At 32.4% G+C, this 490,926-nt stretch overlaps 15 protein-coding genes across 21 annotated transcripts in view; 7 read left to right on the forward strand and 8 right to left on the reverse strand.

Moving 5' to 3' along the window:
* LOC148301133 (uncharacterized) overlaps positions 1 to 82,928 on the reverse strand; it is a 97,233-nt gene extending 14,305 nt beyond the window's left edge. Inside the window, exons 1-2 of the mRNA XM_088273774.1 lie at positions 82,789 to 82,928; positions 20,427 to 20,518 (exon numbers count right to left, since the gene is read on the reverse strand). Of these exons, the coding sequence (XP_088129900.1) occupies positions 20,427 to 20,481 (55 nt within the window). The 5' untranslated portion in view covers positions 20,482 to 20,518; positions 82,789 to 82,928. The remainder of the gene's footprint in view (positions 1 to 20,426; positions 20,519 to 82,788) is intronic.
* A 20,950-nt stretch (positions 82,929 to 103,878) lies between these two features.
* Positions 103,879 to 112,711, forward strand: LOC148301134 (calaxin-like). Its single transcript, XM_088273768.1, has 4 exons — positions 103,879 to 104,644; positions 105,917 to 106,013; positions 106,535 to 106,809; positions 111,033 to 112,711. The coding sequence occupies exons 1-4, from the start codon at positions 104,388 to 104,390 to the stop codon at positions 111,250 to 111,252; spliced, it is 849 nt and encodes a 282-aa protein (XP_088129894.1). The 5' UTR covers positions 103,879 to 104,387; the 3' UTR covers positions 111,253 to 112,711.
* Positions 112,712 to 116,775: 4,064 nt separating this feature from the next.
* Positions 116,776 to 155,023, forward strand: LOC148301135 (epidermal retinol dehydrogenase 2-like). Of its 2 annotated transcripts, none has more exons than XM_088273747.1 (6): positions 116,776 to 116,969; positions 151,534 to 151,693; positions 152,469 to 152,620; positions 152,733 to 152,910; positions 153,167 to 153,349; positions 154,280 to 155,023. In XM_088273747.1, the coding sequence occupies exons 1-6, from the start codon at positions 116,941 to 116,943 to the stop codon at positions 154,541 to 154,543; spliced, it is 966 nt and encodes a 321-aa protein (XP_088129873.1). In that variant the 5' UTR covers positions 116,776 to 116,940; the 3' UTR covers positions 154,544 to 155,023. The 2 variants fall into 2 exon arrangements, with proteins under 2 accessions (XP_088129873.1, XP_088129872.1); XM_088273746.1 differs by lacking the exon at positions 116,776 to 116,969 and adding an exon at positions 125,811 to 126,046.
* A 1,641-nt stretch (positions 155,024 to 156,664) lies between these two features.
* LOC148301136 (uncharacterized) lies at positions 156,665 to 158,328 on the forward strand. The gene has a single exon (XM_088273765.1). It carries the CDS (start codon positions 156,765 to 156,767, stop codon positions 158,259 to 158,261), a length of 1,497 nt encoding a protein of 498 aa, XP_088129891.1. The 5' UTR covers positions 156,665 to 156,764; the 3' UTR covers positions 158,262 to 158,328.
* Positions 158,329 to 158,882: 554 nt separating this feature from the next.
* On the forward strand, positions 158,883 to 170,400 carry LOC148301137 (oxysterol-binding protein-related protein 1-like). Its single transcript, XM_088273779.1, has 11 exons — positions 158,883 to 159,217; positions 160,824 to 160,984; positions 162,002 to 162,199; positions 162,755 to 162,899; positions 164,324 to 164,469; positions 165,071 to 165,289; positions 165,463 to 165,756; positions 166,348 to 166,557; positions 166,797 to 166,875; positions 168,279 to 168,603; positions 170,343 to 170,400. The coding sequence occupies exons 1-11, from the start codon at positions 159,073 to 159,075 to the stop codon at positions 170,398 to 170,400; spliced, it is 1,980 nt and encodes a 659-aa protein (XP_088129905.1). The 5' UTR covers positions 158,883 to 159,072.
* A 3,521-nt stretch (positions 170,401 to 173,921) lies between these two features.
* LOC148301138 (oxysterol-binding protein-related protein 1-like) lies at positions 173,922 to 232,195 on the forward strand. The gene is made up of 9 exons (XM_088273776.1): positions 173,922 to 174,103; positions 194,953 to 195,317; positions 221,212 to 221,432; positions 222,836 to 223,094; positions 223,766 to 223,972; positions 224,673 to 224,904; positions 225,824 to 225,952; positions 230,759 to 230,982; positions 231,889 to 232,195. The coding sequence occupies exons 2-9, from the start codon at positions 195,265 to 195,267 to the stop codon at positions 231,995 to 231,997; spliced, it is 1,434 nt and encodes a 477-aa protein (XP_088129902.1). The 5' UTR covers positions 173,922 to 174,103; positions 194,953 to 195,264; the 3' UTR covers positions 231,998 to 232,195.
* Positions 226,956 to 239,069, reverse strand: LOC148301139 (armadillo repeat-containing protein 3-like). Of its 2 annotated transcripts, XM_088273777.1 has the most exons (6): positions 239,013 to 239,069; positions 238,813 to 238,918; positions 238,252 to 238,405; positions 237,478 to 237,657; positions 236,936 to 237,100; positions 226,956 to 227,674 (listed from the first exon to the last, which is right to left on the reverse strand). In XM_088273777.1, exons 1-5 carry the CDS (start codon positions 239,035 to 239,037, stop codon positions 236,960 to 236,962), a joined length of 606 nt encoding a protein of 201 aa, XP_088129903.1. In that variant the 5' UTR covers positions 239,038 to 239,069; the 3' UTR covers positions 226,956 to 227,674; positions 236,936 to 236,959. The 2 variants fall into 2 exon arrangements, 1 of the variants encoding a protein (XP_088129903.1); XR_015838837.1 differs by lacking the exons at positions 236,936 to 237,100; positions 237,478 to 237,657; positions 238,252 to 238,405; positions 238,813 to 238,918; positions 239,013 to 239,069 and adding an exon at positions 228,688 to 228,957.
* Positions 239,070 to 239,095: 26 nt separating this feature from the next.
* LOC148301140 (armadillo repeat-containing protein 3-like) lies at positions 239,096 to 246,108 on the reverse strand. Its single transcript, XM_088273781.1, has 10 exons — positions 245,811 to 246,108; positions 245,507 to 245,734; positions 244,612 to 244,773; positions 243,769 to 243,987; positions 242,965 to 243,165; positions 241,913 to 242,228; positions 241,092 to 241,219; positions 240,790 to 241,013; positions 239,159 to 239,287; positions 239,096 to 239,114 (listed from the first exon to the last, which is right to left on the reverse strand). The coding sequence occupies exons 1-10, from the start codon at positions 245,961 to 245,963 to the stop codon at positions 239,096 to 239,098; spliced, it is 1,779 nt and encodes a 592-aa protein (XP_088129907.1). The 5' UTR covers positions 245,964 to 246,108.
* A 3,337-nt stretch (positions 246,109 to 249,445) lies between these two features.
* On the reverse strand, positions 249,446 to 272,133 carry LOC148301141 (cholinesterase-like). 3 transcript variants are annotated; one of them, XM_088273742.1, is made up of 13 exons: positions 271,436 to 272,133; positions 263,283 to 263,435; positions 261,950 to 262,087; positions 259,735 to 259,881; positions 257,710 to 257,863; positions 256,909 to 257,120; positions 255,921 to 256,091; positions 255,001 to 255,202; positions 253,744 to 253,931; positions 252,760 to 253,052; positions 252,482 to 252,677; positions 252,082 to 252,197; positions 249,446 to 249,854 (listed from the first exon to the last, which is right to left on the reverse strand). In XM_088273742.1, exons 1-13 carry the CDS (start codon positions 271,718 to 271,720, stop codon positions 249,545 to 249,547), a joined length of 2,565 nt encoding a protein of 854 aa, XP_088129868.1. In that variant the 5' UTR covers positions 271,721 to 272,133; the 3' UTR covers positions 249,446 to 249,544. The 3 variants fall into 3 exon arrangements, with proteins under 3 accessions (XP_088129868.1, XP_088129869.1, XP_088129870.1); XM_088273743.1 differs by having other exon boundaries at positions 252,070 to 252,197; XM_088273744.1 differs by having other exon boundaries at positions 249,715 to 249,854; positions 252,078 to 252,197.
* A 1,052-nt stretch (positions 272,134 to 273,185) lies between these two features.
* LOC148301142 (neurogenic protein big brain-like) lies at positions 273,186 to 408,783 on the forward strand. Its single transcript, XM_088273775.1, has 5 exons — positions 273,186 to 274,055; positions 284,908 to 285,034; positions 400,676 to 400,880; positions 404,422 to 404,743; positions 405,193 to 408,783. Exons 1-5 carry the CDS (start codon positions 273,731 to 273,733, stop codon positions 405,768 to 405,770), a joined length of 1,557 nt encoding a protein of 518 aa, XP_088129901.1. The 5' UTR covers positions 273,186 to 273,730; the 3' UTR covers positions 405,771 to 408,783.
* A 3,192-nt stretch (positions 408,784 to 411,975) lies between these two features.
* LOC148301143 (ras-related protein Rab6) lies at positions 411,976 to 436,015 on the reverse strand. Of its 2 annotated transcripts, none has more exons than XM_088273750.1 (6): positions 435,552 to 436,015; positions 432,193 to 432,251; positions 429,214 to 429,373; positions 423,820 to 424,025; positions 421,487 to 421,553; positions 411,976 to 413,252 (listed from the first exon to the last, which is right to left on the reverse strand). In XM_088273750.1, the coding sequence occupies exons 1-6, from the start codon at positions 435,619 to 435,621 to the stop codon at positions 413,182 to 413,184; spliced, it is 633 nt and encodes a 210-aa protein (XP_088129876.1). In that variant the 5' UTR covers positions 435,622 to 436,015; the 3' UTR covers positions 411,976 to 413,181. The 2 variants fall into 2 exon arrangements, with proteins under 2 accessions (XP_088129876.1, XP_088129877.1); XM_088273751.1 differs by lacking the exon at positions 411,976 to 413,252 and adding an exon at positions 414,433 to 418,071.
* Positions 436,016 to 437,106: 1,091 nt separating this feature from the next.
* On the reverse strand, positions 437,107 to 444,477 carry LOC148301144 (uncharacterized). Of its 2 annotated transcripts, XM_088273770.1 has the most exons (3): positions 442,220 to 444,477; positions 441,228 to 441,700; positions 437,107 to 440,839 (listed from the first exon to the last, which is right to left on the reverse strand). In XM_088273770.1, exons 2-3 carry the CDS (start codon positions 441,634 to 441,636, stop codon positions 439,581 to 439,583), a joined length of 1,668 nt encoding a protein of 555 aa, XP_088129896.1. In that variant the 5' UTR covers positions 441,637 to 441,700; positions 442,220 to 444,477; the 3' UTR covers positions 437,107 to 439,580. The 2 variants fall into 2 exon arrangements, with proteins under 2 accessions (XP_088129896.1, XP_088129895.1); XM_088273769.1 differs by having other exon boundaries at positions 441,228 to 444,477.
* A 113-nt stretch (positions 444,478 to 444,590) lies between these two features.
* On the reverse strand, positions 444,591 to 447,540 carry LOC148301145 (uncharacterized). Its single transcript, XM_088273771.1, has 3 exons — positions 447,269 to 447,540; positions 446,227 to 446,699; positions 444,591 to 446,042 (listed from the first exon to the last, which is right to left on the reverse strand). Exon 3 carries the CDS (start codon positions 445,854 to 445,856, stop codon positions 445,101 to 445,103), a length of 756 nt encoding a protein of 251 aa, XP_088129897.1. The 5' UTR covers positions 445,857 to 446,042; positions 446,227 to 446,699; positions 447,269 to 447,540; the 3' UTR covers positions 444,591 to 445,100.
* A 5,357-nt stretch (positions 447,541 to 452,897) lies between these two features.
* On the forward strand, positions 452,898 to 478,369 carry LOC148301146 (WD repeat and HMG-box DNA-binding protein 1-like). Its single transcript, XM_088273766.1, has 16 exons — positions 452,898 to 453,525; positions 454,644 to 454,887; positions 459,794 to 460,037; positions 460,593 to 460,708; positions 461,748 to 461,916; positions 463,258 to 463,398; positions 464,144 to 464,372; positions 464,887 to 465,066; positions 466,010 to 466,172; positions 468,691 to 468,817; positions 470,049 to 470,263; positions 471,195 to 471,293; positions 472,881 to 473,003; positions 473,931 to 474,224; positions 475,764 to 475,922; positions 476,874 to 478,369. Exons 1-16 carry the CDS (start codon positions 453,455 to 453,457, stop codon positions 477,150 to 477,152), a joined length of 2,853 nt encoding a protein of 950 aa, XP_088129892.1. The 5' UTR covers positions 452,898 to 453,454; the 3' UTR covers positions 477,153 to 478,369.
* On the reverse strand, positions 477,186 to 486,765 carry LOC148301147 (mitochondrial enolase superfamily member 1-like). The gene is made up of 9 exons (XM_088273767.1): positions 486,427 to 486,765; positions 485,323 to 485,541; positions 484,598 to 484,720; positions 483,982 to 484,132; positions 483,745 to 483,902; positions 482,998 to 483,140; positions 481,566 to 481,729; positions 479,790 to 479,971; positions 477,186 to 479,235 (listed from the first exon to the last, which is right to left on the reverse strand). The coding sequence occupies exons 1-9, from the start codon at positions 486,619 to 486,621 to the stop codon at positions 479,116 to 479,118; spliced, it is 1,455 nt and encodes a 484-aa protein (XP_088129893.1). The 5' UTR covers positions 486,622 to 486,765; the 3' UTR covers positions 477,186 to 479,115.
* Positions 486,766 to 490,926: the final 4,161 nt, after the last annotated feature.

Below are 490,926 nucleotides of genomic sequence, written 5' to 3' on the forward strand. Positions count from 1 at the left end.
CTGGGCGTTTCTAGAAACTTGGTGGTGGTTTTACAAACTTGTATTTATTTATTATTATTTACAACATTTTGAGTGTATCCCAATACTTGTTCACGAATCTGGATTATAACCAATTAGGAGTTTTTTATTTTAATTTTTTTACGTTATTTTTGACATCATAGATGTAGAAGAATATGGAAGTCTGGGCATTTAAAGCGAAGCGATCACTTAAACCAGCCTATGACGGTCGTAAGTCCTGTGAATGCCCAGACTTCCATATTCTTCTTCATCTATGTTGAGATGTCAAAAATATTGTATTGATTTCAATTGGAAGTGACACGGGCATTGAAAGCATTACATGTAAATTCACAGTGAAATCGAGAAACAATTTTGTTAATATTTTCTAATAATTTTCGCAATTTAGTTTATAAAATAAAATTGCTTAGCAAGAGAGGTCTGTCAGGAAGCCTAGATAATTCTGTATCAGATCGGTAGGGACAGCTTTCAATGTACCATAAGTGTCGGGTTATGGTCCCGTATTTATTTTTAGATGGGAGTTGAATTTATTATTTACCTTCCTTATTATGTACCAAACATATTGTTCATTATATCGAAAATTCAAAGCAATCGGTTAAGGGAATTTACGATTTTAAACAAAGTAACATTTATAATTTGTATTTGAAGCATTAACTTTTGTGATTTTTCATTTTATAATTAAAATGTAACTTTGTTTTAAAATCACAAAAAATATTTTACTATAGCTTAATTATAATGTCTACCGGTTTCGAAGCTAAGTAAGTATTAATCATATAATTAAAATGTAACTTTATTTTAAAATCACTATGACACTTTATAGTGATTTTTAAAAAAGTTACATTTTAATTTTAAAATGGAAAATCACAAAGTTAGTGCTTCAAATATAAATTATAAGTATTAATCAGTCTTGATAAAGAAGCGGTAAGCTTCGAAACCGGTAGACATTATAATTAAGTCATAATAAAATATTTATAGTGATTTTAAAACAAAGTTACATTTTCATTAAAAACTAATATTTACATTTTTATTCATATAGACGTTGGTCGTAGATTCAATACAGATATCAAACGGAAATGTGATGTACCTGTAGGTATGATGTATTCTGTAGAATATGATGCATCATTTATATGAGAGATTTTATCTTTGACGTACAATATCCGTTACAGAAGATTGATTGATTTAAAAAGAAAAGAAAAGTTTTGCAATATTACATTTCTCTTATTTAAGTAAGTATTTTTCATCTGCTGAATATATGTATTATATAATTTTTCACAGAAACCAGACACTTGTAATACATGAGAAGATTATTCGGTTACGCTATACTTGTGAGAAATTCCCTTATTTGGACATTCTCAGTGGTATTCCCTATTACGTACCGTAGAACGGGGGGCTACTTGAACTTTGATGTGTTACTTGAGCCCAGTACAAAAAAATGATTTAAATCTGTACCTATTTGGTCTACAATAATGAGGTCAGTTTCCCTGACAGGTGACACTTATTGTCACGATACTTCGATTGATACCACGATCTAATTTTTTTTTGTACTGGGCTCAAGTAACACATCAAAGTTCAAGAAGACCCGTTCTACGGTACTGAATTTGAAAGGAGAAGTCTAGAAACGCGTTCCATGAATCTAAAAAAATAAAAATGTTAATATTTTTTTATTCAAGATCTTAAAACTGTAGTTTTTCATCGATCGGTTAAAATTTTTGATAAAAGTTCCATTGAAATATACACGTTTTTATCTACATTTATATTAAAATGTCCGTTTGTTCAAAATCTTAAATCTCCAAGTTATTCACAGGTAAAAACATGTTTTATTCGAAAAACTGTCATTCGACTACAATACCAGCGTCATCTGTCTTAAACGTAACAGCAACACACGCAATACTATCGCTCATGGCAGATAGCGTGCTTCTTGACAGCTGCTGTCATTGGTGACATTTTCAATGTTTTCGATTGCATTGTTGTTCTGCGTACATAAAAATTTAACAGATGGCAGGTGAAAATAATATTTTGTTATAAGAAGAAAAAAAAAGTTTTTTTTACCGCAATGGCAGCGCCATCTGTTGAACGTAAAGCAACGTGTGTTTGTGCGTATGTGTGTTATTTCTATTTTCATTATTTTTCATTTAACCAGACTGACCCACAGTGACGCGAGCGGATACAGCTGGAATTCTAATAATAATATCCAAAACAATTCTTGGAACTTTAAAAAGTTTTTTTTAGTAAATCCTTTAAAGGATTTTACAGTGGGTGAGAATAATAATTACGGAGAACACGAACGAATACTTAATGCGCCTCTAACTCAATTATGTATCGAGCACCATCAGATCGATGAGCTTGCGTGGGAATCAAATACATAATATGGGTAATTAATAACAACGATTTTTGCGGTTTACAATGCGTGGCTTACTTTTCAACAAAGAAACATAAATAGTATAGATGCGTGCGTTAGACAATACCTAGAGTTGTTTTAATCATTCGAATAAATCAATTCTTACAACATAAGATAATGCAGAAAAATTAAAAGACGGGTATGCTGAAATTAGCAAATATTACTGTATTGTTAGGGACGAAAGAAAACAGAAGATCATAGGGCACTGAACGACCTGCTGAAATAATAGAGGGGAAATAAAAGTGAATAGAGGAAGATTAAGGAGTTATGTGGTATAAAAATCTGAATATCCTAGCTGTTCGTTCAAAGTTTGTGTATTTTTTTATAAGAATTTGTATATTAAAATTGTATTCTTAAATGTATTTTTTTTTTACAATATTGTCCCCACCATATGCAACTCCTTTGAAATCGTAAAAAAGGGTGGAGGGCAAAAATTTGTGTGCTCAGATAAGATTAAAATTCAAACGTGCATACGTCGCGCTCGCTCTATTAGCGTCGCTTTGTTCTTCTCGCCCTTATAAGTGTTTTATAATTTTCCATAAATAAATAATTGTCTTCATTTGTGCGAGGTGCATCTTTGACATCGAAATTTCCGAATGGGATCGAGCAAATAATTTCTGGGTCCTTCGTTCACTCAAGGCATTCTCACCGTACACTTCACAAAAATTTCGGGAATTTTTGCAACGTTTTTACCTTTTTATAGTAAAAAAAGCATCAAATGGCGTATTTCTTCAGATATTTCACGCATTTTCAAATGACTTTTTACACGAACAACGAATTAGAATACCAAGTTTGCAAAAAAATATAGACTAAAATGTCACCTTTCTTAGCACATTTGAAACGATCGGCTGAGTGTTGCCCGAGAATAGGCATAAACACAATCAGTGGCAAAAAACCGCGGAGACTTATATATATATATATATATATATATATATATATATATATATATATATATATATATATATATATATATATATATATATATATATATATATATATATATATATATATATATATATATATATATATATATATATATATATATATATATATATATATATATATATATATATATATATATATATATATATATATATATATATATATATATATATATATATATATATATATATATATATATATATATATATATATATATATATATATATATATATATATATATATATATATATATATATATATATATATATATATATATATATATATATATATATATATATATATATATATATATATATATATATATATATATATATATATATATATATATATATATATATATATATATATATATATATATATATATATATATATATATATATATATATATATATATATATATATATATATATATATATATATATATATATATATATATATATATATATATATATATATATATATATATATATATATATATATATATATATATATATATATATATATATATATATATATATATATATATATATATATATATATATATATATATATATATATATATATATATATATATATATATATATATATATATATATATATATATATATATATATATATATATATATATATATATATATATATATATATATATATATATATATGTAATAAAATAACTAGGTACCTACCTATACATTTTATTAAGTACTTACAAAAAGTACCTACATAAAACAGTTCTACCACCAGATGCCGCATGCGTCGCTCAGAATAAAACAAAAGACTTCCGATAATATTATTAACTGTCAGAATCAGATAGATAGATAGATAGATATAAAAATTATTATAAAGATTAATTAAGAATAAACTTTTATTGTCGTTTCTTTAATTACAAAGCAACACATTGTTTATTTTATTATTATACGCCCACTTTACATATTATTTACACCCAATTTATAAAGAATAATATTACCACGTTATAAAACGACAATTTTGTTAATTGGAAATGGATTATGAAACATTAGATGTATTAAAACAATTACTACAATATGTTCGGAGTGAGAGAGAAAAATTAGAAGATGATCAAAGAAAACGATTAGAAGATAGTCAAAGAAGACCTGGAAATTTAAGAACTAGTGGTAAAATTAAAAATAAAAATCATGTGAAAAAAATTTCTACAAAATATAAAATAAAATATACTCCAGAAAAGAAGAATTTCGAAGCAGATTGTGTGAGCAGGAATCCAGTATTAGAATCGAAGGAAAATGCAAATGAACAATTAAAAGTTGTAAATTTGGTTAAATTAGAAGATATTTTAAAAGATCAGAATAAAAATGAAGACATACAAATAACACAGAAACAGTGCTTGAAAAATGAAAATAAAAATAAAGTAGAAAAAACTTCTACGAAAGATAAAATAAAATATACTCCAGGAAAGAAGAATTTAGAAGTAGATTGTCTAAGCAGGAATCCAGTATTAAAATCGAATGAAAATGCAGATGAACAATTAAAAGTTGTTAATTTGGTTAAATTAGAAGATATTTTAAAAGATCAGAATAAAAATGAAGACATACAAATAACACAGAAACAGTGCTTGAAGAATGAAAATAAAAATAAAGTAGAAAAAAATACTACAAAATATAAAACAAAATATACTCCAGGAAAGAAGAATTTAGAAGTAGATTGTCTAAGCAGGAATCCAGTTTTAGAATCGAATGAAAATGCAGATGAACAATTAAAAGTTGTACATTTGGTTATATTAGAAGATACTTTAAGAGATCTGAATAAAAATGAAGGAATTCAAAAGAAAAAAACAAATGGATTGAAAAAAACTGTGTCTACTTTAAAAGGGTCAAGAAAAAAAAAATACAAAAAAAAAAGAAAGAAAGAAAAAAGAACGGAAAAAAAAGAAAGAAAGAAAAAAAAACAAGAAAGAAAAAAAAAAGAAAAAAAAGAAGGAAAAAAAGAAAGAAAGAAAAAAAAAAAAAAACTTTATCATATCACTAAACTTATACCAGTCCCTTCACTACAAGAAGATAATCCGGAGGACGAGTGAAAATTTTACTATGAATTTTCATCCCCAAGGGGGGAGATGTAATAAAATAACTAGGTACCTACCTATACATTTTATTAAGTACTTACAAAAAGTACCTACATAAAACAGTTCTACCACCAGATGCCGCATGCGTCGCTCAGAATAAAACAAAAGACTTCCGATAATATTATTAACTGTCAGAATCAGATAGATAGATAGATAGATATAAAAATTATTATAAAGATTAATTAAGAATAAACTTTTATTGTCGTTTCTTTAATTACAAAGCAACACATTGTTTATTTTATTATTATACGCCCACTTTACATATTATTTACACCCAATTTATAAAGAATAATATTACCACGTTATATATATATATATATATATATATATATATATATATATATATATATATATATATATATATATATATATATATATATATATATATATATATATATATATATATATATATAACGTGGTAATATTTTTCTTTGTAAATTGGGTGTAAATAATATGTAAAGTGGGTGTATAATAATAAAATAAACAATCTGTTGCTTTGTAATTAAAGTTACGACAATAGCAGTTTATTCTTAATTAATCTTTACAATATTTTTCTATCTTTCTGATTCTGACAGTTCACAATATTATATTTTTCTATCTGATGTCTTTTGTTTATTCAGTGCGACGCATGCGACATCTGGTGGTAGATTTGTACTATATGTAGGTACTTAATAAAATGTATAGGTAGGTACCTAGTTATTTTATTACATATATATATATAAATATATATATATATATCGCATAGGTGATTCGTAGATATGCCTGCCGTATATCAACAGAAGGAATGATAAAGAAAACAGCGTTAAAAGGGAAATTCTAATTTGAGCCTACACATATCCGAGTACCATTGAACCGTAAAAAGAGTTTCTTTGATGACTCTATACTCCATCATAACCTATGCATAACTTTTTTATGGGGGCACTCAATCGGAAACGCCGATCACATATTCCAAAGGGATATCGGAAAGCCGTTTTATTTTTACACCCCTTAAAACGGGAACAAAAAAGTTTATTTGAGGAATATCTTAAGTACGAATTTGGAACTTAAGTATTTATAGAAAATTGGATTCGCGTCATTCGCCGGTAAAACATGACGCATTATTCCGCGAAACGAAACGCGTCACTGCGGAAAAATATTTCAATTTTAATTAATTTACTAGTGTTGGTGAAGAGGCTGTCAACTTTGTAATATAGTTGTAATAATATACATAACAAAGTTTTTTTATATTATTTTTTGACATCTCATCAAAGATGAAGAAGAATATGGAAGTCTGGGCATTTACGGGGCTGACGACCGTCATAGGCTGGTTTAAGTGATCACTTTACACACGTGTAACATTCACCAATTCTACCCATTATTGACAACCACACTACTCAAATTCTTGGAAGTTCTATATATATGAACCAATTTAGAAACCTTGTTCTTGAATCACTAGAACTTCACTAGAGGCATCTATTGGTGAGATGTAAAGAAGCTTTTTACTAAGCAGAAACTCTTATATTAGTATGTGAGGTCCGAATCCTGGATTATAATCACACACATGAGAAACGCCAGAAAATATCGTTTTCATTTTTATAACATCATATGTTTAAAATTGTTTTTTTATTATTATTATTTCTAAACTAATCAGAAACCGATTTTGAGCAACAAATTCCCGAATGTACGTAATCTACGATGGGAATTTGGTAGGCTCCCACAGGACGAGGGTTTAATAAATATTAAGAGGCACTTTGTGTGAATGATGGGTAATTGCGCGGATGTGGGGGGTGTCGACAGGCTACAAAATCAATCTAGATCCCGCGGGGATCCGAGCTAACGAGGAATACCATATTATACGAGCGTGTTGGCATGGCGAAAACTCACAATTTCGTGTTTCAGTAAATTTTATAGAATTTAAAAGCTTTTAGCGGTAATACGATGGAGCAGAGCAACAAAGGTAAAATTTTCTCTTTAAAATTTTGCTGTTTTTGCGATTTTAACAAAAAGGAGGAATATTTGTAAAATGATAAAATTTTGATTTTTATTATTATTTTATAATTATTTGAAAAATGTATCATAAAAGTAAATCACCATAGAATTTCTACGAAATACAGTATTTTGGTAGATATGGCAATTATTCATATGTTTTTAGTATATAAAAGGTTAAAGTGAAGAATGCCACAGCAACTAATAGTACTAAATATCCTATTTCATACGTCGTAAGTGTTTTCAGATAATATATTTTTTAAATGTACTAGTTGACAAAAGCGACATTTTTCTTCTTGAACCTGTTAACTTGAAAAAGTATTACGAAAAATTATTTTTGGTTGTATCCTGGGTGAAGGAAGAAAGAACAAAACAGTTGCTGCTGTTACCGTTTCGCAAAAAAAAAACTGTTTAAAAATCTTGCAACTATTTCACGCAGTCTCGACTCTTTAAAAACGCCTTAAAACAAGTGTTTTCTTAAAGCAATCAATATATTTTTATCATTATTTATCAAAGTTTTTCAAAAGATAATAACGATGACCAAAAACCCAAAAAAAATTGTCAACAAATTTTGCTATCGTAAATCCAATGAAGAATAATGACAACAATAATGAAACAGTTTTACGTGAAAATACTTTTAAAAAAAGTTTGAAAAAAATTGAATTTCGAAAGATAAACTGTTTTTAAAACAGTATCACGTTTCTTTACAATCTCTAATGCTGATCAAAAATCACACGATTCAAACCACGCCATTCATTTGGCATTAACTGAGATGAGATGATATATTGTAAATAAACAGGAGCAACAAGGCAACAATAATGCTATCATTTCAATCCAAATACTTTATTTTTTAAATGACATGCGCGGGAAATTCGAATTTAGAACACTTTGTCTATGATTCGCGATGGAGCAGACAAGATAAGGCCGGCGGGCGATGCCACAGACAACTGAACTCGCGGGCCTGCCGCGGCGGTCAGCCGGTCGGCAGTAAATCCAATTTGGATAAGTCCCCGGCTTGTACATTTCGCGCAATAATCTCCGTTGCGAAACACCTTCGCAGGTTTGCATATTTCAATGCCGGACTCGGGAGCGGTGTAAAGGTCAAGTTCGTAACGAATAATGGTGATATTCGATATCGGTACGAGTGCGAACGACGAGTCACTTAGGGTCGTAACTCGAATTACATTTCAATTGAAATGTAGACATGGACACAAATATGATTGGAGCGAATAAAAATAATTTGAAAAAGTGGAATTCCATGCATTTGGTTTTACTGAAACGAAATTCGATAAATAAACTTTAATTACTACCGTTGGTTGCTCGACGCTTAGATGAGCACTTACATAAACATTTATAGCAACAGTTTAGTAAGCAACCTATAATTTACAATTTAAATAAGTAATTTATTAGATGAATAATAGGCAACGAACGAGACAAAAGAAAAAAATAAAGGTTGTATTAACAACATTTTGAGTGTGTCCAAATACTTGTTCACATATCTGGATTATCTCCAATTATAGGAGTTATTTTTCATATTATTTTTCGACATATCAAAACATAAGGTTGTATTATTTTAGAATTCACCCAAGCACATATTTTATAGGTGTCTCAACTTTAAACGAAGCATCTATCATTTTTATACGAAAGAATATGGAAGTCTGAGCATTTCAGTGCTTACGACCTGCCATTTGGCTGGCCCAAGTGACCACTTTACGTATTCAACCCATTGTTGAACATTCATTTTGCATTAATTTAAGATGTACAGGTGTATATGCACTGTTGTTGGATTTCTTTCGTATGTAAATTGTAATTTTGATCGATTGTGAATTTTGTCAGACGGTGGTTTTGAATTTGTGAAGTGTATTACTCCAGTGTCTAGTAGAATAAATAAACAATACGAGAGGCATATATCCACCACTGAAAGGCAGAAGGCTATAGAAAAAGAACAAAAACATTAAAAAAACAAAAAATGTTCTCAAAAACTATTGATTTTTTTCTTCTTAAGTTATTAGGTTTATTCAAAACTTGTCGTGAGATTTTTATAGGTGTTCGAGAAAGCTCTGTAATTAAAGGTGACATTTCGCGATAGATCGGGAAAAATTATAACCCTATGTAAGATCAATATCCATTGTGACAATATACAGTGTCGGGTCGTGGTCCCGTGGTTAGTTCGCGGGCTCTGGAGTCAGAGTTTCTAGGTTCGAACCCACTCTACCACAATTTGATACCTATTTCTAATAATGAAATAGTATGAAATTGAAGCATTTGTGTAAATAATAATAATAAAAAAACACAAAAATATTTCTCTTTTCTTTAAAAAATAAATAAAAAATAACTACGTTATTACGTTCTGTTTTCATAATTCTGGAAGTGTAATAAAACAAAATTGTTTTTTTTTAATGGGACTTATAATAAACATGAGCAATAAAATGTTTAAGCGATTTCTGCGAGTTTATATTAACTAAACAATAAAAAATCTCCTCTTTGAAATTTAGATGCGCAATATGGTTTCCAGTACTAACTCGAGATAACCCTGTTCAAGTTTGGTCACGTAAAATAAAATCATTTAATGGTCGCAAAACAATATGAAATCACTATTATTATTCCGAGCGTGATGGCATACTTAAAATATTATACAAATTACGGTCTGAGAAAAAACTACAGAATACAAAATTAAAATACTATTTAAGTATATATTATTTTTTGACATCTCAACAAAGAAAGAAGAATATGGAAGTCTGGGCATTTACGGGGCTTACGACCGTCATAAGCTGGTTTAAGTGATCACTTTACATACGTGTAACATTCGCCAATTCTACCCATGATTGACAACCAAACTACTCAAATTCTTGGAAGTTCTATATACTTATATGATCTAATTTCTTAACATTGTGCTATTATTATTTATATAAAACTATATTCGGTCATATGAGTCCGCTTCCGTAGCGTAATGGTCAGCACGCTCGGCTACCGTACTGGAGGTCCATCACTTTAATCCAGAGTTGTGAACAAGTATTTGGACACACTTAAAAATTGTTATGTATAAATGTAATAATTTCGTAATAATAGGTTTGTAATGTAGAATCGTTTCCATGCTTTATTTAAGATTTTATTATAGTATCATAAAATTGTAATATAACATCAAAGAAGAATTCCAGAGCCTCCGGTTGCCTTTGTATCCTTTGATCGTATCGTATTATTCTTCCGCGTATTTATCTCTGAGTAGCAGCAACCTTCGCAAACCTATCAGTTAGGGAAAGAAAAATATAATTTTCCCGTAACCTTCAGAGAACGGACACCTCTCTTTATCTGTAAATATTATAATTGTTTTATATTTATAATTTATTCTATCACACTAGATTATTATTATTAATACATACCGTATGGATGATATATCAATAATATAGGCGTATCTCTAAATGAAACTTCTATCTTTTTTTATGTAAATTTATTAATGTATTTATTTTTTATTTGAAAGAAAGGGGAAGTCTGAGCACATGGCATACAACCTGGCATTTGGCTGACTTGAGTGATCACTTTATACACTTGTGTAATGTTCACAATTCTGCCCATTATTGAACATCGTTATTACATTTTTTTAAAACTTTTTAACGTATTCTACCCATTATTTAGCATTGATTTTGCATATACTTTTGAAACTTGTATATTATATATGCCGTGGTCTTGGACACCTTTCACATGTAGGTTGCAATTCAATAGATTTGGAAGTATGGCTAATTGTGGTGTCATCAGTTGAAAATATAGCTTACTCCCTTTTCTTCATACTACACATTCAGCCATCAATCCAAAAAGATATTACTCATGGGATTCGTTAATACGAATACTAGTATGTAATCCCGAGTGCAATACCCACTTCTCCTTTTTGTACCTACAATCAGTCAGACGTTCATTGGATTATGAAGCCCGTCTGAACAACCATGTTTGACATTGTTGAATTTAGTAGGGGTGGGTTTGGGCGGGCTTTTCTAAAACTGCCCCCGTAGTCCGAAGAAATAATTCAATTAGGGGAAAGTTTCAGGAGGGGTTGGGGGTTGGGAGGGTTTATCCGATAACAGCGCTACGAATGCCTCTTGTCCGGCTTCCCACGCAAAGAGAAAAATCAGATTAATGCTACAAACTAAATATACGCTATTATGTATCTACAGGAATACATAGAATCGTCTGATACGATTCATAAGGTTTGCAAGTTTAATCCCGGTCCGAACTCCTTTTCAGAATCACATAACAATGTCGTCAGTGATTTCGAGAACGGACAATTTTATACAAGTGCACAAATGTAAAAATACATTTTTAATTCTTAATTTCTTCGTTTCAGTATATTTATCAATCTTTCTGTTAAGAGATTACGTTTTAATGCAAAACTAAAAATATTTTTCTCACAAATTTTATTTTTTATTTTTGTGTCCTCTGAAAAAAATACATACAAATGTTAAATTATAAAAATTAAATACATTCTTATTATTCTTATACCATTTAATATTTGTAAAATAATAATAATAATAAAACCCTTATCCGCACCCCAATGGTGCATAGGGCACTGCGTCATATAAACGCAGTATCATCTTGATGGTTTACACATGAAGGAAAGGTGATCAGCCCTCCGCTTCAGGTACCAGTCCAGGGTAGTATTGAATAAATATGACAGTGAAAAAATCACTTATATTTATTTTACCCCCCTTGGGAATCGAACCCAGGACCTCCAGAACGGTAGCCGAGCGTGCTGACCATTACACTACGGAGGCGGACAATCTCATATTTGTAAAAACAAAAACATATTCATCCACTGTTAAAAAGAATACATTACGTAGTAATATTATATTATACATTACATATAGGTAGTATGTTTATATTCTAAAAGATGTTTTTGTTAATTAAATAAAAGATTTTTTTTTACTTTGTAATATGTACTATGTTTTTGTGAACGAAATATTTCATTATTTGATTCGGCAGTCACTTTGTGGTAAAATCTATCCAATTTTAATTTAAGTTTTACTTCAAAGTCCCAAGGACCCAACTCTAAAATTTAGAATTAACTTCACATACGGTGTTTGAAAACGATGCGGAATGCATCGAAACACGTGTCACAGTAGATTTTAAGAAATAGTGGTACTTACTGTGTAAAACTAAAATTAAAAACGAAATATTTCAGGTTAAGTATTGCACCCACTGCTTATTAAAACCGGCATAAACTTTTCGATATTTAGCAAATTTTCGTGTTATCTGTCTGAAAATTTGGTTGTTCTAAAATAACAACAAGGAATTCAGTTGATAGTAATGTTGATTTTGAATATCTCTGCTAAATTCATATAAGATAATTAAACAAACAAATCCAAACAGTTTCATCTTGTACGGATCTAATCAAGCAGTTTAAACTTGATTACTAAAATAAACGCCGGCAATATTGAAAAAATAACAAATAATGTTATTTCAATTCGGATGGAGAAATTTAACTGAATAGAGATCTATTCGTTTTCTTCGGTACCTACCGATGGTAATTTGGTACGAGGCAGTCGAGATTCGTTTTCTTATAACTGTATGTGCAACATAATTAAATGATGGTAATAATTACTGTAAATAATTGCTAAAGGCTACTATTTTCCAAGCCTTTTTACTAATAATTAGACATAGGTGAACGAATTAAATAAAAATAAGTCATTAGTTAATTCGGTTTATGGATATCGCTTAAGACTGAGATCTTTAGCTTGTCTCAAGCGTTTAAATCAGAATTCGCTCAGCCGCGGTTAGGGCTCCACGTGTGTTCACGCGTGATTTTTTAAATAATGTATACTGGATATTTTGTGTTTTAGAATATGTAAACAAAAAATATTTAATCTATTTTTTAAACTCCTTACCTTTCAATAACTCTTTTTTTCGAAACCACATAATTATTTCGAAGAAGGGCTTATTTTTTCAATGCGAAAACGGTGTTATAAGAAAAAGATTAATTACTTAAAATTACGTACATATTTAAAGAAAATTAAGTTTCGACACCGGGCCTTTAACCTAATCAGCCCGTAATATATTCTACAAAAAACTAAAGCTGAAATGAAATATATACCGAGAAAAAGTAAGAAATATCATCGAACAAAATACGAATAAAATAAAAGGATTTATAGATATTTTGTACATAAATAGCAAGGCAAATAATAAATGCAACTCTCATCTAAAAATAGGAGTTGCTATAAACATATATGTTTTTGAATAGCTCCAATAGTATTATTAACCCTCAATAACTAAACATTCGTCTGGCAGACTACGTAATTAAAAACGTGAAACTTAATCAAAAGTTTTTATTAAAAATAGGAGGATGGCACTTAAGTTTGGTTTTTAGAAACGAATTTAAGAGACATTCAACAATAAATCACTATTCCGCACAACTACTACATGTCAATATTGTGCAATCCACAAATCGCTCACTCCTTACAAGAACGTCATAAATCAAAAATATTCAATTTTCAGTTGTGCATGTTTTCGGAATGCCCAGAAAATGTACTATATCCCAGCAAAAGACGCATATTTTTAACTTAATATTTACCCGCTACAGGGCAGAAAGTGTTGTTTTTGCATTTGAAGAAAATGTATTGTTTAATTATTTTTTAAAAAAATATTAAATAATTTTCAAATGGAGAAAAAATAGTCAGGTTTTACCTAAAAAGATCTGTTGCACAGTAAAGAGTTCAATAAGTGGCTTGATATTTATTTTTAATACATTGTATTATATTTTAAAAACATTAAAAGCGTTCTCCTGAAAAATCAAGTTTTTTGATTTATGACGTTCTTGAAAGGAGTGAGCGAAATGGCATTGTATCTACAAATATAGTTTAGTTATCTAGAGTTAAGTTGTGAAAATAATTACTAATAAATTTATATTAACCTATTATTAAGTTGTGATAATATGTAAGTAACCGCAGTGCTGTGGGTAGGCTGTAGTAACGGAAGAACACAGGAAGGAAGCAGGTCATGGGGCCAGCATGCACAATGCACAGACAGAATCTTCGAATCCGACATCGCGTGCTGGGCAATGATAAAGTGCTTATTTTCGTAACGAGATTCGAGCTTCAAAAGTAAAATTGAACGAGAGCAGCGTTTACACCGCTGTTTATCAAAACGTCGTTCATCAAAAGCCAGAAAAATAATATAAATTCCTTTTTAAATTCTCTTTGACAGCGCTCTGTACCGAAACGCGCTTTATAATTGAATTAATTTTGCATTACGACTTCCGACTACCTTTGAACTGTGGCTGTGTAGGCATTTTATTATAAATTTAGGTAAGTCGAACGTTCCCTGCCGAAATAAATACTAACTTAAAGATTTCACATCAAAGGAGAGAGTTATTATATAAAGCAATGAATACTACATTATACCAAATATGTTGTTTACCATATAAAAAAATAGCCGAAAAAGTTTTAATTTTTTGTTTATGTTTCACTTTAAATATCACTATGGTATTTCTTAAAATCTATTGTGACACGTTGTTACCCGACACGTTTTACGTTTTCCTGGGTAAATAAAAAAATCTTTAAATCTATAGTAAAACGTGTTTCGATGCATTCCGCATCATTTGCAAACTCCGTATGTGCTAAGTCTAAATTTTCGAGTTGTATTCTTAGAACGTTAAAGGATGACGAAGATGATAGTGAAAAATGATGCAAAATGCATCGAAACACGTTTTACTATAGATTTAACGATTTTTTTTTATTTACCCAGGAAAACGTAAAACGTGTCGGGTTGTGGTCCCGTGGTTAGGTCCCGGACTCTTGAGTCAGAGTTTCTCGGTTCGAATCCTCTGTATCACAATTTGATACCTATTTTTTAATAATGAGCCGCTTAGGCTCACAGAAATAGAATGAAATTGAAGTATTTTTGTTAATAATAGAAACACAAATATTTATCTTCATAAATTGAAATAAACTAAAATTAAAAATGAATAGATATTACCACAAAGCGACTGCGGAATCAATTAAACAATTATACAAATCAATGAAATACTTTAATTTTAAAAGTAAGTATTGTCTATATTAAAGTCTTCTTCTCAACCTTATCCGCACCCAATGGTGCAAAGGGCACTGTATGAAATTAATAAAATGCTTTCCTCTTAAATGTAATTATATTAATTCGCATTAAGTGTTATTTTTAATAATCGATATACTTGCCTATAATTACGTACATTAAATAAATTCAATGACCAATCATATCCAATGATGACTTCATTCCTACAATAAGCTTTGCGGTATTTGATTTTTTGCCGTTATTAATTATTACGTTCTTCCTCATCATAAAAATATAAAGTTACGTAGGTATCCTATAAATTTAACGACATTTACGTAATCGCGTCTAGGTCACTTTCCAGTGCGATCGATAAAAAACATTGGATACTAAAAATAGAAATTTAATGTAAGAGTTAAAAATACTTTTAGTTTCATTTTAAAAATAAATTATACGAGTATGTATGTCTTTTATCAGAAGCGATTTGAACCGGTTGGCCCAGTAACACGATTCTAAGAATATTAGTACATCCAACGTATCTGCTATAGTTAGTTGGAAGATTACACTTTCTTTCATCAATTACTTTCTAACATATTTATACTGCTAATATGTAAATTAAAGAACAAAACTGGCCGTAACAAAAATGAAAGGGACTCAACCGAATTTTGACGGGGATCAGAGACCTGTAAACATTTTTTTAAAGATTTCTGTTTAACAAGGGTATTCAGTAGGTAAACAATTCGCTCACTCCTTTCAAGAACGTCATAAATCAAAATTCGTCAATTTTCAGTTGGGTATGTTTTCGGAATGCCCAAAAAAATTACTATATCCCAGCAGAAGCGGCATATTTTTAACTTAATATTTACCCGCTACAGGGCAGAAAGTGTTGTTTTTGCATTTTGAAGAAAAGGTATTGTTTAATTATTTTTTAAAATAAACTAAATATTTTTCAAATGTAGAAACAACCTTCAGGTTTTACTTAAAAAGATCTGTTGCACAGTAAGAAGTTCAGTAAGTGGCTTTATATTTATTTTAATACATTGTATTATATTTTTAAACTTTAAAAACGTTCTCCTGAAAAATCGAGTTTTTTTATTTATGACGTTCTTGAAAGGAGTAAGCGAATTGTGAAAAGGGAGCCGAGATCCTTAAATTATGTCACCTGTTTCTCCTCCCAATATTTTCTGGCAACCCCTTTATTTAAATCAGCGAATTTATGAATATTATATATTTATCTTTTTCAATAATGGAAAATCATGTTTTCAGTCACTTCGCAGTATGTAAAAATAATCCGGAGTTCGGATCTTGCATACATAAAATAAAAGGGTCTCTGCTAAATAAAACCTTTCTCAATCCATCACAGATGGCTGTTGTGAACTCATATGTACTAGTACTGCGTCGTGAGATTAATGATATATCTAGGAACTCCAAAAATTTGAGTAGTGTGGTTGTCAATAACGGATAGAATGGTGAATGTAGCACGTGTGTAAAGTGATCATTTAACCAGCCTATCACAGGTCATAAGCCCTGTAGATACCTAGACTTCCACATTCTTCTTCATCCATGTAGAGGTGTCAATTTTTTTCAAATAAATCCTTAATGGAGAAAGATTAGTGAACAAGTATTTGGACCCACTCAAAATGTTGTGAATTATATATTTTATTTATTAAACTAGGGTATTCGTGAGGTAAACGATTATGAAAAGGGTAGTATAGATCCTTTACTAATATCATCGCTATATATCTCTCCTCCAAATATTTTCTGGCGACGCTTTTTTTAAATATCAATTAATCGTTGAATCTATGAGTAAGTAAGCCAGAACGGGTCTGCAATTGTGAAAAAGATTCTCTCAAAATATGGATCCGGTCACTCAATCAACGTATACAAACGGATCATTAACATCTGTTCGTTCACAAACAACACGTGTCTACCTACTAATAACGTTTCTTCAAATCACCATAATTACGGATGGCAGAACGAAATCTCAGATCAGTATAATTTTAGCAATCTCAATAAAATTTGAAGGTTGCTGCAATGGTCGTGTGCTGATCTTGTACGATACTTATATGGAGGTATTTGGCGACCCTGACACTTGTCATGAATAAGGTGACAGCGAACGTGTAGCGTATTTCGTAAATAAAAGTCGGTGATTATCAATAGTGCCCAACTTTGTTTCAGGTAATTGACATTTTGCTTTTAAGAATTCTTTACAATGTATTTTATTTCATTAAAGTTTGGTGCGCGTATCCAAGGATTTTTTACGTTGTATTTAACCGTTTCAGTACTGAGATGTTTTTGATTTATGTACGCTAAAATTACTAAAGACTTTTTTTTTGGAAAAATGGTCCTTTTTATTAGGTGTGTACAAATTCAATGACATTATTCTCAAATATTGATTACTTTAGTATTTCTTTCTGATATTGGTGAAGAACATCAAACTACTTAAATAAATAATAAAACATAATTTTGTTATAAACGTACTTATACACATACTTTTATATAAAAATTAACGCAATTTGAGAATAAATAAAAAAAACGGAAAATTTTCAACCACAATATGTCAAGGTCGTGAGAAATTGACTCGTCCTCGAAGTTTTTACTATCGACGCGCATCCTCCGATTGATAAACATTCTAATTTCATTGTCACTATCACTAATTTGAGTAAAACAAACATTTTTGTGCGATGTTTGACAATCACTATTGGACGAATCCGACATTATACGGACGAAAACAATAATTTTTTACAAAAAAAAATCTAATTGTCACTAACAAATAGTTGAATTTGTTTATTTGTGAATATTATTGACAAAACGGAACTTTAGAAATGCGGATGCTGCGACACAATCTTCCAGCTCGACGTCGGTATACCGACGGACCGCGTTTTTGGCAAATTATACCATAGTTAACAGTTGTACAAAACAAGAATATTTTAACAATTTTAGACTACATATCAAGAAAAATTCTCAACACTAAAACGGTTAAAGTATAAATTTAACCGGTTGGCCAACACTGTTCTTTCAATGTTATGTTATACAAGGTTGATCTTAAGATCTTATCCGAAAGAAATAATTTTACGGATTAATTAACCATGTGAGATATTTTACACGTTGTACCTTGACGGTTCATATTTTATTTTAACGTTTTTGTTTGCATATCTGATTTTTAATTATTAAACACAGTAGTCTATTCTTTTACAACAGTATAATTATTTTATAAAGAATTGCAAAACAAAGTCGATGAATGAGACAAACAAAGTTAAAGTAACAATTTTTCACAGAATACTTGAAACAATACGGAATATCATTTCAATACAAAAATACATAAAATTCATTTATAAAATTATATACTGTAGTATGGGTCGATCGTATAATTATTTGAATGCGTAGTTAAGTATGTAATTATAAAAATATATAAATAAATCAGTACTGATTTTTTAAAGACATTTGTATTAGAATTACAACATGATTTTTTAAAATGGAATTTAAAAAAAAGCCATACGATTTTTCGATATGCCCAGATTACTTTTTTTGTGTTAAACGACTTTGGATGACTGGAGTAATACTTTCGGAATCCGATGTGTTAAAAAAGATTAATGAATTGAAAACGGAAAAATAAGACTTTTAAATGTATGCAAAAAGAACTCCACGGAATCCGATGTGTTAAAAAAGATTAATGAATTGAAAACGGAAAAATAAGACTTTTAAATGTATGCAAAAAGAACTCCACCGACAAGACACACAAGGTGGCGGGTCTCTGCAACTTATTTTTAAATTGTTCTTTAAATAAATGTATACAATTTATGTTAATAAAAAAAGATTTTTTTTAATCATAAGTGTCTTATTCAGTGTGGGATAGATTCTTAACGAAAAAGATAATTTAAAAAAATCATTGAATAATTGAAATAAAATGACGATTTAATACTCTGCATATGTAATATTTGACATGTTCTGGAAGAACACGCTGAATATTCTCAAACCTTACAATTATGTGATTTAAAAAAAATAGTAATGATTTTTAAATAATTATTACATGGTTTCCTAAACTATAGGTTGCGAGAGAATGTTGAGTAGGCCCACTGTATACGTGAATTTAAAGAAAATAAAAAACAACTAGGGAATCTGAGCATCGACAATATTTAAGACCTTATTTCTCCGAGACAGCTAAGAGTCCCAAAATTGGAAATTTTTGTCAGATGGGTCGAAACCCAGTCAACTTTGGGAATCTAAGAATAATAAATTTTCTTTAAAAAAAAATATTTTGCATTTCACAATAGTCCGCCTCCGTAGTGTAATGGTCAGCACGCTCGGCTACCGTTCTAGAGGATCCGGGTTCGATTCCCAGGGGGGGTAAAATAAATATGAGTAATTTTATCACTGTAATATTTATTCAATATTACCCTGGACTGGTACCCGAAGCGGAGGGCTGATCACCTTTCCTTCATGTGTAAACGATCAAGATAACACTGCGTTTATATGACGCAGTGCCCTATGCACCATTGGGGTGCGGATAAGGGTTTTATTATATTATTATTTCACAATATACTATAATTACGAGTAAATAAAATTTGTAATATTAATACAAAAAAAGATCCCCCAAAGGCAAGGCCTGTGTGTGGGTATACATTTTATTACAGATTTTAATAAAAGGGCACTGGCAAGAATACAATAGATATTAGAAATAAAATAAGGTTAAAAGTGCAAATATAAACTACAAATATTTGAATTTTAACAGAAAACAAAACAATCAAAAATATGATAATGAAAAAAATAGCAAACGTGTACTATATGAGTTATAAGTTTAAAAGAAAAAGGTACTAAGATTCGTTTTTTTAATAATAAATAATTTAAGCAAAATTTTAAATTGAAACAATTTTAAATTGAAAATGTTGAATATCTAGACACGGGGATTTACTTTCGAAGCCCGAATAGTAAGTTATATTGCGCGACAGGTCATGACAGCAGTAAAGCGTAAGGTATGCTTACCAGATACGGCGAGGGCAGTAATCCAGAACCAGTGCATCCACCAGTGCAGCGTCATGACGGACTGCGCATGCGCCGGCCGAGGCCGACTCCACCTGGGAAACCAAATTCACCTTTAAACACTCATACATAATAAATAATAATAGCCTTGGGCGATCACTTTTAGCCGATTAAGGTCATTATCGAGAGATAATTCGGTTAAAAACCAACAAAAAAACGTTCGATTAAAACTAACTAATTAATTAATCATCACGGCGCTTCTCCGCACGGGTAGGTAGAGAGAATAGAACGTCACACCTATCTGTTTTTGCACACAATCTTCGCCTCGTACACATACATCTTCAAATACACGCCAATTATTCCGACTCCTGACCTGACCACTTTCAAGTATTTCAAATAAATCTGTTTAACTATCCTTTCTTTACTCGTTCGATTCACATGCCCAAACCACGTAACACACCTTTCTTAATTTTTCGATAATGCTTATCCCAGCCTTACATTCTTTCCTGGTCTTTATTTTCTTGACGCCATAGCGGCGACACTCGAGTAGTACAGCAAACCATGCATGCCGCCTCTATGGCGGCACTCGAGTACTAAGGGTTGAAATTCAAAGAGCCTAAGCTTATAATCAATTAAAGTTTTTTGTTTACATTATAACTGTTATTTTATGATGAAAGCTATATTTGTTATGGGTAGAAAGAAAGTTGAATTGGAATTTTTGTTTATTTATTTTCTTTTTTTTATTTTTTATTTTTTCATAATACATACATACATTCAATATACATATTCATTTCAACAAGAATGAAAAAAATCCAGTGCATTTTAGCTTGAATGCACCATTCTATTTTAGAAATATTCACGTATGAGTTTTTATAATATTATGGTAACAGGTAACATTAAACTATGTGTGTACATAGATGGTTGTTTTACCTCAAACGATAGAAAAATGCGATAGCAAATACCTCATTGCTAGGGATGTTATCAAACACTCGGCGTGTTTTTTTGTAATTAGTCAAAGATATGTGTGTTCATAGCTGATAATAATAAACAATAGATAAATATAATGCATTGGATAACCTCACCGATTAAACAAACAATGATGTAATATTTCATAAGGCTGGTTATATAAATTTGGGTTACAACATTTTAACACAAACACAATGGATTTATATTCATTTTTTATTAATTGATTCGGCAGTCAGTCAATCTATACATTTAAAAAAAAAAATTATTTGGTAAATACCAATATTTCTTAAAATCTATTGTGACACGTACTTCGATGCATTTCCGCATTATTTTCGGTGTTTGAATATGATGCTGAATGCATCGAAATGCTTGGCACAATTTAAGGAAATAGTAGTATTTACCAAAAAAAAAATTATTAAAAACTATTTATTTTCACGTAGGAAAACGGTTATATGTGATATATTTTATGCTGAGACCTCCCTCAGAGTAGTATGTATTAACCCTTATCACTCGAATGCCGCCATTGAGGCGGCATGCGTGATTTGCTGATTTATTCGAAATCCGCCGCTATACTACAAATATTTAAAAAAAAAACAGTATATATGAAAAAAATGAGAAGTATACTTTAAGGTACTCTATGGCGGCAATAAAATAAAGTATTATTTATGAATATTATTGAAAATTTGTTTTTTTTTTACTTTTCGTTTCAAACACATTGTTTAATTTTTTATATAACAGAATAATGAACAAGTCCGTTTAAAAAAGAATATATTTATGATATTAACTGTATTAAATTTGGTTACAGCCATGATTTTTAGATTTATTAGTTTATGAATTGAGAATAATAAATTATTTTTATTTTGATAAACAATGTTGGGAATATAAAATATTTAAATTAAAAATAAATAAACATTATCATATTACCTATGTTTTGGTCTAACAAAGCGACCATTCTCTCAAATTAGTGTTAATTTCATGGATTAAATTGATAGAATGGCGTAAACGACCTCCAATAAAGGCGGAAGCAAAATTCTAAACCGATTCAACTAGGAAAGAAAATATGTCGGTAATACAAGCATAATTTGGAATCGCATAGTTTTAACGGCCTTATAAAATATGTAATAATTATAAGAATTAATAGTTTTTCACGCAGTTGCAGATATATTTACATATGTTAAATAAACATGACAATAAATAATTTTAGACATTTACGACAATAATTGCAATATTTTCATAATGTACCTAATTATTGTAGACTTCCAGATATTGTATAAAAATAATAAGGGTCATCCGCAAAGAAGTATTTATTCCCTTATATATTTTTTACCACAAACTCTTTAACAAATTAAATATTTACAAAATTAGATTTTTTGAAATGTAGGAACGAATCACATTACCTCGATTAAAATTTTGGTAACGAACAATATTTTATCCGCCTTAATAGTGTAGTAGTTAGTGCATAGGCTACCACGCGGGAGGTCCCTGGTTCGATTTCGAGGTGGTCGAAATAAATACACGAGGTTTTTCAACCTAATGATTATTTAACATTACCCTGGACTGGTACCTGAAGCACAGGATTTATTAAAATGCGCTCGTATGATTAACGGTCAACTTGAAACTTCATCAATGTGATTTAATGCCTCATGCACTATTGGGGGCGAATGAGTGTTAGTGATGAAACGTAAACGTTCAATTTTTCATTTTGAAATTATTGTTATTTACAAGATGAAAATCTTTGGTTTTTTTAACAATAGTATGTCAAAATAATATTTAAGATGTATTTAATTTTATACATACATTATTCGTAAATAAACGTGTTCTATTTATCAAAATAGAGGTTACAATATCGTTATATTACTAGAAAGAGTTTCTAATTCATAAAAGACTCTTATGGAGTGAGACCCATACTAATGTAACAAAATGATATGCTAAATTTGAAAGTCATTACTTTTATTGCAATTTGTTTTTTGGGCATTGAAAAAGCACCTTTCACATAAAATAATTTGACGATCAGTATTTTGAATTAATTTTGCAATAAAATAAGATGAGTACAGTGAGATTACCAGTTAAAAGATTATTAAAACACATAGCTAAAAGCAAACTTCGACTTCTGACCGAGATTAATGTAAAAACTTAAGTGCGGAAAACAAGTTTCTCCAAACTTCTTACAGCCGTTCTTTCACTTCACTAACATTGAACTTTGCCGGGACTTTTACTATCAAGTCGAGTGACTTAATCAAACTCCAATACGATTTCGTCGTCAGCCATTACATACTCGTATAGGTACGGGTTTATTATGTATTAGACGGGTTAACGAACTGTGCCCGACACGATCTTGCCGAATGTAGTTTTAACAATATGATCGGATACCAACAAAGAAAGTGAAAACACCACCTCAGGACTGTATGGATTGAAAAAAATGTGCATTGAAAACGATAAGAAAGCGATGTTTTCTGACTCACAATAAACCAGAGAGAAAAATTATTTCTACTATAAAGGATTTTTTGCAAAAACGAATACGGAGTTGAAATCTCGGTAAGTGGTTATATACCACCGTAAATAATATTTTGTGAAAATGTCTGACTGCAAAGTTCATACTGATACAAATATTTAAATAAAATATATGAAAGCATACGGTTCTCTAAAAGTAACAATTAAAATATTTTGTACTGACATTTCTTGGTGGAACTGCATTTTATAGAATAAAATAACAACTAAGTATATAGTTTTTTCCCACTTAAATTTTATTTGACCAGCGACCAGTGTCGAGATGTGGAAACTCGTTCGCTGGTCAAATAAAATTTATGTGGAAAAACTATATAGTAGTTATTAAAAAAAAAAATTAACACATAACATCGATAAAATGTAAACAAATAAAAATGTGAATGTTCGTTTAATCATAATCTTAAATCTCCTAAAGTTATTCACAGGGTTGAAATTTTAACAAAAGATTGCATTCGAATACGCGCGTGTTTATAGGTGACATGTCTTTTTACCGGTGGTGACAGGTTAAAGCATTTTTTAAACAGCTTTTTTAACAGCAATGACAGCGACATCTGATCATTACAGCAACACACGTAATACTAAACATTGCTCCCGTTTTTGTATTGAAACAAAAAGTTTTTTTTTCAAATAAATATATGGTTATCAAGAGTTGTTGAAAGATAAGGAGTTATATAAAATACAAACATATTTTTTCAATGTGTATGTATTCTTAAAAAAATCTTATTACAAAATAAATTAAACAATAAAATATGCGTGGAAACACGTCTAGCCATCAGAGCGGTCGAACGCGTTCTAATTTAAACGTTCGAGATCTAGGCCTTAATATTATATAATGTAACTCTTTAGGGGTAGAGATTAAAGTAATGGTCCACAAATCTATTTTAATGTGTTTTTCTAACTATTTTGTATCATAATTTGGACAGCGGACGGCAAAATGTGCCGGGAAATTTATGTACCCGATATATTTATCACCACAATCTAGTGACAAAATTGTTGATGTCTTCGAAGGATGCTTACAACTTACAATGTATGTACAGTAATTAAGCTCCCATATATTAATGGAATATGGCCCATTAAGTACACAGTAAACCGATCGTCATTTTGAGCAGCACTTTGGGTCGCAGCTTTCAAATAAATTTATGTGAATTTAAGTAGTATAATGGATTTTTAACTTAAAACAAAGTTTAATACAATATTTAAAACCAAAATGAAATGAAGCTTTACGTAAGCAATACCGACTGCTCCTTTTTCTTACCTACAATCAGTCAGACGTTCATTGGATTATGAAGCCCGTCTGAATATTGAAATGTATTTAAACAATTATTTTTTGACATCTCAACAAAGATAAAGAAGAATATGGAAGTCTGGGCATTTATAGGGCTTACGACCGTCAGAGGCTGGTTTAAGTAATAACTTTACACACGTGTAACATTTAACAATTCTACCCATGATTGACAACCAAAGTATTCAAATTCTTGGAAGTTCTATAGATATGATCAAAATTTGAAACATTGTACAAGAATCACTAGAATTTTCACTAGAGACATATATTGTATATTCGTGAGATGAAAGAAGCTTTTTATTGAGCAGAAACTCTTTCATTAGTATGTGAGGTCCGAATCCTGGATTATAATCACATACATACATACAATTAAAACGCCAGAAAATATAATTTTCATATTTATTTATCAGCTTATAATTTGACCAGTTAATTTATTAACAACATTTTGATTGTGTCCAAATATTTGTTCAGAAATCTGGATTATCTGTAATTATAGGATCATGATTATAATTTTTATTTTCTTCATCTATGTTGAGATGTCAAAAAAAATAATAACCCTATAATTCGAGACAATGCAGATTGGGACACACTCAAAATGTATTTAAAGATACAATTAACACGAAATTTTCATCAGCGGCCAGTGATGTCATCACGTACCGCCTATTATCTGCGGTAAAATATGGAAATGTACACAACATCCATGTGACACAATGCGGTAAGTGCTCCCAATGAAATTGAAACAGATATATTTTTTCTAAAACATGAAACAATAGTGCAACTAATTTTCTTGTTCCGGTCACTTTTGCACGAGGCAATTCATTTCAAGTAGAGATCACGGGGTTGTGCAGTGAGCAGAGAACATGGAGTTACGATCACCGTACCGTGATTCCACCCACACACAATGACGAAAGAGAATAGAGAAGAATAACACGAACACGAGATAAGAAAAGTACAATACCATATAGTACTCCTATGGGACTATTCTTTACCACTTCCGTTCATACTAGAAGAATTTTCTATTCATTTTTAATTAATGTTTTACTCAGTAAATACCACTATTTCTTAAAATCTACTGTGACACGTGTTTCGATGCATTCCGCATCATTTGAATTTTCTATTATTCGCGAAAATAATGGGCATACATAAGCCATGATATTAAAAATTATAATGCAAATTTTACAATACCTGCTTAGAATCATATACGAGTATATCGTAGTCGTACAGGAGAAAGTGACCAACTACCAAAACGTAAAATGTTCAGGAGGGCCATTTAAGTAACTTTTGCTTGGCAAGAAAATAAACACCAATGCAGTTAGTCATTTTTACCAAGCCAATATATTATACTTCAAAGTTTAAAATCCTTTGGGATGTTTTCAGGGCAATATTAAGCTAGTAAGATATCAAATGGTCAATGATCACGTTTTTGTAAATAAATGCACTTGGTCACTTTCTCCTGTATGACTGAGATATATGTATTTAGATAGCGATTTCGTTTTAATTTTTATTTCAAATCAGTACCTATCGGCGGAACATAAAACATGATTTTGATAATTATTAGGCAATTATAAAATACTAAGTACCTACTACGAATCAAACATAAATTTAGATATTGCACAAGGCGAGATTTCTCGGAGTAAAAAAATTAAAGCATGGCACTGTTGGGGAATTGCTAGTTAGCAGCATTACGTACTTTGTTCGAAATAAGTATGGTCATTTCGAGTATGCTTAAAAATTAACAGTCGTTCGATTTTTGAGCATGCTTTCTGCAGCAAGGGTAGGATGAGCGTGCTCTGAGTGCGTCTGAATAGGTTTGCTTGTAAGCACGCTACTATCGATGTATGTAAACAGCATTCTTATCTGAGTAAGTGTACCTTTACAGTTAGACAAGCTCGTCTTAAGAAGACGACTTCCACGTATCGCCCTTCAAGGTAACCCTGAAGGTCGCAGATCCCCAGGCAGACCTCCGAAAAGATGGAAAGACAGCTGGGGAGTCAGCATCCCAAGAGCGACATGCGGAGACACAAAAAGATCCTTAGGATCTACAAAAAGAAGAAGAAAATCTTAAGCATGCTCAAAAGCATCATTTATTACTAGAATGTCAATCTGTACCTTTAGTACGTGTACCTTAAGTATTTGTACCTTTATGGTCAACGGCATAGAATGTGGAAAGCAAGGGGAAACTACCACATGAAAAAATAAACAATGGATTCCAGTTCCTTCAGTTACATATTCCTTCAGTTACATATTCCAGAGACGAAATAGTCTTCTGCTTCCTACGATTGCAGAAGACACGTGCAAAGGCAAAGGCACAAACTTCAGAGGACGACCTTGCTTGATCTACATGGACCAAATTATCTCCGACATACGAGCAGAGGATAAACTCTAACCATGAAAGAAGCAAACCAATAACACAGATTGTAACCCACGAAGAAGAGAATTTGTATTTATACTTTAAGCCATCAACGTAAAAGTAGCGGAATAGCTCTACTCTGGTATAACGTTCTTCACGGTGGTTGGCTTCCGCAACAGACGGCGCAAGTGTCAATGGTTGGTCGTTGTTACATTATTCCTCAGCTTCGGTTCTTACTTGCTCGCGCCCCGTGACTCCATTCCGCAGACGCAGCTGCTATACACAGCGACGTGACGACGACACGGTCAACTGATTCTGGTTCATACGGCTGGGTAGCGTTCGGTACCCGTTACACCAAAACCCGAATATTACTATATTACTGACCCTCGCACGCATTCCTTAAAAAAACGCTCTTTTAGCACGTCTCATAACCTAATACATGAAAATAATAACGCAATATACCATCAATGATTGACCGCAATTGGTGTAGATTTTTTTTTATCCATGGCGAATTAGACACGACTACTTTTTTTTTTAGTTTTGATTTTTGGCACAATTGATCATAGAACCCTAGAAGTGTCAACCAGCCTCTTGACAGATATGCTCCTTAGAGTCTTCTTTTTTGACACTCTGAGCGCGTTATTGTTACTGCGGTGTTCGCTCTGTATTTGATTCCATATATGCATGGTATGTCGTGATGGGTCGCACACAAGTTTTTTACATTTTAATTTTGCTACCGATCTTCAGGGTTTTTCCATAAAATATATAAGTAACGTTTATATTAACGAGGAGAATGGAACCATCCAGAATCCCCTACATTACACTGTACGGCCAACCACATGGTAGACGACTCCCGGGCAAACCACCAAAGAGATGGGTCGATAGCTGGGAATAGACATCGCAGGAGGCTAATCCCTCTTAAAAAACAGGCCACAAGGCCTACAAGGTGAAGAAGAAGAAGAAGAACGTTTATATCTTAAAATGGAAAAAATATATAATGAATAAATAAAGTAACGAAAGCTCTAGAGTGGTAATTTAATACATTTCCCATGATTTCATCTCGAATTTTACAATCAAGTTACCACGATCACAAATGTAAAACATCAAAGATTACCACACAGGGAACTGTAGCCACGATCACGCCGAGAAAGGAATTAGCATGAAGCAGCCAGACTCGCAAACGCGAATCTGATTATTGCTCAAAGGATCATAAAGTTATTTCTGATCGTGTAATTTGGCTGGGAGTACAGTGACGAGCGTGACAAGGGCAGGAAGCTCACCCCTGGGGCATGAAATTGCGCAGGGACTCGTTAAAGTCTTCGCAAATTTAATATGACATATTCGTGGGAATATTAATTTAGGTTGAGGGTAAGAAATACATTTTAGCTTGATTTGCGTAAAGTAATGAATGATAAAACGGACATTTCATTAAATTCGTGCTTTTCAACAAAATAATTCTATACTTGGTATGAATTAAATTTTCATAATTAAAAAAAATGGTAATTAAAATTTGGTGTTCCGCTATTTCGAATTTGATTTTGGTATCGAACAAAAGAGAAGAAAATTGTGATGTACCAAATCGTTCATCGTCGAGTAAACAAACACTAAAATAAAGTCAGTAGAGTTGTTACTCTTCGAAAGGCAGCAGGACTTCCAATTTGTGTGCAACACTACTGTTACAACTCTAATGTGTAAACACGGCATCGATAAGAAACAGTGCCTTATGCACCTAAAGTTGTTGATAACGATAAAAAAGTAGTAAATACAACATTGATTGTTCCTATTTGGCAGTTACAGACGCACAATACATAATTTTCATAAATTTTAAATAACAATAAAAAATAATGATAATTCTAACTTGACAGTTTGTATAATTTTTTGGCTTCTTTACATAGATGAAGAAGAATATAGAAATCTGGGCATTTACGGGGCTTACGACCGTCATAGACTGGTTAAAGTGATCACTATACACACGTGTAACATCCACCAATTCTACCCATGATTGACAATCACACTATAGAAATTCTTGGAACATTTTGATTACTGTTCAATTTTAAAACATAGCGCTTGAATTCATTAGAATTTCACGAGAGATATCTATGGTGAGATAAGAGAAACTTTTTTATAAAGCAGAAACTATTTTATTTCTACGTAAAAAAGTGATCATATAAAACCAGCCTATGACGGTCGTAAGATCCGTAAATGCCCAGACTACCATATTCTTCTTCATCTATGTTGCGATGTTAAAAAAAACAGTAAAAAAATAACTCATACTTGGAGATAATCCAGATTTGTGAACAAGTATTTGGACACACTTAAAATTATGTAAATATAATCATTTACCAATGATAGTTACGAGAGATATAAAAGAACTGTTACCAGGCTTGCAGAATCGGTTTAATACTCTTAATTTCAGATTTCCGAGTTTCAGGTTGGTGTTGACTTTGATGATATAAAGAATAGAGATATTACATAAAATGATAAGATACACTTTCTCATTTCCAGCGCAAGTTTCGCACGCACTGGCAAAACGGCAATCGGAATGCCAACAGAACAGAACACAAATGTAACAACAATCATTCAAGAACTCGGCGACCAACAACATACCGGCACGATAGTACTGCCATTCTGTCAACAGTGATAGAAATGCACCAAGTTTGGGTATTTATTTATCCACAAGCATCGGTTGGAAACTGACAAAAATTTGATATAAAATACTGCTAAATAATAAGGGTTGTATTAACAACATTTTGAGTGTGTCCAAATACTTGTACACAAATCTGGATTATCTCCAATTATAGAAGTAATTTTTCATGTTATTTTTTTACATCTCATCAAAGATGAAAAGGAATATGGAAGTCTGGGCATTTACGGGCCTGACGACCGTCATAGGCTGGTTTAAGTTCTCTAGTGAAGTTCTAGTGATACAAAAACAATGTTTCAAAATTGGTTCATATACTTATATGGAAATTCCGAGAATTTGAGTAGTGTGGTTGTCAATAATGGGTAGATTTGGTGAATGTTACACGTGTGTAAAGTGATCACTTGAGTCAGCCCCGTAAATACACAGACTTCCATATTCTTCTTCATCTTTGATGAGATGTCAAAAAATAAAACTGTATTTTATAAAATATACTATAGTATCACTTGCAATTTTATTTAATTATTCAATTTCCAGTACAGAATATAATGGATTTTTTTAAAAAGGATTGGTTTTTAAACATGCTCCGGATGCTACGAATTCCATGGACAGCTTAACGCACCAACGAGTGTATTCGCCAGCAACTACACTTGGATGGCTTGACTCTGGCCAATGTCTGTACCCGAAAGATTTTCCAGTTTTTTGGAGACGTTTCGCGTGGCAACGAGGACAGCCTGGAACGACTGGATGTGATCGGCAGCCAGAGGGAAAGAGAGGGAGAGGAAGATCCTCACGCGATGGACCGATCAAATTAAGGCAGCAGCAGGCACCTCGGTGGTTGAAGCGCTACGTACAGCGCAGTCAAGGGATAACTGGAGAAGAGTCATTGCTTTCACAAGGGTCACAACCCTTAGTAATGAGGAATAAGGCGGAGAGGGTTTTTAAACTTGCAACATTGTTTCTACAGACTGTAAATTTGACAGTTGACAGTTGAGTCTTTACGTTTTGCCATTTCACCATTAATAGACTGCATGACCATTATGCGCGTCGTAGGTTTGGTGAATGGGCCAAAAACAATATTCAGCTTGATCATCTTATTAATCGCAAAGTTTTGTTCACCGATGAGGCACATTTTTGATCAAATGGCAATAAGCAAAATTGCCGTGTGGAAAAAACCCAGAAGCCTTTGTCAAGACGTCCTTACATCCATTAAAAGTCACTTTTTGGTGTGCTTTGTGGGCAGGTGGAATCATTGGCCACTATCTTTTTAGAGACGATGCCGGCCAGAATGTTACGGTCAATGGAGAGCGCTACAGAATCATCATTACTGACTTCTTCGTACCTCAGTTGAATGGCATTGATATGACAGAGCTGTGGATCAATTTATTTAGGTAAATTTGAATTTGTATATCTCTAAAAAACACCCTCAGACGAATGTGTGGAAAATCATTGTATGACAGAATTAAAAACGACGATATAAGAAAGGAATGTAAGGCTGAACGAGGAATAATTGAAAAGATTAGGAAGAGCTCTTTGCGGTGGTATGGACATGTGGAGCGAATGGATAGCGAGAGAATGACTAAGAAAATATATGTGGCGAATGTGAGAGGGAAAACAGAACGTGGACGACCGAAAAAGACTTGGCACGATCAGATCAATCAGAACCTAAAATCTGGCGGTGTCAAAAGTCTGCGTAATCGGAGGGCATGTATGACTAGATGTATGGATGTGAAGGAGGCGAGGAGTGTATGTCAGGACAGAAGAGTGTGGCGTTCCATCCTCTCTGCCTACCCCTGCGGGGAAACGGCGTGATGGTAGTAGTAGTAAAAAACACCCTTTATATATTTATTTATGTACCATGAAATGATGAGAAATGAAGTCTAAAGAAAAATGTAAAAACAAATAAAAATTAAATTGAAAATACAGCAAAGTTGTTGATATGTAATGTAGCATTAGTTGATCAAACAGGAGACTGGCCAAATGTTTGTTTAAAGCCGAACTCACTCGAGATGTGTTTGCTTTCAATAAGTCTGAAGAAATATCGTATAATGGACAATGTCTAACCCTGTATGTGTATTTATAAGAAGCATCGTTAGCAAGTTTGCAAGGTTATAAGTACGTGACAATACGTGAAACACGATAACGTAACGAGTATGTACGTGCAAATACAATGAAACTAATGTTCTCTACACACAAGAATGTGAAGACAATTGCGTCGTTAGAAATTCAAGATGGTAAAATACATATTCGTCTAGCCCTTGTTAGTACTCAATGGTGCATAGGGCACTGCTATATATTTATATACGATGATTTATTATGACATTTTTCAATAGACTTTCATTGACACATTACGCTTGAGTTGTGTTGACTGTCATGGCAATTTGTTCAGTATTGTTTGACATTTCATCATGGAAAGACATAGAGCGCTTGTCCACTACACGGAATTTTACTGTCATGCAGTCCGTTTTTTTTTAATAAAAGCGACGACGACAGTTTAGCGTGATCGAAATTACGCGCAACGTGATCACGCACCAATCAAGAGCACCGAAAGGTTTTATCACACTAACTGAAGTGCCGGACGGTAAAATTCAGTGTAGTGCACAAACGCTCTTACACCGCAACAACGCTTACAAATTGTTCAATTTTAAGATACCACGATTAATTCAAATTTTTAGAGTTTAATTGAGAATTAAAACAACAACATAAAACCTAAATTTAATTCACATTAAATCAGAAGATAACAGCACGAAAGTTCTGTAAATTACCCAGAATTTCGTAGTTCTAACTCAATAATAATAATAATAAATAAATGATAAAACCCTTATCCGCACCCCAATGGTGCATAGGGCACTGCGTCATATAAACGCCGTGTTATCTTGATCGTTTACACATGAAGGAAAGGTGATCAGCCCTCCGCTTCAGGTACCAGTCCAGGGTAATATTGAATAAATATTACAGTGAAAAGATCACTCATATTTATTTTACCCCCCCTGGGAATCGAACCCGGATCCTCCAGAACGGTAGCCGAGCGTGCTGACGATTACACTACGGAGGCGGACACTAACTCAATACACTACTTATTTTTAAATGATATAAAAATACCGATATAAAAATCATTTCATAATAAAATGACAATTGACCAACCGATTACGAAAAAAGTGAAGAAAAAATACGACAAATGAAACGAGTTATATAATCGTTTCTTTGCTCAGAGAAAAAACTGCATAACTCGCTTAATTTACAAGTTAATTTATTTCGTTTATAAAATTTTACATGGACCCATAAAATCAGTGATGTGTCACAGAGTTGGTCTGGTTTCGTTGACTTTTGGAGCAATTAAATAAGTATTTAATGGTTTTTGAAAGAGAAGAATGCAGATCTGAATGTGAAATATTGGTAAACGGAGAGATTCTGGAACAGGTAGATGATTTCGTGTATTTAGGTAGTATGTTTTCTAGGGATGGAAAGATTGATAAAGATATAGAAAGGAGAGTGAATGCTGGGAACAAAGTGAACGGTGCACTGAAATCAGTTATAGCAAATAAAAACCTATCAGCGGAAGCTAAACTGGCAGTGCACAACGGAGTCCTGGTTCCAACTCTAATGTATGGAAGTGAAACATGGAGTTGGCAAAAGAAGGATGAAAGTAGACTGAATGCAGTCGAAATGCGATCTCTCAGAAGAATGTGTAACAAAACGATGTATGATAGATGTGCGAATAGTGAAATAAGGAAGGAATGCAAAGCTGAGATAAGCATTATCGATAAAATTAAGAAAGGTGTGTTGAGATGGTTTGGACATGTAGAACGAATGAGTGAGGAAAGAACGGTAAAACAAATTTATGAGGCGAATGTTAGCGGGAAAAGAAACAGAGGAAGACCGAGAAAAACATGGCACGATCAGGTATGCCAAATACTTGAAAGTGGTCAGGTTAGGAGTCGTAACAATCGGCGGGTATGTATGAGGAGATGCATGAACGTGGAAGAGGCAAAGAATGTTTGCAAGGACAGAGTGGTGTGGCGCTCTATTCTCTCTGCCTACCCCTGCGGAAAAGCGGCGTGATGGTTAGTTAGTTAGTTAGTAAATAAGTATTTTTTTAAATTCTCGTTGTTAAAATACATTTTGACTCTGCTAATGTATAGAAATTTACATACAAATGTATTTCCAACAAAACTTACCAAAACTTTAGGTGTCGAAGGAATACCGAATAATTGTTTATCCTTACCTGCAAAAAGAAGAAAAAAGACGTTAAGAAACATGTTTAAATGTAAGAAAATGAAATACAACACTCTCCTTGTCATTCATCGTTCACTTTGTGTAATGCCACTTTAAAGTGGTATTACACAAAGTGAACGATGAATGATAAGGAGTGTTATAATACCATACCACAAAGTTAACAATGCTTTCAATATACAAAATTAATTAAATACATATTATAAAAATATGTATTTAATTTATTTTGGTGTCTCAGATATTGCTCACTCCTTTCTTGGTTTTTCAAAAAACTTGATTTTTCAGAAGATCGTTTTTAAAGTTTAAGAATATAATAAAATGTATTAAAAATAAATATCAATCCACTTATTGGACTTTTACTGTGCAACAGATCTTTTTAGGTAAAACCTGGAGGTTTTACTCCATTTGAAAAATATTGAGTATGTTTGTATGATCGCTCACTCCTTTCAAGAACATAAGAGTCATAAATCAAAATCGACAATTTTCATTTGTGCATGTTTTCGGAATGCCCAGAAAATATACTATATCCCAGCAAAAGAGGCACATTTTTAACTTAATATTTACCAGCTGCAGGGCAGAAAGTGTTGTTCTTGCATTTTGAAGAAAAGGTATTGTTTAATTATTTTTTTTAAATGTAATAAATATTTTTCAAATGGTGAAAAAACCTTCAGGTTTTACCTAAAAAGATCTGTTGCACAGTAAAGAGTTCAATAAGTGGCTTGATATTTATTTTTAAAACATCGTATTATATTTTTAAATTTTAAAAACGTTCTCCTGAAAAATCAAGTTTTTTGATTTATGACGTTCTTGAAAGGAGTGAGCGATATGTATAAATATTTAGAAATTGTATTATTTTGTACTTAAAAATGTAACTATATTAAATAAATAAATAAAAATAAAATATAATAAATTCTTCATATTTAATCTCTACTCTATGCCTCGTCTTGAATACTTCACGAAAGGGGAAGATTCAGGAGGGATGCATTAGCATAAATCAGGCCGCTAAACGGCCTCACCGAGCACCGGGGGATAAGGAAGGGGTGGGTGTGCTCCAGGGACAATTAATGGGATAACTTATGGGACGATCCCGACAATGCATTAAAGAGGACTTGAGCAAAACAGCGAACGGAGCGAGTTTCGTGAAGAGAAAAGGGGTTATATCGAGCGTGTGCATTATTGTGTGATATTTAATGACTAGCGGGTGAAACGTAGATTAGGAAATCGCGGATGTAGGAAGAAAGAAAAAACGTGAACGTTTCTCGAATTACGTACCTGCTATAACTACTCCGTCTGTTAAAAATATATACGCTACGTAAGATGGATCGAACAAAAATACAGACAAAGTTAATAAAAAAATATATTTACATAAAGTTAGTTTTTTGTCGCTCATAATTTAAAATGAATTTTTTAACATAAAATCACACGATTTAAAAATAAGCATGGATTTTTTTCTTCATATTTTTATTATTATTTATTTTATTTATTTGTTAAATATATATGTACATATAAATACATACATATAAGTATACATTTATTTGGAAATTCATAAACATAATCAACTTTTTTTAAGAGATCCACCAAGCCACCTTATGTGTCTTGTCGGTGAAGTTCTTTTTACATAGGTTTAAAAAAAAAATAATAAAAAAAAATAATAAAAATAAAAATAAAAAAATTAAAAAAATTAAAAAAAAACCTATTTTAACATAATATACACACAAAAAAAAAAAAAAGGAAATAATTTAAAATAAAAACTATTGAACAATTTTCCCAGTATTAACTCTTGATCATTTACCCATTCCTTTATTTTGCCTTTTGTCCATATGCTCGGAACTACATATATTTATTGAAGTGTGCTGCTTCCATATTTATTGTTCACTCTTGGGACCATCACCCTTCATTGTGGGGGAAGCGGGAATCTAACAATATAATATATTGTATCTAACAATAGAATATTACATTTAGCGATAAGACGAAACAAACCAAACCCAATATCATGTAATTCATTATTCCTAACTAACTAACCATCACGCTGCTTCTCCGCAGGGGTAGGCAGAGAGAATCGAACGCCACACCACTCTGTCTTTGCAAACATTTTTCGCCTCTTCCACATTCATGCATCTCCTCATACATCCTGACTCCTGACAAGGCCGCTTTCAAGTATTCAACATACTTGATTGTGCCAAATTTTCCTCGGTATTCCTCTGCTTCTTTTTCCAAATACATTCGCCTCATGAATTTGTTTAACCGTTCTTTCCTCACTCATACGTTCCACATGTCCAAACCATCTCAACACACCTTTCTCAATTTTATCGATAATGCTTATCTCTGCCTTGCATTCTTTCCTTATTTTATCATTCGAACATCTATCAAACATCGTTCTGCCACGCATTCGTCTGAGGGATCGCATTTCTTCGCATTCGTCACCTGAATTGTTTTATGCATTTTGGTGAATTGGTCCGAATTCGCGCCTACCGCACGTGAATTCGGACAGGCATATTCATCCAGATTATGAAATATCCCAAATATATCCCCGAAATGAATTTTCACTAATTGAAATTCCAGGCCGAATAACCGCAGCGGTTTAATTTATACGGATTAAGCTTGGAAATTTTAATTTGGTCGCTACAATAAAATTAGAGAATTTACACGCAGTGGTTGGTGAACCCTCCCAAACTTTGGACAACCAAACGAATGGGAAAATTAGAATACAACTTAATTTCATACGAGTATTTATATTCAAATAATGTTGTCGAAATTGCGCCCATTTTTATTTCTGGTTGTACCCAAATTCTTCTATTTAAACACGAACAATAATAACAGAGTAATAATAATTTGTGTACAACATTTTCAGTGTGTCCAAATACTTGTTCACAAAATCTGGATTATCTCCAATTACAGGAGTTATTTTCATATTATTTTTTGACATCTCATCAAAGATGAAGAAGAATATGGAAGTCTGGGCATTTACGGGGCTGACGACCGTCATAGGCTGGTTTAAGTGATCACTTTACACACGTGTAACATTCACCAATTCTACCCATTATTGACAACCACACTACTCAAATTCTTAGAAGTTATATATATATGAACCAATTTAGAAACCTTGTTCTTGAATCACTAGAACTTCACTAGAGACATCTATTGGTAAGATGTAATGAAGCTATTTACTAAGCAAAAACTCTTGTACTAGTATGTGAGGTCCAAATCCTGGATTATAATCACACACATGAGGAACGCCAGAAAATACCATTTTCATTTTTATTATTTAAGCTTATAATTTGACCAGATAATTTATTTACAACATTTTGAGTGTGTCCAAATACTTGTTCACAAAATAATACTCACAAGACTCTTAAGACCCGTAAATGTCCAGACTTTCATATTCCTCTTCATCTATGTTGATGTAAAAAAATAATAATATTTTATAATTCACCATCAAATTTCTTCTAAAAACCACGTCGCAGATTGGTTTACCTTTCAAATTAACGTATAGAACTCCGATAGCCAATATTCTGGCTTTTGAACGTTTGGTTGCTAGCTCCGATAGCCAATATAGTGGCTTTCCCGAGCGGTAACTTTGAACCTTGGTTTTCCCCATTTACCGATAACATTCTGTGTCTTTTATTTCACAATGGTGTACATAAAGGTTTAAATATTCCCTAAAATGTTTTAATATTTAAAATACATTAAAGGATTAGCTTATATATATTGTTTCTTAGAATTATTACATCAAATTACACGCATTAAAATAAGTAAATTAATAGAGAGGTTTGGCACGAGTGAGTATTTAGCCATCTAAGATCTCTTATCTCGGCGATGACGGAGCAACTCTTTATGTAAATCTGTGTGTGAATCACTTTTATGAATTGCCGAGACGATGACCTACCTTAAAATTTGGGAAACGTAGTATGAATCAGATATCCTTTACATAATGCCGGTAACGTGTGAGACATTTATATCGGAAACAATGTGAAATTCTAAAGTTTACTTTTTTGATATGACAATATTCAATAATCGTAGTTAGACAATTCGTAGAAAATACTTACGACACCTTAAAGGCATGGAAAACTATAATAATTATTTGTCGATACGGTCATGAGATTTGTATGCATTATTGGCCAGAGAGTAATTCAAGTTCAAACTGTAAATGCAATAAATAATGCATATTAAAATATTATTTTACTTTTAATTGATGTTTCGAACCCCAGATTTGAATGTTGTCTGTGGACACTGTCGCTGATATAAATCAGTGAATATTATCCATACGGATTATACTGCAGAAGATTGCATCATCACTGAACGCAATTTTCACCCTTAAATAACCATTAATAACAAAAAATAATTATGTATACAATTATTTTAGTGTATATTTTAACATGTTTGATTCGTAGCTTTTTTAACCTGTTAACCGTGTTTAATTTTATATCGGATGACACAGGCACTGTGTATAATACATCCCTGGTTAGAATATTTTTACAGCAGAAAAGAACTTTTACAGCAGAAAAGCACTTATTTGTACAGCAGAAAGAAGCAGAAAGAAAGAAGAAAAAATCAACAAAGGAAACATCAAATGAGAACCTAACCTATTTTGCTTACTTCAATATTAGCAAAATTATAGATTCCATTCACATTCAGCACAAATAAAACATGAAACAGGCACAACATATCCACACACACAAGCGACAGAGGTAGCGAAAAAGGAGTACGATTGTGAGACAGTCAATCAATTAAAACAACTGGAGTAACGATTGATAAGAAGCTAGGACGGGGTGCCCATACCAAGAATTTTAATATTAGAATTTTAATATAAATTTAATATCAAAAGAAATTTAATATTAAACGTGATTTTAAGCGCTCGAAATAATGAGGAATTCAACCATAACGTGAACAGTTAAACATAGCAACAGATGCGTCAGTTTAACTAGGACAGGCATAAAATTCAGTAGCGGAAGCGTGACGATAAGACCCGATTAATTCTGCATTATAGACAACACGACGCCAGTAGGCAGGTGTTACAATATTATAACAAGACAAGTATAATAACGCTTTTTATCGTGAAATTTGCGGACGATTATTTAACATTGTGCTAATAAATGCTTAAATTTATGTAATAAAATTGAGTCCGGCTATTAATCGTTAAAGAAAAGTCAGTCGAGTAATAAAACGTTGGACTGAAACAGTGAAAAAAGTGCTTCTCTTCCTCTTACTCCTCATTACTGAGGGTTGTGACCCTTGTCGAAGCAATGACTCTTCTCCAGTTATCCCTTAACTGCGCTGCACGTAGCGCTCCAACTACCGAGGTGCCTGCTGCTGTCTTAACTTGATCGGTCCATCGTGTGGAGGATCTTCCTCTCCCTCTCTTCTCCTCCAGGCTGTCAATCACAACCAGTCGTTCCAGGCTATCGTCATTGCCACACGCAAAGTGTAAAAAAAACAGAAAATTCTGTCGTATACAGACACTGGCCAGAGTCAAGCCATCCAAGTGTAACTCCTGACGAATGGACTCGTTAGTGCGTTTAGCTGTACATGGGATTCGGAGCATGCACCACCAACACCACATTTCGAAAGGGTAAATTTTTCTCCTTTATGCTGCTTTTATGGTCCACGTTTCAACAGCATAGAGAAAAATGAAGTGGACTCAGCTCCTTACAAGCTTTATCTCGCTGTTCATCACACCCCGGTTTTTCCCGATTTTGTGTAGCTTAGACATGGGACTTTAGTACATTACATGCACTTTTAAAAAAATAATAATATTTACAACACATACGAGTACCTCCTCACCTTCCTGACTAATCTGAAGTAATCAACACTTAAGAACCGCATTATCACTCATTCAAATACATTGAAGCGACTTCTTTTCCTCGTTAACTTTTATTTCATACATGTTCAATTTTTTTTCAAATTTCATGTAGGTACGTTTTCTGTCGAAGCGTTGTGTTTAGTTTTTATAAGTCACTGTACTGAATATAGTTTGTTCTAGTTTAACATCACAATTCATTTGAAAAACCAACGGACCTTAAAAATAATTTGAGCACGTACCGTAGGGTTGCTTGACCGTTGCGGTAACTGTGCTAAAACCGCTGAAACCGCCCATTTTCAAGCAAATTACTTAAATTTACATGTAAAAATTTACATATTGAAAAAATTCTTCGCTGTATGACCTGCGAATGGGCTGGTTCATAAAATTTTATATTTGCGGGTATAGTTCCATTTTAGTATGCCAAAATTCTTTACTAGGAAAATTTGATTCGCTATAATACATGAAAAGTGGATGAGGTTCCGAGGTAATCAAGTAATCTCGAAGTAATTCACAGTATATAAATTTGTAAGATAAGTACCTTTTTAACGGTTTGGCAGCACTTTAAAATTCGCTATTTTTAATACCTAATATGAGGGCTTACACGTACGGTGCCGCCAACGCGCTAGGCGCGTACATCTAACGCAAATACTCGCATGGGATATAATAGCTTAAAAGCATCATTGCGTAATTGAACGTATACCTTTATAGTCTTGACACAATATTTTATATTTATTGATTTGGCGTTTAATTTGTAGAATTAAACGCCGCATTTTAATTTATGTATTAATTTTAAATCAAACACAGATTTTTTGAGTCTACTAAGTTGTATTTTATTAACAAAAGCACATAAAAAATTATATTGTGACAATTGTTTGGCGAAACAATTGTCACAATATAATTTTTTATGTTTTTTTGTTAATAAAATACAACTTAGTAGACTCAAAAAATCTGTGTTTGATTTAAAATTAATACATAAAAACAATATTTTATGTCAGTGTATAATGAATAAAAAAAAGGAAAAATCTAATTAAATTTGATGTTTAAATGTATTATTGCCTATTGTAAACTCAGCTTAAGTCCCCTCGACGATTCATATTTATACTCGTTTGTCTCAAAGCGAGTATAAACATGAGCCGCACGTGAATGCTACATACAAAGAGAACAGTGTATACAGAAAGATATTTCATATTATTTTATATTTTGAATATTAGCTATTTTGTCCGCATTTTGTGATTGTCCACGATATATTGAACGCAGTGAACGTGTTAATGTAGGAAAGGGTTAAGATAATATGATAGAACCACGTAGTGCACAATTTAACCTAAGTTCTCCATAGCGCGCTCTCTAACTACATATCCCCGGCAAATAATTTAAAAGGAGAGATATGTCGTGATGTATTCTCGAGTAGGTACTACCACGTCACTGTCATAAAGGGACACCCTCTATCTTATTCAAGGACACCATTTCAAATAAAATTTCTATTTTATTTTATCATGCAGTAGACTCTCGATTTTACGGGGTCGGCCTAACCGTTCCGAGATAAGTGGAAAATATAAAAAAAGTACCCGCATTAATGACATCACGAAATGATGACAGATTCGCCGTCTGTGCGCATGTCATGTCGCGCCAACCCGAGCACTGCTCGCATTATTAAACAATCGAACTGAGATCGTCAGTTCACACTTATAGCTTTTTATCGGTATTTATTGGAAGATTTTCGATAAATGACCAAATTTTATCTTCTTTGTTTACTGTTTTTTTTAAACTATTTAACTTTTAAATTATGAAGCTCTTAAATATTAGGAAGAATCTTTATCAAATACTAAACTACTTTTGAATGGTAATATCAAGAATCGTATTTTCTATCGTCTTTTTTATAAACATATCACCCGTAAGTAAAGATTGCGTGGTACAAAATCTATATAAACTACTTTGCGATCGCCTTCACTAGAAATTAGCGGCTGAAACAATAATTAAATTCTATGAAGTTATCATCTGCCAGTTTCATAGATTACAAACAGCTCGAGTGAGTCAACAGGAATGAGAATGTTATATGTACTAAACGGGTAAGTGTTTCATAGCACAAGGTATAAGACAATCGGTTTACATACAGCAAGCAGACATAACACATCATGGTCTTGTAAATATTAATATACTTGGATAGTAACTAGTATTATATCATTTGTGACTTGCTTAAGATACAGGTAGGATTAAATGACAAGGGTTCGTGTAATTTACGAAGATAAAGCTGGTGATAGTAAGCTCGCTAATGTATTTCTATTGTGATCAATATGATTTCCTGAAATCTTTCTCGAATTCAAAATTGGCACTCAATTCTTGAAGGTATGATTTTTTGGTATTTTAATTTTAAACTGGATGACACAGCGTTAATAATGACGAGTTATTACAATAAGCCAAAAAAATGTGAAAAAGACTTCGCATTAATATCTTTGGTATCTACTTCATAAATATAATAACATAAAACTTGAATTAAAAAAATTAAATAAAATTAATAAATTAAATTAATTAAAATTTCTATTTCTTAAAATCTCGGTGTGTTATCTTGAGACGAGGGAACCTTCGTTTTTACATGAAAGAAGGTGGAAGTCTGAGTATCCCAGGGCTAGTACGACGTGACATTTGTCTGGCTTAAATGATCACTTTATACATTCGAGCAACATTCACCAATTGGTGCATTCACATCCATGGAGGATAAATTTTCAAAATATGTATATTTGGTTTGATTCCTTTCGTATGTTAGTTGTAATTTTGATGGATTTATAATTTTGGTAAATTTTTTGAAAAATGTACATATGCGCTGGGGTTGGATTTCCTTCTTATGCTAGCTATAATTTTGATAGATTTATAAATGTGCCACCTTCAGTTGAAAATGTGTTAATTATAAAGCTTTATCCAATTAAACATAAGTAATTTTCATTCATCATTAGTTCACATACATTTTTTAGGAGAGAGCCTAAAATATATTTTTTTAAGATACTTTTATTTGATTCAGTTAATATATACACTGATATTTAAAAATAAAGATTACTCAAAAACTTTGAGAATGGCCTTCAAAACGGGATGATAACAAAAGTAACCTGGATGATACAGACATGCAGGATAATGAGTCGACACCCTCGAGCAGTATTAAGGGACTCAGTTGAATAGTGTCATTAAATAATCAGTAGGCTGGGATAGTCCTTTCCATCTACCTAATTGAATTTCCTTGCTTTAAGTTTTCATAATCAAGGAATCTTAGTTGCGCCGGAGGGGAAATTAACCTCACCCTTTAAAGAAACGAAAATTTTGACGCAAACGAGAAAACTTTTTATTTTCATCAGAACTATGGTATAATATTATTATATTATCCTTAAGGTCACAAAGGAAAACGTTAATTATTAAAAATAACTGTTAATTTTAGACAGAAAATAAAGAGTAGCTAAAACATAATGCGGAAATTCAGGCATAAGTCTGCCCTACCGAACGGGGAGCTGTGGTCTCATGAAATTTTTACGACTTCTTTATACGTGATTTTTACCCTATCAGATAAGCTTCAGTTTTAAAGCTATTTAAATATATGTAATTTTAAAAGATTCAATAATCACATGTGCGATTATCGCCTTGCCCATTACCAAAATGCGTTGTATTTGTCCGCCTGAATATGTTTTTAAAATAAAGGATCATGATATATAAAATTTTCCATTTATTCAAAACCTATTCGGCAAAAACTTGTCTCGTGAAAATTGTCAATATTTTTTGTATGCCCGTTACAAACAAATTACGCCGACGCCAAATTGTACAATGATTTTTTTTGTAATTGAACTATTTTAAAATCGACTGAGATTGAAATACTGTCTGCGTAAAATATACAAAAATTTATACCGTGGGCGTCATTGGATAGTAAATCTAAAAAGTAAAGATTTAAATTATAAAATGAAGGCGTATTTCAACAAGAAAAGTTAGATGATTAGAAAAAAACGCAAAATAAAATACTAACGCAAAGAAAAGTAGAACGAGAAAATTATTTTCCTGTAATATCAATCGAAACGAATAAGAAACTCATTTCTTTCGTACGATGAAAACAAGCTTAATTGACGTAAAAACAACCATATCAATTTTCATTCAAAGCAACGGAATCTTTACAAAAAGAAACTTCTAAGAAAAGCGAAATAAAATGGGCACAAAATTATTATGCTTATGTTACACACTATTATAAAATGAAACATAATACCCCTTTATTTTCCCAGAACACTATACATAATAAAGTAAAAGCCGAGATATAGAACATAAAAATGAAAGAAAATTTGTATTATACTCATGTTATATTTGAGTCAAGTAGAGATGTCAAACAAATGTGTATTCTAAGAAAACAGAAAAAAATAAAAAATAAAACAACGGGGGAAGATACTAGTCTCTCTCTGTTACTAACAAAGCTAGGAAACTCTTTGTTACGAGCGTTGGATACACACGTTGTTGCTAACTGACACGTGTCATTCATATCAAGGTTTCCCAACACTAGTATGAACAACACGAGGAAAGTAAGAGAGAAAAAAAAACTATTTGAAGAAAAAAGAAATAATTTATTCATCCAATCTAAAAGAATTTATACGGTTAAGAAATATTTACTCAAGTTTTACATTTGAAGACCCAGTTGGAAGATTCAGTCCGTCGCAAAAAAAGATCAAGGTGCCTGTTGAACTAGGGTAAATACTACATAACTCAAAGCCAAGCTATGAACGGAAAAAACGACTGGATTGATTTTTTTAAAGTCGTTTTCGCTTTATGACGATATTTTAATTCTAAAGATAAAATGAAAAAAGGGGACAAGATTCGGGCGTGAAAAATCCCAAAGACTGAAAATGGTTATAAAAATGTACGTATCTATTCCTGAAAATGACAAGGAGGTAGGAAAAATAGTACCAAAAATTAAAGTGGTTTAAAACATTGACTTTTATTTATTTTATAAAGTTTATCAAATGTGCCACAAAGTATCAGCAAAAAAACATTAGATGTAAAAAAAACACTTTGATTAATGCTTGTATTTAAAATTCAATCAATATTTGTAACAAAAAATCCATACATAAAAAAGATATTGTGCCATTCCTCGCGCCCTGTTCTCTACAATAATCTAGTTGAAATCATATTTTTTCCTTGAAATTCTAAAAGAATAGTCAAATAATCCGGTTTTCGAAACGTTTGATGAAATTCCCAACGGTAAGAAGAAATTTGTCTTTTTCTTGGACTTTTTCAATGTATCGTTTTCATTCGTTTTAGAAACGTCACTTTGACAGTTGCTTTCGATATAAGTGCAAAAAAATGCAATTTATTCGATTTTCGATCCTAATTATACGTCCATTTCATTGAGTGTCGGCTCAAATTTCTACATCCAGTTCTTGCGGATTTTTTTCCTCCGCTTCTAGTCTGGATACATGGCCCATCCAATCCATTTCCCCGGGCAACCACATGCGCTATGTCTTGTATTTGATTCAATTTACATATCATTTTCGTTTTTTGATTTTTCACCTAAATCCCAACATTAACCGAAGCACTATATTTCATCAAAATCATAATCTGTAGCTAGTTCATGATCTCTAAGAATATGATTATCTGAGCAATTCCTTTAAACCCATCGATCAATGTCTAGATGCACATGCTAATATTATCACAAAATCATGTTTTAATTAAGCAATTGCTCCCTTAGTAGCATGTGTGTACGTACTTCGTAGAAAAAAAACATGTTCAAAAATCGACAGCCGTTCGCTTTTTGAGCATGCTAGCTGCAGTGCGGGTGGGCGGGATGTGCTTTAAGCGCATCAGAACAAGTTTGCTTATGAGCATGCTAGTATCGATGTATGTAAAGCGTGCTTATTTCAAGCGTATGTATTTCAGCTAGAGGGCAACATCGTCTTAAGCATGCTTGATTAGCAGCAAGCGTATATGTACCTTTAGATTGAAAATATCTTCTAGGCAAGATAAAAATATCGATTATATTATGGGAAAAATAAACTGGCTTCTCGGGGACTCTAATTTGGGTCTTTTTAATCTCCAGGCAAGTACTTTGTCCACTGAGTTACATTATCTTGTTTCGGTGACGTAATGAACTCAAATTTACATAATGATTTTGTTAGATAATATTAACAAGAAACGTTCTACATTAACGGTGTTTTAGATAATAGGCTTTTTAAATTTAAGAGCAGAAAACATGAAGTAACATGGTGTTTCAAACTGTGAGAAATTTAATTAATATCTGTTATTCAGTTCACGATCCAACAAACCTTCCGATTAATATGATATTGTTGTACATTTTTAATAAGTATTATTATAGAATGATTATGATTGGAGAATCACGAACAATGGAGGTTCGCCTTTACGGAACAGGACTTAATGATCCATGCAACTCCAACAGTCGGTTCAAATGTCATCTTCATAAAATAGTCATGAAATGTCATGGGGCCACGAGGAACCGCTTTCATTGAAGTGTCCTATAAACATCATAATATAAGGATGTTCATTAAAAAACAAGCCTGTTTAGGAAAAAAAATAGGCGTGTTTGAAATAGCTGCTTTGACCTTTTGATTTTGGTTTTGCAACTTAATATGTCTCTGGTCAAAAATATATCCAGAAAAAAAATATCAAAGCCATTTAGGGATTTATCAAAATTACGATTCGCTTATCAGCCTTATATATACCTACCCACAATTATTATGAGAAAAAAATTGAATCCATTGACATTTTTGCATGACTTTGTGTAAATGTACCAAAATCAATGCAAAAGTCGTTTAATGCTATGCATTTGCAAATGAACACTAACGTAATCTACGTTTGTGATTATATATCATAATTTACAACATGAAGAAAAACCGCTGCATTCGCATTATGTATTAGTTTTTTAATTAATTTATAATTACTTTTATTAACATTCTGAGAAACCTATGCACAAAAAAATGCCTCGATTTTCTCATTGAGTTCTCTATGGATTTTGGTTCCACGCAAAATCGTAACTACAAATTATACCGCATTCAGGAAATATGGGAGATATGACAAATAAACAGGGCAGAGATAAGCCATAGAAAACCTGCATTTGTGACCCATTATTGAAGTAAAGGGGAACTTTAATACATTTTGTACAGTTTTAAAAGCAATCTTAACTTTGTGGTATGGTAATATTGAATGATAGGAACCTTAATACTTTTACAGTGTTTGCATGTTACGATGTTTTAATCAGCACAAAAACTACCTCGTAATAATGACTAAATACTGGCGTGCGAAACACACTCACTAGTAAAACGTAAAAAGGTTTTAGGTCACATGTGACACGTACGTTTTATTGCGCAGTATCCTTCGAAAAATATTTTCCCATACATACTTATAAGGAAGCCGTCATGCAAGGGAACTTCTGTGTATGCCCTCTGAATTAAACATGTGCGAATGTGAATTTCACCTGAGAAAAAAATAAAGTCAGCTTTGTTTTTTTTTGTGAATTGTATCCGTTAATATTGACGCATAGTTTGGCCACGCCCCAACGCTAAAAGTAAAATAGATGACGACGATTTTACGTCACAGCGGATACTAAAATATGTACTCATTTCCTATGTAAACTCGCAAGTTAACTCACAGAACTAAAATCACATACCTAAGTAACTTCATTGCTAACTTTGAATCATTGGACTGTTTAAATTCATGCTTTATGTGAGATAGCGGGTGTGTTTGCCTAGAATTTTCACTCGTGAATTACATGAAATTGTAGTAGATAAAGAGTAAATCCACTCACGAGTAGGTAAAGACTATAAATTTATATTATCCACTGACACTTCGTGATGGAATTGCATTTTTAATATATTATTAGATTAAAACCAATATTTTTAGCTTTTCCACTTTTTTTATTTGACCAGCGACCGGGTTTCGTCGTTACCGACATCATCAGACTGGTGATGATGTCGGTAACGACCAGGTGACTGTAACTGGTGACCAGTCTGATGATGTCGGTAACGACGAAACCCCGTCGCTGGTCAAATAAAAAAAGTGGAAAAGCTAAAAATATTGGTTTTAATCTAATAATATATAGACTATAAAGTTGAAGCCTAAATAGGGCCGTGAAAAGTGGTATTGCTTATGGTATTGCATAAACCATAGCTAGATTTCAGAGTCACTCGGACGTTTAAGATAATTTAAAAAATTCTAAATTGTGTTATAAAACGATGCCATACACAATTTACAAAACATAAACAACGATTTACTTAAATTATAGTTGTAATCAGCTGTCAAAAAGTCGTAGTTCTTTGGTATGTTTTTTTTCAGTAGCCGCCATGAAATTTCAGAGAATAAACAAGCTGCTTTGTGAGTTTCACCATTTGCCCGGTCAGAATCTAGTACTGAAATTTGATTTGCCCGCAACTGAAAAGACGTGAAATTTCGTAATTTTTCGGATAAATGAATTAAGATCTTTAGAACCGATTGAAAATAGCCTGATTATTCTATTTTTAATTAATAGCGTACTTAAACGGAACGAAGAAGCAATAAAAACGGAACAATGGAGAATCAATTGAATAGTAAACCATAGCTTTGATAGCCATATTGATGGCACTGATTAAATGAAGGAAAAAAATGTTATACAAAACAATGCACTCGTAAAAACGGAGGAAAAAACACCGGTATATATCAGATAACTGATTTTAAATATTCATCGTGAGTAAGTTTTAGTTCTATCAAAATCAAATTTACGAGAGTGAATACATTTGCTCAATATCGAGGAAAATTCATTTAAAAAATGCCAGCATCAGTCCCTCCACTGAGTGAATTTGGTGTGTTCCAGAAACAATCGATACTAATTTATTCTCAATATTATTCATATTGAAAGCATTAACATTGTGGTTAATGTTATATTCAAATGTTAGTAATATTATTGTTAGTAACAGCGCTCAGGAAGACGTCCTGCCCAACACATTGGCCATTTTCCAGCCCATGGGATCAAGAGGAAGGCGTTTTAATTTGTCGGCTCATCTTTTCCCCGCTCCAGACTCGACGGCCCGAGACCGATTGACGTTTTAATCCATTTTTTTGTGTATCATTATCATCATCATCCTATTATTATTATTACTATCGATGTCTTTATAAGCGCCCTTGAAGTAGTATTTTACGAAAATGGAGCTATACAAATTATCCAAAGTATTATTATTATTATTATCATTATTAATATATATCCACTCACCGAGATTTTTTTCTACCGGTTACCGTCTACCGGTTTCGAGACGTACCCGTCTCTTCGCCAGGACAATCACTACTACAGCATGCAAAGCATCATTCAAAAAACCTAATAACACGTTCAGATTCGATCTTCTACCAATAAAAAGGCCTTTCACCCTGACGGAATTAAAGAATGGACTAACTTAGTTTATCGTTGAATGCTTTGAGGTTTTACGTTAACTTGATAGACAAATTATTGCTTGTTTTTAACTAAGCTCAAATTATGTCAGTCTAAAATCAGCAAATAAAGTACATTATGCGCGACCGTAAGCTAACAAGGGCGAGGTCATATTATAAAATATCGATTAGCTGAGTCGGCAAAATAATTAGGATACTGCAGACGACTACTTATTGCACATAAGCGGAAATGACACGAAAAACAAGAACGTTGCTATTATCGATATGCAATATTTTAAATGACAAAAACGTTATTTTCTATTTTTCATGTTATGTTCATTTAAAATTACAAACGTGAAAATTATTGAAAATGATGTTTTTAAGTGTTTCTCAAGTATGTAAATGTAATCCAAGATTCGGACCTCACATACAAATGAAACAGTCTCTGTTTAATAAAAGCTTTTCTCAACCCACCATAGATGTCTCTAGTGAAATCTCGCGAACCTACTGTGTTTCGAGTTTGATCAATATATCTAGAAGTTTCAAGAATTTGAGTAGCGTGGTTGTCAACCATGGGTAAAATTGGTGGTAACGTTACTAGAATCGAACCCGCGACGCTTGTTTCGCAGCCGAGCGTCTACCCTAAGACGCCACGGCGCCTGTCACATGTCATGCCTTGAATTACTCTAGTAAAAATAGCCATATATGCCTTTAAAAATGTGTAACCATAATAAGTTAAAATTTGGATTGTAAAATAAGTGCCGAAAGCATCTACATACCAAATGACCTTTAGCCATAGAAATACTGGAATAAATAACGATCACTAATTGCCACAAGTGCAAGGTTATCTAATATCGTAGCAAGGTAAGCATGTACGAAATAAATATATCAACCTGCCAATATCAATCAAAGTGTCAAAATCATGGTTGTTATGAAGAACAATAAAAATAACTTAAAAAACTACAGATTAATTAATCTCAACCATGTTCGACCAAAATATGAACGCAGGTAAAAAAAAAACATGTTTCGATCAACAATGAATCGTGGCTGAAAATCTAATGCGTGACATGAAATAAAAATTCAAAAATATCATGAAAAAAAAATCGAAAATGAATTGAAAATCTCATCTCGTGAAAATCTCTCACGGACGATTTTTTTTGCGCCGGATCTGTATATTCTTTCTTGAGTATTATTTAGTGTTTCCGTCAGCCGTGCATTTTGCTGAGATCCGTTCATTATCGGTTTTCGGTCGCCTACAAAATGGCGGCAGTCTGTTTCTGTCATATGTCATGTTTTCAAGTATTTTCCTTAATATTGTTTACAATATTATTGTGTCGGGTTGCGGTATATATTACTGTAATTATATTTTTGTGTAAATAATAAAAACACAAATATTACTCTAAAAAAATTCTAATCTAAAAAAATCATGGCGGGCCAAGGCTACCTATCTGTATTGTCGCGAGGTTGATAATTTTCACATTATCCATGGTTGCCAGGTTGCAATTTTTAAAATACCGGGTGGTCAGCCATACGCATTCGTTAAAGTCATTCATGTGTAAGAACCAGCCAGTAAACGAGGTTTTTGTGAAGAAAAAAAATGGTTTACAAGAAAAGTGGCACAACTGAGAGGTAAGAGTAAAAGTTTACAAATTTATTGAATGCAAAAATTAAGTATAAGAACATTATTGTATTAAACAGTTCACATGATTCGATGTGAGTTAGTGCAAATTGACAATTTGTTCGCATTTTGTAAACACGAGTGAAAAAAATCATTTGGGATAATTGAAAAACAAAGGATTGCATGCAGTAAAGTATTCAATCGAGGGGAAACGTTCTCGTAGAAGTGTAGACAGCACGAAACAATGGATTTCCACGAGATAAATAAATGGAGGAAAATGGACTCCGTTTATGGCAGGCGTTGGAGAATTTACGTCAGAGATAGGTACTACTACGTATGGCGAAACAAGCTGCTTTTAGCTCAAACAAGACGAAGAGAAACGCAACCTAAGGTTTGCGAAACAAAAATATCATTAAAAATACCAAATTATTAGCAGATATTATTATTACAAAGTGGTAGGTTTTCCATCTTGACAATTTTTATTTTAAATCCGATGCAGTAGAAAACTGAAAAATACCACTAAAAGCTTATATTATATAAAACACTGAATTATAAGTAAGTATTACAAAAAGTGGTTTAGACTTTCCATTTTGCCAATTTCATTGTAAATTCCAAATCTGAAGCTGAAAAATACCACTAAAAGCTAATATGTATACCTATGGTAGTTATCCTAAAAAATACGGGTGGGATATACAGTTTGTAGTCGGGTTTAAAACATGTTGAAAATATAGAGGTTCAAATGATGCATGTTTTCAAAAGTAGATTATTGTCAATAAAACTAGCGATGTTGATGAATATCAACAAAGAAATACGACAGTGCAATCTATTGATTAAACCGTAGCATTGTATGGAAAACCAACAGTCAACAATCAATTGGAAACGTGAATATATGAACACCCATAGATTTATGTCAAACAAGAAACTATACTCAGTTTAAAACACACATTTTTCATAGCTCCAAAACTGTTAAATTCATTCCACAAAGACTATATGTTAGACGTTAATTACCTAAGTTTGTATCGATTTAAAATTTTGCTTAAATTATTTATTAAAAAAAAGAGATTAAAATTCCTTTTTCTTTTAGGCGTATCACTCATTAATTACATGTTTGGTAACTTTTTTCTTTTTCATCTTTTTATTTTATTTTTTTGTATTTGTGTAGTTTATATTAACACTTTAAGTCAAATTTTACTTCTTGTGATATTTATTGTATTCTTGCCAGTCCCTCTTACTATGACCTAAAATAAAATGTATACCCACACACAGGCCATGCCTTTGTGGGATCTTTTTTTGTATTTTTTCGTACTTGTATTTATATATTTTTTAATTATACTATATTATAAAGAATTTAAAATGAAGAAAATAAAAGTTTGTTAATTTTGTATGAGGAAATTTCAAAGAGCTGTTTCGCACCTCTACCTTAATTTCCGAGAGAGAAGTAAAGGAGTTGATTTAATTAAGTGTCATGAAAATGGATTAAAGCCGAGAATTGGACGATGGAGAAAACGCGAGGCATGCCTCAATTATTTCACAAGACACTAAAATCATCGTACAACAATGATAAAGCTACACCCGTGTTCTGTTCGTGAGATAGCAGTGTAAAAAATATGTCTTTGACTAGCGATTTGGAAAACTTGTTCCAATCATAACGCTTTATAGCGTTCCTGGAAGTCGTTATGTAAATTTGGCTAATGCCTATTATAAGGAACGACAGCAAGTTCTGAAGGGTCCCATTACAGCTCGAGAAATCCTCTCAGCAAGCAAACATTTTCAAACAACTAACTATGTTATTAAATGAATCGTTTTAACGTTAATTTTACTATGGTAAAACTGGATTGAAACTTGGCTATCGCGTTTAGAAGAAGGAGCAAATTTATTTACATATTTTTTAAAGACTAAAAAAATCTCGCTACATTATTTTTATTCAAATTAAATAATGCGTTTGCCATGCAGTTTATTTTGATGACTGTCAATTCATGTTATAAAATTATTCCATATAATCTTAAAGACATTTTTAGATTAGCTCACAGGGACTAGCACATTGAACCGAACAATTTCATCTTAATTTTCTTAAGTAAACTAACTTTTGGGAATGTGAAAATATTGTATAATTTCTAAATTTCGTTTTTCTTTTTATATATTACATTTCATAAATCTAAAAATGCAAACATTTTTAATAATAAACATTCAGAGAAAATGGTTTATCAAATTGCAATGGTTGAGTCTAAAAGTAAGACTAGAACTTATCTGTATTTAAAACAGGGGAAAAAATCATCGCGTCCCTTTAAAATGATACATTTTCTCAAAATTAATATCGACTTAACGTTGATATGAGCTACATTCAATATTAAATAGGGTAAAAAAAACAATACAAAACGTCAACAAAAAAAAGATAATTTCAGATATTTTTCCTATTAGAAATCATCTATGTTTGGTGATAGATACAAACTTAAGGGGATACTTACAAATATCCAATTAAGTAATCGGCAGAGCAAAGGGCCAGACCTTTTTTCCACGAACTTTTTTTTAAAGAATGTATATTGGAATAATTTTTCTTTTTGGTTATTTTATCAATGAAAAAAATATTCATATTTTTGAATTCCTTACTCTTTTCTTTTCAAAACATTATATTTATTTCGAAGAAAAACTCATTTTTTCAATACAAAAACGTTGTTTGAAACATCAAAAAAATGATTTTCGAAATACATTAGTTTTTTCCTGGGTTTAAAGAAAATTAATTTTTCGCTAGCCATATATTGGGCCTCAATACGAAATTTCGCACTGTAAAACACTAGACAAATAATAGTTAGTGTTAGTTTACTTGAAATTCCTGTTTACGGCCGGATATTCCGCTGAGATGATAGAGCAAATCGTTCCAGAGTCAATCACCCTATTTCTGACCTCATGGCGAGATGCTAGCACAGTTTAGTGCTATGGTTGGCACCACTGTACAATATATGGACCTAGCCGTTCCAGACATACCACGTGCGATGCACATTTTTCTATAATTACTATTGCATTCCCGGTTCTGAAATGGATGTGTGAGCGATGTGCGTAATGTTTCAATCATACTATAGAGAGTATATTTTATTTATTGTTTCGGCATTAACTTTGTGGTAAGACATGTTACAATGATTAAAGAAAACACTTGTTTTTTACCACTTGAGTTTTATTATAGACTACATGTTTCAGAAGTTAAACTTCCATCATTCAGGTCTGTATAATAACTAATTAGTTATCATACAGACCTGAGTGGTAAAAAACAAGTGTTTTCTTTAATCATCTATAGAGAGTATGTTTTCAACGACTAATAAGGCATCTTAGATATCAATTATGACACTTATTATATTATTCATGTATGAGTGAGGAAAGTCTCAATCCAAAAATTTGGTAAATTTTAACCTTAACGTTGGTTGTATTAACCTTAACGGAAGTATCTGTGGTTGATTTGAGAAAGCTTTTATTTAACGGAGACCTTTTTAATTGAATGTATAAAGAATATTTACTGATTTTTTTTACATACTGGTATGTAAAAAAAATTTGAAATGTTACTTGGTCAAATTTAGACTTTTTTATAAAATTGTCAAATTGAAGAGAATGATATGGTCATATCAATGTTGAAGTCACAAATTTGCATTTTCCAGTTCGATAACAATTGAGATACATATTATTTTTTGACATCTCATCAAAGATGAAGAAGAATATGGAAGTCTGGGCATTTACGGGGCTGACGACCGTAATAGGCTGGTTTAAGTGATCACTTTACACACGTGTAACATTCACCAATTCTACCCATTATTGACAACCACACTACTCAAATTCTCGGAAGTTCTGTATATATGAACCAATTTAGAAACCTTGTTCTTGAATCACTAGAACGTCACTAGAGACATCTATTGGTGAGATGTAAAGAAGCTTTTTACTAAGCAGAAACTCTTATATTAGTATGTGAGGTCCGAATCCTGGATTATAATCATACACATGAGAAACGCCAGGAAATGCCATTTTCATTTTTATTATTTAAGCTTATAATTTGACCAGACAATTTATTTACAACATTGAGTGTGTCCAAATACTTGTTCACAAAACATTCTTTACATCTCAAAAAATAATATGAAAATAACTCCTGTAATTGGAGATAATCCAGATTTTGTGAACAAGTATTTGGACACACTCAAAATGTTATAATTGAGATACATGTTTACAAAAACGTATTTTTTTCTAATATAGATTTTAAAAATATTAAACTACAATATGATAAAGCTGATTTAGTCATAATGTAAATATATAAACAATAATTCATAACTTCACACCGCAAAATTAATAAAGAAAAAAAAACTATTGATGATTTGAACATTACCTAAGAGGTAATCTGATCACAATTATTTATTTTTAAATATATACGCGAGAGCTTTCATTTATTTCAAACCAAAATAGTATATGCACAATGAGCAGCTGTTACTTTCACACAGTTATAATAATAACGCACAAATAAACTTATTGGCAAGTGTGCATTATAGATTTACTAATAAATTACTTTTGTTGGTAAATCTATAATGCGCACTTGCCGATCGAGAGCAATCCGTTTTATTTCATTACAAATTGCATGCAAATGATGTTCTCAAGTAGCGCAGATGAATATGAAATGAATGTTCTCAAGTAGCCTCTAGTTACGAGTGATGACCGCCGGCGATATGAAAGTTTGCTAATCCACGAGTAAATAGAGCGAGACGTTCTGCAACCGAGAATGATCGGTGATCACTTTCGTTTGGGCTGCTGATGTTGCAGCGAAATCTGTCAATCGAAATAAAATGACCCAGTCGAGTGACGGAAGAATTCCGATTTCGGTCAAGGATTTAAAATCCGGTTGTTTAACTCATTTTTTATATTTCCTAACTAACTAACTAACCATCACGCCGCTTCCCCGCAGGGGTAGGCAGAGAGAATCGAACGCCACACCACTCTGTCTTCGCAAACATTCTTCGCCTCTTCTACATTCATGCACCTCCTCATACATGCCCGACGATTATTACGACTCCTGACCCGTCCGTACTTTCAAGTATTTGACATACCTGATTGTGCCAAATTTTCCTCGGTATTCCTCCGCTTCTTTTTCCAACTACATTTGCCTCATAAATTTGTTTAACCGTTCTTTCCTCACTCATACGTTCCACATGTCCAAACCATTTCAACACACCTTTCTTGATTTTATCGATAATGCTTATCTCAGCCTTGCATTCTTTCCTTATTTCATGTTTTATCATTTGCTTATTTTAAATATGCTTATAACGCCTATTTATTATACCTGTTTATTGTTTTTATATTTTGCCATGCATTAGTTTTGGTTATTTAAAAAAATATTTTTTGTAACTTTATTATTTGTGTTCTAGTCTTGTTAACCTTAATCCCATGTCCCAAAACCAGAAATAGAAATTACTCATTGGGAATATTATATATAAGACTTATGTATGTAATATGTTTTGAAAAATAAATTATTAAATAAATAAATCTGTCTGCAAATGAAATCTATGCACAAGTCACTATCTTTGTTCATTAGTATTGTAAACACTGATTTTTTTTTAATATTCTTTTTTAATAGGCATAGGGATCCTGAGGGATGGGTACGAAGTGTCGGTCTCTGTCCATACATGCTCCTCCCTCCGTCATTAATCTGCATTCTTTTGTTTTTATTCCTTAAGAATGAATTAAAATTATTCCTTTATGCACAGCTGATAGTCCCACAGGGCTTTATAAACGCTACGGGTGGATGGTTGGTTTAGCAAAAAAAAATGAAACCTGTACTTGAAAATGTAATAACAGAGTGAAAATCATTTCTTGTGTACTTAAATTAATTAAATTTTATTTGAGAGAAAACTTTCAGAGAGTAGAATTCTTCACAGAAATTCATGAATATTCCTGTAATATAACAATAAGACATCGTTAGTAAATTCATTCATTTGTATAAACTTAAGATTTGTAACTTAATAAGGACTGTGATGAATACAAATTAAAACATCTTATAATTATTTTTTTGAAATAAACAAATTACTTAACGTATTTTATTTTATTTATTTGTGTTAAAATCGTTAAAACGAAAAATTGTTTTGGAACACGTATTGGAAATATTTGTTATATCGTTTGAACGATGTCTTAATCTGGCAATGAATCATCTGCTAATGATATCTAGTAATGACTATATGGCATTCAAATTAACAGCGAAACTAGTTACGGTGAAGTGCAAAAAAGGACGTCATGTGTGTTTTCCCGAGTTTATTTGTTAACTATATATAAACAGGTTATGATTTTTTAAAAGAATGTATATATATATATATATATATATATATATATATATATATATATATATATATATATATATATATATATATATATATATACATATATATATATATATATATATATATATATATATATATATATATATATATATATATATATATATGCATATATATATATATATATATATATATATATATATATATATATATATATATATATATATATATATATATATATATATATATACACATATATATATATAAATATATATTTATGTATATATTTATATATATATATATATATATATATATATATATATATATATATATATATATATATATATATATATATATATATATATATATATTCATTTAAAAATTCATTAACATGATTAACATTTTTTGAAGAGACCTACCAAACCACATTGTGTCGGTGGAGTTCTTTTTACATCCGTAATTTTTAAAAATTTAATATAAGTATACACAAAAAATAAAGATTTTTTTTATAATAAATAAAAACTATTTTACAATTTTCATAGTATTAACTCTTGACCATTTACACATTCCTTTATTTTGCCTTTGTTCCATATTTTATTCTGACCTCTTACATCCGCTAATAGGGTTTTCAGTACCTCAGATATCGGAAACAGTCAATAAAAATGGCAATATTTACATTACTCAATATTGTCATCACTAACAGTCAATGTAAGTATCAAAATTCTCCCGCGTAAACGATCGATTAGAGCAGCCTTTCTCAAAGTGGGCGATTACGCCCCGTTGTAGGTGCTCTAGAAGTCTTTTGAAGGATACAGGCCCTAAGAGACAGTTAGAAGTGCTAAGAAGTAAGCAATATATTTTTATTTTATCCCTCTTTCTATTTAGGGATTATCTGTTCTTCTTTGACAAGAAATCTTGAGAGGAAGGCGCCAGAATAACAAACACTTTATAAACCTGCGGATTAGAGTCATCAATGAGTACCAGTGACCTTAAAGATTGTCGATTTTGTTGACATTATTTATATTTTATCACTTTTTTACTGTAAGACCCTTTAAATATACATACACCACATGATACATTGATTCATACAAAAAATATTTTTACATCAACATAAATTTTCTGTCGAGAGAAACGCACGTTTCAAAATACACAGTGAACGAATCGAGTAGTCACTTCAGGACCAAATGCATCCGAAAACAGCATACAAACCAGTAAAGTACGAAGTCGGATAAAAATGTTGCACTTATATATGGTAGACAGTTGTAAAAACAAATGGACGAAATTAGACCACGTTTTTAGGTCACATGCATACTGTGCTGTTTTTGGTTTCGAATCGGATCGCATGTTTGCGAGTTTTCCACTTTCGTACTTCTTTTTCACCGCACTTAACGTGACGTCATACGAAATTAATATACTGCGCTTGGACAAGTGATAAATGATACTTGTACAAAGTAAAGAACCTTGTACGTTAAATAATTCTCATTTTTCTTGCATGGAAAACATAGTTTTATACAGCCACAAGTATGAATTTGTTTTAGATTACGTCTAATATACACAAAACTTAGCAAATAACATAGTAAATCCACAAAATCATAACCTAACAAGCGTATAGTACAGTACACTCCCGATTTTCCGGGATGGATGGTGAAAAAAATCCCGTATAATAGATTTCCCGGTTAATCGGAAAACATGGAAAATATGTGAACGAAGAGATGTTTAAACCTGCGCTTAAGTATACTTATGGTAGTTGTTAAGAAAGACGCACGTGTGGACAGCATGACAGGACTAGAGAAAACTAACCTAAAAATGCATATTTTGCACTTGATTTTTTTTATTGAAGTATTATTTAAGTACGTACGTACAACGGACCATTGTTTGGATTAGAGATGGGTAAGATCCGATCATTTAGAAGATCCGCATCAGTGAATCCGTACTCTAATACCGAAACAATGGATCTTTCGTCGGATAAATCGCACCGATAAGGCTGGAGAATTATTATCACAAATATTATGAAGTCCAAGAAATATTATGAAATTTTTATAATGTTTTTATTATTAAATAGTTTATTTGTTGTCTTGTAAGTAAAAAAAAATAAGACTGGTAGAAAAATCCTTCTTCTTATAAAAAATACTTCCAAATAATACAAAATGTATTAAAAAAAAAATTAAAAAAACTAATGTTTCGGCCCTCAACACGTGTTTCTACACTATTAGTAGTACCTATTATTGTGAAATATTTTTGCTTTTAGATAGTATTTTTGTCAGCGACTCAAGTGTCCCGGATAATCTGCTTTCCGGTTAACCCGACCCCGGAAAATCGGGAATGTATCTAGATATGCGGAGTGTATTTGATGCAAGTAGAAATGGCCGATTTTTCACGTTCACCTTCACCTTGTTGTAATGCGCATACAGTAGTTCTATAACTGTCCGCAGTGCCACTTCACGATCTGAAGTTTCTACCCCCACTGAATTCATTAAAGCGTCCGGTAGAAAATCAATTCAATGTGACACAGGAAAAGCTTTTAAGGGAGAAGCTAACATTTAGAGGTATTATATATGTATATATTTATTTATATATGTATATATATATATATATATATATATATATATATATATATATATATATATATATATATATATATATATATATATATATATATAAATATATATATATATATATATATACATATATATATGTATATATATATATATATATATATATATATATATATATATATATATATATATATATATATATATATATATATATATATACATATATATATATATATATATATATATATATTTATATATATATATATATATATATATATATATATATATATATATATATATATATATATATATATATATATATATATATATATATAAGGTTTTGGTATAAGCAATCACTGTATACACCTGTGTAACGTTCAATATTTTGCTTAATTTTGAAGCACGATAAGTACCTGGACCTTCACATTCGTAGACATGGAGTCATGATTCGTCTCTGTTGAGATATCTATAGTATAACTAGATATTTAGCCTTCTGGGGTAACAATCAATCGTTTTTTTTAATGAAATAAAATATTGGCAATGATCAACTGTTCAAGTAAGAAGTAAATGTAAGTCAATAAATACATTACAAAAATCGAAAGAATTTTCAGTTATTTTCAATTTTCAGTGATACAACAGATGGCAGTTTCAACTAAGATACGAAGCCGTTTATTATGTACATCATATACCTATACAACTTTCAAGAATCCCAGCAATATGGGTAGTTATAAACAGGTGTATAAACTGATCAATCAAACCGGCCAATGACAAGTCGTGATGCCTCTCTTGGGACATCATAAATTTTTCTTGATACATGACCGTCGGGGGCTAAAATCCAGTGCTTGAGTGGAAAAAAATAAAAAATAAAAATATTCAATCGAATTCATTGAGATTTTCTATTCGTTAAGGTTGTAAGTATTACAGTAAAGTATTATAGGTAAGTTACGTTAGTCAACTGTGTTGACATCACCGTCCGTTAAGTACAATTAAGCACGCATTACGTCATACTATTTAAGGTCGGAATTTATTTTAAAAAATGATATCCGAACCGCAAGGAAAAAGCCGCGGGAAAATCGAACGAACCGAGACCAATTGCTAAACGTATAGAATCAATATTGAGTGCTACTTAAATATTAATGTAGGTACTAAGTAGTCTTTCCCCAGTTGGTGAAACTATCTGATTTAATTTAATTCAGTTATCCATTGTGATTTTTCCACGTCTTTAAATAAATCAAAATATAAATGTGAGCTTCATCAAAATCTTAAGTCTTGATTAAAATCTTAAGCACCGATTTTGTAATTTTGATCAAAATCTTAAGCACCGATTGCTTTATAATTTTAATAGAATGTTGTATTAACCTTTGACGGATGTTTTTTACTTGTGACAAACTTTTTCAACGCAATGGCAGCGCCATCTGTTAAACGAGAGTTGTGTACGGATAAGGGTTATTATTTTTTTGACAATTATTTTGCCTTTAGAAGCTACTTTTGGATAATATTTTTAACTAATTTCATAGATCGTAAAATCATCAGACTGTTCTGGTGATGTCGGTAACGACGAAAACCGGTCGCTGGTCAAATAAAATAAACTATTAAGTTATAGTTTTATTACATAAAATGCAGTTCCACCAAAAATGTCATGTTGTGGTCCCGTGGTTAATGTCGCGGACTCTTAGAGTCAGAATTTCTCGGTTCGAATCTACTACCACAATTCGATACCTTTTTCTAATAATGAGCCACTTAGGCTCACAGAAATAGTATGAATTTTTTTTTGTAAATTTTAAAAACACATATATTTCACTTTTTAAATAAAAAGTGAGTAAACCTTAAATTTAAGTATAATAGAAATCAATAATTTAAAAAAAAATCTACAAAATAGATACCCACGTAGCAGTATTATTTTAATTTACAGAAAAATAAAAATACTGGTTAAAATAAAATAAAATATGAATAACGGAAACCGAAAATAACAACAAGAAAATGTAAGCTATTGTTATATTAACATGTCGCGGTACACGGCACAGCTGCGCGAGTGGAAGCGAGTCTCGAGAGAAAAAGAGGAAATTGCTAAAGGAAATTCCAAGCCTGGAGGAAGTGGTCGAGTACCATCATAAAAAATGTAGGCTTGCCTCAAGCCCCATTTACACGGCGAATTTCCAACGTACTTCTGATTGCGATGCTAAATTCTATTCCACACTTCCAACATTCATATTATATGACAGATATCTATCGCTCACTCCTTTCAACAACATCATATATCAAAAAACTTGATTTTTCAGCAGATCGTTTTTAAAGTTTAAAAATATAATACACATCCGCGATACGACACTATCCGCGAACACTGTTCGCTCGAAAGCGGCAAGTGGCCAAAGTAGAAATAGCGAGTGAATCGTTTTATTTTTCAAAATTATTGCACGAATTCACAGCTAGAATTTCACATAAATAAGATGCGTAAATAAAGAAGAAGAAAAAATCTGAAGTTTATAAATTTTCCGTGAATTAATCATGATTCCAACCCTTATCCGCACCCAATGGTGCATAGGGCACTGCATCGTGTTGACGCAGTGTTATCTTGATTATTACTTACATTAAGGCATTATTACTTACTCCTGCGCTTCAGGCACCAGTCCAGGGTAATATTAAATAAATATAAGTGGGTAAAATCACAAATATTTATTATCACCACCCTGGGAATCGAACCCGGGACCTCCAGCACGGTTGCTAAACACGCTAACCATTACACCACGGAGGATGACTTATTAAAGTTTTACCTAGTAAATACCACTATTTCTTAAAATCCACTATGACACGTGTTTCGATGCATTCCGCATCATTTTAAAGCACCGTATGTATTTACTAAGTAGAACTTTAATTCAAAATGGATAGATTTTACCACAAAGTGACTGCCGAATCAATGAATGAAATGACAAAAATTTTCAATTTAAATTAATCGCGATTCGCACTTCGGTGTTTTCGAAGATTGTACAATACAATTTTCCCAGAGAATAGCGTAAATTGCTTTTTCCACGCCAGCACTCACAATACGTCGGCGGTGTTGCGGTAGTTCTTTGTTTACCAGCCTTTTAATTAAACGCTTCATTTTGTTTCCTCTTATACGACAAAATGGCCGCTCAATTGAAACTGTCACTTCCGCTCGCGAGGCATTCGCTTCCCGCGAATGCGACACGTCGTTGACGATGTCAACACTTACGTCACACTCTGAATGATCCTCGCGTGACAGCGGTGAGGATGCCATACTAATGTGCAAAGGCAAATAGCCGCAAGTTTAAAAAAAGTAGTTTTGAGATTAATGAGTTTATAGTCAACTTAAAATGATGCTTTTTGCAAAACATGTATCAAATTAAAACAATTTTGCGGCTATTAAGATAACGAATATCTCGGTAAAGGAAAGAGATAGAGCAAAATCTGTGTATATTGTATATGATAGAGGCCAGTTATAAGAATGTTTTGAGGCGTGTTACGCCAAACAGCTGCAACATGAGTTGCCTTTACACATGAGCATAGTAAAAATATTTACATGGTATACAATGCAAGTTCGCTAATCCAAACGCTTCGTAATCCGAAACGCGCTGTAATCCGAACGATGCCAGTTTTAGAGATTAGCTCCTGAAGCCGTGAAAGGTTTTAACATAACCATCAACTGGGCTGAAGAAGTCGTCCAGAACACAGGAATTGATGGTTGTGAGCGAACCCATGACTTAGCCCTTGAACACCAGTTAGGTTTGTTGGTTCAAAAGAAAATATCTGATATTTTCAAGCTAAATTAAAAATGTCATTTTTTTTAATTACTCATTTAGTACCTAGTAATAAAAATGTAAAATAAAGAGCATTTTCATAACCCGAAATATCCTTTTTTCTATCATTTTTCTCAAAACACTTTCGGATTAGCGATTTGGCACTATAATTAGAAAGATTACCAACATTTTTGGTGTGCCCAAATTCTTGTTCACAAATCTGGGTTTCTCCACTAAGGAGTTATATTACATTTTGACATCCAACATATATATGAAGAGTCTATTAAGTTGTATTTTATTAACAAAAACACATACAAATTTATATCGTGACACTTGTTTCGCCTAGTTATGGCATTTTCAAACGAATGTGAAGATCAAATGGACTGACTGTCCTTATGTAGCTATACAATTCTAAGTGACAGTTTTAACATGTGCAGCAATAATTTATGGGAAACAACAGTAGCTAATGGGGGATGTAGGTACGTACCCTTATATTTATTTTCTGGGAAAGGAAGAATTTATTGACATGGCAATTTTTTTTAGAGAATTAATTTTTTAAAGCTAAATACAATTGTTGGTAAAATTATTTTTAGGAATTTATATTTATAATTGTAATTAAAAATGATTTGATCTTCTCATTCGTTTGGAAATGCCGTAACTAGGCGAAACAACTGTCTAATCTACTAATACCTGTCATAGACACATAAAGTAATCCCATAACCAGCCTATTAGAGGTCGAAAGCCCTGTAAATACTAACACTTTTATATTTTTCTTCATCTTTGTTGAGATATCAAAATGTAGAAATATTACCTACTTATGACTTGCGCTTTTATTTACAGGTTACGTAATATCACTGACATAGCGGACGGTTCATCCTAGAAAACCACTTAAATTTAAGTAACTAAAGAATATTGGTTCAAACGCAAACGCCTAATCTAGATCAGGGCTGTCCAAAGCACGCTCATTTTTTTTTTAAATTACCTAACGTCCAAGTAACTCTGAAATCTAGCTACGACTTATGAAACACCCTACTCAGGCTTCAACTTTTTATGTTTTATATCCTATGCCTACTTGTGAGTGTATTGACTCTTTATGTTTAAAGTTACTATAATTTCATGTAATTCATAAGTGAAAATTCTAGGCAAAAACACTCGCTAAAGCACGCTCAAATATAAGTGCAACGTGTTTTTTATTTATGCTTTGTATATTAAAAGCACTGTTAACTTAGTGGTGCGGTAATATCAGTCTACATTTCACCTAATGATGGAACGATTATTTCGAAACCGGTAGTCATAAAGTAGTGTTTTCTTAAATGGTATTACACAAAGTTAATAACGATGGGGACAGTGTTGTTTTCGATTTGCCGCGAATAAGAAAATTTCCCCTTTACAAAATTTATTTCGTAGAACATCATTTTATTTTTCTGGCATCCCAAATAAGCGAGTGAAATATTTATTCGTATGAAAAAAGTTTTCTTAGTAAAATGAATTATTTTATAACAATGACATTTCCGTTTTTGTTAAAAATTGAAGTATTTGTTTCTGCGGCCCTTAAATCTATTTAGTTATTTAGATTGGTCTAGAATTGTGTCTGGTTTGGACAGCCCTGATCTAGATTGCAACACACCGAAAAGTAGGAAAATATCATTTTGCCATTAATACTCGGTATTTTTATTATTTTTTTTGAACGAGCAATATTTCAACAAGTAATTAATTACTTTTTATGAAATATTACAATCGAGGGATTTACTTTTTTTTTTAAATTTCCACAAATCACGCATGACTATTACATAATCGAATTAATAATTCTATCAGTCATTACTTGTAATTTAATAAAACCTCACATTGCAATAAATAAAATGCCAAATCCTCAGATAATAGGCGAAGGAAAACTTTTATCGAAATTATATTTTTGCATAAAGTAAAATATGCTTCAATAAGATGTGTTTTCCGTAATTGTGGATAAGATTATATTATTTACAACATTTTGAGTGTGTCTAAATACTTGTTCACAAAATCTGGATTATCTCCAATTACAGGAATAATATACATATTTATATTTTTGGAAATTAATATACATATTTATTATTTATTTTTATTCACAAATCTGGATTATCTTCAATTATAGGAGTTATTTTTCATATTATTTTATAACATCTCATCAAAGATCAAGAAGAATATGGAAGTCTGGGCATTTACGGGGCTGACGACCGTCAAAGGCTGGTTTAAGTGATCACTTTACACACGTGTAACATTCATCAATTCTACCCATTATTGACAACCACACTACTCAAATTATTGGAAGTTCTATATATATTAACCAATTAAGAAACCTTGTTCTTGAATCACTAGAACTTCACTAGAGATTTTCACTTCATTTCATCTCACCAATAGATGTCTCAAGTAAAGTTCTAGTAATTCAAGAACAATGTTTCTTTATTGGTTAATATATATAGAACTTCCAAGAATTTGAGTAGTGTGGTTGTCAATAATGGGAAGAATTGGTGAATGTTACACGTGTGTAATCACTCAAACCAGCGTATGACGGTCGTCAGCCCCGTAAATGCCAAGACATCCATATTCTTCTTCATCTTTGATGAGATGTAATAAAATAATATTATATTAACTCTGTGGAATGACTTGTTGATTAGAAAAAATATTAAACACTTGTATTAGACCACTAATTGAGTTTTATTTCTTATGACTAGTTTCGAAAACTACAGATGTTTTCATTGATGAGATGTAATAAAATAATATTATATTAACTCTGTGGAATGACATGTTAATTACAAAAAATATTAAACACTTGTATTAGACCACTAATTGAGTTTTATTTCTTATGACTAGTTTCGAAAACTACAGATGTTTTCATTGATGAGATGTAATAAAATAATATTATATTAACTCTGTGGAATGACATGTTAATTACAAAAAATATTAAACACTTGTATTAGACCACTAATTGAGTTTTATTTCTTATGACTAGTTTCGAAAACTACAGATGTTTTCATTGATGAGATGTAATAAAATAATATTATATTAACTCTGTGGAATGACATGTTAATTACAAAAAATATTAAACACTTGTATTAGACCACTAATTGAGTTTTATTTCTTATGACTAGTTTCGAAAACTACAGATGTTTTCATCGACAGGTGATCCCAAAAACTAAGATAAAGATTATTTGGCGGTTAAGCATTGATATTACAGTGTTATAGATTATTTCCAAAAATTATTAGGTGTCAAAAGTCTGCGTAATCGGAGGGCATGTATGACTAGATGTATGGATGTGAAGGAGGCGAGGAGTGTATGTCAGGACAGAAGAGTGTGGCGTTCCATCATCTCTGCCTACCTCTGCGGGGAAACGGCGTGATGGTAGTAGTAGTAGTAGTAGTAGTAGATTATTTCCGTGTTATTTAAGGTTATCCCTAACAGGGAAGGTCATAGTTGAAAGATCAATCATACTTAAGGTTGATTCTCAAATAAATCAAAAACAAAGAGGCAAGGTTTTAGTAAAGAAACGTTTCATCCATCATGTCTCATTCGTACTTGTAGTGAACTATAGGGTGTTTTTTTAGAGGTTTGGATTTTTAACTGGCAACATTGTTTCTACAGACTGTCAATTTGGCAGTTGAAAGTTGATTTTTAGTCAGTACGTTTTGCCATTTCACCATGAATAGACTGAATGACCATTATGCGCGTCGTAGGTTGTGGTGATGGGCCGAAAACAATATTAAGCTTGATCCTCTTTTTCAACGCAAAATTTTGTTCACCGATGAGGTACATTTTTGGTTAAATTTCTGTCAATAAGCAGAATTGCCGAATTCGGAGTGGAGAAAACCCAGAACCCTTTGTCGAGACGCCCTTACATCCATTAAAAGTCACTATGCTTTATGGGTAGGTGGAATCATTGACCCATATTTTTTAAAGACGATGCCGGCCAGAATGTTACGGTCAATGAAGAGCGCTACAGAACCATGATAACTGACTTCTTCGTACCTCAGATGAATGGCATTGATGTGAAAGAGCTGTGGTTTCAACAAGATGGCGCAACATACCACATGGCGTGTGTCACCTTTTTTTTGCGGGAAATTAGAATTTGTATACCTATAAAAAAACATCCTATATTATGATTTTTTGCTGTGACAGAATAAAGAAGTTATAACTGTTATACGCGTTCAGAGGAACATTTGGCGCCGAGTCGTCAAGCGTAACAGGTCGTGAGTCAAGTTGTCGTGTCGTGTCGTCTGTGTGTTTGAAAGAAACTAACATAATATTATTACGATGACAAAACACAAACTATTGTATTATTTCTCAAGTCAGTCAATCAATTGTTGTATAATAATAACTAACCTCAAAGATTTGTCTAATTTTTAACATACAAGCATTTCATTCGTCGAATGATTGTATCTCATTAAAAAATGTGAAAATCCCGGTACTTTAAGTTATGTTTAAAGTCGGAGAAATAAGCATTTAAAAGGAAGAAGATAATAAAAAGAGTAGAGTTAAAACAATATGATTACGACATTAATGTTCTGTTACGATAATCTTAACCCTACGTTGAACGAAATACTACGATTTGTAATTTAAGCTCGACTTGGTAAATACAACTATTTCTTAAAATCAATCGTGACACGTTTTTCGATGCATTCCGTATCATTTTCAAATACCGTATGATACAGTATCGAAACACGTATCACAAAAGATTTTAAGAAATATGTAATGGCATTTACCAGTTAAAAAAAAAATTAAAAATGTATAGATATTACCACAAAGTGAAATATTACAAGGTAATGAATTAGTTCAAGTTAGATTTCAATTAGAAAATTGGAAATCAATAGTTCTTCTTTAATGACTTTCCAACCAACAAATACAGTATTCAGTGTCCGGTTATTTTAATTTTATTATTTTTACATTAATTTTAAATAAAAGTATTCCAGTTAAACAGTAGGTTTGATAAGTGAGTCATAAATGGTAATACACCCTTACAAAATTACAACATTTATTTTAAGAAATTTACAAATTAATGTTCGCAAAACTTTATTAGGGGAGGTTAGTTAAGTTAAAATACAAGTAGGAATTGGAATGTCAATACAGGAAACATTCAGACGCAACTCAGATACGGCGTCTATCCACGAAATAAAAATCTTTGTCAAGTTTTTTTTTCTTTTATAAATATTTTGCCTAGAACATATTTAATACATTAAAAAAAACGTTTCAACGAAGGTAATAAAAATATTTCAAAAAAATCTTAATATCGTTAGATTATATGTAGGCAATATTTTGAGAAAGTACAACGTACATTTTATATTAAGAGCAAACTACGAATAAACAGAGATGTAATAAAGAGTTGATGTACGTTCAACGATGCTGCAATAGGCATTTGCATATAATAATACCTATTATGGACTGCATAATGTAATAGACCGACCATTTTTCTCGTATGTATTCTAATTTGTGACCGTGACCCACAATGCAATTATTCAGCCACACGTACATGATATTACCATAAATCTAAAAGATTTACATTCAATTTAAGGATGTTGCGTTACTTTTTTATGGCAAATCAAGATTCGCGTAATCATTTCCCATTAAAGGCGATAGTTTACTCTTAATGAGAATAAAATAAATACGAGAAAACACAGTAAAATGGATATTCAGAAGTGACCTGATACCTCAAAGTAAAAATACATAAAATGATATATAATTCACGATTCAGAAAAGACAAATATTTATAGAATATTTATTTATATAGATTTACTCACATAAATTTTGAGTGTCCAAATACTTGTTCACAAATCTGGGTTTCCCCCACATAGGAGTTATTTTACATTTTTGATATTTGATGAACAAGAATATGGAAGTCTGCGTATTTACAAGACTTGAGACATATCATATACTGGTTTCAGACAGCCATATTATTCTATGTTAAGATGTCAAAAATGTTAAAATATTTTTCTTTTATTATTATTTAATGGCGTGTCTTTTTTCAACTTTCATCTGCTTTTAAGTCCGACGACATTGGCAATTCGTTTTAAATAGAATAAATAATTTCTACGTGATTTTCAGATGACAAATAATTATTAACATATGTATCATCATTGTTATTAAGCGATATGACTGGGCTATAAAGCTACAGGTTACTTACATATAATTGCGAAAGTTGTAGGTACTTAAACAAATGAGTGACAGATATTTAGATCATGTAAAAAGTGTATGCTTATTGCGTATCGAGCATTACAGAGATTACAGATATTTCATGATTATAATTTCGTATGATATTTAAGATATAAAAGATTATAGTGTTAATATTGTATGGTATTAATGGTGTGGTATTATTAAGTTATCATTCAGGATATGTACTTGTAAAAAAAAAACTGTAAGATTCTGCTCTGAAATTACGCATAGTACTTTAATTGTTACTAAAAAGTATACAATAAGTAATCAAAACGTTAAAAAGCTAAACGATTTTATTTTAATAATAATTACTTTATCGTTTTAAATGTTAAAATTACTGGAAAATTTAAGCACCCTTGAGGTGAATTTTCACTAAAACGGCGCTTCATAAAAAAAAAACAAATTAATAAATCTGCATAATCGATTTATGTATATTCATATCGTATTATATATCGCACGTCGAAAAAATAATGATGAAAGTGATCTAAATAGATTTTTTCTTCATAATAAATCGATCATGTTAAATATATCTTAAATTTAAGCAAGAAAAACTCAGTAAGTAGAACATACAAAAGATTTTTAATAATTAATTATTAATATATATTTTTTAAATCATAGAAATCGTTAATAGCATTCTTAAATGAATAAATAATACGCGTTCATAATTTGCACATTGATATATCCGCTTCAAATAACAGGTTTAAATTAAAGCGTATTTGATATTGTTTTTATAATATTAAATATTGTTTACAATGCTTATAGAGATACATACCGAATAGTATAATTATGATCGTTAAAGCCATAAAATAGCCTTAGGAATTCACAAGACGCAATTGTTTTTTTTTTAATTAACAATTTGTCGTTTGAATATTTAGGAGTAAATATTGAAACTACACGAAAAATGAGAATTCTACTATTTACCCCGGTATGTCAAGCGTCAAGGCTTCAAAAAGCGGAACGAAATTAAATGAATGATATTTAAGTATCTATATATTTGAGGAAAAAAAATAAGTATAGGGTAAAGTATGGATAGATGCCAAACATCGAGATTCAAGGCTGAAAAACCATGTTTATTACGTACCTTCTTTTACTTGCAGCCAGTGCATAGTATACTGAGATAAACATTTTCACGATTACGTCATAAGAAAATAATTTAATATAAAAATAGTAAAAGTAATCGATATCATTATAATTGAAATATGTAATAAAAAGGGAATATGTAATATATAGAAATAAACATACAATATATTTTTAAACTTTTAATGATGCCACCGTTCAAGGTTGTGTCATTAATAATTTAAAAACATAATCCCCAATTCCCCTTCAAAAACTTTGAGGTTTCTTTAATAAAGGGGCAAATTATTGACTTAAGAGAGGAATACCCCTTCTGGTGTAATTTTCGGTAATGTACAATTACTATTTTATATTTTATTTACGTACTTATAAGTATTCATGTATGTGTATACTTACGTAGAATATGTATATGCTGAGTACCTGCATGAATATGTACGTAAATATGTGGATGTGTATGGCGTAATTTATTGTACTTGATCTATTTGATATAAAAAATTGCATAAGAAAAAAACAAATGATAAATACTGATAATTTTTAACGCACGAATTTTTGAATACAAAGAAAACATTTGGTACATTATTTTATGTTTAGACTGGAATTACGCAAAAGTTCAATATTTTTGTTAATTTGATAACACGTAAGCAAGGTGATAAATAATTAATTACAAAAACACATTTTATTTCACAGATTTTATCGAACTAAGAAAGTCGTGCGTGGTAGACAAACGTGCTAACCACTGCGGTAAACAAAACTTTATTTTCAGAATGTCGAAGAAACGCATAGATATATTGTCAGATAACGAAAACGAATATTTGTATCGCTTATTTATTGAGCCGCGTTTTATATAAAAAATGTGAAAAAATACCGCATAATAAAAGAATCGCCAGTACTATATCCAATTCAAAGATGTCGTGACAACAGGCTAATACCATGTGACTATTAAAATATTTACACGAGCTTGTCAGAACCCTTCAGTTTAGTGAATCGCGTGTCGAGAGGACATAAAGTATCTTACCGTTGGGAGGTAGTAAATAGTTTCTAGAAGCGGCTTCCGAGAAGTCATTAGGGGACCATAACCCATCGCGGATATATCTAACCTGGAATCTGCGAACTATGGAGTGTCCTTGTGGCTGTATCATCAAATTATTACCTACTTAAATGGTAATTATAATGTAATTTTACTAGTTACTCTACGTCGAAGATTTCTTTTGGATAAAAGCCAAGGAATGAATAGATATTGAGGAATCGTTTTTGCATTAAACAGGCAAGTATTTATTTATGTATTAAATGTTGTGTCAAACGCTATTTTTTTTACTCTACTAAGTTTGTAAGTATTTCGTAAATATTTGCCTAATCCTGTTTTAAATCTTCGGTAGAGGAATTAAATAAAATTATTGACATTTGAAAGCAATATTTCACGAAGCCCGCTTACCGAAATATAAAAATTCCCAAGAAAGAAATTTTATTTACATCCTGCGTTGGTTAACATGAAGGAAAAAAATATGTGGTATATTTAATTTTTTTTTAAATCTGTAGGTAGGTAGAATTTTAATTAAAAAATATATATTATGGAACGTTGGTTATTCGTTTAAATAGCCATTTCTGACAACCAATAGCCATTTCAACAAGAGCAGGCAGAATTTTTGAAAACCTTAAATTCGTATTTTTTTACAATTTTTAAGACTGAAGACAATTCTATTGTATAAAAAAAAAGAACTCACACTTTGACAAATACGTATAAAACAAAGAAATTTTTTAATAAATACCTCACCGGTCGTCATAACTCCTAATCGTAATAGTCGAAATAATAAAGAGGAAAATTTTTGGGCATCGATTACGCATGGAAATTAACGTTTTAACAACGTGGTGTAAGTGGATAATTTTAGCTTAACTTCGGTTAAAAATAAATATTATGAACTTCTTGACAATAATGAACGACGGCAGGTGAATCGATTTCAAAATCGCATGAAATAAAAAGTCCAGATGTAAAATTAAAGTTATCTACATTCAGTAGTTAGAGCTTTATCATTTCACTGAAATCCTAGACCTAGGAAAGTTACAGCATTTAAAATGTTAGTATTTTGTTTCCGATCAGCTTACTTATGTAGGATTATAATATATTGTACATGGATATGAGGCAAACAGGCATTTACATAATTTAATATTAGGTAAACATTGCACATAAATTCGTACAAACATGTGCGTAATTCTTGTAAGATAAATATAAATGACTATTAACAAGGAAAGATAACAACAAAAGATGGGGGGGCATACCATACAAGATACAAGAGCACTATAATTTTCTGGATAACGTATACAATTACAATTTACGAAACCTTGCTGTTACACAAAACCAGATTTTATTGCCCATAAAGCAGCGGAAGACAAGGTAACGCAAGTCGAGGTAGCAATTTTCCACTACGCACATTTATTTCCTTTAGAGATCGTCGACAGATACAAAAAAGGGAAAGATGCGGGTAAAAGTATACGAGCAACAGAAAGTGCTAGGAGTTTCCAACTTTGGAGTGTAAGTAACTAACTTAGCATCATGCCGTTTCACCGCAGGGGTAAGCAGAGAGAATAGAGCGCCACACCAATCTGTCTTTGCAAACAATCTTCGCGTCTTCCACGTATTTCAAGTGTTCCTCGATCTTCCTCTTCCCATCACATCCTATTACTTTCATTGCACACATTACATACATTTGACAAGAAACGCCTGCAGGTCTTCTCTACTATCGGCAAGGGGCACAGCATCGTCAGCAGGGGCGTGCATTCCATATGAGCAGGAGTGTGGTTCCTCGAGCGCCCGACGCGGCTGCTGTGAGAACCACGCTCCATCATTTATTTAATTTTCTCCGAACATTTACATCTCAAGTCTACAATTTTTTGCTCATCTATAAATATTGTGATTGGTGTTAACTTGAAATGGTTAAAAGTTATAATTTTATAAAGGATAGCTGTTAACTGATGAAAGTGCATCAATAATATCATTGCGTCGTTCAATATAGCAATGCTGGTCTAAACGGCGTAGTGTATTTCTAAGAATCTGTGCCGAATGAACACATGTGGCAAGTTGGCGTCTAAAAGTGCTTTGTGTTCGTCCCTTAAGGATACTTTACGACCATAGTGTATTCATACGAATCTCCTAACTTCTCGGGGATAAATGACTGCAATAAAAATGTGCAAAGACAATACCAATCTGAGAACATGTGCTTAAACGGTTAAATTTTATGAAATCGTACTACAAACTGAAATACCTCAATTGCGCCAGCTCCCATTTGTATGAAAGCAAAAGCGGAAAACCTCAGAGACAAAACCATCATATCGGATCACGGAAGGGCGGCAAAAGAGGATAAAAGTGAAGTCCCGTTTGAACTGTGCTAGTCTGGAAGTTGGAAGTTGGCCATCCACAGTGACGAGGAGATCAACAAGCTGCCCTCCAGCGTGACGACCATCGCTCAGGAATGCGTCCTGCCCAACACCTTGGCCATTCTCCAACCCATGGGATCAAGAGGAAGGCGTATTAATTTGTCGGCTCATCTTTTCCCCACTCCAGACTCGACAGCCCGAGATCGATTGACGACGTTTTAATCCATTTTTTATATCATTATCATCATTATCATTTTTTTATTATTATTATCCATGTCTTTATAAGCGCCCTTGAGGTAGTATTTTACGAAAATGGCGCTATACAAATTATCCAAATTATTATTATTATTATTATTATATAGGCAGAAAAGCAGTGCCTATCCTAACTTACACGCGTGACATATAAAAACGTAACCAGTACCTACCCTACTTTACTAAGTCGTATCTAGCTTACCTTACTGCCTACATCTACTGCCTAACGTAATTAATTCTCTGTGCACGCCACTGGGCAGAAAAGCAGTGCCTACCCTAACTTACCTGCGTGACATATAAAAACGTAACCAGTACCTACCTTACTACGTAGTATCTTACTACCTACTTCTACTGCCTACCCTAGTGAGTAGTAGCAGGTTACCTTACTACGTACCTCTACTCGGCTGTCCAAACACAAAACACAGTATGGGACATTTTTTTGTAGTACATTTTTTTTTGCATTTTTGGACCAAGTAGATGCTACTTAGTAGATGATAGTCCAAAAATGCAAAAAAACGTACTACTAAAAAATGTCCCTTACTGTATTTTATTTTTGACAGCCGTACTGCCTACCCTAGTGAATTCTCTGTGCACGCCACTGATCGTCAGTATACAAAAGGCAACAACAGTTTGGAGTGTGATTCTGCAAAATAAGGTATCATCACGTGTGCGAGAAGAAGATCGATCATATTCACCCACGTGTGCGCTAATAGTTGGATGGTTACATCACACTCTACGTTACTCACTAAATGTGGATAGATCAGGGGTCGGCAAACCTCTTGGACCAAAAGAGCCAAATGTTAGTATCAAAAAAGAATAAACACATCCGCCAACTAATATCAATACCAAAAAGTAAACACAAAAAAAATTAACCATGTGTAACCCGTGAACTAATAATTTCTATTCAACAAAGAAATAAGCTATATAAAATTTATACCCACACACAGGCCACGCCATTGTGGGATCTTATTTTGTACTATATTATGTATTTTTTTGAACTTGTATTTATTTATATTATATTGTTTAATGCAAAAGAATTTAAAAAAATATAAAAAAAAATAAAATAAATAAAATAAAATAAAATATAACGATTTGGAAATTTTCGGGGGGCAAATTCTTTATTTAATTGTAAATTAAATATTGGCTCAACAAAGATTCAATACATTAAATTAAATTTTTGAATTGAATTGGATAATTGAATGTTTAAAGGAACATACAAGTATTTTTTAAGTAACAGATTTTTAATCAGAGATAATTTTTTGCGCAAATTTATACATAAGTACATGGATAAATCAGCGCATTATCCATGTATGTATACATTAAAAAACTGTTAAAAAACGGTAAAAAACTGTTAACCAAAAAAGATTTTGGTAAACAGTTATTTTTTTTACACGATAAAGGTTTTATGGGGGCTCATATATACTTAAACAGCACCATCCCTCCTTACCAACCGAACTAAAAAATAATATGCACGGAATAATTTTTGAAATATATCGAAATTTCTGTAAAAATGGTATTTAGAATTCGACAAAGAAAAAGCTATACAAATTGCTTAAAGATCCACATGTGGATCGCGAGCCACAATTTTCCGATCCCTGGGATAGACAATATTACTCGGGGTTCCATGAACTTCGATCCGACTTCCTTGTTCGTGATTTTAGACTTCAAATATTGAATTGCGTTTTGTATAAACGCCCATACAAAATACATTTCTGTTATATCATTTTATTATTATTTAATATACTTGTAATGTTTTTGTGGTGACTACAATATAATATGAGGAGGATGACGTAGGCGTTACGCGAATAAATAAAAAAATGTTACATCTCAGCAATTTGATTAATTAAAGAAAATAAGAGAATGAAACCGCAGTGAAAAGATAACCTCAAATGCGTGGACAAAAATAAACGTCAACGTATAAGAAAGCATATAACTTTTTAGTGGAGTCAAACGCAGAATTCGCGATAAAGGTTTGGACACATTCAAAATATTGTAAATACAAAAGTATGTATTTTCACAATATTTTGAGTGTGTCCAAATCATCATTCACTGTTTCTGGGTCAGACTCTACTAAGGAGTAATTTATATTGATAATCTCCACATAGACGAAGAATAAGAAGAAATATATGTAATAAAATAACTAAGTACCTACCTATACATTTTATTAAGTACTTACAAATAGTACCTACATAAAACAGTTCTACCACCAGATGTCGCATGCGTCACACTGAATAAAACAAAAGACATCGGATAGAAAAAAATATAATATTGTTAACTGTCAGAATCAGATAGATAGAAAATTATTGTAAAGATTAATTAAGAATAAACTTTTATCGTCGTTTCTTTAATTACAAAGCAACACATTGTTTATTTTATTATTATACACCCACTTTACGTATTATTTACACCCAATTTACGAAGGAAAATATTACCACGTTATATATATATATATATATATATATATATATATATATATAATATTATCAACCTGTTATGGACTGATTTAAGTGATCACTGTACACATGTGTGATTTCCATCATTCTATCCATGATTACTTACTAAGCTCAACCATAGATGGTGCTGAGAAATAGTATATGAAAGGTTTCAATTGAAAATCACCCACATTTATTTTGACCCCCCTGGGAATCGAACTTAGGTCTGCCTCCGTAGTGTAATGGTCAGCGTGTTTAGCTACCGTACTTGAGGTCCCGGGTTCGATCCCCAGGGGGAAAGGACGAAAATAAATAATAGTGATTTCAAATTCTAATATTCATTTAATTTTATCCTGGACTGGTCCCTGAAGCGCAGGAGTAATCACATTGCCTTCGTGTAAGTAATTATCAAGATAACACTGCGCCAATATAATGCAGTGCCCTATGCACCATTGGGAGCGGATAGGGGTTAGAAGAAAGAATATTTCCTTCTTTTTAGTAAGAAATATTCTTTCTAAAATTATTTTTATGAAAACGTATATAAGTTGGGGAAAATGTATCCATGTCAATGTTATTATCAAAGGAATGAAGGGAATCGAACGCGGAACCTCCAGCGCGGTAGCCAAACGCGCCTACCACTACACTATGGAGGCGGACAAAACGATATAATTACAATTATAAGTTTGCATGTTTTTTTGTGTTCAGTTAGATAAACAAAATCAACATTTAATTACTGACTTTGTAGAGTCCGCATGCCCACAATTAACATTTCTCTTCCTTATAATCAATGCCTAGATGTGGGAGACGAATGGTACAATAAATGAATAAGAAAAATATAAAAAAAAATGAAAGAGAGAGTCGTCTGTGAAGCATTGGCAAATTACACGTCAATTTTCTTCAAATTACCCGACACAAATTACGCTCGGAGCTCCCGAAGCTCTAATCAGCGAAGAAGCAGTAATAAGACTTTAACGTGTTCCTTAATGGACCCATGCCATTACACAAAAATATTTTTTTAACCGAAAGAAATCTACGAAATCTGGTAAAATGAACTCTACCACCTCAAGATATGTCTACTTTGTACCAAATGGGGTACTTTGCACCCGTTGTGAGGCAAATTCATTACGCTACTGAAAACATACAAATTGTATAATATAGTATACACAATTCGTATTTCAAAAGAAGGATGAAATTAGATTGAATGTAGTCAAAATGCGATCTCTCAGAAGAATGTGCGATAAAACGATGTATGATAGATGTTCGAATAGTGAAATAAGGAAGGAATGCAAAGCTGAGACAAGCGTACATACATTCATACTGTGAGTACATTTACTTATAATAATTTTAATAAATAGTTTAAATGGTCATATAAGGAAAGAATGTAAGGTTGAGATGAGCACTATCGATAAAATTAAGAAAGGTGTGTTGAGATGGTTTGGACGTGTGGAACGAATGAGTGAGAAAATAATGGTAAAACAAATTTATGAGGCGAATGTAATTGGAAAAAGGAGCAGAGAGGAAGACCGAGAATAACTTGGCACGATCAAGTATGCCAAATACTTGAAAGTGGTCAGGTTAGGAGTCGAAACAATCGGCGAGTATGTATGAGGAGATGCATGAAGTGGAAGAGGCGAAGAATGTTTGCAAGGACAGAGTGGCGTGGCGTTCTGTTCTCTCTGCCTACCCCTGCGGAGAAGCTGCGTAATGGTTAGTTGGTTAGTTAGTACATCTCCTTTTTTTATTAAAATGAATATAATCTTCATATAAAAAATACTTAATAAGGTAACTAATTTTATGAAGTTAGTCACTTAAGGCCCAGTATTCGTTAAGTCGCCACTTGATTTTCTCTAAATTCAGGTAAAATTTTACGCAATTGATCTTTTTCTTAAAATATCGTTTTTGCGATAATTTTTATCCTCGAAATAATTTTATGGTTTTGAAAAAAGAGTTACCGTGAGGAGTTAAAAAAATGTATAAAAATATGTTTTCCATATAAACTAATATCGTAAATATTTTTTTTAAATCCAATATACATTCTTTAAAAAAATCTGGCGTGGAAAGGCGTGTTACCTCTACGGGAGTCGGCCGGTGAATTAATTACGTGTTGCGTTATATCCCCATATAACAATATTTGAACCAAAAATATAGTAGATTTTCAGATTTTTATATGTATTTTTTATATATGTATTTTATGATATTTGATCTAGGTGTGCAGAAAAAGACTGTTTTCATTCTGCGGTCCATATACTTAATATAAGACTAAATAAACGTTTGTTGTAAATAAATATATTTAAGGCAGCACAAATATAAATAATAAAAAAACAAAAATTAATTTAAAACTTAAAAATTATATTGGTAGGTTTACACAAAAATGTAAAATTTTATATTTTTTCATATAACAGGTAAACATTCAGAAAACATTTTAATAAATACTTTGGCAAGTGATCAAATATACCTACGTTGGATGTTTGTCAACCCTACAATGCGCATTTCTTACTAAAAATATATTTAATTTATTTATGAAATATGTACCTTTGTACTGGAAAACGGTAAATACAAAAAGGGCAAATTTACTGCTTTTACATAATTATTTTATGTATATAGTCATATGATTCAAATATGTAAGATTTATGTGGATCTCACTATTTTCGTCCTATGAATATGAAAAGAATGATCATATTTTAAATTTCATTTCTCTCAATGTAGACTTTTGTATATAATATTGAATAATTTTTTTAATACCATTTTTTTATACATTTTATTTATATTTATAAGCATATATCATGAAGAGTACCAGCAAGCACCAATTTTCAAGCAAGTCAACTATAAAATTACTTGGAAAAACAGCGGTCTTAAACCAATGCTGTTCAGAAGTATGTAAGTGGTTGATTTTTATGAGGAAAAGTTTGCAAGTTGTATTTATTTTGGTAAACAAAAAAAACTTTGAAAAAATGTTGTTAGGTGGAAAGACAATGGTATGCGAGGTATATGAGGAGAATAGAACCATCCAGACCATCCCCCACATCGGACTGCAAGGCCAACTATGGGTAGATGACTCCCGGGCAGACCACCAAAGAGATGGATTGATGGCTGAGAATCGACATCGCAGGGAGCTAATCCCTCTTAAAAACAGGCCATAAGGCCTACACCAAGAAGAAGAAGAAGAAGAAAAAAAAACTTAATGATAATGTGGTCGATTCATGTGTGCATCAGCGCGCATTGAAGGGTTAACAAACACAAAGACTTGAAAATAATATATAAAAATTGACAATAATGAGAATCTGACAAGTCCAACCTTGGACAATACTAACCAGCTAGCTAATAGTTGAGACATGCATGAGAAAAACATATCATCATACTTATAAAGGACACATAATGTGTTCAGCTCTGGTAATCCACAACAAAAGAACGTGACCATAGGCAGGGAACAAATATAAAATGTGTTCAATCCAGCGAAGACCACTTAAATGTGATAATAAATATAGTACTTAAGTATACAAAAATTGATACAAAACCATATAAAATTAGTATAGCTTTTTTAGCCAGTCCTAGTAATATCTGCAGTAAAAATCTATCAGACATAGTTAGATGTTTCGATTCCCAGGGGGGGGGGGTCACATAAATATAAGTGATTTTTTCCCTCTAATATTTCTTCAATATTACCCTTGACTGGACCTGAAGCGGAGGGCCAATCACCTTTCCTTCATGTGTTAACGGTCAAGATAACACTGCGTTTATATGACGCAGTGCCCTATGCACCATTGGGGTGCGGACAAGGGTTTGAAGAATATTTATTTGACCCCCCCCTTGGAATCGAACCCGGGACCTCCAGTATGGTAGCCGAGTGTGCTGACATACGCTAGGGAGGAAGACAAATGTTCTTTTATTAAATATCTATATTAATTTTGGAAGATATCTTACTACTATATACTTATCAATTAAAAGATTCTTTAAAATAGCAATTTTTCCACTATATTTACTCAGACACTACTTAAGATAAGACATTGGGTCAAAAGTATTTTTAGTTTATGTTAACAATAAAACCTCATTAAGTTTTGTTTTGAAGTATTTATTGCACCGTAAATCTGGATAAAAAAATAATAGATTTAGGACAATAACAATTTATATGAGAAAACGGTTAATTTTTAAGAAACAGGTAACAGATTTTTTATATCTATTACGGTAAATATAAAATTATCAAGTATCTAAAAGCAAACCTTCTACTAGCGTACAAAATAAGTAATAATTTAAATATTTTATGTCTACCTTTGAAGCAAAGAGGATAGTACGTTCAACTATAACAGATAAGGTCTCGGATTCGATGCCCACTCGGGTGAACATAAAAATGATGTTCCATTATTGTAATAATTTAGTATGTTACCCTGGAACGGACAACTCAAACGCAAGACTGATACTGAACCTTTATGTAATTCACATTTAAGATATAGTCACGAGTAGAAATAATAGGGGTAAGAAAATACCCTTTAAATAAATGGGAAAAATTATGCATTGCTTTAAAATTCTAGAAAATTTTGTTCCATTTTTAAATTATATGTTTCCATAAACAAAATAAAACATAAACCTTTTAAAGTAGGTACATGAGCATTTAACCACTATTTCTAATAATTTTTTTAAAAATGTGTATTTCCAGCATATTTCTTGGTGTAATTTTAATTAAATGATATTATTAACTTATTTATTGATTCGGCGTTTAATTTGTAGAACTCCATTTTAATATATGTATTAATTTTTAAAACAAACACAGATTTTTGGAGTGTACAAAGTTGTATTTTATTAATAAAACACAAAAAAAATTATATTGTGACAATTGTTTCACCTAGTTATGGCGTTCGTTTGAAAATGCCATAACTGGGCGAGACAATTGTCACAATATTAATTTTTACGTGTTTTTTTAGTAAAATACAACTTAGCAGACTCTGAAAAGAAAAATCTGTGTTTGATTCAAAAATAAATTTGTAAGATATTATTAATTTTTATCTACTAAAGCGCCAGTCTAAAGATGTTCCGTTGAAAGTGCTGACTGGTAAGGTGAACAAGTGGAAGGTATTGAATGTCAAAATTTGAATTGCACAACTGTATGTCAATACTATTAAATTCATCAATATTGGAGAATACTATTTTTGTTAACATAGGTTACTAGCTTACATATCTTACTCATATTTTGTATCCACAAAAGCAACATATAAGGATTGTAATTAAAGTATTAAATGTCAAGATATGGATTTTTTAAATTTATATAAAATAACAATTGTTTTCAAAGTTTAAACTGTTTACATATAATAAATTCAATGACAGAAGATGCATAAGGTAATATATCAAGTATATTTTTAAACCAATCAAATTGACAAGCCAATCTGTTCAAATACGCATTAAGATACTTGACGCAATATACCTGAGGTATTTATATTGAGTAATATTGACATAAAGTCAATAAAATATGAAGTAACCAACAAATAGTTGGCAAATGCACGTTATCTAAATAAACAACACCTGCCCGTCGGACGATAAGAGCTTCGTTAAATGACTCAGAATATATTATTTACATAAAAAATCGAACGAAACAAAGGTTAGATAAAAGAAACCGATATTCTAAATAGAAACAAGCAAAATCAAGAAATAAATGCCGAAAAAATAACAACAAAAATTATATGAATTAAAATGTTTTGAGGGATTCAGCTTACCTGCTTTTCAGATAAAATATTTGCGAATGATCACATGCACTCTAATAACAACGCCGAATTAATGATTTGTTTCCGTAGCAAACTAATTCGGCGGCTCCACAACGACATACACCCACACTTCACTGACAGCCACTGACAACAAAAGACGATTCTTCCATTTTGACAGAATGTGTCATGGCCACCGCTAAACAACTTGTTTAAAGCTTTTGAAATTTGACAACAGAGTGCCTACCATCGCAATAAAAATGATTATAAACAAATTTGTAATTCAAAAATGTCTCAATTTCTTGAAAAATAGTATTTTAAATTTTTACTTGAAGTTATAAAATAAAATAGTACCTAAATACTTTTCTCATAATAAGTGTAGCTAAAGTAGATCCCTACTTATTTATTATGTTTATTACATGGCAAGACTAGAAGTTAGTATGAAATTAATTCAAAAGATGGCGGTACTAGAATTATTTGTTGTAAATATAAAATAGCACTTTATAGTGCTATTTTGGATCAACTAAACGTGCAGTATTTTATACACTCATCTTACATCGATATTTTTTCAAGGCTGTTATAGAAGATTAATTTTTCTTACGTATTTTCCTTATTTGATATTTAAATGTTTTTTAGACGAAATTTAATGTCATTAGCACACTTCATTTACGCGTAGGATTGGTGAGGGGCCGCCACTACCGCAATTTTACATAAAACAAAAATGATTTTAAACATGCCAAAACGCATAAAACGCAGTTTTAGCATATGTACCTACATGTAGTTTGTTTTTGGCTGCATCTGTAATCGATTGTGGCTTAAAAATTATTATAATTTACTTCCAGTCACATGCCACGCTGCATTACGATTGAGATTTCCAAATTAAAGATCCTATATTTCGTTTGATGATTCTAATTTTATGTGTACTTTTCAGATTTTATACTTTTAAAAAGAACCGAGATGATTCTCTTAGTAACAATTGATATAAATTATTTTTTCTTCTGTTCTTGATATTAAATTGCAATAATGCATACAGAGGTGCGAAAAACATGGTCGATACGCGTTTTTTCGTTGTTTTTAAAACAACAAACTTTTATCAAAAATCAAACCTGGTTAGGTTTGATTTTTGTGGTGTCGCGTACTCTTGAGTACGAGTTTCTGGGTTCGAGCCCACTCTACCACAATTTGATACCTATTTCTAATAATGAGCCACTTAGGCTCACAGAAATAGCATGAAATTGAAGTCTTTTTGTAAATAATAAAAAAAAAACACAAATATTTAACTTTCATAATCTAATTGCTCTGATCATTGTGAAAGACGACGAGAATTTTTTTTTCGTTCGTTGACTTTTCGCGCTAAAAAAATTAAATACGTCATTGGGTGTGGAAACGTGTGCATAATGTATTCTTTTTTTTACTTTAATCAAGAAAACCGTGAATATGTATTTTTTTAGGGTGACTGAAGGTAACCTTTAATGTGACTACTAATCCAATTAATTTTCTCACAACTACATATATTGAATTTTTTTATCAGTCAACCTTCGATTGAAACGCCATCGGGGTCTGGCATTACTCATATGAGTTTTTCTTTCTGTTTTGTGTTCTTCTAACACTTTAAATTATCCATTGTTAAAATTGAAATATCTGTATCTCTGTTATTCTAAAGGAAAACAAATGAAAACGAAAATAGGTGCCATTTTTTTGTTGTTTTTTTTCATGTTAAGTATATTTAAAAAATACCAACATATATAAAACCAATCAACTATTTATGTCGTATATAAGGTTCTCATTTTAAGGCCAAGTAATCCTCAAGTCTCGACATAATTTTCTCTAAATCCAGGTAACATTTTAAGTAAATATTTTTTTTTTGAAAACACCGTTTTTACATTGAAAAAATAAGTTTTTTTCCGAAATAATTATAAAGTTTTGAAAATAAAAGAGTTAATAAAAGGTAAGGAATTTTAATAAAATGAAAAAATATTTTTGCATATACTTATATTCTAAAAAACAAAAAAAATATCCACTACACATTCTTTAAAAAATCGAGCTTAAGGGCACGTCCAGCCCTGAGCGCGGCTATAGAAATACTGACTGATGAATGATGATTTTCCTGAAATAAATTTTACAGTAAATAATATATATGTACAGTACCTACAGCGTTACTTACTAAGAATGTAGGACATTTACCTTACTTTTAATTACGTATGATATTTACGTACCATAATTTTTACTAAATAACATTGCTACATACCATATTTTGGGATGATAACCCGGAACTCAACAAATTACGACAGCAAAAATCTTATTTTCATGATTATTTTAGTATTTATGTTTTAATCAAACATTAAGAATCACTTAACGCTCGTTGGTTGATATTGCTGTTTACTAATGTACTTATTTATTTTCTGTACATGAAGTTTAAACAGATAAATAAACGTACAATCCTTCATAGGTTACATTCGATATTAGGCAGAATAACCCAATTTACGCTTGAAGCAATGCTCACCATATATGCACCATCCATTAGCCTCCATCATTGTTTGAAGCCTGAAGTCTAACGTCGAAAGCTGAAATTTCACCCCGTCGCCAAGACGACTGATAAACAAATCGTCTAGAATTTGATTGGGGTGTTAGTTATTCGATCCAACACCCTTTGATTGCATAATGACTGGCTGCCTTTAATCGTCCAATTTCGGAAACACATGGAAACCTGATTTCGCAATTATCGCCAAGGAAAACCTCTTGACGTAATCGTGAGTATTCCACTAACCAATGTATCTCAACAAGCTTGTGTACCTCGCGTTGCATATGGTATGCCTGGCGGGGGTCGTACGTTTATTCACTTTCTTTGATGATATTTATCTTTGGGGGTGTGTTTTACAGAGAATGAGACTGATTTTATAGCGTTTTTATGTTTATGCACGTCGGAAATGTAGACATTTGCAGAGATTGGTTTTGACTTAACTATACTTTTATGTACAAATTATTGATTGTTATATTTTCTGAGCATTGGGAAACTAGGATGTTTGAAGTTCTTTCGATTATATAATCATTTAAGGGTTACGAGTCATTTTTATAATATGTTATATTAACCATTTCATCAATTAATTTGGCAGTCACTAGGTTAAACAAAATATCTCAATTTTATGGTAAATACCTTTACATATTTCAATCTATTGTGACAAACAGGGCTTTTTCCATGTAACACTTACGGATACTTTTTTATTTATTTTTAAAATCAATTAGACGAAACAATGTTTGCGCTTACTTAATTATAATCTATATTTATGTAATTCGTCAAAATATGAGTTACAAAATGAAAAAGATGTCACTGTAATGAATATATAAATGGTAATTAAATATATTTTTTTAGTAAAAAGCTTGAACATGTAGTGAGATCCATGATTTTTTTTTGTTTAAAAAAAAGCCCCGGTGACAAGTATTTCGATACATCATTTAATGCTGCTCTATGTATCAAATATGTGTCACCATAGAGTTAAATAAATAGCGGTATTTATCAGTTCAAAAATATGCATTTATTTTGGTTGAATTTATCTATCATTTTCAAGAAATTTAATTGAAAATATTTAATATGCAAATAGTTTGTTCATTGAATAGCCTTAGGTGCACATCACTGAATGTACTATTTATTTATATATATATTGAATGCATCGAAATGTGTGTCACAATAGGTTTTAAGAAGTAGTAACAATAACAATGTAAGAAATTAAAAAAAAACTAAAGTAATCTTTAAGACGTTTCAAGTTCTTTCGATTGCATAATCATTTATGGGTCATTTAAGTCACTCTTATAGTACGTTATATTAATCATTTCATCCATGAATTCGGCAGTCACTAGGTAAAATAAAATAAATACCCATTTTTATGTTCAATACCACTATATATTAAAATCTTTTGTGTCACGTATTTCAATACATCATTTAATGATGTTGAAAGAATCGAAGTATGTATCATAATAGATGAAAAATTAAAAAACAGTATGTACATAGCTTTAAAAAAATATGTACTGATCTTTGGAATTATAGAATTACAACATTTTGAGTGTGTTCAAATACTTGTTCACAAATCTGGATATCTCCAATCATAGGAGTTATTTTTATATTATTTTTTGACATCTCATCAAAGATGAAGACGAATATGGAAGTCTGGGCAATTACGGGGCTGACGACCGTCATAGGCTGGGTTAAGTGATCACTTTACACATGTGTAACGTTCACCAATTCTACCCATTATTGACAACCATACTATTCAAATTCTTGGAAATTCTATATATATGAACCAATTTCGAAACGTTGTTCTTGAATCATTAGAACTTTACTAGAGACATCTATTGGTGAGATGAAAAGAATATTTTAATTGAGCTGAAACTCTTTTATTAGTATGTGAGGTCCGAATCCTGGATTGTAATCACACACCAGGATTCGGACCTCATATACTAATAAAAGAGTTTCTGCTCAATAAAAAGCTTCTTTTCGTCTCTAGTGAAGTTCTAGTGGTTCAATAACAACGTTTCGAAATTAGTTCATATATATAGAATTTCCAAGAATTTTAGTGGTTTTCAATAATGGGTAGAATTGGTGAATGTACACGTGTGTAAAGTGATCACTTAAACCAGTGTTTGACTGTAGTTAGCCCCGTTAACGCCCAAACTTCCATATTTTTCTTCATCTTCGATGAGATGTCAAAAAATATTAAGTATGTTATTTTTTGTATGTAAATATATATAAAAATAAATAAAACCCTTATCCGCACACCAATGATGCATAGGGCACTGCGTCATATAAACGCAGTGTTATCTTGATCGTTTACACATGAAGGAAAGGTGATCAGCCCTCCGCTTCAGGTACCAATCCAGGGTAATAATATTGAATAAATATTACAGTGAAAAAATCACTTATATTTATTTTACCCCCCTTGGGAATCGAACCCGGGACCTCCAGAACGGTAGCCGAGAGTGCTGACCATTACACTACGGAGGCGGACAAAGACAGATGTAAATATATGTTAATAATTAGTATGTGAAATATTTTAAATTATGCTTTTCGCATATTTTTCCTTGGAAAGATACAATCGCTATTTATTTCGTATATTTCACGGCGACACATTTGTCAATAGAATACATTATATTTCACAGGTATCGTGTGAGACATCGCTTCCAATATTTTGCGTTGAAGTAAAGAAGTAAGCACAATACTAAATGACAGAGTACATGCGAACTTCAGAACACGCACTATATCATTTTCATACATAATACTACGAGTATTCACTCGTTCTTTTCAAGTTTCTCGGCAATAATTACATTCTCTTAGACACGGAAGGATCCTATTAAAAGTTTTCGACTAGTTTTCGCTTGTTGAGTTATTTGCAGTTAAGTCTTTATCTTCAAACCCTTATCCGCACCCAGTGGTGCATAGGGCACTGCATCATATTAACGCGGTGTTATCTTGATCGTTAACACATGGAGGAAAGGTGATCAGCCCTCCGCTTCAGGTACCAGTCCAGGGTAATATTGAATAAATATTACAGTGAACAAAATCACTTTTATTTATTTGATCCCCCCTGGAATCGAACCCGGGCACCTTTAGAACGGTAGCCGAGTGTGCTGACCATTATACTACGGAGGTGGATGAAGGCATTTAAGTAAGGGTAGATAAATAAAAAAAATATGCATGGTTCTATTTAACAAATGTTTTTTTACCTTAACCACTTCTTTGGTTCACTTCTGTGGTTATTCAACATCACCCTGGACTGGCACCTGAAGCGCAGAGCTGATTCCTTGCGTTCGCTGAATTAACGATCTAAAAAACACTAAAAGTCAATGAAATGCAGTGTCCAATGCACCATTGGGGGCGGATAAGGATCTAAGAAAAGAAAATTTCAATTATTGTTTAAAATAGTAGGTACCTACACTTATTTTTTTAAGTTAAAATTTAAAAGGATACGTTTTTCTACCTTAGACATTACGAAGCAAATTTTATTAAAAAAAAATATGCAAAACATTGACGTACCGTTTGATTAGTGAATACGCGTATCTATTGAGGACACTTCAGTTATTTGAAGATACAGAACGAATGGTTACCCAATTACCTAGTTTTCAATTGGTTTGTCTATCTCAACTACGTTGACATTTGACCCTGTGTTTTCATGTAAATATTGTGTAAAATTTATAATATATACTTATATGTGTCTGAGCAAAGTTAAACAGACGTTGTAAAGAAATATATCTTTGTATTTATTTTGTACATTTAATTAGTTCAGTTCAAAAATCACTTACAATAAAACAATAAAACTAACATTACGTTCAGTGATTTCGAACTGAAAATTCGTTTCTGGCCTTCATCTATATTAACCTGACGTTGCTGATATGGGGTTTGAAATGACCCGATTGCATTCAGCCAGATACTGGAGATATTCGTTTAATTGTTTTAAACCAAGTTCTTTAGAGGTTATCCCATTTTTCTACTGTGCTGGAGGTCTCAGATTTAATACTTAGTGGGTCTAAATAAATCTAAGTGATTTTTCATTTTGATATTTATTTATTAACACCCTGGACTGGTACTTCAAGGGCAAGACTGATCACCTTCATTCATGTAATTCATGATCAAAATAACACTGCTTCGATACGACGCAGTGCCCTATACACCGTTGAGTGCGGTTAAGGGTGAAAAAAAATCTCACCAGCATTCTAGTACGTACGAACGTTTAAATGAAGCTCTTTAAAAAAAAACAGAATTAGAATTTATTGCCCGAGTTACATTTGTAAAGGATGCAGAGTAAGGGCACTTGTGCACTACACGGAATTTTATCGTCCGGCATTAGCCGGAGGTTAGCATGATAAAACGGATGATTGGCTTGGAATGGCTTGTGTTTTAAGCCGTTTTATTCGAATTGGTACGCTTGATTGGTGCGTGATCACGGTGCGCGTGAACTCGATCACGCTAAACTATCGCAGTCGCTTTTGTTAAAAAACAAAAAAAAAATAGGACTGCCAGACAGTAAAATTCCGTGTAGTTCCCAAACGCCCTAAGCATTTACTATTTAACATTTTGTAGTTGATATTTTAACATTATGACATAAGTTTAATTTTTTCTAAACGTAATTTCAATAAATATTTAGAATAATTAGTTTGATAGTCATTTTGTGGTAATACGTATCCATTTTAAATTCAATTTCGACTTGGTAAATACCACTATTTCTTAAAATCTATTATGACGTTTGATCCATTCTACATAATTATCAAACGCCGGTATTTAATACTGAAGAAATCCACTTTGCTTCTAACTAAAGATTTTTATCGCCTCCCTACTGACTCTGGCGGGTTAATTTTCAACCCTCTATCACTATGAAAACTCTTGAACAATGATGAAATCGTATTGTGTTATAACACACAACAGCTGAATATTCCATTTGAGTCTACATCCAAAATGTATGGACATATAACAGTATCTCACGCGATCCTGTGATTATACAAGAAAGCTTAAGTATGAAATGTAGTATTGAATGATTATCATTATGGGCAATCTTTCAAAATGATTTTTGTAACAATTCATGGAAAAGGCTGTAAATATAAATATTTTAAAGATTTCTTTACTTATTATACGTTTTATTACTTTCGATGGCGTTATTTGGGCAAAGTTAAATTTGTAATCGAGCTGGTATCGCTGTAAAAATACGGTGGCGCCAGGCGCCATCTTGTGGATACATAATTATAACGATTTTATTGTAGAAATTCATTTTTTCGTTTTTTTTTTAAGACATTACTTACATAATATATTTTTTAATTGTAATGAGACATAATCATGAAAATAAAATAAATGCCATTTAGAAACTAAACAACTATGAATTTAAGCATTGTGGCATGTCATAGGAATTATTTTCTTAACAAAAAAAACATGGCAAAAAATTTCAAAATAATTAGCTGTGAAAGATTATTTAGAATAATTTTTTGTCATTTATTTCACTTTACTGTACGCTGGGGGCATTCTGGTGACATGGTTGAACATTTCAGAAATCTAGCAAGCCTACCTCTAGATGTCTTTCGAGAAAAATCCATGGTGATTGCCTTATGTGCAATTGCATATAAACTATTATTTTATATCTTTATTTTATTGTATTTTATTCTTTTATATCTTCAAGGGTAAGAACCCTTGAGATATTGTGTGCTAGTCTTTAAAGGTCATATGATATAAACATTAAAAATACAATTAAAAAATAAATCAAATTAAAACAGAAACTGTGAAACTATGAAAATATCATTATATTTGAATTCTAAAATCTTAACCTCCAAGCAACATAACATTCCTTTGTTTAAGTTTTTTGCGAAGTAATTTTATTATTTAATTGAGTTTAGGTATTACACATAGATTATAATTAAGGCGAAATAATCGCTTGTCCTCATCTTAATTTACTATAAACCCAAATAAAGTTTAGCGGAATTGCTTTTTTTGCTTATAACGCTGTTTTTTATTGAAAAAATAGATTATTCTTCGATATAAATATATGGTTTTGAAAAGAAAAGAGTTATTAAGAAAAGGAATTTAAAAAATATGCAAAAAATATTTTTATTTGAATTCTTTAAAAAAAACCTTTATTTAAGAGTACATCCTTAAGTTCGCATATAATAGAATACATAGCGTTAGATAATAATAAGTTAGTAAATAAAATATATAAAGCGACCTTGAGAAGATGTTTTGCAATAATCAGTTAGTATTTAGGCGCTAAATCAATTAGTCAATTATGTTATGATATATCATCGTTAATGTAGTTTGTAGTAAGCCGGGTAGCTAATAGCTTAGGTTATACAAAATCGCTCATTACTGAGAATTAAATGTCGTAATTAATGAGTTTTGGAACGCAATAGGGGATTTCTTTTTATCCTTTTCAGAAACCTATGAAATTGAGTTTCATGAATAGGTCGACCACAGAGTCGCGACATCGTACACCGTTAAAAGCTCTGCGTATTATATTATTCTTTCGCAAGCCGGAAAATTTCATGTTAGGTAATTTCTTATAATTTATTTCTACGATGAATTCGGACACATCGCTCACTCCTTTCAAGAACGTCATAAATCAAAAATGGTCAATTTTCAGTTGTGCATGTTTTTGGAATGCCCAGAAAATGTACTATATCCCAGCAAAAGAGACATATTTTTAACTTAATATTTACCCGCTACAGGGCAGAAAGTGTTGTTTTTGAATTTTGAAGAAAAGGTATGGTTTAATTCTTTTTTTTTCAAACTAAATATTTTTCAAATGGAGAAAAAAACCTTCAGGTTTTATCTAAAAAGATCTGTTGCACGGTAAAAAGTTCAACAAGTGGCTTGATTTTTATTTTTAATACATTGTAATATATTTTTAAACTTAAAAAACGTTCTCCTGAAAAATCAAGTTTTTTTATTTATGACGTTCTTGAAAGGAGTGAGCGACATATATAATACATATAAATACAACTACAGAAAGACTGACAAAGAGGAATACAGAGAAGCTCAGGTGCACACAGCGATCTATTGAAAGATCCATGCTTGGTTTTAGCCTGAGGGATAAAAATAAAAATGAATATACCAGGAAAAAACCAAAGTAGAGGACTTCATGGATCACGTGGTAAAACTCTAAGCCGTTTTAATTTATGCACGCATTTATGAACATTACTTATAGTTTTTTTGATTTTTTTTTGTTGTGTTAGAAAAAGTTTTAAAAAAGTTTTAAATTTAATAATAAAAAGACTTTTAAATCTGTAACTACTTTTATAATTGGAGCATTCTCAGGTGTTACGTGAATGTTCTGTTTATGTGCAGAATAAAAAACAAATAAATTAATAAATGTAAAAACTTTTTTTTAAAGGGGCGGGGGGGGGGGGGTAGAGGTAGTACCTAAAGGGTTCTTGAAAAATTTAATCGAATCACTGCATCTAATAAAATATATATTTTACATAAATTTTACGAACTACATGTAAAGTTTTCTTAATAATATTCTTAAATTACTAAACATTGAGTTTAATTTATAGTCAAGAGTCGCAATTTTCCCACTACAAACTATCTTATCAAGATTTAGAAACCGACTTGATAGCACTGACATAACTAACATGCTTTTATCATCACTAAGAAGAACGATACTTTATTATTCCCGTATGAAATAGTTTCAGGTAGTTGTCAACCTGTAGTCATGTGCACATAATATGCCATGAGTGATGACACACACGCTCACACGAGAGCTTGATGCGTTATAAATTTAATACATTAGAGTCGAACACTGGTTTCCAATCTTATATGTTGAGTCGGTATCCTCACGGAACTAGTGAGGATATTGGATATTGGATATTGAATACATAAGATTTGAAGCTTCTTGAAGGTGTTTCTTTGAGATGCTTCTTTCATGGTTACACTCCACCAATTTATTTATTTATTGATTTGGCGTTTAATTTGTAGAACTCCATTTTAATTTATGTATTAGTTTAAAATCAAACACAGATTTTTGAGTATAAAGTTGTATTTTACTAACAATGTTAATTTTTATGTGTTTTTGTTGATACAATACAACTTATTAGACTCAAAAAGTCTGTGTTTGATTTTAAATTAATACATAAATCCACCAATTAAGTTTCCGCTGATAAGTTTGTTGAAATAAGTTTGTTGGGTAGACGCTCGACTGCGAAACTGGCGTCGCGGGTTCAATTGCCACCAATTGCAAGATAAATTCAAGAAAGATTTATTTTCAATTAGTCTGGGTGTTGTATTTTTCACATTTACCTTCCCTTTCTTAACCATCCTACCTGCAGACAAGCCTCTAAAAATAGAGACTGCTGGTTTTTCCTTTTTAAAAAAATACCAATATTGAGTAAAAAAAAGGCCAATAGCAAAACTGAGATAGTGGAAACACTTAAATGTGGGAAAATCAAAAAATTATAGGAGTTATTTTTCATAAAATTTTCTCTAAAAAACATCTCACATACAAATGTAAGATTTTCTGCTCAATAAAAAGCTTCTTTCATCTTACCACTATTGGTCTGTGATGTCTGTAGTGAAATTCTAGTACTTTGTTTCGAAAATTGAACTATATACTTATATAGAAGTTCAAAGAATTAGAAGAGTGTGGTTGTCAATCATGGATAGAATTGGTGAGTGTTACACGAGTGTAAAGTGATCACTTAAAATCAGCCTATGACGGTCAAAAGCCCCGTAAATGCCCAGACTTCCATATTCTTCTTCATTTATGTTGAGATGTCAAAAAATAATAAGAATAAATACCCAATATTTATTGGCTATTCATTTATTTATATTTATAAAACATGGCACGATCAGGTATGCCAAATACTTGAAAGTGGTCAGGTTAGGAGTCGTAACAATCGGCGGGTATGTATGAGGAGATGCATGAACGTGGAAGAGGTGAAGAGTGTTTGCAAAGACAGAGTGGTGTGGCGTTCTATTCTCTCTGCCTACCCCTGCGGGGAAGCGGCGTGATGGTAAGTTAGTTAGTTAGTTATAAATAGCCAAAGAAAAAGTTTCTTAACAAATTTAGTAGAGTTTTGATCAACAGTTTTAGAAATTTAGAAATTTTACATGAAAAAAACAGTCTTGAAACTTATCTTTTTTTGTTCGTTCGTTCGACATCTTAAATCTCCTAAAGCTACTCACCTTTTGCCTTGAATATTTGGCACGAAGTTTTCCCTACAAGTGCCCTCTTCAACGTCCACACAGAAGCGATATCGCTCACTTTTGAAATCGCTGGTATAGGGTATAGAGTGTAGAGTGTAGTGTGTAGAGGGTAGTGAAGTGTGTGGGTGCAGTCGGTTGTGTAAGTACGTGAAATCGATTTTCTTATCGCTACTAAACAAGTTGATGCGATGAAACCATTGCTACCACCACAAAGCACTTCGTTTGTAGAGATTTTCATATCAGCTTAAATAATTACCAACTTCTGTTTTTGTTAAAACTCAAATTCAACAACAACAAAAAACGACTCATAGTTAACATAGAAGAAAAATCGTGTTTTAAATTATTGTTTTAAACTAACTAACTAACCTTTTCGCCTCTTTTCCGCAGGTGTAGGCAAAACCTACATAGAGAGAATAGAACGCCACACTAATTTATATTTGCAAACATTCTTCGCTTTTCCCACATTCATGCATCTCCTCATACAAACCCGCTGAATATTTGTTCCTGACCTGAACACATTCAAGTATTTGAAATATGTACTTGATCATCCCGAGTTTCTTCGGTTTTTCTTTGCTTCTATTACCAACCGAAATCGCGTCATAAATTTTGTTATAATATTCCATTTTCACCCATTCGATTCACATGTCCAAACCATCTTAACTGACCTTTCTTTATTTATCGATAATGTTTATCTCAGCCATACATTCTTTCCTTTCATCTATCGTGAATTTTGCCCTCGGCACGGGAAAACTCAGTAAAGGCACATTATTGTAATTAGTAATAATGTGTATCATTGAATTAAAAATAAAATAAACGTATTTTAAATTAATTTAGATAATGCCATTATAGCATTATAGGGACGATACAATGGCGGAAAAGAAACTTTGTTACGTCATTGATTACATTGTTCTGATAGACGTTTTAAATAAATTGTTTGTTGGTAGATACTCTATTTTGATTAAATTCACGTGAAAGTATTATTATAAATTGAAACTTATATGGCGTATTTAACCATATTTAATTTTAATGAAAAACGCTTGTTTTTCACTGGTTTTATGATGTTTTGACAAAAAAGATAATGGTTTTTAAAAATATCGAAATTACATATTTTTTTAAAATTCTTAGAAAGAAGAAGAATTTGGAAGTCTGGATATTTACACGGCTTATAACCTATCATTGGCTGGTTAAGTGATTACTTTACTTTAACATTCACCATTCTATCCATGATTGATAAAAGTTAGAGAAAACTTTCTGCTGTTGTGAAATCATATATATGTACTGTATCATAAAATCGATCATATATCTAGGAGCTCCGAAAATTTGAGTAGGGTGGTTGTGAATCATGGGTAGAATGGTGAATTTTGCGCGCGCGTAAAGTGATCATTTAACCAGCCTATGGCAGCTTATAAGCCCTGTCGAATACCCAGACATCCATATTCTTCTTCTTTGTTGAGATGTATTTTTTCAAATAATTTCTATGTGGAGAAAACCCAGTTTTTCGACACACCTAAAATTTTAAGAATATCGAAATTAATAATCAGGTTGATTCCAAAATTTAAGGAGGTTCCTTCCAATCTTTTACTCCTACGATGCATTCGGCAGATCTTCATACTTCGAATGAAACAAAGAATAAATTTGTTTTCCTATTACAATTGATTGCTACATTATTCAGCACATAAATGATGACTGCTGTCGTGAGTTATGGCTTCGGAACTCGTAACAACAGACAAGCCGCAATATCGACCGCTTACCGGCAGAACATCATACATGCCAATTTAAAGAAAATCGTTGTGTGACATCGCAGGTCGTAAGTACTTGTTAAAGGGGAAATATAGCATTTTTTACAATTTAATGTTATTATTATTTTTTCCGCTTTAAGTTGAAGATTGGCAACCATGATGGGAATTTTCACTTTATCTGCAGCAGCACTAAACAGCAACTCAAGGCGGGATAATCTATTCATTACACAGGCCAACACACATTTTGGTGCCCGCGATTTTTTAACTGTTCCTAGTTAATTTTTGGCTGCTGAATCCGAAATAACCCTCGAAAGAACCCTCTATCAGATCTTTTTTTTTGAGATATGCTACATTAAAAAATAGAAATTTTCAACATTTTTTCATTTCACGTTTTAACTATAACTATTTTTTTTAAATTAAACACTTGAATAATCCACTTGATCGAGTTTTATTTTACTTACCACTAGTTTCGAAAACGACAATTGTTTTCATCTTCTGGTACAAATTAAAATAATTAATTCAGTTTTAATTTGTACCAGAAGATGAAAACAATTGTCGTTTTCGAAACTAGTCGTAAATAAAATAAAACTCGATTAAGTGGATTATTCAAGTGTTTAATTTTAATAAAATAATCATGTCATTCCACAAAGTTAATGCCGAATCAATAAATAATATAACTATAACTATCGCTAGATTTAAAAAAAATACATGGATTTAAGCATTTATTAAAAGGAAAACATAGATTTAAGTATTTATTGCAAAATTTACATACGTACATTAGTCACTTATCACATGAAAATTTCCTTTTTTATGACTTTCTAACATGGAGTTTAGTAGGCTAGTTGCTGAACCCTCCAACAGTAGTCGGCGATCATATGGATATCCCATCATCCTTGATATCGATCTTCCATAGTTTATTATTTAGTCCTGATGAAATCTTTAACCCCTCTTCTTCACTAAAATCACCCAAGTTTTCTGGAAAGCGATCTAGGTATTCGATACAAATCCTCAAAATGCTGCATCAATGATGGGCAATTTTACAGAAAATTCTAGCAACTCGTGATTTATTACTTATTACCCTTTGGTCTCAACTTTGCACATCATATTATGGCAAAATTTTGGCACATGTATAGTTCTGTGCAGAGAATGTCGATACAGTCGACAATATTATAACACGCTCAATAATACGTTATTCTTCTTCATGAGCCCACTGACCTCCACTGCTGTATATAGCCCCCTTCCCATTTTTTTCTATTTCCTCCGGTTGATTGGTGCCTGCAGCCAATTTTCACCCCATAGGTAAAAGAAAAAAAGAATAATCCGTTACAAATCCCTATAATGTTGAATCAATGATGGGTAATTTTACAGAAAATTCGTGCAACTCGTGATTTATTACTTATTACCTTTTGGTCTCGCCTTTGCGCGTGTTCATATTATAACAAAACTAACAAATTCCTGAAGATGTATCATGATTGACGAATCTTGGGAATAAGTAATAGCTTCATTTTATATTATTCATTTTATTCGCGAAGCTGGTAGACGGTTTGATAGCATTTATGTGTTTGCTTTAAACAAGGTGTTTTAGAGTATCTACTATCACGCTATTGCGCGTTTGTGACTATCTCCATCACCTAACACAATGAAAAGCACAGCGACCTTGGTATGAATTCATACTTTTTATTCAATACCTTACGACTGATGACTAAGTGTAATTGTTCCTCCATACTTCGTACTTATGATAACTTTAAAATCTTTGTAATTCGAGGATACCGTCACTCATTTTTTTAGTTAATCCTCTAAGGCATTGTTCCGCAAAGTGTGTGCCGCGGCACACTGGTGTACCTTGGTGTGCCGCGGAAAAAAATCTAGTTTTGTGAAAATAACGCAATTGCTCCAAATTTTGATCGCCTGTGCTCAGTAAAGTAGGCTCACATTTTGCATTAAACATAATATGTTGATAATTATGTTACCATAATATGGTAAATATGCACCTCTGAAATGTCATAATTTGGTAGGTGTACCTTGAATACAAAAAGTTTGCGGAACACTGCTCTAAGGTATTGATCGCAAAACTTATAGATCTTGCCTCAACGTTTGCGTCACATATTACAAAATCAAACATGAACACACATATTGAAAAAAAATACTTTAAATGTTTTGAAATATACATTTTTACAAAATACAACCCTGTTTGGAAAATACCTATTTTACCGTTGATTTTTCATAGAATTCAAAATCTATTGTCTCATCCATATATGTATTATATTTTTTACTTTCGTGGTAAATTTAGCTGTCTCGAAAAAATCATTCCAGCATTTTTTGAGACGCTAAAGCTATCAACGGTGTTCCAAATTATGTTTTAGTGCGCCTATTCGCCCATCGTTTTTTTTTACGAAATCGTGTTTCCAATTTTTAGCTTCTGCTATACAGGTACCATATTTCAGCAAATTGGCAATTTAAGGTTTTGCAATACGTTTAGCGCCGGTGAGTGAGATTCTATATTATTTCTAATATCATACGTTTAAGGATGGTATATGTAAACTTCCCTATAACGTTGAGATAAGTACCGCATTATCGGAGGGAACGTTATAGAGGGTAAATGTTTTTCTTCTTCTTCTTCTAACCCTTACCCGCACATAATGGTGCAAAGGGCACTGCATCGCAAAGCAGCAGTGTTATCTTGATCGTTAAATACACGAAGGAAAGTGATAAATTTCTTTCACAAATTCTGGATTTTCTCCACTTTAGAGTTATTTAAATTTATTTTTGTAACCCTTATACGTACCCCAATAGTGCATAGGGCACTGCGTCACATAAACGCAGTGTTATCTTGATTGTTTACATATGAAGGAAAAGTGATCAGCCCTCCATTTTAGGTACCAATCCAGGGTAATATTGAATAAATAATTGTGTTTTATTGTATTTTAATTTAATAATGCCAGTAATTTCCGTTTCCGCCTGTAAACTCCTTATAACGTTCCCTCCGATAACGCAGTACCTATCTCAACGTTATAGGAGGAATTACTGTATAATTTTACATCGTATTAGATTATTTAAAAACAAAACTTGATATATTTTGTATAAAAACTAGTTATAAACTTTGAACGTTATCATTTTAATCGAAAATGAAATATCAGGCCTATTTTCTTTTTGAATACTTTACGAAACTCACAATACGCGTGGGATTTTACCACAATAAGACATCTGTTTTTTCCACCAAAAGAATTTTATTTAACTATGTATGTGAATAAGCCGAACAAAACTGCGAACTTGTTAGGTATACATAATATATCGCTCACTCCTTTCAAGAACGCCATAAATCAAAAAACTTGATTTTTTAGGAGAACGTTTTTAAAGTTTAAAAATAGAATACAATGCATTAAAAATAAATATCAAGCCACTTATTAAACTTTTTACTGTGCAACAGATCTTTTTAGGTAAAACCTGAAGGTTCTTTCTCCATTTGAAAAATATTTAATATATTTAAAAAAATAAACAAACAATACCTTTTCTTCAAAATGCAAAAACAACACACTCTGCCCTGTAGCGGGTAAATATTGAGTTAAAAATATGCCTCTTTTGCTGGGATATAGTATATTTTCTGGGCATTACGAAATCGTGCATAGCTGATAATTGACGATTTTTTATTTATGACGTTCTTGAAAGGAGTGAGCGATATATTATGTACTACGTTATCACACGTAGACAGGGTCGTACATTCTATAAAGGCACAAAGAAGTGCCTACCCTACTTCGATATAGTGAAAAATGGTTGCCAGATATTTTTTAAAGATGTTTTTCATGCCACCATTTTTGGTGATAAAAATTCTACTCATCCGTCGACGCTTAGATCCATTGATAAATTGTTACATCATTATATATTTATTTCCCAACCTGATCAAAAAATCTGTGTAGTATGTTGTCATTTATTAAATATATAATACATCGTAGGTATATCATTTTCACGGGAGCATATTAAGTATGTGGAAAAACTAGACAATAGATCATAGACTTTTCGTTAGTGGTTTTTTTAATAGTTAATAGAGAAATATTTGCGATTTTATTATTTTCAAAAATACTTTCCATATTAAGCGACTCATTATTAGAAATAAGTATCAAATTGTGGTAGATTGGGTTCTAACCGAGAAACTCTGACTCGATAGTCTGCGACACTTACCACGGGACCACAACCCGACGCACATTTTGTATTTAGCTTTTCTCCATAGAAGTAAAAATGGGACACATTTTATATAAAATACGACTTGACGACTTATCGTCACTCTACTGACTAACTGCATAATACAAAATGCATAAGAGAGTGTATTTTATGTTTGGGGTTAATAATAATAATAAACCCTTATCCGCACCCCAATGGTGCATAGGGCACTGCGTCATATAAACGCAGTGTTATCTTGATCGTTTACACATGAAGGAAAGGTGATCAGCCCTCCGCTTCAGGTACCAGTCCAGGGTAATATTGAATAAATATGACAGTGAAAAAATCACTTATATTTATTTTACCCCCCTTGGGAATCGAACCCGGGACCTCCAGAACGGTAGCCGAGCGTGCTGACCATTACACTACGGAGGCGGACAATGTTTGGGGTTACAAACGTTAATTAATTACGTCAGAAATGTAAACTTTGCGCACAGGAGATAATTTTTTAACATATTGTTTTGTCTTTATAAAGTTTCCTTCATCCTTATAAAGTTTAAAACATGCATATGCGTGAACATACTCGTATAAAATCAGATAAAACATTATTTAGTTTAATAAACCAAAATGCCAAAATACTCAATACCTGTTTTGCGATGTAAGATAGGAATGAGGTATGAGACATACATAGTAAGCATAGTTGGAATATATGTACATATTTATAAACCTGTTCCTTACCGAAATTCTCCAAAAATGTCCACTACGACAGTTAGTAAGGAGAGCGACGATATACAAGCGATAATGATGTATTTTATAATATACGAGATGTATGCACTAGCTTTACTTGGTCACGCTCAATCTCAATCTGGTTGAATGAAAAATAAATAAAATATAGTATTTTTTTTAATATTTATAATTTTACAATACCAGTGAAGATATTTAAAACGTATCGAACAACAATGCAATCGAAAACATTGAAAATCAAAATGACAGCAGTGTCAAGAAGCATGCTGTCCGCCATGAACATTGCTTAGTATTGGGTGTCTTTCTAAAACCTTCAATGGATGGCGCTGCCATTGCAGTAAAATATGTTTAAAAAAACACCACTCAAATGTGTTTTCGAATTCTACGTTGTGTCGAAATTTCAAAGCAATCGGTGAATAGCGTTAGGAGATTTAAGATATTGAACAAATGAATATTCAAATATTTATTTATAAAGTCAGATTACATATTGTGTAACTATTAAAATATCCGTAGTAATTCAATTGTTTTATAATACCAACGACTTTATATACTTTATATACTTGTATACTTTGCAATAAAATGTATGCATAAATAGATAATCGATTAGCATTCCAGTTTTTGCAATACTTAAAGTATCGCAATTTCCAGTTTATTTTATATTCTGTCCATTTTTTAAAAATAACAATAATATAAGACCAGTTTTTCAAACGAGAATTGTTGGTCAATGGACTCATTTTTATCTGAAACGAGTTTTGTATCTCGGATACTAGTTCTAAGAGCATGCGTTACCCTTAAGTGCGGTTTATGTAAAGTTCTTCAAAGTAGGTCTACAAAGTGTAGACTTAGGTAAGCACCTGAAGAGGGCTTTACCGAGGTCGTCTGGTTACCAAGGTCATCTGTTGAAGAACTTTGAACTCGTCGTGAAGAATGGAGTGTCCATTATTGCTTTAAAAATCATAAACACACGTCAAACAATAAAAACAATCGGAGAAGACCTTTTATTGTTGATGCATATGAAAAAATATCAACAAAAAAAAATCCTTAGTAGATTAAGGAATAAATAAAATTAAAATACTGCAGAACTCATATATGAAACAACCATAATTCCATGTATAGATTACTGCTCAACAATATTATTTTTAGCAAATGAAGGAAATTTAAATAAATTAGAAATTATAAAAAATAAAGCGATAAGAATTATTCTTAAGAAAAATAGATATAATAACATATAAAAAAATGAGAGAACTAAACTGGTTATCTATAAAAAGAGACTTAAATTTAATATACTAATCTTTAAAAAGTTTCTTGTTCATGACAAAAATTGTCATGAACATATTACTAAAAATAAGGATAAAATGAAACTACTATTGTTAAAAAAAACCGAGTCTCAAAATTGTTTAATGTATAAGGGTTTGAAAATGTATGATGAGATGCCTGAATGTATGAAGAATGAAGAGTGTAATTGCTTTGTTTACTGTAAAGAGATGAAAATATACATAAATATATATATATATATATATATATATATATATATATATATATATATATATATATATATATATATATATATATATATATATATATATATATATATATATATATATATATATATATATATATATATATATATATATATATATATATATATATATATATATATATATATATATATATATATATATATATATATATATATATATATATATATATATATATATATATATATATATATATATATATATATATATATATATATATATATATATATATATATATATATATATATATATATATATATATATATATATATATATATATATATATATATATATATATATCAATTTTCAGTTGTGCATGTTTTCGGAATGCCCAGAAAATGTACTATATCCCAGCAAAAGAGGCATATTTTTAACTTAATATTTACCCGCTACAGGGCAGAAAGTGTTGTTTTTGCATTTTGAAGAAAAGGTATTGTTTAATTATTTTTTTAAATATACTAAATATATTTCAAATGGAGAAAAAACCTTCAGGTTTTACCTAAAAAGATCAGTTGCATAGTAAAAAGTTCAATAAGTGGCTTGATATTTATTTTTCATACATTGTATTATATTTTGAAACTTTAAAAACGTTCTCTTGATAAATCAAGTTTTTTTTATTTATAACGTTCTTGAAAGGAGTGTACGACATATTTGTTACAATATGACTAATATAGGATAAGTCGCAGGTATTTTTTTTTCTTGTAATTTGACAGGCGTTAGAATTGATATAATATTATTCTGCGAATAAATAAATTATTTCTGGTCTCTTGGCTTTGTCACAAATTCGCTCCTGCGTGAATCCTCACGTCATTTTACAAACACATCCTCATTATATGGTGGATTCTTAACCACAAATGATTTATTTATGTAGAATATAAGTGCGTTCAAACTTAGAAATAGGTACATATGTCAAAAGAATTATAAAACGTAGAGCAAACAACATTCAAATGTACGATATTCAAAACAAAAAACACACATTAATACAAAATATGGAGACAGGGTCTTGTATTATTATTCATTGATTTATTTGTATCCTGTTTAAAAAACTAGATTGTTGTTAGACTTACACAAGAGAATACCAGGTCTCTTAGCTTGAGTTTACAAGGCTATGTGAAAGAATGCGAGCAAAAAGTCTTTCAATCGAAATCAGGACTTGCTTTAATCTTATTTACATTATAGGCTCCCACAGCGTATTTAGACCGTCTATACGCCGCGCTTGCATTAGCAAATGGTACAAGTAGGCGCGCGTGTTTTACCATTCGCAGACAAGAGCGATTACTTGTGCAAACTAGTTGTACAAGTAAACACAAAGTGAACCCTACATTTGTAGGAGTCAAAGTCTGATGATTTTTTTTTTCAAACAAGAACGACAACAAGAAATAAAATTTCATTGAAATCATCTCATAGATGAATAAATTTTTATTGTTTTATTGAGACGAGAATATAGATACCCAGATAGATTTTGTCCGCCTCCGTACTAGAGGTCCTGGGTTCGATTGCCAGGGGGATTAAAATGAATATAAGTTATTTTTTTACTCTAATATTTATTCCATATTACCCTGGACTGGTACCTGAAGCGGAGGGCTGATCAACTTTCCTAAATGTGTTAACGATCAAGATAACACTGCGTTTGTATGATGTAATGCCCTATGCACCATTGGGGTGTGGATAAGGGTTTGAATGAATTAATAATTTAATGTAATTCATGAATGAAAATTCTAGGCAAAAGCACTTGGAATTTCTCTCCGGTTAAGATAATTTTTTTCCAAGATGTCGGAAGGGGCCCCCAGCGCCCCCATGGCCAGCGGCTGCGGCGCGATGATCATGAAGAGCGTGTCACTGTTCCTCGCGAGCGGGCGGCGCGTGTCCGGGCAGCGCAGGCGCGCCGAGGGCGCCGCCGCCGCGCTGGCCGAAGGGCAGCGGCGCAGGCGGCCCCGCGCCTCCGGCATGGACGGACGCGGCCGGAATGCCAACAAGCTCTCGCCCAAGATGCTCGACACCCTCCGCAGGAAGACGCACTTCAACAAGTAATTCCATTTTCAAAACTTCGCTTTAGTATTGCCAGAGTGGAAAAGTGACGTCCATGTTGTGGATTAAATAAGTGCCTACTTTTGGTCCCGCAGGAAGATGCACTTAAACAAGTAATAACATTTTCAAATCTTCGCTTTAGTATTGCCAGAGTGAAAAAGTGACATGTTGTGGTTTAAAAAGTGCCTACTTTTGGTCCCGCAGGCTTTTTTGGTGTCGTATTTTTATATTATAGTTAAAAAGTTAAACGGCGCTTATTTTTAATTGAGGTATTAAAAACTAATATTACCAGTAAAACACTTCGAAAAAACTAAATTTTATTTACAATGAGTAGGTATACTTAGAGTTTCAACATTAAGTATACTTAATGTTCCATATACTTAAAGTATAGGCGTTATGTAAATACTTAATACGCAGTTTGAAATGGAAAAGTGTCATCCCTGTTGTGTGTTCATTATTTTTCTCTATGGTTAAATAAGTGCCTACTTTTTGTGACGATTTTTTTTTTAATTTAATTTAAAGTTTAATAATTAAACGTCGCTTAATCAAAGTAACGAAAGCTAATATAACAAATAAAATACTTGAAAAATTAAATTTGAATTTCAAGAAATATCTTTTCACGTTGTTTTTATGTTTTTTTCTATAGTTTAAAATTATCGGCGTAATGTTGATCTGTAATACGCAATTTGGAGATTTCCAGAAGAAATGATACTCTTGAATGAATCCACGTTCGTTTCAGTTTACCAGAATGGAAAAGTGTCATCCCTGTTGTGCCTACTTTTAAATGTATTTTTATTTTCAAAAAGTAAAACGTTTTAATTTTCTTATTGAGTATCGAAAACTAATATAATCACACAACAATTGAAATCACGAGAAATGTATTTTCACATACAAAATTATCGGCATAGTGTTGATAAACAAAACACAATATGGTAATTTAGTGAAAAAATGATACTCTTCAATTCTTCGTTATGACAAAAAGTGAATATAGAAACATATGAATTCATAATAAATATTAAAAAAAAATTGTTACAAGTTCTGATTTTTCCTCAATTGAAACAATGAAAACGGACTTTGAACATTACGAGCCTACTAAGCCTACCTATCAAACACATGCTTGGTATTTAAAAAAAAAAATTATAATATGTTTAAGCACAAGAAAATACATGTATAATTCGTTCGGTAAATGTGTTATGCAGATGATGAGTTTAAGAATTCTATACAGTTTTTTTTATTCTGGATATTTATCGGTTACCGTTTCGTGTTTCTAGAACGGAGCTGGAAGCTTTATTTCAAATTTACCGAAAACTCATAGCTGCCGCACAACCTAACAAAAAGGCTGTCACCGGAAAACCTGTCACCGTGGAGGTAGGTTTTTCTTAATTCAGGGAATTCCCCCTTAAAAATTTAAAAAAACTAGAATTGCCAAATGATTTTCTTCTTGTGCTTGATGTAGGTCTTGTGGTCTGTTTTTAAGTAGGATTAGGGTCCTACGATCTTGATTCCCAGCTGTCAATTCATCTCTTTGGTGGTCTGCCCGGGAGTCTTCTACCCTGGGGTTTGCGTGCAGTGCAATGTGGGGGAGTCTGGATGGTTCTATTCTCTTCATATACGCACACCGTTGTCTTCTTCGTTGTCTTCGACATCTAACGACATCTTCGATCTCGCATATTTCTATTATCCTGGTGTTCCTTATTCTCTCATAGACTCTTGCCAGATATGCTCCTTGGAGTCTTTATCTCTGACCACCAAAGAGATGGATGGATTTCTGGGAATCGACATCTCAGGAGGCAAATTCTTCTAAAAAACAGGCCCCAAGGCAGAAGCAGCACACCAAGCAGAAGAAAAAGAAGAAGTTAATTGAGAAATTTGTTGGTTCTTGCTTGTAGGGCATAGACCGCACCATGTTCCGCGAGATCCTGTACAGCACGTTCGACCTGGTGGCCGAGGAGACGCTGGCCGAGCGGCTGTGGGCGGCGTGGGACGGCAGCGCGGCCGCGGGGGGCTCCGGGGGCGCCGCCGTGCTGCGCCTCGAGCCCTGGCTCGCGGGGCTCAGCGTCTTCCTGCGCGGCACACCCGAAGAGAGGGTCGCTCTCTGCTTCAGGGTGTACGACCTCAACAGCGACGGGTACATCACCAAGGACGAGATGTTCCACCTCTTGAGGTAGGTATAATTTGACTCTAAGCTCAAATATTCAGCTAGACCAGTGGTCGTCAAACTTATTAGCCAAAGAGTGTTATATGCACATTGCGACGATTACAATTTTTGTTGTCGATGTTTGCAATTCTAGTGTACCTTTTTTATAATTTTAATCCTTTATAAAATTATGGAAACACTCGATAAAACTTGAATTGTTTTGTAAAACGTATAATAATAACTATTCTCATTTATTGTAACTGCAGACAGTTGGTAGAATTCCATTTTGAATTGTTGGGTAATATATCCAAAATAAAACAAGGTTTGTCGGATTGAATTCTACATTAATTTATGTATATGTTAATACGTGATGCGTTCCGTCTTCTTAGGACATTACCAAACACATTGAGTGTTTCATAATGTCCTAAGAAGACGAAACGCGTCACGTATTAACATATACATGAATAAATGTAGAATTCAATCCAACAAACCTTGTTGTATTTTGGATATATTACCCAACAAGTCGTCAAAATTAGTAGCCAAAGAGTCTTATATGCACATTGCGACGATTACAATGTTTGTTGTTGATGTTTGCAATTCTAGTGTACCTTTTTTATAATTTTAATCCTTTATAAAATTATGGAAACACTCGATAAAACTTGATTTGTTTGTGAAAATTATAATAATATTGTAATTCTTCTTCTTCTAACCCTTATCCGCACTCAATGGTGCATAGGGCACTGCGTCATATTGACGCAGTTTATCTTGATCGTTACTTACATAAAGGCAAAGTGATCACTCCTGCGGTTCAGGGACCGGTCCAGGGTAATATTAAATAAATGTTAGAGTGTAATTTGTTTTTTCGAATATTTTTCGAATAGAGAAAAAACCTTCAGGTTTTACCTAAAAAGATCTGTTGCACAGTAAAAAGTTCAGTAAGTGGCTTGATATTAATTTTTAATACATTGTATTATATTTTAAACTTTAAAAACGTTCTCCTGAAAATGAAGTTTTTTGATTTATGACGTTCTTGAAAGGAGTGAGCGATATATGTATTTTGACTCTATGGACATAGTCTGTGTTCAGCTGAAATACTTACACACATACATATCATAACTTATAACTTGAATACAGAAATAATATATAAAATATAAAGAAGAAAACATTGCAAGCTGAGATAGCACTATCGATAAAATAAAGAAAGTTGTGTTGAGATGGTTTGGACATGTGGAACGAATGAGTGAGGAAAGTATCGGTAAAACAAATTTATGAAGCGAAGTCATTTACCATATGTATTTATGTAGTATAATTATGTGGCATGATTAGGTATGACAAAACTTTGAAAGATGTCTGGTTAGGAATCGAAATAATCAGCGGGTATATATGCGGAGATGTATTAATGAGGAAGATGAGAAGAATGTTTGCAAAGAAAGATTCGTGTAGCGTTCTATTCTCTCAATTTACCCCTTCGGGGTCTTGTCTTATCTTTGCACTGTTCCATGTCTGTCTGCTGTGCTGGTCGGGGTTGTGGGCGTCTGTGTACCGGCAACGTCAAGCCGGAATCGGGTCTAGCTGACTAATTGAACTAAACACTAATCCCTTTCACTGCCTACACTGGGGTACTTCTAGGAAATTTGGTGATGGACTTACAATCTTGTATTTATTTAGATTGGCAGTGACAGGTACATTGAAAGCTTTTAAATGTAAATGCACAGTATAATCGGGATACAATTTAATATTGTTTCACATTTTCAATAAATTTCGCAACTTAGTTTTTAAAAAAAATTAAAATTGCTTAGCAAGAGCAGATCTGTCGGGAAGCCTAGATGCTTCTGTATCAGATCTGAGCATGCGGTGGGACATCTTTCAACATATTACCCCTTCGGGGAAGCGGTGTGATGGTTAATTAGTTAAATATTTAGAACTAGGCGTGGTGTAATAATACTTGCTTTATTTTAGGCATCAAATTAATATCTGCAGTGCATCTAATGAGAAACAAATTAATTCCAGTATTCGTTCATGGCCACCTAACTGCCTACGTCTGTAAGCGATAACTGGTTCTACCAGTGCTCTTTATTGGGTATAAAATCTTCAAGAAACATTTGCAATAATTATTATCAACACGTGCCATTTTTTATTTAACCGTTTCCAAAGTTGTTTACGTAAAACAACCAATTTTTTTTGTACCTGTTTAGGAATTGTTTACTTACTCTTATATTCCGCTTAGTTGTTTACTTATTCTTGTATTATTATGCCCTTATACTACAGTCATCAAGTTGTTAACTTACTCTTATGAAACTCTTTATAACTAACTAACCGTGACAACACATATCTGTCTTTGTGTTCAATCTTCCACATTCTTCCATATTCATGCATCTCTTTATACATACATACATACCCGAAGATTATTACGACTTGTCACCTGACCGCTTTGAAGTGTTTGAAATACTTGATCATGTCAAGTTTTCCTCGGCATTCCTCTGTTTTTATTGCCGACCACATATTTGCCTGATAAATTCGTTTTAATTTTTTTCTTTATAACTTGAAGTTTAACTACGAGGTATCGATCTTTTGTCCATAATTTTTACAAATAACAATATATAGAATATATAAAAATAAAACCCTTATCCGCACCCCAATGGTGCATAGGGAACTGCGTCATATAACGCAGTGTTATCTTGATCGTTTACACATGAAGGAAAGGTGATCAGCCCTCCGCTTCAGGAACCAGTTCAGGGTAATATCGAATAAATATTACAGTGAAAAAATCACAATTATTTATTTGAACCCCCCTGGGAATCGAACCCGGGACCTCCAGAATGGTAGCCGAGCGTGCTGTATGATTTTAATTATTTTTCATCATACGTGTATTCACAAGTTTTCCTCGGCCTTCTATTATCAATCAAATTCGCTTTACATATTAATTTTTACTATTATTTCATTATAACTTTGTTATAATATATCATTTTCATTCACTGATAACTTTTATGAAGTTTGATTACAGGCTATTGACCTATCGTCCAGTTTTTTACAATTTACAATTAAATTATAATTATTTTACAATAATGTGAACTAATCGGGTTTTCCTGTGCCGATGGCACACGTTTTAACACATGTTTATTACGTTATTTGTTAGTTATTTGTCTAATAATAATAATAATTTATGTAGGTAGCGTAAATTTTTCGTTAAATACTATCGCTAGGAAGTTTATACATTGTTATGAAATAAGAATGATAATGATAGATAATACGATATATTTTAAATCTACTCGCCTCCAATTACTTAATTATTATTTTTTGACATCTCATCAAAGATGACGAAGAATATAAGTCTGGGCATTTATGGGGCTGACGACCGTCATAGGCTGGTTTAAGTGATCACTTTACACACGTGTAACATTCACCAATTCTACCCATTATTGACAACCACAATACTCAAATTCTTGGAAGTTCTATATATATGAACCAATTTAGAAACCTTGTTCTTGAATCATTAGAACTTCACTAGAGACATCTATCTCACCAATGGTGAGATGTAAAGAAGCTTTTTACTAAGCAGAAACTCTTATATTAGTATGTGAGGTCCGAATCCTGGATTATAATCACACACATGAGAAACGCCAGAAAATACCGTTTTCATTTTTATTATTTAAGCTTATAATTTGACCAGATAATTTATTTACAACATTTTGAGTGTGTCCAAATACTTGTTCACAAAATCTGGATTATCTCCAATTACAGGAGTTATTTTCATATTATTTTTTGACATCTCATCAATTCTCTGTGGCATGAAGTCTGGGCATGCCCAGACTTCCATATTCTTCTTCATCATTGATGAGATGTCAAAAAATAATATGAAAATAACTCCTGTAATTGGAGATAATCCAGATTTTGTGAACAAGTATTTGGACACACTCAAAATGTTGTACTTAATTATTTATTTAAACTTTATGTACATACAAGAAATAAGTCCTTCCAACCAACTAAAAACAAATTAGTGATATTGATCGAAACGTTTGATACCATATATATCTGTTTGCAATCAGAGGGTAGATAGTACTTGAACATTAAAAAAAATTACAAATTGACATTTAAAAAAACATAAATTAAAAAAGATGATAATAAGGAGAGCAAACGAAAAAGGTAGTTTAGTGAAAAAAGAAGATAGAGGGAAAAACTAAGCGAGAATGTATAGCTTTTTTGTACATGGTTATGGACACACTCAAAATATTTTGTAATTTTACTTTTAGGAACAGTTTGGTGAAGCAGCCAGGAGACGAAGACCCTGATGAGGGAGCGAGGGAACTGGCGGAGCTGGCACTTCGCAAGCTGGACGTGGACCAAGATGGAAAAGTGTCTCTAGAGGACTACCGAGCCGCGATAACTAACGAACCCCTTTTGCTAGAAGCCTTCGGACAATGCCTCCCGACGCCAGCTGACTGTCAAACGTTCCTTGATACATTGCACTGAATGACATTAAGAAAACTTCGCTTAGTCAGATTAATTTCCCATTTCATTACATTACAATTCTCATCTTGTCGCTGGTTAAATGCCAAACAGCCATAACGCAAAAAATAAATTAAACTCTTTATTCCAAAATTTAGCGTTGGAAATGTCCATTTCTAAAGCTAGAATCATGGGTGTCTTTTTTCGAATATGAAAATGTTTACGATTTAGGTACCATTTTTTTAATAAAGAGTTTAATTTTTTTTTCGCAGTCGTAATGCGATCTCTGAATGTGCGACAAAACTATGTATGATAGATGTTCGAATAGTGAAATAAGGAAGGAATGCAAAGCTGAGATAAGTATTATCGATAAAATTAAGAAAGGTGTGTTGAGATGGTTTGGACACGTGGAACGAACGAAAGAACGGTAAAACAAATTTGTGAGGTGACTGTAATTGGAAAAAGGAGCAGAGTTCTAATAATCTGTAATTGCAGTTAATCCAGATTTTGTGAACAAGTATTTGTACACACTCAAAATGTTGTAAATAAATTATCTGGTCAAATTATAAGCTTAAATACAAAAAATTAAAATGGTATTTTCTGGTGTTTCCAATGTGTGTGATTATAATCCAGGATTCGGACCTCAAATACAAATATAAGAGTTTCTGCTCAATAAAAGGCTTCTTTTCATCTCGCCAATAGATGTCTGTAGTGAAGTTCTAGTGATTCAAGAATAATGTTTCAAAACTGGTTCATATATATAGAACTTCCAAGAATTTGTTTTCACCCTCGCGGGAATCGAACCCAGGACCTCCAGATAACTAATCGTTATCTCTATTCTGAGCAAAAATAGAAAAAAACGTTATTGTCCAACGTAAATAACGTTAAAATATTAAATTATATTATTAACGACTGTTATCTGCATTGCCATTGAGTAATCTTTGAAGATATCAAGAGTCAAAGGTGACGTTATAATAAAAATGCTAATATTTATTTCAGCATGTTTTATATATGTTTAATATTAATTTACAGAAACTGTAATCAGTTCAAATGTGCGAAATCATTGTGTATTATGTATGACATTTATAACGATTTTTAACAAAGAAATTCTTAATCATAATACACGACGACATAACAAAATACATGTGGAGCCGATAAACACTTCTAAATTTGGAGTAAGGTCCTTAAATTATATTGTCAATTCCCAAATTAACCAGCTGCCTGACATATATAAAATAAAACCCATTCGGGGATCCAAAATAAATGATCTGAGAAGGTACTTTATGGATAGATATATACATATGTATTATTAGTCATATTTTCTTATTTTGTTTTTACCTTATGTTTTTTTTAATATTTTCTTATTTGTTATATTTTCTCATTTGTTTATTTTAAATATGGTTCTTGTGCCTATTTATTATACCTGTTTATGGTTTTTTATATTTTGCCATGTATTAGTATTAGTTTTGGTTATTAAAAAAAATGTTACTTTATTATTTGTGTTCCAGTCTTGTTAACCTTAATCCCATGTCCCAAAATGAGAAATAGAAATTACTCATCGGGAAAATTATATGCATATATGACTGATGTATGTAATATGTTTTGAAATAAATAAATAAAATAAAACAGGGTAGTTCGTCAGGCAACTGTCAGTAACTGATCAGTATCAGTAACTGATCAGTAACAGTAACTGACCACCGTCAATAATAAGGCAATGTCAGTGTTCGACCACTGTCAGTAACCCCTTACCGTCAATAACTGGCTACACTTAATTACTGACGTAAATACCCAGGTTTCCATATTCTTCTTCATCTTTGATGAGATGTCAAAAAATAATATGAAAAATAACTCCTATAATTGAAGATAATCCAGATTTGTGAACAAGTATTTGGACACGCTCAAAATGTTGTAAAGTTATTGACTATTGAATTCTGAAACTATTTTCATTTAAAAGACAAATCCTTTTTGAACAGATAAAACTAATTTTGTAAAATTTCATATTACATACATAATACGCATCGCTCAATCCTTTCAACAACGTCATAAATAAAAAATACTTGATTTTTCAGGAGATCGTTTAAGTTTAAAAATATAATAGAATGTATTAAAAATAAATATGAGCCACTTATTGAACTTTTTACTGTGCAATAGATCTTTTTTGGTATAACCTGAATGTTTTTTCTCCATTTGAAAAATATAATTAGTATATTTAAAAAAATAATTAAACAATACCCTTTCTCCAAAATGCAAAAACAACACTTTTTGCCCTGTAGTGGGTAAATATTAAGTTAAAAATATGCCGCTTTTGCTGGGATTTAGAACATTTTATAGGTATTCCGAAAACTTGCACAACTGAAAATTGTCGATATTTGGTACATGACGTTGTTGAAAGGAGTGAGATATATATTATTATAAAATTAGATATATATGCAATATGTTTATGTTTGTAATATGTTTTCAAGACTATTTTTATTTAAAAGATGAGGAAGATTATGAAAGTCTAGGTATTTACAGGGCTTACGACCTGTATTACCATGGGCTGGTTAAAAATGGTTGGTCTGGTGTCAAAATGTAAAAATAACTCCAGAGTGGAGAAACCCTGATTAGTAAACAAGGATTTGGACACATCTAAAATGTTTAATAAAATTATTACTTAAAAAAAAGATTTTGGTCGATTTGATGTAAAAGTCAAGTTAGAATCAAAATAATAATATAATAAAACGCTTGTCCGCACCCCAATGGTGCATAGGGCACTGCTTCATATAAACGCAGTGTTATCTTGATCGTTAACACATTAAGGAAAGGTGATCAGCCCTCCGCTTCAGGTACCAGTCCAGGGTAATATTGAATAAATATTACAGTGAAAAAATAACTTATATTTATTTGACCCCCCCTGGGAATCGAACCCGGGACCTCTAGAACGGTAGTCGAGCGTGCTGACCATTACACTACGGAGGCGGACAAGTATCAAAATAATACCTTTTTAATAAAATCATTTTTTTTAACCTTCAAAACAATGTACTCGATTAAAAAAAAAACGCATATTGGGTCGATGATCGTTAACACATTGTTTTTTGTCAAGTTTAAAAATAATAATTTTCTTCGTGGGAGATGGTTTCGTTCTTGATGTGGGGAATTGATACAAAAATATATGTATACCGTATACCATACAACTATTTTAGTCTTGGATATTTTAACTAAGAAGTATTTTAGTATTTTAATGGTGAATGTTTGAGAGGTGCATTGAAATTGTAAGTATTCAGAATTGGTAAGTTATTATAATATATAATATGGCTCCAGATTATCTGAAAGAGCTGTGTATTCCAGAAGAATTGGTTGACAAACGTCTCACTCTTCGATCGACTACAAATGCTGTGGACAAAGTGATCTTACCAGCACGCAACCAGCGCATTTAATTTGGTGAGCGTGCCTTTGTTGTTGCGGGACCGATGCCGTTCCAACAGTAGTTGCAAATAGTGAGAGTGGCATTTATTTTCTAAATCATTTTTACAGTGTCCTTTTCCCGGTTAAATCACAGTGAAGTGAAAGCGAACTTTAAAAAATATATATATTTGAGTTCTTATGTTTTACAGATATATTTAAAATAAATACTTTTTTGAGATTAGCTTAATCAGCTTGCATTTGAAAATAAAAATCGATATGAATGAATCAAAGAATGGAGGTCGAACCCTTAGCCTTTGACTTAGAATCCGCGTCGCTAACCAAGGGACCATAACTCGACTGTTTAATTGTAAAAGAAAAACGTATACGAGTATTGGAACGATAAATGCTTTGTGAGCATTGATCTGGAGTTCTCTGATTTGTTACTAGAATCAGTAGGTTACCATATATCGCTCACTTCTTTCAAGAATGTCATAAATAAAAAATCGTCAATTTTCAGTTTTGCATGTCTTCGGAATGCCCAGAAAATGTACTATATCCCAGCAAAAGAGGCATATTTTTATCTTAATTTTTACCCGCCACAGGGCAGAAAGTGTTGTTTTTGCATTTTGAAGAAATGGTTTTGTTTATTTATTTTTCAAAATATACTAAATATTTTTCAAATGGAGAAAAAACATTCAGGTTTTACCTAAAAAGATCTGTTGCACAGTAAAAAGTTCAATAAGTGGCTTGATATTTTTTTTTAAATACATTGTATTATATTTTTAAACTTTAAAAACGTTCTCCTGGAAAATCATTTTTTTTTATTTATGACGTTCTTGAGCGATATGCCAAAAACATAATAAAATAATTACACAAAATAGAGATAAAAATCAAGTTAAAAACTCTTATATTAGATATCAGAACACACATATCTTGTGGCTACCCGTGTTATCATTGGATAATAAAAAAATACAATCGCGCACAAAATTTCCCTTCGAAAACAAAACATAACATGTATGTGTTATAATTTGATAAGTTGATACAAATAAGTCGCGAAAGTGGCCACTCTCAAACAAGCAAAAGCGTAAACATACAGTGATCATACTTTAATGGCCCGGTACAGTATTCGTTAAGTCCCAAATTAATTTTTTCTCTAAAATCCAGGTAAAGTTTTGATTCGAAATAATTTTTTAAAGGTTACAGGTGAAATTTTTATTTTTTTATTTCAATGTATGCAAAAATAATGCATTTCTTCGTGGGATATGGTTTCGTTCTTGATATGGGTAATTGATACAAAAATATATGCATACCATACAACTATTTTGTTCTTAGATATTTTAGTTTAGCAGTACATATTTTAGTATTTCAATGGTGATAAACGTTTTATATATATATATATATATATATATATATATATATATATATATATATATATATATATATATATATATATATATATATATATATATATATATATATATATATATATATATATATATATATATATATATATATATATATATATATATATATATATATATATATATATATATATATATATATATATATATATATATATATATATATATATATATATATATATATATATATATATATACATATAAATATTCTAAAAAACAAAAAAAATATCCAATGTAAATTCTTTACAAAATCAGGCGTATAAAGAGGTGTTACCTCTACGGCGGTCGGCCAGTGTTTCTTCATTTCTTCTTTCCTGCGTTGTATCGATTTAAAAATGTAAAGACTAAATAATCGATCACTCTTAAACAAATTAAAACTTAAAAGATGGTTACTATAAAACAAGTAAAAAAATCAAAGAAGATCACTTATAAATAAGTAAAGACAGGAAGACGATCACTATCAAACAATTAACCGCCAGAATATGACATCTCTAAAATGTAAAAACTATATGATCAATCAATTACAATCAAAGGCAAAAAAATGGCCACTCATTGTCTACTTTACATTTTTTGTGTTGTCTACGCAAAAATAATATTGTTGATGTTACTATCGTCATATTGTACCCATTTACATATTATATAGCCAGATCATTTCTAAAAATATCAATATCCAAACGCCACACAGTATCTAAAATACGCACATACAAAAAAAATCTCCCCTCCTTCGTATTAAATTAAGTACAGAAGTTTTGTACCCGAGCGTACATTACAAGGATTATTATATTTTTGTGTTAAAAATATGTATTTATAAAATAGTTTCCGTATGTCAGGCAGAGGGAGTTGACGACTCTTATTTAGTACTTAGTGCATATATTTATTGGTGTTTGGAGGAAAAAGGAAGTTCAAAATGGAGCAAGAAAGGAAGATCAAATCGAAGTAAGATTAATTATTTCATACTTTATTTTATCCTCTAACTATGGTGTGTTAGTTCAATATGTTTTGTTGCTTTTGTTAGTTATGTGTTGTTGGGTTCTTGATCTTCTGAGATGCCGTGAAATGGGAAATGTTTTAAAAAGGTAAGAACAATGAACAATTTCAATCGCCCGCTGACGGCATCTTTTTAAAATTTTAATCAACATTTTTTTTTAAATAAGGAATTATTTGCAAACGTATCTTGATTTTTAATATGTGTCGTGTTATGTCTATCAATACTTAATATATTGGGATAGTAAAATCATAGTTTTTTATTCTTCAAAAAGTGTAATGAGTATCATTCTATCAAAATGACATTTAATGTTTCTTAACGATTTTTTAAAACTTTTTGTTTGCGCGATAACACTCTATTTTTATAAAAAAAAAGATAATCTAAGTTTCAATCCAATCAAGGTCTACTCGTGTGTTAAGTGTCATATTTTTGAACTGCCCAATAAAAAATAAAATACACCATAGATAACTCATTTAATATTTCAGATATATGTATATATATATATATATATATATATATATATATATATATATATATATATATATATATATATATATATATATATATATATATATATATATATATATATATATATATATATGTATATATACATATATATATATATATATTATATAAACTCATACACACATATACACATTGGCATAAATATCCATATAAAATATAAAAAGTGTAAAAGGCAGAAATTTAAGAACGTCAAGCACAGAAGAATGGATACAGTCCCCGATACACATTGTATGTACATAGGGACATTCGTCCTTCTATGACTGTATGTAATTTATTTTATATCATTGATAATTAAATAACATTGATATGTTAGAAACAAAATATGTTCGGGAATACCCTTCGCAAATATACCAATCTGGGAGGAATAAAGTTTTAATCAATCAAAGCCATAAACCAATTAGTTTCAGTGAATATATTTGTAGGAAGAAAATATTTATTTTTGAATAAATATCATAAAACCATTTACGTCATGTTATGAAGTAAATATATGTAAATTTATTTTTCAGATTGAATGTCAAAGGAGTCATGTACTTAAATATATAGATTTAAAAAAAGGATAAAAAACGAACGTGATTGATCGGAAGCAGCTTTGCATTTTTATTAATTACACTGGCCAACAATTTACAAGTTTTATTTTGTAACTGGCATGAAAATACCTGAGCTTTATGCACTTTGCATAGCTGAATTAAAAAACGAAAGCAAAAAAAAAATTAGCACGTCAGATTTTTTAGTTATGGATATTTTTAATTCTGATATTGACTAAAGTTTACCTTATTACTTATGTGTACATATATATAAACATATAATGCTATCGTATTCAATATTAATAAGTTAATATATTTCCACTGTTACTCCATAATTACCAATGCTTTTTTTTAATCCTTGAGACCTTAGACTAAAACATGTCTAGATACCAACCATTATTACGGTTCCAACGTATGGGGTTCATACAAACAATAATATGACTGTAACATCAAAACTTGACGTGATACAAGCTTGTCACCATTTAGATTTTGAATAAGAACGATTAATTTATGTATTGATTTAAAATCAAACACAGATTTTTGAGTCTACTAAGTTGTATTTTATTAACAAAAACACATAAAAAATTATATTGTGACAATTGTTTCGCCTTGTTAGGGCATTATTTAGATTATTATTAGACATTCGTTTGATAATGCCCTAACAAGGCGAAACAATTGTCACAATATAATTTTTTATGTGTTTTTGTTAATAAAATACAACTTAGTAGACTCAAAAATCTGTGTTTGATTTTAAATTAATACATAAATTAAAATGGAGTTCTACAAATTAAACGCCAAATCAATAAATAAATAAGAACGATTAACTTAGTCCAAAATCAGTCATCAAAATTTCAGTTACAAAATGATTGTTGGCCAGTGTTATGAATAGTTCCAACGTCAACTTTTGCAAACAACTTAGGCAAAAAAATATTTCAGTAATGAATTTTTAATTTGGACAATTATTTGAGTCTTATCACAAACTACGAATGTTTCAGATAAGATTTAATTTGTAGATTATATTATAAAAACATTTTATATCAAACTTGTGATAACGGAATCAAACAATCACTGTCAACTAAACGTTTTTAATATTCTTCATTGTATTTCTAGTCGTTGATTATTATTTTACCATATACGAATGCAGGATTATCAATCTTGTCTTCTATATATTTATATCTTAAGTGCAATATCTTTGATGTGATTATTTCTGTAATTGTTTTTTATTAATATTTTAGACTCTCGAAAGCGTCACGGGTTCGAGATTTCCTCTAATTTCCATTAAATTCAAGAAATATTTATTTTCAATTGGTCTGGCTGTTTGTGATGTTTTTTTCACATTAAATTTCCCTAGCCTTACTTTTCTACTTAGTAACCTAAAAATAAATAAAATGTTTTCTCACACAATTGTTTTATTGTTATCCATGTAAAAAAAAAGTAATTTTTCGTACGTTCAAAATCCTTAATATCATATACTTAGTATTAACCGGTTGCTTTAAAATTTCAACATAACGTTGCATTTGAATACGAACGTGTTTTTATATCTCTATAAAAATAAATATCTAAATGTTCGTTTATTCAAAATCATAAATATCCTATAGTTATTTACCAATTGATTTGAAATATTGAAATAACGTTGAAATAAAATTCGTTTTATGTACCCGTAATAGTCTCAAACATAATTTTAGAAGAAAAAAAACATTTTTTACCGCAATGAGAGCAGTTGAAGGCATCAGCAATACTAGCTATACTAAACATTGATCATGGCGGAAAGCTTGCTCCTAATTATTTTTTTTCTATTCAACCAGAGTGGTCAAAGCAAAGCGTGGCCTGGTACAGATAGTAATCAAATAGTTATTTCAATCCATGAAAACAAATACAAAGAATTTATCATATGAAAAATAATTATTTGTTTATTTGTTCATTTCGAGTTATATATCCTACTAAATGTGGAAAAAATTGGACTTCTATCTATGGGCTCGACACTTTTATTTGTGGGCTTATCATTTTGTTTCCATAGACACTTATTTTTACTATAGTAAATGACATCAAATCAATCATCTCTTAAAATCTGATAAAAGGTATTAAAAATTATGTGATATTATGCACTTGACCTTTAGTCTAATTTATTTTTACTGATAAATATTTCTTTGCAAATCGAGAAGTCATTCAAATAAAAACAGTAATACTAATTATGATTTGCGAAGTGAATTTATTTTTCTCATACAATTTTTGTATTTATTCATATCATGCTTGTTAGTAAAATTAGGGCCGATAATAATTAACTCAATCATTTTAATCGATTTACGATTTTTTGGTATTGTTTTCATTTGTTCTTATTGAGTCAGGAGTCAGGACCATTGTCTCATATATAAAATTACGTAAGGCCCAGAATTCGTTAAATCGCTACATCATTTTCTTTAAACTTTTAATGTTGTATGTACCTTGTCCGCCTCCGTAGTGTAATGGTCTGCATGCTCGGCTACCGTCCTGGAGGTCCCGGGTTCGATTCCCAGGGGGGTTTAATAAATATAAGTGATTTTTTCACTCCAATATTTATTCAATATTACACTGGACTGTTACCTGAAGTGGAGGGCTGATCACCTTTCCTTCGTGTGTAATCGATCGAGGTAACACTGCGTTTATATGAAGCAGTGCCCTATGTACCATTGGGGTGCGGTAAGGGATTTTAAAAAAAAGTACCTTATTCTGTCCATGTGACCGTATATCTGTGTGAGGGTGTTTGTTTTCGAATAAATGTTGTCCTGTATCTATTTTCGAAGGCCTGTAATCGCCTTTGTAATTAATATTTTGTTTATTATTTTGTATTTGTCGCCGTCGGTTTTCCTAATAAAAAACTACAAGTATAATGTTCAAACATATCCACCATACGCATATTATTTATTTATACATCTAGGTACATTTACCCTTCAAAACGGCAAGATAATTACACGACTCGAGTATATGGTAGTACGACGGAGCGGAGTTGGGAATATCGATTCCCTAAATCAGTGCTCCGCAACCTTTTCTCACCTGCGACACACCGAAATTCTACCTAGAATTCCGCGGCACACCTAAAGTTTAAATATATAGACCATCGAAAATTTATTTATTGATTTGGCGTTTAATTTGTAGAACTCTATTTTAATTTATGCATTAATTGTTAAATCAAACACCGATTTTTTTAGTCAACTTGTTTTTTATTGTTGGAAAACACATAAAAATTTATATAGTGACAATTGTTTCGCCTCGCATTTGTTTGAAAATGACATAACTAAGCGAAACAATTGTCATAATATTAATTTTTATGTGTTTTTTCACAATAAAATACAACTTAGTAGACTTAAAAAAATCTGTGAATGATTTAACAATTAATACATAAAATACGTTGAAAATTTATGTATTTATAATTATATTATAATTTTAAAATAAAAGACAATGTTATGAAAAATAATTTGTCATTGTGTGTTATTAATGACCAATTAAATTTGTATTTAATTACATAATGTTAAATAAAAAATGTCAATTACATTGATTTTGCAACACCATTTTTCACTAATTAACACTAAAATGAGAAAAAAACTTACTTCTTTGATATCTTGCAGCATTGCTACGTCTTAAAAACAATAATTGTGATACAAGCAACAAAAATAAATAATATTTTTTAATTAGAACAAATTTATTTAATCATAAAATTCATTTAAACTTGAAAATTACAAAAAAGGACAAGTGTCCCTAATAATTTGGCCACCCACTGTATATATATATATATATATATATATATATATATATATATATATATATATATATATATATATATATATATATATATATATATATATATATAAATAAATATGTATATGTATATATATTCAAACCCTTATCCGCACCCCAATGGTGCATAGGGGATTGCATAATATAAATTCACTGTTATCTTGATCGTTAACAAATGAATGAAAGGTGAGCATTCCGCTTCAGGTACCAGTGCTGGACAAAGGCCTCCCCCTTCCGCCTCCACTCCTCCCGATCCTGCGCCGTCCCCATCCACTGTCTTCCAGCAAACTTCCTGATGTCGTCCACCCATCTCATCGGTGGACGTCCTTGAGGCCTCTGGTTCCTCGGTCTCCACACCAGAACGCGTTTCGTCCATCTGTCGTCGGTCATTCTGGCTATGTGACCGGCCCACTTCCACTTCAGCCAAGCAATTCGCTCTACCACGTCACAGACCTGCGTCTGGCGTCGGATCCAATCGTTCCTTTTTTTGTCTCTTAATGTTATTCCAAGCATAATTCGCTCCATGCTCCTCTGTGTAACTTGAATAAATATCAGAGTGAAAAATCACTTATATTTATTTGAGCCCCCCCTGGGAATCGAACCCAGAACGGTGTGCATTAAAAATAATTATTTATAATTTATTGATACATCCTGTACATTGAACAAACAATTTGGAAAAAGGCATAAAATTTCTGCTCTAATAAATACAAATAAACAAAGAAATTATGTCAAAAATTTAAATGTATTTAAAAATATGAAACGCTAAATGAATATATAATTCATAATGCGGTTGGAAAAAAGATACCTACGTTAACGTATAGTTTATGATCTAATCATTATTAAAAACCACAAGTGAATTCTACAAATGAAAGGTGTACTGTAATAATGACGCATATTTGTAATACACATTGTAATAATATTGTTACCAAATATGTTACGCTATTAAGTAACGTTTGTTTAATAATAATTTTAACATAATATATACAAATGAACCTTAGTGCAAAAATCGGCGGGTATGTATGAAGAGATGCATGAACGTGGAAAAGGCGAAGAACGTTTGCAAAGACAGATTGCTTTGGCGTTCTATTCTCTCTGCTTACCCCTGCGGAGAAGCGGCGTTTTATATATATATATATATATATATATATATATATATATATATATATATATATATATATATATATATATATATATATATATATATATATATATATATATATATATATATATATATATATATATATATATATATATATATATATATATATATATATATATATATATATATATATATATATATATATATATATATATATATATATATATATATATATATATATATATATATATATTTGTGTATATAGCCCTCCGCTTCAGGTTCCACTCCAGGGTAATATGTATTGAACAAACATTAGAGTGAAAAAATCACTTACCATGTATTTATTTGACACCCCCCTGGGAATCTAACCCGGGACCTCCAATACGGTAGCTGAGCGTGCTGACCATTACACTAGTGTGTGTTTGTTTATGTGTATGTACGAGTACATAGTCATATTACTTATTTTTTCACTATTCATCTTATTTTTACACCTGTTTTTACAATTTAAAATGATCAAAATGAGCTGCATTCTTAAGTGTAATTTGTAATATTGTATAGTCACGTTCAGGATATGCATATGGGGGACTATTTGTTTATATTTAAAGTATGTGTTTATAAATGAAAGCATGTGCCATGAAATGTTGAGAAGTGAAACGTAAACAAAATTTTATAAATAAACAAATTGTCTTATCCAAGTTCATTCAATGGCTGTAAAGATTGCCAATATGATTTATTTATTTATTTTAAAATACATTACATACATACGTCATATAGGAGTACCCAAGGGACATGGGATTTAACTTTATAAACTTATAACTTTGTTTTAACCACTTTTTATTGGTAAACTTTATCCAACCGGTTTCGACAAGAACCTTGTCATCATCAAGGTTTACGTACTAAATTTTAAAACATTGAAATACTCAAGTACCTATTTCAATGTTTTGAATTTATTACATAAACCCTGATGATGACAAGGTTCTTGTCGAAACCGGTTGGATAAAGTGTACCAATAAAAAGTGGTTAAAACAAAGTTGTTTTACTTTATTAAGCTTTTAAAATGTACCACAAAGTATCTGCGAAAAACATTCAAGACATGGGATTTAAGTTAACAAGACTGAAAAACGAATAAAAAAGTTACAAAAAATTAAACAAAACTTAATCAAAGCAAAATATTAAACAATAAACGGGCAAATAGGCATATTAAAAAATAGGCATATAAAAAATAGGCATACAAAATATAAAACAAAAAACGGGTAAATAGGCATATAAAAAAAACATCGGGTGAGAAGCATGTTTAGAGGAAATAAATGACAAAATTTTATGACTAATCACTAACACAAATATCTTTCAATGAAGTATTTTTTCAGTTAATTTATTATGGATCCCTGACTGGATTTTATTTTATGTATGTCAGCAGCTGGTTAATTTGGGTAAAGGCAGTGGCGTGCATAGAGTTTTTATTAAGGTTAGGCAGTACGGTTTGGTAAGGATAAGGCATAGTAGGCACTGGTCGTGTTTCTATATGAACGCGAATAATCTATGGTAAGCACTGCTTTTCTGCCTACATGGAATGCACGCCCCTGGGTATAGGCAATATATTGTGAGGACGTTACTCCAAACTTAGATGTGTTTATCGCCTCACATGTATTTTGTTATTATTTGTATGTCCTCGTGTATTATAATGATGAATTTCTCTGTTGAAATAAATATTTTTACGTGCGAATACGAGTCATGTCGCTCACTCCTTTCAACAACGTCATAAATAAAAAAAAACTTGATTTTTTTAGGAGATCGTTTTTAAAGTTTAAAAATGTAATGAAATGTATAAAAAATAAATATCAAGCCACTTATTGATCTTTTTACTGTGAAACAGATCTTTTTAGGTGAAACTGAATGTTTTTTCTCCATTTGAAAAATATTTAGTATAGTTAAAAAAAATAATTAAACAATACATTTTCTTCAAAATGCAAAAACAATACTTTCTGCCCTATAGCGGGTAAATATTAATTTAAAAATATGCCGCTTTTGCTGGGATAAAGTACATTTTCTGGGAATTCCGAAAACATGCGAAACTGAAAATTGACGAATTTTGATATATGACGTTGTTTAAAGGAGTGAGCGATGTGTCACTGGGTACGTTGAACAAGTCGCTCACTCCTTTCAAGAACGTCATAAATAAAAAAACTTGATTTTTCAGGAGAGCGTTTTTAAAGTTTAAAAATATAAAACAATGTATTAAAAATAAATATCAAGCCACTCATTGAACTTTTTACTATGCAACACATGTTTTTAGGTTAAACCTGAAGGTTTTTACTCCATTTGAAAAATATTTAGTATGTTTAAAAAAATAATTAAACAATACCTTTTCTTCAAAATGCAAAAACAACACTTTCTGCCCTGTAGCGGGTAAATATTATTTTAAAAATATGCCACTTTTGCTGGGATATAGTATATTTTCTGGGCATTCCGAAAACGTGCACAACTGAAAATTGACGAATTTTGATTTATGACGTTCTTGAAAGGAGTGAGCGAAGTGTGTTCGTGTGTTCAAGTGTGTTCCTCTCATCGATCTACGAGTATATAGCAGAACATCATATGACACTCTAAATACACGGAGAAGTAGTGATTCCCACTAGTTCTCCATTCAATGGCCTTATAGATTTTTTAGCAAATCGAGTTCCAATATGAAAACAATTTTACGTGCGAATACGAGTTATGTGTCACTGGGTACGTTGTACAAGTATATTAGTTTAAATTCCTCTCATCGATCTTTATAGCATAACATTATATGGCCCTCTACGTACTTGCACGAGTGGGAATCGCCAGTTTTACAGTGAGAACGTTGAATCCGAGCTGCTTTTTCCATTCCGCGCGTATTCAGGCACCAATTCTCCCATTCTCCAGTCGGGTTCCGACGGCCGACCGAGTCACCGGCCAGTACATTGCGCTGGACGCGACGCATCGCTTGTGCCGTTTCGCTGCAGACTTGTTGATATCGTTTGATTGGCCGTTGATTAGTGCAGACTGTGTGATATTGAAATATGGGCACCGAGACGAGCATCAGGACTAACGACTCACTAATGAATAAGAAAACGGACACTTTTGGAGTGTAAGTTTGCTTGAATTTGTTTCTCTGGATAATTTGCTATTTGTTTTGTTTTTTGTCCGCCTCCGTAGTGCGCTCGTAGTGGTCAGCGCGCTCGGCTACCGTTGTGGAGGTCCCGGGTTCGATTCCCAGAGGGGGGTCTAATAAATATAAGTGATTTTTTCACTCTAATATTTATTCAAAATAACCCTGGACTGGTACCTGAAGCGGAGGGCTTATCACCTTTCCTTCGTGTTTTAACGATCAAGATAACACTGCGTTTATATGATGCAGTGCCCTATGCACCATTGGGGTGCGGATAAGAGATCGAAGGAATTAGTTACAACATTTTGAGTGTGTCCAAATACTTGTTCACAAATCTGGATTATTTCCAATTAAAAGAGTTATTATTCATACTATTTTTTGACAATATTATTTTTTCATTTTACCGATAGATGTCTCTAGTGAAGTTTAAGTGATTTAAGTTGAAGTTTAAGTAATTTTTTCAATGTTTCGAAATTGGATCATATATATAGAACTTGCAAGAATTTGAGTAGGTAGTATGGTTGTCAATCGTGAGTAAAATTGGTGAGTGTTACACGTGTGTAAAGTGATCACTTAAACCAGCCTATGACGGTCGTTAGCCCCATAAATGCCCAGACTTACATTTACTTCTTCTTCTTTGTTGATATGTCAAAGAATAATATTTATTTAGTTAATTTTATACATTTATACTACTATTTATTTACCATTTTATTATTAAAACCATATCCGCTCCCTATGTGCAGCATATGGAGTCCACAAACTGTCTCCAGGCTTTTCTGTCGGCCGCCAGCTCCCTTGCATATTTATTTACTTAACTTTAAATATTAATTATTTTTTATTTAATATTTGAAAGTGGTCAGGTCAGGAGTCGAAAAATTAGGCGGGTATATATGAGAAGATGCATGCATGTCAATATGACTCTTCACGAAGAATGTTTGGAAAGACAGAGTGGTGTGGCGTTCTATGCTCTCTGCCTACCCTTACGGGGAAACGGCGTGATGGTAAGGTAGTTAGTATATATAATAATGGTTTATAGTAAAATATTTGTATATAGGTGGGTGTGTCACTAAGAAGCAATAACTTCCAACTATACAAAAACAGACTATTGATTACTGGCTAATTTTTGAAATTTATACAGCTGTTTGTGTTTATTGTACAAATCTTGCACATACCATATGTAAGTTGATAGGATAACAAAAACAGGAATTACATAAGTACATATATTCCAAATCTAAATCCAACCATTTGAATCCCAAAACAAACATTGCGGTGCCTATTAAACCCTATGCACCACTTTGGTGCAAACAGGGTCAAAGAAGAATCAACAATCCAGTTTCTGCCAGTGTCAAGTTTTATTTTTATTTACAGTCAAAATCATTAAATTAAAATTTTCAGTAATATAAAATAGTATTAAATCATATTACATTATTTATTGATTCGGCATTAACTTTGTGGAATGACATGATTATTTTATTAAAATTAAGCACTTGAATAATCCACTTTATCGAGTTTTATTTATATTTACGACTAGTTTCGAACACGACAGTTGTTTTCATCTTCTGGTACAAATTAAAACTAACGAATAAAAATATATTTAGGTGTATATATAGGTTAATAAATATAGGGAGGGGGGGTTAACGAACAACATTTTTTGTAAAAGGAATCATTGATAATAATGGTGACGTATTTTGAAACAGTATATTATTAATTATTGTTTTATCTGAATTTAAATTTTTATGTATTTCTAAATTTTCTAAATTATTCATGACTTGACCTTTATTTGTAACAGAGTGTAATAATTTAAGTGTATGAGAGTCTAATGAGTGGTTAGTTTCCATGATATAGTTTGCAAATTCAATGATATGGTTTGCAAATTCAATAAAAGAAAGAAATAATAGAAGATGAATACAATTCGCTCACTTCTTTCAAGAACGTCATAAATCAAAAATCGTAAATTTTCAGTTGTGCATGTTTTCGGAATGCCCAGAAAATGTACTATATCCCAGCAAAAGAGGCATATTTTTAACTTAATATTTACCCGCTACAGGGCAGAAAGTGTTGTGTTTGCATTTTGAAGAAAAGATATTGTTTAATTATTTTTTTTAATATACCAAATATTTTTCAAATGGAGAAAAATCCTTCAGGTTTTACCTTAAAAGATCTGTTGCACAGTAAAAAGTTCAATAAGTGGCTTGATATTTATTTTTAATACATTGTATTATATTTTAAAACTTTAAAAACGTTCTCCTGAAAAATCAAGTTTTTTTATTTATGACGTTCTTGAAAGGAGTGAGCGAATTGTCGTTTTCGAAACTAGTCGTAAATAAAAATAAAACTCGATAAAGTGGATTATTCAAGTGTTTAATTTTATTAAAAAATCATATTACAGTTTAATCGCGTTTAGCTTTATCAAGAGATTATGTCCGCAGATTATGTATTCTAGAATACAAATTGTAATGTTTTTAAGCTCTCCTATTCTTTAATCTTTAGTCCGCCTCCTTAGTGTAATGATCAGCACGCTCGGCTACCGTTCTGGAGGTCCCGGGTTCGATTCCCAAGGGGGGTAATATACGAGTAAATATATGTAATTTTTCACTTTGATATTTATTCAATATCACCCTGGAATGGTACCTGAAGCGGAGGGCTGATCACCTTTCCTTCGAGTGTTAACTATCAAGATAACACTGCATTTATATTATGGTGTGACCTTAAAACTATTGGGATGCGGGCAAGGGTTTGTAGCAGAATTCTAATTAAAATGAAGTTGGTCTCTTCACGAAGTAAGCCGATGATACATCATCGTTTTATTTTATATACTGCAAGCAATAAACTTCAAACTTTATTGCATGAAGCGAGATTGTCTTTATGCGTTATTTCTCGGAACTGCATATAATTATAATAAAATACGACTTAAATTATTACTTTAATAGACATGATCAAGTTTTGTTGTAATCAATATCCTCAGATCAATTTAGAAACCATTTTGTAAGCGTTATTTATAGTTCTTTCGTATTGTATGTAATATTATATTATGAAGACCTACGCCCTTGATAAAGTATTTACGAAAATGGCGCTGTACAAATTATCCAAATTTACTATTCAGTTCAGGGTAATATTAATTAAATATTAGAGTGATAAAATAATATTGTATTTTACCCCCCCTGGGAATCGAACCCAGGATCTCCAGAACGGTAACCGAGCGTGCCGAACATTACACCACGGAGGCGGAGGATTTCATAACCTACTATTCCTAAGCAGTACGGTCATTCAAACTGAGCACCTTCACTAACGTCAGCTGTATCCATTATATACCATATCATATATCCTTCTTCTGGATCCATATTTTATATATATTTTATATAACATTTTTAATCTTTCATGAACTCTTTTCTTTCCATACCCATATCATTATTAAGAAAATTTGATATTTATTTTTATACGATCCCGCATTTTATGCACCGATAAATTATTGCCCATTTAAAAAATAGGTAATAACATTTTGAATTTTAAATATATAAAGGACGTTTTAATGATTCTAACATTGATAATATTTTTATTTATAGTCATTATTTTTTTAAAATTATGAATATTTGAAACGTCTGGCCATCGGTTTACCGTCATATGATATTATTACGACCGTTGGCGGCAACCTAACAGCGCAAAAAAAAACTATCAACGACAATAAATATATTAAATTATCGATGATAAGTATTTGTATATGCTGAATCTCTAAAGGATAATAAAAGTTGGGAGATCATTTAATCTGAATTATACTAATACTTTCAAAATATAATCATAAAATATATAAAAATATAAACTCGTCAGTTGTCTTTGTAATAAATTAAATGATTGCCACGAATAAATTTTCTCATTTCATTAATTGATTCGGCAGTCGCTTTATGATAAAATCTATCCATTTTTAATTTATGTTTTACTTAGTAAATACCACTATTTATTAAAATCTACTGTGACACGTCGGCTGTCCAAATTCAAAACGCAGTAAGGGACATTTTTTGGTAGTAGGTTTTTTTTTTGCATTTTTGGACTAAGTAGAGTCTACTTAGTCCATATATGCAAAAAAAAACCACTATAAAAAATGTCCCTTGCTGTGTTTTAAATTTGGACAGCCGACGTGTTTCGATGCATTCCGCATCATTTTCAAACACCGTATGTGAAGCTAATTCTAAATTTTAGAGCTAGACCCCCTCTTCAACCTTCAACGTCCCAAGGACTCAACTCAAAACACAATAAGGGACATTTTTTTGTATTACGTTTTTTTGCATTTTTGGACTATTTTTGGACATTCTACATAGTCCAAAAATGAAAAAAAAATCGTATTACCTACAAAAAAATGTCCCTTACTGTGTTTTAAGTTTGGACAGCCGACGTTTCACAGTAGATTTTAAGAAATAGTGGTATTTACTAAGTAAAACAGTAATTAAAAAAATAATACATTTTCATTAAAATACTACATTTCAATATTTAACATTTTTTGTTAAAGTTGACAAATTCAATAAAAAATACAGGGTTTAAAGTGTTGATGAAATTCGATAGTCGGTTATCCATTTATTTAATACAGTAAAACCTCGATATAACGGACTAATTGTGGGTTTTGGGGGTCTTCGTTAAAACCGAAAGTCCGTAATATAAATACAAGTTTAAAATCCTTTTTTTTTTAAATACATTAACATTTTTATTTATAACATAATACATTTGAAACATTTATACATATGGTAAACTTTTATATTTCGATTCGCTGTGCCTCTCCAAAAAAGAGACTGAGCTCTTGTGCTTGGAGAGGGACTTACACTCGTTAATGTTATATAATAAATGGTATAGTAGTCTTTTTTCGTATATTTTTTCAAGATTTATATGTAATGAGCTTAAATATTTTTATATCATCTACTTTTACACATCATACATATTATTTTGTTTGACTTCCATGCAGAGTTATCTTGATTCCAGCATTGGTTGATCATATTAGCATTTAAATAAAAATTATGATTACTTAACACGTATGTAACATGTAAAATATTATTCTTTAAACCCTCTTCTACACCCGATGGTGCATAGGGCACTACATCATATAAACGGAGTGTTATCTTGATCGTTAACACATGCAGAAAGGTGATCAGCCTTCCGCTTCTGGAACCAGTCCAGGGTAACATTGAATAAATGTCAAAGTGAAAAAATCCATTTTATTTTTTGAAGCCCCTTGCGAATCGAACCCGGCACCTCCAGTAAGGTAGCCGAGCGTGCTGCCATTACACCTCGGAAGCTGAAAAAATATAACTGAATCTTTTCTTTCGTGGGTTACAATCTGTGTGATGATTGGTTTTCTCCTTTCATGGTCCGTCTTCATCCACCTCTATCCTTTGCTCGTCTCTTCAACTCGGCGTACCCGCTACAGCGCATGCCGGAGATTATTTGGTCCATGTAGTTTAAGCTGGGTCGTCCTCTGTAGTTTGTACCTTCGCACATTCCTTCCGCAATCGTAAGAAGCAGGCCTGGGTGTCTTATATTATGCCCTATCTATTCAGCTCGCTGTTGTGTTGTTTTATTTAGTAAGGATCTAGATTCCCCAGCCCTGCTTAATACCTCGTATGGACGAGGTATACAAATAGTTTTATTGCATGATTTCTTTGTTTCACCTTGTCTTTGGAAGAATATAATTTGTTTGATAATTAGAAATGAAACAATGGGAAAAGCTGTCACTCATATGTTATACAAGGAGAATCGTTTTTTTCTTGATTAATACACGATCTCAAATGGACTGTGCTCCCCATCCTCTGAAGCCCAATTAATTTATTCACAATTACGCACTACAGTACTCTCTGGATGTGGGTGTTGTGACCTATGAACTTTCGATTCTATTACACTTTACTTTATTGATAAAATCATTTTAATTATTACATGAAACATCTTAAACACAATCAAACATGCGGACAAAAAATTATACGTTTATGTATTAATTTTAAATCAAACACAGATTTTTTGAGTCTACTAAGTTGTATTTGACATTCGTTTGATAATGCCCTAACAAGGCGAAACAATTGTCGCAATATAATTATTATGTGTTTTTTGTTAATAAAATACAACTTAGTAGGCTCAAAAAATCTGTGTTTGATTTAAAATTAATACATAAATTAAAATGGAGTTCTACAAATTAAATAAAAAATAAAAAAAAATTATACAATAATTAATCATACAGAATAAACTAATAACTATGAATTTTTTTCCACATTGATTTTATTTTACCAGCAACCGGGTTTCGTCGACTGGTCCAGTCCGATGATGTCGGTTACGACGAAACCCGATTGCTGGTCAAATAAAATTAATGTGGGAAAAATTACATGGTTCTTATTTTCTTCTATAAAATGCAGTTCCACCAAGAAATTTCAGTACAAAACTTAATTAATCATCTTCGAACCCTTATCTGCACCCCAATGGTGCATAGGGCACTGCATATAAACGCAGTCATCTTGATCATCAACAAGGAATGGTGATCAGCCCTCCGCTGTTAAGCCTAATTAATCATACTATTTTTAACGAATTTTAAGTTTAGCTGAATTTTTTTCTTAAATGACTTATTTATAATTTCATGAATTGATTCGGCAATCCCTTTGTGGTAATATCTATCAATTTTTAATTCAAGTTTTACTTGGTAAGTACCACATTTTCTTTAGATGTATTGTGACACGGGTTTCGATGCATTCCACATGATATGGGTGTTTGAAAATGATGAGGAATACATCAAACCACGTGTCACAATATATTTTAAGAAAAAGTTGTATTTACCATGTAAAAAGCTCAAATAATGAGCTCAGGAGTCGTAATAATCGTCGGGTATGTATGAGGAGATGCATGAATGTAGAAGAGGCAAAGAATGTTTGCAAAGACAGAGTGGTGTGGCGTTCGATTCTCTCTGCCTACCCCTGCGGAGAAGCGGCGTGATGGTTAGTTAGTTAGAGCTCATGATAAATGTTTCCTGGATTTAGAGAAAAATTGAATACTGGGCCTATAATACTGAATATTCAAAATACTACAGAATGTCTGAGAGAACTCACTTTAGAAAGTTTAATCAGGTATCCTTTAAAATTTCTTTACAAGCAGTTAGAATAGTTCTGCATTCAGGTGACGAATTTCTCTTCGACCTGCCGTTGCCAATGTTGAATTTTTAAACTTGGCTGACATATAAATGATAGATAATTTGAATTTTATTGGGTATTTTACAACTCCTTGAATATGACGCAAATATCAACAGCTTGCGTTTTGAAATATTGAATAACCATGCGTATACCGTTTTTATTATACAATATCCGTCAATTCTAATACACCTTTATAGCGTAGTGGTTAGCGGGTTTGTTAACAGCTCTAAAGATCCCGCGGTCGATTCCCAGGGAGGTCAAAATAAATGTAAGTGTACCGACCCTAATGCATAGAAATGAAGCATTGAATTGACAAAGAAGTATAAAAGTAGACAGAATGCAGTCAAGAGCGTTCCCTTAGATAAATGTGCGGCAAAACTTTGTATGATAAATATTCAAATGGTGATAAGGAAAGAATACAAAACGATGTATAAGAGACGTCCTGATGGTGAAATAAGGATGTATCAATAAAATTAAGAATGTTGTGTTGATAAGAACAGTAAAATATATAAGGTCAACATAGTTGGAAATAGAAGTAGTGGAAGACCGTGGAAAATTTGGCATAATCAAGCACTTCAAATACTTCAAAGTAGTCAGGTCAGAAGTAGGTATAATCAGCGGGTATGAATAAGACAATGCATGAATGTGGAGGAAGCGATGAATATTTATAAGGGCAGGGCGATGTGGCGTTCTATCCTCCCAGCCTACCCCTACTGTTTTATAGTTAACTCTTTATATACCAATGATTAAAAAAAACAAATATACATATTTATAAAAATAATGTGAAAAAGCTATTATTATTTTATCATTAAGATATTTTCTATGTGAAGAACTTTTAAAAAATATGGCTAAAAGTAAAATTGCATACCCTTAAAATAATTCATTATTTAAGAAAACATGGGTCTCTTTTTAAAAATATATAATTTGCATTTTTTTTCAAAGTAAGTTTTAAAATAATGTGTTATAAAGTTTGTCTTCTTCTTGTTAATGTTTTCTTCATAAACCCATGCTTATGAAGAAAAAAATGCTAAAACATTTTGAGTGAGTCTAAATACTTGTTCACAAATCTGGATTACCTCCAATTTTAGGAGTTATCTTTCATATTATTTTTTTAACATCTCATCAAAAATGAAGAAAATATGGAAAGTCTGGGCATTTACGGGGCTGACGATAAATACTTTCTTCATCTTTGATGAGATGTCAAGAAAAAAAAAATGCTAAAAAGACTTATGCCTTACATACCCATAAAAAAAATTACCTGCAAAGTACTACCTATGCCTACAGCCTACAGCCTATCCATGATATTATGAAAAGATGAATCTATATAAGTACCAATTATATATTGTAAAGGTTTCTTCGTTTAATGATATTCATTATCTAGTAAGTCAATAAAAACTTCAAGTTTTTATTTTTATGTTGTAATGTATGCAATTTCGCAGTAATTTCCTAGTATAATCATTACAATTATTAAAAATATATTATAATATGTTTGAAGTTCATGTCATTATCATCTTGGTAATATATCGCATGATTGTAGCACATAAATTCAAATTATATTTTTCATTTATATACAATATGAATTAAAGTGTTTTTTTTTCAAGCCGACAAAAATGTCCTAAGCTTCTTAGTGTTGTAGAATCGGAGTCAAAGGCTATTTTTTCGAAAGCCAGCCGCTTAGTTTTATGAGTGAGTTCGTTTGTGGGCAAAAACGTAAAATATTATTGTTTTTCATACATATGTACATATACATATCGCTCACTCCTTTCAAGAACGTCATAAATCAAAAAACTTGATTTTTCAGGAGAACGTTTTTAAAGTTTAAAAATATAATACAATGTATTAAAAATAAATATCAAGCCACTTATTGAACTTTTTACTGTGCAACAGATGTTTTTAGGTAAAACTTGAAGGTTTTTCCCCATTTGAAAAATATTTATTATGTGTAAAAAAATAATTAAACAATACCTTTTCTTAAAAATGCAAAAACATCACTTTTGCCCTGTAGCAGGTAAATATTATGTTAAAAATATGCCTCTTTTGCTGGGATACAGTACGTTTTCTGGGCATTCCGAAAGCATGCACAACTGAAAATTGACGATTTTTGATTTATGACGTTCTTGAAAGGAGTGAGCGATATGTGGAGGTCCTCACTAAAAAGTTACATTTCCAATATTGCAAAAAAAATCCTTAAAATTCAAATCTGTTTACTGTTTTCTTCTGTTCATCTTCAATTCTGTTTACTGTATTCTTTCGAAATCCTAATTAAGTTGCAACAAAACGTAACCAATCCTGTGTTAAACTAATATGACATTATTATATCGCACCAAAAAGTAGCAATTTTACAAGCTAGAATTCATGATTACTTAAAATCATTTATAATGGAAATGTAACCTTTTGGTGAGGACCTCCACATCTTAACAAACAGGGTAGCAAAAAATTAATCATTGTATTTGTCAATCGTATTTGACATTTGTGAACTAGACGGCAGCAGTATACTAACAGATTGATAAAATGGGCACAGATGTGTATCAACACTAGATATCATCTTTTCCACTTAACAGAAAAAAGATGTTAAGGTCCAAGTAAAGATTTCCATCACACACGTTTAATGTTTTTTATTTAGAAAAAAATTATTCAAAAACATACTTGGATGTTTAATTTTGCGCCACTTGAATCTGTTTGTATACTGCAGCTTCCTAGTTTACAAATATCAAATATGACTGACGAACGACGCCATATAACATCTGAGAAGGAGATATATATTTATATATGTGTATATATATATATATATATATATATATATATATATATATATATATATATATATATATATATATATATATATATATATATATATATATATATATATATATATATATATATATATATAAATAAATAATAAGATATGTAAATAATAATTGTCAATTCTCTTATTTATTTATTTAAACTTCATGTACAGAAAAGAAATAAGTACATTAGCGGGCTTATTGCTAAAAATAAATATCTTCAAACCAACCAAAAACAGACTAGTAATATTGATCAAAACGTTTGATACCATATATAGCTGTTTGCAATCAGAGCGTAGATAGTACTTGAACATTAAAAAAAATATTAATTATAAATTGTATATATATATATATATATATATATATATATATATATATATATATATATATATATATATATATATATATATATATATATATATATATATATATATATATATATATATATATATACTAGGCAGAGAGAATAGGACACCAAACCAATCGACAATGCTTATCTCAGTTTTGCGTTCTTTCCTTTTATCACCATTCGAACATAAGTATAATATGTTATATTATCCAAGTGCATATATTAAAGCGGAAGTAATTATGGTACTTTATTTTAATGAATGTTTCTGATAGGTGCGTTTTTTTCCTCCATATTCCATAGTCATCTTCACATGGCTCTTTCGATAGTTTTCCGAACATCGCCTGAGTAACGAATAGTGTCGAGGTCTGGTAATATTATAAATTGTAACAGCAACTAATAGTGTCATTGTTTACCAATAGGGTGGCACAATAAATATTCCATTTTTAATGGATTATTTTATTGCATGCATTTTTAATCCCGTACATGCTCGTGTGAAAAAAATCGTGTGTACGATTTTCTTTCTTTAATGTTAGGATCAAGATAATACTGCACTTATACGATGCAGTGCCCTATGCACAATTAAAGTGTATAAGGGTTAGAAGAATGTTATTTTGATTGTTTTCCTATTTCTAGTTTTTTAATTATGTACTCGTATATCATTATTTGAATTTAGAAATATCGCAAGGTTTAGGAGTATTCTATGTTAATTTTTGCATGCGTACGTAAAGTATATTGAATATATCAAGATTGTTTTTAATATTTTAGAAAATATATAGTGGTTATGAATAATGTTTGTCAGCGTAACACAACGTAAAAAAATGTTGATTTTCGCATTTAGCATATATTTGCAGTTAATGGATTTATTAAAAATAAAATCTCACTTAAAAAATGATATTTCAATATTTTTACGCTCATTAAATTATGCAAATTAATTCTAGTATAAAAGTCCATATTTTGAAGAAAAGAAAAATATCTCCTACGCCACTGTTTATGGAAAAATATAAAATACATATTTTTTTTTAATAATAAAATTGACAAACGTCATTCCGATTGTTGGGTAATATATCCTAAATTAATCAAGGTTAATAGATTTAATTCTACTTTTATTTACATGTATCGCTCACTCTTTTCAAGAACGTCATAAATCAAAAAACTTGATTTTGCAGGAGAATGATTTCAAAGTTTAGAAATATAACACAATGTATTAAATATAAATATCAAGCCACTTATTGAACTTTTTACTGTGCAACAGTTCCTTTGAGGTAAAACCTGAAGGTTTTTTCTCCATTTGAAAAATATTTAGTATATTTAAAAAAAAATAATTAAACAACACATTTTCTTCAAAATTCAAAAACAACATTTTCTGCCCTGTAGCGGGTAAATATTAAGTTAAAACTTTGTCTCTTTTGCTGGGATATAGTACATTTTCTGGGCATTCCGAAAACATGCACAACTGAAAATTGTCGATTTTTGATATATGACGTTCTTGAAAGGAGTGAGCGATATATATATATATATATATATATATATGATAACATGTGACGCGTTTTGTCTAATTAAGACATTCAAAACGGAATTCTACCAACTGTTTACACTTACAATAAATCATTCTGAATACAGAAATTATTCAAAGCTTTTGGTGAAATGAATTCTAATAATTTAAACTTTTTTGTTTATTTTTGCCATATCGTCACTAAAATTTGTAAAGCTGAAATGAAAATTTATGTTCTACCCCTTATCCGCACCCAATGGTGCATAAGGCACTGCATCGTATTGACGCAATGTTATCTTGATCATTACTTACATGAAGGCAAGGTGATCACACCTGCGCTTCAGGCACCAATCCAGGGTTATATTCAATAAATATTAGTGCGTAAAATCACAAAAATATTCATTTTAACCCCCCTGGGAATTGAACCCGGGACCTCCAGCACGGTAGCTAAACACGCTAACCATTACACTATGGAGGCGTATATTAATGTAGCGAATGAAAATGTTGAGATTCTGTTTTTATAATATCATTCCCTGTAGTTGGTATAACCTTGTGATATTTATGTCATGATGAATTACCTACCTGCATATCATTATGTAAGGTGTTGCATCTCATTCTGGGTCTGATGCATTGTGTTTCACGTCATAATGTGGCTTTGTTTAAAGTCCTGTTTTGAAATGAGGACCTATATCTTGTTTTCTGTTTTATTCGTAGGAATACTTAATACACACTTTGCTGGTACTATTCCCTTATGGGTAGACACTGGAATTCGTATTGTTAAATTAATAATGATGAAGAAAAAATATAAAGCCATTTAATTTTAATTTAATTTCTAATCAAAGTTTTACTTAGTAAATAGTACTGTTTAATAATGGCATTTACTAAGGAAATCTTAAATTAAAAATGTATAGATTTTACCACAAAGTGACTGCCGAATCAATTAATGAAATGAATTTAATTTCATTAGGATTAAATTTTCCTCATATATTATAAATCTCATGACGCTTTATGTGCGAGTTCACTGGAGCCATCTATGGCTGATTTAAGAATGCTTTTATTTAACAGTGACTTTTTTGTAAAAATTAGGTGTATGCATCATAGATCCTATCCGAATTATTTTACAAACTGGAAGACGCCTGAATACATGTTTTTAAATTTTTATTAGAGCTGATAATTTGACAAATTTATTGTATCCGTGTACAAAATTTTCCTATTATTCAAACAAATTTGTGACAATCGAAATATACATGAATTAAATGACGAATTGCGTATCTTTTCATATTGCGTACTTCTAGCTCTTAATATATTCCACATTAATTTACATGAAACATAAAGCAAAAGAGTCACGATTACTATTTTTTAAATGAAACTCTTATAAAATTACCACTTATTGAGTTTTATTTCATTACACACGACTAGTTTCGAAAACTACAGTTGTTTTCGAAACAAATTGTGCGTAATAAAATTAAACTCAATAAGTGGTATTGTATAAGTGTTTAAATTTTTAAAATAATGAACATGTCATTCCAGAAAGTTAATGCCAAATCAATAAAAAGTCATTTTTAGTCACATCGTTCTGGAAACTTATTTTGTGCCTATTTGGAAAGCATGGTCCTGTATACCATATAACATATCACTCACTCCTTTAAAAAAACTAGATTTTTCAAACATATCACTCACTCCTTATCAAAAAACTAGATTTTTCAGGAGAATAATAAAATGTATTAAAAATAAATATCAAGCCACTTGTTGAACTTTTTACTGTGCAACAGATCTTTTTAGGTAAAACCTGAATGCTTTTTCTCAATTTGATAAATATTTAGTATATTTAAAAAAATAATTAAACAATACCTTTTCTTCAAAATGCAAAAACAACACTTTCTGCCCTGTAGCGGGTAAATATAAAGTTAAAAATATGCCGCTTTTGCTAGGATATGTAGGAAGGAGTAGGCGATATGTAAATAGTGTATTTGGTGGTATATTGAATTATAAATTTGCATAATATTGGGCAAAACCCGAATTAGATTCCTTGAAACTAGGTGCTAAAATGTTATTTGAAAAGAGTGATTTGACAGTGCTAATTAATGATCTTTATGCTTGATATTCCGCCGCAATATAAGTAATACAAATATTATTTTTTTTAATATACGATTAGGAAAACAAAATCCAAGGACATATGAAAATGTTTTTACCTGCGTCCACTATTTATTAACAAATTAACTAAATGACATTTTCATTTTATTCTTCTTCATTTACAGACACATTATCCGATATAAAGATTATCTGCTCCTCATTGGTAGAATCTATTAAGATGTGAAATAAAGTCATGGGGCCATTCAACGAAATTCAATTTAAAATTTTTATAAAATCTGCAATATTCCACATAAAAAAATTAACTAAGTTTTTTTTTTAAATACATAATCAAAGGCCCAATATACGATAAATTGCAACTCAATTTTCTTTAAACCCGGGCAACATTATTTGACGTTATTGAGTGTTTTTGCTTAAAATACATTTTTTGTTTGAAAAAATGAGTTTCCTTTGAAATAATGATATGGGCTTGAAACGAAAAGATTTATTGAAAGGTAAGGAGTTTCAATAAATATATTAAAATATTTTTTGTGAATTTTCATTTCATAGACTTTCAATGCCCTGTCACTGCCAATCTAAATAATACAAGTTTGTATAAACAACCTAGGAAAAAAACAGGTGAAAACACTAATATTTATCGTGTCGTTGAAGTGGAATCGAACTCAAGACCAGCATGGCAGCCAAACGCGTTAACCACACAATTGATTACATTTCCGTTCATTCCAAGTTAATTTAATCTAATTGTTAATTTATTGAGTTATGCTCTAATTATAAGCATTGTATCGTATGCATATTGCATGAGATTATGTATAACGTTGAAAGTGACAATGACTTTGTTTTCGACAAGGTCGTGCGTTGTCAAAACAATAATGTCCATAGTAAAAAAAATCGTTCCGGCATTCCGTGTATTCTGCACTCTTATTACAGTTAAACCTCGATATAACGGACCTCTATTCCACGAACTTCGGATATAACCGAAAAAAATCTAGTCAAATATAAAAAAAAGGTCCTGTTAATATGTACTATACATGCTTCATTTCAAATTTTGCCACATGTAAACAATTTTTACCGCCCACGATAATTACAAATTATGTCTCAAAGCTTCAAAAGTGAAAAAAAAACTCATTCCTTTTTCAAAGCAGGATAACTAAAAGCAAGCGCGTCGATATCAAACAGCAACGTCACTTCTCAACGAGTGTCCGAAGACAATTTTTTTTGCATTTTGTATGAATTTATTCACATCGAAATACAGTTTTCATAATTTCATTTTTGATTTATTTTAAACCTATTTTTATATAGGTAACGTACTTTCGGCTTTAACGGATACCTCCTCCCCGTAATAAGTCTGTTGAATCGAGGTTTTGCTATACCTACAATTGAAAACCGGACCTCTGTAAAGTATTTCAGCGGTTATACAAATGACTAGCAAATCTTTTCGCGAATGCTAAGGTGGGACTCCGGTTTTTGTATGATTCCCGGTACCAATGAAATCCTATTATCGGTATGTCATCACACCGTCTCACAACTCACAAATCGTCTGTTTTATATGCTTCTATGTAGGTAGGATAGTAAGGATAACGAAGGTTAATGTGAAAAATACATCACAAAACCCTGACCAATTAAAAATAAATCTTTCTTGAATTCATTTTGCAATTGGCGGGAATCGTATCCGGGACGCCAGTTTCGCAGTCCAGCGTCTACCCAACTACGCCACGGCGCCTATCTATTGTATTTTAATTTTAAATTACTCATTATTGTCTTGTTGAAATTTTAAAATACAATTTAAATTATTAACCCCGTGTATATAGTTCTCTCCGATAACACGGTACTTATTTCAGCGTTATAGGGGGGTTTACTATACTTGCTTGTGTGACCAACCATAATATTTTTCGCTGTATACTGAAATTCTAAGGACAATTGATATCACTTTACGATTTCAAGTGTTTATAGTAGCTATGTACCAATAATGCAAACAGTTTATTTGACACTTAAATTAAATTATTACGATAAAAAAATACAAGAATTTATCTTTAGATTTAAAGTTGAGAGATAACAAATTTGTCTCCAATTACGTAATTCTATAAAACACTATTAGCTCCAACACTTTTTAATAATCAAAAAAATACAAAAAAGTACACTTATGTGCGTTAGTATGATTTTTTATGATTTCATCAATATTCACAACTTAATAAGATAGTAACATATTTGTCCTATTACGGAATCCACTTACGTGAATTTAAAATTATTCATAAATATTTGAACAAAGTTTTTTGTTTGAGTATGTAGATTTTTGATGAAACTTCTTTCACTAATTTGTTAATATTTTATAAAATGGTATAATTGCCATGCCAAAATGTTGCCTGGAAGAAAAATTGCTTAAATTGAATTATCGAATTTATTCATTTTCAATTGAATTTAAAAAACCAACGATTAGTAAATAATACTGTGAAAATTGCTAATTCATTTAACGCAGTTTTTGTGATGAATCTCCTTAACACCTAAAGCGCGATGGCCTCAAACAAAACGCGCCCAGCGGTGGTGGGTCTGATCTGACCCAGTACAGAAATCGCCTTTTAGGCGTTTTTCGTCGGGTTTTTATATTTTATATATTATTCAAAATAGCCTACATAGCAATAGGATAATGTGTCATAAGTTTTGTATGAGAATTTTCAAGTTTTTGATAGTTTTGAAATTAAATTATCCAAGCGCATAATTTTACATCCAAACGCGACCGCGCGCTGCGGCTCACTACCACAGACTAACTAATTTATATACTCACTACTACCGCGGAGCATGTCACACGCGCATGTAGCATGGTTGGCAATGAAGCAGTGATTGTAAACATTTTTATTTTTACTGAATTCAAATAATTTGTGTTTTTAATTTTATAACTATATTTTAAGTCAACATCATAACAGATAGAATTATTAACAAAATGCAACTAAGTAATTATCTTCAAATATAAAACGTGGCAGTTAGCTCCAAAAACCACAAAATGATTCTAGGATTTTGAGTTAATATTTCAAGATAAATTTTTGTCCATAATGCAATTAAAATTCATTTTAAATACAGTGAAAATATTTAAATTTTCATTGAAAAATATATACGGAATTTCTTACATAAACATTTTGCGGGTTTTAGAAATTATGAATACAATTTTGTACGAAACCAAATAAAACTAATTATTATAAAAATTTTATATACAAGTTCGTTAGACATAATAGGTATGATATTTAATTTTATTATTGACCAATAAATTGTTACCAAAAAATAAGAGGACAATCGGTACTTTTCTTGTTGAAATCGATGTTTTTATCACTTACTGACATTTCTTATAAAACCACGTTTTCCGTTGCACTTTCAAATTCTGAATCTAAGGTTTTTGAATTCTAAATCACTGTCATCTGCGCTATTCTCTCACTTTTCTTTCACTTTTCTTTCACTTTTAGAACTGTCCAAAAGTCGTTCAATCTCGTCATGAGATAATTATTTTTTTCCTGCCATTGTGGTAAAGTATCGAAAAGATTTAAAAAAAAATAAAACTAGAAATCGTTCAAATATAAAACAGTTTATTGTGAAGGTCTGTGTTTTGTAATATTAATATTTTTTAAATGTAGATTTACCTTATAGTCTATATTTATGATATTTAATCCGTCATACAAGTAAACAAATAAATCAGTTAAAAACAAATATAAAAAAAAAAAAACAATAAACGGAAACAATCGCCAAAGATTGACAATGTATGCTTTTGTTTTTGGGATTTCAAAATCACGGCAGACGGCACACTAACACATTGATAGCGATCAACTGACCTTACTCAATATGATTTTTGATATTTTATTTGTTCTTTTTTTTTAAATAACTCATTTGAATCTGGTCCAATAATTTTCGTTTGTATCTCAATTTGTAGGTAATTTTTTGAAAAACGATTACACTCAAGGAAAACGACGTAAACAAATTACCTATTACGTAATCAATAATTTTCCGCGATGGTGGGTCTGACCAGACCCACCATCGCAGAGGAAGTGTTAATAAAACACACTTCATTTAAAAATTTATAAACATAATTAACACATTTTTGCAGAGACCCACCAAGCCACTTTGTGTGTCTTGTCGGTGAAGTTCTTTTTACATACGTTTCGTTATTGTTTTTATATATTTTAACCCAATATACACACAAAAAAAGAAGAAAAAAAAACATTTTACAATTTTCATAGTATTAACTATTGATCATTTACCCATTCATTTGTTTTGCCTCAACTGATCTTTCCATTCACACGGTAGATACGTTTAACGTGATACCGTGTAAAAAAGTAAACTAAAATATATATTTTTTAATGGTGCATTGGTTTCCTTGTATGCAAACTAATCCAGCATATCAAAAAATAAAAATTAATCATTGCTTTTGAATCTAAATATTGTTTAATTTTTTTTTTAAGATATCAAAAATAGCAAAAATTATGCACCTTGCCTCCTTCCGCATACCTCTCTAAGCATCTTCTTCTTGGCTCCCAACTTATCGTCTTTGTAGACTGTTGGGTTCAGCTCTCCTCGTTCTCAGGTTGTAGGTCCGTCTATTATGGACAACGTCACTTAGGCCATACCTTCGTATCATGTTATCTTTTGTAGCATCCATGATTTTTTTGGTCTTCCTCTAGATGTTTTCGAGGAAGATCCATGGCGATTGCCTGATTCACAATATGATCAGGTTCTCTGCGTCCTATGCACCATACCATCTAATTGCCTTTCCTCTAACTTACTATTGACGTCTGTTACACTCAGGCTTCTACGATTGCATGAACTCTTTATTTGTATCTCTAAGGGACACTCCAGGTGACCATTTAACTAAGCATTCGCATTTATTTTAGAGATGATGACAAAGTTTTCCCGAGTCTTGTTCACACGTAAATCAATATTAATTCACGACAATAAAAGCTCCAAGTATGTAACATACTGAACAAATAAGTAAGAGTTCTCAGCAGGATTGTTCATATCAATTTCCATTGTCGAGTTGAACAAAGTTGTAGATCATTTTTTGGCCTTCATTGAAGTTCGAGGTTTCCGGTTGACGAACTTTACGAACCACTAAAAGGCATACGATTTGGAGGTCGCCATCTCCAAAACAACAAAACTTGTATAATGTATTTATGTAAACAATCATTGTTTTGTTCAAATACGAACAATTCATTCAATGGGGGATTGTATAACACACGCGTGTGAGGGTTTTGTTTTGTTTGCTTTGTGTCTTTTTATTCAAGTAAACATTTTCTCATCTCAGACGTAATCTGTGACATTCGAAATAGACATTAATGAAAGATTACTCGCAAACACACAGTTCAATAAGCGATCGGCTGTGCGAACAGCCCGACGTGTCTCACAAATTGGAAATGATTTTTTTTAGAAAATATTTTGATTTTTTTATTAAAAATATATTTATATTTAAGATAAAAATATAAATATTTGTATTTTTTTATTATTTACAAAAATACTTCAATTTCATACTATTTCTGTGAGCCTAAACGGTACATTATTATAAACAGGTATCAAATTGTGGTAGAGTGGGTTCGAACTGATAAACTCCGACTCTAGAGTCCGCGACACTACCACGGGACCACAACCCATCATTTTGTATCATTTTTTTTTAATTCCTTGCCTTTCAATAACTGTTTTCTTTTCAAAACCATATACTGTACCTATTTATTTCGAAGAGAAACTTCAATTATGTTAAATGTTTTCTGGGTTTGAGGAAAATTAAGTTACGGGCTTTTTTTTAAATTACCTAACGTCCAAGTGACTCTGAAATCTAGCTACGGCTTATGCAACACCGCTTATCATGACCCTACTCAGGCTTCAACTTTTTATGTTTCATAGCCTATGCCTACTCGTGAGTGGATTTACTCTTAATGTTTAAAGTTACTATAATATCGATAGCCTTTAAATAGCGACTCCTCTAAAAGCAAGAGTTACAATTTGCTTTATCTGTTCAATAAATTATTTTATGAACACACCCTCTTACACATATTTTCTCTCATAAATACGTGCTTATTTGCTACATCTACACTAATTATTTTATACTAATTTTTATGTTTCTGTGGTTAACTATATGTAAGTGGCTTGTTTAATGTTTATCTTTTAATGTTTTGTTTTACACATGTTGCTGCTGTTAACCCTAGTAAAAAAATATATAATTATAATAAAACCCTTATCCGCACCCCAATGGTGCATAGGGCACTGCGTCATATAAACGCAGTGCCGCAGTTAACTATAAGTGGCTTGTTTAATGTATATCTTTTAATGTTTTGTTTTCCACATGTTGCTGCTGTTAACCCTAGTAAAAAAAAGATAAAACCCTTATCCGCACCCCAATGGTGCATAGGGCACTGCTTCATATAAACGCAGTGTTATCTTGATCGTTTACGCATGAAGGAAAGGTGATCAGCCCTCCGCTTCAGGTACCAGTCCAGGGTAATATTGAATAAATATAACAGTGAAAAAATCACTTACATTTATTTTACCCCCCTTGGGAATCGAACCCGGGACCTACAGAACGGTAGCCGAGCGTGCTGACCATTACACTACGGAGGCGGAAATAAAATAATAATAAATAAAAATAAAGCTAATCGCACCAATCACTGCTATTTGGTTTCGTATTGCGTATGTCTAGCTCTTAGCATATTTCACATTAGCATATTTCAAATTTTAAATTGTACGTGATTTGGATTAAGAAATTTAATTAATATCGTAGATCGATTAGTTTTCTTCGGCACCTACCGATAGTAGGTAATTTGATTCAAGGCAGTCGTGTTTAATTTTCTTATAACTGTATGTGCAATACAATCGAATGATGTCAATAATTACTGTAAATGATTGCTAAAGGCATTTCTGAAAGCTTCCTTCCTACATACAATACACATGGGCAATATAATAAAATAAAGATTTCTCGTATTGCGTATGTCTAGCTTCTAGTAGGGGAGAGGTTCGTACCTTGGGCCGTTTTTTTTTTCAAAGTCTCATCAAATGATTAATTTACGCAGTACGTAAAAAAATATTGAACCAAATAGATCGGTTATTTATAATCATATTGTTAGAAGATATCATGTGCTTATCATGTATAATTTACATACGAATGACATTTTACAAAACCTCTTCTCATCTTTTTTTAATTATCCGTGAAAAAACGTGCCGGAACGATGTTTCACCACGTCACATGGTAAAAAGCTCTGCTTATTTGTATAATAATAAACCAAAGTCAAATAAATCAAAGTACTAGTGAGATATAACTGTCCACCACCGTAGTACATAAAAATTACAAACCTTAGAAAGTATACATAGAACTAACTAACTAACTAACCATCACGCCGCTTCCCCGCAGGAGTTGGCAGAGAGAATCGAACGCCACACCACTCAGTCTTTGCAAACATTCTTCGCCTATTCTACATTCATGCATCTCCTCATACATACCCGACGATTATTACGACTCCTGACCCGGCCGCTTTTAAGTATTTGATATATAGGGTCCGCCATCTAAAGTTTTTTTTTTCAACTAGTGCTTATTTCGTGAATGGTAACACTTAGCTCATGTCTGATTTGACAGATAATTAGTTTTATCCTTCCGCTGAGCGAATATGGTTGTGTATACGCTTGAACAACGCTGGAAAATATTGCGACATTACTTTGAAAATCATGGTAATGTTGCAGAATGTGTGCGAAAATTGCGTACGGTTTTTGTTCAATTCAAATTCAATCAAAATTCACCGTCGTTCTCAACAATTGAACATTTCGGAGACATCATTGAGACGAATTTTGCATAAAGACCTTGGTATGACGCCATACAAAGTCCAATTGGTTCAGGAGTTGAAGCCAACTGACCATCCAATGCGTTTTCGCTTCGCTGAGTGGGCCTGCGATCGACTTACAGAAGATGCCGATTTTGCCAAAAAAATCATCTTTTCGGATGAAGCTCATTTTGATCTTGGCGGGTATGTAAACAAGCAAAATTGTCGTATTTGGGGCACAGAAAACCCGCACGCATACATTGAAAAGCCGGTACACCCAAAACGAGTCACTGTTTGGTGCGGATTTTGGTCCAGAGGCATAATTGGGCCATTTTTCTTTGAAAATGAGCAAGGAGTGGCCGTTACAGTCAATGGCGATCGTTATCGGGCCATGTTGAACGGATTTTTGTTCACAAAAATTGAAGAGGAGGATATTGGCAACATTTGGTTTCAACAGGACGGCGCTACGTGCCACACAGCCGAAGCTAGTTAGTTTTTTTTTATAGCATTTTCAAAAAAAAAAAGTTATTTGGCGGACCCTTTACTTGATTGTGCAAAGTTTCCCTCGGTCTTCTTCCTCTACTTCTTTTTCCAACTACATTCGCCTCACAACTTTGTCTAACCGTTCTTTCCTGTGATGTCCAAACCATCTCAACACACCCTTCTTAATTTTTATCGATAATGCGTATCTCAGCCTTGCATTCTTTCATTTTTTGTTTACATAGGTCATGAGGCAGACGCGTCATCAATCAATGCGAATTTCTATAAAGTAATAAACGTGATGACACACGTCAATAAAGCACTCACTATTTTACATAGGTCGTTAGCCGGCACAAGTCTGAGTAGCCCATGCCTGCGAATAACCAGCTCGAAACAAAAGTGAACGTGGAAAGATCAACCTTGGTCCGCATTTTAACCGGCTTTTAAAAGATGTATGTCAATCTAATTCCTCGTCTTCGAAGCGGTTATTGCGTAACTAACTGCTCGATGCCTTCAACGCGAGATATATGGTATGCAGCAGTTTCAAAACTATGCAGCTTTGACTGGGTATACCAAGGGTGGCCAACCCGCGGCCCGCGACACGAGAAGAAGGCCGAATTAACTACAGTATACCGCCAGGCCTGGCCAACTCAAATTGCACCCCGGGCCGTATCAATGACCTAAATTTTGCCCAAGACAGTAGAAAAAAATAATTACAAATTTTTATAAGAACGAATTTCATACTTATTGATTTTTTGCAAGTATTATAAATAATTTAAATGCAGAGATAATCAGAAAGTACAATCAGGGTAATTGTGAAAAAAAACATTACTACGACAGATGTGAGAAGAAAACACATTGAACCAACAAAAAATGTATTTGTATCCTAATAAACATTTTTAAAAATTTTAACAATCACAATTCGCTCACTCCGTTCAAGAACGACATAAATCAAAAATCGTCAATTTTCAGTTATGCCTGTTTTCGGAATGCCCAGAATATATACTATATCCCAGCAAAAGAGGCATATTTTTAACTTAATATTTTCCCGCTACTGGTCAGAAAGTGTTGTTTTTGCATTTTGAAGAAAGGGTATTGCTTAATTATTTTTCAAATTGAGAAAAAACCATCAGGTTTAACCTAAAAAGGTCTGTTGCACAGTAAAAAGTTCAATAAGTGGCTTGAAAATTATTATTAACAAATTGTATTATATTTTTAAACTTTAAAAACGTTCTCCTGAAAAATCCATTTTTTTTATTTATGACGTTCTTGAAAGGAGTGTGCGAATTATCAAATAGGACGCAATAAGTAATGTCTATTTCTAACGCTAGAATCATGGGCATCTTTCGAATATGAAAATGTTGACGATTTAGATACTATTTTTGGAATAAAGAGTTTATTTTTTGTGTTGTGGTCCTTTGGCATTTAATCAGCGACAAATTACCTCATACTGTATTATCAATTTATTATAACGAAAATATCACACACATTAATAACTCGTTTTTTTAGATTTAAACAAGTTAAATTTTTCCAGGAAAAAATTAAGTGGTCACGAAATTAGCATTCCCAAATTAATATTGCGCAGTTGTTTATAGATTTGTGTTAAGACCTATTATTTTATTTTTTACCAATCGTAAACTGGATACGGGTATGTTTTTTTAGAGATTGAATATCCTTATGAGCATTATTAACTTCAACAACATGTTTAGATTAATAAATCAAGGACACGCCTCTAAAATTTAAACTTAGCTTCACATACGGTGTTCGAAAATGATACGGAATGCATCGAAACACGTGTCACATGTAGATTTTAATAAATAGTGGTAATTATCAAGTAAAATCTAAATTAAAAGTAAGAAATCCCATTTGGTAAAATGTCAAAAAGTACACGAGAAAAAGTAGGCCAGTTGCTGTCATTTTAAATTTCATTTTATTTAAAGGCGCGGATTTTTTTTTTCGTAATCGTAAGGGGGAGTCATTGATAGTATAAATTCGATCTTTAAATATAAATTATTGTTTTACTAATATTTGAATGTGGTTAGAAATAGAGGCAGAGGATGAAAATTTGGCATGATAAAGTATTTTAAATACTTGAAAGTGGTCAGGTTAGGAGTCGGAATAATCGTCGTGTATGTATGAGAAGATGTACGAATGGGGAAGAGGCGAAAACAAACTGGTGTGGAGCTGGATTCTCTCTGCCTACGGAAGTGGCATTATGGTTGGTTAGTTTGTTTTATTATTTTTTTCTCATAAACACTTGATATTCACCCTATGGATGAAATATTGATATATTATGGGTGTCTTCAGTTGAGACGACACATCTATTATTATACATCATCCCTAGGGCGAATATTAAGTGTAGATGGAATGAATAATAGACAAAAAATAGTTTTCAACTGGTCAACTACGAGTATCTAAACATTGAAATGTTATTTCAGGTTCTCTCTCCTAAAAATATAAAAGTAAACTAATTCTGAATAATTCTTCTGAATGTTCAATTGGAGTATGCTATATACTTCACAGATTCTCAATTGACGGTGTCACAGTCAGACAAACTTCCAAGTCTATCAAAATTCAACTGAATGAAATGAATCCAACAATAGCGCACATGTATATACATATATTTCAAAAATTAATGTAATATGTATGTTCAATCCTGAACAAGCTGAACAAGGAATAATTGAAAAGATTAGGAAGAATTTTTTACGGTGGTATGGACATGTGTAGCGAATAGATAACGAGGAGAATGACTACGAAAATATATGTGGCGAATGTAAGAGGGAAAATAGAACGAGGATGACCGAAAAAGACTTGGCACTATCAGATCAATCAGAACCTAAAATCTGGCAGTGTCAAAAGTCTGCGTAATCGGAGGGCATGTGTGACTAGATCTATGGATGTAAAGGAGGCGAGGAGTGTATGTCAGCACAGAAGAGTGTGGCGTTCCATCCTTTCTGCCTACCCCTGCGGGGAAACGACGTGATGGTAGTAGTAGTAGTAGTAGTAGTAGTAGTAGTAGTAGTAGTAGTAGATGTTCAATAATGGGAAGAATGGTTATGAATGTTAGACAAGTGTAAAAAGTGATCATTTAGCCTGGTCGAAAGTCCTGCGATGCTCAAACTTCCATCTGGTTGTCGATCAATATTGTCAGAAATTTAAAAATTTAATTAATTAATATTTATTTTTTACCATAAAGCTACCTATACCCTACCTCTTGACCGTAATTCAAGCCTAGATGAAAGTTAGATACAAAACCTTAATGTCTCTATGCATGCATCAGATTTGAACAAAATACATGTTTGTTGAAATTAATTGTGTTTTCATTTATTCATTTTTTCTTTACAGTCCCGACGAACGAGGAATTGGGATAAAAGTGTACTCCGCTGCCGTCCTCATCCTAGATATTATCATTCTCTTTTTCAATTTTGGCTTGGCTTATGCAGAATTCATTTACAAGCAATTTTTCCCTAAAGAACTCAAATCAGTCAAAGGGGAAATTGTCCTGGTAAGTTACTAAAATAAATTATTGAAAATGGATACCTTTAATTGTATAGTAAAACCATTGAAATAATCAAAAACTAAAACTAGTAGTTTAAAACCACTTTTTAGCACTTTTAAACGATTGAAAACTACAACATTTTGAGTGTGTCCAAATACTTGTTCTTGTCCAAATAATTATCTCTAATTATAGGAGTATTTTTCATATATTTTTTTAATATCTCATCAAAGATGAAGAAGAATATGGAAGTCTGGGTCTTTACCCCATAAATGCCCAGACTTCCAGTTATTTTTTCCAGTTTTTATTATTTTAATGATTACTTAAGGGGTAAAACTTAACTTTTGTTAGCATGTCCCATAGCCGCACCACTTTAATGCGGCTCGCATTGTCCCATTAATACATTTGAGTCAAAACTCCTTTCTTTTAATACATTCCATTCAACAACAGCAATCCTATCACGAGACTTAATATATGCAAATGCAACTAGAACACTTGTTACCTTAGAACGAGGCTACTTGAACTTAAATGTGCCCAGTACAAAAAAAAATATTTAGATTGTGGTATCGATCGAAGTATTGTGACAATAAGTGTCACCTGTCAGGGAAACAATGAATCATGTCGATACATTCATTATTGTGGACCAAATACAGATTTAAATATTTTTTTGTACTGGGCTCAAGTAACACATCAAAGTTCAACAGTGTATATCTTTGTAATATTTTTTTTTCAGCACAAGTTTCCTTAATTATTATTATTATTTATACTTGTACTTGTATTTTAGATTTCAGGAACTGGCCATGGTATTGGTAAGGAGCTAAGTTTACAATACGCCGCCTTGGGAAGTATTATTGTGTGTGTTGACATCAACGAGTCTGGAAATCTTCAAACTGTCAAGGAAATTAAAGCAAGTGGTGGACAAGCACATTCCTATGTGTAAGTCTTGTGTTATTTGAATACTTTATGCGCCTCTTTGATGATGGTCTATCTATTTAATAATTCAAATAAAAATGTTAGTAATATGTTTCTGATTTTCTTTTTTTTATAGATGTGATGTATCAAGTCGTAAAAATGTAATGGAGTTGGCTGAACGGATCAGAAAGGAAGTGGGAGAAGTAACAGTGTTGGTAAATAACGCTGGTCTTATGCCCTGTAAGAAGTTTTTAGATCATAAAGAGGATGAAATCAGAAAAATGTTTGATGTTAACGTATTTGCTCATTTCTGGGTAAGTTGCCTTAATGCTTGCATTTTCAATTTAACTTTTAAAATACAAATTTTTCGTTTTTATACTATTCCTTTAACCATTTTAATTAAATAATAAAATTGAAACTTTATTGTTTTTTCCACATTTGTTTTATTTGACCAGTGACTGGGTTTTATTTGTAACCGGCGTCATCAGACTGGTAGACTTTAAGAATTAATAACAGTAATCTCCAAAGCCATAATTTTTATAATTTGTTTCTTTTAATTGTTTCTCACAGATGATTGAAGCATTCTTGCCCAGCATGATGAACAGGAATCACGGCCATATTGTCGCTCTATCGTCCATGGCAGGTGTCATAGGACTCACTAATCTCGTCCCATACTGCGGATCTAAATTTGCTGTGCGAGGATTAATGGAGGCACTTTATAATGAAATCATAGATGATCCTAGAAAGTTAAATGTTCGTACACTTTCAGTCACTTATTTATATTTAACATGAAATATTAATTGTTTTTAACATATATTTATTGCAGCCATTTTGATAAAAATTGTAAACTAACACAGGCTGTAAACAAAGTGCTTAAACCAAAGAGATAACTGTTTAAGATTTTTGCATTTGAAATGTAGAATATTTAATAAAAAATTATAATTATTAGGAATAATGTTTTATGCGTGACTTTTTATTATTGACTGAGACAGTTCAGTGTAACGTTTCTTAATTAATGTTTTATTTGCAAACAATTCTTTCAATTATAATTTAAATATACAAGAAGTGTGCTTGTAGTCATTTAAGAATAATAAACACTTTACCATACACCCAATTTGCATTCATGTTAGTATATTGACTGCTGTCGCATCCCTATAAAGATATGACTTTTCAAACATATCCCGGTTGATATAAAACACAGGATGCACGACCCCAGAAAAGATCTTTCTGAAAAGATGAAGAAAGAAAAAGAAATGAGTGAATATTTTTCACATTATCATAACTTGGCGTAAGGCCAGTTTCTCAGAGGACTCATACATATTGACAGTGAACAACTTACACAAACTACTGCCAGCAACCCTAAGTGCCCGAGCCATTGATGCTACACTCCTTTTTCTCTCCTATAATATCTATAACTTCCCTTTCTTTTCCTTTACTACATTGCAGTAATGTATTTCACTCTGAACTCCTTCACTTATGTCATTTGCATCCCAATATAATCCACGCCGTTACTTAAGAATCTGCAGCTCTGGACTGATCCCTCTGCTTTTATGTAATCAATAACTACATGAATCCGATTAATTGTCCTATGCATTATTTAAGTACGTCCAGATGTGAAAAAATATGTAATGAAATTTAAATATTACTTTTTTTTAATTATATTTTTCTTGTCATTTGTTTTAGATAAAATGCACAACTATTTACCCTTATATTGTGGACACCGGATTATGCCACAAACCCAAAATACGATTCCCAGACCTCATGAGTATAGTTAAACCAAAGGAAGCTGCTACCGAAATTATTAATGCCATGAGGAGAGACAAACTGGAACAATCTATTCCATTTTCATTGCTCGGCTTGAACAACTGGAGCAGAGTCCAGCCTAACAAATTTGGATTTCTCCTGAAAGAGTTCATGGACAGTGGACTGGAAGCGCATGATTCGTGAATAAGCGCAATGATGCTAACAAAATGCCAACTAAACAAATTGTTAAAACTAATTAAATTAAAATGAAAACACATGACTTTTACATTTAAAAATCACCATTAGGATTATAAAATGAATTATTTTTATACTTAGATATACTTTATAACACAAATCCTGTACCAGCCCACCTTAATAACAATGTACATTAATACCAAGCATTATCTATATACGATAGGTACACAATATAACAGATACGGGAAACTAGCAAATGCATAACAAATTAGTACCCACATTTCAGTGTTTTATTTTTATAATTGCATTTTTGGGATAGGAATAAGGAAATAAATCTTATGACACAATGCAAAATATATTTACTAGAAACCTTCATTGACCTGCAAGACATGTAAAAAAAGGGGCCACATTTGTTTTCTCTTTAATCTAATAGTATATTTGTATGTAAGAAAAAAATATTATTAGAAAATAAAGTATATTATAAACCTTTAACATATTGTATTTCATTAACATAACAACATTTTATATAAATATGTACAAATGTAGTTATAAGTAAGGTTTAATCATAAAAATATTTAAATGAATACATTCATTGAATTTCAATCAATATTTTATAACATATGAATCATAAAATTAATGCATCTTTAAAAAAAACTAATATTTCCCAATTAGGTTCATTATTATAAAAAAAAAATATGCTTATTTACTGTTAACAGTATATACTGCACAGTGACCACCAACTTATGGCCCATAAAGATTTTCATACGGCCCTTCAAAAATGTCTGATTTCTACATTTAAATAAATCGAATTCACGGTATCTTTATTTTAATTCATCAACGGAATTCGTTAAGATAGTATGTAGTGGACACAATGTAATAAAGATGGGTACCTATTTGTGATCACCAGAGTTTTTTGTGTTTTCGGAGAATGGACTATTTTCACTTGATATCAATTTGAACATACTCTACATATAAATGATATTTATAGATCAGTTTTGTGTTTATAACATCCTTAAATAATTTTACTAATCTTTTTTATTTGCAAAATTACCTATATTTGTAATATTTGCAATACATAAAACTAAAAAAAAAACTGTAATTACAGGGTGGGGCAGAGCAACATACTTATCTGAGTTGGCAGTCGTGAAGCGAGGGCTGCTCTGAGAAGGTTGGGGTAAGCTCATCTGAGAGGGTGTGGCTTAAAGTTGCCTAAACCTGCCCAATTCAGTGGTCATCACAAATACAAATTGGCAATGGAACAGGATCTCAATCCACATTATTTGTTACTCGAGAAAATGCATGTGAGGCGCTACTCAATGTCCCTTAAGGCGCAATAGTTTTCTTCTGATAAGACTCCCTTCCATCTTTTGGGATGCAAACATTAGCAGAATATAAGTTATTGGAGCCATGATAACTTTATAAACTTCTTCAACCCAAGTTTTAAAAAAAATCTAGTCGGCCTTTATTTTTTTTTAATTACTACTGCTATTGATAAACATCGAAAACATTTTAGAGCTATCAAAATATCTTGATACACAGAAAATTTGTCATGCCTTACTGTCTTGCAGAGCACTTACTTGCGTTGCATCACAAACATTTACATTTTTATGGTGATTTATTAGTTTTATAAACAAAATAAAATCATTAAAAAAAAAAAATTATAGTATTTTTTTTTTTAAATATATATATTTTATATATACTACTAATACTACTACTACTACTACAAACCCTTATCCGCACCCCATGGTGCATAGGGCACTGCACTGCACTTATATGAAGTCAAAGTGATTCACTCCTGCGTTTCAGGGACCAGTCCAGGGTAATTTTAATTAAATTTAAGAGTGAAAAATCACTAATATTTCCCCCCCCCTGCTGGGAATCGAACCCGGGATCTCCAGAACGGTAGCTAAACACGCTAACAATTACACCACAGAGCGAATAATTAAAATAATTCATTTGTATTTATTTTTAATAAAAAAATATTTGTTTTGTAGATGTAATAATTTGATTCCCGATTATTATGATAAATCGATTACGAACTTGATATTCATTGATGTTTGTTTGCGACCTAGTTCCTAACGAGCCACAGTCGATTGGATTTCATAGACAAGAATAATTATATCTATGGTCATCTGACATCTGTCAACTGGATATTTCATAATGTAATTTTTTTATAAATACCCAGACAATACTTTTATTTTGATTACAGTAGTTACTTTTTTCGTTTAAAATGGATATTGCTCGAGATATAATGAGTTCTTCCTTAAATATTGATAGTTTCCAAAAATATTGCAGACTTTGCTTATCGCAACCTGACAAACTTGTATCCATATTCGAAAGCAGTAAGAACTTTCCATTAGAGTTGTCTACTTGCCTTTCAATAGAAGTTACCTGTGAAGATTTTTTACCCAAAAATATTTGTACGAAATGTGCCGATCGACTTGACTGCTTTTACAATTTTTATATAAGTTCAAAATGTTGCGAACGCTGGCTACTGGAGACCTTAACTAATGAAGCGGCGCAGATCTCGGACACATCGTTTATAACACAAGTACCTCCAGCGGAAGAGCAAAAATCACCGTGTGAAAGCGAATTTTTAGCTGAATTCCTCGATAGCAGTAACAATTCATTTGATATGGAACTTTTAACCAACGACACTACTTTGAATGCTTTGGAATATCTAACTGGAGAAAATCATAGCTCTACACATAAGTTGGCAAACAGCGGCATAAAAGTTACCAAAGTTACTAATTTAAAGGACTGTTCCGCAAATTCACGGGATGATTCGTATGAAATACACATGGAAATTGATGTTTTGGATTCCGATTTGGATATTGTTAATGAACTTTTGTCGAAGCAGTCAAGATCGACTCCCCTTCCCGGATTAAATGAAACCAATTTTGACGAAAGTTACTCCTGCATGTCCTGTAAGACTATTTTCAATGATTTTGAGAAACTCGCCAACCATATGGGGAGTTGTGAGGCCTTAAAACGAACTTGCGTAGATTGCGGCAGCTTGTTTGAATCAAAAGAACGAATGCTGAAACACAGGAGCGTACACTATGATATTCAGGCATGTTCTTGCAAACATTGCGGTAAGGCGTTTTTGGGCACTGAAAGGTTAAATCAGCATGTTGAAAAATGTCATTCCGACTTTGTAGCCAGTAGTGGCTGTGTTTACAAGTGTAGAGAATGTGGAGATATTTTTTTATCAAAGGACAAACTGTACATTCACGCAAAAACCCATGTGAAATTTAAATCTAGGATGACCTCTAGTAAATTTACTTGTGAGGATTGTGGAAATGGTTATTCGAGTAAAGCCAACCTACAAAACCACAGGAAATTGAAACATGGTAATAATCAGTTCACTGATGATGGTTCCTCTATCTACAGATGTAAAGTGTGCTCCAAAATATTTCTGTACAGGAATCAACTATATTTACATATAAAACAACACTCTAACATTTTGAAAAATACCCAGCACCTGTGCGATACTTGCGGGAAAAGCTTTAACTCTTACAATGCCCTCTCCCGTCATGTATTAACACATATTGGAAATAAATTTGAGTGCAGTATTTGCAGAAAACAGTTCATAAATGGCAGCTTGCTGAAGAAACACCTAAGTAGCCATGAAATTGAAACCCAAGTTTGTGAAATTTGCGGACTTACTTTCTCTAATGATGTACTATTGAACATTCACCGCGATGAACATGATTCCAATTTATAAATTATTTATACTTCATTTGTTATGTGTACATTTACATACCAAAAATAATAAAGTATATTTGCAATAATTCTTGTTTTTAATTATATTTTCCCAATAGTTTATTGTACACTTGTATGAATATAAAATTATGAAACATTATGACCTAGGTTCCAGATAATGTAGTAATGTTCCTCTCAATCTGTCCTAAGCCATGTTTTCCAATATTTATATCATTGAAGCCTGCCTTCTCTTTCAAATCCTCCACATGCTCCCTTCTTGTTATTCTTTTTCCTCTCTTCCTTCTTTTGTTTTCTATTTTATCTGGCAATTTAAAAAAAAATAATGCCCTGATATTTGAGATTTGATTTTTTAAAGATTTTATATTAAATTTAGCGTTTTTCCTGGTTATTTAAAAAATGATAATGATTTCCTTTTACATTTTTGCATTCCTTGAAAAATATCGAAATGGTTTCTATGATAACTTGTAGTTAAAAAAAATAAGTAGGTAAATACCCAACCATGACAGCTGTTTACAGAAGAAAATTGTTGTCAACATTTCATACGTATTGTCTATGCTCGAATATGACATTTGGGGCGTTTTTGACAGTTCACTATCATTTCGCAGATTCGTTTGTTGTTTTCTGTCAGAGAAGAATATAAGTTCCGGGCGATCTGAAAAAGTACAGCAATAACAGAAGTATTGTACAAATATGAAATACGAATACTGGATGTTTTTAGTAAACCATCCTAGTTTTCATTCATCATTTGTGATTTTATACAAGATTGGCATGCTTTTAATATTTTGATTTTTCAAAAATATTTATTCGCCAAGATGGAAAATGATTCCGATTCTGAGCAGGAGTGTGATCCTCACGAACTTCTATTGTATGCTGCTCGCAATGGAGACGTAGGAGTAGTTAAAAAATTAATTGAAGATAAACAAAACAACACAATTACACTAGATATTAGCTGCAAAGGTTTGTTTTTCATAAAATACATACCTAAGTAATAATTGGGCATGTTCATTTTATTTATTTTTTCATTTGAAAAATATTTAAATATGTATACATGCTTTCAATATTCCCCTGAGTTTTATACAAAACTCATATGGTAGACTTACTACCTATCGAAATATTTTTACTTTTAACTATCTAAAACAAGCATTGCATGAGTAATTTGTATTTTATTTGTTCCTCTTGCTCTTGAAATTTTAATTTTTGTCTCCCATATTTATTTTTATGTTTCTTGTAACTCTTATTTGCGCCCAATGGGCCATAGAGCACCTTTGGGTTATGCGCCTTATACTCCCCTTTATGCACCAATCTTTCCTTGCTAGATTTTCACCCTTCTAAAATACTCTAGCCCAGGGGTTTCCAAAGTGTGCGCCGCGGCGCCCTGGTGTGCCTTAGAAAGTAAAGACAGGTGCCGTGAGTCGATCCTCTATCATTATCCGACACCACAAATATTCTCGGGTACCTATAAAGCAACATTTTCTATTTTGAGAGGTTGCATCTTTCTACCCAACTACTATTTTTGTAGGTACCTATTTCTTTCGACTATAATATTAATACATATAGTCACTATATCTTTTCCAAATAGCTTACTAAAGTAGGGCGCCGTGACAAAATACTAATCTTGTAAGTGCGCTGCGGAATGAAAAAGATTGGGAACCCCTGCTCTAGCCAGTATCTCATTTTTCTAGTTACTCTTCTTCTTCATCTTCTTGCTCAATGCTGAGCGTCGTGGTCTTCTGGAATGTCAGGCACTTGGTGCACAAGTCCTCTCCATTCTTCCCGGTCCTGGGCCAACTTGATGGCAGCGTTTAGCGAGGATCCGGTTAATTCCTTTATTTGGTCTGTCCATCTTGTTGGAGACCGTCCTCTTGCTCGCTTGCCTTCAACTGTACCTGTTACTACCAGTTTTTCAAGACTCTTCTCGTTCTTTCTGGCGATATGCCCAAAGTTACTCTTAAATTGCTTGAAAAAAATATTTTTGTCATACTTGATTAAATAATAAATTAACACCTGCATATTCTATCATGAGCCATAAAATACAATTTTGCACGAGAAAGCTTTAAGCATATTGTATCCTGTACAAATCTTTTATCTTGTGGTTTTGTCCAAAAACTTTTTTTTATTAAAAAAAAAGTCATTATTTTCGAGTATAAAAAAATATATAATTAAAACAAAAAATGGTCGAATTATGGCTTAGAATAGTATATGAAGGAAGCGTCTAAATACAGGAACATGATTCCTTGTACTACAAAATGGATTTCTTTCTGTTATAACATTTAAGAACACTTAAAAATTACGAGTGCATTATTTTTGTGATAAGAACACTTAAAAAATACTACTCCAGTATTTTTGTAATGAGAACGCTAAAAATTACTAGCCCAGTATATTTGTAATAAGAACACTTAAAAAATACTAGTCCATTATTTTTTGTGATAAGAACGCTAAAAAAAAACTATTTCAGTATATTTGTAATAAGAACACTAAAAAAATACTATTCCAGTATTTTTGTGATAAGGTTCTTCACTTTTTTGTTATCATTTCTTAACTATTTTATTTTTATGATATTCAGGCAAAGCCAAGAGTAATTTGGGTTGGACACCATTACATTTAGCAACTTATTTCGGCCATCTGGATGTAGCCAACTTGCTGTTGGTCAACGGGGCCAATGGAAACTTGCCAAATGACGCAGGGGACACTCCGCTACATAAAGCAGCCTTCATTGGACATGAAGTAAGTCCGAATTTCAATTATCCGTCTAATTTAAATTATCACAAGCATTAAATTTCCTTCAGTTTGAAAAATTTTGTTTTTTGTGCGCTCAAATCTTTGTACTGGATTCAATTCACAAGGAGTTTTTATTTAATGTTTATATATAGTTTGTAATCCAAGGTTGTAAAAGTCTTGACTTTCCCCATTTCAATACCTTCTTTTTTTATTGATACCTGTTAAGGTATCAATAAAAATCTCGAAATATAGTCTTTGCTTAGATTTAACATATTTTAATAATGACCATAGACCAATGGCAATACAATATGTATGATTTCATTAACCAGTTGCCAGTTTATCCCGAACGTGACTCTGCCAAGGAGTTTGTGTTGCTTTGATGAGTGGAGTGCTGCCCGGGCAAATCGTATACCAACTTGGTGGTATTGATTTGCCCGAGCCAAATATATTTATTTATTTGTTTTTATTGACTAACCCGAGCAGTGTTCGGGTAGTCCTGTTTTAAGTTGTTTGGTGATAATTTCCTGCACCGACGAATTTTCTCACCAAAATTCATCTGTTAAGTGGTTAATTGATTCGACAGTCACTTTGTGGTAAGGTTTTTCTTAGTAAATACTACTAATTGCTTCTAGTCTGTCATAGGCTAGTTAATTGATTTCACTTTACACACATGCAACATTCACCGTTCTACCCATGATTGACAATAATACTAATTTTTTTAAATAAAAACTCCTAGATATATTTGTCAATTTCATGACACCGTGCATATGAGTTCACAACAGTCGTCTATGTTGGATTGAGAAAGCTTTTATTTAGCAGAGATCCTTTTAATTTGTATGCAAGATCCGAGCCCCGGATTTTTTTCACATACTGGGAAATGTCTGAAAAATTTATTTGATTTTTTTTTTTATTATATCTTTTGTTCTTTTTTATTTTCTTTTTTTAGTAAAACAAAATGTGGTTCTATCGAAATCTCAAGCTATTCTCATATTTTTTTATTGTCAAGTAACAATAAAATTGTAGGAATTGTTGATACTCCTTCTTCGCCATGGGGTGACCGTGTCGGTGATGAACGGTGAGGGCAAAGTTCCACGGGACCTATCCAAGACTCAGGATATCCATAAACTGTTGCTCGCCGCAGAAAATAATGAACAACGAGAAAGAGAACTCAAACTTTTGGCTGCGGCCAGAGAGGGTGATGTCGAGAATATTAATAAACTGGTAATTATAATTAACTATTGATTAGGTTTATACATTTATACATTGATACATCGTTACTTTAATATTTGAATGCATTTAAACATTAATACATTTATACATGAATACATTTAATCATTGACACATTTCGGAGAGGTATTTTTTACACCTGCGGTCCGCTGGCGATGGGATTTGATAGTTATGTACATATAGTTAAGACCTTAACAAAGAGAATGGTATATAATATTCATCAAAAAGAATTGGATACTTTCTTCTTTTCTGCCTTTAAAATGAGGGGTAGAAATACTTTTCCTGTCCATAGTGTGTTAACATTGCACCAATTTGATGCAGTGCCCTGTTCACCATTAGATGTGAACAAAAATCAGTAGTAGTAGTATTAATTTATGTTTCAGATAGGAAATAATAGTTTCTAATTTCTAAGAGTTTTAGTTTCTATGAAATATATGAATATATATATTTTTATATCTTATGAAAATAAAACAATAACTGGATCATATTAAATCTTAAAGATTTGTGTTTTGTAACTTCTTGGTTATTTAATATATATTTTTCTACTAGCTACGTGACTCGCAACCACCAAACATCAACTGCGTAGATACGCAGGGAAACAGCTGCCTGCATTGTGCGTCGTACCGGGGACACACGCAACTCGCTGTCATTCTACTTCAGAATGGGATCGACTCCACAATACGTAACATTAATGGTAAGCAACCACAACCCAATGCATCTAAATATCTTGTTAAAAACTCTATGTACCTTTCAGATCATGGTCTTTCACTTTTTTCTTCTCAGGAGAGAACACTCTCCATTTCTCGTCATAGCATATCATCTTCAGTAATTTGTTTTCTGTTCAATCAACCAGACTATGGAATAAATTGCCTCTTCATGTGAAAAATACACCATCACTAACGACCTTCATGAAACATTTGAAAAATTACACTCCATCCTAAAACCTGTCCATCATATCATTCTTCTTTTGCCTACCTTGTTTTCATTAATTCACTGTTTCATTAATATAAAATTTTGTTATTATTTGTTAATTCATACTGTGGTTAATTAATAAGTCAACAATACAGAAACACATCAAACAAAATCTATCACATACCGCTTTTGGTCAAAAATACTTTGATATAATATTTTATGTATAAATGATTATTATACAATAAAGTTGTAAAACCTGCTTCCATTATCTTTAGGGTAATTAAAAATATAAACTAAATACAAAAGTGCCATTCATAACTGAATAATGGATGTGGGCAGATTTGAAATAGACCGCATCATTCAGCTAAGTTGTTTTTGATTTCTCAAACAATTTTCTTGCATTATAATTTTTTAAATAATTTTTGTTGAATGTGCCCTCAGCACGGAAATACTCAGTGAGGGCACATTATTGTAATTTGTCATTTATAATTAAGTTTATGATGAAATAAATGAATGAAAGAAAATAAATAAATAAATATTTTAAATTATGATTTATGTTTTTTTACTATTATTATTTATGCTTATGTACAAGCACTATCTGCCCTCTAATCGGCTGTGTAAAGTTTAAACTGTCACCAGTATCACTAGCCTATTTTTGGTTGGTTGGAAGATATTGCTTCTTACCAATAACCCCGCTAATGTACATATATTCTGTTCAAAAAGTTTCATAAATGCAAGCAAAATTCCTTTTGAGATCAAGCTTCTATGAATAGACATTTCGCTCACTCCTTTCAAGAACATCATAAATCAAAAACTTGGTTTTTCAGGAGAACGTTTTTAAAGTTTAAAAATATAAAACAATGTATTAAAAATAAATATCAAGCCACTTATCGAATTTTTACTGTGCAACAGATCTTTTTAGGTAAGACCTGAAGGTTTTTTTTCCATTTGAATAATATTTAGTATAAAAAAAAAAAATAAACAATACCTTTTCTTCAAAATCCAAAAACAACATTTTCTGCCCTGTATCGGATAAATATTAAGTTAAAAATATGCCGCTTTTCCTGGGATATAGTACATTTTCTAGGTATTCCGAAAACATGTATAACTGAAAATTGACGATTTTTGATTTATGACGTTCTTAAAAGGAGTGAGCGATTTGTGTAATTCTTGTTTTTTATGTTATTCAACAATTCTCCATCTCAGGTCAGACAGCGGTAGATCTGGCTAAAGATGGTCAAATGCGCCAAGTGCTGAGTGTGAGACCTGTTCAACAAATACAAAGGACTGCCACTCGGTTCGAGGGACAGCTACTCAAGAGATCTCGGTTTCTAGGATGGAAGTCGCTTTGGGTAAGGGAAATATTATTACGTATTGCTTTTTCACCCATCCATAACTCGAAGTTCATCCAACTCAATAAAAAATACGGTCCAACTTCAAAAACAGTGATAAGTATGCTTTATTATATAAAACTCCATATAAAAAAAACTTGAGTTAAGGCATGGTAACACCTTAACGACCCGTCCCATGTTTTCACGGAAATTTAAACTGACCGCTAAGGACCGGTCCCGCGTTATAGCGTGTTTATAAGAAGTCGAACTCAATGACATCTATTGAGTAAATCAAGACATTCGTTCATTAAAAAGAAAATTCACGTTACTTAAAAAGGTTTGTGTCATGGCTTTGAGTTGATTTCATGAAGGTTTGTATCTCATTTTAAAAAATTTTTGACTATGAAATTTTACCTAGATTTGGCCCTTATCAAATCTTATCTCTAGTGTCTTATCTTCTGTTTTAAATTTCTTATTGTTTAGATATTTTCGGATTACCTGGGAAATTTATTATGCTGGGTTTTTTTTCACAATTAATTCTTGTACTGTACTGTAATAAAAAAATATATAAAAATGTTACCTAAGTTGTTAGAAGGACTGTGATGATGAAATTCAATTCCAGGCTGTTCTTCAGCGAGGGGTGTTGTCCTACTACAGCAGCAGGGGGGAAGCTAATAGCGGCGGTGGGGGGAGTCGGGGAGAGTGGAAGTACCTGGACAGCGCTCGCCTGACTGTCAGCCCGACGGACTCTTCTCTCCTCATCCTCCACTTCTCCGATGGAACTGCCCAGAGGCTGAGGGTTCCACCCAACTCGGCTCCGTCTACTCTCGTTGTGAGACAGGCAAGAAATCCTTGAAATGTCTCATCTTGAGATGAAATATCTTATTATTTTTGCCTGCCTGCCTGGTCTAGTATAATAGTAAAGGGTATAAGGGTATAGGTATTATAAGTAGAACTAGAATAATAGTGTTAATGAAAAATACTTGACTATCAGAAAACAAAATTCTCTTGCAGGAATGGATCACGGCGTTCAAGGAGCACATAGCCTACTCCGCCTACTACCTGTGGGGGTGCGAGCGGGGCGGGGAGGCGGCCTCGCGCGACGACCAGGACGAGGAGGAGGAGGGCGGGGGCGGAGGCGAGGGCCCCGGGCAGGGCCGGCCCCTCGGCAGCATGCAGGACGCGCTCACCGACGCCACCAACCACCTGGCCCTCCTGGAGTCGCAGCTCGGTGAATGCGGCGCCCTCGTGTCAGCCTTGGAGAAGAGCATACACATGGGGACGACTCTGCATCAGTCGACTTATATGGTAAACACTTTATATCTACATAACAATATTAACCGGTTATTATACTTTTAGAAAATTTGGGGGTGGATTTACAAACTTGTATTTATTTTGATTATGAACCGTATGCAATTCTCATAATGTAAAATCAATCCATGATTGGAGTTGTATTTAACTCACGCTGTGTTTGCTCAAGAGGTTGCTTGAATTAAATATAACTCATATGCCTATCAACGTGTTAATATTATTTATTATATCGGACACTGGATTATTCCTCCTACAAATAAGATGTCAATTACTTCACAAATGTATCGAAAACCTTATTGGTATGGAAGGATCTAATACCATTGCATATATGCAGGTTTTAAGAATTAATGCAATATGGATATTCAATAATGTGCAGAATGGTAAACATTATACAAGTGTACAAAGTGATTGCTTAAACCAGCCAAATGCCAAGGATGCTCAGACTTCCGTCTTCTTTCATAAAAAAGAGAAAAATGATACATGTTTCACTGCCAAACTTCTTTTAGGCCGCGTGTAATTTTTTCATTTCTCAAATATTTTTTTATATAAATCATTCATTAAAGGATTTTTCATTTAAAACTTTCACAGCGTTTTCAACATGTTGCTTCCACGGGACAACGCCTGCTGAGCACGTTGAAGCACTGCGCCGCTCTCGTGAGGCAGGCTGACGAGACAAGGGGGGCCCGCTTGAGGGCGGAGAAGGAGCGCTGCCGGGTGCTGGAGGAGGCCCTCGCCGTCCTCGCCGCGGAGCACCACGATCTGGAGCAGTCCTTTGCCGAGCAAATCTCGGAAAACAAAGTAAGCATATCTATTACCTGGCTATTACATACTAGAATTTTTGTCATTTTGTGGGCTCATACTTTTGTTTCTTACTTGGCGTAGAATTTTAGTCATTCTGTGGACTTATACTTTTATCTCTTACTTGGCCTAGAATTTTAGACATTTTGCGGACTCATGCTTTTATCTTTTACTTGACCTAGAACTTTAGTCATTGGTGGACTCGTACTTTTAATTGGTTGTTTGCTTGTTTGTTGTAGACCTCAAGCAAAACACAGAAACGCCCTTCGAGATTTTACGATAACTCGGATGATGAATTCTATGATGCCTTCGGTGCAGGTGAATTTTCTACCACTTTATAATACAAAGCGTAAACAGGATAGTTATTGGTACTACTGATTTCACACCACACGCGGTTTCTCAGTATGTAGATAAGTGGAATGTACATCTTGTCCACACACAATAAAATTTACCAATATCTGTGATTTAGTTTTAACATCCAGTATCCGCCTCCGTAGTGTAATGGTCAGCACGCTCGGCTACCGTTCTGGAGGTCCCGGGTTTGATTCCCAGGGGGTCAAATAAATATAAGTGATTTATATTTATTCCTTATTACCCTGGACTGGTACCTGAAGCGGAAGGCTAATCCCCTTTCCTTAGTGTGATCAAGATAACAATGCTTTTGTATGATGCAGTGCCCTATGCACCATTGGGATGCAGATAAGGGTTTGAATGAAAATATAAAGAAAGTGTCTCACTAGAAATATTGCCAATCTATCTTACTTACCTCCGCGCAAGTGCAAATGAGTTACCGTGCATATTTTAGTTTTCACATAATTCTGTAATATCATGAAATGAGAATGTTTCCATTCCTTGGGATGGTGACATTAGTGAAACAAGCTATACTCGTAGGCGTAAATCATTTGTTAGAACAGCAAAGAATATATGTTTCCGCACATTGCTGGCGCATGCATAAAAGTGGCTTGACAACAGGTTACTTTCAACATGCGTAACATAACTGTGATGCATAAGCGATATACTATGGAATTTAATAAAAGTAGTATATGTACAATGTTAGCACTGCTAATACGGATAGTACACGCATCCATAATGTGGCAAGTTAGCGCAACTATCTCCGACAGTTCAAAAGTTATTTGAAAATTGTTGGAAATAACATAATAAGGCAGAAGATTGTTGATAGATTTTGTTGCTGAAATTGATTCGTCTATCAAAAAACATCTTCAGAAAGTAACTGTTTCTAAGACAATCCAAAAATAGATGCAATTACACATGTTTGTCTCAAGAGAATGTTTGAGTAAAAAATTAAAGCAGACCTATTGAATGTTATTACTATTATTTCTAAAGTAAATTTCATTCCAGAAAACAGGCACCGTGGCGTAGTTGGGTAGACACTCGACTGCGAAACTGGCATCGCGGGTTCGATTCCCGCGAATTGCAAAATAAATTTAAGAAATATTGATTATTGGTTTGGGCGTTTGTGATGTATTTTTCACATTTACCTTCCCGATTAACAAAAAAAAAATTTTTTCAAAAATAAAAAATTGTTGAAAGTCACTGGTCGCCACTGTAGTGTAATGATAAGCGCATTTGGATTACGGGTTGGAGATTCTGGGTTTGATTCTAAAGCTAATATTTATTATTCCATCCTGTACTGATCCCTAACTGAACCTAACCCTAATAGCAGATATCGCACAAATATCATCCCAATATTTCTGTTCAAGACTCCGGGAGTGACACAATAGTGTCGGAAGGCAACCTCAGTCCTCTGGGTGCGCTGAGTTCCCTTGAAGACACACCCCGCGCGTCCCGGGACAACTCCCCGAACCTGTCTCCCTCTCACTCTGCTGCCGGCGCCCCGCAGCCCCTGGGGGCCGCACGCTCCCTTGGCTGCCTGCAGGCCGAGGAGGCCCTGGAGGCGCTGCACTCCTCCCTGGCGGCGCTCAGCCCCGCCAGCTCCTGCGGCACCATCATGACGTGCGACGGACACGTCTACAAGAACGCCAGAGACGATATAGAGAAAGCCATGTACATGCTGCACAAGCCAAGGTAAGCTTTTCTTACTAAATATTTCTTACAATTTATTAATTTTTTCAAAGTGTAATATTTGTGTTTTTAATATTCATAAAAATAATTCAATTTCATACTATTGTTGTGATCCTGATCGGCTCATTATTAAAAATAGGTATTAAATTGTGGTAGAACGGGTTAGAATCTAGAAACTCTGACTCAAAAGTAGAGGTGTTCCTAGTATATCAGTCACAGGTACAAATACTATGATACGTCAAGAGATCCATGATACTTGTATGGAGCTGTAATACGTACAATATACTAGCCACTAGTCAAATCTCACAAATCTGTTGCAAACGAATATATATAACCAGCAACATATAACCAGCGTTAGCATTGTCACTCCTAAAACATAAAACTAATTTTAGCTTATCAACAACTTGCCGGTCAGTCGTTTTGCATTATATATTGTAAAGCTATCTCTTTCTTAGTCTATTGGATAATTAGATACAAATGATGAAAAGAGACAAATATACATGTCGTTGCCAGTCATGGCGTGTTAAATATCGCTCGGCTCAAGACTCACCGGGTTCGGACATACGCGGAGATGCGAAGTATCACAGATATTCCGATATTAAATAATTTAGCCTACCGTGTCGGTGCATAGTAAGAGATACAAGGAGCGTGAAGCAGAGTCTGGTTAGCAGCCTAGTATCTGGTAACAAGTAGCGTATCCTAGTATTTTGACATGGTGATATCGGTAATAGGGATATCGCTAAGTAGCAGTCTAAACACACCACTACTCAAGAGTATAATAAAATGTATACCCACACACAGGCCATGCTTTTGTGGGATCTTTTTATGTATGAATATAATAGAATATTTTTGCACTTATAATTATATTATACATATTGTGAAATGCAAAAACAAAAAATTAAAATAAAGAAAACAAAAACGAAAGAAACAGTCCACGGCTAACCGCGGGACCACAGCCCGACACTATGTTAGTATAAAACAACTCACTGATATTTTACTCTACCGGTTTCGAGACGTACCCGTCTCTTCCTCAGGACAAACACTACACCAGCAACGAAAAATATAACGATCTTTTTTTACTTTTTTTAAATGAATAAATAACCCGCAAAGCTTCTGAATTAGAGGCTTGTCTGCAGGTACGATAGTAAGGATAGGGAAGGTAAATGTGAAAAATACATCACTAACACCCAGACCAATTGAAAATAAATCTTTCTTGAATTTATTTTGCACTTGCCGGGAATCGAACCCGTGACGCCAGTTTCGCAGTCGAGCGTCTACCCGACTACACCACGGCCCCTGTCTTCATCTATGTTAAGATGTCAATAAAAAAAATTCACAGACAAAGAAAAATTATCCGATAACAATCAATCAGTCATTTTCAGCCAACATTTTGAGTGTGTCCAAATACTTTTCATCTTACCAATAGATGTCTCTAGTGAAGTTCTAGTGATTCAAGAATAATGTTTCAAAATTGTTTCATATATTTAGAACTTCCGAGAATTTGACTTGTGTGGTTGTCAATAATTAGTAGAATTGGTGAATGTTACACGTGTGTAAAGTGATCACTTAAACAAGCCTACGAAGGTTGTCAGCCCCGTAAATGCCCCGACTTCCATATTCTTCTTCATCTTTGATGAGATGTCCAAAAAATAATATTTTCAGCTAAGTTTAGAGGGTATAGCAAGGACCGTTCAAATTCCCCCATTTATTCTGTCAGTTTTCTCGAAAGAATTTCCTTCTAGGCGCGCCTTAGACTTTCCCGTCGCGCAGAGCGCATGCGCAGATAAAAGAAAACTCTGACGTCATCGAATTTCCTCCGAGGCTCCGCCCACTTTTCCTACCCCCGACTCTTTCCATTCAACACGGTATCGAGCGCACAGAATCAGTCGGATCCTTCGAGTCAAATTCGCGTACAAGCGTAAAAAGGGATACGTTATTTAAAAAAAATATAATATTATTATTTAGTAAGTCCGCCTCCGTAGTTTAATGGTTAGCACGCTCGGCTACCGTTCTGGAGGTCCCGGGTTCGATTCCCAGGGGGGGTCAAATAAATAAAAGTGTTTTTTTCACTGTAATATTTATTCAATATTACCCTGGACTGGTACCTGAAGCGGATGGCTGATCACCTTTCCTTCATGTGTAAACGATCAAGATAACTCTGCGTTTATATGACGCAGTGCCCTATGCACCATTGGGGTGCGGATAAGGGCTTTTATTATTATTATTATTATTATTAAATAACACTTGAGGGTTTTATTTTGATAAAAACGGCGTGACTTTGAAGACCGTTGCATTGATTAAGGGTGAGGTCTCAAAGCGTACAGAAACTCATTTAGAACGCAACCGGCTGCGTAAAAAACCCTAACGTATTGTCTACGCACATTTTTTTTGGAACATACATATGTTGAAATAATATATATATATATATATATATATATATATATATATATATATATATATATATATATATATATATATACAGTATCTACTCAATGAATTAGGGCCACCCATTATTTTTTTGAATACTCTGAAATCTTTTGGATTATTATATTTATTTTACATAAATACTTTAAGTTTTCTATTGACATCTAATATCATGTATATTACCTTCAATAATATGTTAAATATACCTGGATTATTTAAGCCTTTACAAAATTTCAAACCCTTTTTCTGAGAAAGGTCCCTAATTAGCACAGGTAGACAGATAGTTGAAAGTTCAAAAAATAGTCCTATCTCATTTATTAGTGAAGTTTCTTGAGTTCTGGTTGTTGTTTTGTTCAGAGAGGTTATATAGTTATCGTGTCTTGTGAAAAAAACTTAATTTTTAATTTTAGTTCATAAAGTATAATTTTTTTTTGTAAACACAAGTGTTTTTTTTGAAAAGGACAAAATGGGAAAAAGTAAAGACATTTCTGAGGAAAAAAAGTCTAGTGTTATAGTGATACTGAAATTAGGAATACTATCTAATAGAGAAATTTCAAAAAAAGAAAACGTTTCTCGTCAAACAGTGGACCGAATTTCAAAATCAATAAAAAATCAGTCACCCGCCACCAGCAATCGGCGAAAGAACTGTCGTAGGATTAGAAAAACAACACCGAGGACTGATCGAAAAATCGTTCAAAGTGCCTTAGAAAACCGTAGTGCATCAGCAAAAACATTAAAAATAAAATTGGAAGAAGAGGGTATAAATATATCGGTATCAACACTGAGGCGACGTCTTTACGAAGTAAATCTAAAATGCAGGCGCCCTGTAAAAGTACCAAAATTGACACCATGAATGAAAGCGGATCGATTAAAATGGGCCAGGCTACATCGAAATTACTCGGTAGATGATTGGAAAAAGGTATTTATTTAAATTGAATTTTCAACATATCATTTTAGTAAATAAACTTATATATTTGAATTAAACTTAAATTTTCATTATTTTTCAGGTCATCTTTAGTGATGAGTGCCAGTTAGAAGCCGCGACAGAGAGCCGTCGATTCGTCAGGAGAACACCAATGGAACGTTACAATGAGGCCTGTGTGGTAAAAGTTATCAAACACCCCCCTGCAACAATGATATGGTCATGTATTATTAACAATTTACCTGGGCCGTTGTTTTTCGTGGAAGGAACAATGAACCGAAATTCCTATAAGCAGGTCCTCGAACGAATTTTATTGCCCTTCTACCATACACTCGACCCAACAGAAGGTCCATACACCTTCATGCAGGATGGGGCACCTTGCCACCGGGCTAAATCAATAATAAAAATTTTGTCTAACAAAAATCTGCCCTTGCTCCCCTGGCCTGGAAATTCTCCGGACCTTAATCCTATAGAAAACGTATGGAGCATGTTAAAAATAAGGTATACTCATTTCCAAATCCGACAGTAGACTATCTAAAAAAAATTTTCAAAAAATTTGGTCAGAAGACGAAGAAATAAAAAACATGATAAAACAGTGCATTTTAAGTATGCCAAAAAGAATTGAGGCAGTTATTTCTGCCAAAGGTGGAAATACTAAATACTAACTATATTTATATGAAAATATATGCATAATTTAAGCGTAATAAAGTTTTCATGTGTAAATAAAATTCAATTTTGTTTTATTCAAGGTTTTCTCTGAGTTATTCCTGTTTGAATTGAGAAATTGCGTGAAATTCTGCGTGGCCCTAATTCATTGAGTAGATACTGTATATATATATATATATATATATATATATATATATATATATATATATATATATATATATATATATATATATATATATATATATATATATATATATATTTTTTTTTTTTTTTTAACTCCTAGCCTTTTTTACAATGACTGTTTTCTTTTCAAAACCATATATTTATTTCGAAGAAAACTTGTTTTTTTTTCTATATAAAATACGGTGTTTTAAGAATAAAAATTAGTTACGTTAAATGTTACCTGGGTTTAAAGAAAATTACGTTGCGGGCTTTTGAATATCCCGTCTTATTTTTTATCTTTTCTAAGTACCAAACATTTTAACGACTTTTTCATTCTATGACTATAACTGGATTTTTATTCACAGCATTATGAGTGTCCTTACATCCTTGCTTGCAAATCTGGGTTTCTCCACTTAGGAGTTATTTTTATATTGATATCTCAACGTAGATGAAGAAGAAAATGGACTAAAGTAAATAAAGTCTGAATATTTACAGGGCATACGACCTATGATAACCTATAACTATATATTACTCTCGCTTTACAAAAACCACCGCGGGAATGCACTCAATAACTCTTGCAATTTTCATCGCAATCGGTTGAACAGTATAGGCGTCTAGAGTATAACTATAATTTTAACTTAACATTTACCCGCTACAGGGCAGAATGTGTTGTTTTTTTCATTTTGAAGAAAAACTATTGTTTTATTATATTTTTAAAAATACTAAATATTTTTTAAATGGAGGAAAAACCTTCAGATTTTACCTAAAAAAATCTGTTGCACAGTAAAATGTTCAATAAGTGGCTTCATATTTATTTTTAATACATTTTTAAAACTTTAAAAACGATCTCCTGAAAAATCAAGTTTTTTGATATATGACGTTGTTGAAAGGAGTGAGCGATATGTACTTGCAAATATACTACAGTCGTGTCGTTTTTAATGTTAAATTCCCTGTAAATTGTTAAGCGCCCTCAAGGTGATTTCCCACGAAAACGGCGCCATACAAATTGACAAATAAATTATTATGATCTTTTGACGTAATGGCGGCGTACTTTCCTTGGGCGTTTTCCCAATGCAGACGGTCCGTGGCGCTCTCGGCCCAGTACGTTCCCGCCAGTTTCCCGGTGAGGTCCGCGCAGCCGATTCGTGGCGTGGTCGTTGCCGAAATCAGCGCTTTCAGTGGAGTTATTGACATTTCGGACAGTTATCGACACATCGCTTGCGGTAAAAACCGAATAGGGCTCGCCGAGATGGTAGACTGACGTAACGCTTTTATTTTTCTTCCGACAATCCGAAAAACTATCGATGTATCCGCCGCACTTTAAATACGGTAATGTGCACAATTATTTCTAGGTTAGTTGTTCAACCATGCATCTCTCACGATCATTTATTTTTTAATTAAATGTAGTTGGAAATAGAAACAGAAGAGGACGGAGGAAATCATGGCGTGATCGAGTATTTCAATTACAATTACCAGGTGGCCAGGAGTCGAAATACTCGGCGCGTATGTAAGAGGGGATGCATGAATGTGGAAGAGGCGAAGATTGTTTGCAAAGACAGAGTGGTGTGGCGTTCTATTCTCTCTGCCTATCCCTGCGGGGGAGGGGCGTGATGCTTAGTTATTTATTTATATTTTCCTCATTTACAAGAAAAAAAAACAAAAAGCAAATACCTACGAACATTCAAAACATGTATTATTCATTTTAGCTATAGTTTCTAAATTTATATTTTAGACATTTATTTTTTTAACTTTCTTATGTATTATTAAATATAAATTCAAATACATATATCATATTTTGTACGAGTACGAGTATGCTACCCTAATGTAAATCCCCTAGACATTACTACTTTTATTTTTATCCTACTTGCTATCTTTCCTCCGTTTCCTTTCCCATTTTTCCTTTCTTACATCCTTCATCCTGAGGTCCTTCACTTGTCTCGTATGTAACCCTTCAAATGTCTTCCACTCGTCTCCTAGAGATCTACGGCGTAGAACTGATCACATCGCTTTGGTATAATTAACAATCAAGCTAACGCTGCGTCAGTCCGATATGGTGCACTATGCTTCATTAGAGTTGTGGACAGGGTCAAAGAAAAAAAAAGAAGAAAATAAATTAATCCTCATTTTTTTGGTTCACCCTGTTTCACGTGTTTTAATATGGTTTATTCACGAAAGAGAGATACAAGAGCAATAAGTATGCTGTATGTCTCATATTACCCTTGAGTTGGAATTTTTAAAGCATTTGCTTGCTTTAAAAATCTCCATAAGCTATTCTCCATATGATTTGAAGTCGTCACGCGCGGCGTAGAGTCTGGGACGCCCATAAAGCTCAATCCTCAGACGATCGAGTCAATGTCTACTCACCCCAGAGACTGCCTGGCGCTAACGGCCATTAGTGAAGAGAAGCGCTAAAGTAGCGTTTGCAAATACGATTGTAGTGCTACAAAGGTACACTACAGTTGTAGTGTACCTTTGTACTTATTTGTCTTTAGCGCTCAAACATCAATTGTCTCAGAATCTCATTTCAATAGATGTTTCTGTATCAGATCCGGAAATGCGGTTGGAAACGCTACTAATGAGTTGTAGTGATCGCATGATGTCGAAGCTGTTTTTTTAGGAATAACTGTTTTTAGAGGCTTCTCTGCAGGTAGGATAGTAAGGAAGGTAAATGTGAAAAACACACCACAAACACCCAGACCAATTGAAAATAAATCTTTAATTTATTTTGCAATCGAATCGTGAATTGTAGTTTAACACGATCGACAAGCGCACACTACATTAACAGCAAAAAAAAAATAACTAAAAGTTTTTGCAGGGTGACAGGAGAGAATTTAGTTAACAAACCTTGTAGTCAAAAACACCTCAATTTATTTTTTCAATACATCTTTTTTCGTATTTTATGTGTGGTATATTCAATTCTCCTTCTTCCAACTCTTACCCGCACCAAATGGTGCATAGGGCACTACATAGCATCGAGGCAGTGTTACATTGGTCATTAATAACTTGAAGGCGAGATGATCAGCCTTGCGCTTAGTTCAAGTAGTGTTCAAACATATCCGAGAAAAACGGTCGTAGTGTTTAAAATATATAAAGCGTATATAAAACGAGGTAGGTACAACACTGCAAACGCACTGTTCGATCGTACAAAAATGTATGTGTACCTTCTTTTATGACGTAGCATCGTACAGCGCTACATCGTAGCGCTACATATCATGTTAGCTCATCACTAATTCCCACTGACGGCAGTAACATAACTTGTCACGCTGAAATTTCATGTGACATGTAGAAATTCTCGCATGCGAACGAGCTAATGGTATGTGTTATGCAGAACCCGCCCAACCCACAAGTTGATAAATTAGATTTTTTGATAAATGCTACACCATTAATAGTATTTTTTTATTTTCTGAAGACACCAACCCAAAAAATGTGCACAATTTTTTTTGTGATTTTTTTCTAACCCACAACTAATAAATAACCGACATCCATCCGAAACATCCAACCGGGTTAACAGCTTTCAGCATTTTTCACGTTAAAATTATTTACATACATGCAAAAAATACATGTTTTTTTGATGTGTTCGCCTTTGAACTAAAAGAAAAAGAAGAAAACAATTCCCCAGAAGCCATCCAAGATGGTTGGATGTGTTCATTCTATCATTTTTAATTTTACTGAAACCATCCAACCAATAAAATACCGAACTGTGACCTTATCCACAAAATTAAAACAAAAATGACACAGTAAACAATGTTTTTTTATGGTTATATTAAAACAAACCTTACTTCTACCATTTAACATAGTGACGTTAACTAACTAACTAACTAACTAACCATCACGCCGCTTCTCCGCAGGGGTAGGCAGAGAGAATCGAACGCCACACCACTCTGTCCTTGCAAACATTCTTTGCCTCTTCTACATTCATGCATTTCCTCATACATACCCGACGATTATTACGACTCCTGACCCGGCCGCTTTCAAGTATTTGACATACCTGATTGTGCCAAATTTTCCTCGGTCGTCCTCTGCTTCTTTATTTTTCTAAATTTGTTTAACCGTTCTTTCTTCACTCATACGCTCCACATGTCCAAACCATCTCAACACACCTTTCTTAATTTTATCGATAATGCTTATCTCAGCCTTACATTCTTTCCTTATTCCATCATTCGAACATCTATCAAACATCGTTTTGCCACACATTCGTCTGAGGGATCGCATTTCGACTGCATTCAGTCTGCTTTCATCCTTCTTTTGCCAACTCCATACTTCGCTTCCATACATAAGGGTTGGAACCAGAACTCCATTGTGTACTGCCAGTTTAGCTTCCGCTTATTTATTCTAAAAAATTCAAATGCAATTATCTCAGCGTGTGTTGGATGGTTTCTGCATAACGTGGTCCAAATAACAATACCATTATAATGCTCAATATAGTCGGGAACTAAAAGGCCGTTTATTACTTCTGAAACTAGACGCAATGGTGAGTGATTCACCATAACGCCATCGATTTTACCATTAGGACTTGTTACCATCGATTTGTTAGCATGCAACAAGCGCTCTTCTCTTTTCATATTCTTTTTCCACTGCCACCTATATCTATCTAGCTATGTAAACGAAAATCTAAATGTTAGTTTGTTCAAAATCTTACTAAAAATTGCACTGGCAGGCGAAAGTGATCTACTGCCATGAGTTCGCTTTAATATATAATTTTTTGACATCTCATCAAAGATGAAGAAGAATATGGAAGTCCGGGCATTTACGGGGCTGACGACCGTCATAGGCTGTAAGTGATCACTTTACACACGTGTAACATTCACCAATTCTACCCATTATTGACAATCACACTACTCAAATTCTTGGAAGTTCTATGTATATGAATCAATTCTTCTTAATCTTTGATGAGATGTCAAAAAATAATATGAAAAATACTCCTATAATTGGAGATAATCCAGATTTGTGAACAAGTATTCGGACACACTAAAAATGTTATTAATATATAATAATTATGATTTATATATAAGATAACACTCTCCTTATCATTCATCGTTCACTTTGTGTAATACCACTGTAATGAATGATAAGGAGAGTGTTATATTACCATACCACAGAATTAACAATGCTTTTAATTTAGTATTCATTTCGAAGGAAAACTTATTTTTTCAATACAAAAACTAAGCTTCAAGGAAAATAATGTTACCAGGGCTAAAAAAGAAAAATTAAGTTGCGTTTTATCGTATATTGGGCCTTAAGGGTCAAAGAGCCGCAGGTAGCTCCCGAGCCACACTTTGCCATTCTCTGTAATAAACGAAACATATTTAGCGACCAAAAGGTTTATATTCTCCTGAATATTTCGTGCGTGATATTAGTTCTATAAAAGTCTAGAACCGTCTGTACTTTCTTGTTTATTATAGGGTTTATAATCTCGACCGAGTAGGTTGATGTATGTACATAAATAAATAATTGTCTGGAGCCGGCTGTCGCTAAAATAAATTCATGTTATTCCACATTCGAAGTTGGAGACCCAAATGACTAAAACATATTCGGTCTCAGGGTCTATGTAAATTCTGCTCCGATATTCATGCTGTATGTATAGGTATTATTACGCTACAATAAAGAGCGCACATACGCCCTGATACAAATATACAAATGTATCTACATAAATACTTTGACGTATACGTTGGGTGGTACGACCAATTATTGGCAGAAACGAATTATTGACAATGTACCAATTATTGTCATTTGCAAATTAAAGAAGAACATATTTTCTTGGTGCCTTGACAATTTTTTTACACTCTTCATTAATGGATATATTGATTTATTTTAATGGTTTTATGTCAATAAAGGGTGTATTTAAGTCGGTTTTATGTTTGTAATATCAATATTTGAAGAAATAGTAATTTTATTTTTCCCAATTTTATCACAGCGAAGCGCCCTTGAAGTATAACTCGACGAAAATGGCGTTATTTAAGTTATCCAAAATTATTATTATTGTTATTATTGTAAATCAGTAATTTGTGTTAAAGTCGTTAAAAAATGAAAAGAAGGAGTACTAGCTTACTAACCAACTATCACACCGCTTCCCTGCAGGGGTAATCAGGGAGAACAGAACGCCATACCAATCTGTCTTTGCAAACATCCTTCGCCTGTCCCACATCCATGCATCTCCTCATAAATAGTCGCCTATTATTCCGACCGCTAATTTGACCAATTTCGTGTATTTGTAATACTTGACCATTCCAAGTTTGAATCACCATTCGAACATCTATTATACATCGTTTTGCCGAACATTCGTTTGACAGATCGCATTTTTAATGCAGTCATTGACTCAGATTATCACCGGCATGCGTCATCGTGATATGTTTTACGACGGTCTACTCGGTTTATAGATGCTTCCTTCCACATCCTCGCATTTCAATCTCTCAACCAATCCACATGACACATCTCTGGACGTGTTTCACTAGCGCTGCCCGTAATCGGTCGTATCACCCTACATCCACCCCTATTTCTCCTTCTTATTCCGCCTCAGTGGTTTTATCACACGCGCACCACATTATTTTGTCTTGATGTTTTATTTTATTATCTCACCTACTCTCCTTTATCCGTACGTGATTACCCCGACTTTTTACGAATATCACATTTCCAATTCCGCGATACTTTTTTTTCTTCCTTCTGGCAATAATTTTACGTAGAAGATATTACATTTTGATATTAATTTTTTTCAGAGCTTTATGTAAGAGAGAAATATGTAATACTATAATATAATATAATATAATATAATATATTTGAAAATAATGGATTGTAATTTTATTGATATCTCAACATAGATGAGTAAGAATATGGAAGTCTGGGTATTTACAGGGCTGCCATAGGCTAGATTCAGTGATCACTTTATACACGTGTAACGTTCACCATTCTACTCATGATTGAGAACCAGCTGCGCGAATTTTGGAAGTTCTATGTGGTATTTTTTGAAAGGTATACAAATTCAAATATCCCGCAATAAATTGATGGTAGCGCTCGCCGCGTGGCATGTTGCGCCATCTTGTTGAAACTCCAGCTCTGTCACATCAATGCCATTCAACTGAGGTACAAAGAAGTCAGTTATCATGGTTCTGTAGCGCTCTCCATTGACCGTAACATAACACCGTAACATCGTAAAATTGACAGTCTGTATAAATACATTTAATTTGATTAGATATGACGGAAATACACAAATTTGACAGTTGACAGGTGACAGTTGAGTCTGTACGTTTTGCCGTTTCACCATGAATAGACTGAATGACCATTATGCGCGTCGTAGGCTCGGTGAATGGGCCAAAAATAATATTTATCTTGATTCTCTTTTTCTACGCAAAATTTTCTAACCACAGCACTACGCACTTCACGGATATCTTTGTAACTTTTGGATGATAACTTTCCGGCAATGCCATCAAAAAACTTCCGAAATGAGAACTTTCACAAAGTTTTTTTCTTTTTGTTTGTTCCTCTCTTTTCAATCTGGCATCTAGCATTCTTGGAAATCTTTCAACTTATAAAAATAATTGCTAAAATTTAGGATTTCGCTGGGAATTCTTTTTGGTTGGGAGTCTTCAACATTATTATTTATTGATTCGGCATTAACTTTGTGGAATGACATGTTTGATTTTTTATTTAAATTAAACTTTTGAATATACCACTTAAATGAGTTTTATTTATATATACGACTGGTTTCGAAAACTTACAGATGTTTTCATCTTCTGGTAAAATTTAAACGTAATTTAATTTTACCAGAAGATGAAAACATCTGTAAGTTTTCGAAACTAGTCGTATATATAAATAAAACTCATTAAAGTGGTATGTATATTCAAGTGTTTAATTTTTTTTTTAAATAGTCTTCAACATTAGTTTTTTTTTCCATAAACATAATTTCAAGTAAAAATATACAATTATGTGCCCTCATTGAGTTTTTCCGTGCCGAGGGCACATTTTGCAAAATTTATATATAAGATTATGATGAAAGACAATGACATCAAATACGACGTGGCTGAATGATGCGATCTATTTCAGATACACCCACTTCCATTATGCACTTATGAATTACTTACTTACCTTATCTGTACCTAATGGTGCATAGGGCACTGCATCAAATTCATGCAATGTTAATTTGTTTATTATATTAAGGGAAGGTGATCAGTAATTTGCATCAGATACCAGTCCAGGGAAATATAAAATAAATATTTCAGTGAAAAAATTCATTTACACCCCCCTTGAGAATCGAACCCGGAATTTCCAGCGTGGCAGTCAAATGTGCTAACCACTTAACTATGTAGGCAGGTAAATATGTAGATATACTTATAAATATAACTTTTTTATTTAGTTTATATTTTTAATGACTTTATAGGTAAGTACCAAAGTAAGTGACAAAGTACTTTTGATCAAAAGAGGCAGTGGCGTGCAGAGAGAATTAATAACGATAGGCAGTAGAATTAAGTAGTAAGGTAAGGTAGGTACTACTTAGTAAGGTAGGGTAGGTACTGGTTGCGTTTTCATATGTCACGCGGGTAAGCTAGGATAGTCACTGCTTTTCCGCCTATATGGAATGTACGCCCCTGGAAAGAGGTATGTGTTAGATTTTGTTTGATGTGTTTCTGTGTTATCGATCTTTTAGTTCTATGGACGTTACCATAAAGTGTGTTAATTGTGATTCGTTATTATTTCTACCTTTCTTTATTTTCCCCTCACACTGGAAAAATGTTTCGTTTCGGATAGCTTACTCGGAAAATATTATTATTCGTATTTTCTAACAGCTTTTCAAAAGATCCCCTCAAACGGTTTACTAATATGTATTTCCCATTTGAAAATCGCTTCATACGTTTAAAGCCTAACGTGTATTTCTTCCATAGTTTTATTTTCCAATTTCTTATTTTTCCGATATAATATTTCACTTCAAGAATCGGCATTTTGAATTCTTGCTTCGTATTTTATATTTTATTGCCAGTAACCCCTTTTTATCGTTTGATCAAGTTAATATTACATTTACGCATATAAACTTAACTGTAAACAAATCTTCTTCTAACCCTTATCCTCACCCAATGGTGCACAGGGCACTGCATCGTATAGAAGCAGTGTTTTCTCGATCGTTAAATACATGAAATAAAGGTGATCAGCCTTCCGCTTCAGGTACCAGTCCAGGGTCATGTTAATCAAATATTAGACTGAAAATACGCTAATATTTATTTTGAACCTCTTGGAAATCGAACCCGGGACCTAACAACTGCACTATGGAGGGGAGTAATCTAGACTAATATTTAGTATAAATACAATATCTTATAATTGAAGTAAAATTTCATAGGCGGCGTTTCGATAATCAATAATTGGACGAGAATTGAGAGCGAAATTTCAAGGACGCATCACTTTGTTTAGCCACAATCGTCACATGAGAGAGAAGAATGATATAAAGTAGAAAGAAGGAGAAAGACAGCTATAGAATCTGACGCCACGGGAGTAGAGTAAAAGAAAGCGACGTATACACAACGATACAAAGTCATAGAATAATATATTGTTGCGCATGCGCCCTTTGTAGATGTACACGTTAGACGCTATATATAAACAGTGAGGTACGATGCGTTGTGTAAGTAATATTTATCTTTATGTTTTTAATTAAAAAAAACTATCACTTCTATCACGTGTACAGTATTGCATAAGCATTTTAAAAAAAATTGTCTTAAAAGAGACCACGCATCTATTTTTTATACGAAGGGAATATGGAAATCTTTATTTTTATGGAGAAAAAAATACCTGAGATGAAAAACCCGCAAAGACTGTATAAAACGTTCTTTCTTTGTAAAATAATCGAGGAGCCGTCGTTTTTTACAATTTTGTTTCTCCGATATATTTTTCTCCCCGTGAAGGGACATTCTCTTAAAAATACCAAGTATTTTGAAGAAACGTGACGTACGCCCTGGAATTTTCTGCGCACCCCACTTTAAAGACCACTGCTCTAAATGACCACATCTTACCCTCCATTAATGGCAACACTGATTAAAATCTCAAAAATGGTTAATAGGTAATTTTCCTTTTAATGATTCATTTATTAAGTAACAACATTTATTAGGCAATTTTCTTTGCCCGCTGCTTCCAAAAGCGAAAACCCCGCGTAAAATATAACAAGGGACGTATTTACAACATCATTTCTCATCGTTTAGCGCAAATGGAAAAACCGATTCCCGCGTCAGCATATAGTAAAAGCTCTTAATAACCATGACTTTTTTACTGCGACTAAAAGCAAATGGCTACTTACGAATTCTGTAACTTGATTCTCTTGGTGGTTTTCGGGTGTCATTATCTTTATTTTACGTTGCTTTTTTTTACCTAATGGGTAATTTTACCGAGTAAAGGTGTAACACGCGTTTTACTTTCGGTATTATCGAGTCCCTAACATGCTATCTGGATATTTTTTGCTCTTGAAAACAAGGTTTTACACAATTCAACTGATGTCCTAAAATTTCGATTGAGGCTTTTTCTGATGTATACATTTTATTATTATACACTTGTATCTATATCTACAACATTTTGAGTGTGTAAGAAGAATATGAAAGTCTGGGCATTTACGGGGCTGACGACCGTCATAGGCTAGTTTAAGTGATCACTTTACACACGTGTAACATTCACTAATTATACCCATTATTGACAACCACACTGCTCGAATTCTTGGAAGTTCTATAAATATGAACCAATTTTGAAACATTGTTCTTGAATTCACTAGAGACATCTATTGGTGAGTTGAAAAGAAGCTTTATATTGAGCATAAACTCTTTTATTAGTATGTGAGGTCCGAATCCTGGATTGTATGACGGTCGTCAGCCCCACAAATGCTCAGATTTCCATATTCTTCTTCATCTTTGATGAGATGTCAAAAAAATAATATGATTTATTTTTCACATTTTTCATTATACTGCTGTCACTTTAGTTTCGGCTTTGATTAATTCTACTCCATTGTGTCCGAAAAATATAATTAAAACGTCACTCAACCCGAATGCCTGACTTGTATAAAATATAATATATACTGAAAATATAGTATGTACTGGCGGATATATTTTCATCGCCAATATTTTACTTTCTGCTGTCGTCATGGCCGCATTAACGAATCCCACATACACATATCGCTTACTCCTTTCAACAACGTCATATATCAAAAAACTTGATTTTTCAGAAGATCGTATTCAAAGTTGAAAAATATAATAAAAATAAATCTTCTCCGTCTTATTCCTCATTGCTGAGGGTTGTGACCCTTGCAGAAGCAATGACTCTTCTCCAGTTATCCCTTGACTACGCTGCACGTAGCGCTGCAACCACTGAGGTGCCTGCTGCTGCCTTAATTTGATCGGTCCATCGTGTGGGGATCTTCCTCTCCCTCTCTTTCCCTCCAGGCTACCGATCACAACTAGTCGTTCCAGGCTATCCTCGTTGCCACGCGCAACGTGTCCAAAGAACTGGAGAATCCGTCGGGTACAGATATTGGCCAGAGTCAGCCATCCAAGCGTAGTTTAGTTAAAAATAAATATCAAGCCACTTATTGAACTTTTTACTGTGCAACGAATCTTTTTAGATAAAACCCGAATGTTTTTTCTCCATTTGAAAAATATTAAGTATATTTAAAAAAAATTAAACAATACATTTTCTTTCAAATTCAAAAACAACACTTTCTGCTCTGTAGCGGATAAATATTTAGTTAAAAAATATGCCGCTTTCGCTGGGATATAGTATATTTTCTGGGTATTCCGAAAACATTCACAACTGAAAATTGACGATTTTTGTTATATGATGTTGTTGAATGGAGTGAGCGATATATCCTTATAACGTTTGAAAGTTTTCAAAGCTTACTGTGGAAATCGTTTAAAATTAATACGTCGAAAAAGAAACGCCGGTTAACGCGAATAAATGAAATTATTTTGTTTACTTTATTTTAAAAGTAGGCGAAGATATTAAGATGTACATACATGTATTACATGCACGACTGCTCATTTGAACTAAGTATTTAATGTACGATCAATTAATATATAATAAAAGATAATAAGTAAACAAAGACTATAAGTAATATGGCACATAATATGTATATAAACAGCAATCAGCGCAAACGCTGCAGCGAGACAGATTTTTTGGAATTTCTAAATTCAGTCACATCACTCCACTACGTCACGAACTGCAATGGTTACGCTTTCCTAAAGAGTAAAGTATAAGTCTTTTATGCATAAATCGATACATTATACGGCTCCGGAGTATCTAAAACAGCTGTGCATTCCAGACGAATTGGTTGATAGACGTCTCACGCTTCGATCGGTTATAAGAACTGTCTCGCGTAAAGCGATCTTACACGTCCCCCAATCAACGAAATAAATTTGGCGAGCGTGCCTTTGCTGTTGCAGAACATATATATATATATATATATATATATATATATATATATATATATATATATATATATATATATATATATATATATATATATATTTATTGATATCTCAACATGTATGAAGAATAATATGGAATCTGGGCATTTACGGGGCTTACGACCGTCATAGGGTGGCTTTAGTGATCACTTTACACACGTATAACATTCACCAATTCCACCTATTATTGACAACCATACTACTCAAATTCTGAGAACTTAACTGTATATATATATATATATATATATATATATATATATATATATATATATATATATATATATATATATACAATATATATATATATATATATATATATATATATATATATATATATATATATATATATATATATATATATATATATATATATATATATATATATATATATATATATATATATATATATATATGTTGTTCAAATTCGAAACATAGTGCTTGAATTCACTATAATTTCAAGAGAGACATCTATGGTGAGATGAAAGAAGCTTTTTATATTTATTCTATCTTAATACTAGTCACTCTGTGGCTCTCCGATAAAGAGACTCAGCTCTTGTGCTTGGAGAGGGACTTACACTTATTGTTTATATTTATTATTGATATAATTTAATTGTTGTTTTTTTTTGTTGTAATATTTTTCCAATTAACATTTATAAAAGGCATGTAATTTATTTTTACGAATTTTAATATATTTTTTACATTTGTAGGAAGATTATTGAAATATTTGGATCCCAAATATTTGAAGTTCTGTCGGAATTGTTTGAAAAATTTTATTCGCTAAATTTCAATGTGTATTCTAAAAAAACGTAGTGCGTGGACAACACGGGTGGCTTCTCGCGTGGCCGGTCGCGTACTGACTTGAATATTTGAAGGTACACCCTTTATCATAATAATAATAATAATAATAAATTTGGATAACTTATATAGCGCCATTTTCGTAAAAAAAATACCTCAAGGGCGCTTCACTGTGAATGAATTGGGGAAAATATTATGGTGGAAATGATTTAGCAAACAAATGCGTTTTTAGTCTTTTTCTAAAGATCATCTCACTCTCACTATTTTTAACCATTGGTGGAAAAGCATTCCACGCCGTCGGTCCCGCAACAGCAAAGGCACGCTTGCCAAATTTACTGCGTTGGTTGCGAGCTGGTAAGATCACTTTGCCCATTGCAGATGTAATCATACCGTATTGTCATGAAAATAATCACTTTGAACAATAGAATAATAACTATCTTTTAAATAATATATTATTTCCTTTGATACGTTATACCTTTATACCTTGGCCAATAATCTTTTCAAGGCTTTCAAATATGTATATCGTTTATTACAAAATTAAATTTGTTTTATGTACGCATTGTACGAATGGTGTAGGTAGCCCTTAGAAGGCCGTAGAACCCAAAATCCCCACAGAAGGATCTAGCATAATTCTATGCCATGTATGAGAATTCAGTGGAGCAAAGTTTCAAAGGACCCTTAACATAGATTGATGATATCTTATTTATAAATAAGGACGACAAACAACCATTATATATTATCTTGAATTCATCTGCTATGTGTATACATATACATATACATATATACAGTAGCGAGCAGTCAAATCTTTCCTGACTAATAATATCAGTTTTTTTGATAATATTTTTTGTTAACCAATTTTTTTTTTCATAATTTTAATGTTAATTTATAGGATTTTGATTTTTTCGCACAAAAATCAAAAATCTTCATACAATTTTAAAAACCACATATTTATTTCAAATAAAGTTACATACGTACATAACACTAACAATTATCAAAACCAGTAACTACTTTGTTGTTCAGTGAACTCATACAGGTCCGTTACTAAAAATATGAATCGCTTCTGTCAAATGAAATATTCAAATATGATCAAAACATCCGTGTCAAGCCATTTTTGTTTAAAAAAATAGCGAATATTTTTTTCTCGCGTTTTTGCTGGTTACTCGACTCGCTCGTTACGTTAATTACGGGCATAATTTCCCCGTTATGATACCGCTGTCACGATAACTCTTTAAATAACCGTTATTTTGCGAGATTAAATTGCTTTTATCTACAAAAACAATGGACCTTTTTAGTGTCTACTCCTACGCGATGAATTCTCTTAACGGGAGTTATTCTATTGTTGGTGAAAACATTTTCCTTTTAAGATCATCATCGATTTTCGTTCTTACAATTCCGCTCTCCTAATTCTCTCGGAACTTTAACGTAAATTTAGTGCCCGAAAAAGGTTTAGAAAACAAATGTGGACGAATTATTTCGCAACGAATTTAACACAATTACAGTATTTTTGTATAGAAGAAAATCGTTTCGTATAAAGTAATCTACAAATTGTACATACAATATATGGGAATGACGGGCGCTGTCCTAGCAATAAAGAAAATGAGAATCTTTATTTATTTTTATTTATTTAACATTTATTTTATTATTTTATTTTATAACATTTTTTTCCATTTCAACGGTTTTCAAACGATTATAAAAAATAGTCTGATAGTATTAAAATGATTTTTCAAGTTTGAACTCCTGAGTGAAAATATTATATAATAAAATAACAACTATGTAATTTTTTCCATATGAATTTTATTTGACCAGCAACCGGGTTTCGCCGTAACCGACATCATTAAACTGGTGATGATATCAGTTACGACAATGTTACGACGATGACCAGTCTGATGATATCGGTAACGACGAAACCCTGTTGCTGGTCAAATAAAAAATTACATAGTAGTTATTTTATTATATAAAATGCAGTTCCACCAAGAAATGTCAGTGCAAAACTTAAATCTAATGAAAATATTATGTAACTTTATGATGTTAATATTACACGTTTTACATATTTTCTCATCACACATATGACATCTAATATTTCATTCGCAAAAACGGGTTTTATTTTAATGCGCAATGCTAGACACACGATATTCCTGTAACGTGAGCAGTTCTGTGGGTTATGCTTTGTCGTTTGTAAGTAGGGTATACAATCCCGAAATCCCAGGATCGTTAACGTTCTTAGCCCCGATAATCCCGGGATAAAATGCTTCTAACGCAATCTTTATCTCTTTATGTATAAAGCTGCTTTCAAATGCAATATCAATGGAAAATTATATTTATTGATAAAAATAACAATATACAATATTGGATTAACAGTACCAAAAGTTATACATAATTCTGTTTTTTTATTTAATATTTTTTTTATGTGGCAAATTACACATTAATTTTATGTATTTTTTACTCTTTTCATGTCCCGAGATAGGCTTTATGCATATGCTTTTAATTTAGATGATGATGATGATGATAGTAATTTCTAGAAATTTAATTTTCAGTTCACTGATTTTGTCACACTGATTCTGAAAATGGTGTCAATATATTTGTACTGTTTTTAAATAGTTAGAAAAACATTTCTGGTACACTAGGTATAACGCTCGTTTGCCAAATCCCATTCCCATCTTAATTATTTTTTTTCTCATATTAGCATTACTACGTAAATTAACATGTACTTTTTTATATTATTTTTTGACATCTCATCAAAGATGAAGAAGAATATGGAAGTCTGGGCATTTACGGGGCTGACGACCGTCATAGGCTGGTTTAAATGATCACTTTACACGCGTGTAACATTCACCAATTCTACCCATTATTGACAACCACACTACTCAAATTCTTGGAAGTTCTATATATATATATATGAACCCATTTTGAAACATTGTTCTTGAATACTTTTTTATAGTTTATGTTTGTGAATAGTAGTTTTTTCAAGCCTTCACTTGTTGGCAAGAGATTTTGAAAAATTAATATCAACCCTTACTGCTGAATAACTCTTTTACAATTCTTCTCTTGTTTTTTTTTTAAATATTAATATCTTTGTTATTCTTTTAAAAACCTACACTTTTTTACTAAATAAAGAATTTTTAATTCTAAAATCCTCCTTGCTCAATCCCAGGAAAAGTTGCGGGTCCCGCGGTAGAATTTTTATAATCCCGAAACACCGGGATCCCAAAAGAACGTCGGGATTGTATTCCCTAGTCATTAGGTATTCACATTTCTAGTAAGGCGAGTATACTGGGATCTACTAACGAGCGAGTATGTAGCGAAGGATTTCCTTTCAGAAGAGCAAACTAACGAGCATTGTTTTTACCTGCTCTGTAATACTGCTATACTAAGCACAAAAGGGGTATCTGCATAGATATATGTACATAAGCTTTTATTTGATTTTATTCACGAGTAAGTAAAAATTCACAATCAGAGATAAAATCAACGATTCCGTTGAAAAGTAGCTCTTTCTAAAAATGTCAAATCCAAATTATCCGGATTTCATAATTTCAAAAGCGGTATTCTGATTTCACTGAGAAAATTCGTAAAAATCTCCTGATTGCAATCTTTTAGTATGTACCTTGTTTTCAATATGAATTCAATACATAATATTACCTAATTACCTCTCAATATAGGGAATATAAAAGCTTTCACTGAGCGTGGGTAGTATACATTTTCCTCGCATTTCGTTTCATATCGTCTCTCTCATTATATTTTCTTTTTCTACACGTCTTTTTAGGTACATTAAAATACAGTCCTTAAATGTTTTTGCAACTTGAGTATTTTACATCATTAACCGTTTTAGTGTTGAGATTTTTTCTTATTTGTTTGTTAAAATTCCTGAAGTCTTTTTATTGCGAAAATGGTCGTTTTTATTAGGTGCGTACAAAACCAACAATATTTTTCTCAAATTTTGGCCGATTTTGGTATTTCTTAATGGCATTGGTAGAAAACAAATGAAACTACTCAAATATTTTGTAACACACGTACTTATATATGTTTAAAAATAAATGCAATATCAGAAGAAGAGAAAAAACAGAAAATTTTCATTCACAAGAGTGTGTCAAGGCCACGTGAAATTGGTTCGTCCTCGGAGTTTTCCCTATCGATCCGCATCCTCCGATTGGTAAACATTCTAATTTCACTGTCACTTTCATTACTTCGAATACCGTAGAACGGGGCTACTTGAACTTTGATGTGTTACTTGATCCCAGTACAAAAAAAAATAGATCTGTAATTGGTCTACAATAATGAATGTATCGACATGATTCATTGTTTCCCTGACAAGTGACACTTATTGTCACGATATGTTCATTATTGTAGACCAAATACAGATTTAAATCATTGTTTTGTACTGGGCTCAAGTAACACATCAAAGTTCAAGTATGTTTGTTATGCCGTAGAACGGCATAACAAACATTTTCGTGCGGTGTTTGCCAATCTCTTTCACCACCACTATTGGACAAATCCGACATTGTAAGGGCGAAAACAATAGGTTTTTATAAAAAAAAAATAATAATTCAATTTTTCATTAAAAATTAGTTGAATTTGTTTATTTTTGAGCATTATTAACGAATATAAACTTTGGAAACGACTGCGATGCAAACCCTCAGGGTCGCAACGACCTCCAAAATAAACTGTCGTCACCGTCGGTATATCGACGGGTCACGCTTTTGACAAAGTATATCAGAGTTGATATATCGATTTTCAGTACACTAACCGTTGAGGACAATCTGAAAACTGAACTTGGGTTTTAATACAACCTAGCTTTTAATTCGTAATTTTGTATAATTACGAATAATTCGTAATATGTATAATTTTGTCGTTTAGCCACAAAAACGTATTTACAAAAAAAATAACACACTCAAAATATTTGGTAGCAATTGGCCGTCAAAACTCTTAGTTTGGCGAAAGAATCAAATATTAAAAAGTGACCGGTTGCGTTCATTGTAGATATTTCCATCTAAATAATCTCATTCATCCATGTTTATATCCAGATATCAATTTAAAAAATGATAAACAACTTATCCTACTTATAGTGTAGAATATAGCATTTTTGAGCAAAAATATGGAATCACTCAAAATATTATTTTTCAAATATTGTTTATAAAATAAGAAAACAATATCCTAAAGGCGGTTTTAGGTAACCCAATGTTGTTGAAAATGCTTTGAATAATACAAATAGTTGATTTTTCCAGCTCCTAGTACGAATATATATATATACAGCGTGGCTCAAAACTAATCACCCTATCGGAAGATGTTATAATTTTTGCAAATGGCGTCGTACGTCAATCATATTTGACATTTGTGAACTAGACAGCTGCAGTATACAAACAGATTGATAAAACGGGCACAAACGTGTATAAACACTGGGGGCAGCCACTTGACGGATATCATGTTTTTCACGTAACAGAAAAAATTATAAAGGTTCAAATAAAGACTTCCGTCACTCAAAATCTTTTTTTTTTATTTAGTAAAAAAGTTATTACAAAAACGAAATTGGATGATTAATTTTGCGTCACCCTAATTTGTTTATATACTGCAACTGTCTTGTTCATAAATGTCAAATATTATTGGCGTACGACGCCATTTGCAAAAATTATAACATCTTCCGATAGGGTGACTAATTTTGCCCCACCTTGTACTGTGCCTTAAGGATTGTGGATATACGCTAGATAAAATTCAGATTTCTTCTTGAATTTTATCACGTTTGCTCTCGATTTTAAATTAAATTTCCTAGAATTCAGACATCTCAGAATGTGAAATTTGCTTTCGCCTTGAATAATATCTGTACAGAACATACAAATACAAAGATGGCGGACGCCGCGGGAAATAATGAAAGCTACTATTTAAATATGTAAATAAATTATTTTAAAGCACGGCTAATGGAACATTTTCTTAACTGTCCTCGATGAAATATTCATAACGTTTCAGACTCTGATTTCAACCAATTACTTTAAAGGATGTATTAATGGAAAATCGTGTCTTTTTGTTTATTATTTCTTAGATTATAATCTAAATTTCCATTCGATATTAATTCCTAACTGAATTTATCGTTTTTCTAAATAGAATTATTTACATTTTCGTTTTTAAATTACCTTAATTTAAAAATAAATATGGATTAAAAATGTTTTATTTTTTGGGGATGGTATATGATTATACCATCCCCAAAAAAAATTATACGTTACCGAGGAACTTACAAACGTAAATTTAAATAGAATGAAACATTTGTAGCGAGATTGATTGTATAAGAGAATATTTTATATGATTTTTTTAAATATATTATTTATGATTCTTATTCTCTTTAATTTTACATAGTTTATAAATGTATATGTGTGTATGTATGTGTGTATATATATATATATATATATATATATATATATATATATATATATATATATATATATATATATATATATATATATATTATATTTATATATATATATATATATATATATATATATATATATATATATATATATATATATATATATATATATATATATATATATATATATATATATATATATATATATATACATATATATACATATATATATATATATATATATATATATATATATATATATATATATATATATATATATATATATATATATATATATATATATATATATATATATATATATATATAATTAAAATGTAACTTTGTTTAAAAATCCCTATAAATATTTTATCATAATTTAATTTTAACGTCTACAGTTTCGAAACTAACCGCTTCTTTATCAAGACTGATTAAAACTAATCTAATTAATTAATACTAATCTTGATAAAGGAGCGGTTACCTTCGAAACCAGTAGTTAGTATAATTATAATAAAATTATAATAAAATATTTATAGTGATTTTAAAACAAAGTTTCATTTTATTATAAAATGGAAAATCACAAAGTTAGTGCTTCAAATATAAATCATAAATAAAACTATGTTGCTTAGTTATTTTACCATCATAATTTATACAATGTATTCTGGAAAATTCTATCGTCAGATCTTTTATAAAGTGCTCTGTGAAAAGTACATTCCGCCCCATTCATTTGTTTCCGAGTGCGTGGGGCCAATCATGTGTATCCAGCAACTTGTGAGCGTTCTGGAAATATCAGTTTTCCATTACCTACCGGCGAATTTCTTTTATCGTTTTTTCTCCTTCCGTTCCATTGGCTTCCCCCTTTTGCTCTGTTTGTGTTTGCCGAGAAACCTTTCTCGGAAAGCGGCTTCAATGAGCTAACCAAATATTTGCTTTAAACTTTCCGATAGAGAAGCTTCGGACGTTCACGGAAAATTTCCATTCATTTTATTACGTTAGCTAAAAAAAATCTATCTACCTATAAATTTAAAAACTATATATATACCCGACTACACGTTGCTGTGGCACAGTGGTTTCAAATAAAAAAATAATAAAATGGAAAGCACACATTTTTTAATGTGTCGCCTACTTTCAAAATCCGCCAGATCCAATTTTATAATATTTTTAAATAAATACTCCATCGGAATGCCAATTGTGGGTTTTATTGTTTAAAATATTTGAATACTTGAAAACCCTGCTAAAAAATAGGTACTTAAAAACAGCGTTGTATTTCAAACTCCGCCATATTCATGAAACTTGCCTTCTGACCCATATCGGCCAATCAGAGAGCGGGGATAAGTCAAAAATTAGGATCACGTCATTATCGATTTGTGTTTCGTGTTTTTTTTTTAAATACTGAAAAAAATTCCAAAAAACTGGGAAAATTCTCGATTTCATAATATTTTATCTAATGATAGACAAATATTTTAAACATAAATGTTACCTGGAGAATAAGCATTTTTTGTAAAATCGACTTACATGGATCTGGTGGATTTTGAAAGTAGGCGACACATATTAATGTTACTACGAGCTTATTCTACACTCTTAATAAGATAAGATAAGATAAGATAATAAAAATAAATAATAACAAGCTCTTAAATAGATAAAAAAATCCTTTCTTAAAGAGATTTTAAGAAAGAATATCGCAACAAACATTTATTAAAAGCTCACCTCTTTTAATTTTGTTTGGTATGACTTCATTTTCATTTACATATTTTCCTTTTTTGTCCTGGTAAAGGTGGATTGTTCATAAATAATGCAAGTTAACTCAACAAAGCGTATTCATAATATGATTCTAAGTAGGAACTTAGTTCTCAAAAATCGCCTTATAATTATAAAATTAACGATACTATAAAAAAATCTATGAAACAACAATGAATCGAAATTATTTTTAAAAAATCTAAGGGACAGCCGCCGTCAAGAAGCACGCTGTCCGACATAATTAATATTTAGTATTACGTCAGTTTCTATTACGTTCAGCAGATGGCGCTGCCATTGCCGTTAAAATAGCTGTTAGAGCGAATAAAATATTTTTTACTGTCACAGAACAGTAGTGAAGAACTTGAAGAAGTTTAAGGTTTTAAGCCAACTAACATCTACAATTTTATTAATATGCACGTAGACATGTGTAAGTATTCGTTAGCTTTACAATTTGCAACTTTTTAAATATATTCAATAAATAGATTTATATTATCCACTGACACTTCGTGATGGAATTGTATTTTTAATATATTATTAGATTAAAACCAATATTTTTTTAGCTTTTCCACTTTATTCTTATTTGACCAGCGACCGGGTTTCGTCGTTACCGACATCATCAGACCAGTCTGATGATGTCGGTAACGACGAAACCCGGTCGCTGGTCAAATAAAAATAAAGTGGAAAAGCTAAAAAAAATATTGGTTTTAATCTAATAATATATTATTTAATAAATTGTTCGTTATAACCGACTCCTTGCGTTTCCTTGTACTTTGTTTTTTGTATTTTTTTTCTTGCTTCGATCGTGATCTCTTTAGAACTTAAGAGATAATTATTGTTGAATCCCAAATAAAACACCTCTCTCTGTTCTTCTAATTCTATAGGAATGAACTTACAGTGAATTATTACCAGATTTAGTGACACGGTGAGAGAGTAAGTGACTCTGGTTATATAGGTTGTGACTTCGGTAATACCGGTAGTGACTTTAGTAATATAGGCAGTGACTTCGGTAATACCGGTAGTGACTTCGGTAATATAGGCAGTGTCTTCGGTTATACCGGTAGTGACTTCGGTAATATAGGGAGTGACTCCTGTAATATTGGCAGTGACTATTAGTTTGAGCAAGTGACGCGCGTGCTAGTTTAGTATGGTGAACTAGTAGAAGTGGTCTTACTGAAGCCCGCGAACGCGGGAACATGGATTCTAAGCCACATGACAACAATGACATCGATCATGATCACCAATTCAGGTATGTGTGCTAGTCCCTTTTTCGTATTATTATTTTCATTTACAATTTCATTATTAATCTACTACTACTACTACCATCACGCCGTTTCCCCGCAGGGGTAGGCAGAGAGGATGGAACGCCACACTCTTCTGTCCTGACATACACTCCTCGCCTCCTTCACATCCACACATCTAGTCATACATGCCCTCCGATTACGCAGACTTTTGACACCGCCAGATTTTAGGTTCTGATTGATCTGATCATGCCAAGTCTTTTTCGGTCGTCCACGTTCTGTTTTCCCTCTCACATTCGCCACATATATTTTCTTAGTCATTCTCTCGCTATCCATTCGCTCCACATGTCTATACCACCGCAAAGAGCTCTTTCTAATCTTTTCAATTATTCCTCGTTCAGCCTTACATTCCTTTCTTATATCTTCGTTTTTAATTCTGTCATACAATGATTTTCCACACATTCGTCTGAGGGAGCGCATTTCAACAGCATTCACTCTGCTTTCATCCTTCCTTTGCCAGTTCCATGTTTCGCTTCCATACATTAGTGTCGGTACTAGCACTATTAATCTTATTAGTCTTTCATTATTAATCAATGCAAGATTAAAAAATATATTGGTATGGTGAAAGTATATTGATTTTGTTTAAAAGAAAATAATATCCGCTTTTCTGATTATCAAATTATTTTTAAAGGTGTCTTAACTTGATATTAAATATGTATCATTCTTTCCTTTTTTAAGTTAAAAGAGTAATATTTGTGTTTTTTTATTATTTACAAAAATACTTCAATTTCATACTATTTATGTGAGTCTTTGCGACTCATTATTAGAAATAGATATCAAATTGTGGTAGAGTGGGTTCGAGTCGAGAAACCCTGACTCAAGAGTCCGCGACACTAACCACGGGACCACAACCCGACACATTTTTGTGAAAGAAGATGGAAATCTGAGCATCCCAATATTGTTATTTAATAATGGGCAGAATGGTGAACGTTACACAAGTGTATATAGTGATCGCTTAAGCCAGCCAAATGCCAGGTAGTTAGTTAAACCTGGGATGCTCAGACTTCCATCTTCTTTCACAAAAAAGAAGAATGACACATGTTTTATGATACTGTCGAATTGAACATATCGAAATCTTCATATTCATCGAATTTTGATGGACGATAAATAAAGGAACTTGGTGTTTGGGGAAATACGGTGTAATGATGCGGAATGCATCGAAACACGTGTCACGGTAGATTTTAAGAAATAGTGGTATTTACTAAGTAAAACTTAAATTAAAAATAAAGGAACTTTGTTTAGAGTTTTTTCTACTCGCGGGAAGCGCTAAGGTGTCAGTTGCCCTTGTGATACATTTATAGCAATATTGTCGTTATGCTTGGAAGGCGGTTCGGTCGGCAGTCAAAAGTCGGAAGGCTCCCGTGTCGCTAGTACGTAGCGCGTCGGTATTGTATGTAGAGTTGGGCAGGCAGCGTTCCAACGTCGATGGGTGCTATCGATCGAGGCGTCCCGGCTTCCCCGACCACCGCGCCGGCACCGTACTGTACTCCACCCTGGAAGGCCTCCATCGGCAGGGGCGCCCAACCTTTGGAAATCTTTTATATTTATTTTTTATTATTGAAAATGGATACAAAAGTTTTTTTATTAAATAATTTTAATTATACATTTTTCATTTAGACATTTTTCTTCTTATAATCTTAAAATTAATAACGATAATAATAAGTGTTTACATTTTGACATCTCAGTATAAATGAAGATAAATATTAATGTTTGGGTATTCACAGGGCTTACGACCTGTCATAAGCTGGTTTAAGTGATCACTTTATACACGTGTAACACTTTTTTTTTGTTGTAATCTTTCGTTATATTGCATTAATTAATCGCCATGATTGCCTTATTTTCCACCTTGCTTAGTTTATCGAATAAGCATCGTTGAATAAAACACCTAGCTAACGGACTTAATAACTAGTCCCCGGGAGTAGTCAAAAAGAATAGAACGCCATAGCACTCATATATTTTCAAACATTTTTCGCCTCTTCCGTATCCGTGCATGTCCTCATACATTCTCGTCTATTATTCCTAATCCTGACTTAACCGCGTTCAAGTATTTGACATTCCTGATCATGCCAAGTTTGCCTCGCTCTTCCTCTCCTTTTCTCTGCCTTGCATTCTTTCTTTTTTACAGCATTCAAACATCTTTCAAACAACGTTTTTTTTTGTATATATATTTATATATATATATATATATATATATATATATATATATATATATATATATATATATATATATATAAATATATATATAAATATATATATATATATATATATATATATATATATATATATATATATATTTATATATATATATGTATATATATATATATATTTATATATATATATATATATATATATATATATATATATATATATATATATATATATATATATACACATATATATATATATGACATTAGGTTTTCCCCTATAACATTTGCAGCAGTTTTTTCTATAATGGTGGTCCCCCGTGTAACGCAGTAAGTCTATGTATTATGTAAAGTTAAAATTTTAAAGAAAAATTAAAACGTTAACCCCTATAACGTTCCCTCCGAAAACGCGGAACATATCTCAACGTTAGAGGGGGATTTACTGTATAATCTAAATCTGGATATCATGTCATATCAATATCCATTTTTATCTTCCCGTTCCGTTTATTTTCATCAGAGATTTGATATTCGAAGGATAGCGAAGAGAGCTGTTTCAAAATTAAAACCCTTTTCAAATTCATCCCTCAGAGCTCGTTCAGTGAGCGAAATGTCATTTCCTGAACCGAACTCGGAACTGATCGTACACACTTCACGTGTAACACGTCGGTACATACAGGGTGGCGCAAAATCAATCACCCTATCGGAAGATGTTATAATTTTTGTAAATGGCATCGCATGTCAATCATATTTAACATTTGTGAACTAGACAGCTGCAGTATATAAACAGATCGATAAAACGGGCACAAACGTGCATCAACACTGGTGGCAGCCACTTGACGGATATCATATTTTTCACTTTGCAAAAAAGGTTGCTAATATCCAAATAAAGATTTTCGTCAAACAATTTTTTTTTTTATTTATTTAGTAAAATAATTATTCAGTAATAAAAAAATTGGATGATTAATTTTGCGCCACCCTGAATCTGTTTGTGTTCTACTGCTGTCTAGTTACAAATCGCTTACTCCTTTCAAGAACGTCATAAATCAAAAATCGACAATTTTCAGCTGTGCATGTTTTCGGAATGCCCAGAAAATGTACTATATCCCAGCAAAAGAGGCATATTTTTAACTTAATATTCACCCGCTACAGGACAGAAAGTGTTGTTTCTGTATTTTGAAGAAATGGTATTGTTTTTTTTTTTTTAAATATACTAAATGTTTTTCAAATGGAGAAAAAACCTCGTAAAAAGATCTGTCGCACAGTAAAAAGTTCAATGAGTGGCTAGTAATTTATTTTTAATACATTGTATTATATTTTTAAACTTTAAAAACTTTCTCCTGAAAAATCAAGTTTTTTTTATTTATGATGTTCTTGAAAGGAGTGAGCGAAATGTCAAATATGATTGACCTACGATGCCATTCGCAATTTTTAAAAACAATTATCTGATAGGGTAATTAATTTCTTGCCCCCCTGTAGAAGCTAGAGTGAGTATGCCCGTACACTTCAACTCCGGCTACGTGTTGCGCTCTATTCCAATTCCTGGTGCAATTTGGTCTCTCGTCGCGTGAATCCAATGAGATTTTCATGTTTGCAATCATCTCGTTCAAATTGCTCCGAGACACGATCGTAGGCAAGTACTTACATTAGTTATGTAAGTACTTATACGATCGTAGGCAAGTACTTACACAACTAATGTAAGTACTTGCCTACCATCTCGATACGACTGCCTAACTCGGCATTTTAAAAAAATGTTTCCTGTGTCTGCATGTGTGTGCGTGCGTGCGTGCGTGTTTGTGTGCGTGTTGTGTGTGTGTGTGTGTGTGTGTGTGTGTGTGTGTGTGTGTGTGTGTGTGTGTGTGTGTGTGTGTGTGTTTTTAATCAATTTATTATTAACGTAAAATAAACATTTTTAATTTGAGATTTACTTGGTAAATACCACTATTTATTTGCGAAAATGTATTTGCTGGGTATTGATTTTTTGGCCTTAAGCGGTCGAATCCAAAAAAAGTCTTTGGAAGTCGTTATTTTATTCGTATTTTTTTAATATTATTTTTCGGAATTTAACAGAACAGTTACATTAAGTTATAAGCATATACGAGCATTACAAAACATAATAACAAGTGGTATTTGCCAAGTAAAGCTTTAATTAAAAATTGATAGATATTATATTACCACAACGTGACTGCTGAACCAATTAGTAAACTAAATAATTAAATAAATTTATTCGGAAGTCACTTTTTGGTAATATCTTTCCATTTTTTATTTCAAATTTACTTTGTTATTACCACTATTGAGCAAAATCTGTTTCGAAACGTGTTTCGAAACATTCAGCATCATTATCAAATACTGTGCGATAATAATGCTGAATGCATCGAAACACGTGTCACAACAAATTAAGAGAAATAGCGGTATTTACCAGGTAAAATTTAAGTAAAAAAAGAACAAGTAAAATTAGTGAAAACATGCAGGTACTCTCGTAATTACATTATTTTTTGACATCTCAACATAGATGAAGAAGAATATGTAAGTCTGGGCTTTTACGGGTCTTACGACCGCCATGGGCTGGTTTAAGTGATGACTTTACACCGTGTAACATTCACCAATTCTAACCATGATTGATAACCACACTACTCAAATTCTTGGAACTTCTAGATATATTGATTAAATTCTTAACAGCTTGAAAAAATCTTAAACTCTCTCATTTTTTTTAACAACTTTGTGATATTTTACATTCAGCTCGCCTTAACCCTTTCACTCCGTATTGATCGTTATACTATAGAGGCTGTGGGACATTCTAGGCACGTTTCCCGCTCCGCACTCCATAACTCTATATAGCGAGCGTTGAATCATCCCCCCAGAGTGCGGGTAGGTACTCCACGGTAGCACTTTCCTGATAACAGCTCCCTGCGCAATTCTTTATTCCGAATCTGTTTTAAAAGTTCAGTTATATCGACCCGCACAACGTTACAAATTTTACAGGACAAATGCATACGAGTACATATGGTACATGTAACGGATCTTTATTTTCACATTTCTAGTCGTAGATGTAACTAATAAAAACTAACTAAACTAGCAGTTTTTGTCCGCCTCCGTAGTGCAATGGTTCAGCACGCTCGGCTACTGTTCTAGAGGTCCCGATTTCGATTCCCAGGAGGGTTCAGATAAATACGTAAATGATTTTTTACCTCTAATATTTTTTCAATATTACCCTGAACTCGTACCCGAAGCGGAGGGCTGAGCACGCTTCCTTCATGTGTTAACGATCAATATAAGATTGCGTTTATATGTTGCAGTGCCCTATATATAAATATTATATGTCAAAAATCACTTATATTAATTTGACCTCACCCTGGGAATCGATAACCCGGGACCTCCAGTACGGTAGCCAAGCGTGCTGACCATTAAACTACGGAGGTGGACGCATTAATCTGGTCCTTCAAAATAAAATTTTTGTCGAAAATTTAAATGCGTCGAAAAATTTGGCATAAGACTGTAGAAGTTTTTGATCTCGAATAATTCAAACAGATATTCATAAGTTGACATACATAAAGTTCTAAATATTTAATAAAATATTTAATAAGAGTTTAATAAAATGTCAAGAGTTCTCTAGAATTCATATCGCTCACTCCTTTCAACAACGTCATAAATAAAAAAACTTGATTTTTCAGGAGAACGTTTTTAAAGTTTATGAATATAATAAAATGTATTAAAATGTAGAATATAATAAAATGTATTAAAATGTAGAATATAATAAAATGTATTAAAAATAAATACCAAGCCACTTATTGAACTTTTTACTGTGCAACATATATTTTTAGGTAAATCCTGAAGGTTTTTTCTCCATTTCAAAAATATTTTGTATATTTAAAAAAATAATTAAACAATACATTTTCTTCAAAATGCAAAAACAACACTTTCTGACCTGTAGCGGGTAAATATTAAGTTAAAAATATGCCGCTTTTGCTGGGATATAGTACATTTTCTGGGCATTCCGAAAACATGCACAACTGAAAATTGACGATTTTTTATTTATGACGTTGTTGAAAGGAGTGAGCGATATCTCAGTGCTTTGAATGCGAAACATCAAAATTATGAAGCCTGTTCCTTTCGCCGAAAGTTGAATATTTATTCCTTCAAATTTTCGGATTTCGTCATGTAAATTCTACCATTCGTTTCAGCCAGTTTTATTACCAAGTTTCTCTGCCGAAAAGTCCAGCAGTTGTTCGAAAAATTATTGCGAAATTAATCACTAACTTTTCTTCCATCTTATTTCACATATCGCTCACTCATTTCAAGAACGTCATAAATCTAAAATCGTCAATTTTCAGTTGTGCGTGTTTTCGGAATGCCCAGAAAATGTACTATATCCCAGCAAAAGCGGCATATTTTAAACTTGATATTTACCCGCTACAGGGCAGAAAGTGTTGTTTTTAAATTTTGAAGAATAGGTATTGTTTAAGTATTTTTTTAAATATACTTAATATTTTTCAAATGGAGAAAAAATATCAAGTTTTACCTAAAAAGATCTGTTGCACAGTAAAAAGTTCAATAAGTGACTTGATATTTATTTTTAATACATTGTATTATATTGTTAAACTTTAAAAACATTCTCCTGAAAAATCAAGTTTTTTGATTTATGACGTTCTTGAAAGGAGTGAGCGATATCTTACCTCAGAATGTGAACACCAAGTTAGAAGTTTATTATTGAGTTAAATATTATGTGAGAAGTAATAAAGAATTATTGAAAGTTCTTTATTATTATAATAAAGGCTCAGAAGAAAAGCTCTCTAAGGAATTGTTCCAAATTTTCGTATTTTCGTTTAATATCTAAATTGTGAGCCCTTGTTTCAATTTGCGATCGTCACTCGTTATAATTAATTTCATTTCTGAGAAAATTCATTTTCTCTTCGATAATGTTTTTGTTTTCTTGTTTCCTTTACTGTTTCAATCATATTTTGTTTATTATTTTCGGCATCATAATTGTGTCGTCTACATTCAAAATCCACCAGATCCATGTAAGCCGATTTTACAAAAAATGCAAGATTCTCCGCGTAACATTTATGTTTAAAAGATTTGTCTATCTTTAGATAAAATATTATTAAATAGAGAATTTACCCATTTTTTTAATAAAATTATTCAGGATTTAAAAAAAAACACAAGACACAAACCGATAATGACGTCATCTTAATTTTTGACCAATCCCCGCTCTCTGATTGGCCGATATGGGTCAGAAAGCAAGTTACATGAATATAGCGGAATTTGAAATACAACGCTGTTTTTAAGTATTTTTAGATTTTCAAGTATATAATTATTTTAAACAATAAAACCCACAATTGGCATTCCGATAGAGTATATATTTTTAAATCTTATAAAATTGGATCTGGCGCATTTTGAAAGTAGGCGACACAATTTACATAATGGAAAAACATGCTTTACAATTCGGTTTTTATTTAATTTACTGGCATTTAATATGATTTTTTTAATGTTCTTGTTGTGTAAAAATGTTATTAAGCTTTAAATGGGTTATAAAAAAAACTATACTTTTAGAATTTTTAAGGGAATCGATTGAAGTATTTTTTTAAGTTGCTCTTTATAGTTCCCTATTACTATATTTCAATAGTTTATATAAGCATAGAGGTCTCAACTTGAAATGAAACATCTATTACGTATATGAAAGAAGACGGATATCTGAGAATCCCAGGGCTTACGAGCTGGTATTTGGCTGGCTTAAGTGATCCTTTCATACACCTGTGTAACGTTTAGGATTCTACCAATTGTTAAACATCCATATGACATTTATTGAATGCTCAGACTTCCATCTTCTTTCATCTAAACGATAGATGTTTCATCTCAATTTAAGACACCTATAATATTGATATTTCATCCGTAGGGCGAGTAATCCAGCGTGTGATGGAATAAATATTTATAATAAACAACAATAATTAACAAGAAACAATATTTAAAATATCGATAAATGTCGATAAATATCGATAAATTATCGATAAAATTAAGATGTGTTGAGATGGTTTGGACATGTGGAACGTATGAGTGAAAAAATAACGGTTAAACAAATTTATGAGGCGAATACAGTTGGAAAAAGAAGCAGAGGAAGACCGAGGAAAACTTGGCACAATCAAGTATGTCAAATACTTGAAAGCGGCCGGGTCAGGAGTCGTAATAATCGTCGGGTATCTATGAGGAGATGCATGAATGTGGAAGAGGCGAAGAATGTTTGCAAAGACAGAGTGGTGTGGCGTTCGATTTTCTCTGCCTACCCCTGCGGAGAGGCGGCGTGAGGGTTAGGTAGTTAGTAAGTTAACAATATTTCAAGATTGTATTATTTTTTTTTGGCAAATTTACTATTTTCTTTGTAGTATTAATTTTTCGTTCCTCATTTACCTGGTATCATTTTTCTTGAGGCCTAGTAACTCTTAGTGATTTTGACAAGTGGGTTATCAATGATTATGGTATGTACATATATCAGTACAAACTCTCTATATTGGCATCAAGCCACCCAGGTTGCCGCTAATTGGCTTCTCTGCCACATTCCTCGACCTTCTCTACATACTCCACTGTACCGTAAATCCAATTTACCCGCTTACCCGCATGTGGAACTCAATTATCGAGAAATGCTTCCAGGTACTCGAGTGTGTTTTCTTATCCAAAGGAAATTTCTCAACAGGAATGGTCTTTCAACTTTGCCGTTTTACTCTTTGACTAGTTACTTCGTAAAATGTTGCTTTTGTCGTGTGAGATGTGACTGTAATCCACGTCTTATGTAGGTGCTAGGTCACAAGAAAATGCGATGTAGAACTCAATTATCGAGAAATGCTTCTAGGTACTCGAGTGTGGTTTCTTATCGGAAGGAAATTAGTCAACAGGAATTAACTTTTAACTTTACCGTCTTCGACTAGTTACTTCGTAAAATGTTGTTTTTGTCGTGTGAAATGTGACTGTAATCCACGTCTTATGTAGATGGCTAGATCACTAGAATATGTTACGTTTCTAGATGTTTCTGCGTACCTCAAGGTTCAATTCTTGGTCCTCTTGTATATCTTCTTTATACTACAAATCATAGTAAAATCATACAGTTTGTGGTCTCACTGCCGTAAAGATGATACGCAAATGTTTTTTTTCTATTGTAAACCGGGCAGAAAATACAAACTTGTTGATTCTATTGATAGATGCATTGAGAGAATCGGAGAATAAATTTCTAAAAATCATTTCATTTGAGAAAAACATTTTTGATAGTGTAATATCTATCCTTGTTCACAAATTTGGGTTTCTCTACTTGGGAGTTATTTTTATATTTAGACATCTCAACATAGATGAAGAATAATATGGATATTAACAGGGCCTTTGACCTTTCACGGGCTGGTTAAATGATCACTTTACACGTGTGTAACATTCACCATTCTACAGTAGTGTAACTAACTAACTAACTAACCATCACGCCGCTTCCCCGCAGGGGTAGGCAGAGAGAATAGAGCGCCACACCACTCTGTCCTTGCAAACATCCTTCGCCTCTTCCACGTTCATGCATCTCCTCATACATACCCGCCGATTGTTACGACTCCTAACCTAACCACTTTCAAGTATTTGGCATACCTGATCGTGCCATGTTTTTCTCGGTCTTCCTCTGCTTCTTTTCCCGCTAACATTCGCCTCATAAATTTGTTTTACCGTTCTTTCCTCACTCATTCGTTCTACATGTCCAAACCATCTCAACACACTTTTCTTAATTTTATCGATAATGCTTATCTCAGCTTTGCATTCCTTCCTTATTTCACTATTCGTACATCTATCATACATCGTTTTGTCGCACATTTTTCTGAGAGATCGCATTTCGACTGCATTCACTACAGTAGTGTGATAGGCAATAATTGGTAGAATGGTGAATTTACACGTGAGTAAAGTGGTCATGTGTGTGTATTTTATACAATAAAGTGAAATAATAAAGTGACTACTCTGATCAATATTTAATTCCACAGCGAGTCTATTTTTCGGAATCTCTAAATTCAGTCCACTGCTTCTCAAACTTATGTGAACCTTTTTTAATGATATAATGTAGGGTTTTCCCGCATATAATGCCTAAGGTAGGCACTTCATCAGTTAGGGTAAACATTGTTGTTTGTTTTGCTAGCATTTATCAGCGGAAGCCATATGCTGCAAATCTTGTTACGGGAAATGTATCTCATCCCCCTTAACTGTAACCGCCCTTAATAACAACGCTAATAAATAAATTTCCTCTTGTTTTTTCATTAAAAATCCCTGTTTAAATCCCCAGTTTATGCTTTATATATTTGCAAATGGTTTTTTTTTCGTTCAAAAGGTTTTATTTCGCATGAATAGATAAATCGCAACAGAATTTTCTTTAAACCGAAAATAAATTTAACGTGATTTACTTTTGTTGCTTAAAACACCGTGTTATTTTAAAAAATCTTTTTTATTTTCGAAACAAATATATGGTTTTGAAAAGAAAAGTGTTATATTAAAAGATAAAGAATTTTTGAAGAAAAAAACTCCATATATAAATAAATATGAATATTCTTTAAAAAAAAATTAAAATATATATTCCAAAAAAAAATGCGTGGAGTCACGTCTGGCCCGTCGCGCGGCCATTCGATTAATGTATTGGATATTTGCGAGTTCCCCCTTAACTACTCTTAAACTTTAATATAATAATATGTTATTTTACGCTTTTTTAAGAAATTTTGCCTTTGCCTACGCAAATAACAGTTTGAAAAAAATAGATTCGACATTTTACTACGAATAAGTAAAACTTATATTAAAAACTGTAATTTTAACTTTTTAGTAAAAGCTGGTAAAGTTTTGTAACAACCGCCTTAAATTTTACGTCAGAAGAAATCTTTGAATAAGTATCAACAAACGTACTTTTGACGTTTTTATAAACTTTATCATTCTTACTTTATATTTGTGTATTTAAAAAAGAAGAAATGGAATGACATAATTTAATAAAATAAACCTCTCCGCTAGAATTTTATATATCTACACATTTTTATTTATCAAATTGTGTCCTTGACAAATTTTATCAATACTTTATCGAAGCTGTATTTCTGAAATTGTGGAATCATTGAGAAACATCCTTGAAAGAGTTTTATTAAAAATATTTTATTTCAAGTTATTTGATTTTTTGTTAGTATCCCAATTTTGTTCTATAGTTTTTGTGTTAATAAAAAAGATTTTTTTCTAAATGGTGTACCCGCAAATATACAATTCAGTACATGAGCCACACGTGTGTCTGCGCACATTTTTTTGGAATAAACAATATATTGAAAAAAATTTTTTTTTCATATATATATTATATAACTCCTTACCTTTCAATAACTCTTTTCTTCTCAAAACCATGTTTATTTCATGGAAAAACTAATTTTTCAAAACGAAAACGGTGTTTGAAGCAATAAATTTAATAACATTAACTGTCCCTAGGTTTAAAGAACATTAAGTTGCGGGCTATCGATTATCCCGCCTTAATATAAAACTTAGATATACCAAAATAAGGTTTATTTTCATTATATAAAATTGATTTTTTTCTATCTGAAAATATTGTTCAAAAGAAAAACCTATTTGACCATTTTGAAATAAATTTATGCTGTCAAATCGATGCGGTGATGGTTTATTCCTTAAATTTAATAATATCCAACCAAAATCAAATAAGGAGACCTTCACATTCTGAATGTCACCCCAAGGGCGTTTCCTTCCCCATCCATTATTCCACCTCGATACCCGTATCCTAAAATGCTTCTAGCAAATTGACTATTTGAAATTTTAAACAAATCCCATCACAGCTTGGATTAAACACTTTATTCTACTTCACCCCAAGTCAGCTTTAAATTATCGTCATTTATTACTTACTCACACTTTCAGTTTTGTTAATGTTTTTTTTATTTATTTATTTTTTTTATTTGTAAACATTTATTTAAATCACAATTTATACATATTCAGAACTTTTTTGCAGAGACCCACCAAGCCACCTTGTGTGTCTTGTCGGTGGAATTCTTTATTATTACATTTCTATTGTTTTTAACGATTTTTACCTAATATAGACACAAAAAAAGAGAAAAATTAATAATATAAACATTTTACAATTTTCATAAAATTAACTCTTGATCATTTACCCATCCTTATCCTTTATTTTGCCTTCGTTTCATGTTTTATTTTGACCTCTAACATCCGTCGGCAATAAATTGAAAATGTTCGGAACGATATATTGCAGTGTTCGACTCCCATATTTATTGTTAATTCTATGGACTGTCAAACCTTCGTTGTGTGTAAATCGTGTATCATGGTTGTGTACTAAAGGATTTCGATATTTTTGTCCAGTTTGTTGTTCAACGATGATACTCATCCACAATATTCCACGTACCGGCAGTAATTATCACAGAATTGAAAAAGGGTTAAATAAACATCATTTCTAACTAAACTAACCAACTAACCATCACGCCGCTTCTCCGCAGGGGTAGACAGGGGAGAATGGAATGCCACACCAATCTGTCTTTGTGAACAATGTTCTTTGTTCATGCATCTCCTCATACATACCCGCCGATTATTCCGACTCCTGACCTCATTCAAGTATTGGAAATATTTGATCATGCCAAGTTTTTCCCGGTCTTCCTCTACTTATATTGCCAACCACATTAGCCTCATATATTCGTTTTACTATTTTTTCTTCATTCATTCGATTCACTTGCCCAAACCATCTCAACAGACCTTTCTTAATTTGATCGATAATGCTTATCTCAGCCTTGCATTCATATTACCAAAAATATCAAAATTGAAATTACACATACATAAACTTGGATTTTATTTACTTTCTTGCCTTTCTTACAGTTTACTTACAGTGCACTTTCTATCGTGCATCGTTTATTAAATTTCAAAACTTTTTTTTTTAGCCAGAAGAAACAAAAATCCACCTTAAAACCTGTTAACTTTGTACATAATAAGCAAGCAAAATAATAAATGCAACTCCTTATCTAAAAAAAATATATCGTTATTTTATTGTCGGTTGTGGTCCCGTGGTTAGTGTCGCGGACTCTTAAGTCAGAGTTTCTCGGTTCTAACCCACTCTACCACAGTTTGATACCTATTTCTAATAATGAGCCGCTTAGGCTCACAGAAATAGTGTGAAATATAAATATTTGTGTAAATAATAAAAATATAAATATTAAACAAAAATTATATGTATTATTATATTTTATTTCTACATATCTTTGTTTTCTTTCGTAATTTTTCTTTGTCTCAGCTAAACTTAGGCGTTGTAACCGTAAAGTTGGGACACGATATATCGATTATTAAGGTCTTATTATCGTTTACTGAGTGTTCCACTTACTTTAATCTGCTACAGCTCCAACTTTTCTCCTTTCATTTTCCTTCACCGCCAATTTGAAATCACATTCCCTCGCGTGCAGAAAACCCGTGTTTCCACACATTATTACGTACTTAATAAGTTCACATTTCCTTTGACCCCTTCGCCATGATATTATGTCAACTTAAAAACGTTTTGCGCGATGAATTTTGTGATTTTACGGTGAACGCAAACATCGGGGAATTAATGTTTTTTTAGCCCGAGTAATTTCCTTAATGTACGCAACACCAACACAGATTCCTCTCCATCATTTAAAATTCCCTTTCACGGACATTTTCTCCGCGTTTTCTTCGCCGGGCTTGTTATTCTTTAAGAATAAACAGTTAAAAATAGCCATCCAAGTGAAAATTGAAGTTTGAAAACTTTTGCGAATTTTATTTCATCCATTTTTAATTAAAATTTTACTTGGTAAATAACCATTACTTAAAATCTATTGACATAAAATCTATTGTGACACGTATTTCAATGCATTCGGCATCATGTACCGTATGCGGTGTTTGATAATAATGTTGAATGCATCTAAACACGTGTCACAATATATTTTTTAATTGTGATTGTTATCGAGTAAAATTTAATTAATTAAATAAAATTAAATAATAATTTCATTAATTGATTCGGCAATCACTTTGTATTCATATCTATCCATTTTTAATTTCCTATTTTCTTGGCAAATACCAGTATTTCTAAAATCTATTGCGACACGTGTTTCGGTGCATTCAGCATCATTTTTAAACACCGTAAGCTAAGTCTAAATTTTAGTGTTGTCCAAAAATGGACAAACACATGTCTCAATAGATTTTAAGAAAACCCTATGTTTTTCGATGCATTCCGCATCATTTTCAAATACAGTGTTATCAAAACACGTGTCACAATTGATTTCAAGAAATAGTGATATTTACCAAGTAAAACTTTAATAAAAAATGGATAGACACTACGACGAAGTTACCGCAGTGTCAAATAATGAAATTAAAATTCCAGTTGATATCATCAGTATAATGTCCTACCTCATTTTTCATTTCCATCAGATACGATGAAAATAATATCCTTCGTTGAATTTGGGAAGTTTCGCAATCAGTCTCTCTCGGTGACAAACAAATCGACTATCCAACATTAAAGAAACAAAATGGGACCTTTGACATTTCCATTTTGCATTTAGCGTGGGACTGCTTAAACATTATCAACGTCTGGGCGATCCCAACAGGAGGGACCGCTTTGTGATATTGTATTCCAGAATATGTTTGTAGGGAGGCTTCATCGCTCGAGAGGAAAGCTAGGGGTGGGTGTGTCAGAAACACGATTAGATTTTCTGACACTTTTCTGAACACCAGGTTTTATTTCCTTCTTATAAGATTTATTTAGTTAGTGTGTTCTTGGCTGTGAGAAATCGACCTATTGTCCAATATGATTGGGATTTTAACACACTGCCTTTCGTTTAATCGATTTGAAATTTCACATACGAATGTATTTGTACACTTTTAAACATTAATACTTGGTCATAAAAATAATTTTTCCCAAGATAATCAACGTGACGTGCTCATAGATTTTCTTCCTTTCTTGTTTTATCTTTATTTTTTCTTTTAGTTATTATATTTACATAAATGTATATATTCTCCCCTTTTCCTCCCTCCCGTTCCACGGTTGTATATATGTGTATAAATATATATATATATATATATATATATATATATATATATATATATATATATATATATATATATATATATATATATATACATATATATACAATATATATGTATATATATATATATATATATATATATATATATATATATATATATATATATATATATATATATATATATACATATGTATACATATGTATATATATATATGTATATATATATATATATATATATATATATATATATATATATATATATATATATATATATATATATATATATCGCCGTAAAGCCGTAGCTGGATTTCAGATTCACTTGGACGTCAAGTAACTCGAAAAACCTTAAAATCATCTTAGAAACGACCAGTTAATTTAGTAAATACACTATTTCTTAAAATCTTTTTGTGACACTTGTTTCGATCCATTCCGTCATCATTTTCAAACACCGTATGTGAAGATAAGTTAAAATTAAAAAATGGATATTTTACCACAAAGTGACTGCTGAATCAATTAATGAAATCATGAATATTTTATCAAGCTGATTAAAAAAGGTTTAAAATCAGAAAATTTGTTTATAAAGTAAATCTTTTTCGTAGATTGTACTCGTACATCGTCGCACAGTCAATATTTTTTTAATGATTTTTTTATACTTTTATTGAAATTAAATATAATGTCCGCCTCCGTAGTGTAATGGTCAGCACGCTCGGCTACCGTTCTGGAGGTCCCGGGTTCGATTCCCAAGGGGGGTAAAATAAATATACGTGATTTTTTCACTGTCATATTTATTCAATATTACCCTGGACTGGTACCTGAAGCGGAGGGCTGATCACCTTTCCTTCATGTGTAAAAACGATCAAGATAACACTGCGTTTATATGACGCAGTGCCCTATGCACCATTGGGGTGCGAATAAGGGTTTACTACTTTATTGAAATTTGAATATTTGAGTAATTTATGGACCATCTCGCATAATTCATCCCTACTCCCCCTTGAGAGTCATGCTGTCAGGAGGAGGCTGCGGGCGTTGGGTCGATAGCGTCCAGAATGAAGGGTAAAAAGGTACCCGAGTCACAGATAGCCGGTTTTAAAATAGTAATGGAGGTTCGTAATTATAGGCTACTTAATTGTCGTGAAAATGGCATATTTAATATTAAATATCTTACAACATTTTGAGTGTGTCCAAATACTTGTTCACAAAATCTGGATTATCTCCAATTACAAATTATCTGGTCAAATTATAAGCTTAATAATAAAAATGAAAATGGTATTTTCTGGCGTTTCTCATGTGTGTGATTATAATCCAGGATTCGGACCTCTCATACTAATATAAGAGTTTCTGCTTAGTAAAAAGCTTCTTTACATCTCACCAATAGATGTCTCTAGTGAAGTTCTAGTGATTCAAGAACAAGGTTTCTACATTGGTTCATATATATAGAACTTCCAAGAATTTGAGTAGTGTGGTTGTCAATAATGGGTAGATTTGGTGAATGTTACACGTGTGTAAAGTGATCACTTAAACCAGCCTATGACGGTCGTCAGCCCCGTAAATGCCCAGACTTCCATATTCTTCTTCATCTTTGATGAGATGTCAAAAAATAACACTGTAGCATTCACCATTCTACCCATGATTGATAATCACACTACTCAATTTTATTGTTGTTTTTTAACAGTATTAAAAAAAACTATACCGTCTGCCTTTAGCACCCTTCGACGATGTTTGGGATCGCATTTCGGCTACTATTATCACGGCTGATGTATGAAATGTTAGTTAAGTCATAATATTTCCAATGTTTTTTTTTATCGTTAGACTCCGAATAAATATTGAATACTATATTATTTTTGGACATCTCATCAAAGGTGAAGAAGAATATAAAAGTCTGGGCATTTACGGGGCTGACGACCGTCAAAGGCTGGTTAAAGTGATTACTTTACACACGTGTAACATTCACCAATCCTCTCCATTATTGACAACTACACTACTTAAATTCTTGGAAGTTCTATATATTTCAACCAATTTTGAAACATTATTCTTGAATCACTAGAACTTCACTAGAGACATCTATTGGTGAGATGAAAAGAAGCTTTTTATTGAGCAGAAACTCTTTTATTAGTATGTGAGGTCCGAATCCTGAATTATAATCACACACATGAGAAACGCCAGAAAATATCATTTTCATTTTTATTATTTTAGCCTATAATTTGACCAGATAATCTATTTACAACATTTTGAGTGTGTCCAAATATTTGTTCACAAAATCTGGATTATCTCCAATTACAGGAGTTATTTTCATATAATTTTTTGACATCTCATCAAAGATGAAGCAGAATATAGAAGTCTGGGCATTTACGGGGCTGACGACCGTCATAGGCTGGTTTCAGTGATCACTTCACACACGTGTAACACTCACCAATTCTGAACTCCTATTAAATACTATACTGAAAAAGGATTCAAAAGTATGGGGACTATTGCCTTATATTCTAAAAAAAAACAAAATAGTCGCCTTTATTTTTCTCACGGTCCCTAATGTATTACCATCTGTTTGCGTATTATTAAAATGGCCGCCGGATGTACCTTTTCCGTGTACGACGCTCGCCTCCAACTTGTTTACACCTTTTTATTTTCCATCTTGAATGGAAGGCACTCGAGTTACCCTGGGAAATAAATTCTCCCTCGATGTCATAATTTAGTTACCCCTTCCTTGTTCCGAATTCTAAAGTTTCTACGTTTTATCGTCTAGTTGGAAAACACACTTATCTTAAGCCTAGTTTACATTGCTTAATTTGTTGGAGTTTCCAAGCCATTTTCTCGTTTGAAAACACACGTATCTTAAGCCTAGTTCACATTGCTAAATTGTTAGTGGAGAGAAAGTAAAAAAGTACCATTACGTTACTATGTTAGTATAATGTAAACAGTCAATGCAACGAACACTTAAGCTAGTACAAAGGATTGTATTTACTAGCATTTGCTAGTATTTACTAGTATTTGCTAGTATTTACAAAGTAAAATATTAATTAAAAATATATTATGACACGTGTTTTGAATCGAACAAAGATGAATAAATCTTTGATAAATCTGTAATGAATCTCGACATAAATGAAGAAGAATATGGAAATCTGGGTATTTACAGTGATACTAGTTACACCAGTCTGATGGAACCCGGTTACTGGTCAAACAAAATAAAAGTGGTAAAAACTGTATAGCTGTTGTTTTATTATATTCAAAAGATATATTAAAAAAAATAACAAAAATAATTTTAACAGTTTTATAGATATTGATTATATGGTGACCATGTCATATTTCTTCAATTGATTCGGCAGTCACTTTGTGGTAATATCTATCCAATTTTAATTTAAGTTTTACTTGGTAAATACATATATTTCTTAAAATCCATTGTGACACGTGTTTCGATGCATTCCGCATCATTTTCAAACATCGTTCGGTGCAAAAATGTCATATTTCTACCTATTACTTTTTTTCCCTCAGTCTTCTACGATTATTTCCTAAATATCTTATATTTTTTTGTCTCTTCTGTATTATTTTTTATATTCATTACTTTATATTGCTGGGGAACAAAGATCGAGTTAACGATTAAAGATAACACATTCCATCTCTCACTATGTTTTGATTTATATGTAATATTCTTCTCACTCGTCTTCCTCGTGATTTTTCTCTTTGTATCTTCGTTAGTTGACATTATAGGAAAAATTACTCAACCAAAATTGGTAAATTTGGTAGTTTGGAGAAAATATGTGTTAGTCTCTTTTACTATTAGTAGATTTCGATCTACCAGTGTAAACTAGGCTTCACACCCGCTCACCTCTTAGGTCTCGTTTATTTATTACTCCTCTCTCGTTCGCCCAATATTTGTTCTAGCATGCATAATATTTGTTACACGTAAACGTCACGGCAGAATAATTAAATTTACACCAAATTTGAGCGGATGAGATTTTCAAGGAAATATGTAAATAGGCTACATTTTATTATTTTTGTAGCGTGTTATGGAAATTGTTATATCAAAATTCAATATTTTTATTACGCTGGTTGCCTTTTTTTTTCAAATATATAGTTGCAAATTACTTTTACAATTTATTACCGATTTGCACGTGCTTCGTTGCTGTACCCGTCGAAATTAATCGAAATCAATTAATCAAAATATACAGTAAAAACGTGCGTTATTTATTATTTAAATTCGGACGCAATTATTCTTCGAGTGTAAATATGTTTTATAAGGGTTTTCAATAATTATTTACAGTATTTGCTATAATCATTCATCAATAAAACTCTTATATTAATTGCGTCCGTTTTTCCCCATTTATCGATATTTCATTTTTGGTATTTGCGATTAATCTCTGTTCATTGAAATCTACGCCGTATTCCATTATTCCAACTTCTATTTTATAATATTTTTCTATTTTATAGATTCGATTTGTCTTTATTTATTACAATCCAAAATACGAACAATTTCATTTTGCAAAATCCGGTTAACGAATGTCTCCAGTTGCCCTCTTCCAATTCGAAATAGGGTACGTAAACTTCACAGTAATAGTATCGGAGACGTAACAGAGGTTTCAAGTTTAGCCGACTCTGACTCTTGCCGTTGAAACAACTAATGCAATACCCATTGAGGTACCTATTTGGAGTTATAATATGTAATGAATTGTCTTTACATGTTATAACTCCTAATACCAGATTTTTTATACTACATTATTTGCCAATAAAAAAAATAACTGCAAATTGTCTACTACAATATAAATATTAGTCTGGGTATTTATGATGAATTTTTCAAGCCTACTTTTAAACATCCTAAAAACAAGCCGCTAAAATAGAGGTTCTTCGGATTATTCCCTGAAAGAAAGAAAAAAAGGCATTGAAATTCTTAATTCCATTATTTCATGCGTCATATGTATGTAAATTACATGCGTATTAGTAAACCATCAATAAATTTATCCTTTTTAATTATACGAAAAACGTCATTTGGCAAACTTTGTAGAACCACGATAATTTATTTACTAAATTTTCACGTATGTTCCCTCTTACACTCTTGCTGCTTCATTGTATAAGCCGAGCTTGTCCCTACTTTATGGCTGAAATTAACATTCAAATAATAAAAGGTATCCAATTTTCACGGCGCACATAGAAATTTAATCCAATTTCGCGTTTAACCTTGCTGTAGGGGTGCTATTTATCTTATAATACCACCCACATTTCGCATTCAGCCTTCTCGATAGTATTCCCAAATACGACCTCGTTCCGGTAGTACGTTTTCCCGATATTTTACTCAGTAACAATCGGTTTGTTCTCTAAATTATTTTCTCCAATCTCGCGTGTTGTCCCCTTCTATTATGTTAACTCAACTACGAACTACAATCGTATAGAATAGCATCTACAGAGTGACAATCCAGTAAGCGTTTTCCATTCTCCTAGTACCGCCGGATGGGGTGAATAGAAATGGATTTTACCAAATAATAAATATAATAAAAACACCACAATTTTTTAATCTTTTTTAATGTTAAATCTTGTGATAAAATCATCTAGTCAGTTGATTTTTAAGCGAATGATTGAACGATAGAAATGTCTGTGTAAAACGAAATTTTATTGGATTTGTACTGCCCATAACTCGTTTAAAAATGCATTCTTATAATTGTTATTTTCCGCTTAGTAAAGAAAAATATTTTGACTTGGAGTTTGTTTAAACATTTTTTTCTGTAAAAAATAATTTCAAAGTATTTGTTCCTTCTCCATAACAAATGTCTGATCACACGGGTGCAATTTACCAGTGCTAAAATATTTAATTATATATTTTTTCAAACATTAAAAAAATCCATGATGAAAAAACCGTTTTGTTTTACTTCAATTTTGAAATGAAAAAAATCTTTTCCATTCACCCCTGTCAGGAATGCAATTAGTATGTTTCTATTCACTCGTCAACCCTTAAAATTGAATCGATAATTTACTAAACCCAGTGATTTTTTAAATAAGGATACTGAAGGATAACACCCCTGAACTGCTATAGAAACTGTGCTAAAATGAACGGTAAGATTATTGCAATTTTTTTAGAAAAAACACTAATTTGTCGAAAATACTCATCCAAAGGTGCTGTTTAATCGAATTTAAAATATTATCTTTATATAAATATTACTCCTACATTAATTTAACTTTGTATAAATATTACCCCTTATTTTAAAGGATCCGTAAACATAATTTTTATTTATAAAAAAAAAACTTTTGTTTTCGCGCTTATAATGTCCACTAAATTTGAAATTTAACGGAATTTTTTGCAAAAAAAGTGTTCATCATTATAAGAAAAGATCTCAGCACTAAAACGGTTTGTTCTCGTAAGTAAGCACCATTTTATTATCTTCTCTTTTCAAATAAAGTTTGTGCCGTTTAGTTTACATGTAAAGAAAATCCGCTTTCGTGTCTAGAATTTGTAATGCCTCTTTTATTGTTTTATTTTTATTTTTCGTCCAACTTTTGTTTCCCTGTGTCGCGTTTCCTGTATTTTGTCGGCGTATTGCAAACCTCAACAGCACATTACATATAGCTTACAGTACCGCACATAATGGGTTAACTTTTATATGCAGACCGTGCCCTGCCAAAATATTACGACTATACAAAGTATCTGCACATTTAAAAAATATAATATGCTAGTACCTGATGACCACTAATTTTCGTTGTATTGAGATAGTAAAATGATGTTTTTTCATCGAATCGGTAGATGGTAAATAAATGGAAATAAATCAATTGTCACACTTCTTTTAAAACAATTATTATGGTTAATAGTTTTTTACGTATTAGCACTATTACATTTCATAGTTCGACATACATAATTTTGACATAAACTCTGATAAAATAAACGTTTAGTCATACATATAGTGACGTAAATATTGATTCACCTAATAGAAAAGCAAATTCGTGAAATATTCCTCAGGTAAGTACTGATATTGATTGTCATTAACCCCGTTTTCTTTAACGAAGGCGGTTGCGTTCGCTTTGGGATTTTTAACGTCTTTTAAGCGGTTTTTTGAGCCCCGCTAATCAACTTGTGAATATAATGATTTTAACTTGTTAAGAGTAGGATACAGGGGATGCTTGATTTGTTTTTTTTTGTATGATTTTTCGTTATAATTTTAACAGGGTTTGTGAATACGCGATTGATAATAATAATTTATTTAATGACTTTCAATCTGTGAGATTTATATCCGATATGTTTTTTCTGAAACCACTCAAATGTGAGCCAAGCTTAACATCGCAGTTAGCGTAAAAATATAATTTCATTGATTCAGCAGTCACTTTGTGGTAAAATCTATCCATTTTTAATTAATGCTTTACTTAGTAAATACCACTTTTTTTAATCTACTGTGACACGTGTTTCGGTGCATTCCGCGTCATTTTTATATATACGGTGTTTGAAAATGATGCGGGATGCATCGAAACACTCGTCACAGTAGATTTTAAGAAATAGTGGTATTTACTAAGTAAAACATTAATGAAAAATAAAAAAAATGATGTCGAGCCACATTTGACACAGGAGTGGTAAGGATTCATTTCTAACGAAAAGAGCGTGTTCAAATCGAATTTCCTATAGCCGGAGGCGATTTTAATATTGTAATGTGTATAAATATATACAATACGAGTTCATTAGTGGCCGAGATGCGACCTAATTTAAAGGGACGCCAACGCGACCGTTGAAATTTTCGAAATTATTTCGAAACTCGAGAAAACCTACCCGCTGATTGTCCAAGTCGCATAAATCGGCTTGTGGATCAACGTGATATTTTAACAAAAGAAACTTTTTTATTATATTTATATAATAAAGTTTCCATTAACGCTTTGTCTGTGATATTATCCGGTGACCTGTTAACCTTTTTTTAGCCAACTCTAAAAGACAGGGAAAACAATAAAACTAGACTGGTGGAAAATTGACCAAGGACGGAATTACAACGAAAAGTTGACGAATCAACTACATAGTATAGATAAATTTGATTTTTTTTCTAGATTTTGTTTCTAAACAGATTTTTAAAAAAAAACGTCGGAAACTGAGTGATACTAAAAATAAAAATAATTATTTTATTTTTTCACATTTTGGGAATCGAACCCGGGATCTCCAGAACGGTAGCCGAGCATACTGACCATTACACTACGGAGGCTGATCACTTTACACACGTACAACATTCACCATTCTACCCATGATTGACAATCACACTACTCAAATTTTTGGAACTCCTACATATATCATCAATCTCATGACATGAGTTTACCACAGCCATCTATGCTAGATTGAGAAAGCTTTTATTCAGCAGAGACCACTTTATTTGGATGGATGCAAGATCTGAACTCCGGATTATTTTTACATACTGAAAACGCCTGAAAACGTGAGTTTCAATTTGATTCCAGAAGATGACAAGGTGCTTGTCGAAACCACTTTAAAATATCAAACATAAATGTGGTTTAAAACAATGTTGGAATTTTATTTTATTTTGTCTTTCATGAAATGTTTTATTTTATTTTTGAAAGCGGCCGTTTTTATTCATCGAACTAATATTCACTTCAATGCACACGACTTTTTCGATGAAGTCTGAATTAAAATATTTTGCGCCAAAAATGTTCAATGGCATGGATTTTATGACGGGTCGATCAATCATTATTGTAACCTTTCCAGTGTTGCCAGTGGTCCGAATCGCTGTTTCGCTAATTGAATTATAAAAAGCGTGTTCTATTTTGTATATTATGAATGAAGTTCTTACAGTAGGTACACTATAAAGCTTTCAAAACTTCAATAATCATAAGTATTTTCCCGGCAAACTCTTAGCTAAAGTAAATTGGATCACATTGAAAGCCACTTAAACTGCGCTTCATTAAAAAATAATTACATTCCGTTCATTAAAAAGTTTATCTAGTGTCATAGCTTGTATTCTTGCCGTAGTTTCATTTTGGTCGTATTTTCTTTTTATAAAATCTATATATATCACATATCGGATTATCGTCACGCGAGAGGTCATAATATGTAATTGGTTTTCAAGGAAATTTACATTTCAACAAAATGCTCCATAAAAATGTACAGGTGTAACGTAGGTTCAAAGCCTTCATTTTTAGGTCAACGTACATATTTTTAGGTCACAGTGTTATACTTATCTTTATAAATGAATATCCTAAATTAAGTACTTACATAGGTAAGTTAAGTTAATATTAACTGAACTGATAGCAGTTCAGTTAAGTACCGAAAAGTTCTGTTTGCAATGGTGAAAAGAGATATTTCTTTATTTATTTCATCATATACATGATTACAAATTACAAAAATGTGCCTTCACTAAATTTAAATAAATAAAAACCTAAAATCAGCTCACCCATACCTCGCTATACGGCATTTCGCTATAACGGCCCTCTTCAATTAAGGCACGTTTTCGATTTACGGCCTAAAATGTTTCGCTATAACGGCAAAAAAAACTTTTTCTCGATGTTGATATACACGTATATCGACAACGAAAAAAAGTTTTTTTTTTTAATTTATTTTTTTGTATATCGATATGCATCGGCTGTCCAAACTTAAAACACAGTTAGGGACATTTTTTTTGTAGTACGTTTTATTTTGCATTTTTGGACTAAGTAGAATCTACTTAGTCCATAAATGCAAAGAAAACGTACTACAAAAAAAATGTCCCTTACTGTGTTTTGACTTTGGACAGCCGACATGTATCTACATTTTTTTCATACCATTTCTTCATCGTCTTCAGATTAAAGCCAATTAAAAAATGCACATAAGTACACATATTTTACGTAACATGAAGTTGTTTCATTTTCGTTTAAAGATTATTGTTGGTTTTTGGAGTCTGTTATTATTTTATGTACAAATGTACTTGTTATGTATGTATTTTTTTATTTTAATTTAACAAAAAGATAAAATGCATTTTGAATGTTAAACCATGTTACATATTTAACAAATTAGTATGAATTTGTACTAGAATAATTAATTCCTCATACGGCTTTTCGCTTTGCGGCCAAGTTTCGTGGAACGTATCTAGGCCGTAAAGCGAGGTATGGGTGTATAGGTAAAAAAAGAGCATGGGAGCTTTCATTTGCCACAAATCGTCCGCCTCCGTGGTGTAATGGTTAGCGTATTTAGCTACCTTGCTGGATGTCCCGGGTTCGATTCCCAGAAAGGGGAGGGGTTGGTGAAAATAAATATTAGTGATTTTACGCTCTTATATTTATTTAATATTACCCTGGACTGTTCCTGAAGCACAGGATTGATCACCTTGCCTTCATATAAGTAACAATCTAGACAACACTGCGTCAATACGACGCAGTGCCCTATGCACCATTGGGTGCGGAAGAGGGTTAGAAGAAAGAATATTTCTTACTAAAATTTAAGAAAAAGTATATAAGTTGGGGAAAATGTATCCATGTCAATGTAGCGAGTGTTTTTGCCTAGACTTTTCACTCACAAATTACATGAAATTATAGTAACTTTAAACGTACAGAGTAAATCCACTCATGAGTAGGCATAGGCTATAAAACTTATGAAGTCGAAGCCTGAGTAGGGACATGATAAGCGGTGTTTTGCCCAAGCCGTAGCTAGATTTCAGTCACTTGGACGTTAGGTAATTCAAACAAATCCACGTTAATGTTATTATAAAAAGAATTGTTTATTGATTGAGTGTCGTTTGCAGGAGCTCGCTGCCGGTGCCCATGTTCAGCCGCAACGACTTCTCGCTGTGGTCAGTGCTGAAGAACTGCATCGGCAAGGAGCTCAGCAAGATCACCATGCCCGTCGTGTTCAACGAGCCCCTCTCCTTCCTGCAGCGCATGCTGGAGTACCTCGAGTACGCCAAGCTGCTGCGCCTCGCCGCCGAGCAGGAGGACCCCGTCATGCGCATGCGCTACATCGCCGGTACGCTCCCTTCCACTCTTTGTGTAGCGCATATCATAGTCATAGTTTTATTTTTTTAAATTATGATTTTATGTTATAAGACTATTTGTTTCTCTATTAGTGTATTCATTTGTGTATTTTTTTTTATATTAGATACTGTATATATGTATTATATGTATTATCTTAAAGGCTTCAGCTGTTCAATAAATAAATAAATACAGGAGAAAGTGACCAATTGCATTTTTTTTACAAAACCGTGATCAATGACTATTTGATATCTTACTAGCTTAATAATGCCCTGAAAAAATTCCCAAAGGATTTTAATCTTGGAAGTGTAATATATTGATTTGTTAAAAATGACTAACTGCATTGATGTTTATTTTCTTGCGAATCAAAAGTGACTTCAATGGGCCTTCCTGAACATTTTACGTTTTGGTAGTTAGTCACTTTCTCCTCTACGACTACGATATATCGCTCACTCCTTTCAACTACGTCATAAATCAAAAATCGTCGTCAATTTTCAGTTGTGCGTGTTTTCAGAATGCCCAGAAAATGTACTATGTCCCAGCAAAAGAGGCATATTTTTTACTTAATATTTACCCGCTACAGGGCAGAAAGTGTTGTTTTTGCATTTTGAAGAAAAGGTATTGTTTGATTAATTTTTTTAATAAGATAAATATTTTTCAAATGTAGAAAAAACCTTCAGGTTTTACCTAAAAAGATCTGTTACACAGTAAAAAGTTCATAAAGTGGCTTGATATTTATTTATTTTTAACCTTAAAACGTTCTCCTGAAAAATCTAGTTTTTTGATTTATGACGTTCTTGAAAGGAGTGAGCAATATTTACTTCTTCTTCTGTTTGTGGCATGTCAGGTCCCCTTGACGTTGACTATCACTAAAAAGTAAAAAGCAATATCTCTTACCGGAGGTTGGGCATAGCCAGGGCTATTCGGACTCTAGTCACTGCGCCCCAAAACGAGTGTCCGATACTCTTTTCAAATCAGCTACAGAATATTCTCAAGATGGTCATCTTAATTTATTCGCCAGTCACTTTGTGGAAACATCTATCCATTTTTAATTTAAGTTTACTCGGTAAATACCTCTATTTCTTAAAATCTATTGTGACACGTGTTTCAATGCATTCTGCATATTTTTTGTTTGTTTGAGATTGATGCGGAATGCATCAAAACATGTGTCACGATCGATTTAAATAAATAGGTGGTATTTACCAGGTGAAATTTTAATGAAAGCTTTTTATATAATTGTAAAAATTATAATCTGCCAAATTATAATTTGAGTCATTGGTTTCAAAGAGCAAAGTGCATCGTAGTCTTGAATTTGCATGACCATTATTGATGCCGTTCCGTTCCACACATTAAACTTTATCTCGGATCATGCTAGGTTTTGTTTTAATTTCTTTGCAGGATTTGCGGTGAGTGCGCTGGCCTCGAACCGCGAGCGCCTCGGCAAGCCGTTCAACCCGCTCCTAGGGGAGACGTACGAGCTGCAGCGGCCCGAGTTCCGCGCCGTGGCAGAGCAGGTGTCCCACCACCCGCCCGTGTCGGCCTTCCACGCCGACAGCCCGCACTTCATCTTCCACGGCTACGTGCACCCCAAGCTGCGCTTCTGGGGCAAGAGCGTCGAGATACAACCTAAAGGACAAGTCACCGTGGAGCTCCCGAGGTACGTCAACAGGAACTGTGCTACTGTTACAAATAGCTTTTTACTTTGAAATATAACTTACACAGTAAATTTTTGTATTTATGGCAATGCGATATCACCTTTTTCCAGTTTACTTCTTCAGTCACCAATGCACTCATTCTGAGATTTTGTGTGATTCTAATAACAATTAAACAGATGCATACTTTGTATCCTAGGCTCTACTTTTTCTAACTGCCTCATGACACCATTATCAAACGTGTTTGTTTTACTTTTAGCAAATTTTTGTCATTAACTGTTTTAGATTAGACTTAAGTTTTCTACTAATTTTTCCACATTTATTTTATTTGACCAGTGACCGGATTTCGTCGTTACCGACATCATCAAACTTTTGCTTTCACTCTGGTAAATAAACTGTAATGATCAGTGGTAATCACAGGGCAATAAAAAATAATTTATTGATTAACTGAATAATTAATTATCAAATAAAATAAATGTGTAAAACGCTTTATAGGTTATGTATGGTATCCATTTTTAGTCGTTTGTGTTTATTGTCATTACTGGACTCTGTGTCAGGGACATGAGACTTATCCCAGATATATATTCTACATCTATTACACCCTCCATCTTCCTACTCCTTGCCTTTCCTCCGCTAAAGTCTCGATTACTTGAGTTACTTCTATTTCCCCGGGCAGGTGGGGAGAGGCGTACACGTGGAGTAACGTGAACTGCTGCGTGCACAACATCATCGTGGGCCGCCTGTGGATGGAGCAGTACGGCTCCATGGAGGTGGTGTGCCACTCCCGCGGCGCCCCGGGCCTGCGCGCCCAGCTCTCCTTCAAACCCGCCGGCTGGGCCTCCAAAGACCTGCACCGGGTCGAAGGCTTCATCTTCGATCACAAGTGAGCACTAACTGAATTTATTCATTAATATTCAACCATATCCTATGTGGAGCATATAAGTCCACAAACTGTCTTCCTTTTCTCTCGACCGCCAGTTTCCTTGCATCCTCTCAAGTGAAGTCCTTGTCCCAAAGTTCAGACAAGAACTGCCGACGAATTATCAGCAGTGGTTGTCCTGGGCGGCGTGAACCTGATGCCTTGTAAAAGAGGCAAGCTTGATGGCGGCTCTCGGGAGACATGCAGAGTACATAGTCAAACCAACTGAATCGCCCTTTTTTGACGACCGTTGTGACCAAGATTCGCTGCTTTATCTCTTCATTCCTTACAAAGTTAAACCACCGCATGCCTAAAATTCTTCGCAGACACCTATTCTCAAAGCTAATACACTGCTGCTCTGGGCCCTTGTAAGGTGCCATGTTTCACAGCCGTTTAAGAGAACAGGAGCGATGCAGGCATTATATAGGCGGCATTTGGTCTTCACGGCGTATAAAACCGATCGTGTACTTATCATGTTTGCACTGGTATTATGCATATTTGTCTTGTGCACACTTGCTTCACACTCGTCTAGTGTGCACTGATCTTATGCATACTTGTCTCAAGTAGACTTGTCATGTGCGCATTTGCACTTTACATGTGTTGACTTGGAACCTGTGAATTCCCACTCCTTGGCAGCTAACGTTTGATTGTTTACAATTCCCAGCAAGAAGAAGATCAACTTCCTGTACGGCAAGTGGACAGAGTTCATCAAGTGCTGCGATATGTCTTCCTACGAGGAGTGGAACCGGGAGCACAAGAAGGCCGAGGAGGGGGCGGGGGGCAGCGGGGAGGGGGGCCGCGCGGGAGGCGACTCCCCGGCACACACCCCGCGCCGCGTGCTCGCCAAGCTCAACTCTCTCAAGGTGGGGGCTTTCAAGTCCGTCTCGCTGCAGGAGGTAAGGCAACAGCACAATACCTATTTATTGTAAATAAATTTTAATTTTTTTTAACCACACCTAAGATGTCATACTGACACTACTACATATTTATAATCCTATGTGTTGGAATGTGTATTTGATTACGCATTTTAATGGATTTTTGCGTGAGGTTAGAAGGACCTGGCATGACATATAACGGTATGATCGATAATCCTGAAATTATCCGGAGCATTGGTCTGTATGATCCCTATAGTTTCCTAAGACAGTGTCGTCATAGATTGTTTCATATTCCTATATATTGGACCAACCTACCGAAGGTTCCTGTGGGAAGAGCTACCGCTATGCCGGATATTGATCTGTTCCTGAGGAGGTATTCCAAAGCTGGATTCTTCTACATCTTTAACAAGAGTGTTCTTGTTTACTTTATAATTTCTGTATTAATTTAAACGCTTCAAATTTAAGTTTGTAATGTATATGTTAATTTTAACTTAATAAATTGAATTTAAAAATTGTGTACGGGAAACGCTTAAAAACATCTCTTAAAAGTGTCAACATACTGTTGGTAGAGAGCGGGAGACACTTATAAGGATTCTATTCAAATACTTTTGGTAGAGCGCGAGAGATACCAAAAGTTGTACAGATCGACATAGGGCTTGTTATTTGTGATTTGTATACTGAGGGTCGGGCGGCAAACTATCTTAGCATAATTAGTATCAGAATTGATGAAAAAACCGCCCCCAAACAAAGTTTTAAATAAATTTTCTTACATCTAAACTAGCATTTCTAAGGAGTTGAGATGTTGGTAAGCAACCCCTAGTGCGAGCCATCATAAACTTACTCGATTCATTATAAATATTTATACATATTATCATTTAATAATAATCTCTGAGTTTCAAGTTTTACGATAAAACTGACATGGATTATCCCTCTTCTCTAGTCGGACGAACCCCCCATCCCTGAACCAGCAGACGGAGAGATCCCTAAGTCTGACAGCACGTACTCCCTGGATATACCCAACTCTACCACCTTGTGGGAGGCCACGCCGCGTCCTGATAACAGTAGTGAAGTAAGTCCATATTGCTCAGTAAATAGCGACGTATTTTATTAAAAAGGCCTAAAATTTTAATAAATCACAAATATGTACATTTTAAATGAACAATTACTAATTTGGTTAACATATATATCTTTAAATAATATTCACCAATCAAACTGTCTAAGAGTATGGGCATACATGGTCATCCGAATAAAACAATCCATGTTTCAAAGAGTATGCGTGTACATGAACAGCCGCGCTTATAACTAAAGCTTTGTGATTTATTTTTAAAATGGTACTTGTACTGCCATCTGTGTTTTTTTTTCAAACACTTAAACAGGTCTTCGGGTTATTTTTCTGTTTTACCCGTGATACTCAAAATGTTTTACTCAAAACAAAGATTGTGTGATGTCATTGTAATGATGTTGGCAAGAAAACCCATGATAATTTTTAACATAAATCATGTTTAATGGTTTAAATGTATTTTTTATTCAAGAAAATACGTGCTTTGACTATTACGTAAAATTATTTTTAAAAAATAATTAAATAACTCACTCCCCAGAACAGTTTTATCCGCAGAAACTCACTCCCAGACAGGTCAAACTTACATGTATTCAGACAATGCAGGAAGGTGACTCATAGGAATTGCTAAAAAAATTAAGCATACCATGGTATAATATATTTTTGTTTCTTATACCTGCTATTCACACCCAAGTATAGCACACAGGTAACTGCATCAGGACAACATGGCGTTATCTCAATAAGTGGAGAAAATTAGGTACTGTATGAGACCAAAAGAAAGAAAAGCAGCAACGCCTAGGGCACTTGTGGTTGCATACTTGTACTCGTACAGCTATCGCAAAGTTGTACAAATCTTTTGATGTGACAAGATTAATATATTGATTATTAACGCAGTACATATTCATAACCTTTCAACTGCCAGATGACCGCTTAAAAATGATAACAATATACACATATTATGCTGTCTAACAGAAGAAAGGTTATGAATCCAGGGTTAAATAAAGGTCAATTTAAGCAAGGTTAACGACTGTATTTATTTATTAATATCAAACAAGAGATGTTTGTATAATTCAAATTAGTTTTTTTTTTAAATACCGTAGAACAGAGCACTTGAACTTTGATGTGTTACTTGAGCCCAGTACAAAAAAAAAAAATTAGATCGTGGTATCGATCGAAGTATCGTGACAATAAGTGTCACCTGACAGGGAAACAATGAATCATGTCGATACGTTCATTATTGTAGACCAAATACAGATTTAAATATTTTTTTGCACTGGGCTCAAGTAACACATCAAAGTTCAAGTAGCCATGTTCTATGGTACATATATTTATTTATTTTATAATCTTATATTGATACATTAGATTTTCAATCAAATTTATTCCAATTAAAGATCCTCAGTGAATGAAGCTTTATTCTCTAATATCGGAAATGACCGTGTTCATGTGATCCAGACCCGGAATGTGATCCGTGTCTTTCGTTTGACCCGTGGTACCCGTAGTACCCGTGATGTCTCTCATTCGAACCGTGATGTCTTTCGTGTGATCCGTGCCCGCGGTGGCGACCAAAGTAAGGGTTGTACGGAACGTACTGCGGGCCGTGATGCGGTACAAACGCCGGCCCATGATTGTAATTTGGTTGGCAGAATGGGGGCACACAGTTATTCGGTGAGCAATATGGAGGAACACAGTTCACCGGCCCAAGATAACTCATGTTTAAAATTGGGTTAAATATTCCTAAAACAAACAAAAAACACAGTATAATAATTTGTATAAAAAATATTAAGTAAATTTATTAAATGTAAAACAATTTTTTTAAGCTTAAACTGTTCAATAGAAGAACTATGACCTGACCCAAAAAAACACAAATTTCATTTGATCCACAATCATTCCTGGTCAATTTGTTAATTTAATGTTAAATGCTTCTGATTTTGTAAATACTGTCTTATTTAAAAAAATATAATAAAAAACCTACATCCCTAAAAGCATAAGAAAATTAAGTTTACATATTTCGAATGAACCAAAATTTCCACATTTTGTAACAGCTTAACAGAAAATATGAACTGGAGCAAACTTAATCTTCTTTTTTTCCATAATGTTGCTCATTTTTCAACGTTGTGGTCATCTGAATAGGACTGAGTTTGGGCGGCTTTTGGCAAACTCAAACAAATTCTGCAAATTAAGGAGATTACGACCTGTCTAAAAAGAAAAGTGTACGAATCCTGCATACTGCCAGTGAACATGCACTAGAGACTATAGCTCTTATAAAGAGAAATGCAGAGAAGTTCAAGTGCACACAGCGATCCATGGAAAGATCCATGCTTGGTTTAAGTCTGATGGATAAAATACAAAATGAAACTACCAGGAAAGGACCCAAAATATGATGGATCGCGTGACAAAACTTAAATGGCAATGGACAGGACATATTACAAGACAGAGCCCCACAAGATGACACCCCAAAATTTTTACAATGGAGACCTTGGGAGAACAAAAAGAGGTGTCGGAAGACCCCTAAAGAGATGGTTTAACAACATAGTCACTGGTGGGTAGAAACTGGCTGCTAGCCGCAACCTACCGGAGGAAATGGAAAGAAGGGGAAGAGGCCTATATCCAGCAGTGAAGGACAGAGGGGTCATGAAGAAGAAGAAAGAAGAAGTGGTCATCTGAGATGTCAGGCACTCGGTGCTCAATTCGCCTCCATTAAAATGATATTTTAAATCTTGTTAAATTTTGAGAAAAAAAATATTTACCTTCAAATAACACTTCTTATATATCGCAAATATAGTTTATAACTGTGATGCAAATTTTACATACTGTCTTTTATAAAAATATTAGAGTTCAGTATTTTTTATAATCTCTTTGAAAGGTTATCATAGTTTGTACAAACATATGATATAAACTTATCATTGTTTTTGTTTTTATTCTAACAATTTACATTACTTAAATTATTCTCAGTATAACAAACAGTGTTGATTTGTGTGTTTTTTATTACTGTACACTTTGACCTTTTTTAATATCTACTGTTTGTAAGTTTATACGTCTACAATAAACATTTTAACTGTGGATCAATTCAATAATGTGTACTAGAAATACGAATGATAATTCTTTGATTTTTTAAACCATTTTTTTAATGGATAGCTTTATATGATTTACTAAGTGCGTGCAACAGATTGATTACCTTACTATCAGAAGGACAATTAACCCGATGGTTGCCAGAGACGAGATATCTCGGCAAATGGCGGAGTGCCCGTATGGCCAGAGACGAGATATCTCGTCAGTACTTTTGATGACGTATTACTCCGCAGTTTTAACTCATATTGACAATCTGTCAAAAACGGAACATACATTGCCATCAGTTGAAGTTGTCACAAAATATTTTATAAAGTTTTTAAATACTTTTAAGTGATTTATCGGTATCACTTTCAGCTGACAGTTGACAGATGTCATTAGGGCTACCACTCAAACCACTTGAAATATTGATTATTTTAATCGATTGTTTTGAACGCCAGGGGTTTTTATTTTGCTCAATTTTTTTGTGTTTTTCTTATTATTTTAAAATATTCCATTGATGAATAATAGTTGTGTGTTAATATTAAATTTAATAAAAACTTGCGTGTGCGACTTAGTGTGACAACCCTGAAAATTTGAAACTGGTTTAACTTCAAGAATAAAACTCTAACAATCGATGCGGGATATAATATTTGGTAAGTAAATTATAATTCAATAAAAACAACAAAAAAAAAATCTTTAGACAACTTTTTTTTTTCAAAAAAATACTTGGCCTGTTGAGCACTGCGGCGTAATTTATTTGCGGCCATGAAAAGGTTAAAGTAATCGTCATATTTATTTATATTTTATCATTCATAGTAACAAAGTAAAATTATTTACTTTAAATGACAGCATTGTGTGAGTGATTTGCATGCAAAAGAGTGTGGATCTATATATGTACATGAGTAGTACAAAAGAAAGCATTCTTTGTCAAAAGTATCATGCATCTTCCTTGTCTATATTACAGCTTGGTACTTTTTTTACGACTTGTTACTGATCTTACAACATTTTATGTGTTTTTCCCGAGGGATTTGGCATACAGCATTTAATTGCATGATAACCATATAAAGCCAAAAAAGTGTAAAAGTAATTTTTGTATAAAACAGACTTGGTATTACAAATTGGAAAGAGTACACGCACACAACCTTAAACATCTCTGAAAAAGGAACTCAATTTGCACACCTTTGTTACATTAAAGTCCCATAAATAACTGAATGCAAATTAATGTACCAACAGTTTACCGGATTGAGTCTAATTGCTAAAAAGTAACAAGTATGAGAAGGATCTCTGTCTCTTTCTAGCATGTTGATGCAAAAGGAGTTTGGGATAACATAATCTCAAATGTATTCCCTCAAATTAATTTTTAGTTTGTTCTCGTATCAGTCCTTCAGTTTTTTTTCTATTGCCTCAAATAAATTACTATTTTGTTCCCGTGTCAGCCCTCCAGTTGTTTTTCTATTGCCTCAAATAAATTTCTAGTTTGCTCTTGTATCTGCCCTCCACCTGTTTATTCAACTCATTATATATGGGGCTTTGGCGTAGTTAGGTAGACGCTCGACTGTGAAATCGGCGTAGCTGGTTATATTCCCGCCAAGTGCAAAATAAATTCAAGAAACATTAATTTTCATTTGGCCTGGGTTTTTGTGATGTATTTTTCACATTTACCTTCCCTATCTTTACTATCCTACTTACAGACAAGCCTCTAAAATAGAGGCTTTGGGGGTTATTCCTTTAAAAAAATTAAAATCTTATGCAATTGTATCTTCCTTGCAGTACTACCAGTTCACGTCGTTCGCCATGTCGCTGAACGAGCTGGAGGCGGCGCACGGTCGCGAGGGCGCGCGGCTGTGCCCCACGGACTCGCGCCTGCGCCCCGACGTGCGCTGCCTGGAGCGCGGGGACGTGGACGGGGCCGCGCGGGAGAAGACGCGCCTGGAGGACAAGCAGCGCTCCTGCCGCAAGCAGGCCAAGAAAAACCCGCAGGGGAGCGCGCCTAGGTTGGTTTATCATTCAAACATATAATTTTTTACTATATTTTGCAAATACTAGATCTAACCCTGTAGAAATTTGGTATTTTAACGTTTTTTTTAGATAGGCATAAGCCACCTAAGTAAGGCTAGAAATGGTGACAGCCATAATAGGCTTAGAACCTTGTTTTTAATTATAAAAGATCTAGTGAAAAAAAAAATTATCTTGATCTTTTATCATAATATTTTACTTATCTATCGGCCTGATTTTCAAAACTTCTTTATACGTAAAAATCATTGTGAGCAGAATGCTAAATTTTTTAGTGTGTAAAATGATTAAACTAGTTAGCTAGTGAGAGTTTGTAACCCTTATAATATCCAGACTTCCAAATTCCTTTCTTAAAAAATGTATTTTTCTCAGTTGAGATATCTATGGAAATCATTTTATAGAGCCTATCAAAAAAGACTAGAAAATAATTTAAGGCACTGATGTAGTTCTTATGGCAACACCTTTTTTATAAAATATTTACCTTTAATTATATTAATGCAAAAAACAACACTGCATCACTCAAATGGTTTTATAAAATAATTTGGTGTTGCCATTGTAAAAATTGGTTGTACTTGATGATCTTTTCTGATTTCTACTCTTTTGCAGCCTGTATACACTCTCACAATGAATATGTTGAATTATTTTATTGAATTGAAATATAGATGCACTTTTAGAAAACTATTATTATTAACAAATCAATCTCCAAACATCGCCTTTTCTTATACTTTACTCTATCTAATACATAACCTCAAAAGATATGAAAAGTAGTCTACGCTCAAATCCATAGAAAATGCCATTATGGAGATGAGTAAAATTAATAAAATAAAACAATGCAATTTTTCACTGGTTGACCAATATGTTGATATGTGTGTATTTGATTTCACTAGGTGGTTCAGCCAGGGAAGTAATCCATACACTAAACAGGATGACTGGCTGTACAATGGCGGGTACTGGGACAGAAATTACGAACATCTCGCTAATATCCAAATCTTCTAAGCTCCATTAGCAAATAATTTTACCAATGAATAAACTCGTCATTTCCATATTTGATTCTGGTTTTGTTTAATGTATTTAGGCTTGTAAAAGATCTAGGGAAACCTTGATTTACTGTAGTATTTACAACAAATGATTCCCTGAAAGAATTTGTGCTCAAATACTATTTTCTACATTTTTTATTTAACTTTTTTAAATGTTCAAAATATATGTATAGAATTATATATTTACATGTTATTATGTATCGTTTATGCTTTCCAAATGAGTACATACTGCTCACATTCCATTATATATTAATATCAATACTACCTTAGAATGTCTATAAATTTCCACAATGTACAAACTGCTATGCAAATGGCTGTGTCAATAAATTTCTATGCTATTGGACAATAGTGACTAATATTTGTATCCTCATTCACAACTCAAATATTAAACAATATTTACACTAGGGCCCTTATCACAGCAGTGTTGTCGTGTTTTACGCCGCATAATAAAATAATAACTCGGAAAACTACCAAATTTTCAACCTATGGAAGGTCTCAGTGTAGATGTACATATTGAAGCCTTTTATTGGATATATTGAATTCTATAAATAATTAAAGTTCAATTTAACATTATAAACAGGTAGTATTGCTAATATAAGAACATTATTTATTGGAAAATTTGGTAGTTTTCAGAGTTTCCACAACTATTTCTATTGTCCCTGTAACTATTGCGGTGTATATACCACCAATTAACTCGGTTAGTATTCACCTTTAATATTGCTGTGGAAATAGCTTGTGCTCCTGATATAACTATTTTGCTCTTATAAATCTACATTGCAATGAAGAAAAGTGTGTGTATAAAAAAAAGCTGTGCCAAAATTTGACAAATATATATTATTGAAAATCTATGTAAGCATCACGAATATGAAAATATTTTGATTATAACATTATTACAATTTGGTATTGTATTGTAAAAAAACATAATTTTTACGTCAATAATGGGCACAAAAGAAGAAAAATAAAAACATTATCGGGTATTACAACAGTACATATGTTAGATAGACTATTCATAGCTGTATCAAAAATAGTATAATTCTTTCGGCTTATACCTTTTAAATTAATCGTAAACATTCCGATAGCTTATATATTTTAGGACTCATAAATTTAGTAAAGACAAAAAATGTTCCAAATGCTACTACCATCATAAATATTTATAATAATTTAAATATCATTATGTTTCTTCTAGTCAATGACAAATTGTTTCTAGTCAACTAACAGCTAGGACTGATATTGAACTGGTATACTAAATATTTATAAATTTTATGGTCAGCATGCTGGGCCGTTCTGGTCCCGGGTTCGATTCCCAGGGGGGTTCAAATAAATATAAGTGATTTTTTCACTAAATTATTTATTCAATATTACCTGAAGCGGAGGGCTTATCACCTTCATGTGTCCTTTGATTAACAATCAAGATAACACTGCGTTTATATGATGCAGTGCCCTATGCACCATCGGGTTTAAAAAAGTACTCAATATGGAACATGAAAGTTTTTTTTTTTAAATGTTTTTGTACTTTTACCAGTTTTTATTAAAAAATATTTTTGTAAATGGCGCATTTCCCTCCAATAGTCGATCCACTGAGAATGAGATAATAATGTAACATGCGGCCGCTGTGTATGTAAGGAACAGGTTGAAATCCTTCAAGTTACCAATTTATATATTGATAGTATAATATAAAATAAAGCGAAGTCACATCTATAGGAATGGCAAAGGAAAAAAAAAGGAAAGATGTCTGTAAAGGAAAATAGAAGCTATGTGGCTGGCAATGCATACTGGGTAAATATCAGTCCAGCTAGTGATAACGAACAATAATTTCGAAAATCTTATAACAATGTATTACGGACCAGAACTTATGTCCATTAAAAACTGTAAATCATAAGAAAACAATGACTTGATAAACGGTTCCATAAAACATGAGTTAATAAATGTTTTGCTTATTCAAGCTTGATAAACAAAACTTTACCAAACAAATATGTTAAGATTAAAAAAAATATGTTAAAATAGCATTATGATGTTGTCTGCAAGTTTCTCGAGACTTCTAGAAGTCTAAAGACGAATATTTCTATAAGACGTAAGTTATTCCAAAGTATAAATATGATATATTTAATATCAGTCATCACATCGATCTCATAGAATCAGTTTGAATATTTGGTTTAAAGGTTGTTATTGCGTAGAAGTAATAAATATGTTATGCATTGCGATAAAATACTATTCACATAAAATGTGCTTGTGCTAGACCCTAATAAGTGTTCTAGGAGTAGAGTATACATAGCTTTAGTTGTCGAAATGTAGATGTATTGAAAAATATGTCAATTATGGTGAAATATAATCTCAATATACAATATTTAATAAATGTGATATGTCTATTTTTCAACAATACTATGATTATTTTTTTCTTAGCAATTATTTGTCTTTTGTATTTATTTGTTTTCTATGTGTTATTACTACTTCGTACCAGCATTTATTTTTATTTTATTGTTTAAATTATATTATTCCTGTACCATAGAATCCTAAATATATAATGGTAGCCGAAATATTGTAAAGTCTATGTTCTAGATATATGCAAGTTTCTGTTTACAAAAAATATTCAAGGAATATCATGAGTACTCTTATTTTGGTACAAAGTTCATAGTTCAGTTGATTGTGACTCAAGGACTTTGTATAATCTTTCTTATTATTATGTTTCTTTTATATTTTTTCTGGTGAGATTAAATCACTCGAAAAAGCATGTGTGATACAGTGGAACTTCCATATTACAAAGTTAATTAATGACAACAGAAAAATTTATTATTTTGATTAATTATATATATTTAATATAATTACATACATTATAATACATCAAACATATTATGTAGAACGGTCCGCTTACATATTTTCTGGTTTTTGTAAACGAAAACCTTATTTTTTATAAATTTTTTTAATAAACTAAACACTGACAATCAAAATATGTGTGTAAAAGGATAATTCATCGGTACACATGGAATTTAGGAATTCCTGCAATACATGAGTATTACCTGCTTATAAATATATAAATATTTGGAGAGAAAAAAACATTTATTTATTATTGCTGTTGTATTAGACACTAAATATTTTATCGCATTCTATTAGCTGAATTTCTAAATTGGTATTATGAGAAACGAGTCTAGAAAAAAAAATTGTAATAGAAATTAGATTTTTGCTTTAAAAAAATAATACATTATGAAAATACTCAATATTCTTTATGTATATATTAAAAATATTATTTGCGGGAAGAACTTTGCCAAATAGAAGTTGTGTTTTATGGAAGTTCAACTGTATAATTTCAGCTCAATCAAATTTTACTCTTCTTCTATTTTTGTAGATTTATTTCAAAACACCCTTATTTTATTATTTATACTACTGTATCATTGTATGAATAAGTAAAATAGACACTTAGCACAATATATTTTAAGACAATATTAGTTGTGAGATATGTAAATCAATGTATAGGTATAAATTACAAATCTCTAATTATATTATGAGAAATGTATATTGTGTATTATATTGTAATGAATACAAGCTTTTAAAGCTTTTTAATAATAAAAATAAAACTATTAAATATATTGTCTATTTAAATATATAATATTTATAGTGCAATACTGAGTAGAATGAAAAATATGTAATCTCGTGTCATAATCATAGTTCATAATATTTTGAAGAATCTTAGACAACATAGTGATTTTAAAAAATGTTATACTTTTTTATAATTTTTTTGTTATTGTTTTTTTTTTTAAGTTTAGATGATGCGTTCTCAGTTCTTACGAGAAAAATGAGATAATTTAACTTGCCATTTTAATAAATTAATTTTTAAATAGTTTCAAGGTAAAATAATTTTTGTTTGTGTGATAAGATTTTAACAATCATTCAGATGCCAATTTTGCGTTCTTTGGATTATTATAGTGTAGTCTGTTGTAATTCTTACCAGTTATCATTACAACTCCCATCATCGGGCGTGATGCGTTACAGAATTTTTATATTAAATAAATATCATGTGTCAAAAATCAACAACATTTTGCATATTCTTTTGATAATTTCATATTTTTTCGATGGCAAAAAAAACATTTGCTTGTCTTAATAATTTTGTAATGCATCGCTCTGATAATGGCCCCTATAACGTCGGCATGTAGGACTTTCAACACACCACGGTATAATAACCCAGAAATATATCGCTCACTCCTTTCAAGAACGTCATAAATAAAAAAAACTTGATTTTTCAGGAGAACGTTTTTAAAGTTTAAAAATATAATACAATGTATTAAAAATAAATATCAAGCCACTTATTGAATTTTTAGTGTGCTACAGTACTTTTTAGGTAAAACCTGAAGGTTTTTTCTCCATTTGAAAAATATTTAGTATATTTTAAAAAAATAATTAAACAATACATTTTCTTCAAAATTCAAAAACAACACTTTCTGCCCTGTAGCGGGTAAACATTAAATTAAAAATATCCCTCTTTTGCTGGGATATAGTACATTTTCTGGGCATTCCGAAAACATGCAGAACTGAAAATTGTCGATTTTTGATTTATGACGTTCTTGAAAGGAGTGCGCGATATGATAAAAAAGTTCACCATTAAAACATTCTACCATGTTGATAATTAACAATGATTAAATTCTATATTAAAACTGTTATGCTAGATTCTGGCAATTAAATATAAATTAAAGAATTGTTGGAATATGTACCATATTCAATTTTGTCTAGTTATTATTGACTCATAATATAAAACATATCTAATGACGCTGATTATTAAGCATGTTTTGCAAATTGTTATTCATTTACTGTTTCAATGTTTTTTTACTAGTCATTGCTGTTAGGATCCATTATTATAATAAAGCATAATGTGAATACATTCTTGATTTCATTTACCACCATAACTTACCTTGCGCAATGGTCCTTAGTTATATCAGTATAAAGGTACAGTTTGCCCACAATACAGGGATGCCTCCGCAGAACCGATGGGAAGAAGTCTACCAGGACTGTCCATCAGGTCGACTACATGAGTGGATTTTAAAATCTCCCAGTTTATCATCAGTTCTTTAGCGAGCTAGAATAAATAAATATTTAAAAAAACACATTTAAATTTATTGAGTTTTAAAGAGTTTCTTCTCTTCCGACCAGTACCAAAAGATGTGAAATGTACCGTATACATTTCATTTTGATATCTTTCTGATTTCAGTCGAATGTACTATAACATTCGTTTATGAAGAGATATTCTGAGAAATCATGGAGGGGGCACCTAAGGCTTTGTTTTATCCCAATTACCGCATTTATAATTACATTTATCATTTCCACCACGAGACTCAATTATTACGGTCATTTTGGCATTTTCCTGTCGAAATTGGATCAACTATTTCATATTTCCAACTTGGCTTGATTGCAGACACCCCCTCTGTATAAAGTGTGGTAGTATATTTTATTCACCGATTCATTCACTGCCCCTGATAATATAGAAACTTCAATCCACACATAGGTAGAGTCACCACAGCACAGCTTGGCAGGGATTTGCAGTTTGTCGGCGAGGACTTTAAAGAGAAGAGAACGTTCAAATTGTCCTCCAACTCGGACCAGACCCAGCGGTAACACATTGCTTTTCAGTGCTACCTGAAAAAAAATTATGATTTTTTACAAGGTATAAAATGGCAAGATTTTAAAAATATTAATAAAAATAAAGTTATAGCAAATTTCAACATAATTCAATTGTTTCACATAACACAAGTAATTTTTTAATGATTAAAACCTTCAAGACAAACTACAAGTAACAACTTTTCGGAATTTGAGTAATGTGGTTGTCAATCATGAATAGGATGGTGAATGTAAACATAGCATATAAAAATATCTTTTAGACTAGCCAATGACAAGTTGTAAGCCCTGTAAATGCCCAGACTTCTCAAAACACTTCTTCACCCATCCTTATTTCGTGGGTATACTGGCATAAAACGTTAACTCTAAAATCCCTGTTATTTAAACCTTTTAGCCTGAATAAAATACCCGCTATTAAACTTAAAGTTTAATTTACTTTTGAAACCACATACATATATATGACTTCAAACTACTTAGTATATTTTTCCAGTTTATAGAACGTTGAAAACTTTATAATATGCATCATTAAGTCAAAATTGCATATTTTAGAGTTAACGTTTTTTTGCCAGTACACCTACGATTTTTTCACAGGGGTAGAATAGATAATTAGGTTACCCGTAGTTCATTTTGGTGTAGATGGATCAGGTGATTGTTACATTTAAGAGTTGGATCGGGACCGCACATTTGTTGGCTGACAAATTCCCCGAGCATTCCTGTTTTATCTTTCATATTCAGACCGCTGTCATAGTGTAAGCACTTGTCCATCATGCTTAAATAATAAAATAAAAACATATAAACACATATTGAAGTCATGCATAAAAATTTGTCTATTTTTCACACACTAAGGATGGGAAAAGTATTTCTACCAGTTCGGTAGATTGATGCTTAAGGACAGGAAGGGTATTTTTACCTTCTGCACTGGCCTCATTTCAAAGTCAAAAAAGAAGGAATTATTTAATGTTCTTATATGAATATTATGCACCAATCTCTTTTTGAAGTCTACACTTCATGTACACAATTATCAAATCCCGTCGCCAGCGGTCCGCACGCGTAAAATACACCCGTCCGAAATGTGTTAACAATAAATAACCACACTTCACTTTTTTCACTGCACAATTGTTGCACACTGAAATTTCAGTCCCATAATGGTGGCTGAAGCTTAAAATAAACCCTTACATATTTTGAAACTTCCTGGCGTACAGTGTTAAATTCCGATCATTCAAGACGAGTACTTGCGAATTATCTCCCGAGTTCAATAATGACATGGATTCAATTGATGCATCTGGAACGAAGAAAATTCAAGTAAAAATTATAATTTCACATTAAAACTGTTTAAATTTCATATTGAATACATTGTATCATTTTAACACATTTACCATTGACTGTAGACATGGACTGCATCTCTGAGCTGCTGTGAAAATGGCAAAAGTACACGGGGGGCAATATTGTAGAATGCTTTTCAAAGATCTCTTCCAAATCTGGAAAATGGTATGGCGACCTTTTCATCGCATAAAAATCTTGCTTTGTGATTTCGTGAAAGTTGAGCACTTTAGTGTAAGCAAACTTAGCCGGCATGTGACAGCTGAGAAGGGTTTCCACAGCCATTCGCCAAATGGGACAGGTTGCGCACATCTTTCTGTCTTCAACTAACCTATTTTAAGTGAAGAAAAACGTCAATCACAAAAATACAGTTCATTTCACATAATAGGATTACTGCATTTAATTTGAAGTTCCCATATTTGGGATAAATACCAAGGATTGGAAACCAAATTAAATAACTAATAGTAATATTGGTTATCTACAAATAGTAGACGAGTACATATATCTTAGACAGAAGATAAAACTGGACAAGGAGAACCAAACAGCGGAGCTGTCAAGAAGAATAGGACTCAATTCGGCGGCTTTTGGAAAACTCAAACAGATTTTACAAAATAAAGAGATTCCAACCTGTTTAAAAAGAAAAGTTTATGAATCCTGCATACTGCCAGTGAGCACATATGCACTAGAGATTATAGCTCTGAAAAAGAGAAATGCAGAGAAGCTCTAGTGCACACAGTAATCCATGGAAAGATCCATACTTGGTTTTAGCCTGAGGGATAAAAACCAAAGTAGAGGACATCATGGATCGCATGGCAAAACTCAAATGGCAGTAGGCAGGATATATAATGAGACAGGACCCCGCAAGATGGACCCCAAAAATTCTATGATGGAGACCTTGGGAGAGCAAAAGAGGTGTCGGAAGACCCCAAAAGAGATGGTCTGACGATATTGTCGCTGTGGGGGGTAAAAACTGGCTGCAAGCAGCAACCAACCGGAGTAAATGGAAAGAAGGGGAAGAGGCCTATATCCAGCAGTGGAGGTTTAGAGGGCTCAAAAGGAAGAAAGAAGAAAGAAGAAGAATATTGGTTGATTAGTTGTGACAACATGCAGCTTAGTTGAGACAATATTCCGCTTAGCTGGACTGTAAATTTAACATCACAATACACAAAATTCTAATATCTATCGTCGCATCACCCTTGAGCCATTCCTTCAGATATAAATTATGCAAACTCGTTGATGTTTTTTCACTATCTTTTTTCAAAAGTAATAACTAGCGAAACCTCTATTTTAGAGGCTTGTCTGTAGGCAGATAGAAAGGAAAAGGAAGGTAGATGTGAAAAATATATCGCAAACATCCAGAGCAATTGAATATAAATGTTTCTTGAAATAATTTTGCAATTGGCAGGAATCGAACTCGCGACATTAGTTTCGCAGTTGAGAATCTACCTGACTACGCCACGGCGCCTGTCAAAATTTCTAAAATATCTTTTTGGGTTTCATGTGTGTGTAGAAATACAACAAAGTGTATTTATTAAATTGATAGATTCAATTTGATAGCTAAATTTTATATATTATTCTCTATTGTGTAACTTGAATAAAGCCAACGATATCTCCTTTAAGGAACAGTATTCAATGAAAATCATTGACCTACTATCGTCTAGAATGTGCCATATGTCATGTGTAATTATCTAGAATGTTTTACATGTAAAGGTGCATAGTAATATGGCTTTAATACATTAAGTATTGTATAAGATCTCTATCTAATTTTATGTTTTGAAGTTAACATCAATATGAAAAAAAAACTTAATATGTCAAAACACATATCCAACTTACAAATGCAATACTCCCTCTTTAACATATTCCATAGCGGTGATCTCATCTGTCGAAATTAAGATGAGTTCACAACTCGCTTCTTTTATTCCTCCGCTGTTATCATCTAGTAACTTTTTCACCAGCTGTACACCCTTATTGGATATGAAATAATCCTTTCCTTGGGCTTCCACCATCATACCGCGCAGAATTTCGCAAATCAGTTTATTAATCTCTGAATCTTCATTCTGACAGAAAAAAAATACATGACTGGGTCAAATCACTTTCATAAAAATTTATTTAAAAAAAGTGGCTATCATTTGTACCTGTAATATATCCATCAGTTCTTTAAAAAAATCTTCCGTTATTAAAATAGCCCTAGAATCGTAAAATCCTTCCATATTTATAAAACAATTCATAATGTTTACTTGCCCTATTTGAGTTATTTCTGCACCTAGAAATTTAGGGATATTTTTTACTTATTAGTAATTATTCTTTCCATATTCCTAAGTTTGTAAATCGCAGTAAAAAAAGGTAATATTATAAAGAAAATTTGTAATGCAGAACATCACTTACAGGAATTATGTATATACATATAAATGTTAACGGGAAATGAATCTCCCTGAAAAAAAGCTTCATACATGAGAAAATAGCGTTCGTAATACATACTATCCATACATAGCAAAACATGAAGAATGCTTGTTATTGGTAGAATTCCAGAATGATAATCCAAATGTATTTTACTCTTTGCCAAAATTAAAATCTAAGTGACCCATATAAACTAGCATTGTCCAAGTTACACAACCTAGTAAGAGTACGGTTATGCAACCCTGAGTGCCTTAGATATTGCTGCCATTTGACTTGTCCTTCTTTCCGTTCTATATCCTTTTTCCATAAAGCAGTGATGTTTTCTCTTCATTTCCATTGCCCATATACCAGTGATGTCCTTCTTCCTGAGCTACTTCACTAACGTTATCTATATTATGTCAAATATATTCCTCTAAATCCAAAAATTTAGAGTAGAGGACTATTCCATAATTTAATTTAATTAATAATCAAATTAGCATAGTATTGATTCGATACAGTTACATGTGCACAATCTGAGTGTGGATCGGGGTTTTTTTTTTTAAAGTAAATATATAATTACGTAGTTCTGGGTGTAAGTATCTCTGTAGTAGCAAGTGTCCCTTCAGTTGGATAAAAGCATTGGAAGCCTTTTTCTCGACTCTGAACAGCTCAGCAAGTAGTAGAATAGAGTCTTCTCTCATGTGCTCCCATTCCACACTCGGATCTTGGATGATTAGCAGAACACTGTTGACAATATCCTTATCCACCATGATGCCCGCCGAGCGACAGTGTCGGCACATCAGTATGGCCGTCTGACACGCCGCCCCCCACAGAGACGCTTCGGACTCAGACAGGATATCACAAACCACTTGCTCTACATTGCACATATGAAGCATCTAAAAAATGTATTACAGTCAATTAGTTTGGGGAACAAAAAGTCAGAAGAAGGGAGAACAGGTGAAGAGTGTGGATGGGGAAGAACAATGATCGAGTGTTTGGCCAAAAACTCACGAGTTCTGAAACCTGAGTGGGCTGAAGCTGATGAAACAATAATGCTCCACTCGAAAACTGTTCTTCCCCGCCCACCCTGCTCACCTGATATCGCTCCTTCTGATTTATTCTTGTTCCCCAAATTCAAAAGACTTTTGAAAGGAAGAAAATTTGAGATGATTCCCGAGATTAAGACAAATGCGACAAAAGAGCTAAAGGAAATCACAAAAGAAGCGTTCCCGGTTGGGATAACTGTGTGCATCGGGGAGGTAAATACTTTGAATTGGACCCAGACGTGTACTAAATAAAGCACATTTTGTTTTATGACATCAGTCTACATATTAATTGTATTAATTGAACAGCCTACGTATTGTAATAACCACATAAGAGTCGAATTTTGGCAAGAAAATTTACCGGTGCAAGAAATCGTCACCAACAAGTCAAAATAAGACTTTCCCAACACCACTCGGGTTGATGAATAAAGACAAGTATATAAATATATTTGGCTTAGGCAAATTAATTCAGAGGAGTCGGAGTACGATTTTCCCGAGCATTTTCCCGGGCTCATTATTACAATGGAAACTCCTCGCCCGAGGCACACTTAGGCTAAACTGGGAACTGATCAAAAGGTATTCAGCGCACCTCCCTTCCCTTCTTATTCATGGCAATCTTCAGAAACACGGCGAGGCACTTGGGCTTTTCTTCTTGCGGTGCCAACTCAAGGTACTCAATAAATCTGGTTAGGCAGCCGCTCTCGTAAAAGTTAGCTATGGTATTGTCAGTTTGGCTGTAGTTCGTCAGAACTTCCAGTATGACAGGGTGAAGATGTTTAAGTGTGTAAGTCTGAAAATGGTTATTCAATAAAAATATAAATAACTGCAATTTATATTTCAGAAAGCATATAAAATAAAATAAATTATTTTATATGAAAGATTTTTATTTCAGAAATTATAAACAAAGGTGTGGACACACTCAAAATATTGTAAATAATACAATATCAAGATACTCATAGAGATAATGTTCCAAAAAACTGTTCGGAACTGTTTTACAGATAAATAGACATTTTAACATCTCAACATAGATGAAAAAGAATATGGAAGTCAGGGTATTTACAGGGCTTATGACATATAACCCCTGCAAATACTCAGACTTCCATATATTTCTTCATCTATGTTAAGAGATGTAAAAATGTAAAAATAACTCCTTAGGGGAGAAACCTAGATTTGTGAACAAGGATTTGAGCACACCCAAAAATGTTGTTAAATGGATGGGTCGGATGCAGAAAAACCGAGTGCACAACATGGGTGTAAACAATGAACCTCGAGATAAACTTAGACTATGATGTTATATACGTAATCTGTACATGATGTTTATGAGAAAACACTTAAAATAAAGAATAATAATGAATCTCTGAATGTTTTTACTATGTAAATTAATGACTCTTACTTCAAGCACATCTACTAAGGCAACGAGTCCATTTGTGTTTTTGAAAGATTGTTGTAAAAAATAATCTTTTTGTCTACACAGAAGTTTATCAATGGCTTCAAGGACCAATTTCTGGATGTCAACATATTGATCCCGCAGTAATTTGTACAATGGTTCCCAATCAATGATTTCTGCTATAATATCGGCTCCTTCGGGGTCTTTCAGCAGATTTGATAAAATCTGGAATCATATATTTTGAAAATAAAATTCTTATAATTAATAAAATTTATACATATTTTATATAATTGATGGAAGTGATTTATTTTACTGGCAACACCAACAACAAATTACTTATTATAGAGGTGTGTGCGCTAAAAGCTGACATTTTGATATTTGTTCTAACTCAATCTGTCTCTATCTTTAAAATGGTCAAAAAAGAAAATGTCATTTTTTTCATCATATGTATCTTAATGCTTTCACCAACTCTTCAAGTTTGTCTCACTGAGAGTTTTGTAAATGAAACCGTTACAGATAGCGGTTTCAAAATAATGTTTGAAACAACAATAGTGCAAAAGGTTTTTTTTGGAACGGTTATTTTAAATGGTTCCACTGATAGAAACTATCGCAATATTTTTCAAAGGCCCGCAAAGCCTCAATTTTTAGAAACTTTCTTTAGAAAATTTCTGCAGATAATTAGGATATGGAAGATAAATATGAAAAATACTAAGCTTTTCAATAGAACTAGATATGTTTATAGAACTACGACTTTTGTTTCCATAAACATCAAATTCGGAAAAGTAATACCAACAGAACAATAGAATTTTTAGTTTTTTGATAATGGTAAAAAATTAAAATATTTTCTACCTGTAAATAGTTTTTTCTAACATCAGGATCAGAAGATGTTAAATTTGGAAATATCAGTGAACTTATACCGTATTCAATGACTTTGGAGCATCCCTCAAGTGATTTACTGAGTTTTGCAAAAATCAACGCCCCAAATTCCTGAATGAACTTATCATCTTGACTCTTTAAATAAATCAAAATTATGAAGTTAAATTAGTAGAACATTAATTAATATTAAATTAATTTAAGATAGATTATTAATTATTTCAAAATACTGCAGAACGAAAAATTATGTAAGAGTGAAAAATTAAATAGAAGGAAGGAGGTTGTAGAGAAAAGACATTTAGATTACCATTTGTATTTGTTAGGTAGGCAATAGATCTATTGTAAGTAGATAGGCAACTAGATTTCTAAGTAGAATACAGCAAAGCACCCATTGTCAAAATTGGCATCCACACTCCTTGACTTGTAATAAAACATGTAGTGCTTTTATAAAAATTGCACGGGGTTTTCATCTGGTTTACACATTGCGAACCCGGGACCTCCAGCACGGTAGCTAAACACGCTGACCATTACACCACGGAGGCGGAGAGGTTCGATTCCCAGGGGGGGGTGAAAATAAATATTAGTGATTTTACACTGTAATATTTATTTAATATTACCCTGGACTGGTTCCTGAAGCGCAAGAGTGATCACCTTGCCTTCATGTAAGTAATGATCAAGATAACAATGCGTCAATTCGATGCAGTGCCCTATGCACCATTGGGTGCGGATAATGGTTATAAGTATGTAAGTTACACATTGCAATTTGTGAGGTGAATGGCATTAAAAGAGCACCCAAGAACAGGCAGATGAGGCCAAGAAAGAGTATTTTAATTCTGTGATAAAAAAAATCATTAATGCAAAATCACAGTACCATTACTAATATTTCTTTCAGTATGGTAATGTTATCATCATCCTTTAAAAGTAATTCTAGAGATCCCGGAGCATCGTACACTTGAGCCATTAATTTCAGAGAATACCGTCGGACAGCTAACTCTTCATGTTGCACATAACGCCATAAAGTTGTCATTATATTCAAATGAAATAATGTGTCAACATTCGGTAATGACAACCCCGCATACTTGGACAAGGATCGTAGCACCTTAAACATAATCATTTGAAAATAACAAGTATATTTTGAAAGCACAAGTAAATTGATTTGAGTAAAAAAAGTTTACCTGGATTAAAATATCATTCTCTGCAGTGTCTAATAATAAAACTACTGTTTCGACATTGGAGGCTGAAACAACGACAGGAAAGCAGCTAACTTCTTCCTTCTTCACTGCTGTGTCAACTCTATCCTTTTTTAGTGGCTTTTCTTTTTGGTTCATCTTAGTATGCAATTAATTTTACAATTTGATTATATCACCCACACTACCTCCTGTCTTATCATGAAATCTGGCAATCAAAAAGCTTTTTTATATTGAATCACAAAAATTAAAAAAAACAGCAACATATTTGAATTTGGAACTCCCATAAACTTTAATTTAATAATAGATGGGTGCCTACCATAGATTTATGAATAACCTATGTAGGTACTGAAATTACCAGTAGGTACCTATCAAATAGTTGAATACCTCTTTGCCCCAAAGATTAGTTGGAGGATATTATGAAACACGTGTATTGCATCCCATTCTTTTAAATATTTGTTTGGAACACAATCTGTGCTACCTCGGTAGCCAACTTTAACTCAATTTTTCTGAAATAAGTGTTATCGCAATGGCTTAAGACGTAGGTACTACTGACATCTATGGAAATAAAAACAAATAAAAATATTCTTTTATTTCGTTACATAATAAAATAGGACTATGTATTAGCCATAATTCAATCAAATATAATTACATCTCGCTCCCACCACATTAACGCGGTAGCAACTTAAAAGCTTGTGTCAGAGAGTGAGAAAAACACACAATAAAAATATTTATTTTGGAGTAATTACATATAAATTTAAATGTCATCTTGAAAGCTTAAATGAATAAAAGAACATTAAATACTTTATATTTTTTGCAACAGTAGGTGAATATTATTTCAAAATTCTGATTTATTTTTAATGAGGGTAAAGGAAAACAATTTAAATTAAAAATTCTTTATTTATTTATTAGAACATACATAAAAGCAGTATTATTACATACCTCAGAATAAAAACTTTTCGTAAAAATCAAGTGGTTCAAATACACTCGAGATAAAAAAAGGTAATTATATTACTTATCTAGACACAAAATGGACGGTTATACACATTGTACTTTATCACAACTACAAAACAAACAAAAAAATTGTCAAAAAATGACAACATTAATATTTAAAACAAGGCACTTCCCCTATAATATTACATTAATCATTTCAGCACTAAGGATAAATATTTTGTATAATACATACTAAATAGTTCAAGTCAGGATTTAATATGAAATTTTAATTTTCAAATAGGTACGTACGTATCATAGATGTGTACATACTTTTGCCAAATAAATTTATAACATGGATATGTATGTACTTAAATTTTAACAATAAATAAAATGTTTAATGAACTATAGGTAGTGAAATGATTTAATAATTAAGGAGGTAATATGAAAGGAAAATGATATTAAGCTTTCAGATGCACTTAGAATATAGATTTATAATGAAGATGAATTATTGTGAATGCCCAATGTATTATGTAGTTAGTAAATTAATTATTGAACTGCTGGAAACCATTTCACTAGAAGTTATGAAATATCACAAACTATGTATCTACTTTGTACATATTGCTTACACAACTAAAAATTTTATAGAAAAACACAAAAGTATAACAAATACGAATTACATGCTTATTATAAAATAATACAATTACAAAGAAAAACCAACAGCTGTCCTTAAAAAGCTTTGTATATAAAAAAAACTAGTATCAACTCAAAACTAGTATCAACTCAAAACTAGTGTAAATATTAAGGAAGTATGTAGTACGGTTAGTAAATTGAAAATTTTCATCATAAATAGTTGTTAAAAACAAGATCTTTTTATTGCACATTACTCGTTAGTAAATAATTTAAAATGTAACAATTTTTATGCAAAGAAAAAGTACGGAATGTGTTACTATGGAATATTACGTATTGTCAAAAAGGACACTTCAATTCGCAAATTCGATGCAATATTAGGCACATCTTACTATAATTATTGCTATAAGCTATATGTGCAAAACATGATCTCATGTAGAAATATTGAAATAAAAGATTTATCTCCTACAAACATTATTATGCCTAGTGTAACTCTTTTATTTGTTTATTAAAATGAAAATGAAGATGTTTGAGATCTTAATTAGAAATATTTATACATATATTTAAAAAAGAATAATACATATTCGAAAATATGAAGCTTCTTGTATAATTTTCAGCAACTAAGCGGCTGTTTTGCCACAAACCCACACCCTGTTTTCATTATTTCATATGGACGAATATGAAAAAATAAGGTTAGTTAACACTCACCTACCCTGATCTTACAAAATACAACTCCACTGAAAAGTCTTGAGTAATTGCATTTCAAACATGAAGCACAATCAAAGGACTATTTTTATACAGAAAAAAAAGGTAGTTCACTCTTAGATCATTTGTAGAATAAACAGATAGTTGTTTGATCATTGGTTATAATAAAGAAACTATTTTTCTTTTAATTGTCTATGGATTTATTTGAATTCTGTTTCTTTTCCGTAACTATATGTGGGAAAAATGACAGTCAACAGCATTATGAAATAACAAGCCATCTTTTCAATATTAATGATGAAATCTATGGTTAATTTATTTAAACCATGGGTTGTAGAATTTCTACAACAACCAAAACCAATAATCAAAGTTAAAATATATGTATTGATCAAACAACTGACCCTAAGTGAGTTAAATACATTCGGCTTAATTTCAATAACATACTTTGATACATATAATGTTAGTGATATTATTGCTTGATAAAAATGTTATGATTTTGCTATAAATAATGACTCAATAAAACATAATTTCACATCCACTTTAACATACACAAAGGCTCTAAGAATACTGCGTAACCCTCCAAGGAATCAGTCATTATTTGGAATTAACATTGAGATAATTGATAGCAAACAATGTTCAAATACCTGTTTTCTTAGTGCTACCATAGAGAGTGTAATATCTAACTTCAAGCATATGAAGAAGAGTCTTGATTAAAATCCATAGAAATACATACAATACAGATTTTCTTTGACAATCCACATCTTACAATCTTCGACAAACTGATCTCTCAAAAGGAAAAAAGCATCTGAAAGAATGTTCTACAGTAAAAATCTATTTTATGTTAAAATATTTTTTAAATGGTGACAGCGTTTCCAACAATTCCATGGATAAGTTTATTGAGATACAGATTTTATGTTGCAATCATTTCCATGGATTTTACCATAGACTAATTAAATATATACTGTTGTTCAAGGTTTCTAAGATAGCTCTAAAATCTGTGAACATTTCTCAGCTGCCCAATTCGGTAACTTAATTAGGGGGACAAATAACTTAAGTTTACATTTATTGGGAAAAGAAGTGACTCATTTTTTTTATATTATATATATATCTCAATTCTATACTCAAATAGCGCAAACAACAGATAATTTGTGACATCATTATTGTTTATAAAAAAATCATTTTTTAAATTCTCCATCATAAAACAAACGAATCTCTAAAACAAACGGCCCTCATTGTTAACTGTTCGGCAGAAAGAAAAAAAAACAGTTTTGAAAATAAATTATCATTCCGTTATGCGCAAGTGACGATACAATATGTACCTAACGTAAATGTTTTTTTTTGTGAGTTTTTTTTTAAAAAAATGCCCCTAATAGGTATAGAAATTGGGCCTCCGAGCCGTGTTTGTTACTAACGTCCTCATTTTACACCCCGTAACTAACAAAAATGGTAAAAATTTAAGATCAGACTTGAGTCTGCGGAACTCCTTGGACAAGTTGAGTCTTTACAGACTGCCTCGCTCTGGGTTTGGGGGGCGGAGTTGCGCGGGACGGGTTGGGACTGCTGGACACGTAGTTCCCTTCCTTGAGAGACAGGGCACTGCCCGAAGACGCCTGACTGTTGGGCCGGGAGAGGGAGAGAGTCTGCGGTCGCAGGGGCTTGTCCCGATATTCGTAGACGTTGTCCCGTGATCGGTGCGTGTTCTCGATGCCTCCATCGTCAGCTATTTCGGGCAGCATGAAAACGTCCCCATTGTAGTAACGATCTGCCTCTCTGCGTGATAAAGAAAAAACAGGTTGGAATTGGATAAACTTACCTTGGAACACATTTGGACTATGAAATGCATAAAAACATGCATTTTCATCCTTTTTCTGACTCTCTTCTGCTCCCAATGGTGTATGGGCACTGCTCCAAATAGATAATTATACTTAAATTATTAACAATCATGAATCTTATGAAAACAAGGTGTTCACTCCTACGCTTCAGGTACTATTCCAGTTATATAAAATATGTTTGGTTTAGAGTAATAAAATCATATTTATTTATGTTGATCACCTTGGAAATCAAAACTGGGACCTCAAGCATAATAATAATAATAATAATAATAAATGCACTTACAGTCCCGTAGTTAGTGTCGCGGACTCTTGAGTCAGAGTTTCTCAGTTCAAACCCACTCTACTACAATTTGATACCTATTTCTAATGATGAGATGCTAACTCACAGAAATAATATAAAAGTAAAGTATTTTTATAAATAACAAAAACACAAATACTCCTCTTTTAAAAAAAAAAAAAAATTAAGAAACCATGTATTGTTTGTGTATTTATTTCTTTATTGGAGGTCAATATGTATGTACATGAAGCTTCTGTACAAGAAGTTTAATGAATAAAAACATACTGAAACAACAACAACAAAAAACAAAAAATCATAAAATATAAGTACTGAAAAGAAAAACTACTACAAAACAGGTGCAAAAAATATTTGATTCAATCCAAAAAGCAGAAAGTTTCATAGATTGCAATGTGTAGTTAGAATAGAAAGATTATACGTTACTGCTTAATGATAATTGGTATCTTCCTCGGAATAGCTCTGCATGCAAGTGAAACAAACACCATTCAAATATATTGTTCCTTAATAATTTAATAAGTGGGTAAAAATAATTCTTCAAATTTTATGTACATATTTCAAAATTCCACAACCAATTATGTACACATAGAAGGTAAAATTCAATAATTTAATAAGCATATTTTCATGATTCTTATGATGTTACCGTAGAACGGGGCTACTTGAACTTTGATGTGTTACTTGAGCCCAGTACATTTTTTAAAATTTAGATCTTTATTTGGTCTACAATAATGAACGTATCGACATGATTCATTGTTTCCCTGACAGGTGACACTTATTGTCACGATACATTCATTATTGCAGACCAAATACAGATTTTTTTGTACTGGGCTCAAGTAACACATCAAAGTTCAAGCCCCGTTCTACAGTACTATAAACGTATAAAAATCATATCTTCACTAAGAATTTTCTCTTTAAAAAAATAGGAAACAGAAAGTGACTTATCATTGGATAATTTAAAAAATGACAATACATTTACTGTCTAACATCTTCCGTGCGTTCCGGAATTTGTTCCTTCAAACTGCATTGAGACTACTAACTGAATAAGACGGTTAGCACTTCCTATGATGCATAAGTACTTGTATCTACGGAGTATTGTGAATAAAACACAACAACTGCAATGTCACAGATTTCAAAGCATCCGTTAATGTCCTTTTAAAGGTAATTTGAAAGAGACATATTTAAAATGCGGTTACAAAATTTTTGTAAAATCGTACAAAAATAAAACATACCATTTTCATTGTAATTTTTAGGTTTTTTTATGTGATCAGACTCTATTGTAAACAGTTTAGAATGTGTTCAAAAGTCCAGTTTTTTTCTCACATATATAGTACATACTCAGCGTGGAATATAGAGTTCAATATGATAAAGATATAAATATGTATACGCTAACCAGATCTATAAAAAAACATTCAGTATTTTGATGCATATATGAATGAGTTTTTCTATATTCCTGGTAACGCTTTAAAAATTATAAAATACTTATGATAAAATCACCAAGATATGGAAGACCTTTTAAAATAACTTTTTATTTGAATTACTTGTATAACTTACACAAAAATTATCCATATCAAGTCAAGTCTATGGTGAAATTCATAGCAATGATCAAATAAAGAAATTATTAGATAAATCCCCTTATTCTTAATTTCTATGGATTTTAATCAAAACTTCATATTGTTTGAGGATAAGTATTATAAATCATAATTAATTGCTTTTTTGTTCAATCCATGTCCTCAATTATCAAAAAAATAGAATATTTAGTTATTTTAAAAGGTCTGACAAGTATGTAGTGGAATAATAAGAAGAGGAATGGTGGATAGATCCTTGCCCAGCTACATGGATTTGTATGTAGAGAGGCACTGACCTGCGTACCTACCTCTTGGCGTTCCTCCACAGCAGGCAGCACACCACCAGGAACACCACCAGCAGCAGGCACGCGCCCGACATGCTCCAGAACGCTATCTGCAGCGGCTCCTTTGGCTCCCACCAGAACTGGAATCAAACGTGAGGAAATGTATGCACAGTATTCCAACACAAAGAAAAATAAAGAAAAGTATGCACTGTATTCCAGCATACAGAGGAATTAGATGAATTAGGAAATGTATGTGCTGTGTGCCAGAATACAGAGTAACGAGGAAGGTATGTGCTGTGTGCCAGCATACAGAGTAATGAGGAGAGGTATGCGCTGTATTCTAGCATACAGAGGAATAAGGAAATGTATGCAGTGTATTCCAGCATACAAAGTAATGAGGAAAGGTATGCGCTGTAGGCCTTACCTCAGTGACTGGCGGGTAGGTTGGCACAAGATGACCTATAACCGTCGGAAGATAATTGGTCCAGAAAGCGCATTCAGTTTGTCGGAAGTTGAGCAAGATACTGGAGTTGTATGTCGTGTTGACATTCAGGTATTTGAGTTCTCCCGCTCGAGCCACTTCGAAATGAAGTCCCAGAATTTGCTGACGAGAGGGATTGCTGAAAAAAAAACCATTGCACATGTTAGATTAAAGAGAATAATAAGATTTCCATAGTAGGTTGAAAATATAGTAATCCTCACCCGTATCTTGCAAAATCACTGTACGCCTTCATGAAGAAATGGCTCATGTTCCTGTCGTTGTTGGTCCACATCTGGCGGTCCAGTTTCCACTTGCTGGGAAAGAACTCGGTATCCATGAAGGGAGCTCCGGTGAGGAAGTACTGCTCCATGTTGTGGGGGACCTTTCTCCACTCGGGCAGCTTGAGGGCCTCCACCGTGGTGTTGAGTACGTAACTGTACACGGGGACGTTGTGCTCCAGCAGCAACTTGACCATGCTGTCGGAGGGAGCGCGGAACAAGAAGTCCGACAGTAACTGAAAGGAGAAGTAACTTGTTACTGTCAGTCGCAGATCATTACAATAAATTGACCGTTTGCCTGTACCACATACGGGCAAAAAAATGGGCCTTTGCGGATTTGCCCATACCTGGTACAGGCACCTTTACGAACAAATACCTCAAACTGATTTTAACATATTGTTTTATGAGGTAGTTGAATGTGTTCTTGCAGGGTGGCTCTATGTGTATGGACATTAGTGGACTCTTTGTCAGTTTTATTTAGTATATTTCGATATCATATATTAGAAATAAAAAACCTGCCCTTTTTCAAAATAAAATATGTATTAAAACTCATCAGGATTAAGTCTTAAATCAGCATTGTGATGTAAAGAGTGATTGAGATGGCAACAGACAAAGAGCATTTCTTTCTTTCTTGATGTGCAATGCAAAATTTGACTGTATTTCTCCGGTGAAGGTGTTAAGTTTGAATAGGAATGAATTGAAGGTTTGAAGAGGATCCTGTTAACCTCTTTTTTTTGTCTACCTTGTAGGAAATGGAGGAAGATTCAAAGGGAGGTAAAAGAGAATAGCAGCTTTGGCCAGAACACTCTTGTATAAGTAGAATACCTACCTAGTGGAGACCCTTGAATTGAAGCCAAATAAGTTACAATAAGGATAGGAGATGTTTTCTATCGTACGTCATAATGTAATACTAATTCAATAACTTACATGGATATACTGCTCTCTGATGTGAGTAGTGTTGTGCGGGTTGGGCCAGTAAGTGTACATGTAGCGGACGGCCTCGTACACTCCGATGGGATTGAGTGTATAGTTGAAACGTAGGACCAGTTCTTTTATTTTTTGATCAAAGAATTTTTCATTGATTTCGTAGTATGGCGCCAGAGTTTCATTTTCAGCTGCAAATAATAAAATAAATTAAGCTTGGTTTTATTTTGTTAAGTTTGGATTTAGACTAAGGCAAGTTTTTAGACACAAACTGTATCACCTTTTCTTAGTTATAAGATGGAGAAAATCAAAGGAAGGGGAACAGGAGGAAGAAAAATGTTACGGTTTCAAAACATTAAGGAATCGATGAAAATAGTTTGGAGGATGTGTTTAGGATGGCCGGATACAAAATGCTTATTCTTATCTATTAGAGTTCTTGTAGAAAATAAATGTACATTGGCGGGCTTATTGCTACAAAGCAATATCATCCTACCAACCAAAAATAAACATGTGATATACAGAAGTAAAGTGGGCCATACAGAAAAACTTTTGTCTATATTATAAGTGCCCTTGAGGTAATATTTAACAAAAATGGCGCTTAATAAATTATCTTAATTTATTATTATTATTGTATTGAGATTTCAATTTCAAATAATAGATATTAAGGAATCGTTCCTTTTTTTGGCACACAAATTCACTACTCAATGCCTATTTCTTACAGAGATGAAGGGGCCACAACGCTCAATCACCTGATGAGCAAGATAGAAACTGCTGTTGGAATTGGAGGTTATATAATCTCCAGACAATGTTGCCTCAAATAAAGTGCTGTTTCACAATGTTGCCTCAAAAAATGTGCTATAATGTTTCTCTAGGTGGTTTTATTTCAATTTATTTTCAATATATTCCAATTAGTTTTTTTTAAAGCATCAAATACATTAAATACATCATACATTAAAATACATCAAAATAATATATATGCAAGAACTATTGCTAAAGGTGTAGAAGAATCCCGCTTCGGAAAACTCCTTCAGACACATGGAACAGATCAATATCCAATGAGATATTGTTCAACATAGAGGTAGCTCTTTCTACAGGCATAACCATCGGTAGGTTGGTCCTGTGTATAGGAATGTGAAACAATCTATGCCGACGCTGTCTTAGGTAACTATCGGGAACATACAGACCAAAGCAGCTGTATGCAGTTTCTGGTGAGAGTTGCTTGAAGGAGAATGAGGAGAGAGTTGCTGGAAGGAGCCTTACATATGATGTAGGCGGCCTCTTGCATGGTGACGCCGGCCATGTAGGAGAGGCCCCGGTTGAAGTGGCCACGCCGCACCAGCTGCTCCGGGGTCTCCTTCAGGAACACCCAGTCCCGCTCGCGCCAGCCCTCGTACCACTCGTCCCCTGGGTACGTGAAGTTTACGTCCAGTACGGGGCCCCAGGGAAACAGGCCCACGTGCGGCTGTAACAGGGAAACCAAATTCTCATTAAACAAGCTGAGTCTAGTTGAGATTGGACACATAATCACAATGTCAGAATAAACATATTTTCTATTTGGAAAAAAATTATATAGGAATCTTCTTCTTTATGTGTCATGCCAGGTCCTCCTAACCTCAACAATCACTTGAGAGTAATTTTCCTTGTCTTGGGCAGCTCTAAATAGCACCTCGACCGTTATTATATGGGAATCCAATCTTTAAAGTTCGTACAGTTAATAATATTAACACAAAATATTCTCAATGGTGAATGTTTAGTAGTATTTTGTCCGCCTCCGTAGTGTAATGGTCAGCACGCTCGGCTACTGTTCTAGAGGTCTCGGGTTCAATTCCTAGGGGGGTCAAATAAATATTAGTGATTTTTTCACTTTAATATTCATTCCATATTACCCTGGACTGGACCTGAAGCGGAGGGCTGATCACCTTTCCTTCATGATGTGTTAACGATCAAGATAACACCGTGTTTGTATGATGCAGTGCCCTATTCACCACTGGGGTGCGGATAAGGGTTTGAATGAATATTTTAGCAACAAAATACGTGAAGATAGTCGTCAGAAGCTAGATTTAAACAAATATATATATTACAAACCCTTACACAAAACTCATTGGACGCCATTACATTATGAGTTATTGCTGCAAAACTTATTGTGACAGTAATAATTTTATTGATTTGAAGAACCATACCTGGAATTCGGCATTTCCCAGTTCGTAGAAGTTCCTGCCCTGCTTGAGGCAGTTGACGAGCTTCCACGAGGACTCGATGGAGCAGCCGAGGAGCTGCCCGAACACTCGACTGGTGTTCTGAGCTCGGTACTTGTCCACTATCAGGGCCCAGTCGGCCAGAGCCGAACCACTCTGGAATAAGTACAAATACATGAAAAATTTGCAAATACTTTTAGATGGAATAAAGCATATATGGGTAACCAATGGCCTGCTGAGCTATTTTGTCCAGCCCTCAACCAACTCGGCGAAGAATATACAAATTTACGGGCATTTGTAAGAAAAATCATTTGTCTTTTTGGCAGCATATATCGTAGTCGTACAGGAGAAAGTGACCAACTAACAAAACGTAAAATGTTCAGGAGGGCTATATAAGTCAATTTTGCTTGCAAGAAAATAAACATCAATGCAGTTAGTCATTTTTAACAAGTCAATATATTATTCTTCTAAGTTTAAAATAATATTTTTTCAGGACGAAATAAAGCTAGTAAGATATCAAAAAGTCAATAATCACGTTTTTGTAAAAAATGCACTTGGTCACTTTCTCCTGTATGACTATACGTGTGAACAGTTTTTTTTTAGGATAAAACACACTTAATAAAAATTGGAACGAGGATAGCAGATGAAAACCTTGAAAATTCTATACGATTACCTTTAAGGAATACCAACACCAATATTGATAGTCTCTTAATTCAAGTTCAAGTACAATCTTCACACTACATTGTAATCAGTATATAATATTAATATAATGTCTTTCATTATATAAATAAAAATATGAATATAAGAAGTAGCAACGTATTTTATTTTATTAAATATAACTTTATTATGTTCCATAATTTGGTCCGGCTTTTGACTAGGACACAATGATAATTCAGCCTCAGACCTAGCAAAGGTCGCTCATGCCTGGAATAAAGTATAGCATCTGAGGATAGAAGAGACAAGTGTACTGTACCTGAGCAATGACCTTGTTGACAATGTCCTTGGTGTGCGGGGCGACCATGAGCAGCCCCGCGGAAGCGGCCCCCGCGCCCGGCCCAAACAGGGTGATGGTGTTTCTGTCTCCGTTGAAGAACTCCACATTGTCGTGTACCCACTTTAGTGCCAGCGCCTGGTCCAACAGTCCGTAGTTGCCGGGGGAGTTGGAATCCGCCGTGCTCAGGAAACCTGCCACGGACAAATTATTGTATTTCTCACGGATGATGAACAATATATACTCTAATGATGCACAAGGTAGAGAGCCATTTAAATTTACAAAATGAAACTACAACAGTACAAAATACTAAATTCTGACATTAAAAAATTCAAAAACCTCCAAATTCTAACAGTTTATAATTTAAATACTTTAAAATTCAGACAGCCACACCCACCCAGAAAAATATTTTCAGCCCATATTTTCAAGATTAAAAAAAAAAATATTTATCGGCCGTAATGACCAGTTGGTAGATATAGAGTTACAAGTTAAGTTTTAAAAAAATTATAAGATGTAATTTTTTTAAAGGAATAACCCGCAAAGCCTGTAATTTTAAAGTCTTGACTGCTGGTAGGATAGTAAGAATGGGGAAGGTAAATGTAAAAAATATATCACAAACGCCCAGGCCAATTGAAAAGAAATCTTTCTTGAAATTATTTTGCAATCAGCTGGAATCAAACCTGCAACGCCAGTTTCATAGTCTATCCAACTACGCCACGGCGCTTATCCTTTTTTTTAAAGTACTTTTTTTAAAAGTGAAAAGTAGAAATGATAAATATTTACCAAGAGCTCCAAGGCGATAGTTGATGGAGACCACAACGACATTGTAGAAGGATGCCAGGATATGTGCTGGGAAGGAGTTGGAGGCTCCCCTGATGAAGTCACCCCCGTGGATGTACACCATCACCGGATATTTTTGAGCCACTCCCGCTTCAGTCTAGCAAAAGAAAACCATAAGTTCATTTACTTTTTGTATATTTGTATATTGGCAGTGCAGTAGGCCTTTTAGTTGCGTGCAGTAGGCCAGTAGTTGAGAAAATAAGGCGCTGGAAGCCGTGTTGCCTGTAAATTGAGTTCCTTCGCCAAAGCTTTCAGGATTACTTACTTATTGAATTTGCTAGACATGCTTGTGTAAAATTTTAGTGTAATACCAATTTTCTGTATTATTTCCAATGCAACAAAAACACCTTATGGTAAATTTTGCATATTCAGATCACATTCGGCACTCATTAATCGGGATAATTGGAGTTAAACCGTAATATTATGGAATTTATTGCTGGTTGAGAAGCAAATTAATATGTGCATTACGACAAGAAATTAAAAAATATATATATTTTACGATTTTAATGCAACGTTATATAAAAAACATTGCATTAATGACTTTTCTAAATTTACATCACTTTTCAATACTGAGATATAAGTCTGATACCAAAATTCACATCAAAAAGCAATATTTTTTTTAAATATTTATTTTAGATAATTTTAAAGTAGCAAAATAATAAAATTATGTTAATGTTATATAAAATTATGTGAATCTCAGTATGCTGGGAGTAATTATGTGTTTAATTTTTTACATAAATGGCAAGTTTTTTTAAAGCCGATGATGTTATATTACATGAAAAATAAAGTAAAAAATAATTGTGTATAGAAGACAAAATAAGGTTAAAGTATTCTTGAACCATTGAAGTTAGCTAAGTCATGAGATTAATTTGTTCAATTTAGCCAATTAAGATGTTAGCAAGATCAAGTGAGATCCTTACGGTGAATTAATTGTTCCTTTCCGTTACAGTGGTCTTTTTCTTCTGCTGGTGCATTTCACTCATATCTAATGTATTTTTACAAAGAAATATTGTAGCTAAAAAAACTGTATCGATAATAGTATATACCTAATGTTTCATTTAACAATATAAAAAATTCTGTTTACTTAACATAGTTTGATAATATTTGAACGCTGATCAATGCATTTATTTGTTTCATGTAAATACCTAAACAGTAACCTTAATATGTATGTGTTTTTTCGTGACATATTTTGTTTCAAACATTTACTTCACCACTACAAAGGATTGACCATTGTGACATTTTTAGTGATTCACTATACAAACCAACATACATAAGTACAATGATTATGTAATAAAATAATATTGAGGCCATTTATAACAATTTCTAAACAAAACATTTTTAACTTAAAACTTTGTTTGCGGGAAACGCTTAAAAGCGTCTTTTACATACTATTGGCAGAGAGCTGGAGACGCTTATAAGTGTTCTATGTGCTTACTTTTGGTGCAGCGCGAGATGCCAAAAAACATTGTACAGATCGGAGTAGAATTGGGGTTGATGAAAAAACCACCCGACAACAATGTTAATAAAATCCATCAAAATCATCACAAATTTAAACAGAACTAATTAAAATATTTAGTAGTAATTAAAATGTAGCTTTGTTTTGTTAAAATCACTATAAATATTTTATTATAACTTAATTATAATGTCTACCGGCTTCGAAGCTAACCGCTTCTTTATCAAGACTGATTAATACTCTTGATTAATACTATCTTGATAAAGAAGCGGTTAACTTTGAAACCGGTAGACATTATAATTAAGTTACAATAAAATATTTATAGTGATTTTAAAACAAAGTTATAGTTTAATTATAAAATGGCAAATCACAAAGTTAGAGCTTCAAATGTAAATTATAAATTATTTAGTATTTTAACCAGTCTTCTATGCTTGTCACAATATCCTCAATTATCAGATGGATTTTTATCATAATTCTTTTTTTTTTAATATTAAATTGCTTTACAGTAAGCTTACTTTAGGAGAGTAGACATTGAGATAGAGGCAATCTTCATCCATATCTCGCACACCCTTGGTAGCGCCGGTGAAGCGCACTGGTTGGGGGCACGCCGGACCAAAGTCTACAGCCTGCAAGAGCTGCCAGCCTCGGTGCGGGCGCGGGGGCTACAATTAATAAAAACAATCATTAGTGACAAATAGCTACTTTTAGGTATTTTATTTTTTAGATGGGAGTAGAATTTATTATTTAACTTGTTAGGTAATATATCCAAAATTAAACAAGGTTTATTGGATTGAATTCTACATTTATTTATGTATATGTTAATACGTGATGCGTTTCGTCTTATTAGGACATTTTCAAACACTCTGAGAGTGTGTGATAATGTCCTAATAAGACGAAACGCGTCACATATTAACATATACATAAATAAATGTAGAATTCAATTCAATAAACCTTGTTTAATTTTGGATAAATTTCCCAACAATTCAATATGGAATTCTACCGACTGTCTGCAGTTACAATAAATTATTTACCTTGCTTATTACGTACAAGGTTTATAGATCATTAAGTGGATTTATGTTTCTTGTAACTAAATAAAGATGTTTACAACATTTTGAGTGTGTCCAAATACTTGTTCACAAAATCTGGATTATCTCCAATTACAGGAGTTATTTTCATATTATTTTTTGACATCTCATCAAAGATGAAGAAGATTCTTCTTCATCTTTGATGAGATGTCAAAAAATAATATGAAAATAACTCCTGTAATTGGAGATAATCCAGATTTTGTGAACAAGTATTTGGACACACTCAAAATGTTGTAAATAAATTATCTGGTCAAATTATAAGCTTAATAATAAAAATGAAAATGGTATTTTCTGGCGTTTCTCATGTGTGTGATTATAATCCAGGATTCGGATCTCACATACTAATATAAGAGTTTCTGCTTAGTAAAAAGCTTCTTTAGATCTCACCAATAGATGTCTCTAGTGAAGTTCTAGTGATTCATGAACAAAGTTTCTAAATTGATTCATATATATAGAACTTCCAAGAATTTGAGTAGTGTGGTTGTCAATAATGGGTAGAATTGGTGAATGTTACACGTGTGTAAAGTGATCACTTAAACCAGCCTATGACGGTCGTAAGCCCCGTAAATGCCCAGACTTCCATATTCTTCTTCATCTTTGATGAGATGTCAAAAAATAATATAAATAAAGATGTTTTATTTTTATCTGTGTTGGGAACAGGAGGGATAATCGAGTGTGGCCCAATCAGGAACTTCTCAGAATTTGCTCATTACTGGGAGAAAACCACATAAAACTCTTCAGAAGCCTGACTGTTGACTGTCATCAGCAGATCTTCCGTACCACTAGAAGAGGGTTCATTTTACTTTTAGGTATTAGCATACTCAAGGGAGAGAGAAAAGATATTATTTTATTATATCTTTTAATTGACAGTAGATATTCATACAGTGGTGCCTGGAATATACAATCGTAGTCACATCTTAACTGATTAACTTGACTAACTAACCATCATACCTGTTCTTCATAGGGGTAGGCAGAGAGAATAGAATGTCACACCAATCTGTCTCTGTAAACAATCTTCACCCCCTTCACATTCATGTATCTCCTCATACATACTCGCCGATTATTACAACCCCTGAACTGATCACGCAAAAGTATTTGAAATACTTGATCATGCCAAGTTTTCCTAAATCTTCCTCTGCACCTATTTACAAATTTGTCTTATAAATTTGTTTTACTTTTTTCTACACTCATTTGATTCACATATCAAACCCATCATCTCAACACACCTTTCTTAATTTTATCGGTAATGGCTTATCTCAGCCTTGCATTCTTTCTTCCTTATATCACCATTCAAACATCTATCATACATCGTTTTGTTGCATATTCTTGTATCACATTTTAGTATGTCAAAATTATCCCAAAAGATGTCTCTCCATGTTTTAATATTGACTTAGACCAATGAAATCAGTTGGATAGTTAGTATGGTCTGCGTCATAAAGACTGCTTGTTTTGGCCGTGGTGGTTAAAAGATTGAATAAAAATGAAAATACAGGCTTTCACATTAATCAGTGCACAGTTCAACAATACTTTCTTGGAGGTAATTGAAGGTACTTCTTGAGCTGAATTTTACATGTCGAGTGCCAAATTACTAGACACGTAAAATTTATAGAGCCTCTAGTGTATTATGGAATATTTTTCTATTTACCTTAAATCTTCCCTCGAGGACTGGTGGAATGGCGTAGGGAATACCGAGGAAGGCGCTACACTCTCCGTGGATTCTCTCCACAGGGGTGACCCAGGGCCGGTAACCGGAGTCAGGGTCGGGGTTGTCATACATGTAAACCTGAAAATACAACAACATGTAACATTGCTAGAAATTGTAAGATGCTTAAGTTGTCAGACTGGTGGTGCTAGACCAGCAACCTGACCAAACTCACTACCTTGATCTGATCATGATAAGGTTCCATTTCCTATATAACTCTACTTTCAGAAAAACTTATATTTACATAGCTACGATAAATCAAAGTCATTTTTTTGTTATCTGTTTGCTTTAACTGTTAGAGTGCTGAGAATCTATATATCGGCTATGAAATACTTTGCCAAAAGTGCGGCCGTCGATATACCGACAATAACGCCAGTGTATTTTGGCAGTCGAACTGGAAGGTTGTGTCACAGTGTACACGCCTTTTTTATATTCCAATTTGTAAATAATATTCACAAATAAATTAACTTTTAGTGATAAATACAAATAAATTGTATTTCTCTTACAATGCCAGATTCGTCCGATAGTGATGTTGAAAGCGATTGTCAAACATCGCATGAAAATGTTTGTTATACTCAAAAGAGTGATAGTGACGATGAAATTAGAATATTTACCAATTGGAGGATGCACATCGATATTGAAAACACCGATGACAAGCCAATTTCACATGATTTTGACACATTTTTATGAATGAAATTTTTTTTTAAATATATAAAAGTATTATTTTTTAACATCTCATCAAAGATGAAGAAGAATATGGAAGTCTGGGCATTTACGGGGCTGACGACCGTCATCGGCTGGTTTAAGTGATCACTTTACACACGTGTAACATTCACCAATTCTACCCATTATTATTAATGGGTAGAATCGGTGAATGTTACACGTGTGTAAAGTGATCACTTAAACCAGCCGATGACGGTCGTCAGCCCCGTAAATGCCCAGACTTCCATATTCTTCTTCATCTTTGATGAGATGTTAATAAATAATATGAAAATAACTCCTGTAATTGGAGATAATCCAGATTTTGTGAACAAGTATTTGGACACACTCAAAATGTTGTATATAAAAGTATGTCAGTATTTCAGAAAAATATTAATTTCACACACACTTAATAAAAAGGATCATTTTTGCAACAAAGTCTTCAACAATTTTAGCACACATATAAAAAAAATCTCAGCCCTAAACCAGTTAATCTCCATAATATTTTGAAACATATTATGGGATTTACAAATGATTTACTACAAACCTCAAAGTATAAAATGGAAAATATATTTACCTTGAACCCTTGCACCTGTCCATAGTTGGTTGTGACAAACACATCGCGGGGAAGCTGGCGAGAGTCTCTTCTCTCCTTACCCTGAAGGTCCTCCCTCCACCCGGCTAGAACTCCCGGGAACACTGCATCAGGGTTGTTGGGATCAATCGGAGGCTGTGCATCATGGAAAAAAACAATATTAATGAAACAATAGGTAAACGTCAAACTGGGTCAGACATTAGCAATCGATCAAGAGTTGGACTGCATGGTTATTTTTATACTTGACTCAGCAAGGCTATGTTTAGACGAACTAGTACTGTTCCATATTTGGTTAGAACTGAATATGTATAGCAATACATGTGTAGTATGGCTCCATCTGAACAAATTGCATGTTTGTAAGATCAATGCCACAATTTGAATTTGCAACTTTTCAAGAGATGCATTTGAAGCCCTATAACATTGTTACATAGTTATGTCGTACTATTTCATAATAATTGGATATAATGAAGTCTTGACAATATTTTAATGTACGATTATAGCTTAATGCACAGACAATTATGGTGTTCCCTCTGCTTATTGTGTTATTTTCTCTTGGCTTATAGCATCCATGATTTTTTTTAAATTATAAAATAATCCTGATAATATTAATATTTTTCAAGTGACGACTTTTAATTTTTTTATATTAAAAAAAAGCCTTTTATTTTTGACATTTTTAAAACACGTTTCTCGAATAAACATAATTGAAAAGAACATTTTGTAAAAACATGTTGATATTAAAAAAAAATAATAATAACGAAATTTTAAGTTTAAAAAAAAAAATTATACGAAAAAAATCCTATTGTATTTATGTGATTCGCCAAAAATAAACAATTATTTGAATATTTATTCTGATACCTAAATAACGTTTTACGTAAATAAACTTATAATCAAATGTCACGTCAATTCGCGATTTGTTAACCTAAAAATAGACGAAATTAAAATTCGGTCAATTTTTATGGGCACCCCTGTTTAATTTTCGACGCCTCCAACTGCACAGACGTATTTACAAATTGATATAGGCGCGGACATGTGTATTTATTTAATTATAATGTACCATTCACAATTCATAAAATCGTTGCGCCGTGCAATATTATAATTACACGACCACATCCGTTATCATTTTCAATCATACAAACGTATCACAAGTACATTATCAGAGCAGCAAACGCACTTGCTTATAAAATGGAATGAAAATACGCTCTATTTACATTTGAAGTATGAAGGCAATGAAGTAAAATCAGGGGTGGGCTGTAAGGGGCTCTCGGGGGCTCGCGCGAGCCCCCTTTTAAAATTAGGCGGATTAATGACTACTACTACTACTATCACGCCGTTTCTGAACGGTTTGGCAGAGAGGATGAAACGCCACACTCGTCTATCCTAACATACATTCCTAGCTTCCTTCACATACATCTAGTAATACATGCCGGCCGGTTACGTAGAATTTTGATACGACTAAGTCGTTTTTAGCCGGGACTAGAGTGAAGGACGCTAATGCTATATGAGAAAGGAAACGGAGGAGAAATAGCGGATACGATAGAATAGAGAAATAAGAATAGCAGCAATGGCTAGGGCACTCAAGATTTCTTACGCGTACTTATTTTACAATATTAGACATAAATTTACGTACATAGATATTAACGTATAAAAGGTCCGAAGGCTGAAATTGTAACTATTTTTCCTCGTTATAAATAAACATTAGTGTTTTCTATTCGAGATGTCAGCATTTTAAAATATGTATTAAAAATTATACAATACAAAAGCGCAGACAAAAAAACTGCTACATTAATACGTTCAATGAGTTTAAAATGTCATACAGATAAACTTAAATTCGCAAACTCTCAATTTTTTTAAAATCAAATTGTACTTTCTATTTAAACAGCATAAATAAGTGTATTCCTTCATGTTCAAACCGGCTAAGAACCATTGTCTTTATTCAATACGACTCCCGTGTTCAACGCGTGGCTACAATATTTGTATGGACACGGGAGCTGTGTTCGACGTACAGAACGAGTTAACCAAATCAGTGAATTTCGTAGAGAATTTTTATAATCGGCATTTTCTTCCTGCAAATCAATATCAGGGATTCGAGTCCCAGGAGGGTCCAAACAAATATTAGTGATTTTTCACTATAATATTTATAATTATATTATTCTGAACTGATATCTGAAGCGCAAGATGATCAATCTTTGCCTTCTTTGCCTTCACGTAAAAAATGGTCAAGATAACACAGATAACATCGATACGATGCAGTGCCCTATGCACCATTGGGTGCGGATAGAGGTCTTCTTCTTCTTTAGCCCTCTGTCCTCCACTGCTGGATATAGGCCTCTTCCGTATTCTTCCATTTTTTTCGGTTGGTTCATGCTTGCAGCTAGTTTTTACCCCCCACAGCGGCTTTGTCGTCGGACCATCTTTTTTGAGGTCTTCCGACGCTTCTTTTATTCCCCCAAGGTCTCCATCTTAAAATTTTAGGGGTCCATCTTGTGGGGTCTTGTCTCGCAACATGTCCTGCCCATTGCCACTTTAGTCTTGCTATGCGATCCATGATATCCGCTATTCTCATAATTTCTTATTTTATATCTTAGGCTTATATGAAGCATGGATCTTTCCATGGATCGCTGTGTGCATTTGACATTCTCTGTATTCCTTTTTGTCAGAGCCATAGTCTCTAAGGGTGGTGACTGACCGGAGCATTTCATCGTAACGTAACGTCGTATCAGCGAGCATCCGAAACTATGGATGGAGCGCTCGACTCGCCGTACTGACTATACGAATGCTCGCATCGTAACGTGTTACGTTACGACGAAATGACTCCGGTCAGTCACCACCCTAATGCATATGTAGGAAGAAATCTATATGAAGTTGGAATCAAAGTGTCGGGTTGTGGTCCCGTGGTTAGTGTCGCGGACTCTTTAAGTCAGAGTTTCTCGGTTCGAATCCACTCTACCGCAATTTGATACCTATTTATAATAATGAGCCGCTTAGGCTCACAGAAATAGTATGAAATTGAAATATTTGTGTAAATAATAATAACACAAATATTTCTCTTATTTAAAAATATATATATTTGACCTTCGTTTCATACTAACCTCGCATTAGATGTAGCACATTATATGTAGCACATTCACATGTGATTCATAATGAATTTTTAAAAATATTTTCTATAAATTATAAAATACTAAGTATGGATAGACGTATATTGTACAACGCGTGTAATGTATGTATGGTAGGCACCTATAGTTTTATACATTTAATTGCAATACATAATTTTCTTAGTCATAGTAGTGGTTATAAAGAAACTCATTGTGGTCACAATGATTTGTCATCTGGCGTGACTCCTGATATACGTCTTTCACTTCCTCAACCTCCACACATTATTCAGTTACGTGTTGCAAGCGCCTCATTCTCATCGTAATGATAATTAACCGCCCTACACATACGAACGTACGTGATACGCGCGGTTTTCTTCACCATTCCGCGCTAACCCGTATGACCTACGCGCACGAGAAAAGATATATGTTCCTAATTAACTAACTAACTAACTAACCATCACGCCACTTCCCCGCAGAAGTAGGCAGAGAGAATCGAACGCCACACCACTCTTCTACATTCATGCATCTCCTCATACATACCCGACGATTATTACGACTCCTGACCCGGCCGCTTTCAAGTATTTGACATACCTGATTGTGCCAAGTTTTCCTCGGTCGTCCTTTGCTTCTTTTTCCAACTACATTCGCTCCATAAATTTGTTTAACCGTTCTTTCTTCACTCATACGCTCCACATGTCCAAACCATCTCAACACACCTTTCTTAATTTTATCGATAATGCTTATCTCAGCCTTACATTCTTTCCTTATTTCATCATTCGAACATCTATCAAACATCGTTTTGCCACACATTCGTCTGAGGGATCGCATTTCAACTGCATTCAGTCTGCTTTCATCTTTCTTTTGCCAACTCCATGCTTCGCTTCCATACATAAGGGTTGGAACCAGAACTCCATTGTGCACTGCCAATTTTATTTATTGCGTACCGGATACACTGACAAATTTTTGTCAGGTTTTATCCCTGACAATATTTTGTGACAACAAACATTGTGATTTTTTTACCTGTTTGTTGTAAAAAATATGTCTGAAAATAACCCGAGACTAGGGTGGTTAAAAGCAAAAAGTTCTACAACAAAATATTGTTGCGTTTTGACATTACCTTATATTATTTATTTGTTATCAAACACATAATAACAAATTAAAATGAAAATGGTATTTTCTGGCGTTTCTCATGTGTGTGATTATAATCCAGGATTCGGATCTCACATACTAATATAAGAGTTTCTGCTTAATAAAAAGCTTCTTTACATCTCACCAATAGATGTCTCTAGTGAAGTTCTAGTGATTCATGAACAAGGTTTCTAAATTGGTTTATATATATAGAACTTCCAAGAATTTGAGTAGTGTGGTTGTCAATAATGGGTAGAATTGGTGAATGTTACACGTGTGTAAAGTGATCACTTAAACCAGCCTATGACGGTCGTAAGCCCCGTAAATGCCCAGACTTCCATATTCTTCTTCATCTTTGATGAGATGTCAAAAAATAAATTGCAATAATGTGCCCTCACTGAGTTTTCCTGTGCCGAGGGCACATTTTACAATATTTTTTTATAAAACTACATGAAAGAAAATTGTTAATGACATCTAATCAAATACGACATTTATGGATAGCTCATTCATACAGAAATAAATATATGGTTTTGAAAAGAACCAAGTTATTGAAAGTAAGGAGTTTTCAATATAAGTTCTAAAAAAACAAAAAAAGCGCTATGTATATTCTAAAAAAATGGGCGTGAACTGACGTCCGGCTCTAAGCGCTGTCGGACGCTAACTAATGCTATTATTGCGAGTAAGGCCTTAAAAGCGAAAATTAAAAAAATATATACATATATTTGTTGTTATGATTTTACCTTATTTTATTAGTTTATTTATTTTCCATGATACACATAATTAAAAAATACAATAATGTGCCGTCGCCAAGTGTTCCTGTACCGAGGGCACATTTTACAATACTTATTTATAAAACTACATGAAAGAAACCTGTTTTTGACATGCAATCAAATACGTACGACATGGCCGAATGATACGATCTGTTTCAGATCTACCAACCTCCGCTATCCATTTATGGACAGCTCTTTTTACAGTTAGTTTCGTTATATGATGACTAAATAATTTTAAAAGTGCGATCCCTTAGACGAATGTGTGGAAATTTTACATTAAAATTGACCGAATTTAAAATGAAGATATAATATGTATTTATAAGGATTGTAGGGCTGAGTTGGGGATAGTTGAAAATATTAAGAAACGTTATTTTACATATCGCTAACATCTTTCAACAACGTCATACATCAAAAAACTTGATTTTTCAGGAGATCGTTTTTAAAGTTTAAGAATATAATAAAATGTATTAAAAATAAATATCAAGCCACTTATTGAACTTTTTACTTTGCAACAGATCCTTTTAGGTAAAACCTGAAGGTTTTTTCTCCATTTGAAGAATATTAAGTATATTTTAAAAAATAATTAAACAATACCTTTTCTTCAAAATTAAAAAAAAACACTTTCTGCCCTGTAGCGGGTAAATATAATGTTTAAAACACGCCGCTTTTGCTGGGATATAGTACATTTTCTGGGCATTCCGAAAACATGCACAACTGAAAATTGACGATTTTTGATATATGACGTTGTTGAAAGGAGTGAGCGATATGTGGAGCGAATGGATGACGAGAGAATGACTAAGAGAGTATATTTGGCAAATATTAATGGAAGGATAGAACAGAAACAACAAAAAGAGTTAACACTACAAGATCAATAGGAAAAAGTGTCAAAAGCGTTCTTTACCAGAGGACATGTTACATATGGCTAGATGTATGGATGAAGAGGAAGCTAGGATCGATGTGACGTTCTATCCTCTCTGACTACCCGTACAGGGAAACGGGGTGATGGTATTAATAGTAGTGGTATAAATAAGTTTCATATGCCCGTTGGAAAATGTCAAAAGCTGTAAATACAGTGGTGCCTCGCATAACGAACGCCTCGCACAGCGAACGCTGCACACAACGAACTTCCTTTTCGTTCATTTCATGATTCATACAACGAACTTCGCTTCACACAACGAACTTCGCTTCACACAACGAAGTCGCCCACTTCACACGATCACTGCCGATTTATTGCATCCTTCCGCGCAGGCAGTCGTTAGTCACTGAGCAGTACGCGATAAACTCAACATTTTTTTTATATGATGGGTTCTAAAAAAAGCAGGAAGGTGATTTCTCTTGAAATGAAACAGGAAATAATTAGAAGGAGTGAATGTGGGGTAAAACAGTGTGACCTCGTCAAAGAGTTTGGCCTCAACAAGACCACCATTTTCACCATTTTGACAAACAATGATGCAATAAAATCAGCCAAAGTAGCCAAAGGAGTATCAAAACTATTTAATGAAAAACATAGATCTTCAATCCACGAGGAAATGGAGAGGCTATTAGCGATTTGGATTAAGGACAGGCAGGTGAAAGGTGACGTAACAACCCAAGATATTATCTGTCACAAGGCCAAGATAATTTATGAAGATCTAAAGAAAAACATCCCTGGAAGTAGCAGCAATCAAGATAATAAAGAAGATTTCAAAGCCAGCAGGGGGTGGTTTTTTAGATTTAAGAAAAGGTATGGAATCCACAGCGTTAATATGCATGGTGAGGCTGGCAGTGCTGATAAAAATTTATCTTTTTTTTATGTCATCTTACCATATTTTATGCTACAGAACGAATTATTTTTTTAACATGTATTGTTATGGGAAAACGCGTTTCACATAACGAACTTTTCGCATAACGAACTTGCTCCTGGAACGAATTAAGTTCGTTGTGTGAGGCACCACTGTATTATGAAAAACATCTGGTTTATCGGTTATATTAAACCAGCGATCTTTGTTCAGTGCAAAACAGACACTTGGAACAACGTTTCGCCTAAATTTGTATTTACTCGAATAAAAAGATCTTATTTTACACGCATGCACAATCAAGAAGCGAGATTTCGCTTTATCTGAATAATTAACTGTACTTTAGTCGACCGTTCCTCCAGAATCTTGGTAGAATCACATCGGATTCCCACACTCAAAGAACAATGAAAACTATGCGTATCTTCAAATTTGAGAAAATTGGTAAATATTTTTACCAAAGGTCAAGTATAAAATTAAGTGGAAAGGTTCCATTAGTTGGGAAATTGTTATGTTTTATTCCTACGTATGCCATTAATAAACAGAAGAAAAAAAATTATTGGGTCATAATAAATTACCTTTTTACATCGGTGCATCTACATATAGAGCAATAGTTTGTTGCACACATGAATTCACCTATCAGCAAATCAGATTTGTCTTCATAGCAAAACAATTGGTCCTTATCAGAAATCAAATTTGTCTTCCCACGGATCAAATTTACCTTCTCAGAGATTAAATTCACCTTCCTACAGATCAAATTTACCTGCCCACAAATCTCATTCACCTTTTTCGAACCAAATTCCCTACCCGCAAATCGAATTCGCCTTCACACAAATCAAATTCATCTTTCTGCAAACCAAATTCACCTTTCCACAGATCAAATTCACCTTTCCACAAATCAAATTCACCTTCCCACAGATCAAATTCACCTTCCCACAAATCAAACTCACCTTCCCAAAAATCTAATTGGTATTTAAATAAATCAAATTCACCCTTTTCAAATCAAATTAACCATCTACAAATCCAATTAACATTTTTTTTACTCAAATTCATATTTTTCAAACCGAATTCAGCTTTTTTTCAAATCAAACATTATGCCAAAGAAAAAACTGTATTTGTTTTAAATTTGCACTTTTATCTTGAAGACATATTTTATTTGTTTTGATAAGGTAATAAATCAAATGAACCTTTTCAATAATTTCCTAACAGTTCGACAAAAAAACCGAAGGTGACGTTTTTATTGGCATTTCTCTATACCTGAAATTCTGAATGAATCATTCGTCATTCTTTATCTAGATACATACTTCTTGATGACTGATGGCGCTATGGTAAACATTTTTTTATACAAATAATAATCTGGACGGTTTTCTCACCTGGTTATATTTAAACCTCTCATCCAATGGAACATCCTGGTTGTATGGAAACCCTCCTTGAGGGTGATACTGGGGCTGGTAGGGGTTATATTGCTGTCCAGGTGGAATGTATTGCCCATATCTTCTGTTATTGTACGTGTATGTCTTATAGTCACTATCACCAGGATTCGGAGGAATGTAAATACCGTCTTTATTATAAACTCTATTACTAGACCCCGGATTCGACTGGGCAAAACTACAACGCAGGTAACATAAACACAATAACACAAAACTCACGGCGGCCATTGTCCTTTCTAGGCTCGCCCCCAAACAAATCAAATTCACCTGACCAAAATTAAAATCCACATAAACTACCTATGCACTGATAAAACTCCGCAATTCGTCCGAAATTTACAAGCTATGACTCCTAACATCATAGCTGCGATAGCATTATGAAAAAGAAACACAAGTTTCACTAACGAAATTGACAAACTTCAAAAGTAACATACGTAACGAGGTGTTACGAAAACATTCGCAGGTAGGTTATCACTGGCACATCGATGGCGATTTACTACTGAATGCACGTTATACTTTATCAAGTCTGAATTATATTTATCACAGATGACTAATCTATCGGACGTTATCTACGAGAAATGACAACGCCCATGTGGAGCGAGAATCGCGCAACGTCCATTCCCGACTGTCGTCAACAAAACTACAAAACACCGATGGCCGTTGCTTGGTGACCACAAGATACGGTTACAAACTATGAGTGCATTAATATAACTGTTACGAAGGATATGTTTTACGAGGAATAAAATAATTAAGAATTAAGAAAAAATACTTAATTTAATAATGAAAGGAATATATAACATTATTGTGCAGACGTTTATTATTTGATTTCTTTTTTATTCACGGACACGGACACCATCTGCCGACGCAATCGTTTTATTGTTTTTTACCACTTTCGTTTGATTTTGTTTTTACAGGTGGCAGCACAGTGGTTCAGATTTCAGGTAATAATAATATACATAAACAAACTTACCTGCAAAATTGCCAGGTGCGTCTCTATCCTTATTGTTGATACAAAGATGGTTTAAATTAAACAAAAATGTCCAGTAACTAAAATATGATAATGTTTAAATACATTTTAGTACTAGAAATTGGCGAATATATCTTATTGTTCCGACGCATGAAGTTTTCCTAAATTGCATTTGGATATTTCTTAGCGTTATGATGGTTTTAAAAATAAACAATAAATAAGGAAATTAAAACAGAATAAATAAAAAATTAAATTATTAACGGAAATGTATATAACCAGGCTAATTTTAAGTATTTAAATTGTGTAACAATAACATTCGATCAACTTCAAGCAATGAATTTAAATTTCCCTCTTATTACACCACCATCTATTCGCAGTTTCAGAACATGTCTTTAATATTTTTTTATATCACCAAATACAACCCATTATCCCGTTTCATTTATTTGAAAATATGGAAGTCAATTCTTTTTTTTTGTAAATAAACTATTTAAGCAATTTTTAAAATACAAATTTACCGTACAATTTAATTTTATAGGATGTATTTTACCCCAGTAAACTGTATTATTCGAAGCCCGATAGATGGCAGTATACGCTTCAATACAGCCAATTGAACAAAGGATTCGTAACAGGTGCAGGAAAGAGACAGAGATTCTATTCTGATGCGAGATAAGGATGGCATGCGAGGGGTGAACAAGTGATTTCTTTATGGCGGATAGCGTTCGCTGCTCATTTTATTTAGTTAGGGTTGGAATATTTCGTGCGGAGGTTGTCAGCGACGTTCGAAAGGCGGGAACTCGACATGATTTCGTAACTCGAAAATTCGAATTTCGCCGCGTTCCGAAAACGCGCCAAACTCAAAACATTTTCGTGTGTAATCATACTTTATGAACGCTAGCATATTTTTTGTGTTTCAAAATTATTTTATATTGTGCAATAATTAAAACATTATTATTTTTTACTAAAATATGATTTTCTGTGTGACAAGTTAAACGCCAAAGATAATTTAAGTGCAATAAAATATATATTGTGTGAATTTTACGCCGTAATAATATTTATTTGCGACATTTAAATAAATTAGTACCTACCTACATTATTTTGATTTGTGTTGTTTCTCGGACGTACACGAAGAAATCGTCTTATTGGCGTAATATACGTCGCTTTTTTGGTTGTTTTTGTGATTTTTAAATTGTTTCTCGGACGCACACAAAAAAATTGTCTTATTGGCGTACTATACGCCGCTTTTTGGTTGTTTTTGTGATTTTTAAATTACAAATATGGCAGACGAGACATTCCATATACCCGAGCAGGCGTTGGAAGTGCAGCTGGCCCGCCTGGTGGAGCGGCTGGAGGCCATGCGGCCGGAGCCGGGGGCGGCGGCGGCCGCCGTGGAGCCGCGCGTGGAGCTGCGGGCCCTGGAGCTTTGGCGGGCCGTGATCTCCGAGTGCCTGGCCACGTTCTTCTACGTGGTGCTGGTGACGGGGGCGGCCGGGGGCGCCGGAGGGGGCGCCGGGGCTCCGCCAGCCCTGCTCGTGGTGGCCGCCGCCATGGCAGCGGGGCTCGCGGCAGCCACGCTCACGCACTGCTTTAGACATATCTCTGGTAAAAGAAAACGCATTTACAATTTATATTTTAAGCAATTACTTTGTGCGTTTCCATTTTATAATTAAAATATAACTATGTTTTAATTTTTTTTAATTACCTAACGTCCAAGTGACCCTGAAATCTAGCTACGGCTTATGCAACACCTCTTATCATGACCCTACTCAGGCTTCAACTTTTTAAGATTCATAGCCTATGCCTCCTCGTGAGTGGATTTATTCTTTATGTTTAAAGTTACTATAATTTCATATAATTCACGAGTGAAAATTCTATGCAAAAACACTCGCTATGTCGTAAAATCAATATATACAGTATTGAGAATTTAAAAGAAAGTTACAATCTAATTAGAAAACACATTTATTTCGTATAAAAATATTTGTTTTTTTTTTGTTTATTTTATTATTTTTCTAACCGCTATCCCATATCAAAGGTAGATAGGGTGACGTATTGTCAATTTCGATCATTAATTATATGATGGGAATGCAATCATTATTACGATTCGGATACCAGTCCATGGTAACATCAAATGATTATTAGAATGATAACATCACTAATACATATTAGAGTTCCTAATTTTATCCGTTATGTATTTTCATCATAACACTTTAAAGCCCAATAAACGATAAATCGCGACTTAATTTTTTTAAACCCTGGTAACAATTAACGTAATTGAATTTTATGCTTAAAACATTTGTGAATTGAAAAAAAAAGTTTTTTTTTAAAAAATAAATATGTATATGGTTTTGAAAAGAAAAGAGTAATGAAAAGAAATGTGTTTTTAAAAAATTATAAAAAATATATTTTTTCACTATGCACTCTAAAAAATAATCAAATTCAAATATACCTTAATTTTTTTTTTAATATATGTATATTTGATATGGCCCATATAATATAAAATAATATACGTAATATGACCCCTCGAATTGGATGTTTGCTAATTAATAATTTGACGGTGAAAAAGACTTTACATTCATATTTTATCGGTCAAGATTGCACCGCATCAAACGAACACAGTTTGGTTTGGATGAAAAGAAGAAATAAATGTATTAATCTACTTAAATAATTAACATAGGCATATAATTTATCAAAATATTCGTTTAATTACAAACGAGTAGGAAGATACTATGGTATTTTTAAACAAATTCCATTTTCAAGTATCATGGCGGTAATTAATGGTTATTTGGGTAAAACAGGTTATTTATATTTTCCATAAGTTACAGAAACCGTCTTCAGTTTCAGGAAATACGCGCCGGGTCCTTCAAAAGGGTTGAATAATTGAAATACCCAAACACAAAAGTAAATCACTAAAGAATAGGCACTCGGGCGCTAATTACAAACAGTACTTACTTCAAATGTCTACTTTATTAGTAGGTACTTTGTGAGAAGTACTTAATTATTCATGTTGTCTAAAATAGCGTACTTCAAAATTAATCTTATTTTTGTAAGTAAATTCTACAAAATATGCAGCTTATACAATATATTGAGAATATATACGCTATGTATGAGGATTTGGGCTGTTCAACGTATGAGGAGCTGATGAGGGTTTCGCATAATAGACCGGAATGGCGAATGGGGTGGCATTTGTTGCTGCAGACCAATCCATAGGATAGAGAGACCACAGAAGATATTGAAAAAAATCATTGTTTCCGGTTCAAAAAAATCAGTCATGGGTAGAATAGTGAATGTTACACGTGTGTAATGTGTCACTTAACCAGCTTTTGACAAGTCATAAGGCCTGTGAATACCCAGACTTTGAACCCAGAATACCCAGATTTGTGAACAAGGATTTGTACACAACCAAAAATGTTGCGAAAAAAAAATCGTCTGCCAGCATTAGCTAATTATTAGTTCAACTTTTAACAATTGTAATCTATAATAACGTCGTCCACATTGTTTGTGATGTTCGCACAGGTATAAGAAATTCAATCTTATAACATTGGCAGTCAAAGCGTGTTTTTATTCAAGTCCATTTCAATAAAGATGTCTTCGCACGACAAAAATGTCTCATTATGCGAGTACAAAGGACCTATATGCAGGGACGGCCCTAGAACATTTTCTAGGTGATGCGAAATTTAGTTTGTTCTTATTTATTAATTTTTTTTTATTCCAAACCTTTAAAATAGTGTGTACAAGCTTTTACCATTCATATGGTGAATATTTATATCCGGATTATTTTAAAGATCGTGTGTTTTCCTATCTCAAGAAGTACTGTTTTAAAAAAGGATGCTGAAAACAAATAGTGACTTAATTCTTTTTTATTTTAATAAAAACACATGCATTTGCAGTTGAGAGGCATAAGGGACACAAAAAATGTATTAGTACATTCAAAATTCAACGACATTGATGGAAATCTCTCAATATTTACTTTTATCATCCTTTATAGCTGATTGACTATTATGGACTTTATGAACAGTTATTAGAGTCGTATTACTATCTCGAAAAAAGTATAAGTTGTGTAGACAAAAAATTCATAGGAAGAACGCGCCTGCTGAGTACGCTCCGGTTTTTAAAAAAAATATACCTACACCAATGAGAAAAATTCGAGGACATTCTTACGTGCCTGAACATCTGAATGCAGGATTATTGCGTCCGATAATAATGTTCTTTCTTAATCTACCGAATAAAAAAATATGATCCCAAAATTTAGTCCTCTTCATATTGGTGATAAAGATGAGACTGTAATATGGAAGAACGGTAATATCAATGAAACAATATTTATTCCTTCTTCCTTTTATCCGGAGAAATCTTTTACCGCACAATATCTCAGATGGACCCCATAGAACGGAGGAAGGGATTACTTGAGAAAATTGCAATCGAACTCTGGATTTTGGACTTTTGACCGCTTGAATAAAAAGAGACGTACCATTTTGATTGGCGATTTATTCTCGGAATAAAAAATGGGTGACATTTTTACGACGCGCTTTATGCGAGCTTCCAAAAAGGTCGCTTCTAAAATAGGGATTTGCAAACCGATAAAAAATATCGATAAATTGAATTACGCACTCAAAGTGAGTTGTTTATACGATTTTGATCATGTTGTTTTTCTTAGTTTCGTCCGATTTTTTCTCATAAACTATCCAACTTTTTTTCAAAATTTAATAAAGCACTGAATATTTATGTTAGTTTCTTTTCGTATATAACAGTAATTCACCTAGAGCTATAATTCACCTAGAGCTTTAATCAACGATCGAGTTAATACCGGGTACTTCTGATTCGGTGCCCTTTATACCACTAGATATTCACACGATAGAGTTCGAAAGAAGAAGAAGAAGAAGAATTTGTGGTAAAAATGTTATAGTTTTCCTCAAACAACAAAATAAATCAGTTATATTAATTAATGTATTAAATATTAAAATCATATTGGATTTTTAGAGTCTACCAAATTGTATTTTATTATTAAAAACACATAAAAAAATCAAATTTGAGACAACTGTTTCGCCTTGTTATGGCATTTCAAAGTAATTTTAAGATTAAATGGATTAATTGTAAAGATTTAACTGACGTGTCTTTAATAACAAAATACAATGTAGTAGACTCTAAAAATCGGTGTTTGATTTTTATATTTTATATTTAAATAACGTCCGCCTCCGTAGTGTAATGGTCAGCACGCTCGGCTACCGTTCTGGAGGTCCCGGGTTCGATTCCCAAGGGGGGTAAAATAAATATAAGTGATTTTTCACTGTCATATTTATTCAATATTACCCTGGACCTGAAGCGGAGGGCTGATCACCTTTCCTTCATGTGTAAACGATCAAGATAACACTGCGTTTATATGACGCAGTGCCCTATGCACCACTGGGGTGCGGATAAGGGTTTTATTATTATTATATATTTAAATTAAAATGGTGTTCTACAAAGTAAGTGCCTTATCTATAAACAAGTTATATTAATATTGGTTACCGATTCCCAACAATATTACTTTGCTAAAATAACATTTTGGTTTGCAAATCCATAAGATATACCTCAGTTATTACTTGAAATCTCTCTACATAATTCATCTCTCAAATCTCAAATACATCTCTCTTTAAAATTTGCAAACATTTTCTACCGAATGTATTATTTTGCGAGCGCTAATATAATGTGACAGTTCACGTGACATTCAACCAAAAGTGCCTACCACGATCATTTGCGAACCTTCCCTTCAAAAGAATTGCAGCTTTTTGTAGTAATGTCGAACAAGTTAAAGGAAGTGAGGACAAAGGAGGTTTTATGGTCCTCTTAGAACTTCCGCGTCCTCATTCACAACCCTCTCAATTCTCACATCCCTCTTGGGAAGACGGAGGATTCGCCGTACCACGTGACTTCCGGTTAATGGTGGATAACTGGGTTACCCGTTTCCGGAGTTTGAATCAACGAATTAGAGTAGAGATTCCCAAACTTTAAAGCCACTGCATTCTGGAAGGTGTTGTTTCCCAGTTGCCCACTACTCGATAGAGTCGACGAGTAAAAACTAGTTGCTGACACAATTTCTTACTTTTTTCTCAAAAGATGTTTGCCACCTTATTTTTTGCCTTCGTTCAAATTCGGTTATCGCCCAAAATCAGATAAATTTCTCCCTCTCCTCTCAATGCGGGTTGAACTCTCGATCGCCTCCTCAACTGACTTCAATAGCCTAAAGGGAATCGATACCCAGTTTGAGGATCACTGAATCAGAGCATAACACTGCCATCATTTTATGTGCTAGAAATTAATTATAATTATTTATATCAGCGTTCTAAAGAAAAACGCATTTTTTTAAAAATATCATCGGCAGAATTAAAAAAAAAATATTTAGGCACTAAAATTACAAATAATCTTCATATCTATTAAAATAGTTCGCATAAATATTTAACAATATTGAAATCTATGTTCAGTTAAAATATTTTAATTATTTGATCATTCATACTCCAACTCGTCATAATTTTTCACAAATAAAAATATATTCATCTTTGATGAGATGTCAAAAAATAATATGAAAATAACTCCTGTAATTGGAGATAATCCAGATTTTGTGAACAAGTATTTGGACACACTCAAAATGTTGTAAATAAATTGTCTGGTCAAATTATAAGCTTAAATAATAAAAATGAAAATGGTATTTTCTGGCGTTTCTCATGTGTGTGATTATAATCCAGGATTCGGACCTCACATACTAATATAAGAGTTTCTGCTTAATAAAAAGCTTCTTTACATCTCACCAATAGATGTCTCTAGTGAAGTTCTAGTGATTTATGAACAAGGTTTCTAAATTGGTTCAAATATAAAGAACTTTCAAGAATTTGAGTAGTGTGGTTGTCAATAATGGGTAGAATTGGTGAATGTTACACGTGTGTAAAGTGATCACTTAAACCAGCCTTTGACGGTCGTCAGCCCCGTAAATGCCCAGACTTCCATATTCTTCTTCATCTTTGATGAGATGTCAAAAAATAATAAAAATATAACTTTGTATTTATTTATAGATTTGGCGTTTCATTTGTAGACCTCCATTTTAACTTGTGCATTAGATTAATACATATTTTTAGTAATTACAAATAGTGCAAGATAAAATAAAATCATTAAAACAAGATGCGCTACATACGAGTATATAATAAATACAGTAGGAAATTTCTAGATACATAGACTACGAGTTAAAAAAAGAAACTTTGCAAAAATAATATGTTTTCGATGTCTTTATTTTGGTGGGATGATTGATTATCTTTAAACACTTCTCATGTCCCGTATCAGTAGATATCGGTTGAGATGTCCATGTGTAATCGAAATTACATAACCTGCAAAAAATTCATCGAACGTTTCACATTGTTTTGTTTCGATTTTATTCGTGGCATGTTCTTTTGTATTTATCTATTCAAATAAATTTTCCCTTTACGAGCACCCTTTTCCCAGGAACAAAGTAAAATTGCTCGAGGATTTGACCTAATTGTCCGTCCAAACGAAAATTTTCCATCTCGCCTCGTCATCTTCTCTGTTCCTGGTACGTGTACGTGATCCGGTCTCCCTTTGCATTGGGTGATATTCCAATGGAATGATAATGATTACTTTTTGCATCTATAGCGCTTCCTTTCGTACTTCTGTTGAGTTGTGCGATGATGCTATTTATCGACGTTTGTATCAAAACTGGCTCAAACAAAATCTTTTTAAAAAAAATTTTTATATCTTTTGACAATCTGTCGAATCAATATATAATTTTTAAATCAATCAATGTGCTAAGAAATATCATATCTGAGAAATAGTTTTTTATAATCGATAATTTGATTTCATTCTAAAATTTTCTACAAGTAAAATATAATGCCAAAAGATTGCAATTGATATTCGCCTACCTAATAAAATCCTCAAATCGCATCCTACCTTATACCTGTAACCTTAAAGCAATGAGTCAGGATTATATTGTCTTGTTAAAACACACAAATAAGCACACGTTCATGCTCCATAGCCACGTGTCGATTTCTTATTTATTATCAACCGTTTTAAAATGGCTGCAGCGATAAGAATATGCCAATTCTGGAAACCGGTCGGAATTTCAATGATATCGTTCGCCCTTTTTACGTCATTACTTCCTGTCTGGGAGGTTTTAATTTTCTCCGTGGATGGATGTCACTGATGGAATAACGATGAGTTTGGATTTCGTTGGTTGGGATCATTTTTTTTTCAATTGTGAGATAAAATCAATCTAAAGGTGGGATAAAATTTATCAATGACTAAAGAATTATGGGAATTACTTATATTAAGAAAAATATATGCATATACCAATGCGGATATTTTTTTTCTTAGCACTAGCTAAGAAGGTAGTTTCATTAACTGATTCGCCAGTCACTTTGTGGTAATACCACTATTTCTTAAAATCTATTATAATTCGTATTTCGATGCATTTTGCATCATTTTCAAGCGCCGTATGTGAAGCTAAATCTTAATTTAACAGTTGTGCCCTTGGCTTATTTACGAAGTCAAATAAAAATAAAAAGGGATAATATATACAAAAGGAAAATAGAATTAATGAGTAGGGTACTCGGGGTATTACAGTTATTTCCAGTGTCATTCTATAAAATAGTATGACGCTGGTTTTTTTCTTTTTATTTCGTAAAATAAACAATTGGAAGACACATGATTTTTCTATTTTTATGACGCTTATAATTTGACCAGTTGTTTTAATGTTATCGTTTGGAGTGTTCGTCAATCGAGTAAAGAAAGGTTTTATTAAATTTGAACTGCTTAAATTGACGGTGAAATGGTCCTGCGTTGTTTAAATGAGATGCTGAGAGAATTTTTCCGGTAGCAGGTGTTTGCTAATTGATTTCACCACTGGTCCGTCTTTTCTCAGAATAATTGTAACTTGTTGTGAAACAATCCGTTAAGCATTGCTCGAGTAAGGTATAAGAAAACGTTATTCATTATTACCATGTGATATTTAAATGTCCCAGTAAGTAATCAGCGCTTTCATCATTATCAATTTTTTTATACATTCCAATTAAGCCATTAGCAATTCGGCTGTCCAAACTAAAAACACAGTAAGGGACATTATTATTTTTGTAGTACGTTTTGTACTACAAAAAAATGTCCCTATCTGTGTATTGAGTTTGGACAGCCGAATTATGTCATTAACGTTTATCTATGTTCAAATTAATTTATGCTAATAAAAAACAAACCGAGTTTTTAATTGTAGTACTTAAAATGTACTTATATCCAGTCTTAACAATTTAAACCTTAAATATTGGCGCGTGTATGTATTAGCTGTGTATGTACTGTACTTGTGGTTAGCACATTTGGCTACCATACTGAAGGGTTGGATTCCCAGGGGGGTTCAAATTAATACGTATTTTTTCACAGCAATATTTATTCATTTTTACTCTTGACTGGTACCTGAAGCGCAGAACTGATCATCTTCATACAGTAAACTATTGAATAAATATCATAAATATAACTATTAGGTTCGAATAAAGGCAGTTATATGTATTCATATTTATGAATGGCAAAATATCACGAATGCCAGTTGAACTAAGATAGTTTGCAAAAACATATTAGAGTAGCACTATAATTCTCTCTGCATACCCCTACGTGGAAACGGCGTGATGGTTAGTTAGTTAGTTACTTAGTTTTTAAATGTGTACTTCCTTTTTTCATTTTTTTTTTCATTTAACTTGACTCAGCCAAAAAAGGCCGGGTACAATTAGTTTTAATAATATGTGCATGTATTTAAAATACATTAAAGTACTTTTTTTCAGTAAAGTCGTTTTAATTAGTTTTCACGCGAAAGTTGTCGTTCCCGTAATAAACCGGACAAAACTTTCGACAAAAATCATTTTCGTCACAGTGCCTACTGTAGCAGAACTACTCAATGATGCCAACCTTGGATGTTGAATTATAATTACCCGATAATTTACGAATACAGAACTTTTACATTCCCGACTTTTTGTGCTCAACGTACGAATACTGTACAATATTTCGCCGACCTGGTGTTTTGTGCGAATAAAATTATTGAAGGTATCTATTCCATTGATTTATGGTTCTCAATTTACTTTTTGCTTCCTATTTATCTTCTTGTTTAATCATATATAATAAATATAATTTATAAAATAGTACATTGTAATTTTTGTACTTAAATTTGTATTTTCCACTTTGGGCACATAAATAAATATCAAACAAATATGATGGCTAACTCCACTTAGGAGTTATTTTACATTTTTTACATCTCAACATAGATGAAGAAGAAAACGGAAGTCTGGGTATTTACAGGGCTTACGACCTGGTTCGGATCTTACCAACAAATAAAAGGGTCTCTGTTAAGAGCTCAATCGTGGAACGTCACGAGATTGATCACATATGTATGACTTCCAAAAATTTGTGCAATGTAGTTGTCGATCATGGATAGAATGGTGAATGTTACACATCGCTCACTCCTTTCAACAACGTCATATATCAAAAATCGTCAATTTTCAGTTGTGCATGTTTTGGGAATGCCCAGAAAATGTACTACATCCCAGCAAAAGCGCCATATTTTTTAACTTAATATTTACCCGCTACAGGGTAGAAAGTGTTGTTTTTGCATTTTTAAGAAAAGGTATTGTTTAGTTATTTAAATATTAAGTATATTTAAAGGTGTTTAAATGTACCAAATATTTTTCAAAAGGAGAAAAAACATTCAGGTTTAACCTAAAAAGATCTGTTGCACACTAAAAAGTTCAATAAATGGCTTGGTATTTATTTTTAATACATTTTATTATATTTTTAATTAAACTTTAAAAACCATCTCCTGAAAAAGTTTTATATATAATTTTATAAAATATAAAACTGATTTGAAACTCATGAAACATTTATGAATTAATTTTCTGGATCTGAAATCACAAACTTTCAATTAATGATCTTCCTCTGTAAAATGAATAAATATTAAAGAATAAATTCAGATTGGCGTCACGCTTTGAAACAAGTTTTGCGACGATGTCCCCGTTCTCCAATCAGCTGCTGGCTAATTACAGTCGGCAAAATGAAAAAAAAATGCACTGCAATCATCTGCATCCGCCATTCATAATTTTACTGATTGGTGTTTTAAAATTCCATTTTCGATCTATATTCTACATTCCCATCATCCATCTTGAAAATTTTATTTAATTCACTCCAATGGTTTTAAAATTCATTTACAATGCAGTTAAATGCGTTTTGGAGTATACTTTAAACCAGGAAATTGTATTTATTTGTAATGTAAATTGAGAAAAATTACACTGTTATCTCCTCTTATTAGGATATGTCCTACGTCTTAAGAAATACAATGACAACGTAATATATGATTATAAGTGAAATATATCAATACGTTCACAAAAGAACTATATATATATAAATATATATATATATATATATATATATATATATATATATATATATATATATATATATATATATATATATATATATATATATATATATATATATATATATATATATATATATATATATATATATATATATATATATATATATATATATATATATATATATATATATATATATATATATATATATATACATATATATATATATATACATATATATATATATATATATATATATATATATATATATATATATAAATATATATATATATATATGTATATATATATATATATATATATATATATATATATATATATATATATATATATATATAATATATATAATGCAAACTATGCCATGTTCTCTCCGATTCCGCGGCTTCACATGTTAGCCAATGCTTTTGAAAGTATAGATTTATTTAATATATTGTTATCCTCCTTGAAATCTGTACTTTCTCAGCATTTCTTCTCCATGTTATAATGGATAAATTTAAACGTTGTGTTTCACTCTCCCTTACTGCTTGCCGATAGTGTATTTACTAGTGCTTACTACTTGTTATTTTATTTTTTTATTATGATTTTATGTTATAAGACTATTTGTTACAAGACTTTTTGTTTCTCTATTAGTGCATTCATTAGTGTATTTTTTTATTTTTGTATTAAATACTGTATACATGTATTATATGTATTATCTTAAAGGCTTAAGTAAAATCATAACTTCATTAAAATGTCTAACTGATCAAATGACTATTTCGGAGTGAGTAGCTGCTTCCTCAAGACTAATAAATACGAACCTATATCTTATTAATAAACTAAGTTAATTTATATTAAAATGGAAAATTACAAATTCATCAAGGTCCTCATAACAATATAAAGCACAAGTTTTTTCTTCATTTTCCATAACATGGATCCCATTGTATACTGTGATTACTTTACAATAAAAATAATTATGTAAAGACAAATAAAAAATATGTTATTTTGAATAGGTCTAAGTTCAAAATGTTAAGAAATTCACGAAAATGTCAGACACCGAGTAAAATGTCATTTTTTTCCAGGGGCGCACATGAACCCAGCCGTGACAGTCGGGTTGGCCGTGACCCGCCAGGTGACTCCTCTGAGGGCGGCTCTATTCATAGCGGCACAATGCGGAGGAGGCATTGCTGGGGCGGCACTTTTATACGGGTGAGTTTTGACAGCCCTGATTTTTTTCATCGATATTTTTTGTCGTTTGAGAGGGAGACGCAAATACGAGGCAAGATAGAATAAATAAATAAATAATAAAAAGCTACGTATTTCACATTTATTGGACGGTACAGAAATGCTCTACGAGCACGACAGCCATCGCGACCATAAAAGACGGCATAAAAATGCATAATACGGCGAATATATTTTTGAAAGATACACCTTTTGAAAAATAATAAAAATATGCAATATAACGCTTTAATCACATTCAAAAGAGAAATGTACCTACACATATACACATTATGCGTACGTGCGTGCGAGCGTGCGTGCGTGTGTGTGTTTGTGAAGTATCTGCCTCACCAAACATCAATACGGCTGTCCAAATTTAAAACACAGTAAGGGACATTTTTTTTGCATTTTTGGACTAAGTAGACTCTACTAGTTCATAAATGCAAAAAAAACGTACTACAAAAAAAATGTCCCTTACTGTGTTTTAAATTTGGACAGCCGAATACCCTTCATACTTTAAATCAAACGCTGATTGGAGCCTACTTAAATTAGTGTTTAATAAAAATAATAATAAAATGAATATGGGATTCAACATAATAAACCTTAAGTCAATAAATATAACATGATACTCTGTATATTTTCATCTAAAATCGTTAATGCAACTAAGCAGATTATTTGAGTGTATGAAAATAATGATAAAACGCGAACGGAATATTGGGGGCTGCGGTTTTAGAGCAAAATCTTCAAAATGACATGAAAAACTTAATCGATAATCGACAGAAAAGGAAATTCATTTCCTGGTAAAAAATATTTTCATGTTTCTTGAAAGTACACAGCCCCCGAAGTAGAAAATGAAGCAAGATTGAAAATGTCAAAAAAAAATCGATGGGAGAATAATGGAATTCTGATACACCGCCTTCCGACGTTTTCGATATTCAATAAACATAACTTGAAGTGGTTTATATGTGTAGTAGAGGTGGGAAAAAATATGCAAAGAGATGTATTTTTAACATCTACACCTCATCGCTACCTACTACTGTCACTGGAGAGTAATACATCGCCAGGATTTCCTGTCGGGCGAGCGAATCGAAAAGGTACGATAATCGAATGAACTGATTCAGTGTTATCTAGACCAGTGTTTCGCAAACGTTTTCTATCAAGGTACACCTAGCAACTTAAGAAATTTCAGAGGTGCATATTTACCATATTATAACATATCGCTCACTCCTTTCAAGAACGTCATAAATCAAAAAACTTGATTTTTCAGGAGAACGTTTTTAAAGTTTCAAAATAGAATACAATGTATTAAAAATTAATATCCAGCCACTTATTGAACTTCTTACTATTCAACAGATCATTTTAGGTAAAACCTGAAGATTTTTTCTCCATTTGAAAAATATTTAGTACATTTAAAAAAATAATGAAACAATACCTTTTCTTCAAAATGCAAAAACAACACTTTCTGCCCTGTAGCGGGTAAATATTAAGTTTAAAATATGCCTCTTTTGCTGGGATATAGTACATTTTCTGGGCATTCCGAAAACATACACAACTGAAAATTTACGATTTTTGATTTATGACGTTCTTGAAAGGAGTGAGCGATATGTTTAATGCGAAATGTGAGCCTACTTAACTGAGCACAGGCAATCAAAATTTTGAGCGATTGTGTTATTTTCACAAAACTAGACTTTTTCCTTTTTTCTTTGCGGAACAATGATCAAGATCAATTTAGATTCATTAACGTTTCCCTGAAAGGTGTAACGTGTTTCGCTATTTTTAATTTTATAACACTGTTTTTCTCACGATTTCAACTATGGTATATCATCAATATTTTGAGTGTGTCCAAATCTTTGTTCACAAATCTGGGATCATCCACAGTTATTTGTATTGACGTCTCAATATAGATGAAGATGAATATAAAAGTCTGGGTACAGGGTTTTAAAAAAATCTGTGTATATGGTTATAGGGCTTACTACCTGTCATAAGCTAGTTTAAGTGATCGTTTATACATATACATTCATCATTCAAAAATCTTAAAAACTCACTATATACAAGTTCCAAAATTTTAGTAGTGTGATTAGTAGGTTACCCATTATTGAAATCCACACAACTAAAATTTTGGAACTTGTATATATCCTTTAATAGACACGTTATGTCGCATGTAAGTTCTCGGCATCGTCTATGGTACGGTTGAGTAATCATCCGTAAGATGAATAACCAGTGTCTTATTGATTATTTTCTTTAGTTAAACTTTCTGTCGATAATTGTATTTGGACATTAGATGAGCCTTGAGCAGCATCCTTTATTCAGATGTCCATCTATCCGCAGCGGAAACGGCGTGATGCCAACAAAACATCTCAGCGTTTCTTGTGCTGTAATGCGATATTTAAATCTCCGAGTCCGCCACACAGGAATCCTCTCAATACACCCAAGTTCTCACAAAGACTGCATTTTCTGAATCGCACAAAGCGGCCATACCTTACTTTGTTATTGTGAACTGTACAAAGGATGCTGTAACACAATCGAATTCTAACACCCAACACAAACTTCTTGTACACATAGCCAAGTGATTGAAGTTTAGGACATGATGTAACATACGAATTTGTTTCATTCAACATCTCCTCAACCCTTTGCCCGACTTGCCCCCACTACATACTGGTAAAAATGGGCCTTTGCAGATCTGGCCCTACTTGGTACGGGCACATAAAAATGGGCCTTTGCGGATTTGCCGTACTTGGTACGGGCACATAAAAATGGACCTTTGCAGATTTGCCCGTACTTGGAACGGGCACATAAAAATGGGCCTTTGCGGATTTGCCGTACTTGGTACGGGCACATAAAAATGGACCTTTGCAGATTTGCCCGTACTTGGAACGGGCACATAAAAATGGGCCTTTGCGGATTCCGGTGAAAAATATCTCAAATTGATTTTACCGTAGTAATGGCAGTGGTACTAGATTATAATGGAGTTATAGGCTGGAAATACAAGATGGAAAACCTTTACGTTTATAATATCAGTTTTAAAAGTAATAAAAAATTGTCTTAATTTTAACTTTTAATAAATAAATAAAATAATCATAAAATCTGGAAAATACTGTTATTTCATACCTTGCAATTATACATTATTTCATTACCAGAAATAAAAAACTACCCTTTTTTCAAATAAAATCTTCATTTAAACTCATTAGTCAAAGGGTTAGTAAAATTTCTAATATAAAAACTGGTTTTACGTAGATACACGATTTCAGTTTTTTTTTCTTCTTAAGATCATCTCACTCACAGTTTCAATCTGCTGATAGTATAGCAGTTCATGCCAACGTGGTCACAACAGCGAAGGTACGCTCGACAAGTTTAATGCGTCGGTTACAATTTGGTAGTATCATTTTATCAATGGAATATGTAATGCAATGGGAGAGGCAATCAAATTTGACTTCAAAATAATAAAATGGAAAAACTCTTCCTAAAAAATCACTCGTATTTTTATTGAATATATTTTTTTAAACATCTCGTAATATCCTGTTAACGATGGCTATAGGGTTCAGTTTGAATCAGAGAATTCATGAGAATTAATTATCAATTAGTACATGGAGATAATTTGATATTATTGTGGTAAGCATCTGGTATTGACGGTTGACAATACCACTTCGATTAAAATTTCATACATAATTACGTAAATCTTAGTACGTATCCTAATTTGCAGTAGGTAATCATTAGTTAAGCTCTAAATTATAATATCTCATATCATTTTATTTATACAGTACTACCTACTTTAATAAAAATAAATAACATGGTTGATTAACTTAATAAATTTTAAATAACTTTAGTGCCTTAAATAATAATAATAATAATAAATCCCTTATCCGCACACCAATGGTGCATAGGGCACTGCGTCATATAAACGCAGTGTTATCTTGATCGTATACACATGAAGGAAAGCTGATCAGCCCTCCGCTTCAGGTACCAGTCCAGGGTAATATTGAATAAATATTACAATGAAAAAATCACTAATATTTATTTGACCCCCCTGGGAATCGAACCCGGGACCTCCAGAACGGTAGCTGAGCGTGCTGACCATTACACTACGGAGGCGGACATACTACCTACTTTAGTAATTTAAATTAAAGGATAGGTACGCCTTATTATGTAAATGTTATCATAAAATGAAGATACTCTTGATGAATCAAAGCAAGCCAAAACGCCGCTACCGCTCTATTACGAAGGATTATTGAATACACAGTTTCGTTTCGTAAAGTTCTCGAAAATAGATTCCCGGTTCGTAAGGTTCTCAACAATATATTCCCTGTTCGTAAGGTACTCGATAATATAATAACTCAGGTTCGTAAGATTTTCGAAAATGGGATATGTATGTAACTTCAGTTAAGCGTTGTGAATTTATTTATTTCACAAAATATATATAAAACACCCCATTTCATTGAAAGATATTAATAAATAATATCATAAACGCTTTTTTTACTTGTTAATGAAATAATTTTGCCCTCAATATTGTAATTTTCTCCGAATATTTGTGCAAGTAAAAATAGAAAAATACGTATTAAATGAAAGCTGGTATTTTCAGTGGTTTTACTCAAAACATCAACGGTTTGAAGGTATTTTTATTATTAAGATGATTTTTACTAGTCCATTTATACGTAGAATCTAACGACACTTTTAAGACGATCAAAAAAATTGGGAATTTCAAGAATTTTTGCTTTAGTATAAAATACATAAATATTGTATACATAATGCTTTGAGACTGTTGACTATCAAAGAACAACCACCGATACATTAAATAAAGAAAGGTTCGCCATTGTTACCTCCACCCTTACCTGATATTCCCAAGGATTCAATTATGACAAAAGCTTTCTGCCATCTCAACGGACTGTTGCATCAATAGGACCGTATCGCCGTTTCAAGGTTGAATAGCATTCTAAGTTAATTCTCTTGCCTTTCCATTGTTGTGTTTAGGAATTGTGAAACTATCGGGTTTGATGTGTGATTTTATTGTCCAAGTTCTGAACCCACATATTACGAGATTCCAAAAATGTAGCATTTATGCAACAAGCTATCAACAATTTGTATGAACTCTCTAGCAGTTTACTATAAAATATAAGGTATTTTTTTACAACCTTGTACTTATCTGCATGTATTTGCTGAGTACCGAGATTGATGTTTTCTCTATTTTCGTATATAATACACCAATTTATCAGTAGGTATGATCTATAAACTATTCCACGAAGAGCTTTTGTAGGAGTTAGCTGCGTCTTTTGAATTGTGACCGTCTTTTTTTATTAAATAATTTCTTTGACATTTTATAATACTTACCGAAAAACATTTCTTCATTTAACATTTTAATGTTTTCTTGTGTACAGCTTCGATTTTTCTACAAAAAATAACCTAAAATAAGACCTTATTTTTATTTTAAAAAATATGAGTCCGATTTTTAAAAGGTCATCTTTATCATGTTATACATATATTTGACTTATAGGTAACTGTTACTTTTTCGGTTGGACAACAATTTTAATAGGATTATGGGATAGTGTTCATTAGTTTACTCGGTTTCTGTTTCCTTAGAGTTTTTGTTCAAATATACTAGGAGCTAGGAATACTCAATACTAAACCAAATGGTTGCACCGATTGGTGTGATTATATTATTTATTGATTCGGCATTAACTTTGTGGAATGACATGATTACTTTATTAAAATTAAACACTCGAATAATCCACTTTATCGAGTTTTATTTTTATTTACGACTAGTTTCGAAATCGACTATTGTTTTTATCTTCTGGTACAAATTAAAACTGATTGTTGTGATTAGTTTTAAATGATCGATCCCAAAAAGCGATTACAGTAACGACTTGAAACAAATATTGCGTCTGATCGACTCGATGTTAACTCGACTATTAATTATAATTTTCCTTAGCTAAAAGTCTATGGTAAAAGAGGAGTGTAATATATGTATATGATGGGATACAGTGAAGAAGTTTAGGATGAAGGTCATACTGTATGACAAGGATATAGAGAAAAATATAGGAGATACTTGTGATACCGATGATAATATCATTTTACAACCTTGTATTTATTCCTTTATTTCATATTACATTGCTGTAATATTGCTTACATTCTGTATTTGTAATTATGCTTACATATTATATTACAATTTACACTCCATTAAATGTCATATTCATATATCGCTCACTCCTTTCAAGAACGTCATAAATCAAAAACTGTCAATTTTCAGTTATGCATGTTTTCGTAATGCCCAGAAAATGTGCTATATTCCAGCAAAAGAGGCATATTTTTAACTTAATATTTACCAGGGCAGAAAGTGTTGTTTTTGCATTTTGAAGAAAAGGTATTGTTTAATTATTTTTTTAAAATAATCTAGTTATTTTTCAAATGGAGAAAAAACCTTCAGGTTTAACCTAAAAATATCTGTTGCACAGTGAAAAGTTCAATAAGTGGCTTGATATTTATTTTTAATAAATTGTATTATATTTTTAAGCTTTAAAAACGTTTTTTGATTTATGACGTTCTTGAAAGGAGTGAGCGATATGTAGAGATGATAGATATATAGAACAGTATCACGCGTTTTATGTGTCATGTTTAATAAATAAACCGAAGTATTTAGCTCTACCTACGCAGTGGGTATGTTTGGAAATTTTGTTTGATCGACTGCCTAAGTACGAAACTCTCGGAAATGATGAAATACATTGCGAATCCATTATAAAATCATTTCAATTATTATATTCCATTTCTCTAAGATACCCTTAATGTAAGCGTACAATTTCGTAAGTTAGTCAGAACAATGGGGATAGGAATAATAGACTATCAACTATCCTGGCAGTTCCACAGCTCGTTCGACGTTGCAATTCAAAGAGTTATCTGCCCATTCTACAAATCAATCAGAATTTATCAATTTTTAATTAATGTTTTACTTAGTAAATACCACTATTTCTTAAAATCTACTGTGACACGTGTTTCGATGCATTCCGCATCATTTTCAAACACCGAAAATGATGAGGAATGCATCGAAACACGTGTCACAGTAGATTATAAGAAATAGTGGTATTTACTACGTAAAACATTAATTAAAAATGGATAGATTTTACCACAAAGTGACTGCCGAATCAATTAATGAAAGAATTTATCAAGTTTATGCACATTTTAAAAAAATGTCTACGATCAAAAAATCTTTAAACTTATAATATCGTGTAGTGTTAGCTTTTTCTGACAATTCGACTTCCATTATCATCAAGGTATATTTGTTTTAACTAACCTAACTTCACCGCACGGGTAGGCAGAGAGAATAGAAGGCCACACCAATCTGTCTATGCACACTATCTTCGCTTCATCCACATGTATGCATCTTCTCATACATACAATCAGATTATATTTATTTTAGAGTTTAAAAAAATCATATATAATTTAAAACAGTTCTTCCTTTTTCACCTATTAACAAGTTTATGCACATTTTAAAAAAATGTCTACGATCAAAAAATCTTTAAACTTATAATATCGTGTAGTGTTAGCTTTTTCTGACAATTCGACTTCCATTATCATCAAGGTATATTTGTTTTAACTAACCTAACTTCACCGCACGGGTAGGCAGAGAGAATAGAAGGCCACACCAATCTGTCTATGCACACTATCTTCGCTTCATCCACATGTATGCATCTTCTCATACATACAATCCGATTATATTTATTTTAGAGTTTAAAAAAATCATATATAATTTAAAACAGTTCTTCCTTTTTCACCTATTAACAAAGACCGTCTAAATTAGAAGTTTATTCTTAATCTAATCTATGTTAATAAAAATCTCTATAAACCAGTTTATATGATAAATTTTTTAATACGTACATTTGTTAAAGTTTTTTTCATTCTTCTCCCAAATGCCTAATATTTCCTGTTACTGTAGGTATAACCACTTTATTTCAAAGTGATTTCTTGTAAATACAGAATGTTTAAATCTCCTATTTTCTGCATTGCTTACAAAACATCAAACAATATAGCATTCTCAACAAAAATCAATCTGAAATTTCGAGGAAGTAATTAGATACGGAAATTCAATTATCTTTCTTTTATTACCAAAACGGGTGTTCTTTAACTTAAATGATTTTAATTAACGCGCCTGCAAACACCAAATATTTTAATAAGAAATATGATACTCAGGTCTTGAAAATGAAAATCGTAATGAGGAGACATGAACTTAATACCTGAAGCTCAATCCTCAAATAAATTACAGTTGATATTAAACTGTAATTAAAGTGAACAGTGAAACCTCGGGTTACGAACTCGATTCGTTCCGTAAGACCATTCGTAACCCGAAACAATTATTCCCACTAGACTTAATGCGAAATGGAGTCAAATATTTTGGATCCCAAAATGTGGTTCTTAATCAGTGTATTTCATGAAGCAAATCCTACGGAAAACGAAAACAGTTCGTAGTTGTAAATAAAAATTAACAATTATTATTAGTAATATTAGGCAGTAAACACAATAATTAATTTTATTTCTTACTAACTAACTAATGATCATGCCTTTCCCCGCAGGGGTAGACAGAGAGAATAGAACGCTGTTTAACACTCTGTCGTTGCAAACATTCTTTGCCTCTTCCATATTCATGCATCTCCTCATTCATACCCTCCGATTATTTCGACTCCTGACCTTGACGCTTTCAGCTATTTGGCATAACTGATCGTACCAAGTATTCCTTAATATTTATTAAAGTATTTTTTTTCACAAAACGTTATTGTTTTAAAGGAAACTCTCCTTCCTTCTCCTCTTACGAACACTATGTTTCAGTCTTATTAAAAAAATCGCTCAGAGAAGTTTGTTTCCCGAGATATTACTATATTGCGGAAATAAGATATGGTGTTATCATTCAACAACATGTTTAAAATGGTACTTAAAAAGTTTTATCGAAGTGATATTTTTTCCAAAGAAACTTTTTGTGACTCGAATTTCTATTCGGATGTCGAATCAATTTTCATATGTATTTTTGTTCGTAATCCGAATCGTTCGCAACCCGAGTTTCAGTTGTATTTTCTAAATGGATTATACATACTTAAATGAGATTGAAAGTTCTGTTATACTAGAACTCCATTGTTTACGCGAACCTTTAATAAAACTGGATAAATCAGGTTTCGTGCGTAGATAATCCAGACTTAATCCTCCTCGTGTAAAATAATTTTCCTTTGTAATTATAGGATATAAGGAATATATTGAACCTTCCTGAGACCACATGTCACTAAAACGAAATTTATACAAACATTCAAACCACAAATAATTTAGCATTTGACATTATCATCTTGGATTTATGTAGTATGGGAGTGATTTAATATTACTGTGTACAAATTAATTTCTTAATTTTAATTAAAAAAATATACGTTATAAATTAGCTCTACCCAGTCTCACGTTGGTGTGGCTCAGTCTGTTTAAATGGAAAATAAATAAAATGATGGATAACGCGCTTGTGGGCAGAGGATACAATATTTTGTCAGCTGTCAAGAAGTACACTGTCTGCCTTGATTAATATTTAGCATTCCGTTTATAACTGTTACTTAAAAAGGATTGCGTTGCCATTGCCGAAAATATTTGGTTTTAAAAATTACGTTTTTACCTGTAACTGGTATTTAAAACACAAACGTATTCATATAGATATATACAAATACGGGTGTGATTGAATGCAACGTTGTGTCAAATTTTCAAAGCAGTCGGTGGATAATTTTGGGAAATTTACGATTTTGAGGAAACGAACATTTAAATTTTTATTTTATATTTATGTGTGATATTATATGTTTATATATCTGTTTGATTTTTCCATATGTTTATCCCATTCAAATACCTCACTGTGCTGTCAATAAATGGGGAGTCGTAGCAGGTACGTAAATACAGTGCAACCTCTCATAACGAGCATAATACATTCCACTATCTTACTGGCGTGTAAGTCCCGGCTCACAAGCGAATGTCGTGAAAAAAGGTCTTGGCCTTTCTCTTTAACTCGCTATGCGAAATGTCGCTCGTTAAGGAAACAACTTTTTCACTTATTTTTTGCTCGTTATGCGAATTACTCGTTATGAGAGGTTCCACTGTATATCGTTATTATCTGGCTAAGTTCGGATGAAGGCATATCTCCAGGTGTTGTGTTTAAATGCAGGATACGTTCTTGAATATTGAGCTTTATGCAGAACACCTGCCTTTAGCAATCTCAACCAGCCTCGCTACTTGACAGGTCGACCCGCGCAGATAACCGATAATACAACTACCTATACAGCCTTCGCAAAATAAAGAATGACCACAGCTGGAACATTTGCGTACACAACTGACCATTTTACAATATTTAATACAATTAAAAAAAATTGTATTGAGAAGCTCCTAATTAAATCATCAAATACAATTACCTATTAACCGATAATACAACTACCTATACAGCCTTCGCAAAATAAAGAATCACCACAGCTGGAACATTTGCATACACAACCGACCATTTTACAATATTTAATACAATTAAATATTTGTTTATTTTAAATATGCTTCTAACCTTATATTTTTCTCATTTATTTCTTTTAAATATGCTTCTTATGCATATTTATTATACCTGTTTATTGTTTTTATATTTTGCTATGTATTAATTTCGGTTATTGAAAATAATATTTTTTGTAACTTTATTATTTGTGTTCCAGTCTTGTTAACCTTAATCCCATGTCTCAAAATAAGAAATAGAAATTACTCATCGGGAATATTATATATGTATATATATATATATATATATAGATATATATATATATATATATATATATATATATATATATATATATATATATATATATGACTTACGTATGTAATATGTTTTGAAATAAATAAATAAATAAAACATAATCTATTGAGAAGCTCCTAATTAAATCATCAAATACATTTACCTATTAACTTTTTTCAAATTTTTAAAAAATAGAAATTACTCATCGGGAATATTATATATATATATATATATATATATATATATATATATATATATATATATATATATATATATATATATATATATATATATATATATATATATATATATATATTTATATATATAACGTGGTAATATTTTCCTTTTGAAAATTAAGTGTAAATAATATGTAAAGTGGGTGTATAATAATAAAATAAACAATGTGTTGCTTTGTAATTAAAGTTTATTCTTAATTTATCTTTATAATAATTTTTATATCTATCTATCTATCTATCTATCTGATTCTGACAGTTAATAATATTATCGGAAGTCTTTTGTTTTATTCTGAGCGACGCATGCGGCATCTGGTGGTAGAACTGTTTTATGTAGGTACTTTTTGTAAGTACTTAATAAAATGTATAGGTAGGTACCTAGTTATTTTATTACATCTCCCCCCTTGGGGATGAAAATTCATAGTAAAATTTTCACTCGTCCTCCGGATCATCTTCTTGTAGTGAAGGGACTGGTATAAGTTAAGTGAAATGATAATTTTTTTTCTTTCTTTCTTTTTTCCTTCTTTTTTTTCTTTCTTTTTTTTCTTTCTTGTTTTTTTTTTCTTTCTTTCTTTTTTTTTTCTTTTTTCCGTTCTTTTTTTGTTTCTTTTTTTTGTATTTTTTTCTTCTTCTTGACGATTTTAAAGTAGACACAGTTTTTTTCAATCCATTTTTTTTTTTCTTTTGAATTCCTTCCTTTTTATTCAGATCTCTTAAAGTATCTTCTAATTTAACCAAATTTACAACTTTTAATTGTTCATCTGCATTTTCATTCGAGTTTAATACTGGATTCCTGCTTAGCCAATCTACTTCTAAATTCTTCTTTCCTGGAGAATATTTTATTTTATCTTTCGTAGAAGTTTTTTCTACTTTATTTTTATTTTCATTTTTCAAGCACTGTTTCTGTGTTATTTGTATGTCTTCATTTTTATTCTGATCTTTTAAAATATCTTCTAATTTAACCAAATTTACAACTTTTAATTGTTCATTTGCATTTTCCTTCGATTCTAATACTGGATTCCTGCTCACACAATCTGCTTCGAAATTCTTCTTTTCTGGAGTATATTTTATTTTATATTTTGTAGAAATTTTTTTCACATGATTTTTATTTTTAATTTTATCACTAGTTCTTAAATTTCCACGTTTTCTTTGATTATCTTCTAATCGTTTTCTTTGATCATCTTCTAATTTTTCTCTCTCACTCCGAACATATTGTAGTAATTGTTTTAATACATCTAATGTTTCATAATCCATTTCCAATTAACAAAATTGTCGTTTTATAACGTGGTAATATTTTCCTTTTGAAAATTAAGTGTAAATAATATGTAAAGTGGGTGTATAATAATAAAATAAACAATGTGTTGCTTTGTAATTAAAGTTTATTCTTAATTTATCTTTATAATAATTTTTATATCTATCTATCTATCTATCTATCTGATTCTGACAGTTAATAATATTATCGGAAGTCTTTTGTTTTATTCTGAGCGACGCATGCGGCATCTGGTGGTAGAACTGTTTTATGTAGGTACTTTTTGTAAGTACTTAATAAAATGTATAGGTAGGTACCTAGTTATTTTATTACATATATATATATATATATATAGATATATATATATATATATATATATATATATATATATTATATATATATATATATATATATATATATATATATATATATATATATATATATATATATATATATATATATGTATATATATATATATATATATATATATATATATATATATATATATATATATATATATATATATATATATATATATATATATATATATATGACTTACGTATGTAATATGTTTTGAAATAAATAAATAAATAAAACATAATCTATTGAGAAGCTCCTAATTAAATCATCAAATACATTTATTTACCTATTAACTTTTTTCAAATTTTTTTTTTGTATTTAATGATACATATACATAATATAATAAAAGTACAAAATATATTATCATACTAACAAAAAAAGAGCCCACAAAGGCATGGCCTTTTGTGTGGGTTGACATATTATTTTATGTTTTAATAAAGGGTACTGAAATAATACGATAAATAAAAACAAATTGAAAGTGCTTACATATATTTAACACAAATATTTGTTTTTAACAGAAAACCAAAAATGAAAAGAATTAACAATAAGTTTGTATCTACTATATATCGCGAATGTATTGGGAAAAAACGTTAACTCGAAAATATCCAATTTTGACTTAATGATGCAGTATTTTAAAGTTTTCAACGTTCCATAAACTAGAAAAATACACCAAGTATTTTAAATGTCATATTTATGTGGTTTTACAAGTAAATTCAGCTTTAAGTTTAGTAGCGGGTATTTTATTCAGGCTAATAGCTTGATATTATTTACATTCAGATATATGTACATACACACATATACTAATATATCGTATCGCACATCATCATTCAATTCGAAGGATTATTCCATCAGACATTTCTGGCGTGTGAATAGAAAGGACTCGGTGGACTCTTTTTATCTATTCACGACTTCGTTAGGCCTTTCTTTTGTCAATCAATAATGATGTCCTCGTAAAATATAATAACAAAGTACCTACTCATTCGACAGCTCTTATGGTAAACGACGAACGTATGAATTGACAGCATGGTTTAATTTATCATGAGAATAACAGAAACATTGTATAATAAATATCAAGTACCGTAGAATGGGGCTACTTGAACTTTGATGTGTTACTTGAGCCCAGTACAAAAAAAATCTGTATTTGGTCTTCAATAATGAGAGTATCGACATGATTCATTGTTTCCCTGACAGGTGATACTTATTGATACGATACTTCGATCGATACAACAATCTAAATAAAAAAAATTGTACTGGGCTCAAGTAACACTTTAATGTTCAAGTAGCCCCGTTCTACGGTATTATTAAAAATGTTCAGTTTATTATTGCTAAGATGATCGGCTGGAGTATCCTTTAGAGACAAAATAAAGAGTTCACGCATTCTTGGAAGCCTGGGTATAACAGACATCAACAGTAAAGTAAAGAAAATGCAATTGAGATGGTATGGGCACAAAAGACGTAGAGAACCTGAACATATTGTAAACCAGACGATTGCCATGGATCGTCCTCGAAATACACCCAGAAGAAGACTAAAAAATTCATGATGAAAAATTCAGGATGTTGCAGAAAGATAACAATGGTAGAAGGTTAAGTCCATGATAGAAAGACCTACAACCTGAGGATGAGGAGAGCTGACCCCAACATTCTACAAAGACGATAAGATGGGATGGACCCAGAAAGAAAAAGTTCAGTTTATTATTGTAGAAAAATATATAAAAACTTATTTACATATCAACATATTTATTTTAGTATTTAAAAAAATATAGACACGGTTTAAATATTAAATACACCCTTTTCTCTTTCCTATATAACAAAACAGTAAGAAGCCGCATACAAACAGTAAGAAGAAGCAAACACTGTTAGTTCATTACATACAAATTTACATAATATTCCCAAAAGTCTTCACTGAGATACTTCATATAAGGTACAGCAAACTTACTTTTTGAAAGAAAATAATATTTTGGCATAAGGAATACAAAATTAAATTAAAAGAAAAACATATTCTGCTTTAGATAACGGTTTCAGTAAGATCAGAGATGTGACTAACGGATGATGCGACTTTTTCGATTACCCAATTGGGGTGGTATTCGTTACTTTTTCTCGGTTTATATTTCTTTCCTAACTAACTAACTAACTAACCATCACGCCGCTTCCCCGCAGGGGTAGGCAGAGAGAATAGAGCGCCACACCACTCTGTCCTTGCAAACATTCTTCGCCTCTTCCACGTTCATGCATCTCCTCATACATACCCGCCGATTGTTACGACTCCTAACCTGACCACTTTCAAGTATTTGGCATACCTGATCGTGCCATGTTTTTCTCGGTCTTCCTCTGCTTCTTTTCCCGCTAACATTCGCCTCATAAATTTGTTTTACCGTTCTTTCCTCACTCATTCGTTCTACATGTCCAAACCATCTCAACACACCTTTCTTAATTTTATCGATAATGCTTATCTCAGCTTTGCATTCTTTCCTTATTTCACTATTCGCACATCTATCATACATCGTTTTGTTACACATTCTTCTGAGAGATCGCATTTCGACTGCATTCAGTCTACTTTCATCCTTCTTTTGCCAACTCCATGTTTCACTTCCATACATTAGAGTTGGAACCAGGACTCCGTTGTGCACTGCCAGTTTAGCTTCCGCTGATAGGTTTTTCTTTCCAGGTTACGTTTTTGAAGTCTTTATCAAATAAATCTTCGAATCCTTTATTCTTTCCAAATGGTTCATATGGCACTGCATCGCATAGACGCAGCGGTATTTTGATCGTTAATTACATTAAGGCAAGACGAACAGTGCTGTGTTTCAGATACCATTCTAGGTAATATCAAATAAATAACTGAGTGAAAAATCGTCTTCTTCTTTTTGTTGTAGGCCTGTTTTTAAGAAAGATTAACCTCCTGCGGTGTCAATTCCCAGCTCTCAATCGATCTCTTTGGTAGTCTGCCCATGAGTCGTCTACCTTGGGGTTGGCCATGCAATACAGTGTGGGGGAGTCTGGATATTTCCATTCTCCCCACAAGCGCATACCATTGTCTACTTTGTTGCCTTCCTCTCCTAACGACATTTTCGATCTCGCAAATTTCTCTGTAAATCACTCTTATTTATTTTAAACGCTCTGGAAATCGAACCCGGTAACTCCAGCATCCTAGACAAATACGCTAATCACTACACTACGGAGGCGAACAAAATATGTCCTCAAATATACTTAACTAAACTACTAAAAATATCCAATACGCGACCAAATTTGTGCATTGATTTAAGTGATCGAATCCAAAAACCGACTACTTTTAAAGTAGTGGTTATGTAAATCGGTTTTCTTATTCGAACGCCCATCACTGCTCAAGATACGGACAAAACCAACCGGCTAATTGGGAGTTTCCTGGGGATTTTTCAATTCAATGAATGGAAGATACGTACTACATCTGAGCTCACCTATATTATACATTATACACACGAACTGTTATTCGCAGGTAGTCTTCAAAAGGTCTCGAAAACCTCTAGAAGAAGGTAGTAAAATACGGGCTTCATACAAAAACTTTAATCTGTCATATGAAATCCCATTGATTAATTTGACGGTGACTTTGTAATAAAAATCTATTTTTCATTTAAGTTTTACTTGCTAAATGCCACTTTTTCTTAAAACCTAATGTGACACGAGTTTCGATGCATTCCGCATCATTTCCAAACACCGTATGTGAAGTCAAAATTTTAGAGTCGTGTCCTTGGGACGATGAAGGGTGAAGAGAGGGTAGGAGCTGTTTCTTATTTTCATTTATTTATTATTTTTTATCAGTGGTAACACAGACAATAGGAGGAAAAATAAATAAAACTCAGCTCCTACCCACTCTTCATCCTTCAACTTCTCAAGGACACAACTCTACTTCACAAAGAGCTTCACTCCACTTAGAGCTTCAAAAATGGATTTTTTTAAAATTAAGCACTTGTGTAATACTACTTAATGAGTTTTATTTCATTACACACGCTAGTTTCGAAAACTACCAGATGATTTCATCTACAGGCGAAAAGTAAAACTGATATGTTTTCCTACGCGTTTGAAAATGATGCGGAATGCATCGAAACATGTGTCACAATAGATTTTAAGAAATAGTGGTATTCACCATGTAAAACAAAAATTAAAAATCTAAATTCCTATTTATATTCCTATCATTTTTACAAAACTCCCGAGATTGTTTTTACTGACCAACGGGTATAAGTTGAAAACGTCGAACAAGTAACAAAATTCGCATTCAACAAGGGCATCGCATTGTCGGGACGGTTACTTTCTTCCGCTGCGGTTGAATCTCGGGTGCGTTCGAATCTGATTTCTGACAGATCAGGTAGAATGTGAGACAATATCGAGTTGAAAGGGGCCGCGGTGGAGACGACAGATGTTGGACGGAAGGTGGTAGGTACAAGGACTCTATCGGGGGCGGCAGCTGCGAGCCTTTTATTCTTACAACAAAACCCTCGGGAGATAAAATGAGATAACCACATGCGCAAGGCATGATTTCGTCTTGAATGGTCAGCTCGGCTATACATTATATTAATACAAATTATGGGTTTCGTCAATCTATTGAATTGGCTCTGAGTTATCTTCACGATATTTCATTCGATATTATTGGTCCTCAATTGGGTGGCCTAGTTTGTACGATATTATATTATTTTTTGACATCTCATCAAAGATGAAGAAGAATATAGAAGTCTGGGCATTTACGGGGCTGACGACCGTCATAGGCTGGTTTAAGTGATCACTTTACACACGTGTAACATTCACCAATTCTACCCATTATTGACAACCACACTACTCAAATTCTTGGAAGTTCTATATATATATATGAACCAATGCAGAAACATTGTTCTTGAATCACTAGAATTTCACTTGAGACATCTATTAGTGAGATGAAAAGAAGCTTTTTATTGAGCAGAAACTCTTATATCAAAAAAATAATATGAAAATTAACTCCTATAATTGGAATAATTCCAGATTTGCAAGCAAGTATTTGGACACATGTACAATATTGAGTTATAAATTATAATAAAAATTTTGGATAATTTATGTAGCGCTATTTTCGTAAAATACCTAAAACTACCTCAAGGGTGATTATAAATATATATGATAATGATAATGATATATAATAAAAATAGATCTCATTAACTGATTCGACAGTCACTTTGTGGTAAAATCTATCTATTTTTAATTTAAGTTTAGCTTGGTAAATACCACTATTTCTAAAAATCTATTTAATATATGAAATCGATGCATTCAGCATCATTTCAACACAGTGTTTAAAAATGATGCGGAATGCGTCGAAACACGTGTAACAATAGATTTTTTTAAATAATGGCATATACTAAGTAAAACAGAAATATATAATAGATTAAAAATCGATCGGTCTCGGGGTGCCGAGTAGACAAAGTTTTGGGGCGGGGGAGGAAATATTTGTTTGATTATTATTCATAATAATACCTTTGCCTACCCCTGCGGAAAAGTGGCGTAATGATTAGTAAGTTAGTTTAGAAGATTATAAGATATTTGTATCTTAATTATTAAGCATAATTTAAACCATTATAATAAAGCTGTTAATGATCTTTTGGCAACATCAGCCAGTCGAATTTCAATTCAGAAGCAGATGGTGAAAATAATAAAACTTAACTTGCTGAAATTCACAATTTTCTTCATTTAAGCGACTTGTGTTAGACTGTAGAAAATATTTCTCATTTCATCTTAACATTGTGATTTTGTGATTTTGCCCTAAACGGGGAGGATTTAATCAATGGAATATATTTTAATTCATATTCACCAAGTGCGAAATTACTTTTATTATTATTATGATTGTGTTTGAATTATGACGTCACTATTATCTAATGTATGGAATGTATGGAAGTAAAGCATGGAGTTGGTGGAAGAAAAATGATAGAAGACTGCCTCTGTGATGCGGTCCCTCAGACGAATGCGTCGCAAAACGATGGATGTATGATAGACGTTCGAATAGTGAAATAAGGTAAGAATGCAAGGCTGACATAAGCATTACCGATAAAATTGAGAAAGGTATGTTGAGATGGTTTGGACATGTGGATCGAACGAGTAAAGAAAGAACGGTAAAACAAAGAAAAAAAACTTGGCATAAGCAAGTACGTCAAATACTTAAAAACGGACAGGTCAGGAGTATAATAGGCTGTTATGTATGAAAAAATGAATGAATGTTAATGAGGCAAAGATTGTTTGCAAAGATAGAGTGGTGTGGAGTTCTATTTCTCTGCCTACCCCTGCAAAGAAGCGACGTGATGGTGAGTTAGACTCAGTAAGCTGAAATGATTTTGATATTTTTATTTATTATTATTATTTATAACATTCACCAATTCTACCCATGATTGACAGCTATTCAAATTCTTGAAACTTCTATATATATATATATATATATATATATATATATATATATATATATATATATATATATATATATAAATACATATATATATATATATATATATATATATATATATATATATATATATGTATATATATATATGGTTCAAATTTCTAAACGTAGTGCTTGAATCACTAGAATTTCACTAGAGACATCTATTGGTGAGATGAAATGATTTTGTGCCAAATACAATAGGGACGCTGAATTTACTCCTCTGACACATCCACTGGAATCATAAATCAATTTGAGGTCAATCATTTAATGAGGTTAATAAACTCACCATCTGTTGCGTCCTCTTCACTTCATTCCCCCATCCTCCATCCTACTCTTCACTTCTCAATTCCCAGAGTACATTACCCAACACCTATTTGGGAAACTCCTTTCTTGGCAATATATTCGTAAAGACCGTTTTGTTTTAACCCTCTCGTAGATTAAAAAAAAGTAAAAATCTCTTGTGTGGAATTTATGTAGGTAATTAGACACAGAAGCAAAATATTTTATTTTTAAGGCATTTATTTATTAGGAATTTCAAAAGGGCCTCATATTAGGCTTTTTTGTATTTGAGAGAGCTAAATATGGTATTGTAACATTTTATGATAATATCAATAACGTTATACAATATAATATAATGTCCGCCTCCGTAGTGTAATGGTCAGCACGCTCGGCTACCGTTCTGGAGGTCCCGGGTTCGGTTCCCAGGGGGGGTCAAATAAATATAAGTGATTTTTTTACTGTAATATTTATTCAATATTACCCTGGACTGGTACCTGAAGCGGAGGGCTGATCACCTTTTCTTCATGTGTAAACGATCGAGATAACACTGCGTTTATATGAAGCAGTGCCCTATGCACCATTGGGGTGCGGATAAGGGTTTTATTATTTTATTAATATAATATAACCCATGTTAATAAAAAAAATACTACAAATTACACGGATAGGCAAAATAAATTTATTTCTTTTTTTCCAATATGTTAAATGAAAATGAATAATCTTACTGAAAAAAAATAGCAATGAACCGATTTTATAAGCTTGAAGAAATCTTTAAAACGCTATAGGAACAATAGTTCTTTCTTACATAACGACACATACCGTGTCAAAGAATAATCTTCAGTAACTGAATTTAGTGAGTTATTTCAAAAGCATAGCGTAAATTTAATGGTTTTTACTATTTGTTTTTTCTGGTCTATGTGTAAAAATAGTGATAAATACTAGTAAATTATCTATTTTTTTTTAAATCGTAATATTGATTATGTTGATATTTTCCTTCATAAGACTACTTTGAAGATAGGCGAAAACCGTGCAAAAAATAAAAGAGGGTCTCTAATACCATGTATTTTTATTTAATACATTTTGATTAGTTAGATATTAATATAGAGATAAAGGCATGTGAAGTATTTTTTTCAATAAAGCACGTACATAAATCTTTTATTTTCCTTTACTTTAAATCCTAGGAAAGCTTAATTGCACGGGTTGGCACGTCGTTACATGATAAATCTATCAAAACTGGCTTTGAATATTTGAAGATTATTTATTGAAGCACGATTTGTTAGAGGCATTCGATACCTTTGGGAAATTTTAGAGTCTTGAAATATGATCCGTCGTTGAAAAAACAGCTATTAACTGCACGAAACGAACGCTTGACAGAGGAATCTTATGGTAACAAGTGTAAGGGCTTGGGGAGGAGATTTAGACTGTTTTAGACATGTTTACGAGGGCTCTTTTCCTAGCCTTATTGTATATACTCGTATACGAGAACCATGTACATACCGTTATATATTACGCTACAAGAAGCATGTAAAATGTTCATCTACCGACATAACTTTCCGTGTTGTGAATGCTCTTTGTTTTACCTATTCATTAAAGAAATATTTATTCGTTCACATAAATTACTTCACCTTACTCGACTCCCTTAACTACTTATTTACTAACTCAACCACAAAGAGGACAAAGGTCTCTAAGGGGTTATAATATTAAATTATTTTTGTGTATTTTTTTAAATAAATTTTAGTATAAAAAACGCACGTTACTCGAAAAATGTTATAGCCAAAAATCGCTTCTCTACTTTTGACAGCACTTGACTGCTTTTTACGGTTTTTTTTGTTGGCAAAACTCAGACTCTTTTATAAGCTAAATTTCAATTTAAGGATAAAATCGTGGCATAGATCCATAAACGTTAAGAAATCCCATTCAATACTTTATATTGACAAGCTTTAGACATATCTAAAATCAATATTCATACTAAAATCAAAGCTTTCATTAATTGATTCGGCAATTTATTTGTGGTAAAAATCTATCCAACTAAAACTTAAATTAAAATCGAAGCATTCGACCCAGAAACATAAAGTCTGTCACTGAAACCCCTTTCAAAAGTTGACAAGCTTTAAACACGTCTACAAGCTAAATATCAATATTCAGATCAAATTCGGAGCATTGGGCCCAGAACCGTAAAGGCTGTCGCTGAAATTCTATTCATTCGTTTATGTTGACAAGCTTTAGACGCTTCTACAAGCTGAAAATCAATATTCTGGCTGAAATTTAGTCTATTAACTTGTATTTTATTGTTAAAAAACACATAAAAATAAAATTGTGGCAATTGTTTCGCATTGTTATTACCTACATAATTTTGAAAACGCCGTAACAAGGGGAAACAATTGTCACAAATTTTATTTTTATGTGTTTTTTTTTACAATAAAATACAATTTGATAGACTCAAAAAAATCAGTACCTACACATTTTGTACTTATGCAAACCGTTCCATGTTTACATAATTAAGCATCATGTACACGTGCGATTATCATAGATGTGACGTAATTGACCCATAAAATCGGTCATTGCAATAAACCTTCCTTTATGCGATGGTCCTGGAGATTGGTCGGCCTATCGCGCCGGAAGCCATCAGCCTGATAGTCTGCCGCCTAGCGAACCCGGTACACTCCCGACCAGCCCATTAATAATAATATCCTACTTTAAAACTCATTAATTAATAATTATCGTCTATAAAGCAGCTTTATATCCCGAACAAACGACCCCGACAAACATACTTGAGAACTTTTACGTGTATATATTTTTAATTACTTTACTAATATTGTGCTTAAATAAAGCTTTAAAAATACACCTACTCAAGACGTCAAGAAACAAGTTCGCCTTATTTAATGCTTAAAAATCAGTAGTTTATATATTTTTTATTGCTGTTTATTATTAATTATCCATAAAGTTAATAATAAAAAGAAACTAAATATAAAAATAAGTTGTTCATAAATGGACAATCGAAGTTAATAGTTCTGAAATCGATCGCACCGTTTGATTACATGTCATAAAGAACATTTTATCATATAGTTTTATTAATTTTGGATTGTCAAATGTGCCCTCGGCTCAGGAAAATTCAATGATGGCACATTTTTGTAATTTATAATTTGATGAAAAATTAATTATTCAATTTCAACATTCATAAGAAAGCGATGAGTCTATTATAATATTTTCATATATACTAAAGTCCGCCTCCATAGTGTAGTGTTTTTACTCTTTTCTTTATTTAATTTTACCCTGAACTGGTAGCTGAAGCATAGAACTGATCACCTTGTTTTCATAAAGTAAACAATCAAACTAAAATTGCATCAATTTGATGAGTGTCCTATGAACCATTGAGTACAGACAAGACTCAGTAGAACCGCGGACTGTTGTATTTATTTTTTATTTTTAGGAGGTGATTCAAGTTTCACTAAAATTAAAAGCATATACAGAGTCGCAGTAAGCTTACTCAACTCAAGCATAGATGGTGCCGAAAACTCACATGTGAAAGAAGGTGATAATTAAAGGATATATTTAAAAGTTACGAAATTTTAGTAGTGCGATTGTCGATCATGGGTAGAATGGAGAATAACCCCTGTAAATACCCAAACTTCTTGTTCATCTACGTTGAGTGTCAATATAAAATAACTCATAAGCTAACAAACTTAGATTTGTGAAAAAATATTTGGACACAATAAAAATTTGTTTATGGGTTTTAAAAAAAGTCCCTTTCCAAGCACAAGAGCTGTCTCTTTTTTGGAGAGGCTCAGCGTAACTAAAAATATAAGATCGTATTAAGTAGAAATGTATAGAAATTTTATTAAATTGTATAAGAAGAGTAATTATAAATATATTTTAGATTAAAAAAATTACAGAATCTTTGAAATTATGTCAATCGCTTCTTGATATTAATAACAAATTTATGTTACCAATATTGGTGCAAGCATCTTTTACGTTCGCCAGCTTAAGATCCGAGGGGATTGAACCCTAGACGAGGGTAGTATTATAAATCATCTCTCGTCTGTTGGTGGGAGGAAGTTGGTTTGATTTACTGAAGAGGGTGGTCGTGGAAGACGACAGGGGTAGGGCTGTAACGGAGCAAGTTTCACTTTCATCCTCCTTAAACTAAAACCTTTCATCGCGACATCCGCCAATATCTATTCACCTCCCCTCGGGCACAAACTTTAGCGGAGCCCTTAATAACTAGGGCTGTACATTTTTTTTTATATTTTGATTTATATATTTAATGTTAAAATCAAACACTGTTTTTTTGAGTCAACGAAATTGTATTTTATTATGAAAATTGAAATTACACATTGCCTTGTTATGGCATTTTCAAGCAAATGTGTCTGAATGTGTCTGAACGTGAAAATGCCATAACAAGGCGATACAATTGTCACAAAATATTTTTTTTTGACAGTAAAATACCATTTAGGTGACTCAAGATATCAGTGTTTGATATTAACATTTAATATATAAATTAAAATGGAGTTTTACAAATTAAACGCCAAATCTATAAATGAATAAATATTTTTTTTACAGAATTTTATTTTATAGTTTAATTACAGCACCCTTGATAAAATATGGTAATTGTTTTAAGCAGGATTTTATATAAATTAAGGTTGTAAATATTCGTTTAGAGTAATGTATGAATCCAGCTGTCTTAGACTCATTAGAAGATTGCTTATAAATTAAAGAAAAACGTACTAACATGATCACAGATCAAAGTTTATTAGACCAACTAACTATCCATGATTGAACACTGATTTTTTTTAACATCCTTCCTTTATTTTTTATTATTAATAATAAAAATGAAAATGGTATTTTCTGGCGTTTCTCATGTGTGTGATTATAATCCAGGATTCGGATCTCACATACTAATATAAGAGTTTCTGCTTAATAAAAAGCTTCTTTACATCTCATCAATAGATGTCTCTAGTGAAGTTCTAGTGATTCATGAACAAGGTTTCTAAATTGTTTCATATATATAGAACTTCCAAGAATTTGAGTAGTGTGGTTGTCAATAATGGGTAGAATTGGTGAATGTTACACTGTGTAAAGAGATCACTTAAACCAGCCTATGACGGTCGTAAGCCCCGTAAATGCCCAGACTTCCATATTCTTCTTCATCTTTGATGAGATGTCAAAAATAATAATCTTCCTTCCAATAACTCTTTTTTTTCTATCCCATTTTTTATTTCGAAGAAAAACTTTTTTTTTCAATACAAAAATGGTATTTTAATAAAAAAAATCAGTTACGTGAAAAGTTACCTGGGTTTTAAGAAAAATAATTTGTGATTTATCGTATATTGGGGCTTAACAATGACATTTTTGTATATTACAGGGAAATAAATATAAAATAATAAATAACAACCCTACTTTTGCTACCCTCACTAATCGCTACACCTTGTGACATCCGCAGGTGGTGAGTTTTTCATCCCCATTTCCTTCCCTATTCCCGGAATTCTCCAGAGCCGTGTACATTATGGAACAAGTCGAGTGAAATTTATTATAGGGTCGTTAATATGTTTACAGACCTACCATTAAATTACCAAATGTAATTACTTCACATTTGTAAATCTAATTGTCCAAAAATTATTTATTTAAAAAGTGCCTTGACGATTTTATTTTTATATCAGAACGTCTTTCAGGGATATCCCAAAACTCTAAACATTTTATTAAAATCTTTTGCTTCGTTATTACACTATTTAATTTTTACATAGAAAAATACATAATAATATTGTCGGTATAATAAATCAAATCCATTTTGTAAATTAAAAGCATTGTTAACTTTGTGGTATGGTAATATAATACTCTCCTTATTATTCATGGTTTACTTTGTGTTAAATCACTTTAAAAAACAACCAAATATTTAACAAATAACAAACTAAATTTAACTTTAAGTCCACTTTTAAAAATATTCCCATAGTGATTCATTTGTCTTCTTTCTCTCATTCAAAAAAAAAATTGTATGAATGTCAAACCGTAATAATGTCATTTTAATGACCTGATTATGGAATGATTATTCCGAAACTGGTAGTCACGAATGAGTGTTTTTTAAAGTGGTATTACACAAAGTGTGCGATAAATGATAAGGAGAGTGTAATAAATCATATTTTTCATCTGTAAAATTTTGTATAAGATTTTTAAATGAATTTAATTAAATAAAGTTCAGATCAAAACACCAAAATATCTAAATGTTGCAACTTACAATACTATATTACATAGAAGGTTACATCAGTTTGTGTTACGTTTTCTTAATCGTAAACTTTATGACGACGACATATTTTACGTTTTATGCATTAATCCTTAGGAACGTATTAAATTTTACATAGTAAAACTAATTGCATAATATATAGGGTGTTTGTTGCTCAATTAGAATTCTCCACTAAGGGAGTGGATTATTAAATTATTTAGAGACGGTTATAAGGCGCAACTGATGAGGTAATATTTCTAAGGTTGACACTTTCGGCTTGATAGCTTTACTGAAGTCCTTCATTACTGAAACCTAGACCAGTCGCTAAGCCTAGACTTTATTTAGTAATGAAAATCTATGGTTTAAAAATGTTGAAATAAATTCCCGTTATTTTAAAAATATTTTTGGTGTGTTATGATTATAATGTTTTATGAAGAAAATTGGCACCGGAAAAATGAAAAGGGTTAGAGTGTGAAATAATGATTTTCCAATGAAAACAAACAGATTTAAACTGTGCCATTTTTCAATAAATTTTTCAAATTTTTTGACATGTCAACATAAATGAAGAAGAGTATGGAAATCTAGGCATTTACGGGGGTTACGACCGTTATAGGCTTGTTTAAGTGATCACTTTACACACGTGTAACATTACCAATACTACCCATGATTGACAACCACACTACTAAAATTCTTGGCACTTCTATATATATATATATATATATATATATATATATATATATATATATATATATATATATATATATATATATATATATATATATATATATATATATATATATATATGGTTCAATTTTGAAACATGCATGAATCACTAGAATTTCACTAAATATATCTATTGGTGAGATGAAATCTATACCCAGACTTCTTCTTCATCTATGTTGAGATGTCAAAAAAAAAAGAAAAATAGCTTATATAATTGGCGAATGAGTATTTAGACACACTCAAAATGTTATCAATTTTTCATTCTATCTGCTTATTAAATTAATCTATCGGAAGTAAGGTGCTTAAATTTTGGAAACACGCCAATGAAGAATTTCACTGTATGGAAAAATGCAATTTACCATATAATTCTAAAATTTTGTCAATTTTTAAACTCCTCCATAGACTAAATACAAAAAAATATTATTTATTGATTTGGCGTTTAATTTATAGAACTCAATTTTAATTTATGTATTAATTTTAAAAATTAATACATCGAACACAGATTTTTTGAGTCTACTAAGATGTATTTTATTGAAAACTCCATAACTAGGCGAAACAGTTGACACAATATTAATTTTTATGTGTTTTCTTTTAATAAAATACAACTTAGTGAACTCAAAAAACCTGTGTTTGAAATAAAAAATAAAACGTAAAATAAAAATAAAACAAAAATAAAGTAACCGTAATTACCGGTAATTACAAATGTATGTACCGGTAACTCGGTAATGGAATTTGGCCATATTTACCAGCAAGCCAGTAATGTATGCTCCGGCGGTAATACTGCTTATTAATGAAACTCTTCTCCCATTAAAAAGTGTAAATAATGACCTTAAATCATTAGAATACTACATTTGGGTAATTAAAAAGGGGTGGCGAAGTGGTGAGAGGTATGTGGTAAGCTGGCTAATTTGCACCCTGAACTCACCTTGTGAGAGCCGTAAATTAGAAAAATATTATCCAAACAGGAAATTTTCCGACGTTAAGCTCTGCAGTAATGTGTGCCAAATAATATTCCTAGAATTTGAACTGGCTATAAAGTGTATTTGTAAAGTGTTGTATGTTTATTTTCTTTTAACTCAAAAATGTAGAACATGTACCACTCTTTTCATTAAAATCTATTGTGACACGTGTTTCGATGCATTACGCATCATTTTCAAACACCGTATCATGCAAAATGCATCGAAGTCACAATAGATTTTAAGAAATTATAGTATTTACCAAGTAAAACATAAGTAAAAAACGGATAGATAACTACCGAATGAAGATGTATTTTTTAATAAACTACGAAGTCCGATTAAACTTCATATGTTGTGTTGAATTTTGTTATTATGAAATTTATCGTGTATTGTAATGGCACAACATAAAAAAACCCTTATCCGCACCCCAATGGTGCATAAGGCACTGCATCATATAACGCAGTATTATCTTGATCTTTAACACATAAAGGAAAGGTGATTAGAGTGAAAAAAATCACTTATATTTATCTAAAGATATAGTGAAAAAAAATATTTTATATAAAGGTGGATTAACTACATTTTCAGTGTGTCCAAATACTACTTCACAAATCTGGGTTATGTCCAATTATACGAGTTATTTTTCTTATTATTTTTTGACATCTCATCAAAGATGAAGAAGAATATGGAAGTCTGAATTGGTGAATGTTACACGTGTGGAAAGTGATCACTTAAATCAGTTAGTTTATGACGGTCGTCAGCCCCGTTAATGCCTAGACTTCATATTATTCTTCATCTTTGATGAGATGTCAAAAAATAATATGAAGGTGGATTAAAATAAATTAAGACTGAGGAAACATTTTCTTAGCCGTACTTACGACCCAAACTTTGATAACTCAAAACTTTTATATTATATTGAGTCGTATAAATTGAGAGAAAGACAAATACCTTTCGTTATTTTATACAAACCAGAACTTACAAACCAACATCTTGGATCGCGACTCGGTCCGTGACAAATTTCATTTTCGAAAGTTTTCAGTTTATAGCTAACATGACGCCAATAGAAAATAAATTTCGGGAAAACTCTGGAGTTCGTTGAAAGGTTCCTTATTCACTCTTCGTAAAACTCTTTAGTTTCATATTTTGACATCTCAACAAACATTTTTTTTGTTTTTTCAAAACATATTACATACATATAATATTCCCAATGAGTAATTTCTATTTCTCATTTTGGGACATGAGATTAAGGTTAACAAGACTGGAACACCAATAATGAAGTTATAAAAAAGATTTTTTTTAAATAACCAAAACTAATACATGGCAAAATATAAAAACAATAAACAGATATAATAAATAGGCATAAGAAGCATATTTAAAAGAAATAAATAAGAAAAATATAAGGTAAGAAGCATTTTTTTAAATAAACAAATGAGAAAATATAAAAAAAAACATAAGGTAAAAACAAAATAAGAAGAAAATGACTAAACACTACATATATATCTTTCCATAAAGTATTTTTTCAAATCATTCATTTTGGATCCCCGAATGGATTCTATTTTATATATGTCATGAAGATGTAGAAGATGTAGAAGCATATGGAAGTCTGGGTATTTACGGGGCTTACGATCCGTCATAATCTGGTGGTCATTAAATGGTCCGTCATTAAGTGGTCACTGGATAACAACACTACTCAAATTTCGGAACTGTTTAACACATTTTTTTATCTCAGTGGCAGCGCCATCTGTTGAACGTAACAGAAACACGTGCAATACTCAACATTGCACATGGCAGACAGTGTGCTATCACTTTCAGTTTCAATGTTTTTTAATGCATTGTTACTTAATGTTTTTTCGGTTCACAAGGCAATATCGAATAAAACATTTTTTTTAAAGTGTGCCTTATATTTTCTTTCAATTCCATTTAGATATGGCTAGTAAGTATGTATGAAAATATGTATGTTGAAATATCCCTTAATATTTTAAATACCTATGGTACGTTCTAAAATTCAGAAGTATATTTTTTCGAATAGCTATCATACATACAACAATAATTCGGTTTAGCTATTGTACATACAACAATAATGTTTTAATTTTTTAATGACTTTTGTTTATTTTCCTGAAAAAAACTTCTCATAGAAACGTACATTACAATACAATTTCCAAAATGTTGAATAAACACAATAAACCTTTGATGATATTATTCTGATGACATTTTTTTCTCACATTTTTAATGTTTATTATAACGTGTACGGTCCGCCGAGTTCACAAAGCTGCCTGCTATGGGGGTGTTATGTTAACACCACCCACCTTTACGTAGCGTCGTCCGTGTATATGAAAAGCGATGCTCGCTATTGTGTTTGTTAACTTTTCATGAATATTCCAAAATCGCCACGTAGATTTAGGGGTCAATATAAAACTTTAGATACGAATTTAGTGCGATTAATATATGCAAACAAATTAGGGCCTAATATACGATGAATCGCGATTTATTTTTATTAAAACCCAGGCAACATTTGATGTAATTCAGTTTTATGCTTAAAATACCGTAGAAATTTGATGTGTTACATGAGCCCAGTACAAAAAAAAATCTGTATTTGGTCTACAACAATGAACGTATCGTGACAATAAGTGTCACCTATCAGAGAAACAATGAATCATGTTGATACGTTCATTATTGTAGACCAAATACAGATCGAAATAAAAAAAATTGTACTGGGCTCAAGTAACACATCAAAGTTTAAGTAGCCCCGTTCTATGGTACCGTTTTTATATTAAAAAAATAAGTATTTCTTCGAACTAAATATATGGTTTTTTAAAAGAAAGGCGTTTTTGAAAGGTAAGCAGTTTAAAAAAATGATGAAAATATATTTTCTAAAAAAAAAATCGTGTTCCAATATATGTATATACGAGTATTTTATACGTATATATTTCTTATATCACTCGCGAAGACACGACCGACCTCTTGCGTGGTCGTCAAAGTTTTGAAGTTCTAAATTCTGAGAATTCCCATAAATATCGCATTTTTAGCAACTTTATAGACAACATTTTTAATGTGTCCTAATACTTGTTCACAAATCTTAATCTAAAATAAAAAATAACTTCCGAGTGGATTATTTCCACTTGAAAGTTATTTTAACATTTTTTTTTAGAATTTGTGAATATTGCACGTGTGTAAGTGATCACTTAACCTGCCTATGACAGGTCATGGACCCTGTAAATATCGAGACATCCATATTCTTTTTCATCTATGTTGAGAAAAATAATATTGTACACAGAGTTAACGAATTTATTGTTTTTAATTAATGTTTTACTTAGTAAATACCACTATTTCTTAAATCTACTGTGACACGTGTTTCGATTCATTCCGCATCATTTTCAGACACCGAAACACGTTTTACAGTGGATTTTTAGAAATATTGGTGTTTACTAAGTAAAATATTAATTAAAAATGGATAGATCTTACCACAAAGTGACTGCCGAATCAATTAATGAATTTATTATAACACTTTCAATTAAAGGCAATTAATACTAATAATATTTCACACGTCATTTCATGTATGAATTCGCAGCAATATCTTTAGTTGATTTGAGTAAGATTTTTATTTTGCAACTCCAATATATATTTTTTTAATGTATGCAAGATATTTCAGAATTTCAAGTTTTTATTTTATTATTAAACTCTTATGTATTTAGTACTTTATAAACCATGTATGTGTGTTCTGTACATGGATATGGGGGTATAGAATTACAATACACCGCAGCAACAAATTCATCATTCACAGTAGCCGAGTGTTGACCCTCTTCAAACATTATGAACCAGAAGGGTCTGAATATTTTAATGTTTACACTCTAAAGGGTTTTTCTTTACGCTGAAATCTACGAAATTTTATTTGGCTAGTATTCATTTCATTCAATAATGGCGGGGACTAATTATTCTTAACAGATTTAATATTTTAACGCCCTTCATTTTGAATAAGTCGACCACATTCCCGACATTGCCGACTAGTCGCCATTTTGACATTTTACTTAACAATCAACCCAAAATATTTTTGCGTCAAATGATGCATAGGGCACTGCATTGCATAGATGCAGTGTTACGTTGACCGTAAATTACATTATGCATAATGATTAGTCCCGAACCATAGGTACTAATTCCAGGTGATAGAAAATAAACATTTGTATTTGACTCTTTAGTGAAATGGTTATCGTGTTTGGCTACCATGCTGGAGGTCCTGGGTAGACTTCCCAGAGACGTTAAAATGTTGAGGTTTAATTAATGGCACTTGAAGTTTCCACTCATAGACATAATATTATTTAATAAACTAATCTTTTATTGAAATAAATCGCAGTAGGCTAGGTTGTCAAACGAAATAAATATTTTAAAAAAATAATTTGAAGTAATGATTTATGCTGGGAAAAATAAGTTACTTTCATAATTATTCCCTGGCTTGATTCTCAAAAATCGTCAGTTAATCTGCCGACGAATCGACTCAAATATGATAATTATACGTACCGTAGTCGATTAGACGAATCTAGTAATTTATGTTTGCCATTTGACATATTTCTACCAACCATTTTTGATAACATCAGTTTCTACGTAATTTCTTGAATGTTTTTCGCAGATACTTTGTGGCACATTTTATAAACTTTAACCAGTTTTTTTTATTAGTACACTTTAACCTACCGGTTTCGACAAGAAACTTGTCATCATCAGGGTTTATTAAATTCTAAAACATTAAAATACTCATAATTATTTTCCAAAAACTTTTAAATTTCTTCTTAGGTTAAAGTGTACTTATAATAAAAAAAAGAGGTTAAAACAAAGTTGTTTAATTTTATAAAGTTTCTGCGTAATTGTTTGGTGCCATTTCTCCATATGGTTTCTTAAAAATTATCTTATTTTAATTTTAATTAGGTGATGCGAACATTTCGTTATGAAACCCAAAACAACGCACGAAAAATGTACTGCTGTGCTTAATTATGCTTACTTACGATTTGGTTGGCAGTTGCCACTTTCCGGGTTTATCTTTGAGTAATGGGATAAAACACATTTTTGTATTAACATGTTCCACACCCGTCACATAATAAAGTGTTCTTCCTACCTTGAACCGTACCATGGATTCATAATTCAACTAAAAATATAATTCATGTATAATGTAGAATATTTTAACTTTGTGCCATTTAAATATAAAAATAATAATTTCGGATAATTTACGAGTATATAGCGCCATTTTCATGAAATACTACCTCAATGGTGCTTCGCTGTGATATTATATTATACAAGGATGATAAAGGGAGTTTGCTCAAGTAAGAATTTGAGTGATGAGCTAGAAAAACCATGGGAAGGATCATATGATACAAGGACCCAGACTTCCATATTCTTTTTCATCTTTGTTAAGATGTCAAAATGTTAGAAGTCATTTTATTTCAGTGTGAGAAGGCATTTTTTTAAGATTGATAACGCATTGAATTCTATGATTCTGTGGGTATTATTATTCGATATGCATGGGAATTTTTTGATGTACTGTATATCACGTTTGTTAGATTTTAAATACGATGTTTGAAACACGCTATTATAACGCTCTTTTGTTAAAAACAAGAAGAAAAAAAACAAACACAAAAACACGAAACAAAAAGAACGAACGGCTTTGCGTCCAAAAATACAAAAATAAGCACGTCACAAATGAAATTAAAAATAATTTTAATTTAATTAAATTTTAATGGGTTTTTTAATACATGAATCGTATTTTAATACCATCCAATCATATAAAATTACTATCAAATGCGAATTACATTACCATACTAAATATGTTGTAATTCATTTTAAGCATCCTGTATATCTATACCTAAGTTAAGAGCTTATCATAATAATTATTTTAGTATTCCATAAAGCTAATGAGCCATCAACGTTTTAACCATAGATTCGTATAACACAAATTTATATACACGTCGCCGAAACATCTGGATTAACTCGAGGCATCGTAATACAGCTTACCCAGTTCACTGACACCCTAGTATCAAAAGTAGGTACTTTAGTCGACTGTATAATGTCTATGATAATATAATCTATGGAATAATAACGGAATAATGGATGACGCTAAGTCGTCTCGCAGTGACAGGGGTGTCGTTTTGTCGTTCTGAAAGCTTTTATTGGGTAAAATAAAAGTAATATCCGGCGTTATAAAAAAAAACTATGTCTTGACTCGTGGGACGAAAATTATGTATACAATCTCACGAACTCTTAAAAAAATAATACTAACTAACTTTCAAGCCGCTTCGACGCAGGGGTAGGCAGAGAGAAAAGATCGCCTCACCAATCTGTCTTTACAAACAATCTTCGCCTATTCCACATTCGTGCATCTCCTCATACATTTCTACCAATTATTCCGACTCTTGATCTCACCACGCCCAAGTATTTGAAATACTTCATTATGCCAAGCTTCCTCAGTCTTCCTGTGTTTCTATTTCCAACTACATTCGCCTCATAAGTAAAAAAGTCAAAGAATTAGCAATATTTTACTGATAATCTTCTACCACTTAACCACACAAAAAAAAGATACAAGCTTTTTCTCATGCTAAGATACCTATAATATAAAATAAAAAATCTATTCGCATTTAGATTACTTTTTTGTAACTAGTGTGTAATTAAGTGTAAAATAGTTGATATATACCTAGAGATTTCTTCTTCAAATCTCTCTTTTTCTAACCTGGAACAAACGTGCAATCGTATTTTTCCGTAACCGGTAGTGAATTTTTCGTTATCAGCGCCTGAGAATTTGTTGAACCGGGAAATTGAAACATCTCCTAAATGCACTTGTGCCTTTTCATCATCAGACAACAAAAAAGTACTGCGAACTTTTTGCCAAAGGAGAAAAAGTTATGAGAGAATCAAGTCGGAAAAGCGGTTTACAAAAAACCTTGTTAAAATCTTAAAAGAAAACTTTAAAAATCCTTTTTAATTAAGGCTTTTAAAATATACGTACGGTCTCGAAAAAAATCGTACACTTTAGAGCAATCTAAGGATCGCTACTATTTGTATTATCGTACTTTTTCCTACATCATATGTATTTTTTTTAGTTAATTTACTAAAATCCGAACAATAATAAATCTGCAATTGACAAAATGACCATGACCAAAGCCTTCCCTCTATTTTGTATGTCCCCATGAAAAGCCATTGAAATTTAAGATAAAAAGCCCTGTATAAACTATCCAAATTTATTAATATTTCATTTTTACTCCCTTCGCATCCTTCAACATCTCAAAAATATGATAAACGATGTTGGGAATATCAAAATTCAATATAGTTTTGTAATAAAGGGGTATTTAGCAAGTTATCCTTTATTTTTTAAACGGACATATGTAACTAACTGCCAAATCGATTAACAACAATAAATTAACATAACTGGATTTTACAATATTTTGTTGGAATATATGTTCACATAGTTTTATTTAACGATAAAATTTGTTCCTTTTTAACTATTTAAAGATGTTGTAAAAAAACTCGCATTGTTTACTTTTTATAAATATTGCATGCTGCGGATATAATGGAAAACTAGCCCACCTATATTGTGATATTGTATATAACATATATACATATACATATACAGTATCTACTCAATGAATTAGGGCCACGCAGAATTTCACGCAATTTCTCAATTCAAACAGGAATAACTCAGAGAAAACCTTGAATAAAACAAAATTGAATTTTATTTACACATGAAAACTTTATTACGCTTAAATTATGCATATATTTTCATATAAATATAGTTAGTATTTAGTATTTCCACCTTTGGCAGAAATAACTGCCTCAATTCTTTTTGGCATACTTAAAATGCACTGTTTTATCATGTTTTTTATTTCTTCGTCTTCTGACCAAATTTTTTGAATATTTTTTTTTAGATAGTCTACTGTCGGATTTGGAAATGAGTATACCTTATTTTTAACATGCTCCATACGTTTTCTATAGGATTAAGGTCCGGAGAATTTCCAGGCCAGGGGAGCAAGGGCAGATTTTTGTTAGACAAAATTTTTATTATTGATTTAGCCCGGTGGCAAGGTGCCCCATCCTGCATGAAGGTGTATGGACCTTCTGTTGGGTCGAGTGTATGGTAGAAGGGCAATAAAATTCGTTCGAGGACCTGCTTATAGGAATTTCGGTTCATTGTTCCTTCCACGAAAAACAACGGCCCAGGTAAATTGTTAATAATACATGACCATATCATTGTTGCAGGGGGGTGTTTGATAACTTTTACCACACAGGCCTCATTGTAACGTTCCATTGGTGTTCTCCTGACGAATCGACGGCTCTCTGTCGCGGCTTCTAACTGGCACTCATCACTAAAGATGACCTGAAAAATAATGAAAATTTAAGTTTAATTCAAATATATAAGTTTATTTACTAAAATGATATTTTGAAAATTCAATTTAAATAAATACCTTTTTCCAATCATCTACCGAGTAATTTCGATGTAGCCTGGCCCATTTTAATCGATCCGCTTTCATTCATGGTGTCAATTTTGGTACTTTTACAGGGCGCCTGCATTTTAGATTTACTTCGTAAAGACGTCGCCTCAGTGTTGATACCGATATATTTATACCCTCTTCTTCCAATTTTATTTTTAATGTTTTTGCTGATGCACTACGGTTTTCTAAGGCACTTTGAACGATTTTTCGATCAGTCCTCGGTGTTGTTTTTCTAATCCTACGACAGTTCTTTCGCCGATTGCTGGTGGCGGGTGACTGATTTTTTATTGATTTTGAAATTCGGTCCACTGTTTGACGAGAAACGTTTTCTTTTTTTGAAATTTCTCTATTAGATAGTATTCCTAATTTCAGTATCACTATAACACTAGACTTTTTTTCCTCAGAAATGTCTTTACTTTTTCCCATTTTGTCCTTTTCAAAAAAAACACTTGTGTTTACAAAAAAAAATTATACTTTATGAACTAAAATTAAAAATTAAGTTTTTTTCACAAGACACGATAACTATATAACCTCTCTGAACAAAACAACAACCAGAACTCAAGAAACTTCACTAATAAATGAGATAGGACTATTTTTTGAACTTTCAACTATCTGTCTACCTGTGCTAATTAGGGACCTTTCTCAGAAAAAGGGTTTGAAATTTTGTAAAGGCTTAAATAATCCAGGTATATTTAACATATTATTGAAGGTAATATACATGATATTAGATGTCAATAGAAAACTTAAAGTATTTATGTAAAATAAATATAATAATCCAAAAGATTTCAGAGTATTCAAAAAAATAATGGGTGGCCCTAATTCATTGAGTAGATACTGTATGTATCTGTGTATCATTTCCTGCATTGTTTAACTTGTTTACTTCATTAATTGATTCTTAATTAATTTATATATGTTGATTCAACACTCTTTTTATGTTAATATCCATCCTTTTTTGAAAATAATAGACTTTATACACAATACATACATGTTACAGTATAATGAAATCGATACGTAAAAGTTCCCGCTAAATCTAGTGACTTTTCTATGAGTCAAAAGTTAGAAGTACGCAAAGAAATTTGTCACTATGAAACAATATTGAGTGAAGTTGGTGCACTTTTAGTTTACTAACAATACGAGTACTTTAAATTCAAAAGTTCGTTCTCAGTGACGTCAACACATTGCGCAAAACCAATTTAAGTCTGTTAAGCTACTTAGATACGTGATACGAAAGCTTGAACAACTAATGGATATTGTATGTGTAACTGACAGCCCAAACTGACGTCAAATTAGACCGAGTGTTGCAGTTCGCTGGGACTGTTAATTTAATTACCAAATTTTCCTGAATTTCCTTATTAAATTGTTAGTTTACTGGATCTAGGAATACGTTTTACACTGTTTTCCTCTAAAAAATATATGCATATGTATTATGAAATTGTGAATTGAGTATAGAGTACGTTTGAGGAGATGCATAAATGCGGAAGAAGCTGGAAAAAAGAGCAGAGGAATACCGAGAAAAAGTCGTCATGATCAGGTGTGTCAAATACTTGAAAACGGTCAGGTCAGGAGTCGAAATAATCGGAGGGTATGTATGAAGAGATACATTATTTTAAAGAGAAATAACCCGCAAAGCCTCAACTTTTTAGAGGCTTGTCTGCAGGTAGGATGGTAAGTATAAGTAAGGTAAATGTGAAAAATACATCACAAACACCCATACCAATTGAAAATACATGGACCTTTTTTAAATTTGTTTTGCACTTGGCGGGAATCGAACCCTCGATGCCAGTTTCGTAGTTGACCGTTTACCCAACTACGCTACGGCGCCTGTCACTAGCGTCATAAATGTGGAATAGGCGAAGATTGTGAACAAAGACAGATGTGAAGGTGTTGTTTTTTATTCTCTCTGCCTAGCCCTGCGTGGAAGCGGCGAGATGGTTGTTAAGTTTTTTTACTATTGAAAATATGTACATTTTAATCGAAAATGATTAATTTTGAATGAAAGTGTTATCTTTTTAAATGCTCATTTAAGGCACGCGAATTTTAAGAATATTGAATATTTTTCATCGTATTTACCGTTTTGTATGTTGGAGTATGATTAAATGGTATCATTGGAGAATTCTTTTGGGAAAACCTGACGGTAAACACAATATTATCAACGCACTCTCTCACTGAACATTTATTTACCATATGTCTACATTTTCAGGAGAATATAAGTGAATTAAATGATCGCTTTAAGCGAGAATATACGGGATGAATTTTGAATAAATGATAGCAAGAGCATTTTGCTGTTTACAATAATGATATTATAAGCACGTTTTATGCTTGCTAAATATTTATTGGAATGATAATTCCGTCTTTAGTACACACAAATGTGTTGTGGATCGTAGAGATCATAGGATTAAATAGCATGTATATTTGCTGAGCAGTTTGCAGCTATGTATTCTTAAAGCAAGGATGTACGTACATATGCACTACATCAGCACATATTAGTTTTCGGATACCATACTGTGGAAAATGATTAATAACTAAAACAAAATATTTTATAACTAAATTTTATAAACAAAATTTTATAGTGCCTACGAGACAGCGAGTGTTTTTGCCTAAAATTTTACTCATGAATTACATGAAATTATACTAACTTTAAACACAAAGAGTAAATCTACTCACGAGTAGGCATTGGCTATGAAACTTAAAAAGTTGAAGCCTGAGTAGGGACATGATAAGCGGTATTGCATAAGCCGTAGCTAGATTTTAGAGTCATTTGTTAGGTAATTTAAAAAAACTAAAACAAAGATAATTGCTCATAACATACAGGTCATTAAAATTTGTCCGGTGAATAGTCCGGTGCATGAATGTAAATCGTAAGGAAAAGAAAATTCCATTTATTGATTCGGCACCGGATTAATTGATTAATCAGTCACTTTGTAGTAATATTTATCAATTTTTGATTTAAGCTTTGCTTGGTAAAAATCAATATTTCCTAAAATCTATTGTGACACGTGTTTCGATGCAGTCCGCATTATTTTCACGCCAACGAAAATTATTTTCAAAAAATCATCTGAATTAGTGATATTATTCCTAATGAAATTTATCTCCTTACTTTTATTTAACGTTTACTTTTTCTGTTTCTTTTACATCTTTCCTTTGATGTTTCTCTTTTTTACTTTTAATCTTATTTTTCGTATTTAAAATTATTAAAATCAGCGTCATATAATAAAATATATTGTATTTTACTGTTTACCCATGCATAGACTATGTACATGTAAAAATACTAATAATAATATGTCTGAAAGCTTTTTTAAATATATTGTTTGTAATGAGCGCATGTACCATGTGAAATGACGTGTAAACAAAAACATATAACTTAATTATCAATTTTCCAGATGATTGGCACGCCTTCAGGATATAATAATGGAAATTAAACTTTACGTAAAAGAATATGTAAAAATAATTTAAGATAATTTATAAAGCGCAATTTTGTACAATTATATTAAGGATATTTTCATTGACTTTGTAACATTTTTTAACAAAGTTAAGAACTTTCTTATAAAGTTTATTTGGCTTATTTTTCCTATGAAACTTGGATAACTTTTATATAAACAAATACGTACAGATAGGTACAAATCTTTGTAATAAAACTACTTTAAAACTTTTCGTTTGACCCCTTTATCTTGTATAAACCCCCAATGCTTAACTTCCGTTCCTGTTATGATTGTTTATGTCTTTACTTATGAAGAAGAATGTCTGCAAGGAGGTAAGATAAGCGTTGGGAGGAGGAAGAATGTATAGGCATTACATTATCGAGGTAATATCTTTCCCTATTGTCTGAGACTCGATCCGCAAACTAAAACTTTTAATTGGTATGGCATTTGTCTTGAAACTTTGGAGCTTAGCGATACGATATTATTTGTACCCCACGTAATGCGAGGGATGAAAGCGGGATTAAAATGCATATTTCATCTCAAATTTAACTTTAAATGGAATGATATTTGTACCATATGACCTGATAATGACTACTACTACTACTACCATCACGCCGTTTTGTCCTGACATACACTCCTCGCCTCCTTCACATCCATACATCTAGTCATACATGCCCTCCAATTGCGCAGACTTTTGACACCGCCAGATTTTAGGTTCTGATTGATTTACCTGGTAATGAAGATATATATATATATATATATATATATATATATATATATATATATATATATATATATATATATATATATATATATATATATATATATATATATATATATATATATATATATATATATATATATATATATATATATATATATATATATATATATATATATATTTTTATATATATATATATATATATATATATATATATATATATATATATATATATATATATATATATATATATATATATATAATATATATATATATATATATATATATATATATATATATATATATATATATATATATATATATATATATATATATATATATATATATATATATATATATATATATATATATATATATATATATATATATATATATATATATATATATATATATATGTGTGTGTTGTGATGGTTTGGGCATGTGAATCGAATGAATGAAGAAAGTATGGGTAAACAAATTTATGAGACGAACGTGATTGGGAATAGAAGCAGATGAAGGCCGAGGAAAACTTGTCACAATCAAGAATTTCAAATACTTAAAAATGGTCAGGGTAGTTAATCGGCAGGTCGAAATAATCGGCGTGTATGTACGAGATTATATGTATGAATGTGGGAGAGGCGAAAATTGTGGCGTTCTGTTCTCTCTGCCTACTCATCGTATGGACTTTAATAAATACTATTATTAATAAAGTAAAGTTTAAATTTAAAATTTATAGTTGTCACCACAATGTGATTGCCAAATCAATTAATGAAATTGGAATAAAATAATTTATATCTAAATTTAAAGCCTATTTCGCACTTGATCTGATATTTCATTTAATATCTTACTGTTAAAATTTATTGGTAACATCTCCTATGAAAATAGGCAACTTCAGGTTTACAGATTTTTAGGCTATATCCATTCTGTATACAACCACTAATCGTCCTTTTACGTTTATTCTTTACCCCCGAAGCTTTCCTTTACGATTTCTTTATGTCCTTTCGACACTCAAATATCAAAAGCTCTCGCAGTTTTGTGATCGTTCATAACACAACATCGCTTCATATTAAATATTGAGATCCGCTCAGGAATATAAGTGTCTAACTTTTTACGATCTTGTGAGGGGGAAATTTTAAATTTTTCTTTTATATTCCCTTCTCTTTTATTTTAAAGAAAATCTAAATTTTGAGAATAAGCAAGGAACGTCTGGATTCAATCGATTGAAATTAAATCAATTTTAAATTAGCTACAATCAAAAGTCAAAAAGTAAATTCAAGTAAAAATCGTTACAACGCACCCTTTTGTTTAAAATGTACATGATCGCAACAACTTCCAATAACTCTGTATTAATTGCACTTTCCATATGCTTCAAGAAATTTGATTCTATATTCTTGATATACTAGTATTATAGTAACTAGAAATATAATATAGTACCTATAAATATAAACTTTCACTAACTAACTAACTAACCATCACGCCGCTTCCCCGCAGGGGTAGGCAGAGAGAATAGAACGCCACACCACTCTGTCTTTGCAAACATTCTTCGCCTCTTCCACGTTCATGCATCTCCTCATACATACCCGCCGATTGTTACGACTCCTAACCTGACCACGTTCAAGTATTTGGCATACATGATCGTGCCATGTTTTTTTCGGTCTTACTCTGCTTCTTTTCCCAATTACATTCGCCTCATAAATTTGTTTTACCGTTCTTTCCTCACTCATCCGTTCTACATGTCCAAACCATCTCAACACACCTTTCTTAAACTTTCACAATATCGGTTAAAACATGATTTAACGTTTAAATACAAAAAATGCCTTTAATTCGGGATAAACTTATCATGTTTGATGTATTTATTAGCTTGATTTTATATTGCATTATTTTACAAAAAAGAGCGCCATGAAAACAGTGAATTTTTATATAATGTTATATGTAACCGCATAATTAATGTTTTTTTTTCATACAATTTAAATTTAACATGAAAAGCTTTTTGAATTTCATGACCTGACCATTTATCAATTCATGTGGAACGCACATTGTTTCCGCTCTTTAACTTTTAATAATACTAAAAAGCTGTCATTTATTTCGATGAATTAATGCCGTCCGAACGCCAACAAAATCATCCACGGGGAATATTTTTATGAGAGATTTATTTTGGAATGCCTGATAATTAAAAATGTCAAACGGTTCCTATTTTGTTACTTCTTTTTTTGTTATTCATCTCAATAGTATATAAATGAGACGGTTTCTCACGAAAATGGCGCTGTATTAATTGTCTAATAAATAAAAGCTAAACTGGCAGTACATAATGGAGTTCTGGTTCCAACCCTTATGTATGGAAGCGAAGCATGGAGTTGGCAAAAGAAGGATGAAAGCAGACTGAATGCAGTCGAAATGCGATCCCTCAGACGAATGTGTGGCAAAACGATGTTTGATAGATGTTCGAATTACGAAATAAGGAAAGAATGTAAGGCTGAGATAAGCATTATCGATAAAATTAAGAAAGGTGTGTTGAGATGGTTTGGACATGTGGAGCGTATGGGGGAAGAAAGAACGGTTAAACAAATTTATGGGGCGAATGTAGTTGGAAAAAGAAGCAGAGGACGACCGAGGAAAACTTGGCACAATCAGGTATGTCAAATACTTGAAAGCGGCCGGGTCAGGAGTCGTAATAATCGTCGGGTATGTATGAGGAGATGCATGAATGTAGAAGAGGCAAAGAATGTTTGCAAAGACAGAGTGGTGTGGCGTTCGATTCTCTCTACCTACCCCTGCGGGGAAGCGGCGTGATGGTTAGTTAGTTAGTTAGTAAATAAATAGGAGACTCCATCCGCTTCACGCGCTGTTTATTTGATCGCAAATTTCTTCTCAAAAGAAACTGTAAAAGAAGTTCTTTTTTTGTGTGTGTTATCATTATTTCATATTTTCTACATGCACACATGTTGTTCAACGGTCCCCACGTGTTGTTCACGTTTTTAAAACCAATTTCAAAATATTGTTTTTAATATTTAACTATAAAGTAGAATGTGGGTGTCTACTTTGTGAGAATCAAAATATTCAACCGGCAGCTATGTAAATCGTTGCTTACAGAAAACATATGCGACTTTTTGACGATGGATTTTATGATATGAAAAAAGTATCATGCATTCATGATCAAAAACAGTTTAAAAAGTAGTTGCGCAGTAAACCGAAGAAATAATTAAAAATATAATAGATTTGATTAAAATAATACATTTAACGTGTGTGCACAACAAACAACAAAATGGTGGTGAAATATTACCATCTACCACCCTTCAGTATACAAAAATGTTTAGCAAAAGACTGAGCTTTGCGAGTGTTTTTGCCTAGAATTTTCACTCATGAATTACATGAAATTGTAGTAACTTTAAACATAAAGAGTAAATCCACTCACAAGTAGGCATAGGCTATGAAACTTATTAAGTTGAAACCTGAGTAGGACATGATAAACGGTGTTGCATAAGCCGTAGCTAGATTTCAGAGTCACTTGGACGTTAGGTAATTAAAAAAAAAAAAGACTGAGCTTTGATAGTTTACAAATTTCATAGGTGTGTTAAAGCTACATATGTGCTGTATATTATTGATAATTAAAAAATTTCGTAAGTATTAAAAGTATGTCTTCGTAGTTTAGTAGTTATCGCGTTTGTCTACCGTGCTGGAGGTGCCGAGTTCGATATCCGTGGGGGTTGAAATTAATATCAATGTTTCTAACTAACTAACTAACCACCACGCCGCTTCCCCGCAGGGATAGGCAGAGAGAATAGAACGCCTCACCACTCTGTCTTTGCAAACATTCTTCGCCTCTTCCACGTTCATGCACCTCCTCATACATTCCCGCCGATAATTCAATATCAATGATTCTTCACTCTAATATTAATTTATTTATCACTCTAGACTTGTACTTGAAGCGCAGAACTGATAACCTTACCTTACAAAAATAGTAATTGTATATTTATTACTACCACAATATGTGACATCCCCTAATTTTACAGTTTAAATTCTTCTATTTTGTATTCAAGTATTACTGTTAGATTCACAAATAAATGAAAACCTATAAAATAGTTCACTCTCAGTATTGTTTAAGGGAACAAACAACTTTGTATTGTTTTAAGGCATTTGACCTAAAGTACAGTAAGTTGTAAACAAAAACGTGATATTGCCAAAGAAGAGTTACAAAGATGAAATAATAATATCATTTCGGATTCGCAGAATAACCTCGTAACTCAGAATTAAAGAATAATACAAAAATGTGGTTGTTCCGTTCTGTTGAAGTAATGTTACATATTGTTGTTCTCTCATTTTTTATTAGGGAATATGTTATACGTCCCAGATGGCGATGTTTTATATTTGGGTAAAAGGTTTTCATTTTATCGCGTCTCTTTGCGTAATCTTTTATTCTGTTTTAAAACTGGTTATTTTTTTGTATTTCTCTCGACAAGGTAATAGAATGTCATTTTACGTGGTCTGTAAGTACTTGGCGTTTATTAAGCATCAATTAAGCACTTTCTCATCAACTAATAATCATAATTACACACACATGTATATATACGAGTATATTCGTGAAAATATACGTTTTCGTGAAAAATCACCTCAAAACGCGCCTTTCAATTTACAATTTCTGTAATTATTTTTTTTTCAATTAGAATTTTGCTACTACCATCAATCCATTTCCCAGCAGTGGAAGTCAGAGAGGATGTTATACAAAACAAATTGGACAATATATTGTATTTTATACAAAAAATGATACCTATTTTAAGTGTATAAAATAGCGTAAAAAGCGTATTGATTACCATTATAGTTAAATCTAGGAACATTTTTTCGATCTATCAATTTTGTATATTTTACTATCATCTGCTACTACCATCACGCCGTTTCTCCCTAGGGGTAGGCAGAGAGAATGGAACGCCACACTCGTCTATCCTGCCTTACACTCCTAGCTTTTTTCACATCCATACGTAGTCATATATGCCCTTCGATAACGAAAACTTTTGAGTCCACCAGATTTTTTTCTTAAATATACATAAATTTACACTGTTCTTACTTTTTTCAATAAATAACTTCATATATTTACTTCACTATACCGCGGAAAGCATAAATGAAATCAAATATATTTTTGTATCAATTTCCGAGTACCTCCCAATAAATTTTTTATCACCTACGTTAAGCTATGTTGAAAACTCTGCCGCTTTTTTACAGCACAAAAATAAAATTTTCGCCGTAAACAAAAATGCAAAGTTTCCAACGAAAATCAACACGATGAAATTGCTTGTATCGGCAACGTGCGTTCATAATATATTTTGATCCGAGAGAAGGTTTTCGCAAAACAAGCAAGGGTCTTTTTTGGTGACAACCGAATGTGACCCAATTTTATAAAACGAAACCTTGCCTAGCAAAAACGTGTTTTTACAGCGACACAATTCACTATGTCAAGAAGCAGAATTTTTATTTTATTGAGTTTTTTATCCACGTACTTTAACTTTATTTTTGACAATATTTTGAGTATCTTCAAATCTTTGTTTGGTCCACTTTATATTTTTATTGATATCTCAACAGAGATGATAAAAAATATGAAAGTCTGGGGTATTTACAGGGTTTACGACTTGTCGTAGGCTGGTTTAAGTGATCACTTTATATACATGTAACTTTCACCATTCTACCCATGATTGACAACCACACTACTCAAAATTCGGAAGTTGTATTTATCCTTTGATTGACACCTTATTTCACATGTAAATTCTCGGTACCATCTATGGTTGAGTTGTTTTCTTATTATTTTTTGTTGTTGTTTAACAGAAACCTTCATGAAATGTTTGTAAAGGTGGAGACTGACCGGAGCATTTCGTCGTAACATAACGTCGTAACATCGCTCGCGGCGAGCATCACCGAGTATCCGAAACTATGGATGGAGCGCTCGGCTCGGTGTACTGACTGCCTGAATGCTCGCATCGTAACGTGTTACGACGAAATGCTCCGGTCAGTCTCCGCCTTAAGATTCTTTGCGAATTATTTTACATACTAGGAGATGCTTGTAAATGTGATTATATTTTTTTGACTTGTCATGTTTTATTCACATTACTTATTTTGTTTTTTATTAATTAAAATTTAACTGTTAATTGTCATCACAAATTAACTGAACCAATGAAAACTTATACCTGTAGCCTTATTTTTAAAAAGTTGATTATAAATAGCTTAAATACGTATAAATAGCTTATTATACGTGAAGTAGGCATATTGTTTATGCAATGTAGTGTGCCAATTTATGATACATTATATTTTTTTGATAAAACATTTTTATCTTCACAAATGCCAAACCTTGGTAAACATATTTTTATTATTCAAATTCTTCTGTGTTTCATAAATTCGAATTCAAGCGGTAAATGAAAATACCAGACGAATGAAATTATACATGCGTTTTCATTTTACAAATTCATTTGTTATTTCTCTTTATAAAATTGTATACATCAACAATATTCCGACATTTAAATTGGAAATACGAATGATAGTATTGTGAAATAGATTCGTTGTCTTCCATTTATTCATTTTCTTCGTTCTTCTTGCACAATTGAGAGAAAAACCTGGTAAATTTTCCTTTCAAGCGAGAGAAGCTCCACAAGAGGTAGGTTATAATATTTAGAAATTCAGTTTGTTTTCAATTGTGTTTCAGAGATACCCGTGAACATTTTATACAAAACGAATATCAAATGATAGGGGAGATCAGGGTCCGATGTAACATTTTTTAAAGTAACATTTTTAATAATCCTTATTTAAAGATTTTATAACTTATTATTCTGGTGAGTAGCTGGTTTATTTAACAGTAATTATATATTTTTTATCATTTTCTAGGCACTTCGGAGCTATTGATGATTTTCTGAAACATACCTTGGTGAACATTTAAATCTTTCTTGTTGGGTAGTATATCCAAAATTAAACACGGTTATTGTATTTAATTCTACTTTTATTTACATATTTATGATAATATGTGAGGTGTTTTGTCTTATTAAGACTTATTAAGACACTCCAAACAATTGTTTGAAAATGTCTTAATAAGATGAAATGCGTCACATATCATCATATATATGTAAATAAAAGTAGAATTCAATCCAATAACTGTGTTTAATTTTGGATATACTACCCAACAATTCAATATGGAATTCTAACAACTGTCTGCAGTTATAATAAATAAATCTTTCTTCTTCTTCCTGGCTTCGTCCCAATTTATCATCTTTGTAGATTGTTGGGTTCAGCTTTCCCCGTCCTCAAGTTGTAAATTCTTCTATCTTGGGTCAAGTCACGTCAACGATGCAACACTAATTATTTAAATTTTCAATATTAAAAATATATTTAATTGTTAAACGCCCTTGAAGTAATTTCTCACGAAAACGGCGCTACATAAATTGTCAAATTAATAAACCTTATCATGCCATTCAGTGCACATGTTTAATTGTGTATTGCATATTTCTTGCTTCTAGTATATTTAAATTTTGTTATAAAAAACATAAGATGAAAAATATAAACTTATAAAATCTAATAAAGATAAACGAACCCCATTAGGTAATCAAAATTGTAACAGTTACCTATCAGGCAAATCTCTAACTTTGGACTGTGTTACTTTAGACACCGGTTTACCCTACGGCTCGTTGTAACAATACTCTGAATCGCTTCTTAAGTGTTTCTTGTAATTATTTTAAAATGTTTGGGAGTTGAAATTCAGACAGCAAACAGCAAATTAGCCCGGTGAATTTTGGAATCAGGATTCCTTTGTTGTTCTGGCTCTCGTGATAAATAGTTCCTGAAGGAAATTTCATTACGATCACCAGTTGTGCTATTCCCGCGGGAAACAGACGGGCGGCCATTTTATCTGCACAATATCTATTCCGTTCACAGTTCACATTCTCGCCCAGGAAATTGAATGCACGGTATTCCCGTAATTGACATTTCGATGATTCATGCCGCTGGAAAAAATTTAGCAATTATTTTGAATTGATCAATATATTTTAGCTCCCTTTATTCACAGGCTGCCTATATTTATTTATTAATAGAGTCATATCATCAGTTTTTTTCATTACGTACGAAATTGTACATAATACGAATTTATTTATTTTTGACACATCTATGAAAACCCCTGAGGATTTATCACTAGAATAATCATGTTTAATGTAATATTTTTTAATCTTACTTATTATTATTCTATAATATTTCATTCATACATAATGTTGTACTTTTTCCTCTTTGTATTAAAAATTTCAACAAAATTTTATATTAGCTATAGGGATAACTGTTTCTTTTTAAATGTATATCGCGGGTTCGATTCCCGCCAATTGCCAAAATAAATTCAAGAAAGATTAATTTTCAATTGGTCTGGGTGTCTTTGATGTATTTTTCACATTTACCTTCCTTATCCTTACTATCCTACTTGCAGATAAGTCTCTAGAAGTAGATGCTTTGCGAGTTATTAATTTAATAATACTAAATAAAAATATAATACATAATATATATATATAGTTTTTGTAGTTATAAATAACTTTGTAATTACCTATAAACCACTACTCCTAGTACATTTAGCGCAATAAATATATATATATATATATATATATATATATATATATATATAATTTTTTTTTGTAATATTATAAAGTACTCCTTACTTTTCCTTCGCTGAAACTTTTTTCGATAGCGTTGAATAAAATTGATGTGTTATTTTCCAAGTTCTCTTTTTCTCCGCATCCATCACAAAATTATAATATATTCCAGTCCGAGGTTTGTATTACAATGAGATCAGAGCGATGAGACAAAGAGTATTAAATTATGAAAAGAATTTGCGAAATTCATAGATAGGAATTGACGTATTCTACTCACATCTATGAGGAAAGCTTGCTGACGTAACATTTTACCAAATATGTTGTAACTAAATTGTTGACAAACAAATCTACAAGGCGAATATAGTCGGTAATTGGAGCCGAAACTTGGCTTGATGGGTTTATCATGTAAGACATTGTTTTCAAGATATACAGATGTTAGATGAGACCAACCATACAAATGAAGAGAAAAAAAAATACATACTTACTTACTTGTATTTTTTCGTTGATCTTTCAGTAATAAAACGCGCATTTCTAGAGTTTTCATACTTGAATGAAGGTAGCCATAGAAGTAAATTTTTTATTTTTTTATTAAAACTTTATTTTTCCTACTGCCTTCCTCGATATATAAAAAAATATGTACACGTCAATGTTTATCAATAGTTGTTAGAAATGTGGGTATGTTAGTGTCACATTTGTGACAACACCATAGCCGTAATCGTGTGCGTACTCTCATAGTCTGACAAGGAAATGCTTGATTCGTAGAAATTCCTAGAAAGCAGTCACTCACTTAGAGCTACCTAGTAATACTTATTTATAAAAAAAAAACAAAGTCAAAGTACTAGTTACTGATCATCTTTCATCATCTTAGTATAAAACAATAATGAAATGATCACTTTTCTTTTTTTGGCATATCAGTTTTATATATGTATTTTTAATTATACTATGATGTATTCGATTACCGTTGAAATCCTTCCTGAAAACAACTACATAATTGGCGTGAAAATAAATCATAAAATATTTTTTTAAAGCACTGATTTCCTGTTTTTGACTGTGATGAAAACCGCGCTTCAGAATTTTCAGAAACCAAAATGTTTTTCGCAAATATTTCAGCATTACCTTTTTTAGAATTCAGAGCATTTTTATGTTCTGAAGTCATAGTCCCGTATAAAGGTGTAAACCGCACGTTTTTATGATTTTATATTTCCTTCTTAACTATGGCTATTCCAACCACGTTTTTTGTAAGTGCTTTGAGTGTATATCCAGCGTAACCACTCCCGAAAGATTTCAGTTTATATTTTAATACATTTTTATCGTATTACAATGGGTTTTATCCCTTTTTTAATTCCATATTGCAAGATTACTTATACCACCCGTCTTACACCCTATTTTCTCGTTTTTTATGTGACAATTTTTTTGCTAATTTTCTTGTAGAACGGGGCTACTTGAACTTTGATGTGTTACTTGAGCCCAGTACAAAAAAAAAATCTGTATTTGGTCTACAATAATGAAAGTATCGACATGATTCATTGTTGACGGGTGAAACTTATTGTCACGATACTTCGATCGATACCACGATCTAAATATTTTTTTTGTACTGGGCTCAAGTAACACATCAAAGTTCAAGTAGCCCCGTTTGCAGGTACCTTACGTATAATGTACACGTGAAACGTATATATTCAATTTTAAACGATAATTTGTTGACTTTTGTGTTACACAAATGATTTCCATGCGAAGTAACAGATAATTGTTACTCAAACGTCAGTAAATAATTGTTTGATGACAGTCGAGTCGATTTATGATCCCAGGATTGGTATTTGTACTGTGACTGCCTCTGGAACAAGTCGATTCCTATTTTCAAACTTTGCTTTCAAATTCTTATTTTAACTTGAGATGTAGATCTATCGTTTGTATACGAAAGAAGAAGTAAGACTGAGCATCCCAGGGCTTACGACTGGTCATGGTAAGCTTAAGTGATCATTTTATACACTTGTGACCATTAACATAATGTCAACCATACTGCTCATTTTTGAACAGCCATATCGCATTGATTTTTGAAAGATGGTATACATATTGTTGGTTTCCTTTCAAATGCAAGAAGTATGGCTGATGGTGACGCCTTCTGTTGAAAAATACTGTACTCTAATTGAACTGGTGAAATTCATTCCGAATCAAATTTCAAATGATATCAATATTTTTTGTTACAACTGATTCCAGTGCACCATTTACTCTCTTACAAGCATTCACTATCCTTTCAATATCATAATCTATCATTCCATACCTAGAAAACATACTTCAAAAATATGTGAAATCGTCTTCCTATTCCAAAATTTCCCCATTTACTTGTATTTTACACCCAGATCTATATTCATCTCTTTCAAAAACCATGATCTTGGATTTGTCAACATTCATCGGCAAATCATTTTCCTTGCACCCATTATACACCTTTCACACGAGCTCCTGTAGATGTTCCTTTCGGTAAGAAGCACAGCTTCGTCAGCATACAAAAAGCAGTAGACAGTCATATCGATCGTGGCAATGATCATGCAGTATGTTTTCTAGGGAAGACCTGCAGGTGGTGGGCCTTCAAGGTCTTGCCGAAAACATACTTCCCAAATATACGAAAATAACAAATATACTAAATGAAATTTGTATTTCCGTTCCGGATTATCCGCTGAAGTGACAAAGAGTGACCTAAGTTAGTATTGGTGGGGTTCGGAATGCTTTTTTACGGCTGAATGAGCGGCAGGTGGTTGGCAGGTCGCGTGGGTCCAGCGGACCTCAGCCGAACTGCGGATTGAGAGCAAAAAATAAGGACAAAAGGATCAAAGGACCAGCTAATTAGCTACCTACCTTTTCCTTGCGCCTGTGCTCGCGCTCGTTTGGCTGTGCGCCATGACCGAGATGATTTATATAATGACATATGTACCTAATACTTATCTACAAATACATATGAATCAGATTATACATTTTTATTTTATTTATTATAGGGTAACTTTTAATTATATACACACTGATATATAGTTAGATCTACAATTTTACAAAGAAATATCAATAAAAAGTTGCTTTATATTTTAAAAAAATATACAATTACTGTTACTACTGATCCATATTTGCACCTAATGGTACATAAAGTGTCGCCAGAGCTCTATATCCCGTGTGATTAAAATCAATACAAACGCAACCTGTTGCGGTATGTTTAGCAACATTTCAACCGGCATTAAGTAGAGATTTGGAGGAATTTCATAATTTCTGCACTATCTCTATGCTTTCGTTTGTTCAAGATTTGGATAATTTATGTACTTTCATTGTAAAACATAGATATAATATTATATATGATTTTAATAGTATAAAAATACTATATAGTTTACAATAATACAATACAATACTAAAAAAATTATAGTTTGTAATATTGCGAGAGATTCATTAACCCGAATCACACAGATAAAAACTGTCTAGAACGCGATTGAAATATGTTGGCTTAATTAATTTTCATTTTTATCGAAAACTAAAGATAAAAATCTCCCTATGTATGTAGTATAAGGGAGATGTTATTCATAATATATATTTTTTAAGGGTTGTTTTCATTAAAAATCTTTCTTCAAAATTGTTAGCATAAAAGGAATAATTGGGGTAAATAACCAGCAGGAAAGGTTATATCACCGCTTCAAGGCAGATCCGTGCCGCTGAAACGCACTCTTCAGGGAATGTTTAACTGGGGTCCGCAGATGTTAATATGTATTTTGTCAATATATGATTTCATTCACATTTTACTTTGGTCATTCTATGCCATTGTGGTATACTAAAAGATAAGTCACAACCGTTGCATTTAGCAAAATACTCATATTATCATTTGTGTATTCGTAAATTAATTTCGGGGTATAGGGCTACATCGTAGAATGCTAGCCATTCCATGGACCGATATGGTCAGCAACGAAAATGTACTTCAAAGAGCAAGAACAGGAAGACAGTTGCTGACTAATATCAAGGTCCGGAAGGTGTCCTATCTGGGGCATGTGCTGAGAGAAGAGAAGTAAGAGGTATTGCACCTAATCATAGAGGCAAAATAGAGGGTCGACGAAGTGTGGGCAGAAGACAGAACTTCTGGCTCCGAAAAATAAGAGATTGTACTGAGATCAGGATCGTCAAGGCGTTAATTCGAGCTGTCCAGAACAAGGATAATTACTCTCAAGTGATAGTTGACGTCAGAAGGACCTGACATGACACGAACAGAAGAAGTTTATAAATTTTTAATACAATGTAACTTTAAAATCCACACAAAAACTATCAAACTCATTTTTGAAAAATTATAATATTTTAACATATCACATTTCAGCTAAAATCCTACCGTTTTACATCAAAATTTATTTGATAAATCGCTCCGAAGAAGGTCCGATGTAATGGTGGCCGAACATCGAAAAGAGCTAATTAATAGTACACGGTTTAACCCAAAAATATGTATAATATCTTCTCGTAAAAACGGCCTGCGGTCCACTGCGCTGGAAAGATTGAGAACCGCCGCTAAGTAAAGAGACAGCTGCAAAGGCGCAGATAGGCAAAGGAGGTGCACAAAAAACGTGTGCACATCTGCCCTACAAGTGGGACCACGCACCACGTGACTGCCACTCCCGCCACTTGTAACCCGCTACAAACTACTCGCTACTCGGAGAGCATGATGCTGAGGAGGTGTTAATAACACATCTCCGGCGTGTTTATGTGTAATATTAAACATAATAACTTACGTAAGTAATATGGAGAGGAATAAAATATTACGCTCACGGATTAAAAAAATGTTTTTAACGATTGTGATTTTGTTTTAATACAAGCAAATTGGATGCGCGTTTTTCTATAATATAAATTGAAATTTAAGGTCATGCATTATGTAGTAAATGATTGGTTTATTGAGTGACTCAGTAATTTAAAAATATATACATAAATACAGCGAATTATATGTTTTATTCGTTTTGCTTGAATATACGGCACAGCACTGTTGCACAGCACAGCACAGCGTTGAATATGGAGTATGTTACATGCTGTATGTAGTATATAAAGATGACAATTCAATTAGAGCAATCCCTCACGTATCGAAGCATTCCTGCTTCTTTGGATTTTGATACTATTACCAATTTGTTCAATTCTCGAGAACTTATAGAAAGAATTAGATTTAAGTTCTTTGTACAGCGTCTTTGAAGTTATTATTCACATAAATTGCACTTCAGAAATCAGACCATTATTATTATTGATATAAGCTTTGCTTCTCATATATCACTACAAAAAAATCTGGTGGTGCCGAATCGGACGGTCTGGGTGGCCGAGTGCTCATATGGTTCGTCGAATTTCAAGATGACACGCTGCGAATCATTTGACGCAAAATTATTATAAAAATACGCAGTATATATCGCTCACTCCTTTCAAGAACGTCATAAATCAAAAATCGTCAATTTTCAGTTGTGCATGTTTACGGAATGCCCAGAAAATGTAATATATCCCGGCAAAAGGGGCATATTATTAACTTAATATTTACCCGCTACAGGGCAGAAAGTGTTGTGTTTGCATTTTTAAGAAAAGGTATTGTTTAATTAGTTTTTCAAATAAACTAAATATTTTTCAAATGGAGAATAAACCTTCAGGTTTCACCTAAAAAGATCTGTTGCACAGTAAAAAGTTCAATAAGTGGCTTGATATTTATTTTTAATACATTGTATTATATTTTTAAACATTAAAAACGTTCTCCTTAAAAATCGAGTTTTTTTTAATTATGACGTTCTTGAAAGGAGTGAGCGATATGTATATCCCATAACAAATTGTATACTTATACATTTTGCGAAAAATCAAATTGGTCTGAAAAATTTTAAGAAATATGGAAATGGCGCCCTTTCTTTTGGTCGTTCACTTATCGATGGCTCACGCTGTGTATAAATAATATATGTTTAACATATTAAAGTGATTATCCTTATATTTAGAAGTCTATGTATTGTTTTAAATTCAATAAATCAGTCTAAATGTCTAGGGTGTTCTAACACCGACATCTATGTCGTAGGAAGGCGCTAATTCAAAATGGTTCATTTGTACCAGGAGAACAAAAATCTCAAGGGGTCAGCATGTGCGCCGATGACTCTACATAGAACCACTTAAATGTATTGCATATTTAGAATTAATTATAACTGGAAAATGGTCTCAAGTCTCAAAATGGATATTTCATACCGTTTTTACAATTTATGTGTTTACTTTTAAAAATACAAATAACCTTCATACAATCATTCACAGTGAAGCGCCCTTGAGGTATTTTTTTACGAAAATGGCGCTATGTAAGTTATCCAAATTTATTATTATTAATACACGTATTGGATACCTACCAGTTATCTTAAATTCAAAAAGTAGTCAAACCGACCGTTTGACGGATGTAGTTTTAACTGGTATATAAATTTCAAAAATGTGTCAAATATTAACCCGACTTCCTTTCAAATGCATTATAAAACATGTCAAAATTTTACTGTTATTTTTTGAGGCTGCCAACATGGGCACATGGCATAAAAGTAAGAAAGTATCGCGTTACTCGTACATTATTTTATGTTCTTCTAGACCTTTCATAACCGTAGTTGTAAAAACTTCAGCACAAATACGACCTAAAAAATATTCACTCTTCTTCTGAACTCATTTGAAATTTTTATAAACATGTGGCGCGCTTCGGGCTAATTTACCCTCGGTAAAGCTCAGCATCCTGAACCAAATATTATAATTGAAGCTGTAACCATCCACTGCTTTTTCTCATAAGCGGTAGTTCAAAAGGGAAATATTTAATATCAAAATAATACATACCTATCCACATCATAAAAAATATTTAATAATTATCATTATTATTATTATTTTGCATAATTTATATAGCGCCATTTCTGTAAAATACTACCTTTGAGATGCTTAAATATGCCTTATTGTAGCGATTACTTTTTCTCGGTTTACAATTTTTTCCGGCTTGAGTTTTTTTTTATATTGAATTGTCAAGGAGCTTAAATACACAATAGGCGAACAAATTTGAATGATCGAATCCAATAACCGAAATTCTTTACAGAATGACTTAATTCGGTTATTGAATTCGAACATTCAATGTGTACAATTTTTTCGTATTGTGTATTTTAAGCACCTTAACAATTTAACGTCAAAAACTCGAGATGCAAAAAAAATTAACTGAGAAAAAGTATACGTAATAATATTGAAAGTGATCAGGTCAGGAGTCGGAATAATCGGCGGGTATGTATGAGGAGATGCATTAATGTGGAAGAGGCGAAGATTGTTTGCAAAGACAGATCGGAGTGGCGTTCTGTTCTCTCTGCCCACCTCTCTCTGTGATGGTTAGCTAGTTAGTAAGTTAGCATGATTTTTGCAAAATATCAATTATTCAACTCCAAAACACAACGACAAAAAATAAGTCTTCAGTTGTGATCGAAACTGGTTGGGATTCTGAATCATTCTTAATTGCGAAGGATAATGGGTCTAGGCAGCAGGGCCTACCACTGCAGAGGCTGGGTCCCCAAACTTGGTGCTGAGTTCAAGTTTTCCAAATGATTGTACTACATCTCAGAATTTGTGAAATGCAAAATACGTTTTAAACAATAAAACCGTTTTATAAATCTTAAGCCGTATTTTCTTGAAAAGCTTCCATCATCAGATTCCTAGATTAAACAGATCGAATCCAATATTTACCGAAATCTGTTCACGTTTTGTATCACAATTCGAATTCGAGCTTAACCAAAATTTCCTTTTAAACTTTTCAGAAGCCAAAGTTAGCGCGGAGCTTCATTTAATCTAACGACAAAATAAACCGTCGTGAAATCAATTGAGCGAACAAAAATACGTGATTAAGCTCTTGCGATAAAAACGTAAGCATTATGTTTGAAATTTTCCTTTTTACTTGCAGCCTTTCTGGTTCCTATGCTTCGGTGATAAATTCGGGAGTGTAGCGATCAATCAAAAAAGCTTTTTGCCCCTTAGCAAAAACCGGCAAAGCCTCACACGAGTACTGAAATATCGGAAATCTGCGGATAAAGGACTACGTAAACTTATAATTTATTTGCCGGGAGATGTATTTTATTTTCATTTTTTCTTCCAAGAAAGTCACATCCATTACGTGTGGTTTGTGTACATTTTAATACAAGGAGAGTTGCAGTGATACGGTCTATTACATTACAGTGATTTTTATTAAATATTTGACAGCACCTTTATATTATGAATACACAGTGCATTTTCAAATACATAATATTGTATAACACACTTGTGTATATTATAATACTATGCAATAATGTATACAGCGTGTTTTTGGTTATTCTAAAGCAACAGTTAACATAACATTCTCTATTTTTAAATTAAAATTACACTTGGGAAATACCACTATTTCTAAAATATATTAAAACACGTGTTTCGAAAAAAAAGTGGTATTTACCAAGTGAAATTTTAATTAAATATGGATAGATATTACCACAAAGTGACTGCCAAATCAATTGATGAAATTCCTTTTTTTATTTACACATCAAAGATTTGACATTTAAGATTTGTAAAAAAATATAAAATGGCAGTTACAATAATAATTTAAAAAAAAAACTTACTGACACTGCAACGGTGTAATTAATACAAACAAACTTAGAATAACCGCTTTAATATTATTAAATAATTCATTTATTTTAATGGCGTAGGTTAATATGTTGACATCTCAAAATATAATAACGCACTAAGTGAGAAAAAAAACGTTAAAAATATCACCTTTTGCAAATATGATTTTAAGCTTTAAAAAGACTTTTTTCATTTTTCTTTCGTTTCTTTTCGATTCAGGCTTGAGCTAATATTATCTGGTATTCCTATGATGGCCGCCCTAAATATGTATTTACACCTTCACGGATCGCAACTTTCATTCAAATCTTCATATTGAATCTACGTTGGCATGTACATCTCTGCCTCTTTGGGCAATTCCAGCAGGTAGCCGTATCCCAGGGACATTATGGCGCCTTATTTGGCGGAGACTTGGTAAATAATATTACATATTCCGATCTCTTTCGTCAGAAAGGCCTCGGCAGATGTTCGGGTCTTCACCCTTCTCTCGCGCATTCCCTTTTTTATCTAGCACTGCACGTGTTAAAGGATGTGGGATCAGACAATAATGTTAAAACGAAAACTAAAACTCATAAGGACTTCACAATCAGACTCTTTTATCCTATTCAGAAAACGAAGAAATCTGCTCAAAGTAACTAACTAACTAACTAACTAACCATCACGCCGCTTCCCCGCAGGGGTAGGCAGAGAGAATCCAACGCCACACCACTCTGTCTTTGCAAACATTCTTTGCCTCTTCTACATTCATGCATCTCCTCATACATACCCGACGATTATTACGACTCCTGACCCGGCCGCTTTCAAGTATTTGACATACCTGATTATGCCAAGTTTTCCTCGGTCGTCCTCTGCTTCTTTTTCCAACTGCATCCGCCTCATAAATTTGTTTAACCGTTCTTTCTTCACTCATACGCTCCACATGTCCAAACCATCTCAACACACCTTTCTTGATTTTATCGATAATGCTTATCTCAGCCTTACATTCTTTCCTTATTTCATCATTCGAACATCTATCAAACATCGTTTTGCCACACATTCGTCTGAGGGATCGCATTTCGACTGCATTCAGTCTGCTTTCATCCTTCTTTTGCCAACTCCGTGCTTCGCTTCCATACATAAGGGTTGGAACCAGAACTCCATTGTGTACTGCCAGTTTAGCTTCCGCTGATAGATTTTTATTTGCTAAAACTGATTTTAGTGCACCATTCACTCTGTTCCCAGCATTCACTCTCCTTGTATGTCTTTGTCAATCTTTCCATCCCTAGAAAACATACTACCCAAATATATGAAATCATCTACCTGTTCCAAAATCTCCCCATTTACCAATATTTCACACTCAGATCTACATTCATCTCTTTCAAAAACCATGATTTTGGATTTGCAAGTAATGTTAACAGTAATTTCGAGATAATAATGGATTTGTGGTTAAGCCCCATATTTGTTAATAATCACGACATTCGGATACACAAACACTTAATAGTCTAATTCTATTTCATTTATTGGAACTGCAGACAGTTGGTAGAATTCCATATTGAATTGTTGGGTTATATATTCAAAATTAAACACGGTTATTCTACTTTTATTTACATATATATGATGATATGTGACGCGTTTCGTGTTATTAAGACATTATCAAACACCCTGTGTGTTAATGTATTGTGTGACACATATCATCATATATATGTAAATAAAAGTAGAATTCAATCGCATCATCGTGTTTTATTTTGGATATATTACCCAACAAGCCTAATTCTAGTTCTTGATAGACTAGCGTTATAGTAAAAATTCGTTAGAAGTCGGACTAGTTTAAGTTGTAACAGTGAATGAATTTTATATTTATGGTAGTTCTAAATCAAACAAACAAAAATATAATATTAAAGTGTGATCAAAAGAAATTATTGTTACCTTAAATTAAACGAAAATATGGATCACATAAGATAGTAAGGTAGGAAGATAGACTTGAAAAATACATCACAATCACTCAAACCAATTGAAAATAAGTAAATTGTATATATAAATCTAATACATAATAACTTTTTTTATAAATAATTTCATTAATTGATTCGGCAGTCATACGGTGTTTGAAAATGATGCGGAATGCATCGTTATAAGTGTCACAATAGATTTTAAGAAATAGTGGTATGTAACAAGTAAAACTTAAAATATATGTATTTTAAGTTTTAAATAATTGGATAAATAAAAACAAATTAATCAAAACAAATACGAATAATTAGAAGGTACCACACCCAATGGAGCATAGGGTGTGGTATCTTGTATCTGCATGTTGTACCAGCAGCGTTATCTTGACCGTCAAATATGCGAAGGAAAGGTGATCAGTCCTACGTTTCAAGTAGTCCAGGGTAATATTTAATAAATATCAGAGTTAAAAAACACTTATATTTATCGAACACAGGAAATGAACTGAACTCAGGAAAAGAACTTTAAAATTAACGTTTCACTCTTTCTTCCTTTTGTATCTGTTTCAAAATTTTCTTTCATAAAATCTTACTTTTTCCTTCAAAATATTAAATTCTTGGCGACTTTTTACACATTTTTTACCGTCAGCGTCTCCCCTCAATCGCGTGGATCTTTTAAAATATGTTGAGCTTTATCCTCCAAGTGTTTTCTTACACCCGTCCAGTTTTCCCTAAAAGCATATTTTAATAGAAAAAATATTTAACACAGAGTACATACCTATATGGTGAATGCCGTTTTCGTTATTACATGCCTCTTATACGGGCAAGCTGTTTCTGGTCCAATACTTGCAGTGCTCGGCAAGATTGAAGGAGATTCTGGTATAAAAAGAAAATCTGTTATGTATAAAACATTTCAAGGAAATGCCGGCAGTACAATATGCGAAGAGAAAAATGAATTATTAACGACGGAGGATCTTCTCTCTTGAATATGTTCGATGAAATTGGAAAGATATCACATATCGCCCACTCCAATCAACAACTTCAAATATCAAAAAACTTGATTTTTCAGGAGATCGTTTTTAAAGTTTAAAAATATAATGAAATGCATTGAAAATAAATATCAAGCCACTTATTGAACTTTTTATTGTGCAACAGATCTTTTTAGGTAAAATCTGAATGTTTTTTCTCCATTTGAAAAATATTTAGTAAGTATATTTAAAAAAGTAATTAAACAATACCTTTTCTTCAAAATGCAAAAACAACACTTTCTGCCATGTAGCGGGTAAATATTAAGTTAAAAATATGCAGCTTTTGCTGGGATATAGTACATTTTCAAACATGACGATTTTTGATATATGACGTTGTTGAAAGGAGTGAGCGATATGTGATAAATTATGTCAAAAGTAACACTACATATCTAAGGATAGCGATTTGTGATGTTGGATATTATAATCAAAATAAAACCTACCCATATAGCTACGAGTATATGGTATTTTTGTCGAATTTGGCTACTACGCTGGAGATTCCGGGTACGTTTCCGGGGAGGGGGTCAAAATAAATGAGTGATTTACTACTCCTACTACTTCCACTACTACTGCTACTACTGCATCACGCCGTTTCTCCGCAGGGGTGGGCAGAGGATGGACCGCAATACTTTTCTGTCCTGACATACACTCCTAGCTCCCTTCACATCCATACATTTAGTCATACACGTCCTCCGATAACGCAGACTTTTAACACCACCAGATTATAGGTTCTAATTGATCTGATCGTATCTCTCACATTCGCCAAATATACTTTTTTAGTCATTCCCTCTTATCCGTTCGATCTACATGTCCATACCACCTTCAAGAACTTTTCTTTATCTTTTTAACTATCCCAAGTTCAGCCTTACATTTTTTGTAATATCTTCACTTTTACTCCTGCAACTCTTTGATTTTCACTCTCATGTTTATTTAATATCCCTTTGGATGCGAGAAGCGCAGGACTGATCACTTTTCATGCAATTGACGAATTATATAGTCGATACTTTGTAGTGTCCTTTGCACGACTAGGTGCGTATAGGGGTTAGAAGAACAAGAATATCAGTAACATTTTTTTAAAAATAAATGGAGAGTTGGAGATTGTCGTTTTTGTTTTTATATGCCTCGTATATTAAGTCATGTGTCACGATGTGTTTTATCCACAGCCTTCTGTATTGTACTCTTACATATCTACGTATCTCACACAGTGACACGTGGTGTTCATGTATTGTGTTGTATATTGTGTTCAGAACCGAGACTGTTTTTGCGACAGGCTCGACAAAAAATATTCCTAGACCATAACTCAAATCCTTTCACCCTTGTTCAGGGATTGGTGTACATTTATATTACGCCGGAGAAACGAAATTGGTTATAAACCAACCCATGGCGATTCCTGAGATCCTGAGATAAATATCGGTTAACTTTTCGGACCAATTGGCGTCTTTTCCATTTGGAAAAATGAAAAAAAAAATTTATTCCATTTATCTCCTGTTCTTCCTTTTGTATTCCACACAGACGACATCTTTTGTATTTTATTGGGTCTCGAATATTGGTAAATATTATAGACTATTTATTTATTGATTTGGCGTTTAATTTGTAGAACTCCATTTTGTCACAATATTGATTTTTTATGTGTTTTTGTTAATAAAATACCTTAGTTGACTCAAAAATTATTTGCTTGATTTAAAAATTAAAACACTAATAATATAACACACCTAAATAAATATGTTTTGTAAAACATCATCATCAAATAAACGTTTTCAAATACAATATTTTGATTGATTCTAAGTCTGGGTTTCTCTACTTAGAAGTCATTAATATTGACGTATCAACACAGACGAAGGAGGATATGGAATCTGGGTATTTACAGGTCTTACGACCTGTTATAAGCTGGTTTTAAATTATCACATTATACACGTGTAACATTCACCATTCATACCAAAGTAGTTAAAAACCGCAAAAGTGGTTAAAATGTCGTGGTTTATTAAGTTATTTTTATTTAATAGATTTATATTATCCACTGACACTTCGTGATGGAATTGCATTTTTAATTTATTATTAGATTAAAACCAATATTTTTAGCTTTTCCACTTTTTTTATTTGACCAGCGACCGGGTTTCGTCGTTACCGACATCATCAGACTGGTCTGATGATGTCGGTAACGACGAAACCCGGTCGCTGGTCAAATAAAAAAGTGGAAAAGCTAAAAATATTGGTTTTAATCTAATAATAAATTATTTTTATTTATTCAGTTTATAAAATGTGTCACAAAGTATCTGCAAAAAACATTCAAACAAAATATTTTTTCTCGATTTTATCAAGATTACTCATATACTTATTTATATATTTTTACTAATGTTATATTTCTTTTCTTTTCAGGTAAGTGATGGCAAAAAGATTTTCCTGAAAAATACATACACTCGTACAGTGAGTACAGTGAGTAATCATTTTAATAAATAGTTTAAATGGTCATATAAGGAAAGAATGCAAGGTTGAGATAAGCATTATCAATAAAATCAAGAAAATGGGTTGAGATGGTTTGGTCATGTGGAACGAATGAATGAAGAAAGAACAGTAAAAAAAAAATAGATGAATTTATTAAGAGACAGGAGCAGAAGAAGATCGAGGAAAACTTAGCATTATTAAGTATTTAAAATACTTTATAGTGGTCAAAGTAGAAGTTGGCATAATCGCTGGGTATGTATGTTATAAGGAGATGCATGAATGTGGAAGATGCTAAGATTGTTTGCAAAGGCTTTCTTTTCTCTCTGCCTATCCCTGCAGTGAAGCGGCGTGTAACATTCACCATTCTATCCATGATTGACAACCACACTACTCAAATTTCGGAAGTTTTATTTATGCTTCAATTGAAAAGCTCTTCCGAGTGTCGCATACTTCTACATCTATCGATTTCATACTTCATTTGTTGCGAAAAATGCTCAGTCATCCAACAGTGTTATTTTTCAAGAAGCACTTTATATTGTAATATGAATATTAAACGAAAATTGTCTTTGACACTTTAAATTCTCTACCGTGACATTATCAGAAGATTGATTTTTCTTTATCTTCTAAATCGACAAAAAGTTTTCTTTTATCTGCCGAGCAGTTTATATCTCCGGGCTTTTTCTGATGTAGAGTTAACAGTTCATTTATATTTCTTTCTGTAATTAACAATCCGGATCTTAGCTCCGCTAAGCAAGTCGTACTATAGTTAAGCGAAACTTACTCTTGAGTTTATACAGCTTATACAGTTTATATATACCATAGATCGCCAACGTAGTCCATGGTGGGTAATTTTTCTTTTGACCCTAATTTTTGTTTTTCGGCATGGCTCACTAACTAACTAACTTACTTAGTATATTAACTAACTAACTAACTAACTAACCATCACGCCGCTTCCCCGCAGGAGTAGGCAGAGAGAAAAGAGCGCCACACCACTCTGTCCTTGCAAACATTCTTCGCCTCTTCCACGTTCATGCATCTCCTCATACATACCCGCCGATTGTTAGTATATTATAACGGTATATATACAGGTTTACCAAATAATTAAAGGAGTCGACAGCAGTCAGTGGCAAATGTGTCAAAAGTATCGTATTACAACAATAATCAAATACTACGTTTAATTATTTAATTATTTTATTTCGTTTTAATTTATTTTGAAATAGTTAAAACTAAATTTACTCTGTATTTACTTTCATTTTATGATAAAGTGTACAACATACGAAATATTACTATGTGTAGGTATACCATATTATAATATGTATGAAAACCCTAAAATTTAATATTTTTCTTATTAATGATTCACTGTTTTAATTGTATATTACGATGCTTATTATTATTACCCCAACAACATTTAATCATATAAATTAACTATCCTAAATATATGTCCGCCTCCGTAGTGTAATGGTCAGCACGCTCGGCTACCGTTCTGGAGGTCCCGGGTTCGATTCCGAAGGGGGGTAAAATAAATATAAGTGATTTTTTCACTGTCATATTTATTCAATATTACCCTGGACTGGTACCTGAAGCGGAGGGCTGATCACCTTTCCTTCATGTGTAAACGATCAAGATAACACTGCATTTATATGACGCAGTGCCCAATGCACCATTGGGGTGCGGATAAGGGTTTTATTATTAAATATATATATATATATATATATATATATATATATATATATATATATATATATATAAATATATATATATATATATATATATATGTTATACTGTATATTTACACTGTGTAATTTATTTTGTACAAATTGGCTACGGTCGTTAGTAAAAAAAATAAAAAGATTATTAATAATAATAGCAGTAGTAGTGAGATAATTTTTTTTTAAATTTCGAAATTCAGTCACATCACCCCACTACTTCACCGATTACACGGGTTACGCTTTCCCGAAATGGTTGAGCATAAACTCCATCTTCTTTTCCGTTGTGACCTTTGCAGAAGCAATGACTCTTCTCCATCCCTTCTAAACTCTGTCTACTCATTCATAAATGAATATATAATATGGCTCCAGAGTATCTAAAAGAGGTGTGTATTCCAGACGAATTGGTTGATAGACGTCTCACACTTCGATCGGTTACAACAACTGCCACGCAAGGCTACCTTACACATCCCGCAATCAGCGCAATAAATCTGCCGTATGAAAGCGATATATGAAGAAGAAGTATTGCTCCAGAGTATCTAAAAGAGTTGTGTATTCCAGACGAATCGGTTGGTAGACTGGATTGAAATAAAGCTATTATGGTGGGCAGTAAGGAAATTTTAACCATGAAAAAAATAACCAAATATAGGCGGTAGGTATGAAAAAATTGACGACCCCTGATATATACAGTGAACTGGGAATATGCTCTCTTTCTAACCTGCCTCTTTGAATTAGGCATATCATACATCAACTTGTCACTCTGAAGGACGGATAAATTCCTCATCTATTAAACTATATACTCAGAACCTAATTTAAAATCTTAAATTACATTATTTTTCTAATTTCAAGATTCGGGAGCCACATTATGATAATATCTATCCATTTTTAATACAATTTTTACTTAGTAAATATCACTATTTATTACCATCTATTCTGACACGTGTTTCGATGCATTCCGCATCATTTTAAAACACCGTGTAAAATATAAAATAAAAACAATAAATCGAGACACAATGCGTATCTGTGACGCAAGTTAGATGACACTCATTGTATTTTATTGGTTATAAAAACTATCTTAGGCATTTTAAAAATATCAAATCGATGCCATTTCATTAAGGTTCAGTATTCGTTAAGTTGCATCTTAATTTTCTAGAGAAAATTATCTGGATTAAAATCCAGGTAACATTTAACGTAATCGATTTTTTTTCTTCTTAAAACACCGTTTTTGCATTGAAAAAATAAGTTTTTATATGAAGTTACTATATAGTTTTGAAAAGAAAAGAGCAATTAAAGGTAAGGAGTTAAAAAAATATAAAAATGTATTTCCCAAAGATATTCTTGTCCGCCTTCGTAGTGTAATGGTCAGCACGCTCGGCTACCGTTCTGGAGGTTCCGGGTTCGATTCCCAAGGAGGGTAAAATAAATATAAGTGATTTCTTGACTGTTAAATTTTTTCAATATTACCCAGGACTGGTGCCTGAAGCGGCAGACTGATCACCTTTCCTTCATGTGTTAACGAGCAAGATAACACTGCGTTTATATGACGCAGTGCCCTATGCACCATTGGGGGTGCGGATAAGGGAATTATTATTATATTATTATTATTCTAAAAAACAAAACAAAAATAATTTGCATTCATTAAAAGAAATCGGGCGTGGAAAAACGTGTAGCCTCTCCGGTGGTCGGCCGGTGGTTGTGTTTGCGAATATCCCCTTAATGGTCTTTCAACTTTCGACCAATTTCATCGAATAAAATTTTAATACATGGATTGTGTAAAGTTTGCATTTGGTTTTAATGTACCAGAAGCAAACTTAAAGTCAACCACAGAGGTACGTGCGTTGATTTAGGTCACAGACTACGCTAATCCGTGGATATAGTTGAATTAGGAGTATGTACTTCTATAACATTATACATACTTAGGTGCGTCGTGTACAATACTGATTCAGAGGGTGATTTATGCCTCTCTCCAAAGCGTCAGAAAGGTCTTCAAACTGTAAATAATCCGCTCGAAGGAGGACCCAACCGGCTAGGGGCTATACATTATTACGTAATTCACGCGTATCTTCATTTCGACCACTTGCCTAGATTAAATCATTCCGCTAATGAGTTTGCCGAGAGACAGATTCTGTTTTCCTGGTAGATTTACTTTATTTGAAGGCGATAAATTTAAGAATTATAATAATTTGACAGCTCTCAGCTGAATTTCGTCCCCCTGCAAAATGTAGTGGTTATCGCGTTAGGCTGCCGTGCTGGAGGTCCTGGGTTCGATTCCCAAGAGGATCAAAATAAATGTTAGTGATTTTTCATACAGCAATATGTTTAGTAAGGGGCAGAGTTGTGAACGTATACATGTCTATAAAGTGATTACATAATCCAGCCAAATACAAGGTCGTAAGCCCTGAAATGCTCAGACTTCCATCTTCTTTCACGTAAAAATGATAAATGCTTCGTCTCAGTTATATGCGCTGAATATGAATGGAAATTTATAATAAAAAAACTCAATATTTACTACAATTTAAAATTAATTAATTGACTATAATGCAAAAGAAATATATATATAAAATTGACAATATTCAATACAGAATTTTTATAATATTTAAACGTCAAAAAAATTCCTTCCTTAAAAAAAGTTTATAAAGTAAAAAATATATACTTACATATACAAAGTATCTGTAGGCAAAACATAACAAACAAACAAACAATCTCCTTATCATTCATCGTCCACTTTGTGTAATACCAATCAAAAAGTGGTATTGCACAAAGTGAACGATGAATGATAAGGAGATTGTTATATTACCATACCACAAAGTTCACAAAGATTTTAATATACGAAATAAAACATAATCGATTGAAAAATTTACAATAAAATAATTTTTAACGTGTTAAAATGCGTAGATTTGATTTTCATTATAATTATATTGATTTCAGCATTAAACACACTACTTCACGCTCCATTACCCTCCCCTCGAATTACTGCAAAAAAAGCAATAAAATTTTTAAACAAATATTTTCATCCCTCATGCGTTTAATAACGCCGCAGCACACACAAAACAAGTTTTCATTTGAAATTCATCCCCCATTCGCTTTCGTGCCACCCCATGAAGTTAAAAATTTTGACACAGTTTATTTTGTGTCGGTTTTCATTCAAACGCCATTAGTTTGTATACATTGAACACAATGGTTCTAAATTTTATTGCTGTAAATTATACGCGTTTCTTTCAAATTTATGAACCAAATAAATAACAATCAGAAATAAAATGTTTTTTTGTTGCATTATATAGTTTTTACAAAAGCAAATATTATTTTTTAATATTTGAGAACTTGGCTAAAAATTTTTTAATAAGTTTTCCGAAACAAAATATTATTTAAAAAATTAAATAAAAATTTATTTTTAAATTAATAATATTCATTGAAAAACAATAATACCCAGTGACCTTTATGTATACGAGTATAAATGAAAAAAATGTTGTAACAATATTTTTATCACGAGTTTTTTTTCAGATAGTTTTTTTTTTATATACGTATTGTATATAAAATGTAGGCAATATTACCGAAATGCACTTTTTAGACGGTCACAAGCCTTTTTATAACTCTTTTATTCGCTTTATTACTATTTATTCGGCAGATAAGTGGCCACTAAATAAAATGTCTATATTTTATCTATTAAATAAACAATAAAACGTACGCAAACCTGCCCTCCGCGTACATCTGTAGGCAAAAATTAATGCACTTGACACATGTCGCGGATTTGAACCCCGAACCCGACCTTTGTGCGAGAACAAGTGAGTTGATATTTTATTATCTAATTCGAGGTCGGTGGCCCCCTGTTCCCACCCTGTTATTCTGCAGGGCCGGTTTTTTGCTGTATTTTTACATTAACCTTTTGTTAGACCCCACCCTACTTGAGGCATCACGCCACAGAGTTCGAAGGGTTAACGTGTGTTGCAATTATGCGCTGTGAAATGCGCTTTGGTTAATTTCGGTTAGACTTGCGCCCTATTGAGAGCCACGCGTATGTTATGCAAATGTTTTAAATTGGAAATAAATATTTTTTTAAAACAACCTGCTCAGTAAAGTGATACAAAATTCCGTGCTTCCCGATAATAAGTTTCAGTAAAATATCACGAATGTGAAAGCAAAGAACGCCATTTAAAAAATTAGATACGTATGATAAGCCTTTTACTTTATTTATTTTATCAGACACTGCGTAGTCATACAGGAGAAAAAGACCAAGTGCATTGTTTTACAAAAGCGTGATCATTGACTATTTGATATCTTACTAGCTTAATATTGCCCTGAAAAAATTCCCAAAGGATTTTAAACTTGGAAGTATAATATATTGACTAGTTAAAAATGACTAACTGCATTGGTGTTTATTTTCTTGCTAAGCAATAGTGACTTAAATGGCCCTCCTGAATATTTTACGTTTTGGTAGTTGGTCACTTTCTCCTGTACGACTACGACTAGATTATTCACCCAACGGATAGTATATCAATATAAATATTTTGATTTCTCAACTTGAGATGATAGAAGTCTGAGCATTCCAGTGCTTACGACCTGGCATTTTGGTGGTTTAAGAATCACCATTATTTAACATCCGTATTGTATTTTTTTAATGTATGAATACATACACTGTTGGGTGTAAATATGTTTCTTGAAATTTTAACGTTTAAAAAAAAACTTTAAATTTATGATCATTTCAAATTAAGGCCGTTTGAAACTCGTACCGTTTGAATTTTTAAAAACGAATTATTTGGTTGAAATTAGACGATCGTTATTATATAATTCTTTCACCAATAAACACGTATCGTCAAACTTACATAATTCATAAGACATAATACGTTTATGTTTCGATTTTCTGAAAAATGTGAAGAAAAAATGCTTACATAGATATCCATTATGAACACAAATATTATCACTTTTTTTTTAATGTCATAAAAGAAAAAGTCTCTTAGTAAATTGAATTTCTCTCTCAGTATTATCCCGCTTAAGCCAACCCTTATCCTTCAAAACAATTAACTTATTCTGGTAAAATTAAAAACTCGTTTGACTAAAACAAGGTAAAAAGGTTTAGCCTGAAATTAACATACTTAAAAAACCCTTTGATGTTTCAAAAATCCATTAAAATATTATATATAAATTTGCTTGGGTATTCCTGAATTTTGTAAAAATTTACTTCGTAGAGTAGAAGTCATATTTTTTTAATTATAAAAAAATCATTTTTTAGGACATAAGTTCCCAAACTAGGCAATATCGCCCACTTGCGGGCAATTAAGGAATCTTGGCGGGCAATACTGGCTTTGGGAGAATTTGGTGGGTAATGTGATAAAATGGGCTGTTGAATCACACAAATTTTTCAACAGACTGTTGTAAATGTGATGTTTTTTTGTGAAATTTTTTAAGCATTTTTACTAGATTTAAAGCAAATATTTTTGCATGAAATACAACGGAATTAATGGTGTATTAAAATATCAGCTCTTACTTCTTTTCTAGGTATAGGATACCTAGATAGGTCACAAAATATAGTTTGGTTTAGTGATTTTAGTTTTTTTTTCGTTCGTTGATTCGGCTGTCACTTTAAAAAAAAATAGAATCATATTATTTTTTGACATTTCATCAAAGATGAAGAAGAATATGGAAGTCTGGGCATTTACGGGGCTTACGACCGTCATAGGCTGGTTTGAGTGATCACTTTACACACGTGTAACATTCACCAATTCTACCCATTATTGACAACCACACTACTCAAATTCTTCAAATTCAAAATTATTTGGACACACTCAAAATGTTGTAAAATAGAATCATATCTTTATTGATCTTTAGAAAAACCTAAAAACACTTGCTTGCAAAATAATTTCAACAATGTCTATACATAATAAATATCCATGAAAATTATATATCGTTTGAGTAACCTGAGATAAAGTGATATACTTCTTTCAACCTTTCTCCTAATCATTGGTTTTAAGAAAAAGAAAATTAATTGATTTTTATGGAAAAAGTATACCTGAAGAAAAACTTTATCCATTACGTGAAGATTTTGATCCTTTTCAAATTGGAAATTCTTATTAACTTTATTTTATTTATTTTCTTTTATCTCCTCTTTTAACTAATTCACCTAACTATTGTGTTTTAAAAGTTTTTATTCAAAACTTTATATTAGAAGTTAACTGTATATAAACTTTTCCACTAAAAATTCAGATAAAACATTCTAGTAAATAAACGCAAGTTTCCAAAAATCTGAAAATAAAAATCTTTTAACTACTTATGAATTGAACAATAATTTTGAGACGTCTTTATTTACCATGCTCCAATCCAAGGGTAGGCAGAGAGGATGTAACGCAGTCCTGACATACACTCCTAGCTACCGAAATAATTTTTCTTAACCTTTCCGATTATCTCTAGTTCAGCCTTAAACTCTGTTCTAATATTCTCATCCATTTTCTGAAGAAACACATTTCAACAGCGTTCACTCGGCTTTCATCCTTCTTTTGCCAATTCCGCGTTTTGATTCCACACTTCTGTGTCAGTACTATCACTCCGTTGTGAACTGCTAGTTTACCTTCCGTGGACATATTTTTATTTGCAATCACACTTTTTAAAGCACCATTTATTTTATTCCCTGCATTCACCCTTCTCTCAATATCTGTATTCACTTTATGTATTAATTTAACAAATCAAACACGGATTTTTTGAGTCTACTAAGTTGTATTTTATTAACAAAAACATATTAAAAATTAATAATGTGACAATTGTTTCGCCTAGTTATGGCATTTTCAAACGAATATTTGTATGAGATTTGAATGTTTGAACGACATTCGTTTGAAAATGCCATAATTAGGCGAAACAATTGTCACAATATTAATTTTTTATGTGTTTTTGTTAATAAAATACAACTTAGTAGACTCAAAAAATCTGTGTGATTTAAAAATTAATACATAAATTGAAATGGAGTTCTACAAATTAAACGCCAAATCAATAAATAAACATCTGTATTGACTTTTAGACCCCTTAAGAAATTGTTTTCAAAGATATAAAAATTCTTGCACTTACTCCTAGAATTCATTATGTACATCTTACTCTCTTTTAAATCAGCATTGAAAGAATTATTCGCATATGTATAATATTTCAAAACAGCTGTTAAACGAATACACCACACTCTCTTAACTAATACACTTGCAATGGGTGATCAATTTATGTTTTTTCACCCTTTGACGCATCGCACTTGTCCGCATTTACAATAATTTATTGTTAGAGAAACTGAGCGGGATTCCCATTGTTTGCAAAGCTCAGCCCTCCCTTGCGGGATGTTTGCGCGCCGCTCGATGGGCTGTGGCGACCCTTGAAACTAAATTGATATCTCACTCTAATTTGATTAAGCGCTCTGAGGGTCAGTCGGTGAAGGGTGAATTTATATTTAATTCTCACACAAAAGGCAGAGAAATTAACTGTGAAGGTTTCATAATTTCCGAGGAAATTGGCCCTTAAAATTCACTCTGTTACGCTTTCAGTGAGTTTTTAATACAAATGTTTTTTTTATTATCCGACAATTTGCGTTTCTTAGGGAGAAAGAAAATTTTAAGATTATACAAACCAAATTTTATTATTAATTGTAAGCATTTAAAGGGGCATTAAACGGAGTTATATTCTAGTTAAAAACGATTTCGTATTCGTATTTGAGTAGCTGAAAAAAAATCGTATTTTAAATTAAAGTTTTCAGTTTTTAGATACCACATTAACTTTTTTATATCATAATTCTCTGTGGTTAAAAATATGAATAAAAAATTCTAGTATTTATTAAAATATTTATCGATGTAAATTATCAGTTTTTAAGTTAGAAAATTATTGTTTTTTGTATAACCTGACTAAATTAGAAAGAACATTCCTCTTTTAATACTAGTAAATTTTTGGTTAGCTATATTCAGTGTTTCTACTGGAAAAATCTATAGAAGAAAACATTTATTTACTAAGTATATCCTCACCCTTTGTATACATTTGATATCAAGATAAATAGCTCGACACTGGCTATAACACTCAAGATGGGTGAAAAGCCAAAGAATAAAAAGATGAATTTGATATAAATCCAACCCGTTTCATCATGTTATACAGAAACTCAAACTTAAAAAAAACAGTTGGTTGTAAGATTTAATCTTTTTCGATTTAATAATCTAATACACTAATAATCTAATGATCTAATAATCTAATGCACACACGTGATGCCTGTACTAAAAGTTGAAAAAATTTATGGCAAATGACATTTTTTATACATTTGTGGAATAGACCCGTTTAGCTGTAAATGCAAATGTATAGGTATATCTTTACATTAATTGATTCGGCAGTCCATTAGTGGTAAAATCTATCCATTTTCATTTTAAGTTTTACTTAAAATAGTTTACTAAGTAAAATTAAAATATAAATGTATAGTCATATCACTATTATGTAAATGTATAGGTATTAAATCATTTTTGTTGTGATACGAATATAGATATAAAAGAAAAATATATATTCTAAGGGTAATTTTAAAAAAATATTACTATTGAAAATGACTATTTATTATTACATACAGATGGTATACAAGTACTATACATAAGTAAGAGAATCTATTTTTAATAATATGGGGGAAACCAAAAGCAAAATCTCTCCTAGCATTTTTATTTCCACACCCACCCCTGCTGAAAGCAACCCTTTACATCTGATAATTCCACGCGTTTAATACGAATTAAGCCTTTATTATCTCCCTTAATTATCTGCGTTACGAAGTACACAACTCATCCATCAGAAAATTTACAATGAGCGATGATGCTTATCAATAATTATTAATACATTCAATGAAAACGTACGAGATCACTGCGTAATTAAGCCATCGAACGAGAAACACGTGTACACGGGGAACTAATCTATCTCCAAATACTCCTCCCTTCTCTCACTTTAATTATTTACAAAAATTCTCTATTTGCATATTATCGATTAAAATATAAGAATAATTAATTAATTAATTTTGTCCGCCTCCGTAGTGTAATGGTCAGCACGCTCGGCTACCGTTCAGGAGGTCCCGGGTTTGATTCCCAAGGCGGGTAAAATAAATATAAGTGATTTTATCACTGTTATATTTATACAATATTACCCTGGACTGGTACCTGGAGCGAAGGGCTGATCACCTTTCCTTCAAGTGTAAATGATCAAGTTAACACTGCGTTTATATGACGCATGAGTGCCCTATGCACCATTGGGGTGCGGATAAAGCTTTTATTATTATTTTTAAAAAATTAAACAGGTTTTTTCATTTTTTTAGTATTAATAAAACACGATTTTTTTTATTTTTAAAGTAAGATAATAACCCCCCCCCCCTTTAGTACTGGCAGCAATTTTAATATACATACATATATAATAGAATTAGGCTGTAAATGGTTATATGTCGCCCAAGGTTAGGATAGGTTAGGTTAAACCTACATATAAATACTTAATTGTAAATGATAAACAATAACTAAAACAACAATACTAGCAGATGGGAATGACACGTATTGTTTATAATAAAATGTAGTAAACAAATGTTAGGTAAACAAAATATTCCAACACGCCTGTCGATCGAGATAAACAAAACCGCTTCCCTTGGCGCTCGCTCTTGTATGCAGTCCCACGCTACCGAGTACACAGTACATCTTCAAGCACATAATATTGTAACATACTTGTGTATATAATAATATTATACAATACATGGTTAAGTGTACTATATAAGCGTGTTTGTGGTTATTCTAAAGCACCAGTTACCATAATATTATGTATTTTAAATTTAAATTTACATTAAGTATTTCAGTATTTCTTAAAATCGTTTGTGACACGTGTTTCGATGTATTCCGCATCATTTTCAAACATCGTGTACAAACGATGCGGAATGCATCGAAACATGGATCATAATCGATTTTAAGAAATAGCGTTATTTACCAAGTGAAATTCAAACTAAAAATAGAAAGATATTACCACAAGTAACTGTCAAATCAATTAATAAAAATAACATAATAAAATAAAATAATCTAATATACTTGTAATAAAATATTGTTTTTTTAACATGTAACAAAAAAATTTTGCACTATGTGTAAATTTTTGTTCTACCCATGATTGACAACCACACTACTGAAATTTTGATTAACCTTTAATTGACACCTTCTTTCACACGTCGCTCACTCCTTTCAACAACGTCATATTTAAAAAATCGTCAATTTTCAGTTGTGCATGTTTTCGGAATGCCCAGAAATGTACTTCCTATATTATACTAAATATATCCCAGCAAAAGCGGCATATTTTTAACTTAATATTTACCCGCTACAGGGTAGAAATTGTTGTTTTTTTCATTTTGAAGAAACGGTATTGTTTTTTTTTTTTTTTAATATACTAAACATTTTTCAAATGGAAAAAAAAACATTCAGGTTTTACCTAAAAAGATCTGTTGCACGGTAAAAAGTTCAATAAGTGGCTTGATATATATTTTTAATACATTTTATGATATTTTTAAACTTGAAAAACGATCTCCAGAAAAATCAAGTTTTTTGATATATGACGTTGTTGAAATGAGTGAGCGATGTGAATTTTCGGTACTATTATTTGACACACTCAAAATATTGTTTTTTTGTGTTATAAATACAAATTACAAATTATATACCCGCATGATCCGTTTGTAGGTACATAAGTAAATATATATAATAATGCACTTTTTGCATACATATTAAGATTTATAATACTCTCCACGCTATATATAATTTTGTTTTGACTGAAACTTTTTATTTATTGTGTCATTGACTTGTTAATTTATAACAGATGTTAAACATTTAACCGGAGTGTATAGAATAGCGCCATATAGCTTGTAAGTGTTTCCATCCATCCATCCCTGGAACACGGGACCATGGGACGGAACAAGTGTCCCTCCGCTCCCACGCGCAGTGACATTATCTGACGGGAAAAATACGGGACAATCCCAGGGAATTTCACTCTTGATTTGTCAAGAAAGCGCTCCCCTATAGCGTAATCATACTATACATGTGTCGCTTACTTTCAAAATCCGCCAGATCCAATTTTATAAGATTTTAAAATAAATACTCTATGGGAAAGCCAGTTGTGGGTTTTATTGTTTAAAATATTTATATACTTGAAAACCCTGCTAAAAAAATACTTAAAAACAGTTTTTTTATTTCAAATGCCGCTATATTCATGGAACTTGCCTTCTGACCCGTATCGGCCAATCAGAGAGCGGGGATAGGTCAAAAATTAAGATGACGTCATTATTGGTTTGTGTCTTGTATTTTTTTTTTAATATTGAACAAAATGGGAAAATTCTCTAATATTTTATCAAAAGATATACAAATCTTTGAAACATAAACGTTACACGGAGAATTTTGCATTTTTTGTAAAATCGACTTACATGGATCTGGCGGATTTTAAAAGTAGACGACACATCACATTTGCGTGCACATCACATCACAATTTACTCGTTCGTAATTTTATATAGTGGTCGTATCATTCCCAAATATATTAATTTCTTCATATACTTAATTACAAATTATAATTACATATGTGCCCTAAGCTTTCCCTTGCCAAGAGCACATTTAAAAATACTATTACTACCATCACGCCGTACGCAGAATGGATGGAACGTCACACTCTTCTGTCCTAGCATACACACCTCGCCTCCTTCAAATCCATACATCTAGTCATACATGCCCTCCGATTACGCCGACTTTTGACACCACCAGATTTTATGTATGTTCTGTTTGATCTGATCGTACCTAGTCTTTTTTTTAATATTTATTTAGAAAATTGTTTATATAATAAAATACGATACATTATCCATCTATGAATATTTATATTTTGTACTGACATTTATTGGTGGAACTGCATTCTAATTAATTCGGCAGTCACTTTGTGATAATATATGTATATCTATTTTTAATTAAAGTTTTACGTTGTTTACAACGTAAAACTTTAATTAGATATTTATACCACTATTTCTTAAAATATACTGTGACATGTGTTTCGATCCATTCCGCGTCATTTTCAAATACCGTATATGATGTTTGAAAATGACGTGGAATGCATCGAAACACGTGCCGCAATCGATTTTAAGAAATAGTGATATTTACAAAGGAAAAAGTAAATTTTTAATTATCTATAAATTGATTTATATTTGTTTTATGTATCTGCTTACTGCTTAGTCTTTTCAGGGTTTTAACTGTCTAATATTTTGATAATCCCCTAACGTCGAATAATAAACAAATCAAATAGAATCATAAATCGCCTTTTATTAACGTTTTACGTTAATAACGTAGTTTTAATGTGTTACAGCCTGGTAATGTCGTTCCATATATTTTTTCATTGAATGGTTCTGACATCGATGAAAATCTAAGGTAAGACTAGTAAACCATCCACTGTGATAAACCTACATATATTATTGAATATTTATTCAAATATATGAGGATATGTATAATATCATTGTATTGTATTCAAAAGCTCACTTGCATTAACATTGCCTGCTGAGCCCCAAATCACACAATAAGCAATTCACAGTAAATTATCTGGCTAATCCGCGTCGTTTGGTTAGTGCGACCGCGCGAACAATCGATCGCGTTGCTCGTTCCTCCGTACTGAGAAGTCCCGGAGGACTCCTTCCCTATTTTGTCCTCCTGATGTGTGGGAACTGAGAATCGGGCTCTCAGGGGAAGTGATAAGGACGTTATTCCAGAATGTTTCACGTGCGTGTTTCCAAAACGTACAATGTCACAACGCAGGGAGCAAAGGCGCACTTTGTTCGTGTACGCTTTAAAATCGTGTAAAGGCAACAAAATATTATAAAATACTTGTATTTAATACGATTGAGAAATAATCAAGTATATCTATATAATAATCGACACTGCTTTTAAAAGTGTATGTACTCCTCGTAGGTACATACCATATGTAATTTAGTTTCTAAAGGTTGATGGATTACATTTTTTTCTTCAATAATTGTCATAGTTGTTTTTTTAGTGCCATTATTTCAAAATATTGCATACATAAACGCGCATTAGTTGCAACATTAATAACAATAAAAAACTTTAATATTTTTTAAAAACTACTCTCCAACTATTTTTTAAAGATTTTCGTAAAAAAAAACACACAAACTGCTTTGAGAGTTGTTACAATTTCAGACTTTTATTTTATATAAGGTTTGATTAAATACGTGTGGTGTGGATTATTTTATTTTGGCATCAATGACTCGTTTTTAGATATAGGTAGATAATTCTAAGTGTCTTTTTAACATACTCGTGTGTTTTTTTACTTGATAGTTTGACTCGCCGTATTGTCAAAAGTCACTTTTATAATAAGATTTCAATATTTTAACAGAGGGATATTGCTTACAGGCGGGTAGGTGATTTTTTTTCTTCATATTTCCGTTTTTTTTTTGCATTCCAAAGTTCACAACTTTTGAATGCGTTCTGGCCCTGTATGTTTTAGAAATACGCGTCTCATCCCTAGAGACTGTCTACTCGTGTTCTTCCCTTGATTAGAAGCGTATTAAAGGGCGACAGGACTCTACCCTTCACTGACAGCGTGGGAGAACGAGCGATCCTTGAACCATCTACAATTAATACATCCCTTAGGTATTGTGCAAGGGTAATGGATTAAATGTCTGTAACTATTTGACAACTATAGTTTTTTAACAGTCACGAAATATTTGTTTACAATACTAATTATGAAGGCAATAAATACCATCCCTCTTGGGCACGATATGGTGGTATCTTGATTGTAAAAAGGGAAAGTTTTTTAGTCTCGCTTTAAATGTCAATATATATTTCGGTAGCATTTTAAATTAAAGGTATATTCAACAAAACCGTTTATCGTAAGATATTTAAAAAAAAAACAAAGAAACACATCAAACAGATCAAACAAAACCTAACACATACTTCTTTTGCTCAAAAGAATTTTGATTATTATGCAAAAATATAATTTCTTGAATGTTTTTCGCAGATACTTTGAGACACATTTTATACTACTACTACTACTACTACTACTACTACTACTACTACCATCACGCCGTTTCCCCGCAGGGATAGGCAGAGAGGACAGAACACCACACTCTTCTGTCCTGACATAACTCCTCGCCTCCTTCATATCCATACATCTAGTCATACATGCCCTCCGATTACGCAGACTTTTGACACCGCCAGATTTAAGGTTCTGATTGATCTAATCGTGCCAAGTCTTTTTCGGTCGTCCTCGTTCTGCTTTCCCTCTCACTCTCATTTTATAAACATTATAAAATAAAACAACTTTGTTTTTAACCACTTTTTTACTGGTACATTTTTTCTCCAACCGGTTATGACGAGAACCTTGTCATCATCGGGGTTTAACATGTACTCAAGAGTAAAAAAAATCTAAACCCTGTTATAAAGTTCAAAAATATAATATTTATAATATTTATTCACAAAGCTATCTCAGTTTCATTTCTCTTTAATCTTAATATTTCTACGTAAAAAGAATTTAAGATTACCTTTAATCAAACTTCCAAATAATAAAGGTTTATTTTTCAACCCACCCACCTTTGAATTTTCTTAGAATTGTTCTCAGAAATAACTGTTCTTAGAATTTATTCGATACCTCAGTGCCAAAATAATAAAGTGTTATCATTTATGAACATTTAGTGAGTCATTGTTATTCGGATCAGTCTACATATTATGTACAAAGTAACGCAGTCAAAATATTACAGTGAAAACCCCAGATCTATATTTTTTTGTATTGTATTTCCCCTGATATTTTATTTATTGTTTCGGCATTAACTTTGTGGTAAGACATGTTACAATGATTAAAGAAAACACTTCGTTTTTTACCACTTGAGTTTTATTATAGACTACATGTTTCAGAAGTTAAACTTCCATCATTCAGGTCTGTATAATAACTATTTAGTAATTATTATTTATTTATTTTGTAGTTATTATACAGACCTGAATGATGGAAGTTTAACTTCTGAAACATGTAGTCTATAATAAAACTCAAGTGGTAAAAAACGAAGTGTTTTCTTTAATCATTGTATTTCCCATGTAATATATTTTTTTAAATGTAAAACATGATACTTTAAACAACAAAAAATAAGAAAAAGTCCCTCTTCAAGAACAAGAGCTCAGTCTCTTTTTTGGAGAGGCTCAGCGCAACTAAAATTATAAGATTGTTAAGTAGAAACGCATGTAGAATTAGCATGAAATTGTATAAAAAAATGTAAATTTTTTATATTTTTTTACATCTCATCAAAGATGAAGAATAACATGGAAGTCTGGGCATTTACGGGGCTGACGACCGTCATAGGTTGGTTTAAGTGATCATTTTACACACGTGTAACATTCACCAATTCTACCCATTATTGACAACCACACTACTCAAATTCTTGGAAGTTCTATATATATGAACCAATTTTTGAAACATTATTCTTGAATCACTAGAACTTCACTAGAGACATCATTGGTGAGATGAAATAAATGCCCAAACTTCCATATTCTTCTTCATCTTTGATGAGATGTCAAAAAATAAAATGAAAATAACTCCTGTAATTGGAGATAATCCAGATTTGTAACAAGTATTTGGACACACTCAAAATGTTGTAATTATATTAAATGAATAAAAAAAATTAAAAAGCCTTACTTAAATGATTAAAATATGATTTTTTTAAGCGGTATTGAGATATCATGACTTAGCATTTAAGAATTTGTGTAGACACTGTTTACATCCAAAAGCCATTGCAATTTCTTCGATACTCAACTGACGCAAAACGCGTTGTATCGTAAACCATCAGTCAGCTACTTCATCGACGCCAGACCATTTTCCCATCTTACTATCGGATCCTTTGGGCCCAGAATGGCCTACCTGAACCTGGGCACTTGCGCCCTTCTGGAGTGGGGGAGTGGGGATAGTGGCGGTTCCCACGCGTCTCCCCACTCTAGATCCAGCATCGTGAGAACATCTTCTGCTCTTACTATTTACAAGAGTTACAATTTACACATCTCGCGGTTCCTCATTCGACGATTCAACAATTCAACTCTCGGCTATGCGTTCTGTTGAAGGTTGTATATATGAACTTTCTTTAGTTACCAATAAATAAAGAATTCAAATAATTTATACTTGCTTTTTCTAATTCACCTCACTTAATTTGTGATTGTTCTCTTAATCGCATATTAAATTAAGACATGATAATAATAAGTCTCACTTATCAAATGTCAGTGTATGATAACTAAATAACTAACTAACCATCACGCCGCTTCCCCGCAGGAGTAGGCAGAGAGAATAGAACGCCACACCACTCTGTCTTTGCAAACATTCTCCGCCTCTTCCACGTTCATGCATCTCCTCATACATACCCGCTGATTATTACGACTCCTAACCTGACCACTTTCAAATATTCGGCATACCTGATCGTGCCATGTTTTTCTTGGTCTTCCTCTGCTCCTTTTTCCAAATAATTCGCCTCATAAATTTGTTTTACCGTTCTTTCCTCACTCGTTCTACATGTCCAAACCATCTCAACGCACCTTTCTTAATTTTATCGATAGTGCTTGTCTCAGCTTTGCATTCCTTCCTTATTTCACTATTTCAGTGTATGATTTGGTATAATAATATAATAATAGCATGGATTTCATTGTATTTTAGGTCGGTATAATGTAAAAGCGTACTTATACAGAATGGTGAACTAACGTTAGTGGTAACCACAAGTTCATAAAGTGATCACTTAAGCCAGCCAAATGCCTGGTCGTAAGCCCTGGGATGCTCAGACTTCCATCTTCTTTCATATAAAACTATAAAAGTTTCATCAAAATTCTCACAAAAATATGTTTTTTTCTGATACAAATAAAATAAAAGTGATAGCTCTCTTGTCGTATTTTCTTCTTCATCTTCAAACCCTCACCCTCACCTGATGGTGCATAGGGCATTGCATCATATAAACGCAGTATTATCTTGATCGTTAACACATGAAGGAATAGTGAACAGCCCTCCAAGTAGTATTGAATAAATGTTAGAGTAAAAAAAATCACTTGATTTTAAAATTGATCCCCCCTCCTCACTGTGTATCGAACCCGGGATCTCCATTACGGTAGCCAAACGTGCTCACCATTATACATACTACGGAGGAGGACAAAAGTCGTATATTAGCTTGCCACAATTTCCTTTGTGAAGCTAATATGAAATTATCCAGATTTTTCATAAGTTACAGGACACCTAGTCCCGTGTGTCCGCGCCCTGTACGTGATCAGCTTACTTTATATTCTCTGGCGTCGTCGTCTATGTGACGCGTCGTCTACATTAGGGCGAATATTTATGGGGTGCGCTGCAAAGGATAATTAAAGTTTTCCTAATATTTCATCCTTGCGAAAACGTATGCACTCTTAACTATGTACTGTACATTTTTTGAAATATGTGCGTACAACAAATATTTGGGATTAATCACATATAAAATAAATTGTGTTAAAATATATAATCTATACCATAAGTGGAGGCGAATAATAATGTATAAATATAAATTATATGTATTATTTCAGCATCCTACAATTCATTATATATATTTATAGCTTTGGCGTTTAATTTATAGAAACTTCATTTTAATTTACATATTAAATGTTTAAATCAAACACTGATTTTTAGAGTCTACGAAATTGCATTTTATTATTAAAAACATACAAATAAAATTTGTGACAATTGTTTCGCCTTGTTAGGGCATCTTCAAACTAATGTCTATATGACTATAATACGTTTCACTTCTGCTTCCATTTTTATTACTGATTTTACCTTTAGAAGGTCGCTTTCGATTTTTCAAAATTTCTACGAAAAGTGGTACGAAAAAATAAAGCATTGTATTTTGTATAAACACCGGGTCACATTACGCTTGCATAAAATCTCAAGATAATTTTTTTGTTCAATTAAAAATACATATATAGGTGATATAAACAAGTGTTCCCTTCATAATGATGAATTAAATTTATATCGATATAGCACACAAACAGTTTTTTTGTGGCCGTGCCTATATGTATATCGGCACACAGCACTCCAGAGACATAAAGTGTTGTGACTGTAAAGTGGTACGCAATATCTAAGCCGTAGATTAGATTCTAAGGGGTTAAGTTTATATTAGAACGTCTCCATTTATGTTCAAGTGGTATTCAAATTTAATTTAAGTGCTTATCAATGGTGTTGAAATCTAGATTCTCACCCAAGCTACCGCAAAGAAGATTGGAGTATTCGAAATGTGGTGCTATAGAAGAATTATACAAATATCATGGGTTGATAGTGTTTGAAACGAAGATGTTTCAAGACACATGGGATAAGAGAGCGAGAGAAGTTATAGATACTACAAAGAAAATAATAATCATTTTGGATAATTTATATAGCGCCATATTCGTAAAATACTACCTCAAGGGCGCTTATACAAATGTGGATTATGATATGAGAAAATGATAATGCTAGAGTATTTTTGCCATTTTATTAGAGGTAAAAGAAATACTACATAATTCGCAGTATATTACAAGATAAAGTCAAAGACAATGCAGCAAAGAAAGACGTCGTATTTCCTGTCTTAAAAAATTGAGAGAGTGGGGCCAATAGAAATACTAGTCGATTTCGGTGCGACAGAAATTATCTATACCTGTTTTGATCATGTGACAGGTATAAATTTAAATCATACTTTATATATCTTGGCAGATAAAGATTTGTTTTTATTTATCAAATAATGCATTTATTTATTTATTAAATAATGCATTATTAAATAATATAACCGCTCTAAACAGCGACTAAGTTGACACTTAGTCGCTGTTTAGAGCGGTTGCAAAAAAAAGGTAAAAATTGACATTATAATTTCCACCCTTTAGCGTGGTACAACAACAAGGTATTCAAATAAATTAAATATGCAAATAGGCTTAATGGCTTTAAAAGTTGATTGATTCCCGTGCCATTTTAAAAATCCTCAATATTAGGTCGAGCTGTCGTACGACAAGTTGAACGTGTGCGGTGGGTATAAAATGTTCGTCTTTTCGTTGCATAATGGAATTCGGAATTTATGTCGCCAATTTATTTCCATGAGTCGGCTCTTTTTGTTCAGATATGGTCAGTTTTATTGGAGAAAATAATGTGAAACGTTATCATTACCCATTATAGAAAATCCCATACAAATATAATAAATCCCAATAAACTATTCAAGTTTAGCAATTACGATTAATAATAATTAATATAAGATAATAATAGATGATCTTAGAACTTAAAGTTTAAGAAAACATTGTTCACATGTCAGTGGAATTTATGATATTAAACACGTGAGGAAACAAAGTGAGGAACAAAGTGAGGAACAAAGTTATGAAGCGAATGTAGTTGTAAAAAGGAGCAGAGAAGACATGATTAGGTATGTCAAATAAAAGGCCAGGACTCGAAATAATCTGCGGCGATGTATGAGAAGAAACATGAATGTGAAAGAGGCTTTGAGAAAGAATGTTTTGCAAAGACAGAGTGAAGAAGCGGCGTGATGGTTAGTTAGTTAGTTAAGTATTATATTATCTTCATTTACTTTAAACCCCGAAGGTTCATATGCTATACAATGTGTATGCCATATGAACCTTGGAGGCTTGCATACTTCACCGTAAGGTTTGGAATTTTACTAGATTTGTAAAGTTACTAGATGAAGGCTGAGTAAACAAAAGGCTGTTTTTCGTTATTTTCGCTATTCTATCGAGATAAACTCAACAAAACAAATTATTAGAAGTTTGACGGGAATTCCTGACACTAGCGATAATTTAACGCGACAGTTTGAAGCCGTTAGGGGTGACAATATCTGACACCGGCGCGACAGGGCGTCGGGGTGGAGGTAGCGGAAGGGGAGTTAGATGGTATGAAGGAGACAAAAACATATTCGGGCGTCATTAAAACATTATCAATCAGTGGCCCACGTAATAATACGCTCCAATTGTTTTTAAATTTTCAACAGACGACACCGTAAAATTAGTTTTTTGTCGTATAAATATATACACACATATAATGCTGAAAATTTGGTACACATTTGGTTCACACATGTAATTTTATTTCCTCGCCCTGAGTTTTCGACCTTGTTATTATTTATTCCGAATCTATACCGTATCATGGTTGTCAATAATTAGTGATTTCGACACGGTATAAAACATTACTATAATCACTATTTTTTTATCATATTATTTTCGAAGATAAACGTTGAAACTTTTTCTGCTATTGCAATTACGAAAACGATTATCAAGCAAATTATTCACGCGTTTTACAGTGCTTTCTGTATTAATTTAAGGTGGCATGGACATGTGGAGCGAATGGATAACAAGCGAATGACTAAGAGGAATATATGTGGCGAATGTGTCAATCAATCAGAACCTAGAATCTGGTGGTGTCAAAAGTCTGCGTTATCGGAGGGCATGTATGATCAGATATATGGATGTGAAGGAGGCGATGAGTGTATGTCAGGACAAAAGAGTGTGGCTTTCCATCCTCTTTGCCAGAAACGGAGTGATGGTAGTAGTAGTAGTAGTAGTAGTAGTAGTAGTAGTAGTAGTATTGTATTAATAAATATATTTTAACTTATAACTTAACGTTGTCCTGATATAATTAATAATAATAATAATATAAAACCCTTATCCGCACCCCAATGGTGCATAGGGCACTGCGTCATATAAACGCAGTATTATCTTGATCGTTTACACATGAATGAAAGGTGATCAGCCCTCCGCTTCAGGTACCAGTCCAGGGTAATATTGAATAAATATGACAATGAAAAAATCACTAATATTTATTTTACCCCCCTGGGAATCGAACCCGGGACCTCCAGAACGGTAGCCGAGCGTGCTGACCATTACACTACGGAGGCGGACTTTTTTTTTTTTCTTTATATAATTAACCATCCTTAGATTCATGTTAATAATTCTAGGACTAAAATAACAAAAGGCGGTACATATCAAACATAATTTAAAAACTTGTGTATTATCATTTTAAAAAAAGTACATAATGCATTCGATTTACTTGTTTCTGATGTAGCCGATATTTCCTGTTACAGACATGAGAAAGATGATATGTATAACTATACATGGACGATATTATGTTCATATAAATGATTGCATTATTATTTAAAAAGCCACACAAGTGCAGCATGGCGGTCTGGGATGGCGGCGACACATGACGTTATCGTCTCTTTAGATAAACCAAACGATTCAGAGGTGCTCAACGTTCTTCAAGTTCGATTAAATATGGAAAATTGTTAATATGATTTATTTATTTATTTATTTTTATTTGTTTGGGAATTGTACAGCTTTACATTTAAAAAAAGCATAAAACAAACAAAAGTTACAATTACAATAATAAACATTACATTACATTAACAAAAATAGTTACATTAATAAAAATAAAACCAATTAAACAATTCCACATTTATGTTATAATAACTATCAAAAACATTCACAGATAAAAAAGAGTATGGTATAAAAAAAATAGATTTTGCAGGGAGGAGAAGGAGAGAAGAGGATTTAACAGCTCTGATTTAATTTGTAACCCTTTTTTCTTTTTCTTAGCATAAAAAGTTCATTTCTTAGTCTATTAAAATATCTGTAAGCATTTCGATTTGATCAAAACCTTTTTTGAGTGAAACAAATATGGTGCGTTGTATTTTCTTTTAATGACATGAACATCGTTACGTCGTAAATGCTACGCATTCTATGTGGTGGACCGATGTGGTCAGCAACGCTAATGTGCTTCAAGAAGCCAGAGCAGGAAGACAGTTGCTGACTGATATCAAATTCCGGAAGGTGTCCTTTCTGGGGTATGTGCTTAGGGGAGAGAAGCACTAGCTATTGCACCTAATCACAAAAGGTAAAATAGAAGGTCGACGAAATGTGGGCAGAAGACAGATCTCCTGGTTCCGGAATATACCAGATTGTATGGGAATCAAAACCGTCGAGGCGTTGTTTAGAGCTGCCTAAGACAAGGACAATTACTCTCAAATAATAGTCGACATCAGGGAGACCAAACATGACACGCATAGAAGAGAAATAATAAAACAAACAAAAATCAATAATAAAGTATTAACCAATGCACTATAAAGACGAAAAACATTTTTTTTAAATTATATAATATACATTACATTTTCGGTAAAGTAATGACGTGCGTTTTCTACCCCTGAATGCGTCCCCCAGATAAAAAACGAAGTGAATTATATTCAATTGTTCGCTCGTTACACTTTACAAGTGCTTGTAACTTACATACGAGTGCCAACTAACTGCACATACTGTCGATCTATAATACTGTAGACAACGTATCCCTCTTCTACCAACTCTGAATACATGCGTTTCTCAAAATATTCAACATCGTGTACAAACGAGTATATATCGGCTTTCCAAACTCAAAACACAGTAAGGGACATTTTTTGTAGTACTTTTTTGCATTTTTGGGCTAAGAAGAATCTACTTAGTCCAAAAACGCAAAAAAAACGTACTACAAAAAAATGTCTCTTACTGTGTTTTGAGTTTGGACAGCCGATATGTACATGCAATATACAGCTTACTTTTCAGAATAATAAATCACTAGAAATCAGATGTTCGCAGCACAGTTTCCCCACAGCTGATGGTGTCCGTTGAATAAGATTATGTATGAAACATCAAAGCCAAGGGCTTACCTAAATAATCATGTGTTAAAGTATTTTTTTATTACTGAAAGGTAATTAACACAACCCGAAAGTAAATTTGGTGACGCGTTCTTAGCAAACATTGAACACTCTCCGAGATTAAATGTTTTCACTTCAATATAAGAATCTTGAAGTAGTAGGTATTGTATAATTTATATTTGAAGCACTAACTTTGTGATTATCCATTTAATAATTAAAATTTAACTTTGTTTTTAAATCGCTTTAAATATTTTATTAATCAGTCTTGATAAAGAAGCGGTTAGCTTCGAAACCGGTAGACATTACAATTAAGTTATAATAAAATATTTATAGTAATTTTAAAACAAAGTTGCATTTTAATTATAGTAGTTATTGTTTTATGAACTCTTGTGCCCGAGTACAGGATATTATAATAATCATCAAATAATATAATCGTTTAGTAAAAATATACAAATATCCCCAAGAATAGTGGAAAATATTGAAAAAATAATGGAGGGAAGTTTTCAAAAAAGAAGAAGGAAAAAGGTTGTGACTCAGGAATATTAAAGAATGAACCGTATTAATCAACGACGATGACATGTTTCGCATGGTTTGAGACAGGAAACTGGATACAACATAACTGACGACCAACCTTCCATAGTGAGGAAGGTCTAGAAAAAGAGGAAGATATTTTATATACTTTAATATATTTTGACTAAATGTGCACTAAAATCAGTTTTAGCAAATAAAAATCTATCAGCGGAAGCTAAACTGGCAGTACACAATGGAGTTCTGGTTCCAACCCTTATGTATGGAAGCGAAGCATGGAGTTGGCAAAAGAAGGATGAAAGCAGACTGAATGCAGTCGAAATGCGATCGCTCAGACGAATGTGTGGCAAAACGATGTTTGATAGATGTTCGAATGATGAAATAAGGAAAGAATGTAAGGCTGAGATAAGCATTATCGATAAAATTAAGAAAGGTGTGTTGAGATGGTTTGGACATGTGGAGCGTATGAGTGAAGAAAGAACGGTTAAACAAATTTATGAGGCGAATGTAGTTGGAAAAAGAAGCAGAGGACGACCGAGGAAAACTTGGCACAATCAGGTATGTCAAATACTTGAAAGCGGCCGGGTCAGAAGTCGTAATAATCGTCGGGTATGTATGAGGAGATGCATGAATGTAGAAGAGGCAAAGAATGTTTGCAAAGACAGAGTGGTGTGGCGTTCGATTCTCTCTGCCTACCCCTGCGGGAAAGCGGCGTGATGGTTAGTTAGTTAGTTAGTTTAATATATTTTGATATTAATTATTTTAAATTTTTGTGTCTCACGATAGAGTATGAAGTCGACTTCGAGTCTGTAATCGATTCATTCTCTATCCCAAATTGTTTCCTATTATCAATCACAAGTTGCTTTGACTTGCTTGAAGATATATTATAGTTTGTGATTCCATTTTTCCTTACTAATATGTGTTTGACAAATTAGTTGCTTCCTTTATATACTTTTTGTTAATGACATATACAAGATTGCGGAATATATCTCCGTCAGATGTTTTCACGAGAGCTGATTGATGAAGCCATTTCGAGCAAAACTTTTTTACCAGCAAAAACAAACATTCAAGATAGACAAAAATAATGTAGGAAAGAATACATACGAGTATGAAAGGTTTCTTGTAATTACGTTATTAATATATACCATATGAGTGGCTGTTCTGAACGCCAGGCTATCTGTACGTTAAGGCATTTCTCATTCACACATATGAAAACGATGTGAATAAATACATATTAAAAATTCTTCAGCAAACGCACCTTAAAAAAATAGCTGCATTTGGCACCTAACATAAAAACATCATTTGGTTAAAGAAGTTATGTCAAATAAGTTAAGTATAATATTTTTTAGGTACATACCGGTAATAATTAGGCATCTAATATAATGTGTAAAGAGGCAACTAGCCGTAACTCAAGTTGCGGCTGTTTGTCTTAACACGGCTCAAAGCATTCTTATAACTAGCTTATATCATACACAATCACAGAGTTTGCTCTATCTCTTTCCTTTACCAAGATATTCATTTTCCAAATAGCTGCAAAATTGTATTAATTTGATGCATGTGTTGGCAAAAAGCGTCACTTTAAGTTAACTTTAAACTGGTTTATCTCAAAACTACTGTTTTTAACTTGCGGCTATTTGCCTTTGCACATTAGTAGGTTCTAGCAAAAAACATATCACAAAAATACATCACTAAAGTTTCACCCAATTAATGTATTTTCTTAAATAGATGTATTTCATATTGTCGAGATATATGCAAATAATATTAAATATTGGACTTAATAAATCCACGTAAAAAAAGAACATAGTCATGATGGTTTTGTTTCCAAAATCCTTATTTTGGGGGCTTTTTTACCGTTTTAGCATAAATTCGTGACAATGAAGTTAACCCTATTTTGACGACCCATTGAGAGCCATCGATAAATCCCTCGTGATAAATGAGCAAGGGAAGGACGGATCCCTGAATGGCCGTGATCACTGTTTTTTATACCCATATGTTAGCATTTTGTGGTCCATCCCTTGATATCGAGGGGTAGTTGGCCCAAAAACGGACAAATGAAGTTTTATTCTTGCCACTGTTAATGATTATAATAATTTCATTAATTTATTCTGCAGTAACTTTGTGGTAATTTCTATAAATTTTTTATTCAAATTTTAATAATAATAATAAACCCCTATCCGCACCCCAATGGTGCATAGGGCACTGTGTCGTATAAACGCAGTGTTATCTTGATCGTTAACATATAAAGGAAAGGTGATCAGCCGTCCGCTTCAGGTACTAGTCCAGGGTAATATTGAATAAATATTACAGTGAAAAAATCACTTATATTCAAATTTTACTTGGTAAATACCACTATTCATTCACCAAAATTATCAAACACACTGTATGGTGTTGGACAATGATGCTGAATGCGTCGAAACACGTATCACAATAGATTTTAAGAATTATTGGTACCTATATATCAAGTAAAATTTAAATTAAAAATGGAAAGGTATTAACCACAAGGGACTGCCGAATCAATGAATGAAAATAATAATTTAATACACTTATTGTCAAAAATTCAATATAAAATGATAAATTTATGTGGTTCTTTGTTTATTTATTTTTTATTTAATTAAAAATATTAAATAATAATGCTATATTTTTTGATGTAGTAGTCCCCATTGTACCACTGGATACAATTAAGGGATAAAAAATATTCAAATACCTACAGACTAAAAAAAATAATTTAAGCATATATTGTAACTGTATTTGCAATAGCTATCACTAAAATTAAAATTATTGAAAATAATATTAATGGTGGAATATGCTGAGAAATAATAATATTTCATTTAAAAGTCAAATTTGCGTTTACAAAATGCGTTTATACTATGTTGCGTTGCTCTTGTCCGATAGGAGGGCATACACCCTTACATTTGTACAATTATAATCGGGGCAGGAAAGGAACGAATGCTCGAACAAAAGGTCATGTATTTTATGCATAATCACGTTAGAGGAGTGATTTACGAGTGTGTCCCACACATCCGTATTTATTATGTTCCCCGGGTACTATGTGCCCCGCGGGCGTCGTGTAGGGACACCTTTATGGCGACAATACACAAAAATACGCCATATCGTTACGTCTTGACTTAAAGCACCAGATTTCGCAGTAAATTTTAATATTCGTGACATAAACTCGATGTACACGTATCTTTCTTAGTACAGAAACCTGGATGGATATTGTTTCGCGGTCCTTGAAATTTTTATTATATTTAATATTTGTGCTTGTTGTATTCATTCTTATTAAAGATGACAATTGTTTAACATGTTTAAGGACAAATGTGTATAATTATACGCAAATCTACAATTACATAAATTAAAGTAAAATAAACATTAAAAAATTCTTTATAACATAAAACAACTTTGATTTTAATCACTTTTTTCTCCAACCGGTTTCGACAAGAACCTTGTCAACATCAGGGTTACACATGTACTTCATAAAGAGTGCATAAAAATATCATTAATACTGCACATACATAGGCACATGCATATCGAGAATCAAGCTACTGTCTTGGACTATTTGGCACCTCTATATCAGACACCTGGTAGTCCAAACAAACATCTTCACAATTAAAATAATAATTTATTAGATTAAAAACCAAAATATATACACTTCGATAACATATACAGGAGAATAACATAAGTAAACTCATGAGTCATGGCGAACTTTTGTGTTATTTAAAAATCAATTTATTAACGATTTTTTTCGATTAATGTTTACCTACAATGTTTTGCGAAATTCATCAACTTGTACCCATAGTATTATTGTAAAAATGTTATATATAAGTAGCTTCAAACAAGTTTTCCACATTCCTCGTGTATTTCAGCTTATATCCTTCAGGAACGTAACGCATGTCTCTAAGTACATTTTTCAGGATTCCCCGGGCCGAAATTGCACGTATAAAATATTAAATCAAGCATTGCAATAAATTTCTGCTCTCGAGGATGATTTGTAACTGGAATAACGACATTATTATTAAATTCCTTTGGAAAGGGGAATTTGGTGAAATGGAATTGTTGCTTGCTTACTACGTAGATATGCCAATATAATATTAATTACAGTGATACAATTTAAGTAATTACACACACACAAACATAAACACATATAAACTAGAAAATGAACGACAGCGAAATTAAAGTATGTAAAATGAAGTGACGTTTTGGGTGTCCAAATCCTTGTTCACAAGTCATGACATGAGATTTATTAAATAAGTAAGAGTTCAAAAAAATTGAGTGATGTGATTTTCAATCGTGTGTAGAACGGTTAATATTACATGTGGTACATACAGGTCGTAAGCCCTATAAATACCCAAACTTCCATATTCTTCTTTATCTATGTTAAGTTGTCAAAAATGTAAATGAAATTTATATTCGAGCAAGTGCTAAAAAATGTCAATAGCTATTTTTTCATATATTTTTAGGTTATTATCAGGACACTTTTGTAGGTATTCCGCCAACAATATTGATTTTTTTATGAAAATTGTATCGTTAAAAATGTATCCAATTTTTAAACATTCTTTCGCGCACATACAGATATACAATAAGTATTTTTTTAATGTTTACCCACACACGCTTTAACCTGAACTATAGCATTTTGTTCATGTACACTTTTTATGCATTTTTAGGTAGCTTGAAAATGCATTATTAATCTGGTGAATCTATTGCACAATTGTGCGTATCATTGGGACCAAAATATAATATATTGTGGTTTTGAAGCACCCTCGCGCATAATACGAGTGGCGGAATAATTTATGCAAATATCTGCTCGCCGAAATGAGGGAGTAATAAAGCCGATCCTAATGAAACCACTTGTTAAACAAAATCCTTCAATGAGGTATGCATATTTTATTTTTACATACAATTTCAATTTTCCGATATGTATTTGTTTGAACGGTTTGTTAAACTACGTACTAAAGTGACTAGCCACGTTACAGCATAGATACAAATGTAGATATTTCAAATAAATATATTTGAGTAGGTACGTTCCTAATTGGTTTTCGCGGTGTTTTTCCGGCACTTATATGTTTGTCAGCATGTCCTTTTAAAAATAGGGAAAAATGTAAGAAATCTAAGCTTTTTTTGTAGCGTCTTAAAAAACTGTCAAATATATTTAGGTTATTCTGAACATAGATATATTATAGTTAAAGAATCAAAATCGAATGACATATTTTGAAAATGGTTCAGAAAAATACTTAAAATTGTTTATTTTATTTCTTGAAACATTATACATTCATATTTATTAAAAAGAGCTGTTTTAATTATTTAATTTAACCTTCAAAGTCTTGTATTTATAGCGTTAATGTAAAGCACGTGTCTAAATACAAATAATGTTATGTTTATTTCCTTAGAAATTAACTCAGTCATATAGTAAATTGCTCGAATATTTTTCTTCTATGTTGTGATCACAGAATAACAGAATCACAGAATCTAATTGGACAGAAGATTTCTTTATAAATGAGTAATTCAGCCGATGTAGGTACCAATTGTTTGTTATGTTTAAAGTCTTACTAATCTTTGTTACAAGTCCGCTGTTCTGTTGAGAGTAAACTCACACTTGTCTACGGGTAAACCTAGAGCACTAATGCCACCCAGCTGATACATTTCGCCAAACTTTTATCTTCAGGGACTGTGGACTCCGAGACACGCAGCAATGAGGATATTTGTATGCAGGAAGCATTTCCAAAAAGTGCTGCACTCGAATTTAGTTTGTCCAATAAAAGTATTTTATTTGCGCGGGGCCACTTGAAAACGTATACAAAAGAACAGTAAAACAATCGAAAGCGCCTGTACATACGAAATATTTTATTGTTCGATCGAATATGATTTGTCTTTCTTTACAAACTCAGCGACTTCTGTTCATAAAGTATCACGATAAAGAAATTTATGTTATTTCTTAGATAACAAACAATACAGTTAATATTTTTTATTAATACTATTATTTTTTTCAATATTTTTAAATTTAATAATAAATAAATATTTTTTTTTTATTATGTACACAAATATTTCATTTTCATAGTATTTTTGTGACTAAGCGGCTTCAAAATTTTAAGTTCTAAAGAAATTTAAAACTAAATTGTATTCGTACGCAAAAACTCAAAAATGATCGCAATTTTGAGTTCTTCGTTGACGGAGGACTCAAAATTTCGATAATTTTTGGACGATAGATCGATACCTGGTAGTCAAACTAGTAAAAAAATGATAAAAAAAGAATGACATTTCTGGATGCGTTTGGGTATTTAGGTATTTTTGAGTACCATAAAACTGTGTAGGCAGAAAGTCTTACGCACTTATACTTATTTATTTAACATCCCACTCTCTTTGGGTGGGAATTTTATAAGAGAAACGTACAAATTTCAGCACCACTTCAACGTTCGAGTAAAAATTAAATAAATAACTTTCAGAAAGATGTCTCGAAGGACAATTTTCCAGTCAGTAAACACGGTTAGTCAATATCACGTAGTCAACTACGTTGTAAGAATAATGATGTCGGTAGATATTCGGAGATAGCACCAACGTGGAGTCGAGTCTCTAAGATTCCATCTGCCGCCTCAGACTCCCTGTTCCAGAAACGGATCGTTTCATTCCTCGTTTTAATTACGGAATATAATTTATAATATATCTGCGTTCCTCCAACGGCGTAGTCGACGGAAGGGAAGATCGCTAGAAGTAATAAAATAACTATCAACTGGATTCCAGGCGGGAATTCTAGGATAAGAATATTTCCTGTGGGAAAGCTCGCATTCAGATTTCCGAGTTAAAAATCCTGGGCGACTTAATTGCGTGGTGTGAGGATGGAGGAAACCGTGAGAAATAGCCGCTATTTGGTTTGGTACGGAGTGCGGACGCTTGTGACCTTCTACCTACGGGTCCACGTGCGTATGGAAATCGGCGAGAGCGGATCGTCCTAAGTGATTGGAAATACATAATTAATAGGACGACCTCTTTGGTGTTCATTATAAACCAAATACACTCAGCCTAGTTTATTCGCTGATGTGTGGGAAACACTTTTAATGAATCGACTACTTGTATTCTACTAGCAAGTAGGCTATTTAATATGAGGTGTATAAAAAACAACTGTTTTTTACACTTTTTATTTTATTTGACCAGTGACCGGGTGGATGTATATCGATAACGACGAAACCGTCATATAAAAGAGTCTCCGCGGTTTTTTGTTACATTTTAAAAAAAAAAATCATGATTGAAAATCAATTTTAATCAAGACATATTGACCATTATTATCTGTTTCATTAAAAAAATTAAATCTGCCATTTTCGGGAAGCTTTTAAATTCAATCGGTATAGAATAATAGTTTATCGTCGAGAAACTTGACAAAGCAATTTTTAGCGGCGCTTCGGCTGACTTTTTTATATAAAATAAAAATGGATAAAACTATATAGTCGTTGTTTTATTAGATAAAATGCATTTTTTGACAAGAAATGCCAGTACATACAAAACTAAAATCTAATAATATGAGGTGGTTATTAGTTGTACGTAGGTAGACAAGTGCGAGGAATTTTCTGACAAAACATTCTCGCAAGCATTTAACGTGGGTATTTATCAGCGGAAGAGTTAGTATCAGATTTCGTTATTTTGACAGCTTCCAGACTCGTATCGTAAAACAATGTAGTATGTCAGATGACCGTTTACGAGGGAATCAACAACAGGTACGTAGATAGCCCGAATTGATACTCGAACATTACCGTGGGATCTTTCGGGGATTTTTCACCTCACGAGCCGGTAATCACTCACGATCGTTACCCCCTCATTGCCAGATTAACTTAAACCAAACACAATAATTGTGTATTTGGCCATAATAGGTCCGGACGTCTCGAGGCGCCATCTTGAATTTGGGAGATCTGCCGCCAAACGAATTCCCGCGCTCGCGGACCGTTTGATGTTGCATGGCGACTCGGACGAGAAATAATAATTAATCAACGGCCTCGCTTTAGGTTAGTCACGTTAGTTTATCGTCCCGGTTTGTCCTTAATTAAAATGAAATTCGTCCTTCTGGAGCTATTCGGCTTTATCTTTTGGAATATCGGCTGCTGAGCGTGGGGCAGGTCGGCAGGTGCTCACTAACGAGGCTACGCTGTCAAACCAACATGAACTCTTGTCACAACCATGCCTTGCGTCTCGCAAACCTTAAAAACGAAACTGATGGAATCAGGGAAACATGAAAGAGGTATTGGTTATTTTTCGAGTGTGTCAAAATCTTTGCTCACGAATCCGGGTTTCCTTTAGTATTTATATTGATATCTCAATACAGATGAAGAAGAATATGGAAGTCTGGGTATTTACAGGGCTTCACGTCCTGTTATGTGCTCGTTTTAATTTTCAAGCGTCTTCTAGTATATCAAATAATTTGGGAGGAATCTTACATACATTTCGTTAACGTCTCAGCTAAATGGCAAACTTATTCAACTCATGGTAGCTTTTTCACCCTAGATGATGCTAATAATTATCATGTGAGAGATATAAATCAACGCGTAAAATTTTATTTTCTTCCTAAATTTGAGTAGAGTGGTTGTCAGTCATGGGTAGAATGGTGAATGTTACACGTGTATAATGTGATCACTCAAAACCAGGCTATGGCAGGTCATAATATTCCTTTCCATATTCTTATTCATCTATGTTGAGATATCAAAAGGTATTTTACCCTATTTCAACTAATCGAAGATATTTATTATTTTAACGCCAGAAATAAAAAAAGGTAAAGGTTCGATTGAAACTTTCAATGGCTAATGTGTAATTTCCGTCAGCATCTTTCCAAAAAACATTGGATCTAAGAACTGTTTTTGCAATATGAAATCGTAATTGAATAATTGTATCAAATTCGACAATTACAGTGTGTATAAGGTGCAAAATGACTACAGATGAATCACCAATAGGAAACCATTTATTAAAAATTTAATACACATTAAATACAAATTGAATCCTTTTTATTTTTTGACATCTCATCAAAGATGAAGAAGAGTATGGAACACGTGTATCATTCACCAATTCTACCCATTATTGACAACCGCACAATTAATTACTATCTGTAATTGGAGATAATCCAGATTTGTGAACAAGTATTTGGACACACTCAAAATGTTGTGAATGGAATCCAATGAACTGTTTGTGTACAAAGTCTCTCCAACTTTTATCGCGCGACATCTTTGCCTGTTCACAGTTTGAGGAGCAGGTGGCGTGTTAAATTTTATAAATATTTATATTTTATCCCAGAGATAGTACAAATTATGATTTACCGGCGTTAAAAGAATTTAAACACAAGGCTGGATTTATGTGCGGGATTAAATTTCCTGATAAAGGTTGAAATTTATTGAAATATTTTCAGAATTTTCCGCGGAACTTTTAAATTACACGACGAACTCTTAACCTAATATTTGGATAAAAATATCCCGGTTTATGATTTTACCTGTTTATTTTAACAGCGGTCTCGTTTTTCCAAATTGCGTTCCGAAAAAAAATAATTCGACGAACGTATCTTCAAGTTTTACTCTTTTTTATAATACATACGTTATTGCGAGTGAAAATCATTCGGTTTATAATACGAAACAGCCCTCATAAAAACCAAAACTAACCAATTAAGTAATTAAATCGATCATATACGTCGGAGTAACCACAAAATCACACACCAACTATTGCATAATAATCCCTAACAGTTTAATTTGGATCTTATAGCTAGTCGAAGACTTGATGACCCTTTGTTTTTATAATATTGTGTACTTTTATAGCCTCTGACCTCTAAGTTATATAAATATATTGTGTATATATATTTATATTAATATTATATACATGCACAAATATTCTTAACAATAGATTACTGGACATAATGTAAAATTTATGACGGACATCCAATATGTGGAGACCACCGAGGAAACACGTGTAAAGAATGTAGTGACAATTAGCATTTATCTTAATTTTTTACCCATATCTTATGCTCGCATCTTATATAAAGTTCTCATAAAACATATTGCACTTATTTAAAAGAAAACATTAAAAGTTTTTTTTTTAATGTGAGTTTTTCTTATGGTCGTACATTTTACGATGGTCCCGTATTAAGGGTACATTGAAACAAGTCCCGCAGTCTAGGGTTTGTAATATCATATTTTTGAATTGTACTAAATAAATAAAGGCGATTCGATTGATAGATTGAAAATGCCCAAATTATGGATGTAGCTAATTTTGATATGCAAGCATAGGTACGTACGTATTCACGCACTTTCCCAGGCCCGCGGCGAGGTCACTCGTGATGACCGCTGACCTCTCCCCCTCCGCCCCCCAGCCGCACTAATCACGTGGGAACTGATTGTGAGGGATGCTTACCTGTTCACGAGAGGGTGTTAATCTATTGTTTATTGGTAACTTGTGGAATGCGTACTGGTAATCCAATCATGACTCAAACTTATGTTACCTTGATACATTCTCAAAACAGGCTTGCTTTTTATAACGTATTTTAATGATTTACAAATGAATTGGGGGATTTAGTAATTTGAAGAGTCGGATTTTGAAACTTATCACGTTGTGGTTATACTTTTATGTACATGACATTTTATTTATATTTTTAGATTACTTAAGTGAAAACCACTTATTGGAATGCTATTTTTTTAAATTTTACGATATGTATTATGTTATTTTTGTTAAATATTCTGTTGGTTTTCCCATAAATAAATAATAAAAAAATATTTAAAAAAAAGAGATAAAGAATGAAAAATCGAATCAAATATTGTATACCAATCACGAAGACCAATAAAAAATAAATCTATACTGTCAAGATTTATTATTACCATACTACATAATATAAATGAACATATGGAAGTCTAGGCATTTTTTCGAATAAACGTTATACGAGGTACTTTCTATTGTAGTCAAAATATTTTGGCAGTAAATGATTTTAGAAATATTCTTCTAAAAAATACCGACTAAGATTTGAACTTGTTCCCTCACAAAAGGTAGTCAGTATTCAATAGCTTTGGGTCACATCTTTGGCATAAATCATTCAAATCTTGTAAACTATCGTGAGAAAAACGGTTTAGTGTACGAATTCTGCGTATTTAATGGTTTTTATATTTATTAATATGCGGTTTCGTGAGATGCGTGGTCTAGCTACCATTATACCAGTATACATACCTTTAAAACAATATTTATGTGTCTATTAAACTAAGTTTTAATTACTTAAAATTCCCATAAATCGCGGCGCTACGGATTATAAAAATCTAATACGAGTAGGTACTAAATTTGAAGTTTTATTTTTACGTACGCTTAGCAAAACCTGCGCTATAAAACTAATTTAATACATCATTACGACGTTGACCAAAAACATTCTGAAATATAAGCCAAACACCCTAAAGGTTCAAAGATTTTTACAAAATATATATTAGAATAGGCTACCATAAATTCTTAGGTAAGTAAGTACTTGACTAATATTTGAATGTGGAACGAAAAAAATTATCACTGGCAATCACAGAAATGAGCGGGAAAAATATTTTGACGTTTGATTTCGGTGAAATATGGCGGATCAAAATCGCTGGAAGCAAAAAAATGAAAGAAATCCCCAACATTACAAATAATCTGGGTAACATCGAACAAAACCGGTATATTTTGTATGGCAATTTCGTATCTCTCTAATACAAGATACAAATATTTATAGTAACTTTTAATAAACGCACTATCCTACTATACAAATAAATGATAAATAAAAATTCTCTCATCAATTGAAAAAAAGTTAGTCGGATATTTATAACGAGTAATAACGATTTAAAAGGGTTTTTTATTTAATATTTACTGACTCCAATTTCTTTTGTTGAAAACATGATATAATTTTAAATATTTTACCTATTAAACTTAACAGTTCAAAATATGTCTTACATTAAAAAATAAATAAATAAAAACAAATGCAATAGTAAAACGATTTTTTAATGTAACCCTGGTTTATTTATTCTAATTAAAGGATGTAAGGATCAGATAAACCATTTAATGCAAAAAACGATATAGGGCTGCGATTCCACACGGAAATTATTTTTTTTAACTACAAAGTATAGATAACTTTGATTATTCGGTAAAAAATATTAGTAAATTATTTGTTCGGAACTTATATTTTATGAAAATACAGAATGGCTATCGATACAAAAAGTCCTTAGAACTAAAGTTAAAGTTATCTACACTTCATTCTTCAAACCCTTATCCGCACCCCAGTGGTGCATAGGGCACTGCATATCAACGTAGTGTTATCTTGGTCGTTAACACATGAAGGAAAGGTGATCAGCCCTTCGCTTCAGGTACCAGTCCAGGGTGATCTTCAATAAATATTAGAGTGAAAAATCGCTTATATTTATTTGACCCCCCTTGGGAATCGAACCCGGGACCTCCAGAATGGTAGCCGAGCGTGCTGACCATTAAGCTATGGAGGCGAGTATCTACACTACGTAGCTAAAGCACTAACTTCCGTAATGATAACTATTTTTTGGAATATTGAACACTGTTACCAGACATTCCGTCAGGTATTTTGGTTTTTTTTCACAAAGGTTTGTGTTTTTTATCAAAAATAGTTATTATTAAGTATGTATGTGTATATTTTAAGAGACACTGAGACATTTTCTATAAAATTATGAACACTAGCCATGGTTAATTTGGCAACTGAATATAGAATACTTATTAATTCCCTTTTATATTAATACGAAGGCTTCCCTGTGTGTAACCTTCCATTATCGCAAGTACCTACCTCCGGGCAAACGTCCCTAATTTATTATGAAACCTTTTATTAATAAATATAACATTTCCATTTGATTTCCATTAAATCACGATTTATTCCTTCATTGAAAGCGTACATTTATTTTTTTCGGTTGAAGGTTCTTACTTTCAAATTAGAATTTCATTACTTTTTAACGAAAAAGGGAGTTTACTGACTGGAAATTAAAACATATCTTATGTAACATAGAATGGCAAAATGACAAGGGCAAAACGTGGTTTTGAAATAAAGAGAGATTTTTTTAAATTGTTTCATTTTTACATTAATTGATTCGGCAGTCACTTTGATGAAAAATCTATCTATTTTTAATTATTGTTTTACTTAGTAAATACCACTATTTCTTAAAATCTACTGTGACACGTGTTTCGATGCATTCCGCATCATTTTCAAACACCGTACGATGTACGGTGTGAAACACGTATCACAATAGATTTTAAGAAATAGTGGTATTTACCCAATAATAATATAGAATCGGAATAGTCGTCGTGTACCATATGTATGAGGAGATGTATAATTGTGAAAGAGGCGAAGAGTGTGCGCAAAGACAGATTGGTATTACGTTCTATTCTCTCTGACTACCCCTGCGAGGAAGCGGCGTGATGGTTAGTTAGGTAGTTGAAACATATGTTTTGAATATTGAAAGCATTAACTTTGTGGATCATATTGATATATTATTTTGAGAAATAAAAAGAAAAGTGTTTTGATCCACTCACATTTTTATTAACCAACTAGTTTCGGCAACAACCTGTTGCCCTCTTCAGGGTTTAATTTATGTCATAAGTCTTTTTATTTCTCAAAATAATATAGTTGAAACATAATTCAAAAATGGATATATAATGTGACTGCCGAATCGATTAATAAAACCATATGAATTGATTAGTATGTATATTTTTTAATTTTGTGATTTCTCGAATCTGTTTCTACGGGCGCAGTAGCTCGACATGAAAGTTTCAAGTGACATTTAATCTGCCTTAATTCCGCTGACAGGCCTTTTATAGTGGATCGATCTTTCCCCTTTCCCCTCGCCCGCCGCCGTCCCTTCGCCTCCCGCACTTTTTATTGAATCACCCTCATCAAAACCACAACACGTACCTACTTCTGTACCAGAGGCTTCTTTGAACTTGTTAAGTCCACAAACCGCGGGTACTAACTTGAGAGCGAACAAGAACTGCTTCACTCAAGTACACGATGATTCGCGTTCAGACTAGAGCGATCAGCCCTGAGTGGTGTGTAAGATCCGGTCATTCAGAAGATCTGCACCAGTGGATCTATATCATTTAATGATCCGTTCCCTTAGACCCGATCAATTAAACGATGGATCCCGTTATTTTCTTCGAAACCGGTCGAAATTATAATTACATATTTTAGCATAACTATGTATTGACTGACCCGGTGTGTTATAGCTAGCGTGTTTAAGTAACGATCAAGATAACTTGTGTTAATACGATGCAGTGCCCTATGCACCATTGGGTGTGGATAGGGGTAAGAAAAAGAAGAAGACTACAAAATAAAAATTAAAAAAATAATCCTGCTGTAAATATTGGTTATTAACAGAATGTCATTATTTACGCCAAAAATGTCCATGAATAAATATTATTCGAAAAACAAAATTTATTTTTTAATCGGCAAACATTTTCAAGCGAGATCGTCGGAATTAATTGCCGAAATTGGTTTAGGCAAACAGGGTGCAAAATAAATTTGTTAAATTTCCAATTTATATTCTAGCCGAGATTGCAATATTATACGAGTAGTTACCGACGCCACGTGCCAGTCATTAATATCATTTTACAAAAGTGTTAATAAATAATGACAATAATAAAGGAATAATCGGCGGCTGTGTTGAGAAGATGCATGAATGCGGAACAGGCGAATATTGCTTTCAAAGACAGATTGGTGTACCGTTCTATTCTCTCTGCCTACCCCAGCAGCAAAGCAGCATGATGGTTAATTAGTTTTAAAAGTTTCCATACATTAAATTATAAATATACTGTATATTTATACACACACACATATATATATATATATATATATATATATATATATATATATATATATATATATATATATATATATATATATATATATATATATATATATATCGCTCACTCCTTTCAAGAACGTCATAAATCAAAAAACTCGATTTTTCAGGAGAACGTTTTTAAAGTTTAAACATATAACACAATGTATTAAAAATAAATATCAAGCCACTTTTTGAACTTTTCACTGTGCAACAGATCTTTTTAGGTAAAACCTGAAGGTTCTTTCTCCATTTGAATAATATTTAGTATATTTAAAAAAATAATTAAACTATACATTTTCTTCAAAATGCAAAAACAACATTTTCTGCCCCGTAGCGGGTAAATATTAACTTAAAAATATGCCCCTTTTGCTGGGATATAGTACATTTTCTGGGCATTCCGAAAACATGCACAACTGAAAATTGTCGATTTTTGATTTATGACGTTCTTGAAAGGAGTGAGCGATATGTGTGTGTGTGTGTGTGTATGTATATTTTTATAATTTTCTTAAAACACCGTTTATGTGTTGAAAAACAAGTTTGTCTTCGAAATATGGGTTTGAAAAGAAAAGTGTCATTGAAAGGTAAGGAGTTAAAAAAGTCAATTTCCAAAGTATGCTTATTCTAAAAAGCCCCTAGCGCGGCCGTCGCGTTCTGAATTTGAACGTTCGAGATCTCAGCCTAAACTTCAAACGTCTCTAGAATCTAGATTAAAATCACATTAAAGACATTAATTTACAACATTTTGAGTGTGTCCAAATACTTGTTCACAAAATCTGGATTATCTCCAATTACAGGAGTTATTTTCATATTATTTTTTGACATTAAAAAAAAAAAAGACATTAATAAATACTACCACAAAATGCCGAATGAATTAGTTAAAATAAAACAGATCAATTTTTTTCAATAAACATTTGATCTGTTTTATTTTATCAATTGTAATGATTATCTTCTTATCGATTTACATTTCATTTGTTGTGAAAAGAGCAAACTCGTGTATTTTATCATGTATTTCACGGGTCACGTATCTTGTTCTACTTACATCTTCGTAAGAAAATACGAGAATAAACAAAATGTTGATCTATCGTTAAGTATTTCCTTTCTCTTACAGATTTCCAATACTCCCAGCTCCCAGTTTTTCTTCCCTTTACATCCTCATCTCCCAAATTGACGTGTCTCTGAACAAAAACAGCGAAGAAATTCTTTCTTGCTAATGATGCGCGTAATCCAAATCACGTATTAGTATGTTTTTTCTTTATTTTAAATTCTTTTGCATTATACAACATAATATAAATACAAATAATAATAAAAAATGTAAAATATAAATACAAAAAAAAGATTCCACAAAGGCATGGCCTGTGTGGCATACAATGTAATTCAGGTCATAGTAAAGGGCACTGGCAAGAATACATAGATATTATAAGAAATAGAACTAAAATACAAGTGTTTATATAAATATAAATATATATATAAAATCCAAAATACTTGAGAAATTAAATTTAATACTTCAAAAAAAAGACGAAGCAGTAAAAAGTAAAGTAATAAGTTAGCAAGCATGTACTACATGAGTGATACGTCTACAAGAAAAAGGAGCTTAAATCTGTCTCTTCAATAAACAATTGAAGCAAAATTTTAGATATATATATATATATATATATATATATATATATATATATATATATATATATATATATATATATATATATATATATATAAAATATATATACAATTATATTCAATTTGTATTTATAACCTAGGTTTGTTTATATTCATGAACAGCTATAACTCACTTAAATATACCCAACATAATATTAGGTATACGATACACGTAAATATTTTCCTTTGAAAACAAAAACTTCATTCCAAACTTTCCTTTTGAATTGTCGGGAAGCTCGGATGTATTTTCAACGCCTTATAAGTTCTCTAAATACAAATCAACTTAAGCAATAAATCAATAGTTTATTTTACTGCATAATTATTTTGAATCTTGCCCATTAAATTATAACTCCATTCAAAATTAATTTTCTAATCAATATTTTATGAACCTAATTGCTTGTATAATATATATAAGAACTTGAATAAATTTTACTAAAATTGTATTGATACTGTAACAAATCGTTTTTTTTATGATACTGAATTGTGAGTTTTCTATGGTGAATATACCAACATTAATCACTTAAAAATAAAAATGCGATGTCATTAAATGTTATATTCCACGCGTATTTTACTTTACCCGTATTGTGTTCATTCTTGTTATACGAGTATAATACAAAGAACGTATGGAGCGATATACGTTATGCACATAGCCACAGGAACACATATATTCTCGGAAGCTATTTTCACGAAAAGCGATTATTCGGATCATGAGCATTATGTTATCAACATAACACGAGTCGACAAATTTCCAGACATTTTCGATAGTAGTTTTTGAGTAAGGGAATTTCTGTTCTTTTTTTATCAAAAATGCATAATGTTAAAATTTCCGCTTTTTATCATAAATATTCATTTCCTTTTATTTATTGACTCTAGAGTCATTTAGTTTGTGGTAATATCTGTCAATTTTTAATTAAAATATTACTTGGCACAAGCACACACATAACGAAAATTCCTCCTCCCTATTATCGATGTTCTCACTGATAAAAAAACAGCTTCATCTTCTGTCGTCACCGGTCAAAGTGTGCATCTCTAAAAATTAAACTAAGTTTAACATAGTTAATACCGTAATACCACTTAAAAGTCGTAGTCGTACTTTTGAAGTGGTATTACACAAAGTTAACAATGAATGACTGAATGAGTGTTATATTACCATACCACACAGTTAACAATGCTTTTAATATAAAAAAATAATGTTATTTCGTTTATTGTTGGTATTATTGAGATTACAATAAGCACATTTTCCAAGGGATGAAATCCTAATATCCTTCGGATGATTATATCAATAAACACAAAGTTTTGTTTGACAAACAGTAAAATATACACAAATCGGCAAATTTTCGCTAATCGTTTTCCCTACTTCCTCTCAGAAGTTGTTGATTTTATTATTGTTTGAAAACTCTATTGAACGCCGACGTTTCATAACGAGTGAACGACTTTCGATCGTCGATACGGCTCAAAGTAAACTGCATATTATAGGTTCGTCTGTATTTTCCATTATTGAATTGGAAACATACAAACGAGTTTGTTTGCGAGTTGTATTGGAATATAAGCGCAGTAAATACGACTAACTGACGGCTTCGATGTGGACTCAACTTAGTGCAGAGCATACAACACGAATTATGTATATGGTATAGGTACCCAGTGTACTCAGTGTTAGTCTTGTTTAATCTTACTGCACCATATTGTTCTACCCGATACAGCAACCAGGGATATCTCGTATTTTTATAATAAATATTTTTTTCATTAATTGAAAAAATTGGCAGACTTCGTGGCAAAATCTATCCATTTTTAATTGAAAATTTACATAGTGAATACTACCACTATTTCTTAAAATCTATTGTGACACATGTTTCGATGCATTTCGCATTTTGGCGTGTTTCGATTCATTCATACGGTGTTTAAAAATGATTCATGCGGAATGCATCGAAACACGTGTCATAATAGATTTTATGAAATAGTGGTATTTACTGAGTAAAACATAAATTAAAAATACTTTTTTAATACATCCTAGAACAATATTCTAATGTATCGTTCTAATTTTTCAATTAAAGAATAATTTTTATTAAATTTCAGTTTTAAGACCCAGTATTCGATAAATCGCAACTTCATTTTCTTTACACCCAGGTAACATTTGACGTACCTAATTGATTTATTTTCTTGAAATAGTTTTTGTATTGAAAAAATTAGTTTTTCCTTCAAATAAATGTATGGTTTTGAAAAGAAAAGAGTAATTATAAGGCAAGGAGTTAAAAAAAATATATGAAAATATTTTTTCAATTTATATTAAAAAAATAAAAATGAACGCAACAAAAATCCAATATATGTTCTAAAAAAATTCAGCGTGACCTAACGTCTGGCTCTCTGCGTTGTCGGACTGTAACTGAATTATATTATTGCGGGTAAGGCCTTAATACCGATACGTAAATATGCTATTACTTATTGGACGATATAAATTCCCACTTTAAGTGCCTAAATTATGTTATAAATTTCCGTCTAACCGCTACAAGTTGTAGTTACCAACCAGTATTTACCAACCCCCATTCCTTTTCATCTTTCAATTAATATGACCATGAGTAATTCCTTCAATAAAAGTAAGTAACAATTAGCTGTCCTCTTGTATATACATACATATACCTACATCGTATTATATTATATACTAGTCTAAAAACCAGCGTTGTTACAGCAGTCACAATCTGTCATACATATTTAGAAAAGCCGCGCAAAAAACTAACTCCAAAAAATATTTCAACCTCATCGCAGTGTATTTATTTCTACGTAACTCATATTAATGCATTTTACATGGTCTTACTAGACTTTTTTGGTTGCATGATAGTATTATTATTTTGTAGAAGATAATAAATCATGTTTAAAAAATACTCGAATGTGTCGCAAGAAAACACATCCCAGTAAAACGACACACAAAACACCATTAAAACACTACATGAAATCGATTATGGAACCAGAATATATTTACGCAGAAAGTAATCAAACAGTATCAAACACGTTCGGGCAAATAAACTCAAAGTATTGAGTAATGAAGTTCCGAAAAATAACAAAGACATGTATAAAAGACCTATCAAAATATAGATAATGGAGATAGAGACATACCAAAAAATATATGAAATAAATAATTTGTATAAAATATGACCTCAGGTCGAGAAATCAATAAAGGACTGCATAAAATAACTAAGTGTAGATAAAAATGTATTTAACTAACTAGCTAACCATCACGCTGCTTCCCCGCAGGGGTAGGCAGAGACAATAGAACGCAACACCACCCTGCCTTTGCAAAACAATCTTCGTATATTCCACATTCATATATCTTCCTATGCTTACGCTCCGATAATTCCTGACCGGACCACTTACAAGTATCTGAAATCCTTGATCAAATGATAATTATAACAGTTTTATACATTTTATTAAGTACTTGAAATACTTAATAATTTATATAAATAAAATGTTACTTTGTTTTAAAATGTTTATAAACATTTTATTACAACTAAATTATAATGTGTACCGGTTTCGAAACTAACCGCTTCTTTATCAAGACTGATTAACAGTATGAATCAGTCTTGATAAAGAAGCGGTTCACTTCGAAACCGGTAGACATTATAATTAAGTTATAATAAAATATTTATAGTGATTTAAACAAAGTTATATTTTAATTATAAATTAAAAATCACAAAGTTAGTGCTTCAAATATGAATTATACTTAATGAATAGTATATAACTTCAGTATTTCCCCTTTTTATACAACTGATGAATTTTCCTAAAATACTCTGCGCCCTTTTAAATGTCATATTTAGGTATTTACATAAAAAACTTTATCCAAAGTTCTTCCCTGGCAATGCTAGAATCTTCATATTTTGCGAATGTGTGTTGATCGTTCATTCTAAACTTCGCATATTACAATATACGGGATTTGTGTACAGAACAAAGTACCTCATCTTTCTGAAACAATTTTCATCGGGATTGATAAATATATAAGGGCGGTTTTCTTATGTGAACGAATATAATCCCTCTGGTTTACCTAATTACCGTCTGAATTTCTCGAAAAGTTTGAATCGCGTATTATAATACAAACAAAAGCTGTGAAACTTGTTTAAGTATACTCGTAACTCTAAAGACCCGATGACGTAACATACTGTTTAGAACTTAAAACCGGTTAAAAGCGAATAGCGAAAAATTATAAAAAAATTATTTTAATCTCTTCCGAATGTTCTCCTAAGAGCAAGACAGGGAGACAATTGCTGATGATATCTGTTTTATTTTATTTATTTTTTTCTTAAATATTCATTAACAATTGTCTATGTTCCCACTGATAAGAAATAAAAATTAAAAATTAAAAATTAAAAATTAAAAATTAAAAATTAAAATTAAAATTAAATAAATAAATATAAGAAACAGCTACTATCCCCTCTTCAACCTTCAACGTCCCAAGGACCCAACTCTAAAATTTAGAATTAGCTTCACATACGGTGTTTGAAAATTATGCGGAATGCATCGAAACACGTGTCACAGTAAATTTTAAGAAAAAGTGGTATTTACTAAGTAATACATTAATTAATTTACCTGCGTTTTGGCTCTTCAGGCATAGGCTATGCCGCATAGCCTATGTGGTGCCGAAATACTTACATACATGTTAAAATACAACAAAAAAGTAAAGTAAATTTAACAATTTAATATAATTTTAATACAATATAATATACTGCCGTTAAAAAATAATGTATTCTTTCATTATCAGAAATATAAATGAAAAAACCTGGCCTTTTCCCAAATAAAATCGTTCAAAATTTAGAATGTGTCCAAATACTGGTTCACAAATCTGGATTATCTCCAAATAAAGGAGCTATTTTTAATGTTATTTGCACGTGTGTAAAGTGATCCCTTAAACCAGCCTATGACGGTCGTAAGTCCCATAAATGCCCGGACCATATTCTCCATATTCCATATTCTTCTTCGTCTATGTTAAGATGTCAAAAAATAATATAAAAAACAAAATCTCCATTCCAACTTACTAGTAAATGGTTGATTAGGTAAAGATTTTGTTTTATAAATTTTCAACATCAAAAAAATGCAGGTAAATTTATAAATTTTCAACAACTTATAAATTTATAAATTTTCAATAACAAAAAAATGCATGTAAATGACGTATGTATTCCCGAAAGACAAAGACTCAATATCCCAACATATTATCACGTAAAAGTGAATGTGCTCGCAGTAATGAAATTGTCATACGAATTCTGGATGCCATTACATCAGCGAGCATTCTTTTGGTCTGGTAAATATTGAATCCATTTCAATTTATGTCCCTGCCGCAAAAAAAGGATGCAGTTTTCAGCATCGGTGCAGCGTTCGGCTTTATGCACTGGGGAGACGATCGCTACATATCGGAGATGAAGCAATAACCATAGCGATACACGGACTGCCATTCGTGTCACGTTCGGCAACTGCTCAATGGTCAGATTTTTCAATACACGGTTAGGCATTTACGACTGTAAATATTTTAAGGTGCTCGGCAAATAAGCAGAATAATACGGAATCTCGTGGGAATGTTCCCACGAGTTAGAAAAGGTGTCTACGTAGGTGGGAACGAGCACATTATACCTACAACAACCCTTGTTTATTATATGTGTCAAACTTATAAAACATCTATCAAATAAATTTTCAATAAGAAACACCTATCGTTTTTTTTTAGTATGAAGAAATATGCAAGTCTGAGTATTCCAAGGCTAACGACCCGGCATTTGGCTGGCTCAAGTAATCACTTTATACAAGTGTGTAAAGTGCATAATTGTCCACCTCCATGATGTAATGGTCAGCACGCTCGACTACCGCACTGGAGATCCCGGGTTCGATTCCCAGGGGGGGGGGTCAAATAAATGAAAGTTATTTTTTCATTCTTATATTTAATCAATATTACCTAAAGCGGAGGGCTGATCACCTTCCCTTCATGTGTTAACGATCAAGATAACACTGCATTTATACGATGCAGTGCCCTATGTACCATTGGGTAGAGATAAGGGTTAGAAATGATCACTTGAGCCAGCATTACCGCAAGTTTGTAATGTTGACCATTCTACCCATTATTGAACATCCATATTACATTATTTTTTTAAACTTGTACACATGCAATGCTGGTGGATTCCTATCACATGGTAGTTCTTAGTTCAAAGTTTTGGAAGTATGGCTGATTGTGGCGCTATCAGTTGAAAAATACTTACATACTTGTGCGATATATCGTGAATTGTTTCTTGTGTATTTGGTTTTCTATTGGTTGATTCAAAATTACGACACTTAACGCATGACTAGACTTTTACTTTATAAGGGTGTATGTTATCCGTCAAAATGATGGGTTATGACGCGTTATATCATTAAAAAATATTTATAATAGTACAATCATTTATTTGCTTCTATTTACTTACTTTCTTTAAATTTCTTAATAATATTCTATTAAAAAATGCGTCATTCTCTTAATACATCGAACATTTAAAGCCCTCAGGCAAGGTATGTAAAACAGATATCTGCCGGTAGTAGACGACTGTCAAATGACGCGATAAGGATGCGTATGGTTCTTATAAAATCAGTAGTTGAGCCTGTTTTAAGGATTGTCCTACAATCGTGTATAATTAACTTAAAGAACATTTAGAATGGCCAACTAATTAATAAGTTTCTCCAGCTTCCCTCTGTCCTCCGATCTCAGATTGATACACTGAGCTAATTAGATTTAAGGGGAGGTAGGTACCTACCTACCTACCCACTAAAGGTGTTATGTGTGAACATTTGTATTCTTGTTCTGTCACGCAGATAAGCACTCTATCTTCCAAAGTTTGTGGATGTAAATCCAATATACGGCGTAATCTAAACACGCTATAACAAGATCCTATCAAATACGTGGAAGCCTCGTTTAGCGCGAATTTCATTTACGCTTAAATAAATTAGGGCGCTTTAACGAAATTATACCATATTTGAACAGTTTTACGACTGAAGAGCCTGGACCACTATTATAATCATAATTTTTGCTATTGTTTTTTTATTTATACTCTTATAATTAGAGATAATCCAGATTTGTGAACAAGTATTTGATCACACTCGAAATGTTGTATGATCATTTTTACTTCCACGTAACCTATTATTTCTAAAATTGGAATTCCCTCTGGACCGTCCATAGTAATATTAAAAGACAGTGACCGCCAAAACAATATAGCCCCGTGAAACAAGTGACCTTTCCCACAGACTGGTCCGCTTGTGCGCCATGTTCACTATTCACACGCTGGATGCTTCTCTTATGGAGATCAGAACGCCAGAATTAATTGAAACAATTTCCGGAACGCTTCCAAATGCCATCTCCAATATGCATCAAAGGAGTTGGGTACTCGGTTAGTTATATCATGCCGCATTCGGGTAATGAACGTAGAATAACGTCGATAGCCCTCCGACTGATATAATCGCCACAGTGCCATTATAGTAAATGGGCATGTCGAGATTGTGCTATTCTTAAAAGGTTTTTCTGGTTTCTCTTTTGGCTCTCAGATGGCTGCCGTCCCGAGACAAGAATACAATATTATCAAAATATCTACGCTTTACCGCGCAACCTCGGTGGCCTTTTATGATATTTGACAAAAATATCAAATGGTACTCTCCTCACTCGTCATTACATTTCGAAGATATTAATTACAGTATTCTCATTTCTGGTGACAAATTACGTTTTTTCCATTACTGGTGACACGACAATATTTTATAATAATTATATAACAGAACGAACAAATAATAACTCACGAGAAATACACATCAATCAAATCCTATTCTTTCCACTGTATTATATGAACCACCCCTTCCTTTCGCATTGGTATATAAGCACGAATATATATATATATATATATATATATATATATATATATATATATATATATATATATATATATATATATATATATATATATATATATATATATATATATATATACATATATATATATACAGTATCTACTCAATGAATTAGGGCCACCCATTATTTTTTTGAATACTCTGAAATCTTTTGGATTATTATATTTATTTTACATAAATACTTTAAGTTTTCTATTGACATCTAATATCATGTATATTACCTTCAATAATATGTAAAATATACCTGGATTGTTTAAGCCTTTACAAAATTTCAAACCCTTTTTCTGAGAAAGGTCCCTAATTAGCACAGGTAGACAGATAGTTGAAAGTTCAAAAAAAAGTCCTATCTCATTTATTAGTGAAGTTTCTTGAGTTCTGGTTGTTGTTTTGTTCAGAGAGGTTATATAGTTATCGTATCTTGTGAAAAAAACTTAATTTTTAATTTTAGTTCATAAAGTATAAATTTTTTTTGTAAACACAAGTGTTTTTTTTGAAAAGGACAAAATGGGAAAAAGTAAAGACATTTCTGAGGAAAAAAAGTCTAGTGTTATAGTGCTACTAAAATTAGGAATACTATCTAATAGAGAAATTTCAAAAAAAGAAAACGTTTCTCGTCAAACAGTGGACAGAATTTCAAAATCAATAAAAAATCAGTCACCCGCCACCAGCAATCGGCGAAAGAACTGTCGTAGGATTAGAAAAACAACACCGAAGACTGATCGAAAAATCGTTCAAAGTGCCTTAGAAAACCGTAGTGCATCAGCAAAAACATTAAAAATAAAATTGGAAGAAGAGGGTATAAATATATCGGTATCAACACTGAGGCGACGTCTTTACGAAGTAAATCTGAAATGCAGGCGCCCTGTAAAAGCACCAAAATTGACACCACGAATGAAAGCGGATCGATTAAAATGGGCCAGGCTACATCGAAATTACTCGGTAGACGATTGGAAAAAGGTATTTATTTAAATTGAATTTTCAACATATCATTTTAGTAAATAAACTTATATATTTGAATTAAACTTAAATTTTCATTATTTTTCAGGTCATCTTTAGTAATGAGTGCCGGTTAGAAGCCGTGACAGAGAGCCGTCGATTCGTCAGGAGAACACCAATGGAACGTTACAATGAGGCCTGTGTGGTAAAAGTAATCAAACACCCCCCTGCAACAATGATATGGTCATGTATTATTAACAATTTACCTGGGCCGTTGTTTTTCGTGGAAGGAACATTGAACCAAAATTTCTATAAGCAGGTCCTCGAACGAATTTTACTGCCCTTCTACCATACACTCGACCCAACAGAAGGTCCATACATCTTCATGCAGGATGGGGCACCTTGCCACCGGGCTTAATCAATAATAAAATTTTTGTCTAACAAAAATCTGCCTTTGCTCCCCTGGCCTGGAAATTCTCCGGACCTTAATCCTATAGAAAACGTATGGAGCATGTTAAAAAATAAGGTATACTCATTTCTAAATCCGACAGTAGACTGTCTAAAAAAAATATTCAAAAAATTTGGTCAGAAGACGAAGAAATAAAAAACATGATAAAACAGTGCATTTTAAGTATGCCAAAAAGAATTGAGGCAGTTATTTCTGTCAAAGGTGGAAATACTAAATACTAACTATATTTATATGAAAATATATGCATAATTTAAGCGTAATAAAGTGTTCATGTGTAAATAAAATTCAATGTTGTTTTATTCAAGGTTTTCTCTGAGTTATTCCTGTTTGAATTGAGAAATTGCGCGAAATTCTGCGTGGCCCTAATTCATTGAGTAGATACTGTATATATACAATTAACTTTTGTATAGGATTTGGCACTAACTTTAGATTTTCCAAAATTTTCACAACATTTTTGGGTTTTTACAAATCTGGGTTTCTCCACTTAGAGGTTATCTTTACATTCGATATCTCAAAAAAGATAATATGGATATTCTTCTTCATCTCTATACTGAAATGTCAAGATGTAAAAATAAAACTTTTTTGAGCTACCGCGTTGGTGTTTATCTTCTATTGTTTATAAAAAAAAGGTTTTTAACTTTTCTGAGACCAAGTGACAGCATTATTTTGTTTCTTGATAACACTAAGAATTCAGTTTTGTCAATTTCGTATATAGGATGGAACACCACACTCGTCTGTCCTGGCATTCATTCCAAGCTTCTTCTACATCATTACATCTATACATACGTAGACTTATGACACGACCAGGTTTTAGGTTTTGATCGATTTGGTCGTGTAAAGACTTTCTTGGCTTCATACTATTGTACACGTCGCTCACTCCTTTCAACAACGTCATATATCAAAAAACTAGATTTTTCAGGAGATCGTTTTTAAAGTTTAAAAATATAATAAATTTATTAAAAACAAATATCAAGCCACTTATTGAACCTTTTACTGTGCAACAGATCTTTTTAGGTAAAACCTGAAGGTTTTTTCTTCATTTGAAAAATATTTAGTATATTTGAAAAAATAATTATACAATACATTTTATTCAAAATGCAACACTTCTGCCCTGTAGCGGGTAGATATAAGGTTAAAAATATATCGCTTATTAGGGATGTAGAATATTTTCTGGGCATTCCGAAAACATGCACAACTGAAAATTGACGATTTTTTTATATATGACGTTGTTGAAATGAGTAAGCGATATCATAACTCAAAACGAACAATTTTGACACAGATTTATGCTTCCAGAAATAAATTGATTAAATATTATGATGTTATCAGATAATTGTAATGACTTGTGCTAATTCCGAAGTGGGAGCAACCCCTAAAACTAATTTCACTGATTTCTGACCCGAAGCTTTGTAGCGAATCTAAAAATAATCACGTTGACCCGGTTTCTGTGCTGGAAAACTATCCTAATATATATATTTGACAACCGTATAAATAGTGTAATTCTGCTAAAAGGCAAACGTGAAGGCATTTCGGATTGCCTCCGACCTAATAGACTTATTTCTGTAAGCTGTGCTATAAATGACACTTGGATGTTTGACATTCAATATTCTCAGGTCACTTGAATCTAATTACAAACTAAATATAAACCGCTGATTTTGTTTATTTTAAAATATGTTACTAATCAACCATCACGTCGCTTCCCCGTAGAGGTAGGCAGAAAGAATAGATCACCACCCCAATCTGTCTTTGCAAATTATCTTCGCCTCTTCCACATCCGTGCATCTCCACATATCCGCCGATTATTGCGACTCCTGACCAGACCACGCCCAAGTATTTGAAATACTTGATCATGTCATGTTTTTATCGGTCTTCGTCTGCTTCTATTATTAACCACATTCGCCTCATAAATTTGTTTTACTCTGCTTTCTTCACACATTCGTTTCACATACCCTAAACACCTTTCTTGATTTTATCGATAACTTATATAAGCCTTGCATACTTTCCTTATATCACCATTAGAACATTTTTCATACAACGCTTTGCGGCATATTCGTCTGAGAGATCGAATCCTTCATTTCACACCTTCTGTCACATGCGAGTTCTCAGCACCATCTGTGGTTAAGTTGAGTAAGTTCTTATTTTATTATTCCAGAGACCTTCATTAAATTTATGTTGAGATATCAATAGAAAAAATATATATTTTGTAAACAATGATTTTTTAAAGTGTGTCTAAATTATGCTCAAATTAGGAGCTAGACGTCTATCCATGACCAATTTTTTTTAGAATTTAAATTAATTTATTCTTTTTTAGAATATGTATTGAATTTTTTTTTGCAATTTTTTTTCAACTCCTAACCTTTCAATAACTCTTATCTTTTCAAACCCATATTTTAATTTTGAAGAAAAACTTATTTCTTTCAATACTTTTTTTTTCTTCTTTTTAATGGCTTTTCACCCATCTTGGGTGTAATAGCCAGTGTCGAGTTATTGTTTTTTTCAATACAAAAACGGTATTTTAAGCAAAAATTAATAGCGTTAAATATTACTTGGGTTCAAAGATAATTAAGTTGCGATTTAACGTATGTACGTATGATTTAATAAATGTTGTTATGTTGTTACAGGGTGACTGTCCCCGGCTACCAGGGCAGCCTGCAGGCCGGGCTGGTGTCCGCTCCGGGCGCCTGGGAGCGCTTCGGGCTCGAGTTCATCCTCACGTTCGTCGTGGTGCTCACGCACTGCGTGTCCATGGAGCGCCCCGCCCGCGGGCCCAGCGCCAGCTGCGCGCTGCCCGTCGGGGCGGCCTACGCGGCCTGCAGTCTCGTCTCGGTGAGCGCTCACTCCCCCCCCCCTTAACTTGTCCAGACTCACCCCAACCTGACCTGACTTGTCCAGACTTACCCCAGTCTGACCTAATTTGTCCAGACTCACTCCAGTCTGACCTAACTTGTCCAGATTCACCCCAAACTGACATGACTTGTCCAGACTTACCCCAGTCTGACCTAACTTGTCCAGATTTACCCCAATCTGACCTATGTAACTTGTCTAGATTTACCCCAACCTGACCTAACTTGACCAGACTTACCACAACCTGACCTATCTTGTCCAGACTCACCCCAGTCTGACCTAACTTGTCCAGATTTACCCTAACCTGACCTGATTTACACTAATCTTATATATCCATGAGGAATTATCACAAAAGGTGAAGGCTATTTGTGCAATAGAGCGAATAAACCTTGTTCGCCTTCAACTTAATGTGACGTAATTTACCCATCTTTCTTCTAACCCTTATCCGCACCCAACGGTGCATAGGGCACTACATCGTATTGACGCAGTGTTATCTTGATCGTTACTTATATGAAGGCAAGGTGATTACTCTTGCGCTTCAAGGACTATTCCAGGGTATCAAATAAATATTACAATGTAAAATTACTAATATTTATTTAAACCCCCCCCCCCCTGGGGTTCGAACCCGGGACCTTCAGCACGGTAGCTAAACACGCGAATAAATATTAGAGTGAAAAAATCACTTTAAACCCCTCCCCTCTCCTGAGAATCGAACCCGGGACCTCCAGTAAGGTAGCCAAGCGTGCTGACCATTACACTACGGATGCAGAGAAGAATATTAGTAATGAATACAATACCCTAACTTCCATCTTCTTCTTCATCTATACTTAGATTTCAAAACTGTGACATGTATCTATCTTTTCGACCTGCAGATAAATCTGTAAAAGATTTATGAAGTAGGAGAAAAAACACATTTCGCAGTAAAAATACAAGAAAAAACGTCAATTATGAATATTGGAACATAACACACGTTCCGCTACCCGCGGTAGGTATTAAGTGAGCAGCTGGTTCAGCATAGTAAATAATAAAATCTTTTGGTGGTGTAATGCAACAAACCAAGACGAAGCGTGGTGATCCCTTGCACCTGGCGCACGGCGCTATCAGGGGTCACCCAACCCACAAACATTATTACTAAATTGTAATTTATTATATGTGGGAAGTACTTATGAACCAAATGGCGTGCCAAAAACAAACATTACTTATTTTCTAACGTGATATCGGACCAAAGGGCCGGCAACACGTACACGCTTTACTTTGCTTCCCGCTTACCTGTGCGCAAGTTATCACGATCATTCGACTCATGTCGACGCCAAAAATTAGTGTGCGCAAATTTAAATTTTGACGCCCATATCTTTTTGTTTATTTGAGGTAAGCTCAAAATAAAACGTGTGAACGGACAATGACGGAATTAGATTTTTTCATGGGCTTCATGACACAATTTTTATATGTACATTATGTGTATTTATGAACGGCGGTATCTATCTCTACTCAAAACATTACGCAGTTTCTAGATGCAAATAATTTCATGCGCACACACATCGCTCACTCCTTTCAACAACGTCAATTATCAAAAAATTTGTTTTTTCAGGAGATCTTTTTCAAATTTTAAGAATATAATGAAATGTATTAAAAATAAATATCAAACCACTTATTGAACTTTTTACTGAGCAACAGATATTTTTATGTAAAACCTGAAGGTTTTTTCTCCATTTGAAAAATATTTAGTACATTTAAAAAAATAATTTAACAACACCTTTTCTTCAAAATGCAAAAACAACTCTTTCTGCACTCCGTTCAACAACGTCACATATCAAAAATCTTCAATTATCAGTTGTGCGTGTTTTCGGAATGCGAAAAGCGGCATATTTTTAACTTAATATTTACCCGCTGCAGGGCAGAAAGCGTTGTTTTTGCATTTTGAAGAAAAGGTGTTGTTTAATTATTTTTTTAAATATACTAAATATTTTTCAAATGGAGGAAAAACATTCAGGGTTTACCTAAAAAGATCTGTTGCACAGTAAAAGTTCAACAAGTGGCTTGATATTTATTTTTAATACATTGTATTATATTTTTAAACTTTAAAACCGACCTCCTGAAAAATAAAGTTTTTTGATAAATGACATTGTTGAAAGGAGTGAGCGATAAGGAGTGAGTGTATTGTATATCGTGCTAAATTATTTTTCATTGCTCACCTACTAATAATAAATATGGTTTGTTGTATGGCCAACTTATACGATAATTCAACAATACAGGTGTAACAAATTGAATACACCCGACGGTTGATGACCACTGCTCCGGTGGCCACTACCGACTTCAACGGAGAGTCAAATTATTACTCGAGATGTAGTTTTGTGCAGTCTTGGCCGAAATTCTTTTTGGGACCTAAGGGTACTTGCATCTCCTTTTCTCGCCGGGATTCTGTATCTTTTCTCGCTCATTCCATTGAATTTACCGGTGCTGCGTGTCCGCATACCAAAACGGCAGGTGCTATTCACCTCCAAAACGCGAACAAAATAAGTGCTAAGATTTTAAGATATTCGAAAATATGTAAAATACTTCCCAGCACAAGTTACTCTTACATTAGCAATTAAATACGGCTGCTGTATTTTGATTTTAAATTGATTTATTGACGAATTTCGCATATATTTTTTTTACGTTTTGTGTCTGGTCCTACCGACGTTGACTATCACTTGTAAGAAAGTGTCCCTATTTTGGGCAGTCCGAAACAGATACTCGATGTTTCGTACTCCTGTCCACTCGTGTATATTATGGATCCAGGGGATTCGCCTTCTTCCATGATCACTCATAGCTATTAAAATCTTCTTTCCCTATTTTTCCGTCTCCATTTCCTTTTCCATTCTTCGCGGGTCACAATCTCTGTGATGATTGATATTCCACCACCTACCACCTATTCCACCATCTCTATCCTCCGCTCGTCTCTTCAACTCAGCGTACTTACATGGACCAAATTATCTCCAACATGTCTTCAACTCGGTACATTATGGAGACAATTTGGTCCATGCAGTTTAAGCGGGGTCGTCCTCTGTAGTTTGTACCTTCGCACATGCCCTCCGCAATCGTAAGAAACAGGCCTGGGTGTCAATCCTTATGTTTTTCTCATTTATTTCTTTTAAATGTGCTTCTTATGCCTATTTATTATACCTGTTATTGTTATTGTTTTTATATTTTGCCATGTATAAGTATTAATTTTGGTTACTTAAAAAAAATCTTTTTTGTTACTTCATTATTTGTGTTCCAGTCTTGTTAACCTTAATCCCATCTTAATGTCCCAAAAGGAGAAATAGAAATTACTCATCGAGAATATTATATGTATATATGACTTATGTATGTAATATGTTTTGAAAAAATATATAAAATCCATTTGGTTCGCTGTTGTGTCGCATTATTCAGTAAGCATCTAGACTCGCCAGCCCTACTTTCGCCAGACACTTCGTTGTTCCCCAACATGCGCCTGTAGCGTATCTATAACTGTTGCCTAACGTGCTGGCGTCGCGTGTTGCAGATGCCGTACCTGAACCCGGCGCGCGCGCTCGGGCCCGCCTTCGTGCTGAACCGCTGGGAGGCGCACTGGGTGGCGTGGGCGGGCCCGGCGGCGGGCGGCGCGGGCGCGGCGCTGCTGCACGCGCTCGTGCTGGCGCGGCGCGGCGCGCGCGACAAGGACTCGGCCGACGGCGACTCGAGCTCCGTGCACTCGGACGAGGACGCGTACGACGACCTGGACAAGCAGCACCACCACGCGCCCGGCGCGCGCAAGTTCCCCGCGGCCTACGCCACCTACAGGCCCTCGCAGGCGCCGCAGCCGGCGCACCTCTCCAACCCCTCAGGTACCTACCCCCTATCTATCATCATCTATTGGATCATATATATATATATATATATACAATTTCCAAGAATTCGAGTAGTGTGGTTGTCAATCATGGGTAGAATTGGTGAATGTCAAATGATCACTTAAACCAGCCTATGACGGTCGTGAGCCCCATACATGCCCAGACTTCCATATACTTCTTCATCTATGTTGAGATGAAAAAAATAATATGAAATTCAATTTCTTGAATGTAGGGATATAACTGTACCGATGTTGTTTTGCACTCCTATAATTGGAGATAATCCAGATTTGTGAACAAGTATTTGGACACACTCAAAATGTTGTTAATAAATTGTAAAAATAAAGTGTTTTAACACTTTATTTTTCATTTACAATTTCATCATGTCTTACCACAAAGTGAATGCCGAAACAATAAATTTTTGATAAATTATTGATTTTCCTGTTCAGGTCTCGGTGGATACTGCCCGACCCTCACTACCAGTCTGTACCCGGGAGGGGGCGCCGCCAAGCTGGAGCGCGTGGAGTCCCTGTACGGGGGCACCCGCTCCCTCTACTGCAAGTCCCCCACGCTCTCCCGCGCCAACCTGCACCGCTCGCAGTCCGTGTACAGCAAGCCGCCCCGCGCGCCCGCCGGGCCGCTGCTGCCCGCGCGCGACCTCTACCCCGCCCACCAGGCCATCGCGCACAACCAGAACGCCCACAATCAGATGCAGGCCCGCGAGTCCAACTACTCCTCCCGCCCCATAGCCACCGCCAGGGAGCCTTCCCCCGCCACCTACGTCACGCGCCAGAACCCCACGGGAGCTCCTCAGTCCAACGCCGACGAAAACAAAATCACACGCCGACCCGAGAGCATGTACGGGATGGTGGTTTCCCAGCCGCGCCGCAATCAGTCAGCGCAATCTGACGATTCATCGTACGGATCCTACAGAGGAACGGCCACTCAAGCGGGTACCCCCGGACAAACTAACCCCAATGGAACATACCATCATCACTTACCCCCTCCGGTCCAACACCAATATTAATACCGAGTGGTTTACTTCCTTAAATAATCCCAAAAGACTTACTGTAACTGCAGACAGTTGGTAGAACTCCATTTTAAATTTTTGGGTATTATATCCAAAATTAAACAAGGTTATTGGGTTGAATTCTACTTTTATTTACTTATACATGATGATATGTGACGCGTTTCGTCTTGTTAAGATGTGTTTGTTATAAATGATAAACATGTGTTTGATATGCATGTGTTTGATAATGTCTTAATAAGACAAAACGCGTCACATATTATCATATATATGTCAACAAAAGTAGAATTCAATCCAATAACCTTGTTTAATTTTGGATATATTACTTAAAAACCCGAAACACTTATTTGTGTTTCTTAAATAAGTGGTTGAAGGACAGTCAGTGATTTTCCAATAAATCGTTCTTACTTAACGACCTAATAATAAGATAATCTATCATCCCATTTTTTTTTAAATACACTTACACAAAAGTAAAATAAGGACAATATTGTGTAGTGAAATAGGAATATAAAACTTTGTATACCATCCTTTTTAATATTAAGTAAATTTAAATTACGGAAGAAATTCCAAAACCACGATTTACGAGTGTCCCCGTAAATGTGTTGTTTTATTATTACCAAATGGAATAGCATTATTACTGTATAATTTTTTTAATGAAGAGTTATCTTTTGAGAATTATACCATACATACCAAATAAATTTCCGAATTAATTGTTTTGAATCCCTGTCGTTTAAATGAAATGGAAGATTTTCCATTAATACAGAAAAAAGTTTGCTGTTTCGACTACCTCCTTATTTTTGTAAATAAATATCAACCAATTTGCATTACTAAGTATTTATAATGTTTTAAATATTAAATTTTGCTGTTAAGAGTTAGTAATTAAAAATTTCACATTAATTGTAAAAATAATGTATTGCTAAAATGATACTTAGAAGTTGTAATATAAAAATACCAACTTTACCTTTTTTTATCAAAAGTGCTAAAAATTTATTAACTTAATATTGTATAAATCTACAAATAAAAGGTTTTGTTTTAAAATTATTCCAATGAAAAAGCTAATAAATTTTATATTTAAACTACAGCTTTAAACTATTTCAACTCTTGGAAAATGATTATATAATCGCCACAATAAAAATGGCGGAATTATTATTAACTGTGGAAGAATTTTACAAAGTTTATAATAATTATTATGAATAGCTTTAGGATAGTTTAACCTTGTCCCGCTATGTAAAATATGAATAGAATAACATACCAGATCCATGACATAAACATTTTGTTATTTAGTTGGCAATCCTTTGCGGGTGGCAATAGATAATTTTGCATCGACCGGGTATGATAAATTAAAATGTGATATAATGTGACTCTTGATAAATTCACAACCCTCAATTAATGTATATATTTAAATGTCGGTGCATATCTTGTAATGTATTGGCGAGTAAAAGAAAACTGTTAATAAAAGACATTTTGAAGGCAACACACGTATTTTATTTATAAAGCATAATGATTCACTAACGGGTTCTTCCAGTACAACATAATGATTGCCTTTTTGTAATAATATAATCATCGTGATTATTACGCAAAATTGTAGCATAATATCGTAAAATAAGTTATCATATTTTGTACAAAATTGCTAAAAATTTCAAAAGCTTAGAATTAGTAATTGATTAGTTATCCCTTTCTATCCACATTATTACAATCCTCGGATTCCACCCCTTTACTAAGGTAAATTTTCAAATAAATATCATATATAAAATGTTTCGTATGCCGCACGCATATTTTCTACAACATCAGCTGAGTTTCGGTTTTGTTTATTTCATTTATTACGAATATTGGTCAAAAACATTCAGTGTTAAAGTGGAATAGTACTCCTACGATGTGTACAATATAATAACAGCAGTAATGCTTATTTCTTTATGGTGTAAAACTAAATTAGCAGGAACTGCGCATATTACCGTTATCTCACGTACAAATATCAAATCAAATAGATCAAATTATAAATCCTTATAAGAGTCAGAGTGTCAATTCCAAAAAGAAGATAATGCGTTATGTACATCGATGACTCTAACTTTACTTCTATTAAACAAAAAGAACAAATATTTATAAAACATTCAAAATACTAATGTATTTGGAAATAACAGTTCAGGGCAGTTATTCTTTATGGAAGTAACAGATTTAACTACGTAGTGTAGATAACTTATAATGTCTTAGGCATTTTGAAACCACTTGTGGATCCGTATTGACAGGAAGCTCTTGAATATTTGTTTTTTCACAGAATTTAAGTTAAAGTTAAAGGGAATCGAAGTTAAAGTTATATACACAACAGAGTTAAAACGTTAACATTCGTATGGAATCCCTGTCCAGACGTAATGTAAAAATTATCCATTCTTCGTAGTTAACGCGTTTTCTTTTCATTGTAATTTAACACCAGGAAAGTAAATTGACATTATGTTTTATGCCTCAAAGCACCTGTGAAATATATATTGAAGCAGCTGAGAAATACAAAATGTAAGTATCTCAATTTCATATTTTAATGTGCCTGATATAATGAAATGTGGAACATAATTCCAAACCAAATGATGAAATTTAAAATGGGCAAAAATTACATTTGAATACAGTCTCATAAAAAATATAATGATAATATTTGATTTGAAAAAAAAACGCTTTTAATTAATAAAAAATGCATGAAAAAACAATGGATATTTTTGTAAATCACAAATAGCTCTAAAATGTTATTAAAAAAAAGAATTAAATAATCATTTATATTTATAGATTAACATAATGGCCAAGTTTATTTTCATCAAATAAAAATATAGAAATTTCTTTTTAAATCTCTTTTTTGTGAAAAACTTTTTTGTTTTTCACAATGGTTTTGTTTAAAATCTTGCTTTGGAATTAAACCCCACAAATAGTTTATATAAAGTAAAAAAACACATTTTGCAATATCTATGTACACATATGTTGATTAAAAGGAAGTGTTATTTTTTGACATCTCATCAAAGATGAAGAAGAATATGGAAGTATGGGCATTTACGGGGCTGACAACCGTCATCGGCTGGTTTAAGTGGCCACTTTACACACGTGTAACATTCACCAAAATGTTTTGGTGAATGTTACACGTGTGTAAAGTGGCCACTTAAATTAGCCGATGACGGTCGTCAGCCCCGTAAATGCCCATACTTCCATATTCTTCTTCATCTTTGATGAGATGTCAAAAAATAATATGAAAATAACTCCTGTAATTGGAGATAATCCAGATTTTGTGAACAAGTATTTGGACACACTCAAAATGTTGTAAAAGGAAGTGCATATATATTTTGTTTTTAAGCTGAAAAGGAAGTCAAATTTTGGAAAAAATCTTGAGTCTAAATAACAAAAAGAATCCAGTTTAAACAATAACACATAGCCATATTTTGAGCTAGTTACACATGTTATGGGCATTATATTATAGATACATGTAAAAACATAAAGATAAATTCAATCTGACATATTTCGGAAGGTCATTCATATGAATGAAGGTATAAAAATCCACTTTTTAATTCAAAAGGGCTTTTTGAGGTAATGTGAATACAACATTTAGTAAAAGAGAAAAAAAACAATCAGAATTTAAACACACAAACAATAAAAAAAATCATTACATTCATTCTTCATCATGTGTACTTTTAATTCCCTGAAATATGTACCATAGATAAAAACAAAGATGTTTATTTATGCTTAAAAATACGCGGTGCGTAGATTTTGCACTGTAGAATATCTTTGGTATGTAGTTAAAAAATGATAAGGCCAATATAAAATATACCAATGCATTTTTAACAGACCCACGACTATAATTTCTGTATCCTTACTTTCGAAGAAATAAATACAATACTTTATAGTTACAAATGTTGGAATGCTGCAGTGAAACGTCATCACATCACTTCATCGATTTTAGTTAAGAAAATATGACATAAAGAAACACGCAAGTAATTTAATATGGATTGAAAGTATACATGAATAATACTGGGATTGAAAAAAAAAATCTATGTAGGTAGAGAAGTGAATATGATAAAATATTTGATTATCCTTTTGAACTATATGGTTCGTTGGGGGGCACATTGATCGATAAATAATGTCATTTTTGTCATATCGAAATTGAAAAATCAATTTTTAAAATTGAAAGAAAAAACTGCCCATCACTATTTTGAAGTGTCAAAAAAGTAGATAGATGCCGTATTTAAGGAATTTTAGTATTTTATAGATAAAATGTAAATATACAAATTTTGATATTTTTAATTGAATGTTGCCAATCATGAATACATATTGTTCGATACATGTGTATTGTAATACACATTTACAACACAATATAATTTTTAAAACAAAAGAGATTTTTTTTATAAAAACCTTTTACTAATACTAAAATAAACCCAACAAGTTGCTGCTAAAAAATCTGGAATATGTTTAAAGTTGAGTCTAAATATCCGTATAATTTAAATGGATCAGTCAAAGTATTTTTTCAGTCAGCAGGTGAATCAAAACAGTTTTGAAGTTTAAAAAAAATATTTTTGACAAATATACTATAAAAATTTCTTCAATAAATAAATAAACAGTCTTTGTTTTACCAATTTCAAAAATGAAAATCGTGATTTATTGTTAACATCAGACTTTACCTCCGCCAATTCTTTATAAGGGGGACTTACGATACTAATATTGTTTCATATGGAGAAAAAAGTCGGAATTTGGAATAAAATTTCTACATTATTAGACCATTTTTGACCAAAAGAGGACTTACACTATTTGTCCAGTGGGACTGATGTCACACTGTACTGCACATATTTTTGTACAGGATAAATTGCCTTTCAGCTGTTTCCGCTTGGCACTTGGTAACTTGTACAGCAAAAATACATATACTATTTCAAACCCTCACTGAATTCTCACCTAAATGAGCTGGTTAAATGATTTTAAACATACTCAGTTCTCAACAGAACATCGACCCTTTTTCGTCAAACCAAAAGATAGGTAAAGGTCATTTTCATTTAGTAATCTTCTCAATTTAAACATTCTACATATTTCATAATGCATAGTTTAGTTAAAAAATTAATAATTAATCATAATTTTAACATTTTGTTGGTAAAGCACTTTCTCTAAATGTAAAAGTAAAAAAACATCTATCAAGAACATGTAAGATGTGAAAAATGAAATAATATCTGAATTTTCCACTGCACCACTTTCATATAATTGTCAATACCATTTACTTTCTGAAATGCCAGAAAACTATTTGGCAATACTATAGTCCGGATTAAGTCAAAGATCTAATTAATTTAGCCAATATTTTAATATGTACACTATATATTTCATAATGCACCAAATTGAATTGAATCTAGTAAATACTTAATAGAACAACAATTCATTTGCAGATTAAATCATTAGTTTAAGAATTTAACCTAAGAATTAACAGAGAATAAAATCAATTTATATTATGTTAACGTAAAAATATAAAAAAATAACATCTAATAATACTTTTATAATGTTAAATAAATAAATGCAAATTTAATTAGTAATAATTATGCGAGTGAGTATTAACCCTAAAAGAACCAGCATTTTTTAAATTAAATTTAGTTTAACTAAAAATACTTTTCGTATGATCCTAAGATGTAATTTCTCATACTCCCATTCATGAATTAACTACAAATTAATTGATTGAATAAGGGTAATTTGTTTTGAGCTCATTTAACTGTGTCGTAGAATTAGCCTACAGATAAACAAGTAGAGACGTGCGGTTCAATCAATCTGGAAGCAGTACAGTTGCAGAGGTGAGTATTATTATATATTTTTAATATTATTACACCATGTCTCATTTAATAAAACTACAGTAATTCATTGAACCAATCATAATAATAATAATAAAACCCTTATCCGCACCCCAATGGTGCATAGGGCACTGCTTCATATAAACGCAGTGTTATCTCGATCGTTTACACATGAAGGAAAGGTGATCAGCCCTCCGCTTCAGGTACCAGTCCAGGGTAATATTGAATAAATATTACAGTGAAAAAATCACTTATATTTATTTGACCCCCCTGGGAATCGAACCTGGGACCTCCAGAACGGTAGCCGAGCGTGCTGACCATTACACTACGCAGGCGGACAAAAATGGGAGCATTCATAAATGGGAGCGTCTGCCGTTTTAATTTGCTTTAGCTAATAAATTAAGACTTTTAACAAGACATGATTTTTTTTTTAAAATTCAACAGGATACATACCACAACATAAAAAGAAGTCAGACTGTGGAAAACATGACTATCCTATGAATGGGAATGACAGTATAATCTCAATATTCAGTTGATTCATCCATTACCATTACTTAAAACCCGCAGTGAGAATGTAGTGTGAAATAATTGTAATTTGCAAACCTCGTAAGCGACAATCAGCGTAAATACATGTAAATATTCAGGTAGTGAAAACATTTCAAACGCTAGATAATCAAAGCTTCTACGTAATTTGTAAAATTAGTAAAAGTTGAATATTGGGACTATTCAGAAACGTACTTGTTAATGTTAAAAGCATAATTTGACTTCGCCCCTCTACTGGTCAGCGACAACATGGCGGCAACTTTCAGTCAAAGCTGATTTTAGCATGACAGAAGAGACAAATAGTTATTTGCCCCTTCTGTTGTCCTTAATGATTTATAGTAACATCGGGAGGTAGGGAAATTAAGTACTATTGACCAATGGGAAAACAATGATGTCGTAATCCAGAGACTTTAAAATTATAGTAGAACCTTCGTTATCCAAATTTTGAACTATCCAGATTGCATAAAAAACAAAATTATACAGAAAAAATGCCAAATTTGACAGTTACAACATACAATTTAAATTCTCAAGAACAAAAAGTTATACGTATTACGTAGAAGCATATTTGTAAGTATGTGAGATTAATTTAGAATAAAAAGTATTCAAATTAGTTTTTTTTTCTTCCTCTTCGACATTGTAAGATTTTTTCGTTATCTGGACTGTGGCAATCTCCAATTCGTCCAGATAATAAAAGTTTTACTGCTTTTATATAAAATTCTTGCCAATTTGCCAATCGCGAATCAGCCATTGGAAAGATACCATGTTTGAATCTCTCAACTTTTAGCGTATTGTTATAATACATTTTGAGGGCTATTTAGTTGCTTTTTTATATGTACCTTAATTACGCTCGTAACAATAACAGGTAACTTCAAGAATAGCTACCTATGTACTCCTAATGAATTTTAAGATGAATTCACTAGAAAAATGATTTAATAAATTTTGTGCAATTGTAATAAAAATTGTAAAACTATTTGTTAAAATCTCTCATTGTGATTCACTAAGTTTGACACGAGATGCTTCCGGAGATGGTTGTGGGGAGGGGGGTGGTATGGTGCTAGCGGTGGCGGAGGGCAGGGACACCCCGCTTAGCACACGCACCCTCCTTCCGGGTCCTGCGTGTCCGCTCCCAGCTGCGTTTGGCTTTGCAAGTCCACGGCTATAGCATGGTTAAGGATTGTATTTACAGAACATAAATTTTCTTACCAATTTCAAAATGAAAAAGTAGCGTGGAACAATAATTTTCCAGGAGATTCTTTAAAGTATCTCAATATTTTCGAAAAATAATAAGTTTATTTTAATAATGATACAGTGTTCAATGATTGCTCACAAATACTGGATTTAATCCTTTAACTTGTTAACCGGGCGGGACGCATAAATATGTCAAACGTAAACAATATCGGGTACGGGTAGGACATATGAATACGTCCTTGAAATATATGTTTATTATATTATATATATATGGACGTATATTTTTCGAACAAAAAAGGTATTAGTCATCCATACATGTCTCGATATGAATTTAAGACACAGAGTGAATTAGTATTCGCGCCCGTTACAAGTTGCATAATTGGACAGCGGACCGCCCGGTTAACAGGTTAAGGTGTAGATATCAAGTTTTGTTATTGATATCTCATCAAAGAAAAATAGGTTTTTTTATGGGTAGAATGGCGATTGTAAAAAGTCACCACTGTCAATGACAAATGAAAAGATATATATAAATTTCACTAGAGTATACCCGTTTAATAATGGGTCCCAAAAATAACACTTTTTTTTTTAAAGGGCATTCCAACATAGAATTTCAAAAATATTTATTTTAGCAGAAACTATTCATTTACAAATGACATATTTATTAAAATTTTAAAAAAAATTAAGTAAAAAAAAATATTACCGTGTACTAAAATTTCATTAACTTACTATGAATAAAAAAATAAAATATTGCACATAATTTTACAAACATTTGAAAGTAAAGGGTTTATGGTAAAATAAATATATATGTAAAAAAATACTATATAACGATGCCCTTTTAGAATGTATGGTATATCTATCCTTTTATGTTATTTGTTTCTATATGGTGCACATACAAGTTTTAAGAAAAATATTTCTCTACCTTAAAATGAGGTATTATGGTATTTTAAATATTTGATTGATATTCAAAGTGCATATTGCTGTCAACTATAAATACACTTTTTATTTAGAAGTCAATGAATATGTAAATTACTAAATAAATCGCTAAATGCTTAAGAACATACTTAAAAAATCTACTAAGTTAGTAAGGATACGTATCTATCGGTACATTCACAATCGAACTAGGACAGAATGAAAATAAAAAAACCAAATAAAAATGAACAGCTATAAAGTATAGTCTGCCTTTTATTATTATAAAGGTTCAAATTAATTCAAATAAATAATACATGGTGAATTTCCTTAATTTTAAAAGTACATCAAAGCTTTCAGCTTCACACATTACATATTATTGCTATTCAAATAAAGACCCGAGCAAATGTGAACTTTGAAATGAAAAGATCGCTTCGGCGAAAATGTATTTCTTTATTCGAGCTTCCGGTAATTGTATATAAAATATATTTATAATTTCTTCAGCTGTGATTCTAGCAATAAAAGCAAAATGCTGATATTAATGGAGAATTATAGGCGAATGAAAAACAGTATTGTGAAATAAATAAAAAATCTACAATTTACTTTTATCTTGATAAAAAAACGCAAGGAATCTATTACTATGGTAATGAAATTTAAGATACATTTTTAAAAAAGTAAATCAATATTATTGGATTTCCAAAAATAATACCACACATACAGCCAAATAGAGTATGTTAAAGGAAAATATTACCATCTTATTATCCCTTTTAGCTACATACTGACAGTTCCGAGCCAAAAGGACGTGAGTGACAAATGGCTCAGGAGATGCATTTGCAGCATTATAACTTTATTGAACAGTCTAGTTGCTACACTGTTTTATAATAATCAGAAGAAAGTTTTGGCAATGCGTTAAACCACAAGACTACCTAACAAAGTTGTACCGTTTCAAATGTGCCTCCTGAAAACCAGCCATTTGCCACTGGTGCCCTTATAGCTAGGTAGGTCCGATATATCAATATTCAAGTAAGTTCACCGTTATTAATATATTACACAATACATACATTCTAACATTACTCCTTTTGAGAGGTTTTTATTAATATTTGTTATTTTAAAACCATCTAGGTGTATAAATTTAAAATTAGTATTTACAAATGTAGTAAGGGCAAATACTTTAATATGTTAATGCTGACACAAAGTAGACAACTATGTATACACTTGCCTCACATCAATAGATGGAGAAATTAGCTCATCTTGCAACGGGTTACAAGAAAAATTATTCTTTATACACAATAAACATATTATCAAAACAAATTGATAATTTATTTTTACTTACTATGTAGTACAAATACCTAAAGCAGTTGACAGTTTAAGACCATCCAGTAGATGGCAGTCTATCAATGTCCCTGTGGACTTTCATACAAAACCGGATAAGGTTCAAGTGTTAACATATTAAAGTATTTGTTGAAGGTTTTAAAAATGTTGTATTTATAAAAAAAATATATATCTTTGAATCAAAAGTATATGGCAAAGCGGTATGTTTAAATTAAACTTCATAGATGACTAATTTTAAAATAAATGGAATGACAATAAATAAATAAGCATTTGAAAATCTAAATCTTAAAAATTGTATGCGATTTTAAAGATTTGTCTTTTTTATGTAAATTATAATCTACATACATTTTCAAATGTATAAAAATTATCACAAAACAGGTAAAAACAATTCAAAAATGACAATAACATAACTTTAAGGAAACTAAAAGTGATACTTGAATAAGTAAATGCACAAATACCCCAAACATTTTCTTTTAAAAACCGCCTAGTAACTAAAACCAAGTTATCTTTCAATGAACTCTTAAATAAGAAGTTATAATGAAATAATTATTATGTCAAACAAATAAATGGTGAAGATAGGAAGTAGTATTGTCCGTCGTTTTCCGGATCGTACATAAGCACTTTAAGGTCTATTATTGTAAAGATAATATTAAATTTTAGTTCTGTACCTCAAAGATTCAAGGTCCCACAGTCATATTTGCAAAATTGTCGAGGAGATTGTATCAATTTTAGACAAAATAAATTGTAGCACCCCGATGTTTTTTTATCATTACTCAATTTCATTTTTTTTTAAATGAAGTTTCTGGACCAAGATACAGAGTTTAAGTAACATTTGCCCGTAAATTACATAAACAGTGCTACAAAGATCAAAAGATTTAAAAAAATGGCCAAATATGAATTAATATCTTCACCATTATTATGGTTTTCAAATGTTATTAGATAATTTTTACCAGGAGATTAAATTTAGTTAGATTCTAAACAAAAAGCTTAGTTGCTAAGCTTAAAAACAACATTTTCAAGGCACCTGGTGTTCAACAACATCTTAAGTGAACCAAATAACAAAAATAATATTTTTCAATAACTACCGAATCGTGCTCACAAAAAAATGTCAGAAAAGATAATTTAATGTTTAAAGATATTTGTTTCAATTGTTAATATGTTTTATCTAAAAATGTTAATCCATTCTTTGAAAAAAATGTGCAGAAGTTCTTTGCAATGTTTTAGAATGTTTTAAAAATCATATAACTTGTATGTGTGCATGATTCACTTATTGACATTGATTTGAAAGTTTTATTCATTTTCATGTTTCCAACCGGTGAAACATTGAACAGTATTTATACATTTTTCCACATAAATATGTATACATCATGAGTGAATAAATAAGACGGAATCAATTAACAGATAACCCCTCCGAGAAATGGAAACATCATACTCCAGTGCCCTCACAAAGATCCCGACCAAAATGGATAAAATATTGTACGGCAAATGGTGCTTTGTAAATTAGTGCAGAAATATATTTACATAATTCATAATCAGAGAGTAAAGAGCGGTGCAAAAGGCAACAATCCGTTAACTATTTGGAGGGAAAGAGACCAGACTTTACTTTGTCTCAACCGAGACGTGGACAGCGTATAACCGACAAATTAGGCGTAAACACATGCGGCAGTAACTTCGGACCGATGCATTTTGTTCAAGACATCAATCGGAACTCTCATATCTATAATCTGTATTATTGATACTAGTTACAAATGGCACTAAAAAACCATTCAAATTATGCTTACATCTTCAATTATTCACTTTAACTACCAATATCCTACTCAAGGTGTCAATATTGCAATGGTGTTATATTTTAATGAACTGTTTACACTATCAATTGAAAAAATAATAATTTGAAGATGACTTATAGTACATTAACAGAATTATGTAGTGCTAGAATGATTATTGTGCATTTTGTTAGGCTCAAATTGATGTCACTCAAAATACAGGAAAGATATAAAGTCCATTATAATTTGCTCAATTTTCAGCTGTCAAAACAAATGGCACAATGAAGAAAAAATATATATATGTATGTCACATTATTATGGTGACATAAAATAACTAATTGTTACGAATGAAAAGGTTGTGTTAATTGATAGATATTGAGTTATTGCATACTCATTTACACATTATAGGAAATTGCAATGCAGAAAGTGTTCGAAATTAAACTTATCATATCATCAGTTGCAAGCATTTTTCTCCCAAATCACGTTATTACTCACAAGCAAATTTACGTTATTCTTTTTGTAAGCTAAAAACATGTTAAATTAAAAAGATTAAGTAAATAAGTTTCCATTGACAATTTTTCCTTAGTATAAAGTGCCATAAATTTTTTGACCGCTGCTAATTGAATTGAGGAACTTGACAAAAGTTAAAAATGGTGGATCTTCATCAACAAACAGCATGAAGAGTTGGCGCGCACAGTGGGTTAAGTTGTAGGGGAGATCAGCAAGCACAACCTCCATCGGGGTCCTTGGCTTCGTTTGGTGTGTCCTTAAGTACAACTTCTTGCACTGCGAGACGCAAATAAATTGAATTAAGGAAAACAATAAAAATAATTCTAAGCAAATAAAACAATAACCCGGGGTCATTTAACAAAGAAGAAGAAATTTAACAAAAACCAAATCAAACGGCAAGCGATAAGGGTTGTACCAATCGACGCATTTATAATCAGCCATTCACATAACGTTAATAATTTACGCAATACATATCGCTCACTCCTTTCAACAATGTCATATATCAAAAATCATCAATTTTCAGTTGTGCATGTTTTTTCGGGATGCCCAGAAAATGTACTATATCCCAGCAAAAGTGGCATTTTTTAAACTTAATATTTACCTGCTACAGGGCATAAAGCGTTGTTTTTGCATTTCGAAGAAAAGGTAGTGTTTAATTATTTTTTTTAAATAAACTAAATTTTTTTCAAATGGAGAAAAAACATTCAGCTTTTACCTAAAGAGTTCTGATGCACAGTAAAAAGTTCAAAAAGTGGCTTGATATTTATTTTTATTACATTTTACTGTATTTTTAAACTTTAAAAACGATCTGCTGAAAAATCAAGTATTTTGACGTTGTTGAAAGAAGTGAGCGATATGTCATCAGCCTATTTCGAATCATTGTTCATCGGTTAAGAGCGGCACTTGTTAAATTGTTTTACAAATTTCAAATCCTGTCCTCGGTTAATGTTAGTGAGCTTCAACCACACCAAGTTTTGAGTGACGCTGCTTTCCGATTGTATACTGAAGAAAAATATCTCACTCGCAAAATAACTAACCAACAATTCGCACCATGGAGAGAGGTTACAGAAGAATTCAATTCTAATTTTATCATGTTTCCAAGGGTCAGATGAATGATCTAATTCTATTCTTATGAATTATTAAACTACAATTATTGAGAGAAAATAAAACTTTTTAAATTATAGCCACATATTTCCAACATTCATTCCAAAAATAGAAACTCGTTACTACAATGAAATTAACATATCCGAGTGAGAGATGCGTTTTTGTTAAATGGCCACGAATTACAAAAGTACCAATGAGACTAAGATACAGTTACAGGCGAGATTCCACTACAAGCTGTACAGAAGTACATAGTAAAGAAGAAGCGAGAGTCATGCAGTATTTATACCTAAAATGTTTACTTACGCCCGCTTCCATAGACCAAAACTCGAGAATTTTCCAGCTTTTCAACCTAAGAAGTATTTATCTCCAATAGTCAACACAATATTAAATCCAATAGAAAATTTCAACTCTTTCTGAGCTCGAAACCCTGACTCGGAACCAATAAAGAATTTAGTCATGTCAATTCATTTCAATAAATTTTTCACTCGGGTCAGGTATGGCAAAATGTCAAAGATATATGTATATGTGTATATCGCACACTCAAAAGCAATGTGACGGCATGAAAAATTTAGGAATATCAAGTTACATATCTTGTAGACCCTTATGGAAGGCTCCATGGGTGCCTACTATATTACAAAAACAATGTTGTCCAACAATATCGTTAATTAGTTATGAGGCATTGTACACATTCGTCATAGATATATAGAAGGTGTTATACAATGTGTAACAAGCTATGTAACTGGGTTTTCCGAAATTTTTACTTAGTAACATTACTTCTGACTGTGAAATATGTCAAATATAAAAAAACTAGCCTCCTGAAGGCGTTTTCAAATCAACTTTTTATTTGAGAATGCCCCGAGAAGACAAAACAAGTAAAACATTCAAAATCAGACTTTGATTTATCTACATTAAGATCGGTTTAATATTTCAAATTAGCAAATCCCAAAAAAGGTATATATAAAAAATGATGGGAAGATGTTTAAAAAGTAATAAGTATTTTTTTTTAAAACAAAAGAAGTAGTGAATGAAATCTGAAATTTAAAAAAAGAAAGTAAATTTAAAAAAATTACTCAAAAATTTTAACTATCAAAAGTTTTATTAGAAAAATCATTAGGATTAATTTTGAATAATGGCAAAATTAGAATTTTACTGTTGGAATTTTTATAGACCATAGATATTTTCATACATTATCCATTACAGTGATTTTATTTACCATAGAATTTTCATATTTCATGAATATTAGGGAGGGATTACATTTCCAAATAAGGAAGGTCTCATAAATGGTAAATTTGTCAATTCCTACATAGTATTCTCACATATGTCCACAAACCGGATAGTTTTAATTAATGGTTAGTTTGTATTCGAGTAAAATAATAAAGAATATACAATTATTTTGGATTATTTACAAAATAATAAAACATTGAAATTAAATAAATTAACAATACTAAAAACACCAAAACAGTATAATCTAATAAAAGAATAAGATTAAACAAAGTTCAAGAACAAAATTAAAACCATTGACACTTTTTCATTGACTAGTACGCAGAGAGGAAAGGCAAAAAAAGGCCTATACAAGATTTGGCATACATCTTTTGCGATTTTTGGTTGAAAACTGTTTTGACTACAAGTTTTGAAGACTTATTTCATGATATCTCACAAGTTCCCTTGCAAGATAGTCACATGTGATATATCATTAAGATCAAAACACATTATATAGACCAGATTTACAAAATGGTTCATATCTTTACGAGCTTGCAAGGGCGATATTTGTTGTTTTAATAGACTTGTGGGTTAACAATGTAAAGGAATGAGGTAATGTGTCTAATAAACTAAATGTCCTTTTGTTTAAACTTAAGTTTCTGCATATCCAGTTTCAAGTCTTACAGTGCACAGTAACTGACTAATTGATGTTGATTCGAATGGCACTCAAAGATGATTTTTTCACTGTATGAAAGAATACTTTGGATTTTGATTGATATATTTATTTAATGTGACGATATTGAGGGCACATTTCAGATTTAAATAAAAATATTTTCAAACACCAAAAATAGTCACGCGTAGAAGTGCTGCATTGCTAAATGACAGTCAAAAATATAATCATGTGCATAACACCCACTCACTGAGATATCTGTTTATAAATTTTTGAAAAGTATCGGACTCTTTTATAGGGATAATCAATACACCAGCTTGCAAATAAGATAACACTGCTTCGATATGATGCAGTGTCCTAGGCACTACTGGCTGTAGATAGGTGTTAGAAGAAGTAAAGATTGTCGTGATAATGAGACGGGTACGTCTCAAAACTAGTAGGCAAAAATCTCAGTGTGTATTATATACTAACATAAGTAATATTGTGATATACCTATATATATTACCTAAATATTTTTGATTGTGCGTTGCAATATAGTCCGAAATGTCAGCAAGGACTTACTGCAGGTTGATTGCCCAAAATAAGAGCAATAATTTGCCGCGAACACATAAAAATATCTATTACCTAATTTTGTCTCGAGGGACATGGGTATAGATACAAGTTTCAGGAACAATAGACGCGTTAAATAAAGCATTTGTTTTAATCGAAAAAGGATACTGTCTTCTGGGGGTTTGTTTTCTGTCGAGTCCATGCCGGGTAAAGCTGCCGCCACGCGTCGGAAAAGCTGTAATAACAAAATATATTAATTTAAGCTACTATAATTACTTGAATTTTTTCGGCGTAGCAAAAATATAAGTCTGATGTAAATGCAAGCGTGGCACATCTAATTCAAGAAATATGCCAATTTTTATTATAGCATCATTGCTTTGTTGTCGCTCAATAGTAGATGTGACGACTAGTAGCCCAATTTGCCGACTTTGCTGACTAGGCGGCGACCTGTCTGCCGATTAATTGGATAAACAGTTTTTTATTGATGATATTGCTACAAAAAATATAACTTCAATTTATGAACACATCGCGCGGTTTTTCATCAACCCCAACACTAATTAGTACACTAATTTGGGTCGAACACTGATCACCAATAACCGCAAAACCAATTGCGATCAATATTCATTAATTATTTTATACCCTGTACTATGACTATCTATTTATTTTGTATACCCACACACAGGCCATGCCTTTGTGGGACCTTTTTTTGTATTTATTGACTTGGCGTTTAATTTGTAGAACTCCATTTTAATTTATGTATTAATTTTAAATCAAACACAGATTTTTTGAGTCTACTAAGTTGTATTTTATAAACAAAAAACGTTTGATAATGCCCTAACAAGGCGAAACAATTGTCACAATATAATTTTTTATGTGTTTTTTGTTTATAAAATACAACTTAGTAAACTCAAAAAATCTGTGTTTGATTTAAAATTAATACATAAATATACCTTTTTTGTATTCATTTTTATGTTTTATTAATATTTTTTGTAATTGAATTTATGCTAATGTAATGCAAAAGAATTTAAAATAAAATAAAAAAAATTGTACTTAATTTAGGATTTAATACAAAAAAAAATTGTTTAGTTTTTTTCAATTTCTCATGGCATCAGTAGTTTTATATCTTCCTTTTTTTTGATATCCGTAGGGGGGCTATTTAATTGTTTAGTTCCCAAATATTATAAATCTGTTGGAATTGCTTGGTGTTGCACTTATTGGTATTTTGAAATCATTTTCACTTAGCCTGTCCGGAAATGAGTTTTCGCGACAAAACTGTATCTGCAGAGTGAGTTTTTATTTTAAAACTTTCTTATGATTTTATATCTAATGTTATTATATATTTATACATCAATCCTAAAAAGCAACATATTTTCTTGAATAAAAAAAAATATATGAACATCAGTAAACACAATTTATATCAAAATTATCAACGTTTTACTTCATGGGTTTTTTTCGACAGTGTTATTACAATGACGACAAATAGACTTTTTTTAAAGTAAAATGATGTGGGTTAAAAAGAAAAATAATCTGAAGTGTTGTTTTAGTGTTTGAACACAAACACAGATGGCAGTACAAGTGCTATTTTAGAAATAAATGTCACCAAGTTATTAATTAGCGCGGCCATTCATTTACATTCCTTTGAGGAAAGTTTTGTTTAGACGACCGTGTATGGCCATACTCCCGGACAGGTTAAAGATACATGTACTAGTTAATTTAACATTTTTATTGTTTATTCTTAGTCAAAGAATTACTTTTTTTTTATTTCTACATTGAGAACTTACACACGGCATAATACACAGTAAATTATTGATAATTAAAGTGTAAAAGTCTAGTAAAATAATAATAATCTGATAAGGTTAGCTCCAACCATTAGATTACCTTAACTAGATATACTTTTTTTAATATTTAATTTAAGTTTTACTTAGTAAATACCACTATTCTTTAAAATCTATTGTGACACATGATTCCATGCACTCCGATCATTTTCAAACACTTTAATTTAATTAGGCTGAACGGGGAATAATTAAAAGATTAGGAAGAGTTCTTTACGGTGGTATGGACATGTGGAGCGAATGGATAACGAGAGAATGACTAAGAAAATATATGTGGCAAATGTGAGAGGGAAAACAGAGCGAGGACGACCGAAAAAGACTTCGCACGATCAGATCAATCAGAACCTAAAATCTGGCAGTGTCAAAAGTCTGCGTAATCGGAGGACATGTATGACTAGATGTATGGATGTGAAGGAGGCGAAGAGTGTAGCATTCCTTTCTCTCTGCCTACCCCTGCGGTGAAACGGCGCGATGGTGGTAGTAGTAGTTAATTCAATTTTGGAAATGATGCGGAATGCATCGAAACACGTGTCACAATTGATTTGAAGAAATAGTGGTATTTATTAAGTAAAACTTAAATTAAAAATGGAGATTTTACCACAAAGTAACTGCCAAATCAATTAAAGAAAATATATATTTTTTAATTTGTCTTTAGATAAAATGGTTTACCTGTTTCACATTATAGCCTGCCTTGGCGCTAGTCTCTATGAACATGACGTTGAGGTCCTTGGCCTTGCGCTCCCCCTCATCGGCCGACACCTGTCGCTTGTCGGATAGATCAGTCTTGTTGCCAACGAGCATGATGATGACATCGCCGCCGCGCTCCGTGCGCACGTCGTCTATCCACTTGGAAGTCTGGTGAAAGGAGTTGGCATCTGAAAGGAACAATAACAAAACCCCATCAGAATAAATTTAATTTTTTTTTCCACATTTAATCAAGAAAAATTCATAGAATAAACATGGAATAAAAAATCTTGACATTACATTCTACACAGGTCCTTAGATATGCAGAATTGAAATTTCAGGATTGATGAAGGTACTTCTCATATCATACAGGAGAAAGTGACCAAGTGCATTTTTTTTACAAAAACGTGATCATTTGATATTTTACTGACCTAATAATATTGCCCTGAAAAAAATCCCAAAGGATTTTAAACTTGGAAGTATAATATATTGACTTGTTAAAAGTGACTAACTGCATTGATGTTTATTTTCTTGCCAAGCAAAAGTGACTTTAATGGCCCTCCTGAACATTTTACTTTTTGTTAGTTGGTAACTTTCTCCTGTACGACTAAGATATCTTGAAATGCCATGTTTTTTTTTTAACTCATCTAAAACTAGGGATTGATTTGATTTTCAGATAGAACATTAAGTCTTCTTCCTTGAATTATTAGTATCTGCATAATTTTTAGTAGAGTCCGCCTCCGTGGTGTAATGATTAGCTACCATGCTGGAAGTCCCGAGTTCGATTCCCAGGGAAAGCAAAAATATTTATTTAATATTACCTTGGACTGGTCCTTAAAGCGAAGGAGTGATCACCTTTCCTTCATGTAAGTAACAATCGAGATAACACTGCACCAATATGATGCAGTGTCCTATACACCATTGGATGCGGATAAAGGTTAGAAGAAGAAATTTTTATTTATTTTTTAGTTTTATGTTTGATTTGTGAATATTTCGGATGAGTTTTGTTAAACTCGGATTTCATCAACACTAAATTGAGCTGAGGTAATGTCATTGAAAATCCACTAATTATTTCCACAACTAATGACTTAACAGGTTGAGGTACGCAAGAGGTCAATGTACGCCGCTTACTTTTATATTCTTTAGACAACTATTATCTCAAATTTGAAAGAGGAAAAGAAATATTCGAATAGACATACCATCTCCTTTTACAAGCGCTGTCCACAAGACTAATAAGGTCAAAATATTTACTAACTAACTGACTATCTAACCAGAACACAGAGAGAATAGATAATTTGGAATTTAATTTAACGTAGTCTACAATTTATGGACCAATAGGGTTAGCAGCAAATACGTGCTCCAAAGAGCAAGAGCAGGCAGATAGTTGGTGACTGATATCAAGGTCCGGAAGGTGTCCTATCTGGGGCATGCGCTGAGAGGAGAGAAGTATGAGCTATTGCATCTAATCGTAAAAGGCAAAATAGAGGGTCGATGAGGTGTGGACAGAAGACAGATCTTCTGGCTCCGAATATACAAGATTGGACGGGGATCAGGACCGTCGAGGCGCTGTTTCGAGCTGCCCGAGACAAGGACAATTACTCTCAAATGATAGTCGACATCAGGGAGACCTGATATGACACTAATTTAAAAAGAACAATTTATGAAAAGAGGCGTGTTCTGGACCTGATTCAAATATTTATGAAGCAAAATATAAAGTAGGTAATGTATGATTTATTTTTTACTTGAATTATTTCCAGCTAGTAGCAAAGTATATAAAAAAAAATAAAAAAATCAGATTGGTACATGGGAAGAATTGTTTTGATGCTGGTAATACAAAATGGTACGCAATTTAAGAGCATTATGATAGTTAATTACCAGATTAACATGGATGAGTGGATATTTGGGTCTTTGACAAGATCAGTTTTTTTTATCTAAAGCAGTGGTTCTATATCGGTGCTCCGCACTGAGCTTGTTGCAGTGCTCTGCGAAATTATACTAACCAAAATTTTACATTGGCCCTTTAATGTGCGATTTACATTGCAAATATAATGGCTAGATGGCAGCACCCTTGCAAAGTGAAGCTGTGTGCGCTCATCTCTTCAGATATTATTATTATTATTTAAAAAAAGATAGATATTTGTGTTTTTATTATTCACACAAATATTTCAATTTCATACTATTTCTGTGAGCCTAAGCGGCTCATTATTAGAAATAGGTTTCAAATTGTGGTAGAGTGGGTTCGAACCGAGGAACTCTGACTTAAGAGTCCGCGACACTTTGATTCTATATCATCATACTTAGAACAATTTAAAATATCATGGGAGTTATATGTAGGAATTTGTCTCCATCAACAGTACGGCTGTCCAAATTTAAAACACAGTAAGGGACATTTTTTTTGTAGTAGGTTTTTTTTGCATTTTTGGACTAAGTAGAGTCTACTTAGTCCATAAATGCAAAAAAAAAACCTACTACAAAAAAATGTCCCTTACTGTGTTTTAAATTTGGACAGCCGAGTAGGTAGCTATATCAAATATTAGACCTAATATTGCTGAAATTCGTAAAAGCCAACAAGCTCAGGTGTCACATTAAATAATTTTCGCCGTTTCATCGCAGTATTTTTGTTTTTCTGTATTCATTTTTTTAATTAATGTATTTTTTAACTTGTCTGTAATAAAATAATCAGTTTTATTTTTAATAAAAGTTATCCTTGTATGTTTTTTGGATCTTTAGTTTTGATGTACCGCAAATTTTCCTTATCATCAAAAGTGCGCCCTGACTTCAAAAAGGTTTAGAACCACTAGTATAAAGAATTAACTATGCAAATTTTAACAGTTTATATTAATTCGAGACATGGTCGTAAACACAGAGAAGAATAATTCAAATTGGAATAATATATTTACAGCAGAATCTGAAATCTTTACTCTGAATAAAACAGACAGTCATCAAATAATAAATAAATCATCTACATAAATTGCAGAGAAAATTTATACATCATGTTCAAATATATCTGCGCCATAAAAAAAGACTTAACAAACAAATAATCAGATGTTTGAAACCCCTATCTACAGCCAATTATGCATAGGGCACTGCATCACATTGACGCAGAGTTAACCTGATCGCTAATTACATGAAGGTAAGGTGATCAGTCATGTGACCAGAGTGAAGATAAATAAATATTGAGTGAATCCCTTACACACTGTCCAAAATGTATCTGATACTTTTATAAATCATGACACCGGATCCGAGGGATCTGGTATTTCTCGCTAGAGTACCGAAAGCCGATATATCAGATTTTGGTAGTCAAAGGGTTAAATATGGTATGAACTGTGCAACAAATAACCATATTGTCACTTATGGTACCATTATTGAAATATTGATAAAACAAAGTGGCTCACAAATATGATAAGCTGGACATACTTAACAAACTATGTCAAATACAGTGGAACCTCTCATAACGAGCACCTCTCATAACGAGCACCTCTCATAACGAGTAATTCACATGAGCAACAAAAAAAGATTAAAAAGTTGCTCTCCCATCGAGCGACAGTTCGCATAATAAGTGATAGAGAAAGAGCAAGTCTCAGCCGGAACTACCACGCCAGTCAAAACAAAAAAATGTTTTGCTTAGTGAGTGTTTCGCCTAACGATTGGAATGAATTTTGCTCGTTATGAGAGGTTCCACTGTAATATGTATTAAGTCAACAACCTTATAAGCAATTTACCAATACCAAGGACAACAGGTATTGCTAAAAATAGGTGGACAATGAATGCCTATTCGTTATTACCGTTTTAATAAAAAACAAAAACAACATTCATATGAAATTTGCATAAGCAAAAAAATAGCAATGAGTCATAAGACTATTGATGAGTCAATAATCTAACTAATGATGTCAATGATATCATATTGATTTACGACAAAAAGCAGACACAAACCATCATTATCTTATGCATTTTTAAGATAAAGAAAAATATTGATATATTGATGTTGAAATAGGAATATGGAAAACAAGGTATTTACAGGGCTTGCGACCTGTCATAGGCTGGTTTTAAGTGATCATTTTATACATATTTAACATTCGCCATTTTACCCAAGATTGACAACTACATTACTCAAATTTTAGAAGATATATTTACACTTCAATTAACAACTTCTTTCACATACTAATTCGTAGCACCATCCATGCTTGAGTTTAGTAAGTTCTTTTTAATTAGCAGAGACCTTTCTGAAATGTGTGTAAGATTCTTTGCGTAGACAGTGGAGACAAACCCAGAATTTGTGAACAAAGATTTGGACACACTCAAAATATTTTAAAGAAAAATAAGTTATATAAAATATTGGCATGCAACACTAACCACTGAATAAAGGTATATTAAAGTTTGTATTTCAATCATTGTTTTAATCTGATTAATGTTCTGTGTTTAACTGTTATTGGTAACTGTTCCAATTATTATTTTACTGTTGTAAATATATTTACACACAACGCAATGTAAACTTAAACTATTTTTGAAACCGTAAAACTCAAATCTGTTATTTAATTTTGCATTCCCACTTGCCTTATTCTCTATTACACTTCAAGTCAGATAAGAAATGAAACTTTATATTATTCTAAGTAACTGCTAAACCACATATATTAGGTTAAATAATCTCATTTGTTAAATATGTCCTAAATTTAATGTCATGTATCGTCAAAAGTCCATTATTGATCTTGTTATTCGCAAATCTGATTGAACAAAGTAGAATTTAGATACAATATTTCTTTACCTAATTGGGAATCGGCCTTCGTAGTGTAAAGGTGTAAAGGTACCGTGCTGGAGGTCCCGGGTTCGATTCCCAAAGGGGGGTAGTAATAAAAATTAGCAATTTTACACTCTAATACTTATTTAATATTTACCCTGAAGCGCAGGAGTGATCACATTGCCCTTATGTGAGTAACAATCAAGATAACACTGCGTCAATATGATGCAGTGCCCTATGCACCATTGGGTGCGGATAAGGGTTAGAGAAGAAGAATTGGTCAATGCATTACGATACTCTGTCAGCAGTGACATAGAAAGGGACAATTGAGTAGTCCACTTGCAAACTACGTTATGTTAAAGTTTGTTAGAAAATGGCTTCAATCAATAGAAAATTTTAAATATTGACATGCATATTTAACATATTCTGCCAAAACTCGTTAAGTTAGGAATAAAAGGGAAAAGAATAAATTAATACTCTTGCAAAACTCCCGATGTACTTTCTAAAATCTCTCAAAAAAGTTCAAATCGGTAGGAGATTTAATATCCTATCAGCTGCTGCCATTGGCTAGAAAACTGAATTTTTTAACATAAAGTGGTTTGCAAGTGAACTACTCAATTGTGATAAACAAATAATTTGCTTACTGGTAATGTCGTAAACAACTACAGCGACGGTGGAGTCCCGGATGTAGGAAGGGATGAGGGAACGGAAGCGCTCCTGCCCCGCCGTGTCCCACAGCTGGAGTCTCACCGTGCGGTCCTCCAGATACATGGTTTTGGAGAGGAAGTCTATGCCTATTGTTGCCTGCAAAATTATCAATACACAATCAATACACATCACAGTAGACTTGGTGCCGGAACACTATGCAACATTTTTTTTCCAGATATGATCTATTTACACATTGTTATCAGGCGGTTTTTTCATCAACTCCGCACAGATTTATTTTATATTTTATATCCAGACAGTCTGCCGCCCGACCCTCAGTATACTGATCACAAGTAAATGCAAACCCAATTTCGATCTGTACAATGTTTTTTGGCGTCTCCCACGCTCTACCCAAAGTAAGCAAATGGAACTCTTATAAGCGTCTCCCGCACTTTACCAACAGTATGTAAAAGACGCTTTTAAGTGTTTTCTGCAAACAATGTGTACAATTGTACAGTAAATCATTTTCAGATTAATATTATTAACAAATACTTATATTATTAACGGCTACCATTCTGGAGGTCCCGGGTTCGATTCCCAGGGGGGGCAAATAAATATGTGATTTTTTCACTATAATATTTATTCAATATCACCCTGTACTGGTACCTGAAGCGGAGGGTTGATCACCTTTTCCTTCATGTTAACGATCAAGATAACACTGCGTTTATATGCAGTGCCCTATGCACCATTGGGGTGCGGATAAGGGTGTGAAGAAGAAGAGAAGACATTTTAAATGGCAGTAAAACGCAATTACGATGTCATCAGGTATGATGTTGTATCTTCCTAAAAAATATAATTTCTAAAATTTTCTATCGTAAGCCTTTCAGTCTCTTTAATGACATCCCTTTTGATTGGCAGAATAAATCAATTAAAAAAATTAAAAAAAAAAACAAAAATACAAAAGCATGATATGAAACAAAACAAGACATGATAATGATTTGACCAACCATTTTTCACATCCAATTTTCCACGTATTTTAAAGCTTCATCATATATTCAACAGATACTCCGATGGTCAAACTATAAAGTATGCAAGTTATGTTCAGAAAAGCTAGCAAATATTTTAGTTTATGTTGGTTCTACAATCTACAGATACACACCCAAACACACACACACACACGTACACCGTGACCCAGTTGGAACAATTTTATTACCCCAACACATACATGAACGTACATGCTATCAAATGTTTAGGGCTGAATGTAAAAACAAATCCATAAGAGTTTCACGAACATATGTACCCTATAGGAGCATCTCTTAAATTCTCCGGGGAGATGGAAAATATTCCCACATACATTATTATGACGCAATAAATAATATATGTAATGTAACAAAAATAAAAAATGACAAATAAAAGAGGGTTTAGAGGTCAATCAGTGTAAGTCTTTTTTTTTTAAATTCATAAATGGCCCCCACTACCTTAGACTACACCTTAATAAACTTATTCACAACTGTACCTTAACTCAAACTGAGAAACTGTAAACTGAGCTACTTAGATCAAACTCTGAGAAAGAAAAAAAAAGAAAATTATCAGTCACTTAACCCATGACTGACTAAAAAATAAACAGTAGTCGAGCAATAATCAATAATATAATACTTTACATTTGGGCCCATATGGACCCCGTGGGCATTGGAGAGGTTTCCATGGCCTGGGCAGTTAAGAGTTAATTTAGGTTAGGTTAGGTAAGTTTTCAATAATTGATTCGGCAGTCACTTTGTGGTAAAACCTATCCATTTTTAATTAAAAATTGTACTTAGTAAATACCACTATTTCTTAAAATCTACTGTGAAACGAGTTTCGATGCATTCCGCATCATTTGAAAATGGATAGGTTGGTAAGGTTAGGTTATGTTAGGTTTGCATTAGCGTTCAATTGATCTTATTTTTTTTTTTAAATATTACTTGAAATAGTTGCCTCGCCGATGATGCTGACTTTGGAATTAAAGAAACTAAAGAACAAAAAAGGATTATGATAACACATTCCGTAAAAATCTAATTTACTCTATTCAGTCCTCATGGACTTACATTGTTTGACCAATGAAGCCTCCAAATATTGATTTAAACACATGCCTACTTTGAAACATGTTTCGACAGATGTTTTAAAATGACATGAAGGATGACATGAAGGAAATAAAAAAAATTCTAAGAGAAAAATAATATCGATACTGGAGAAGTATAAAAGGATTTCAGTAATACATTGGTCAATTTTTTTTTTATTATCACTTAAAGCAAATCGATTCAGTCAATATTGATAAATAATCATTTGTCATATGTAATGTAACGTAACAAAATGTATTTTTTTTATTTGATCTTATATTACTTGACTACTACTACTACTACTACCATAGCGCTGTTTCTCTGCAGGGGTAGGGAGAGAGGATGGAATGCCACACTCTTCAGTCCTAACATACACTCCTAGCTTCTTTCACATCCATACACCTAGTCATACATGACCTCCGATTACTTAGACTTTTTACACAACCAGATTTTAGGTGTTGATTGATCTGGTTGTGCAAAATCTTTTTTGGCCATTCATATGTTCTCCCGTTCACATTTGCCAATCATAGTGTAATTATTCTCGTCAAGTATTCTCTCCACATGTCCATACCACCTTAAAGTACTTTTCTTAATCTCTTCAATTATCCCTAATTCAGCCTTACATTCCTTTCTAATATCTTCACTTCTACTGCTATCTTACAATGATTTTTCCACACATTAGTCTGAAGGAACGAATTTCAACAGCAAACACTCTGCTTTCATCCTTCCTTTGCCAATTCTATGTTTTGCTTCCATACACATTAATTCAGGGTTAAAAAAAAAGGGTAAAAATAATTATTGTTTGAAAATTTATATTCAAAAGTCAGGGATTTTTTTCAGATATAATTTCATATTTAACCATGAGTAAATTGATGTAATTACCTGGTAAGTATTGTCGAAACTGTCATACATAAACCTAGTAATGAGAGAAGTCTTTCCAACTGAAACAAAGGAAAAAAATATATATATTAAGGCTATGTACATTAATTTATGATTATTTATGAGAGAAATGTTTAACCCTCATTTATTTTTACCATCACAGTAAACTAATTGCAATCAATTAAGTGCACAAAGTGTTGACCACATTGTTTATACAGTAAAACCTCGATATAACTGACCAATTGGGGGAGGGGGTCTCCATTGAAACCGAAAGTCCGTTATATAAAAATAGATTCAAAATAAATTGAAAAAATTGTTGTGAAAATATTAACACTCTCTAAAATTACGAAAATACGTGTAATATAGTTGAACTCCGTTATCTGACAATAGTCAATAATTTGACCACATTTTTTGTATGTTATATCCGAAGTTCGTTAAATAGAGGTCCGTTGTATCGAGGTTTTACTTTACTGTGAAATATTGCGATCTCGGTCAACACCTGACTGGCAGATTTACTGACATGTACACAATAGAGTTAAGAGGTGTTATAATAATATCATGGGAATAAATGAAGGCTAAAATAAATAGATTCTATCACTTATAAATCTTTACAAATTCTGATCTTTTTTTGGTTAGAATGAATGCATGCTTATCTTGTGTATATCGTGGGTATACTGGCAAATTAGACTTAGTGACGCAAATTATAAAGTTTTCAAAGTTCCATAAACTGGTAAAATACACTAAGTAGTTAGAAATGTCATATTTATGTGGTTTTAAAAGTACATTCAACTTTAAATTAGTAACGGGTATTTTGTTCAGGCTAAAATCTTTAAATAACAGATTATTCAGAAGGGGATTTTAGAGTTAAAATTTTTTGCCAGTATATCCACGATACATACATATATATGTATTATGTATGTATGTAGTTGAAATGTTATAATTACTGTGAAGCACCCTTGCGGTTATTGTATACGAAAACGTTGTTTTATAAATTAGCTCTGTTACTTATTATAATAAAAATAATAATTTGGATAATTTGTATAGCGCCATTTTCATAAAATACTACCTCAAGGGCGCTTATAAAGACATGGATAGTAATAATAATAATAAGATGATGATAATGATATAAAAAACATTGTCAATCAATCTCGGGCCGTCGAGTCTGGAGCGGGGAAAAGATGAGCCGACAAATTGATCCCATGGGCTGGAGAATGGCCAAGGTGTTGAGCAGGACGCATTCCTGAGCAATGGTCGTCACGCTGGAGGGCAGCTTGTTGATCTCCTCGTCAATGTGGATGGCCAACTTCCAGACTAGCACAGTTCAAACGGGACTTCACTTTTATCCTCTTTTGCCGTGATCCGACATGATGGTTTTGTCTCTGAGGTTTTCCGCTTTCGCTTTCATACAAATGGGAGCTGGCGCAATTAAGGTATTTAAGTTTGTAGTTCGATTTCATAAAATTTAACCGTTTAAGCACATGTTCTAAGATTGTTATTGTCTTTGCACATTTTTATTGCAGTCATTTATCCCCGAGAAGTAAGGGGTTTCGGATGAATACACTATGGTCGTAACGTACCCTTAAGGGTCGAACACAAAGCACTTTTTAACGCCAACTTGCCACATGTGTTCATTCGGCACAGATTCTTAGAAATACACTACACCGTTTAGACCAGCATTGCTATATTGAACGACGCAATGATATTATTGATGCACTTTCATCAGTTAACAGCTAACCTTTATAAATTATAACTTTTAACCATTTCAAGTTAACACCAATCACAATATTTATAGATGAGCAAAAAATTGTAGACTTGAGATGTAAATGTCCGGAGAAAATTAGATTAATGATGGAGCGTGGTTCTCTCAGCAGCCGCGTCGGGCGCTCGAGGAACCACACTACAAATTATTACAAATGACTCGATGGATGAATAATGAATGCATGTGCTCTAAAATGACAAGGTTTTAGCAAGTATTTGATGAAGATGATTGAAAGCAATAAATTTGTAGCTTATTTTAAATGGAACCATTTCACATAAATACTTATTTTACCAAATTTAATAAGTTGGATTTTATTATTATATTATAATTCTTTAATAGTTAAGTACTTAAACTGATGAAGGCACCCAAAAACTGACTTATACAGACAATATTCAAATAAGTAAAACTCTTAAAAATCAACCTTACTATTACAAAGAAAGAAGACTATTAATATTTAAGTATTTTATTTTTTAATATATATTTTTAACATTGAAATTAAATACGAAATAAAAATACTGAACAATGAAATTTTTTTTTTTGCATCATTAAAATTAAAACAAATAAACAGTACATATTTTTTTCATGAGTTCACTGAATGTAATTTTTGTATTCATAATTATAAGACAAAATGTATGTAGGTATGTATGAGGAGATGCATGAATGTAGAAGAGGCAAAGAATGTTTGCAAAGACAGAGTGGTGTGACGTTCGATTCTCTCTGCCTACCCCTGCGGAGAAGCGGCGTGATGGTTAGTTAGTTAGTTAGTTAGACAAAATGTAATAATTAAAGTTAAAATTACGATGAAGACTTTTTTTAAAAGGAAGCCTCTACTTTAGAGGCTTGTCTGCAGTTGAAAGAGAAAGGACACAGGGAACTATGAAAATACATTACAACATCCCGAAAAACTGAAATTAAATATTTTAATTAATTTTGCAAGTGGTGGGAATTAAGCCCAAGACACAAATTACCCAGTGCTGTCTACCCAATCACACCACAGCGCATGTTATAAGACAGTTATCAATATAAATGACTGACAGCCTTCATAAACAAAATATATATATTTATATATATTTTTTTTTTAAACTTATTTTACTAAAGTTTAATAAACTGTACATTAAAAATATAACACTTGTTTTTTCTGAGTCATAAATTATGATAATAATAAGTTTTCTCGTAATGATAAAAAACAATTGTGCAACAAAAGCGCATTTATCTTTAGCCTTATAACACAATTATTTACGATGTAGAAAATTTTTAAACTGCCATCCAGGTGAAAAAAAGAGTTGGCATAATATCACGGATCAACGACTTGGTTAATGTTTAGCGTTAACAATAGCGTGAGAGTACAGCTATAGTACTATTAGAAAGAATAACCTCTTTCCGGATTATGTACAGTAATTTTAAGTATATACCTATGTACCCATTTAAAGATATGTGTGGGAATATGGGATTAATGACTACAAAAAAGACTAATTTGTTAATGAATCACACTCGGTACATAAAACATCAATACACCCAACAAATTGTGGAAGAAATACCGAAAAAACAGTTCAAATATGCACTTTTATGGACATATAAATTTTGAATGACAGCGATGACTTACCACTTTGCTCTCCTAAGAATACTAGTTTAAATTTTCTTAAAGGGTTTCCAAAATCGCCGGACGCCGACATTTTGAGAGAATTAATTAAAACCTAATGAACTATCTCCGCGTACTTTCACTTCAATCGTATCACATAAAACTGCATGAATCGGTCCGGATGACAGCGACAGCCACTCCTCGAACACAAAAGCGACGGCAACAACTAGCTCCGCCACGTTCACCGGCGGTCTCGGGACATACTACGCCAACTCAGCATTTTACTTTATTGCGTTCATTTTATAATACTTCTTTAATAGTTCGGAAAAAATGTTAGGAGAAATTTATTGCTTTTAAATTTCAGTACAACAGAAATATTACGGCTTTCGATGAAAAAGTGAGGCGCAATTTTCAATTCCCCTTAGGAATTTTGAATGTTGGAAATATAATTCTAATTGTTGCCAGCAATCCTAGAAACATTTCCAACTACTATTATAATAAAAAAATCTTAGGTACTTACTTAGATACGTCTACTTTGGCAAAACGAAAAAAAATGGAACCGATATGAAGTTTCGAATTTTTTTAATTGTCAAGGTCAATTTTATATAAAAAATAGAGACAGTGACCAACCCACGAGTTCTACATTTAAATTCGCAATGAAGCTGTCTTTCTTTTTAACGGTTCTCCCTTTATAATTTCTCCATAACAATTAAATGATTCGGATTTTTTTGTGTTGGTAGTATATACAGTGGAACCTCTCATTCATTCGAACCCTTATCCGCACCTCAATGGTGCACAGAACACTGTATCATATAAACGCAGTGTTATTACACACGATGGAAAGGTGATCAGCCCTCCGCTTCAGGTACCAGTCCGGGGTAGTATTGAATAAATATAAGAGTGAAAAACTCACTTTTATTTATTTAAGCCCCTTGGTAATCGAACCCGGGACCTCCAGTACGGCAGCCGAGCGTGGCGACCTACAGAGGCAGACAAAATTAAACCTGACGAGCATAATTCGTTCCAGAGTCTTACTCGTCTTGCTTCCTCTTTATAATACAAAATGCCATTTTAGTCTTTTAAATGTCCCTTCTGTCTTATGCCAATGTATAGATTTTTTTTGACCAAGCAAAAATTTACATATTCATAAGATATATGTACTCGTAAAATGTTCGACGGATAAATTTGTCAGTCTACTGGAATAATTTTTATGTAAGTCTGGAGGAAATACGTTGACTGAAAATCGCGTATAAAACTCGATGAAGATAAAAGGTCAATGACAAAATTTCACCTAAATCAAATCGACTTCAAGATTTGACTTTTTTCCAACTTACTCTTGACAAAGCTAAATTACTCGATTGTGCCTGATTGATATTTTAATCTTTTTGGGAATTGTTACATCATTTCTAGAAAAATTACATCTGGTTGAAGTTAAGTTTCACTGTCATGCGTTTTAAAAAACCTTAACGTGAGCACTTTACTCACTCAACTGTCTTTAAATACTTTATATTTAAATATACATAAATACTTTGGGTAAAAAAATTCTTGCACATAAAAACAGTCATTATACGTTGTTTAAAAAATACTTTATTGGAAAAATATTAATCCATTGAAACGTTTATAAAGATGTAGATTTGTCGTCATATACAACAAATGCGAAAATCACTATTTAAAATGAAAATATCATGATCAAAACTCTCAAGGTGTAGTGATTTGATCAATTCTAGTTGCGCTCTGTTTAATTGTTTAATTCAGCTTTCTTTCATTTTTCGTACTTTCTGGTGTCTTAAGGTGGAGACTGACCGGAGCATTTCGTCGTAACCACGTCGTAACGTAACACGTTACGATGCGAGCATTCGTAGTCAGCACAGCGAGCCGAGCGCTCCATCCATAGTTTCAGATGTTCGCTGCGAGCGGTGTTACGACGTTATGTTACGACAAAATGCTCCAGTCAGTCTCCACCTTTATCATATATCTTATACTCTTTGAACACTGAGCAATTATTCGAATATGATTTTTTCTTATATGGTAATCTTATTCTATTCCTATTTCTAGTCTCATAATTATGAACACTACTTTATACAATTTTAAATATAAAATATTTTGACCTTAGATCATTAAAAGTTGTGTTTACAAATATGGAAACGTTTTGAATAAGTATATTTCTCGTCTCTCACATTTAGATGTATTTTTTATTGTAGTATCCTCATTGCCCTGTTTTACGTTGCTTCTTACTACCTCTCTTTACAGTATCTACTCAATGAATTAGGGCCACGCAGAATTTCGCGCAATTTCTCAATTCAAACAGGAATAACTCAGAAAAAACCTTGAATAAAACAACTTTGAATTTTGTTTACACATAAACACTTTATTACACTTAAATTATGCATATATTTTCATATAAATATAGTTAGTATTTAGTATTTCCACCTTTGGCAGAAATAACTGCCTCAATTATTTTTGGCATACTTAAAATGCACTGTTTTATCATGTTTTTTATTTCTTCGTCTTCTGACCAAATTTTTTGAATATTTTTTTTTAGACAGTCTACTGTCGGATTTGGAAATGAGTATACCTTATTTTTTAACATGCTCCATACGTTTTCTATAGGATTAAGCTCCGGAGAATTTCCAGGCCAGGGGAGCAAAGGCAGATTTTTGTTAGACAAAAATTTTATTATTGATTTAGCCCGGTGGCAAGGTGCCCCATCCTGCATGAAGGTGTATGGACCTTCTTTTGGGTCGAGTGTATGGTAGAAGGGCAATAAAATTCGTTCGAGGACCTGCTTATAGGAATTGTGGTTCATTGTTCCTTCCACGAAAAACAACAGCCCAGGTAAATTGTTAATAATACATGACCATATCATTGTTGCAGGGGGGTGTTTGATAACTTTTACCACACAGGCCTCATTGTTACGTTCCATTGGTGTTCTCCTGACGAATCGACGGCTCTCTGTCACGGCTTCTAACCGGCACTCATCACTAAAGATGACCTGAAAAATAATGAAAATTTAAGTTTAATTCAAATATATAAGTTTATTTACTAAAATGATATGTTGAAAATTCAATTTAAATAAATACCTTTTTTCAATCATTTACCGAGTAAATTCGATGTAGCCTGGCCCATTTTAATCGATCCGCTTTCATTCGTGGTGTCAATTTTGGTACTTTTACAGAGCGCCTGCATTTCAGATTTACTTCGTAAAGACGTCGCCTCAGTGTTGATACCGATATATTTATACCCTCTTCTTCCAATTTTATTTTTAATGTTTTTGCTGATGCACTACGGTTTTCTAAGGCACTTTGAACGATTTTTCGATCAGTCCTCGGTGTTGTTTTTCTAATCCTACGACAGTTCTTTCGCCGATTGCTGGTGGCGGGTGACTGATTTTTTATTGATTTTGAAATTCTGTCCACTGTTTGACAAGAAACGTTTTCTTTTTTTGAAATTTCTCTATTAGATAGTATTCCTAATTTCAGTAGCATTATAACACTAGACTTTTTTTCCTCGGAAATGTCTTTACTTTTTCCCATTTTGTCCTTTTCAAAAAAAACACTTGTGTTTTTTATACTTTATGAACTAAAATTTTATACTTTATGAACTAAAATTAAAAATTAAGTTTTTTTCACAAGACACGATAACTATATAACTTCTCTGAACAAAACAACAACCAGAACTCAAGAAACTTCACTAATAAATGAGATAGGACTATTTTTTGAACTTTCAACTATCTGTCTACCTGTGCTAATTAGGGACCTTTCTCAGAAAAAGAGTTTAAAATTTTGTAAAGGCTTAAATAATCCAGGTATATTTTACATATTATTGAAGGTATTATACATGATATTAGATGTCAATAGAAAACTTTAAGTATTTATGTAAAATAAATATAATAATCCAAAAGATTTCAGAGTATTCAAAAAAATAATGGGTGGCCCTAATTCATTGAGTAGATACTGTATTTACAATTCGCACATATTAATACAATTACATTATTATTACTTGCTATCATGAAGTTTATCATGCCATCTCAACATTTAGAGCAACAAGCAATTTCTAGTCATTATGAGTTAAAATATGTCGATTTAAAGTGCTTTTTCGTGAAGATTTATAATGACATTCTGAGCAAGAAAACGGTTTTTCGCCAGTATGGGTCAGCATATGATCTTTTAATTTTCGTTTTTCTGAACATTTATAATCGCACTCTGAGCAGGAAAACGGTTTCTCGCCAGTATGAATTGTCATGTGTTTTTTTAAGTTGCCCTTTTCTAAACATTTAAAATTACACTGCAAGCAAGAAAACGGTTTTTCGCCAGCATGAGTTAACATGTGTCGTTTTAAAAGATGTTTTTGTAAATATTTACTATGACACTCTGAGCAAGAGAACGGTTTCTCTCCAGTATGAGTTAATACGTGTTGTTTGAAATCCGATGTACGAGCACATTTATAGTGACATTCTGAACAAGAAAATCGGCTCTCGCCAGTATGAGTCATTATGTGTAGTTTCAAACTGTTTTTATGTAAACATTTAAAATTACACACCGAGCAAGAGAACGGTCTCTTCTCAGTATGAGTTTTAATGTGTAGTTTCAAACTATTTTTTTGTGAACACTTAAAATTACACACAGAGCAAGAGAACGGTTTTTCGCCAGTATGAGTTAACATGTGTCGTTTTAAGAGGTATTTTTGTGAAAATTTAAAATGACATTTTGAGCAAGAATACGGTTTCACGCCAGTATGAGTTAACATGTGCCGTTTTAAAAGGAATTTTTGTGAATATTTAAAATGACACTCTGAGCAAGAAAACGGTTTCTCGTCAGTATGAGTTGCCATGTGGAGTTTTAAATTAGTTTTTTTTGAACATTTAAAAAGACACTCTGAGCAAGAAAACGGTTTCTCGCCAGTATGTGTTAAAATATGTTCTTTCAATTTGCCTTTTTCTGAACATTTATAATCACATTCTGAGCAACAAAGCGGTTTTTCACCAGTATGAGTTACCATATGTCGTTTTAAGTTTTTTTTTTGTGAACATTTAAAATGACATACTGAGCAAGAGAATGGTTTTTCGCCAGTATGAGTTAACATGTGTAGTTTTAAACTTTGTTTTTGGGAAAATGTATAATGACACTTTAAACAAGAAAACAGATTCGCACCAGCACGAACTTCAGTATAAACCCCCGTATGTAACTTCATATTCTGTTTGTTTGAATTTGAAAAGTTACTCTCCGGGCGTAGTTTTATTTTTATTTGGCGGTTAACAGGCCTATTATTAGTTATCCCTGAATATGTTGGATTCATTCCACTGTCTACCAAACCTGTAATAAAAAATAAATATTTTTAACATTAAACATATAGTAAAGTTGTCCAAGGGCCGTATTCGTCAAAAATTACAAATTTGTTTCAGTATAAAAATATCTCAATTCCATGTCGCATTGTAAATTGAAAACGTAGTGGTAGTGGGAGTAGTAGGTTGCTGGTTTAATGATCACAAAGTCTTGTCTGCGAGACGGAAGATCGACCAGTAAATTTAAATATTCTTCATCTTGTAATTTCCTTATCAGTACAGGTTGCTCCAAAGTAGTGGAAGGTAATATATGACCTGTCCTTTGTGTAGGCTTCAAGTCAAATTAAACACAGGTTTAAAAATACAATGGTTAAAGATACAGGGATGGAAATAATAAGGAGAAAATGTTTGCTACTCACTTGAGTCAGTTTCGATTCTGTTCGATGATTTCGAAGATTCTTGTTTAATGTCAAGATCACAGATATCAATCTTGGTAAATATTGCAGTGGATACCTCTTTGTACTCAAGTTTTGTTCTGGTACTTGATTCAACCTTAACGGTAGTAACATCGCCAGTTTGTACACTATTTATTTCTGGTTCTGATTTGACAAATGGAATTCTGAGGAGAAAATGGTCTCTTTTTGTATAGGAGTGACCAAAATCATTATCGGGTTCGCTTTTCACCGTTAATAGATCGGATGCGCCTTCTCTTGTAAGTAGATTATCAAAGTCTTCATTTTCTGCATTAATTTCTTCTTCCACAGTATTGGGAGTACCCTCGTCTATATTTTCTGGTTCATTCTTGACGCTCACTGCAGCGAGCTCCATCTCTTATTCAAATCAACTCGACATGGGCACAATAGAGCCTTCGTTTCTATTAGTTACTAATGGCCTGTAATTATAGATCATAATTTCATGTGAAGTATGAGAGAGTTCCGTCATAATATTTTATATTTATATAATATTTGGCTAATTTGTAAAGTGACGTTTTGACAAAATATCGTCTCAAGGGCGCTTAACATTTTTTTATTGATTATCTTACAGTGTTATTCATATACTAAATATTATGCTGTCGTGTCATTTGTCTAAACATTGACCAAAAAAATCCATATCCAGTTACGGAATCAACATTGAAAAAACGTGAAAGGTGAATTTTTTGTAGTATTCTATTTTTTTGTACAAGAGGAATACTAGTGTTTTTATAACATTACACAGATATTTTAATTTAAAACTATCTTTGTAGACAGCGGCTCGTTCTTAATATAACAATGTTTATATATGTTTTATCAAAGTACAAATTTTTAAAAACGGCGATGACTCTACTTTGCTCTCCAAAGAATACTAGTTAAAAATTAAAGTTTTTTTCTAAATCGCCGGACGCCGACATATTGACAGAATAATTTAAACCTACTAAACTCTCTCCACGTACGTTCACTTCGATCGTATCATATAAAATTACATGAATCGGTCTAGATGACAGCGACAGCCACCCCTCGAACATAAAAGCGACAGCAACAATTAGCCCCACCACGGTCACCGGTGGTCTCGAAACATACTACTTCAACTCAGCATTTTACTGTATTGCATTTTTTTTAAATTTTATAACCTTATAGAAAAATTCGAATCAATTTTTATGTGAAAAGCATTGCTTTTAAATTTCAGTACAACAGAAATATTACGGCTATTGATTAAAAAGTGAGACGCAATTTTCAATTCCCTTTAGGAATATTGAATGCTGGAAATATAATTCTAAATGTTGCCAGCAATCCCAGAAACTCTACCAACTACTATAATAATAAAAATATCTAAACAATTTAGGTACGTACTTAGATACGTCTAACGTAGCAAAACGAAAAAATGGAACCGATATGTTCGAAAAAAATAGAACCTATAATTTTTTTATTAATGAAATAAACGAGAGTTTTTGGGTTTTGGTAGTAAATATAGGTATGTTTATTTTTTTCTTTCTTTATACCAATAATGTCTTGACGCATTACATTGCATGTGCCACTATATAGATTTTTTTTATGACCAAGCAAAAATTTTCGTATTTGTAGGATATGCTTTTAGTTCCATCTAAAATTTTCGATGGATTAATTTGACAAAGTCCATTGGATTTTTTTGGTAAGTCTGGACGAAATACGTTGAATGAAAGTCGCATATAAAACGATGACAGAATTTCACCTAAATTAAATCGATTTCAGCTTTTGGCGTTTTTTGACATAACTAAATTAATAGATTTATATTATCCACTGACACTTCGTGATGGATTTGCATTTTTTAATATATAATTAGATTGGTTTTAATCTAATAATATATTAAATAACTAAATTAACAATTTCTTGACATAACTAAATTATTCGATTGTGCCGGATTGGCATCTTAATGTTTTTGGGGATCGTTACATCATAGAAGAATTTACATCTGGTTGAAGTTAAGTTTCACTATACTGTAATTCGTTTTAAAGAAACGTTAGCGCGTGACCACTTTTCTTACTCAACTGACGACTTTTTTTAATTTTAACATAAATACTTAGGTAAAAATTTGCTTGCACACATTAAAAGTAATTATACGTTGTTTAAAAATTAATTTATTGGAAAATATGCATATATTGAAATGTTTTTAAAGATGTAGATTGGTCGTTTACCATCACATAAAACAAATACGAAAATCACGATTTAAAATTAAAATATCATGGTCAAAATGCTTAAGGCTAGGACCAGACCTAAAGTAATCTTACGAAGTGCATAGTTTCGCGGTTCTTTAGTAGTAGAAAATTTACCTAACGCCTTACGGACTATTTGATCAACACTAGTTGCACTCTTGTTTTCATTAATTTTTCGTACTTTGTGGTATCTTATCATACATCTTTCACTCTTTCACTCTTTAACACTGAGCAATTGTTCGAATGTGATTTTTTCTTATATGGTAATCTTATTCTATTCCTATTTCTAGAGTCGTAATTATGGACACAATTTTAATAATTATATTTGTCCGCATCTGTAGTGTAATGGTCAGCACGCTCGGCTACCGTTCTGGAGGTCCCGGGTTCGATTCCCAAGGGAGTGAAAATAAATATAAGTGATTTTTTCACTGTAATATTTATTCAATATTATTACCCTGGACTGGTACCTGAAGCGGAGGGCAGATCACCTTTCCTTCATGTGTAAACGATCAAGATAACACTGCGTTTATATGACGCAGTGCTCTATGCATCATTGGGGTGCGGATAAGGGTTTTTTTTTACTTATAAAATATTTTGGCATTAGATCATTAAAAGTTGTATATACAAATAAGAAAACGTTTTGAAAAAGTATATTTCTCGTCTCTTAAATCTAGATGTATTTTTTTATTGCACTGTTTTACATAGCTTCTTACTACCTTTTTTTACAATTCACAGAAATTAATAAAGAAGAGTTGTCGCCAGTTAAGAATGCCAAATTCTCATTAGGTGACCATTGTGAAAAAATATAAATATATTAGTTTATTTTAATCATTATTGTATATTGGCACCAGGATAATAAATAATAATGCAACAGTGTAATAGACGTCTGATTTTTTTGTCTGAGAGATGCGTTTAATATAAAAACGCAGACGATATAAAAACAGATTCAGAGCAAAGGAACATTTAAACAAAGTATTTTAATTTATAAGTTTTAATATAAATATAAAAATAATAAATAAATGAAATAATGAATATCTCAATGAGTAAATGTTAAGTATATATATATATATATATATATATATATATATATATATATATTTTTTTTTTAAATAACATTTAAAAAATATTTACATTGCTCAATATATTTAAAAATTATATTTTTACTTCGTTAATGATATTAATACAAACATATAATAATTACCTCCATCAACGCTTCACGTTTATTGTGAATGTTTTTGGTTTGTCCCTTCCTTGTCTTTCCCAACTTCGAAACTTTAGACATGGTCACTGTATTTAAACAGACGTGCAGCCAATCAAAACGCGTGATTTTACAACTACATTTACACGCTGGCATAAAACACTAACGATTTCTTAAGTGTTAGTTTGGCATTCTAATGTGGCGACCAGTATACTACTTCATTACTTGCTATTATGAATTTAATCATGCCATCTCAACCTTTTGAGCAAAGAGCCATTTCTATTCATTATGAGTTAAAAGATGTCGAATTAAAGTCCGTTTTCGTGAAGATTTATAGTGACATTTTGAGCAAGAAAACAGTTTCTCGCCAGTATGACTCAGCACATGATCTTTTAATTGTCGTTTTTCTGAACATTTATAATCACACACTCAGCAAGATAGCGATTTCTCACCAGTATGAATTGCCATATGTTTTTTTAAGTTGCCCTTTTCTAAAGATTTATAATTACACTGTAAGCAAGAAAATGGTTTTTCGCCAGTATGAGTTAACATGTGTCGTTTTAAACCATTTTTAATTGAACATTTGAAATCACACACTGAGCAAGAAAATGGTTTCTCGCAAGTATGTGTTAACATGTGTCGTTTTAAACCATTTTTAATTGAACATTTGTAATCACACACTGAGCAAGAAAATGGTTTCTCGCCAGTATGTATTAACATGTGTCGTTTTAAGAGGTATTTTTGTGAAAATTTAAAATGACATTTTGAGCAAGAATACGGTTTCACGCCAGTATGAGTTAACATGTGCCGTTTTAAAAGGGATTTTTGTGAATATTTCAAATGACACTCTGAGCAAGAAAACGGTTTCTCATTAGTATGAGTCGCCATGTGTAGTTTTAAACCATTTTTAATTGAACATTTAAAATCACACACTGAGCAAGAAAACGGTTTCTCGCCAGTATGTGTTAAAATGTGTTCTTCTAATTTACCTTTTTCAAAACATTTATATTCACATTCTGAGCAAGAAAGCGGTCTGTCACCAGTATGAGTTATCATATGACGTTTCAAGTTATTTTTTTGCGTAAATTTAAAATTGCACACTGAGCAAGAGAATGGTTTTTCGCCAGTATGAGTTAACATATGTACTTTTAAACGATGTTTTTTGGAAAATCTATAGTGACACATTAAACAAGAAAATGGATTGGTACCAGAACGAACTTCAGTATGAACCCCAATATGTTAACTTCATATTCGGTTTGTTTGAATTTGAAAAGTTACTCTCTGGGAATAGTTTTATTTTTTTTCGACGGTTAGCAGGCCTATTATTAGTTATCTCTGAATATCTCGGATTTATTCCTTTGTCTAACAGACCTGTAATAAAAAATAAATCATTTCTTAACATTACACACAGAATGTTGTCTAAGGACCATATTCGTCTCAAGTTACAAGTTTGCTTCAATATACAAGTATCTCAAGTCAAGTACTGTGTTTAAAAATATAATAGTTTTAAGATACAGGGATGAAAATGATAAGGAGAAAATGTGGTGTTACTTACTAGAGCCAGTTTCGATTCTGTTCGACGAATTCAAAGATTCTTGTTTAATGTCGATTTCACAGACATCAATCTCAGTAAAGATTGCAGTGGATAACTCTTTGCATTCTAGTTTTGTACTGGTACTTGGTTCAACCTTAACGGTAGTAACATCGCTAGTTCGTATAATATTTATTTCTGGTTCTGATTTGACAAGTGGAATTCTAAGGAGACAATGGTCTCTTTTTGTATCGGAGTAAGCAAAATCATTATCGGGTTCGCTTTTCACCGTCAATAGATTGAATGCGCCTTCTCTCGTAAGTAGATTATCACCGTTTTCATTTTCTGCCTTAATTTGTTCTTCCACGGCAAAGGGAGTACCTTCGTCTATATTTTCTGGTTCATTCTTGACGCTCACTGCAGCGAGCTCCATCTCTTATTCAAATCTACTCGACATATGCACAATGGCGCCTTTGTTTCTTTCAATTACCAATGGCCTGCAATTGTAGAACATCATAATTTCATGTGAAGTATTAAAGTTTTCCATTGTTCAATATTATGTTAATATAATATTTGGCTAATTTGTAAAGTGACGTTTTGACAAAATATCGTCTCAAGGGCGCTTAACATTTTTTTATTGATTATCTTACAGTGTTATTCATATACTAAATATTATGCTGTCGTGTCATTTGTCAAAACATTGATCACAAAAATCTCTATCCAGTTACGGAATCAACAAAAACAACTGCATTATGTATAAGTATAAAGTATACGAAAGTAAAAGGTAAAATTTTGATAGATTTCTCTTTGTGTATAGGAGGAATACTAGTTTACCATTACATTAGACAGAATGTTTAATAAAAACCGTCTTTGCAGGCCTTAGCGGCCCGTTCTTATTATAACAATGTTTACATATCTTTTATCAATGTACACATTTTGAATAACGGCGATGAGTTAATACTTAGTTCTCCTAAGAATACGAGTTTAAAAATTAAAGGTTTTTCTAAATCACCGGACGCCGACATATCGAGAGAATAATTTAACATAATAAACTTTCTCTGCGTACTTTTTATTCGATCGTATCATATAAAATTCCATGAATCGATCCAGATGACAACGGCTGTCACCCTTCGAACACAAAACGACAGCAACAACCAGCAACTCCACCACGGTCACCGGCGGTCTCGAAACATACTATTCAAACTCAGCATTTTACTGTTTTGCACTTTTAATTTTATTGAAAAGGTCGAAACAATATTTAGGTGAAAAGCCTTTATATTTGAGCAGAGCAGAAACATTACGTTTTACACCTATGTTGCCAACGGTTCCAGAAACACTGCCAGAAAGTAATATTGTAATAATAAAAGGTATCTTAACAAGGTAGGTACCTACCTAGATAAAATAAAAGTTTTGTACTGACATTTCTTGCAAGAACTACATTTAAAAAAATAAATTAACAACTTTTATGTTTTTTCCACATAAACTTTATTTGACCAGCGACTACGCTATGTCTGATGATGTCGGTTATGACGTAACCCTGTCGCTGGTCAAATAACATTTATGTGGAAAAAATGTATTTATGTTATTCTACCTACATAAGTCTACTTTGGTAGAACAAAAAAAGTGGACATGGTTGAATGTTATGAAGTATTTCAAATAGTCAAAATAAGATTTGATTAATGCTAGTACCTTTTTATTTATATTTTTGATTCTGATTTCTTCTATTTTTCGTATTTTGTGGTATCTTAACATAAATTTTTAACGCTTTTAGCACTTTGATTTTTCCCGTGTGTTGGTAATATTATTCTATTCCTATTTCTAGTTTTGTAATTATGGACGTCTCTATCGAAAAAAAATACTTATCATATTTTGGCGTTAAATCATTAACGACAGTCTATACAAATATGAAAACGTTGTAAACAAGTATGTTTTTTATTTGCGTGTATTTAATCTAGTTGGATTTGATTTTTTCTTTGTATTATTCTAATTGCTTTGTTTAACATGCAGCTTCTTACTTTATTTAATTAAATTATACTACTATTTTTATGTACAATTCACAAATATGAATAAAGCTACTGCTTCGTGACTTGCTTTTATGAATTGAATTATGCCGTCTCAACCTCGCTCTCCGCGAACACTTAAAATTGCAATCTGAGCGAGAGAGTTGTTTCTCGCCATTATGAGTTAAAAGATGTCGATTTAAAGTCCTTTTTCGTGAAGATTTATAATGACATTCTGACCAGTATACGGTTTCTTGCCGATATGAGTCAACATATTATGTTCTTTCATCTTCCCCTTTTCTGAACATTTATAACACATTCTGAGCAAGAAAACGGTCTCTCACCAGTATGAGTTGCCGTATGTTTTTTAAGTTGCCTTTTTCTGAACATTTACTTCATTAAACAAGAAAACGGTTTCTCGCCAGTATGTGTTATCATGTGTCGCTTTAAAAAGTGTTTTTGCAAATATTTACAATGACACTCAGGGCAAGAGAACGGTTTCTCGCCAGTATGAATAAACATATGAAATTTTAAACTGACACTCTGAAAAAGAGAGCGGTTTGTTGTTGGCATGTATTGCCACGTGCAACTTTAAATTTCCTTAACGAGCACATTTATAATGACAATCTGAGCAAGAAAATGGTTTCTCGCCATTATGAATAAACATATGATATTTTAAAGAGCCTTTTAGTGAACATTTATACTGACATTCTGAGCAAGAATATCGTTTCTCGCCAGTATGAGTCGACATGTGTTGTTTTAAATCCGATTTGCGTAAACATTTATGATCACATTCTGAGCAAGAAAATCGACTCTCACCAGTATGAGTCATCACGTGAAGTTTCAAACTATATTTATGTGAACATTTAAATTTACACACCAAGCAAGAAAACGGTTTCTCGCCAGTATGAGTTAGCATGTGTATTTTTAATCATTTTTTGCGAGCATTTAAAATGACACTGTACAAAAGAACGGTTTTTCGCCAGTATGAGTTAACATGTGTCGTTTTAAAAGGAATTTTGGTGAATATTTCAAATGACATTCTAAGCAAGAAAACGGTTTTTCGTTAGTGTGAGTTTATTTGAACATTTAAACTTTGACACACTGAGCAAGAATATATATAAAATATATATATATATATATATATATATATATAAATATATATATATATATATATATATATATATATATATATATATATATATATATATATATATATATATATATATATATATATATATATATATATATATATATATATATATATATATATTTATATATATATATATATATATATATATATATATATATATATATATATATATATATATATATATATATATATATATATATATATATATATATATATATATATATATATATATATATATATATATATATATATATATATATATATATATATATATTTATATATATAAATATATATTTAAATATATATATATATATATATATATATATATATATATATATATATATATATATATAAATATATATATATATATATATATATATATATATATATATATATATATATATATATATATATATATATATATATATATATATATATATATATAAATATATATTTATATATATTTATATATTTATATATATATATATATATATATATATATATATATATATATATATATATATATATATATATATATATATATATATATATAAATATATATATATATATATATATATATATATATATATATATATTTATATATATTTATATATAAATATATATATATATATATATATATATATATATATATATATTTATATATAAATATATATAAATATATATATATATATATATATATATATTTATATATATATATATATATATATATATATATATATATATATATATATATATATATATTTATATATATAAATATATATTTATATATATATATATATATATATATATATATATATATATATATAAATATATATATATATATATATATATATATATATATATATATATATATATATATATATATATATATATATATATATATATATATATATATATATATATATATATAAATATATATTTATATATTTATATATATTTATATATATATATATATATATATATATATATATATATATATATATATATATATATATATATATATACATATATATTTTTATATATATATATATATATATATATATATATATATATATATATATATATATATATACATATATATTTATATATATATATATATAAATATATTTATATATATATATATATATATATATATATATATATATATATATATATATATATATATATATATATATATATATATATATATATATATATATATATATATATAAATATATAAATATTTATATATATATATATATTTATATATATATATATTTATATATATATATATATATATATATATATATATATATATATATATATATATATATATATATATATATATATATATAACGTGGTAATATTTTCCTTTTGAAAAGTGTAAATAATATGTAAAGTGGGTGTATAATAATAAAATAAACAATGTGTTGCTTTGTAATTAAAGTTTATTCTTAATTTATCTTTATAATAATTTTTATATCTATCTATCTATCTATCTATCTGATTCTGCCAGTTAATAATATTATCGGAAGTCTTTTGTTTTATTCTGAGCGACGCATGCGGCATCTGGTGGTAGAACTGTTTTATGTAGGTACTATTTGTAAGTACTTAATAAAATGTATAGGTAGGTACCTAGTTATTTTATTACATCTCCCCCCTTGGGGATTAAAATTCATAGTAAAATTTTCACTCGTCCTCCGGATCATCTTCTTGTAGTGAAGGGACTGGTATAAGTTTAGTGATATGATAAAGTTTTTTTTTTTTTCTTTCTTTCTTTTTTTTCCTTCTTTTTTTTCTTTTTTTTTTCTTTCTTGTTTTTTTTTCTTTCTTTCTTGTTTTTGTATTTTTTTTTTCTTGACCCTTTTAAAGTAGACACAGTTTTTTTCAATCCATTTGTTTTTTTCTTTTGAATTCCTTCATTTTTATTCAGATCTCTTAAAGTATCTTCTAATATAACCAAATGTACAACTTTTAATTGTTCATCTGCATTTTCATTCGATTCTAAAACTGGATTCCTGCTTAGACAATCTACTTCTAAATTCTTCTTTCCTGGAGTATATTTTGTTTTATATTTTGTAGTATTTTTTTCTACTTTATTTTTATTTTCATTCTTCAAGCACTGTTTCTGTGTTATTTGCATGTCTTCATTTTTATTCTGATCTTTTAAAATATCTTCTAATTTAACCAAATTAACAACTTTTAATTGTTCATCTGCATTTTCATTCGATTTTAATACTGGATTCCTGCTTAGACAATCTACTTCTAAATTCTTCTTTCCTGGAGTATATTTTATTTTATCTTTCGTAGAAGTTTTTTCTACTTTATTTTTATTTTCACTTTTCAAGCACTGTTTCTGTGTTATTTGTATGTCTTCATTTTTATTCTGATCTTTTAAAATATCTTCTAATTTAACCAAATTTACAACTTTTAATTGTTCATTTGCATTTTCCTTCGATTCTAATACTGGATTCCTGCTCACACAATCTGCTTCGAAATTCTTCTTTTCTGGAGTATATTTTATTTTATATTTTGTAGAAATTTTTTTCACATGATTTTTATTTTTAATTTTATCACTAGTTCTTAAATTTCCACGTCTTCTTTGATTATCTTCTAATCGTTTTCTTTGATCATCTTCTAATTTTTCTCTCTCACTCCGAACATATTGTAGTAATTGTTTTAATACATCTAATGTTTCATAATCCATTTCCAATTAACAAAATTGTCGTTTTATAACGTGGTAATATTTTCCTTTTGAAAAGTGTAAATAATATGTAAAGTGGGTGTATAATAATAAAATAAACAATGTGTTGCTTTGTAATTAAAGTTTATTCTTAATTTATCTTTATAATAATTTTTATATCTATCTATCTATCTATCTATCTGATTCTGCCAGTTAATAATATTATCGGAAGTCTTTTGTTTTATTCTGAGCGACGCATGCGGCATCTGGTGGTAGAACTGTTTTATGTAGGTACTATTTGTAAGTACTTAATAAAATGTATAGGTAGGTACCTAGTTATTTTATTACATATATATATATATATATATATATATATATATATATATATATATATATATATATATATATATATATATATATATATATATATATATATATATATATATATATATATATATATATATATATATATATATATATATATATATATATATATATATATATATATATATATATATATATATATATATATATATATATATATATATATATATATATATATATATATATATATATATATATATATATATATATATATATAAATATATAAATATACATTTATATATATATATATAAATATTTATATATTTATATATATATATATATATATATATATATATATATATATATATATATATATATATATATATATATATATATTATCATTATTTATACAGGGATATAAAAATTGTTTCGCTGATTTTTGTTTCAATTTTCTATTTAAAAGAGTATCGATTAATTCTGTTGTGTATCCATTATTAATTGCAATTTGTTTAATTGTATCTAATTCTAACTCCCACTTCCCAGAACCTACCCCCTTCTCTTTGAATCCTAATATAGTTTCCAACCTGCGTATATTTATATTACATTTTTTACTTTATTATTTAGTTTCCCAAAAGCATGGTGGGACTAACAACTCGCTCTGCATGTTTTGCATGTGTAGTGATAGTGTATGTGAATAGTACTAAGTGGGTGTGGTGTAGTGTTGTTCGCATGATTGTTAAATTGTAGTGTATGTCCTGACGAAGAGACGGGTACGTCTCGAAACCGGTAGACAGAAGTAGTCGGTGAGTGGTTATTTACTAACATTACTAATATCAATTAAAATGTTTGACCACAAAGTAAATGCTTTGAATATAAATAATAATTTATTATTTTTATTTATTTACGTACGTAGGTACCTAAAATTAATTTTTGCCTATAGTCTGCATGTATTTTGGCGCGAATAAACGTCAAAGTTAGTCAAATTTATTGTCGTGGTCGTGGGTTGACATTTCCCTGTTTGCTTTAATATAAATTTGTGTAAAGTTTTTTAGAAATCTCATTTATTTTTATTTTCTCTTAGTCTTTCCGACTATGGAGCGTCGGCCTATGCGATACGCTCACGCGGAGGGCCATACAGAAATAACTTATACGGGGAATGGAGAGTGAGTAGATGAATATTTAATTTATTTTCAAAAAATTTATATGTTTTTATCTTCAGGATTATAATTTCCTTATAAGCGTATAAACATTAACTGGTTCAAGCAAACCCGACTTTTTGAAATTTGAAGTCATATTTGAAGTTTGAAAGTTTTACTACTAAGCCAGCATATTCCTTATTTCCAGCCGAATAAATGAATTTATAGTAACTATAGTTCCGTTCCGCCCATAACTTTGAAATCAGTGATTCTCTTTTTTTAGACATTCAGGTTTCGGTCGGTTTATATTTATTTGGTTTATATGATTTCCGATGTTATGGAACATGCTTGAACAGATCATTGTTGTGCCTTTATCGTCTACTGAATCACAGACTAACTAATTTGTACTGAATCAAACTTTTATCATGTACTTTATGTATCATTATGTACTTTTTGCATGATTTTTAAAGTTTGTATGCAATCTATTTTACATTAGATATTAAGATTTAAAATTTTTGATTGAAGTATGATTGAGTAATGCATTATACGAGACATTTTCTCTTGATTTTAGGTATAGTAAATATTTGAAATGCACTTTTAGAAGTGCATTTAAAATATTTCCTCCTCTCTGTCTACCCCTGCAGAAGAAGTAGTGGAAGTAGTAGTTGGTGAGTTATAGTATAGCCTCTACTACTGCAGGGGTAGACAGAGAGGATGGAACACCACACTCCTCTGTCTTGACATACACTTCTAGCTCAAGCTAGAACACAAAGTGCCAAACCCTCTTCCAGTGGAACGGAAGGCCTATTGAGGACAGGCAACAGTCTGGCTTCTCCTGAGGAGTGCAAAGTGGTTTCTCTCAGCAATGAGTAAATGCTCACATGTTCCTTATCGGCCTACACTGGTTTATCCTTCCTGTTCCCAACACAGATTAAAATAAAACATGTTTTCAGCTAGGACAAAAATCCACTAATTGATAAATAATATAAACCTTGTTCATAATAATAAAGGTAAATAATAAAAGCATTTCCCATCTAAAAATAAATTCACTTCATGTTTCCTTTACACCTATGGCCTGCAATTATAAAGTCTTTTACTCCGATTTTGGAGGAAAGCGCCGTCATGAGACCTATTTATTGTTTCAGCGAATTGGTGACGTGTGGAACGGATGGGGACGTGCGGGTGTGGGCCGGCCTGGAGGACGACGACCCCCGCAGCGTGTGTGTCGGGGAGTGGGCCCTCGCGCTCGCGGTCACCCCCTCGCATCTCTTCGTGTCCACGGACAACAACGCCGTGCAGAAGTACACCTTCCCAGCATTCGAGAAGGACGGCGTGGTCGCCCGCTTCACGGCGCCCATTACGCAGATTACTGTGTGCAAAACATCATCGGTACAGTTATATCCGCACATCCAACAAATTAAATTTCAATTTTGGTGTTTGAAAACGATGCGGAATGTATCAAAACACATTTCATGATAGATTTTAAGAAATAGTGGCATTTACTAAGTAAAATTTAAATTATAAATAAATTAAATTTTATAATTTACATTTGAAGCATTACTTTGTGATTTTCCATTTTATAATTAAAATAAAACTTTGTTTTAAAATCACCATGAATATTTTATTATAATTTAATTATAATTTAATCTACCGGTTTCAAAGCTAACTGCTTCCTTTTTAAGACTGATTAATACTAAAACACTATCTACTTAACAAAATTCAAAATATTTTGGCCGCTAGGCAAAAGAGTTTGGGTAGATCTCAAGTGGCTTTATTTTTTTTTGTGTTGATTTGCAGTCACAGTCAAAAGGGATTAGGGAGGTTTAATTATTATAAAATGAAATTTTGTCAAACAGTATTAATGTAATATTATTATTTTATCTGATACTGGATTATTCACAACTGATGAGATGTCAAGTTTAAAAGGTGTATCAATTTGATATTTTTTTTTTTTTTTTTTTTTTTTTTTTTTTTTTTTTTTTTTTTAACTCTTTATTCCAGCTTGACTAAGTGGTGGGTGCAATACTTAGTCAGCCATATATGTTTTACAACATTTTATTTAAACAATGAAATTAGAAATAAGAAGGAAATAAGAAATTGAAAGAAATATTAAAAAATAAAAATAAAATAAAATAAAAAATAAAAATAAAAATAATAATAAATTTGGAGAGATGTAGACGAAAATTAGCTCGCTGGCAAACGCAGCACTGCGCTCCAGTGCCGCCACATGTCCAGCCCCCATCTGTGCTCCACAAGCCGCTTTATGATGAGGTTGGAGCTCTTCATCAGCCTCTCCCGGAAGCCTGCCACTCGGTGCCTTAACAGGCCATCCCAATGTGGTAGGCGTGCTGTGGCAAACATACCACTCGCGCTGCAGTGTCGGGGTAACTTCATTAAAGCTCTGTAGCCGTTATTGTAGCATATTTTCATGCTCTTTAAGCTTCGTTGTGTAACCTTACACCATAGCTCGCTGCCGTATTGCTGCGTACACAACACTTGGAACAGTCTATTTTTTACCTGCGCGGAGCAGTGGGCAAAGCGGCGTGTCAGCATATTGGACCGCACGCAATGAGCACGATACTGGCGCTTGATGTCCTCATCATCCGCACAGTTCTCCTGTAGGATATGTCCCAAATACTTGAAGCTACTTACCCGCTTAACTTCTTGTCCATTTATAGTTATGGGCGGTACCTTTAATGAGTAATTTTTGGGTTTAAATACCATAAGCTCACATTTTTTGGCGTTGTACTCTAGGCCGTTTTCTGTGGCATAACATTCACAAATGGCAATAAGTTTACGTAGGCCAGCTATCGATGGTGCCATCAGGACCATATCATCGGCGTATGAGATGGCATTCACTCTCCCTCCTCCTATGGAGCATCCCGCATTTACTTGGTTTAACCTATCATGTAATGCATCCACGTAAAGGTTAAATAGGCTAGGAGATGTGATTCCACCTTGTTTGAGTCCTCGCTGAGCTTTAAACGGAGTTGAGGTTTCGGTCCCCCATTATACTCTATAAATGAGATTTTCGTTCCAGTTTTTTAACATGCATTTCGTCGTAGGACATTCAATTGATTTTTGTATTTTTTCTTCCAAAATGTGATGTACTACTGTATCATATGCTTTCCTGAGATCCATAAAACAGGCATATACTGGCGTATTTCGGCGCACATATATATTTATAGTATTTTTAACAGCGAAGACAGCTGTGTCCGTTCCCGATCCTTTTTTAAAACCAAATTGGTTGTCGGTCGTTTTTAGGTTTTCAACAGCTTTCTCCATCATTATGTTTTCTATGGTTTTTGCCGCCATGGTGGAAATCGCTATTGGCCTGTAATTTTCTTTTTCTGTTAAATTTCCCATAGGATTTTTTGCAATAGGTATAATTATTGACGTACACAGAGACTCAGGTATGAACGAGTGCCGGAACATTGCTGTGAAAGCTAGCGCCCACAGTACGTGTATTCTCGTGCTAGCATATCTAAGGTACTCAGCACAAATTTCGTCTCCTCCGGCGGCTTTATTACATTTCAGTGACCTAATGGCAGTCTGGATTTCCTTCACTTGTATAATGCAGGGACTCAGTGGATGCATATTGTTAGCATTATTATTGTAAATATTACAATTTTCCGCACTTCCTGTTTTCTCATACATTGAACTGAAGTGGGCTTTCCATAGTTCGCTGATTTTTCCGTCACCCGTTATGTTATCAATTTCTGTGGGTCTTATAGCTTTGGACGATCTCATTTTATTTGTTTGTTTCTAGAACATTTTGAAATCAGCAGTAAGCATATTCTTTGCCAATATATCGGCTTGTATCTGTTTTTTATTCTTCACCACCGTGCGTAGATTTGTTTTGAAAATACTTCGCGTTTCCGCTCTCCTCTGGGCAACTGGTCCTGTAGACGGTTTTCCCTCTATGAGCCACGCTTTGAAGGCATTTCGTGCATTAATATGGCTTTGTTTTACTTGCTCATTCCATCCTGGAATGTTTCCTGAATTTTGTTTTCCGCTTTTGGGCCCCCCTGCATTCACTTTAAATGCAAGTTGTGCGGCATTTCGCATAGCTTTTATCGTACTTTCGTAAAATTCTTTAATAATGAATTTATGATGTGGGTTTATACACTGTTCACATGTTAAAGCTTCGTAAGGAATTATTATTTTCTTAAAGAGCGACTCTGTCTTATCGTGGTATTTCTTCAGTTGTATTTGACTGTATTTGTTCCAATTAATTTTTTCCTCATTTATTTGAGTATTACTTTTAGATGTATATTTACACTTCATCTCCACTTGTATGTGTAGTGGAAAATGGTCGGACATCTGTTGGTTGTCGTCAATATGGATATTTGTGATCCGCTGTTCGAGCGTACTGGATATTATACAATGGTCCAACCAAGAGGTAGTATTATGCGCCTCACTGAAGAACGTAAAGGAGCTGATGTCGAGTTTTTTCACGTCATAGATACTATACTCGTTTTCCTGAGAAAAGGCATCTAATTCCTCCATGAATCTACTGTGTATGGGCGCATTGAAATCTCCCATACAAATTAACTCATTCACTTGAGTTTCATCTACGATAGCTGTAACTCGGCTCAAGATGTCCACAAAGACAGGCAGGTTTTCGTTGCAACATACTGGCATATAAACATTTACCAATAGAGTGACTCCGTGGCTATGTTGTATGGTTATTGCCGCCATCCGATCGTCACCACATTCGATAATAGTTACATTAGCAATTTGCTTCCTTACCAGTATGGCTACGCCTCCGTGTGGTCTTCCCTGGATTATTTCCTCGGAAGAGTTCATTGCTGATGTTCCAGTGGCCAGAAACTCCTCGTGGATACTATTCAGGAAGTTTAAGTCGTCCTTCATCAACCAGGTTTCTTGTAGGAGAAGAATGTCAACATTGTTGCAAATTTCGTGTATACCCGGTGCTATGCGATGTACTGATTTACAGTTGTAGGAACATATTCTAATGGAATTGTTCATGATGAAATATTAGTTTTTTTTTCGCTATAAAAAAATCGTCGTACAAAAGAGTACTGTGGCCAAATATCTCCGTTTAGTGTGGTACTATACATGGATTCAGGAACTCCTATTTTAAAAGTCTTATAATCACCCGATTTTGTTTGTAACTCCTCACATTTATGAACGTCCACATCTTTTGTTTTCAGAAAGTCAATGATCATCTCACAATTCGTTTCTAGACTTAATCTCGATACCACTAAATATTTAACATTTTCTATTGCCTTAAGCCCAGACGAGACATTACTGCCTCGTATGGCGTTTTTATTTTTGAATTTTGGGCGTTTATTATCGTTATTATTGGAGTTATTTTTACTCTTTGCATTTTTAACGATTGTCCACTGGCTAGAAGATTCAGTAATATTATTTACATTTTGAGTTTTGTTTTTAGTGACATCTGTCAATTCATTTCCAACTATTTCGCTATAGAGCGTTGGTGGCTTTGGGTCGCTGTTCACAGATGGCGTTATCTCTTCGTTCGGTATGAATTTTTCATGCTGTCTCCTACCTACATTATGGTGGTCGTTTACGTTATGTTGACGTTTAATTTCTGCCACTTCACATTTCAGAGATTGGATCGATTCCGAATTCTTCGGCGTTTCAATGTTTAACTTATGGATTTCGTTCTTAAGATATGTTAACTCTCTAAGTAGAGAACTCACATCGATATAGTCAAACGTGATGGGAGGCAGTCTATTGATGTTTAGCACAGCGAATTTGGGCAGAGTATCTGGGTCTGTCTCTCTCAGAATTTTAATAATATCGTTGATATTACGTTTCTTCTTACCTTCGCCCACTCTTCTGGTTTGTGCAGCAGGCACGTAGGTTATTAAGATTGCCTTTGCGGCATCTATTTCGTCTTCCTTGAAGAATTCACAAAGTTGGCACAAACTGACTTCGTCCATAACATCCATTTTCTGCTGGATAAAGGCCAACACCTCGTTCACCACAATTCCACAAGAACATCGCGACGTCTTGTCGTTCATTTTCATGTAATTGTTTTTGTTTTTACTCGTAAAAATAACTTTTATTTATTGATTTCGCGGGACGATAAAATAATACCATAATAATAGATATGAAACATGTTTCATTCTTCCCTTTTTTTATGAAAAAAGATGGAAGTCTGAGCATCCCAGGGCTTTCAATCTGGCATTAAGCTGGCTTAAGCGATGACTTTATACAAAGTTTTTTTTTTAGTCCTATTTTTGCTTCATGTTGATCAGATTAGTGTTGTCAAAAACTTATCAAAGTTTCATGTTCCATTTAGAAGCTGGGCTGTTGCTCCGAGAATATGGAAGCAAAAATCTGCTCCGTTGAAGATAAAAAAATATCTGAAGTGATGTCACACGAGGGTCCGGTCCTGTCCATGTCCATGTGTCCCTCGGGGAAGTATGGTGTCACGTCGTGCGGAGACGGTTTCTGCAGAATATGGAACTTGGAGGACAACTCCATCTTGAAGCAGATGCACTGCATTCCCAAGGCAAATAGCTTCTACACAGCCAAAGTATTAGGTAATAAACTTCTTCTTTTTCTTCTCACCCCTATCGGTACCCGATAGTGAATAGGGGACCTCATTACATTTACGCAGTGTAATCTTAGTGTTACATAAATTAAGGCTAGATTATCAATCCTTGCTTTCTGGTACCAGTCCAGGGTAGTATAAAATAAATATTGAAGTGAAAAATCACAAATATTTATTTTGACCCTTCCCCCTTCAAAATCGGACCCTCGATGCTTAGTATGGTAGCTAAATGTACTAACCATTGCAGTAATTCATTCATTCAAACCCTTATCCGCACCCCAATGCTACATAGGGCACTGCATCATATATACGCAGTGTTATCTTGATTGTTAACACATGAAGGAAAGGTGATCAGCCCTCCGCTTCAAATTTATTCGACCCCCCCTGGGAATCGAACCCGGGACCTCCAGAACGATAGCCGTGCCTGCTGACCATTACACTACGGAAGCGAACTAAAGGGGCAGATTAATCAGAAATCACTAAAATTAATAACCTCTTTCTAGGTTTTTTTTTTATGAAAATGCAAATATCAATTATTTTTCAGGCCGAACAAGTTTTGAACCGAATACAGGAAAATATTTAGCCTACCCAAGCAATAGGGAAGTTATTATTCTGGATACAAAAACCTGGCAGCAGAGGTATTCACTAACTCACCCAAAGGTATTTTTTAATATACATATTATTCAGAGTCACCTACTCAACACATTCTATATCAAATACAAATTGTAGCCAGTTTTGAGATGTTCCATCAGCTGTCATCAATAAACCAACCTTAAAATATTTTCATACACACCGGTCTTGACCAGAACTATATTTTGATAATTTATGATAGGTAAATAATGAAATGTCATTATCGCTTAGATATATAATATTTAAAAGTTAATACGGTGTTTGAAAATTATGCAGAATGAACGAAACACGTGTCACAATGGATTTTATGAAATAGTGGTATTTACTAAGTAATAAAATAAAAAATTGATACATTTTACCCCAAAGTGACTGCCGAATATATTAATGAAAAAATTAGATTAAGTATGATTGTTTGACTATGGGCACGACGGTGAATTTTATAATGTATAAAGTGATGGCATGCCTAGATTAAAAAAAAAGTATACAATTAGAATAGAATCTAAACAAAAAGGTTTATGTAAATTTTGAAAATTGTATTGTATGTATATATTTTTTGACACCATTGTATAATAATAATAAAATTGGATAACTTATATAGCGCCATTTTCGTAAAAAAATACCTCAAGGGCGCTTCACGGTGAATGAATTGGGGAAAATATTATGGTGGAAATGATTTAGCAAACAAATGTGTTTTTAGTCTTTTTCTAAAGATCATCTCACTCTCACTATTTCTAACCATTGGTGGAAGAGCATTCCACGCCGTCGGTCCTGCAACAGCAAAGGCACGCTCGCCAAATTTAGTGCGTTGGTTGCGAGCTGGTAAGATAACTTTGCCCATTGCAGATGTTGTAGCCGATCGAAGCGTGAGACGTCTATCAACCAATTCATCTGGAATACACAGCTCCTTAAGATACTCTGGAGCCATGTATGATTCCCCTGTACAGTAATTTTTAAGGAAATCAATAGAATGTCCAAATAAATTTTTGAGCCAAAAAACACTTCGATTTTGTTTGTTGATTTGTTTGATACCATTGAAATTGGATAATTTAATTTGTTTTTTTTCTTTCAGATAAAATGTGGCATTTCGCAATGTTTGTTTTCTCCTTGTGGTAATTACATTGCTGGTAGTACCATTGCGGGACAAATAGTAGTGTGGAATGTAAACACTTCCTCGGCTTTAGGAATAACAGAACACCCTACTTCCCACAATGTCTGTTCCATGGCTTGGAGTTTGACTGGTAAATATTAATATTGTATTTATGTATTAAATGTTTTGACATTAAAACTGATTTATCAAACACCGATTTTTTGAGTTTACTAAGTTGTATTTTATTGTTAAGAAACACATAAAAATCAATTTTGTGACAATTGTTTCGTCTTCTTTTTTTTTTTTTTTTTAATTTGATAATTTATATCCTCGAATGTTTGAAAATGCCATTTGGCATTTTCAAACAAACATTCGAGGATATAAATTATTAAACCATATCCACTCCGAATGTGGACACGTATGGAGTTCACAAACTATCTCCAGGCTTTTCTGTCGGGTGCCAGCTCCAAAAATGATTCAAAACTAATTAACCATCATGCTGTTTCACCGCAGGGGTAGGCAGAGGGAATAGAATACCACGCCAATCCGTCTTTGCAAACAATCTCCTCCTCTTCCAAATTCATGCATCTCCACCCACCAAGCCACTTTGTATGTCTTGTCGGTGGAGTTCTTTTTTAATACATTTTTTATTGTTTTTAACCATTTCAACCTAATATACACACAGAAAAGAGAGAAAAATTAAGAATATAAACATTTTACAATTTTCATAAAATTAACTCTTGATCATTCACCCATTCCTTTATTTTGCCTTTGTTCCATATTTTATTTTGACCTCTAACATCCGTCGACAACAAATCAAAAATGTTCGGAACGATATATTGCAGTGTATATCGACTTCCATATTTATTGTTAATTCTTGGGACTGTCAAACCTTCGTTGTGTGTAAATCGTGTATGGTACAGGATTAGTTTTGTCTTGGTATTGCCGATAGTTTCCTGCCAGCCATGCATTTTGTGGCGATCTGTTCATTGTCGATTTTTGGTCACAAATCTCTCTCTCTCTGGTCTCAATCCTGCGGATTGGTCTGTAACAACAGATGACATCTCTTTCGCCATTCTCGCTTATTTTCGGAAGTCCTCTTTAGCTCCTCATACGTCGAGCAGCCCATGTCTTCGTATAAGTCGCTTAGGTATTATCAAAGTGGTGGAAATCAGTCTGTCTCTAAAGGTGGGGACTGACCGGAGTCATTTCGTCATAACGATGCGAGCATTCATATACATAGTCAGTACAGTGTTCCGAGTGCTCCATCCGAAATCGGATGCTCACCGATTGTTACGTTAGGACGAAATGCTCCGGTCAGTCCCCACTTTAACGTGTACATGTCTATCATTTCAAAGCGTCTTGAGGTTAAGCGACTTTTCTGTATTGTAGCCAGGTTGGCAATTCTGAAAATACTTGCTGGTCTTGACTTTACGAATGTATATAATCATTGAATGTGTTGAATTTTAATTACAAAAATGTTTGATTCCAGCTGAAAATGGAGAGCTGGCGTTTTGTGATGTGTCGGGACAGTTGGGAACTATAATCAACTGCTTCGGAGGACAGGCAAGAAGAAAGTCTACTGAAGATGATGAGAACTTGGATCTCATGGAAATTATTGAGAGAGAAAATGGTAAGTGCAGTAAAAGCTCGCTAATTCCAACACTGATAATCAAATCTTTTACATAGTTTAACCTTTTTGTTAATTTTTTTATAAGTATAAATTATCTTTATTGTGAATTTTATGTAAGTAATAACACAAAGCAAAAAAAAATATTTGGGATTTATTTTTTTAGGAATTTCAGGATGTTGCTTATTTGTATTTGAGGGAGCATAGTATGGGATTGTAACTTTTTTATAATAATGTTAATAAATCATAATAAGCTACAAATGTATAAGTAAAATAAAATATATTTATTCCAACATCACCAAACAGTGTGAGGAATATGAATAGTGTTACAATTTACTGAACAAATGGTAGTAACATGAGAAATAAACAGATTTCATTTACGTGAATGGAAATCTTGAAAACACTCTGGGCATAATGGTTCTTTGTTACACCGTTTCGAAACATAATGAGTTTACTTCTTTCAGCCTCTATGGTGGCAATTTGATCAAGCATGTCTTGAAGTAATTTACTGTAAATAAATTTGTTAGATAAGTACTTTTTTTAACAATTTGGTGGCACATTTAACATAGCTATTTTTCAGACCTCAATGAGAGCTCAATACAGGAAAGGGCTAAAAAAAAGGAAATTTTTGTCTTCACAATGTTTTCATACAAAACCTCAACAATTTGAACCTCAAAAAATAGTATTCTTATTAAAATTGCAATAATAGCAAAAAATTGTAAATTGTGTGATGTTTCGTATTTTTTAGAGGATTCGAACCACGAAATAATGGAGGACAATGATGAAGATGATGAGAATGTAATATCCCTGAACAAACTGAAGAACGAGACTCTCCGCGCTGATAGTGCGCTGAGTGGTGCGGGGAGTGTAGCAGGATCCCGGAGGAGGTCCCGCTCTCGCTCCCGGAGCAGGGAGAGGAACATGCAGCCCCAGGCCGCTTTCCAGCCCTCTGCGACCCCGGCACATCTGGAGCACAGGTAGAGTGTGAAGAGTGGTGCCGGAGGAAGTTGAGGCCCCACCGACTTTGACTTAAGGCCAAACTTGCATTAATAAGTCTCAGTTGGCTTCCGGCATCGCATAGAGCCGGTCGTCGGGTCACACCCAATTTTTTTTAGAATACAAATCGGATATTTTTTCTTCTTTTGAATATGTATTAAAAATATATATTTAGAGTGAAACCCCTATTTTACATTTTTCAAGGGACCGAAAAAAAAACTTAATTTTTTTAGAATACAAATCGGATATTTTTTCTTCTTTTGAATATGTATTAAAAATATATATTTACATATAACTAAATACCTTTCAATAACTCTTTTCTTTTCGAAACCATATATTTATTTAAAAGAAAAACTTATGTTTTCTTTACAAAAAAGGTGTTTTAAAAAAAATACAATTATGTCAAATGTTACTTGGGTTTAAAGAAAATTGAGTTTCTATTCTATATAATGAATACTAGACCTTAAGCTTTATATTGTTCTGGATTTATTGCAGATACATGTGCTGGAATGAAATCGGTATAGTGCGATGTCACACAACGGAATCGGAGAGCAGTATAGAAGTGGAGTTTCACGATACCAACACCCATCACAGCATCCACCTTAACAACCATCTCAACCACATCCTGGCTGCACTCTCCAGTACTGTCCTCGTACTGGCTTGCGAAGCTCCTGGGTATGTTCAATTGAGTCCAATTTCCATGTAATGAAAATATATGAAAGATAAAACTTACAGTAGAAGTCATTCCAGTTGAATATCGCCATTGATTGACACTTGCATTTTACACAAATGAATGGAGTATGGGCCTACATGAACGGGCGCGCTTATAACTAAAGCCTGGTGACATGTATTTCTAAAATGGCACTTGTACTGCCATCTGTGGTTGTAATTTAAGACTAACACAAATTTTTGTTAGTTTTAGAATATACATTGAAATTTTTTTTAACTCCTTTCCTTTCAAAATTTTTTTTTCCTTTTTAAAACCATATCACTCGCTCCTTTCAAGAAAGTCATAAATCAAAAAACTTGATTTTTCAGGCGAACATTTTTAAAGTTTAAAAATATAATACAATGTATTAAAAATAAATATCAAGCCACTTATTGAACTTTTTACTGTGCAGCAGATCTTTTTAGATAAAACCTGAAGGTTTTTTCTCCATTTGAAAAATATTTAGTATATTTAAAAAAATAATTAAACATTACCTTTTCTTCAAATAAAAAAAACAACACTTTCTGCCCTGTGGCGGGTAAATATTAAATTAAAAATATGCCGCTTTTACTGGGATATATTACATTTTCTGGGCATTCCGAAAACATGCACAACTGAAAATTGTCGATTTTCGATATATGACATTGTTGAAAGGAGTGAGCGATATATTTAACTCAAAGAAAACCTTCATTTTTAATACTAAAACGGTGTTTTCAGAAAAAAATTCAATCACATCAAATATTACCTCAGTTTAAAGAAAATTAAGTTGGGATTTAACAAATGGCCTGGTTTAGAGCCAGTGAGTCAGTCTGTCTTGTTTACATTGTCCGCCATGGCCTCTTGGACACAATACCAACCATCTATAATGTAGTTTTGATGTGATCAATTACCAGTTTATCTGGATTACAGCAAGTTGGTTTGCATCACGCTGGAAGGGGGGAGCAAGGAGTGGAGCGTGTCTCTGCCGGGACTGGAGGAGGCGGTGTGTCTGGTGGCCACGGAGCGGCTCGTCGGGGCTGCCACTACAGCCCGCTACCTGCGACTCTACACCCCGCGGGGAACGCAGATACACGTCAGTATTCATTATTTGTGTGATGTTCAGCTCGCTCGGCTACCGTTCTGGAGGTCCCGGGTTCGATTCCCGGGGGGTTAAATAATTATAAAAGATTTTTTTACTCTAATATTTATTCAATATTACCCTCGACTGGTACCTGAAGCTGAGGGCTGATTACCTTTCCTTCATGTGTTAACGATAAAGATAACACTGCGTTTATATGATGCAGTTCCCTATACACCATTGGGGTCCAGATAAGGGTTTGAAAATTATTTTTTTAAAGTTTTTTTGTATTAAACCATTGAGTTTTATTTCACATGACTGGTTTCGAAAACTACAGTTTTCATCAACAGGTGATCACAAAAACAAAAAAGATAATTTTTGTGATCACCTGTCGATGAAAATATCTAGTTTTTTAAATTAGGCATGTGAAATAAAACTCATTAAGTGGTCTAGTAAAGTTTTTATTAATGCTATTGATGGTCTAATACAGTATTTAATTTTAAATAATCAACATGTCATTCCACAAAGTTAATGCCAAATCAATAAATAATAGATGTCAGTATTATTTTATCCAATTTGCAAAGCCTTAGTGCTTCCTGAATCTAGTTATAATACGTCCAACACCATTATTTTATGATCCTTTCTGGATTATCGACATATTTTCCTTTGATATTCTCACTAGCCAAAGCGTTTCAGAATGCACGATGCTTAAAACATTGTTGTCGATCGGTTTTTTCATCAACCTCGACCCTAATTAGTATACATTGTTTTCGAGAAACGCTTAAAGTGTCTTTTTACATACTGTTCTATTAGCTTACTTTTGGTAGAACGCGAGAGATGCTAAAAAACAGTGTACAGATCGGGATTGGATTAGCAGTTAATTATGATTAGTTCTTCTCCGTCTTATTCCTCATTGCTGAGGGTTGTGATACTTGCAGAAGCAATGACTCTTCTCCAGTTATCCCTTGACTGCGCTGCACGTAGCTCTCCAACCACTGAGGTGCCTGCTGCTGCCTTAATTTGATCGGTCCATCGTGTGGGGGATCTTCCTCTCCCTCTCTTTCCCTCCAGGCTACCGATCACAACTAGTCGTTCCAGGCTATCCTCATTGCCACGCGCAACGTGTCAAAAGAACTGGAGAATCCGTCGGGTACAGATATTGGCCAGAGTCAAGCCATCCAAGCGTAGTTCCTGGCGAATGGACTCATTGGTACGTCTAGCTGTCCATGGAATTCGGAGCATGCGCCTCCAACACCACATTTCGAAGGCATCAATTTTTCTCCTTTCCGCTGCTTTTATGGTCCATGTTTCAGCAGCATAAAGAAAAATGGAGTATACAACATATGATTAGTATACAAACCTAATTAGTATACCAATTAGGGTCAGGGTTGATGAGGAAACCGCCCGACAACAATGTGTTAAAAAAACAGCTAAATTAATAAGCAATTTTTCATAATCTGTATTCCTTGAGCATTTGTCATAAATACATATACAATATCAATATGATTCATTTTGCAAATTCTTAAAATAAATGTTTTTTTCTTCCCACTTGTATGCACAAAGACTTTCTGCTCACTAAATTCAAACAGCTGTGTAATTTGTCCATCTGCATAGTGTAGTGGTTAGAGGGTTAAGCTACCGTGCTGAAGGTCTGGGGTCTGATGCCCAGGAGAATAAATAGGAATAACCAGGAAAAATAATCATTAATGATTAATAATCAAGATATGCACCATTCTTGATACATATACACTATGCACCATTGTGTGTGGGCAAGAGTTAAAATAAGAAATATAATGTGCAAATCTTGATAACAGTTACTAGTCTTTGTTTTGTTGGCTAGAATATATTGATTCATGCCAATAAACCTGCCAATATATCATGTATGTATATTGTTACGACTAATGGTACTAGAATATTGATGATGAGGAAGACAAAAACGCGCAAATGGAAACAATTATTTATTTATCGAAAATTACTAAGTTATAAGGGCGAAAAGAACAAAGCGACACCAATAAACAAAGAGCGAGCGCGACGTATATACGTTTGAATTTTAATCTTATCTGAGCACACAAATATTAGTCCTCCACCCCTTACCACGATTTTAAAAGAGTTACATGTGGTGGGGACAATATTATAAGCAAATAAAGTGGATGAACTGCGTCTCTTTGTTCTTTTCGCATACATTTATGAATACAATTTTGATACACAAATTCTTATAAAAAAAAACACAAATTTAGAAGGAACTTATATGTTATGTACAAGAAGTTAATTAAAGTTTCCGATCCTTATCTGCACCCAATTGTGCATAGGGTAGGGTACTGTATCGAATTGAAATGATCATAAATCACAGCAAGGTGTTCCAATCTACTCTTCAAATACCAACCCAGGGAATGTTAAATAAATATGGGACTGGAAAAAACTATACAATGGGATATTAAATCTTCTTTTTCAACCTGGTGTAGGCTGTTAAATTCTACCTGAGTTTGATATTTTCTTAAAGTAAAATTTTTGCTCAAAAATCCTTTTTTTCCAGGTTGTCAGTTTGCTAGGAGCTCCTGTTTGCCTAACGGGTAGAGGCAGCACTTTGCACATAATGTACCACGCCTCAGATCCGGGACTGTCTGATCAACATATAGCCATGGACACACTGACTGTTAATGGTTAGTAATCATTCATATTATATTATGTTGCAATAAATTAATTACGAGAGAAGAAAATTAATAGATCAATTTCAATCATACCACTCTCGATGAAAAATGGTTGAGTAGAAATGCGATGACTGATCATTCTCTATAAATGTCTTTGCACTTTTATGTGTCTGTCTGCACAGCAGTGCAGTGCTGGTCGGGGCTGTAGGCGTCTGTGTACCGGCCAACGTCGGGTCGGATTCGGATCTAGCTGACTATGTAATTGAACTAAATACTAATCCCTTTCACTGCCTACACCGGGGTACTTCTAGAAAATTTGGTGACGGATTTACAAACTTATATTTATTTAGATTGACAGTGATATTGAAAGCTTTTAAATGTAAATTCACAGTAAAATCGGGATACAATTTTATATTATTTCACATTTTCAATCAATTTCGCAACTTAGTTAAAAAAAAATATTGCTTTGCAAGAGCAGATCTGTCAAGAAGCCTAGATGCTTGTGTATCAGGATCTGGGCATGCGGTGGGACAGCTTTCAATACCACTCTTGTTTGTGAGATTTCTGAAAATGCAATATCAGTTTATGAGATTCCTGCAAATATAAAACCAGTCCGAGACATTCCTGTAAATAAAATATCATTTAGTTAATTGATTCAGCAGTCACTTTGTGGTAAAATGTATCCATTTTTAATTTAAGTTTAACTTAGTAAATATTGCTATTTCTTAAAATCAATTGTGACACATGTTTCGATGCATTCCGCATCATTTTCAAACACTGTATGTGAAGTTAATTTTACTGTCTATGTTGCCACTTATAAGAAATAAAAAGAAATAATAATGATAATAATAATGAAATAAATTGATAAAAATAAGAAACAGCCCCTACTCCCTCTTCAACCTTCAAAGTCCCAAGGACCCAACTCTAAAATTTGCATTTTTAATTTAAGTTTTACTTAATTTTAAGAAATAGTGTTATTTACCAAGTAAAACTGAAATTAATACAACAGGAAGGGTATTTCTGCCCGTTCGGTCGATTGATGCTCGAGGACGGGAAAGGTATTTTTATCTTCTATGGCAGCCTTATTTCAAAGGCAGAAAAGAAGGAAGTATCCAATATTTTTATGTGAATATTATTAAGGTCTTAACTATATGTACATAATTATCAAATCCCGCCACCAGCGGTCCACAGGCGTAAAAAATACCCGTCTGAAATGTGTTAAAAATGGATATAATGTCCCCAGGAATGAACAGTCGCGTGGTGGCATCAGGGGTGCCCGTACCCCTGTCCCCGGGCTGCCTGGTCCGCTGGGCCGGCTGCTCGGAGCGCGGCGCCCCCGCCGTGCTGGACGCCGGGGGCACGCTGCGCCTGTACCAGCACGGCCCTCGCCTCTGGGTGCCCGTCTGCGAGACCGCCTCCCACGCCCGGGGGATCTCCGACACCTTCTACATCATCTCCGTAAGTCCTCGGCTCTTCATTTTATTCTTCTCATTTTTTAAATGGGCATTTGTGCATTTGTACAAGGTTTATAGATCATTAAGTAGATTTTTGGTTCTTCAAACTTAATTTTTTTTTTTATTTTAATCCGTGTTGGGAACAGGAGGGATAATTTAGTGTGGGCCAATTGGGAACTTTTCAGCATTTGCTCATTGCTGAGAGAAAACCACGTAAAACTCCTCAGGAAAAACCGGACTGTTAACTGTCATCAGCTGACCTTCTGTTCCACTAGAAGAGGGTTTAGCATTTTGTGTCCTAGCTTGGTTTATAGTACCAATGTCCTTCACTATTCTTATCATGTATGGTCCCACCTCTAGTGACAGTTCCTTATGAATTACCACGGATCTGATGTCGGATAGGTCCTCACTCAGGCTCCTGCAACGCGCCTCTAGCTGTTGTCTTTGAAATCTGCAAAGGGGGCAAAGCATCAACAGGTGAGGGACATCTTGAGGTGTCTCATCATCACACGTACAGCTGTGAATCTCGAAGATCTTCGCCTGGATGCCTCCGTAGTGTAATGGTCAGCATGCTTGGCTACATTCTAGAATGACATCGTGAAGCATGGAAGCTCACGGATCCCCCAGGAGCTATGGCTCCCGACGTGACAGTCAATCACTTTAGGTATATGATGCAACCCATTCTATGCAATAAAAGGTCATTAATTTGAACAATGAATATTTGTATTTCATCATAATTCTTAAAATATTACAAAATTCTGGTCCCGAGTTTTCTTATGAAATTTTTGATAATTCAAAAACATTTCATTCAAAATTTTTAATAAAATTACGTTGAAAGAATTGTTTTTAAAACAAAATCGTAACAAGTATTAAAACAGGTGAATTATCGTATTATCTTGTTATCTAGTTGTTATTTATTCCTTTTTTGTTTACAGGTATCGGAGGAAAATGAATGTTTACAGGCCATTCTCTGTCGGAGTTCTCCGTTCCCCCTCACCGCCCCTCGCCCGACTGTCACACAACTCCCTCTCCAGGTCAGAATTTGGCTTTATTTTTACATATCGCCCATTTTGATTCGACGTCAAATCTCGTAAATTTTTTAGAAGATGCATATCTTCTACTACCAACACGTATCTGTACTTAATAGTTCATCACCTTGACACAGTTTAAACTCAATCATTAGTTATATGAAGGTAAGGTGGTATGAAATAGATATTAAAGTGGAAAATCACTTATGTTTGTTTTGATACCCTGGTAACCGATTGCACTAACCACTACACGAAAATGTTATTAAGAAGGGAATATGGAAGTATAAGTATTTACAGGACTTACAACCTGATATTAACTGGTTTTAACTGCAACTGTTGACAACTTTATGCGGCGTGTAACATTCACCACAATCGACAATCGCATTGTTCATACTTCGAAAGTTGTATATACAGTAGAACCTCTCATAAGGAGCACCTATAATAACGATTAATTTGCATAACAAGTAAAAAATGTGAAAAATTTGCTCCCTTAACGAGTGACGTTTCGCATAACGAGTTACAGAGAAAGGGCAAGTCCTTTTTTCACATTAGCTTGTGAGCCGGGACTTCCGCACCAGTCAAAACAAAAAATGTTTCGCTTAACTAGTAAGATTCTGGAATGAATTATGCTCATTATCAGAGGTTCCGCTATATTTATAAGTGACAGAAACACTCACATTTCCCAATACAAACTTCTGATTTTAATTTATTTAGGTACACACAGTGCTTGTAATTGTTTTATTACCTCCCTTATTCTAATTATTTTACATATATGTTTTTTTTAACCGGTTAACTGCCAAGAGCATCTTAAGACGCATAATTTTCTGTGAACGGAGCGCCGCTCATACAAAAATTACGTCTTAAGACGCCCCATTTTAAATGGGCTTTTACTAAAGAAAATCAATTATTTAAAATGTACAAATATATTGAACGCATAGTGACATCTATTGAGAATATTTTTGCATACTTAGAATTGAAACAGAATTTGTTTTTACCACTTTAAACGTAAATTAAAGAGAGCTTTGTCGTCGGAACAACTAATGGCGCTCAGGGTTGTCCAATAATCCCCGAGTTGCCGTCACTGCCGAATCTGATGACAGTGATTTTAGTGTCGATTCTGATGATTTTTTATTTTTTTAAATCATAATTTGTGTGTGTGTGTGTATACTTTTAATATTAAACTAACATAAACAATTACTTTTGATATATAATTAAGTTTTCATATTTTATATGACAAATTTTGTGACAACCCTGCACCATGAACAATTAATCTTATAATTATGGATAAATGACTGCACGACTGGCGCGCTCTTCATTTATTTGGTAAGTTTTATAAATAAACGTTATTACACTTTGAATAACGATATGTTTAGAAGGTTTTTTATTTTTTACCGCCATACATGTACCTGCCGGCAGTTAAAAGGTTAAATATCTGTGGGTATGAAAACATATTGTTTCAATGTCAAGTCTAAGTCGTCAATGACAGTAAAGTAACCAATTTACCAATAAGTCGGCTTAGGTGACAAATCAGTGTCTGTAGTAACAAATCAATATCAGCTATGCAATAATTAATTATATGTATATTTTTTACAGCTCCCATTCTGCGAGATGGACACAGAGAAGAGTCAGTATGAAGAAAAATTACGAAGATTGGCAATGATGGGATCCAACGAAGAATCCGCCACTAAACTTGAAATTGCACTCAAGTTGTTTGCGGTAATAAACCCAATTATTATTTTGGCGTCCAGTAATGTGTGGTGCACCACATTCGATTAATGCGGTGTTTTCTTGATCATAAATTAAATTTGTCATTGTAAATTGTCGAGCCATCTCTTTGGTGGTCTGCCCGGGAGACGTCTACCTTGGGGTTGGCCGTACAGTGCAATATGAGGGAGTCTGGATGGTTCCATTCTTCTCACATGCGCATACCATTGTCTCCTTCGTTGCCTTCCCCACCTAACGACATCTTCGATCTCGCATATTTCCCTTATCTTGTTCCTTATTCTATCTTGTAGACTCTTGCCAGATATGCTTCTTAGTCTTCATTTCTGATACTTTTAGCGGATTTTTTGTGACTAAGGTGTCCGCTGTACTTTCGATCCCATATGTCATGATGCACACAAGTTTTATGTATTTTGATTTTGCTGCCAATCTTCACGTCAGGGTTTTTTCAGGCATGACTGTAGCCTTGTTTACATGCCCCATCACTTCACTTGGCAGATCCGTTTGACCACACAGGTCCACACCCAGATATTTGAACTATCCACTTGTTCTACTAAGACGCCATGCTCTTAGTCTTTGTAACTGATATAGTCATGTTGTATTGGCTAGCAAGATGGAATGCGTGCAAGAGTAGTTGCAGGTCCCATTCTGTCTCAGCGAATATTACAGCGTCATCTGCATAGCAAACAGTATCTATAGTTTCCTCCTTCCAGTCTGTATCCTTTATGTAGTGCTTAAGTATCCTCCACAATCCCATCCATGATAAGATTGAAGAGGTCCCTTATTAAAAATATGAATCAAGTTATGATAGGGTGGTCTTGATAGATGCTCAGACTGACATCACTGATCTCATGTCATGTTTTGCCTCAGATGCTAATTTTAATAACCTAAACCAATTTAAAAAACACGTCTTTTTTATAGCTGGCATGCAGAAGCGAAGTGGAGCAGCGTGCATCAGAGCTCATGGAAATCCTGCAAGACAAGAGGGCCATCGCCCCCGCAGCACGCTACGCTTCACGTCTTGGCAAGTTGCACTTGGCGGACAAGCTCTCCAGCATCGCCAGTGACTGGGAGAGTAACGCCGCACTGAATCAGCCTCTGGAGACTTCTACGCAACAGCCAGATGAGGAGGCCGAATCCCAGGAACTGGATTCCAGCCTTATATTGCCACATAATGGAAAACAGAGGGAGGAAATTGTTCCATTGAAACCAGCAGTAAGTTAAACACATGTATATATCGTGGGTATACATATACATGTATACCCACGTTTGTATACACAAAATTCCTGTTTGAATAATCCCTATTATTTAAAGCTAATTTTGCAAGTTTAAAGAATGTTGAAAAAAATACTATGCATCATTAGTCGAAATTGCATGTTTTCCAGTTAACTTTTTTTGCCAGTACACCCACTATACATTTATTTATTGACTTGGCGTTTAATTTGTAGAACTAGAATACATAAAATACACTATACATTTGTCAGGCGCAGTGGCGTAGTTTGGTAAACGCTCGGCATCGAAGGTTCAATTCCCGCCAATTGCAAAATAAATTTATGATTTATTTTCAATTGGTCTGGATGTTATTACTGACTACTACTTTCCCGTACTAAATATGTTTCCAACAATCTAAAATTATTATTATTTTAAAAGAGAAATATTTGTGTTTTTATTATTAACAAAAATACTTCAATTTCATACTATGTATTTCTGTGAGTCTGAGCTGCTCATTATTAAAAATAGGTATCAAATTAAAATGATTAAAGAAACATTTGTTTATATAGCAATTGAGTTTATTAATGACTACTAGTTTCGGAAGCTATCGTCAGGTCTGAATAATAGCATTGTTATTATTCAGACCTGACGATGGAAGTTTAGGTTCCGAAACTAGTAGACATTAATAATTCAAGTGGTATAAAAACAAGTGTTTCCTTCATTTTACACAATCATTTTAACATGTCTTACCGTAAAGTAAATGCCGAAACAATTAATAAAATAGGTATCAAATTGTTGTAGAGTGGGTTTAAACCCAGAAACTCTGACTCAAGTGTCCGCGACACTAACCACAGGACCACAACCCGACACAAATTGATATTGAAATATTGTTTGTGATTATTTTGGCTCGTTTGGTTGGAAATTTTTACGTTCCTCAAGTACTTAATCATAAGCAATACTGTTTTTCCTTATTACTGGCAACACTTTTTGCAGTAAAACCACGACTGAATTCATGCATAAAGGGGTTGACTGACATAAGCTCTCTTTCTTTCTACTCAACTGTTGGCTGATCTTTGGCTACTTGATCTCCAGATCAATTACAACATTTTGATCATTTACAAAATGTTGTAAATAAATTATCTGGTCAAATTATAAGCTTAAATGATAAAAATGAAAATGATATTTTCTGGCGTTTCTCATGTGTGTGATTATAATCCAGGATTCGGACCTCACATACTAATAAAAGAGTTTCTGTTCAACAAAAAGCTTCTTTTCATCTCACGATGCCTCTAGTGAATTTCTAGTGATTCAAGAACAATGTTTCAAAATTGGTTCATATATATAGAATTTCCAAGAATTTGAGTAGTGTGGTTGTCGATAATGGGTAGAATTGGTGAATGTTACACGTGTGTAAAGTGATCACTTAAACCAGCCTATGATGGTCGTCAGCCCCGTAAATGCTCAGGCCTCCATATTCTTCTTCATCTTTGATGAGATGTCAAAAAACAATCCAGGTAATTTCACTATGTTTGTACTTTCCAGCCACTGAGAACATTTGGAACCAGGAACCCGTTCCGAAAGTCGACAGATGTTTCCGACAGTCACGTAGGACCATCGGAACGCTCCCGCCCACTCTCCTTGACAGACCGCCAACTCGTCAGTCAAGAGAATACTCCCAGCCGGCCTTCTCCTACTCCATCCGTAAGTTCCATTGGTGAAATTGTTGTCACTCTGAGACTCATTTAGAAAAAATATATGTTTTATGAATTGAAACTGATAACCATCAAAGTTTTAAAGGTAATTCATAACTTGTTGGGAAAATAATAAAAGCAGTCATCAAAATTAATTATTTTTGTCAATTTAAACAACGATAAAAAAAAAATCATAAAAATATTCATGAATTTTTTTATGTTCAATCGTTTTTTGTTGTTGTTCTTCTTTTTATCAATTTTATGAAATTTAAATTTGAATCAATCTTAGTGAAGTACCATTTAAATTTAAAAATCGCTCACTCCTTTCAACAATGTCATAAACCAAAAATCTTCAATTTTCAGTTGTGCATGTTTTCGGAATGCTTAAAAAATGTACTATATCCCAGCAAAAGCGGCATATTTTTAACTCAATATTTACCTGCTACAGGGCAGAAAGTGATGTTAATGCATTTTGAAGAAGAGGTATTGTTTAATTATTTTTTTAAGGATACTAAATATTTTTCAAATGGAGAAAAAACCTTCAGGTTTTACCTAAAAAGATCTGTTGCATAGTAAAAAGTTCAATAAGTGGCTTGATATTTATTTTTAATACATTGTGTTATATTTTTTAAATTTTAAAATGTTCTCCTGAAAAATCCAATTTTTTGATTTATGACTTTCTTGAAAGGAGTGAGCGATATGTGATATTTGATGTTTGGGAATGTAATTTGTTTTGTATTGGTGTGTGTGTTTTTTATTTTTAAATTCAGTCCTTGTACTTCAAATGAACAGGCTTAGTAAGAATAGTACAGTAGTATATAAATTTAGAACCACAAAGGTTAAAATTTGACTTGTCAGAAATTAAAAGGATTTTTTTCAATTCCAACAAAGTACAACCTGATTTTTAACCAGCTATATGGTGTTTCAATACCTCCTGTATTTCAAAATTGGCTTATTCTAGGTTAACAAACCATTGCCATCGGAGACATTTGTCCAATGGTACGGGAAGAATAAAGAAAACCTTCAGGCTGAACACGGCGACCTGACGCCGGGGGAGTTGGCCAAGGTCGGCATGAAGGCCTTCAAGGCGCAGCAGCAGAGAGCGCCCCCCGCCACAGAGTCCACTCCCAAGAGGAAACTGTCCCCCACCAAAGATGAAGAAATGAACGGTGAGCCCGCTAAGGTGGCACCAAAACAGTCCAAACTCAGCGCATTCGCATTCCAGAAGAAAGCGGCATAGACTTCTATGTTTAAATGAAAAATATATGCATCGGGTGTTACATCGCTTTCAAATTTTTGAAATTTATTGCTACTCAAATGTGCTGTGGTGGCAAAATAGTCCATCATCTGCTAATTGCGTACGAAATTCAAAGATTTTTCTCAGCTGGGCTGGATATGATGTATTTTTCATAACTTTTGCCCTTTTTTCTTACTTTCATAACCAAGAAGGTATTACAAAGACTCTATCTACGTATTGCGGATAAATTTACACATTGTAGATAAGTCCGCCTTCGTAGTATACTGGTTAGTTCATTTAGCTTCCGTAGTGAAGGTTCTGAAATTGATTCCCAATGAGGTCAAAATAAATAGTAATTTTCCACTCTTATTTATATTTGATATTGCCCGGGACTGATACCTGAAGCGCAGGACTGATCATCTTATCTTCTTCCAATTAACGAGCAAGTGTACACTGCACTGATGCAATATAGTGCCATATGCACCATTAATATGGACGAAGCTTAGAAGAAGAGGTGTATAAATTATACTCAACTCATATTTTGTAAAAAAAAATGGTAACAGTAACTTAGAAGAACTCTAAAAACTAAAACTCTAGAAGTGAAATTAAATTTATATACACTATGTAGAAATACCACCACAGCAGACAAACAAGCCTTTTATTTGGTGACTTTCTAGATTTAAATTTTTAAAAAAAAAACAAGAAAAAAGTTACATTTGACATGGTTTAATTGGATCATAAAATTACAGTTATTCTTCGACATATCTAGAAAATAATGTCAGATTTCCAGGAACACTTCTTGACAAAATAACAAAACAAGAAATGGTATTTTTTTTTTAGATTGTGGTTCCAACACTTTTTGTTAGGCGTATAATATATCTGAGTCCAAACTGACTATGTAGTGTAACTAAGCTTGTTTTATCTTTAATATATGTACATACTAAACAGGTCATTTAACCCTAGATAACCAGAAATGTAACCCTAGATAATAAAAATTAACACTTAGTGTGGGAATTTTTATTAAACCAATATTTTATGAAAGATTTGACATCTTGTATTAGTTTTCATTTTTTACATTTATCGTTTATTCAATATTTTACTATCATAATTTATACAAGCATGATTATAATTATTAGAAAACTACCTATATTTATTATGTACTGTAAATAAATACTATAAGGATTTTTTAAATAAACAAAATTGTTAACATTTAAAAAAAATTTATTACCATTAATTTCATTTCAATATTTTGTTTATCTCTTTTTTTACTATTTTTAACAGCGGAGAGCTTTACGAGTACATATAAAATAGATACAAAGCCAAGGAATGGAAAATAACATTTGGTACATTAGAATAAAAAATTCCTATAGCGAATAAAGTAAAATGAATGTTACTAGAAAAATAAAAACAATAGAAAAGTATGTATAAATGAGAACACATGGTATATGCGTTTATAAAAACAATAGATATCTTAATATATGTACTTATTCAACAAAAAGTATATCAACAATTTAATGAAGTAATCCTTTTAAGGTGGGGACTGACCGGAGTCATTTTGTCGTAACGTAACACATTACAATGCGAGCATGTATAGTCAGTACAGCATTCTGAGTGCTCCACACAAAGTCGGATGCTCGCCGTGAACGACGTTACGTTACAACAAAATACTCCGGTCAGTCTCCACCTTTACATTTATTGGTAGAGGGGTTACAGAAAACAGATTTAAAAATCAGTTTACTTATTAAGGTGGAGACTGACTGGAGCATTTCGTCGTAACATGACGTCATAACATCGCTCGCGGCAAGCATCAGCTAGCATCCGAAACTATGAATGGAGCGCTCCGCTCGCTGTACTGACTGTACGAATGCTCGCATCGTAACGTATTACGTTACCACGAAATGCTCCGGTCAGTCTCCACCTTTATGTAACTATAACCATTTCATCCATCATCCGGAATTTCTTAAGTTTATTCCTTAGGAGGTGGAGGGAAGATTCCTTCCTTGAACATTCTCTTCCACTCAGAGCCATTCGGGTAGAAGTGCTTCTCTAGAGAGTCACGCTTGAACTCCGTGCTGTATCCAGGTTCCTAAAATTACGTCACATTTTAATTAGGTATATAACATGCATAAATCATAATTTAATCTTCACAAGTGAGTTTTAACCAGATTTCTTTTATCGAGAAGCTCTATAATTTAAATAAACAAGAAAAACAGGGCTCTTATAACTAACAAAATAGGTTAGTTGCATAAACTCGCTCATGGCCTTAGCATTTATTCACTAATGATTTTGATATGTAACAAAAGTAAATAAGTTATCCATTTAAACTGTGAGAGATGACATTTCATATAATATGTAGTTACTAAAATAAACATTTTTACTGGGCATCTCTCCCACTTTTCAATACACAGGTATATATTTTTGAATTACGATAGCCAACATTTTAACACAATATTTTTCTTCGGGATTATTTCCACAGATGTCAGCAGTATGAGGAATTAGCTCTATTTTAAACCAAAAATCATTAAGGTGTCAATAAATAAGTAAAAATTAAGCTTAAATTTTACCGCACCGTCACAAAGTGTGTGCCAACTGTTGTAGAATTAATGACATTTCCACTTTTAAAATATACATAAAATTGACCTTTGGTGCCAAGTATCGGGCGCGCTCCACCTGCGCGGGGTACACAAAATGTTCATGCTGCTGGTCCACAAACTCAATAAGTCTTCCCTCCATAGTGCAAGACAAGCTCACATAGTCCCACATCTGTAGGTGCTGGACCATCTCACAAAGACCCACACCACCCGCATGAGGACATACTTTTACTGAAAAGACAAGCTTTTCTTACAATCAGATTTAAACACAAACCCCCAATCGAGTAAATATACCATAAACAATATTCTCAAAGTAGGTGTATACTAGGCAGGTACTTTGAAATGTTTTATCTTTGAAAATTTCATTATAAATCATAAATGAGGTTGCATTCTTTTTTATCTTCTTGGCACACGGGTTTTGAGTGCCAGTACTAGAGTACCTAATTTATTTTCGATATAATGTCAAACTTTTGACAGATTTTGTGAATTCAAAAAATAATATGGGAATTTTTAACATTGGAAAGTATGCGCAATGCTAAAATTGTCATAAATGAAATTACCAAAAAATGTTTTGGAGTTAGAAAAAAAAGCCCTAAAAACTCAATTGGCTAGTGTTCTAACAGAAAAATCTGGACAAAATCATTGTGCTAATACAAAGTATTTGAATAGCATTAAAATGGAAAACTAATAATTTCAATATTTGGCTAATATCTGAAAATATGTACATTTGTGTTATTCATTAATATTTTCATAACTCTAAGTACAATGATTCAACAATTTTAAATATCTAGATTTGGATTGCAGGACATTTAATTTTATCTTTTGATCATAACAACCACACCTTCGCTACGCAATTATTATCTGGTTAAATATACAATCTTTATAATTAATTATCCAATTTAAAAAATGTAGATTGATTATTTATAAAATTTTAATTGATAATCATTGTCAGATAAAGTAAGTAATAAAATAAATAATAATGACAATTTTGACAATAACGATTTAAAAGATTAATTTAATAAGTAAATGACTTGAGTTTTAGTAAAATCACTTTTTTAATATCTAGATATCATTAAATAACGTACCTACATAATAAACAAAAATAAATAATGGTCGCATACATAGTCTATTGAAAATTTTCACCAAATCCATAATTTTATTTCGATTTCTACCAATATACTACAGATATCTGGCAGGCACTGAAGCGTAGGTGAGGTGGACGCTCTGCTGTGATTTGGTTCCCGTCAATTGCAAAATAATTTTTCAAAATATTTATTTTCAATTGGTCTGGGTGTTTATAATGTATTTCCAAATCTACCTTCCCTATTATTATTCTTCTACCTGCAGACAAGTCCCTATAATATAGGCTTTGTGGGTTTTTTATTTATTATAATGATGACATAAAGAAACTGATATTCTAGATCAGGGGTCTGCCTGCAATCTCTTTGCTAATTAAAAAAAACTGTTAATTTTTATACATGTAATTCAGTTTCCGTATGTTTGTGTCGATGAATTTACTTTTTTTTTACAGAATGTGGCTTTATGTTAATCAAAATGTAGTTTTTAGAAAAGAAAATGTTCTCCCGCCTGTTCTTGATTAATAAAACTGTGACAGTTTATATGTTTTTGTACATGATGCCAATTTTTAAGACATTTTACTGGGTTGAGCCAATATTGCCCTCATGCAAATACACATTCTGACACAATAAATGTCCATGAGCCAATTTCTCAATTCAATCCATTAAATTGAAATTATTAACTTTCAGCTTAGTAGACTAGGATCCCACTTGGCCTTGTGTAAATCTTTATAGAAAAGGAATCTTACCGTTAAGTTTGTGTGCCATCAAATACACTGACAGGATTTCATTGATCCCTCCAATCCTAGCAGAATCCACCTGACAAAACTGCATGGCTCCAGCCTGCATGAATTGCTTAAACATCACACGGTTGGCGCACATCTCCCCTGTTGCGACTCCAATATTCAATGGTCTGCAAATACACAAATAAGATTCGGATGACAATAAAAAAATACAAATCTGATGGATATTTTGAATGAAAAAACATTTTTAGATATTTAAGCTTTAAATAAATATATAGACAATTATAAAGACGTCATATTTCTATATTGGGGCCAGCCAATTTTTTTGTACTGCAGAGCTGTATCAAAAATGTAAGAATAAATCTGTTTGTAAATTTACCATTCAGACATTACTTTTTTAGGCAAAAGGTCACACACTAGATCACATCTATTTATTAAAATTAAGAATATTATTAATGTACCAAATTTGCAGACATAATTTGTAGGTGGAGATTTGAAGTAAAGAATTTAAAGGTATTTAAATGTATTTTTATTATTACTGTTTTTGCTCAAGGGACTCAAGTAGTATGAGTACAGGTATGTAACCTTGAGTGCACTGGACATTGGTGCTATTATTTATTTCCTACCTACTTTTCCACCTTCATTTCCTTTCTCATATAGCAGTAATGCCCTCAACCTAAATTTCTTCACTTATGTCATCTGTATCCAATGAAATATATTCCACTCCCCCATATCTAGAGTGCACAATTAATCACCTTGCATTCATTTTATCTGTTCGGCTAATACCGCATTAACCTGATGCAGTGTTCTATGCACCATTTGGGTGCAGATAAAAATCAAAGAATAAATTTTAAATTATTTTCACTAAATCAACCTTATATTGTAGATAAATATCTATAAAATGTATAGTTTCAAATTGTAAATTGCTAAATCAAAAAAGTACATAAAGTACATTTAAAACAATTATTTATAGCAATTTAATAAAAATTCAAAACTGCAGATATAACAATATGTAAGTAGCGAAAAGTCCAAAAGGTTTATATAGCCATAATAATGTTTTCAAAAGTTTAACACATAATTATTAATACCATCATATAAATCTACCTTATCTCTGCATTACCCGTCACTCTTGTTGATAGCATTGTATGATTTTGTAATTTAAAATTGTGAGATGTAATGCAGAGATATTTGTTTTAAAATAAACCCCTTGACTGATCAGTTTTCATAAGAAAAAATATTTGGAAAAAATCCACCACAGGCCATACACAAAGAGCCACCCACCACATTTAACTACCTCATAAAATAATACAGGAAAATCAGTTTGAGCCTTTTCTTCACCCGTGCTAGCTACAAGCAAATCCGCAAATGCTAATTTTTTTGTCCGTATGTGGTACGCTCAAAGGGGTTATACTAGAATGCACTTTACTTTTGTTCTTACCGTAATGCTTTGGAAATAGTAGCATGCCCCAATATGTCGTCAGGGGATGTTGGTTCTTCGATCCACATTGGTTTAAACTCAGATAACTTTTGCATCCAAGTTATGGCTGTATCCACATCCCAGGCTTGGTTAGCATCCACCATCTAAACGAGGAAAAAAAAACAATGCTATATGAATGGAGAGATATGGAAATCTGGGCATTTTCAGGAGGTCCGATCTGTCATTAGGTGGTTCAAGTTATTGATATTTATTATTGATATCTCAACATAGTTAAAAAAATAATATAGTCTAGGCATTTAAAGGCCTTACAATTTGTCACAAGCTGGTTTAAGTAATCACTTTATACACTGTTAAATATTCATCATTCTACCCATAATTGACAACCATGCTACATAAATTTCGAAAATAATAAATAAATCTTTCAACTCTATTTACTTCACAAAAATCTTGGCACATGGTCCTTTGAACTCACATGTGAATGGTTACTAGTTACATAGAATATATACATGTTTCAAAAATTCAAAGTCAATATGGATGTTCCACATAAAAGGGTCACATCTACCAGTTAATAACAACTCGTAAGCTCTGTAAATGCCCAGACTTCCATATTCGCGTTCTCAAAAAAAAAAGTTTCTCTGAATCTGTTAAAGCATCTAAATTATAGATATCTTGATATATCCAGTATTTGTGTACAGATAATTATAAATGTTGAAATATTGTTTGCATTAGACTGTTAGAAAATATTACCAAGTTGTTCTCGTCCCCAATTGCCTCACGAAGGTTTTTGCATCTACGATAATCATCTTCGAAATTTGTTCCCACTTTTAACTTGAAACTGTCAAATCCCATATCCAAATATTTTTTGGTCAACTCTTTAACCAGGTCATCGGGGTAACCCATCCAACCTAATGAAAATTAAATCAATTAAATAATATGATTTATTTCAAATTATAATGCAAGTCGGAGTTGTCAAATGTTACTTACCCACTTGTGTTGTATATGCCGGGTACCCATTCTTCACCAAATTTTCAATTCTTTCTTTTTTTCCTTCCTGACCTTTTTTTAAAATTTCTATCGCTTCTTCACGTGTGACAACATCACTTATATAGCGGAAATCAATTGTTGAAACCAATTCCTACAGAAAAGTCGGGCAATAGTGTAATTGTTAGAATAATAATTCTTAATTGTTAATCAAATTGATGTTTTATAATAATAATGATAAATATTTTTATTCCAGCTTGACTAAGCAGTGGGTGTTATACTTAGTAAGCTATATTGTTATGTTTATTAGTATATAATAATAAAAATATAAAATAAAAAATTGTAAATATTTTTTTTTTTAAATATTGTTGATAGTTCTGGAGAGGTGATGTGAGAAGATCAGCTCGCTAGCAATGGCAACACTGCGCTCCAGTTCAGCCCCCATTTAACAAACATTTTTATGATAATATTTAAACTCTTTATCACCCTCTCCCAGAAGTCTGCCACTCTAAGTCTTATTAGCCCATCCCATTGTATATGCGCTGAAGTAAACATACCACTCGCGCATTGTCTTAAAAATAATAATAAATTGAAAAATAGTGAGAATTCATTTAATTACCTCGGGCTCTAAATCTGCCAACAGTCTCCACACGGGTTTCCTTTCAACCCTGGCCCATAAATCCCACAGAGCGTTAATAATAGCAGCTACGGCTAAGTGAGACACACCTTTTTCAGGTCCAATCTAAAAATATATAAAATATTTCTAGATCTTATCTCTTCTCATAACATTCGCCCCTCAGAGATGATTTTAAAAGTATTTTTATGTTCTGACATTTGGATTTGAATTCTGGAAGCATTTTCAAAAGATTCGTAAAAAAAATTATACATATGTATTAATTTCTATAGGTACTGCTAAAATATTTATAAACAGAGGTTCTATGCAATTACTACTTAAGTAAAAATTGTATGAGTGTAACTTCCATGAAATATATTTTTATTTTAAGGTTCATTCTTTAATCCAAAACTGAGCTTTATGGAGACAGGTTTACAATTTTTTTTAAAGTTGCACAAAATTTATTTACTTGCATATAGTACAAGTGTTTTACAAATTAATTTTAAAATATGAATTATGCAATGTATTCATTACCCTTCAAATATTGCTAAAATATTTTTAAGTTTGTTTTTCCCAGAGTTTTACTCTTAAAATCAATATTTTTATCCAATGATGGCTTAATTCTTTTGTTTACTTTTGTACAAATTGATCCCTTCTGCATTTATTATGGCAATGTATACATATCGCTAACACAGAGACAGTTGATTAAATCATATGACACTATTCCTTACCCATCTCATTTGTGAATCACTCGTCAGTAACCGCCAGAAAGCGCCAAAATCTTTGAATATATCGGCTGCATTCTTACCCAGGAGGAATTGCTTCATGGATTTACATGCTAGCACGACCACTTCTGTTCCTCTGCCAAGAGTAAATGTCAGGCCATATCCGACTTTACCCCCGTCAGTTTTTATTGTCACATAGGCACAAGAGTAATTAGGATCAGTGTGCTGCAAACAAATTTTGTTCATAAAATTTGCAAGAATCTAAGTTTGATAGTAGTTAAAATTATTTGAAATTTTCAATTTTTTTAAAAAAGGAATAACCCGCAAAGCGTCTATTTTCGATGCTTGTCTGCAGATAGGATAGTAAGGATAGGGAAGGTAAATGTGAAAAATACATCATAAACACCCAGATCAATTGAAAATAAATCTTTCTTGAATTCAGTTTGCAATTGGCGGGAATCGAACCCGCAGCGCCAATTTCGAAGCCGAGCGTCTACCCAACTACGCCAAGGCACCTTTCAAGCAAGTTATTTACCTACGAGCTGTCTGCATCACTTTATTTGATAGAACTTAAAAATAATGATTTCTTAACAAGACGGGTAAATATAAAGTTATGCTTTATCATTCCTTATAAGTTGTGCCTGCTATAGTTGATTTGCTCAGTATTTCTTGTGTAATGATATAATTAGTACTTTTTCTTTAAAAATATATATTTTCCACATATATAAATCAATATTAAATTATATTTTAAGAAGACTTTTCCTAGTCGAAATTGCAAGTAGGTATATAATTATAATATTGAGAATTATAAAATGCAACCATAGGTGATCTTTTTTTAAACTCAAAAATATTTTTAAGATAATTTTAAAAATAAAAAGACTTAAATAGTCATTGGAAGTCAAAAGTGATTAACTTCATTTTACATAAACCATAATTTCCATTTAGTTTTTAAATAATGTTTATGTAGGCAGTATGAATATTTTTTCCAAAATTTTTAGTTAGAGTTATGATTTTCAAACAATATGCAAAATAAATAATAAAAAAAACACTTGATTTATTTATTGAAATTTTGTATTGATTCATTTTAATTATGAATAAGGTATACTATACCAAAGCATCGGAGCCGTGTCCTCCTAAAGATGTTGGGAAACGGACATCATCTACATCCACACCTATTATATTTAAACCAGTTCTGTTAACAACCATTTTCAACCAGTAATGATATACTAATCTCAAAGTATGTAAACTAACAACTATCGTAGGTGAACTCGGAGAACGTAATGAATATAATATGAGCGTTATCATAATTTACTCTTGTATAAATATTTGATGCACTGTAACCCTGATAACACTCAAGAGATATGGAAATGAATTTACTTGTTTATGTTTTCACCTGGAAACCTATTGGTTAATAAGTGATAATAATATTAATGCAGTAAAGGCTTGTTCATTCAAAATTGAATAGATAGAAATTCGAAAAAAAACAATAAATTTTTTTAAATCCCCTTTTTTTCATACAATTTTTAATTAATTAAAATAAAAATAATAAAGACACAAGTTGTATTTTTTTTTAAATATATTCTCTTTCTTCTGATTTTATATCGAATTTCTTATTTGATATTCTTCGATTTAACTTTATTTTTCAATTATTAAAAAAAATATTTAAAATATTTGTCCGCCTCCGTGGTTTAATGGTCAGCGTGTTTAGCTACCGTGCTGGAGGTCCCGGGTTCGATTCCCAGGGGGGGAGGTGAAAATAAATATTAGTGATTTAACACTGTAATATTTATTTAATATTACCCTGGACTGGTTCCTGAAGCGCAAGAGTGATCACCTTGCCTTCATGTAAGTAATGATCAAGATAACACTGCGTCAATTTGATGCAGTGCCCTATGCACCATTAGGTGTGGATAAGGGTTTAAAAAAAATAATAATAATAAAAAAATAAAAATAAAAAAATATTTGATAAATCACTGGGGAAACCAGAATTCTGAAATATTTATCCGAATTATGAGGAAATTAGAATTAAATTTGTTTGAATTAATGAGCTTTTACTACAGTAATTAGCAAACTTATGAAATGTTTTATGAAGTGCTTGCAAACTATGTTAAAAAATATGTCTGTTTTCTCCAAAGTTAGCTGAGAAAAAATGTATTTACAAAATAGTTTTATTTTATGAATTTACAATGAAATAGTATTATTTTTAGTATCAATTATACAATGAACTGTTTTTTTTCTTGTCAGAAGTGCTGTATCATGATACAGCACTTCTGATTAGTTGGAGGTAGGTGAGGTATGATAGTAGTGTATAATATAATAATAATAATAATATTTTATTACTTTATTAACTGTCTGAGTCTGACTGCATGCATCAGCAGTTGAGCGTAGTCACGAGTTGTGGTAGTACATAGTAACATTGTCTGCTATAATAACAATCTGAATGAAGTAGATTAAATTAATTTTTATGATCAAGGTTCGCTTAAATGAATACAAAATATAAAATGTTTATAAAATTTATTAAATATGGAATTCTTAACAGAGATATGTATATAAACAAAAACAACATCAGTAAAAATGCATTTTGTGGCTTATATAGTATACATTGGATGGCTTGATATAAGGATGTTAGAAAAATACTTTAAAAATATCCATCAAATTTAAAAAAAAAGAGTTATTAACTAAGAAACATTCCGAAACAAATGTGTTTTATAACCGTTTTTAAAATTGAAAATAAAATTTAAATTATTTTAATAACTAAGAGAAATGGATGATAGTTTTTGTGAATGTCCTTAACTAATACCCTCATGCAAACTTGAGTAAATAACGAATCTATTTTTAAACAGTTACAAAATGAATACAATAATATTGGATATTTCTTTCACCTTTAATTTTATTGAGTACATATTTACTTAAAATATGGGGTGTAAAAAATAGTGTTGGCGATTGAATCTTATTGACCTACTCATAGTATGTATTTACATACATAATGAATTATATGAACATTTGTATATATATATTATTTTTTTTTTATAGCACCTATCAAAATAATATTATGGAAAGTCAATTCACAGCTTTGAATTCAGTTAAACCTTAAATATCTAAATATATATTTTGTCTTTTAAATCCACAAGTATAAATAAAATATTATTTATTATAGATTTGCTATTTAATTGAGTTTAAAATTTTAAATCACAAATATATTTACATTAAAATCACAATTCATGGAATGATTAAAATTGATCACCTTTAAATTTCAATTAATGTATTTTTTAATTTTGGTCCCTAAATGAAAGTTTGGTAAAATATAAATAGGATTTATAAAATGCTGTTTCTTAAACAAAGTAATAGTATTTCACTATTATAGTACCCTAATTCTAGTAATGGCCTGTAAATTTTTGATCAATTTATAATTGATATTTGTCTCAATAAATATTATACAGAATTCGATTTGTTTTTTACAAAATCATTTTGTCACACAGATATGATAATAATACACTTTTTATTTAAAAAAAACTCTTATAACAATTAAAAGTCATTTGTTTTGATGTTTATATCTTATAAGTAACTAAAATATTTAAATTTGTATGCCTTTTTATGAACAAAAAGGTTTAAAATTTGTTTTTATGTCCAAAAGATAAAAAATGACTTAAGTCTTTAAAATTATACCAAAATATTGTTTTTTCAAAATTTATGATAGGCATATAACACATACTTATTTTTATTGTTCTTTTATGACTATTAAAAATGTATAAAATAGTAAGTTAGGTATAAAGTAAATGTAGTTAATAATATTCTGAAAAAAAAAGTGTTCATTTAAAAATATATTTGATTACTAATAATAAAGTATAATATTATCAGTTAAATCATCTGAGTGCTAATCAACTTATAAATATTCAGGGGTATATAAAATATTTAGATTTATTTTGACTCCCCTAGGAATCGAACCTGAGATAAAGTCAATGGAGATGTACAGTAGTAAGCTCATTTATTAACTGCTACAAATTTAACATTACATCATAGACGTAAATTCTTTAGTAGATTTTCATAATTTCTGCTCAATAATCAAAATTCTTCTCTTTTTCATCAGCGGTGGGAGACACCTTGTACAAATTGGCAATCTCACGAACAACGGCTCTCTTGCCATCTCTCCAGAGTTCCGAGCACAGCTCCCCGAGGGTCCGTTGGCCAGTTCTTGTCCAATCGAGCAAAACTTGATAGATAACCTACAAGCCAAGAAGTTTAAAAAAAAAATACTACATTTCGCTCACTCCTTTCAAGAACGTCATAAATCAAAATACTTGATTTTTCAGGAGAACGTTTTTAAAGTTTAAGAATATAATACAATGTATTAAAAATAAATATCAAGCCACTTACTGAACTTTTTACTGTGCAACACATCTTTTTAGGTAAAATCCGAAGTTTTTTTCTCCATTTAAAAAATATTTAGTTTTTTGAAAAAAATAATTAAACAATGCCTTTTCTTCAAAATGCAAAAACAACACTTTCTGCCCTGTTGCGGTTAAATATTAAGTTAAAAATATGCCGCTTTTGCTGGGATATAGTACATTTTCTGGGCATTCCGAAAACATGCATAACTGAATATTTACAATTTTTGATTTATGACGTTCTTGAAAGGAGTGAGCGATATATGAAATGTTCATTCTGTCATACAAAGCATTATATGCATTCAAAGCCATGAAGAGAAAACGCATTGTGTATGTTTAACATGATAACCACAAAACAGTGAAATTTTTATGTTAATTCGATTACTCATCTAAGAAATACTATTAAAGAGGAAAAAATATGTATTTGAAACAAACAAAATAACTGAGAAATTGACAAAAAAGAGCAGTACGATTGTGCGCTGCACTAAGGAATCAATATATTGCAAATAAATTATGCGGTTTATTTATTTGCTAAAAAAAGATAATGAAGTAGAATGCTAATGAAATAAATTACTCTACATCATCTCCATGAGAAGGAAAATTAAATATTAAATAATTATTGTAAAATCGAAAGTGGTAGTTTTTTTTAACACTTTGTAATAATGCACTTTATAAAGTGATATTTGAAAATATAAACTGGAATTGTGATTTATGTGATTTCCAAGTCATAAAAAGTTACGCTTACTGCCGCCTCTCAACGCTGAATTTAGTAATATTTTATCAGATTATCCATTAGAAAAACTTTTTTCAACATTGTTATACTTTCAAACGTACATCTTTTAGAAAACTAATAAGTAGAAATCAAAGGCTTGGTGTAAAATCTTATACATAAATCTTTATTAATATACATACCTCCGGAATACCCTTATGGTAATGAGATTCATAGAGCAAGTCCAACATTCCTTCCTCGTAGCCGAGTCGACGCGCTGTGCTCCTCCAGCCTGAACCCAAGTTCTTGCTCACAATATCGAGATGTCTATGTTCAATCTAAAATCAACATTCATTCCATGTATATTAGTTACGAAATTGATGAATAATTGGTGAATATATAAACACAATCCATTTTAAATTAGATAGTTCAACATAAACGCTCTAACTTTGTATAACCCAGAGTATTCACTATCTGTGCAGACACATCTTCAATGAAGATGCTGTGCTTGCAACA

This window comes from Brachycentrus maculatus, unplaced genomic scaffold, assembly GCF_059751285.1.
Source record: "Brachycentrus maculatus isolate JH-2025_06_01 unplaced genomic scaffold, ASM5975128v1 h1tg000602l, whole genome shotgun sequence".
NCBI classification, from domain to species: domain Eukaryota; kingdom Metazoa; phylum Arthropoda; class Insecta; order Trichoptera; family Brachycentridae; genus Brachycentrus; species Brachycentrus maculatus.

Coding starts and splice junctions, on each gene's coding strand:
- LOC148301134 (XM_088273768.1), top strand. CDS start 104,388: ATGTCGGAAGGGGCCCCCAGCGCCCCCATGGCCAGCGGCTGCGGCGCG. Junction 104,645..105,916: donor AGGAAGACGCACTTCAACAA/GTAATTCCATTT, acceptor TCGTGTTTCTAG/AACGGAGCTGGAAGCTTTAT. Junction 106,014..106,534: donor GAAAACCTGTCACCGTGGAG/GTAGGTTTTTCT, acceptor TCTTGCTTGTAG/GGCATAGACCGCACCATGTT.
- LOC148301135 (XM_088273746.1), top strand. CDS start 125,979: ATGGGCACCGAGACGAGCATCAGGACTAACGACTCACTAATGAATAAG. Junction 126,047..151,533: donor AAAACGGACACTTTTGGAGT/GTAAGTTTGCTT, acceptor TTTTCTTTACAG/TCCCGACGAACGAGGAATTG. Junction 153,350..154,279: donor ATGATCCTAGAAAGTTAAAT/GTTCGTACACTT, acceptor CATTTGTTTTAG/ATAAAATGCACAACTATTTA.
- LOC148301136 (XM_088273765.1), top strand. CDS start 156,765: ATGGATATTGCTCGAGATATAATGAGTTCTTCCTTAAATATTGATAGT.
- LOC148301137 (XM_088273779.1), top strand. CDS start 159,073: ATGGAAAATGATTCCGATTCTGAGCAGGAGTGTGATCCTCACGAACTT. Junction 165,290..165,462: donor CTACTCTCGTTGTGAGACAG/GCAAGAAATCCT, acceptor ATTCTCTTGCAG/GAATGGATCACGGCGTTCAA. Junction 166,558..166,796: donor AGCAAATCTCGGAAAACAAA/GTAAGCATATCT, acceptor TGTTTGTTGTAG/ACCTCAAGCAAAACACAGAA.
- LOC148301138 (XM_088273776.1), top strand. CDS start 195,265: ATGGATTCTAAGCCACATGACAACAATGACATCGATCATGATCACCAA. Junction 223,095..223,765: donor GTCACCGTGGAGCTCCCGAG/GTACGTCAACAG, acceptor TTCCCCGGGCAG/GTGGGGAGAGGCGTACACGT. Junction 223,973..224,672: donor GGCTTCATCTTCGATCACAA/GTGAGCACTAAC, acceptor TACAATTCCCAG/CAAGAAGAAGATCAACTTCC.
- LOC148301139 (XM_088273777.1), bottom strand. CDS start 239,037: ATGCAGTCCATGTCTACAGTCAATG. Junction 238,919..239,012: donor GTCCATGTCTACAGTCAATG/GTAAATGTGTTA, acceptor TCTTCGTTCCAG/ATGCATCAATTGAATCCATG. Junction 237,658..238,251: donor TACACCAAAATGAACTACGG/GTAACCTAATTA, acceptor ATTTTTTTTCAG/GTAGCACTGAAAAGCAATGT.
- LOC148301140 (XM_088273781.1), bottom strand. CDS start 245,963: ATGAACCAAAAAGAAAAGCCACTAAAAAAGGATAGAGTTGACACAGCA. Junction 245,735..245,810: donor AGAATGATATTTTAATCCAG/GTAAACTTTTTT, acceptor ATTATGTTTAAG/GTGCTACGATCCTTGTCCAA. Junction 241,220..241,912: donor ATACTTACACCCAGAACTAC/GTAATTATATAT, acceptor CTAAATTTCTAG/GTGCAGAAATAACTCAAATA.
- LOC148301141 (XM_088273742.1), bottom strand. CDS start 271,720: ATGGCCGCCGTGAGTTTTGTGTTATTGTGTTTATGTTACCTGCGTTGT. Junction 263,436..271,435: donor AGAGGTTTAAATATAACCAG/GTGAGAAAACCG, acceptor CATGATGCACAG/CCTCCGATTGATCCCAACAA. Junction 256,092..256,908: donor TCAACAAGGTCATTGCTCAG/GTACAGTACACT, acceptor TACTTATTCCAG/AGTGGTTCGGCTCTGGCCGA.
- LOC148301142 (XM_088273775.1), top strand. CDS start 273,731: ATGGCAGACGAGACATTCCATATACCCGAGCAGGCGTTGGAAGTGCAG. Junction 274,056..284,907: donor CTGCTTTAGACATATCTCTG/GTAAAAGAAAAC, acceptor ATTTTTTTCCAG/GGGCGCACATGAACCCAGCC. Junction 400,881..404,421: donor CGGCCTGCAGTCTCGTCTCG/GTGAGCGCTCAC, acceptor CGCGTGTTGCAG/ATGCCGTACCTGAACCCGGC.
- LOC148301143 (XM_088273750.1), bottom strand. CDS start 435,621: ATGTCGGCGTCCGGCGATTTTGGAAACCCTTTAAGAAAATTTAAACTA. Junction 432,252..435,551: donor ATTCTTAGGAGAGCAAAGTG/GTAAGTCATCGC, acceptor CCTTTGTTTCAG/TTGGAAAGACTTCTCTCATT. Junction 413,253..421,486: donor AAACAAACCCCCAGAAGACA/GTATCCTTTTTC, acceptor ACCATGCTATAG/CCGTGGACTTGCAAAGCCAA.
- LOC148301144 (XM_088273770.1), bottom strand. CDS start 441,636: ATGGAGCTCGCTGCAGTGAGCGTCAAGAATGAACCAGAAAATATAGAC. Junction 440,840..441,227: donor CAGAATCGAAACTGACTCAA/GTGAGTAGCAAA, acceptor TTTTTATTACAG/GTTTGGTAGACAGTGGAATG.
- LOC148301145 (XM_088273771.1), bottom strand. CDS start 445,856: ATGTGTCACTATAGATTTTCCAAAAAACATCGTTTAAAAGTACATATG.
- LOC148301146 (XM_088273766.1), top strand. CDS start 453,455: ATGGAGCGTCGGCCTATGCGATACGCTCACGCGGAGGGCCATACAGAA. Junction 461,917..463,257: donor CATGGCTTGGAGTTTGACTG/GTAAATATTAAT, acceptor GTTTGATTCCAG/CTGAAAATGGAGAGCTGGCG. Junction 473,004..473,930: donor TTGCACTCAAGTTGTTTGCG/GTAATAAACCCA, acceptor TCTTTTTTATAG/CTGGCATGCAGAAGCGAAGT.
- LOC148301147 (XM_088273767.1), bottom strand. CDS start 486,621: ATGATAACGCTCATATTATATTCATTACGTTCTCCGAGTTCACCTACG. Junction 481,730..482,997: donor ACTATTTCCAAAGCATTACG/GTAAGAACAAAA, acceptor GTGTATTTGCAG/ACCATTGAATATTGGAGTCG. Junction 479,972..481,565: donor GATGGCACACAAACTTAACG/GTAAGATTCCTT, acceptor TTGTCTTTTCAG/TAAAAGTATGTCCTCATGCG.